The sequence below is a fragment of the Coccinella septempunctata genome, chromosome 1 (genome assembly GCF_907165205.1).
Source record: "Coccinella septempunctata chromosome 1, icCocSept1.1, whole genome shotgun sequence".
NCBI lineage: Eukaryota > Metazoa > Arthropoda > Insecta > Coleoptera > Coccinellidae > Coccinella > Coccinella septempunctata.
The window spans coordinates 52,353,023-52,814,646 of NC_058189.1; the positions used below are offsets into that span (position 1 = coordinate 52,353,023).

At 35.8% G+C, this 461,624-nt stretch overlaps 9 protein-coding genes and 1 long non-coding RNA gene across 13 annotated transcripts; 5 read left to right on the forward strand and 5 right to left on the reverse strand.

Annotated features, from left to right (window-relative positions):
* Positions 1 to 18,085: 18,085 nt before the first annotated feature.
* LOC123322851 (frizzled-2) lies at positions 18,086 to 368,582 on the forward strand. Of its 3 annotated transcripts, XM_044910903.1 has the most exons (5): positions 18,086 to 18,250; positions 124,514 to 124,568; positions 188,136 to 188,160; positions 243,895 to 243,935; positions 364,802 to 368,582. In XM_044910903.1, exon 5 carries the CDS (start codon positions 364,974 to 364,976, stop codon positions 366,789 to 366,791), a length of 1,818 nt encoding a protein of 605 aa, XP_044766838.1. In that variant the 5' UTR covers positions 18,086 to 18,250; positions 124,514 to 124,568; positions 188,136 to 188,160; positions 243,895 to 243,935; positions 364,802 to 364,973; the 3' UTR covers positions 366,792 to 368,582. The 3 variants fall into 3 exon arrangements, with proteins under 3 accessions (XP_044766838.1, XP_044766835.1, XP_044766837.1); XM_044910900.1 differs by lacking the exons at positions 18,086 to 18,250; positions 124,514 to 124,568; positions 188,136 to 188,160; positions 243,895 to 243,935 and adding an exon at positions 276,494 to 276,754; XM_044910902.1 differs by lacking the exons at positions 18,086 to 18,250; positions 124,514 to 124,568; positions 188,136 to 188,160; positions 243,895 to 243,935 and adding an exon at positions 348,965 to 349,115.
* Positions 19,715 to 28,794, reverse strand: LOC123322852. The gene is made up of 3 exons (XM_044910904.1): positions 28,585 to 28,794; positions 25,433 to 25,690; positions 19,715 to 20,945 (listed from the first exon to the last, which is right to left on the reverse strand). Exons 1-3 carry the CDS (start codon positions 28,741 to 28,743, stop codon positions 19,944 to 19,946), a joined length of 1,419 nt encoding a protein of 472 aa, XP_044766839.1. The 5' UTR covers positions 28,744 to 28,794; the 3' UTR covers positions 19,715 to 19,943.
* Positions 82,431 to 86,983, reverse strand: LOC123307221. The gene is made up of 4 exons (XM_044889444.1): positions 86,682 to 86,983; positions 85,487 to 86,156; positions 83,854 to 85,416; positions 82,431 to 82,670 (listed from the first exon to the last, which is right to left on the reverse strand). Exons 1-4 carry the CDS (start codon positions 86,981 to 86,983, stop codon positions 82,431 to 82,433), a joined length of 2,775 nt encoding a protein of 924 aa, XP_044745379.1.
* A 2,535-nt stretch (positions 368,583 to 371,117) lies between the features above and the next one.
* Positions 371,118 to 373,352, forward strand: LOC123307236. Its single transcript, XM_044889468.1, has one exon. The coding sequence runs from the start codon at positions 371,118 to 371,120 to the stop codon at positions 373,350 to 373,352; it is 2,235 nt and encodes a 744-aa protein (XP_044745403.1).
* A 40,340-nt stretch (positions 373,353 to 413,692) lies between these two features.
* On the reverse strand, positions 413,693 to 421,170 carry LOC123318748 (probable chromo domain-containing protein LHP1). Its single transcript, XM_044905483.1, has 6 exons — positions 420,821 to 421,170; positions 419,035 to 419,154; positions 418,586 to 418,717; positions 417,930 to 418,178; positions 417,552 to 417,823; positions 413,693 to 414,750 (listed from the first exon to the last, which is right to left on the reverse strand). The coding sequence occupies exons 1-6, from the start codon at positions 421,007 to 421,009 to the stop codon at positions 414,726 to 414,728; spliced, it is 987 nt and encodes a 328-aa protein (XP_044761418.1). The 5' UTR covers positions 421,010 to 421,170; the 3' UTR covers positions 413,693 to 414,725.
* Positions 421,171 to 422,596: 1,426 nt separating this feature from the next.
* Positions 422,597 to 431,134, forward strand: LOC123313747 (trimethylguanosine synthase). Of its 2 annotated transcripts, none has more exons than XM_044898750.1 (9): positions 422,597 to 422,816; positions 426,182 to 426,275; positions 426,705 to 427,458; positions 428,694 to 428,988; positions 429,356 to 429,587; positions 429,788 to 430,040; positions 430,362 to 430,493; positions 430,585 to 430,883; positions 431,004 to 431,134. In XM_044898750.1, the coding sequence occupies exons 1-9, from the start codon at positions 422,719 to 422,721 to the stop codon at positions 431,112 to 431,114; spliced, it is 2,268 nt and encodes a 755-aa protein (XP_044754685.1). In that variant the 5' UTR covers positions 422,597 to 422,718; the 3' UTR covers positions 431,115 to 431,134. The 2 variants fall into 2 exon arrangements, with proteins under 2 accessions (XP_044754685.1, XP_044754680.1); XM_044898745.1 differs by lacking the exon at positions 422,597 to 422,816 and adding an exon at positions 422,840 to 422,964.
* LOC123313759 (serine/threonine-protein kinase greatwall) lies at positions 422,955 to 425,111 on the forward strand. The gene has a single exon (XM_044898760.1). The coding sequence runs from the start codon at positions 422,989 to 422,991 to the stop codon at positions 424,705 to 424,707; it is 1,719 nt and encodes a 572-aa protein (XP_044754695.1). The 5' UTR covers positions 422,955 to 422,988; the 3' UTR covers positions 424,708 to 425,111.
* On the reverse strand, positions 431,071 to 432,426 carry LOC123313764. Its single transcript, XR_006537768.1, has 2 exons — positions 432,242 to 432,426; positions 431,071 to 432,026 (listed from the first exon to the last, which is right to left on the reverse strand). It is a non-coding gene; the product is annotated as an uncharacterized LOC123313764 (long non-coding RNA).
* Positions 432,427 to 432,600: 174 nt separating this feature from the next.
* On the forward strand, positions 432,601 to 436,930 carry LOC123320167 (zinc finger protein OZF-like). Its single transcript, XM_044907373.1, has 2 exons — positions 432,601 to 432,733; positions 435,169 to 436,930. The coding sequence occupies exon 2, from the start codon at positions 435,396 to 435,398 to the stop codon at positions 436,707 to 436,709; it is 1,314 nt and encodes a 437-aa protein (XP_044763308.1). The 5' UTR covers positions 432,601 to 432,733; positions 435,169 to 435,395; the 3' UTR covers positions 436,710 to 436,930.
* Positions 436,931 to 440,090: 3,160 nt separating this feature from the next.
* Positions 440,091 to 450,172, reverse strand: LOC123313525 (lysosomal alpha-glucosidase-like). Its single transcript, XM_044898450.1, has 15 exons — positions 450,016 to 450,172; positions 449,590 to 449,931; positions 448,603 to 448,751; positions 447,696 to 447,870; positions 447,500 to 447,590; positions 446,880 to 447,118; positions 446,186 to 446,428; positions 445,503 to 445,816; positions 444,491 to 444,624; positions 443,754 to 443,905; positions 442,862 to 443,010; positions 442,721 to 442,802; positions 442,025 to 442,298; positions 440,300 to 440,430; positions 440,091 to 440,243 (listed from the first exon to the last, which is right to left on the reverse strand). Exons 1-15 carry the CDS (start codon positions 450,073 to 450,075, stop codon positions 440,151 to 440,153), a joined length of 2,628 nt encoding a protein of 875 aa, XP_044754385.1. The 5' UTR covers positions 450,076 to 450,172; the 3' UTR covers positions 440,091 to 440,150.
* Positions 450,173 to 461,624: the final 11,452 nt, after the last annotated feature.

A 461,624-nucleotide genomic window follows, 5' to 3' on the forward strand; every position in this document is an offset into this window, starting at 1 on the left:
AAATACAGTAGACAGAAGCTCCACGAACACAGTTCGGGTTTTAACACAAGTGGCTGGAGTATTTGTTGGCATATTTTATACCACACGATTTTGAATGAAAGACATCAGTTTGTTTTCATAAAGATTGACATGTTATCAGAAAATTGAAAAGAATGATTACCTATCCTTTTAGCATCCAAAAAAAATTGGAGTTCGGTATGCATCAGTCAATGGCAAAATGTGGGACCGATTTTTTTTTATGGAACTTTAACACGAGAACGTTATGAATAAGGAGAAAGCATCATGCCTCCTTTACATCTAAATTGAATTTTTATAAATTGTCCAATATTTATTTTCATGTAGGTAATTCAGTTCTTTAGTTTAGTCATGGATTTTCAGTAACGACCGAATCAAATCAATATTTATAGAGAATCAATAAACATATTGAGATTATTACTGTTTATTCATATTAGGTACTAAAAAAGGTAGAACCTTTTTACAAAAAAAAAACATAATTACACTATCCGTCCAAGATTCAAGTCTCTTACGTATGAAAATAGTGGACATCGGTTAAAATTTTTACCAAGAATTTTTCTGACATTGTTTGGATTCTTGTGATCTGACTCAATGGAAGAAAATTGACTTTGTTAAGAGTGTTTTTCCATTTTCCATACAAAATTACGATGTATAGGTTAATGTACCTAATCATTTCTTAATAAACTTTTTAGAGTTTTTAGGTTTTTCACTCCCAATCTCTGAAACAAAATCAATAAAAAATTAAATAAACGATTTGCTCCTGCAAATTGGGAATGAAACCCTAAAAAGTTTATTAAGAAATGCAGAATCCTCCCAGAATAAATTTCAATCGATAATCTCATCATTGTTTACATTTCGGGAATATGAAGTAATTTAAGAAAAGACCTACGTTTCAGACACCGAATGTCAACGTTTAAAATTCCATAGCCTACTTGACGACGAATTTTTTTGAACGCAAGTTATTATTGTATACTCCGCTCACTTTTATTTTAGCACTCGGTTGGCCATGGAAATTTGACACATTTCACTCTGTATAGTACGAAAATGTGGGGTTATGACGCTTGTCAAAACATTTTTGGGTTTTAAATCAACGCTATGTTGCCCGTTCTACGTAAAAGTTTCTGTTATTACGTATTTTATCACAATGTCGGATCTCTTCGGAAAATATGTGACGAACATAATTGAAGTTTATACAAAATGATTGAAGGCATACCAAATCCAGTTATTTGCATGGAAAATACAGGAGATCAGTATAATATCATAATATGCACTAGCATGAGGAAAGTTAATGTTCGTTTATCTACTCCTATTGAACTATATATTCATTATTCAACTGCTTTTGAGCAATTAATAGTATTTGTAAACCAACAACGTGAGTTATAATAACTCACTACTATAACTCACTATAATAAATCGGAAAAGATTCTTGGAATTATTTACGAACCGAATATCAGGGTGGCTCTCTGCTTCTTCTACAAGCCGATTGGCCGAAAGGGAACAGTCCATTATTGTTATTGAGGGGAGGAATGTCACTTGAATAATTTTGACGTTTCGAATTTTAGTTGATACCTAATTATTGTGAGTATTTTGCTGGAAAGAATTAATTCAGATAATGAAGATGAAGAAGAATTATGTGCACCTCCAGAAATAAGACAAGCTGCTAATGTTGCCATACAATTTATTGCCCGAAAATTTGAACTAAAATTTTTATATGTTTTAGGTAAGTATTGAGATTTGTCAATAGAGTTCTTTCTCTGTACTTGTATCTCAGTATTTATTATTAAAGTCGTAGATAAAGTATAGTATTCAACTTGCGGTAATGGTCATAACTCACTTGATGAATTACAGCACTCGCCTACGGCTCGCGCTGCAAACTTCATCTGCGTGAGTTATGACCTACATTACCGCACGTTAAATAATATACTATTGTTCTCTGGCTAAAGTTTGATTAAGTTACATCAGTTGTAGATGCCAAAAATATTAACCCGAAGATGAAATGCATATGATGCAGGATGCAGTGGTTGCAATGGGTATCTCCCGAAGGAATTAACAGATAATTACAAGAATGTTAAATTCTTCAACAAAAATCATTTTGCATCAATATAAGTAAAAGGAATTAAAGGAAGTTTCAAGTCAAGATGAATTTCACCTTTGAACAAACAATTAACAGGACAACTGGCTCGTACTTGTGGCTGTTCATCTTAATACATTGATATAATATTACCTAAATAATTAGGTATTTATTGGTACCTTAAGACATTTACAATGTATGGAACAAGTCAGATGAAAAATAGAAAAATCAATTTTCAGAAACTTATTCTACGATGACATTTATCGAAAATCCTGTAGTAAACTTTTTGCATTAATTCACTCAAACATAAAATTCTCAAATGCCACCACTTTTTTGGGTCTCCCAACAGAAGAAAATTCTTTGTCATCCTCTTCATTCACAATCTTTCTGATTGTGGAAATAATTAGCTGAAATATGAGTCGTTTAGATTCAGATGAAATCTTATATAAATTCTCTTACATTGAATATGTTCGCTGACGTATTGTGGATTTTAGAATATCAGGGTATAACTATTTGAATGAGCGGACCTGAATTCTAAATAGCACTTCCTGAAACCCTGTTTCTTTTTTCAATAACTTTCGGCCTTTTCGTAATAAAAATTGATATTAGTTGTGGCCAAGGAGATATATCTCCTTCATGAGTGCCAACCTTACTCCGTTCTAGTTACAAAAACTTGAGAAAATTATTTCATGGCCAACCGATTGCTAAAATAAATATGAATGGAGTATATATTATTCTTAATATTAAACGTTTGTGGTTTACTATATCTGGTGAATGTGACCGTTCAATCAACCCAATAATATTCGGCTTTCCATGAAACATGACACTCTCAGATATCACATTATTGTCCTTGCCCGCAAATGTTGACAGTCCGATGGCGTCAATACAACACCATGAGGGAACTGTCAATATCATGTTTCCTCCGTCTCCTGCTAAAATGCACTTGAGCACAGAAAGCGTATCCCATTCGATATTGTACTTCGAGATTTTAGAACGTTTCAATTTAGGCCTGAATGAGAAACACTTTCCTGTATGAAAGGACCTGACATACACTCGAACTATAATGCGATATTTTTTTCTCCATCTGTAGAATTCCCTTCGGAAAATATATTTGTGAGGACTCTCGACTTTTACGATGTATTGGATTTGCTCTTCTATTTGCCGATAGTTCAACTCCAATAAGGTTTTCTGTACAGAGCTGATGCTGGATCACGCGTTTGGATTTTTGGGTGTGTTGAGTCGAGTAAACCATACCAAAATTTTCATAGGTGAAAACAAATAGGTACTAAGTTTTTTTCTGACTTTGAACCCCGTAAAAATATCTCCAAATTCAATATCACATTGCACATTGTTGCGACATCAATACCCACTTTTTTCTAAATTTTTTTATTCGGAAATATTCTGCTTGCGAGCTCTAGGAAGGTATGAATTGTTTATTTTCATTGTTGAAATTCTGATCATCTAAATATCCCAGATCGAAGGAAATGTGACCAAAGCATCCAAAATAACCTTCTGGATTAGAAAAAACTAAGTTTCTATCAGCAGCAAACAAGATCTCCTGGTGGAAAACTTTGTTATTTTTTTCACTGGAAAATACAGATAAGGTATGTTTATAAGCACATACAATTGATAAACTTTCTCGTCTTTTGCAATTTCATAAGAAATTGCAAAAATCTTTCGTGTCAATAATGACACGAAAGATTTTTGAGGAGAATCTGAAAATACGATTAACATGTACAATTCGACACGAATCTTATACCCGGTGGTCCACCACAGACGCGGCGCTCATTTCGAGGGAGTAAATGAAGTAATTTTGTTGTGGGTTATGTAGGGTATTCAAAAGCACAATTTAAAATTATTGTCATATATACAGGGTGTTCGAAACCTGTATTTGACCTCAAAAATGGAATGGCAAGCTCAAATTATGATGAGTTTCTTCAGATCACTTTATACCTTAGAAGCACCCTTCACGAGACAATATTTTTTCGAGTGGACAAGTTGGCTACTTCTACACATGGGAAAAAATTTCAACTCTGGAATATACAGAGTGATCATAATTAATTCTCAAACATCAACTTCAAATAATCGTCAGAAACAGCTGAAAAACTATCAGGTTTAGGTGTAGGAAAACCTTATGAAGATAGTTTCGAAATTAATTTTTACGTGCAACGAGATATAGAAATTTCGGGTGTGCTATTTGAAATAAGAGATGTTTTGACGATTTTTAGTAGTTGATGTTTGAGGATTAATTATGATCACTCTGTATATTCCAGAATTAAATTTTTTTTATGTGTTGGAGTAGCCAACTTGTCTACTCGAAAAAATACTCAATACTGTCTGTATCGCTGGCGTAATTAGTTTCTTTATCAATTGCTTTTTAAAAACTCCATATTTTCAATTTTTCGCCATTATCTCGTAAAGGGTGCTTCTAAGGTATAAAGTGATCTGAAGAAACTCATTATTTGAGCTTGATATTCCATTTTTGAGGTCAAATACAGGGTGTTACATTTAAAAAAGTGTAACTTTGGTCTATATCTTTGTTTCTGAACACCCTGTATATATGACAATAATTTATATTATGCTTTTGAACACCCTACATATACTACAAGAAAATATTTTCAAAATATCTTTATTTACTCTCTCAAAATGAGCGTCGCGTCTGGGGTGGGCCCCCCGTTATAAAATGCATTCAATCACAATTTAAATTTTCCTGAAAAATCTTGCTTTTTACCAAGAAATTGCAGGATATGATAACATTTTTCACTTCAATGGGCTTTCTAGAGGCTTCACAATTTTCAAGACATTCAAATACGGGGTTAATAATGATTGGTGGTTTCAAAGACATTGTGGCTCAGTAAGACGTGTCTGAAAGGATCCGTCACCGAAATAGGAATCACTGATATTTCGTATAGATATCATAAAACTCCTTTGCCCCAATTCAGTTATTTTTAACGTTCGTTTCGGTTGACCTGAAAAATAAAAGATCCTTTATATTGACGTGATCATGACAATTCACAAAGACAAGTATGGAGAGCCGAACGAATAATCCAAAATGATGAAAATGGTTCAATACCTGCAGTATTATCAATTTATAATATTTCAAATTCGAAATTGGTCTATTCTTATAAGCGGCTCATACATCACGATACTCGGAGCAACCTGTACATGTATGAGATATGTACACGAATACAATGAATTCAGTCGAGATTTCAAAGTGAGTAACGCAACTTCAGCACACCACCTACATTCAATCAAGAACAATAATTGTTTTGGTAGACATAACACCATAAATTGTAATTCCATGTTTCGCAGTAATATTTTCTATGGTTTCTAGGATTTCGGACACAATGGTTATGTCCATTACACGGAACAGTAACACTTTGATAATGCTCGCAGAAAATAATGAAACATGTTTGAATTTAGGCTCACAATGCATGCATTCCACTGTGACAAACATCGGAACATTAATGAACTTTCGCCATACAATGCAGACTGAGTGGTGAGTTTCTATGCCTCTCTATTACGATTCTGTGAATGGGGTACGGGGAGGTAACTCACGTGGAACCTGGAATTGAATTATGTTCGGGAAACTTTATACTGTACTGGTTGCATTCAGAGCGAGTTAGGACTAACTGCTTCAATTCCCACAGCTACAGTTTCTTGTGTTGATATTCTTCCCAGGAATTGTCTCAGTTCGAAAGTTTATAATAATAATAATAATAATAATGAAATCTTCCTTTATTAGAATGCTTATATTTGAACCTTTGAAATATCAGGGGGAAGTTTAACAAAAGCTACTCCACTTAGTCCTGGAAACAGTGGAAACAAAATGGAAGAAAACTAAGCGAATTTTTTTTTCGATCACAGAATCGACAAAGATAAAAATGGCGACTCATCAGAAACTCTTCTCAACCTAATTCTCATTGGGATTGAGATTAATGAAGTCACCAAATACATTATCCGATTTTCATTGTGTGAATTTACGGTGTGTGAAGTGAAAGGAGGCTGAAATATGGCCCATTCAAATATAGGCGCAACCTGAGGCTGTGTTCATGTCTAATTACAACATCATAATATATAGGGAGAAATGGATTCATGCAAAATTCGTTATATCATAATCATTCTTTTAATCTTAATCTGTCCACAATCACATAACTTGTCATTTTGGAGCAGCCACCTTTGATTGTTGGCGAGATCTCCGAGTAAGAAAACCTAATTCTAATTTGAATCGGACCATAACCACCAAAACTCGTCCGACAGAGAGCTTATGAGTTTTGATGAAAAATTCGTGAAATCAGTTTCGTAAGACTCCCAATACCAATTTTGAAACGAATCGGATCATAAACACAAGAATCTTGGAGCCGACATTATGATTTCTTTCCAACAAAAATCCCAAAATGCTATGCACCGGATTTCTGAATATGTACCAAAATTGCAAGTTAATCGGATGACTAAAAGTAGGTCAAAATTTGTCCTGAAATAACATAGATATACACAAAAACACTAGTTCAATAAAATTGATAAAAATAAGACACATTTCTAGATAAAACTAAATAGAATTGACCAAAATAAATTAATACAGTCCTAAATTGGAGGTACGAAATGAAAATGGGAGATTCTTTTTGTTATTTTAAAAACAAAATTTCATTAACATGGGATCGCAAACATTTCGTTTTCGAGATACAGGGTGTTAATGTTTGAATTTTTGGGAAAACACATTCATTATTAGAAGTACCGAGTATAATTTGATGTGTCAAAACTAACAGTGAATTTATTACCATAGCGCACTAACTGAATTTTTATAACGATTTGGTTTTTTCTGAGAATTTCGAGAGAATCGATCAAAATTTTTTTCTGGAAATCGGTAGCGGATACGACAAAACTACAAGAAACCGTAAAGTTTAGTATAACGATAAAGCATCTTTTTAAATTTTTTCAAATATAGTGGCTCATCAAAATTTATGGAGGAAAACAGGGGGCAGAGTTCCAGAAAAAATATCACCCTGTAGTTTTAATATCGAAATTGGCATGTCACATGGTATCAACTATCAATTATAATATTTATGCCAAATTTCAGTTGAATATCTTGTGAAGTGTAGATACTAAAAGGACAAAAACTTGAAAAAAATCTAACTTTAACACCATGTATCTCGAAAACGAATCGTTTGCGATCCCATGTTTATGGGACTTTTTTTCTTAAAATTACTTTAGTAATCTCCTCCCTTCGTTGTTACCCCCAGGCTCCATTTTACGAACACCATGTATAAGTGAGTAACTATTTCTCCAGCTTTGATTTTTACAAACTCTGTTATGGAATTATGATCAATTTCTCTGCATGCTGGTGATTCATTCAATAAAGTCACTGAAATTGCTCAAATACCTTTCAGGTATGAATAAATATTAACTTTTCAGTATCTACCAATGTGTGCAATTTTTTTAACTTTTTTTTCAAATTGAAGCACTCAAGGTACTTCTGAATCTGATATTGAGAAAATTGAAAAATTTTGATGACTTACCACAAAATGGTTGGTATCATTTGGGGAGATCAGAAATAAGGGAAATCATGATAAAAAATATATTGTGTTCTTGCATCAGTTTATACAGCAAAAAAATATTTATGTTGCGTTATTCGACTGTGGCTGATGCCTGATGCTGAATCAAATTCAGCTAGTATTAACGAAACCGCATGTTCACCTCCATAGCTATTCCGTAGCTTGTTGGTGACAGGTCCAAATTGACGAGCATACGATGATTGAAGCAAATGCTACAGCAAGAGGCGTACATACAGCTGAATATCATCATGAATCATGTTCGAATTAGAGCAGTAATATGATTACATATGTCAGTCATGCGGGTCCTCGACAAACGGCATATAAATTGCTCTGATGCTTCGACACGTCCATCTCGATAATTCACCAGGAAGCCACATCTGTTGTCGTGTTTGTCGTATGTGTACGGCTCAGCCATACAGGATAATTGCATTTTTATCGATGCATATGTCTCGTCAATCGAAAATTCATCGAGTGCTATGATACTCTGCACATACTCATCCATGTTCTCGAATTATGATGAAAATTTGGTAATTTTCAAATCCCACTGTTAAGATAACTATCGTCTTATCTATGTGAAAAAGCTTAGATTTGGATTTCGAATTGCGTCGAAAATTGGTGGTTGTGGAAAATGTCAGTCCTTTCAAGGTACTTCAAAAAAGGTTAAGGCTTCTTCGACACTTCATAACAGCCAACAGCCGAGAAAATATGGAAAGGAGGAGCAATTCAGTTTAGTGCTTGTTGGAAGGGTGATGCCGATTCATAAGCAGTGGCATAGCGTATACAATGGGTAATGTTATGAAGAAGATAATTCAAAAAACTTTTGTGTTCTGCGAAAACGTTCTTTATCTAGTGATCAACCGCCGTCTTCAATAAACTATATATCCATCGTTTCAGTTAGTGACGATAGAGAAAACCATTCTAAAACCAACTGCAGATAGATGATTGAAATGAAATGAAATGGTTTTTCTACTTTCTAGATCTAGAAAAGAATCTAGATAGATTAATTGAAAACGAAAATCAGTCACTAAAAGCACTGAAGTTAATTTCACGGGTTAATCGTCAGTGTATGAGAATTAAATGAATTTAATTTATTGCACGGTACCGCCTAAGCGCTCTATAGTATGACGTATACTCCATTCAATTTTATTTTAGCACTCGGTTGGCCATGGAAATTTGACACATTTCACTCTGTATAGTACGAAAATGTGGGGTTATGAAGATTGTCAAAACATTTTTGGGTTTTAAATCAACGCTATGTTGCCCGTTCTACGTAAAAGTTTCTGTTATTACGTATTTTATCACAATGCCGAATCTCTTAGGAAAATATGTGACGAACATAATTGAAGATTATACAAACTGATTGAAGGCAATCCAGTTATTCGCATGGAAAATACAAGAGATCAGTATAATATCATAGCTTCGTCTAGCTTGAGGAATGTTAATGTTCGCTATCTTCTTTGGCTAAAGTTTGAATACGTTACATAAGTTGAAGATTTCAAAAATATTAGCCCGAAGATGAAATGCATATGATGCAGTGGTTGGGATTGGGAATGGGTATCTCCACTATCTCCCGAAGGAATTAACAGAAAATTACAAGAATGTTAAATTCTTCAACAAAATTCATTTTGCATCAATATAAGTAAAAGGAATGAAAGGAGGTTTCAAGTCAAGATTGAACAAAAATTTCACATGAATAAACAATTAACAGGACAACTGGCGCATATTTGTGGCTGTTTATCTTAATACATTGATATAAAAATAATAATTAGGTATTTATTGGTACTTTAAGACATTTACAATGTATAGGACAAGTCAAATGAAAAATAGAAAAATCAATTTTCGGGAACTTATTCTACGATGACATTTTTGGGTCTCCCAATAGAAGGTAATTCTTTGTCATCCTCTTCATTCACAATCTTTCTGATTGTTGAAACATTCAGCTGAAATATAATTTCTTTAGATTCAGATGAAACATTATATAAATTCTCTTACATTGAATATGTTCGCTACCGTCTGACGTATTGTGGATTTTAGAATATCAGGGAATTACTATTTGAATGAGCGGACCTGAATTCTAAATAGCACTTCCTGAAACCCTGTCTTTTTTTTCACTCACTTTCGGCATTTTCGTAATAAAAATTGATATTAGTTGTGGCAACGGCGTTATGACATTAACGAAATTTCATGAGTGCCAACCTTACTCCGTTCTAGTTACAAAAACTTGAGAAAATTATTTCATGGCCAACCGACTGCTAAAATAAATTTGAATGGAGTATAGTGTGTGGCATTATTTGAATTGTAAAAAATTTCACTAGCTCTCTTTTGTTCTTCTAATAGTTATCTTGAAAAACAAGCTTCAACGAGATTGTTATTCAAAAATTATATTCGAAATGCCTTTCGCAAGCTCAATCTCAACTGTCAACTGCAGGTTTCGAAGATTTTGGTCCATTTTATCTTTCTTCTGTATTTACGACGATCCTTACTTCACACAATACCAGACAATCAATAAGACAAGAAATCAAGGATTTATAGCTAACTAAAAACGTGTAATTAAATAGCTAACTCATCCTAGTGAAAATTACGTATTCTAGTATTCTAGTTGAATTAAAGACTCTCATCAAGTAGGTACCAGCCAGGTCAATTCATCAAACCAGGCAATATTAACCTTGCAAGTGACACGAGATGCAACTCAGTTTGTTAATGACGTTTTCAAGAAAAGTTACTCGTTCATTCATGGCGTACCGTATATGCCAATTAGTGATTGTTTTCTGCATGACAAGCTGATTTTTTCTTGCATTCTTGCTCTGGAAAGTTATGACATCTGTCATAACTTGATAAACTGAATAAAACCGTTTACACTCCACTGCAGGAACGTCAATTATAATTTGAGGTTTCATTGAAATTTATAATCCCTCATTAAACAGGTTATGTAGTATCTACACCGTTTAATGGAGCATTAAAATTCAATTTGAATACACGATCAAATTTTAATTGACTGGCAAGCTCTTCGTAGTTTAAGGCTTGCTTGAAGATCGTCTGAAACTCTTTAGTCTCTGAAACAAAATTGAAATAATTGATTTGCTTCTGCGTAAATTCTTGAACTAATTTGTCAGGAGCAAATCAACAATTGTTGCATGACAATGAACGAAAAATGGAACTTCAGAATGATAACTTCGTAACGTTTCGGAGTCTATATCAGACTCCTTCATCAGACGCATTATTAAAAAAATGGAGTTTCTCAATTGCGTGAAGATAATGTCTATTTCAGTATCTGAAGTAGGTAGAGTGGCATCCAGAATTCTGGAGGTGGGTTGGGAGGATGCCTACTCAATTTGAGTCCTAACGTCCACAACTATAGTGAAATATTGTCAAAAAAATATTGATAGATTCAGCTATATTTTTACTGTGTTTAAAAATTCAGGGATGATACGATCAAGTTGAACAACCAAGTGATACCTAGTAACGTGAGTGAGGCTGCAGCCTCATCACCCTTCACATTTGATGTTCTGGTACATTTTCGATGTACACATTGGAAAGGCAATTTATATTTACAACTTGAATGAAATATGATAAATTTGTACGAGATCATACTTCAAAACAGTATGATTTTCTTTTTGCATCCTCTTCGGTTTTCAAATAAACCTTTTCATAGAGACTCAATGCCTAGCGTGAAAGACAGCCAAGATAAGGGGAGTTCATTCATTACCTTTTCATATTTTTTCGCGCCGTGAACATCAAAAACTTATTTATCGATGATGCTTTGAAGAGTGCGAACGTTTGATGCAATTTCGTATTCCAATATGGGCCTTCCTCTATCATGGCTGGGAGTCATCCAGTGGGGGGAACCCTAAAACGAATGTGAATTCGGACTGACTTACAGCCCTTACAGGGTAGGAGTTTTGGAAGGAAAATTCACATTTGCAATTTAAATGCACATTTAATGATATTCCCAACTCTCTCCACACAAAACTAAAATAGCAACGAGTACCAGAATAATGAAGGCTGGAATGTTGTTTCATCCGGGCTAAAATTGTTTGTGACCTTTTATTTCGAAATCTGAAATGAATTTGTGTTATGTCATGTTATAAATGAAATCGGTATGATATAAATTGTAGATCGACTAGAACAAATAACAATATCTGGTAGGTATTCAACGAAAATATAATGATTCTTTCTAGTCTAGATCATTCATACTTCTGAAGTAGGTACTATGAAATTTTTCTCTAAGCTGGAGGGTCATTGATATTATGTTCCATATTAATCGGAAGAACATTTTTCTAAGCCTCTTAAAGAATGGTAACTTGCTGTTGATCTTCAGTCCTATTCAGATCTATAGAAAAACGGTTTTTTTTTAGGTAATAATAATATTACAGCAATTAAAAAGTGAAAGAGAAGGGAAATGATGAAAGATATTCGAATATTTCCAAACTAAATGTCGTACATCTTTTCTTAAAAGCTTGTACAATCGCACAAGAAAAATAATATGTTTCATTTCTAAAAAAACATAGTATCCTGCTAACATTGGGAATTTCGAGCTAGTTACTGTTCTTATAATGGAAATAATAAATACCTACACATTCACCCCCCTATAGATCAGGATGCAATTCGACTGTATACCGAGATACCAATAATTCTTCTAGATTCGGCTCTGCGATTTGAAGAGCAGAGGGTCCCTGAAGATGTTGATTGGCAATTTATTTACCCTGCAGGCGTTTGATTTCGCTCCTTCATCTCGATCCAGCATGGATGCCTTGCCACTACTTGTTACAGAACCAAGAGATGATCGTTATCTCAAATTTCGTACAACACAAGCGGATATGATCGCGAGATTGCATTTGGCCCAGAATAAACGAGGGTTAGTATCTCAGATCAATTTATTGATCTCAGGTTAATATCTACTAGGATAGGGCCTGTCTGAGATCGAAATGTATGTTGTCATAAATTAAGTATCTACAGACAGTTCATGAACTTTACACACAAAAAATTTACACGAAACGAATAACTGGCTAAGTGTCTTTTTGGTAGTAGAAAACGTCAGGTTAATTTCAATATTGAAACTTTTTTAGTGCTTGTGAAAAAAATTGTTATACAAATTTTATGTACCCCCTTTAAAGGGCTGTATCTTCAAGGAATGCTCCAATTACATTTCTTTATATGAAAGATCCTATCTTTTTTTCGATGAGGAATCACCTCCGTAAATGTTTTACACTTATTTAGTTACACCCTGTATAATTAGGTATATACGTGTATTAATCAATTGAAGTGCTATTATGTATATTGAGAGAAAAACTTTTCGAACGGTGACTTTCGAAAAATTTCCAAAAAGATGGAATCACTCACAAAAACTCGATTTCGAAAATGTCGAATTTTTGGGTGAAAAATGAGCAAGGGGTTAGACCCCGCTAAAATGACCTATTTGCTACTCTGTCTGAAAATCAGAATGTTCCATTACTAGTCTAGTGCATAGAATTTGTTCCGAAGATTGTAGAAAACCAAACAGTTGATGCTTCAATAGAGAATTGCACTCCAGAGAGCTCTTCAAAGTCAACTCGAAAATGAAAAGTGGAAAAACAAAAAAAATTATTTTCTCCTAAGCAGGGCCAGATATTTGAAATTTTGGTATGAAAATATAGGTTTTCGAACACGCTGAATCTAGTGCGAGTAATTTCGAGAGCCTGTCTCCCTCCGTTGAGATTTTCATCTTGGAAATGGCATTTCTCAAAAATTGCAATTTTCAATCTGCGATATGTCCTGTTATATTCGTCTGATCCAATAGGGATTTCCGGATATATAATCAGCGTTGCCTAGGCTTTCACCCCAGCACAAAAACTCGATTTCGAAAACCTCGATTTTTTAGGTCAAAAATGAGCAAGGGGTTAGACCTTTTTGCTATTCCGTCTGAAAATCAGGATGTTCCATTACTATCCTAGGATATGGAGTGCATAGAATTTTTTCCGAAGATTGTAGAAAACCAAACAGTTGATGCTTGAATAGAAAATTGCACTCCAACTCGAAAATGAAAAGTGGAAAAACAAAAAAATTATTTTCTCCTAAGCCGGGCCAGATATTTGAAATTTTGGTATGAAAACAGGTTTTCTAACACGCTGAATACTTTGCGTGCAATTTCGAGAGCTTGTCTACCTTCGTTTAGATTTTCATCTTGGAAATAGAATTTTTCAAAAATTGCAAATTACACTCGAGAATCTGTCAAGAGCGAAAGGTTGCGCCCAGATTAATGAAATTCTGGAATTTATTACTAGAAGCGTTACTCTTTCAGAATATGTATCACATTTACATCCACGGTTATGTTTATTGAGAAAAAAACTTCTAGAACGGTGACTATCGAAAAATTTCCAAAAAGATGGAATCACTTGAATAATCTTCAAGACCGAACGGCTACATCGAGCTCGATAAAATTTTTAGATTTATAACTAGAAGAGTTGCTCTTTCAGAATATGCATCACATTTCCATCTACGGTTATGTTTGTTGAGAGAAAAACTTCTCGAACAGTGACTATCGACAAATTTCCAAAAAGATGGAATCACTTAAATAATCGTCAAGACCGAACAGCTACATCGAGCTCGATGAAACTTTCAGATTTATAACTAGAAGAGTTGCTCTTTCAGAATATTCATCACATTTCCATCTAAGGTTATATGGATTTCTATCAAATAAAGGCCACCACAATTGGAAATTCACTTACTCGCTCTGCATGCTTTAAATTTTTGACCCCCTATTTAGAAGCACCTAGTATAATCAAACAGTCAACCTCATACTATGTCGAATTATAATATGATTCGACAATGCAATATTACGAGGCGGTTCATACACAAATACGATACGAAGCGTACAGGAAATTCAATTCACCTATGCTCATGTCATCTTGCCTCAAGAATCTATTACGTTACGCGCAAACTTTAAATCCCATATGAGTCTCGACATCGAGTTATTCCTATTAATCCCCGACAATTACTCGTCCTAGAATTTTGTTTGCTAATTACGCCGTCGCTAATTTTATGTTGAATTTAATGATATCAGCCGGATTCAATTAGGCGAAGCGGGGGGAAAACCACTTTCCTAAATGCGCCCTAGTCGAAGGCAACTGATATTAAGGTTGTAAAGCGTAATTTTTATGACGTTGTAAATCAATATCTAGCAGTAAAAAGCCTTTTAGTGCCATTAAATTAGAACGCCACTTAGCTTCAACCACTTGATAATATGAGGCAAACTCAGTGGTGGTATATTATCGGATTTAAAATGTCTAATGTTTGACCCTGATAACGAATTTCAATTATTGCAGCTCTGAAGAGCTGTATTTATATCTCCGTCCTGAGGTAGCAAGGTAATGAAGCCATTTATTGGTCCGTCACCTCCAATTCACATTGGTTTTATATTAGTCTTATGGATGAATGGTAGCCAAGCGCTATGATGTTCTCCTCTTTCGATAGGTATTTCTTTTTATGTTTGTAGATCTGAATGACTTTATTATTCATCCCCAAATAGTAGTAACTAACTTCTTGTTGGAATTATGTGATTTCGGTTCTGGAGAATATATGATGTGCCCAGTTTTCAAGGCATGATCTGCGAGGGCTGACTTACGCGTCAGATCGAGTTGACATCTTCTTATCGTCTTTTCTCCTTGAGTTTTGTTCGAATCCTGTCGGATATGTAATGTGCCATCTATTCTATACTAGAAAACTATAATAATTCTGCAGCACGTGAGAGTTCCTTACTGATTTGCTACTCGTCATCCACGGACCACGACTATTTTGTGGTTGGAAAGTGGTGCGGTACATTTATGATTGTAAAAGCGCCTTCGATTCTAGAATTCGTCACAACTTTTGAGATAAAATTGACTTGCTATAATGTTTCATCGTAAATGAAGAATTTTCTTTGAGGTGTACCTACGTTCTTTGGTAAGGATTTCTCTGTATCAACCTGATCACCCTAGAGTCCAGTGCTTAGATCTAGAGTCTATACCTCAAGTTTTCGAAATGGGAAAGTGGTCCAAGTGACAAATCACCTGAATGATGTGTCAATTCTGAGAATGGTCGAGTATGTGTTTCTACATGAATTTTGAGAATCTTATATTTATAAGCTGCCCGCTCAAATTTTAATTTTTTCACTTTTTTTGTACGCTGAAGTTTTGTAGTAGCTTTGTACCGAAATGTACCGTTGAAAAAAGTTGTGTACCCCTAATTAAAATGACTATAATACGATATTCAGTTCGGGGACTGTAGACAATGTTCTCTCTCCACTTTTGAAATTCAAAATTTTCTCTAGATGTCCAAAGTTTTGTAGCTTCAAGGTCAAGAAGAAGTTTTGTAACTGTTTGGCGGGTCTTAGGAGGTTATGTCATGCTGCATAGCTAAATCTTTAGCTTTTCGACGTTTGGTGGGTACACCACCCTTTCGAAATTTGGTATTTGCCTTATGTCAAAGTTTTGTAGCTATATGTATTCTCAAGAAAAAGTTCATTTCGGCTAGTGCATCTAGCAATCTTATTATTTGGAAAACATATCTCCAGCCCTCCTAATTTGAAGCCCTCCCAAGGCTCCTAATTTCAGGATACAACATTGTTTCTTCAATGTAGCTACATTTCGGTAAAAAACCAGTAGAAAACTTCGACATAAAGAAAATGAAGGGGTCAATAGTCGATATCGACTAAGAAATTGTGGGAAAATTCATTGTGTCACTAGTAACGTGTTTTAGTAGGTATATTTTAATATTTTTGTATACAGGCCTGTTCAGAACACCCAAAAGCGTAGGTATTTCATAAATAGCTCTAGTAACGCGTTGGCCCCCATCAAAATTAAGCATTTAGAGAACAATCCTTGAAGATTTGGAAAGAAAATAGGTAATAAAACCCGTTTAAAAGTCAAACGTAGCTGGGAGTTTATTCTTTTCAACATTATGAATGTCAACGTGGGGACATCACTGACGTGAAAAGCGTAAAGGTTAGGGTCTGTGTTGGGAAAATCAGGAAAATTCCCTAGCGTTTGTATGCAAATACAACAGTGCGATGTTGCCATTAAATATCTGATGATTCCTATTTCAAAATTTAAATCTTTTGACTTCGAAATAGCCGATGAAACGTTGTGGGACGTACAGATTTCAACATCGGAATGAAAAAAACCTTCCAGGCTTCTTTCAGAATGTACAAATACCAGTGATCGACTCATTTTTAGGGTTGCAAATTTGAAGACGAACTATAAAAAATCGAGAACAGAGGTTAAGAGATTTTACTAGCTTTATCAAATTCATATAAGTAAAACGCTCACCCATCCAGGTACTGAACTAGACAAAAGCTCCTAGAATGGGCGTCAACCATTCTTGAATGGACTACCACTTTCTTCAAATAATGTAAATAATAGCGTTTTCTATTGGTAAAACTATACCTATTCAACTTCAACTAGAGACTTATCACATTCAAATTGGGATTAAACAAATTCAAATTGCGAATGAGCAGTGAAATGAAAAATAATAAAGGTATTGATCAGAAAATTTTGAGTGTTTCGTATTGATCCTCAAATTTTTCAATTGGAGTGTTCATAAAATAGCGTTAGATTAAGTTTATATACAACTCTGAGTTGTCAAATAAATTTTTTCCTCATTTGAATTCTCAGTTACTTCTAAATAATTCTTTGAAATATGAAATAATATGAAATAAAAATGACCCAGTTCGATTTTGTGTTTACCATTTTGGAGTTGCTTATTCTCATTTTGAATTTGTTTAATCCTAATTCGATTGTGATTAGTTTCAATTTGATGTTGGAAAGGTAAAATGCTGCACTGGATCACAGAAGATTAAATATGAATTAGGATATCATGAAATTATTGCTCAGTTTTTATAACATGCACTCAATACGCATCAGTGTTACGAATGGAATTTAAAATTACACTAAATTACATTGGTAGAACTTGCTTCAAATCCTTTGGGATCAACGTAGCAACATCAAGATATGCACTCGCACTTCTATAGTTTTGCCAATAGAAAACGCTATTAGTTTCGCATAAGTAGCAATTTATTGTTGTATTTCCATCAGAAGACTACATGCATGAAAATACAATAGCAAAATGAATGTTCTATGAACTTTTTTTTGTCATTCTTAATTCTATTACTGCTCTATGCATAATTTACAAAAGCTCTGTGTCGAGTATCATGAACACAGATCAGAAATATGGATATAAAGATGTCAAATTACAAACATTTTTCAGCGTAGTTTTTTAGTGAATGAAATGCAAGGTGTTAGGCGTTATTGAATTTCCTTCAACGTCGTGGCTCGCAATTTTCTCCGGTTTGGCAACTCGGTGCCGTTTCCCCTGAAGACGCCCAAGTGAACAATTGTCGTTTCCTTTCACTTTCGCTGGAGCGGCGTCCTCGACTTTTTTGGACGCCTGCTTTATACGTCGTTCTATCGATCAGATGGCGTCGCTGGTGGGTTTTCCACCATTTTGCTTTGTTTACCGTGCTAACTGTGTGTTCGCGTATTGAGTGGCCGATCAAAATAAAATTTTGGAGGATATGGACCTCTGTGGTAGGATTTTTCCAGTGTTTTTGACTGAAGTGGTTGAGTGTGAAGGTTTTTGGCCGAATTGAACGATAGTTTTGGTAAGTTGGTTGTGTTTGATAAGTTAGGTTAGGAAATTCGCCGGTATGGAGGTAAACACTTTGAAAATCCTTTTGTCTGGTGAAGCTAGACTTCTTCTCATCTAAATAACCTAAGATATTGAATCAAGTTAGAAGATTTCGCTATGTGAGCACTGAAATTATATTAAAATATTATCTACATTATATTTTCCCAGAATATTTTCTTGATATTTTTTCTATATTTTAAATTTTTTTTAAAATAGAAGATATGATTGATGGTTGATCCTGACATGTAGTCTCGTATTACTAATTTCATTATAACCTTTGAGTATTCATACTCAATGAATACTCAGGTTATAACTAATATACAAATGCTCAGAAGCTCTTGTTTCTTGTTTGTTTTATTGAATATCTTAAATATTCTTCTACGTGTTGATGTAGAGTGAACAAACCGTTTTCATAAGTGATTACAAATATTTTTGCTCTGTGAAAAAGTTTTTATCATAATTAAGAAAACTTTTTTTGTCCTTTTCCTGCTCCGTTAAATTTTCATTAGTTTACTCTTGTTGATATAAATTATTTCATTTGCAGGAACCGAAAATTTCTGATGTGGACATTGAATTCATTCATTCATATCAATGAATGAATGAAATGAATCATTTTTGTACATTAAATTTCGAGACAGTTTGTTTGAAAAAGTTTTGCTTTAATTAGTTTCTTTTCCGCCAACAATTTTAAATATGCTTAAGGGGTTTTTTTTTCAATTGAATACAGTTTTTCCTCAAAAAATCTAATTTCCAACAGTTTGCGATTGTTTCTAAAAATCTTGCATAAAAAGCAGATCACTTTGGGCGGTAGATTCTTGAGGTCAGAAACAAGAACACAAGATATAACCAATGTCTTCCAGTTTTCTCATTATGACCATTACGTACCATAAAAATACCAAAAATTCAAAGAACCCAACTCTTGAAACTAAGTTGGACGTTATCTGAGTAGGTATTTGAACGAATAAAAGTATTTCTTATATTTTCTCGTATAATGCGCCGTTTTCGAGTAATTTGATGTTTAAAAATTAAAAAGTATCTGTGAAATTTGAAAAATTGGGTACTTACTTTGGATGAATACAACTCTGCTTCCACGGATGTATGGTGTCACAGATTTAGCTAGTTATTCTGGAGGTGATTTCATTTTTCCAGGTGTGGCACTGCTCATTATGAAAACTTAAAATATCAATAGGTATCTTCTTATCAGGGCCAAATCGGAAAAAATTAAAATGGTAAAGGAAAAAAGTGTTTCTTTTGACCTCAAGAATCTACTGTTGAAATATTTGTACGAGTCAAAGACTCCCCCTTTATATCACGTTGTATATTCGCAGTGGTAACTAATTGACATGATTATTTTAGTTCATATATATTCATTATCAATACATAACTACATTTTTAACTATATCTATATCTAGGTATTTGAAATACGTTATACCAAAGTTGAATATTACATAGTTGACAAATTGTATTTGACTAGAGGCATGAATACTTTCTTATCGGTTTGTTTCATAGAAATGAATTGAATTATTAAATACAACGAATGCTCCTTAGTCTGTTCAAACATAGAAGAAGAACTGCTGAGTTGGTCAAGTGAAAGACATTATTTGATTTGGCCAAATAGGCTCTCAAATTAATGTCATTCAATGTATTCGATTACAGAAGAAGGACACTCAGAAAACATACTGACAATAAATGAAGTAAAAACTCGTGAATAGTAGTAGGAAAACGTTGGTTATAGAGTTATTGCTGCCTGAATGAACCATATCACTTCTATTCAACCACATTACCTCTTCTGATCTATATTTCGAGGGATCAGTGGTTGGTGCCACTGTCGTAGTTTGACAGAAATACTCCATGGTGAATTTTGGGTTACATGAACCATTTTCTAGAGATTGCTGTATGTCGGCTATTGTTTTTCTACAGCTTAAACCAGAGCAAATATTCAAGTTTTCCCTATTAGTTATCGTCTCGTAGAACTTTTGTAAACTGCTCGTTGAATAACCGTGACCTATGGAGGACATTAGCCAGCCCATATTCTCGCAAGTGCATAGAAAAGTATTGTAACTAAAGAAAAAATCAGTCGCGACTTTCGTGTAAGCAACCATGTCAGGGTTCAGGCTTCCAGCGTCTACGTATATCACATTATTATTGTTGAATTTATACTGGAAATTGAGGTTTCCGAAGCTGGTATGAGAGTCGATCAACAGACCTGGGCTTATCTTCTCCAAGCTTCCGGATTTCAGGTAGTTGAATGTATTGCCGATAATGTTGACAGTTTTGGACAAAATTGATATAGATCCGGACTGTAGAGTGTTCACAACGTTATCGACGAAATTGAAAGTTTCCACGGTACCATTTATACCGCCGGGCATTATTTCGACGAATTCGTTGTTCAGGAAGGAAGCCTTCTTGACGTACATCTGAAAGCTGAGATACTCCGAGATTTCCACCGCGCTTTTCTCCATCCTGAATTCGCCCGCGTACTTTTCGGTCATGTTGAACGTGATCTTGATTGCGTTTGCGTGCAAACGATCTACTTTGACGTTTCTCCAGGTGAAGTTTCTGAAGCCTCGTAAACTGTGGAAAGCGTGTCCTTCTATTGTCCCCACGTGCACATGGTCGAATTCGATTTCTTGGAGCTCGTGCTGGGAAGTCTCGCCATTGTATTTCACCTGTGTTGAAGGGATGTCATTTCATTTAAGCTTTTTACAATGATTTATGAAAAAAGTTGACACTTTTCATTTAACTACACTGCGCAAAAAAATTAACGCACATTCTGAAAATCTCAATTTTAATGAAAGTTAACTGTACATTGACTTTATAACTTATTTTTCATGTTCTCTCGGGAAGGTTTTGAACGAAACAAGAAACATTAAATGGAAGAAAAATTCAGGATTTCACCGAATCTTATGTGAAAGAAGAGAAATGAACAATTTTCAAAATACTGAAATGCTGATAAGTGATTTAATACTTGGTATTTCCACCCCTTGCGTTAATTACAGCTCGGCAACGACGGTTCATACTCAAAATGAGTGATCTTAAAATGTTCTGATCTAATCCTTCCCAGATTTCTCCGAGTTGGATTCCTAAGTCATTAAGAGTAGCTGAATGATTTTCTGAACTTCTCAGCCTTCTATTGAGGTTGTCCCAAACCTGCTCCATCGGATTGAGATCTGGACTTCTTGCTGGCCATTCCATTCGAGAGACTTCAACCTCTTCAAGATACTCCCGAACGATGCGCGCACGATGTGGTCTGGCATTATCGTCCATAAAAATGAAATTTTCACCAATGTATGGGGCAAATGGCTGCTCTTCAAGAATGTTCCTTATATACTTATCAGCATTCATAGCTCCATTATCAACGACCACTAGATCTGTGCAAGCAGTCAAAGATATTCCACCCCATACCATAATCGATCCTCCCCCGAAACCAGTAGTATTCAGGAAATTGCACTGAGCATATCTTTCATGTGGACGTCTGTATACAAGGGAACGTCGATCACAATGGTAGAGGCAGAATCTAGACTCATCTGTGAAGAGAACTCTTTCCCAATCGGCCTCTTCCCAATGGATATGCTCTCTCGCAAAATCCAAAGGCGCCTTTCGATGGGCTGGGGTAAGAGCTGGGCCTCTTGCCGCGACATGCGGCCTTAAATCATATTCTCTGAGGCGATTTCTTATTGTCTGAGTGCTAATTTGCACCTCATGAGTTTGCTCAAGCTGAATTTGAAGGAGGCGAGCGGTTGCAAACCGTTGTCTCAACGAAGAAACTCTCAAGTAACGTTCTTGAATGGCAGTTGTTACCCTTGGTCTACCCTGTCCTGGTGTTCGGACATTCATACCTGTCTCCCTGAATCGCTGCAACATTCTGGACACACTTGTATGGGAAACTCCAAACCTTTCTGCAATTCTTGTGTATGTCCACCCTTCTTCTCGCAAAACTATCGCTTGGGCACATTCCTCTTGGCTCAAATTGCGTGTTCCGCGTTGCATAGCGATCGAGTGTAGAAAATCAAACGAAAGAAAAACTATTGATCACTAGAATTGATCGGGAACAACTGATTTTAGAATGGAGCCAATACATTCAAAATCTGATAATATCATCTTTTTTTATTCCTGCTGGGAAAAAACATCTGTATTGAAGAAAACCGTTGAAAGTGGATAACATATGCATGCATAATTCTGATAAAAATAATTATCATTGAGAACACTTTTAGTTGTAGAATAAATTTGAGATTTCCATAATGTGCGTTAATTTTTTTGCGCAGTGTATGTTTGATCGGATTGACAATTCACTAGCGATAGTTGGGGTACCCCAGAGGGAAATTCGAGATTTACTCGAGCATGTCAGATAAACCATAAAGGGAGATAGATTGGCCCTGTAGAGTACCTCTACCAAAAATTAGACCTGTATATAGGGGGAATTGTCTAGAACAGCCTGTCAGAATAGTAAAAAAAAACGATCATTGTACATACTCGAGCGTGTCAGATTAAGATATACTTATGTGGTTAATTACATGTTGAAAAGTATGTATTCTCTTGATCTGATAATTTAAGTGTGACGAAAATGTGTGGGAGGGCGCCAAACTTGCAGAAAAAAACGCCACATGTAGGGGACGATGGGCTAATTGTGGACGCTGAAGGGAAATGAAGTACAACACTTGTAGATAATGACTTATCAGTCTGATTTTATTTATTAATTAATCTTTGGTTAATCAACTATAGAATTATCATTCATAATTTCAAGGGATTAATGAACAAAATTGTTTTTTTCAAGAAATACAAAACCCTTTCTGTCCGTATTTACCCGAATCATTTGGGGTGAAAGCGGACGTGTGTTGGGTTAGTGGCAAACAATCTAGGGTACTCAGGCATTTACTCAATTGAGGTAAATATGAATTGCACAAAACACAGATAAAACCTTTTTAGGACGATGTTCCACCAGAACAGTTCTCGTGTACCCAATTACCGCATTTTACAAACATTCTTAGTATATGAAATAGTCGTTAGCAGAAAAGGCAAAATTATTCCATTTATTTCTGTTGCAAAACGATTTTTGTACGTCTTTCATATATATTTTCGGAACATCTGTAAACAAATAAAAATTATTATTGTTTTTTATTCACCATATCTGGGGTGATTGCCTTATTCGCAATTACCCCAATGGCATTTCAAAAATCATAAAAAAAAAATTGAGACTAGTAGAATGTTTTGTTGAATGTTATTTCAGTATCACCTCTATTGAAACAAAACAATCGATAGAAATTATTTACTATTCGACATCACTTTTTCGATATACACCACAAGCAAAATTATAAATCCTCAAAATTAGATCACAAGTTACACAATTTTTCGAAATGACTTATTTTGAAAACTATGAACGATCACTGGTAGTAACTGTCTATCTATCTATCTAGTAGATATACCTGTGTCCGTTTTTACCCCGCGTCCGCAATTACCCCATCGTCCCCAACGAGTTCTCTAGCGCGGTGGCTTTTTTTATTTTGAATTGACAGGAAAAATTAACGAATTCAGGAGAGTGGAATCGCGTTTTTTTATGGCCCTTATTGTTTCTAGTGTCCTGTACATGTGTTTCACTTTGTGTATGTGTAATTCTGGATATTTTGGATATTGTGATATGTCATGAAACAAGGTTGTTAACAAATCAAACGTTTGTTTGTTGTTTCATAGGGTGGCTTGGGACAATGCCGAATAGATACAAGTGGCGCATTGGCAGCAGGAAATATGCCGATTTTTCGCAGGATATTTTTAATTACGTTATTTCCACGAAGAAATCACCAAAGAATGAAAGAAATCAAAGTTCCTATGATTTGTTTAGTTTTTTTACATTTGAGTTGCAAAATACATATTCACTTTCTCTGTAATAGGGATTTATCATTTAATCTCTTACCGAATTTCAACTATATAATCACAAATTCTAATTTTTCAAAACTATACACCGTCCCAGGTCACCTATTTCATTTGAGAGATGATAAATCAATAGATTTTAACTTGTGTCCCAAACCCCAAATCGGTGGGTAACTTGGGACAAGTATATTTTTATGTTTTTCAAGATTTATATCCGAATCCTGAAGCATGGTATAGATCCTAATCAATAGTCTGAGTCACTAAGCATATTCGAATCTCTTTTTCAGATAAAAATAGGTCACCGTTTTGAAAATATGAGAAGTTGAATTCAACAATCGTCCCGAGTCATCTCCTCTCCTGGGCTTCAAATTGTTTTCGCATTCGTTATATAAGTTGGAGAGCATAACATTTTTACAAATTTTCTTCGAAGCAATCTTTTCTAGGTTTGAAAGTTTTTGAAATATATGGCTATGAATGTACATTAGACTGGGTTTCTACAATGACCTTGGCCTTTCGCATGTGTGACTAAGCTCCTCGCCCTTATCGCCCTCTAACTCGAAAAGACAATGTAAAATTGCTTCAAACGAAAGTTGTATAGAATTTTATTCTTCTACAACTTTCATGATGAATACAGAAAAGCTCAGAGGTACAGGAAGGAAGATATTTGAAAAAACTACTTTGCTATCATCTTCAAACTTTCAAATTAAGAAAACCTTCCCTGATTAGTGTCAGATTAATGGGTCAACACGTCTGCAACACCGAGATTAACCATCTGTATGAAAATCTGACACGCTCGGGTATGTACAAGTAACGATTTTTTTTTTTTGCATTTTCAAAGGACCTCTGTGACTTTGCGTCACGTCCGAATTGTCAGTTCCTTGAAGAGTAGCTTCCGTTGGGTCTTATCAACATATCCTCTGAAAGTCTGACACTATCGAAAATAAAAATTTTTTCACCACTTTCAACTCTTCCGTACGGCCAACCTCACCACGCAAACTGTCAGATTAACATGAATTCATTACCATGCAGACATATAAGGCATATACAGTATCTTAATCTGACACGCTCGAGTATGTACACCTGACGATTTTTTTACATCTTTGAGAACCTGCAGACGGTTTCCCCTCTGCTGAATGTGCATACATCATAGAACCTTTTTTTCTTTCTACCACCCAAACTTCAAAATCCACTAGGTCTCCACGACGCTCGAGTAAATCCCGATTTATCATCATCGGCTCCCCTACCACGACAAATCGAACGAAGATTTTTCCTATATAAATTGAGGACTCACCATATGAGGCACAGAAAACGTATTTTCCGGTATCGAATTGATGTTTCTGACATTCTTGATCACAACTTTCGTTGGGTTCTTGACCGTGGTCGTCGTCCTGGTGAATTTAAGATTCGTCACATTTAGTATCGTCAGAGATTCGAAGGACCTTCTGTAGGAAGTGCAGCTCATGTCAATTTCTACAGTTTCGCAATTTTTTATGACTAGCCAGGCTGTGTTACTCGGCTCGCCAAAATTCCATAGGTGGACGATGACATCCTGAAAAACAAACCGTAGGTAGAAAAATGAGATAATCTTTTCATATAGTTATGGATGAGTCGTCAGAAACAGGTCTGAAATACTAGATCTCTGAATTGTAATAATTTTTATGGTCAACTACTCGGGATAATACTGCTTCCATTGAGAGACCCTCTGTGACAGTCCTGCTCGACATCAGAATTGTTTCATTGTAGACGTTTAAGTCTCCAAGAAATATATATCACCTAGAATTAGGGATATTCACTCTTTAGATAATCTCTTGTTCAGCTTAGATAGCCGATGAGGTCCGGGAAGTTGATATAGGAAGTGGTCCGAATATGAGCCCTGCAGTTATGGGTCCCCAATATATTTTCACTAGGGCATGCGCGAAAGTTCTATTAGCCTCTCAAACATTTTCGAGTAGATACATGCGCGCAGCCTCGATTGTACTTCTGTAGAAACAGGGGGCTATAAGTTTATTTGTGTTTTTACAGAATTGTTTTATGGCAAATGTTTTTGTGGTATTTATTAACGTCTATGTTTAAATTTGGATAGTTGATGTGTAAGTATGTTAGAAGAGTGACCAGTAGTTGATATTCCGAAATAAAAACTAACCTAAATACTGAATGGAAAATAAATTAGATGCTTTCGAAGAACTACATGGAATGTTGGTAATATAACTAATATGGGCCCCTTACGTGGTCCTATTATGGGACAGGATTTATATTCAGCAGAGCATCAGCACCCCTAAGAAAACAGGCACCAAACGACAAGTTTTTTCAGAATCAAAAGCTAAGAAGACAACAAATAAAAAACGCATCAAGCAGAAGACAATGAGATCAGCTAATCTGAGGATGGAAGTCACGAGTTTGTCCCAGACGATGAGGATTTGGATATTGACGAAATTGGAAAATGTACCGTTTGATTTTTAGCTCCAAACGACGTTCAAACATAGAATCTCAATGGAAAAAAATGTTTGAGGAATTAATCTCGTTTAATGAAACGGTGCATAGTAAGAATATGCTACATCTCCTTACTGGATTTCTTGCAGGGCATTGTTGACTCTTGAAGCACCTATTGAGAATGGCTCAGCTCAACTGACGAATGCGAATTCTGTGGTGACTATTAGGAAAAAACTCCAGATCGCCTTATGACGTAATTTCTTGTCATTGCAAGCCAACGCAGAAGATACTTTAGACGAGAAACTTGCAGGAACGAGATAGTAGCCTCCTTGAAACCATCCCAGATACTGGAGTATCTGGGATGTAACTCTGGAACTCAAGGGCGAACTGTAGACGACTTAGTATCGAACAGCACTGATGAGGGCAGAAAGGATTTCTAGGTCTCTGTACAACGCAATCCTTCCTTGAAACCTACAATCTACAGAATAATGCAGCCTTCATGAAAATATAGGGAACCAATTGAAAAATGTAACCTTTTCACGAAATCAATGAACCAACTGAAAAATGCAAACACCACAAAAGTAGGCAACTATTCGAAAAACGCAATCAAAGTAGGGACCATCTGAAAAATGCCAATTTCGTGAAAATAGGGAGGCATTCGAAAAATGCAACCTTCACGAATGTAGGGATTCAGTGGAAAGGTGCAACCTTCACGAATTTAGGGATACAGTGCAAAATATAGAAATTTGCCTTATTCTGCAGAAATGGTTGAATCAGGTATACTGCATTCACATTTATTTTAGCAGTCGGTTGGCCATGAAATAATTTTCTCAAGTTTTTGTAACTAGAACGGAGTAAGGTTGGCACTCATGAAATGTCGTTAATGTCATAACACTACTAACTAATATCAATTTTTATTACGAAAATGCCGAAAGTGGTTGAACAAAGATACAGGGTTTCAGGAAGTGCTATTTAGAATTCAGGTCCGCTCATTCAAATAGTTATACCCCGATATTCTAAAATCCACAATACGTCAGACGGTAGCGAACATATTCAATGTAAGAGAATATATATGAAGTTTTATCTGAATCTAAACGACTTATATTTCAGCTGAATATTTCCACAATCAGAAAGATTGTGAATGAAGAAGATGTCAAAGTATTTCCTTCTATTGGGAGACCCAAAAAAGTGGTGGCATTTGAGAATTTTATGTTTGAGTGAATTAATGCGGAAAGTTTACTACAGGATTTTCGATTAATGTCATCGTAGAATAAGTTCCCGAATATTGATTTTTCTATTTTTCATTTGACTTGTCCTATACATTGTAAATGTTTTAAGGTACCAATAAATACCTAATTATTATTATCATATCAATGCATTAAGATGAATAGCTACAAATACGCGCCAGTTGTCGTGCTAATTGTTTATTCATGTGAAATTTTTGTTCAAAGGAAAAGTTCATCTTGACTTGAAACTTCCTTTAATTCCTTTCACTTATATTGATGCAAGATGATTTTTGTTGAAGAATTTAACATTCTTGTAATTATCTGTTAATTCCTTCGGGAGATACCCATTCCCAACCACTGCATCATATGCATTTCATCTTCGGGTTAATATTTCTGAAATCTACGATTGATGTAACGCATTCAAACTTTAGCCAAAGAAGATAACGAACATTAACTCTCCTCAAGCTAGTGCATATTATGATATAATATTGATCTCTCGTATTTTCCATGCAAATAACTGGAATTGGTATGCCTTCAATCAGTTTGTATAAACTTCAATTATGTTCGTCACATATTTTCCGAAGAGATTCGACATTGTGATAAAATACGTAATAACAGAAACTTTCATGCAGAACGGGCATCATAGCGTTGATTTAAAACCCAAAAATATTTTGACAAGCTTCATAACCCCACATTATCGTACTATATAGAGTGAAATGTGTCAAATTTCCATGGCCAACCGACTGTTAAAATAAAAGTGAATGGAGTATATATTCAATATACTCACCTGCGTACTGGATGGACATTGATACGTCACCAAACGCTTCGAATTGAGCGTGTTACAGGTGAAACCGTTTCGGTCACAATTTACTAGTATTCTCACTTGTGAGGCGTCCGCCAAGAAGACATAACAAAGGAGCAAAAGTAATTCTTGTCTAAACGACATTTCACTTGGCACTGCGGAATACCGTGACAATTTATCTCTGCAGAAGGAAATGCTTGGTTTTTATTTTGTTGCAGCATCCTGTCTCTTGATGCTGATATCAATTGAATGTCATCCATTGATGATTCGGCGAGGACGAAATATATCGGAGATGCTGAAATATCTGCGATAATGAATGACTGACCTATCCTTGAACTTGATGCACAGGGATTTTTTTCGTTTTTCAGAAATGGGGAAATGGTTGGGAAATTGGAGGTCATTCAGGGGACTGATAGCCTTCGGGTAAATCCTGTGGATCAGGAGGGCTTTTACTTCTTTTGCAAATCTACAGAACGAAGGGAGATGGCCCTTTCGATCAGATTATGATTCAGTTATAATCCTCACAGTCCTTTCAATTTTAAAGCTTCCTTTAGTTTTACTGAAAATGAAATTGATAGAAGGAAAACTAAAGGGACTCTAAAATTGATTATCAATGTGGTCGTAAGGTATAGCACTACTGTTCATCCCAGTGTCCTGACTATTCTTAATTATGAGATAATTTTTCATACACTGATCTTCGAAGAGCTTCCACCAACTGATAAACTCTTTATTGACCTGTTTGTTTAGACTCTCTATTGTAGTGGTTTATGAATACGTAGAATATGTTGATATTATTTTGCTTTCTTTTACTTCTTCCTAGTATTTGTTCAGTGATGGGTTGTGTCTGGAGTGGGAATTTGGGAGTATGGTATGTTTATAATCCAATAAAGCACTGCATATCAGTTTGTAAATCATGCTTGTCGCTTTACTGCTGATTTCTAGGTTTTTAGCAGTTTGGAAACCTAAACTGCTCAACATTGATTGTTTTTGGAATTTCAAATGTCTTTTAGTTCATCTTGTTGTCAATCTGTAGGCCCAGGTATTTGCATGAATCAGGAATCTGATGGAGTAATTAGTAATTGTGTCACTTCCAAATATTATATTGGGATTGTTTTGGCGAGACTGAAGATGATGAATTTCGATTATGATTCTTGCCAACATACAAATATCCATTTCTTCAATTTTTGTGATGGTATGTTGAAGTTATTTCATCAGCAAACAAGAACAATTCGGATGCAAGTGCAATGCACAAATTCTTGACAGGAATCAAATTTTCTGGAATGGATAATGTTGCAAATTGATATTGGTTGCAAACTCCAAAAAGGGACTGCATGATGTTGTTGCTAGGTAAGCGGTTGAAAATTCCCAAACTTTCATGTGATCTGGAGTGTCCTGGAGGAAGGGAACGAAAATTTTGAACTAATTAGCAGCGTGCTTGATTAAAGACTTGATCATGGATGATTTCAAAAGTTTGGTGGTGATGGAAGATCAAAACTTCCGTTTTATAAGTAGGCGGACAAAAATTATGATCCATCTTAAACTAATCACTATTTTATGTTTACATACACACATACGAGAATATATTGAAAAATTCTTAGCCTACTATAGAAACAAGCAAAATTTCAATGTCAAAATATTTTCTTACTTCTCGTTGGAAGAAAATTTACGACCTTTTAAACTTTTTTTCAGTTGAGGAAAGAGATGATAGTGTGATGAGGCCAAATTTGGTGAATAAGGGGTTCTAGGAATTCAATCCTAAATAACGAATTTTTTGCATGGCAACATGAAATTTCTGTGCAGGGGCATTGTCCTGCAAAAACAAAACACCTTTGGATAGCTTTCTGCGTCTTTTCTCTTCAATTTTTTTCCGTAGAGTGGTCAGTAATGTCGAATAGTAATCTCCGGTTATTGTTATCCAACAAAATCGATCATGATTACTCCATGGCAATGCCAAAACTGTAGAAACAACTTTTCCAGCAGATTTTTGGACACGAAACTTCTTAGGTCTCGGAGAACCAGGTTGTCGCCATTTCATCGATTGTTGCTTTATTTCTGGATTGTAGAAATGTATCCAAGTCTCATCCATAATAACAATTCGTTTTAAGAAGTCTACATCGTTTTCAAATCGAGCACAGATCGAACGCGATGCTTCTACCCTTGCACGCTTTTGGTCAACATTCAAACGTTTGGGGATCCATTTTGCAGCAATTTTTCTCATGACCAAATTGACGTGAACTATTTGATGAACGCGTTCGTATGAAATATTCAGTGCTTCAGATATCCGTTTTAGCCCAATTCGACGATCTGATAAAATCATGTCATGAACTGCATCGATATTTTCGGGAACTGACACAGAAACTGTCCTTCCCGATCGGTCATCATCTTCAATAGAAAATTGTCCTCTTTTGAAGCTTACAGTCCAATTTTTTACGGTCGCACACGAATGACATTGATCACCAAGGGTATTAAGCATTTCTTCGTAAATCTGCTTACCTCTTAACCCTTTTAAATACAGGTACTTGATGATGGCTCGATATATACTCCAATTTTTCGATTTTTACAATTTCTTCCCCGTTTTTTCAATTTTCTACTGAATAACCACTGGTATATCTATGGGAGATGATTCCCCAATATAAGGGTCCTGTAGCGTTCCTCGAACAACTGAAGAATAGAAGAATCATCACTTGGAAGACTGGACCTGGTCGAAAGGCCCTCCCAGTCAAAAGCAAGATTTGGCTATTATTAATTTGAGTACTGAAGGCACTTCTAACGACGAGGGTAATCCTCCACCAAGATCAGCAGAAGATTTTTGACGCAGAGATGATATCCCTCCCAGTCCCAATGCAATTGAAAAACAAGTTATGTACCTATGATTATTTATTTTTTTCTTCTTCAGTCATCATCAAGTCTTGAAATGAGTTTGGATGAAGGCTTTATTATTCGCCTTTTTTCTCGTTTTCTGCTCTGTTTCTTTGTTTCAGATATTATTTCGAAATGGAAAGAGGATAAAGAAATTTTTATGTCAATGGAAAGGAAGCCCTTCAGTATTACAAGCTTATTCTGTAAACAGATTTGTCATCACTACACTTCTCACGGGGAGACAGGGTTTTTTTACTGAGGTTTTTCCCTAAGCTCTTGTATCATACTCTAAATTGTATGGTACCCCGTTACACTAACCTTTGCTAAAACTCATACATATGCTATATTGTTTGATAACTAAAAATGTATTGCTGACATTCAAAAGAATATATATATTTATGGCGTAACTCTGGCTTATGATGAACGAACGGTTTGAAAACAATTTCACGTGTACTGTTTTCTATCCACAGTCACTATCGCTAGTCTATCCATGAAATTTCTCCAACCATCAATTCGATTTCAGATCGTGCTATTCGGCTATTCACGATAATAGACCGATGTGCTCCTAATGACGAAAGTGCGTGTTCAAAAAACTCGAGGTTTTACGTCATTAAAAATGCAAAAGCACATCGTATGGACGTCCTGACCGACTTGAACTTCGTTCGATACGATTATGGTTTCGTAGAAACGAGCTTTCTGTAAAATGTTTCTGAGGTTTCTTTGAAAAGGGTCAGATATATGTCTTGGAATGGTCTGCTTACTGAATACGAAGCGTAACGGTTTTTTTTGCCTATGTCGATCCACGGTATTTCCCTAATTTGATGGTTTCTTTGGTTGGATAACGTGATGACTTCCCTTCAAACATATTTGTGGCAGCTGCTAGCTCCGACGTTTTATTTGGACTTTGATTATTGCAAACAGTAGATATTGGCATTTCTACCACTTTTCTACTGGAGGTAATGCTAAACAATAGGGAACTCTCCTCAATTTAGGTTATCACTGCATATGAAAGCTTAAACTCAATAATTATGAGTTTCATTCCTGAATTCTTCAAATTCACCACGGAAACTATTCGAAATCAACTTCAAATATGGGGTTTTAATATTCAAATCGCTTTGTTTCAAGTTTACGATTTGGCATCAGCGCCTACTAGAAAATAGAACATTCTCCTTCGAAATTACATAGCGTAATGGACGAACTTTTTGAATGCACATCAAAAATTTGATACAAATGAAAACCACAATCTATAGACAGCTATATTTTGTTTATGGGAATATAATACTACCTGACTCCTCAAAGTGGTTTGTTCTTGATGGATATCATCACCCCTTTTCATAATATCTAAGTATAATTTTATTGTCAGAAGCCTAACTATGCTAGAATAACACTTGTAGGCTGTAGGTACAGCCTAAGAGATAATCAGGTGTTCGATGTTGAAATCAAGCTACTTGAGTTGAGTTGTTTGTTATTTTGAAAATATTTTCAAAATTCTCTTTGTAAAACATGGTTTTGTTATAATTTTTCTTAACTATTTCAAAACAACAACCAGCCACTATATCTCCTTGAATTTACTCATACTTTCGAAACGTTTGCAGATATCGCTGTGCAATCGCAGCTCATATTTATTGTGTACTCAATAAAACACCTGGATTATGAACAAATATACAGTAGGTCACGATAAAATCTCCCTACATATGTATATTTTCAATAAACGTATTGTATCGTAACTTCTGTATGCTCGAGATAGTTTATGACTGTTGGATGTATAAATTATCAAGATAAAAGAATATTTAACTTCGGTTATTTTATCAAAACCGCTTAGTCCATAAATTCATAAAGTCTATAGCGGTTTCGTTTTGTTCGGAGACACCGTAAAGAATTCTATGTTTATCGTCTGCAAACAGATGGGAATGGTTGATCTAGTTAGCGGTCGTTTTATTGAAAACCATTCGAAAAAATTGCATTGAAATGAAGGTAAATGCCTGGATTCCCAATTATTTTTCTGTCATAGAAGAAATATAAGATCGTTGCACAATTATATTGAATATTGAATTACCCTAAAACTCATAAAGACGTATCGATCAGACAAACTGATGGTTGAAATCATGCCTTCATGTTTTCTCTCCACCTCGAAATTCTTTGACGGGAGGAAATTAAATCTGACAACAAGATCATGTTTTCTCCATTGAAACTCCGATAAATTCACTAAGGGGATATTTTTCTCAGCTGGTATAAAACGTAGGATGAAGATAATAGGAAAGGCTGTTCTCGAGTTGACGGGTGTTTTCCAAAGAAGCTTTTATCGCCCCACAACTGGCTGAAAGTGAAATTTTCCCACCGTTATTTTCGTTGTGACAGAGTCATCGTGAAATCGGAAAACATTTCCTATCCACGTTTCCTCTTTTTACTTCTAGAAATTCACAGTAGGTATATTCATTCTAGCAGCATTCGAAAACTGGCTTATATTCACGCACCGCCAAAAAACCGGCTATAAAAAACTGGCCCCAATTGATAGTTTTTTTTTTTTAAATCGTACATTTATTTATCAGTTCTTGAAAATCCAGCCTCTATCAATAAAATGGTTTCCTGCAGTAGATTTGAGAGCTAAATACAGGGTGTCCCGGATAAGGTGGAAATGATTCCAATGTGCGACACCTACAGGATCACGAAAACCCCCATATGTAGTATCTAGGGGTTCTACAGGATGTTTTTCATATTTGAATGGAAATTCAAACCACTCTGTCTCCTAAACGGAATCACCGATTTATCCGAAATTTGGAATGAAGATAGCTTCCGTGAGGTTTCAGAAAACTGCAATCAAATATCATTAGAGTTGCAGGACCGTAACACAAATTTGGACCGTTCTTAAAAGTTGGCGAAATCACTCTGTTACAATGAATTTCATGATTTCTTCGATAGCTGCGTAAACTGTAAGATTCATTTATTCAATTCGCAAAATAATATTGCATGACACCATCCAGGTTGCCAAGGACGGACTGATTTTTTTTTTTTGATAGTGATAATAATTTTATTTGTCATGTGGATATTTAACATCCTATTCACCTATAACGAAGTGAATTTGGAATCTTTATGAATTTAATCAATTGAATAAACATTATTAAATACGAGGATGTATTGATATATAGTCAGCCTTGCATTAAAAAAAAATTGCGTTACCATAGCAACGAACAATAAATCATTAGAAGTGTCAGTATGAAGTTTGAGGTAAAAAAAGTAAACCAGAGTTACGCAATAAATTAAAAAAAAGAAGATGTCCACCGAAATTGTGAAAATCGAAAAATTGGTGTATCGAGCCATCATCAAGTACCTACCTGTATTTAAAAGGGTTTAGAGGTAAGCAGATTTACGAAGATATGTTTAATACCCTTGATGATCAATATCCTTCGTATGCGACCGTGAAAAATTGGATTGCAAGCTTCAAAAGAGGTAAATTTTCCATTGAAGATGAAGACCGATCGGGAAGGCCAGTTTCTGTGTCAGTCCCCGAAAATATCGATGAAGTTCATTACATGATTTTATCAGACCGTCGAATTGAGCTAAAACGGATATCTGAAGCACTGAATATTTCATACGAACGCGTTCATCATATAGTTCAAGTCAATTTGAACATGAGAAAAATTGCTGCAAAATGGATCCCCAAATGTTTGAATGTTGTCCAAAAGCGTGCAAGGGCAGAAGCATCGCGTTCGATCTGTGCTCGATTTGAAAACGATGTAGACTTCTTAAATCGAATTGTTACTACGGATGAGACTTGGGTACGTTTCTACGATCCAGAAACAAAACAACAATCGATGGAATGGCGACACTCTGGTTCTCCAAGACCTAAGAAGTTTCGTGTCCAAAAATCTGCTGAAAAAGTTCTTGCTTCAGTTTTTTGGAATTCCATGGAATAATCACGATTGATTTTTTGAATTAGGGTAGAACAATAACCGGAGATTACTATTCGACATTACTGACCACTTTACGGGAAAAAATAAAAGAGAAAAGTCGTGGAAAGCTATCCAAATGTGTTTTGTTTTCGCAGGACAATGCCCCTGCACACAAATCGCATGTTGCCATGCAAAAAATTCTTGATTTAGGGTTTGAATTACTAGAACACCCCCCTTATTCACCAGATTGGGCTTCATTCAACTATCATCTCTTTCCTCAACTGAAAAAAAGTTGAAAAGGTTGTAAATTTTCTTCCAACGAGGAGGTAATAATAGCTGTGGAGGTCTGGTTTGCAGAGCAAGAAGAAGCATTTTGTTTTGGAAGGTCTAGAGACGTTGCAGGTTTGCTGTAATAAATGTATCCAATTAAGAGGAGAATATGTTGGGTAATAAAATATTTTGAGATCGAAATTTTGTTTTGTTCTGTAGTAGGCTAAGAATTTTTCAATATATCCTCGTACCTATAAGTTATTATTATTGGAGTCTCACGTCCAACATTTATGGAAAACGGAAATTTTTTTTATGTGCAAAACAGAGATAAGCGGCCGCCGGCCAGTAAGAACGATCCCTAACGTCAACGACAGATGGTTGAAATCCTGGCTTCTTTTTGATCAATTGGTCCCAAGTGATCTTAAAATTTTGAGAATTCAGAACTTATCTCCATATTTGCTACCCACAGGAGGGCAACAAATTACGCTACAGGCTAAGAAGAATATTTTTCTTGCCATTCAAAGGCGTCAAAAATTTCGCATTTCTTATATGTATCTATATGTGTGTGTAGGGTCGAGAGTGTTAGCTGGGAAATGTTTGGTTCTTCGACTCTAATTTGAATTCTTTTGCAGAGGTTTGGTGTAATGAAGCAACTTACGGAAGCTCTAAATAAGCTGATTTTTCCCTATTGCATTACTTACAAAGTGTCATGTAAGCTCATATCTCGTTTGTTTGGAAATCATACAGAAAAGTGAAAAAAAATTGCTGCTTTTCAGGTTAGTCAGTATCTTAATTATGACCGTTTGCAAGCCACGGATCATGATGGAAATATCGATTCATAGCGTGGGAGCATTTACGCTGCGATAATATACCGCGCGTGGTCTTCCTGATGGTGACTTGTGGGGTCAAAGTTCTGCGTGATCGATGTCCAGAACGGGCGATAAGACAGCGCGAGGAGAGAGAACTGATGACCGCACATCGCATTCCTGAGCGCCCCCCTGATCGGTGCAATTCGAGGGCAATACTTTTGATATTGCTTCTCCGGAAGGGCGTTCATCCCTGCCTTCCCCCGTTGTGAATACCTCGGAGTTTATTGGGCTTTTTGGCCCGAAGGCGCTTCCAAAATTGTTTTCTGTTCTCTTTCACAGCGATCGTATGGTCGATGTGTCAGTTATACGGAGCGAATCTTCGACCAGTATGTAAACAGGGTGGTCCAGATCGTAACCAAAGAATTTTAACCACGTATTGTACATCAAAAATGGGCTCTAGTTTGTCACATAACCATATGTCGAGAAATGTTTCCTCTCCGAGATACGGGGTGTTAAAATTATAGAAAAAAAAATGTTTTTTATTGATCACCCTCACACTGCTTGAAATATTTTCATAGAATTTGAGAAATAGGTTTTCAGCGTCAAGGAGCACTTGTTGCATAATATCATTTCTTTTTTATTCTTCCAGTGGCGTCCGTACTGCAGCGAGACTGAATATTTTCAGATAAAAAAATGATACGCCACTGGTTTTTCCGACAATGAAAATTACTATTTAAATCCTTATTTAATTTGGAGCAAATTCGGTCTCTCGACTTTTTGTTGTACGAGGCACCGTTTCCGGTTAAAAAAATGAAACACATTCTCATACCTGAAGAAATCGTCAAAATTTGATATAGCAAAAATAGTCTTATTTATTATTATGTACCTACCATATCAAATTTTGGCTATTTCTTTATGCATGGGAATGTGTTTTATTTTTTTAACCGGAAACGGTGCCTCGTACAGCAAAAAGTCAAGAGACCGAATTTGCTCCAAATTAAATAAGGATTTAAAAAGTGATTGACGCTCAAAACCTATTTCTCAAATTTCATAAAAATATTTCAAGCAGTGTGAGAGTTATAAATAAAAAACTTTATTTTTTTCTATAATTTTAACACCCCGTATCTCGGAGAGAAAACATTTCTCGACATATATTTATATGACAAACTAGGGCTTATTTTTGATGTAGAATACGTGGTTGAAATTTCTTGGTTACGATCTGGACCACCCTGTATTTGGTATAACGCTAAACGTTCTTCATATCGAATTGAATTTATTTTTCATTTGAATACATTCCACTTTCATCTTCGAAATTATTACGACTGATGGAATTTCATCTTTTCATTAGGTGCCTAATCAGAACTGAACTGAAGTTGAGGATAGTTATTTTTTCCTAAGAAGCATATTCTCCGTATTATCTCAATATTTTCTTATTAATTTATGGTTGAGCGTGAAGTGACTTTTCATCCTTTCTCCGTACACATTTGCCAGAAATGCACATTCAAGTAATTTTCCCTCCAGTCTGTATTTCTTTATTGAATAAGATCAAATCAAATTTTCATTATGCCAAGACAAGTTTTATCTGATGAAGATGCCAACAGAGCTCTACTTCAGGCTGGTCGAACACAAGTCCACGTTGCTAATTCACTAAATTCATTCAAACTAATTTCAGTGAATGAAGTGTCACATCACATTTACTCTCACGGCACTTTGCCACTGGAACTGTTCGTCAAAGACCCCGAAGTGGTAGACTACGTTCTAAAATGTCAGTTCAAGACCGTTTTTCAACCGTTTTGGTTTGAAGACTGCCCCTCAGCACTTGCAGGATGGCAAGTCAATGTAAATTCGAGACGCTTGTAAGGAAGTACGAGTGTGGACCACTCATCCCTCCGCTCTGTTCAGGAAGTCCATCCTTTTTAGGGGAGCACAATTACGGTTTGGGGTGGAGTTTGTTTCGATGACAGAAATGATTCATCAGTTGTTCCAAGAACCATGAAATTTCAGACATACGCGGATATATTGAAAAATTATTAGCCTACTATAGAACCAAACAAAATTTCAATGTCAAAATATTTAATTACTCAACATATTCTCCTCTTAATTGGACACATTTATAACAGCGAACCTGGAACGCCTTTAGACCTTTCAAAAAAAAATGTTTTCTCTTGCTCTGCAAACCAGACCTCCACAGTTTTTATTACCTCCTCGTTGGAAGAAAATCCAACCTTTTAAACTTTTTTTCAGTTGAGGAAAGAGATGATAGGCGGATGGAACCAAATCTGGTGAATAAGAGGGGTGCTCTAGTAATTCAAACCCTAAATCATGTATTTTCTGCATGGCAACATGAGATTTGTGTGCATGGGCGTTGTCCTGCAAAAATAAAACACCTTTGGATAGCTTTCCGCGTCTTTTCTCTTTAATTTTTTTCCGTAGAGTGGTCAGTAATGTCGAATAGTAATCTCCGGTTATTGTTCTACCCTTATCCAAAAAAACAATCATGATTACTCCATGGCAATCCCAAAAAACTGAAGCAAGAACTTTTCCAGTAGATTTTTGGACACGAAACTTCTTAGGTCTTGGAGAACCAGAGTGTCGCCATCCCATCGATATTTGCTTTGTTTCTGGATCGTAGAAATGTACCCAAGTCTCATCTATAGTAACAATTCGGTTTAAGAAGCCTACATCATTGCGATGCTTCCACCTTTGCACGCTTTTGGTCAACATTCAAACACAAACAAGATCCAATCGTGCAAGCTTGAGGCCAATGCCAATAGCTCTTGATGACCAAAGAGAGCCAGAAAGGCTTCAACGAGATCTCTTGCACCAATTTGGCAACAAGTTGAGCAGGATTTTCTCAATAGTGGAAAGTATGCGGAGAATATGTGGAAATCCTTCTGTATTGAATTACTGAAGATATCAGAATTTCGGTTTTCCATAAAAGTTGATGAGTTTCACTTCGATTATAAGCTCCAGCAATTTGAAATAAGAATAAACAGGCTGTCTTTTTCTATTCACGGAATCGGTTAGGTACTTATATCAGAAGAAAATGGGGAAAATTTTCACTCGCGCCAATAAGGACCAAGTTTGGGTCCAAATCCCACAAAGAGTTAAGCCGGCCCTGATCAGTTCAAATCTTATTCTACTCCCAGCTTGTCGATCCTAACATAGAGACCCCTTTTCTCAGTCAATTATTGTCACAGCGTAACCTCTCGTCAACATTTCTGGGCTTGGAATTGTATTATATTTCAGGGGACAGCATCCTCTTCGTTCGCAAGGTATTAAAAGGATATTACGTTCCCTTCATCGAAATCCAAATCGTGAGCAAATAGCATTTTCTTTTATTTACTCCCGACTTGAAACATGTAATTGCAGAGGGTGCCGATACAAAGCTGCCGTACGATATTCTTGAGGGTGATAGAAGCGGGCCACATAAATTAGTTAGGGGTGGGGAAGGGCTGTGTAATAACTCACCGTGATAACGAAATTCTGGTCACGTTTCTCGTGCAAATGCAGTTTTTAGCATTCAGAACTTTACGCGGAAGTAAGAAAGACTCGTGGAGGGGATGAATCACCGTATTTTAGGGGTGGTCCTGTTCGAAAGGAGATATTTCAATTGTTTCTATGTTGAGAGATCGCGAACGCCCCACGATTATGATGCATTGGATTTTTATGACGCTGCATCTTAATTATACGCACTAACGGTTTCATCCCTTTAAATTTTGATACCTAACTCATTTGACAGCTATTCGCTTTTCGGAATGAAAGCCCTCGCAAATTTTTGATTGAGAATAAATTGAAGAAATGACATTTTGCATCACCACTGTTACTTTTGAAGATCGCTGATAGCATTCTTGAAACTATTATCACATCATTATGCTTCATTTAATTTTACGGAAAAGCCCCCATAAGAAATCAAAATATCCAGTTAGGGCACATTGGCGTAACTATCATAAAATTAGACGGTGCCGTGCAACAAATTTCAATCTGTATCGTCCGGATCCTCTGAATACGACCCTGCCGCTGCTCGAAAATATCGTGAACATCGCGTATAATGCTTTCGGTGTTACAAGAATATTCTCGAACTGGGGCGTATCGATATAAAAGATGCGCGGTGGGCTCGAGGGGCAGTTAGAGTAAGTCCTTGTATTTAAATGAGTGTCTTAGTTGAGTAAATAAATAAGACGATACGGAAAGAAGACAATTAACCCAGAAAACGTTACAACTCATTCCATTCTCATCCACTAACTCGCGAAAGTACCTGCAGTATTTCCTGTAACTTACTCATTAGATAGACAACGTTTTCGCACAAGGGTTGAAGGCATTTGATATTATTTTATATACAACTTTATGCATTTTCTATGCTACGCCACTGCTAACGAACCCAGTTCTGTCAGTGAGCTTGACCTTCTTACTAACGTTATCGCCCTTTCAATCGGGTTTGAACTGAATTGCACTTTCTTTCTATTGGTATCTTCATGCTTGAAACCAACTGCTAAATCAATTTGTAATGACCGAACTACCTCTGATACAATTCAATTTGAACATGAAACTCCTTGCCGAGTTGTACTGAAGTGTCCCAAAAAAGAATTTGGTAATTTCTCTAAGAATCAGGTCATTCTTTCCTGGAAGATGAGAATGTTCGATGCGATTGATACTTTATTCAAAATTGGTTTCGCTGGATCCCTTAAAATAGCTTCTGTTGTTTTCCTTTATTTCAAGTTTCTCCTTGATAACTCCGTTAGTTTTTATTTTAGGTGTAGGGTTTATTTAGGTCCCTTTTTTCACACAGAATCGACTGAAATAATGAGAAATATAGGGTGTTATTTGGAAATCTTGCGTTTTAATGAATTCGATCTGTCCAAATTGATAAATCTTCTCATAACTACCCTGTACATTTTCCTCCGTTTTCACCAGAATTTTTTCATAAGAATCCCTCATAAAATGTTGGAGTGTTTACCCAGGGTACAGAACACAATGTTCAGCAATGGATGTTTCAAGGCTCAATGATGACAGAACACTGTTGAAATTGCAATTAAATCAGATGTCCAACGGTTTAAAGATATACAGAGTGTACAATTCGATATAAGAAAGTAGCAGGCATGTTATTTAGGGAGGAAGTTCAACGTCGAATTCCCAACATGCAAATTTTCAGTACTCAATTGTGACTAGTTTTCCATAAACGTCTAAAAATAGGCCATCGCGGTGAATCACTCTGTATAAAACAAACTAAGCCCAACGTTCAAACACAAAATATTAAAGCTCAGAATTCAATACCTTTCTTCACGAAGAAATTGATAAATACCGATGATAAAAATAAACATGATGATTTTTTCACTTGAACTTGAGCAGTGCATTGGTGAAGTAGGTATACTTAGTAGATGGGGAGCGGACGATGCTATATCGGGATTTTGAAGATTAGATGGTAGAAAGAAAAAAAGGTTCTATGATGTATGCACTTTTAGCGGTAGGGAAAGCGTCTGCAGGGTCTCAAAGATGTAGAAAAAATTCGTCAGGTGTACATACTCGAGCGTGTCAGATTAAGACACTGTATATGCTCTACGTGTCTCTGATAATTAATTCATGCTTATCTGACAGTTTGCGCGGTGGGACTGGCCGTACGGAAGAGTTGAAAATGTTAAAAAAAAATTTCCAGCGTGTCAGATTTTTGGAGGATATGTTAATTGGACCCAAAGGAAGTTACTTTTCGAGGGACTGACAATTTGGACGTGACGCAAGGTCACAGTGGTCCTTTGAAAATGTAAAAAAAATATCGTTACTTGTACCTACTCGAGCGTGTCAGATTTTCATACAGATGGTTAATCTGGATGTTGTAGACGTGTTGATCTATTAATCTGACACTTAGCAGGAGGAGTTTTCTTAATCTGACACTTTTGAAGATGATAAAAATCCCTTTTTTTCGAATATTTCTCTACCTGTATCTCTAATCGTTTTTTTATCCATTATAAAAGTTGTAGATAATAAAATTCTACACAACTTTTATCTGAAGCAATTTTACACACTCTTAACCGTTCTCGAGTTAGAGGGCGATAAGGGCGAGAAGCTTAGCCACACATGCGAAAGGGCAAGGTCAATGTAGAATCCCAGTCTAATCTACATTCATACAATTGTCAAAATGATAAGGTATTTCTATGATGACAATTTCGAAATTAGTCACGAAAATTTTAGTGTTGTCGGTGACTGAACCTTAGAATGTACTATTTTCCAACGAGTGAATTTTCGCTTCAGCATGTATCGCTAAACACCTCGCATTAATCGCCATATATCTCAAAAACGTTTGAACGTAGAAATAATTGCTTTGGACAAAATTTGTAGAAAATGTTATGCTCTACAACTTTTATGATGAATGCGAAAAAGATTTGAAGCCCAGGGAAGCAGATAATTCAAAAAAACTGATTTTTGTGACTCTTATTGCAAATTTTTATTGTTTCGGCTTGCTAAAACTGTCAGATTATATTTTTTCCGTTATTCTAGAATCATTAGCTTCAAAATAAGAAAAAACGCCACTGCGCTCGAGAATGTACACGTGACGTTTTTTTTTGAAACTTTGGCGCCCTCCCACACATTTTCGACACGCTTAAATTGTCAGATTAAGATAATATATACTTTTCAACATGTAATTAACCACATATATTTTAATCTGACACGCTCGAGTATGTATAATGATCGTTTAAGTTTTACTATTCTGACAGGCTGTCCTAGACAATTCCCCCTATATACAGGTCTAATTTTTGGTAGAGGTACTCTACAGGGTCCAAGGAATGTCCCCTTATATTAATCTGACACGCTCGAGTAAATCCCGAATTTCCCTCTTCGGCTCCCCAACTATAGGGTAAATTCAATGAATCAGAGTGAGATTTCAATGAATAGGTACACTAAAACATAATTTTTTATGTCGTTATCCTTTTCATTAGAATATTTCATTCTCACGTGATAAAACTAATTTGTTATTAATAAGAACAAGAAATAAAATTTATATTTTAGGTTTCCTTTGATGGGTATACTTGGAAATTTACCATCCTGGGATTATTATGTCTCCAAAGTTTGTATTTTCCGGATGATCATCACGTCCTGTTCTACCGCAAAAAAGTTTTCACTACCGTCAAAAATAATTGGGATCTCCGCAAAATTTTCAATTAATTTATTCTCCAAAGAAACATGTCATTGCTTTATTCCACGCCGAACTGTAAGTAATAATAAGCGGATTAGCTCGTCCCCATGGGTCTGTTCAGCATCACACTGACATCGCTTGTCATAAGGCCGCGTAAAATTTTGAGTATACTCCAAGAATCACTAATCGCTTTAATTCAACCCCGTGTCTGCTGCAGACAGAGGTTTGGCGCGCTGTTTTTGACGGGATCTGCTATGTCCCGGACCCCTTTCTTCCTTCCCTTTTCTCCGGGGTCCTTGAGAAGTCGTCCTTCGAGAGCCGGAAGCATCCGACCCTACTATGTTGGCTAGATTTGTTTTCTTGAGTCGCGCTCTTCGGATATTGAGTTTTTCTCGGGCAAATATTTGGGTTTCGTAGCGTGGGGCTAAGATTTCGCCTGGCAGTTTTTTCGCATCTGACAGAATATCGACGAATTCACAATTTGCCTCGGCCGACTATGAAATTTAGTCAAAACAGTTTCGATATGATACATGATTCGCAGGTCTAAATTTAATATTGCTTGAGAATCCTCAATTGATTGATTAGTATTCGATAGATTTTCGAATTTTCATGTAATTTGATATAGATACAAGATACCTAATGGGATTTCAAGAGTATAACATCACCAGGATTCACAAAAATCCAGTCGTCCAGTACTTGCAGATAGTGGGGATAGAAAACCAACAAATATGCATAATTTGTCCAATAAACTTGAATGTGCTGCAACCTCTAAATGTAAGAAAAACAGATCATCATTAGGGTTGCAGCACCCTTGATGAGCGGTTTCGGATTTAAGTTCATAAAAAGATCACTTATTTTTTGGTGTTCTCTCATCCCTAGACATATTGCTCCACATTTTCGAGTCACCTTGTATGAAAAACTGACTGATAAACAAGATATGATTGGAATTGGATTTTTATTGAGGTTGAAGCACAATTTGCAGATTATTATCGAAGACGCAGCGACGAGCACAAACGGACCATTGACAAGATTGAATTGAACACTGAAAGTATTAGCTGCTTTTCCACAGGGTGTTTCTGAATTGCTGCGGAAGATTTCAATGGGTGATTCTTTAGCAAAAATTAAGGGGGGGGGGGCTTCCATATAACTTTTTGTTCAACACCCTTTTCCCTCCAAGTTACAGCCCTTAATTGTTTTTATTCAATATATCCACTTTGAAAAATGAAAAATGATAAAATGGCAGTGTTCGAGTGTTTTTGTTACCCTAAAAAGTGATCACAAGGGCCTCAAAAAACCAACCCCTATAATATTTTAAATCAGAACTTTTTAATATGCCTGTAATTTTCTATTAAAAAAATTGATTTAAAATGACAGACTCAATCTGCAACTTTTTTGTGTCCTGACTTTTTATCATAAAGTTGTTAGTTTGATCACAAAAAATAAAATACTGCTCAGACTCTTTTCTCATTAATTCTCAGAGAGGTTATCATTGATTGAAAAAAAATCAAGTAAGCTGCTGTCAAATTGTCAAATTACAAATAGTTTTATTGACCTAGAATTTCATTCTTCTAAATTTTTCCAAAGTGGATATACTGAATTGAAACTTTTTTTTTTCAATAATTTTAATGGGGGCGTATTTTGGAGGGAAAAGAGTGTTGAACAAAAAAAAGTTATATGAAAGACCTGCCTTAATTTTTGCTAAGGAATCACCCTTTCGCATCGATTCAGGAACACCCTACACCCTGTATTCATAATTATAAATGCAAAATCTCTCTGGGGAGTCACTTTATGCCGAGGAGTCTCCTAGGCAATGGAAAGAAAAAACAAAAGCAAGTTTCGAAAATAGACCAAATAAACTGGAAATATGAATATTAGAAATATGTCCTCAATTTTCATTCGAATATTCTCGAAATAGTTGAACTTTTGAATAGTTAGGAGCTTAATTCCAAGTTTCGGTTATTTCAAGTTCAAATATTCATTTGGAAACTGAGTTCCCAACTGCTATGCAAGAAAATTGCAGGAGAGTTCTCGTGATATGTAAAAACAAAAACGAAAAAGTTCATCTTGTAAAGAAAAATGCTGCGACTTCTACTAAATAATCCAAATCACGAAATGTTAACTTGCTGATTGAGCTGTCTCTAAAATGAATCGAATTACAAAAACGTCCAAGTCATTTGGGGCATAAGGAAATTAAGGGAAAATTCGTTGTTTACTGAGGGGATCTCGAGAACTTTAGCAGCTAGAAGAAAACAGATGACACATTCTCGAGCTCTTTTTTCATGACTAATCCAAATCTAAAAACAGAATGGGCCTTTCATTTTCATATTTGGAGTTATAAACAAAAATTGAGAATTCCGAAAAGTTCTCATAACTTTTTTGTCTTTGACGTTACAGATCTGAAACTTGAACCCTCTTAGGTATTTTCATATGTAGAATCTACTGACAAAAGATTTTTTCCAATTCAAAACGAACAAATTCAATGCAAAGTTTGCATTTAAAAAAATGAAAGGTCACTAAATGATTCGAAATGAAAAAATATTTTGAGCTCATCAGTGGTTTCTACGTAAAAAAAGTACCTGTACTGTACTGTACCTGTAGAAGGTTCAAGTTTCAGATTTGTGTCTTCAAGGACAAAAAAGTTATGAGAACTTTACGAAATTGTTAAACTCCAAAACGTATCGTAGGAGGCTGCGGTTTTCACCATTCTTTGTTTATCCGAAAATGAGCTCGGAAATGTGTCATCCGTTTTCTTCTAGCTGCTTTAGTTCTCGAGATCCTCTCAGTAGACAACGAATTTTGGCCATCCTGTACATGAAGAAGTCTAGACTATGCGTTAACTCATATTGGGGTAACATGTATGTGTATGTGTCTTCTCAAAATTGATTTCGCTCCTTCTTGCTGTATATCTTTCCCCTTTCCATAGAACGAACGACTTGCATTTTTCAACATTTCGTACGGTTCAAGAAAACAATCAGATCCTCGGCTATGTGAATTATTGAGACGGAACTAACTTAAATTTTTCATCGACGTCTGTTTCATGGCAGCAAGGAACTGCTGTTATTTATCCCTTCCAAGATGTCTTCTGAAGCGCCAAGTGATGAACTAGAGTGTCGATATTTTAATGGCCTCCGAGAACTCAACATATTGGATGCAGTTGCTCCCTAAATATTTACATATAGCGATGGGCTTCCAGATGAAATAGAACATAAGTGATAGAAGTTCTTCTATGAACTAATGAAAATTATTTGGAACATCCTATACAGATAGATGAACTACCGAAGTGATGCAATACACACTTTTTATGGATAATTTAGCTTCCTTATTCTGCTGCTTCGAGAAGTTTCAAGAAAGGGTGTAAAAGTTAGAATTTTTTCAAGTTTTTCTCTCACAGTATATACACTTCACAAGATATTCAACTGAAATTCGGCATAAATATAGTAATTGATAGTTTACATCATGTGACATGCCAATTTCTATAGCAAATCTACAGGGTGATATTTTTTCTGGAACACTGTCCCCTTTTTTCCTCCAAAACTTTTTTTGGTGAGCCACTGTTGATTTGAAAACATGTAAGAAGAAGCTTTGTTGTTATACTTTGTGGTATTATAAGTTTTATCGTATCTGCTACATACTGATTTAGAGAAAAAAATTTTGAACCCTCGAAATCCTCAAAAAAATTGTTGGTAAGCCGTGGTGAATAAATTCATTGTAAGTTTCGACACATCGAATTAAACTCGGCATTTATAATAATGAATGTGTTTTCCCAACTTGTTTTGATGCCGATGTTTATGGGCTTCTTTATTTAATCACAAGGAATCTTGTGTATCTTTGTACTTTCAATTTAGGAACACCCAGAACATTCCTTTCACTTTTAGTTGAAAATGTTTTGTGGAATTCTACCTAAAACTAAAAATATTCAATAGAACGGAACATAATGTCAGGAAACAGAGAAAAAAATTCTCAAATATGGTGTAAAATCAAGACAAGTCATATAAAGGGTGTTTCTGAATTGATGCGAAAGATTTCAATGGGTGATTCTTTAGCAAAAATTAAGGGGGGTCTTTTTGTTCAACACCCTTTTCCCTCCAAGTTAGAGCTCATTAAAATTAGATGAAAAAAATTGTTTTTATTTTATATATCCACTTTGGAAAAATTTTGAAGAATGAAATTTGGCAGATGGCAGAGTTTGAATGTTTTTGTTACCCTAAAATGTAATCACAAGGTGCTGAAAAAACCTCTATATTTTGCACCAGAACTTTCTAATGCGCCTATATTTTCCTATTTAAACATTTATTTAATGAGTAAGCTGCTGTCAAATGAAGTAATACTTTATTGTCCTGATTTTCTCTTATTTCTAGGCAGTTTTATAATGACTTCAAACATTTTTCACAACTAAATAAAACTTTATTGAAAGAATAGCTGTAACTTAGAGAGGAAAATGGGTGTTGAACAAAAAGTTATATGAATGACCCCCTTAAATTTGGTTGAGAATAACCCATTGAAATCTTTCGCATCAATTCAAAAACACCCTGTATTTATATATCAAAAATAGTGAAATATTTCGAGTTCGGAAATAATACGTATTATGAGTTTTTCATACCTATTTCCTTGGAAAAAAAAGTTATAATAATCTTCGTCCAGGTTCAGAGAATTGCACATAAATGACAATTGAAAACTGTCGAATTGGTTATATAACCAACTCCCATTCGATATCTCCTTTGCTAACTAGGTAAGTACAGAGAAATTAATTCATAACATTCAACATTTTTGTGTCACTGTAGGATAGATAAAAGTTCATCCTACAGAATCGAAATAAATTCAGATACTTAATATTCATTGATATTGAAATCAACATATGTTACAATCTAAATGGAACTAGCCAATCACCACCACTAGGGGCATCGAGATAAAGTTCATTCCATCGAGGAAGAGTATATGCTGACCATGGTGGGGATGTTGTAGTTCCAAAAATCAATATCTACGTCAATTTCAGCATTGTTATTTATGTGTACGAAGAGGTAACAATAATATGGCATTTGATGCACGCTCAGAGAGATTCCCCACAGAACATAGTCTCGGAAAGGTTGTTTTTAGCCATGTCACTCGTGGAAGTTGAAGCATATTGGGGGGTTGCCTCATTTATGAAATTCTACACTCGGAAAGTTGTTTTCTCAAGTTACTTCTGTTTATAACTGGATACCTCGTTAATGCTTCACGTGAGCATTGTTGTTTGGTGTTTGTGTCTCTTAACCTCAGATAAAATATAATAGGAAATTAGAGGGCTATGCTCGAAGCATGCCCGAACTTGTTAGTGATACCAAGTTGAATATTTTTCTATTTTGTTGTGGAAAAAATGAAAACTCATTCCTCCATGGGACTGAACTGCATTGAGCAAAATGTCGATGTCTTCTGGCAGTTGAATCAACCCCTGATACAGCGTCTATAACCTTTAAAATCATTTGTGAATGGGATAACAGATTTGGAAGAAGAATATTCTAACTTTCCATAACTTACTGAAAGATGTACCTTACACTATTTTGTTGTACTTTTCGAGCAATTTATCTTTGGTAACGTTTCTAAAAAACATTCAGGATGTTGGCATTTTTCTAATTATCAAAGCCAACTGATTAGATTCTTAGAAAGAAAAGTTCGTAATTATATCCGTATTCAACCCTAAAACCTTTAGGGTTGAATACGGATATAACGAACCTCGATATCAGAAATAATAAACCAAAAATCGCAATATCAAACTCCAGCAACAAATAAATCACACCCTTTAGCACCTCTAAATCAATCTCGGCTCATTCCCTGTTTAGGCTTCCTGTTATTTCGTCGTATAATTTTTTGATTGCGGGTGTGAACTCAGAAATGAGCGTTTTACGACGTACTAAACTAGGGGAATTGGGGTTGCCTCCACGAACTATCATCCCGCCTTGAATGGGGAGTCATCCAGCGACGTGCCATGCCGTTGGCGCACATGTATACCGCATATAAACTTGTTCAATCGATTATAATCCCATATATTCTTTCGGTGACAAATTTCATCCCCTACGAGTGAGAGGATAATGAGGACAGTACTGGACTAGGGTGGGAGCGATCATTTGGATGGAAACTCGACCAATCGACGATAGGAAATCAAGAAAATTCTGGGATAAAACTGGTTACTTCTTCAAATTCGAGAAAGACGATAGCACTTCCTCATCATTTGCCTCCATTTTTTCTCATTCTTCTAATTAAATTCAGAAAACTTATGCCCGTTTTCACCAACGATCCCTAAATTTTAAGGAATACCTTAGCCCATTTAAGTGACTCTTAGCTTCAATTTCGTTTTCATCAACGTTTAGGGAACTCTCAAGTGCTAGGGGACACCCTAAATTATAAATGCCCGAAAGTCGATCCCCTATCGAATCCCTAATAAAGTGACAGCGGATTTTGACATGTCTACGATACGCAAAAGAATTTTTTTTGAGAAATGTATAAATGTTAGTCGTGAATTTGTGGAAATGATCGCTCTTCGAAATCCCAATCATCAAATTTTGAGGGGTTGGTTTAAGATTTGTGTCTTTATTTGGAGACACGGTTGTTTGGGATGTGATTGAACTAAAAACCCCTTCACAGTGATAACTTCTAAACACCAATTTCTAGCAAATGCACAATAATATTTGAGAACTTTCAAGAGTGGAAATCGCTCGAATACCATAAAGCAGAGCATGTTCTTAGGAATGAATAGAAGCAGTTGTGTTGAAATTGTGTGAAAAATTTTGAACATATATGTACAATGGATGTTTATGAAAAAATGCATTCATGTTGGAATTTGGCGATTCTTTATATCTCGAGGAGGATGTTCGGTGACACCATATAGAATGATTTGTATGACTATCAACCCAAAGGGAATATTGGATTTATGTTTCTGTCTTTATGAGTATTAATAAAAAAAAACTAGTACGGAACTATTTTATTTAGATGAATATTTCTTCCTATAGAAAGTAAGTTGAGGGAATTATTATTATCAATAGGAAATTGAATATTTGGGAAAAAATATTGAACAATATATAGAAATCAGGATTTTTTATTTATATGCTTGAGGAGAGTACTGAAAGTTTGGTATTCGACATTAACACTTCACATGAAAACACTTCAACTGTTGTTGAAATATGCTTCAAGAGTTTCTCAATATAGCATTCAATCTAAGAAAAAATATACCACTTTGTTCTATTATCATCTTTCAATCTTCACATTATTCAAAAACATGAGCACATTCTGGAATACATCTTCCCTCCTCAGGAATCTTTCCATTTGGAATATTTCATATAGGTAACTCCCGAGGTAACTCCTTTTTTGATCTAACTTCTTTGTCAAGATTCTGCCAAGAATTTGTTGTGTACTGAACTTTATTACAAGAATGTTAAATTCTTCAGGGGATATTCACGGGTTTAGGACTGAATAATAACAACTTTTTAAAACAAAGTCGACGTTTCGTCGATATATTTCGACTTTCTCAAGACTAAAAATTAAGACAGGAATAATAGAAACAAGAACACAAACAAATCATTAAAGCTGTATCTATTCTATTCTATTATTCCTGTCTCTATTTTTAGTCTTGAGAAAGTCGAAATATATCGACGAAACGTCGACTTTGTTTTAAAAAGTTGTTATTATTCAGTCCTAAACCCGTGAATATCCTCTGAACGTTATAATGGAAAAACGTGAAATACAAGTTGAAGTTAAATTCTTCAATAAAAAATCATTTTGCATCAAGGGAAGTCAAAAGAATTGAAAGAAGTTTCAAGGCAAAAGGAACCTAACCTTTAAACAAAAATCCTCTGTAGTCTGTGGTTGTTGCAACGCCGTTATGACATTGACGACATTTCATGAGTGCCAACCTTACTCCGTTCTAGTTACAAAAACTTAAGAAAATTATTTCATGACCAACCGACTGCTAAAATAAAAGTGAATAGAGTTTAATTTCAAATATTTTCCAGGAGGTGACAGCCGGTGTCAGAATTGAGTTTGATTTTGAATAAAACGTGTTCATTTTCTTCGTCCGAGCTTTGTTTGCGCGTTTAAACATTTTTTCGTGAATGAAGTGCTATCTGAAACACTTATACAATGAATTATTATTATTTCCTTTATTGTTTGTATGAGCTTTCAACCACATGCTTATAAAAATCTTCAGGGACTCAAAATATTCTTAATCTCTTACATCAATATGAGGAAACAACCTCTTTAAGGGCCAATTTCACCATGGATATAAACCGAGATTGAGCGGTACTGGCGTTGAGGAAAGAATAATAATAATAATATTTCTTTATTTCAAGTCAAATCAATAATTTAAGTCAACGACGCATTTTAATTTAAGTTAAAATGGAGCGTCTCTGTGTTGTGTGGCCTACAGTTAAAATATTTGTACGTGTCAAACACTCATCCTATATAAAGGGAAATGAAAAAACGATTTTGTATAGGTGCAGCTGTTTAATTGTAGATTTTCATCAAGTTGGTATCATCCACATAATTTCAATAACTCCATCATATAAACTACCAATTTCTGGTGAAAATGTTCAGTGAACCCTCGCCGAAACGGTCCTGACTTCACTATCCCAATGCCATTTATAAATCCTATGGAGTGGTTAGAGCACGGGCGTCGAAACAGTTTGGTCTGATCCACATCCAGCTGTAAATAAATACTGCAAACAGTCTGATTGACGGGTGGTAATTTACATCTGCTTTACCGGGTATGAAAAAAGGGGAGGCATGTAGTAGCGATTTATGTAAATAGGGAACAAGCGTTATCTATCCAGTGATTTGTTTGGTGAATGTGTGATTCAACAATTTGAGTAATATGTGGTGGATATAAAACGATCGATTCGGAAGTCAAGGTTGTATAGAATCTGCCAAACATCGTTTTAAACTGGACATATCAGATATGAGGTTCGTTCCTACACAATAGTTCGAAAACTAATCTGAACTAATGCGAAATGAAGAGAACCAACACCATAAATATCCTTGTTCAGAAATACACTGCTCGAAAATTGTAGTGGATAATTTGTTTACATTTATCAATATAAAAAGGGAAATAAAAATGATTTTGTATTGTATGTACTGATGTCTAGGTGTCTACATACGGTTAACCTGCCTGAAATGGCTGTAAACAAGTCACGACTGCTTTAGAGCGTTAACATAGTAAGCAGATAAATTAACAAAATTACGTATGAATTGGGCGCTATAGATATGCTAGTGTGGCCTTGAGGTAATTATATGATTATTATTAAGTCTATGGTCTCCATATATCTATTATACGATTATTGCTAATACGCTCTTTATATGGTATAAAAAAGTGAAGCCAAATCGTTTTCAAAAAAGGACTTAGAATTACCAAAATGACAAGACAGATAAGATAATATTTCTATCAGGCGCGTACCCAGAAAAGTGCGTTGGGGGGGGGGGGGGGGGCTCAGCTGACATCCACAAAAAGAGGAAAATGTAACAAAAACATTTATTTCTTATAACTAAAGAAATTAAGAAAAACAATTAGAAAATTATGTCAGAATTGACTAGTTTCTAGTTATTGAATAAAATAAAGCATTGATTTCTTGTAAATATAAATCTATAAAAAAGAAAAAACGAATATTAAAAAGTTTACTAGTTTTTAGTTATTAAATAAAAGCTCCAAGCGCCTTGGGCCAGCATTAGCAAATGTGGTCACAACCATTTTTGTATCAATGACTCTCTAGTAATTTATGTGCATTAGAGCTAATCCATTCGAGCAGTTTTCTTCCACAGTGCTTCTGAAGGTCTTAAATCTCCTTAAGTAAGAAAAACTGCGCTCTGTTTCTTCAGCTGTTGTTACGGGAAGTACACAAAATATTTGAAAAAATATGTACAAATTGGGGTGAAAATCTTCGCAAAGTGCTGATAAGGTGTTGAAGTGATCCACTTTTTTTCCATCTTTTTAATTCACTGGAAAGAAGACCCTTGTCACTGTCTGGTTCATCAATACCAGATATTTCTTGCTGTATTTCACTGTCGGAAAGATTATTTAACGTTGCTGGAATAATGCACTGCAGCGAAAAAACTTTTTTGATAAGTGAGGAATATTTGGATGCCAATTCATTCACCCCAATGGCTCTAGAGAATTTTGAACCACCCACCCCGAAAGAAGGACCAGATGACAGCAGGAACAAAATTCTTGCGAATTACGTTGACATTCAATAGATGGCTGTACTTGTAGCTTCATATAAGTTATTGGCCTTTTTCTTATTTTACTTGAACAATACTTGAAAGTTCTATGTGCTGAATGATCATGAGGGACCTTTTGCAAAAGCCTTGGGGGGGGCTAGAGCCCCAATAGCCCCCCCCCCTGGATACGCGCCTGATTTCTATATTCAATTTCTCCAGTATTAAGATCTCAAAGATCTGTGACATGATAAGTTTCTATCACCATAGACAAACTAATCTTGCATTAGTTCGTCCATGTTCAGAAGTTCACTCTACAGTGGCGCCAACCGGTGAGCACAAAAACTGTAGCCCTCATTGAAACTATACAATAGTATACTCCATTCACATTTATTTTAGCAGTCGGTTGGCCATGAAATAATTTTGTAACTAGAACGGAGTAAGGTTGGCACTCATGAAATGTCGTTAATGTCATAACGCCGTTGCCACAACCAATATCAATTTTTATTACGAAAATGCCGAAAGTGATTGAAAAAAGAGACAGGTTGTCAGGTGCTATTTAGAATTCAGGTCCGCTCATTCAAATAGTTATACCCTGATATTCTAAAATCCACAATACGTCAGACGGTAGCGAACATATTCAATGTAAGAGAATTTATATAGTGTTTCATCTGAATAAAAACGACTTATATTTCAGCTGAATATTTCCACAATCAGAAAGATTGTGAATGAAGAGGATGACAAAGAATTTCCTTCTATTGGGAGACCCAAGAAAGTGGTGGCATTTGAGAATTTTACGTTTGATTGAATTAATGCGAAAAGTTTACTATAGGATATTCGATGAATGTCATCGTAGAATAAGTTCCCGAAAATTGATTTTTCTATTCTTCATTTGACTTGTCCTATACATTGTAAATGTCTTAAGGTACCGATAAAAACCTAATTATTATTATTATATCAATGTATTAAGATGAACAGCCACAAATACGCGCCAGTTGTCCTGTTAATTTGTTTATTCATGTGAAATTTTTGTTCAAAGGTGAAGTTCATCTTGAATTGAAACTTCCTTTAATTCCTTTTACTTATATTGATGCAAGATGATTTCTGTTGAAGAATTTAACATTCTTGTAATTATCTGTTAATTCCTTCGGGAGCTATCCATTCCCAACCACTTCATCATATGCATTTCATCTTCGGGTTAATATTTTTGAAATCTACAACTGATGTAACGTACTCAAACTTTAGCCAAAGAAGATAACGAACATTAACTCTTCTCAAGCTAGTGCATATTATGATATTATACTGATCTCTTGTATTTTCCATGCAAATAACTGGATTTGGTATGCCTTCAATCAGTTTGTATAAACTTCAATTATGTTCGTCACATATTTTCCGAAGAGATTCGACATTGTGATACAATATATAATAACAGAAACTTTTACGTAGAACGGGCAACATAGCGTTGATTTAAAACCCAAAAATGTTTTGACAAGCTTCATAACCCCACATTTTCTTACTATACAGAGTGAAATGTGTTAAATTTCCATGGCCAACGGAGTGCTAAAATAAAAGTGAATGGAGTATATGTAATATTCAAACATTGGGTTACCCACATGGTATGTGGAATATCCACTTCCATTTTTGAGAAGTGTAACTGAAATTTATGTTGTCCCTGTCTTCTGTAAGTAGCTTATATTATAACATCCAAGTGATATTAGGTTGGGTATTGTGAATTTTATACTTTGCTTGTAGATATCGAAGTGGAAAACATAGCATATATCCTTTTTCCTTTTTATTTAAATAAGTATTTGCGTTTGTTTATAATTCACTTCATTCAGGCCCGGTACTTTCATCTTCGAATAAATTTTTACTATGATGAATAAGTAGCTGTCAAATAGTTTTTAATCTGAAGTACATATGCCTTATTTCGGTGCTTTCACATGAAATTATTTGACGAATAACAATTCTATAAAAACACGGTAATTTTACTAATTAATGTACAATCAGATACCGCATTGTAGAAATTGTCATAATTCCAACTAGAAGCAAATATTTCCTGAAAATCACACAAAGATTTACCATACATCCAGAATCTAAAAAATTCTACCAATAATGACGTTCCGACATTCGATCTATGTTCATATTTGACAAATAAACTCTTATTCTTAAAATTCAATGACAGATTTATTCGATGAATAACAATATCTGAAAGTGAAAAGACAGCATTTTTACTTATCCTAAAAATAAGACTTATCTATCGATTACATTTAGTTATTCGCAGATGAAAGTACCAGGCCTTAGTCTGTGTATGGAGTGCACTGAATAACTGTCTTGTTTTTCATTCTACGTAATTTTCTATATACACATCCTTTATAACTCGACGTCGTTCAGGATTTTGTCAGCAAGGAAGCAACTATCTGGAAAGCGAAGCTAAAAACGAAACAAATTTTAGCCTCTCTCGATTGCCGGTTATTGTTGGAGATATTGGAACAATCTGCAACATTATTGACCACCCGCTGGCCCATCATCCACTCCACTAGCACTCCAGATTTAGCCCCGTTTCAGCGATTGTTCTATACCGTCCAGATTGCACCTTTAGAATCGGTCTCACCCTCTTATTTCTGGCTGAATTGTAATCTTTATCTTTGTGCTCGCAGACCCTCCGGTTTCAGTTGTGACCGTTCAGATGACATCTCAATCGGGGTGGGGGTCCGAGGTTAGGGGTCCTGCCCCACAGTAGTCGCGGCCCGCAAATTAATAGAACACAAATGCAATTACAGATGGGTCTTCGGATGTCTGAGTGATTTCGGTTCCATTTTCCGTTCTTGGTGACTGTTTTAGATCGTCAAAGCGGATGAAAGCTTGCGAAATTTGTCGAAGAATTCAATTATGCCGGGACGAAGATGTTGGACTAGCCATGAAGAGGCAGGCGGTGGACTTCTAGTAATTGCCACTATGTAATTTCGCGCTTGTACTTAGATACGAAAGAGGGATTCTGCCCAGATGTCTGTAATTTTGAACCGAAAACGGTATCAAACGATAAGATTGGACTGGTTGATGGAGACACTGGTCAAATTCCGTCCTGCCGGCCGTAAACACTCCATATAACTTCCGTAAAACAGGAGATGGGAGACTTGAAATTTGCAGGATAAGTTTAGGGCCCAAATGCAGCTATGTGAAGTTGACACCCCCATAGGACGCCAATGTTAATTTTCATACCAAATACACTACGCAAAAAAATTAACGCACATTATGGAAATCTCAAGTTTATTCTACAACTGAAGGTGTTCTCAATGATAATTTTATTTTTATCAGAATTATGCATGCATATGTTATCCACTTTCAACGGTTTTCTTCAAAACAGATGTTTTTTCCCAGCAGGAATAAAAAAAGATGATATTATCAGATTTTGAATGTATTGGCTCCATTCTAAAATCAGTTGTTCTCGATCAATTCTAGTGATCAATAGTTTTTCTTTCGTTTGATTTTCTGCACTCGATCGCTAGGCAACGCGAAACACGCAATTTGACCCAAGAGGAATGTGCCCAAGCGGTAGTTTTGCGAGAAGAAGGGTGGACATACACAAGAATTGCAGAAAGGTTTGGAGTTTCCCATACAAGTGTGTCCAGAATGTTGCAGCGATTCAGGGAGACAGGTATGAATGTCCGGAGACCAGGACAGGGTAGACCGCGGGTAACAACTGCCATTCAAGAACGTTACTTGAGAGTTTCTTCGTTGGGACAACGGTTTGCAACCGCTCGCCTCCTTCAAATTCAGCTTGAGCAAACTCATGAGGTGCAAATTAGCACTCAGACAATAAGAAATCGCCTCAGAGAATATGATTTAAGGCCTAGTGTCGCGGCAAGAGGCCCAGCTCTTACCCCAGCTCATATAAGGGCGCGTTTGGATTTTGCGAGAGAGTATATCCATTGGGAAGAGGCCGATTGGGAAAGAGTTCTCTTCGCAGATGAGTCTGCCTTTACCATTGTGATCGACGTTCCCTTGTATACAGATGTCCACATGAAAGAAATGCTCAGTGCAATTTCCTGAATACTACTGGTTTCGGGGGAGGATCGATTATGGTTTGGGGTGTCTTGTTTCGTTCAAAACCTTCCCGAGAGAACATAAAAAATAAGTTATAAAGTCAATGTAGAGTTAACTTTCATTAAAATTGAGATTTTCAGAATGTGCGTTAATTTTTTTGCGTAGTGTATTTAGAATCGTTTGTCCATCGTAGGTGCTTGATACTCCCTCAATTTTTTTCATTTGTCCTGGCATCGTTCAAGAGATAAAATATTTTTGAAGCCAGAGAAAAACATCTTTCTACCTCGGGAAGAACGTTTCTCGAATTTCATTGAAAATTTCGACACCGAAATAAAATATTTTCAAAGCCCAAGAAAAATAATTTTCGATCCTAAAATAGTTATTTATGTACCTACCAAGGACGAAAAACTGTCTATTTCAGTAGAGCCTGCAAATTGATAGCCGAGACGCTGCCGAGGATAGCGAGCAGGCGAGACAATATATTTGTTATGTTTTTTGTCGAGGTGCCTGTTACATTTTTTCGTCGACCTCAAATAACTTTATGAAACTAAGAAGTTATCCGTTTTATGTCCTCATCCAGAAGTCCGTAATTGCCAATTCCCTGAGCTCTCGTGAGTGCTACTGTTATCCATATCGCTATCACACTACCACGTACCTAATTCACTGGTAAAATCTAGCCAATTTCGTAAAGAATTAATTTGACAACATCAAATGACAGTTATTGTCACAGGCATTTATGTTTTCATCAAATTCTGTATTCACAAAATTGATTCAAACCTTAGATATAGAATAACAGGAAGGAGCATATTGCTCATTTCAATTTGACCGGAATAGAGGAGAAATATGGCCGACATATATTTCCGTTTCAACAGTGGCGTAGGACAATGAAATTTCCAAAAAACTAACTTCAATAGTCAGTTGATTCTGATTAATCAAAAAAATTAGGAAAGCACTGACGTAAAGTCAGAAGCTTTTTCACGCTCGTTCAAATTGATAATCAAAGCGGAAATTCATCCCGCCTAACACTGCTTGGCTATATACTTAATGGTATTAAGGTCTATGACTTAACATCACCTACGCCCATGGAGGGTTATTGTCATGGGATAACCTTGTTATGTCATGAAATTCAGAAACTCATAATTAATACCTGATATTCAGCTCAAAAAATCACCTACCTATGAATTTTATTCAGGCTAAAATATCCAAAATCCTTATTTCCAGCAATTTTCAAGAATTCAAATTACCAAAATTGTTAAAACATCACTTTGTTCATTTTGCCACAGATAACAGAATCATTTGACTTCCAAGTCTGCCACTTTTCAAATCAGAATTTGGAAGACCAATATGGCCGTTTCCGTCGCACAATTCCCGTCACATTTATTCGAAAAAGCTCCTTCCTGATATTCTATGTTCTAAGATTCAAACCACAAATCACGTACCTAATTTACTCGTGAAATCTAGCCGATTTCGTAAAGAATCAATTTGACAAAAGCAAATAACAGTTATTGTCACTGAAACTTGTTTTCATCAAATTCTATATTACGAAATCGCCTTTCTATATGTACTTTTGGTATCTCAAGGACGAACAGCCAGACGAAAAGAGTTTGCGCGGACGAAAAGTGTATGCGGACGAAAAGTACTTGCCAAAATAGTCAACTTTTCATTCGGAAATTAGTACGTTAAATGTCATTTTTATTTAGGTCTTCGAAAAAATATTTTTCCACCGTGACAAATATTTGTCGAACACGGAAAAAATATTCATCAACCCTGACAAAAAATATGTATTTGTACTATACATATTTTTCGCCCCGTACAAGATTGGGGTTATCTTCAAGCATATGCAGTATAATGAACAAAGGTTTCACTTTTTTTATCGTATAGGATATATTGAAAAATTCTTAACCAACTATAGAACCAAACAAAATTTCAATGTCAAAATATTATATTACTCAACATATTCTCCTCAATTGGATACATTTATTACAGCAAACCTTCAACGTCTCTAGACCTTTAAAAAAATTTTTCTTCTTGCTCTGCAAACCAGACCTCCACAACTTTCATTACCTCCTTGTTGGATGAAAATTTACGACCATTTAAACTGATTTTCAGTAGAGGAAAGAGATGATAGTCGAATGGAGCCAAATCTGGTGAATAAGGGGAGTGTTCTAGTAATTCAAACCCTAAATCACGAATTTTTTGCATGACAACATGAGATTTGTGTCCAGGCATTGTCCTGCAAAAACAAAACACTTTTGGATGACTTTACGCGTCTTTTTCCTTTAATTTTTTCCCGTAGAGTGGTCAATAATGTCGAATAGTAATCTCCGGTTATTGTTCTACCCTTATCCAATAAATCAATCATGATTACTCCATGACAATCCCAAAAAACTGAAGCAAGAACTTTTTCAGCAGATTTTTGGTCACGGAACTTCTTTGGTCTTGTCGCCATTCTATCGATTGTTGCTTTGTTTCTGGATCGTAGAAATGTACCCAAGTCCCATCCATAGTAACAATTCATTTTAAGAATTCTAGATATCAACACAATACAATTAGAAACACATAAGTATTGTTCATTGAGATAGGCAAATTTTGTCTAATTCAACCAAATTTTTATATCATTCACCGTTTTGGAGATACCAGTATGCGACATACCAAAAGTACGACATGAAAAGAACTGTAGACGAATTTCTGTTGAATTCCTTGTTGAATTTCAGTCTTCTTATACACATTTTAGAACGCTAACGACAGCGTGATGTGAACTGTAATAATAGGTAAGAACTAATTGCTATACTGCAGATTTCGAAAGAAAATTCACTCGACGAACACGAACATTCCTCAATCTCATAAATTTGTTCTTCGTTATACGGGTAAAACTCCATTTCTATTGAATGATAAGGATTCGCATCATGGGGACGGTCTCAAATTACGTGTTTTGAAATGCAACTTCAGTCAGACGGGAATTTTGTCAAAGATATCTTTCAGTAACGTCGATTTCTCTGCAGGGAATGAACCGAAAATATTCGTATTTCTTTTCAATATACCTGACGGAATGAAAAGCAGTAATTGCTCGACTTCATTAGCTTCGTGCCGCCCCCATTCAGACGAATTCCGCTCGAAAAAAGTATGAAAGAATTTTAGTCTGGAAATCTTTCCGACACCTCGAAATAATAGAAGGTACTTTGTGGATGAAGTTAGAAGCGTAGACTTTTTGGCGTTTCTTGCCGTTCTTGTTCGGATGTATGCTGGAGAGTTTTGCCCTCCTGAAAATAAGACTTAATTAAAGCAATTGCCGACGTTTTACATGAAATTCATCTTGTGGCAAGCATAAGAGATTCAGTTCTTACCAACTTAATTAAATAATTGCAGGAATAACTCGGTTTTTTCGTTTACTGTGTGAATTTGCGCAGTTTGATTTTTTCATCTTAATTAACGTTAATTTTTAATTACGAGTTTGAAAGCGAGGTATACCTTTCATCTACTTATGAATCAGTTTTTCGAATTCATACATAAACCGCAACTCGGTGAAAGTCTCAATTTTCTTGAGAGTCTGTGAAGTCTGAAGTCTTCTTTATGTTTGAACTGCAGAAATTAGTTGAGATGAGGACAGACGAGTCATTTTGCTGAAAGTCAAACAAGATGTTCGAAGATCAAACTTTATAAAGGGTAATTCAAATTTGAATTACGAGCCACTTGCATTGTGTTTTGTGAATCTTAGGAGTTTACGTTCCTACATTTGGTATTAGTCTAAGATACGATATAAGAAATATATACCCTCATCTGTTATTTGATGATTACAAATGTTATAAGTTAGACAACATGTATATTGATACATCGCAAATAGGTTGCCTAGATAAATCAGGGGCCAATAGTGTTATTATTGATTGTTATTGATATATTACCCTCATTTGTTATTTATCAAAATCGAGCATAAGTCGACAGAATATTACACGAGGAATCGGGAAAACATGGGTTGCCTAGTTTTCCCTTGGTACTTTTATGAGGTTGCCAGGTACAAACAGGTAGACAACCGTCATTTATATACTTTCATCAGTTATTTAATTGACTTTTTTTTTTTAATGAAAAGTTACTTTATCCCCTATCTCCCAGTATTAGGATGCCTGATCAATAGTGGGGCACATCCATGGTTGCCTAGATTTTATATGTTGAGGTTTAAACGCTAGCTGGGAGAGTGACAGAGAGTTCAGCAATACGATTTTTCCGATCTTTGGAGGGTGCTTAATTGATTAAATGCTGGAATTGAAACAGATTGAATATTAACAATAACTTCAAATTTTTTTCATTCACACATTTATCTATCAATACTATAATACAACGATTCATAAGCATGGAATTTTATTTCGATTCTGACTCATCAGAAGTATCCACCTCAAAATCAATATCTTCTTCGTTTTCCACAGTTTTCAAGGTGCCGAGTATATCCTGGACTTGCAAGGGAGTCGCATCCCCTACGAAGCATGTTGGCTTCAAATAGCCATCCAAAAACCAACCGTATTCTTCCGGGTTGAGTTTGACGCATCATTGATCAGTTGCATGAAGCCACATTACGTTAACAAAAATTATACGCAAAATTTTTTGTTTTAGTGAAATCCAGCATGGTGGCATCAAATTTGAGTCGATGCCTCTAATCTTTGAATTTTTCTTTGTTTTCCTTTGTTCGATATGTTTTTTGGAACACCCATTATCTTGCATCATTGACGCTTATACACTGTTTGATGTCATAAATAAGAGATCCCTGCAAGCATTCGATTTTCTCTCCGAACCACACACGAAACACTTCTTCATTTTTTTTTTTTGGTCACAATCAATATTTTTGACAAACTATGTACTTGGAGAGCACGCTTGTTTACGGAACGGAAACATAGATTAACTGTTCAATTAGTCTATGAATGCAAATATTCGCATCATTGACAGATCCAGCAGATCTTTTCGTCGCAGAGAAAATGCTTTTATGTATGGCATCAAACAGTGTACAAGCGTCAATGATGCCAGATAATGGGTATTTCAAAAAACATATGGAATAAAGGAAAACAAAGATAAATTTATAAAAAAGGTTAAAGGCATCGACTCAAATTTGATCCCACCATGCTGGATTTCACTAAAACAAAAAGTTTTGCGTATTATTTTTTTTAACGCAATGTGACTTCATGCAACTGATCAATGTTGCGTCGAACTCAACCCGGATCAGGCCTGTAGATGAAATGACAATAGGGATGATCTTGATATCTTTCAGCTTCCACTGTCTTCTGGTTTGTTCCTCGAGATCTCTGTATTTTGAAATTTTTTCAGTGTGCCTATCTAGAAGATTGTTATTATTTGGAATTGCCACGTCGATGAATAGTGCTCTGTCCTCATCCTTATTAAGCAATATGAGGTCTGGTCTATTGTGGGTTATTTTCCGGTCTGTGAGAACCGTGCGATCCCAGTAGAGCTTGTGATGTTCATTTTCCAATACAGCATCCGGATGGTAATTGTAATAAGGAACCTTTTTCGAACTTAGAAGTTGGTGTTTTAATGCCAATTCTTGATGAAGACTCTTGGCAACAGCATCCTGTCTATTTTTATACTCCGCGAACTTCTGACATCCCTCGGTGATGTGCTGGATAGTTTCATGTGTCGCACAGCCATAACGACAGCTATCGTCCGCCACTGAGGCATCCTTGGCGATATAGTTCATGTAATTTCTTGTTGGAATCACCTGATCCTGGATGGAGAGCATGAATCCTTCTGTCTATTATGACTTTAGCCTTGCGGCTTTCACACTCCTCTCCAGAGGAAAATTCACTTATCCCAGATATCTCAGATATCAAAAGGATTAAGCTCTGTTGGAGCCCTTTCCAGGTTTTCGGGCTCGTGGTGGTGGTCGGGTCCGGGTCGCTCCTCGCCTCCCTGCTGTAGGTTGGATTCCTGCTCCACCCGCACTTCCTGACGGCGCAGACGGTGTTCCTCTGCATTCCCCATGTACAGGGTGGGCAAATTTCGATGTTTTAGCACTACAGCTTTTCAACCAGTGGAGATAGACAAAATCTGATACCCCATTCTCGTTCTCTTTTTCTGAGAAACTAACAAGAGTAGTAGTCATTTTTGGCCACCTTCTTTTGTTTTCGAGTTATAAGCGAAAATTGGAAAAATGGCGATTTCGAAATAAATTTATATCTCCGCTAATACTGATGATATAGCTCTGAAATTGAAACATTATACAGGCATTTTTTTAAGTAGAATCCAGTGGCGTGCTTGCCTTTTTAGCAAAATGTTTAATTACGAAGCTATGACCCAAAGTTATGTTTTTTTAAATGGGAACACCAGATTTCTGTGCAATTTTCTGAAAGCTTAATATTCACTGATTTCAAAAATATATAACATCATATGGTTTATATTAATATAAATAATAAAAAATGGTCAAAAACCTTTTTTCTCAATATTTCTATGGTTTCAACTTTTGATGAGAATAGAAAAATGCAGCATCTTATGATTACCACAGTTTTCTTCTATTAGTCCTTTCATTTCTATGCTTCTTACTCAATTTCTCCAAGATTCAAATTTTGTGAAAATTGGTAAAAAGCATAGAAAGAATGACATTGACGGAAGGAGACTGCTCTTGTTATAGGAAGCTCTATTTTTCTGTGCTCATCAAATGTTGAAACCATAGAAATATTGAGAAAAAAGGTTCTTGACCATTTTTTATTATTTATATTAATATAAACCATATGATGTTATATATTTTTGAAATCAGTAAAAATTAAGCTTTCAAAAAATTGCACAGAAATCTGGTGTTCCCATTTAAAAAATGGGTCATAGCTTCGTAATTAAAAATCCTGCTGAAAAGGCAAGCACGCCACTGGATTCTACTTAAAAAAGTGCCCGTACAATGTTTCAATTTCGGAGCTCTATCATCAGTATTAGCGAAGATATAAATTTATTTCGATATCGCCATTTTTCCAATTTTTGCTTATAACTCGAAAACAAAAGAAGGTGGCCAAGAATGACTACTTCTATTGTTAGTTTCTCAGAAAAAGAGAACGAGAATGGGTTATCAGATTTTGTGTATCTCCTCTGGTTTAAAAACTGTAGTGCTAAAACATCGAAATTTGCCCACCCTGTACTTGCGTACAGTTCTCGCCGTTCCGAGCAGTACCGCCTTCTGCATGACTCTATAGATATTTTCGTTTAACTGAAGTTATTATTATTATTATATATTAACTTTTTTTGTGGTCAATGAGGAACACTTTAGGAGTGATTGTTCTTGAAGTGTTATCGAAAACATGCTTTTATCTGTAAAAGTTATTTGAAATTAAAATTGTTCTGTTTGATAATTTTTCTACCAATTAGTTAGTGACGAAGATATGAATTTTGTGCGTTACTTTTCGCTCACACTGTATATCTGTAAAAAAGGACCTTGAGAAACTCCCGAAGTTATTGGAAAATAGAGTGGTGTTGCTCTGACGAGATCGAAATCATGGTCAGCATCTACTCTTTCTTGATGCGACGGTCTTTCTTTCGGTATCCTTAGTAATGGTGGATAGTAAGTTGGATTCAGATCGTAACTTTTGGGTATTTTTATATCAGCAGGTGTTAGCCGTCTGAATATATTTTTCTTATTATCTTTGATATCATACAAAACACCTAAGACCTCACACTTCATCACTTGAGGAGACTCTAACTTTTTGAACAGTCCCTCTTTTGATTATGATAGAAGATTATTACTCTGTGAATGGGATTCTCCCATATTCTTTTCTGAGTTATTCAAAATTTTGTGATTTTTTGAGAAGTTGTCAAGTTACTGAATTAGTTTAGAAAATAATAATGTTTTCGGAATACAGTCTCAAAATTTTAATTTAATAGACAAAAATATATTACACGAACGATGATCTGCAACACTGATGCCGATAAGCGAATCTTCATATCATTGCCTTGCCGAAGTAGATTACAAATAGAGGGTGTATTTGAAGGTGAGGGTTGTTTTCAACAGAAGGTAGAACTGGTCAGAATGAAGCGTTTCACCAAAAATCACCTATACAAAACTTTTCAAAATGACAAAGTTGAAAAAAAAAATTGAAAATGATTACTGCAATAGATCCTAATACGACCCTAGACCATTTGTTGGCTGAATTATCGCAAAGCAGTGAGAAAAAACTTATCTCCTGATTCGACCATGTGGTTTCGTTTAGTATATCGGCTCGTTCGATATTTACTTGGTAATGAAAATGGAAACTTAGGATTGCCGAATTCTTTCCATTATTTAGTAGTAACTTACACGATTTTATGAAATGGCTCATTTCGATACCAACTGACAGAGGAGAGTTAGGACACAAGTGTAAAAAATAAAATAATACTTCAAAATCTCACTAATAAAATTAGTCTAAATTATTAACGAATTTTTTCACAATGGGCATCATAATCTTCTTGTTCGAACATTCCAACAATCGTCGTAAAAATGGGATGAAATGGGGAAACATCGTAGCACTTTTTCAACATAACTAACATAAGCACTTTCAAGAAACTGCCTCGATTTTCTAAAGCTTTTTTTTCACTCTTAATTGCAGGATACAACAATTATGATTCTCTCAAAAGTGACCTGATGCAACTAATCCGATGAACTTGGTACTGAACCATTCATTGACCAGCCATATGTTTATGTTTGTTTCGTTTTTGCGATGCCGGAGTTACCTTCCACAGTCACGTACTTGAAATTCAATGAACTTTTGTCGAACTTCTAGTGGTTGTATCTTGGATATTTTATATAGACAATTTGTGGTTAAACGACTTATTTTGATGAGTTCAACCTTCCGTCAAAAAAAAGCCTAACCTTTGAAAACACCCTGTATATTCTGTAATATAATTATTGGGCTAAATTCAATAGGTATTTCAGATCCAATGAGTTGTTGTACCTATTGTAATACAGTCGTTATTCAGCAGAAAACGCATTATCAATTTCGACTACACTATAGTGTATACTTTTTAGAATCTTCCAATTTTCTTTAATCCTCATTGTTTCAGATTCAGCACTATCATTTGTCATATATGCTTCACGATTCGAAATGAAAAATGATCGCCATCGCCCCCACGCAGGGGTATCACCGTAACAGGGTAGTGTTGTACGTTCGCAAAACCGACGCCTGGCGTCGGTTTCGCATTGCACACGATAGCGACCGAAGGGGCCTTATCGTTTGATAAAACACGTTCAGCTTATGAGGGGACGACTCAGTTTAACGTTGCCAACAACCGGTGTCCGATATATTGCGCCTCCTGTATCGAACAATTCTTTGCGATAAGGAGAAATTGTCATTTATTGCAACTTTTCGATGTTGGTTTCGTTGTAGGACGTTGCCTTGAATTGGAGTTTCGGAGAGTTTATGGATTGTTATGTAGAGTGACCTTTTATGATTGGTTTTTAAACATTTGATTCGGTGATATTGAGGATAATACTGATTCCTGTTATTTTATCGAGAACCGCCTGATGCATCTGTGGATAAATGAATAAAAACTCATAAATCTCCAAATATAACAGTCTGAAAAGAGGTAGGTATTTGATGTTTGTTTCAGAATCAGTTATGAAAATTCGAACATGGTGATCGTTGAGATAAATGACTGATGTAAACATCTACCTAAGACGTCTAAAACACTGGTGTGCGTACTTGTCATTTTTTGCAAGCATCAGCATTCTTACAAATCGGGGAAATGGTATTAGTTTCGTGGCGGCGCCACCATTTCATTTGCTTCGTTCTATCTTTGTTTTACCAAAGAAAGTCCAATGATACTCTCTCGTTTTATTTTGTTCTGCGTTGATCACAGATAAGTGTAATGTGTAATCTCGATCGATCAACGCGATCTAAAAATCAACTGGACCATTTTCTCAGCTGTCAATAAATATTTGTGATTTACACTTTAATTTTTTGTTTCGAAAAACAAATCTGCAGATATTTCAACACTATCGAAGGAGTTCTATTCTTCTACTCTGTTATCTGTGAGGTATATTCAATGTGATTTCAATAAAACACAGTTGATTGGCGAAATATCCAATATATTCAGTTGAACGAAACTACACTCTTGAAAAATATTCGTAGAATATCTCGAATGGATTTATTTTGTTTTTTAATATATGCTCACAATTCACATTACGTATTTCCAACATAGTGCCTTGGATTGAATATTGCTGAAGTTGCTATAAAACTGTTACTTTTATCCGTTTCGAACGCTCATCTGGGATTCGGTTTTCCTCAAGTTCCAACTACAAATTGCGATAGTTTAACAACACCGAATTCTGAAGCTATAGTTCTTGATTATTCACACAGAAAAATGAGCGGCATACTGAAGAAATGAATAAAACATTCCTGGTTTATCAAGAAATTTGTACTTGTGGGAGAAGGAGAAAATTTTCATTGGCCATGGCTCTGTTGATTCGAAGATATACGAGGAATGCTTGAAGGAGCAACTGCCATTTTTAGGTGAGCACGATGTGTCAACAATCTTCTGGCCAGATTCAGCTTCATGCCACTACAGCAAGGCCACCAAGAAATGATACGAAGCTAATGTGGTGGTTTTTGTCCCCAAAGAGGCCAATCCCCCAAATTGCCCACAACTCAGGCCAATTGAAAGATAATGGGCTCTGGTAGAAAGAGAATTGAAAAGGACTTAGAAATCAACCAAAACATTACAGGAATTCAAACGAAAGTGGAAGACAGAATCCCAGCAAAGTGACTGAGAGCACTACAAAAATCATGAAGGAAAGAATTCCAAAGAAAATCAATGAATTTTATAAAAACTAAATTTCGTTTGATTTTGTAAATACAGTTTTCATAATAATTACAAGATGGTTCTAAAATAGTCTTGATTTTGGAAATCGATCCAGTGGTTCAAAAGATATAAGGGTTTATGTGATAGTTAATTTATTTTCCTTGAGTCCTTTGTAGGGTTAATCTAACCTACCTCAAGATGATGATTGTTTTCATTTCATGATAACAATTCAGACACTTCGTTTCGGCTCTCCATTTCGAAACTGACAACGACCATCTTTCATCTTTCAATCTGCTCTAGTGCCGAGTACCATTTTAGGTCCTCAATCATTTGGTAACATGCGTTCAAAAAAATTCGTCGTCAAGTAGGCTATGGAATTTTGAACGTCGATATTTCGTGTCTAAACGTAATTCTTAGCTTCTTCTGTACCATTTTCTAGGTGAACTGTCAAGTTATTATAGAAGTTAGCATTTTGGATTGTTGTCGATTAAAATGATCAGGAAATTATGATGATGATTTTTACGGACGTGTAAAAAGCATTTATTGTTGAATCCTACTTCAAAATTGGGGAGAAAATAGAAGGAGAGTGGAAATATTATTTAATGTTTCAGCGAGATTCCCAATGCATATCCCCATGTTGCTGAAAAAATCAATCAAAAGGTATGTTCAAGCAAAACAAAAGTAGTGGTCGACCAAAGTAAATTGAAAAGATTGATTATCTATCCTTGTAGCATCTAAAACAAATTGGAGTTCGGTATGCATCAGTCAATGGCAAAATGTGGGACCTATTTTCTTTTATGGAACTTTAACAGTACAACGTTTTGAATAAGGAGAAAGCATCATGCTTTTTTATAGATAAATTGAATTTTGATAAATGGTTCAATATTTATTTTTATGTAATTCAGTTCTTTAGCTTAGTCATGGATTTTCAGTAATGACCAAATCAATTCAATATTTATAGAGAATCAAAAAAACATATTGAGATTCTTACTGTGCCTTATTTATATTACTGAAAAAAGTAGAACGTAGAACCTTTTCACAAAAAAAAAACATAATAACTCGATCCGTGCAAGGTTCATGTCTCTCACGTATGAAAATAGTGGACATCGATTAAAATTTTTACCAAGAATTTTTCTAACCGCCTCAGATTGTTTGGATTCTGATGATCTGACGCAATGGATGAAATGCTTTTCGCACTTTGGGCGAAATTAAGTTTTTCTTGAAAGTGCCTCTCCACTTTCCATACAAAATTACGATGCTTAGGCTGATGTCATCAGTGTTCGCATTTTGGGAAGATGGAGTAATTCAAGAAAAGACCTACGTACAGACACCGAATATTAACGTTTAAAATTCCATAGCCAAATTGACGACGAATTTTTTTGAACCCACGTTATATGTGATTCATTTTAGGGCTTCTGTAGATCAGTTAGTTGAAGTCAGAATGTCTGAAATTTTGATATTTTGTGTTAAATAAGCAATGGGGAATTCTCAATTTGGGTTATCACTGCATATGCAAGTTTAAACTGAATAATTATGAGTTTCATTCATGATTTTTTCAAATTCACCGCGGAAACTATTCGAAATCATCTTTCAAATATGGGGTTTTAAAATTTAAATCGCTTTGTGTGGAGTTTACGATTTGGCAACAGCGCATACAAGACAATGAAAAGAACAATGTCCGATCAGCTTGTTTATAAAATAACAGCTGTTGATCTACAGGCGCGTACTTACTGGCGAGCTTCAACTGCAACCGGCCATAAAAATCCCATAAAATTTTACGACGTTCGTCCCAAACTTCATCAGCCATCTTTGTCTATCTCATCAAGATAATGTATTTGTTGTCCTTTATTATCAAGGCATATTTCAGTAGATGTTGCCAACTTTTGCAATCCACATGAAACGCTTTTAAATTTTAAATACCCATTTTTATTTTTCATTTTTAAGTGCCAAAAATAATTTTTTTTGGGAAACAGTTGAAATGATTATTTAAAAATGTGAAGTTTCAAAGATACTTCATAAAAATACATCATTTTCGTCAGAAGGAGTATTCCCTATTGAGGTTTTTTTATCTACAAAATGGCGAATGCGATGGGTTCATCAACTGGTTGATATTGATAATTTTCCTAAATCGATGAGAGTCGGAGACCCTGAATTTGATTGAAAAATTCGTTTCTATATGACTGTTATCCTCACTATGAGGTTTGATAAATATGCACATACTTTGTCTAAAAATCTTTTAGTACGTGACATCCAAATGTGTCTACCAGCAGAAAAGATTTTTTTTTATAAGTAGCATTTTCGTGGGTGGAGGTGAAATAACGGAATCCTCAAAAAAACTCGAAATTCCTTCGAGCAGCATCCGCGGTTGACGTCTCAGGTATACAATATACGACAAACGAACAGTCTCCTTTCACCGAACCCAATTTCGTCGTTTCCAAGCATTCAGAGATGGCAGTAAAAGCGGGGCATATCCGGGCTCAAAGCTCAATGACGGCACTGGATCTTTGTGTGTGTGTTATTGCATACCCCGTTAGCAAATCTCTGTGAAGTTTTTCGCATGCCGATTCTTTTGAACTGTCACGAGAGTGCCACTTACGTCATATCCAACTAGGATTCTTTTCATTTCGCTCCACATTGGCACTTTTGTAAACCTCATGTACGTTTCCGGGCTGCGGGGCCGCCACTATACGCAATGCGAGGACGTTATTTCATAAGGACCCGATTGAAAACCGAGGCGCCTGCACGGCTTTTGTGGGGGATGAACGCGGGGGGGCGCAGGAGGATCCCCACAGCTCGTCGGCGACGGCTTTGGCAAAAAACGCTGGAGTGGAAACATGTGAGGAGAATTAATTAGGTATCTGCCGGCTAAAATGGTTAATTTTTTGTTTTTTCCTTTCCGTGTGCCGACCGTCAAGGTTTTTAACTCGGAAGAGGGGATCTGACTACGGCTAAGTGATGTCAATTGGCGAGCTTATGAAAGGTCGTGCGTGTGAATTATAACAACATACGGAGAAAACCTATACAGGAACACGTAAAAAAGTCAGGCTATCCCAACTGGCTACTTTTTGAAATCCCAGAAGAGATGTAGACAGCCATTGTAAGGTTAGGTTAGGTTGGGTTATTGAGTAGTGAGGAATACGAGGATATATTGAAAAATTCTTAGCCTACTATAGAACCAAACAAAATTTCAAAGTCAAAATAATTTATTACTCACCATATTCTCCTCTGAATTTGATACATTTATTACAGCGAACCTACAACGTCTCTAGACCTTTCAAAAAAAAAATGTTTCTTCTTGCTCTGCAAACGAGATCTCCACAGCTTTTATAACCTCCTCGTTGGAAGCAAATTTACGACCTTTTAAACGTTTTTTCAGTTGAGGAAAGAGATGATAGTCGGATGGAGCCAAATCTGGTGAATAAGGGGGGTTTTCTAGTGATTCAAACCCTAAATCACCAATTTTTTGCATGGCAACAAGAGTTTTGTGTGCAGGGGTGTTGTCCTGCAAAAACAAGACACCTTTGGATAGCTTTCCGCGTCTTTTCTCTTTAATTTTTTCCTGTGGAGTGTCAGTAATGTCGAATAGTGATCTCCCGTTATTTTTCTACCCTTATCCAAAAAATCATTCATGACTACTCCATGGCAATCCCAAAAAAATGAAGCAAGAACTTTTCCAACAGATTTTTGGACAAAAAACTTCTCAGGTCTTGGAGAACCAGAGTGTCGCCATTCCATCGATTGTTGCTTCGTTTCCGGATCGTAGAAATGCACCCAAGTCTCATCCATAGTAACAATTCGGTTTAAGAAGTCTAAATCGTTTTCAAATCGAGCACAGATCGAACGCGATGCTTTTACCCTTGCAAGCTTTTGGTCAACATTCAAACATTTGGGGATCCATTTTGCAGCAATTTTTCTCATGTCCAAATTGGCTTGAACTATATGATGAACGCGTTCGTATGAAATATTCAGTGCTCCAGATATCCGTTTCAGCCCAATTCGACGTTCTGATAAAATCATGTGATGAACTCCATCGATATTTTCGGGGACTGACACAGAAACTGGCCTTCCCGATCGGTCATCATCTCCAATGGAAAATATACCTCTTTTGAAGCTTGCAGTCCAATTTTTCACGGTCGCATACGAAGGATATATATTGATGACCAAGGCTATTAAGCATATCTGCTTACCTCTTAACCCTTTTAAATACAGATACTCCAATTTTTCGATTTTCACAATTTCGGTGGACATCTTCTTTCTGTTAATTTATTGCGTAACTCTGGTTTACTTTTTTCACCTCAAACTTCACACTGACACTTCTAATGAGTTATTGTTCGTTGCTATGGTAACGCAATATTTTTTTTATGCATGGAACTGATCTAAGCTAACTAGATATCAATACATCCTCGTAATTGAGGTAGTGGTTAATACTCGAAGCTTATGCTAGTTAATCAAAGCCTGAAAAACAACTACGCTCTAGATGACTCATTCAGACTGGAACTAATTGACCCCTACTGCACCAAACAGCTGAATAAGAATTAAGTCTGGAAAAATTGAATTCTACACAGACGGTTTTGAAACAATTTACCCAAAAATTTGTTGGTGCTTTAGGGCCTGGCACCAAAGGCTCACCAATTACCATCTTTTAGATGTCCTAGCGCATTTTAGGCATCGATACTTGCACTATCGGAGATGGGACAAAGCGATCGATCTTTAAAATCAAGTTAGTGTGACATCTCAATGAAATAGGAAAATGATAAAGGAAACGAGGGAACCAATGCAGTCATAATAAAATGAGAAGGAACAGCCTTCATTTGTCCGGAATCTTTCTGTGACTTAGGAAAACGGATCTACCACAAAAAGTTTCAAGAAAAGTAAGAAACCGATAGATAAACGAGCTGGTATTTCATTCCAAAATGGTCCTACGGAAAAATATTGCGATTTTTACTAACTATATGAATATGGATAGCAAAAATTGCTTTAATCTCCGACTTAATTTACTTTCCGAACTCTCAGAGTGAAGATAGCAACACGCATCCATTCGCTTTTGACTTTCAGTATGGTGCAGGATCCGCATTTTGTTGTCATGAAGCAGTCTAGAGGGAGCTCGGAAACGTTCAAATTCATGGTAGAAACCGTTGCACCGGACATCGGAATTATAAAATAGATTACCTTCGAGGGTAAATACTGAAAGAATTTAATTCAGATACATGATATTCGTTAATATTAAAATTAACGAACGTTGAGATCTACATCTAAACTAGCCAACCACCGTCATTTAAAGTATCATCACAGAGCCTATTCCATCCAGAAAGAGTAGATGCAAGTCCAACCTCTGCTGAAATCTTGTTTTTTTGAATTTTATTTTTTATTTCGTTTGCCTAAGGAATTAGAATTGTATTCCAAGTTATTTTGTATATTGTGATAAGTTTTGACATTATTTGATTTTTTCTTTCATGCTTTGTGCATTAAATATACAGTCTCGTTGCAGAAAAATTACACTAAAGTGTCCGAGATTAGTTACTTTAGATAATGCGACTTTGCATACAGATTATATAAAATTTTGACACTATAACAGAACACCTAAGTGGACTAAGATCTGTGAGTTAGGTGTTCTGTGAGAAACCATTAATGTGATCAACAAAACTAGGAAAAACTGGAAATATCGAAAATTGCCTTGAACACAAAACATACAAGGTGTTTTCAAAGCTGTGCCTTTTTTTACAGAAGGTAGAAGTCATCAAAATGAATAATTCCATTGAAAATTGTCTATATAAAACATTCAACATGGCTGAGCTACAACCCCTAGAAGTTCGATAAAATACATTAAATGTCAAGTAATGGACTGTGAGAATTGACTCGGTTACTGTGGAAAAACGAAACAAAATATAAACATATGGCTGGACAATGAATGGTTCAGTACTTCCGAGTTTATCTGATTACTTGCATCAGGTCACTTGAAAAAATTGTTGTATTGTGAGATTAAGAATGAAAAAGGAAAAATTGAGGCAGTTTATTGAAAGTGCTTATGTGGACAAAGTGCTATTATTTTTATCCTATTTCATCCCCTTTTTACGACGATTGTTGGAGGGTTCGAACAAAAGTAAGATTGTGATCATCATTGTGGAAAGATTTGTGAACAATTAGACCAATTTTATTGGTGAAATTTTGAACTAATATTCTTTTTTTATATTTACATTTGGTTTTAAGTAGTTTTAGTTGGTATCGAAACGAGCCAAATCGTTTAAGTTACTAAATAATGAAAAAAATTCACCAATCCTGAGTTTCCATTTTTATTCCCACGTAAAAATCGAATGGAACAATATCCTGTACGAAATAATATGGTTGAGTCAGTCATCACGAGATAATTTTTTTTTCTCATTGCTTTGCAATAATTCAGATATCAATTGATGTAGGGTCGTATTAGGATATATTCCAGTAGGTAATTATTTTCAATATTTTTTTCAACTTTATCATTTTGAAAGTTTTGCATAGGTGATTTTTGTTCGAACGCTTTTTTTTGACCAGTTTTACCTACTGTTGAAAAAAAAGCCTCACCTTTAAATACACCCTGTATTCACAAGAGTTGCAGCTCTCCGAAATTGTGATGAGTCGAGATCTCGAACTTTTTACATTTATTGATGAATTAGACATCCAAGCACTTTCTTTCCTGAAAATCTGCTTAAAACGATATCTTTCAAACCATTCACAAAAGTTTCATTCGACGAGACCTTATGTTCAAATATAGGTATGCACAAGTCAGAAATTCACTTTGTATACATATGTCAAGCTGTTTGACACGATTATCAGTTAAATCAGTTGTATCCCCATCATTTTCTTTTTGTAAGCAATCCTTACACTGCTCAGGATCCAAGCAGAGGACATTTTCCTGGATTCCTTTGAAGCCAAAAATGCCCGAGAGATGAAAGCATCCAAAGATCGGTTTCGTTGAGCTTGTCGACTGTTCAGTCTCTCAACGCTCGCTTTGATCAGATATCCCTGCAATCAATAAATTTTCATCGAATTCCTCTTATTCAATAACCATAATGAGCGTAAGTTCATAAGAAATTCAATGAATGAATAACGAGAGTCTATTTCACGATGTGGTGCATTGAGATTCCTATTTGACTCGGACTTGCCGAGTAAACTTTTTAATAACTTGGAATTTTCAGCTTCCTAGCGGATTCCTAATTCAATCTCTCGAAGAAGCTTGATATTGCCGTTTTATACTCGAGTATCACGAATCGAATTCAGAAAGAAGTAATAAATTGGCCAACTTTCCATGCATTTCTCGTCCCTTATTTCCAGTTGTAAAGTTTTTTCACGCTTGAGTGAAGGAAACGTCTAGTATATTCATATTCCTGCTGTTAATAATCAAAATCTGAATGTGTACGTACTAATTGACTGTTGCTATCTCGTTCGAATGATATACACCGCGCAAAAAAAATTAACGCACATTATGGAAATCTCAAATTTATTCTACAACTAAAGGTGTTCTCAATGATAATTATTTTTATTAGAATTATGCATGCATATGTTATCCACTTTCAACGGTTTTCTTCAATACAGATGTTTTTTCCCAGCAGGAATAAAAAAAGATGATATTATCAGATTTTGAATGTATTGGCTCCATTCTAAAATCAGTTGTTCTCGATCAATTCTAGTGATCAATAGTTTTTCTTTCGTTTGATTTTCTACACTCGATCGCTATGCAACGCGAAACAAGCAATTTGACCCAAGAGGAATGTGCCCAAGCGGTAGTTTTTCAAGAAGAAGGGTGGATATACACAAGAATTGCAGAAAGGTTTGGAGTTTCCCATACAAGTGTGTCCAGAATGTTGCAGCAATTCAGGGAGACAGGTATGAATGTCCGAAGACCAGGACAGGGTAGACCCCGGGTAACAACTGCCATTCAAGAACGTTACTTGAGAGTTTCTTCGTTGAGACAACGGTTTGCAACCGCTCGCCTCCTTCAAATTCAGCTTGAGCAAACTCATGAGGTGCAAATTAGCACTCAGACAATAAGAAATCGCCTCAGAGAATATGATTTAAGGCCTCGTGTCGCGGCAAGAGGCCCAGCTCTTACCTCAGCCCATCGAAGGGCGCGTTTAGATTTTGCGAGAGAGCATATCCATTGGGAAGAGGCTGATTGGGAAAGAGTTCTCTTCACAGATGAGTCTAGATTCTGCCTCTACCATTGTGATCGACGTTCCCTTGTATACTTGTATATGGTATGGGGTGGAATATCTTTGACTGCTCGCACAGACCTAGTGGTCGTTGATAATGGAGCTATGAATGCTGATAAGTATATAAGGAACATTCTTGAAGTGCATGTGCCCCATACATTGGTGAAAATTTCATTTTTATGGACGATAATGCCAGACCCCATCGTGCGCGCATCGTTCAGGAGTACCTTGAAGAGGTTGAAGTCTCTCGAATGGAATCGCCAGCAAGAAGTCCAGATCTCAATCCGATTGAGCAGGTTTGGGACAACCTCAATAGAAGGCTGAGAAGTTCAGAAAATCACCCAGCTACTCTTAATGACTTGGGAATCCAACTCGGAGAAATCTGGGAAGGATTAGATCAGAACATTTTAAGATCACTCATTTTGAGTATGAACCGTCGTTGCCGAGCTGTAATTAACGCAAGGGGTGGAAATACCAAGTTTTAAATCACTCATCAGCATTTCAGTATTTTGAAAATTGTTCATTTCTCTTCTTTCACATAAGATTCGGTGAAATCCTGAATTTTTCTTCCATTTAATGTGTCTTGTTTCGTTCAAAACCTTCCCGAGAGAACATAAAAAATAAGTTATAAAGTCAATGTGGAGTTAACTTTCATTAAAATTGAGATTTTCAGAATATGCGTTAAATTTTTTGCGCAGTGTATTTTTAAAGTGATGTCTAAGATCTACCTACAATTCTATCCCTCTTTGATTTTAGAAATTCATCACTCGAAATATCTGCAATATATTCAATTTCTATTGATTTTTCATTTCGCTGTGTACTACACAATCTACATCTTCGCGATATATATCTCTCTCTCTCGGTTCTAACATTCCTTGATCCTCATTGAAGAGAAGGAGACTATTCAGGAAGAGAGTGGTTTAATGAGACACCATATAAGCGCACTTCCTGAAGATAGCTATGCACAAAGATATTTTTTAGCGCATTATACGGCCGCAGAATGAATCTTTACGTTTTCGTAATTATCATTCAACAATGAAATCCATCTTGCTATGAGGTCTACAAACGTACGGAATAAGGAAAGGAGTCCTTTTGTGGGAGAGAAAAAATAGGGCATGGAAAGAAACTCTCTAAATGGGACGACTTCTACCTGCTGCTATACTTCAATGATTTTTTTATGCGTCCAGGTTGGCGTTGCTGCCGTTCTCTTTGAACGACAATTGGAATTGTTTACCTGGAACTTTTCTGTACAACTGCTCATGTTCGGATATTAGTCCGTTTTGGACAGGGAAAAGGTTATTAATAATATATTTTCATCGAAAATATCTCAAAAATAATGTTTAAGATATCTTCTTTACAAAGAACTGTGGATGAGGCAAGAATATTGTATATTTCAACATCATCATTATAGTATTCTTGAGACATTTTCATAGCTCAAGTGCGTCAATCTACGACGCTTCTTATTTTCATTATACATGTACGAGGATGTATTGATATCTAGTTAGCCTAGACCAGTTCCATGCATGAAAAAAATATTACTTTACCATAGCAACGAACAATAACTCATCAGAAGTGTCAGTGTGAAGTTTGAGGTCAAAAAAGTAAACCAGAGTCACGCAATAAATTAAAAGAAAGAAGATGTCCAGCGAAATTGTGAAAATCGAAAAAGTGGACTATCGAGCCATCATCAAGTATCTGTATTTAAAAGGGTTAAGAGGTAAGCAGATTTACGCAGATATGCTTAATGCCCCTTGGTGATCAATGTCCTTCGTAAGCAACCGTGAAAAATTGGACTGCAAGCTTCAAAAGAGGTAATTTTCCATTGAAGATGATGACCGATCGGGAAGACCAGTTTCTGTGTCAGTACCCGAAAATATCGATGCAGTTCATGACATGATTTTATCAGATCGTCGAATTGGGCTAAAACGGATATCTGAAGCACTGAATATTTTTCATACGAACGCGTTCATCATATAGTTCACGTCAATTCGAACATGAGAAAAATTGCTGCAAAATGGATCCCCAAATGTTTGAATGTTGACCAAAAGCGTGCAAGGGTAGAAGCATCGCGATCGACCTGTGCTCGATTTGAAAACGATGTAGACTTCTTAAATCGAATTGTTACTATGGATGAGACTTGGGTACATTTCTACGATGCAGAAACAAAGCAATAATCGCTGGAATGGCAAAGCTCTGGTGCTCCAAGACCTAAGAAGTTTCGTGTCCAAAAATCTGCTGGAAAAGTTCTTGCTTCAGTTTATTGGGAATGACATGGAGTAATCATGATTGATTTTATCGGTAATGGTGGAACAATAACCGGAGATTACTATTTGACATTACTGACCACTCTAGGGAAAAAAATTAAAGAGAAAAGACGCGGAAATTTATCCAAAGGTGTTTTGTTTTTGCAGGACAACGCCCCTGCACACGAATCTCATTTTGCCATGCAAAAAATTCGTGATTTATGGTTTGAATTACTAGAACACCCCCCTTATTCACCAGATTTAGCTCCATCCGACTATTATCTCTTTCCTCAACTGAAAAAAAGTTCAAAAGGTCGTAAATTTTCTTCCAACGAGGAGGTAATAAAAGCTGTGGAGGTCTGGTTTACAGAGCAAGAAGAAACATTTTTTTTTTGAAAGTTCTAGAGACATTGCAGGTTGGCTGTAATAAATGTATCCAATTAAGAGGAGAATATGTTGAGTAAGAAAAAGTTCTGACATTGAAATTTTGCTTGGTTCTATAGTAGGCTAAGAATTTTTATATCCTCGTATATTAGTCTAGGTGGTTTACTGAAATGTGCGCGAGAGGGACCATGATGGAACTTGCCCCACAATATCTAGCCGGGGTTAAAGATGGATTGAGAAAAAAGTGGAAAAGGGGAGCTATGGGAAACAGAGTCCTTGATCTGGAAATATTTGCGGAAATATTTGCGAAACTTCGCCTTAGGCACTTTGATTTCGATTCCTGTCTTCGAATTCCAATATGGGGAATATATTGGTTCGGCGATCGTGTGGAGAATATTTGAATATGATTTTCATGTACTCCTAGATATAAGGTTTTTGCTCTCGTTTTGGGACGAATTGTATGCGATCTGAAAGATTAGTTTCTAGTCGAATTTCAGTATTATCATCGAACGTACTTTTTCCGAGACGACGCTGGTTATTGGTTATGTATTATATGTCATTCAATTTTGAATAGAATAGAATAGAGAAGCGGGATACGAAGAGATAAATAACATCGCTAACGTTCTCGAGATAGCACTTGGAAAATACAGATAAAATAGGGAAAACCAGATGCAACTACAACTATTATGACTGACTCAAATCGAACACCCACAAATGTTAAACAATATAGTTTTGTAGCGGTTCGGGAAATAGTTTTGGAAATATGAGATTCACAAGGCATAAGAAAGAAATTTTTCTTATTTCGGTGTTCGGAATTCTGTCCCTTAAGCTTATACCCAGCATAATCCTTTCCATGGCCCTTTGAGTTACTCTCAGTTGTTCTGCCACTTCTTCCGTTATTGCCATAGTTTCTAGACCATAAGTTGCCACTGGTAATAAACAGCAGTCGTAGGTTTTGCGTTTCAAGTGCAGAGGAATATTTTCGTCCCTAAAGATGAAACTCAGTTTGCCGAAGGCTGCCCATGCTAAGCGTATTCTTCTCCCTATTTCCAATGTTTTCTGATTTTCTTTTCCATTTTTAATTATATGCCCCACGATTACGTACTTCAAAAGTATATGGTGTAGCTTCACAGAGAACTAACAACAATTAATACATTCCACAAGAAAATTTCACGTGGGGTTCAATTTTTTTTCTACCTACTTGTTCAAAAATCTGGGTGTTGAGATTTTTGGCAATTACTTAAAAGTGGACTGTTACCAAATGATTGAGTTGGAGATGGTAAAATAAAATCTTTATTGTATATCAAACACGTCACATAATAAATAGACACTCGCATGAAGTAAAATTATATACAACATCTAAACAGAGTGAACCTATTTACAAGTATTGAGAAGTTATTGAGAGAATTTGAGAGTAATGTTTCAATGAGAAAATCAACGTTGTATTTGCTTGAGTGAAAGAGCAGGTTGAGTGAATTTCATGTATCGAGTAACAAGATCAATTATTATGTGGTTGATAAGAATTGAGAGAATGGAGATAGATTTACATCAAAACGTGTTTATGTATTTTGAGTAGCATAATAATTGAGCTTGATAGTTGTGAATTGATGTGAGTGTTATCATGCAAGCACAACGTTTACAGTGATAGAGTTTACGATTTCATAAACTGTCTCGCTATCAGAAAAACAGAAGGTTGCAGTGACAACTTGAGAAGTTAGAGATATGTAATGTAATGAGACAGGTGTAATGAGACAGAATGAGAGAGAGATGATTACCAACGCTTACAGGAATAGCAAATCTATTAGAAAAGCAGAAGGTGTTTTATGAGAGTACATAAATTGAGGTGAGTTGTGTTACAAATGTAATGTAGAGAGATGATTACCAACGCTTACAGGAATAGCAAATCTATTAGAAAAGCAGAAGGTGTTGTATGAGAGTACAGAAATTGAGGTGAGTTATGTTACAAATGCAATGTAGAGAAATGAAATATTGTAAACGTAGAAAGAATTAATGAATAGTATTCATAATTGAGATGAAACAAGAAGAGCAGTTCATAACGTTAGAGAATAGAAATAAGGTATCATAAGTTTCAGGTAATAGAGACATGCAAAAGTGTATAATAAATTATACTTATTGAGTTGAAATCAGATTGGACCTCCTCGAGCATTATCACAAACCAGTCTGTCCAATAGAGTTGATAGAGTGTATTCCATTATTCAGAGTTCTGAGTGTAGTGAGATGGATCTCGATCTGGTCTATGAGAAGCCTTCGAAGTGTCCAACTTGAGCGTAGAGGTACCTGAAACTTAAGAGGCCTGAGAAGTCTGATCGTAAGAGATGTAAAGTTAATCTGAGGTGACATGTATATAAATGAGAGTGAATACAAGTATATAAGCTTCTAATAGAGTGGTGTGAAATGTGAACTTGGTGCTAAAATTAGAGAAATTAAAATGTGAGTGATTGTCGAGGTGATGTGATTCACAGTGAATGAAATATCGATGCATTTTGAGGAGGTTGAAGCAGTTAGGTACATTGAGCACGTGGTTGATTGAGAGATTTGGAGAAAATTGAGAAAATATACATGCAAATATGATAGAGAGATGTAGAGCAGAATATTGCGAATGTAATTATGAGAAAATGCATAGCGATGGAGCGAATGTTGAGAGGAAAATTATGTAGAATGATATTCTAACGTGACACATGCAAAAAATGGTTACATTTTTTGTTGAGTGAAAAAGTACTGTACCTTTTTGAGATGTTGATCGATTGATAATTATAATATAAAATAATATTATTAGATTTGAGATGACTGAAAAAGTTGAGAGTGCACTAAAATTCACGTAAAGAATTTAGACCAAGTTCCAATTCACTTGAGCGAACGAAGAATCTAGGGAGAATGTATTGAACTGAGCAGATTCAACAGGTTCCACCGGTTTTTTCGAGCAGCTGATTGACAGCGATTTTAAGGTTACGTTCACAGAAGCATGTAACGATAAACGTAGTCACTGAGTTGCTAGAGATGTACATCGAGTGTAGAGATGGGTTAAAAATTACTCCAATTTTTAACATTCCGGCCGCCATAATTAACGTAGTTGATTATAATCGAGTAGGTCTTCGTAAATTATCCATTGTGAGGAAGTTGAGGCAATCCATCACTCCAGTGTCTGAGCTACTCAATCCACCCATAACTGGAGCGAACAGACTGCTTTCAATCCTCAGAGTGTAGAGGAATGGATGAGATGGCTGCACTTGAGATGTAGGTAGTTGTGCCATGAGTTGTTGAGAGCGGTGCCACAGTGCCTTGTACATGTAGAGTAGTTGTTTGGTGAGTTTCATCTATAACCAAAGAAGTAAATTGAGATTGTCGAGGAAGAATAATTGGATGCTTGCTATCTGGGTCGAGCTGAGAATGGGAAATTCGTCCGCCTACACGAATTACACCATTGTTGTCGAGTGAGTCTACTGAATACATGTGAAGAGAGAAGTGGAGTGTGTGATTGAAGAGCCTTGAGTTCATGTGGAAAGTAGACTTTTTGAGTTGCCTTCGAGATGCTTCCAAGTCAGTTGAAGTCAGGTGTGTGAGGTGTGCTGGATCCAGCTTCCGTTGGAGTCGTGCGAGAATCTTTGAACAAATAGAGGTAATTCGTAACAATTTATTCAAACTGGAATACCTATAGAGGAGATCCCATGAGTAGTCTGACGTAGTGGAGGTGAGTATAGAGATGACTGGTCTTGCTTCTGATTCATGGTCGGTTGTCGGTGCCGGCTGACGATTTGGCCATGAATCTTCTGACTTGGAAAGCCATGGTGGTCCCGTCCACCATAGCGAGTGGTTGCGAAGTTGAGATGAAGTTAACCCTCGTGATGCACAGTCAGCAGGATTGTCTTTGCCGGAAATATACCTCCAATGGGCCCTTGGAGTTAGATCTTGGATTGTTGCAACTCTGTTCCGTACAAAGTCCTTCCAACGTGAAGGGTGAGTGTTGATCCAAGCTAGAGTGATTGAGGAGTCCGTCCATAGAGTGGTTGAGTGAATGTTGAGAGCTAAAACATTATGCGCATAATTAACGAGTCGAGAGAGGAGAAGAGCAGCTGATAATTCGAGTCTCGGGATTGTGAGTGGTTTTAAAGGCGATACTTTGGTTTTGGAGCAAAGCATTGTAACTTTGCATTCCTTGGACGGAGTTCGAACGAGAAGGTAGAGAACGGCTGAAATGGCGAGTTGAGATGCATCAGAGAAGCCGTGGAGTTGAATGAAAGAACCCTCTTGAGTGTTAATCCATCTTGGAATTGTGATGCTGGCCAGCTTGGAGAGATCTTCACTGATGTCGTACCATTTCTGTTGGAGTAGTTGAGGTAGAGGTTCGTCCCATGATAACTTTTGGAGCCATAATTCCTGCAACAACATTTTAGCCCTAATCGTAACAGGGGAGACTAAACCGAGTGGATCAAATATTTTTGCAATATGAGATAGAACTGATCGCTTGGTGATCAAAGACCCAGATAGATTGGAGCTGACTTTAAAAGTGAAATAGTCCTCTTGAGGGTACCAGATTAGACCTAACACTTTAGTTGAGTGAGAACCTTCATCGAATGAGATTGTAGTGGATGTTGATTCTTCCTCTTGAGTGACGTGAGAGAGACTTGAGACGTTTGACTGCCATTTTGCTAGCGGAAGGCCGGCCGCCATGCAAGGGTTCTGGAGTTGTTTGGCAATTTCGAGAAGTTGATGTTCAGTATCTGCTCCACCACAAATATCATCGACATAACGACCTTTCGTTAATGGAGGAATGGCTAGTGGAAAGTTGTGACCCTCATCTTTGAGAAGTTGGAGAAGAACTCTGATTGCCAAAAATGGAGCTGATCTAGTTCCGTATGTGACTGTTGTGAGATGGTATGTCTTCACGTTGTTGTTTGAGTCGAGCCAAAGGATGCTTTGAAGATCCCAATCATCAGGATGAACAAGAATCTGTCTGTACATCTTTGTGATATCTGTAGAGAAGACAAATTTAAATTTACGCACCCACATAAGAACATCAATCACGTCGAGTTGTAGTTTCGCTCCGGTGTGCATAATATCGTTGAGAGAAATGCCAGTCGAGGTGGGGCTGGAGCCGTTGAAGACTACTCGCAGTTTCGTTGTAGAGCTGTCTGTTTTGAGAACACCATGATGAGGAAGAAAATATCTTGAGCTGACCTTTTCTGACGAGACTGGTTGCATGTGCTGGAGGAGTTCATATTCATCGAGAAATTGGTGGTAGAGCAGAGAGTAGTCAGGATCCTTGTCGAATTTCCGAATCAAGGCTTGCAGACATCGGAAGGCTCGTTGTCTGGAAGAACCTAAGACGTCAATAGATGATTTCAATAGTAATCTTACCATGTATTTCCCTGAGGCGAGACTAGAGTGAGTGGAGACAAAGTGGTTTTCACATTCTTGCTCGTCAGAGGTGAGATGTGAGGTAGGCGTTGGTTGAATTTCTTCCTGTTCCCAAAACTTAGTGAGGAGATGATGTAGATCTTCATCTTGAACAGTATGAAACATTGGAGATTGGATTGGAAGGCGTTCCTGTTCTTGACACACAGGTCCTAGGATTAGCCAGCCGAAGATTGAGAGTTGCGCGATTGGAGATGATGGAGGGCCTTTTTTCATCTGAGGAAGAACAACTGAGCCATATACATCAGCACCCAAAATGATGTCGATGGCTCTTGAGATGTGGTATTCTGGATCAGCTAACTTGAGATGCTGGAGATGTAGAGATTGCTGAAAACATGTATAGAAGGAAGGCAAATTAGAGAAAGATGATGAAAGAATGTGAGCATCAATATTTATGGTTTGATGGTCATACGTCGACTTGAGAGCGAGGGCGAGAGATCCCTGTGTCTTAGAAGTCTTTCCATGAATTCCCACAATTACAACATGCGACTTCCTTCTAGGGATGTTGAGTTTTCTTGCTAGATCTTGAGAGATGAAGGTCAGCTCGGATCCACTGTCGATGAGTAGTCGAACCGTGTGTGATCCTGTTGAGGTGATGAGATGGGCGATGGCAGTGGCGAGAAGAGTGTTGAGTCGTGGTTGAGGTAGCTGAAGAAAAATAATTCAACGCTTCTTCGAACTATTTTGAAGGCTTTAGAGCTGAGTTGCTAGAACTCACCTCCCTTTGAGCAGATTTTTGAGATGTGAGAGCGTATTGTGGAAGCACTCGAGGGGGTACCGGTGGAACTTTGCAGTGTGGTTTACTGCTGAGAGGAGCATCATGTAGAAGAGTGTGATGACGACTTCCACAGATTTTGCAGATCTTTGTCGTTCTGCAAGAGTGGCGATGATGTCTGCCGAGGCAGTTAGAGCCGAGGATGCGATGTAATACTACATCAGCTTTTTCTTGAGGTGAGCGTTTGGAGAAGCGAGGGCAATCTGCAATAAAGTGGTCGTGTCCACAATCATCACAGGTGTAGTTGGGCATAGAAGAGACTTTTGAGATTGGAGTGTTCGAGGAGGCCGGTTTGCTTGAGATGAGTGAAGGAGAAGGTTTATTTTGAGCTGTAACCTTTTGAGAGATGGTGTGCACTGTTGTGCAAGAGCGAGATGATTCTTGAGGTGACTGTCTCTGGTTGGACTCAGTCCATTCTAGAGCTCTGGAGCGAGATTGGAGGAACTCCATCAACTGAGCGAAGGAGGGAAATTCGTTATTAGAGGAGATGAGAGTTTCCCAATGTGTTCGAGAGGCGTGATCCATACGGTTGATGATATGAAACACCAAAAGATTATTGTTCTGCTCTAGATCTTCACCTAGAGCTTTCAAACTTTGGAGAGGATTGACGATGCTGTCAATAAATTGACGAAGAGATGAGGCGGTAGAATTTTTCTGATTCGCCAATGAGAAGGAGAGAAGTTTTGAGTATTGAGAAGAGAGGAGCAGCCTTTTATTTTCATATTTATCCATAAGCTTCTTCCAAGCTATGGGGAACGAGACTTCCGTTAAGGGAAGACTGGAGATGGTGTCGAGAGGTTCTTGAGAGAGACATGTTCGAAGGTAATGTAACCTTTCAATGTCAGAAATTGAGGTGCTATTGATCACGAGTGATTGAAAAAGGTCTCGGAATGCAGGCCATTTTGAGAAGTCGCCTGAGAAGGTGGGAATTGAGATGTCAGGCAATCGAGGACGAGTTTGAGAAGACTGAGGGGCTTGAGCAGAAGTGGATGGCTGTGAATCCACAGGATTGAGTGACATATTGAGTTGTATTAATTTCGAGATGGCTGATTGGTATAGAGAGTATTCCTCGAAGAAGACTGAGGATGCGAAGTATTCGTGGTCGAGACAAGACTCAGGCCACGTTGACTCAAAATACGAGTGAGTCTTTGAGAAGTTCTTATGAAGGTCTTGCAGCTGTTCTTGAGTGTGTGACAGGTCTTGCACAGTCCATGTTGAGATGTTGGACAGCTTGGAGAAGATGTCCTTCATGAGTTGCAATCTACTCATTTGAGTGGTGACTTTCAATTTGAGGTTGGTGGGAAGACCAGCCGAGCGAGTTTGAGGTCCCACATCAGGCTGCGAAGATGTGGAAGATCTGGATGATCGAGTAGGAGGGACCTGGAGTTGAGCGTCATCCTCTTTTGGAGATGGAGAAGATCTTCCCGACTTTTGAGACATGACCTTTTGAGATGAATGTGATATGAATGAATGATTATTCCAACTCAATCATCCGGCTCGAAGGACCAAATGTTCAAAAATCTGGGTGTTGAGATTTTTGGCAATTACTTAAAAGTGGACTGTTACCAAATGATTGAGTTGGAGATGGTAAAATAAAATCTTTATTGTATATCAAACACGTCACATAATAAATAGACACTCGCATGAAGTAAAATTATATACAACATCTAAACAGAGTGAACCTATTTACAAGTATTGAGAAGTTATTGAGAGAATTTGAGAGTAATGTTTCAATGAGAAAATCAACGTTGTATTTGCTTGAGTGAAAGAGCAGGTTGAGTGAATTTCATGTATCGAGTAACAAGATCAATTATTATGTGGTTGATAAGAATTGAGAGAATGGAGATAGATTTACATCAAAACGTGTTTATGTATTTTGAGTAGCATAATAATTGAGCTTGATAGTTGTGAATTGATGTGAGTGTTATCATGCAAGCACAACGTTTACAGTGATAGAGTTTACGATTTCATAAACTGTCTCGCTATCAGAAAAACAGAAGGTTGCAGTGACAACTTGAGAAGTTAGAGATATGTAATGTAATGAGACAGGTGTAATGAGACAGAATGAGAGAGAGATGATTACCAACGCTTACAGGAATAGCAAATCTATTAGAAAAGCAGAAGGTGTTTTATGAGAGTACATAAATTGAGGTGAGTTGTGTTACAAATGTAATGTAGAGAGATGATTACCAACGCTTACAGGAATAGCAAATCTATTAGAAAAGCAGAAGGTGTTGTATGAGAGTACAGAAATTGAGGTGAGTTATGTTACAAATGCAATGTAGAGAAATGAAATATTGTAAACGTAGAAAGAATTAATGAATAGTATTCATAATTGAGATGAAACAAGAAGAGCAGTTCATAACGTTAGAGAATAGAAATAAGGTATCATAAGTTTCAGGTAATAGAGACATGCAAAAGTGTATAATAAATTATACTTATTGAGTTGAAATCAGATTGGACCTCCTCGAGCATTATCACAAACCAGTCTGTCCAATAGAGTTGATAGAGTGTATTCCATTATTCAGAGTTCTGAGTGTAGTGAGATGGATCTCGATCTGGTCTATGAGAAGCCTTCGAAGTGTCCAACTTGAGCGTAGAGGTACCTGAAACTTAAGAGGCCTGAGAAGTCTGATCGTAAGAGATGTAAAGTTAATCTGAGGTGACATGTATATAAATGAGAGTGAATACAAGTATATAAGCTTCTAATAGAGTGGTGTGAAATGTGAACTTGGTGCTAAAATTAGAGAAATTAAAATGTGAGTGATTGTCGAGGTGATGTGATTCACAGTGAATGAAATATCGATGCATTTTGAGGAGGTTGAAGCAGTTAGGTACATTGAGCACGTGGTTGATTGAGAGATTTGGAGAAAATTGAGAAAATATACATGCAAATATGATAGAGAGATGTAGAGCAGAATATTGCGAATGTAATTATGAGAAAATGCATAGCGATGGAGCGAATGTTGAGAGGAAAATTATGTAGAATGATATTCTAACGTGACACATGCAAAAAATGGTTACATTTTTTGTTGAGTGAAAAAGTACTGTACCTTTTTGAGATGTTGATCGATTGATAATTATAATATAAAATAATATTATTAGATTTGAGATGACTGAAAAAGTTGAGAGTGCACTAAAATTCACGTAAAGAATTTAGACCAAGTTCCAATTCACTTGAGCGAACGAAGAATCTAGGGAGAATGTATTGAACTGAGCAGATTCAACAGGTTCCACCGGTTTTTTCGAGCAGCTGATTGACAGCGATTTTAAGGTTACGTTCACAGAAGCATGTAACGATAAACGTAGTCACTGAGTTGCTAGAGATGTACATCGAGTGTAGAGATGGGTTAAAAATTACTCCAATTTTTAACACTACTCGATTGCGAAGGCTCATTTGAAAATAGTGAACCAGGGCTGCTATTCTCGAGCATTCGAAATATATGCGATCGTACGCATCGAAGAACGTTGTGATGTTTTTAACAGCAAATAGCAGAGTTTTCCAGAGTTTTACCAAAGCATTGTGTTTAGCCCATATGAAAGCACACAATGCTTTGGTGAAACTCTGGAAAACTCTGCTATTTGCTGTTAAAAACATCACAACGTTCTTCGATGCGTACGATCGCATATCGTAACTCTGGATGTGATGTTTTTAACAGCAAATAGCAGAGTTTTCCAGAGTTTCACTAAAGCATTGTGTTTAGCCCATATGGAAGCACACAATGCTTTGGTGAAACTCTGGAAAACTCTGCTATTTGCTGTTAAAAACATCACATCCAGAGTTTCACCAAAGCATTGTGTTTAGCCCATATGAAAGCACACAATGCTTTGGTGAAACTCTGGAAAACTCTGCCATTTTGCTGTTAAAACCATCACATCCAGAGTTTCACCAAAACATTGTGTTTAGCCCATATGGAAGCACACTCATTCATTCATTCATTCACTGCTGTATCCCGTTACCGGGAATAAATCTACAAAAAGAAGAAAAAAAAAATTGCGAGCAGACTTGTAATTTCTTAGGGCTAGTTACGACTGTGTGCCCTCCTGTGACTGAAGAGACCCAACCGTGACCTGCAGATCCTTCCACAGTCAGGGCACGGATAGTCACCAACCAGATCTGGCCGCCGCTGTATCCTTCTCGATTCTCCATTATAACTGTGTACCAAAGACCTCCACTGTGACCTGTCTAACACTAGTTGTCCCCAGCTATGATTGGCATTAACTAATTTTAGGGATTGATGTAGTGTATCCTTAAACCGCTTATACTGGCCTCCTGGTTTCCGGGCTCCCTCAGTGTATTCGCCATATAGAGCTATTTTGGGGAGTCTTGTGTCTTGCATCCTCAGAATGTGGCCGCTCCATCTGAGTCGGGCCCTCGTTACTTGAGTCTCAATTGTTGTACAACTCGCCCGTTGCAAGACTTCTGCATTCGAAACTTTGTGGAACCATCTGATGTGCATTATCTGTCTTAGATGACGTTGCTGCGTTTGCTCAAGCTGTTTAATATATCGCCTGTAGGGCGTCCAGCTTTCGCTTCCGTAAAGAAGCGTTGGGAGGACCACTGCTTTGGAAACAGCTGTCTTGGTCTTCAGAGTGAGGTCGTGATTTTGAAACACTCTTTCCTTCAGCTTGCAGAATGCCCGTGATGCCGAATTGATACGGTTTTGTATTTCCGTGTCTAGATTAGCCCTAGTATTTATGAAGCTTCCCAAGTATTTGAACTGCTCGACCTGTTCTAGAGTTTCATTCTCCAGGCTGATATCTGTTTGAAGGCTTTCTGGCGGACTTACCAGGATTTTGGTCTTGTCGGTATTGAGTCTAAGGCCTAAAGCTTCGTATATATGTTTATAGGTGTCGATCATTATCTGTAGATCCTCTGAGCTACTAGCGATGAGTGAACAGTCGTCTGCATATTGAAGTTCCGTGATAAACTTGGTACGGGTTTTTGCTCTGAGGCGCTTCAGGTTGAACAGGCCTCCATCAAATCTGAATCTTATCCCAACACCTCTTACAGGCATACTCATGTCAGCAATTATCGATACAGCAATGGCGAAAATATTGAACAGTAAAGGCGCTAATACGCAGCCTTGTTTTATTCCGGAGTTGGTTGAGAAATGGTCGGTTGTAGAGCCATTATGCTGTATTCTAGCGGTGTTGTTGGTATGAAGGCTAAGAATTTTTCGGGTACTCCAAGACGTTCCATGATTTTCCATAGCGCTCTCCGATTCGCCGAGTCGAATGCCTTACTTGAATCGATGAAGGCTGTATAAATCCTTGATTGTTGTTCACGGGCCTTCTCTTGTAGCTGTCGCAGTGTAAAAATTAGGTCCACCGTACCTCGATTTGGTCGAAAGCCGCACTGGGATTCAGGTAATAGCTTTTCTAATAATGGAACCAGACGATTAGCCATAATCTTCGAGAGAATTTTACCGGCCACACTAAGCAACGATATGCCCCTGTAACTGTTGCAATTTGACGTATCGCCTTTGTTCTTATAGAGGTTGATAACTAAAGCGTCTCTGAAGTCTTGTGGCACATCTCCCTGTTCCCAGATCTTGCGGAATAGTGTCAGGAGACTATTGACAATGTCTTCATCCAGGGCTTTGAATATCTCCGCTGGAATGCCGTCTAGACCAGGTGACTTATCATTTTTCATTTGAAATAGTAAACCATCATCAGTTGGCTTCCAAAGTAGACGGCAACATGAATCATGAGTTATGCAACGGAGGTGACAATTTCCTCGCCGTCAGCGTGGAATCGCATTATTCCCGAACTGACAAATTCAATTATGCGGGCAATAAACCGCGGGCGGCAACATCCGATCGGAACGAATTTATGATTATAATTTTCGTGGGATCTGTTTTAAATTTGGACCCATCTGGATCGGCGTTTTTCCTTACATAAATAACGCGACCGCGACGCACTGCCCGGAGAGTGTCGTTCATCATGCGACATAAAAAGGACGTATCGCGTCTATCTGAAATGTATTCAACGTTATGATTAATCGTCTGTGTAATTTGTGCAGAGCCCGGCTGGCTGTGGTCCCCCTCATTAGGAGACCCGACGCTGGAAGGACCCAAAATTGGGTTAATAAGGAGAGTGCTGCACTTCTTCTTGTCGGATGTCTCGACTTCATTTCACTCCCTCTTTAATTTCTGGGAACATGCTGGTCTGCCTACTTGTATAATTGTTTCGCACTTAGATCTACGAGAATCGTTCAATAAGCCATTAAACACTGCGCAAAAAAATTCGCATATTCTGAAAATCTCAATTTCAATGAAAGTTAACTCTACATTGACTTTATAACTTATTTTTTTTTGTTCTCTCGGGAAGGTTTTGAAGGAAACAAGACACATTAAATGGAAGAAAAATTCAGGATTTCACCGAATCTTATGTGAAAGAAGAGAAATAAACAATTTTCAAAATACTGAAATGCTGATAAGTGATTTAATACTTGGTATTTCCACCCCTTGCGTTAATTACAGCTCGGCAACGATGGTTCATACTCAAAATGAGTGATCTTAGAATGTTCTGATCTAATCCTTCTCAAATTTCTCCGAGTTGGATTCCTAAGTCATTAAGAGTAGCTGGATGATTTTCTGAACTTCTCAGCCTTCTATTGAGGTTGTCCCAAACCTGCTCAATCGGTTTGAGATCTGGACTTCTTGCTGGCCATTCCATTCGAGAGACTTCAACCTCTTCAAGGTACTCCTGAACGATGCGCGCACGATGGGGTAGTCCATAAAAATGAAATTTTCACCAATATATGGGGCAAATGGCACTACATGCTCTTCAAGAATGTTCCATATATACTTATCAGCATTCATAACTCCATTATCAACGACCACTAGGTCTGTGCGAGCAGTCAAAGATATTCCAAGAAAACCGTTGAAAGTGGATAACATATACATGCATAATTCTGATAAAAATAATTATCATTGAGAACACCTTCAGTTGTAGAATAAAATTGAGATCTCCATAATGTGCGTTAATTTTTTTGCGCCGTGTATTATCAGCATCATTACTTGATAGATATTTGTCAAAGTTTCATTCATATCCATTTCATAGTTTCATTTTTATTGTCGACTGAAGCAACCAACTTTTCTCAATTTGAAAAAGTGAAAAAATGGGCGGTGATAACACACTTTTATTCAAAAGGCTTAACACCGAAAGAGATTGAAGAGTTGGACTAAGTTAATGGCACATGTACACTTGTGTTTGCAACTGTTTGAACGTTTTGTGAAATAAAAGTAAACTTCATATTTCCTCGTATAATGCGCCGTTTCCGAGTAAATTGATGTACAAAAATTAAAAATTATCTGTGAAATGTTAAAAATTGGCTGAATACAATTATGTTTGAAAGATGCACAGATGTGTAGTGTCACAGATTTAGCTAGTTATTCTGTAAATAATTTTGTTTTTCCAGTTGTGGCACAGCAAATTATGAAAACTCAAAATGGCTAAACGAGGATGTATTCATATCTAGTTAGCCTAGATCAGTTCCATGAATAAAAAAAAATATTGCGTTACCATAGCAACGAACAATAACTCATTAGAAGTGTCAGTATCAAGTTTGAGTTCAAAAAAGTAAACCAGAGTTACGCAATAAATTAAAAGAAAGAAAATATCCACCGACATTGTGAAAATCGAAAAATTGGAGTATCCAGCCATCATCAAGTACCTGTATTTAAAAGGGTCAAGAGGTAAGCAGATGTATGAAGATATGCTTAATACCCCATGGTGATCAATGTCCTTGGTATGCGACGCGACAGTGAAAAATTGGACTGCAAGCTTCAAAAGAGGTAAATTTTCCGTTGAAAATGATAACCGATCGGAAAGGCCAGTTTCTGTGTCAGTCCCCGAAAATATCGATGCAGTTCATGACATGATTTTATCAAACCGTCGAACTGGGCTAAAACGTTTATCTGAAGCACTGAATATTTCATACGAACGCGCGTTCATCATATAGTTCACGTCAATTTGGACATGAAAAAAATTGCAGAAGCGTGTAAGGGTAGAAGCTTCGCGTTCGATCTGTGCTCGATTTGAAAACGATGTAGACTTCTTATCGAATTGTTACTATGGATGAGACTTTGGTACATTTCTACGATCCAGAAACAAAGCAACAATCGATGGAATGACGACACTCTGGTTCTCCAAGACTTAAGAAGTTTCGTGTCCAAACATCTGCTAGAAAAGTTCTTGCTTCACTTTTTTGGGATTCCCATGGAGTGATCATGATTGATTTTTTGGATAAGGGTAGAACAATAACCGGAAATTACTATTCGACATTACTGATCACTCTACTGTTTTGTTTTTGCAGGACAACCTCTCTCCACACATATCTGCTCATGTTGCCATGCAAAAAATTTGTAATTTAGGGTTTGAATTACTAGAACACCCCCCTTATTTTGATTTGGCTCCATCCGACTGTCATCTCTTTCCTCAACTGAAAAAAAGTTCAAAAAGTCGTAAATTTTCTTCCAACGAGGAGGTTATAAAAGCTGTGGAGTTCTGGTTTTGCAGAGCAAGAAGAAACATTTTTTTTTGAAAGGTCTAGAGACGTTGCAGGTTGGCTGCAATAAATGTATCTAATTAAGAGGAGAATATGTTGAGTAATAAAATATTTTGACATTGAAATTTTGTTTGGCTCTATAGTAGGCTGAGAATTTTTCAATATATCCTCGTATGTTTTTATCAGGGCCGTATCGGAAAAATGGTATAGGAAAAAAGTGTTTCTTTTGATTTAAACAATCTACTGTTAAAATATTGGTACGAGTCGAAGACTCACGCTGTAAATTGTTCCAAAAAGTGTTGCAATGAAGGCATAATACCGAAGCCATTTCAGAATAAAATCTAATCATGATGAATTTATAGGAGGTCGATAGCATCTGCACTTCGCGAGCGAGAAATATCATAATTTTTAACACCTGGCTTTTAATTTATGCCCGAACGAACTCTCCGGCCAACGACAAAGGCTCGTCATCAATTCATTAGGTCCTGAAACTTCATTAGGCCAGAGCCCTAGACAAAAAGCTGTCCTCTCCGAAATGATTGGAATGAATTGGGAGACTTTTAGTCGAGGGTTATACGAACCCTCCCTAACGAAGCAATGAAGTGAGCTTTGGAATTCATGAATTATTCAGGAATGATGTTGATTTCAGGCGAGGGAATTTCGGAACAATAAATTGCTGATTCCCGATGTAGTAGGGAAATTTTAGATATTTTATCTGACGTTTCTATACGAAGATTTGATCTTAAAGCTTACCAAACGCAGAGTAGTTAGTACTTTAATCGTTTCATTTTGACAGAATTACTTTTCTTCGATAAGTTGGATATCGGAAGATGCTCCTATTAATTGTTCCTTATTACGTTGCAGGTTTTAATATTTTATATATTTGTTTTTCCCTATGAGGTGAAGACCAATGAATGCTCATTCAAAAAAACTCCTTTCAATTTCTTTTTGAAAGGAAATGTTTGAGGAATTCGACAGATTTTCATATTGCTCGATCTACCTTCGGAAAGTGAAATTTGGGAATAACTTCGAGAATAATAAACCTTTGTGACAAATTTTAGCAGACCTAGGTTTTTTTTTAAGCTTTCTTTCTTCAGAATCAGTAAATTACAGCCCCGGAAAAATCATTTCTTATGTTTTTCGATTTTTACACCAATCAAAAAAAAATCTTTGGTATTATCGATCCCCAAAAAACGTCATCAGTTTGACCTTTTGTGTTCTACCTATAACACAAGGCCTATAACAAGGTGCAATGGTTAGAGGATTCAAGTTTACCAAGGAGAAGATCAGATTACCACAGATCCACTATATTGTTTTCACCAACTAAGTTACCATTCTTTGAAGCGTGAAACAAACCACTAGTTGTACTTACATCTGAATAGTGTTTCGATTTATCATGGATCTCCCAGATGTTAGGACATTCAATTCTAAACCACTAGTTGTGTTTATAAATTCATATTCCCAAATTTTTGAATTTTATTGTATGCTGTAAGGGTGAATGAAAATTTCTATTATTATTTTATCTCCATGATTCAAGTGATTTTAATTGCAACAATTATCAGCTTGGTAGTTGTTTTAGCATATACAGTGTGTTTTTAAATGTGACAGAAGGTAGAACCCATCAAAATAAGTCGTTTAACCAAAAATTTTCTTCATAAAATATCCAAGACAAAATTTCATTGAATTTCAAGTATGGGACTGTGGAAGGTGACTCCAGCATCGCAAAAACGAAACAAAACATAAACAAATGGCTGGACAATGAATGAATGGTTTAGTACCAAGTACCAAGTTCATCGGTTTAGATGCATCAGGTCACTTTCGAGAGAATCATAATTGTTATATCGTGCAATTTAGGATGAAAAGAAAATTAGAAAATCGAGGAAGTTTCTTGCAGGTGTTTATGTTAGTTATGTTGAAAAAGTGCAATGAAGTTTCCCCATTTCATCCCATTTTTACGACGATGGTTGGAATGTTCAAACAAGAAGATTGTGATGCCCATTGTGAAAAAATTCGTGAATAATTTAGACGAATTTTATTGGTGAGATTTTGAAGTATTATTTTATTTTTTACACTTGTGTTCTAAGTCTCTTCTGTCAGTTGGTATCGATATGAGCCATTTCACAAAATCTAAAAAACAATGAGAACAATTCGGCAATCCTAAGTTTCCATTTTCATTACCACGTAAATATCGAACAAGCCAATATCCTAAACGAAACCACATGGTCGAATCAGGAGATAAGTTTTTTCCCACTGCTTTGCGATAATTCAGCTAACAAACGGTCTAGGGTCGTATAAGGATCTATCATTTTCAATTTTTTTTTCGACTTTGTCATTTTGAAAGTTTTGTATAGGTGATTTTTGGTGAAAAGCCTAATTTTGACCAGTTCTACCTTCTGTTGAAAAAAAAGCTTCACCTTCAAATAGACCCTGTAAAGTTTCGTTCAACATGCCAAAATTTACTGCTTTCTTAAAGAATGGCACCATAGTAGAGATTTCATATATATATGACGGGACATTATCTGAGTATTTTCCGCACTTTAGAGCAGGATATCCCTCGTTATCCACTAAATAACCAATAACTCCAATCCGGAGCTTCATTTTACTCATATGGGAACGTTCCTTCCACCAGTTCGAAAAATATGCGAAAACTGAGACAACAAAGTTTTGAATAAAGTTATAATTCAATCCCGAAGAGCGGAGAAAACCGCTAAACGCGAGGGTTGAGGCCGTTGAGGGTGAGATAACTTCCTGAATAACCTAGTTTGGGTATCTTTCGGTTATTTTCTACATTGTGGTGCCTTTCTGAAAGGAATAAAATGAATGATACTTGGAAGTTTTGATATGAATCTGCGTCAACAGAACGAATCTTACGGATGGCGTGAATATCAAACGATGTGGGTATTGTAAGCAAGTTAGTCGCTATACAGGGGTTCCGAAATTAATACAACAAAATTTGGTGGCAGATTCTCGAGACAAAATTTTAATGTTTTCACTGAATTTGGTACACAGGAGTTTCTTGATATGTGAAATCTCATCTCATAATACTATATTTCGTCTAAAAACACTTTTAACAGCCCCACAATATGTAGAATTCCCTGAAAATTGTTAACTTGTCAGAAAGCCGATTGAATTGAAAACATTTCTTGCCTCTTGCAATTTTTTCATTCAACGCAAGGTTTTTGAGAAAAATCTAAAGATGTGATGTAGGATTTCATAATGTTTTAATTCTATTACAGTATTACAGTATCTAATCGAGTAATAGAGTGGTCAATGGTTACAAATTGGCGAATGCGTTGAACGATTCTACTATCTTCACAACTCTATAGCGCAAATGTGTCTTATATTTTATGAAGGATCATCTATAGCTGCAATTTTTTTGTTGATAGAGTCAGATGTTCGCTCAAAATAATTATTCAATATCTAAAATTTGGATCATGACTCTCATAAAAATATGTCTGATGTTTACGTTTCATCCTCTCCGATTTTAGTATGAGTAAATCTTGAGAGAATTTTGTAGTTGACCATCATGTAAGGAAAAAAATATGCAATGCAGTATATTGGATGAAAAGATGGATTTCATGAATTTCCTTTTTTAGTTGATAGGTATACCGTTCTTTTTTTATTTGAGAAAAGATCAAACGTTCGACCTCTTCCTCAGTGGTTGACATATGTTTCCAATTTGAGAGACATCATTCGAGCAAATTTGTCAGTACTATATGTGTATAAAGGGCAATTTTGCAATTGGATACATTGACACTTTTCCTTTCAGGAAGTTACACGCTACAAGTATGAAGAAAGGTTTATATCAACGATTTGCTCCGGCTTTGAACTATGTAGTTGTGAATTCCTGGATGAAATGTGTCACATGGCTTCACATAAATTCATCCGATATAAGAACCTTGTGATGGAAAAATTGGAGTTATTAGTTGTGAGGCCATATCTATCGATATACTCGTGGAATGTTATTTATAAGATGTTACCTATTGATTTTTTCAAGTTGTTCAAAATTGAGGGTGTTATGATTTTGTCAAAAAAGAGTAGTGGACTGTATGACAAGATAATTGAGTTGGAGATGAAATAAAAACATTTATCACAATCATAAAATGAATATGTCACCTGCATGAAGCTAATACAGTAAAAGCAAACTAATATTAACAACATCTATAGACTCAGAGAGACGTTATTCAACTAAAAACAAGAGATCGTGTAGAGCAGTTCAAAGTCACTTGATGTCAGACTTAGACGTTGAGGAGTTCAATAAATTCAATAGTAACACAACGGTTACACAGTGACAGAGCAATCAATTGAAAATTGATTCGGTGAAACTACAATGTCTAAGTCTGATCATCAACGAGAAATCGATACATTAAATATGAGTTGATCAATAAGTATAATGTAAATATGAGCAGAACAAGAATCGCACAAGTTAAATGAGAAGCAAAAAATTAATGGAATTGAGAAACACTAGAATATTAAAAATAATATGAAAAGGGCATTGAATTCTAATTAAATGAAAGGCTCAATAATCATTAATTAAATGAAAAGAACAATCATAATTAATCTGAGAAGAACATAGTATAATTAATATATATTGCGTTGGTCTTGAAGAGTGTAAAAAGTTATCATTGAATTCAACATTTACAGAGACGAACTGCCTACAAGTATGCAAGATTAGAACGTTCATCAGAAAAACAGAAGAAACGATTGATAAATTATGTGAAGAACAAGAGAGTACTGACAAAAAAATCACTAATCGTTGATTTTGAGATGTGCTGAAGGCTGAGAAAACTAACATGTATGTTGAGTTCGATGAATGAATATGGAAAAGAATCAATGAGAGTACAAGTTATAAAGAGTAGATCATACCAAATGAGTACACACGAGTACTCGAGCAGACCTTCCAGGGTGGAGCCTAGGTCGAGAGTGTATCGAGCAATATCATTGATCGTTGAACCATAGTTGAGGTGTTCACATCGTGTTCTTAGGAAAACTACTAAATCCAGGGTCCACCCTGGAGAATATGAGGATTCATTCATCTGAAACTCGACAACAGTAATTAGTTACATGTACATAGAGGTTATCATAAGAGTTGTCTTAAAAAATGAGTAAACTGATTTTAATAAAAGAGAATATCATGAGCAGTCAATAAATCAGAAATCATTATTATTGAGAAAGACTTGGGAAGTTTCAATCCTAGTGCTAAATACCCATTTTCATGTGAGAAGATTTAGAGAGGTCTGAAAATCTATGTAAATTATAAAGTACAATAAAATACATAGTTCTGAGCAGACATATGATTGATTTTACTCGAATTGACATATTAATTGAGCAGTATTAGGAAGAATTATAAATCTGTTCGAAGATTCTGAAATAATTCACACGTGGGCACATTTCATTCATAATGAAAAGAACATGAAAATGGTTAAATTAATAACTTTGAGAAGACTGAGTGTACATTACCTTTCGAGTAGAACAATTTAGCACTAGAATTGAATGAGAAGACTAGAGAGAGAACTACTTAAAATGAGGTGAACAGTTGAGAGAAGTTTCACAACAATCTGAGTGAGAACATTTCAGAAGTGGATTCAACAAAGTGAACAAAGAGAATCATTAAGGAAATGTGTAATGTGTAGTTTTACGCTTCTGAAAATAACACGGAGAGTGGGGTTGCTGCGTCCCACACTAATTTTTTTCCCACACTCATCTTCTCCTGTAATGGTAATCCCATCAAGTATTAGAAGAAATAGAAGTAGTAGTAGTAACAGTCGTTTATTGCAAATATATACATATAAGCATATAAGCAATTGGCCATCGACCTGAGGTCCTTCAGCCTATAAATTTACACTTTTATATAGAAATTTTACAATTATATATTAACATAAAACATTACCTAATTTGTTTATTAGAGTCTCTGTTGGGTGTTTTCTAGTTGAAATGTTTACATCTTTATGATATTGGGGGATCACTTCTTCTAACTCTAACAATCTAGTATAAAATTTTTTATTTAGCCTATTGAGCCTCTCCTTGATCGGCTCAATTCCTGTTGCTGAGAAAAGCAGGTGGTTTGGGGGATTATGCAGAATATTGTTAGGGTGCCTCATTCTAGTGATGGTCCTCAGTGCTGTCGTTTCTGCCACCTCCAGATTTTTAATTGCTGGGGCTTTGCAATTGGCAAACAGTGGATGGGCGTATTCCAGTAAGGGTCGACATATAGTTTTATATATTTTTGTAGCACTCTTTATGTTGATACCCTGTTTCTTATAGGTTAGCTTTGCAAAATATTTCGCTCTAGATATGGTCTTTTTTTTAATTAATCTTGTGTGTCTGTTGAAATTGTACCTGTTATCGATTTGGTATTTAATTGATGGGAATGGTGTTACAGTCGTACCATTAATGATTATATGTGGTGATCCATGAGAAATTATGTGATCGAAGATTATTAGTTGTGATTTGGCTGGGTTAGGTGTTAGTCTCCATTTAAAGAACCATTTGATAATGTCATTTACCAGAAGCTGTAGTACCTGCATGCAAGTCTCTAGAGATTTCTCGTGAACAATCAACGTTGTGTCGTCCGCAAATTGTAATATGTATTTTTTCTTTGTGGTCTTAGGGTAGATGTCATAACCATAGAATTTGTATAGTGTTGTGGAAAGTGGAGATCCTTGTGGTGTTCCTTGCTCAGGAGAGAAAGATGTTGAAAATGAGTTATTTTGACCGTCAGCTTTCTGTTTTCCAGAAACTGCTTGCAGAGTTTTATTAAGATAGCAGGGCATTTTATTTTGTTCAGTTTGAAGAGTAGTCCGTTGTGCCACATGCTGTCGAATGCTTTTTCTATGTCCAAACACAATGCTGAAGTTTTTAGTTTACTGAGAGTAGCATTTTGCACATTTGAAACCAATATTGTTAGTGGGTGGTTTGTTTAATTCCTTTCCTTGAAGCCAAATTGGTAATTGGGAATGTACTTGTTTAAATGTTTTTCCAGTATGGATTAAATTATTTTCTCATAAAGCTTTCCCAGCAGAAGAAATACAACTTTCATTTTTTATCATTTCAAATAGCTCGGTCGGTTTATTTAGCATTTTCGTCAAGAAGTCACATTTACTCCCGGTAATTTTGAAACGTTTCCAGTGAAGGTCTATATCCGTTAGCGACGAACCCGATTCGCCTCCGAAGTAGACCCTAAGGTGAAAAAATAATTTGTAGATTCGTTTACATTTCGCTGCACCTCAATTTCCACTTCCCGAAAGCTTTCGTCTTAAAATGATTCGATTTCCAATTCTGTATTTTCTCTTGAGAGTGAAAAAATTTCGTTCCGTGGACGACTTGATGAAATGCTCGCTAAAAGTTATATTCGAGAGGCGCGTAATTTGATTTTATTGGTTCCGTTCCTTGAAAAACGTTTTAGCGAACTTTTGATTCCATTTCCGCAATTTCTAATGCGGTTCCGGTGGAGTCATACGGTTCGGTTGTTCGAGCGTTTGCGAATGAAAAAAACTCTGATACTGATCTAAGCCCGTTTTGAAAAGTTGGGAATGTTTCATGCACCTGAAGCGAATCGAATCGAATTTACGATCATAAATGGATATCGCCTTAAGGCGGGTGATTGATAATAACCAAATTAATTTAGACACCCAGTGATAATAGCTATTTATGTAACAAGTACATAAATTAGGTCTTTATGGACGAGTCCAAAAGTTTATGGCAGAGCGAGCGAAGCGAGCGAGGCCAATAACTTGGGCAAGCCCATAAAGCCTAATTATGTACGAGTTGCATACAAAGCTTTATGTTGGACTGCAATGCAGAAATTTTATTTTCTGAAATGGCTTATTACTGAAAAACATTAAGTGTGCTTTTGATTTTCTTACCGTTCTAACCAGCGACCTTAGCAACCTTAGTAAACACAGTTGTTTACCTCCCTAATTTTGTGACAAACGTCATAATACTCCAAAAAATAGATAGTGCTAGAGAAGAAAGCGTAGAAAATTCAGCCGTAAGCGCCAAAGAATCTCTCTTACCCACTAAATCTAAAAGTGCTTATGAAAATATGTATACGGCCTATAACAGTGGTGTGAAACAAAGAAAATTGTAAAATCGACAGAAGACAGTATTCTGGCTTACTTCAATAGTGAATTGAAAGCTCAGAAAAGTTCTTCGCTATGGACTATATAGATGAATCGAAAAGTACTAAAATATAAGTGTTGGCACCATAATATTGGGCCAGGAAGTAGTTGATTCTAGCTTCAAGAGTATTGCAGATCGAAAACTGTGCTTCCAATTCGAGCTCGACTTCCTCAGGCATGCATTTTTATAATGACAAAGAATGTGTTTTTAATATTCACTACCACCCTAATGTTTAGAATAGTAATTCATGATTTTGTTTTTAGGTCGAAGTAAAATTCTTCTTCCTTGAATGAAATGTTGTTTGCATCTAGTATATTTACTTGACAGAATGATAGTGACAGTTGAGTCCAATAAAGTGTTGTCCAATAAAGTAGTCAATTATGGACTCTAAACGAATTCATAAATAAAGTGTTTATGATGCAGTCGAACATAAAAAATATTACATTTTGAATTAAACTAGCAAACCACCATCACTCAAAGTATTAATAGAAATACTACCGCGTTGAGGAAGAAAAGATGCTGAACATGCTTTCGATCTCTTTCGACTTCGTCAGAACAACATATCTCACACCTCGACGGAAATGGAATTAATTGATGGCCCCTTTATTCGATGTCAGTAGACAGTATGGTACTGGAATACACCCCAGCGACATCTGACAGGGAACGAAGACCAACCCAATTCACTATCCTTACCTTGAAGATAGCGCAGCAAGGTATCCATTTACCCCGAACTGTCAGATTGCAGAAATCGTTTTTTCACGATAATCCAGCAGGGAGAGGGAACCTTGGCAAACGTTCGAATTCTCGGCAGTACGTTGCCACGGAAATCATAATTATAAATGGAAATCGTATTCTGGCAGCAACCTACTGCCGAGAATTCGAACTTTCCCAATAATTACCCTCTCCTTGCTGGATTATCGTGAAAATAAGTGCCATTTCAGTTGTAGTTCCTGTTTGAAATTTTATATAGGTTCACTCCATTCACTTTTATTTTAGCACTCGGTTGGCCATGGAAATTTGACACATTTCACTCTGTGTAGTAGGAAAATGTGGAGTTATGACGCTGGTCAAAACATTTTTGGGTTTTAAATCAAAGCTATGTTGCGCGTTCTACGAAAAAGTTTCTGTTATTACGTATTTTATCACAATGTCGAATCTCTTCGGAAAATATGTGACGAACATAATTGAAGTTTATACAAATTGATTGAAGGCATACCAAATCCAGTCATTCGCATGGAAAATACAAGAGAACACTATAATATCATAATGTGCAAAGATTAAAGAGTTTATTGATAATGTGCACTAGCTTGAGGAGAGTTAATGTTCGTTATCTTCTTTGGTTAAAGTTTGAATACGTTACATCAGTTGTAGATTTCAAAAATATTGACCCGAAGATGAAATGCATATAGCAGTGGTTAGGAATGGGTATCTCTCGAAGGAATCAACAGATAATTACAAGAATGTTAAATTCTTCAACAAAAATCATCTTGCATCGATATAAGTAAAAGGACTTGAAGGAAGTTTCAAGTCAAGATGAACTTCACCTTTGAACAAAAATTTCACATGAATAAACAATTAACAGGACAACTGGCGCGTATTTGTGGCTGTTCATCTTAATACATTGATATAATAATTAGGTATTTATTGGTACCTTAAGACATTTACAATGTATAGGACAAGTCAAATGAAAAATAAAAGCTATTTTCGGTAACTTATTCTACGATGACATTAATCGAAAGTCCTGTAGTAAACTTTTCGCATAAATTCACTCAAACATAAAATTCTCAATTGCCACCACTTTTTTGGGTCTCCCAATAGAAATAAATTCTTTGTCATCCTCTTCATTCACAATCTTTCTGATTGTGGAAATATTCTGCTGAAATATAAGTCGTTTAGATTCAGATGAAATATTATATAAATTCTTTTACATTGAATATGTTTGCTACCGTCTGACGTATTGTGGATTTTAGAATATCAGGGTATAACTATTTAAATGAGCGGACCTGAATTCTAAATAGCACTTCCTGAAACCCTGTCTCTTTTTCAATCACTTTAGGCATTTTCGTAATAAAAATTTATATTAGTTGTGGCAATGGCGTTATGACATTAACGACATTTCATGAGCGCCAACCTTACTCTGTTCTAGTTACAAAAACTTGAGAAAATTATTTCATGGCCAACCGGCTGCTAAAATAAATGTGAATGGAGTATAGTTGCGTTTATTCACATTTTATCTGTTTGCATGGATAAACAGGGTGAGTCTTTGACTCGTACGAACATTTAAACAAACAATAGATTCTTGAGGTCAAAAGAAACACTTTTTTCCCTTACCATTTTTTACGTATAAACTTGGTTTAGAAGATACAGGCTGTTGAAAAACCATAAAAAAATTATTTTCAGTTCTCTCACAAACGGTTTCATCGAATGGAATGAATTTCGGTATATAGTTTTTCATTTATTCGATGAATCTTTTTCGGACACAAAATATAACCCACGTCTTCCAGTTTTCTCGTAATGACCATTACGTACCATAAAAATACCAAAAATTTAAAGAATCCAACTGTTGAAACTAAGTTGGACGGTAACGTTAATCCCGTATTAGTGTAATGTATATATTGGTAAGGGGTATGACGGGGAGATGTTCCGTGAAAGGCTAGATTTTTCTCTCCTTTTTTTATTCTTCGTCTACGTTTCGGCCGCAGTCGCAGGCCTTCTTCAGGACTCTACAAAAACATATACATATAATATCTAGACAAATACAACAAAACACACAGCAGCAGTACCCACCGAATTTTGAGAGAGAAAAGCCCTCTAATAAGCATGACCTGTTGGTCTTGAAATAACTTGTAGTTGTTTGGGTAATTCGATGATTATAATGAGAACGAGTGGCATGTATTTCATCGAATTACCCAAACAACTACAAGTTATTTCAAGACCAACAGGTCATGCTTATTAGAGGGCTTTTCTCTCTCAAAATTTGGTGGGTACTGCTGCTGTGTGTTTTGTTGTATTTGTCTAGATATTATATGTATATGTTTTTGTAGAGTCCTGAAGAAGGCCTGCGACTGCGGCCGAAACGTAGACGAAGAATAAAAAAAGGAGAGAAAAATCTAGCCTTTCACTGAACATCTCCCCGTCATATCCCTTACCAATATATACATTACACTAAGTTGGACGCTATCTAATGAATATTTGAACGTTTCGTAAAATAAAAGTATGCTTCATATTTTCTCGTATAATGCACAGTTTTCGAGTAATTTAATGTTCAACAAATATTAAAAAGTATTTGTGAAATTTAAAAAAATTGGGTACTTTCGCTGTATTCAACTCTGTTTAGAAGATCCACAGATGTGTAGTGTCACAATTTTTTTTTTCCAGGGGTGGCACAGCTCATTTTGACAACTTAAAATGGCTTCCATTTCTATATATTTTTATCAGGGCCGAATCGGAATAAATGGTATAGGAAAAAATGTTTTTTTTTACCTGTTTTACTGTTAAAATATTTGAACGAGTTAAAAATTCACCAAGTATATAAGTCTGGTATCATGGAGGGGTAAATCGAGGCTCTAATTATACTTTACTTAACTAATGTGGTTAGGTGGCCATGTGTTGAATCACATTCTTGAAGGTTTGCGCTTATGAAGTCATAAAACTGTACTACACTTTTAACATCGTGTTTTAAAAATTGAATTATATGCTAAAAACTGGAAGGGTTGTTCCACTGGACGGCATATGAGCAAGCAAAGTCGTGATAGTAGGGTTGTCGAGGGGGTGACAAAGCCTTGAGAAACGAGGTCTGGGCACGCAACTGCGTCATCAAATAGCAAGCGTACCTTGCACGCCATCAGGCATGTATGAATGGAATCGTTATTGAATAAAACGTACTTGTGCCAGACACCTTTAACAATCAAATTATGAGCATTTAAGGTGAGGGAGGTATATTGAATATGATTTATGAATTAGTTGAAAGCAATGCGGATCTTCTTATCTTGAAATGTTTATTTATTTATTTATTTATTTCACACTGGAATATAAACAGGCATACGCCCAAGATAGTATCCACATATTAACAATTATTTCAAACGGAAAAAACTTTCACCTTATTCAAACAAACTAAAACAAAATCTTCCAAAATCTGAAATATGCACACAAGAAAATACAATATCACAATGAATTACAACCATCCCATCACAAAGAATATAATCTATTATTGCCTACCAACAACTATCAGAAGACTGAAGCAAAGTTTTCATTGTTCTTTTCAAACTAACCAGCGAATTATGAAATAAATCTACGCTGGAACAAAGAGCATTACATGAGGTCATCATTCTATGAATTGCCGAGTTTTGTGCCGAATTTGTGTTCCTAAAGTAGCCATAAAACATTCCAAAAGAGCGCATGTTGAACATGAAAAGACATTTTTTGAAAACTGAAAAGTTTCACCGTTTTGATATCGATCTGTGAGCATAATATATACGTGCCTGAATATGCTATGCTACTCGTTTGTGCATCCTAAAAAATAAAAGATCTGGAATGACCGTTATCAGATAGTCCTCATTTTTTGAAGGAAATTTCATAGAGTTGATATTATGTGCTTTGGACACAAATGAATGAAGGTTTTCTTGAGTGTGATACAATCCTTGAAATGAACAGTTCTATTTATACCGTGAAAAAGGAACCAATTACGAAGATGTATTGATATCTAGTTAGCCTAGACCAGTTCCATGCATAAAAAAATATTGCGTTACCATAGCAACGAACAATAACTCATGAGAAGTGTCAGTGTGAAGTTTGAGGTCAAAAAAGTAAACCAGAGTTACGCAATAAAATAAAAGAAAGAAGATGTCCATTGAAATTGTGAAAATCGAAAAATTGGAGTATCGAGTCATCATTAAGTACCTGCAATTGAAAGGGTTAAGAGGTAAGCGGATTTACGAAGATATGCTTAATACCCTTGCTGATCAATGTCCTTTGTATGCGACAGTGAAAAATTGGACTGCAAGCTTCAAAAGAGGTAAATTTTCCATTGAAGATGATGACCGATCGGGAAGGCCAGTTTCTGTGTAAGTCCCCGAAAATATCGATGCAGTTTATGATATGATTTTATCAGACCGTTGAATTGGGTTAAAACGGATATCTGAAGCACTGAATATTTCATACGAACGCGTTCATCATTTAGCTCACGTCAATTTGGACATGAGAAAAATTGCTGCAAAATGGATTCCCAGATGTTTGAATGTGGACCAAAAGCGTGCAAGTGTAAAAGCATCGCGTTCGATCTGTGCTCGATTTGAAAACGATGTAGACTTCTTAAAACGAATTGTTACTGTGGATGAGATCGTACATTTCTACGATCCAGAAACAAAGCAACAATCGATGGAATGGCGACACTCTGATTCTCCAAGAAGTTTCGTGTCCAAAAATCTGCTGGAAAAGTTCTCATGATTGATTTTTTGGATAAGAGTAGAACAATAACCGGAGATTACTATTCGACAGTACTGACCACTCTACGGGAAAAAATTTAAGAAAAAAGAAGCGGAAAGCTATCCAAAGGTGTTTTGTTTTTGCAGGACAACGCCCCTGCACACAAATCTACATGTTGCCATGCAAAAAATTCGTGATTTAGGGTTTGAATTACTAGAACACCTCCCTTATTCATCAGATTTGGCTCCATCCGACGATCATATCTTTCCTCAACTGAAAAAATGTTTGAAAGGTCGTAAATTTTCTTCCAACGAGAAGGTAATAAAAGCGACATATTAAACAGCTTGAACATACGCAGCAACGTCATCTAAGACAGATAATGCACATCAGATGGTTCCACAAAGTTTCGAATGCAGAAGTCTTGCAGCGCGCGAGTTGTACAACAATTGAGACTCAAGTAACGAGGGCCCGACTCAGATGGAGCGGCCACATTCTGAGGATGCAAGACACAAGACTCCCCAAAATAGCTCTATACGGCGAACTCACTGAGGGAGCCCGGAAACCAGGAGGCCAGTATAAGCTGTTTAAGGATACACTACATCAATCCCTAAAATCAGTTAATGCTAATCATAACTGGGAACAACTAGCGTTAGACAGGTCATAGTGGAGGTCTTTGGTCCACAGTTATAATGGAGAATCGAGAAGGATACAGCGGCGGCCAGATCTGGTTGGAGACTATCCAGTATCCATGCCCTGAGTGTGGAAGGATCTGCAGGTCACGGTTGGGTCTCTTTAGTCACAGGAGGTCACACAGTCGCAACTAGCACTAAGAAGTTACAAGTCTGTTCGAATTTTTTTTTTCTTCTTCTTTTTGTAGATTTATTCCCGGTAACGGGATACAGCAATGAATGAATGAATGAATGAATAAAAGCTATGAAAGTCTGGTTTGCAGAGTGAAAAGAAAATTTTTTTTGAAAGGCCTAGGGACGTTGCAGGTTCGCTGTAATAAATGTATCCAATTAAGAGGAGAATATGTTGAGTAATAAAATATTTTGTCATTGAAATTTTGTTTGGTTCTATAGTAGGCTAAGAATTTTTCAATATATCCTCGTGTAATGTATGTGCTGTTAGATATTTTTCTTTTATTACGAAATCACTCATATTTCATGGGAATGGAAGGTCAAATACCTAATAAAATCACTGCTCGGAACGTATCAGAAACACCATCAATATCTGACTGGGTCACAATTGAACGGCCAAAGGAAACTTATGATGATGTCTTTTCCCTTTGAGATTTTCATGTCCAATTAAGCCAGGACTCTTGTCTCGTACCAAGGCTCCGTGTACCTCGCGAGCCCACAATAGCCGATGTGTCTCGAAATTACTCAAGCTGTACCACTAAAGGATGATTGATTGATTGTTCTCTTGTTGGCATTCTTTGAACATTCGATGCCGCCCTGTCGTGACCAAGGAAGAATGAATATTTAAATCGGTATCGGGCAGTTGAGCCAATGGACTATATCGATAGTTTTTTAAGTTTCATCAATATTCATGTAATCGAAATTTTCAAATATGCTTAAGTAGTTGTGAATGAAAAAATATAAGTTTTATATATGCCTCAAAATACACCCTGCACAAAAATATGTTCAAGTGAACGTTCTATACTCCATTCACTTTTAATTTAGCACTTGGTTGGCCGGTTGGCCTTGCAAATTTTACACATTCCACTCTGTATAGTATGAAAATGTGGGATTTTGACGCTTGTCAAAACATTTTTGGGTTTTAAATCAGCGCTATGTTGTCCGTTCTACGTAAAAGTCTCAGTAATTTTGTATTTTATCACAATGTCGAATCACTTCGGAAAATATGAAGTCGAAAATAGGTGACGAATATAATTGACTTTTATAAAAACTGTTTGAAGGCATACCAAATCTAGTTATTTGCATGTAGAGTACAAGAGATCAGTTTTTGAATATATTTGTTTTTGCTATGGGAGAAAATTGAATTATTGACACATAACCTGCAGTATCTTGAAGAGAGTTCATGTTGGGTTGTCTTCTTTGGCTAAGGGTTGAAGACGTTACATCAGTTGTAGATTTAAAAAAAAAATCAACCCAAAGATGAAATACATCTGATGCAGTGGTAGGGAATGGTTATCACTCGAAGGAATTAACGGATAATTACAAGAATGTTAAATTCTTCAACAAAAAATCATCTTGCATCAATGGAAGTCAAAATTATCAAAGGAAGTTTCAAGACAAGAGGAACTTCACCTTTAAACCGAAATTTCACCTAAATTAACAATTAACAGGACAACTGACTCATATTTATGGCTATTTATTTATAATTCTCTGATATAATAATAATTATATATTTATTGATCCCTTAAGACATTCTCAATATATAGAACAAATCAAATGAAAAATAGAAAAATTAATTTTCTCGAACTTATTCTACGATGACATTCATCGAAAATCCTGGAGTACTTTTCTCATTCGTTCACGATAAAATAAAATTTTCAAATGCTCCCACTTTTTTGGGTCTCCCAATAGAAGGAAGTTCAATGTCATCCTCCTCATTCACAATCTTTCTGATTGTGGAAGCATTCAGCTAAAATATAAGTTGTTTAGATTCAGATGAAAGATTTTATGAATTCACTCACATTAAATATGTTCGCTACCGTCAGATATATTGTAGATATAGGAATATCAGGGTTACCTACTATTTGAATGAGCGGACCTGAAAACTAAATAGCACCTGTTTTCTTTCTTTTTCAATAACTTTTGGGCATTTTTGTAATATTAATTGATATTAGTTGGCGTTACTTCGTTCAAGTTACAAAAAGTGGAGAAAATTTTTTCATAGCCAACCTAGTGCCAAAATATAAGTGAATGGAGTATAGCTACACTAAACAACTCAAATATATGCTCGCCCTTACTCTGGTACTGGAAAGCTCTTGTTTGAGCTGATTAATCACAAAATCGTGACAAATAATCATTACATATCAATACAGGTTAGTACCTACAGAACAATTTGCCAAATTATTATTTCGATCCAATAACATACACGCAGACTCTTTAATCTTTCGTTTATAATGGTCCGGCTACGTCATTAAAATTCTAGTGTTATTCTAATCCATCATGTGGTCTCCTGTATTAGAACAAACATGATCTGCGATCTGTGATTAATTTCTCTATTTTTAATATTATTTTTATGTTCGCATTTTCTTATTTCTAGAGGTCTAGACGTTTCACCTGTTCTAATACAGGAGACCACATGATGGATTGGAATACCACTAAAATTTTAATGACGGAGCCGGACCATTATAAACGAAAGATTAAAGAGTCTACGTATATTTTATTAGGTCAAAATAACAATTTGGCAAATTTTTCGGTAGGAATAGATCATATTTTGATTAATTTACTGAAGAAAGAACTGTCATCTGGTAATTTCAAAATTAAATGAATAAACGTTTCTATGCAGTCTCTGTTTCTATGTATTGACAATTAATGTCAAACAAAAGATACAATTCAGAAGATTTTCGAAAATTGATTTTCGTCTGATGAAGGAGTCTGATATAGACTCCGAAACGTTATAATATAAAATTATAATTTCAAAGTTCTTTATTTTCAGTTCATTGTCAGGCAAAAATTTTTTCTAGTTGAGTTGCTCCTGACAAATAAGTGCAAGAATTTACGCAGGAGCAAATCGTTTATATCAATTTTTGAATTGATTTTGTTCCAGAGATTGGGAGTGAAAACCCTAAAAAGTTTCAAGAGTGGCAGAATCCTCACAGAATGAATTTTGATCGATAACTCTCCTCTACTGTTATGTCCATATTTCACTTCAATCCTGTGCTCTGAACAATTTAGCCGTCGTTACATAATCCTTCAAATTATTTCGGATATGGACCAAACGAGTGGCTGAGTTGGCCCATGGTCCATAGCTACGAAAAGTTCCCGATAAAAACACGGACATGTTACTCATTTGAATTTAAATAATGCCTATTGACAGGCACGCCCCTTCGTATCAAATGAGATACAGGTATCTCTGTTTTATTTATACATGGGAGAATTTGGACGAATGAACGTTATTCCGTACATCGTAGACTTTTGAGATGGGACCCCGATATGGCTTCATTATGAAAGTCCTGTTGTTCGGTTTCCAATTATTCGATAAAATACGTCGATAGCCTATCGACGAGAGGTTGTTTTCCTCCATATGTGGGAGTTGTAGGAATCTGGCCGCAGGTGATATTTTGGTTATAGAAATTGGGAACATTTTCGAGGAAAACTATCAGTTATGATCTTCCGAGAGCATGCATGGGTCGGATACATTTTTCAGGTCAAAGTTCACCAAGAACGAATATTTTCTAATTTTATTCCAAGTTTGAAAGCGATTCGATTGTTACCAATTTTGATGTAGAATGAATAAATGATATCGATTGAAATTTATTCTGGGAGGATTCTGCATTTTTTTCAACTTTTTAGAGTTTTCACTCCCAATCTCTGGAACAAAATCAATTAAAAAAATTGAAATAAACTATTTGCTCCTGCTTAAATTGTTGCACTAATGTGTAAGTAACAAATTGAGTAGAAAAAATTATTGCCTGACAATGAACTGAAAAAAGTACTTTTAAATTATAATTATGTATATAACGTTTCGGAGTCTATATCAGACTCCTTCATCAGACGGAAGTCAATTTCAGAAAATCTTCTGAATTGTTGCTTTTTATTTGACATTCATTGTCAAAATACATAGAAACAGAGACTGCATAGAAACGTTGATTCATTTAATTTTGAAATTACCGGATGACAGTTCCTTTTTCAGTGAATTAATCCAAATATGATCTATTCATACCGAACAATTGGCCAAATTATTAGTTTGATCCAACAAAATACACGTGGATTCTTTCGTTTATAATGATGCGGTTCTGTCTATTTCAGTGTTATTCAAAATTAAATGAATCAATGTTTCTATGCAGTCCCTGTTTCTATGTATTGACAATTAATGTCAAATAAAAAGCAACAATTCAGAAGATTTTCTGAAATTGATTTTCGTCTGATGAAGGAGTCTGCGAAACGTTATATAATTATTATTACAAAGTTCTTTTTTCAGTTCATTGTTAGGCAATAATTTTTTCTACTTGATTTGCTCCTGACAAATCAGTGCAAGAATTTACGCAAAAGCAAATAGTTTATTTCAATTTTTTTAATTGATTTTATTCCAGAGATTGGGAGTGAAAACCCTAATAAGTTTCAGGAAATAAATGAATGAGTTCAAAAAATTAAATGATGATGAGAAACTTGTCTCAATAGAAATTTCAGCAGGATTTAGATTTGAAATTGCAATATTAAATCCACCAAAAAAATTACTTCGGATAATAATCCCACAGTTCCCAAATTTTCTTAAGTATCACAATGTTTAGATATGAATTTTCAACAACCATTTGTGATTTCCTGTTAACATGTATTAAAAGATCAAAAAATTTTCTAATGTTGAAACCTTATTCATTTTGGGTGTACAGGGTGGGCAAAATTCGATGGGATTGAATGGTAGCTCTGTAACCGTAAGAGCTAGCGAAAAATGGATGGCATGTTTCCGACCTCGATTTTCAAAAGATTGTTAATGGCCAAAACCGCATCTCTTTATCTTCTCTTGTTTTCAAGTTATAATTGAAAACTAGTGCCTCTATTTCGAAAAGTTTCAGTCATATCGAGAAAAAAATGTAACATTCTTCAGACACTTTTGCATATAGGATACAGTGGCGAGGTCAAAGAATTTTTTCAGTCTGCCACTTCAGTGATATATAACATACGTCGTGTCTCTGATTGTTCTTCCAATAAAGAAACTCAAAATCTAGTTCGATCTAGTTGGCAAGTCATTTCATTGGTAATATGATAATGAACTTTATGCTCCTAAATTGTATCAGGATATTAACGTCTAGTTTCATAATCAAATTCAAAGTCACTTTAAGCTTAAAACTTCCTTTATTGTCATTTTTAATAGGGTTAAAGGAAGCTGCAATATTAAAAGTAAATGACACAAGCTTTGCCTTTAGTGGATTCTCTTGGATTTATTATTCAGATATTAAAATTGTAACAACCATGTAGATTTCAAAGAATAAACCTCATTATTATTACTAATATGAGAGACATTTCAATACGGATATTTGAAAGGATGAAAAATTCTCCAATATGGAATGAATCAATCACTTTCAGGAAATTTTATAAACCTGGATTCAACTGAATATGTTCCGAAACCTTTTCAACTAGTAGATAATCTAAATACCACTAACACAACCTTTTCAAACACCTTCACAAATAACTAGTGTACAACAAACTAGTAGAGGTTGATTGGTAAATAGGAAGTAGTCATGGAAACTCTCATAATTTCCTCTTTTCCCGAGCATCTTCTCCAATATCTGGAATGAAAGTGATCTCCAAAATCTCTCATAACCTGACACAACATATGAACATAAAGTTCATTATCATATTATCAATGAAAATGACCTGCCAACTTGACCGAACTAGTTTTTGAGTTTTTTATTGGAAGAACGATTAGAGATACGACTTATATTATGTATTCTGAATCAGAAGAAAATATGAGAGTGGAATATGTAAAAATATGATATACTTTATATTTGAAAAAATGAAATTAACCACTACCAATATAATTGGAGTGAAGGGCTGAAAAAAATTTGACTACGCCACTGCTTTGTACGTGAAAAAATGTCTGTGCATGTAACATTTGTTTTTCGAAATCACTGATACTTTACGAAATAGAGGCACCAGAACCAAGAGCCGAAAAATGAGTTTTCCCTTATAACTTGAAAACAAAAGAAGATAGAGGGATGCGGTTTTGGCCATTAACAATCTTTTGTAAATCGAGGTCGGAAACGTGCCATCCATTTCTCGCTAGCTCTCACGGTTACAGAGCTGTCATTCAATCCCATTGAATTTTGCCCACCCAGTACAATTTAAGATATTTCTCTTATGAAATCAGTTTCTGCTCTTCACTTGTGAATTGTTGGAAAAAAAACATGTCAGAACTCCAATGAGACTTATGAAGTGGTAACATCCCATAAAAGTGAGGAACAGTCAACCGAAATCCATTTAATGCAAAAGAAATGGGAGGCTCTAAATAATTCTTCTCATTTCCTTATTCTGTCGGATAGGGCTCCTATTAGGAACTCGTAGTAAGCTGCTATTCGTCTTGTTTTGGGGAAAGATAAAGTACAGAAATGCTTTTAGACGGTGCTGAAAGATTTATGTGTGTTTGTGCATGGGAGTGTGTTAGTATTCTCGTGATATAAACATGCATTCGTTGAGAGTTTAATTATTTTCTGACAACGTTTCGTGAAGATATCCAAAAACGGAATTGAGTGAGGTGTAGAATATAAATAGAGGGAAACTTGAACCATTCACATCAGTGAAAAATATTTCTAAGATATCCGATAGTTTGAATGAAAAATTCCAAAAAGTCTTGTAGTTTTCGGTACCTACTCCCAAAGATCATGTCTGTAAATGCCAGATTCAAATACGCAAAACTTCATGTGAACTCTTTGATTTCCACTTGTTATCAGATGAATAGGATGTTGAATAACCGAATATTCACTTTAAAGAAAAAATTACACAAAAAATTATCGTCTCTATCACGAAAAGAAAATCTAACCCCTGACAATCTTGATAGTGCCATGAGATGTTGATATTAGCTTATCTAAAAGATAAAGATGTTTTAATTTCCATTCAAATTAAAAAAAGTGCCTATACATCAGAACCTAGTACACTCCATTCACATTTATTTTAGCAGTCGGTTGGCCATGAAATAATTTTCTCAAGTTTTTGTAACTATAACGGTTGGCTCTCATGAAAATGTCGTTAATGTCATAACGCCGTTGCCACAACTAATATTAATTTTTATTACGAAAATCTCGAAAGTGATTGAAATAAAGAGAAGACAGGGTTTCAGATCCGCTCATTCAAATAGTTATACCCTGACATTCTAAAATCCACAATACGTCAGACGGTAGCGCAAATATTCAATGTGAGAGAATTTATTTAATGTTTCATCTGAATCTAAACGACTTATATTTCAGCTGAATATTTCCACAATCAGAAAGATTGTGAACCAAAAAAGTGGTGGCATTTGAGAATTTTATGTTTGAATGAATTAATGCGAAAAGTTTACTACAGGATTTTCGATTAATGTCATCGTAGAATAAGTTCCAGAAAATTGATTTTTCTATTTTTCATTTGACTTGTCCTATACATTGTAAATGTCTCAAGGTACCAATAAATACCTAATAATTATATTAATGTATTAAGATGAACAGCCACAAATACGCGACAGTTGTCCTGTTGATTGTTTATTCATGTGAAATTTTTGTTCAAAGGTGAAGTTCATCTTGACTTGAAACTTCCTTCGAGTCCTTTTACTTATATTGATGCAAGATGATTTCTGTTGAAGAATTTAACATTCTTGTAATTATCTGTTAATTCCTTCGGGAGATACCCATTCCCAACCACTGCATCATATGCATTTCATCTTCGGGTTAATATTTTAGAAATCTACAACTGATGTAACGTATTCAAACTTTAGCCAAAGAAGATAGCGAATATTAACTCTCCTCAAGCTAGTGCATATTATGATATTATACTTATCTCTTGTATTTTCCATGCAAATAACTGGATTTGGTATGCCTTCAATCAGTTTGATAAACTTCAATTATGTTCGTCACATATTTTCCGAAGAGATTCGACATTGTGATAAAATACGTAACAACAGAAACTTTTACGTAGAACGGGCAACATAGCGTTGATTTAAAACAAAAAAATGTTTTGACAAGCGTCATAAACCCACATTTTCGTACTATACAGAGTGGAACGTGTCAAATTTCTATGGCCAACCGAGTGCTAAAACAAAAGTGAATGGAGTATATGTACTAGATATGGAGGGAATGGTATTTATATCAATCAAAATATGAATTGAATGGTTTAAAGGAGGAGAATCATCCTCAAATTTTTAAATCCTATTTTGAATTACTGACTTGTCCTTTACTCTGTAAAGGAGCTCCAATAAATTATCTATTATTGCAATCCTCTAGGTCTAGAGTCTAGATGCTCTTTATTGCAGTACAATTAATAGTACAAGCTACTGATATCGACTAAGAGTCCCAACAATCAGTGTCTGAAATAGTAACTGTTATCGATATATTTTTTATTTATATATTTTGTATTTATTTTATTTTTTGGTTACACTTCTCTAGAACTCAATAGTTTTCTTCATTTTCACTTTTATTTCTTACTTTCACTTGATAAACGAGGGGAGCAAACAGTGAATACTTATAACTGACAACACTGGCGACAAGTAATCAAGTTATCATTCTTAGCGACTTGATATACAGCCTTGTTTTGCCTTCCGCTCTCGGCTATGGAAATTAGAACGAAAAATCTGAAATCGGTGTCGACACAAACACATTAATTGTCATAGTGCCACCATTATCGTCTGTCCTCCCATTGATTATATTCCCGGAATGCAATAAACGTCATCGGGATCATTAAATTATGAGACAGTGTGAATCGAAAAGAACAATAAACATTTCACTCTGGAGATACGATGCTGATTGTACACAGAGAGCTGTTATTATCTCTTATTCAAATGGACCCATAATGGTCCTTTATCGTGATAGGTATTGGCAATCATTCCTCTATAGAGGTCTTAGTGTTATGAGATATGTACAATAATAATAATGAACAATTGATTGGTATTTTAAAATATGAAAATACCAGGAAAATGTTTGGAATTGAATGTAGTTTCTTGACTAACCTTCGCTACTGTTATTCTTCTGTGTACGTATAGAATTTTCATATATTATATATTTATGAAATGTAGTACTTCGTGTTATACATGTACAGTGCATAAGTCGAGTAATATTTCTAAAATCCTCAGAAAAGGTCTTTTTATAATCGATTTTCGATTTCGAAAAGTCGAAAACAGTTAATTTATTGCTGCTAGATTGAGAATACTTTGGGCAAGTAAAAAATGCAAAGAATATTTATAATTTCAATACTAACGTATTTTCTAAAAAAATTATAACAGGAAATTTATTTATAGCAGGTCTCTCATCCTTTGGAAGCTACTCTTAGTGAATTCAGCGAATCGAAGAAGCATAGGCAGAAAACAGGTCCTATTACCCTTAGATGATATTGAAAATTTGAATTCATTAGGGTTGTAACACCCCCAAAAGATTATTTTGAGCATAAGTCCATCTGACTACATATTTCTATAACCTCTAACCTCTAGTACCACGAGTATTTAGAAGAACAATGTTGGTTAACTTTGCTGAAGTATTAATCCTGAATGTCATTGTACCTATCTTTAAACGCGAATTATTCTTAAACGGTTGATTGTTGGATGATATATCAAAAGTAGGTACCTTTTTTCAAGAAAAAGTTGCACCTAATATTATCAAGATAAGTAGCTACGTATCATTAAAACACTGGTATAACAAAAAAAGGGTTCACAAAAGGGAAGTTCGCCCCTTGAAAACTACCCTTAGTCAATCTGAAGAATCATTGAAGAATTAGCAAATAACAGATTTTGTTATCCTCAAATATACCCAACAGTTGAATTACATATTTTATAGTAGGTACCCATTTCAGAAGTAACGTTGGAAAAAGGAGGCCATTTTTCAGAGTTGTAGCAGCCTAAATAAGGGCTTCAGATATATAGACAATACTTTACTTTCTGTTGCATGGATCAAGAAGAATTAATTTTTGGGTAACCAAAATCATTTTTGTATTTTCGTATTATTTATATGTATAAGGAATCTCTCCTTTTCTTTCATTATAATATTGTTTTTTCTTAGATTTTTCATATGAAAAATTTAAAAAATTTAATTTGTCATGTGCTCTGAGGAAGGGGGGTTATTACCCCCTTTACCCTCCTGTAGGACCGCCCTTGATTCAATCCTTCCAAAATGTGTGAAAATATCGAAAGCTTTCGTCTTGATGGATTATCTCCCCATATTCCAATGTATTCTTCTTAGTCAATTTTTTTGTGTGCAATGTGAAAAGGGAAGCTTTTCTGTAGGAAAAGTCGAGTCTCGAGTCTTCTCTCCTGATTTATGTGTTTACCCATATTCTATGTTTTCATTCTTATGAGCCATTACTATGAAGGAGAAGAAAGTATATAGCCATCGTAAATCATCAAGTTGGTTGGACTTCTGAGTGAGAAATAATGAAATAGCATTATGATGAACAAAACAACCGAACATCATCTATATATTTTTAGGCATGCAGTATGTATAATAAAGGATCGTATTTACAAGAATACATTCCTGGAGTTGAGTACATCAAGATTCCTGTCAAATCACAGCTATGAATTTTTTATTCCGGGGACAGTTTATTGAATGTGATTGCAATACAAAATTCCAATTATTCTGTATTTATAACACTGCATGAAAATGTGGTATTTTCCCTATAATTTGAAAGAGTTCATTCGACATGCTACATAGGAATCTTTTGTTATAATATGAAGAAACTACAATTATAATTTAGAGTAGTATAGTAAAAGTGCTGCATATACTATGTGGATAGATCCTAACCTAACCCAACCTAACTTAAAACAGCTGTACCTATGAAAAACCTTTTTTTTTTCATTTCCCTCCATACAGGGTGAGTCCTTGACTCGTATAAATATTTGAAAGTAGATTATTAGGTCGAAAAAACGGTCTTGATAAAAAGATAAAGCCATTTTGAGTTTTTATAATGAGCAGAATTTCCTTCAGAATAACTAGTTAAATCTGTGACACTACACATTTGTGGATCTTTCAAACAGAGTTTTATTCAGCCAAAGTACCCAATTTTTGAAATTTCACAGAGACTTTATAATTTTTGAACATCAAATTACTCGAAAACGGCGCATTATACGAGAAAATACGATGATGAATACTTTTATTTTACAAAACGTTCAAATATTCATTAGATAGCGTCCAACTTAGTGTCAAGAGTTGGGTTCCTTGAATTTTTGGTATTTTTATGGTACGTAATGGTCATAGTGAGAAAACTAATGAGAAAAGTTGATGGTATCTTGTGTTCGAAAAAGATTCATAAAATAAATAAAAAACTATATTCATTTTATTCGATAATACCTTCAGTGAGCTAGAATTAAAAATAATATTTTTTTACGGTTTTTCAAAAGCCTTTCAAACCGAGCCGATTCGAAAAACAAGGTGAAGGAAAAAACTGTTTCTTTTGACATCAAGAATCTACTCTTGTATTTGTACCAGTCAAGGACTTCTTATTTTTTATATTATTACATGTAGGCAAATAATTCTCTTCAATTTATGATCTGAATGAATAAATTATTGACATATAACCGACATGGCTTTTTGCTCAGGGCACTGTTTTATATATGCTATTGAACTGAAAATAGAATAATACAAAACGTGCAATGAATGTTTTGGTGCGCCAATTAAATGTAACCTAAATTCTCCCCAATCCATTAACCTCTACACATCGAATCATAACCGCTTTTGATCCGGTCCAATCTGTTTGAAAGCCATTAACTTGACGCATTTAGTTCATCGAAAATCGCGAATTGATTAGGGATATCGCTCTGTTCGACCCATCAAATACCATATTCATCTGACACACATTTCATAAGCAAAAAAAGTAAAGGAAAGAATGGAACGTTCATTAGCATTATCTCGTCAAGTATGATTTCTACGAAAACTCTAGTCACGTTTTGACCAAAAAGGAGCGGTTATTCATTATCCTATACTTTATTTAGCTATAATTAATTATTATCAATTCTGCTATCTTGTACCATGGCAAAAAACACGAATGATGTATGGTTCATGGTAGGAAAGTGATTATTAATTCTTGAGTTTTGGGCTATTAAACATCATTAGAAAGTGTACGTGATCCGTATGTGCGGAAAATGATTATCATGGGAACTGTGTTGAAAGAGGCGATTAAGATATACATTGATTTTTTTTTTTCACTTGTATGTGGCCATCGTATAAGACGGTTATAACACTGGGTATAATCTATGAATGTGTACCTATCTATCGAATTCTAATGCCCGTTTTCACCAGCGATCCCTAGATTTTAAGGAATACCTAAGCCCATTTAAGTGACACTTAGCTTCAATTTCCTTTTCACCAACGTCTAGGAAACTCTTAAGTGCTAGGGGACACCCTAAATTATAAATGCCCGAAAGTCGATCCCCTATCGAATCCCTAGTAAAGTGAGCGGATTTTGACATGTGTACGATACGCAAAAAGAATTTTTTTTCGAGAAAGGGATAAATGTAAGTTGTGAATTTGTGGGGTTGGTTTGAGATTTGTGTATTTATTTGGAGACACGGTTATTTGGGAAGTGATTGAACTAAAAACCCCTTCACAATGATAACTTTTAAACACCAATTTCTAGCAAATGAACAATAATATTTGAGAGCTTTCAAGAGTAGAAATCGCTCGAATATCAATAAAGCAGAGCTTGTTCTTAGGAATGAATAGAAGCAGTTGTGTGAAAAATTTTGAACATATACAATGGAAGTTTATGAAAAAGTGCAGTCATGTTGGAATTTGGCGATTCTTTATATCTCGAGGAGGATGTTCGGTGACACCATATAGAATGATTTGTATGATTATCAACGCAAAGGGAATATTGGATTTATGTTTCTGTCTTTATGAGTATTCATAAAAAAAAACTAAATAGTACGGAACTATTTTATTTAGATGAATATTTCTTCCTATAGAAAGTGAGTTCAGTGAATTATTATCAATAGGAAAGGAAATTGAATATTTGGGAAAAAATATTGAACAATATATAGAAATCAGAATTTTTTATTGATATGCATGAAGAGTACTGAAAGTTGGGTAATCGACATTAACACTTCACATAAAAACACTTCAACTGTTATTAAAATTTGCTTCAAGAGTGTTTCTCAATATAGCATTCAATCCAAGAAAAAATATACAACTCTATTCTATTCTATTCTCATCTTTCAATCTTACATTATTTAAAAACATGAGCAAATTTCTGGAATACACCTCTTCTTCTCATGAATCTTTCCATAGGTAACTCCCGAGGTAACTCCTTTTTTGATCTAACTTCTTTGTCAAGATTCTGCCAAGAATTTGGTGTGTACTGAACTTTATTATGAAATGAATTTGAATCATTTTTCGAAGATATCCACGTCCACATTCTGTTTTTAGATAGATCACATAATCCAGTGTTATGTAGGAGTGTATGTGTAGAGCGGAGTACTATGTATTCTATAAAAGCTCACTTGTATTTTCTCTGTTCATGATTACTCGGATTTAAAAGCTAGATACCTGCGTAATTTCTCTTAAAAAAAATAATATTTTTAACGTCAAACTACAACGACAGGTCAATGTCACGAGCACAGATCCTTATATTTTCGAAATACTGTTGAAATCTGATACGAAATACATTTCTTTTCAATTTATTACAGGGAAACAATGAATATAGGGCACAGGACATTGGAAAATTTTAGGAGAAAATTAACGGAAATCTGTTTGCAAGACATAAAGAATCGTGCGATTCGGTGAACCATTACGTCTGTACCCTCGTAGCCAAATTTCGTAGCTACGAGCTCCTATCCATTTCCTAGATAAGTATTCCTTAACAAAGTGTACCTTTGTACGGTGAAAACGAATTTATGTTAAGGGTAGAGTTAGGTACTCCCTAAAGCTAAGGAATACTTAGATAGGGGCTTGTTTAGGGATCGTTGGTGAAAACGGGCATAAGAGACTTTTTCCCTCTGATATGAAAGTTTTTTTAAATTTTAACGTTTTTGTATCTCCGAAACGATGTTTGAGGCTGTTTAACGATTGGAATGAAACTAGAGAGTTGTCCCTGGTACAGTTATCAGTTTGTGTATCCACATTGTATAAAAGAATTATGATCACTTAATGAAAATTGCTTTTTTTTTGTTAACCCACAGCCTATTTTTTCTCGGGAATGTGTACGAGAACACATCGATTTAAATTTGTGTCGACATCAACACTCAATCACGAAAATTTACATCGGATTTGCTTTCCACTCACACCAAACACCAGTAGCCAGCTTTTATCTGACTGCTCTTGTGAATTATGCATGAGTCGAAAAATTCCTGATTATAGAATTGATGGAAATAAACGAATAAAACATGGACGAAACCAAGGCCTTCCGAGTGAAAGAAGAGAGCAACTAAATAATTCTAATTAGATCTATTTAAATTTAATGGGAGCAGGAACTTAACACGGTGTTTGGAAGATTTACGAGGTAATAAGTTCTGTTTCATTTCCTTTTGGAATTTTAACTGATAACCTCTAACTTGGAACGATTTTTCGGTTAGATCTATGAGGAGAAAACTGATTCCTAGAGAGTTTTTGATAATGCCAGTGAGATAATTCCTGATTTCGAAGCTGAATTGGTGTGCTATAGATTCGACGGAGAAGAATTATATAGGATGGTCCAGATCGTAACCAAGAAATTTCAACCACGTATTCTTCATCAAAAATAAGCCCTAGTATGTCATATAAACATATGTCGAGAATTGTTTCCTCTCCGAGATACGGGGTGTTAAAATTATAGAAAAAAAAATGTCTTTTATTAATAACTTTCACACTGCTTGAAATATTTTTATGAAATTTGAGACATAGGTTTTGAGCGTCAAGGAGCACTTTTTGCATAATATCATTTCTTTTTTATTCTACCAGAGGCGTCCGTTCTGCAGTGAGACTGAATATTTTCAGATAAAAAATTATACGCCACTGGTTTTTCCGACAATGAAAATTACTATTTGAATCCTTATTTGATTTGGAGCAAATTCGGTCTCTTGACTTTTTGCTGTACGAGGCACCGTTTCCGGTTAAAAAAATAGAACACATTCTCATGCATGAAGAAATCGTTCACAAAAATAGTCTTATTATTATTATGTAGGTACCTACCATATCAAATTTTGGCGATTTCTTCATGCATGAGAATGTGTTTTATTTTTTCAACTGGAAACGGCGCCTCGTACAGCAAAAAGTCAGGAGACCGAATTTGCTCCAAATTAAATACGGATTTAAATAGTAATTTTTATTGTCGGAAAAACCAGTGGCGTATCATTTTTTTATCTGAAAATATTCAGTCTCGCTGCAGTACGGATACCACTGGTAGAATAGAAAAGAAATGATATTATGCAAACAGTGCTCTTTGACGCTCAAAATCTATGTCTGAAATTTCATGAAAATATTTCAAGCAGTGTGAAAGTTATTAATAAAAAACATTTTTTTTTCTATAATTTCAACACCCCGTATCTAGGAGAGGAAACATTTCTCGACATATGTTTATATGACAAACTAGGCCTTATTTTTGATGTAGAATACGTGGTTAAAATATTTTGGTTACGATCTGGAACACCCTGTATATCATGAAACATAATGACTTGCTATGAAAGAAGTACGAGTACAATATTCACGAAGAGATTATTGAAAAATCGCTAGTGGCGCCTGTCGTACATTCTGCTAAATATGAAAACAATGGCTCGAATAAATTCGAAGTACATACTGGCAAAAATAATTTTCAAATGTTCAAATAATGGGGGCCACTTTCATAAAGGTTATTTTAGTTGAATCTTCATCTCTATATGGTTGAAATACTTCCAATTAGTAATTATAAACCCTTTTTATTTTATCCAAATTTACGATCTTGAGGTGCTTCCTCAGCGACCTGAGATCACGGAGGACTTAATGCATTCCATCGAATTAGAACAGTTTGATTCCAATTTGGATGCCCCAACAATAACACACCATCCATTCACTTGACACTGTTTATACTGGGTGTTAATTGCAGCAGTATATAATCGCATTTCATGGCACATAATTGACTGTAATGATATTTTTTCAGGAGAACCCAAGCCAACGCATGAGGTCAAAACATCGTTGCAGTATTCCGAAATAAGGTAGGGTTATAATTAGATGTCTTACTCTCCAGTTGGAATAGTCTCAAATAATCGTTCTCTGTCTGTATATACGGTTTCGGTCTCAACTAATTGATGTACCAAGTTCTTGTTAACCACTGATAAATGCGAGTTATCCTAGGATATAATCTATCATATAGGAAGCCGGAGAGAAACTATGTTTCGAGTAGTTTATTTGCGAACTGGCTGAATGACATGCTGCTTCTCGACTAGTTTCGCTGGATGATAATAAGTTTCGGTATTTTCGACAGGCTGACAAATTGTTTAAAGACTAGGAAGGCACTGCAATAACTATTTGGGAATATTTGGCATAATACTCAGTGTGAATTGAAAGCGTGGGGCGTGGGGTAAAATTGATATCTCCTATCAAGTCTATACTGGGTGAGTCTTTGACTCGTACAAATATTTAAACAGTAGATTGCCGAAGTCAAAAGTTTTCCCATTATGAACCATAAAAACACCAAAAAAGTAAGTACGATAATTGTGTTTTCTGACTATAGTTATCATCATCATCATTGCTATATCCCGTTGCCGGGAATGAATCTACAAAAAGACGAAAAAAGGGAAAAAACAAAAAGAAAAAGGAAAAAAAAAGGAGGTGTGAACAGACTTATAATTTTTCAGGGCTAATTGCGACTGTGTGACTGTAGAGACCCAACCGTGATCTGCAGATCCTTCCACATTCAGGGCATGGATAGTCACCAACCAGATCTGGCCGCCGCTGTATCCCTCTCAAGTCTCCATTATAACTGTGTACCAAAGTCCTCCACTGTGACCTGTCTAACGCTAGTTGTTCCCAGTTATGATTGGCATTAACTGATTTTAGGGATTGATGTAGTGTATCCTTAAACCGCTTATACTGGCCTCCTGGTTTCCGGGCTCCCTCAGTGAATTCGCCATATAGAGCTATTTTGGGGAGTCTTGTGTCTTGCATCCTCAGAATGTGGCCGCTCCACCTGAGTCGGGCCTTCGTTACTTGAGTCTCAATTGTTGTACAACTCGCGCGCTGCAAGACTTCTGCATTCGAAACTTTGTGGAACCATCTGATGTGCATTATCTGTCTTAGATGACGTTGTTGCGTTTGTTCAAGCTGTTTAATATGTTCGCTTCCGTAAAGAAGCGTTGGGGGGACCACTGCCTTGTAAACAGCTGTCTTGGTCTTCAGATTGAGGTCGTGATTTCGAGACACTCTGTCCTTTAGCTTCCAGAATGCCCGTGATGCCGAATTGATACGGTTTTGTATTTCCGTGTCAAGGTTAGCCCTAGTATTTATGAAGCTTCCCAAGTATTTGAACTGCTCGACCTGTTCTAGAGTTTCATTCTCCAGGCTGATATCTGTTTGAAGGCTTTCTGGCGGACTTACCAGGATTTTGGTTTTGTCGATATTGAGTCTAAGGCCTAAAGCTTCGTATATATGTTTATAGGTGTCTAACATTATCTGTAGATCCTCCGAGCTGCTAGCGATAAGTGAACAGTCGTCTGCATATTGAAGTTCCGTGATAAACTTGGTACTGGTTTTTGCTCTGAGGCGCTTCAGGTTGAAAAGGCCTCCATCAAATCTGAATCTTATCCCAACACCTCTTACGGGCATACTCATGTCAGCAATTATCGATACAGCTATGGCGAAAATATTGAACAGTTAGCCTAGTTGCACACACACCGATTTTGGACGGCCGATTTTATATCGGTCGTCCAAATTACTTGCACATACGCCGACCACTGATCGGTGACGGTAAAATGCCGGTGAGCAACCGTCCAATACCGGCAATACCTGGATGTAGTGGCGTACGTGACTAAGTACACGTTTGTACAAGCACCGATTGTTTACCATTGAACTCAAGAAGGAGTTCTTTCTTGAGTTCAATGTTTTTTACCGACCATTTCAGTCGATAGTGGTCGGCGTATGTGCAAGGTCCCGTTCCCACACGTGGTTCACTATTGGAATTTGGACGACCGATATAAAATCGGCCGTCCAAAATCGGTGTGTGTGTGCAACTAGGCTTAGCCTTTGATCCTCCTACAGTATAGGGTGGGCAAAATTCTACTGAAGGGATCTCGAGCACTATAGCAGCTAGAAGAAAACTGATGACATATTCTCGAGCTCTTTTTTCCTTACTATTCCAAATCTGAAAACAGATCCAGCCTAACGGTCATAGATTTTGAGTTATGAACGAAAATTGAGAAATTGTCATTTTCAATGAAGCTGAATAACTCGCTTATTTGAACTCTTATTCGAAATCCGTTGTTACATTCTACAGGCACTTTTCTATGAGGATTCCGAATATGAAATTAATAAATTTTTTGATCCAGTCATTTCCGAGATACGACAGGGATTTCTGATTTTTCAAATGTAAACTGTAGTTGAAAGTTCTTTCATCTTGCTGCAATTTTTTTGCTGATTTCAAAAATGTCAGATGTCGCTATTCATCTGAATTGTACACGAGAAAAAAATTCAATACTTTTTCCTGCTTTTCGATTCTCTACTGAATTATAAGTAGGCTGGGTTACCATATCAACCGTTGAATATGCATTATATTTTGTGAACCTGAGCCTCTATGGTTGAAATCACGGATTGCTGAATAAATATTTCGATGATTAATTTGCCATCGTTTCTTCTCGCGATGTTTGGCATGCTTATCTTATGATGGTTCACAATTCGAACACTACCGCTGACAGAAGTACCTATTTTTCATCATCTTTCTTCTGTAAAAATTATCATTATAGATAGCTATCGTATTTTATTTATATTACTGACTCTTAATGTTTCTTTCATGAATATAAAAACGATAATTGAATAAATTTTCTTCTTTAATAATCAGACGAAAGTCTTTTACTCTCTTTTAAAAGATATCGATGTCGATATCGATATATAAAATAAATAATTATTCGACAGTCGGCGATTCCTATCGCAGAAGGTTGAGTTCACATTGGATTATGTGGAGTTCACGAACCATAATGCATTTTCAACGGTCGCTATGGTAACGCCAGCCTACTGAAAATTCAACAGTGATTCGAAAAGCAGGAGAAAGTATTGAATTTTTTTCTCGTGTAACATTCAGGTGAATAGCGACATCTGATACATTTTTGACATCAGCAAAAAAATTGCAGCAAGATGAAAGAACTTTGAACTATAGTTCATATTTGAAAAATTAGAAATTCCTGTCGTATCTGGAAAATAACTGGATCAAAAAATTTATAAATATCATATACGGATTTCGAACACAAGTTCAAATAAGCGAGTTATTCAGCTTCATTGGAAATGACAATTTCTCAATTTTCGTTCATAACTCAAAATCTATGAACGTTAGGCTGGATCTGTTTTCAGTTTTGGATTAGTCAAGAAAAAAGAGCTCGAGAATGTGTTATCCGTTTTCTTCTAGCTGCTATAGTTCTCGAGATCCCCTCAGTAGACAACGAATTTTGCCCACCCTGTACGTTGTAAAGAGCTGTTTATCATGCCTATAGTGAAAAACGAGAAAACTTCCAACTGCTTAGCGTGTTCGATCATACCATATCCAGCAACGTTCATCCATATGCAAGGCGGATAACCACAGAACCACATTTCGGTAAAATCGGTCACGTTTAAGAAATTCCCGAGTATCTGTTCCTTTGACGGAATGTTTTGAATGTTTGAAAGCTATAAAATGAGCGTTGAAGTTGAGGGTGGGAAAACCTCCCTTTGACGACTCCTGATTCGCCTTTCATGCCGAATAGAATGGAGCAACATCCGCATTTTTCCGATTTCTTAGAGGAATGCTGCCGGGTAATTGCCGGTAATTCACGTACGTCGTCGGTCCTTTTGAATACGCCGAAAGCTCTCGCTGTATTATGAAATTCACATTTGTCAGGATTCTCTCGCCTCATTTCGTCGCACGGCTATTGAATTTCCGTAGAAATATGTTTTTAATGGGCCCCTAAGAATAGACGCGTGCTCGCTGACGAACGAACGGAAGCCCCGACAATCAAGACGTTTTTCGAGCGGTTCGAATACTGAATTCCTTTTCTTCGGGAATGCACTGTTCATGGCTAAATTCGAAGGTTATAAATTGGTATCAGTAATTTATCCATTGAAATAAGATTATGTGGAGTTTCGTGGTTCCATCCTCAATGAGATATGATTTATCAGTCCTCAATTTTCAACCCAGTATATACTGCTCCACAAGAGTTATTGATATCGTATTCAATCGTTTTTAAAAAGTATGTAATCTTCGGGAAAATCGCTGTAAAATCATTTAAAACTCAATAACAACTTGAATCGATCCAATAAAAATCAATAAAAATTTCGTCAATCTGGTCGTCTTTTTTCTGAAGTTTGGTTCTTTGCATATGCTTCATGAATGTTCTTATTTTGAAATGAAGTCAGTTTATCAACAGCTTCGATTTGAAACGAGTTTTCTGAAAAGCCAAGACGTAAATTAACAAACGCTGAGGCTAATAGGGCTATCGGAATGCTACAGGGTGGCCTAACTCAGGTTGTTGTAGCGGAAAGGCTCCAAGTCAGCCAAAGTGTGATACCTCGACTTTGGAATAGGTTCAGGGAGACAGGTTCCGTGTTGGAAAGACCAAGGCTTGGTGGGCGACGAAAAACAACACCTGCTCAGGATCGTTTCATCACCGTTTCGGCGAAAAGAAACCCTACATCTACGTGTAGAATGCTACGGAATACTCTTCAAAATGCAGATTGGGTCCAAGTTTCCATCGAAACCATCAGACGACGTTTGAGAGAGGTGAATCTAGGTTCTAGACGTCCATTAAGAGGAGTTCCATTAACACGTGACCATAAGACCATAAGACCATAAGTCAAAGATTGGAATGGGCAAGGCAATTGGAACGATCAATGGCGTAGTGTCCTTTTCACTTATGAATCCAGATATGGACGATCTTCAGATTCTCGAAGAATAAGGGTATGGACAATCCCACGCATACCCCGTAATCGTCGCTATGTCCAAGTCCATCCATTCCGAGAGGGTAGTGTTATGGTATGAGCCGGGATATGTTTCAGCGGGCGCACAGATCTACACATTTGTCCTGGGAGCATGTCATTGACAATGTTGTGCCAAATTTCCACGCTGTTATTGGTGAAACTTTTCAATTTCTAGACGATAACGCTAGACCGCACCATGCAGTCATAGTTGAGAATGCCCGCGAGGAGCTTGGTATTCCACATTTACCATTTTACCAATACCTCCGCACTCACCAGATTTGAATTGCATAGAACATCCATGGGATATGCTCCAAAGAAGATTAAATAATCAACAACCTACCCCAGTATCCTTAAATGATCTGAGAGAGCTTCTGCCCCGTTTATGGAACCAAATTCCTCAAGAAATGTTCAACAACCTCGTGTGTAGTATGCGAAGAAGATGTCAAGCTGATATTGATGGCCGTGGAGGCCATATATTGTATTGATAGTCTTAAAATGCTTGAATTGTCTGGGAATAAAATTTCGTTATTTTACTCGAAATCATCTTAATATGAATTTTCATCACAAAAATCTTATTTTAACTATATTTTTTTCCAATTTAAGTCAATATCCCTAACTCATGTGGAGCAGTTTATTTGTTGATCGAATCAAATAGCTAGGAAAATTCGTCATTTGAAAGCGTGGCTGAAGAACCAAAGACCATGCTAAGGTTCAAATATAGTTCTTCTAGCCCAGTAGAATAAGCATTCAATTAAAAAACTGAAACCAGAGAATTTATTGCTGGAATGGCTTTAGATATGTCCCAATAGGAATATCCTAGGTTTTCCCCTAGGCGGAGGCATCAAAAGCGTTTTTTCCTTACCCATTTATAAGCAATTACATTTCGAAGTTGTGTCACATTCGAACATACATGGAAAATTCACCCTCACTACCAACTGCTCCCCATATTCACATTTTTCTTCCTCGTACAAGATTTATAACAAGAAATATGAAGTTTAACAGTTTTGATCACTTCTCTTCTTACTGCACCCAAGCAATGTTGAGAGCCTCTTGATTTCAGAGTAACAACCACAAGGTCTTGTTCGTCATTGTTAATCACAATATTATAGTCAGAAATGATTTTAATTCTAGGAAATTTTCTAATTTTCGTTGTCTACTGAGGGGGTCTTGAAAATTATGAGAGCTAGAAAGAATGGTGAAAACCGTAGCCTCCTACGATTCTTTGTTTTTGAGTTATTAGCAAAAAATGGGATTTTTACTATCTAGAAAAGTTCTCATAACTTTTTGTCTTTGAAGTTACAGATCTGAAAATTTAACCTCCTTAGGCACTTTTATACGTAGAAAATTTCTTTTCAATAACAAATTCAATAAAAGTTTGCATTCAAAAAAACGAAAGTTCGTCTGATGATTCGAGATGCAGAAATATTTTGAGCTCGTCAGTGGATTCTACGTAAAAAAGTGCCTGTATAAGGTTCAAGTTTCAGATCTGCAACTTCAAAGACAAAAAAGTGAGGAGAACATTTCGAAATCCTCAAAATCTCATTTTTTGCTAATAACTCAAAAACGAAGAATCGTAGGAGGCTACGGTTTTCACCATTTTTTGTTTCTCTGAAAAAAAACTCGGAAATGTGTCACCGGTTTTCTTCTAGCTCTTATAGTTCTCGAGATCCCCTCAGTAGACAATGAATTTTGCCCATCCTGTAAAGTACATAGGCAACAAATATATTTCCTAGCTTTATAGTAAAAACCTTCCAATAAATACATACATCCCAGGATATCCCTTTGGATGTCGCCTACGAGAGCAATAAAAATAAATAATCATTACATGGGTCAGAAATGAATCGAACGAATCCTCAAGAAGTACTGGGGGCCACGACTACGAAAAGGGCAAAGGAGACATAATGAGAATCAGATGCTACAACACAATGATAATTTGATGTGGGAAATAATGCCTTTTTTTATTACAATAGTTATAGCAACTCCCTAACCAAGAAAATTTTTTTTAATTGATTTTATTTCTTCTATATTCCATGTCGTTAGTAGAAAATAGTAAACCATTGTGTGAAATTCTCGACGTCTTTTTGATAATTTGTTTCGGAGGACTAACCTATATGTCTCAATTTTCAATGTATGTTGGATGGGTGGAGAAAAAAACGCTCTTGATGCCACTCCATGCAGAATTTAATACTCAATCACTTTGATAGAGAACACTTATAATAAATAGGTTAGGTTAGGTTAGGTTAAGGTTGGCTCGAACTTCACTTGCATATGCCACACCTAATTTAACCTCAAACAAGGATTTTTATTTTATTTCCTGGTATAAGGCACCTGGTATATATTCAAGGGCCAACTCTGATCCACTACCCTCAGTTCCACGAAGGAAAAGATGGAGATAACTTGATAAACTCAAATTTGTTCATTCGATCCCCTTTACGTGAACATCTAGTTTCACCCCTTCCGGCTTTTTTCCGAAGGAAACGTACCTCATAAAAACAATAAATGTATCCGCGATGAATACAGAAAAGCCCGAAAAAAGCAACAGATCGTGGCTGTGAATTGAAAATCAGGCAGAGCGGTCTGAAATTCCCTTCCCGGGCAATTGTTATTCAGGCAGTCAGTCGCGCTTGTGTTGTGGCATCCCAGACAGGATGCCCTGCTTGAAATTTCCCAGTTTTGTTTGCCGTCTGAACGATTCGGATTTTATTGTTTTTTTCTCTTCGTTTCATGGACATTTTTATATCTGGTTAACTGCTCTGATAGCAAACTTTATGGCAGTGAATTGCGTTGACTTGAGGAAGAGAATAACAATGTCAGAAATTTAGAAATTAACGTTGCTGAATCATCTTATTTCCTTATTCGGAATGGGAAATCTCGGTTTTAAACCTTTTACCATACTCCCAGAATCATATCAATGTCACAAATAACCTTAGTGGAAAATGCAACTTTTCGATGGATTAATTTCTAACGCAAAAATATATTCCTCTAGGCAAACACTCAACATAGATTGGCTATGAATAAGTTAGAAACTTTGCGTAGCAAACCGAAACTAACGTGCCTGCCTGTGGAATTTTGATTATAACTTTCCCGAGTTCAAATCGTAAATGCATAAAAAATATTAGACTCCTCTTTTTTCAGTTATAGAAGAATCCGAATGAATATTACCTAAACCAAAAAGTACGAATACCTCATATCATGCGCAACTAAAAATACTCTCTGCTGCAGTTGATGATCCAGGGATCCAAGATTCAAGGTAAGATAGGTCCTGAACGGAGAAGGGACTCATGGTTGAGAATTTGAAAAACCTCAGAAAGTGGTACGGACAAAGAAAACCACAACTCTTCCGTGCGCAGTTTCATTCTCCTCAATTTGGGTTATCACTGCATATGCAAGTTTAAACTGAATAATTACAAGTTTCATTCATGATTTTTTCAAATTCACCGCGGAAACTATTCAAAATCATCCTTCAAATATGGGGTTTTAAAATTTAAATCGCTTTGTGCGGAGTTTACGATTTGGCAACAGCGCATACAAGACAATGAAAAGAACAATGTCCGATCAGCTTGTTTATAAAATAACAACTGTTGATCTACAGGCGCGTACTTACTGGCGAGCTTCAACTGCAACCGGCCATAAAAATCCCATAAAATTTTACGACCTTCCTCGTTCGTCGCAGACTTCATAGACATCCATCTTTGTCTATCTCATCAAGATAATGCATTTGTTGTCCTTTATTATCAAGGGATATTTCAGTCGATGTTGCGAGCTTGTGCAATTCTCACAAAACGTTTTAAACTTTAAATACCCATTTTTATTTTTCATTTTTAAGTGCTTAAAATATTTTTTTTTGGGAAACGGTTGAAATGGTCATTTCAAAATGTGGCGTTTCAAAGATATTTTATAAAAAATACATCATTTTCGTCAGAAGGAGTATTCCCTATTGCCCTATTGATCGTCAACCTTTGGCGATACAAGATGGTACCCACTTCGTGTTGGTATATGGGACTTTTTCATTCATTTTGAAGAGTACAATCATAATTCGTGACGAAAATATGAGTTACCAGTTGAATTCTCTGTGGAATTACTTCATCAAGATGAGAGTGAAAAAGTATAAACAACATGGGTTCAATGATAGTTCCTTAAAAAGTTCATCCTCATAACGTCAAGAGGCAAATATCTCTGGAAGGCTTTGTAATATGAGTTAGATCGAAATCACATAATCTAAAAATGTAATAATTTATTGGGTAGGTCTGCGGGTTATGCCATATTCTGGCCATATGAAAAAACTAAATTGACAGCTAGTATAGCTATTTTCGCTACAACTGAAAACGAACTGGGAAATATTTCAGATTTTCTCGTCATGACAGATGAAAATGAATTTCATAAAAAAATCTTATGTACTTCTGCTTATAATTTTCGATGAGTTAGAGAAAGAATAACCCTGTATATCCGTCGTTACTGTTTATTCCTCACTTTACAAGGATGACACTTATATTCGGACTATTCGAAATTGTTAGGACATTTTATTCTAATTGATCCTCTACTAAGAGACAAATTTAAAAATGAGCAATTAATATCATAGTATTTTTCAAGGGCTATACAAATGTGCTATAGAAAAAACTATCGAACTAAGGGAAATGATTGTGGTTAACCCTTTTTCAAAAGAAATAATTTTCCAGATTCGACTGGTTTTCAGAATTGAATGATTCAGGCTCAGTTGTAGGAACGTCCAAAGATTTGATGCCCCATTAATATATAAAACTGTAATTTCAATGGGGCCCTAAATAAATTTTTCTTGCCCAATATACTAAGAAAATTTTTCCCTAAAATATTTACTGAATGTTAAAAAGTCTCAATTCGAATATAAAAATATAATCGTTGTTTTATATAAATTTCAATTCATTTCATTAAAAATTATCCTGAGGTACCTAATAAAATCAACATTCCAAAATACCTTCAATACAATGAAAATAGTCAGAGAAGGAGGTATCATTTAATTTTTTGATTTTGTAATCTGAATAGCCCCTGAAATAGGATATTACTTGACTTAGTGGTACTTCTGTTGGGGAAGCGAAAAGTTTGTACTACAATTCGCCTAAAAAAAGTTTAGTTCTGTGGTTCTTTCATGACTGGAAAACCTAAGGATAAATTGATCAGGAAAATAATGATAGACAGTACTGTCGTGACTGTAGTTTCAAAATGACAACTCTACTGACTTATGGATGGTTGATATCGAAATGAATTGGGCCTTGAAAGCGCTGCTGTGGCTTTCATCTCCGTTTATTATCTGAAGCGCCTAAAATACTTATACTCCATTCACTTTCATAAAAGCACTCGGTGGGCCTTCTTAAAATTTTTTAACTAGAAATTTGTGAGGTTGGCACATGAGATGTCGTTAATGTCATAACGACGTTGCCATAACTAACATTAATTAATTAATTAAGAAGATAACCATAGTTATCTTGTCCTTTCCATGCAAATAACTAGATTTGGAATCCCTTCCATCAGTTTGAATAAACGACAATTATATTCATCACATATTTTCTAATAATAAATATTTTCTAAAGTAATTTGACATTGCCATAAAATACGTAATTACTGAAACTTCTATGTGAAACGGACAACTTAGGGCTGATTTAAAACCAAAAATGTTCTGACAAGCGTCATAAAGTCATAACCTCACATTTTCGCACTATACAGTGAGGAATTTGTCAAATTTCCATGGCCAACCGAGTACTTTTATGAAAGTGAATGGAAAATTGTATATAAGTGTTGGTTCATTTCTCAATTTTGCTCAATGAATAAGTCACATAATCTGACCCGCTCACGTGAAACACTTTTTGCTTGGTATTAAATCAAGGTCGGTCTGATTCATAAAGAAGTTGAGGAACCATTTAGGCGAAAATTAGGTACGTCCATCACTTTTGTTTCAATAAACCAAACCAGTTATAATGAAATACCGCATGAATATTCATGCGGTATCAGAATATTCTGATCTTGCGTCATTTGAGTTCACCCACATCTTTCGAATAATTTATTCCCCGAACGAAAAAAACATCGTTCATTCAAATCTTGAGACAAGATGGCGAATCAATAGAGTCCCGACCCTCCGAAAAAACATTCCGTGCGGCGTATTTCGAGCGTAGAAAAACAGAGAACTAGTTCCACCTCATTCCATTATTCATCCTAGAGCACACCGGATTCCGGAAACTTAAATTGAACACCAACTTACCCGCACAGACCGTGACCAAGGAAGTAATTTATGCGAAAAAACTGGGAAGTTCCGAACTGATGCTGAATTAATCGTAAAAATACCATGAGTTCTGGAGTTGGAATATTTAATTAGAATGCTTTTTGGGTAGTCGTAAATCTTAGTTTACCCAGAAAATTCCGGACATAATTTTTTAGTTTTGGTGACGATTTAAAGAAATAATATACAGGGTGTCCCAAAACTATTGAATCAAACATCACACCACGATAGAGTAGACCAAATACTATCGAAGGACACCAACATTAGTTAAACGAAAATGTACCGTTTCCAAAATAATTAGAAATTTATGAAAATACCTAAAATTGCAGATTTTCGAACTATTTTTTTCTATCACAGGGCCAATTTGTGATTATAAGCTCATCGTTTTTCGACCATATTATCCTAGATTACTGTATTATCACCCCTAATTGAAATTATTTCAAGTAATTATTCTCTCTAATGTAACTGCAGTTACAGTACAGGATAGGCTTTTATTCTATAATTTCTTTATTGCTGTTATGTTAGGTATTGTGAAATTATTTTTTATTGATTTATTATGTGAGTGAGGAATATCTTGTATGTGCTCCGTTTACTCTAAATTCATTATTATTGTGTATTCATTATATTTTGTGACAACTTGCATTTTGACTTGACATACATTTTATATGTTTCCAAGGAATAATAAAGATTAATATCATCATATTATTATAATTTTTATATTTTAGAATTAATTTCAAATTATGAAGTGAATATTTTCAATCATTTGGGATAGACATTTATTTTTAGCCTTTTTCTCATTTATTTTGTGCTAAAATTTCCTTTATTACTTGAAATACACTGAAAAAAATATTGATTTCATGAATATGAGGCTTGATAATTGAAGAAAACGAGAAAAAATGAGAATTTTTTCAAGAGCTTTTTTTCTTAATTGTAAATAGTAAAATTCACTTGAAAATAGATATCATTTTGATTATTATAAATTTCACAAAATGTGTTCGAAGTGACAACCATCTCTAATACATGCTCTCTACACCTTCTAATAAATGACTGCTTTATTCTGTTCTCATGTCCCATTTCAGTTACTTAAACTTTCAAAAAGAAGGTTTTCATTGAGCTAGGCCTATTAAATGCTAGAATCTCGCAATCTTAATTAAACAGGCATTTTTTTTAAGTTGGCCAAATATGGTTAAACTTAGCAAAACAGGAAATTTGAGTTAGATCTTTATTTGAAAAAACATGCATTCACCATAAAAATGGAGTGGAACGATTTGTGGTTCTGGATATCGAGACAGTTTTGAATCCTTATTTATGGGAGAGTCTTTATGCGTCTTCACTTATAATTTTGACCAGTGTTCTGCTTGTGAGGAATATAATATTCAGGTGATATAAAAAAACGTGTTGATTCTTTTTTCCATGCTTTATAAAATCATTATGTTCGTTGCAAAAAATTGTAGAAATCGTTATTTCTGAACGGAAAGGTAGCCAAATTATGAAAAATAATTGTCATGGCACCTTGTGTTTAGTATGTGAAGAATTTCAAACTGATGGTGATAGAGATAGACTTGAGTTGAATATCGATTTTCATAAGTCTGAATCATTAAAATTCACGATAAAGATCGTACCAAGCTCCTGCTCAGTTAAACCCATTATGCATCAAGTTACGGGCAAAGAAAAGATTGAAATTTCATCCGAGCTGGCCAACAATTAATCGATCGATCATGTATTCTGAAAACACACCTTTTTCATCAACATAAACGTATCGCATTTCGATTCCACTGCCGTGGTGTGACCTACGAAAAGGTGGGACAGGTTTACCTGAGTAATGAATCATATCTTGACAGCCCGCCCGAAGATTCTTCTTTATCTCATTTACGAATCTGTCACAATTCATCATTCCCGATTAGAGAGTACAATGATTTCGATTCGAACCCCATCATTATCAAACTGCTACCTAAACCTATCGATCATTGTGGCTAATTGACATTTCTGCGGGAAAAATAGGGTGCCGACCTAGGTCAATGTGGCCCAATATTTCACAGTTAAGTGATTTTTATTTATTTTTTGATGAATAGGAACTTTTTTTTCCGTAGCCGAAACAGTAGTGAGAATTGTGAGTAAATGAATCAATCTCTTAAGATTCCAAATCCACTTTTCCAGTTTCTCTCCCTAAACAATACGAAAATCTCAATTTTAATGAAAGTTAACTCTACATTGACTTTATAACTTATTTTTTATGTTCTCTCGGGAAGGTTTCGAACGAAACAAGACACATCAAATAAAATAAAAATTCAGGATTTCACCGAATCTTATGTGAAAGAAGAGAAATGAACAATTTTCAAAATACTGAAATGCTGATAATTGATTTAATATATAATATAATATATATAATATAATAATAATAATAATATATAATTTATTCACTATGAAAAAAAGTTTCTACAGTACAAACAATATATAAAGTAATATGTGAACAAATGAAAAGATGAAACGACATCACAGAAGCTCCAGCTGGAAGCCATCGCTTGTACGTGTTGTCATATCTTGAAAATTCACCCTTGATGATGAGTGAACAAAGTGAACGCACACATTCCACCCCAGAATTTTTTTTTTTTTTTTATTAATTTTTTATTTATTTATTCATTTTTTTTTTTTTTTAATATTATCATATTCATATTCAAAGTGTTCTAATATCACAATTTTCCCCTTCTTTTTCTACTCATCTATATCTAAACATTGTTGACGAAATTATGTAGTCTTTCTCTTCCGTAGCACAGTACCCAACTCCTGCATATTCCCTTGAACAAACTGACATTATTTATCCCTAAGATGTAGGCAGGAAGTTGATTGAACAGTTTCGGTGCAAGATAATTACATTGTCGCTGGCCTATAGTCTTCCCACATCTAGGTACACTCAAGGAGCCTAATCTCGTTCTGGTGTTGTGATAGTTTACAATGGGCTCAAAAGCAATTTTGGATTTCTTTATATTCACCAGCATATTCAAACAGAATAGCTGTCTCACATCGAGTATCTCGGCCTCTTCATACAACCTATCGTTAGAAAAGGTAATTGGTTTTTTATAGATAACCCTTAGAATCCATCTCTGAATAACGCTCAATTTTTCCAAGTGAACATCGCTCACACCCCCCCAACCGATGATTCCATATGTCAGATGCGACTGGACTAATGCAAAATATATCAATTTGAGGTGTTTTAGATCAAGGTAATCCTTCAAATATTTTATTTTATATAGAACCCCTCTTAACTTATTAACTATATTTTTTACTTGTAGGTCCCACCTCATGTGACGGTCAATGATCACACCCAAATACTTGACCGACTCTGCCTCCAGGATGTAAGAGTCAGTACCTGCCGTTAAAGGACCCATAGAAGGCAACCCACTGGAGTATGAGCAAAAGGGCATATATCTTGTTTTTTCTAGGTTTAGGGTGAGTGTGCTGAAACTCAGCCAATCCTTCAGAATTCTTATGTCGGCTTCAGTTTCTGTTTTCAAGCTTTCCCACGATTCAGACTCACAAAACATTGCAATATCGTCCGCATAGCCGAGAATTTTGCCCTTGATTCCGAGATTCAGCAAGCTGTTAACATACAGAGTGAACAACAAAGGTCCGAGCACAGTCCCCTGTGGAACCCCGTAGGTCACATACACGGGATCACTCATCTCACCATCAACATCAACCCTCTGTTCTCGATCAGTTAAATAGCTCTTTAATAAATCATAAATCTTCCCTCTAAAACCATAACTGTCCAATCTTTTTAGTAATTTTTCGTGAGATACTGTATCGAAGGCTTTAGAGAGATCAAAGAAAACACATAATGATGGATTACATCTGTCTAGTGAACTGTAGATGTGAGACGTAAGGTGATAGAGTGCATCTTCCGCTGACTTCCCCTCCATGAATCCAAACTGGCGCTGCGAAATGATCCCATATTTAACACAAAAATCTGTTATTCTCTTTTTCAATATTTTTTCCATTACTTTCGCGATATTAGATACTAAAGATATTGGTCTGTAGTTCTTCATTTCTTGTTTATTTCCACTCTTGAACAGAGGTTTCACAATTCCAATCTTCAGCCTTTTCGGAAAGTATCCCTCATTAAAGCAGCAATTTATCAAGTGGGTTAAAGGGATTTTCACCTCATCAGATATCTTCTTCAAAGTTTCTGATCTTATGTTATCATGTCCGGGAGTTTTTTTCAGTCCTAGCTGCATTATTGTCCTATGCACTTCTTCCGTGTCCGTAGGCAAGAGACACATGGAGCTCTGTACATTTTTATCATTCTCTCTATAGTTCTCTGGTATTATAATCTTTTCTGCGTAATTTTGACCTAAAGAGCTAAAATATTTATTAAAATTGTCAGAAATTTCCTTCTTATTCTCCAATACTGTACCTTCCATCGATCTGATTTTATCAATTTTTGTTTCAGGCCTGGATAATACTTGGTATTTCCACCCCTTGCGTTAATTACAGCTCGGAAACGACGGTTCATACTCAAAATGAGTGATCTTAAAATGTTCTGATCTAATCCTTCCCAGATTTCTCCGAGTTGGATTCCTAAGTCATTAAGAGTAGCTGGATGATTTTCTGAACTTCTCAGCCTCCTATTGAGGTTGTCCCAAACCTGCTCAATCGGATTGAGATCTGGACTTTTTGCTGGCCATTCCATTCGCGAAACTTCAACCTCTTCAAGGTACTCCTGAACGATGCGCGCACGATGGGGTCTGGCATTATCGTCCATAAAAATGAAATTTTCACCAATGTATGGGGCAAATGGCACTACATGCTCTTCAAGAATGTTCCTTATATACTTATCAGCATTCATAGCTCCATTATCAACGACCACTAGGTCTGTGCGAGCAGTCAAAGATATTCCACCCCATACCATAATCCATCCTCCCCCGAAACCAGTAGTATTAAGGAAATTGCACTGAGCATATCTTTCATGTGGACGTCTGTATACAAGGGACCGTCGATCACAATGGTAGAGGCAGAATCTAGACTCATCTGTGAAGAGAATTCTTTCCCAATCGGCCTCTTCCCAATGGATATGCTCTCTCGCAAAATCCAAACGCGCCCTTCCATATGCTGAGGTAAGAGCTAGGCCTCTTGCCGCGACACGAGGACTTAAATCATATTCTCTGAGGCGATTTCTTATTGTCTGAGTGCTAATTTGCACCTCATGAGTTTGCTCAAGCTGAATTTGAAGGAGGCGAGCGGTTGCAAACCGTTGTCTCAACGAAGAAACTCTCAAGTAACGTTCTTGAATGGCAGTTGTTACCCGTGGTCTACCCTGTCCTGGTCTTCGGACATTCATACCTGTCTCCCTGAATCGCTGCAACATTCTGGACACACTTGTATGGGAAACTCCAAACCTTTCTGCAATTCTTGTGTATGCCCACCCTTCTTCTCGCAAAACTACCGCTTGGGCACATTCCTCTTGGGTCAAACTGCGTGTTTCGCGTTGCATAGCGATCGAGTGTAAAAAATCAAACGAAAGAAAAACTATTGATCACTAGAATTGATCGAGAACAACTGATTTTAGAATGGAGCCAATACATTCAAAATCTGATAATATCATCTCTTTTTATTCTTGCTGGGAAAAAACATCTGTATTGAAGAAAACCGTTGAAAGTGGATAACACATGCATGTATAATTCTGATAAAAATAATTATCATTGAGAACACCTTCAGTTGTAGAATAAATTTGAGATTTCCATAATGTGCGTTAATTTTTTTGCGCAGTGTAGTTAGCCTAGACCAGTTTCATGATTAAAAAAATATTGCGTTACCAAAGCAACGAACAATAACTCATTAAAAGTATCAGTGTGAAGTTTGAGGTCAAAAAAGTAAACCAGAGTCTCGCAATAAATTAAAAGAAAAATTGATCGAGTCATCATCAAGTACCTGTATTTAAAAGGGTTAAGAGGTGAGCAGATTTACGAAGATATGCTTGATACCCTTGTTGATCAATGTTCTTCGTATGCGACAGTGAAAAATTGGACTGCAAGCTTTAAACGAGGTGAATTTTCCATTGAAGATGATAACCGATCGGGAAGGCCAGTTTCTGTGTCAGTCCCCGAAAATATCGCTGCAGTTCATGACATGATTTTATCAGACCGTCGAATTGGGCTAAAACGGATATCTGAAGCACTGAATATTTCATACGAACGCGTTCCTCATATACTTCACGTCAATTTGGACATGAAAAAAATCGCTGCAATATGGATCCCCAAATGTTTGAATGTTGACCAAAAGCGTGCAAGGGTAGAAGCATCGCGTTCGAACTGTGCTCGATTTGAAAACGATGTAAACTTCTTAAACCGAATTGTTACTATGGATGCATTCTCTCTTGAATTTCACCATCAAAATATTTCCAACATGTTCATTCGTTCATTGAATATAATTGGGGAATGCTATGTTCACTGAAAACATAAAATAATATTCCAAAGAGCCCTGGTAACGAAAAAAGTGTCGCAAATCCCCCCAGGCAATGACGGATCCGATGCAACTGGAAAAGTAACAAGGGCCTAACAAGAAAATGTCTTTCCTCATCATTACGGCAAATCGGATAGGAAAGAACCCTTCGGACATGCACTCATTTCCCAGATTCCCCGAGTGACGTGTAACGATGCCAGTTTGTCACCTATCCTGCTGCACATCGCATTGTACACTTCGTCCTGTTTAGTCTAAATGAAACATGACCATATTTAAATTGAGCACTGCTCTCTGCACATTATAATTATTCAGGATCTCTTTCAACCGGCTGTTGTAATTAGTGTCAAACGAAGTTATGACGATACTTCACTGCGGATCTTGTTACTCAGCCTCCTCTTTGCTCTTGCACTATTAATCACGACACCTGAACTCAGATATCGCCTGGAGAGATGAGAAAGGGTATGCGCTTGTATAACCCTTTCGAAATCGAGATATTTCTGTTATTATCCATGTCGATGATACATGAGATTAGGAACAGTTCTGCGGAGATTGTATTATACATTGTACTAAGGGACAGAGAAAACATAACACCCAGACACAGTATTGATAAATTTTTTAGAAATAATTTGTATACTCCAGTCACTTTCATAAAAGCAGTCGGTTGGCCATAAATCAATTATGGAGTATGGTGAAAATATCGATAATGTCAAAACGATGCTGCCACAACTAATATTAATTACCAGGATATATTGAAAAATTCTTAGCCTACTATAGAACCCAACAAAATTTCAATGTCAAAATATTTTATTACTCAACATATTCTCCTCTTAATTGGATACATTTATTACAGCCAACCTGCAACGTCTCTAGACCTTAAAAAAAAAATGTTTCTTCTTGCTCTGCAAACCAGACCTCCACAGCTTTTGTTACCTTCTCGTTGGTAGAAAATTTACGACCTTTTAAACTTTTTTTCAGTTGAGGAAAGAGATGATAGTTGGATGTAGCCAAATCTGGTGAATAAGAGGGGTGTTTTAGTTAATTCGAACCTTAAACCACGGATTTTTTGCATAGCAACATGAGATTTGTGTGCAGGGGCGTTGTCCTGCAAAAACAAAACACCTTTGGATAGTTTTCCGCGACTTTTCTATTTATTTTTTTCCCGTAGAGTGGTCAGTAATGTCGAATAGTAATCTCCGGTTATTGTTCAACCCTTATCCAAAAAATCAATCATGAGAACTCCATGGCAATACCAAAAAACTGGAGCAAGAACTTTTCCAGCAGATTTTTGGACACGAAACTTCTTAGGTCTTGGAGAACCAGAACGTCGCCATTCCATCGATTGTTTCTTTGTTTCTGGATCGTAGAAATGTACCCAACCGTCTGTTCCGATATTCCTGAACAGTACTGTCAGTATTTCAGAAACGATGCCTATTGGCCCAGTCGTTCGAGTTCTATTGTTATTCGATTGCGGGCCAGTACTAGCAGCAATATCGGAACAGGCCCCAAGTCTCATCCATAGTAACATCGAAGTCTACATCGTTTTCAAATCGAGCGCAGATCGAATGAGATGCTTCTACCCTTGACGCTTCTGGTGAACATTCAAACACTTGGGGATCCATTTCACAGCAATTTTTCTCATATCCAAATTGACGGGAACCATATGATGAACGCGTTCGTATGAAATATTCAGTGCTTCAGATATCCGTTTTAGCCAAATTCGACGGTCTGATAAAATCATGTCATGAATTGCATCGATATTTTCGGGGACTGACACAGAAACTGGCCTTTCCGATCGGTCATCATCTTCAATAAAAAATTTACCTCTTTTGAAACTTATAGACCAATTTTTCACGGTCTCATACGAAGGACATCGAACACCAAGGATATCAAACGAAGATATCTTCGTAAATCTGGTTACCTCTTAACCCTTTTTAATACATGTAGTTGATGGTGGCTCGATACTCCAATTTTTCGATTTTCACAATTTCGATGGATATCTTCCTTCTTTTAATTTATTGCGTAACTCTGGTTTACTTTTTTCACCTCAAACTTCACACTGGCACTTTTAATAAGTTATTGTTCGTTGCTATGGTAACGCAATATTTTTTTTATGCATGGAACTGGTCTAGGCTAACTAAATAGATATCAATTCATCCTCGTAATTTTTCCAAAAAAAAAACAAAAGCCGGAAGTGATTGTAAAAGAAATGAGATATAGTGTCAGGAAGTGGTATTTACAATTGAAGGCCGGTTATTCGAATAGTAACCCTGCTGTTACAAAATTTACAATACAGGGTGTTTTCAACGGTGAGGGTTTTTTAACAGAAGGTAGAGTTATCAGAAGGAGTTATTTTACCGAAAACTGTCTACATTCAAGATTGCTGAGCTACAACCCTAGTTCGACAAAATTTTATTAAAGTTCAAGTACGAAACTGTGGAAGGTGACTCTATCAGATTAGTAGGATGAGGTGAATTGAAAGAATTGTTGTGTCTATACCCAATTATTTAAATTATCGCAAACAGTATAATCTGAATACTTTCACAGATACTCCAGTTGCGTAGAAAACAAGACGGTAAATATTACAGCCCTATCCTATCTCCTTCAACACTTCCACGTTTCAGCAACTCATAAGAAGGCGAAACTTATAAATCTCGTTAACTATCAACAATAATTCAACTTCTCTGGTGTTTACACGGGTCATTTAAGCATCAGAAAGACCAAATGTTTGTTCGCCACTGGCTTGTGCAGGATCCGCTGATGACGATTCATCTTAATTACTGACGGACAACTCGCTTTGTCACTGTCGCTCAATCCCTGGCTCTTGATTTTATCATTCCTCTTCGAATATTTCAACTTTTGGTCCCTTACCATACTTTAAGAACTTGTCATCCTCTGTCGCCAACTCGGTCGGTTTTGTGGCAACCACACGTGTCACCCGTGTGGGTTTCAGAGGAGATCCCAGTTTTTTCCAATGGCTTATCAGTTTTTGGAAGCAGGGGAAGTAGTCATTAATCAATTATTCAAGGATGTCTGAGCTGGGACTTCCACAAACAGTTTTTCATTTTGATCATTTAACTAATTGTAAGTATCGTTTTTCATCCAAGAAATTTTTGTATTTATCATGAGTGTCAGAATAAAGTTAAAGTATCATTTATCTTCCCGATATCAAATCTGAAGGTTTCAGATTCTCGTGAACTATGTATATACAGATTGAGGAATTATTCGAAAATATTCAGTAGGTGATTCGAAAAACACAGTTAACATCTGTGTGCTCAAAGTAGAATCCAATGAGGGATAAAATGTATTCATATAAAAATATCGGAGTGTATACTCCATTCACATTTATTTTAGCAGTCGGTTGGCCATGAAATAATTTTCTCAAGTTTTTGTAACTAGAACGGAGTAAGGTTGGCACTCATGAAATGTCGTTAATGTCATAACGCAGTTGCCACAACTAATATCAATTTTTATTAAGCAAATGCCGAAAGTGATTGAAAAAACGGACAGGGTTTCAGGAAGTGCTATTTAGAATTCAGGTCCGCTCATTCAAATAGTTATACCCTGATATTCTAAAATCCACAATACGTCAGACGGTAGCGAACATATTCAATGTAAGTGAATTTATATAATGTTTCATCTGAATCTAAACGACTTATATTTCAGCTGAACATTTCCACAATCAGAAAGATTGTGAATGGAGAGGATGACAAAGAATTTCCTTCTATTGGGAGACCCAAAAAAGTGGTGGCATTTGAGAATTTTATGTTTGAGTGAATTATTGCGAAAAGTTTACTACAGGATTTCCGATGAATGTCATCGTAGAATAAGTTCCCGAAAATTGATTTTTCTATTTTTCATTTGACTTGTCCTATACATTGTAAGTGTCTCAAGGTACCAATAAATACCTAATTATTATTATTATATCAATGTATTATGATGAACAGCTACAAATACGCGCCAGTTGTCCAGTTAATTGTTTATTCATGTGAAATTTTTGTTCGAAGGTGAAGTTCATCTTGACTTGAAACTTCCTCTAATTCCTTTTACTTATATTGATGCAAGATGATTTTTGTTGAAGAATTTAACGTTCTTGTAATTATCTGTTAATTCCTTCGGGAGATACCCATTCCCAACCACTGCATCATATGCATTTCGTCTTCGGGTTAATATTTTTGAAATCTACAACTGAAGTAACGTATTCAAACTTTACTCAAAGAAGATAACGAACATCAACTCTCCTCATGCTCCTCAGTGCATATTATGATATTATACTGATCTCTTGTATTTTCCATGCAAATAACTGGATTTGGTATGCCTTCAATCAGTTTGTATAAACTTCAATTATGTTCGTCACATATTTTCCGAAGAGATTCGACATTGTGATAAAATACGTAATAACAGAAACTTTTACGTAGAACGGGCAACATAGCGTTGATTTAAAACCCAAACATTTTTTGACAAGTTTATAACCCCACATTTTCGTACTATACAGAGTGAAATGTGTCAAATTTCCTTGACCAATCGAGTGCTAAAATAAAAGTGAATGGAGTATACACTGTCTTATACAGAAAATAGGAATGATTTAATATGATAAGTTATAATGATTGTAACAACGCAGTTGGCTGTGAAATAATATGTGCTGTTTCCCCTCTATATAGACAAAGATTATGATTATAGAGTTAGGTTAGGTTAGGTAAGGTTAAGTTAGGTTAGGTAACTAACCTAGTAACCAACTCTTTAATCTTTGTATAGAGTGCTTAGAACTAAATATCACAGAATATTTAAATTGACTACCACTGTGATATTACAATCGTTTATAAAGATCCTGTAGAATTAATATGTATCAGAGTTTTATTTATTTTGGTTCGCTACAATTTTGGGACAATTGTTTAAAATTTAATGCAATTTTTAGTGTCCTTTCGTCATATCCAGCTGCTAGCAAACTTTAGAAACTTTTGAGAGATCCTATGAACGATGTTGAATGATCATGACAAACCCATAGGTAAAATTTATAACCTTTCTAGAAAAATTCCACTCAGTTGAAATCGTCAATTACCACCATTTTCAGGAACTCATAAGCACTGTTGGCTTTTTCAGACTCGTTCTTCCAGCAGTTACACCTCCTTCTAAGAATATCTTTGCATATTAATGGCTTGAAACTTTTTATGCGCCTACCAAAGAGGCAAAGACAAACAAAACTGTAGAAAATTACGGAGAGGATGAATAGAGGTGGTTGACATTCAGCAAACAGACTGATTGATGCGCTGAACTGGATCTAATTTAAGTATAAACAGTGAAATATCTGCAGAATTAATCTTTTTTTTAATGTCTGCGGTATATTTCTCCGGATGATGGGTTTAATACATCCTATGTCCAGTATTTATAGGGATTCGTAATGACCGAATGACATTTGTTTGGATGAGACTGAGCATCGTAAAGAGTGTCTGAGCGAATAAAAGAAGACTTTAATGGTTTTCTATGATTTAATGTAGGCTTTGTTAATCCCTCGGATTTATATCATACCATAATGCTATTTACAGGTCCGGCAGGATGTTATTTTCATCATTTTCGGCACATGTGATAGCAATTCTTCGGTGGGGTAGTAAAAGTGAGTTATTTGTTGTAGTCAAGGGGGAAAGACCCCCACTGAGACAATAATCTGAAAGCGAATTTCTTCGACGAGAGATATGAATTACTTAATATACAATACAGTTCGTTAGTATTATGAAAATTAAATTTCGATATCAAATATTCGACGTTGATTTGAAAGATAACACCAAGCGAATGTTGAAAATGAACTGCTCGTGAAAAGTGAAGGATATTGAATAAATTTTTTTTTCCTCAGCAAAACCCATTTTCTTTGTGAAATATATACAGGCTGATTGCAATCAGACGTTTATAGAGAATTCATCATAATTATGTGCAGAAAATTGGAATGTTAGGGTTTTCGATAATGAACTTTTTTCTTAAAATATTTTCAGACCACCGCATCTTCCCGTTATACTATTTTCTAATTTCACAAGAAAGAGCCAGTATATCTTTGCATCTCTAGATAGCTGATTTGGTGACAAATTCAACAGTATGGCAGATGGCATACCTTGGGTAAAAACTCGATGGTTAAGGATTCTTGTAAAGAAAAATCGGAAAATGGTCACTTTTTTGAATATTTCTTCGAGAGGCCTCTTTTCAAAAATATGTTTACCATTTTCAATATTGTAAAAACGCAATATTATACAGGCTGTCCTACCGAAAGTGTCCATTAGAAGTTTATGGAGAAATAATAATTCGATCTCTTCCAAATTTTGTATGAAGATTCAAGTCAGTTAGAACTTCATTTCTGAAATACTTTCTTATTCCAAATGGAAAAATCTGTATATTATGATATTTTCGGATGTATTTTTAAATTCCTCATTTATTTTATGTACTTTTCTCTAAAGCCATCTTGAGCCGTTTTCGAGTTATTTACTGTTTTTAAAAAAAAATTACAAATGGAGGCTTGTAGAAGACTGGGGATTTCATGAAAACGCAACGCATAATCTCAGATCAGTTTTTTGAGCTTTGTTACCGAAAAAATATTGTACGTCGTTATGTAAAGAACATTACTTTTTGTACAGGAAGATCAAATGAGAGTCTCAAAATTGGAATACTAAAAAAGGCCAAAAATCGATTTTTCCAAATGGAAACACTATTTTTCTCACCAACATATCAATTTGTAAGGAAAAAATGAGTGGAGTCTTTTAAGGGTTCCCTATTTTCAAAATGTTACATTTTCGTGATATTCGGGAATAACTGTAAGCTTTTTTTTTTTAGTTCCAACTTTGAGACTTTCATTTGATCTTCCTGTAGGTATATCAAAAATTAGTATACTCTACATAACGACGTAGAATATCTTTTCGCTTTTTTTTAACAAAGCTCGAAAAACAGATCTGAGATTGACCATTAAAGGGGTAATTACCCTCGCCCAGAGCACATACCGAATTCGATTTTTAAAATTTTTCATATGAAAAAGCTAAGAAAAAACAATATTATGATGAAATGAAAAAGGGAGATTCCTTGTACAATTTTAAGAAAAAAGATATGGGACCGCAAATGATACCTAGAGATACATACAGGGTGTTATTTGAAGTCTAAATTTGAAATTTCAATTGTTCTTTCAATTACCCCCCCCAGAAAATCAGTCTAGGACCGCCCTTGATAGCAGTGATCTTTTTCAGCACGATTTTGGAAAAGTACTACTTTCCAAACGTCAAGTGGAAAGTAAAAAACGCTAGAAGGAAAAAGGGCATTTCGAATTATCGCCTTCAACTTGAAAACTGATTACTTAGTTTGCCAGGTGCATGGTTTTTAGAATTTGAAACTCTGTGGTACTCAGAATTAAAGAGATAGACCCTAAGTATGTTATATATTCGAAATCAGGAGGAAACGAGCTAGCCAAATATAGAGAAATAAACAGGGTGTGCCATTCGAGAAAATTAAGTTGCAATCAATATTTTGCCCACTCTGTATATATTTCATTTCGTGAAAACATTTTAAAAAATATCAGTCAATTTCGTGAAACTTTTATGAAAACATTTTTTTGTACCTATTTGTTTAGTAACAAAGTTAAAGGGGGGATCAAATTATAGTGAAAAACCCGGTAGAGTCATTCGGGGCAACTGTGCGCACTTTTGCCTTTCAAGCCATACCCTGTTTCAAATGTTGAAGCTAGGAAAATTAAAACATATTCATAAGATAGAGAATTTTCTAATCTATAAGAAAACATCAAAAAGCAAACAAACAAAAACGTTTTCTTTCCGCAAAAAAGAATTTAATAGAGAAAGTCGGAGTGCGTTCACATGCCCCGTATTGCGGGTAAAGCTGCATTCACAATCAATTCGCGGGCCGAAGTGCACTTCGGCACGAAATTTACCATTCGCAATAATCTTGGAACCAAATACTCAAATTAATCAAAAATGTAACTGATCAAAACATAAGCATTAGCACCATCTAAAGCCGGCACGAAATTCCTTGCCGAAATGATAGTTTGCGACTTGCAAGAAATTTTGTCTTGAATTTCATTGTGAATGGTAACGGAGAATGCCATCTGCTAAGCTTCCGTGCCGAAGTGCACTTCGGCCCGTGAATTGATTGTGAATGTAGCTTTAGTGTGCGCACCCTCACGGGGTAAGTGAACGCAGTGCTTAGTGAACCACACAATCAAAACAAATTACAAAATAATTTCATCAAAATGTTACAATATTGGAGAAATGCTGTTTATTATCAATACAGAAGCGCCTTTTTACAAGCAGTGCATTATTGTTCGTGCCACAATTCTTGGTGAACACAACACTTGATACATTCCCCTGTTGGTGGCTCTTCATATTTTTCTGAACTAATAGGACAATATTGATCGAGTCTTAACGAAGAAAATCAACAATGTCATAATTTATTCCTGACTGAACTAATGCCCATATAATGAATCTATGCGCACACTTACCCGCGCACACTTTCCCCAGTAAGCCAAAATTTGAATTGACGTTCTTATAGAGTTGAGCAGCTAAGAGAACCTAAAATTTTTTATTATATATTTAGATTAATATGCCCATGATCGAATAAAATATTGTTTAACACTGAGGGATTCGGAACTTGGACCTGGCAGAATGTGCAGAGATGCTAAAAATTAACAAGAAAACTAGTGAATTTGATTGACTGCAAATAAAAAGTTGAAGAAACGTGGCACGGCGCACTCCTATGAAAAACTAATATGGCGATTCTGCGCCCTTGCTTCACCCAAATAAACTCCTCTTTCATACATTGCATATTCGAGATATACGCAATGCGCACACTTACCCTCTGCGCACAGTTACCCCGAATGACTCTATACAGGAAGTTGAAATAAAAATTAGCACCAAACATTAATTGCATGAGGGTAATGTGAGGTCTTGACATGTTGAATAGTTCCTTTATTGCATACAGTAGAATGGAGAAGAATTGAAGCCTTGAGTCAGTTATTAGTTAAGATATTATCATATCTTCATAAAAAATTTGGAAGAAATCGACTTATTATTTTGCCATAAACTTCTAATGGGTACTCCCGGTGGGACAGCCTGTATACTATTGTTACTTCAGTCGATTCTATTTGAAAATCTGCTGGTATAACTGAAAAGTGCATGTTGGTCTTCTGTTTATAGAAAAATCTAATTTGTCATCGATAAATCCAGACTAACGAGAAACATTTAAATTTCGATAGTTTCTTTGTGAAGGTTAGAGCGGGGTCTTAAAAAATACAGGAAGGGATTATTGTATCAAGCCTTCCAATTAAGTCTCAAAAAAGAATAACTCTCTTATCGATACCAGCATAGAATTATGCTATGCAGTATGAAGTTGGAAAGATACCACTCGAGGTGATGCTGAAAATCTCAGCAAGCATTGCTGGGGACAATTTAGAACCCATAACTGAGATTCGACTACTTCAGCTAACTTTGCGTTTTATGCCATAATTCAGAAGTTTCGTCCGAAGAACACTTGCTCGTATGCCGTCAATTAAATTCCGGTCTTGTCGAAATCTTTCCAACAATTCAACGTAGGTTACGTTCCTATCTGCTCTTCTTCGACATAATGGGAGAACGTCTGAAAGGAGAAATTAATGGAAGTTCGAATGCCTCTGGTCGTGCTGTAGTCCTGCTTTAATATTCGAACTTCGGTAATTTCCGAATAAGTCAACAATCTTATGGCTTATGGAAGAATTTCTCTTCCGCTTTGTTGCAAGTATTGTGAATGCAAAGTGCACTGTCGAGGTATTGGCGGTTTTAAGCTTTATTGGCAGCTTTTTTCTGATTGTAAACTGATTCGGAAACTTCCAATTCGCCAGAAACAAAAGGGTAGTATGCAAATTGGATAGCATGTATTTTGAGGCAACATGACTGCTAGGGTTAACCGAGAAGCAGTAGAATACGAAGAGTATCTTATTGTGTAGTATACAGGGTGAGTCTTTGAATCGTACAAATATTTCAACAGTAGATTCTTGGGGTCAAAAGAAACACTTTTTTCCTAAACCATTTTTTCCGATTCGGCTCTGATGAAAAGATATAGCCATTTTGATAATATAATAATAACTGGCTGAACCTGTGACACTTCACATCTGTGGATCTTTTAAAAATAGTTGCATTCAGCCAAAGTGTCCAATTTTTCAAATTTCACACATACTTTTAAATTTTAACATTGAATTATTGAAAACGGCTTATTATACAGGGTATCCCCAATTGATTGATTTTGGCTGTTTCTGGTACTTCCATACTAGATAGGTAAAAACTTTGAAAGGAGTGTTGGTCTCGATTTTCGTGAAAAGTCCATTACTGGAAACCGTTTCACGATATCTTCATTTGTCTCGAAGATATGACCAAATTTTGATATTTTGTCGATTTCAAAAATGTCCCGTGACTTCTTTATTTACGAAAATATCTGAAAACGGTAAAAACTTTTGTAATGATCTCCAGTTTTCTGAGAAAAATTGGAGTTCATTTTAGTGCATTCCTTTCATTTCACATTTCCGCCTTTGAAAATATTTAATTCTCAAATATTCAGTACATTCATTTCGAAAGGCAGAGTAAATGTAAAAAAACGTTAATCTGCGTTTAAAGTTGTTTTTCTTGCATGCCGTTGAAGATTTTGACGTTTTTCTGATGTTGATATGCGATAAACCGGAGCTGACGACGTTTTCACTCTTGTCGCATTCTGGAATTTTCAGATTTTTAACGTGTGGGGGGATTTGCCTATAAAAGCAGATTTTCCCCCGCGACGGTCACTTTGACTCTTTTACTCTTTAGTCTCTTTTGTCACTTTTACGCTCTGTACTCTCTTTTCTCTGCGATTCGATTTTAATTGTGTGCACGACAAGCCGTTCACCGACTTTAGAAATAATTTTGTTTTGCGAGGGTTAGTGCTCTTGGGAATTAATTTTTAGTTTTCGTTTGTTTTCCGCGAGTGCCTTGAATAAAGGAGGTAAGTCTCCGTCTGTACCGTTCAGTTTCTTTATTAGACCTACACCGTTTACTTCTTTGACACTGCTGTACAGTATCGCTTTCTGTTATCTTTTATCGTACTTTACCCTGTTTCGAGAGTCTGACTTTTCCTTTCGCTATCAGTCATGGTGCGTAAGCCCTTGGGGGTAGAGAATAAGAGATACCGCTCGTCGTCAGTGAAATCCCGTAGTTGCGCTAAAAATAGACCTTTTCTTCGCTATCAGTCATGGAGCGTAGCCCTTGGGGTAGCGAATAAAAGTCTCGAATAGATCCGCCCTGGTTGTGTTTCTTTTCATTTCTGGAGAAATACAATTAATTACATCCCGATACCGTATAGCAAGTCATTTCACTTCGCGAGGTCATCCTTAGTATCCATTTCGTCAGTTCTGGTTGGCGCATTTTATTGAACAACCTTTGATTTTCACTGTAACCGGTATAAACTTTATAAAGTGCTCGTGATCGAATCGAATTTCCCGAATGTATGTTTGCTGATCCATTCGCTCATATTTCATACCTACACATATTTCCGTTGTATATATAATCAGTTTCCGAAGGTGTGAATAAACTAGTATCTACATAATTTGATTTTGACTACTTCGTTATCGCTACCACCCTAGATAACAGCGAACTCTGTCTCCGACTAGCAGCTACTCTGGTAGGTTTGCTATTCTTCCTAGTGAAAAGAATAGCTGGCGCTCGAGATAAGTTTCTCCGAGGTAACCACGTTACACTTTTTACAGGCACTTTTTCATTGGAGATACGATACCATATTCAACTTTTTTGTGGGTGGAAAAAAACATCTTCGTTGTTTTGCATGCATTCTTTTTTTGGCCTCATATCATCCAAAGAAAAATTAGCTTTTCAAAAAAATATATATATGTCGATATATTACTTTTCTACTCATGGCAAAATCACCATTTTAGTAAAATTTGTATTTTTGATTGAATTCTATGAAAACATTGACCACAAAATTGTCCACTACCAATAAATCTCCATCTCTATGATACGATTTGAAACTTTCCGTTCATATAAGTTTAAATAGATGAAGTGTGGATCAAACACTATTGGTCAAACCAAAATGAAAATATCTGTAGACAAATAAACAGGCAAGGATGGTTTGGATTCAATGTATGGCTTGCAATTGTGATCGGAAGATTTCTGGGACCTAAAATATAGGCAGAAAATTCTGCTGAGGAGTATTTTGACAATATTCCTCTCAGTGAATCAAGGTTGCCTTCTTATCAGCAGGATGGCGCACCTGCCCATAATTAGCAACGAACTAAAATCAAATTGAATAGTTTATTCGAGAATCAGTGGATGGGAACGCATGGTCCTATTGCCTGGCCTCCAAGATCACCAGACCTCAATTCAGTCAAACCTTTAGATTTCTTCTTGTGGGATATGTTAAAAATAAAATTTTCACGACTCCAGTCACTGATCGGGCTGATTTAGAGCAGAGAGTCAGGAACGCCATCAGAGACATTTCTCCAGTTATGCTGTTAGAAAGAGAAGTAGAATTTGTTTACAGAATAATGGAACTCAATTTGAGAACTTCCCGTAAGTTATACTAAAATTTATCATAGAAATTTTTTTCGATATTTATTCCAATTGAGTGTAACATGAATTACATGATTTTATTGAAGTGATAGGTGTTTCAGCTAACAAATGAAAGTATATGAACAGAAAGTTTCAATTCGTATCATAAAGATGGAGATTTATTGGCAGTGGACAATTTTAAGGTCAATGGTTTCATAGAATTTTATCAAACATAAAAATTCTAATAAAATGGTGGTTTGCCTTGAGTAAGAAGGTATATATCGACATATATATACAGGGTCTTCCTAAATTGAACGTACAAACGAAAAGGGGAGATTCCTTAAGTGAGTTTAAGAAAAAAAAGTCCCATAAACATGGGGTCGCAAACGTTTCGTTTTCGAGATACAGAGTGTTGAAGTTTGAATTTTTTTCAAGTTTTTTTCTCGAAATCGTTGGTTGATACGACAAAACTACAAGAGACCGAAAAGTTTAGTATAAGAACAAAGCTTCTTTTTACATTTTTTCAAATTAACAGTTGCTCACCAAAAAAACTTCTGCAGAAGACCAGGTGGCAGTGTTCCAGAAAGAATATCACCCTGTAGATCTTCTATCGAAATTGCCATGTCACGTGGTGAGAACTCTAAAATGTAATATCTATGCCAAATTTCAGTTGAATATCTTGTGAAGTGTAGATACTATGAGAAAAAAACTTGAAAAAAATTCAAACTTCAACACTCTGTATCTCGAAAACGAAACGTTGTACGTTCAATTTAGGAACACCCTGTATATATATTTTTGAAAAGCTAATTTTTTTTTGGATGATATGAGGCCAGGAAAAATGCATTCGTATTTAAAATAACACAGTTTTTTTCCACCCTTAGTACAAGACATGAAAAGAGTTGAATATGGTATCGTGGCTGTAGAAAGTGTTTACCGCTTTCAGATATTTTCGTAAATAAGGAAGATACGACACATTTTCGAAAACGACAAAATATCAAAATTTGGTTATATCTTCAAGACAAATGAAGATATCGTGAAACGGTTTTCAGTAATGGATTTTTCACTAAAATCGAGACCAGGATTCCTCTCAATGTTTTAACCTATCTAGTCTAGAAGTACCAGAAAGAGCTGAAATCAAGCAATTGAAGAAATGAAGAAGAATACTTTTTTTTCACAAAACGTTCGTTTATTCATTAGATCCAACTTAGTTTCAAGAGTTCGGTTCTTTGAACTTTTAGTATTTTTGCAATACGTAATGGTCATAATGAGAAAACTGGAAGATGTGGGTGATATCTTGTGTTCGATAAAGATTCATCAGTTAAATAATAAATGTGAAACTATATTCCGAAATTCGTTTCATTCGATAAAACCTTTGAGTATTCAACTCAATGATAGAACTGAAAATAAAATTTTTTAAGGTTTTCAACAGCCTGTATTTTTTAAACCGAGCTGATTTAAAAAAATGGCGAAGGAAAAAATTGTTTCTTTTGACCTCCAAATTCTACTGTTACTAGTCAAAGACTCACCCTGTATACCAACAGTGTCCTTCAACACTAAGTCTAGAATCTAAACGAATAAATATAACAATGAGAAGTTCAAAATCACAAAGTGAAAAAATAGTTTGTACCATTTTTTACCTTGTTCAGAATCCGTATCCTGCAGAACCTGATTCGAAAAAAGTTCTCAATTCATTTAGTTGTTCTTTCTTGATTTATGCAAGAATTCGGAAAAGATTTGGGACATTATGTCGATAATTATATATCTGAGATAAAATCTAAATGAAGAGATTGAGTTCCAAACATCATTAAAGTAAATATAAAAGTGTCAAAACAACTCACCTAATGAATTCAAATGAGCTTTTTTTAAAGGCTCAGAAAGATTTTAACACTTTCACCGCCGAACATCCGATCGTTCCTCGGATTAAATGCGACATCGACATGACGGCCATTTGAAAAACACAGAATATGTTTTACTTCCATACCTTCACGTCTTAATCAGCTTAAGACGATTGAGGGAAGTGACAGTACAATGGGATCCTAGCTAAACCGTTTACCTGTAATTCTTTTGTGGTCGCACAGCTGTCAAAGAGGATTAAAAGCAATTTCAATGGCTCCATATAGGTGCTCCACTGCTCTCCAGAAACCTTCCTACACGAAGATAATAGTCCACGAAAGATCCAATATGCGAATAATGTGGAGTAATTCGATTGTACGGAGTAATGGACCGATAATGGAACAATTTCAGTCGGCAGATTAACGTAGAAATGTGATTATAGCTTAATTACTTAGTCAGGAGCTGTTACTAAAAGCTGTAACTCTGATGCAGCCACTTGTAAATTCGATAAGAGTTGCAAGGGAACGATTTAATGTACCATATAAAAAATTTACTTTCGAGTGCCATGTCATGTCGAGAAGCCTTTAAAGATGATGCAACGAGAGAATGGGGATGATTAAAAGGATGTTTTTTCGGATTTGCAAGGCGCATTTTTGATTGCGTACGTCTACGCTGAAATGGAAAATGTGTAATTTGTATGTCTGGATTACACAGGGTCTTCGTCTTCATCGGAACATTTCATTTTCAGTTTTGAATTGAATATCACTATGATAGGAATAAAAGGCCACTAGCCAAAAATACACATAATATAATTCTCCTTAACAAGAAACGTGTTCTTCAAAAACAGAAAGGCTTTGTTATTGATTACTGTTTAAAAACAAAATTAAATAGAATAGATTAGAATAGAAAAATGTTTATTTGTTCCTTAAACAAACAAAAACAAGTCACAGAGAAAACTATCCTTTGATAATTCACTGTACGTGACTGAAAAAAAAACTTGAGTAATTCACTCTAAAGATACTAAAATACAACATGAGTTTAATTCAATAAAACAATAGGTACTATATTTTCACTAAATTGAATATACTTAATCATTTTTGTGTTGAAGTTATTATCATCTTGGGGTTCTGTTTTTTGTTTTGTCTTGTCCGGTTTATGTGTCCTATATTGGTTTTATCATGCATTGCCAGGTCGTGAGTTTTTCCTTGTCGCTGTTCGAGAGTTGTTGATAATTTTTTATTGGTTTGTTTTTATTGATATTTTTAATGGTTAATTTGTCGTCTATTTCAGTTAAGGTGGTGTCAGTCTTTTCTCACTCATCCACTGTTTTATGTTCAATAGCTTTTTATGTTTTCGAGTTCTTTTGGAAGTATAGAAAACAATTTCTGTGCTAGATAATTGCATGATCTCTGACCTATTCTCTGCACTTCAATAATTCAAAGGTGTGCTCTCTGTTTCTCGTATGATATTTATGTTCAATTTTCTTTATTGTGATTTTACCTCGAAAAACATTTGTGTACATTCAACCTGTATATCTTAATTTTTTATTCATCCGACAAATTCAAAAATTTAATTTAAAATTACAGTATCATGGTTAATTTGATGAATTTTTTTTTCAACGATTCTAGTCTTGAACTGATCCAAATCAGAAAAAGGTATGATAGAGAATTCTTCAAATGAAGCCATAGGAAAATGGTGTAAGATCACACGATCTTGAAGGAAATTCATGTTCGGCATTGAGTCTAATGAGCCGATCCTCAAAAACATTGCTTGGAGTAGATAAGGTTTCTTCAGATCTGATTCCGTTGCTGTTTAGAGTAGCTATTGGACCATTAATCAAAATTCAGTTCAGCTCAATAAACATGATAACTTCTTAATTGTTAGGTAAATCATAATAATTTACTGCTCTTAAAGTTCCATCAAAGGAAATATGTCCCACAATTCTGATATGACACAAAATTTTTTTGAGAATGAGAGGTGTCTTAATGAACGAATTGGCTTCTCCACATTATCATATTTTCAGAGTTGACATATCTAGAGAGATAAAACCAGGTTTTATCAGAGAAAATTGATTACGATTATCAATGAATTGAATGAGGGTAATCAACATCCTTGAAAACTACCTGTTTCACGGAAAACGCTAACACATCGCGAAACAGAACTTTTGAAAGATTGATAATATACAGCAACATACTAGATCCTAAGGTCGATGTAACATTTATTAATAATAGAATATTACCACTCGCCTTCTATTTTCTCCCCAATTCTGAATTAGGATTCGTCGGTAAAAACTATCTTTAGGTCAGTGGCGGCCCCTTAGGGACGGCAGGGTCGGCAGTGCCGACCCAAAATTTCGCGTGCAACAAAAATGAGAATTATTATCACTTGTAATGAAGAATGATCACGCCTTAACCGGGAGGCAATGAATAAAATAATAAGGATAAATTCAGATGCATACCACCCGACGATATGAATATCGACAAGTGTTACGATCTGAATTGAGCTAGCCAATTTGTCATCGTCAAGGCCCCCAAATGGAGTACGCTCCACCGGAGAAAAGCAGATGCTGACCATGGTTTCGGCCTCATTTGGCCTCATCAGAGCAACATAGCATTTTTCCACGGTGGAGAACGTTCTCCACCGTGGAAAAATGCTATGTTGCTCTGATGAGGCCAAAATCATGGTCAGCATCTGCTTTTCTTCGGTGGAGCGTACTCCATTTGGGGGCCTTGACGATGACAAATTGGCTAGCTCAATTCAGATCGTAACACTTGTCGATATTCATATCGTCGGGTGGTATGCATCTGAATTTATCCTTATTATTATCACTTGTGTAAAATAATAATTTATTAAAAATTCCATATATTACATAGCTCTCAATAAATTTCATAAAAATTGAAAAAATTAGCTCCAATCGAGCTACGAAGAAAGAGCCACCGATGCCTTCTCTAGCTACCGAATGACCGACCGTTCGTTCAGTTCAGTCAGGTACGGCATGCCGAACCTGCCTTGTAAACATATCGAAGGAGCGCTGATATCGATGAGTCAAATTGCTTCAAACTTGAATAATTTCTGTTGGAATTTCATTCGGATAACATTTAAAATTAGATAAGCCTCTTATTTAATGTTTTTTCCGCCAATACTTGGACACGAATGAAAAAACTACAGCAACCCCTAAAACCACTCCGATCGTGAAGGGTTTCGGTTTTTTGTCCTAGTCGCTGGCGGCACCATGCGGGCAGAAAAAGAAACTCTTCTTCTGTCAAGCACGACAATAACAACATCATCAGTTGCGATGAAAGATTTTCTCTGAAACCCAGAGCAATCTGGCGATCTGTAATATCGCCGAATTAATTGCACCATTTGTCATCTCTGTTGAAATCATCTATATTAATTAAGCCAGAGTGTCTTATACATCAGCGAGGGGATAACCATGAATCCGGTACGGAAGGAAGGTCAGTTTCCTGTTTTCCTTTTCCCTTTCTGCTACCAGACCAGTGGAGGTTCATTCTTGAGCCCTTTGGGGTAAGTAATTGCATTTTCACCTGTTCAGTTGCTCAATATGCGCAATAATAATCATCTGAAATTGGTTGCAAACCCTGTTCGACCAATTACACTTAATGTATTTCATTATTTTCATCTGTACAAAGTGCTATTGTCTGTGTATTCAATTTATCGTTTTATTTATTCAGTATTTTATTGTCTATACATCTTATTCATTTATACGATGTGACATTGTCGTGAACAGTCTTTCTGATTGTTTTATTTTTATACTGAGGGATTATGTACTTTTTTTTATTCAGCCTTGCAAAGTTTCTAACTCCTGTCAGAAGGAATAGCTACATCAGATTCATGGAAAAACTACTTTTCAAAAAAAACCGAAGAAAAGAGAAGAATTGCTGAAGAATGAGAGCAACGGAAGCGCTAGAGAGAGGAAAATAAGACAAAAGTGGAAGAAAATAGTAGTAGAAGAAAAAAACAGCCAAACGCACACCGCGAGAATGATGGAAATCAGATTAATAAGAGAAAGGCGAGAAAAACATTCAAAATGAAAACACTCAAGAGTGTATGAACGATATCCAAAAATTCAGTTACAAATAATATTGAAAAATAAATGTTTCAGTTGAGGCATATGGAAATTTGGACCCAAACGTGAAATTTTCAGCGTTTTCCCTTGAAGCATTCTGTTCGCAACCTTCAGTGTTAAACCAGCTGTAGGTAATTCGTGACCATATTCTCCGTCGTCCGAGAAACGCATCGGAGCGAATCTGTCTCTTCGAAATCTCCGATATTGTAGAGATTTCTTTCCACTTAATCGTCTTTCCCCAATCTCACACCTCCTAAACGAATAATCCCCGAAGGTATAACGGCGAGAGAGGGCGGGAGAGAGAGCAATTTCGCCCGTCCGATGAATTTTATTGGAAAAGGTGGCGTCGAAGGTTTGGCGAAACGCGAAAGAAAACGCTCGCACGAAACGGGGGGTAGAAAGGAGACGGGGGTACATGGGGAACGCGCCGCTAACAGATTACGCGGAAATCTATTTTCCAGGTCAGCTGTAATGCATCTCCGAGGCGATATTACGCGGTTCGAGTGCGACTTAATTGCCAATCGTAACGACTGACTGTTTCGTTTTCTGGGTTTCTGTTCATTAAGCGAAACACGAGGCAATTCCGGGAGTAGTTTTCATGCGGCCGAGTGAGATTTCGAAAGCGTTTTTGACGTTCGGAATCTGCTCTTTATCGTACATAGTGAGTCTTCGACCTGTACGAGGTATCCCAAATTGCTTTTTTGTCTGTTTCTGGTACTTTCAGACTATGTATACTGCATTCACATTTATTTTAGCAGTCGGTTGGCCATGAAATAATTTTCCCAAGTTTTTGTAACTAGAACGGGGTAATGTTGGCACTCATAAAATATCGTTAATGTCATAACGCCGTTGCCACAACTAATATCAATTTTTATTACGAAAATCCCGAAAGTGATTGAAAAAAAGAGACAGGGTTTCAGAAAGTGCTATTTAGAATTCAGGTCCGCTCATTCAAATATTTATACCCTGATATTCCAAAATCCACAATATGTCAGACGGTAGCGAACATATTCAATGTAAGAGAATTTATGTTATAATGTTTCATCCGAATCTAAACGACTTATATTTCAGCTGAATATTTCCACAATCAGAAAGATTGTGAATGAAGAGGATGACATAGAATTTCCTTCTATTGGAAGACCCAAAAATGTGGTGGCATTTGAGAATTTTATGTTTGGGTGAATTAAAGCGAAAAGTTTACTACAGGTCATCGTAGAATAAGTTCCCGAATATTGATTTTTCTATTTTTCATTTGACTTGTCCTATACATTGTAAATGTCTTAAGGTACCAATAAATACCTAATTATTATTATTATTATATCAATGCATTAAGATGAACAGCCACAAATACGCGCCAGTTGTCCTGCTTATTGTTTATTCATGTGAAATTTTTGTTCAAAGGTGAAGTTCAGCTTGATTGAAACTTCCTTTAATTCCTTTTATTTATATTGATGCAAGATGATTTTTGTTGAAGAATTTAACATCCTTGTAATTATCTGTTAATTCCTTCGGGAGATACCCATTCCCAACCACTGCAACATATGCATTTCATCTTCGGGTTTATATTTTTGAAATCTACAACTGATGTAACGTATTCAAACTTTAGCCAAAGAAAATAACGAACATTAACTCTCCTCATGCTAGTGCATATTATGATATTATACTGATCTCTTGTATTTTCTATGCAAATTACTGGATTTGGTATGCCTTCAATCAGTTTGTATAAACTTCAATTATGTTCGTCACATATTTTCCGAAGAGATTCGACATTGTGATAAAATAAGTAATAACAGAAACTTTTACGTAGAACGGGCAAAATAGCGTTGATTTAAAACCTAAAAATGTTTTGACAAGCGTCATAACCCCAGATTTTCGTACTATACAGAGTGAAATGTGTCAAATTTCCATGGCCAACCGACTGCTAAAATAAAAGTGAATGGAGTATAGGTGAAAACGTTGAAAGGAGTCCTGTTCCCGATGAAAAGTGCATTTAGTCTAAACTGTTTCACGATGTCTTCATTTGTATTGAGGTTACAACTAAATTTTGATATCTTATCGTTTTCGGAAATGTGCCATATGTTCTTAATTTTCGAAAATATCTAAAAACTATAAAAACTTTCTACATGCACTTTTTCACTGGGAATACGACACTACATTAATTTTTTTTTACTAAGGGTGAAAAAAAACGAATGCATTGTTCTATGAATTAAGTGGACATAAAATACTTAATAGTGAAGGTCATAGAATGAGACGAATTTCCATAAATGTTGTACTGCAGATTATGTCCAAAAAGAAGCATTGCCATAGATATAGGTAACCAGTGGATGGGATAGTCCTATTGCCTGGCCAGCAAGATCACCAGACCTCAATCGCTTGGATTTTTTCGTATGGAGATATGTTGAAAATAAAATTTTTGAGACTCCAGTCATAAATAGGGCTGATTTAGGGCAGTTATAGATGTTTCAGCCAACAAATGAAATTCTATGAACTGGAAGTGTTAATTCGCGTCATAGAGATGGATATTTGTGTGGTCTATGGTTTCAAAAATTCTATCAGAAATGGGAATTTCACTTAAATGGTGATTTTGCTTTGAGTATAGAATATTAATAAATCGACAAATATAAATATTTGAAAAGCTATTTCTATGTATAACATGAGATCAAGAAAATATACCATCCGTATTTCAAATAAGTATTCGATTTTCGAAAATAAGGAAGTTATGTCACCTTTTCGGAATCGACTTTTCATGAAAATCGAGCCCAGGACTTTCAACGTTTCCACCTAATTATCTAGTCTTGAAGTACGAGAAACAGCCAAAATCAAGCAATTTGGTATTCCCTGTAGATACAGTGTGGAACGAATAAATACAGTAGCTCTGCATTTTCTTTTTATATCCTGAGACACCTTATAATTCTGAAATGACATTTTTTGACGAGACCCTAAATTCAACGCCCTACAGGTGACAGCTGCAATTCGCAAATTTTGAATGGGAAGTTGCGGCTTACAATACTTCTCTTCATTTCCTTTTCAAAATTGCTATGGGTTTGAGATTTTTACAGAAATCAGTCATAAAAGAAGTTTCGTCAGGGTAAAAAAGAATCTCATGTTTTTTTCACATGTTCCAGACCCATATTTCTTTCTGATTCAATATATATAATATAGGTCTTGTCCCGAATTGTCTTCTTTTGTTTTCGATTTATAGGCCAAAATTAACATTTCAACTTTGGTCATTATCTCTGTTTCTGTTTGAGCTAGGATGTTGAAATGAAAACATTATGGAGACACTTTTTTGATAGCAATCCAGTGGCGTACTATGATTTTTTCTAACAGGTACATTTGCTGAGCTATAACATAAAGATGTGTTTTTTCTTATGAAAACAGTAGTTTAAACTGACTTAGAAAGACTGAGTGCGATGTATGATATATTTCTGAAACGGTAAAAAAATGGCGATTCTCTCTAAGTAATTGTAAACTACTGTTTTCATAAGATAAAACACAACTTTATGTTATAGCTCAGCAAATAAACCTGTAGGAAAAAATCATAGTTAGCCACTGGATTGCTATCAAAAAAGTGTATGTATAATGTTTTCATTTCAACATCCTAGCACAAACAGGAACAGAGATAATGACCAAAGTTGAAATCGCCCAAATTTAAATTTTGGCTTATAACTCAAAAATAAAAGAAGATAGAGGAATGCAGTTGATGGCCTTATTAGTTTCTCAAAAAAAGACGACATGAATGGCACATTCATTTTCCTCTATCTCGTTGGGTTAAAAAGTTGTAGTTCAGGTATCACCAATTTTGCCCACCCTGTACATAAGACATCGTAAAGGTGGAGTAACTAAGCAGATAATTTTGGGTGAAGTAAGGAAACGATGACCCTGTAGACAGCTTACACTCAAGACATTATCAGTAGATATCATTTGGCTTATTGAATTTTCACGTTCAATTGAACTTCATAGTGGGTATATCAAGGTCAATAGAAGTTTCGATTGATAGGAGGCAAATTGGCAATTCAATATCACTTCACGAACTTAGCCAAGGAATAGATGCTTGAGGTTACGTCTTAGAAACTCATTATTTTTAATCCGGAACCCACAGTAACAGCGAACCGATTGGATTGGAGGAAAGGGGTCATTTCAAATTATCGAAAAAAAAAACACGCTTAGGAAATCATGAAGAAGAGGAGTGTATTCAATCTATCTCTCTATTCGATGTCGGTATCCTTTATAACAGAGAACAGAATACCGCATAACCATACGAATCCAATTCATCACGTTCAAAATAGCTCCGGGGCACCGGTATTAGGAAGTTCACACCTTCACGCTCTCTTTTTGTCGAATCGGCAGAGACAACAGCATCTCCGATTGATCTAAATAATTCCTGGACGCCGTCTACATAAACAAGTTTGACTCTTTAATGTGACGATGGCATGCCTAGCGCGCCTCGAAAGTCGTTCTGAATCTGAATGGATTGTTTGGGCAGAATTGACGGATGCATTATCTCGGTCTGGAATTCAACGATCACCGTGTCTTCCAGAGATCACTGTGGCGGAAGGTTTGAAGGTATTTTTTTTTGGATTGTGTCCAATACGTTTTGGTGTCATCGGATGAGGTTCTGCGTCTGATGGATTGGATTGACGAGAATTTGTGGAATGGATTCGAGAAAGTGGTACTACGAGGGTAAGATTTATGGTCCTGTGTTTGATTTGAGCCTTTGCTTGATAAATTGGGAATAGATTACGGAAACAATATCGTTCCTTCAGACTAAGACGTTCATAGACACAAGAGTTTCCTTGGCTTCTCATTAAAAAAGAAATGTTAAATTGTAAAACCTACGAGATATAGCCTTCGTTCCAAAAAAAGAAGGGGGAAAAAAGCATTATTTGGAAGGGCCATGGGAAAAATTTGGGATTTACTTGAGCGTGTCAGGTGGCAGATTAATATGAGAGAATACACCTTGGACCCTGTAGATCAAATCTCGACCAAAAACTAGACCTGTATATTGGGGGAATTCTCCAGAACAGCCTACCAGAAAAGTAAAAAAAAAACTACATCACTGTACAGGGTGGGCAAAATTTGTGATACCTGAACTACAACTTTTTAATCTAACCAGATATAGGCACATTACGTTCGTCATTTTTCGAGAAAAAAAGAATGTCATCCACTACATTCCTCTTTCTTCTTTTTTTCGAGTTATACGCCAAAATTGAAATTTCTGTGATTTCAACTTTGGTCATTAGCTCCGTTTCTGTTTGTGCTAGGATTTTCAAATGAAAACATTATGTAGACACTTTTTTGATAGCAATCCATTGGCATACTATCCTTTTTTGAACAGGATTATTTGCTGAGCTATAACATACAGTTGTGTTTTTTTTCATAATATCTGAACGAAACTGAGAGCGATGTATGACGAATGATATATTTCTGAAAATTCTACTCCTTGCAATTATAAGACAGCACCAAAATTTTTGTGATTGCCTTTTAGTTGGGGAGCCGACGATACTATATCGGGATTTACTCAAACGTTATGGAGACTTAGTGGATTTTGAAGATTAGATGGTAGAAAAAAAAGGAAGTTACTTTTCAAGGGACTGACAATTTGGACGTGATGCAAGGTCACAGCGGTCCTTTGGAAATGTAAAAAAAATCGTTACTTGTACATACTCGAGCGAGTCAGATTTCTATACAGAAGGTTAATCTGGGTGTTTTAGACGTGTTGACCTATTAATCTGACACAAATCAGGGGGATTTTCATAATCTGACACATTGAATATGATGAAAATCCCTTTTTTTCGAATATTTCCCTCCCTGTACCTCTAATCGTTTTTGTATTCATTATGAAAGTTGTAGATAATAAAATTCGACACAACTTTTGTCTGAAGCAATTTTGCATACTCTTAACAGTTCTCGAGTTAGAGGGCGATAAGGGCGAGAAGCTTAGCTACATATGCGAAAGGGCAAGGTCAATGTAGAAGCCCAGTCTAATCTACATTCATCCAAATGTCAAAATGACAAGGTATTTCTATGAAGACAATTTCGAAATTAGTCACGAAAATTTTAATGTTATCTGTGACTGAACCTTAGAATGTACTATTTTCCAACGAGTGAATTTTCGCTTTAGCTTGTATTGCTAAACATCTCGCATTAATTGCCATATACCTCAAAAACGTTTGAACGTAGAAAAAATTTGCTTGGGACAAAATTTGTAGGAAATGTTATGCTTTACAACTTTCATAATGAATGCGAAAAGGATTTGAAGCCCAGGGAAGGAGATAATTCAAAAAAACTGATTTTTGTGACTTTTATGACCAATTTTTATTGTTTCGGCTTGCTAAAACAGTCAGATTATATTTTTTTCGATATTCTTGAATCATTAGCTTCAAAATAAGAAAAAACACCAACGAGCTCGAGAATGTACACGTGACGTTTTTTTTTGCAACTTTGGCGCCCTCCCACACATTTTCGACACGCTTAAATTGTCAGATTAAGAGAATATATACTTTTCAACATGTAATTAACCACATATTCTTTAATCTGACACGCTCGAGTATGTACAATGATCGTTTTTTTTATTATTCTGACAGGCTGTCCTAGACAATTCCCCCTAAATTTTGGTAGAGGTACTCTACAGGGTCCAAGGTATGTCCCCTTATATTAATCTGACACGCTCAAGTAAATCCCGAATTGCACTCTTCGGCTCCCCAACTATTTTCCCTCCCATAGAATTTTTCCACAAGTTCATCTCAGTCAGTTTTCTGGTTTCTAAGAAAAAAAAATCGAAATTGCTTTTCAAATACCACCATCTTTAGGAAGCTGTATTTTAGCAGATGCTGCTCAAAGAAAAATATGGGACTATCCATTTACAACCTGTATAAGAGTTGGATTTCACAAAGGTGCACAATCTGAGATAAGAAATTCATCATCAAATACCTTTCAAAAAATATCTTTGAATATCTGAAAAGTAGACTAATCTTGAAACATGTTTTTTTTTAACTCTGTGAAGAAAATTAAAATTTAGTGTATTCGTTTGGTTTTTTCCTGGCAACGAAGATTCAAATCGGAGAAAGTGAAAAACGGATTTCCCATTATAATTCTAAAATAGAGCACTCTTCAGATAAGCGTCAACGAAAGGTTGGATTGCAATAAATAACTGAATTATCGTATTAAATTCTCAGCAGCAAATTGAGTGATTTTCAGTTATTTTCTGTAGGGTTTATGGGGTTGAGTTCAACAGGGTTTTTGTCATCTGATATAGCCTCCGCCTACGCCTGCTGAGAATTAACGACAGTGTAATTCCTAATAATTAATCAAGTATCAATCTCCCGTCGTGTCGTTGTTGGTGTCTCATTTTAGGACAAAAAGACCAGGGACGCTTGTTTCAAACTCATAATAAATCAAGCGCTGTCACATGCCACCATGAAGCTGGTAGTTGGGATGGGTCTGTAACCATTAACCACTTTATATAATCATTCCATCGCCTTCCTTCGATGCGAACTGCGTCATGGTGATGGCAGTTACCAGATCCGTACCTACTTTTTAGAAGAGGGCTCAAGTTTCAACGGGCTAGTTTTGGGAAGTCATTATAGAAAATCTTTTTTATCATACTCCTAATAAGTTCTAATCTTAGTGATTGAAATGAAATTTGTGTCCGTCCGAATTTTTTTGCGAATATTACAATTATGTATTTTATTTTGGAAATTTTTTTCGCTCAGATTTTCACTATACTCCTCATCAGCGTACCAGGTCCGATGTGACGCTCCAACCTCACCCGTGAGAAAAGTCGCCTATAGTTTTAGGCACAAATAATTCTACGAAGAGAGTTCCTTTACTAAACTGCAGATTGTTGAAATTTGGGACTTCATTTTTCAATAACTTCTAAAATAAAATTTTTTAACCGTATCTTCTCCAGTCAACCTCTAAATTTTCAATAGTATAAGTTACTATATACTATACTATAAGTATAGTCTGAGTACAGTATTTCAATTTTTTGTCAGTTAATCCATTTCTTTTCGAAATATTTACATTTGAATTTCTAGCAATATTGGTTTTCCCTTTGCATGCTGCGTAAATCAATCGAGTTCTTACTCATTCATCCTATAATTTTGATGATACATTCGCTGTATAGTTTTCGCACTCGTTTTTCTTGAAAAATTAAGATATATTTCGATTTTTTCCTCCACTTTCACCGTAATTGTTAATGAAATATTGACTATTATCACCTAAATCACAGAATAAATGAGATAAAATTTGATTGACTCACAAAGCATGTTTAACGAATTGACCAGTACTGAACAAATTTCCAATTTGAATATCTCTAAAACAAATGGATTGAATGAAAAGAATTTAAATATGCTGAACTCAAAATAAAAAGACGTTTAAAATGAGGTATCACTTACCCAATCTCGCTCATTCAAAATATAAGGGTTCGGGTTGTAACACTAACCCCGGGTTTCATAAAACTGGATCGGGGAATCAACGCTTGATTGACGAATAGATGTCAATTTATTTTCAATTCATAAATTAGTTATGATTATTCAGAATATCATTGTCGCATCAAATTATGATGTTCATATGTCCATTCAATTATTCCACATTGCTACTTTTTCAATATTAGAATAAATGAAAAGGTTTCAGTGATTTCGTTTTAGAAATCGAGTGACTGTCAAATCGTTGATCGGACAATCAAATTTTTATGAAACCCGCTGTAAGGGTTGAAGCGATATTGTCGTGAGTTCAATCAAGTCGTCCATCTAGAATCCAAACTCGACATGTCAGACAGAACATTTTCTGGAAAAAGTTGATTTCATTTGTTTTTTTTAAAGCCCACCATGTGTATATTATTGACCCTTTAGATTACAAAATATATATCGAGTCATACATATTTCTGTCAACTGTTTTTACACCCTCTCATGTCTCATCATCATGTCTCATCATTCAACATGATCCATTACCTACATTTAAAAAAGGCCAAATGAAACCAGCAGATTTAACTTCACAGTGCCAGGAGGACATAAAGCAATGTAGAGGGTATCTCAAATTGCTTGATTTTGGCTGTTTCTGGTACGAAATAGGTAAAAACTTTGAAAAGAGTCCTGGGCTCGATTTTCGTAAAAAGTTAACGATATCTTCATTTTTCATTAAACATTTAAACATGTATTTTCAGCATCAAGAATTTACATGCTTCGTGAAGTGAGATATTACAAAAATTCTTTTATATAAAGGGTTTTGTCAAGTTTTGTGCTAGTATCTTTTCAACACAACAGTGTTGTCTGGTAGCCTATTGTAGATTTTAGGTCCCCAGTAGTCTATTCCTTGTTGTGTACACTACCGATCGGTGTATGGAATTGTAAGTTGGTTCTTGTTCCTAGTATTGAATGTCTGGAAGTTTTTGAAATTGAAGATATAACCAAAGTTTGATATTTTGTAGATTTTCAAAATGTGCCATAACTTTTTTATTTTCGAAAACATTTCAAAAGGCACTTTTTCACTTATTTCAATTCTTTCTTCCAACGAATGAATTACATGTACCGTAATTGTTAATGAAATATTCAAACAGTAATATTTTGATGTCTGGTGTATGGCAGTTGACGATTATTATCGAAAACACAGAATAAATTAGTAAAATTTTTATTGATTTACAGAGCACGTTTAAAGGCATGACCAGTTCTGATAAAATTCAAATTTGAATGAATTTCTCATAAACGAACAGAACGAATGAAAATAATTCAAATATGCTGAACCCAGAATAAAAAGACCTTTGAAATGAGGTATCACTTACCCCATCTTGCCTATTCAAAATATAAGGGTTGGGGTTGTAACACTAAGGGAATATGGTCATGTATCATGTATTTAATCTTAAAAGTGGTTTCCCTTGAATCAAAAATTGATGTATCGGAACATTTTCTCGAAAAGAGTTCTTTCCGTCTATTATTCAATCTGTTTCATTTTCAAAAGGCCACCCTTTGTGTAGTTCTTCCATTACAAAATAGAAGTCATACATATTTCTCTCCCATCATCCAACTTAATACATGACAGTAGGTAATCGTAAAAAAGGCCAAATAAAACCGGCAAATTTATCTTCATAGTGCCAGGAGGGGGGCATATAATAAAGCAATGGTCGCATTCAGCGGACGGAGCGCAAAGCGCTTCTGCCAGTGGTCTCGAACCTACCGATTTTTCGGTAGATCTACCGATTTGAGGCTCTTTCTACCGATATACCGAAATAGAAAGATTTTTTCACGATTTTTGTGAATCGGCGAATCTCCTGAATTTTTACCAGTTTTACACATTTCCAGCCTTATTGCCGCTGTGGATTACATTTATCTTACGAATAATAGATATAACCAGCCACTTGTTGTGTTAGGATTTGGTAATTTTATTTATGAACCATCATTATTTTCATTGATCTCGTCGGCAAAATTCAAAGGAAAGTACAAGTGAGGGACAGTTCAGGATCGAAACAACACCGCAGCTGGTCGGCCTTTAAAAATATCATTACCACAGCCACAGGCCACAGTCGGTAGTAGAAATGACAGAAATTACTTTATTTGTTATAGTACTTTCAGAAACTTTTTGTCGATTTCCCAAAATTTTTGTGTTAGATACCTTGCCAAATTAATTTGTTGTGTTGGTTCTGTATTTAAATGTTTTTAAAACTAATGTACGCTATGAAATTAATTTTTAATTATGTATAATATCCTCTGTATTTTAAATATTTCGAAATAAAGAAATTATGTTGGACATCCTTGAAATATTGAGAATAATTTACCTTCCAATTGAAATTATGTTCTTTATTGTATGAAATATAGATATCCTTAATTTTTATTTCCATGCATCACAATTCGTCAACTCGGCTCTCATACCAAAGAATAACAGTTAAGTTAGTCTTTGCTCATACTCTCAGAAAAAATTTCGTTATTATCGACAACACTCTGGCGTATCTACCGAATTTCGAGCGAATATACCGATTTTTTTTGGTCACCCCTACCGATATCGCAGTTTGACGTTCGAGACCACTGGCTTCTGCTACCCATCTGTAGCGGTAGCGGTCGGGAACATGTTGAACGTCCGCTGGCAAGCCGAGATAGGATAAGGCAGTCCAACGAGCTGTCACGATCAGCTGATTGGTTGAGAAGTCTGTAGGAAAGACGTAAATAAACGGATTTTTTAAGTTTCGTTAACCTTGTGCTGGTTAAGTCAGTTTTTGTGTGTGAAAAATTACTTACTAGGTGTACTCTGTATCCATTGCGGTTCATCTACTTACCATCTTGTATATAAAAATGGAAAATTAATAATAATAATAATAATAATAATAAAGGTCTTTATTTCCAACAAATAGAAATCCCAAGGGGAAGTTCACCCAGAGGTGTTCTACCACTTATCCCTTGTTACAGTTGAACAATTTGGGCATAAACCATTTATAAAGATATAATAAAAAACAAAAATGAAAAATACATTTCTGAGCATACTCGATAGTTCTACACTTATCCTCGGAGACTAATTTTTTAAAAACAATTCATAGACGGCCAAGGAAGTAATTTTTTATGTCAATCCGGAATCGATTTTTGGTGAGCTGTTTCAGGTGTTCAGGTATATTGTTGTACAGTCTATAAATATAATATCTGAAAGTTCTTTGAAAGGTAGATGTTCTGTGCTGGGGACATGACAGTAAATTCCTATATTTTATATTGACATTATGAACATCAGCTCTATACCTTAACTTACTAAAGAGATAGGGTGGACATCTCTTGACTATTATTTTGTGATAAGTACAGACAGCATAACATTCGAAACGAAACTTCATTGGCAGCCAACCCAATTCCTTCAGCTTGTGAGATACGTGATCAAACTTTCTGATACCAAAGATGAACCTCACGCAACTGTTCTGAACACGTTGAATTCTGCTGAGAGTCTCCTGGTCCAGGCAAAAAGCATAGACAGTAGAGCAGTAGTTAAACTTTGACAGAACCAAAGACTCACAAAGCAGTTTTTTTGTGTCGACCGGTAAGTAGGATCTATGAGGGAACATCATTCTAAGAGCCCCATAAGCACCACAAATTACCTTCTCAATATGTTCCCGGAACCGCAGTGACTCGTCCAAAATCCCGCGCACTTTCAACGAAATCGATAACACAACCAGAAATAGAAGGCTTGAGCTTATTCTTGACAAGCTGTTTATCGTTTCTGGAGCCAAAAGCAAGTGCATATGATTTCCGCGCATTCAAAATCAAACCATGCTTCCTCGCCACGTCACACAAACTACCCAAATCCTCATTAAGCATAATTCAACATCCTTCTATATTTCTAACCATCAATTTCGATTTCATTTTCATCAACAAACTCAAACTCGTACATCTTCCACACTAAATAACAACTACTCAGTGCAAGTCCAACTTTCGCTCCTTTTCGCTACCGCTACCTAGCACAAATCAAATCCGCTCCCAAAAATGGCGTCCGCTCCAGAACGTGTTGAGAATGTAGCGCATATTTCACCGAACGTTTCCGCTAGCGTTTGGTAACAGTTGCGCAACTGTTTCGTCCGCTGAATGCGACCAATGTAGAAAACTAATAATCATGCACCCCCACGAAAACAAACACATTGAAGATCCAAATGGAGGCGTTGACTTCCCACCACACCCATCGACGCTCAATGAGCGAAAATTATTACGATCTATTTACGGTGGATGTTATTCGAAAAATTATCACTCTGCTCAGATTCCCCCTGCAATTAAATACGAAGATCCCATAAAAATGCCGGTGCAACCCTGTCCACCCACCTCTGGTTTCGTATGGCGACATCTGAAACGGGTCGTATTCTTCGACATTGAAACGGAGGAGTTTGTTTTATCTCAAACATTTATCTGCAGACAAATTTATTTCAATCCACTCTTATGTTACCAGCTTTACGACCGTTCTCAGTTGATATCTTGATTGTTCGAACGACGAGGGTGGTTATATCACTATCGGTTATAATTTATTACGTAATGAATGGCGGGGGTCATGACGATGCGGCTGTCACTGAAGAATTCGCAGAGACAAATGATGCCATGGGTGGCAGTAAATTTTTGAGTGGTTTTTAGGTGTATCTAGCGGAAGTTGTTGGGAATGAATGTGCTGCAAGAGGTCGGGTTCATGGATTTGGTTAGGAGAGGTATAGGGTGGTGATTCAGTGCGTTATTTATGCACTATGGTATCTTATCGTTTTACTGAAGGTTGCAGCTAAATATACTCTAAAAAGGGTGCGTCTTTGACTTGCCAGAAGATTCCGCACGTAGAAAAAACACAGCCTTCTAAAGGATCTCTATAGACGGCTGTGGAAAAAACTTCATTTGTCATTATTCCGATTTTGTTTCTATTAGAGCGCTGAATTTTTATATTTTTCGACAGGCGAGAAACCTTTCTGGGTTCTTATTATACTCTACAATTGTTTAGGGTAGGTGAAATTTCACATTTTGTGTTTGCTTTTACTGTTCTGATGAGGAAATACAACTGAACTGAACTGAAAGAACTGTAGTAAAGGATTTTCAATAATGTAGTCGGTACGATGTTTTTCGCAATGCTTATTGGAAAAAAACATGGTTAGTGAAGATCATATGGTGAAGTTCAATGTTCAATTACCTATCGTATCATACATACCAATTCAATAAATTCTTTGTTGCCAATTCAATTCAGTATCAATTTAAGATCACATATTCTGACTTAAGTTATTCGTAGGCGATAATGAACGAAACTTCCTTCCTACTAAACATCGTAGTTAATGCGTTTTTGATGCTGATTTTCTGATCATTTCGTGGGACAGTCAGAATTTTCCTATCGATCTTCTTGGTCTGTATGCTACTGGAAAAAATTTTTGGACGTGAGAAGGAATAAGGCAACTCGGGCACCAAAAAAAATTTGTTTTTTGGCAATGAATTCAAAAATGAAAACTAAAAACAGATTAAATGATTTTCCCAAAAATGAGTTTTTAAACCACGACGCGTATATATTCATCACAATAGCACTTTCACGTGGGTGGGGGTAAGGAGTAAAGGAATTTATCTTCAACCACCTGAAGATGCTTCTGTGATAGCGAGACAAGTGTGGTGATTTGAAATTTCACTTTTTGTCAAACTCATATACAACGTGTCCCAAAATTCAACGATAAGCCGGCGCCGTAGGGTGTACATGGTCGTGACTACTTCAGAAAAAATAAGAAAAAAAATCCAGCTCACTTTGTTATTTAATTACAAAATAACTTAGAAATTCTTCGAAAATTAACAACCTTCATGACATTTTAAGTTACTACGGCCACAATTTTTCAAATATTTTTGTAAATTTTTTTGTGTCGGCAACTTGAGTAGTACTGCTGTCCACCACGATTCCTAAATCTCCTAGAATACTTATAGTTTTTACACAAAAAATAATCAAAATATGTTTTTCCCATAAAATTTTGAAAGATTTTTCCGTTCAGCCCACTTTCCCTCATTGTTTTGTCAAAAAAAGTATGGAAACTATGGCGGCAAGTTTTTCTAAAAATTTACACAACTAACCAAGATTCCAAAATAGTATAATAATCTAAGAAAAATAGTCGCAAAAAAAATATGCGTACCATTTCTTAGAAGGACCAAATTACTTAATTGTTCTCGTTCATAGTGACAATTTTTATTATGTGCCGAAATGAGATTGTTTAAAGTCATTTCTTGGAATTTCAATGGGGTACGTGTGTTGTTGATGAAATTTAGAAATTAAAGAGAAAAATATAGCGAGAGATACACCTTAGAGAAGGATAGTAGATGTTCTTTGTTTAATAACAATAGCACTGATAAAGAAGTTCCTATTCTCGGCAAAGTCAGTACCAATCTCAGAACATAGAAACATGGAATGGACATTCTATGCTACGGATGAATTTTTTGTAGTTCACACATTCGATGTTCCTCTGTCTAGCACGACACTAAGGCAGTGGCGTTATATTGAAAAATTTTCATACTTCCTATCTATTCGTACTGAACATTGATGTTAATGATGTCCGAGTCAACTGTCTCAATTTTGATTGGCAACACTAAGCAACTATCTCACTCCAGTCTTTGGAATGGTTATTTTCCATTCCATGTTTCTATGTTCTGAGATTGGTACTGACTTTGCCGAGAATAGGAACTTCTTTATCAGTGCTATTGTTATTAAACAAAGAACATCTACTATCCTTCTCTAAGGTGTATCTCTCGCTATATTTTTCTCTTTAATTTCTAAATTTCATCAACAACACACGTACCCCATTGAAATTCCAAGAAATGACTTTACACAATCTCATTTCGGCACATAATGAAAATTGTCACTATGAACGAGAACAATTAAGTAATTTAGTCCTTCTAAGAAATGGTACGCATATTTTTTTTGCGACTATTTTTCTTGGATTATTATACTATTTTGGAATCTTGGTTAGTTGTGTAAATTTTTAGAAAAACTTGCCGCCATAGTTTCCATACTTTTTTTAACAAAACAATGAGGGAAAGTGGGCTGAACGGAAAAATCCTTCAAAATTTTATGGGAAAAACATATTTTGATTATTTTTTGTGTAAAAACTATAAGTATTCTAGGAGATTTAGGAATCGTGGTGGACAGCAGTACTACTCAAGTTGCCGACACAAAAAAATTTACAAAAATATTTGAAAAATTGTGGCCGTAGTAACTTAAAATGTCATGAAGGTTGTTAATTTTCGAAGAATTTCTAAGTTATTTTGTAATTAAATAACAAAGTGAGCTGGATTTTTTTTCTTATTTTTTCTGAAGTAGTCACGACCATGTACACCCTACAGCGCCGGCTTATCGTTGAATTTTGGGACACGTTGTATACGAGGATATATTGATAAATTCTTAGCCTACTGTAGAACCAAACAAAATTTTAATGTCAAAATATTTTATTACTCCACATATTCTCCTCTTAATTGGATACATTTATTACAGCGATCCTGCAACGTCTGTAGACCAAAAAAAAATTTCTTCTTTCTCTGCAAACCAGACCTCCACAGCTTTTATTACCTCCTCGTTGGAAGAAAATTTACGACCTTTTAAACTTTTTTTTCAGTTGAGGAAAGAGATGAAAGTCGGATGGAGCCAAATCTGGTGAATAAGAGGAGTGTTCTAGTAATTCAAATCCTAAATCACTAATTTTTTGCATGGCAACATGAGATTTTTGTGCAGGGGCATTGTCCTGCTAAAACAAAACACCTTCGGATAGCTTTCCGCGTCTTTTCTCTTCAATTCTGTCCCGTAGAAGGGTCATTAATGTCGAATAGTAATCTCCGGTTATTGTTCTACCCTTATCCAAAAAATAAATCATGATTACTCCATGGCAATCCCAAAAAACTGAAGCAAGAACTTTTCCAGCCTATTTTTGGGCACGAAATTTCTTAGTTCTTGGAGAACCAGAATGTCGCCATTCCATCGATTGTTGCTTTGTTTCTGGATCGTAGATATGTACCTAAGTCTCATCCATAGTAACAATTCGGTTTTAGGAAGAGTAAATCGTTTTCAAATCTAGCACAGATCGAACGCGATGCTCTACCCTTACACGCTTTTGGTCAACATTCGAACATTTGGGATCTATTTTGCAGCAAATTTTCTCATGTCCAAATTGACGTGAATTATATGATGAACGCGTTGGTATGAAATATTCAGTGCTTCAGATATCCGTTTTAGCCCAATTCGACGGTCGGGTACAATCATATCATGAACTGCATTGATATTTTCGGGGACTGACACAGAAACTGACCTTCCCGATCGGTCATCATCTTCAATAGAAAATTTACCTCTTTTGAAGCTTGTAGTCCAATTTTTCACGGTCGTATACGAAGGACATTGATCACCAAGGGTATTAAGCCCATCTTCATAAATCTGCTTACCTCTTAACCCTTTTAAATACAGGTACTTGATGATGGCTCGATACTCCAATTTTTCGATTTTCACAATTTCGGTGGTCATATTCTTTCTTTTAATTTATTGCGTGACTCTGGTTTACTTTTTTGACTTCAAACTTCACTCTGACACTTCTAATGAGTTATTGTTCGTTTCTATGGTAACGCAATGTTTTTTTATGCATGGACCATCTAGGCTAACTAGATATCAATACAACTCGTATGTTATGCAGCACCTTTTGATTTGTATAAGTGGTGCAGGGCATTCTTTCACATCCTCTTCCTTGTGAAGGGTGTCAATAAGAGGCAGCGAAAAATTTATTTGGCAAAGAATTAAAGAATTCTGAAAGGCTTCACCTTTGTATGTTGGTGGATTTTTAGGTCAAACTTGATGCGCATCGTTATCAAAAAAGGACATTTTTTGTTGCCTCTCTTCCAACCCTATACAACAAGAAGGAGATTGGGCTAAGGAAATTACAGCATCCTTGACATAAAGACCAAGAATGAATGTTTGCACCTCTGCTCTGGCTGGAACATCCGCAGAGTAATTCCAAAGTTTTGGCTAGTTACTTAGGCAATTTTAAGGTTGTCCATTTTATTTGCTGTTTATCTTATTTTATATTTTAATGCTGAATTAGAAAGTGAACTCTCCACGCATGCCTACACATGCACTATCGTCTAGAGCTAGACACTGGAGTCTAGACTAGAAAAGAAAGGATATATGTGTAATGAATTTTCGCAACTTTCGCAGCTAGACCCCTCACCATCGTAATCCCTCAACATTTCTTATTGAGAAAGGCGGCAGAAAGGCGGATATTGAAAGAGAGTTTCTCTTATAGGATTTCGTGCCGAGTCGGTTCTTAAGAAGAGATTTCGGATTACCGGGAGGAAAATGAAATGACGTATCCCAATCTAATAATCGGATCACGATTCGAATCGGGACGGAATTTTCGTTTTTTTCTGTATTCCTCTCCCTCGATCTTCTCTGCACGGTGTTCCTTCACATACGGTATTATGGGGGATAATGTGTCCCTTTTGAGCGAAAAATTGGAGCCGCAGATTTCCTTTGCTGAGCTAATTAGTTTTTCATAGGAGTGCGCCGTGCCACGTTTCGTTCACTTTTTATTTGAAATCAATCAAATTCACTAGTTTTCTTGTAAATTTTTAGCATCTCTGCAAATTCTGCCAGGTACAAGTTCCGAATCCGACAGTGTTAAACAATATTTTATTCGATCATGCGCATATTAATCTAAATATATAATAAAGAATTTTAGGTTCTCTTAGATGCTCAACTCTATAAGAACGTCAATTCAAATTTTGGCTTACTGGGGAAAGTGTGCGCGGGTAAGTGTGCGCGGGTAAGTGTGCGCATAGATTCATTATATGGGCATTAGTTCAGTGAGGAATAAATTATGACATTGTTGATTTTCTTGGTTAAGACTCGATCAATAATGTCCAATGTGTTCAGAAAAATATGAAGAGCTACCAACAGGGGAATGTATCAAGTGTTGTGTTCACCAGGAATTGTGGCACGAACAATAATGCACTGCTTGTAAAAAGGCGCTTCTGTATTGACAATAAACAGCATATTTATAATATTGTAACATTTTGATGACATTATTTTGTAATTTGTTTTGTTGTGTGGTTCACTAAGCACTGCGTTCACTTACCCCGTGAGGGTGCGCACACTTACCCCCAATACGGGGCATGTGAACGCACTTCGACTTTCACTATTAAATTTTTTTTTGCGGAAAGAAAACGTTTTTCGTTTGTTTGCTTTTTGATGTTTTTTTATAGATTATAAAATTCTCTATCTTATGAATATGTTTTAATTTTCCTAGCTTCAACAATTGAAACAGGGCATTGAAAGGCAAAAGTGCGCTTAGTTGCCCCGAATGACTCTAATAGTAGCAAATTATCAATCTCCAATCCTCAGAAATTATCACTCCTCACAACACAGCCATGAATAAGAAAAGAATTGTTTGGCAATAAGCCAGAGTGCATTAAAGTACCCACATTGGTTGAAGGATATCCTGGATATCTGGCATGAGTTCAGTTGTCATAATCAGGGTCAGACCCTCCCAAGGACAGAAAACGACATCATTTTGTCTGAGAGTGCTTTCTTCCTCATTATATAATGCTGGACTTCTTAGATGAAATATCACGGTCTGATTCATTTCATTCTGGATTCAGTTTAGGGTCTTTTGGTTGTATTCTGCTTTTCATTCGTAAGTTACGAATCTGTAGCGTACGATCGATCTGTAAGTTTCAGATTGACAGATTCATAAATAATGCAATTCTGGAAACGTTTCTGTCACTATCTCATTGACAGTGTCATTTTTGAACTACTTATCGTAAATAGTTACGGATTCCTTTAAGCTACAGACCCTTAAAAACCGTCCAGAATTGCAATTTTCCTGTAAGCTTATGAAAACTTACAGATTGGCTTACAGATGAAAGCAGAATACCACATACGTTTCTCCACAAACAAAAATGTCTCCACATAATTGCAAAAAATCTCCAAAACATTACCCACATTCGATCGAAATAGCATTAGAATCAATGGAAGGGACCTTTGCAGATCACTGATCGTTCAATTTGAAACATTCATAACACTGAACGTAATATTTGTTGAACATTTTTCATTGAATGACTATTTGCACTATCATTGTTGTTAAAGTCGAAATTCATATGTACGAGGATATATTCAAAAATTCTTAGCCTACTATAGAGCCAAACAAAATTTCAATGTCAAAATATTTTATTACTCTACATATTCTCCTCTTAATTGGATACATATATTACAGAGAACCTGCAACGTCTCTAGACCTTTCAAAAAAACGTTTCTTCTTGCTGTGCAAACCAGACCTCCACAGCTTTTATTACCTCCTCGTTGGAAGAAAATTTAGAACCTTTTAAACTTTTTTTCAGTTGAGGAAAGAGATGATATTCGGATGGAGCCAAACCTGCTGAATAAGGGGAGTGTTCTAGTAATTCAAACCTTAAATCACGAATTTTCTGCATGGCAACATAAGATTTGTGTGCTTTGTCCTGCAAAAACAAAACACCTTCGGATAACTTTCCGCGTCTTTTCTCTCTATTTTTTTCCATAGAGTGGTCAGTAATGTCGAATAGTAATCTCAGGTTATTGTTCTACCCTTATCCAAAAAATCAATCAAGATTACTCCATGGCAATCCTAAAAAACTGAAGCAAGAACTTTTCCAGCACATTTTTGGACACGAAACTTCTTAGGTCTTGGAGAACCAGAGTGTTGCCATTCCATCGATTTTTGCTTTGTTTCTGGATCATAGAAATGTACCCAAGTCCCATCCATCGAAGCAATTCGGTTTAAGATGTCTACATCGTTTTCAAATCGAGCACAGATCACAGATATGATGAACGCGTTCGTATGAAATATTCAGTTCTTGAGATATTCGTTTTAGACCAATTCGACGATCTGATAAAATCATGTCATCAACTGCATCGATATTTTCGAGGACTGACACAGAAACTGGTCTTCTCTATCGGTCATCATCTTCAATGGAAAATTTTCCTCTTTTGAAGCTTTCAGTCGAATTTCTGACGGTCGCATACGAAGGACATTGATCACAAAGGGTATTAAGCATATCTTCGTAAATCTGCTTACCTCTTAACCCTTTTAAATATAGGTACTTGATGATGGCTCGATACACAATTTCGGTGGACATCTTCATTCCTTTAATTTATTGTGTAACTCTGGTTTACTTTTTTGACCTCAAACTTCACACTGACACTTCTAAGGAGTGATTGTTCGTTGCTATGGTAACGCAATATTGTTTTCATGGATGGAACTGGTCTAGGCTAACTAGATATCAATACATCCTCGTAGCTCCACGAGGAGCTGGTTGTTGTTAACAAGGTTTAGGGTTTCATAATCCTTTTCTGTCCCTACTCCCTCCTCCTAATGTGCCTCTCGTCTGCTGTCCAAACTTAAGGTAATATTCCCGTTGCGACTAAGTAAAAAAATTCTTGCTGTTCTCATTTTAAGGTGACTCGGTTTATGAGCTACAAAAAAAAATTATTCAACGCGAAATGTAAGCGTCGCAGCACATTCCTCGTTAATATACGACGGCATCCAACTCGTTTATGAACTATTTCCCAACTCGAGGGAATCTCTGGTGGGAACGCGACAAATTCGTTTGACCAAAGTTTCGACATCGAACCGGGATTCGTAACTTGTTAAAACGATCTCTCTGCTGAAGGAGATTACCAGGATGCGGAACTTAAATGAGCCACTCATCCCTAGGCCATTCGATTAACGGGCACCATACCAAATCTGCCGTACGTACGAAAATTGCGGCATATCAGTATAAATGATTAATTATGACTTTCCACTGGTTTTCTAATTACCGTTAATACGGATCCGGCACTCGAGAAAGACAAATAAATTACATTTCGCACATTCCCAGAACTCTTGTTCGTTGCACGTTCAATTAACCATGACATTAGTCATGCATTTGCTCTCGACTTTTTGTTTATTCAATATGTTCCCCGGCTCATGGCGTTTTAATTGCGCTGGTATTAACTACTTCACCATATGGGTGTAACGAAACCGAATGAGCGTAAGGCGATTCCGTGATTTATTGAATTATACATACGGCGTAGTTATACTGTACATTTGACCCTAGGGTCGAACGCCAAGAGCGTGTAGATCCACCCACATGTTTTACTGGCCATCCGAGCCGCGTACCCAGCGAAGGAATACGACGGTGCGTGGAGTGTAGACTTGAAAAATTCAAGCAGTGTCCTCACTGAAGCGGTCAACGAGATGAGAATTTCCGCTTGGCATCATCATCATTGTTGTATCCCGTTACCGAGAATAATTCTACAAATGACTCAAAAACGAAACTATCGGTGCGATCAAACTATAATTTCTTAGGGTTACTTGCGACTGTGTGCCTTCCTATGGCTGAAGAGACCCAACCGTAACCTACAGATCCGTCCACACTCTGGGCAAGGATAGTCACCAATCAGATCTGGCCGCCGCTGTATTCTTCTCGAGTCTCCATTATAACTGTGGACCAAAGACCTCCACTGTGTACTGTCTAACGCTAGCTGTATTCGGGTTCGGCTTTCTGAAAGTCCGAGAATTGTTCTAGGACTGCGCAAAACTGTTGCGCCCTAGTATTAAATCCTCTGCGCAGTTCTAGAACCATTCTCGGACTTTATGAAAGCCGAACCCGAATACAGCTCATAGTTGTTCCCAGTTATGATTGGTATTAACTGATTTTAGGGATTGATGAAGTATATCCTTAAACTGCTTATACTGGCCTCCTGGTTTCCGGGCTCCCTCTGTGAATTCGCTATATAGAGCAATTTTGGGGAGTCTTGTGTCTTGCATCCTCAGAATGTGGCCGCTCCATCTGAGTCGGGCTCTCGTTACTTGAGTCTCAATTGTTGTACAACTCGCGCGTTGCAAGACTTCTGCATTCGATACTTTGTGGAACCATTTGATGTGCATTATCTGTCTTAGATGACGTTGTTGCGTTTGTTCAAGCTGTTTAATATGTTGGCTGTAGGGCGTCCAGCTTTCGCTTCCGTAAAGATGCGTCGGGAGGAGCACTGCTTTGTCTTGGTCTTCAGATTGAGGTCGTGATTTTGAAACACTGTCCTTACACCATTTGTGCCTAAAAGATAGTGGTAAAAAAACATCACATTCCACTGTGTGCTAACTACACGGATACCCACTCTTCGAATAATACACACCGTAGGAATGTCCATCGTTGGTAACTATTTGTAACACAAAAATTTTCCTTTTTAACCTAACCTATAATGGGAAAAGTAGACCCCCAAAATGCGAAGCTAGCACCCACAAATGCAAAACTTCTCCATTTCTTTTCTGTTTCTAATAATACTTTGTTAGTTAGTTAGTAACTATTTGTAAGGCCAAAATTTCCATTTGTTCCTCTCTAGGATAATGGAAGAAAAATACAATATTTCGCTCGGTGCTAAGTTAACAGGCATCCATTCATCGATATTTCGCAAATAATACAATTCAGTTGGAAAGTCCATCGTTAGTAATTATTTGTAACACAAAAATTTTTGTTCGTAACCTTAAATACCACTGCGCCTTCGGCCTTCAACCCAGGTGATAGACATGTTCAGAAACGCTTGCGACCAACCTTTTACCAAAGACGAAAAACTGTCTATTATAGTCGAGCCTTCAAATTGATAGCTGAGGCACAACCGAGGCTAGCCAGCAAGCGAGACAATATAGACAGTTATTTGCTGAGGTTCATATTACATTTTTTCGTCGACCGTACATACCTTTATGAAAGTAAGTAGTTACCAGATTGATGGCCTCAGCTAGGTCGCCGTATTCGCAAATTCCCTCAACTCTGGAGTGGTTATATAAACTGCTCCAAAAGAGTTAGGGATATCGTATTCAATCGTTTTTAAAAGTATGTAATCTTCGAGAAAATCGCTGTAAAATCATTTAAAACTCAATAACAATTTGAATCGATCCAATAAAAATCAGTATGAGACATTTCGTCAATCTGGTCGCCTTTTTTCTGAAGTTTGGTTCTTTGCATATGCTTCATGAATGTTCTTATTTTGAAATGAAGTCAGTTTATCAATGGCTTCGATTTGAAACGAGTTTTCTGAAAATGCCACGACGTAAATTAACAAACGTTGAGGCTAATAGGGCTATCGGAATGCTACAGGGTGGCCTAACTCAGGTTGTTGTAGCGGAAAGGCTCCAAGTCAGCCAAAGTGTGATATCTCGACTGTGGAATAGGTTCAGGGAGACAGGTTCCGTGTAGGAAAGACCAAGGCTTGCTGGGCGACGAAAAACAACACCTGCTCAGGATCGTTTCATCACCGTTTCGGTGAGAAGAAACCTTACATCTACGTGTAGAATGCTACGGAATACTTATGCAGATGGGGTCCAAGTTTCTATCGAAACCATCAGACAACGTTTGAGAGAGGTGAATCTAGGTTCTAGACGTCCATTAAGAGGAGTTCCATTAACACGTGACCATAAGCGTCAAAGACTCGAATGGGCAAGGCAACATATCAATTGGAACGATAAATGGCGTAGTGTCCTTTTCACTGATGAATCCAGATATGGACGATTTTCAGATTCTCGATACTCCGTAATCGTCGCTATGTCCAAGTCCATCCATTTCGAGGGGGTAGTGTTATGGTATGGGCAGGGATATGTTTCAACGGGCGCACAGATCTACACATTTGTCTTGGGAATATGAGCGCCTTACACTATAGGGAGCATGTCATTGACAATGTTGTGCCAAATTTTCCGCACTCACCAGATTTGAATTGCATAGAACATGCATGGGATATGCTCCAAAGAAGAATAAACATCAACCTACCCCAGAATCCTTAAATGATCTGAGAGAGCTTCTACCCCGTTTATGGAACCAAATTCCTCGAGAAATGTCCAACAACCTCGTGTGTAGTATGCAAAGAAGATGTCAAGCTGTTATTGATGCCTGTGGAGGCCATACATCGTATTGATAGTCTTAAAATGCTTGAATTCTCTGGGAATAAAATTTCTATATTTTACTCGATTTTTCTTAACCACCGCATACGCTGCAGACCTACAGGCTAAAATTAATTTGCAACTTGAAATCATATTAATATGAATTTTCATCACAAAAATCTTATTTTAACTATATTTTTTTGCAATTTAAGTCAATATCCCTAACTCGTGTGGAGCAGTTTATTATATTATTAATTGTCATATGATTTTGTTCAATATTAAATATGAGCATTGTTGTATGAATTATCTAATATCATATTCGATTTATGTTACTTCAAGAAAACCTTTTCTTCATGAAAATGCACAGATATACTGAAATTCAGACGATTCTATCCTCCAGTCCATATCTGGTGTTTTTGTCCTCAATAATCAGGATTAATTTGTTGTGAAATTCGCATATGAACAAGCGTACACCTGAAGAAATATATGCCACAACTCTATCTCAGTTGTTTGTATCAAAACATCACATCATTGGCCTAATTGAACGCAGCTCGTGTTTACAAACAACAAATTCAGTTATCAACCTCATGATGAGTTAACTGAATAGGAAAATAAATCAACCACAAAGGAATTAATTTTAATTATGCCTATTAAACTTTATTAAACAGACAGTACGTAATCATTGCGATTCAGTGAACATGATTAATAAGTGTGAATTACCAATGGTTGTTTGTCCGCAGTCGTTAATGATGTTGTGAAATGATCGCCATTTTTTCCACGAGTAGGTGTATTATCTGACTTGTTAGGAAAGAAATGAATCGTTAATTGATATAACAGTTGGAACAAGCAGACTATGTATTTTATAAGAGGGAATGAACGTAACAATTCATTTGCGAATTGTTTTCGGACTAACAAATTTTTCGAATTTAGTTTCTTTAGCATAATGAAGCCCATTTAGTACATAACCCTAAACCCTGTTTACAAAAAAGGTTAGTAGTACCTACACACATGTGTACTCTTTGTTGAGGACGAAATTTTCTGGCTAAAACTCCAGTTCTTTGTCCGATTAATGCAATTTTTAGATTCGGAATTGGATATACGAGGATGTATTGATATCTAGTTAGCCTAGACCAGTTCCATGCATAAAAAAATATTGTGTTACCATAGCAACGAACAATAACTCATAAGAAGTGCCAGTGTGAAGTTTGAGGTCAAAAAAGTAAAACAAAGTTACGCAATAAAATAGAAGAAAGAAGATGACCACCGAAATTGTGAAAATCGAAAAATTGGAGTATTGAGTCATCATCAGGTACCTGTATTTAAAAGGGTTAAGAGGTGAGCAGATTTACGAAGATATGCTTGATACCCTTGGTGATCAATGTTCTTCGTATGCGAGAGTGAAAAATTGGACTGCAAGCTTCAAAAGAGGTAAATTTTCCATTGAAGATGATGACCGATCAGGAAGGCAAGTTTCTGTGTCAGTGTCCGAAAATATCGATGCAGTTCATGACATGATTTTATCAGACAATCGAATTGGGCTAGAACGGATATTTGAAGCACTGAATATTTCATACGAACGCGTTCATCATATAGTTCACGTCAATTTGGACATGAGAAAAATTGCTACAAAAGGGATCCCCAAATGTTTGAATGTTGACCAAAAGCGTGCAAGGGTAGAAGCACCGCGTTCGATCTGTGCTCGATTTGAAAACGATGTAGACTTCTAAAACCGAATTGTTACTATGGATGAGACTTCTGTACATTTCTACGATCCAGAAACAAAGCAACAATCGATGGAATGGCGACATTCTGGTTCTCCAAGACCTAAGAAGTTTCGTGTCCAAAAATCTGCTGGAAAAGGTCTTGCTTCATTTTTTTGGATTGACATAGAGTAATCATGATTGATTTTTTCGGTAAGGGTAGAAAAATAACCGGAGATTACTATTCGACATCACTGACCACTCTTCGGGAAAAAATTGAAGAGAAAAGACGCGGAAAGCTATCCAAAGGTGTTTTGTTTTGCAGAACAACGCCCCTGCACTCGAATCTCATGTTGCCATGCAAAAAATTCGTGATTTAGGGTTTGAATTACTAGAACACCCCCTTTATTCACCAGGTAAGGCTTCATCCGACTATCATCTCTTTCCTCAACTGAAAAAAAGTTTGAAGGGTCGTAAATTTCCTTCCAACGAGGAGGTAATAAAAGCTGTGGAGGTCTGGTTTACAGAGCAAGAAGAAAAGTTAAAAAGAGGTCTAGAGAGGTTGCAGGCCCGCTGTAATAAATGTATCCAATTAAAAGGAGAATACGTTGAGTAATAAAATATTTTGACATTGAAATTTTGTCTGTTTCTATAGTAGGCTAAGAGTTTTTCAATATATACTCGTATTTATCCACTGTGGAAATTCCTTGACTTAAACAGACTAAATAAAGTACTGTGAACAAGCCAAATGATGTATGCGACTATGCGTGAGTATAGAGCACATAATAATAATAATAATGGTTCCCTGGAGTCAAAATTGATGGACGCATTTCTGTACCAAGCTTACGTCCAGTTTCATAATCGAATTTAACGTCACTTTAAGCTTAAAGCTTTCTTTACTGTCATTTTTAGTAGGGTTAAAGGAAGCTTTTAAATTGAAGGGACTTTAGGTTTGGTCATAAAACCGGCCGTTAGTTTAATCATCAACCATCACATTTTACACCATAGTAAAATGCAAAAATGACGTTTTCTTAATTAAATTTTTGGAATGGCGAAGCCCTAAGAAAGTGAGTAATAAAATCTTTGAGTGGACTAGGGCTGCAAAAGAAGAAAAAAGGAAAAAATATTTACAAAAGTTTCGAATTAATTTTTATCATACTCCATGAAGTTGGAATTAATTAGTCTAGTACTTGGAGATGAAAGGACTGAATAGGTATATAGATAATAGATTAATTTTCGTACAAAAAAGCCGTACAAGTTACGAATACCGGAATGAAAAGCCTTTGTCCAAACGCAGTTAATTCGTTGAATGATGTTTCATTGGACAATGTTTATTTTCCATTTTCCACCATATTAACACTAATTCGTAGTAATTCCTCCATTTTTGTTTCAGGCCCGCCACCATTAGCCGCAGCGAAGTGAGTACAATGTGAAGTTATTATCCAACTTTTTCAATTTCTCATATAGCTTCCATTTCTGCATGAAATGCTGCTCGGTTTTAATACGTTCCTTTTCAATCACGCACATACAGCATGGATTTGCAGTATGGCTACGATTTTCGCCGCAATGATCGGCATCAGCTTGATTATGTTTTCAATATATCCGTGATCTGCGAAAACGTTTTCGATTACACAGTTTTTCGTATTTCGCTTCCTTTTCAGAATTTTTCAGGCGTGACGTAGAGTTGGCCTTTTATGTGAAAGGCTGGAAGTTGCATGTAGTTCGTCCTACTGTGGAAAATTGTTCATTATCATCGTTCATTATGATTTTTCGTATTTTTTCATAGTTGAAGGAAAACCCCATTTCGTTTGAATGATGATGAATCAACATCGGTATAGTGTGAAAAACAGAAATCCCAAAGAATGAAAATTGTTGTTGTGTTTGGAATGTTCCCAAAGAATGAAATTGGTGGAGAAAATTATACAGTTGTTTTCAAAGGTGAGGTCATTTTGCGACAGGAGGTAGAAGTCATCAGAATAAGTCATTTCACCAAAGATTGTCTATATAAGATATTCAAGACGGCGGAGCTACAACTCCTAGAATTTCCACAAAATTTCATTAAATTCCAAGTACGTGTCTATGGAAGGTGACTCCAGCATCAGATAAACGAAACAGAACATAATAAACATATGGCTGGACAATTAATGATTCAGTACTTCCGAGTTTATCTTGTTAGTTGCATCAGGTCAGTCGAAAAAATTGTTGTATCGTGCGATACTATTATTGTTACCCGATTTCATCCCATTTTCACGACGATTGTTGGAGGGTTCTAACAAGAAAAGATTGTGAAGGGTAATGTGAAAAAATTTGTGAATAATTTAGACCTTTTTTACTGGTGAACTAATAGGTAGGTACTCTTTTTTTATACTTGGTCCTGAGTGTTTTTCTGGTTTGTATCGAAATGAGCAATTACATAAAATCTCTTAAGTTTCTAAATCACGAGAAAAATTCGTCAATCTCATTTTTCATTTTGATTCCCACGAAAAATCGAACGGGCCAATATCCTGAACGAAATCAAATATGGTTGAGTCAGTCATCAAGAGATAAGTTTTTTCCCATTGCGATAATTCAGATAACAAATGATCTAGGTTCGTTTTAGGATATATTTAAGTAATCATTTTCAACTTTGTCATTTTGAAAATTTTGTAAAGGTGATTTTGGTGAAATTATTTTGACCAGTTCTACCTTCTGTTAAAAAAAAGCCTCACCTCTATACAGTGCCAGTCCCTAACTAATAATCAATTCAAGTCAAAGGCAGCTTGTTTGTTGTAGATATGCTGGGATAGGTCAATTAGTATCCTGAATTGCGCTATTCTTAACGCAAGAAAATGTTTTACATCATGTCCCAAATTTTAGACATGATGTCATTGATAATTTTTCTACAAAGCAATCCTAACTTCTCATAATAACTATTCTCAAGGAGTTTTTCAAGTTAGACCCGTTTGCACCAAACGCACTTAGTGTTAAGTGTCCCTTAAAATGAACCCTTAACTTAAATTACGTTGCACCAACTGTTAAGTGACATTTAAATGGCTAAAGCTAGACTTAAATTTAAGCGCTCCTGTAATGACCACTTAGGTATTTGAGGGTGGGATTCTAACCTAAAATAATTTGTTGGACTGGCTGCAGAACTTCCCATTTTTTGAATGAATTCATTACTGAATACCAAGCCTTTTCTTTTGCCTTTATTGTAATGCCATCAGTCTTTTTTAATTTTCAATTCGGTGTCACGAATCATACTATAGTTAGCAACTCTTTTCTTCTGTTGAGAAGTTGAGTGCCCTTCGTAAATTACCACCACTTGCTCGGCCATCATTCATCATCATATTCGTTTTGTACTAACAAGGACAATAAGGACATTTTCTTCACGTTCCTCTTCAACAATAATAAAACAAATTCACACAAGACCTTACAAAGAGAGTGTACTTATATAAACTTAGGTACCCTTTATTTGACAATCATTATCATTTTCAATATTAATGCTAATTCAACAACAAAAAGTTGTTACTCTTTGATAATATTATAATAATATCCTTGACACTGACTCACAGGACAATAAAGTTAGGTTAATGAAATGACAACGATCATCGGCAACCGGCCAACCAATGAAATGGCTTTATTGGACTAATTATAATAATTGGATTATTTGTTCTTCTTAAATTAGCTACCTTATGATACTTTGCGACATGGGCGGTAGATCAGGATCCTTCTCTCTGAATAATTGAAGAACCACATATTGTGTCCTATCTCCGTACCAATCATCATTAACATTTCAACGGGTTTCAGTTAACTAGAGTATTTTGCTCGATTTTCAATAAACGTTGTTTCTCACAAAACGACAAACTAATGAATATCCTACATACCTCATATATATTTATGTTTGGCAGAAAAGATTAAAAAATACTTTTTGGCATTCCAATTAAAACGCTCCTTCAAATGAGAATATTTTAGTTGTACTGTTTTATGTGTGCCACTCCTAAAGTTTCCAATCAAAGTTATAGCGTTTCTCAGGAAACGTCCATTTACCCTTCGGTCCATTACGAAATGAGTAGAAGGTTTTAGGGTCCAGATTGAAATCAGTACTTACCCAATTAAAATTATGAAACGCTGCTGATTTCATCATAAAAATCCCCGGTTGAAACATCAAATTCGAGCCGGCGATGGCATAAAAAGAAAAAACTTCGCGAAATTCATCATTTTCGAGAGACCTCTCGACATCGCTTAAAATTCATACCATTCATGACTCATTTCAGCGGAATAAAATTCCGCAGGATGGAGGAGAACTAACAGTTAGAGAGGTCAATGCCTCATTTTTCATGACTTTTTTTAATATCACGAAATATGGCCCTTTTGATAATAGGACGGGGGCTTTGCTGCGGAAAACCACAGCTGTTATGAAGTGACGTGGCGGGATTACAAGGAAAATGGATGATAAATGAACACCCTTTCCACTCGCACACTGCATTTAACTTGTAATATATCGAGGTGGAATTCTATGTGCTGAAATCAACATAATGGTGTAGACGCTGGGGATTTCGACTCATATATCAGGACGTGTGCGGAATCATCTCCATTAGAAATTATTATTTTATTGCTCTGCTCTTGATGGACCTCGTTTGGCATATTTGGTATTCAAATTTCTTGAACCTTTATAGATCATTATGAAAGAGGAAGCTCCGACGTGTCGTTTATTTTAAACTCAGATTCCTCTCGTGAGATTCAAAATCTTTCTCATTAAAGTATAGTGTTTTTTTTTTCAAACATTACGAAATCAAAAAAGAACTAATTTTGAAAAATTCATATTTTCTTCCATCAAGTTTCGGGATGAATCACAAAGTTTCTCTGGATCTCTAGTGCCAAAAAATTACTTGTATTCATTATAAGGCATAATCCATTCACTTTTATTTTAGCAGTCGGTTGGCTATGGAAATTTGACACATTTCACTCTGTTTAGTACGAAAATGTATGTTTTATGACGCTTGTCAAAACATTTTTGGGTTTTGAATCAACGCTATGTTGCCTGTTCTACGTAAAAGTTTCTGTTATTACGTATTTTATCACAATGTCGAATCTCTTCGGAAAATATGTGAAGAACATAATTGAAGTTTATACAAATAACTGATTGAAGGCATACCAAATCCAGTTATTCACATGAAAAATAGAAGAGATCAGTATAATATCATAATATGCACTAGCTTGGGGAGAGTTAATGTTCGTTATCTTCTTTGGCTAAAGTTTGAATACGTTACATCAGTTGTAGATTTCAAAAATACTAACCCGAAGATGAAATGCATATGAAGCAGTGGTTGGGAATGGGAATTTCCCGAAGGAATTAACAGATAATTACAAGAATGTTAAATTCTTCAACAAAAATCATCTTGCATCAATATAAGTGAACAAAAATTTAACATGAATAAACAATTAGCAGGACAACTGGCGCGTATTTGTGGCTGTTCATCTTAATGCATTGATATAATAATAATAATTAGATATTTATTGGTACCTTAAGACATTTACAATGTAAAGGACAAGTCAAATGATAAATAGAAAAATTAATTTTCGGGAACTTATTCTACGATGACATTCATCGAAAATCCTCTAGTAAACTTTTCGCATTAATTCACTCAAACATAAAATTCTCAAATGCCACCACTTTTTTGGGTCTCCCAATAGAAGGAAATTCTTTGTCATCCTCTTCATTCACAATCTTTCTGATTGTGGAAATATTCAGCTGAAATATAAGTCGTTTAGATTCAGATGAAACATTATATAAATTCTCTTACATTGAATATGTTCGCTACCGTCTGACGTATTGTGGATTTCAGATTATCAGGGTATAACTATTTGAATGAGCGGATCTGAATTCTAAATAGCACTTCCTGAAACCCTGTCTCTTTTTTCAATCACTTTCGGCATTTTCGTAATATTAATTGATATGAGTTGTGGCAACGGCATTATGACATTAACGACATTTCATGAGTGCCAACCTTACTTCGTTCTAGTTACAAAAACTTGAGAAAATTATTTCATGGCCAACCGACTGCTGAAATGAATGTGAATGCAGTATACATGTAGGTATCTATTTTGCTAACAGAAACATTAAAATGAGTTCTACCACTTGCAATCTGATATCAATAGATGAGCATCGTCGAAGCTGAATGAAAATGCTGATTTTATTACAAATACCTGTAAATATTCATTAGGTTTGTTTTACTAGTACCTCATATTGTATTCCAATATCATCTCTGAAATAAGAATACAAGGACGAGACTTACCACACGTGAAAGAATGACTATTTGAATGATAATAGCTATACATATGTCTCTCAAATCAGATGAGACATAACGAAAATTCATCATGAGGATATCATTTGTCGAACACCCACGAATATAAAACAGGATGAAGAATGGTATTGTTATTCAGATTCGATACTATAGGTGAGATAACAATTAATGAGTTAAACAAACACTGCATTTGTATGTGAGTGAATCTAGATATTGGCGATTTTGCTTGGTTATTATGTAAATATCATCTGACAACAATGAGTTCTCATATTGCGAAGGCATTCAGTGCTAAAGATCATATTATTGACTTCTCATCTTAGCGATAAAGTGTTTTTTCTGTGTTGAAATATATGCAGAAATGTATTTATCATTATCGAGATTTATAGGCGTTTTGTTATGTATACGAGCGATAATCGAATATATTATATAATAAACTGCTCCACATGAGTTAGGGATATTGACTTAAATTTGAAAAAAATATAGTTAAAAATAAGATTTTTGAGATGAAAATTCATATTAATATGATTTTAAGTTGCAAATTAATGTTAGCCTGTAGGTCTGCAGCGTATACAGGGTGGTTAAGAAAAATCGAATGAAATAACGAAATTTTATTGCCAGAGAATTCAAGCATTTTAAGACTATCAATACAATGTATGGCCTCCACGGGCATCGATAAGAGCTTGACATCTTCTGTGTATACTACTCACGAGGTTGTTGAACATTTCTGGAGGAATTTGGTTCCATTAACGGGGCAGAAGCTCTCTCAGATCAATTAAGGATTCTGGGGTAGGTTGATGATTATCTAATCTTCTTTGGAGCATATCCCATGCATGTTCTATGCAATTCAAATCTGGTGAGTGCGGAGGTATTGGTAAATGTGGAATACCAAGCTCTTCGCGCGCATTCTCAACTATGGCTGCACGGTGCGGTCTAGCGTTATCGTCTAGAAATTGAAAAGTTTCACCAATAGCAGCGTGAAAATTTAGCACAACATTGTCAATGACATGCTCCCTATAGTGTAAGGCGGTCCTATTCCCAGGAAAAATGTGTAGATCTGTGCGCCCGTTAAAACATATCCCGGCCCATACCATAACACTACCCCCTCGGAATGGATGGACTTCTTGGACATAGCGACGATTACGGGGTATGCGTGGGATTGTCCATACCCTTATTCTTCGAGAATCTGAAAATCGTCCATATCTGGATTCATCAGTGAAAAGGACACTACGCCATTGATCGTTCCAATTGATATGTCGCCTTGCCCATTCCAGTCTTTGACGCTTATGGTCACATGCTAATAGAACTCCTCTTAATGGACGTCTAGAACCTAGATTCACCTCTCTCAAACGTAGTCTGATGGTTTCGATGGAAACTTGGACCTCATCTGCATTTTGAGGAGTATTCCGTAGCATTCTACACGTAGATGTGGGGTTTCTTCTCGTCGAAACGGTGATGAAACGATCCTGAGCAGGTGTTGTTTTTCGTCGCCCACCAAGCCTTGGTCTTTCCAACACGGAACCTGTCTCCCTGAACCTATCCCAAAGTCGAGATATCACACTTTGGCTGACTTGGAGCCTTTCCGCCACAACAACCTGAGTTAGGCCACCCTGTAGCATTCCGATAGCCCTATTAGTCTCAGCGTTTGTTAATTTACGTCTTGGCATTTTCAGAAAACTCGTTTCAAACCGAAGCCGTTGATAAACTGACTTCATTTCAAAATAAGAACATTCATAAAGCATATGCAAAGAACCAAACTTCAGAGAAAAGGCGACCAGATTGACGAAATGTCTCATACTGATTTTTATTGGATCGATTCAAGTTGTTATTGAGTTTTAAATGATTTTACAGCGATTTTCTAGAAGATTACATACTTTTGAAAACGATTGAATACGATATCCCTAACTCTTGTGGAGCAGTTTATTTATATGATATGATGGAAGTATATGACATTGGAAATAACGGCCCATTTAGCAGAAATTGATAATATTTCTGATGAGATTTGCTGTTGTACAGCTCATGCTTCATTCTTCCCAAAAAGTGTCTGTAGACTGTGAATGGTTTTGTTTCACATCTCTAGCTTCAAAAATGAAAAATTTACTGTCTTCAAAATTTCAATTTTTAATAATACATATCCCAAAAACAGAGAATCGCAGTGGTTTTTACCACTGTTTCTCGGAGGAAAAAAACATCTCTGAAAGGTGGTGTCTATTTCGCTCTAGCCCTTGGACCCCTTCACTGAAATTTGGGAGACCCTGTGCAAATGAAAACTTGTAGGAAAAATAACTTCTAAAAATTAGAGAAATTAAGTTTATTTGTGAATATGGTAAAAACTACATGAGCAACAAGGAATAATTTATCGTTTTTCTTTGAAGATTATTAGGTTTCTGAATGAAATCATCTTTGCTCGAGGTTTCTTTCAATTATTCATTTATAAATGTTTGTTTGTCTTTTTCTCTGATCAACTCCAAGTAGCTCGTTAGAACAAAGCTGTACATGCTGTCTGAAAAGACGCCAAAACGAGGATAATACGAACGAAAGAAACTGTCGGTGTTTTCCCCTTTTTACGGTCGACCATTCCTAGTACAGACAATCGTAAATCTCTCCTCAAATACTCAATCTCTCGTACGAAATGTGTAATCCGGTCTGCTGAGATGGTGTCTGGCCTGTCCCAAAAACCGATAAATAAGAAAATGCATATAGGAATCTGGGCGTTGTTTACTGGGGACATTCGCGTGTTTGTCATAGTCCAAGAATCAAACGGCAAACGTTAAAGTTATAGGTATATGAATATTGGCCACATTGTTCGCGAAGGTCTCGCATCGCAGTCGGGTGCACGCATAAAATGCATTCTGCGAATAGACCATAACGTTCGTCTGGTTAGGAATTATGGCCAAGGGGAGACTGAGCTGGATGGATGTTGTTGAAAAGGCAAGTTTTATAGCTTCGAAAAGACGGATACTGGTATACTGAAAAACGTTTCATTTTGGATTTACCTGTTCGAACTGGCATCACTGATGAGGACACTTGTACACATTTTTTTTCATTTTTCCAGGCACCGTTTTAGAGATATCGGAAAAGAATTTTTTTCGGTTCATTTTCTGAGCAGCACCCCCAAATCGCAAAAACTTATTTTGGATGGTACAGATCGTTTGTCCAACGTAAGTCCACTTTTGTCCACCAATTTTCTTCATTTGTCCACCCACATAGAAATCAATCTTTGAAAATTTTGGAAGGTGGGAACTGCAAATGAAAATTTTTAACCAAAATTTCAGGATCGTTTGTCCATCGTAGGTCCATGTTTGTCCACCTTTTTCATTTTCATTTGACCAGGCACCGTTTGAGAGATATGGAAAAATAAGTTTTTTCGGTGCATTTTCTGGGCAGAAATTCGTCAAGACCGAACGGCTGCACCTAGATGAAATTCTCAGTTTTATTACTAGAAGACTTGCTCTTTCAGAATATGTATCACATTTTCATCTACGGTTACTTTCATTGAGAAATAAAGGACTCGAAAGCTGACCTTCGAAAAATCCTGAAAAAGATGGGTTCAGTTAAAAACTCGTCAGAATCGAACGGTTGCACCTAGATGGATGAAATTATCAGATTTATTACAAGAAGAGTTGCTCTTGCAGAATATCTATCACATCGACATAGCAACAAAGGTGAGTTGACATTTATTGATTCAGTGAAATTTTTTTTTTACTAACAAGTGAAATATAATATAATATAATGAGATAATGAGATAATAAATATAATGAGTAATGAGATGAATATGAGCAGGTAAAAGTCATCTTGCTATTGTTGCTTTGGATTTAATAATGCCCTAGCAACAATCAATCGAAGCGACACCTTTCATGTCATTTTATAAATCAAATAATTCTCTGGAAAGTGCAATCATTCGAATCCTAATCGAAATGGCATAAAATTTTGTATACAACACGTAAGTTATAAATGTTTATTCATTCGAAGAAAAAAACCTTCTCGACCTTCGGGCTCGTAGGTTGAACTGGTAGAGACTATTATTACCAATTTCTACTTAAAAATATCTCCAGTTTTTCGTTCATTAGAAGCCCCCTCTTATCCATCTTTTAAAACTGGAAACAATTGCTTTTTCACATAATACCAACTCAATAATGCTAAATTGATAGCTAATAGCTTTGTAACAATATTTTGAACCCTGACCTGAGTTCGGCACATCTTAGGATAACATTAATTATTGTGATTGTATGCGAAGGGATTCTTTTGCCTGGATTCATTTACATGCTCTTGAAAACTCCTGCAACCTTTCGAAGAAATGGCAGAAACTAAGAGCGTAGTCACTTACTTTACTGCGTGAATGTACTCTGTAGGTTTAAGTGTATTCAAGTGCAGTTTAAAGAAAATTGACATGCAAAACGATGATGTTTCCGATCCGCTCGTATCGAAGCACACTCATGGCGTTAGTGTTTCGACATTATGGTGAGAATATTTCACTGAAATCGGTACGCGGCAAAGAGGAAAGTATACGTTCGATGATGACCTGCATATTTTATACATAACAACCACGGAAATCTTGTACATTCAAACAACCTGTAGGTGGTAGCATACGATTACATCTCCTTCACAACTGCCACTCTTGTTGGCTTGTATACATTATACTCAACGTGGGATTTGACTCGATCCCAACATTCATGGACCGTATAAGAGCCGTGTTCCGTTTATCAAAACGTAGGTTCGTGTGCATGTCACTGAAACCAGCAAAGTAGTGCGAAATCGTTCGCTTCGAATTTTATAGAATAGCATTTCCATGAACAGCGATTTATGTTGCGTTTTCAGGTGGACAGCCAATAGGTTGATTTGAATGTGATCCGGATAACAGCGTTCTGCACAAAGCAGTCGATCATACGGAATTGCATACTCATCTCAATTTATAATGAACCAGCATAAAATCCAACTACGCCCATAACCTGTGTTTACTCTGAACTTCACAGATTTTTCTGTTGAAATGTTTATACTGCATTCACTTTTATTTAAGCACTCAGTTGGCCATGGAAATTTGACACATTCCACTTTGTATAGTACAAAAATGTGAGGTTATGACGCTTGTCAAAACATTTTTGGGTTTTGAATCAACGCTATGTTGCCCGTTCTACGTTCTACGTGAAAGTTTCTGTTATTACGTATTTTATCGCAATGTCGAATCTCTTCGGAAAATATGTAACGAACATAATTGAATTCATACAAACTGATTGAAGGCATATCAAATCCAGTTATTTGCATGGAAAAAATAAGAGATCAGTATAATATCATAATATGCACTAGCTTGAGGAGAGTTAATGTTCGTTATCTTCTTTGGCTACAGTTTGAATACGTTACATGAGTTGTAGATTTCAAAAATATTAATCCCTTCGGGTTAGAATTTTTATTAGAAAGAAGAATGAAATGCATATGATGCAGTGGTTAGGAATGGGTATCTCCAGAAGTAATTAACAGATAATTACAAGAATGTTTGAATTCTTCAATAAATATCATCTTGCATCAATATAAGTAAAAGGAATTGAAGGAAGTTTCAAGTCAAGATGAACTTCACCTTTGAACAAAAATTTCACATGAATAAACAATTAACAGGACAACTGGCGCGTATTTATGGCTGTTCATCTTAATACATTGATATAATAATAATAATTAGGTATTTATTGGTACCTTAAGTCATTTACAATGTATAGGACAAGTCAAATGAAAAATAGATAAATCAGTTTTCGGGAACTTATTCTACGATGACATTCATCGAAAATCCTGTAGTAAACTTTTCGCATTAATTCACTCAAACATCAAATTCTCAAATGCCACTACTTTTTTGGGTCTCCCAAAAGAAGGAAATTGTTTGTCATCTTCTTCATTCACAATCTTTCTGATTGTGGAAATATTCAGCTGAAATATAAGTCGTTTAGATTCAGATGAAACATTATATAAATTCTCTTACATTGAATATGTTCGCTACCGTCTGACGTATTGTGGATTTTAGAATATCAGGGTATAACTATTTGAATGAGCGGACCTGAATTCTAAATAGCACTTCCTGAAACCCTGTTTCTTTTTTCAATCACTTTCAGCATTTTCGTAATAAAAATTGATATTAGTTGTGGCAACGGCGTTATGACATTAACGACATTTCATGAGTGCAAACCTTACTCCGTTCTAGTTACAAAAACTTGAGAAAATTATCTCATGGCCAACCGACTGCTAAAATAAATGTGAATGGAGGTTTATCATTTTAATTAGAAATAAAACCAGCAATAATTCGCTTTATCAGGATTCAATTGTCGATCTATAGTGGGTCAGACTTTGACTCGTTCAGATATTTCAACAGTAGATTCTTGTGGTCAAAAGAAGCACCTTTTTCCTAAACCATTTTTTCCGAATCGGCTCGGTTTGAAAGATAAAGACAGTTTTATTGGCCTCGATAAAAAAAAAGAGCCATTTCAAATTTTCATAATGAGCTCTCCCACCCCTGGAAAAACAAAAATACCTTTAGAATAACTAGCTAAATCTGTGACACTACACATCTGTGGATTTTTCAAACAGATGTATTCAGCCAATTCAGACAATTTTTCAAATTTCACAGGTACTTTTCAATTTTCTTTATTAAATAAATACTTTTATTTCACAAAACGATCAAATATTCATTAGATAGCTCCCAACTTAGTTTAAAGAGTTGGGTTCTTTGAATTTTTGGTGCAAGACGTGGGTGATATCTTGTGTTCGAAAAAGATTAATCAAACAAATGGAAAACTATCCCGAAATTCATTTCATTCAATAATACCGTTTGTGAAACTAACATTTTTTATGGTTGTTCAACGGCCTGTATCTTTTAAACCGTGTCAACTGGAAAAAACATTTCGGAATTTTTCAAGTATCTCGGACATAAACCAAGGTACAACGAAATATTTGAACCAAGTCAAAGAGGCAGACACGAACATTTCACATTTTTGAAAATCGTAATAATGCAGGGACAAGAAACTTTAATTGACTGAACCAAATAGATTCGTATTGATCTGAACTTTCATATAGTTAATATCAAATTGAAACACGAACAAATCATATACCAAAATGGCAGCCAGCTCCCTAATAACATGCTTGCTATCGAACTCGTTTCATCATTGATGAATGGCATGGACTTCTGAAGGACAGTCTGATAAGGTTACCTACCTAGCTTACCCACTTACGGTCGTTTTCAATAAACCTATCTATCCACCGTTTCACTTACTGACGATTGGTAACCATTGGTAACCATTCCAAAATATATCTACAGATAGATCATAGAAACGAAATCAGATGGTTTTTCTATCTTCAGTAAGTGAAACAATGGATAGTTAGGTTTATTGATATATTATTATTTCTAATAAGAGAGTTGAAAGCAACACTATACATCTGGAGCACCTGCTTCCATTTGATCCATCTCTATACACAGTATAAACTCTAATATAAAGCCACTATGACCTATATACTCCATTTAAGATCCACCTCCTCGTTAGAGTGAAACGCAACAAAACCCCTGAAGTGCGTTGATCTCGAAAGGATTCCTCTTCAATATGCCAGAGTAAACGGTTAAAGTGAATGCGATAGCATCAAATCCTGTCCAGCGCCGATTTCAAATGGGCTATGCAAATTTTGTTTACATACTAAATTACCGTGAGTTTCAAGGGAGAGAAATCCATTGCTGTGCATAAAAATAGCGGAGCTAACGATGTTGATTTTATGTAATTACACGCTTGATTCTGAAATTGCGAACATACGATGTGATTGTCTGAGTCGATAAAATGGAAGAACAGCTGGATTAATCTGGTACGATGGTCATGGTGACAAACCCACGACGTTTATGAAACTGTAATATAAGTGCCAATCAGAATGGTGTTCACTAGCTTACTGATTGAGTCTCATGAAAGGAAAGATAATGAGAGAACAATTTTGAACACAAAGAAGGAAGACGTAGCCCTATTGGCCATCATCGGTACGATGAAAAAGATGAATAACCCTAAATGTTCGACTGGCATCTGTTTGTAGACTCCGTTTGTTTGTGGTTTTGATTGACCACAAAGTGTTATTCCTCTTTGTTATTTTTCACCCCATTAATGAGGACTGAAAGCCTGAAACCTTTGTCTACCGTTAACAGTTTTCAGGTGGCTTCTAGATGTTGTAATGAGCAACTATTTTCAAATACTAAGAGATTGTTGAACTTGAAGGAATTTTAGTGATTGAGTGACTAGTCAAAATCTCAATCAACTGTTCAACATCTTTTACGACGGAAAACTAAACTTGATCGACTTGCAATCTCATTTGACTTTTATTCTGTTATAATTTGTACTGGGATCGATAAACCCTATCATTACTGAAACATAGAGCTATTATCAGCTTTTTACAAGCACATGGGAATGAGCAGATATACAGGGTGATTCATAACTATTGGGACATAGGCTAAGGGCAGATTGCTTGGACCAAAATATGGCGATAGGACCAAATATATCTCAATAAAATATTGCTGTGGAAAAAGATAGAGGGCGTTAAAGTTGAATTTTTTTTTCGTTTTTTGCTAAAAATTTCACTGTATATTTTTTCATCCGCTTTTTAAAAAACACAATTGAACAGTTCAGAGCATCGGAAGGAGATTTGAAGTAACGATTTATTTATTTCGACTACAAAGCATAATTAAAAACAATGTAATTAATAAAATTAAATGTTTTATGTGGCCTCCTCCGATTTCTATGCCTTCTTTAATTCTTTTAATAAAGGACTTTCGAACTTATGATTTTGTCCCCTTATAGAAAATTCAACTTTAACGCCCTCTATCTTTTTCCACAGCAATATTTTATTGAGCTATATTTGGTCCTATCTCCCTTTTTTGGTCCAAACAATCTGCCCTTAGCCTATGTCCCAATAGTTATGAATCACCTTTTATTATGCAGACAGAGAAAAAAAGATTAAAATGGAAATTACATTAAAACAACTCAAAGAAAAAAAAGACGTAGATACATAGTTTTTCCTTTGTGTTTTATAACTTTTGCATAACTCATTTCGAATCAGTAAATTCAAAAATGTCACTTTTATCTTCACTTCCTTCCATACTTCCATAACACTGTTGCCTATCAAATAGTACTTTTCGGTCCTACCAACGTTTGATTTCTTCTTCTGTATGCCTAATTGTATTGCATTCTCAATGCTTGCATTATCAAGGATAATTTTTGAGAAATTGAGTCTCAAACCATTCTAACTTTTTTTTTCATTAATCTCTTTATGTTAATCACATTTTTGAGTTTTGGACCAGAATGTAAGTTCTGCACAAAAATCTACAACCAGTCACCCAATCATGGAGTTGATTTTTTATAAAGACAAATTCATGAAATACCAGGTTAAGTTTAAATACTTACTAATTTTTTACATATCTATCAGATTGTTTATAGCAGTAAAAGTTATCGATATCAACAATTTGTTTTGTAAGTTTTCTTTCATATATGGTGTGAGTGAGTTCTTCGTCAACATTCACCTCAGGAGCAATATTGAGAACAATCCATTATTGCATTTCCTAGACAGCAGCAACTTACTGTAAGAGTAATGAAACCTTTGTACACATTTTAAACTTATAAGTATATATAAGTGTAAGTATAAGCTAGTTATGAGATAATTGATCCTTGATACTTACAGCTGCAAGAGACACAAATGACCCTCCACTTTCACGTTCATCCTCAAAATAATTCAATAACGAAGCTATCATAAATTCCGAGCCTGATTTGATAAAATTTGAGCATCTTTTCTCAGGCATCGCAGAGGAACTCTTCAGTGTGAAATTGATTGTAAAAAACTACTGAAATATCAGTATAACAGACGAGAATTAATCTAAAACAGCTAGAACCAAACGTTATGGAGTTACCTAACTCAACCGATTGAAACAAAATAAATCTCTAGTGCACCAGCAACGTAGCGCAGTTTTGACAACTCAAATTCTGAGAAATTGTCCGCTTTTGTGCTCATTCCAAGGTGGCATGACTGATCAGCCGTTTATGACATAATTGCTTTAGATAATAATTTTTGCCACGTTGCACGGTCTTCTTAGGACTTAATGAGTAAGGAAGTAAAACAAAAGATCCAAATACTCACAGTTATGAAAGGGTGCGCCAAGCTTTTATTCAATAATAATAATAATGTCCATTCATTGCAGTGAAAATAAAAAAATGTGCATATATCTGATGTCCAGTTGACGCATCACCGAATACCGCATAAGGAGTGCTTACGGATATATTTCAAGCCAAAACAAGGCATAAATCTCATCTATAAAAGACAACAAACCGGTTCAGGTAGATTCGCTGTTCATTATCAGGGGGCGTATTCGGAAAATCGGGCGCGTGTGCTTGTTTCCCTTGTTTTGCTGCCGTTGTATAAAGCAATTTAAATATTTGGATTTATTAAAAGGTGAGGTGAACTTGACTCCGCGCCTGGGTGATTTTAATTGGAGATTATATCTACCGCAATTTGCTGCGTGATGAATAGATGGACGGAGAATATGGTTTCCTGTGCTTATAATTGAGAAATTGTTAATTGAATAATGATTTAGGTGGCTTTTTTTATGGAAATTCGCATTCCTCTAATATTGCTTCTCTCTATGTATAGCACAATTTTTAAGAGTTGTACCATCAGGAAAATTCTTCTTCTAACTTGTAGCTTTAAAAAAATATCACCTTTGAAAACACTGTGTATTCTCTCATATCTAGCTAGAAGCTCAGCCACCTTGAATATTTTGTATGGGGAATTTTTGTGAAAGAAAAGCCTTACCTTTGAAAACACCCTGTATTCTTTCGTTACTCTACCATATCTAGTTAGATATGTTCCCCCATGCATTACAAAACGATCTGATATCGTGATATCTGATTATAAGAGGACGTCACTAGTTTCTTTCCATCAACCACGTTAAAATTCATCGAACCATGGTAAAGATGCATCACACCATGACTCCAAACACTTGATCGATTTCCTCAACACATTCTTCACAAAAATATAAAATAATTTTGTCTCGAGAACTGTGATTGAATTTTTTACATTGATTTAGACACCCTGGATAATATTTTGTTCCTGCATTTGGTGAAATATTCCAGCTCATGCTTGATGTTACAATTTCAATATAAATGCGTCTATAATACAGGGAATTTGAAGGTGAGTCTTTTTTTTTTCAGCAGAAGGTAGAACTGGTCAAAATGAAGCGTTTCATCAAAAATCATCTATACAAAACATTCAAAATGACAAAGTTGAAAAATAATTGAGAATGATTACTGAGATACACTGCGCAAAAAAATTAACACATTCTGAAAATCTCAATTTTAATGAAAGTTAACTCTACATTGACTTTATAACTTATTTTTTATGTTCTCTCGGGAAGGTTTTGAAAGGAACAAGACACATTAAATGGAAGAAAAATTCAGGATTTTACGAATCTTATGTGAAAGAAGAGAAATGAACAATTTTCAAAATACTGAAATGCTGATAAGTGATTTAATATTTGGTATTTCCACCCCTTGCGTTAATTACAGCTCGGCAACGACGTTTCATACTCAAAATCAGTTATCTTAAAATGTTCTGATCTAATCCTTCCCAGATTTCTCCGAGTTGGATTCCTAAGTCATAAAGAGTAGCTGGATGATTTTCTGAACTTCTCAGCCTTCTATTGAGGTTGTCCCAAACCTGCTCAATCGGATTGAGATCTGGACATCTTGCTGGCCATTCCATTCGAGAGACTTCAACCTCTTCAAGGTACTCCTAAACGAGCGCGCACAATGGGGTCTGGCATTATCGTCCATAAAAATAAAATTTTCACCAATGTATGGGGCAAATGGCACTACATGCTCTTCAAGAATGTTCCTCATATACTTATCAGCATTCATAGCTCCATTATCAACGACCACTAGGTCTGTGCGAGCAGTCAAAGATATTCCACCCCATACCATAATCGATCCTCCCCCGAAACCAGTAGTATTCAGGAAATTGCACTGAGCATATCTTTCATGTGGACGTCTGTATACAAGGAAACGTCGATCACAATGGTAGAGGCAGAATCTAGACTCATCTGTGAAGAGAACTCTTTTCCAATTGGCCTCTTTCCAATGGATATGCTCTCTCGCAAAATCCAAACGCGCCCTTCGATGGGCTGGGGTAAGTGCTGGGCCTCTTGCCGCGACACGAGGCCTTAAATCATATTCTCTGAGGCGATTTCTTATTGTCTGTGTGCTGATTTGCACCTCATGAGTTTGCTCAAGCTGAATTTGAAGGAGGCGGGCGGTTGCAAACCGTTGTCTCAACGAAGAAACTCTCAAGTAACGTTCTTGAATGGCAGTTGTTACCCGTGGTCTACCCTGTCCTGGTCTTCGGACATTCATACCTGTCTCCCTGAATCGCTTCAACATTCTGGACACACTTGTATGCGAAACTCCAAACTTTTATGCAATTCTTGTGTATGTCCACCCTTCTTCTCGCAAAACTACCGCTTGGGCACATTCCTCTTGGGTCAAATTGCGTGTTTCGCGTTGCATAGCGATAGAGCGTAGAAAATCAGACGAAAGAAAAACTATTTATCACTAGAATTGATCGAGAACAATCGATTTTAGAATGGAGCCAATACATTCAAAATCTGATAATATCATTTTTTTTTATTCCTGCTGGGAAAAAACATCTGTATTGAAGAAAACCGTTGAAAGTAGATAACATATGCATGCATAATTCTGATAAAAATAATTATCATTGGGAACACCTTCATTTACGAATAAATTTGAGATTTCCATAATGTGCGTTAATTTTTTTTGCGCAGTGTAGATCCTAATACGACCCTAGACCGTTTGTTAGCTGAATTATCGTAAAGTAGTGGGAAAAAACTTATCTCCTGATTCGACCATGTGGTTTCGTTTAGGATATTGGCTCGTTATATATTTACGTGGTAATGAAAATGGAAACTTAGGATTGCCGAATTGTTCTCATTATTTTTAAGTAATTGACACGATTTTATGAAATGGCTCATTTCGAAACCAACTGACAGAAAAAACTTGGGACACAAGTGTGAAAAATAGAATACAACTTCAAAATTTCACCAATAAAATACGTCTAAATTATTCACGAATTTTTTCACAATGGGCATCACAATCTTCTTGTTCGAACATTCCAAAAATTTTCGTAAAAATGTGATGAAATGGGGAAACATCATAGCACTTTTTCAACATAACTATCGTAAGCACTTTCAAGAAACTGTCTCGATTTTCTTAAATTTTTTTTACCCTAAATTGCACGATTGCCTGATGCATCTAATCCGATGAACTTGTTACTGGACAACGAATATTGTCCAATCATATGTTGTTTCGTTTTTCAGAAGCTGGAGTCACCTTCCACAGTCCCTTACTTGAAATTCAATGAAATTTTGTCGAACTTCTAGGGGTTGTATCTCAGCCATCTTGGATATTTTATATAGAAAATTTTTGGTTAAACAAATTATTTTGATGAGTTGTACCTTCTGTAAAAAAAAACCACCTTTGAAAACACCCTGTATAGGTACCATGAGGGATTACCTCGGGTCGTTGTCTCATGAATATACTGATCACACATGATACATTCACGTAAGGTTTCCAGTCTCGGTCACGTTATCTCATCTGCATCATATCGTACAAGAGCGATCGAATATTTCACCAGATAAGAAAACAAGAATCCACGTCTCCTTCCTCATATATCCAATAAGAAATAAATACAAATGGAATTATTTCATTCGGAAGAGATATATTATTCATGGTCTCCATATATGAAACTCGTTATGCTAAGAAGTCCGGGCTGCAAACACTTTCGTACTTGTATTTCGCCAGGGGGCGGTGAAATATGGGCCTCCAACTGGGTCCGACATTAGTCATTCGCGATAATATTAATACGAGAAGGTGACAGTTCTCCATTCCTTCGCGCACCAGCCACCATAACTCCCTAGCTTTACGATGCCTTCGTTGAGGCATTTGCTGGTGAGACATAACATCGCGACTGTACATTCCACGAAGATCGTGGCTTTGGGAAATATGAGGATGTGGGAATGTTACCGTGTATTTGGTCTTCTTGGATTCGACTTGAAATACAAACAAAACGGCACTGATCGCAAAGCACTGACTATTGAGAGAGAAGTTACTTGTAAGGGTTCTTATTTTCTTATACAAGAACTAGAAGAAAAATCAGTAATGTGTTGGATCTCTAAAATGTCTTATACACCCAGAAACATGACTCCTAATAAGATGGTCATTCGTCTTGAGTATCTCTTACCAGGTAACTAGCTCATGTCAAACTGCCGAGTCTGTAGAGGTTGGGGTGAACGAAGTAATCTTCTCGAAATGTCCCAGATGTTTTCTATGGCTGAAAGATCGTGAGATCTAGGAGGTCAATGCAATAAATCGACTTGATTGTATTCAGAATGAGCCAACGCAATTCTGGCTACATGTGGCCTTCCATTATCTTACTGGAAAAGTTTGTTGAACTGCGTCCGAATTTAAGACAGAACATGATGTACATACAATAATTCCGACAGTGTGGAGAACATGCATTTCCACAAAAAATTACAAATCCCGTCTTTCACCCTTGCACGGTTATTATTCATGCCCAAACATAATCAGAATTCATGACTTGAGATGAATTCCATTTAAAGTCAGCCATTCCTTACCTATATTCACACTTCAGTGCTCCTGTGGCTATTTCTCTAAAGGACAAACTGACCTCGGATAAGCTTAACTACACTACATTCATTTTTATAAAAGCACTCGGTTGACCATGACATAATTTTCTTAAGTGTTTGTAACTAGACGGGAGTAAGGTTGGCACAACTAATATTACAATCAATTAATATTACTAAAATTCTGAAAGTGGTTGAAAAAAAGATCAAAAACAGTATCAGGAAGTGCTATTACGAATTTAGTAAATTCAATTTACGTTTCATCTCAATCTGAACGATTTTCATTTTAGTTGAATGTTACCACAATCAGAAAGATTGTGAATGAAGAGGATGATAAAGAGTTTCATTATATTGGGAGACCCAAAAATGTAGTGACATTTGAGGGCTTCATTTTTATAGAAGATCTGCAATGGAAAATTAATAATAATAGTTTATTGATCCTTTTAAACAGGAAAGTGCATAGGACAGGTCAAAATAAACAACTCATTAAACAATGATAAGTGACGGACAATCATTACAAAATTCTACAGTAGAATATACAACAATAACAACAAATACAATTTGAAAAATGAACACACAGTATTGACACAGTTATTAATTATGCATAAAATAATTTGGAATGTATAGAGGAACAGATATCACTTTTGAAATCAATGTGTTACAAATAAAAAAAGTTTTGGATTTATGGACATAAATCTTTGAAAATGCACAACAGAGTGGAAAAATTTTTGTTTGCATTGTGACAGGCTCATAACAGATGCTTAATTTATAGGTAATCTATCAATATCAAATATTCCTCCAAGAAAATTTCAATTTATTGTTATTTAACATGGAACCATAAAGTATGGAAGAACCTTCTAGGGGTGAAACAATTTTTATTGATACTATTCCATTCATTATTTTGTTCAACGTGAATTGGTTTGAAATAGGGATCTTTATTTATTTATATAAGGGATGGTTTTCTGTCAGTGTTAGTAAGTGGCCTGGACAAGTTCATTGTGCCTAGACTATTTTGATATAACTATTATACTGAAAATACTGCAACATCTAAATATGAAACTTCTCCGTTGTATCAGGCATTAATATTGTAGGATAATCTGCCTAAGACTCTTAAATTGCTCAATAAAATACAATTGAAACAAAATATCAAAAAATTAAAAGTGAATACATTTTTGTTTAGAGGTTTTCTAAGTTTTTCTTGCCTTTAAATATTTCGACCATTAATGCAAGATGATTTTGGCTGAAGAATTCAACATTCTTGTAATTATCCATTAATTCTTTTGAGCGATACCCATTTCCTATCACTGCATCATATTTGGGTTGATTTTTTGAATTCAACAACGTCTTCAACCTCTATAGCCAAAAGAGATAACCAACTCTTCTTTAGCAACTGCATATTATTTGTCGGTAATTCAATTTTCCTCCATACCAAAAATGAATATATTCAAAAACTGATCTCTTGTTCTTCACATGCATATAATTAGATGAGGTATCCTTTCAATCAGTTTGTATAAACGTTAATTATATCGATCACAGATTTTCGAATCAATTTATTTTGTGAAGTAAATTCACATTATGAAAAATGGACGTACAACATACCGCTGATTTAAAACACAAGAAATTTTCATTCTATACAGTGTGGAATGTGTCAAATTTTAATTTTCCCAGAAATTTTTTTTTACAAATTCATTAATACTGAATATTCTATCTATGTTATCATGATTTTTATCCGACAAAATAGTCTATTGCAATATTTGTCTACTTCATTCACTAGTTGGTACTATTCCTTCCAGTTTTTTCTGTTTCTTTTGCTTAACTGGGTGCATTTCTTTCGCAATCACAAACGAACATTCTATCCATCAATAATAAATTGAATATGAATAACCATCAGATAGTTTATTCCCACAACGATAAACATGTTATAAAAACAACCTAACCATATATCTTTCTTATAAATTGAGAGATATAACGTTGGCGACTGGTTTTTATCATTAATTAAAACAAAAATATGTAGTAAACCGTCAAATTTAAGTTTTTTACTGGGCAATCGACAACACATCCAAACATTGAAAAAGGCCATAAATTGAGCGAAATATCTCCGATCTTGACGGAATTCAATTAACTCTCTTATCTTACTCAAGTGAGTACGAAAACTCATTTACAGTAATCCCACATAAATCTGAATAATTCAGAAAAATTCACTCCAGCAGGTTTGGTAATGTTTCAACAACCAGGCTGTCGCCAGTCGAAGCTGATTAAATATACGGTACGACTGGTCGCTTTCACTCCATTTATGATCAACCATCGGGCGTTATCGTAATATTATTCCGAAAAATTAATAGCTAATACATAACTTTATCGAAAAAAAAATGATTTAATGGTACTAAAACTAAAACTCCCTGTTGTTGATAACTAACGGCCATTTGTTATTCCTTTGATCTCGAGACGGATGACCATGTAGGAATTCCTCATGTTCAAAAAGAGCTTGGTAGTTATTGAATTGAAAATAGCAGAAAAAGGAGGAGAGGAAGATGCATGAATACGATAGAATTGTATAATTTCAAATATGGAATTGAAATTTAAAGAAATTTGAAATTAATCCCTTTTTATATTCATTTAAAATAAATCGGTGTGGTTTACAGAGTAAACACGAAAGATATTACATCAGAGAAAGCTGTCTCAGTTGGGTGAGATTGAATAGTAACATGGATTTCTGAAGTTTTCATAATTTCAGTTTTTTTTAACTTTGATACCTTTTTTCCAATTTTTGAATCAATATCCTTACCCTTTGATGAGCAGTGTATTTTTTTGTTAACTGAATAATCGTTTTTCCATATGGTTCCTCATTATTTACTGCTTAAAATGATTTCCGCAGTCGACAAGAATGAGAAGAGAGTCCGCAATAAACGAGTACACTGACCAACTATGTAAGGAACGTGAATTGATTCAGTGTTTCATTGCCAGAATCAGAGCCACCTTCGATGGGTTGATAAATCAGACCAATCAGTTTTTTATTATCACCGGGTCTGCTCGGCCCAGTCAAGCGTGAAAAAAATGCTGATTGCTGTTCCCAACGAACGCGCTTACATTGCCATGATTAATTATTATTACGGTGCTACAGTGTGGAATTATTCTGCAATTCAATTTTCGCCACGCATGTTATCCGAGTATCCGAATATCTAGAGTGTTAATCAGCTAAAAAGTTCGGATTGCGTTTCACTGAATTGTAATAGTGGTTCGAAGCTGTTAATTTCAATACCTATATTTAAAAACTAAAATTTCTGATTGGGCGCATTTGAACAAAACTGTTCCAGCCAATAAAGGAAAAAGTAATCGACTCGATAAAGGAAAAGCGGTTTTTCGGCAATTTTTCCACATTTAGGTAACCAGTTTTCATTTATTTTTCTCGGCGAATCTGTGATACAAACTTTTATTTCGTTGCCATATTTTTTGTGGATATGGATATAACGTGCGTTCAAAAAAATTCGTCGTCAAGTAGGCTATGGAATTTCAAACCTCGATATTGCGTATCTAAACGTAGTTCTTAGCTTGTGCTCTATTATTATTACAGGTTAGCTGTCAAGTTAGCGTTTTGGATTGTTGTTAAATTAAAATTACCAAATAATAAAGATGGTTTTTACCGACGTACAAAAAGCATTCATTATTGAATCCTACTTCAGAAATGGGGAGAAAATAGAAGGCGAGTGGAAATATTCTGTTGAGAAATGTCTCAGCGACTTCAGGATCGAGTATCCCAACGTTGCTGTAGATTACCAATCTTTCAAGAGTACTGTTTCGCGATGTGTGAGCGTTTTTCGTGAAACAGGTAGCGTTCAAAGAAAAAAAGGAAGTGGTCGACCAAAGAAGAGAACACCCGAGTTAATCGAAAATGTTGAGAATGTGATGACAGAAGCTCCACGAACCTCTGTTCGGGTTTTATCTCAACTAGCTGGAGTCTCTGTTGGTACATGTCACAAAATTTTGAAAGAAGACATCAATTTGTATCCTTATAGATTGACATGTTATCAGAAGATTGAAGAAGTTGATTACCCTCGTAGAATGGCCTTCTGTCAGTGGTTTCTAAACGAATTAATCGATAACCTGAATAAAGTTTTCTTCTCCGACGAAGCCTGGTTTCATCTTTCTGGATATGTCAACTCCCAAAATATGAGAATGTGGAGCAGTCAAAAACCGGAAAATTTTTACATTGAGACACCACTTCATTCTCAGAAAATTGGAGTTTGGTGTGCTATCAGTCAGAGAAGAATTGTTGGACCTATTTTCTTTGACGGAACTTTAACAGCAGAACGCTATAAAGAGGATATTATCATGCCTTTTATAGCTGAATTAAATTTCGAAGAATGGTCAAATAGTTATTTTCAACAAGATGGAGCCAGAGCACACACAGCTGTAGAAACATTGGCTACACTAAGGAATATTTTTTAGGATCGACTCATTAGCCTCAATACTGAAAATGAATTTCCTCCAAGATCGTGTGATCTTACACCATGTGATTTCTTCTTATGGCCTCATTTGAAGAATTCTATCTTCCAATCACCTATTTCTAATCTGGACGAACTCAAGACTAGGATCATTGAAAAAATTCATCTAATTAACGATGATCCTTTTATATTGAATAATGTCTTTGAATCTCTCAAAAGAAGATGTGAGAAGTGTTTGGAGCAAAGAGGAGGACATTTCCAACAGCTACTTTAATTATATAGAACTCTTAAACGTGAAACTCATTGTAATGAAAATCCTATAATTCAGTTTCTTCAGTTATGGCAGAGACTGCCTCTGGTTATGGATTTTCACTGTCAGCGTCAATTCAATATTTTATTCATTGAGAAATAAACATATTCTGAGGTTCTTAGTGTGATTTATTTCTATTACCTACTGTTATAGGTACAACCTTTTCACATAATTGTAAGTACAAAAACCATAATACTCGATTCGTTCAAGATTCATGTCTTTGACTTATGAACTCAGGTTAATTTTTCCAATCGCCTCAGATTATTTGGATTCTTGTAATCTAATTCAATGAAAAAATGCTAATAAATCATTATTGAATGTGCAAGTAATTTTTTCTGAGAAATTGCCTTTTCATACAAAATTACGATAAATAGGTTAATGTCATCAATGTTTACATTTGGCTGTGATGACTGATGAGTGTGATGTAAGAAAAGAATTACGTTCAGTCACAGAAAATCAACCTACTAAATTCCATAGCCTACTTGACGACGAATTTTTTTGAACGCACGTTATTTATGTGCCCAGAGGCCAGAGGGCATATAAAAAGTATTTTTTCGTCGGCCTGAACAAAAAATGACATTCTACGTACTATTTTCCTAACGAAAAGTCAACTATTTTGAAACGCAAGTACTTTTCGTCCGCAGACACTTTTCGTCCGCAAATACTTATCTTCCGGCTATTCGTCACTGATAGCCGATCTAATATTAGATCCCGGGGCAATTGAATCAATTTTGTGAATGCAGAATTTGATAAAAACGTAAGTGCCTGTGACAATAACTGTCATTTACAGCTGTCAAATTAATTCTTTACGAAATCGGTTAGATTTTACGAGTGAATTGCTAACGTGGTTTGAATGTTAATGTTCATCATTATCAAGAATTCTTCAGTTTTTCGTACTTGGTACATAAATAACTATTAATGATTGAAGATTGCAGAATAATTTTTTCATTTTAAATTTTAAATCGTTGGTTATTTATGGGGTAAAGGAGTACAGTTATACAGAAATTGATATGTTCAGAATTCTCAGGATAGGATAAGATAGGATTTCTTCGATAAAAGTACACCGCACTGTCCTAATAGTAAATAGCTTTTCGGTGTGTTGTAGATTTTGACTTCCTTGGTTGAAGTATCTACATCACTGAATTGGTTACAGAGAAGTTTCGTGATATGCGAAATTTCATAGTGTTACCTGTTTTGGCGATGGTTCACCTTTAAACCCTTTTCCTGGACCACAATTATATTTTACGATTGTTTTTAAAAATCTTGGGTTTCATGAAAAATTGCATGGTCTTTCTAACTGTTCAACAGTTTTCAAGGAATTCAAATGTGTGGTTTATGTTCAGTGTTTCCAAAGACATTGTGGCCCAGTAAAAAGTGTCTCAAGAGGGTCCATCATCAAAATAGGCAGTACTACTTCGATTACAGATTGAAAGGAAAAAATAATTTTAGGGGCGAAATTCGGAGGGCTGTAACTCCGAAAATTTTTGAAAATTTATGAACCGCTTACGTATACTTCATTCATATTTATTTTAGCAGTCGGTTGGCCATGAAATAATTTTCTCAAGTTTTTGTAACTAGAACGGAGTAAGGTTGGCACTCATGAAATGTCGTTAATGTCATAACGCCGTTGCCACAACTAATATCAATTTTTAATACGAAAATGCCGAAAGTGATTGAAAAAAGAGAAGGCAGGGTTTCAGAAAGTGCAATTTAAAATTCAGGTCCGCTCATTCAAATAGTTATACCCTGATATTCTGAAATCCACAATACGTCAGACGGTAGCGAACATATTTCAATGTAAGAGAATTTATATAATGTTTCATCTCAATCTAAACGACTTATATTTCAGTTGAATATATCCACAATCAGAAAGATTGTGAATGAAGAGGATGGCAAAGAATTTCCTTCTATAAGAAGACCCAAAAAAGTGGTGGCATTTGAGAATTTTATGTTTGAGTGAATTAATGCGAAAAGTTTACTACAGGATTTTCGATGAATGTCATCGTAAAATAAGTTCTCGAAAATTGATTTTTCTATTGTTCATTTGACTTGTCATATACATTGTAAATGTCTTAAGGCATCTACCAATAAATACTTAATTATTATTATTATATCAATGTATTAAGATGAATAGCCACAAATATGCGCCAGTTGTCCTGTTAATTGTTTATTCATGTGACATTTCTGTTCAAAGGTGAAGTTCATCTTGACTTGAAACTTCCTTCAATTCCTTGTACTTCCATTGATGCAAGATGATTTTTGTTGAAGAATTTAACATTCTTGTAATTATCTGTTAATTCCTTCGGGAGATACCCATTCCCAACCACTGCATCATATGCATTTTATCTTCGGGTTTATATTTTTGAAATCTACGACTGATGTAACGCATTCAAACTTTAGCCAAAGAAGATAACTAACATTAACTCTCCTCAATCTAGTGTATATTATGAAATTATACTGATCCCTAGTATTTTCAGTATGATACTGATCTCTTGTATTTTCCATGCAAATATGTAACTGGATTTGGTATGCCTTCAATCAGTTTGTATAAACTTCAATTATGTTCATCATATATTTCCCGAAGAGATTCGACATTGTGACAAAATACCTAATAACAGAAACTTTTACGTAGAACGGGCAACACAGCGTTGATTTAAAACCCAAAAATGTTTTGACAAGCGTCATAACCCCACATTTTCGTACTATACAGAGTGAAATGTGTCAAATTTCCATGGCCAACCGACTGCTAAAATAAAAGTGAATGGAGTATATAAACTGTGAACTCTTTAAGGCGTTGTCATTTTTTACGTTCCAAATTCTCAAGATTCCTTGGTGCACACCAAAGTAGCGTAGCACTGACATAGCTCATGACAAAAGCGATGCATAAAAAATTTCAGATTTAAACTGAGAATGACATATTTCACGCAACTGACACTCCACTCAGATGTGTGATATCTGAAAATTTTGCATCGCCTTTGTTATGTATGTGCCAGGTCAATGCTACGCTACTTTGGTGGGCGCTCTCCCTTGTTTGAAATGAAATCCGCATTTAAAATGAATATTTTCGACCCGTTTATCATTCCTCGGGGTTCACAAGAATAGCACTTGATGAGAAAAGGGTAAAAATTGATTGGACAATCATCTCCGCACTATTTACGAGTCCTGGTTGCCGTAGGAACAAATTCGCGAGCCGATCCGACAGATCGGCACGATGCAAATGGTCCACTTCACCCTCAACGACATCGTTGAACCGTTAAACCTAAATTTATATTGCGAAGATATTAAAAATTCTTTCATCCGCTCGAGATTCAAGTGTTTTTCCGAAGTCGCATCGGAGCACACGGCAGCCGGCACAGTACAGATATCCAATTCAATTTTGCCGAGTGCAGACGAATTGAGCAGAATGGAAGAGGGAGCCGATAAACGTCCTCGACTTGAGGGAAATTAAAATAGAAAATGCAACTTCCCGTGACGTTCGTCCAATAACGGGGATACGACAGGAATCTCTTGTTTCATAGAAATAAGGATTTCGATATTGTAGGAGAGGAGCAGATGGTTGGTGGTGGATATCGCGGCGCGTTGGGAGATCACAAGAAACGAGTTCTTGAAATTGCGATCTTGAGGATTTCACGAAATGACAGTCGGAATGCATTTATGTATTTTCTGTTGGTGTTCTTTTGAGTGAATTGTATCTTGTTCTTCTTCACAGGTAATGCTAGTTCTTTTATCTAATGAACGGGCAGTTAAATTACACTGAGCAAAAAAATTAACGCACATTCTGAAAACCTCAATTTTAATGAAAGTTAACTCTACATTGACTTTATAACTTATTTTTTATGTTCTCTCGGGAAGGTTTTGAACGAAACAAGACACATTAAATGGAAGAAAAATTCAGGATTTCACCGAATCTTATGTGAAAGAAGAGAAATGAACAATTTTCAAAATACTGAAATGCTGATAAGTGATTTAATACTTGGTATTTCCACCCCTTGCGTTAATTACAGCTCGGCAACGACGGTTCATACTCAAAATGAGTGATCTTAAAATGTTCTGATCTAATCCTTCCCAGATTTCTCCGAGTTGGATTCCTAAGTCATTAAGAGTAGCTGGATGATTTTCTGAACTTCTCAGCCTTCTATTGAGGTTGTCCCAAACCTGCTCAATCGGATTGAGATCTGGACTTCTTGCTGGCCATTCCATTCGAGAGACTTCAACCTCTTCAAGGTACTCCTGAACGATGCGCGCACGATGGGGTCTGGCATTATCGTCCATAAAAATGAAATTTTCACCACTGTATGGGGCAAATGGCACTACATGCTCTTCAAGAATGTTCCTTATATACTTATCAGCATTCATAGCTCCATTATCCAGTGTTGCCAATGGTAATTTATGGAAAAATCCGAAATATCTGACAAAAAATCCGAAAAAATCCGATGCTTCCGTAACTTAATCCGAAAAAAATCCGCTCGTTCATCGAACAATTAAATAATTAAGAAAACAGATAACACAATTTTTTATTCTCAATATTCCAATCATTTTTTCAATGTGAAAAATCTTCACTAGACTTCACAGACTTTTTGAGCTGAGAATACCGAATACGTTATTTATTTCATTACTTAAACATAAACAAATGCTTTTCCAAAAATCCCCATCGATCCCGCTTGTACGATTTTTTTATTTGAGGTCAAAGCTCGCACATTTTCGTAAACCTCAAGAAACTTTGCAGATCGTACAGTTCTTTACAAAAAAAAATTCTATTCGCGAGAAAGTCGTTTTTCAAATTACACGCACACATTTTCGCTCCATACTCCTCAAGTAGTGCACTTGGCGTTTTTTTTAACATGGTTTCTCCAGTTCCCATATATCGTGGAATTATCCACGATATATTTCGACCAATAAATTATAACGGAATATCTAGTGGACGAAGCCTCTACTATTGATTTGAATTATTCAATCATCTAGAGGTAAGAGCCTCAATAATTGATTTGAATAATTCAATTTCTTCAGAAATGCTTTGAAACTGTATAACATAAAAAAAATCCGAAAATATCCGAAATATTTTTTAATCCGAAAAAAATCCGCAAGAGCTAAAAAAATCCGCAATTCGGATAAAAATCCGCCGATTGGCAACACTGCCATTATCAACGACCACTAGGTCTGTGCGAGCAGCCAAAGATATACCACCCCATACCATAATCGATCCTCCCCCGAAACCAGTAGTATTAAGGAAATTGCACTGAGCATATCTTTCACGTGGTCGTCTGTATACAAGGCAACGTCGATCACAATGGTAGAGGCAGAATCTAGACTCATCTGTCAAGAGAACTCTTTCCCAATCGGCCTCTTCCCAATGGATATGCTCTCTCGCAAAATCCAAACGCGCCCTTCGATGGGCTGGGGTAAGAGCTGGGCCTCTTGCCGCGACACGAGGACTTAAATCATATTCTCTGAGGCGATTTCTTATTGTCTGAGTGCTAATTTGCACCTCATGAGTTTGCTCAAGCTGAATTTGAAGGAGGCGAGCGGTTACAAACCGTTGTCTCAACGAAGAAACTCTCAAGTAACGTTCTTGAATGGCAGTTGTTACCCGTGGTCTACCCTGTCCTGGTCAAACGAAAGAAAAACTATTGATCACTAGAATTGTTCGAGAACAACTGATTTTAGAATGGAGCCAATACATTCAAAATCTGATAATATCATCTTTTTTTATTCCTGCTGGAAAAAAACATCTGTATTGAAGAAAACCGTTGAAAGTGGATAACATATGCATGCATAATTCTGATAAAAATAATTATCATTGAGAACACCTTCAGTTGTAGAATAAATTTGAGATTTCCATAATGTGCGTTAATTTTTTTGCGCAGTGTATTAGTACATACCTACTTTGTTGTACATAGTCCAAAGACATCCACGCAGTGGCCTATAGCCATAGCAGCTTGAGGTGCTGTGCTCAAAGATAGTGAATACCCGATAGATATACCCGTTGTTTTCATAGATGAGTCTTTTTTTCGACAGAAGGTGAACCTGTGGCGGATTTTTCGGAGTTTTCTATTAAAGTACTTTGCTCCCATAGCTGAAGATTTCCATAGTTTTCTCAGAAATCACTACGAAATTCAATAATTCCGATGGCAATGATTTAAGAAGTTTCCAATCAAACAAGTGATAGTTATACCAATTTTTTTATAGAATCTTCATGAATACATATTCAGTATGGATAATTCTTCCATATAATTATTTCATAATTTTCCATAAAGGCACGGAATATAATCAAAAGAATAATTAATACTCGATTAATTTTCAAACCATATTTTGAAATCACAGAACCAGACACGACCTAACCTATTAGTGATCATAATCTTTGCCGATTCTCCCAGTATGGCATGAAGTATTTGCATAAAGGCAGTTTGCATACGAAAAACCTCGTGATTATTTACACTTCATGACATCCAGAACGAGTCCGAACATCGCCTGTTTTTTTTTCCAGAGATATTACATTTTTACGAGACAAGTTTGGCACGTTGGTGTTCAATAAATTTCTCCTTATTGTCGAATCATTTCACAGTAGTAGACAACTGGTCAAGATGTTTCGGCTGAGGCCAGAAACATTTCTTGCTAAAGCGGAGGGAACTGTTGGAATGCTTGGATTCATTCTACTGAAGTCAAGAAGATTTCATTTGGAAATAATAAAATTGATTGACGTATTTGAGCGTATTCATTTTGAGTTATTGGTTGAAGAAATATTAATTACTTATTAGGTACCTATATGCCTTGCATTTAAAATAGGTAATATTCAAAATATTCTTCACCTATTCAATTTTATTTATTCGCATGCACAAATGCATTATTCCTTCATAAGTAGTTTAAAAAAATAATTATTCATGAACTGAGAAAAGCTTATTTCATCGTTCATTATAAATTCATCCCCATCATCTTCTTATGGTGTCAGTTTTAATATAATTATTATGCAGATTGCAGTTATACAGAATTTCACCATTATCAAGGAATAATTATGACCTAGAAACTAATTACATCTGAATAAAAAAAACACAATAATCAAAAAATGCTCATCTACATATACTGGGTGTTCTTTTGCCGTGTCAACAAGGAATATACGTATCTCGACTTCTTTTGTTTCCTCTCCCACGTCATTTCGTATCAAGATTAATTCGATTCGAATGCAATGGATACATTGTTGTGTGTCGGCAAGTCCCAACCACGATAAGTCACGAATTTCATTTAAGCAATTGTGCTGCACCCGGATCAATTTTCATCTTACTCATGCCCTCTGTAAAAGATATTCATTCATCACAATAAAATGCGACTAGAATGGGTAGTTCGAGTGACAAGGAAATGCAGACCTGTCAATATTCATAAAGCCATAAAGGTGTACGAGTATATTTTGATGGGACCTGATGGACTTGTGCTCATACGGTTTTGTTTTTTTTTTCTTCCAGAGGAAATGAGTGAAAGGGGAAGTTCCCAGATATAACTTAATACAATGCTCAAAAATTGAAGTGGATAATCTTTATTATACTATACAGAGTGTTTTCATACGTGAGAGAAGACAGAAGGTTGATCTCATCAGAATAAGTCGTCTAACCAAAAATTGTCTATATAAAATATCCAAGATGGCTGAGATATAACCTCTAGTTCGACAAAATTTCATTGAATTTCAAGTACGGGACTGTGGAATGTGACTCCGGCATCACAAAAACGAAACAAAACATAAACATATGGCTGGACAATGAATGGTGCAGTACCAAGTTCATCGGATTAGATGCATCAGGTCACTTTTGAGAGAATCATAATTGCTGTATCGTGCAATTTGGGGTGACAAAAAAAATGTAGAAAATCGAGGCAGTTTCTTGAAAGTGCTTATGTCAGTTATGTTGAAAAAGTGCTATGATGTTTCCCCAATTCATCCCATTCTTACGACGATTGTTGGAATGTTCGAACAAGAAGATTGTGATGCCAATTGTGAAAAAATTCGTATTATTCTATTTTTTACACTTGTGTAATAAGTCTCTTCTGTCAGTTGGTATCTAAAATCGCGTAAGTTACTAGAAAATAATGAGAACAATTAGGCATTCTCAAGTTTCCATTTTCATTACCACGTAAATATCGCACGAGCCAATATCCTAAACGAAACCACATGATCGAATCAGGAGAGAAGTTTTTTTTCCACTGTTTTACGATAATTCAGCCAACAAACGGTCTAGGGTCATATTAGGATCTATTTCAGTAATCATTTTCAATCTTTTCAACTTTGTCATTTTGAAAGTTTTGTCTAGGTGATTTTTGATGAAACGCTTCATTTTGACCAGTTCTACCTTCTGTTGAAAAAAAGTCTCACCTTCAAATACACCCTGTATATGACAGGGAAATAAAAAATCGATTTTGTGTTTGTACTGATGCACGGGCGTAGCCAGGGGGGGTTTTTGGGGGTTCAAACCCCCCCGAAATAATATAGGTATACATAATATCATTTTCAAAGTCTCACTTTATATGTCAAAATCAGAAAAATTTCATTTAAAACCCCCCCCCGAAACTCAACCCTGGCTACGCCCATGTACTGATGTATTAAGCTATGTGCTTGCATACAGCATACGGTTAACCTGTCTGAAATGTCAACAATAACCAAGACTGCTTTAGATTCATTCAAGTACGGCATCTTTCCAGACCAGCTGAAAATAGGGTTCATTCATCCCATCTATAAAAAATGAGATAAGGAAATATTTGACAATTATCGTCCAGTCAGTCTGTTACCAAACTTTTCTAAGATCTTTGAACTGAGGTTGAGGCTGACAGAATTTATTGATGGCTATGGACTATTTTCAAGATCTCAACATGGTTACCTGCAGGGTAGATCTGTGCAAACAGCACTCTTTGTAGATTCAACAAAGGCATATGATTGTTTGTCCAAATCACTAATTTCAAGACTGCTTTAGAGCGACAACATAGAGAAATGAACAAAACATTTTGTTCTGGTGAAGACTGCAGGCTTGAAAAAAGTTCCTTATATTACTAATACCTCGAAACCAAGTTTTAATATTAGCTGGTTCCCCTTCTAGCTCTTCGTAGTGATCTTATTCTATTTGTCATTGTGTCAATGAGGTTATCAATGAAATATTTTGCCAGTCAAAGCTTTGGCGAGCTATTGTAATGTCTGCGGTGGGTCAGGTGAGCGGTATAATTGCTGTGATAGAGCAGATCAGACATGTTCAATACGGGCCAGTCCATTTGGTTAATGCCATGCATTTCTATGGGGTTGTTGAAAATTCTGGCCAGGTGTGGGATGTCTACGAGCATAATCGTTGGGTTATGGTCATGAACGCTGCTTCTTTCAGTTTTCTTCGTTTCGGTCTTTCTTTTTTCGATAATAAGGAATCTTCATACCATTCACTGCTATGATATTCACTCCAAGCATATAGGGCAAGCTTGGATTTGTCAATTTTCCCCCTGTTCTGCTATAGCTTTTGGTGCTCTATTCGTCTTTCTTGTAAAAGACGTTTGGTTTCTCTAATGTAGGTTCTTCTACTACCATCACATTGAATTTATCAGTAACCATTGAATTTATCATCAATTCTTTAAATCTTCTCAAACAAACCTTTCAGATAATCTATAATTCTATATTATGGGTGGTGCTATTCGGTCATGACATGGTCTTTGGATTCGTTTTTGGGTTCAAACCCCATATTCCTTGGTTTAATCTTGATTTGAGCAATTTTATAACCAATTGAAATTAATATCCTTCATTACAAATAAAAACCAAAATCTCTCGTGGCAGATATAAATCAGAAGGATCTTCTGGATCTATTTATGGACTCTGCTTCCATTAAAGGCATGTTCTCCAACTTCTTGTCACATTACCATCGAGAAATAATTGAGCTATCCAGTATGCAGTATCTAGACGTTATTATTGTTCAAGTTGCATATTAAAGGCGTTACAGAATCGTACTCGAAGCCATAAAGCCTGCCAGTTTTCCATAACAGCCACACGTATCAGTGAAAAGGGCAATGAGATAAGGATTTATACCACGTACTCACACCTACATTATGAATAAATTTGACGCCTCCTAACATTACGATGGGATGATTGGCTTGTTTGCAGTCAAATACCCATAAATACTGGAATTATATTCATCTCTGGTTCGAAACTGAAGTGAATAGCCCGTAAATCCAGCTGAATTGGAGCTCAGTTCTCCAACTTCTGGGTAAACTCTGGGAGAGCTTTTATTTATTATGGATATATCATTTCGTAATGTTTGGATTATTTGAAGCGTCATTTAAACAGCGTCAGTTCGGGTTATTAAGAGGACCCATCTTTTGTAACCAATGATAACAATAAGTTTTTATTGAATCCACTGCGTTCATCAACTTTGTTTGAAGGGGATGTATGTTTTGACGACAATTTTACTTCCTCCTTGACTTAGGAATGTGGGACAAGTGACACATCATTTCATAGCTTTTTTCGTTATAATTATGGTCATGCATGAGTTTTTGCAATTTATCACAAATAATGAAGTTATCTGAAAAAATCAATGATTGATTCATCCGCACTAACTTTAAGTCTAGGCATCATTTTAGAAAAATTTTCAGATTTTGTGTCAAAGTTGAATGTGAGAACGTAAAACAATAACTGATCCAAAATTGAACTAGAAACTGATTATAATGAATTCCACAAATATGACACCTGGTAAAGGTGTTGTGGTTTGAAAAATCTTGTTTGTGAAAGATCTATAATCCGTTTTTAGTTCAATTATGAATTTTAATCAAGTAGCGACCACATCAATTCAATAACTGATCTAAAATTCTTAGAAATTCAAATGACAAGAACTTGCCTGTAACTGGAAAAAGTTTAATGATAACGGATTTATGAACTCAAAGAACGATGTGTGCTTCACGTAGTTTTATTTATTAATTAATTAAAAACTATTAATTTTTGCTTCGTGTTCTTGAGGTCATTCTTTTGCATACCCTTATGAGTAGGTACCTGTAAGGTTTTTGCAATGAGAAATAAAGATTTATTTATTTATCAATCATTTGGTGGACAATATAACAGAATAAACATTTGATTTCTCAGAAATTAACATTTGGTGGACAACATAAGAGAATAAACATTAGATTTCTTATAAATGAACATTTGGTGGACAAGAATTGTCAACTTTTGAAAAGGTCAGTAATATTCGTTTGTTGTGATTATTATAACACTCGAAAATATGTTGTAATGAATCCGAATTTTCATTTTACATTTCCGCCTTTAAAGATATTCAATTCTCAACTCTTCAATGCATTTATTCCGATAAGCAGAGTAAATGTAAAAACCGTTTATCTGTGTTTAGCGTTGTTTTTCTTGCATGCCGTTGAAGATTTCGACGTTTTTCTGATGTTGATATGCGATAAACCGGAGCTGACGACGTTTTTTTACTCTTGTCGCATTTTGAAATTTTCAGATTTTTAACATGTGGGGGATTTGCCTATAAAAGCAGATTTTTCCCCCGCGACGGGCTCTTTTTTTTCTCTTTGATTCTTCATAGTGAATAACCTTCGATTACCTGTGTTTGCGACGAGCCGTTCAACAAATTTTTAGTTCGAGACGTTTTATTAGAGTAAATTTTGTTTTGCGAGGTTTAGTGCTCTTGAAATTAATTTTTAGTTTCGTTTTCCGCGAGTGCTTTGAAGTAAAGGAGGTAGGTCCCCGTCAATACCGTTCAGTTTCTTTATTAGACCTATGCCGGTTATTTCTTTGATACTGCTGTACTGTATCGCTTTCTGTTTAGCTATCTTTTACCGTATTTTACCCTGTTTCGCGAGTCTGACTTTTCCTTCGCTATCAGTCATGGAGCGTAAGCCCTTGGTGTAGTGAAGAGGAAGTCCCGTCAACCCCCTGTTCGCGTTCCCGCGTCATAAGTGTTGAAATAGAAATCTCTTCTTTTCTATCAGTCATGGAGCGTAAGCCCTTGGGGTAGAGAATAAGAGATACCGCTCGTCGTCAGTGAAATCCCGTAAATGCGCTCGAAATAGACCTTTTCTTCGCTATCAGTCATGAAGCGTAAGCCCTTGGGGTAGTGAATAAAAGTCTCGAGTAGATCCGCCCTGGTTGTTGTTTCTTTTATTTTTGGAGAAATATAATTAATTATATCCCGATACCGTATAGCAAGTCATCCTTAGTATCCATTTCGTCAGTTCTGGTTGGAGCATTTTATTGAACAACCTTTGATTTTTCACTGTACCCGGTATAAACTTTATAAAGTGCTCGTGATCGGATCGAATTTCCAGAATGTATGTTTGCTGATCGATTCGCTCATATTTCATACCTACACATATTTCCGTTGTTTATATAATCATTTTCCGAAGGTGTGAATAAACTGGTACATATTTTAATTTTGACTACTTCGTTGTCGGTACCAACCTAGATAACAGCGAACTCTGTCTCCGATTAGCAGCTACTCTGGTAGGTTTGCTATTCTTCCTAGTGAAAAGAATAGCTGGCGCTCGATATAAGTTTCTCCGAGGAAACCACGTTACAATGTTCTGAAGAGAACCTAGAAAATGGAGGATTTCCACATAGCTATATCATATCAACCACTCCATCGAAATTGCTATTACCTCCCTGATTGATAAATATAGCTCCAAACAGCCTCCTAATCCGGCGAGTCGTATGAAAGAGGCCCCATTTTCTTTGACTTCCGGACTTTCTCTAGTGCCCCTCTCAATTTAAATGAGGAAACAGCCACCAGTTTAATCGGCTCAACATCTCTTCACAGGAACAAACAAAAGGCTTGGCGTTTTTAATTAAAGCCGCATTTCCCGATAATTGATTTTTGAGTTCTCGTATTCATTGGTCGTGGCAAGATTCCTGTCGGTTTCAGGGGCTAATTAAAAACGCGATGGAAAATTAAGTCTGTCGAAGATTGTTTGTTGGATGTCTGGCGGACCGAAAAGCTGCGAAAACTAAATAAAGCAGTGTTCGTGTTATTGGATTTCGCGTTTGATGATTGGGGTGAACATTGGTGTCAGCTCAATGAAAAACAAGCGATCTATGTGGTTGGTCCACCCGATTAGAATTCCGGATGAGATTAACTTGGATTCTTTCAGTTAAACATCACTCACTAGATCGACTCGAACTTGGATTTCACCAGGGTAATTTCTTCATTATTACGTTCAATATTTTTTTCTTTATTTTCCAGATCGTTTTTTCCTCTCCATTTTATTTTGAGAATTCCGTGTTTGCTTTTGAAGATTTTCAATAGATACGACTGATATTATAGTTGGGGAGCCCAAGAGGGAAATTCAGGATTTACTCGAGCGTGTCAGATTAATATAAGGGGAGATACCTTGGACCCTGTAGAGCACCTCTACCAAAAATTAGACCCGTATATAGGGAGAATTGTCTAGGACAGCCTGTCAGAATTAAAAAAAAACGATCATTGCACATATGTACTAGAGCGTGTCGGATTAAGATATACAGGGTGTGGCGTAATGAATGGATAATATGGAGCCTGCGGTTAGAGGACTCTATGGCGGTTCAGAAAAATATATTTTACGTTTAGTAAAAGTGTCTTGGTTTTCGAGATATTGGAGATTTTCGATAATTCAAGAGAATTACACTCTTCGCCACTCGTTTTGCAGGCAAGACTTCAAATGAAGGAATTTTTTCAAATTGTATTTTGTATCGTATTCCTGGATAGATGATCTATCGAATGTAATTCATTATTTTTGAGGCGAATGAATAGTGCTTCATAAAAAAAAGATCTAACTCAACTTTTCCGTTTTGCTTATTTTTTTTTTCAGAAGTTCAACCTAGCGTGTTCAAAAAATAATATGGTTACCTGAGAGCCAATGCAAGAAAATACATGCCCGTTTCATTGAGATTCCGAAATGGTATAACTCTCTGTATTTTCAGCAATTAATACAAAATAAATTCCTATTGCAATCACTTGAGGCCTAGTTCAACGTAAACACTGTTTCTAAAATTTTTAGCACCTAAAATGAGAAATGCAAGTAAAATAAGGCAATCAACTATAAGAAGGTATAGAGCATGTACTGGAGCTCATGCCTCTTAGAGCAGCTTTTGTGAAATTTTAATCAATGAAACGATACTCATTTTAAAATTATTGATGTGCAATAAAGCTATGATTCATTAGAAAGTGTAGACTATAGAGCATGTATCAGAACTCATGGTGGCCAATTTAAATATTTTGAAATTGTTATTTTGTCTCGCTTTCATTTATTATTGGACCCCAACGTTGTGAAATCAATATTTTCAAATTAATTTCAAGTTATGAATTAAATTTCTGCATTTTTGTAACAAAGGTCTTGACTCAATGTAATAGGAATTAATTATTACCTTTTTTTCTTAAATACAAAAGTGCTAAAATTCACTTCGTTACTCGAAATTCGCTTAAAAACTATTAACTTTATAACTATAGGGCTTAATAATGAAAGAATAGAGAAAAAAATATTTCAAAATATCGTTTAATTGAATTGAGTTTTATAAGAAGTGTCAGGAGCTCCACTAGATGCTTTACAACTTCTTATGAATAATTGTTTTATTCTGCTTGCAAGTCTCATTTCAGTTGCCGAAAATTAAAGAAAAAGGCTTACATCAAACTCTGCTTTGACTCATTGTAATAGAAATTTATTTTGTATTTAATGCTGGAAATAGAGTGAGTTATATCATTTCAGAATCTCAGTGATACAGGCATGTTTTATCTTGCTTTGGCACTCAGGTAACCATATTATTTTTTACACCACGCTGGGTTGAACTTACGAAAAAAATAAGCAAAACCGAAAATTTGAGTGAGATCTTTTTTTATGAAAAACTATTCATGTGCCCCAAAAATAATAATTTGAATTCTATAGCGCATCAATCCAGGAATACTATCCAAAAAACAGTTTGAAAAAATTCCTTCATTTGGAGTCTTGCCTGCAAAACGAGTGGCGAAGGGTGTGATTTTCTTGAATTTTCGAAAATCTCCAATATCTCGAAAACCATGGGACTTTTACTAAACATAAAATATATTTTTCCGAACCGCCATAAGGTCCTCTACCCGCAGGCACCATATTATCCATTCATTACGCCACACCCTGTATGTGGTTTATTACGTGTTGAAAAGAATATATTCTCTCAATCTGACAATTCCACTGTGACCTTACGTCATATTTGAATTGTCAGTCTCTTGAAAAGAAGCTTCCTTTGGGTCCAATTAACATATCTTCTCAAAATCTGATGATCTGAGGTGCGAAAAATTTCTTTTTTCACCATTTGCCATCTTACGATTTTTTTTACATCTTTGAAAACCTGTAGACGCTTTGGCTGCATGCATCATGGAACCTTTTTTTCTTTCTACCATCTAATCTTCGAAATCCACTAGGTGTCCACGACGCTCGAGTAAATCCCGATTTAACATCGTCGGCTCCGCAACTATTAGGTTTGTTCGAATAAATAGGTGACTACATAAAAGAGAGAAGAAAATGAAACTGTATACAACTCGACACAGAGAACTGCTTCAGTAGAATAAAAACAAAACCCAGCTGCATTCTCCAAGAAGACCTTATCTCCCGTTCCGATCCGTCCCTGTAGCAAGTTAATTATTGGTTACCACTATCGAACCCGACAATTAATTGGGATGAATACTAATTTCATTAGGGCCTGTTTCGTGTTTTTCGATTCTGAACGCTGTCAACATCGTGAGTTTCGTGACTACGCCCTATCGATCGTTTATATCTCTGCTTTGTTTGGTACGTTTGGTTCTGGTTACGCTGGTCTTCACATAAATCTTCTGGCTTGCACTGTATCTGCTCGTAACAGATAAAATTTTTTTTCAAGAAACATGTTGAAAAAGTATCATCTTGTGGTGCGCCAGAAGGAATGTGGGTTCATGATACTGAATACTATAATAATTTGGAAACACATCAAAAGGTACAATGCTGGAACCAGGAGTGCTTGAGAATATTTGTGCAAATATCTTCTCTGATGCCATTCACTATATTTTGGACTCAAAAAACCCCATTTCACAGCATATACTACACTGCGCAAAAAAATTAACGCACATTCTGAAAATCTCAATTTTAATGAAAGTTAACTCTACATTGCCTTCACAACTTATTTTGTGTGTTCTCTCGGGAAGGTTTTGAACGAAACAAGACAAATTAAATGGAAGAAAAATTCAGGATTTCACCGAATCTTATGTGAAAGAAGAGAAATGAACAATTTTCAAAATACTGAAATGCTGATAAGTGATTTAATACTTGGTATTTCCGCCCCTTGCGTTAATTACAGCTCGGCAACGACGGTTCAGACTCAAAATGAGTGATCTTAAAATGTTCTGATCTAATCCTTCCCAGATTTCTCCGAGTTGGATTCCTAAGTCATTAAGAGTAGCTGGATGATTTTCTGAACTTCTCAGCCTTCTATTGAGGTTGTCCCAAATCTGCTCAATCGGATTGAGATCTGGACTACTTGCTGGCCATTCCATTCGAGAGACTTCAACCTCTTCAAGGTACTCCTGAACGATGCGCGCACTATGGGGTCTGGCATTATCGTCCATAAAAATGAAATTTTCACCAATGCATGGGGCAAATGGCACTACATGCTCTTCAAGAATGTTCCTCATATACTTATCAGCATTCATAGCTCCATTATCAACGACCACTAGGTCTGTGCGAGCAGTCAAAGATATTCCACCCCATACCATAATCGATCCTCCCCCGAAACCAGTAGTATTCAGGAAATTGCACTGAGCATATCTTTCATGTGGACGTCTGTATACGTCGATCACAATGGTAGATGCAGAATCTAAACTCATCTGTGAAGAGAACTCTTTCCCAATCGGCCTCTTCCCAATGGATATGGTCTCTCGCAAAATCCAAACGCGCCCTTCGATGAGCTGGGGTAAGAGCTGGGCCTCTTGCCGCTACACGAGGCCTTAAATCATATTCTCTGAGGCGATGTCTTATTGTCTGAGTGCTAATTTGCACCTCATGAGTTTGCTCATGCTGAATTTGAAGGAGGCGAGCGGTTGCAAACCGTTGTCTCAACGAAGAAACTCTCAAGTAACGTTCTTGAATGGCAGTTGTTACCCGTGGTCTACCCTGTCCTGGTCTTTGGACATTCATACCTGTCTCTCTGAATCGCTGCAACATTCTGGACACACTTGCATGGGAAACTCCAAACCTTTCTGCAATTCTTGTGTATATCCACCCTTCTTCTCGCAAAACTACCGCTTGGGCACATTCCTCTTGGGTCAAATTGCGTGTTTCGCGTTGCATAGCGATCGAGTGTAGAAAATCAAACGAAAGAAAAACTATTGATCACTAGAATTGATCGAGAACAACTGATTTTAGAATGGAGCCAATACTTTCAAAATCTGATAATATCATCTTTTTTTATTCCTGCTGGGAAAAAACATCTGTATTGAAGAAAACTGTTGAAAGTGGATAACATATGCATGCATAATTCTGATAAAAATAATTATCATTGAGAACACCTTCAGTTGTAGAATAAATTTGAGATTTCCTTAATGTGCGTTAATTTTTTTGCGCAGTGTATATGTATACTATGCGACAGAAAACGAAACACCCAGTATGCCCAAACTGAATCTGGATTCAGCACTTAAATTAATACTATTCCGCTCTGCACCAAGACAGTCGATCACTTCGAAGTGAGGGGTAGGACAAAATCTGGGTGTTCTATTTCCTGGCACTCAGTATAAATACAAAATAGCCTGTAATAATTGTTGAAATTCGCCTTCTTCAGCACCTCATGATAGTGTTGGATATTTCTGAAGTATAAGCAACACTGATATGAGGATTGATCTCTATAGAATAGTATATTGGTGCAAACATAGCAACCCTAAAAATTCGCAATGATGATATTTCAGAACCTCACCTCGTATACATAACGGTCGATTCAACTGGCGCAGGATAACTCACTATGTGAGAGTAATGAAACCATGTGAAGTAATAGCTCAATTCGAATCCATTTGCCATCTTTGAAAACGATCGCACCGACCAGAAAGGAGAATCTACTTTCATCATACTATACACTTGGAATTTCTGTACCAAATGGACATAAACTAAGGCATTACACGAGCAGTTACTTATTCATTGCAGCAGTTAACATCATTCTCTGCGTAAATGAAAACTGCAATAGATTACCAGCAGGCTGCAGCCATTTCGCACTCGGAATAAAGCATTATTAGAATTAATCATGATGGCATTCACTGACAACGCCGTGAAAACCAAGAAATAAGGAAATGGTTGTACACTCCACTATTTGAAGAAAGATTGATTTTTTATGGCTTTTCTTCCATAAAATTAGATTGGCTACTGACCGGCAAATGGAGAAAGATTGTAATATGTACAGGGTGGGCAAAATTCATAGTCTACTGAAGGGATCTCGAGAACTATATCAGCTAGAAGAAAACGGATGACACCATCTCTAGCTCTTTTTTCCTTACTATTCCGAATCTGAAAACAGATCCAGCCTAACGGTCATAGATTTTGAGTTATGGACGAAAATTGAAAAATTGTCATTTTCAATGAAGCTGAATTACTCGCTTATTTTAACTCGTATTCGAAATCCGTTGTTACATTTTACAGGCTATTTTTTATAAGGAATTTGAATTTGATATTAAGAAATTTTTCGATCCAGTCATTTTCGAGATACGACAGGGATTTCTGATTTTTCAAATGTAAACTATAGTTGAAAGTTCTTTCATTTTGCTGCAATTTTTTTTCTTATTTCAAAAATGTATCATATGTTGCTATTCACATGAATGTTACACGAGAAAAAAATTCAATACTTTTTCCTGCTTTTCGATTCACTGTTGAATTTTCAGTAGGCTGGCGTAACCATAGCGACCGTTGAAAATGCATGATATTTTGTGAACCTGAGCCTCTATGATTGGAATCACGGATTGCTAAATAAATATTTCGATGATTAATTTGCCAGCGTTTGTTCTCGCGATGTTTGGCTCATCTTACGATGTTTCACAATTCGAACACTACCGTTGACAGAAGTACCTATTTTTCATCATCTTACTTCTGTAAAAATTATAATTATAGATAGCTATCGTATTTTATTTATAATATTATTGACTCTTTAAGTTTCTTTCATAAATAGCAAAACGATAATTGAATAAATTTTCTTCTTCAATAATCGGACGAAAGTCTTTTACTCTCTTGCAAACGCTATCGATCTCGATAATGAAATATAAAAGAAATAATTATTCGTCAGTCGGTGATTCCTATCGCAGAAAGTTGAGTTCACATAGGATTTTGTGGAGTTCACGAACCATAATGCATTTTCAACTGTCGCTATGGTTACGCCAGCCTACTGAAAACAGTGAATCGAAAAGCAGGAAAAAGTATTGAATTTTTTTCTCGTGTAACATTCAGGTGAATAGCAACATATGATACATTTTTGAAATCAGCAAAAAAATTGCAGCAAGATGAAAGAACATTCAACTACAGTTTACATTTGAAAACTCAGAATTCCCTGTCGTACCTCGAAAAAGATTGGAACAAAAAATTTATTGATATCATATTCGAATTCCTCATTAAAAAGTGCCTGTAGAATGAAACAAGGGATTTCGAATACAAGTTCAATTAAGCGAGTTATTCAGCTTTATTGAAAATGACTATTTCTCAATTATCGTTCATAACTCGAAATCTATGAACGTTAGGCTGGATCTGTTTTCAGTTTTGGATTAGTCAAGAAAAAAAAGCTAGAGAATGTGTCGTCCGTTTGCTTCTAGCTGCTATAGTTCTCGAGATCCCCTCAGTAGATAACGAATTTTGCCCACCCTGTACTTGTCAACAACAACAATTAAGGGATATGATTCCTATTAAAATAATTTCCTTAAAATACAACTCATTACATTATTTTTGCCAGTGTATGAAAACGTAGACAAATTAGCTCGCCTGGTGCCATCTTTTTGTTTTGATTATATTTGGTTCATTATTTCCACAATTCGACCATTATTAAAAAGCGCAGAACTTAAATTCGATGCGAAAAATGAATTTTATGAATTGACACAATTAGTAAACTATTGCTGGTCATTATAGAGATGATCCAATACGTGATATATGAACAGAACTTAATTCAGCCAAAGTAATAATAATCGATGATCAATATAATCATAAATAGAAAATGTGGAGCACAGATGAGCTATCTATCAATATGAATAGAGTGAATTACAGCCAACAATCGAGCAAACATCAGAGTCTGATCTGAAAATCGAGACTTGTATACAGGAACAATAATTTCAGAAAAAATCTCAACCATGCATTAACCGTGCTATAATTCATCTATCGTAAATCTGTCAAGAACTTTATGCAAAGCTTATAATTCAACTGAACTCGGTAAACTCGATGACAGAGAAATTTGTGTGCAATAATTGTTTCCAACTGACTATGTACGAAGTGTACAACAACATTCTGGAGTAATTTGACTCAAGTCTATTGAATTTATGAGGTTTTCGTGCTTGATTGCAATAGTTCGACTCTGGGAATTCATGTTTTTTCGAGAGAACTAATGTATTCGGGCAAGCTCATGTGAAACAGACCGGTAAACTTCATGAACATGAAATACGACCTGGCGACCATGATTAACAAGACAAATTCAGTTCGCCTAAGAATTTCTTAGAGGTGTCTTACACGATGTCTTTTTAATCTCTGTTGATATATTCTTCTTGAACACTAGCACGCTAACCATAACTATGTAGGTGTAGCTAATACTATACATCCAAAGTCTCTTAATACTGAAGCACCCCTCAAAAGGAGTTTGATTATTCATTTTATCCAACGTAATGTCAATTTCAATTTCATTCAATTTTGAATTAGATCAGCAGAACAGCGATAAACCTTTATTTCACCCTACATCATGCAAAAGCAAAAGTTGATAGTTTACAATTGATATTCTGAGAATCAAAAGGCAATTCACCCTGATAATTAAACTTATACCTATACTCCATTCACTTTTATTTTAGCAGTCGGTTGGCCATGGAAATTTGACACATTTCACTCTGTATAGTGCAAAAATGTGGGGTTATGACACATTTTTGGGGTTTAAATCAACGCTATGTTGCCCATTCTACGTAAAAGTTTCTGTTATTACGTATGTTATCACAATGTCGAATCTCTTCGGAAAATATGTGACGAACATAATTGAAGTTTATACAAACTGATTGAAGGCATACCAAATCCTTTTATTTGCATGGAAAATACAAGAGATCAGTATAATATCATAATATGCACTAGCTTCAGGAGAGTTAATGTTCGTTATCTTCTTTGGCTAAAGTTTGAATACGTTACATCAGTTGTAGCTTTCAAAAATATTAACCCGAAGATGAAATGCATATGTTGCAGTGGTTGGGAATGGGTATCTCCCGAAGGAATTAACAGATAATTACAAGAATGTTAAATTCTTCAACAAAAATCATCTTGCATCAATATAAGTAAAAGGAATAAAAGTAAGTTTCAATCAAGATGAACTTCACCTTCGAACAAAAATTTCACATGAATAAACAATTTGCAGGACTGTAGTAAACTGTTCGCATTAATTCACATAAAATTCTCGAATGCCACCACTTTTTTGGGTCTCCCAATAGAAGCAAATTCTTTGTCATCCTCTTCATTCACAATCTTTCTGATTGCGGAAATATTCAGCTGAACTATAAGTCGTTTAGATTCAGATGAAACATTATATAAATTCTCTTACATTGAATATGTTCGCTACCGTCTGACGTATTGTGAATTTTAGAATATCCGGGTGTAACTATTTGAATGAGTGGACCTGAATTCTAAATAGCATTTTCTGAAACCCTATCTCTTTTTTCAATCACTTTCGGCATTTTCGTAATAAAAATTGATATTAGTTCTGGCAACGGCGTAATGACATTAACGACATTTTATGAGTGCCAACCTCACTCCGTTCTAGTTACAAAAACTTGAGTAAATTATTTCATGGCCAACCGACTGCTAAAATAAATGTGAATGCAGTATACCTATTTAAGTTCTACACAGGAACCTTCCATTTCTTAGTGACAAACAAGAAAAATGGGCAGACATCACACGTTTCATTTCCCATTTTCTTTTATCTCGTAACCAAACTCGCAATGATGTCGTATTCTAAAAAGCTAGGCATTTTAGGTAGCAACAATTTACGGACACACAGTTCTTCGGAGCTCACAGAATGAAAAAAACGGAACGTTAGCGTCTTCAGCTTTACACGAGAACCAACATCAATTTGTCTTGGGTTTCAGGCTGAAAGTTTTTCAGACTCTCTGCAATATTGTTCGTGTCTACCATCCATTCCTTCTAGAAAATGACTATCGATTTGTTTCTGATTGCCTGTACTTTATCTTTTTGCGTCGAAGGTTCGAGTCAATCAACGGAAATTGGAGGGAAAGTTGATGCAAAGATTCAGGCATATCAAACTAATATTTTGAAGTGAGAACCCTATAGAAATCATATCATTGTCAAGGCAGTCAAGGCAATGATAACATGAATACTTCGAGTATTACAAAAATACCAGTACTATTTCACTTTGGCTGCAATTTTTTTCCTGGAGAACTGAACAGAACGATGTTTAAGAAATGGTAAGCACATTTTAGAAATTACAAAACAAGAAACGGTAGCATAATTGAAATTCAACGAAAAGAAAAGCTCAGAATGAATGCTTCTGTTCCTATATTCTTATAAAACACAAGAGGAATAGTTTACCCTTTTTTTATTTTCTTTACGATTAAACGATACTAGTAGGTACACAAAACATTCTTTCAAGGAAAAATGCAATCTTTTATTGACGAATTTTTGCCGACGATGCTAAATCGGGATTTACTCGAGCGTCGTGGAGACCTGGTGGATTTTGAAGATTAGATAGTATAGAAAGAAAAAAAGTTTCTATGATGTATGAACTTTCAGCGGTGGAGAAAGCGTCTGCAGGTTTTCGAAGATGTAAAAAAAAATCATCAGGTCTACATACTCGAGCGTGTCAGATTAAGATACTGTATATTTCTACGTGTCTCTGATGATAAATTCATGTTAATCTGACAGTTTGCGTGGTGGGGCTGGCCGTACGGAAGAGTTGAAAATGGTAAAACAAATTTCTTTCGAGCGTGTCTGATTTTTAGAGGATGTGTTAATTAGACCCGAAGGAAGCTACTTTTCTAGAGACTGACCATTTGGACGTAACGTAGGGTCATCCTTTGAAAAAGCAAAAAAAATCGTTACTTGTACAGGGTGGGCAAATTTCGATGTTTTAGCACTACAGCTTTCAAACCATAGGAGATCGACAAAATCTGATACACCATTCTCGTTCTAGTTCTTTTCTGAGAAACTCTATAGTGAGTGTATAGTGAGAAGGGGTTCTGAGAAACTAACAAGAGTAGTGGTCATTTTTGGCCACCTTCTTTTGTTTTCGAGTTATAAGCGAAAATTGGAAAAATGGCGATTTCGAAATAAATTTATATCTCCGCTTATACTGATGATAGAGCTCTGAAATGAAAACATTATACAGGCACTTTTTTAAGTAGAATCCAGTGGCGTGCTTGCCTTTTCAGCAGGATTTTTAATTACGAAGCTATGACCCAAAATTATGTTTTTTTAAATAAGAACACTAGATTTCTGTGCAATTTTTTAAAAGCTTAATTGTTTTTTATTCCAAAAATATATAACATCATATGGTTTCTATCAATATAAATAATAGAAAATGGTCAAAAACTTATTTTTTCAATATTTCTATGGTTTCTACTTTTGATGAGAATAGAAAAATGTAGCATCTTATGATTACCACAGTCTCCTTCTATTAGTCCTTTCATTTCTATGCTTCTTACTCAATTTCTCCAAAATTAAAATTTTGTGGAAATTGGTAAAAAGCATAGAAAGAATGACATTGCCGGAAGGAGACTGCTCTTGTTATGGGATGTTCTATTTTTCGTTCGTCGAAAGTTGAAACCATAGAAATATTGAGAAAATAGGTATTTGACCATTTTCTATTATTTATATTGATACAAACCATATGATCTTATATATTTTTGAAATCAGTGAAAATTGAGCTTTAAAAATTTGCATAGAAATCTAGTGTTCCCATTTAAAAAAACATAACTTTGTGTCATAGCTTCGTAATTAAAAATCCTGCTAAAAAGGTAAGCACGTCACTGGATTCTACTTAAAAAAGTGCCTGTATAATGTTTTCATTTCAGAGCTCTATCATCAGTATTAGCGGAGATATACATTTATTTTGAAATCGCCATTTTTCCAATTTTCGCTTATAACTCGAAAACAAAAGAAGGTGGCCAAAAATGACTACTACTCTTGTTTGTTTCTCAAAAAAAGAGAACGAGAATGGGGTATCAGATTTTGTCTATCTCCTCTGGTTTGAAAGCTGTAGTGCTAAAACATCGAAATTTGGCCAGCCTGTACATACTCGAGCGTATCAGATTTTTTTTTTGCTTAATTTAGGTGTTGCAAACTTGTTGACCCATCAATCTGATACTAATCAGAGGGGCTTTTCTTAATTTGAGAGTTTGAAGATGATAAACAAGGCATTTTTTCTTATCTCCCTTCCTGTACCACCAATCGTTTCTGAATTCATTATGAAAGTTCTAGATAATAAAATTTTATACAACTTTTGTCTGAAGCGATTTTACATACTCCTAACAGTTTTCGAGTTAGGGGGCGATAAGTGTGCAGAGCTTAGCCACACACGCGAAAGGCCAAGGTCATTGTAGAAACCCAGTTTGATGTACATTCATCGCCATATATCTCAAAGACGTTCAAACTTAGAAAAAATTGCTTCGAACAAAATTTGTAGAAAATGTTATGCTTTACAACTTTTATAATGAATGCGAAAACAATTTGAAGCCCGAGTGAGGAGATAATTCGAAAAAACAGATTTTTGTGACCTTTATGGCCAATTTTTATTGTTTGGGCTTGCTGAATCTGTCATATTATATTTTCTCCGTTATTCTTGAATCATTAGCTTCAAAATAAGAAAAAAAAAATAAGACGCTCGAGAATGTACACGTGACTTTTCTTTTTTGCAAATTTGGCGCCCACCCACACAATCTCGAATTTCCCCCTTGGGCTTACCAACTATTAATACACTTCGATTAACTGTCCAACAATCCGAATGAAAACTTGTTTGTGATTTCTTAATTGTCTATTAATCGCGTACGCGCAGGAACGCGATCCTTTCAGCCTCATCAAAAAGAGAAAATGTCCCATTTCCTCTCTACAACTGACCCGCAGCATCTCGAAATCACACGGAGACGGTGAAGGGTCGACACTTCATTAGAATGTCACTCGGTGCGGTAGCCCAACTCGCTGGAGCAGACGTCGCTCGCGGCAACGCTACGCCTAGTCGCTAGTCGCAACTCCCAATTAAAACGATGATTTATAATGTATGATTTAGTGACTGGTTGCGTGCCTCTTCTTGCGGTTCGGGAGAAGGAACTCCGAATCGGGTCCGAATTCTCAAAAAAAAAAGTCCGAAAGCCACAAAATAACGCATGCCGTAAATGAGGATTTTCAATTTTGTTCATTTGGAAGAGTTGATTTTGATAATATTTCAGTTATCCCCTCTGAGAATATAACAATGTTCGTAGCAAGTTCGGAGATTGGTACTGCGTGCGTAATGAAAGAGACACTTCACACACTTGTCGGAATATACGAGTATCGAAATGATCTATTCAGTCTACGATGAAGTGCATACACCTCATTTTTCAAGTTCAAAATGACCGACCAAAAGAATTGATTGATAGAAGAATGTATCAAATGTACCCAGAAAAAATTTTGTTTCATTCTGACAGCCCTAGAACCCCACCTCCAACGATCTATAGATCCTTTCGTTGCACAAAAATTGTAGCACTTTTCTACACTCGACTTTAGTATTCGTTTCCTGATTATAAACCATAATCTATAATCCTTGGTAAGAAGTCAGTCCATCGCCCCTTGCATACCTATAGCTTATTAATAAAGGAGTAGTATCTAAACGCACTTCAGGGACTTCTCTTTCCACATCCACCTCCCTTACCTGCTATTCGCACACCTTCGCCTTGTAGGCTCTGTAGCTGCACAAGTTCAGCTATGTCGCTATGTGTGCACTTTCCATTATTGAGGATGGTTCACACGTTAAATTATTTCTTAAGCCATGAACACCGTGACCCCGTCGACGGGATTAAAATCTGACAACCCTAGAACCCCACCTCCAACGATCTATAGATCCTTTCGTTTGCATAAAAATTGTAGCACTTTTCTACACTCGATTTTAGTATTCGTTTCCTGATTATAAACCATAATCTATAATCCTTGGTAAGAAGTCAGTCCAGCCCTCCTTGCATATAGCTTGTTACTCGCTTCGGCATCCTGAATAAGGGAATTGTATCTAAACGCACTTCAGGGACTTCCCTTTCCACATCCACCTCCCTTACCTCCTATTCGCACACCTTCGCCTTGTAGGCTCTGTAGCTGCACAAGCTCAGCTATGTCGCTATGTGTGCGCTTTCCATTATTGAGGATCGTTCACACGTTGAATTATTTCTTAAGCCATGAACACCGTGACCCCGTCGACGGGATTAAAATCTGACAACCCTAGAACCCCACCTCCCACGATCTATAGATCTTTTCGTTTGCATAAAAATTGTAGCATTTTTCTACACCGGATTTTAGTATTCGTTTCCTGATTATAAACCATAATCTATAATCCTTGGTAAGAAGTCAGTCCATTCCTCCTTGCATATAGCTTGTTACTCGCTTCGGCATCCTGAATAAGGGAATTGTATCTAAACGCACTTCAGGGACTTCCCTTTCCACATCCACCTCCCTTACCTTCTATTCGCACACCTTCGCCTTGTAGGCTCTGTAGCTGCACAAGCTCAGCTATGTCGCTATGTGTGCGCTTTCCATTATTGAGGATGGTTCACACGTTAAATTATTTCTTAAGTCATGAACACCGTGACCCCGTCGACGGGATTAAAATCTGACAACCCTAGAACCCCACCTCCAACGATCTATAGATCCTTTCGTTTGCATAAAAATTGTAGCACTTTTCTACACTCGATTTCAGTATTCGTTTCCTGATTATAAACCATAATCTATAATCCTTGGTAAGAAGTCAGTCCATCCCCCCTTGCATATAGATTGTTAATAAGGGAGTAGTATCTAAACGCACTTCAGGGACTTCCCTTTCCACATCCACCTCCCTTACCTCCTATTCGCACACCTTCGCCTTGCAGGCTCTGTAGCTGCACAAGTTCAGCTATGTCGCTATGTGTGCGCTTTTCATTATTGAGGATCGTTCACACGTTAAATTATTTCTTAAGCCATGAACACCGTGACCCCGTCGACAGGATTAAAATCCAGCGTCGCGGTTCCCATGACTGGATGACACATCGGATGAGGATTATGCGGGAAGTTATTTAATGGAAACACGCGTTTCTGTAATTTTTCAACGGTTAACGAGACATCATATATGACGAGATACGAGATCCGTTGAATAGCACGTGTTCCATCACGAATGGGCCTGTTGGTGTGGGTTCCAAGGATGCCATCCATAAGCTGCCTTGGCTTGAGGCACTTCCTTTTTCAATTCTTTTAAATCCAATAAAAAGTTAAATCCTCGATTTTCCGGCTTTATAATGAAATTGTGGAAAATCCCTCGGACCCGTCAACTTCTAATTCGAGAGGGAACAACTCTTCCGCTCTTTGCATGCCCGTAACTGCAACCCCTTAACGGGGGTGGGCACAATTGCCCTTGATTTTGTATAAGGATGAGGGGTGTTGCGATACCTCATTTTGAAGATCTTATCGAGTACTATCTGATTATGAAATTCCGCTTCAAAATTTCCATCGATAACGAAATGACAGGTGAAATAGTGGTACTTTCTTCTGTGAATAGTTAATCAAATGCTGGAAATGAACACCATTCAATTCCATGCAGTAATATAAGTTTTGCTGAAAACGTTCACGTACATTACAGATTTTTGGTGTAATTTTACGGAATTCATCAATTATCCGAGTTCGAAAATCATCCAATGGCTCAATCTGGGTAGCATACATCTTGGATTTCAGGTGACCCCATAGAAAAAAGTCCAGTGGAGCCAGATCAGGTGATCTGGGTAGCCATTCAATATGTCCCTTCTTCCAATCCAGTCGTGGGGAAAATTTTCATCAAAGAACTGACAAAATGAGGTGTTGCAACATCTTGTTGGAAAACTATCGTTTGATGGTTTCTGAATTCTCCAATACTTGCGGATAAATAGCGTTCTCCATTAGATCTAAATACATTTGGCCAGTGAGATTACTGGGTATGAAAAAAGAACCGATTATGTAATTTTCATGAATAAGTACTCCCAAACATTCAATTTTTGGGGAAGCTTAGCATGCACCTCACGAAATACTCTTGGATTTTCGTCTGAAAAATACTGACAGTTATGCCGGTTTACAATGCCGTTAAAGTAAAATGAACACTCGTGGAAAAACAGATATCGAACATGTAGTTTTGATTACGGTTAATCATTTCACTGATCACTTCACATAACTGGAGTCAGCGATATGGATCATTCTCATTCAGTTCCTGAATCAATCGTATCTTATAAGTATGGAATTATGCGTGAAACACCAAATACATCGGACAATTTCCTAGTACTAAAGGTCGGATCCATTGCTACATCACCTAAGACAGCCAGGTCCCTCGCTTCGTCTCTTTCATGCACCCTCTTTTTGTTTCTGACTGAACCAGTAGCGTCAAATTCGACAACCAGTTGTAAAATGTAAGCAGCTGATACATTTTTTCCTTAATGTCGTTCGTTAAATAATGCCGTTGTTCGCACAGAGTCGTTATTTCTAAAAAATAGACGTTTCCACCTTTTCATTTACGGAATACACCATTTTAATTCTACTTCAAATTCACAATCGCTTCGACACACTTGTATCATTCTTAAAAATTCACGATAGACTACAGTAAATCAGAAACATGATCGTCTACTTTTTTGGACGAAAAATTAATACTTTTCTGGACAAAAAATTAACAACATGAATACCTCTGAAATGTTTCGGATACGAATAATATTCTCGAGATAAATTCCACATTGCCTTTTTCACTATTTTCGATGGATATTTTGAAGCGAAATTTTAGGGGCAGATAGTACTCGATACGATCTTCAAAATTAGTTATCTCAGCACCCCTCATTCCTATTTAGAATCAAGGGGTTGTGCTCACCCCCATTAGGGATTGAAGGTAAGGGGATGAGCGATTGTCCACATTTTCAATTCAACGTCGGAAAATTGAGATTTCATTGGACTACCCTGTATACCATGTAGCTATCTATTGGAATCTTCTTGGATTTCTTCTTACTAGGTACCTACTTGTAAATTGTAACCTTTCGCTGTGGTAATGAATTTAAATTAAAGGTAGTAATGCCTAAGGAATACTTATGTACTGGCTTGTTTAAGTGCTCTTGGTTAAAACAGGGTTCACTGTCTGGCCACATCGTTAGTTCTCTCAAGAATGAACTTGATAACTTCGAAATGGGGAAAGAAATTTCAATACACATCATTTCGATCCTGTTCAGTTCAACAACCAATTAGATTGGTGTTTTCTTCTAACTATAGGTACTACCTGAATTGTTCATTTCCCAGTGAAGATGAATTTAAGTTTACTTCGAAATGGGCAAAGAAATTTCAATACGAATTCTGTCGTATTCAAACTCAACCTATATACACTGCGCAAAAAAATTAACGCACATTCTGAAAATCTCAATTTTAATGAAAGTTAACTCTACATTGACTTTATAACTTATTTTTTATGTTCTCTCGGGAAGGTTTTGAACGAAACAAGACACATTAAATGGAAGAAAAATTCAGGATTTCACCGAATCTTATGTGAAAGAAGAGAAATGAACAATTTCCAAAATACTGAAATGCTGATAACTGATTTAATACTTGGTAATTCCACCCCTTGCGTTAATTGCAGCTCGGCAACGACGGTTCATACTCAAAATGAGTGATCTTAAAATGTTCTGATCTAATCCTTCCCAGATTTGTCCGAGTTGGATTCCTAAGTCATTAAGAGTAGCTGGATGATTTTCTGAACTTCTCAGCCTTCTATTGAGATTGTCCCAAACCTGCTCAATCGGACTGAGATCTGGACTTCTTGCTGGCCATTCCATTCGAGAGACTTCAACCTCTTCAAGTTACTCCTGAACGATGCGCGCACGATGGGGTCTGGCATTATAGTCCATAAAAATGAAATTTTCACCAATGTATGGGGCAAATGGCACAACATGCTCTTCAAGAATGTTCCTTATATACTTATTAGCATTCATAGCTCCATTATCAACGACCACTTGGTCTGTGCGAGCAGTCAAAGATATTCCACCCCATACCATAATCGATCCTCCCCCGAAACCAGTAGTATTCAGGAAATTGCACTGAGCATATCTTTCATGTGGACGTCTGTATACAAGGGAACGTCGATCACAATGGTAGAGGCAGAATCTAGACTCATCTGTGAAGAGAATTCTTTCCCAATCGGCCTCTTCCCAATGGATACGCTCTCTCGCAAACTACAAACGCGCTCTTCGATGGGCTGGGGTAAGAGCTGGGCCTCTTGCCGCGACACGAGGCTTTAAATCATATTCTCTGAGGCGATTTCTTATTGTCTGAGTGCTAATTTGCACCTCATGAGTTTGTTCAAGCTGAATTTAAAGGAGGCGAGCGGTTGCAAACCGTTGTCTCAACGAAGAAACTCTCAAGTAACGTTCTTGAATGGCAGTTGTTACCCGTGGTCTACCCTGTCCTGGTCTTCGGACATTCATACCTGTCTCCCTGAATCGCTGCAACATTCTGGACACACTTGTATGGGAAACTCCAAACCTTTCTGCAATTCTTGTGTATGTCCACCCTTCTTCTCGCAAAACAACCGCTTGGGCACATTCCTCTTGGGTCAAATTGCGTGTTTCGCGTTGCATAGCGATCGAGTGTAGAAAATCAAACGAAAGAAAAACTATTGATCACTAGAATTGATCGAGAACAACTGATTTTAGAATGGAGCCAATACATTCAAAATCTGATAATATCATCTTTTTTATTCCTGCTGGGAAAAAACATCTGTATTGAAGAAAACCGTTGAAAGTGGATAACATATGCATGCATAATTCTGATAAAAATAATTATCATTGAGAACACCTTCAGTTGTAGAATAAATTTGAGATTTCCATAATGTGCGTTAATTTTTTTTGCGCAGTGTATTTTGTAACCAATTTAACTTGATGAGATTATTTATTGTGAAATGGCTGAATAAACTTGTTATGGATAATTCTTCGAGTACCTACGTTAATATTTAATTTCAATTTTTGTTTCCTATTCCCCTCTCATATTTCACTAATAATGCCTTTTTTCAGGTCCATATTGCTCTTCAGTTTTCCACTCCTTCAACGTTAAGGTAGGAATTCTTAAAAATAAAAGTATGTTATATTAAATTCATAATACCGTACCTGTTGATGACAGGTAGCCATTTTATTATGATGAAACCACCTGAGTTGTGGTTAAACGTCAGCAGTGCAATGAACCTCGTTCATTTTTGGATTTTCAGAATCCTCTTACTTCCATGAATACATTATTATAGAGGGGCCATAAAACTTTCAACAATTTTTCGTAAAAGTTTTATTGAGACGTACTACCTCTTCTACCTACAATCTCGAAGTAAACGACAATTCCATTATCGAACCTTCACCTTCTCATTTCTACGTCTAATTTACAATGGAAGAAATGCCCATTAACTTCTGAGCGAGTGCCGTAAAATGATTTTCATAAATATTTCTCCCTTCTTCCCGGCATTGAGACGTCGAGTGGACAATCGATAGGGATAAATCATTCCGAAAGTCATAAATTCAACGCAGACAAGCGATCTCAAACGAGCACGTTTTAGCCAAGTGCTGGAGTGAAGAAGATTGAAATCCTCGTGTCCGTGCTGAAAAAGGACGGAGAGCTTTTTGTTCGATTCAATCTTCGCCATTTGTTTACCTTTCCGTCTGTCTCATGGTAGGTTGACAGAAAAAGGCCCAAGTCACAACATTTGTAGGTAGGTTCTATTGAATTGGAAATAAGCAAATTCTTTAATGCTCTTATGTCCGGTACAGTTATTCGAAATGGTGTGGTTTCCGCGCCACATGGCTTGTTCGGAACGTTTCCTAGAAGATATCCACTGACAAGGACTCGGTCTTTGTGTTTCCTTTCTTTGTCCACCTTTTGTCTGATTAACGAAGAAAAAAATGTGCGAAAAGCCTAGTTGGTACAATGTACAAGAACACCAGAGTACCAAAATATGGTTTACGAATCTTTCAAAGTACAGGGTGGGCAAAATTCGTTGTTTACTGAGGGGATCTCGAGAACTATAGCAGCTAGAAGAAGACGGATGACACATTCTCGAGCTCTTTTTTCATAACTAATCCAAATCTGAAAAGAGAATCGGCCTATCATTTTTAGATTTCGAGTTATAAACAAAAATCGAGATTTTGACGATTCCGAAAAGTACTCATAACTTTTTTGTCTTTGAAGTTACAGATCTGGAACTTGAACCTTCTTAGGCACTTTTATACGTAGAATCTACTGGCGAAAGATTTTTTCCAATTCAAAAATAACAATCTCAAAAACGAAGTATCGTATGAGGCTGCGGTATTTACCTTTCTTTGTTTCTCCGAAAAAGAGCTCGGAAATGTGTCATCCGTTTTCTTTTTAACCCAACGAGATAGAGGAAAATGAATGTACCATCCATATCGTCTTTTTTTGAGAAACTAATAATGCCATCAACTGCATTCCTCTATCTTCTTTTGTTTTTGAGTTATAAGCCAAAATTTGAATTTGGGCGATTTTAACTTTGGTCATTATCTCCGTTTCTGTTTGTGCTAGGATGTTGAAATGACGACATTATACAAACTTTTTTGATAGCAATCCAGTGGCGTACCTACTATAATTTTTTCCTACAGGTTTATTTGCTGAGCTATTACATAAAGTTGTGTTTTTCCTTACGAAAACAGTAGTTTAAAATGACTTAGACGGAATCGCCACTTTTTTAACGTTTCAGAAATATATCATCCATCGCCATCAGTCTTTCTGAGTCATTTCAAACTACTGTTTTCATAAGAAGAAATACATCTTTGTGTTATAGCTCAGCAAATATACCTGTCGGAAAAAATCATAGTAGGTATGCCACTGGATTGCCGTGTTTAAGAAGTATGAAAACTATCGTAATATGCATAAATATAGGTAATAAAGAAAAAGAAGCAAACTCTAATGAAAACCATGCATTGATATGTCCACTTTGTGAGGTAGTACCTATTGATCGTTGATTTCATTATTTTATTGAGTAATATTCGAAACAAATTTAGTCATACTCATCATAATATACCTATAAGAAATACAATGAGATCATAAATGGGCCTTCTCAACAATTACCGTCTACCTGAGGACAATTATACTCAAAATTTATACACACACAGTTTTGACACTCTGGAATCTGGATGAATAGAAAAGGTGTATTTCAATGTCATTGTATTAGTTGTTCAATGTGTTTCGCAATGAAATATTAATGAATATTCAAATCTATCTACCCCACTTACCTACATACCTACCAGTGAAAAAGTCGAAACATAATAATTGTTTGCCAGAATGATATTCCAAATAAAGTCCTTGGGGAGGTCAGAATGACTAGAAGTTTAAAACTGAATGTCGATGAGGTGAATTTTGAGCGTTAATACTTACTCCGTATTTCAGTTTTTCCTTCTTTACAATTGATAAAACAATTTGTTGCTCAGAGATAGGCTTATTTCTCATATGGGATAATTATGAGAATATTTTGATCAATACAAATTGCATTTCTGAAATGATTCCAATAGTGATCCATCTGTACAGGTTTGAATTTCCACGTTTCTGAAACGTAAAACGAAAAAAATAGCTAACTACAGTCTATATGTATTCATGTATATTTATTTAGAGGTCCATTACATGGAAAACAGTGACTGCATATCAAACGAAGTATAAACCTATCTTCTCAAAGCAAATCGAACGCTTTTCAGTATTACCATCACGAGATTGCCTTGATAATATGCAAAGCGATTAAATTATTTGTTTAAAGATTTTTCTGCATCCAAATACATGACTGCATGTAAATAAGTTCATAACCAGTTGTCGATAATTTGTCCCCACATCCTGCAACTGAATATATTATTCGAGAGATAACGTGACGCTATTTTGATACCCTTGAATCTGAAGTGGTCATAAAAACATATCCTGGTCAAATTATTCCTCGTAGAAACTTTTGGAATGAATCGAGTTCAACCTTAAGCAGCCTGCAAATAAGTATCATTTATTACACCATTTCAAAAAAGTCATTCATATCTAAATTAAGCTTACCTACTATACTCCATTCACTTTTATTTTAGCACTCGGTTGGCCATGGAAATTTGACACATTTCACTCTGTATAGTACGAAAATGTTGGGTTATGACGCTTGTCAAAACATTTTTGGGTTTTAAATCAACGCCATGTTGATTTACGTTAATCTACGTAAAAGTTTCTGTTATTACGTATTTTATCACAATGTCGAATCTCTTCGGAAAATATGTGATGAACATAATTGAAGTTAATACAAACTCATTGAAGGCATACCAAATCCAGTTATTTTCATGGAAAATACAAGAGATCAGTATAATATCATAATATGCACTAGCTTGAGGAGAGTTAATGTTCGTTATCTTCTTTGGATAAAGTTTGAAAACGTCACATCAGTTGTAGATTTCAAAAATATTAACCCGTAGATGAAATGCATATGTTGCAGTGGTTGGGAATGGGTATCTCCCGAAGGAATTAACAGATAATTACAAACAACAAAAATCATCTTGCATCAATATAAGTGAAAGGAATTAAAGGAAGTTTCAAGTCAAGATGAACTTCACCTTGGAACAAAAATTTCACATGAATAAACAATTAACAGGAGAACTGGCGCTAATTTGTGGCTGTTCATCTCAATACATTGATATAATAATAATAATTAGGTATTTATTGGTACCTTAAGACATTTACAATGTATAGGACAAGTCAAATGAAAAACTTCTTATTATACGATGACATTCATCGAAAATCCTGTAGCGAGTCCTGTTGTAAACTTTTCGCATTAATTCACTCAAACATAAAATTCTCAAATGCCACCACTTTTTTGGGTCTCCCAATAGAAGAAAATTCTTTGTCATTCTCTTCATTCACAATATTTCTGATTGTGGAAATATTCAGCTGAAATATAAGTCGTTTAGATTCAGGTGAAACATCATATAAATTCTCTTTAATTGAATATGTTCGCTACCGTCTGACGTATTGTGGATTTTAGAATATCAGGGCATAACTATTTGAATGAGCGGACCTGAATTCTAAATAGCACTTCCTGAAATCCTGTCCCTTTTTTCAATAACTGTCGGCATTTTCGTTATAAAAATTGATATTAGTTGTGGCAACGGCGTTATGACATTAACGACATATCATGAGTGCCAACCTTACTCCGTTCTAGTTACAAAAACTTGCGAAAATTATTTCATGGCCAACCGACTGCTAAAATAAATGTGAATTCTGAAACAAATTCTTCAATGATGACATTTCATACCATAATATCAATCGAATGAAGTAGGTTTTATAAAAAAGTGACACCTTTCAAAACCCTATGCTTTTTTGAATGAAAAATAAATTACCTACATTCTAACTATGAAATTAAAAAAATCATTCGCAGAAAAGACTATAAACCGGTTGTTGTCATGAGGTATGCCAATTCGAAATTTAATCAAGGCATACTTTAATTGACTTCTTTGCAGATTTTATTTTATTCCATTCATTTGGTATTAAAATACAACTGATTGCTAGAATTTACTACATACATAGGTTGCCCAGGACCTCAAGTTTTTAAGGTAACCATTTGGATTTCGTGAAAATATTTGAGCATTATGTAGTCATCAAAATCATCTGAATTATATCTCTAGATTGACTACAATGCAAGTATTTAATATTTGGAATTTTGCATCCAAGTGATGTATGTACATTATGCAGTCAAAGAGATTAGACCCTTTGTTCTAAATGATGAATTGATTCCTTAAACCATTGACATTTTCGAGCCATGAATCTTTACCATCTTGATTTCTAACTTTAACGTCATCAGGGTAAGTAATCGATAATAAAATGTGAATAGGTAATTTCTGTCAAGAAAATAAGCTGATACATTGCAATAATAAGCCAAAGGCAGTTATATGTCGGAGTTGTAAATCTCAAAAGGTCTTCTCTAAATTATCGTATCACTCTTGGCGATGGATTTATTACCGTATGCAAGTATTAATCTTCTGATGGAGAGGTCAATAGGTGATTCCATCAGCAATAATGACTTCACAACTTTTCCAGGCTGAACTCAGCGAAGTTTGGAGTTTTCGAAGACGAAGTTCTCCATAAAAAAGCAATAGAATGCCCTCACTTCGGAGGTCCGATCCTATTCACCTCAGGCCCCATAAATACTCATAAATCTGCCATTATTACATACTGCAACGCAGAGAGAGGGCTTTAACTTTTCCTAACTTACGTTCTCCTCAAAGTTTACAAACAATTGATATAGATGTTAAGGAACGTTGGTGGCCTCGATATATTCTAATATTCAGCCATTTGTCACGGTTGTTCCGGAAACGGAGCTGCCTTGATGGTATGTTTGTCGTAAAATAGAACGTTCGAAGTATCGACCCATTTGGGAAGTTTTATGGAGTCATCATTATTGTATGTTTTTCACATCAGTGCCTGCTTTTATTGATTGTTTCCAGTATCTAGCAAGGAAAAAATTTTATGTCCATATTTCAATGGACATGCAGTATAAAAATAATGCAGAGGCTGTCCGACTACCCGTGGACTGATCCAAAAACTTCAATAAGACTTGAAAAATCTTGGGAAATCCAAAAAATTGATCATATATTCATCTCAAATGGTTTTTGTTGATATAATCTCTAGTTAAAACCATGAAATTCATCATGGCCTACGACAAGAACTCAATTTTTTTTCTTCACAATAGAATTTCATATAGATTCTGAATTTCATAAGAATTTAGTATTCTCATTTGCAAGAGCAGGGTGGTATAGTTTTTTCCAACTTTCGAACCATACTATAAAGTCAAAAATAATTTTAGCTTAAGTTTGAATCATTCCCCTTAGTCCAAAATTTCTAAGAGTTGTGGACCCATCGAGAACTGTGACTCACCCTGTATTTCCGCTGTCGCTTGGTTGGCAAATTCTTCAAGATGCAGAGCTTCCCATCTTCAATAAAAATAACGTTCAACGTTCATTGTCCTTTTCATCAACGAAAGGAAGCCAGAAAACTGGCTTGTGTATCATAATTTAATACTACTAATTATTATTTATGAGAACATCAAAACTTTGTGTCTCCACTATTGCACCCCTGGTATCTCAGTTATCTTTAACTATATCGAAGAAGTTGAAACTCGTTCTGCTCCAGTGACGCAGTTGGTTTTTTCCTAACATCTCTTGCTTTTAGTTATGAAGCAAAAATATGATTTTTCAAAGACAACACCCTGTATATTATTCTCCATATTCATTAGGCATGAGGAGAGCTTTCCAAAAATATATAATTGTATTCAATTATTTCTAAAAACAAGCTCAAAATTCAAGTTTTTCTCAATGTTCCTATTTTACCTGCTTAAATATGATTCTGAAGCTTCTTGAAAATTTTTTTCAGATTGTATAAAACAAACCATCATACCATAATCATCATTATTTTCGTAAACCGCCATTGTTGTGAAATAATTTGAAAATTTTATATTGTGAACGAGAAATTCCAAAACAGTAAAATATTCAACTAATTGTCAGAAACTGACAATAACGCGTAAAGTTTTTGACATTTTGCTTTTTGTTTCTAACAAATTCACCATAGAATACTTATTTCAATTAGACACAAAAGAAAATTTCAGAAAATACCAAATTCTGAGCTTGTTTTTGAAAATAATTGAATACAAGTATGTATATATTTCTGGAAAGTTCATTTGATGCCTAATGAATATAGAAAATGATGTCAGGATGTTCCATTAAAAAAAAATGTATATTTGCTTCATAACTGAAAAACAAATCGTGTTAGGAAAGAATAACTACGTCACTGGATTCTACGAAAATAATTCCGTCAGAATAAATTTCAACTTCTTCGATAAGTTCAAAGATAGATGAGATACGAGGGGTGCCTCGTGGCATTTTTCAATTCCACCCTGTATCTAAAAAATCAAAAGCGCTATCAAAATTCTTCTTCTGCCTTTTTTAATTTAATAAAAAAGTGGTACCTACAATATCGCGAAAACTGCAATCCTTCATCTTTAAATATAAGGGAGATTGGGAGATACCCCCAAGAGTTTCCAAAATAGGATACCCTGTACCTACTCTTGAAATCGTGCACTGAAACTGCACTTGAAAAAAAATTTCCACATTAAAAGTTTACAGTACTTGCATACCCCAAATAATGTCAAAACGAATATGAAAAAATTGCAAAAGTATATAATGAAAAGGTTCAATTCAACATCTCAAGAACATAAGAAAACACTTGAATTAGCTAACAACTCGGTTGGCGTTAATGAAAAATTTTCGACTCTGTTTCATGGTACCTGCTTAATCACAAAAATTAATCTTTAATTGTTGTATAAAATCTTATTCTCATCAAGAAAACATTGACTAATGTAGCAACAATGCACTGATTATACCAAGGACAAACCAAGAAAAATGAATCTCTCTAGATTGGAAAATACTGATAATACTGGATGGATATTTGTCAATATTTTGATATCGAATGCATTAATTTAAACATTGTCCATTCATAGCCACCGAATATAACTAATGGCATAATTCCAGTGAATGAAATTTATTGCGAATCCGGATTCTTATCTATTCTGAAAATACTGTTATCAGTCTAATTGATTTGTTTTATGTTAAATAAACACCATAAAGATAGTTTGATTGAAATATTTTCCTCCAGAGCTGTTAATATCGTGGATTAAGAAGTGTCAAAGTTCATCTTGTTGTGGAAACAAGTTTAAATTATCATACATATTTGGGTTAGCTGAATAATGCAACAGAACCTTTGTTTCGTTTTGGATTGTCAAAAATGTTCGTGATTTATTCGCGGAAACGGACTGTCGAAATTGTAAACATTTAACGACATGCCTAGTCAAAATACCTGTCAGAATATATTAGAAATATGAGAAATATGCTCACAACTCATTTGTTATGTTAACTTAGGAACAATTTTGCCATTTCCTGTTCTTAAGTTTGAACGATAACCGAGAGAAGTGAAATAGAACAGGTCTGAAAGCACAGGAATATTTTCCATTTCTTGATGTCTTGAATCCCATATTCAAAATTCTCAGGTAGAATGTAGTATTACTTTAACACCAGTTTCCTTCTGTGGTTTCCGGAAGTCACAGAGGAATCGGAGAGTTTCTATTTTAGATAGAGATTTTATTTTGCTAAACCCTATTCTTTTTTACGCAGAATGGACTGAAATAATGAAAAATGTATACTCCATTCACTTTTATTTCAGCACTTGGCCATGGAAATTTGACACATGTATGTGGGGTCATAACGCTTGTCAAAACATTTTTGGGTTTTAAATCAGTGCTATGTTATCCGTTTCACGTAAAAGTCTCAGTAATTACGTATTTTATCACAATGTCGAATTTCAGAAAATATGAACGAACATTTATATAACCTGATTGAAAGCATAGGTACCAAATCTAGTTATTCGCATGTAAAATATAAGAGATCAGTTTTTAAATATATTTATTTTTGCTATGGAAGAAAATTTCAATTTCAATAATTCATTATTGACACATTATGTGCAGTAGCTTGAGAGTAAATGTTGTTTATCATCTTTGGCTAAAGGTTGAAGACTTTACATCAGTTTTTGAATCAAAGAAATCAATCCAAAGATAAAATGCATCTGATGCAGTAGTTGGGAATGGGTATCTCTCGAAGAAAATAACAGATAATTACAAGAATGATAAATTCTTCAACAAAAATCATCTTGCATCGATGGAAGTCAAAAGAATTAAAGGAAATTTCAAGGCAAGAGGAACTTCACCTTCAAACACTGTTTATTTTTAATACTTCGACATAATAATAATAATTATATATTTATTGATCCCTTGAGACATTCACAATGTATAGGACAAGTCAAATGAAAAATAGAAGAATAAATTTTCTGAAACTTCTACGATGATATTCATCCAAAATCCAGTAGTAACCCTAAAATGAAATTCTCAAATGCGACCACTTTTCGTGGTCTTCCAATAGAAGGAAATTCTTTGTCATCCTCTTCATTCACAATCTTTCTGATTGTGGAAATATTCAGCTAAAATATAAGTCGTTTAGATTCAGATAAAAGATTATATAAATTCACTTACATTGAATATGTTCGCTACCATCTGATACATTGTAGATATTAGAATATCAGGGTTACCTACTATTTAAATGAGCTGACCTGAATTGTAAATAGCATTTCCTCAAACCCTGTCTCTTTTTTCAATCACTTTCGGCATTTTCATAATAAAAATCGATATTGGTTGTGGCAACGGCGATATGACATTAACGACATTTCATGAGTGCCAACCTTAATCCATTGAACTTGAAAAAATTATTTTATGACCATCCGAGTGCTAAAATGAAAGTGAATGGAGTATAGTTAGCAATGTAGAAATCTTGTGTTTGGATTTGTTCAATTTGTTCAATTTGATGATGCTATTCTCATAAACAACAGCCAGGAGTGTTATAATGCCATGTTTCAATAGAATTGAAATTTTTTTCGAATAAAACATCGCCGGAGGTCTGAAAATGTTTTAGGTAGAAAGCTCATAGTAGGAAACCCCAAGATGCAAATTTTTAGCACCGACTGTTGATTTATTATCTATAAATGTTCAATACGACATCCACCGCGGGATATCCTATACAGGGTCTTTCACGAGGAACCTCACCCATATTTATACGGGAAACTACTGAACGTATTTTCATGAAATTCAGCATTTATAAGTATTTCACCATGCTGATGAAATCTAAAATATTTTCAAGACATGAGCACCTCCGGTTTTTCCGGAAATGACGTCAACTTCCGTTTTTCAAATTAGAACACCATTTTTTTATTGCAGAAATAGATTCCTTAGAAAATTTCAAGTTATTTTGATGTAACATTTTTCAGTTTTGGTTGGAAAATTCTCTCTGAGCGGGAAAATTCGAAAAAAAAATCGAAAATAGAGCTCCGCTGAAACAAGAATAACTTCGAGGTTTTTGGATGGAAAATTTTCATTTTTGGGATTTTTCAAGATGTAAGATTGATGTATCCACTTTAAAAATCGAAATCGCGATTCATGATACAGGGGGTGAAAAAATCGCTTTCAAAGTTAGGGATGACAAAATCGTGAAAAATCAATTTTTTCAAATTAGAACCCCATTTTTTTATGGCAGATATTGAATCTACGTTAAAAAATAATATGAGTGTATGCATCACACCCTTGCCCTAAAATGGATATTTTCTGAGTTATTCACAAAAAACTGTTTTTCGTCTTGAATTTTCAGCTATTTCTTTTCCCTTTACGCCAAAAAGATGAAATTTTCAGGAATTGTTATTTGAACCATGCTGTAGATTTTTCACCCCTTCTTGAAACCGACTTCAAGTTACTATTAGGAGAACCATGGCAAACTCTCGCAGTTATAACTAGAGAAGATGCTCAAAGTTGAAGTAGAATGAGATTTGAATAATCTTCATTGGTAAAATTAGGCATAGTGATCGATTTTATAACTTAATACGAATTAGCACCAAATTAATAGTAAACACAAAATGCTACTGAATAAAGAGGAGTTTGGCAGATGTAATTAATGATATCTATCATTAAAAAAAAAGAATGTAAAACATGGTAAGTTTTTGCATATGGTTCATAAGGAATTATTTATTAATCACTGGAGAGAAAACCGATGGCCGATTAGTTGAAATAAAGAGGTTTCCGATACAAACTCGAATCAAAATTCGCCATCTATTTAGGAACAACCTGTAACTTTTTTCTCTTGCATATTAGGGTAGTAAAATCTAAAACATGGTTTAAGTAACAGTTCCTGAAAATTTCATCTTTTTGGCGTGGAGGGAAAAGAAATAGCTGAAAATTCAAGACGAAAAACAGTTTTTTTTGAATAACTGAGAAAATATCCACTTTAGGGCAAGGGTGTGATGCATACACTCACATTATTTTTTAACTTAGATTCAATATCTGCCATAAAAAAATGGTGTTCTAATTTGAAAAACGGAAGTTGACGTCATTTCCGGAAAAACCGGAGGTGTTCATGCCTTGAAAATATTTTAGATTTCATCAGCATCCTGAAATACTAATAAGTGCTGAATTTCATGAAAATACGTTCAGTAGTTTCCTGTATAAATATGGGTGAGGTTCCTCGTAAAAGAACCTGTATATTATTTATCCAACCGTTAATTCTTGAGCTGTTACTGAAACACGAGTTACAGTCGTGCTCTTAATGAGTAGGACGACTAGATTAACCAATAATTATACCAGAAACGAGTCTCGCAAGAAAACGTACCTACTGTACGTGCTCCTCAACAACTATCACCTTGTTGTTTTCAAAATACGCCTCCCAGAAGTTATAGGTGCCCTCCGGACGTGAGAAGAAACAGTAGCCAACCGAGAAGTTCGCCGATTTTGACCACCTAGCTGAATAGCATCAGCTCCGTTTCCTTTCATGCACACTTGGGTCGCTCGCCCACCTCCGCAGGTACTTTTACGTTGGCACAAAGGCCTCTGCCCCGGTATTGATTGAATTATGTCCGCCTCGTTTGGTCCCCGGTCTCTGTATGTGCCCTATTGATAAAGTAATTAACCTCACGTTTTTTTTTCACAATCGTAACGTATCGGATTGCCAGACCCTCGCGACCAGACTGCAAACACTGCGATCGGAATAGAAGAAATATACGGGTGTCATATTATACTGAACGGCGTATAGTAGATCGGAATCGTCGTTCTGGTTCGTATGGCGTTAAATGGCGATAAATTGGAAGGAAGGCAGGTGGGTCTACGTTGAACGAACTGTGGCGAGCGTCTCGCTGTAGAGTCTGCCAGAGGAGGTATTATGATGAGAGTTAAAAAAAATTATCCACAGTAAGCTATGCTTGCTAATGGAAGTTTAAAAATTGATACTTTGTCTTCAACAAATTGCTGAGCTTTTACTATTCTATTCTTCTACTGTCAAGAAAATACCAGGAAATTGTTGTTTGAACAACTCAATTTCCGAAATTGCAGCCAACTCACATTGTGCTTTGTTAGTTTGTTCACTCTGAAGATATCTGAAGAGCTGGATATTTTATTTATAATGCTCCTTTTTGTCAGTTTTGCGATTCACACAAAGCATAAAAATATCGAACTAAGAATTTGTCTGAAGTTTCGCATTGCAGATGGAATTTCGTTTACTGAAGTAGTAGAAATGTTTCAATAACCTTAACATTGAATCGACTTCATTAAAAATACGAACGTATTGAGTGTTCAAAATCAGGGTTTTTCAGATTTTGTTGAATTAATGTAGTGAACTGTTACCAGATAAATGATTTGGAGATGGTAGTGTATAAACATTATTTTATTGTGTATGGTTCAGAAACATGAAATGAATAAATCATCCGCATGCAGCTAATACAAATGCTAACAACATCTATAAACTCGTAGTGACATAATTCAACCAAAAACAGAGATAATCTTGAGTAGTTCAAATGAGAAGTAATTTGAAGTCAGACTCTCTAAGAGAAAGTTCAACAAATTCATTATTATCACAACGTTTAATGTTGAATTATGAGAGATACAAAGTGAGAGTACTAATGAGGGTAATCACTAATCGTTGGTTTCGAGAAGAGCAGAAGGCTGGAGATCTAATCTGTATATCGAGAAAGATGAAAGAATATGAGAATATATCTATGAGAATACAAAGTATAACGGGGAGATCATACCAATTGAGATAGTGGGTACACGATTACCAGAGCAGACCTTCCAGTCAACCAGTATCATGGCTTACTACTGACCATATTTGTGATGTTCATATCGTTGGAGAAAGTCAAATATATCCAGGGTCCACCCTCTGGAGAACATGAGGATTCATTCATCTGAAATTTGAAAACAGTAATTAGTCGTATGTAAGTGAGAGGTTTACAACATAGTTGACTTGAGAAATGAAATAAACTGATTCACAATAATGAGACAAGAATGGGAAGACAATCAATCAGCATTCATTATCAATGAAAATGGCATGGGAAAATTCAATTCTGGTGTAACATACCCATCTCCATGTGAGAAAATCTAAAGAGGTCTGAATTCCTATGTAAATTGTATAATAATACATATACATATTCCTGAGGAAGCACTTAAATGAGTTGACTCGAGTGAACTTATCAATCGAGCAGTACTTTCAAAGATTATAAATCTGTTTGAAGATTCTCTGTAATTTACACGTGGACACATTTCATACAGAATGAAAGCATGAAAAGAACATGAAAATGGAGTGAGAGAAACTGAGAGTACATTACCTTTCGCGAACTAGTCAGCACCAGAATTGAATGAGAAGACTTCAGAGAATTATATAAATGGGATGAACTGATAGAGAAATATTATAATAATTGAGGTTAACACAGCGTGAAAAAAGAAAACCTGAGGAGAGAATGATTAGTTTTCCGCTTCGAGAAACTCTGAGAGTTGTAGAGTGGGGCTGCTGCGTCGGTCAATCAGCTCTTTTCGATGTACCATAAAATTTGCGTATATTCATAAGTTGACATATGGAACTAGTCAGTGGCTTATACAAGAGCAAGGTCGGAGGGGCATCGCTCAATTTTCAACAGTTGCACACATTCAAAAGAGGAATCATTGTTTCTTCAACGTTGACGTTGAGAATCTCCAAACATTATAGAGTGGAGTAAAATTCGACTTCTAGTTGTATGACCACAAGGATGCATCGGGTTTAGAAGTCAACCAATGAAGTATCTATTAAAACGCTGTTTTCAATTCAATGGAGGCAACACACTTTATATAATATTAAATATCGCCTAGCTTATTTCTCACTTGTGGACATACCTTCAATCAGCTCTAGAAATTAATTTACATAATTTCGGATCACCTCCTGTGTACTGGTTGAATAAACAGTGCTCATCGATCGATAACTCTTACAAATGTTGGGCTAAGAGAATGATTCACACTTTGCCAGAGTCGACTCTACTCAGCGCATAAGCTTAAATTATTTTTTACTTGATATGCTGGTCCGGAAGTGATGAAACACTATAACATTCTGGTTTTTCGAATGGAAATACCTAATTTTATGTGATATTCTAAATCTACATGAAATTCTCATTTCGAAATACCCTAACTGTAATCATTCATCCATACGTCTTTTTGACGTATATAGGACACTTTTTCTGGCAATTTATTTTAGTTGAATTGCCGAAAAAAATTTTTTTTCGAAAAACTGAGGAATCTTTGAAAACTTCGAGAATTCAATAAAACAAATCATAGGTACATTTATCGATTAGTTTGAATAAAACTCCTAGTTCAAAATTTTTGGGAGTTATCCACCGATCGAGCCCTGTGGACACCCTGTGTAATAACAGACCGCTATATAATCATGTCAATGTAGCCACCAGAGACCAATCATTCAATGACCTAAACCCTAAAAAAAAAAGTGAGATATGCCCCTTTCATCAAATCAAAATCGTCATCTACATATCCTCCCAAGAATTTTTGTTACTCCCTGAAACCACCAGCGATGTCTCTACATCTCAATCCAGCAGCCTTATGGAACGGAACAAGTGGTCGGGTCGGAACGATAATCATTAAATCATTTTCAACAATCATTCCATTCAGGTAAAACAATATTTATTTAATCCCGCATTTCTCTCACATAACGAGGTATACCAAGAGAGTAGGGTTGGGCAGGTAGGAGAAGAAGGCATGAAAACGCAATAAATAAACGAGATGCGAGGATAACAATGGTTAAATACGTCAATCTTGTACAATGACAGTCAAAATAGACCTACACGTATCCAGGGCCCGGAACGCGCCTCTCTCATAATTCATAACGAAACGTTTCCCTCTTATCTGATCCTGAGTGGGACTTTTCAAGTGTCCTCTCGTTATTTCTTATTTCGTCGTCCTTCTTTCAATTACAGTCGGAACACGTCGTTATAACCTGGAAATTTTTTCATTCGTAACGCCTTGCTCTTGGTCTGGTCTGAATTAGTGTGACACAACTATTATTGTTACACAAGCATCGGTATCATCTCCCCTTCTTTTCATTTAAAATTTATGTGATATCGCCGAAAAATTTATTTCTGCCGATAAAGCTGAAATAAAATTGAAGCCTTCAATTCATTTGAAAAGTTCACGTTTAAAACTAAAATAGTGGAAAAATATACTTCAATTACCTGGTTCGTCATGGGGTATTGATGTCATCACAATTCCTACGGCAGCTTTAGTCTTAGGTTTTCTGCTGCTGGGTACCTAGTGTTGTTCTGTTTGATTCAACAGTGCTCACGTCGATAAAATCGATACACCTCTCAATGAATCATCTATGAGAATTGGATTATTTGAACCACCAGATTTCCACCTTTGCATTGTTTGCCTTTCATGTGAACTAAACTCTAAAGCCCGTTTGCAACAGCCGAGAATTCTCTAGAGAATTTACTCGAAAATTCATGTGCCGTGAATTATTTACCGTTACATACGCACTTTCGGTAGAATTCTCTGTTCACTTGCATACAAAATAATCTCTGCCGTTTTGTTGCGCGAATTTTGTAGAGAATCCTCCAGAGAATTCTCGGCTGTTGCAAACGGGCTTTAGGCCTTTCCTTATAAAGTTACACGCTTTCAAAAATGAGTAAAAAAATTGCAGCTAAAGGAAAGACATTCTGTGGGTATGTTCTACCAATAAAAAGATTACCTATGATAGTTGGGGAGCCCAAGAGGAAAATTCGGGATTCGAGTATATCCCATCAGATTGATATAAGGGAGAATTCCTTCGACCTTGTAGAGTACCTCTACCAAAAATTAGAACTGTATATAGCAGAATAGCTAGCAATAGAAATTGTCTAGGACAGCCTGTCAGAATAGTAAAAAAAAAACAAGATCATTGTACATACTCAAGCGTGTCAGGTTGAGATATTTGTGTTTGATTGCATGTTGAACAGCATACATTCTCTTCATCTGACAATTGAAGCAAGATTAAAATGTGTGGAAGGGCGTCAAACTTGCAAATAAAAATGTCACTTGTACATTTTCGAGCGCAGTGGGTTTTTTCTTGTTTGGAAGTTAATTATTCAAGAATAACGGAAAAAATATAATCTGACAGTTTCAGCAAGCCGAAACAATTAAAATCGGCAATAAAGGTCACGAATATCAGTTTTTTTCGAATTATCTCTTCTCCTGGGCATTTTCGCATTCATTATAAATGTTGTAGAACATAACATTTTCTACAAATTTTGTCCGAAGCAAATTTTTCTACGTTAGAATGTTTTTGAGATATATGGCGATGAATGTACAGGATGGGCAAAATTCGTTGTGTACTGAAGGGATCTCGAGAACTACAGCAGCTAGAAGAAAACGGATGACACATTCTCGAGCTCTTTTTTCCTTACTATTCCAAATCTGAAAACAGATCCAGCCTAACGGTCATAGATTTTGAGTTATGAACGAAAATTGAGAAATTGTCATTTTCAATGAAACTGAATAACTCGCTTATTTGAATCGGTATTCGAAATCCGTTGTTACATTCTACAGGCACTTTTTATGAGGAATTCGAATATGATCAATTTTTTGATACAGTCATTTTCGAGATACGACAGGGATTTCCGATTTTTCAAATGTAAACTATAGTTGAAAGTTCTTTCAACTTGCAATTTCTTTGCTGATTTCAAAAATGTATCATATGTTGCTATTCACATGAATATAACAACAACCAAAAATTAATACTTTTTCCTGCTTTTCGATTCACTATTGCATTTTCAGAAGGCTGGCGTAACCTAGCGACCGTTGAAAATGCATTATGGTTCGTGAACTCCACATAATTCATGTGAACTCAAACCTTCTGTGATAGGCATCACTGACTGTAGAATAATTATTTCCTTTATATATCGAGATCTATATCCTTCGAAAGAGAGTAAAAGACTTTCGTCTGATTATTAGAAGGAAATTTATTCAATTATCGTTTTTCTATGCATGAAAGAAACTTAAAGAGTCAGTAATATCAATAAAATACGATAGCTATCTATAATTATGATTTTTACAAAAGTAAGATGAATTGTGAACAATCGTAAGATAAGCATGCCAAACATCGCGAGAACAAACGATGGCAAATTAATCATCGAAATATTTATTCAGCAATCCGTGATTCTAATCATAGAGGCTCAGGTTCACAAAATATAATGCATATTCAACGGTTGCTATGGTAAGCCAGCCTACTTATAATTCAACAGAGAATCGAAAAGCAGGAAAAATTTGAATTTTTTCTCGTGTAACCTTCATGTGAATAGGGACATATGATACATTTTTGAAATCAGCAAAAAAATTGCAGCAAGATGAAAGAACTCTCAACCATAGTTTTTATTTGAAAAATCAGAAATCCCTGTCGTATCTCGAAAATGACTGGATCAAAAAATTTATTCATATCATATTCGAATTCTTCATAAAAAAGTGCCTGTAGAATGTAACAACGGATTTCGAATACGAGTTCAAATAAGCGAGTTATTCAGCTTCATTGATAATGACAATTTTCCAATTTTCGTTCATAACTCAAAATCTATGAACGTAAGGATATTTGCCCACCCTGTACAGGGTGGGCAAATTTCGATGTTTCAGCACTACAGCTTCCAAACCAGAGGAGATAGACAAAATCTGATACCCCATTCTTTTTTTCTGAGAAACTAACAAGATTAGTAGTCATTTTTGGCCAATTTTTTTTGTTTTCGAGTTATAAGCGAAAATTGGAAAAATGGCGATATCGAAATGAATTTATATCTCCGCTAATACTGATGATAGAGCTCTGAAATGAAAACATTATACAGGCACTTTTTTAAGTAGAATCCAGTGGCGTGCTTGCCTTTTTAGCAGGACTTTTAATTACGAAGCTATGACCATAAGTTATGTTTTTTTGAATAGGAACACTAGATTTCTGTGCAATTTTTTGAAAGCTTAATTTTTACTGATTCCAAAAATATATAACATATCATATGGTTTCTATCAATATAAATAATAGAAAATGGTCAAAAACTTATTTTCTCAATATTTCTATGGTTTCTACTTTTGATGAGAATAGAAAAATGTAGCATATTATGATTACCACAGTCTCCTTCTATTAGTTCTTTCATTTCTATGCTTCTTGCTCAATTTCTCTAAGATTGAAATTTTGTGAAAATTGGTAAAAAGCATATAGAAAGAATGACATTGCCGGAAGAAGACTGCTCTTGTTATGGGAAGTTCTATTTTTCTGTGTTCGTCAAAAGTTGAAACCACTGAAATATTGAGAAAATAGGTATTTGACCATTTTCTATTATTTATATTGATACAAACCATATGATGTTATATATTTTTGAAATCAGTGAAAATTAAGCTTTAAAAAAATTGCATAGAAATCTAGTGTTCCCATTTAAAAAAACATAACTTTGGGTCATAGCTTCGTAATTAAAAATCCTGCTTGAAAGGCAAGCACGCCACTGGATTCTACTTAAAAAAGTGCCTGTATGATATTTTAATTTCAGAGCTCTATCATCAGTATCAGCGGAGATATAAATTTATTTCGAAATCGCCATTTTTCCAATGTTCGCTTATAACTCGAAAACAAAAGAAGGTGGCCAAAAATGACTACTACTCTTGTTAGTTTCTCAGAAAAAGAGAACGAGAATGGGGTATCAGATTTTGTCTATCTCCACTGGTTTGAAAGCTGTAGTGCTAAAACATCGAAATTTGCCCACCCTGTACTGTATACCAACGAAGAAATCCAATTCGTTCCATCAAATTCAGAACCGTTCCATTTCTCGTTTTTCCAGCATCCTCTCGTTAAATGGATTTCTTCTTATCGCGAGGACCTAATGAGCGCCCATTCCTTTTCCAGCCCGATCGATGACCACAAATAACATCGCCCGTACTCGGTGATCCGTGCATATCGCAGTTCTGGGACCCGGATTTCGTCGCAGAATGTCGAATGTCGTCGTGCGGCATCCGCCAACTTACTCGCGGATCGGAAAATCGCGCTCGAAAAAGTTTGCACGCGAGCCAGTCCCGGACAGTAACATCGGGCGAATAGAACGAGCAAATAAACGCTCTCTGCATGTTTCACGAGTGTCGAGGATGTAAAAAAAAAACGTTAATTAAATCGCGGAGTTTACTGCTTCGTAAACACATTAAAGGCTGTTCTGTCGACCGCGCGACTACCATGACGTTGATACATTTTAGATTAAATGGAGTTATCGCCCACTACTAGCGACAGTTTAGGTTTTAATTCCCATTTTTATGGGCCATCTGGTCGGAATGAGCATGATGTTTCGATTATTTCTGGTCCGATTGAATTATGGGCGGTTGTAGGAATTATCCGACGGAGTTTACAGGAATTTTCCCGAATTATTGCAGTTCGAAATACACTGCGCAAAAAAATTAACGCACATTCTGAAAATCCCAATTTTAATGAAAGTTAACTCATCATTAACTTTATAACTTATTTTTTATGTTCTCTCGGGAAGGTTTTGAACGAAACAAGACACATTAAATGGAAGAAAAATTCAGGATTTCACCGAATCTTATGTGAAAGAAGAGAAATGAACAATTTTCAAAATACTGAAATGCTGATAAGTGATTTAATACTTGGTATTTCCACCCTTGCGTTAATTACAGCTCGACAACGACGGTTCATACTCAAAATGACTGATCTTGAAATGTTCTGATCTAATCCTTCCCAGATTTCTACGAGTTGGATTCCTAAGTCATTAAGAGTGGCTGGATGATTTTCTGAACTTCTCAGCCTTCTATTGAGGTTGTCCCAAACCTGCTCAATCGGATTGAGATCTGGACTTCTTGGTGGTCATTCCATTCGAGAGACTTCAACCTCTTCAAGGTACTCCTGAATGATGCGCGCACGATGGGGTCTGGCATTATCGTCCATAAAAATGAAATTGTCACCAATGTATGGGGCAAATGGCACTACATGCTCTTCAAGAATGTTCCTTATATATTTATCAGCATTCATAGCTCCATTATCAACGACCACTAGGTCTGTGCGAGAAGTCAAAGATATTCCACCCCATACCATAATCGATTCTCCCCCGAAACCAGTAGTATTCAGGAAATTGCACTGAGCATATCTTTAATGTGGACATCTGTATACAAGGGTAGAGGCAGAATCTAGACTCATCTGTGAAGAGAACCCTTTCCCAATCGGCCTGTTCCCAATGGATATGGTCTCTCGCAAAATCCAAACGCGCCCTTCGATGGGCTGGGGTAAGAGCTGGGCCTCTTGCCGCTACACGAGGCCTTAAATCATATTCTCTGAGGCGATTTCTTATTGTCTGAGTGCTAATTTGCACCTCATGAGTTTGCTCATGCTGAATTTGAAGGAGGCGAGCGGTTGCAAACCGTTGTCTCAACGAAGAAACTCTCAAGTAACGTTCTTGAATGGAAGTTGTTACCCGTGGTCTACCCTGTCCTGGTCTTCGGACAAACTACCGCTTGGGCACATTCCTCTTGGGTCAAATTGCGTGTTTCGCGTTGCATAGCGATCGAGTGTAGAAAATCAAACGAAAGAAAAACTATTGATCACTAGAATTGATCGAGAACAACTGATTTTAGAATGGGGCCAATACATTCAAAATCTGATAATATCATCTTTTTTTATTCCTGCTGGGCTTCAATACATCTGTATTGAAGAAAACCGTTGAAAGTGGATAACATATGCATGCATAATTCTGATAAAAATAATTATCATTGAGAACACCCTCAGTTGTAGAATAAATTTGAGATTTCCATAATATGCCTTAGTTTTTTTGCGCAGTGTAGTAGATCCTTTCGTCAGTTTCTCAGTGTAGTTTAATCTACACTACACTTTGCATCAGCTGATTTTCAGTGTAATTACGCAACCGAATGAAAAAAACAATGACATTAGGTTGTCACGCTCATAGACTAATAATGTTGAAGATAACCCAAAAAATCCTGTACAGGGTGGGCAAAATTCGTTGTCTACTGAGGGGATCTCGAGAACTATAGCAGCTAGAAGAAAACGGATGACACATTCTTGAACTCTTCTTTCATGACTAATCCAAAAAATGTGTCATTCGTTTTCTTCTAGCTGCTATAGTTCTTGAGATCCTCTCAGAAGACAACGAATTTTGCCCACCCTGTACTACTTTCACAGTTTATGTTTTGAGACGAGTAGATTTCGAACTAAAAAATCCACCATACTTCTACCAGGTTTTTCATTGTTAACTACCTTCTGTAGGTTAGGGGATCTTTAATCGGATCCCCCAATTGTAAGAAATAACATCGCAGTTTATTCTCTTCAGAATGGTAAAAGTTTCTTCAAATGGAAGACTTTGAAAATAACCTTTTTCCAGAAAATTTTGCGTTTTTTCTGCGAAAACATTTTGAATAGAAAATAAATGCATCTCCACCCAAATATCTTGAAGAATTGTTACCAGCAATTGGGGAACAATCGGTTATCATCATCGGCAATTCTTCACCTTCACTCTTGAAATTATGCCGCATAAATTTATAAATCTATTTATGTCTTGCTCATGGCTCGATGTCATTTTCAGTGTTTTCGAAAATTAACGAAATTGATCTTTTTCAAGTGATAACTGTGGCGCACTCTCTCATTATCAGGAGTGGCTTTGTTTGCTAGGAGAATGGAGGTGGGTACATGAAGTCATAGCCGTCTTTAAGGACGTCTCTATAGACGGCTGTGATGAAGTCCTCCAAATAGTTTCATAAGAATTTGTCGTCGTCCAACAAGAATTTTCAGATCCTTAGGATTTTGCAGAAATTCGTGTTCTGTGGGACATGTTTCATCTGAGACACCCTCTTTATAAAATATTCAATAAGCATGTGCTGATAGTTAATGAATTATTATTATTGTTTCAATAATAACTCAACGAAACTTCTTCGATGCAGCTGTTTTTCCAAAATCCTTGAAACCTTAGTCGTAATTTTGATTTCCATTCCCAGAATTCCATGAATAATAAACCAAAACCTGTATAATCAAATGAAAATGTCCAGGATCTCATAAAATAATATGGCTATTACAAAATAAAATATCAAAGTTGACCGGGAACACGTCCAACTCAAATATCCGTACATATCTCGATATAATCAACTTCGAAACGATATCAGGTTCTCTGCCATAAATAAAAAGACGCGGCAAATGTTCAAAACTTATTTTGACAATCCCCATTTCACTTGGCATCTTTACGACCGCGGTCGGTGTCTTGAAAAAGATTCGGAGCACCTTCCTATACATGAAATAGAAACCTTCTATGTCGACTCAAGCTGTGAATTCGACGATGTGGTCTCCTCTTCATGCTCGGATAAAACCAGAATCCACGTCCGTGAGTTATAACTGCGACAAATTTCTTTATAATCCTTGGAACTCGTAGGCAGCGGTTTCCCTGGGTCCGCTTGGCATTCTGGACATGTCTACTGCCTTGTTTAGGTAATTTTATGTCGTAATTAATTTTCTTCTTTGTTCGCCTTGGCGACGACGGTGTGAATCGGATTATTTATGGAACGTGGTTCGTCGATATTTTGGCGATGCTGTCCAGAGTGAGATCTGAAAGAGGGCGTTTCATTATTTATACTGCCACACCAGGATTATTTTGAATAAGCAAACACTGACTTCAAAAAATAACAGTAGAGAAATAGGAAATGGGGAATTCTCCTCAATTTGGGTTATCACTGCATATGCAAGTTTAAACTGAATAATTATGAGTTTCATTCATGATTTTTTCAAATTCACCGCGGAAACTAGTCTAAATCATCCTTCAAATATGGGGTTTTAAAATTTAAATCGCTTTGTGCGGAGTTAACGCACTGTGGCAACAGCGCAAACAAGACAATGAAAAGAACAATGTCCGATCAGCTTGTTTATAAAATAACAGCTGTTGATCTACAGGCGCGTACTTACTGGCGAGCTTCAACTGCAACCTGCCATAAAAATCCCATAAAATTTTACGACCTTCCTCGTTCGTCGCCGACTTCATAGACAGCCATCTTTGTCTATCTCATCAAGATAATATATTTGTTGTCCTTTATTATCAAGGCATATTTCAGTCGATGTTGCCAACTTGTGCAATTCACATGAAACGCTTTAAATTTTAAATACCCAATTTTGGAATGGTTATTTCAAAATGTGACGTTTCAAAGATATTTCATAAAAAATACATCATTTTCGTCAAAAGAAGTATTCCCTATTGAAAGATAAATTAGCTCATATTTCAGGGTGTCCCAACCAAAACTCTCATAAAAAACCTTATACAGGGTGTTTTACGAGCGGTTGGTCATAGCCTTTCAGAAAAAATGCTTCTTTTGTATCCAAAGGCAATTTGTGGGCTCGTTAACTTCCAATAGTCCTTCGAGATGGCTCTGATCATCAGGACAGAACTCAAAATATTGACTTTTATTCTTCAAATATCAAAATCTACAGGGTTTCTGTAAACAAATGCGAAGGACTTAGGGAGATGTTTCCTCGATGAAAATAAGCAGGGGTTGTTCCTATAGATTTTTTTTCGAAATCTACCTCCCTCTCAATATACAGCCTTTGGAAGGCGATTACGAGTTGACAGTTTTTATTTTTTTTTAGTGGTTCTAAAAAACTCTGAGTTATAAAACTATACATAATATGAAGCACTAAGTAGATTTTACTCACTCCATTTTTTTAGATCTCATAACTTTATTAAAGGGTTGAAAATAACAACCCCTAATGATTTTCTTTCAAAAATTGTTTTCGTGGGATAGATTTTCGAAAAATGAAATTCTCTCAAGGTTTCCCATTCAATTCTTCAGAAAAAAAGTCTCTTGCGAAATTTCTATACAGTCGATACTTTTCTCGGAATGAATAAAAACTTACAAGCAGTTCTGATACTGTTCATTCCATATCATCGTATAAGTGTTCCATAGAATGACTACATCCCGCTCAAATACATGCATCAATTCTCTGCCTCATAGACCTTCGTATAACAATTTTTGGAGGAAAATCATAAGGGGTTTTTATTTTCAACCCCTAATAACGAAGTTATGAGATTTGAAAAAATTGTGTGAGTAACATCTACTTAGTGCTTCATATTATGTAGTTTTAGGACTCAGTGTTTTTTAGAACCCGTAAAAAAATTAAAAACTGTCAACTCGTCATCGCCTTTCAAAGGCTGTATCTTGGAAGGGAGTACGATTTCTAAAAAAATTTATAGAAACTACCCCTGCCTATTTTCATCGAGGAAACGTCCCCCTAAGTCCTTCGCATTTGTTTACAGACACCCTGTAGATTTTGATATTTGAAAAATAAATGTCAATATTTTGAGTTCTGCCCTGATGATCTGAGCCATCTCGAAGGACTATTGGAAGTTAACGAGCCCACAAATTGTCTTTTGGTACAAAAGAAGCAACTTTTCTGAAAAGTTATGACTAACCGGTCGTGTATTAGGTTTTTTATGAGTGTTTTGGTTGGGACACTCTGAGCTATGAGCTAATTTATCTCTTAATTTCGTATGTATCTATAGTTATATCATCATAGGAAATCATAGACATTTTCAAAGTCAGTGTTTGTTTGCTTAATTAACTAAATAATTGAACCGTATTCTCAAAAATGAACATGCAATATAATTTCGTTCGTTCGTTTCTCTTTTTTTACATGTGTGCCACGCGAAGTGAAAATTGAATTTGATTGACAAAAATCCCTTTTTTTCAATTCCGAAAAGAAAAGTTCTTCAACTTATCCAGAAAATATAGATTTTAAGATTTGTAAGATAAATCTCAATATTCTGAGCACTGTCCTGATTGTCTTAAAATTGCATCTTCCATCTTATTATTGGAATTATGGGAAGTCAACGAGTATACAAAATTTCATTAAAATCGGACCACTCATCACTATCACGTTATAGTTATCGAAAATACAGGCCAAAATTAATAAATTTCCTCGTATTTCCGAAACTAATGGCCTAAAAGTACAAAAGAAGCAACTTTCGAGAAAGGCCTAGATGAGATGCATTCACCACCAGCCTATGGCCAACTATACTCGTAAAACAGCCTGTATGTATAACTGTTCAGACAATTGATTTTCATACATCTCAACAGCTCTATCATAAAACTCTTCTTGTTCAATTGTTCAAGATTCGATAATGACATACAGCCTGTATATCAAGGTGATTCTTTTTTTTCGAATCATTGTTTCAAATTTAAAAATTATAATGGACGAATTGTTTTTTTTTTAATTGCTGTAGAAAATTCATTTGGCGATTTCCTTCAGTAAATTTAACATATTATTATGTAATATAATTTATAGTAAGACAAAAGTTAACATATATGGGGTGTCGTTGTTGATCTCTGGGTATAAGGCGTGCATCTCAAGAACTGAATATATTGCAGTGATGATGAAAGATTTTATGGTTTCTGAAGCAGGAAATCGTGAAACATGTAACCCTGATATATACACTCGAGGCTCACAGAAAATCTACGTTGACAGATAAGGGTTCATTTCGTGAGAAACTTGTCTGAAAACCTTAAAATAGTTCGTTTATGAATTAGTTGACAAGAACATAAATTGAACAAGAAGTATATTGGGGGTGGAAATGGGCGCCAACACAATTAGCTGTGAAAATCACTAAAGATTTCTGAGACATATTTTGAACAAGTATTCGGACCTATTCGAAACCAGTGGTAATATTTTCAAGACATTCTTCATTAACATTCACCCAATTCATAATAAGTGATAGGAATTTCCTTCGTTTAATAGTAATTCTATAATATGAAGGTTTGAATCACTGGAAATGGACTATTCTACCCAAATTTCCTTCGACACTTGTATTCGATTTCCGAATTTTTTTCTGTTTGGAAAAATGTCTTTAGAATTCACTAGGAATAGATAAATGGCTGCATATATCCTGAAAGTTTTGAAATGAGGATCAGTTGAATTCCTGATGGAATATCATATGTATTATAAGGGTAGAAATGCCCAGGCATTTCTAAATATTCTCCCACGAGCAGCGCACCAGTATCATCCCCGAAAGGGTATTTGGAGGAGGACGCTGCCTACCCTAATTCGTTTTTGAGCTCGACGTCCACGATTATAATCCGACAACCGTTGAACTGTTATTGAAAGCCCTCAATACTCAAGAGTGTAGTTAAGGCGAATTCATATCAAATTTGTTCAAATATTCATCCTAAATCAACCGACCTGAATAAATCGTTCCTTATAATATGTTCTTATCCAGTTATGTATGATTTTTCTATTTTGCTAACTTTCTCATCTTGATGTTCCTAGAAATGGTTCATGGTTAGCGTCTCTCAGTAGAGACTGAATAATCAATCCGAAATTAACATTCTGCACATTTCTTAACAACACAGGATTAAAAAAAGTAAATCTACCTGCGGAGTGGATCAAAGGATCAATATATTCAATAAATTGGTGTCAAAAATCTTATCCGTTTATCGATGTAAACAAATGACAATGATTTCTCTTGAGTTATCATAGAAAAACCGATCTTCACGTTATGCAAGACTTACGTATTATCCACATCAAGTGTTATCTCCTGGCACTAATAATCTGCAAATGCTGTGTGACAGGAAGAATATAAAATATACACATACGACCTTGTGGTCAAGGCGTATCGCAAATTATGTCCACCATATCCGCCAGTATCTCATATTTTTAACACTTGGAGGATGAAAATCGCAAGTCGTTGACACCCCGGTAGATATAGGGACCGGAAATTATCACGTATGTCTCTGATATTGACTAATATTTCCATAGAGACCCATTTCGTGAATGGAAATTTATTCATTCGGCCTCTCCGTTTTTCCTCCCTTAGTTGACAGCGTTGCAAGGATTTTTTTGCATGGATTGATACTCACCTACTAAAAAGATTGATACGCTCTTGAATTTTCGATTCAGTTGAGATATCTTGTAGGGGGAATGCGGGAGACTTGCTCAGGTAGGAGACTTGAACCACCTCAAATATTTCAATTCAAATTTTGCGCTACCGGTATCGTAAATAGCTTGCGACATACTCGTAACAAGGCACAAACAGTGTCGGCTCCTGAACAGTTCGGGAGTGAGAGGGTTGAACGTGGTTTTGTTGTTATGAAGTAAGAAAATGAAAAATTTTCGTTTGTTACACTGTCTGAAACGTTCAATAGGTGCGTGGTGTTATTTAGTTTTATTGCTTTCATTGATTGATATTGTTTTACAAACGATAAGCCTTTTTAATAATAGTTGTAAAAGTTTCAAGAAAACATCTGTTGAATAGACTTAAATGAAGTGCGGGAGACTTGGCCCATGCTATCATTGGGAGACATAATCAGTGGTCCAAGTTTCCAGCACTGAGCTTAGATAATACATTGCTTCAAAAAACGAAAATTGAATTATAGAAATAAATATAAAAAAAATATACAAAGCTTCAAAAAAGTAAAAAACATATCGGAAATAAGTGAGAGTGACTCTGAGATAGAAAATATGTATTTCATGCGCTGATATATCTGATGATGAAAACCTTGACGTAGACAAACGTTGGTCATGGGAAATTGTTTTCTTTCAATGTTTTTTCTGACAAAAAAACTTATGGTCAAGTCCCAAATATAATGAGGAATACTCCGTCTGACGAAAATGATATTTTTTATGAAATATCTTTGGAAAGTCACATTTTGAAATAACCATTTCAACCGCTTAAAAAAAATTATTTTAAGTACTTGAAAATTAAAAATGGGTATTTAAAATTCAAAGTATTTCGTTTCTATTGCACAAGTTAGCAACATCGACTGAAATATGCTTTGACAATAAAGGACAACAAATACACTATCTTGATGAGAAAGACAAAATGGCTCTCTATGAAGTCCGCGGCGAACGAGGAAGGTCGTAAAATTTTATGGGATTTTTATGGCCGGTTGCTGTTGAGGCTCGCCAGTGAGTAAGCGCCTTATGATGGTTGTAAATCAACAGCTGTTATTTTATGAACAAACCACAATTTTTATTTTCTAGTAGGCGCTGTTGCCAAATCGTAAACTAGAAACGAAGCGTTTTAAATTTTAAACCCTCATATTTGAAGAATGATTTTGAATAGTTTCCGCGGTTCATTTGAAAAATTCATGAATGAAACTCATAATTATTCAGTTCAAGATTGCATATGCTGTGATAACCTAAATTGTGGAGAATTCCCCATTATTCATTGATGTGAACATACCATACCACAAAAATACCAGAAACTCAAAGATCCCGACTCTTAAAGTAAGTTGAACGCTTAAAATGCTCGTTGAATAATATAGTATAGTAATATACTATTTGTTCCCTATGAAAGTTTATCAGTTTACGTATACTCCATTCACTTTTATTTTAGCAGTGGGTTGGCCATGGAAATTTGACACATTTCACTCTGTATAGTACGAAAATGTGGGGTTATGACGCTTGTCAAAACATTTTTGGGTTTTAGATCAACGCTATGTTGCCCGTTCTACGTGAAAGTTTCTGTTATTATGTATTTTATCACAATGTCGAATCTCTTCGGAGAATATGTGACGAACATAATTGAAGTTTATACAAACTGATTGAAGGCATACCAAATCCAGTTATTTGCATGGAAAATACAAGAGATCAGTATAATATCATAATATGCACTAGCTTGAGGAGAGTTAATGTTCGTTATCTTCTTTGGCTAAAGTTTGAATACGTTACATCTGTTATAGATTTCAAAAATATTAACCCGAAGATGAAATGCATATGATGCAGTGGTTGGAAATGGGTATCTCTCGAAGGAATTAACAGATAATTACAAGAATGTTAAATTCTTCAACAAAAATCATCTTGCATTAATATAAGTAAAAGGAATCAATGGAAGTTTCAAGTCAAGATGGATTTCACCTGGCGCGTATTTGTTGCTGTTCCTCTTAATACATTGATATAATAATAATATTTAGGTATTTATTGGTACCTTAAGACATTTACAATGTATGGGACAAGTCAAATGAAAAATAGAAAAATCAATTTTCGGGAACTTATTCTACGTTGACATTCATCGAAAATCCTGTAGTAAACTTTTCGCATTAATTCACTCAAACATAAAATTCTCAAATGCCACAACTTTTTTGAGTCTCCCAATAGAAGGAAATTCTTTGTCATCCTCTTCATTCACAATCTTTCTGATTGTGGAAATATTCAGCTGAAATATAAGTCATTCAGATGAAACATTATATAAATTGTCTTACATTGAATATGTTCGCTACCGTCTGACGAATTGTGGATTTTAGAATATCAGGGTATAAATATTTGAATGAGCGGACCTGAATTCTAAATAGCACTTCCTGAAACCCTGTCTCTTTTTTCAATCACTTTCGGCATTTTCGTAATAAAAATTGATATATTAGTTGTGGCAACGGCGTTATGACATTAACGACATTTCATGAGTGCCAACCTTACTCCGTTCTAGTTACAAAAACTGGAGAGTGCTAAAATAAATGTGAATGGAGTATAGGTATAGAGTAGAACGCAGATTTCCTAGATCCCATTGCGTAATGCATCTCAATTCATAAAAATATTTCTAGCGAAATGATCTTCATATACCTACTATGAGCATATAAGTAATTATAAATGGCATAAGAAGTTAGCGTAGTGTTTCTTTCGCCTTCATGAATCGCGGTCGACACCTAGAAAACCATACATCCCTTTTTCTCCGGCATTCTCGGGGATCGTTTCCTGAAGCCGAGGAAATGTATGAGGTAAGCACTGGAGCTTTTATTTTGAATGACGAAGTGTTTTCCCCGGTAATTTCCAGAACGACGCCCCGAAAACAGGATAGACGCTACGCGTCGGGAGTCGGGATATAAAACCCAAAGGGAACGAACAGTTCCGAGTCCTAATACGAAATATCACTTGCGAGGTTGCCGATTCGTTCGGTCAAAATTCCCCCCGTGGATATATTTTCCACAATCCAACACAATTTAGGATTTAGGATCTTCGATAGAGAATGATCATTGTTTGAGTTTATGATCTGCATCCTGAATATTATTTTCCTTGTGCATGTCCACGGTAGCCATTCCATAATAAAAAGAAATGCAAGAATAATTATAGTAGATATGTGTAAACAAATATTTAGGTAAATTCCAACTTTTATGTTGCTGTTATCATTCTCTGGAATTGTCGTCGTCTTTCACTTTTTCAGTGGAGCATCTTGAATTTGATTGGTTATTTTCTTTCACAAAAAACATTCTTTATTTTACATATTCTTATTATTCATTTCACCGGAAAATTAAACCCTGAAAACTTGTGAGTTATTCGTGAAAGAATTGCTCACTCAGCTCATTTGATTCGTGATCCTCGAAAAAATCCTACAGGAACTTCTCAATTATTTTGCAATAAATAATTATACAGGGTGAGTCTTCGACTCGTAAAAATATTTTAACAGTAGATTCTTGAGGTCATAAGAAACACTTTTTCCCTCTAAGATTTTTTCCGATTCGGCCCTGATAAAAATGAATAGCCATTTTGAGCTGTGCCATTCCTGGAAAAACTAGCTAAATCTGTGACACTACACATCTGTGGATGTTTTAAAAAGATTTGCATTCGGTCAAATTACCCAATTTTTCGATTTTCAGAGTAGTCTTTTTTTAATTTTTGAGCATCAAATTACTCGAATAAGTATGGCGCATTATACAAAAAAATGTGAAGAATACTTTTATTTCACAAAACGTTCAAATATTGATTAGACAACGTCTTAATTAGTTTCAAGAGTTGGGTTCTCTGAATTTTTGGTACTTTATAATACGTTATGTTCATAATGAGAAAACTGAAAGATGTGGGTGAAATCTTGTGTTCAAAAAAGATTCATCAAATTAATAAAAAATTATATGCCGAAATTCATTTCATTTGATCAAATCGTTTGTGAGATACAACTAAAAATTATAATTAAAAATAACATTTTTCAACAGCCTGTATCTTTTAAACCTACTGATTCGGAAAAATGGTATGGGAAAAAAGTATTTCTTTCGACCTCAAAAATCTGCTCACTGTTAAAATATTTGTACGAGTCAAAGACCCTGTATAGTTCAATAATTAATCAAGTCTTATCCTTAGTAACAATTCGGTTTAAGAAGTATACATCGTTTTCAAATCGAGCACTGATCGAACGCTTCTACACTTGCACGCTTTCGGTCAACATTCAAACATTTGGGGATCCATTTTGCAGCAATTTTTCTTTTGTCCAAATTGACGTAAACTATATGATAAACGCGTTCGTATGAATTATTCGGTGCTTCAGATATCCGTTTTAGCCCAATTCGACGGTCTGATAAAATCATGTCATGAATTGCATCGACATTTTCGGGGACTGACACAAAAACTGGTCTTCCCGATCGGTCATCGACTTCAATGGAAAATTTACCTCTTTTGAAGCTTGCAGTCCAATTTTCCACAGTCGCATAGGAAGGACATTGATCACCAACGGTATTAAGCATATCTTCGTAAATCTGCTAACCTCTTAACCCTTTTAAATATAGGTACTTGATAATGGCTCGATACTCCAATTTTTCGATTTTCACAATTTCGATGGAAATCTTCTTTCTTTTAATTTATTGCGTAACTCTGGTTTACTTTTTTGTCCTCAAACTTCACACTGACACTTCTAATGAGTTATTGTTCGTTGCTATGGTAACGCAATATTTCTTTTATGCATAGAACTCCATCTAGGCTAACTAGATATCAATACATTCTCGTATCCCTGAATATTGTGATTCAAAATTAGTGACATCATAAATATGTTAAATAGACTATATTCATCAATGATTCATCCATAAAGAAATTTTTACATGCATATCCTGAAGAAGGAAATAACAATAGGGAATACTCCTTCTGACGAAAATGATGTATTTTTTATGAAATATCTTTGAAACGTCACATTTTGAAAGAACCATTTCAACCGTTTCCCAAAAAAATTATTTTAAGCACTTAAAAATGAAAATTAAAAATGGGTATTTAAAGTTTAAAGCGTTTTGTGAGAATTGCTCAAGCTGGCAACATCGACTGAAATATGCCTTGATAATAAAGGACAACAAATGCATTATCTTGATGAGATAGACAAAGATGGCTGTCTATGAAGTCTGCGACGAACGAGGAAGGTCGTAAAATTTTATGGGATTTTTATGGCCGGTTGAGGTTGAAGCTCGCCAGTAAGTACGCGCCTGTAGATCAACAGCTGTTATTTTATAAACAAGCTGATCGGACATTGTTCTTTTCATTGTCTTGTATGCGCTGTTGCCAAATGGTAAACTCCGCACAAAGCAATTTAAATTTTAAAACCCCATATTTGAAGGATGATTTTGAATAGTTTCCGCGGTGAATTTGAAAAAATCATGAATGAAACTCATAATTATTCGGTTTAAACTTGCATATGCAGTGATAACCCAAATTGAGGAGAATTCCCCATTTCCGAAAGCTTGGCCAAAACAATAAAGAGGCAATAATCTTTTATTATATTCGAAAATTAATCGATTTAGGAATTCACTAAATTTGTTTTTCGATATTCTCTCTTCAGCTTAATGAATTTGCCAATAACCCTAACCTAACCTTATAATTTGAGCAATATTCCCCCATTTGGCAACCGTGTGCGATCGGCACGATCCGGACGGCTCCGGCGCTATTCGCGTCATCTCTCTCGGTCCCGCTATCTCACGTGCTTTCGGCGCATCGAGTGGAAACGCACGCTATTTCCCTCGCCTCGTTAGTTTACGTCGCTCAGTTTTGGTCCTGCATCTGAGTGATACGCGCGTCAGTATCCAGTCGTGTGACCGAAGACGATTTTTCGAACTTTTCTTCCAACTTTTGTGTCAGTGACGAGCCGTTCAGGTGAACAGCAGTGATTCGACTGTGTTATCGAGGAATCGTATCCGTTCAATGTGTACACACTATGTAACTGTGGATTAATTTCGAATTGCACCGAATTTATCAGGTTGGTTATTTTGGAATGAACGCAAGTAATGCAGCGATCTAGATTTCGCTGTTATTGTGTCATTACAAATCTGATCTCGCAATCGTTCATCGTCACTTTGATGTTGGGAAAAGGGATCGTTTTACTAGAGATACTAATAAAACTGAATATAAACAAATCTGTGTAACCTTGGCCTTATTTATCGAGATGAAAGTTTCCAAATATATCGATACAAATATGTATTTTTATTTGTTATCGATGTTGTGACCTTTGAGAACGATTGTTTCTTGCGGTAGTCAGGAATCACTGAATATTGAAGACAATGTTGTCAATCAAAATTTATGATTTTTTATTCTATTTCATTTCACCACCAACATGACTTCGAAGATGCTACTGTAATTATCACTTGGTTGTAAATTGAAAAGTATACGAACTCGTATACGAAAAGAGCAATAAGTTCATTCTGTTATAGAACTAATGCCGAGGTGACTAATCCATTTATAACCTCTGAGAAACTCCCAACGTTGAGAATGGTCATGGTACTTTCGATTTCCATCTACCATCTCTGAATCTAGTAACATAACGACGTTTTAATATGCACATCGAAGGATGTGGACAAAAAATTTGATTCGCACACATCGACTTCAACAAGATTCTGTCGAGTTGCGTAAGTGAAGCAGCAGCCAGTTTGCTCGTTAGGTTAGCGAGAAAATAATTACGTATCTTGCCCGTCCGTCTTAGGTACCTGTTATTTTCCAGTTATGCTAAAACTGCACGCTCTTTCACGAATTGATTCATTAATTTCGCATCGTTTCAAATCGGCCAAGACGAGAAATGGATTGCATTCCGATTCAGGGTCGATGAATGGATACATAGTACCATTGATGAATAAGTTCACATTAAGAAATAATAAACTGACCATTTAAATCATTGCAGTTGCTCCAAAATAGCTGTATCACTGGTATTTTAGTGCACTAAATGAGTTGTCTACTAGCATATTATTTACTTACTTTAATAACCTCAAACCTTTTGAAAAACGTCACATCATCCGATATATGCGCTGTTAAAAAATATTTTATGATGATGATAAATGAGTGAGACCGCAGCAGTTTATTATGTAGGGGACGATGGGGTAAATGCGGACGCGGGGTAAAAGCGGAAACAGGGATATCTACTAGATCCTTCGCCATTCGTTCAAATATCCTGACCAAGTTATCTAGTTTCAAACATCTTTAGTGCGAAGAAAACAGTTACTACCGGTGATCGTTCTTAGTTTTCAAGATATGTCACTTCGAAAAATTGTGTAACTTGTGTATCCAATTTTGAGGATTTTTTATTTTGCTTGTGGTGTATATCGAAAGAGTGATGTCGAATAGTAAATAATTTCTATCGATTGTGTGTCAATAGAGGTGATGCTCAAATAACATTCAACAAAATATTGTACTAGTCTCAAATTTTTGCTTTATTATTTTTGAAATGCCATTTGGGTAATTGCGAACAAGGCATCATCCCAGATATGGTGAATAAAAAACAATGATAATTATTGTTTGTTTATAGATGTTTCCAAAATGTACATATATGAAAGACGTGCAAAAATAATTTTCTCGATAATTTTACAACAGAAAAAAATGGACTAATTCTGCCTTTTCTGCTAACTACTATTTTTTAGACTAACCCCCGGTTTCATGAAGCTCGATCGGGGAATCAACGCTTGATTGACGGATAAACATCAATTCGTTTTCGATCAATAATTCAGTCATGAGAATCCGGAATACCATTCTCGCATCAAATTATGATCTATATACGTCCATTCAATGATTCTCAAATACTACTTCTTCAATATATGTAGGAATGAAAAAGTTTTAGTGATTTCGTTTTTGAAATCGAGTGGCTGTCAAATCGTTGATCGAGCAATAAAAGTTTTATGAAGCCCGCTGTAAGAATGTTTGTGAAATGCGGTAACTGTTCAGGTGGAACATCGTACGAAAAGGGTTTTATCTGTGCTTTCTGCAATTATATAATATTTACCTCAATTCGAGCCACAATTGAGTAAATGCGTGAGTACCCTAGGCTGTTTGCAACACACGTCCGCTTTTATCTCGGCTTTTACCCCAAGCGATTCGAGTGAATACGGTCAGAAAGGGTTTTATGTTTATTGAAAAAAACAATTTTGTTCATTAATCCCGTGAAATTATACAAGATGATTCTAAAGTTGATTAACCAAAGATTAATAAACTAATTAAATCAGACTGATAAGTTATTATCTACAAATGTTATACTTCATTTTCCTTCAGCGTCCGCAATTTCACCATCGACCACTATTTGAGGGTTGCTTATGAAATTGAAGCAAACATTTCCCATTGCTTTCGAGCGATCAAGGGTTCGTCAGCCTGTAGATTGCCTTGGTATCTTGCCGAATCTCATCTCATCGATTTCGATGACAGCGTCTAACTGGTGATTTGTTGGTTATTTAAAAGTCGATTTTCGATCATTATCACCAACATTCCACTAGCTAGAAAATAAACCATAAAGTCTGGTTGAGCTGATAAACATCTCGAAAAAATTTCTGTATATTACTTTCAGCTGTATTCAGCGCAATAAATTCAATTTCTTTTCGCCATCGATATCCTCTGCCTTCTTTTCGAATTAGAATCCTAAAAATAAAAAATGAAAACCCTGAATTGGTTGAATACGAGGCTAAATATACCTCTCAAATCTTTACCAAATGAAACCATACTTAGCTCTGAAATTCAAAATGAAGCTACCCCAGAAGCATGCGATGGCCGAATCAGTCTTCCAGCATTTCGCAGAAAGTACGAATTACCGCACTGCCCGGAATTCTTTACGCCCCCACGTGGCCCTGCTGTGGCTCTCACTAATTTAGAAAACCAATCAATACGCATCAAGTGGGCAAAACACCCCGTGAAGAATTCATTGAGGTAGTAAATTCGATATCGGAGGAGAACTCTTGAACTCAGGTAGCCTCGTTCGTGTTGGGGGAAGAAGCAGTGGCGTAACATGCGAATCGTCTTGTTGTCCATCGGTCTGGCCTAGGGGTAATACGGAACTTCTAGGACGTATAAGTATTCTTTTTTCGAGTCTTTTTTATAGTTCAAGTTGGAGATTCGTAACAGAAAGGTTTCCTCACATTTTCTTCGCAGATTTTCAAGAAAAATTCCTTTATTTCTTCCCGATGATCTTCATGTTGATGGCTGGGTTAATGGTTTTTTTTCACGTATAATTGGGAAGGGGAAATGACTGTAGAACGAGCTATAGAATGTCATAATGATTTCCGAGTACGAGTTGAAACAAGCGAGTAATTAAGCATTATTGAAAATGATTCTCAATTTTTTGTTCATAACTGAAAATCTGGAAATTATAGGCCGATTCTGTTTTCAGATCAGGATAAGGTAGGAAAAATAGTTCGATAATGTCTCATCTTTTTTCCTCTAGCTCTTATATTTCTCGAAATCCCCTCAGTAGACAACAAATTTTGCCCACCCTTTACAACCAGCGGTCAAGTGTAACCGAGAGTGTAACCTTGTAAACCAGGGAATATTCTGAATGAAATCATGTAGTTTCGAATGAAACCGAATAAGCGTTCAACAAGCAGCAAAACGATGATGATCACAATCGAATTGTGCAATTATACGAGTGGAAAATTAACATTCCTGGAGCATACTTTCTCTACTCCATTCACATGAAATACCAAACCGGGTACCAAACATTGTCATGTTCACTGTTTGGAATTCGATAATGTATTTTGTCTCATTCTAGAAGATCTGATATGAATTTTGTGTTGTTCTCTGTGAATTGCGATATTTTCGAGTACAATTTATATAATTATAAATAACAGTTCTTTGTTAATCTTCCTGATAGGTGATAAAAATATCACAATTATACTACAGGGTCCTCATAAATCGAGTCATAACGATTTTGAAATTTTAGAATATTTAGTTCGAACTATGAATAATATATAAAGAGCAGCAGAGAGTAAGTAGGTTATTAAGAGCCAATTACGATGTTACAATCATTTATAAAATCGTTCTATACCAATGAAAATAGAGGGTGTATTTGAAGGTGAGGCTTTTTTCAATAGAAGGTAGAACTGGTCAAAATGAAGCGTTTCACCAAAAATCACCTATACAAAACTTTCAAAATGACAAAGTTGAAAAAAAATGGAAAATGATTACTGAAATAGATCCTAACCTAATACGACCCTAGATCGTTTGTTAGCTGAATCATCGCAAAGCAGTGGGAAAAAACTTATCTCCTGAATCGACCATGTGATTTCGTTTAGGATATTGGCTCGTTCGATATTTACGTGGTAATGAAAATAGAAACTTAGGATTGCCGAATTATTCTCATTATTTTTTAGTAACGATTTTATGAAATGGCTCATTTCGGTACCAACTGACAGAAGAGACTTAGGACATTGGGACACAAGTGTAAAGAATAGAATAATACTTCAAAATCCCACCAATAAAATTCGTCTAAATTATTCACGAATTTTTTCACAATGGGCACCACAATCTTCTTGTTCGAACATCCCAACAATCTTCTTAAAAATAAGATGAAATGGGGAAACATCATAGCACTTTGTCTACATAACTAACATAAGCACTTTCAAGAACTGCTTCGATTTTCTACATTTTTTTTACTCTAAATTGCACGATTCAACAATTATGATTCTCTCAAAAGTGACCTGATGCATCTAATCCGATGAACTTGGTACTGAACCATTCATTTTCCAGCCATATGTTTATGTTTTGTTTCGTTTTTGCGATGCTGGAGTCACCTTCCACAGACCCGTACTTGAAATTCAATGAAATTTTGTCGAACTAGAGGTTATATCTCAGCCATCTTGGATATTTTATGTAGACAATTTTTGGTTAAGCGACATATTTTGATGAGTTCTACCTTCTGTCAAAAAAAAGCCTCACCTTGTAAAACACCCTGTAAATTCAGCATTTATAAAGACCCCGTTAAACTCGCACATGATGTTCATTTCGCACTCGTATTACTGTCATGCTTATTTAACAATATAACTTTCAAGATCGAAAAAAACGAAAACAAGAGTTACCTAATGATTGACTCAAAGTAACGTCTCTCATCCCTGTAAAGGCTACAACTCGTGCTAAAATGATTTCTTTCAATATCTTCATCGTTTCGGATCAAAGCGTGAAAACACTGCAATACTAAGATTTAAAATGATGTGTCATTCGTCCTAGATCCATAACCAAAAATTTTTTAAATTGACGTTTAGGCAACGTGGTAAATCAAATCACGTCAATAGTTAAGACCTACGTGCCAGACGCACCTGTAACTATTTTCAGCGAGTGAAAAATGCCAGAAACCTTTTCCTCAACATTTCAAACGAAACACTATAGTGAAATATTCGCATTCGCCTCTACATATGTTTCAACCCTCAGCGCCCTAAGAAGAACGTCCCGCCTACTCCACTGGAGCCGGCAGAAAATTGATCGGGGGGTAGGGGGTGGACGTCTCGCAACCCTAGCGGCGGCATTTCGAATAGTCATCGCACGCTACGATCCGTCTTCTCCGTCTGATGCGAGGTATAAATGGAGCGGCTGCAGGTTACTCAATAACTGACAGTTATTCTCGGGAAACCATTTGCTACTTCATGGTCGTTTAACTTTTAATTTGGCCGGAATTATCGTGATTTATCTCGAGTGGATGAAAGAGGGTATCCAGGCTGATCGAGACGAGTCTGCATGTGTAATGCGGTCGACGGATTTGTATCGTGTGCGGACAGTGTAGAATCGAGGGGGAAATATGGATTTTCAGCCCGGTCCGAAGATTGGCTCGATGGCTCGCGTTTCAGGCCCGGATCTACGATTTTTTCTGACCGGGGCAAAAATTCATGATGGCGCCCCCCCCCCCCCTTCTAAGGTTCGTAGGAAAAATCTAATTGCATATTCGTCATCGCTTTCAACCCGAGTTATTTTTTTCACTAGTTGACTCGGGTTGCCATCGTTCGAAAAAAAAGTTTGTATTTACAAGAATGTCGTTTGCAACCCGCCCTCGTCTATCGTTTTTACCCGCGCTTCATGAACGAAATTATTCCGAACAAAAATTTATTTTTTTAGCTACATATGTCGACCCGGATCATTTTACATATTAATTGAAGGTCGAAGATCACGAATATGCAATTAGATTTTTGGAGGATCAGTATTTTGAGAAATAAATCATTTTTAGTGCAAAATTTCGGGAATATTGTTCAACTTTGAGGAGCTGTAGCAGCTAGAAAAAAGGCACTAGTCATATGCTGCTTTTTTTGTGATGAATTGGTTCTTTGCAAATATAAAAAACCACACTTCATTCATCTATCACGAACAGTTCAGATTTTATGAATTTTTCCGCGAAGGTCCAAAATTTCCGATTTTCCATCGACCATAACTTGAAAAATGATTTTTTTTTAAATATCTGTTTGCATATTCGTGTTCTACGCCCTCGAATTAGTGTACATAATGAATTCGGTTTTGATCGGAGACCAAAAATATTCTTCAAAAAATCGCCCACTCTGTATATATTTCACTTTGTGAAAACATTTTAAAACACTCAATTTCGTGAAACTTTTGTATAAGACATTTTTTTGTACCCCTCTTAGTAACAAAGTTAAAGGGGGGCTCAAATTATGGTGAAAAACTCGGTACATCTATGGAAAATTTGAAAAAATTTCAATCTTACCTATTTCCACCAAAATTGGTGTTTTTACTAAGGCATAGATTACGAATATGCAAACAGAATTATGCTGAAAGGATTAGTTTTTAAGTTATGGTCTATAGAAAATCGGAAATTTTGGCCCTTAGTTCCAGATGAGAGGGCGATGAGTTGGCAGGCAAAGAAATTACTGCTTGCGACGCAGTGTGAACATATCAGATCTTTCAACCTATTTCACCCAAGTGTGGCGGTCATTCGTAGATGACTGAATAATATGCAGTTAATTGATCCCTCATTGATTTTAAAGATTTTAGGCATAGTGATGGTTTATCATGTTTCCATTCTACACTTTCCATTTTAGAACTAGGAAATTAATTTTTTCCGAGAAAATCAAAAGTAAAAAAATTTTCACCTCTGGTTGATTTTGGCGCCCCCTTGAGCTGGCGCCCGGGGCAAGCGCCCCGCTTGCCCCCCCCTAGATCCGGGCCTGTCGCGTTTGTTATATACATGGTGCTCACTGAGAGCATCGTGAGAACTATAAGACTAAGAGAAAACATCTTCAAGGAACCCTGATCTCTTTTTCCGAATTAATTGGATTTCAGAAATATCAGGATACGAGTCAGAATATGATAAAGTGGATCTTAGATATCTTGATTTGTTCTCAAGTTATATGTACGGGGTGGGCAAATTTCGATTATTTAGCACTACAGCTTTCAAACCAGTGGAGATAGACAAAATCTGATACCCCATTCTCGTTCTCTTTTTATGAGAAACTAACAAGAGTAGTAGTTATTTTTGGCCACCTTCTTTTGTTTTCAATTTATAAGCGAAAATTGGAAAAATGGCGATTTCGAAATAAATTTATATCTCTGCTAATACTGATGATAGAGCTCTGAAATGAAAACATTATAAAGGCACTTTTTCAAGTAGAATCCAGTGGCGTGCTTGCCTTTTTAGCAGGATTTTTAATTACGAAGCTATGACCCAAAGTTAAGTTTTTTCAAATGGGAACACTAGATTTCTATGCAATTTTTTTAAAGCCTAATTTCCACTGATTTCAAAAATATATAACATCATATGGTTTGTATCAATATAAATAATAGAAAATGGTCAAATACCTATTTTCTCAATATTTCTATGGTTTCAACATTTGACGAACACAGAAAAATAAAACTTCCCATAACAAGAGCAGTCTCCTTCCGGCAATGTTTTTCTTTCTATGCTTTTTACCAATTTTCACAAAATTTTAATCTTGGAGAAATTGAGTGAGAAGCATAGAAATGAAAGAACTAATAGAAAGAGACTGTGGTAATCATAAAATGCTACATTTTTCTATTCTCATCAAAAGTAGAAACCATAGAAATTGTAAGAAAATAAGTTTTTGACCATTTTCTATTACTTATATTGATAGAAACCATATGATGTTATATATTTTTGGAATCAGTAAAAATTAATCTTTCAAAAAATTGCACAGAAATTTAGTGTTCCTATTTAAAAAAACATAACTTTTGGTCATAGCTTCGTAATTAAAAATCCTGCTAAAAAGGCAAGCACGCCACTGGATTCTACTTAAAAAAGTGCCTGAAAAATGTTTTCATTTCAGAGCTCAATCATCAGTGTAAGCAGAGATATAAATTCATTTCGAAATCGCCATTTTTTAAATTTTCGCTTATAAATCGAAAACAAAAGAAGGTGGCCAAAAATGACTACTGCTCTTGTTAGTTTCTCAGAAAAAGAGAACGAAAATGGGGTATCAGATTTTGTCAATCTCCTCTGGTTTGAAAGCTGGTTGATTTTTTCAAATTCCACAACTGATATAACGTATTCAACCTTTAGCCAAAGAAAATAACCAATATTTACTGCATATTCAATTTTTCTCCATAACAAAACTAAATATATTTTAAAAACTAATCTCTTGTAGTATTTTCCATGCAAATTAAATTTGTTATGCCTTCAATGAGTTTGTATAAACGTCAATTATGTTTGTCACATAGTGATTCGACATTTTGATGGAATACGTATTTACTGAGACTTTTACATAGAACGGAAAACATAGTGTTGATTTAAAACCCAAAAATGTTTTGACAAGCGTCATAACCCCACATTTACGTACCAGACAGAGTGGAATGTGTCAAATTTCCATGGCCAACCGAGTGCTTAAATAAAAGTGAATGGAGTACTTATAGACATAAATTGAATCGAAACTTCGATAGAAACGCAACATAGGAAAAATTCTAAAGAGCACTAAAGTCGAATATACGATAAAATTTAAATATAAGATGTCCATGTCAAGAGTTAAGTAGAAAAACCCAATATCTTTTGAAAAACCGTTAAGTGGATGCATCTCGACAAATCAGCGACTAAAAAACTGCTTTGAAAAATATATGGGGTGTTCCATTTAAAACACACCAATTTTCCTCTATATCTCTGAAATGGTAATTAATTTCTATGATTGGTTATGAATATCACATAGAACAGGAAAAATTATTGAAATACATGTTTTGGAATATTTCGAATATCTCAAGCAAAAACCTCGGCAAAAACCAAGATTCGGCGACATATTTGGAACAGAAATCAAAGTAAAGTTGTGAAGCAAAATATGAGTAGAAAGTCTGGGAGGTACACAGATAGGGTTAGTTATTTTGGCAGGTGGGTATTTGGAAATAAGCCTGAATGTAAATTTTTTGATCGTTCCGAAGAGAAGTGTCTACTTAAAACAGCCCCCCCCTCAGAATGTGATAATTTCGCGAGAAGTTAGAACTTTTCACCCCACTCGATTCATAGAATTATCTCAAAATTACTACGAGAGCTCGTTCTAACAGCGAACAGAAGTGGAAATCCCAGGGCTCGAATTAAATGCAGCAAACGTAATAAGAGGCAAATTCACGAGTGCATCGCCAACAGCGACGTCTGAAAGGAATATTTCCGCGAATATGTAGTTTGCCATAACGTGATTGCATAAAGAGACGATTACACTACGCCCGCACCCACAAACTGACTGAACACGATTAATACATAGACATATTAAATATAATAAGTCTATGGATTAATACCATGCATCTAACGACGTATTACCACGCGTATTACTTAGATGCAAACAGGAATTTGCCGTGTTTCTTGGCGATTGAAGTGATATTAAATAGATAAAGGATGGCGCGCTTTGAACAATCCAATCAGTGGATGGAGTTAATAGAAAAACGCCGTAGTTTCGATCAAAAGTCACAAATTTAGGTGATACGGGGTTATTACATAAGAGGATATATTGAAAAATTCTTAGCCTTCTAAAGAACTGAACAAAATTTCAATGTCAAAATATTTTATTACTTAACATATTCTCCTCTCAATGGGATACATTCATTACAGCAAACCTGCAACGTCTCTAGACCTGTCAAAAAAAATGTTTCTTCTTGCTCTGCAAACCAGACCTCCACAGCTTTTATTACTTCCTCGTTGGACGAAAATTTACGACCTTTTAAACATTTTTTCAGTTGAGGAAAGAGATGATAGTCGGATGGAGCCAAATCTGGTGAATAAGGGGAGTGTTCTAGTAATTCAAACCCTAAATCACGAATTTTTTGCATGGCAACATGGGATTTGTGTGCAAGGGCGTTGTCCTGCAAAAACAAAACACCTTTGGAAAGCTTTCCGCGTCTTTTCTCTTTAATATTTTTCCGTAGAGTGGTCAGTAATATAGAATAGTAATCTCCGGTTATTGTTCTACCCTTATCCAAGAAATCAATCATGATTACTCCATAACAATCCAAAAAAACTGAAACAAGAACTTTTCTATCATATTTTTAGACACGAAAAACTTCTTAGGTCTTGGAGAACCAGAGTGTCGCCATTCCATCGATTGTTGCTTTGCTTCTCGATCGTAGAAATGTACCCAAGTCTCATCCATAGTAACAATTCGGTTCAAGAAGTCTACATCGTTTTCAAATCGAGCACAGATCGAACGCGATGCTTCTACCATTGCACGCTTTTGGTCGACATTCAAATATTTGGGGATCCATTTGACCTTTTAATTTAGAACGTGACAGAGGATGACTGGAGAGGTCAGAATTGCAAAGAAACACCTTCAATTCGGCCGACGTTTCGACATATTTAATGTCTCCATCAGGGCAAATTTGTATTGGTCTCCTTTAAATCAACAGTAAAAACAACATCCGACAACAATACACTAAAATGGAAATTTTCGCAAGGAAAGAAACACAACATGTGATGGATTGACCATTTTCAATGATTTCCATTTTTGTGTATTGTTGTCGGATTTTGTTTTTACTGTTGATTTAAAGGAAACCAATACAAATTTGCCCTGATGAAGACATTAAATATGTCGAAAAGTCGGCCGAATTGAAGGTGTTGCACTATATACCTATATATTCTTTTGATATAGAGCATTACAATCTTCAACAGAAAACAATAATTTTAGCATGTGTATGAAATACAGTTTTAGCAGAGGTAAGCGTAACGAGGTACCATACAAATTGGTGTACGATACAAGAGTTTAGGGAAAAACCTCAGTAAAAAAACCCTTTCTCCCCGTGAGTGTAGTGGATTGTAATTGTTCACGAAATAAGCTGAAATATTCCATATTGAAGGGCATCTCGCACTGCAAATATTTCTCCAATAAAAAGGAAAATCCAGAAAGTCTTCTCCAAGATACCAGAAACTTTTGTCTGAAATAGAGATAAAACAAAAGCAGAAAAAGGTGGAATAATCAAATTAGATTCAATATGTCAGATTGACCTAAAATTGACAACCCAATTCAAAAAATATTCGGAAACTGCATGTACAGCTCTAAAACCATCCTGAAATTTATAAGTCGGACAATGATAAACCAGATGATTTATGGTTTCTTCTGGTTCTCCGCATTCACAACTAGGGCTTTCAACTGAATTCCACCTGAAAAGCATGCTATTACAACTTCCGTGACCTGTTCTTATACGATTCAGAATACACCATATTTTCCTGGGAAGATCAAAACCAGGAACTCTATTCGAAGGATCAGTTACTAATTCTTTGTTGAAAATAGTGCACCTATTCCATTCAGACTGCCAAAGGTCTTTGTCCCTTATATTCGAATTAAGAAAAGAGTTGGACCATAAAGGTTCACGCGACTTCAGTCTTGGAATGGTATTTTCGGGAATGTAGGATAGAATTGGAAACGAGTCGGGATAGAATTGGAATTTATTCCAGGCATTCATAACCTCAGTCTGTCTACGAATATGAAGCGGTAAAATGTTTGAAAGAACTGGTAACCATTGAATAGGTGATGATCTAATAGTTCCAGTTATGGTTCTCATGTAAAGATTCAACTGTGCATCAATTTTTTGCACATGAGCACTATTAATCCAAACGGGGCAATAATATTCAGCAGCCGAAAAAACCAAAGCTAGGCAGCCGTTCGAATAGTGGCTGCATCAGCACCCCATGAAGTACCAGCTAGTTTATGGAGGATATTATTCCTAGTTTTTAACTTTAGACGCAAATTTTCCAAATGGGCTTTGAAATTTAGCGAGGAATCCAGGAATCCGCAGTATGTCTACGAATATAAGGCGGTAAAATGTTTGAAAGAACTGGTAACCATTGAATAGGTGAAGATCTAATAGTTCCAGTTATGGTTCTCCTGGAAAGATTCAGCTGTGCATCAATTTTTTGCACATGAGCACTATTGATCCAAACGGGGCAACAATATTCAGCAGCCGAAAAAACCAAAACTAGGGCTGCCGTTCGAAGAGTGGCTGCATCAGCACCCCATGAAGTACCAGCTAGTTTATGCACTGATGATACGTATCGTACTGCCCGGATTAATCGCTTGATTTTTTCAATGCGATCCGTGCGTTGCGTACGATGCGGAACTGTGGACGCTTACCTTATATTAAATCAGGTTGTGTTTTAGTTGTCCTGCCTGTTTGTAGTTTATAACATGAAGCGACGATTACACTTCTCTGGCTGTGCACCGAGAAGTTTAATACCACACATCAAACGACGTACCTATTACTTGAACGCAAACATATAAACAAGGCGCGATCCTCGCCGATTGAAGTGATATATTAATATAATTAATGAATTGAATCCGGCGAAGCCTGGGCGCTTCATTAAGTTCGAGATTAAATTTGTTCAGCATTAGCATACTTTACACATAATTTACCGGCGGTAACGAGCCGAACTGCCTCCCATATACCGAATTATAAATTATGCCGTTGCCGTTTTTGGATGGTTACTTCATAATCGCCGTACGGTCTTGTAAATGAGCAATTTCGGGAATCCGACTCGGAGCACATTGTAAACTATGTAACATTTCAATCAGAATCAGCTCGGCGTATCGAAACTCGTTTCGAGTGGGGGGTCCCGCAATAACCGAGGATGTAATCTCGTTAATTCCAATTAATTATGATCTCTGGCGTATAATTAACAGTCGGTCGAGAAGATTCGAAAAGTTCACACGTTCTCGCTCGCACTGATGTATCGGTTCGTGAAAAGCGGATGAGCTACTTCGCGGTCTGCTCTCTCGGAACGGGGGGGTAGATCAAGGTCGTGCGCGTTTCTTCCGAAATCATTACGATTCGTTGCTTTCGACGCCTTTATCCGATTTTGGTTGAGACACCTATACTCCATTCACTTTTATTTTAGCAGTCGGTTGGCCATGAAAATTTGACACATTTCACTCTGTATAGTACGAAAATGTGGGGTTATGAAGCATGACAAAACATTTTTTGGTTTTAAATCAACGCTATGTTGCCCGTTCTACGTAAAAGATTCTGTTAATGCGTATTTTATCACAATGTCGAATCTCTTCGCGAAATATGTGACGAACATAATTGAAGTCTATACAAACTGATTGAGGGCGTACCAAATCCAGTTATTTGCATGGAAAATACAAGAGATCAGTATAATATCATAATATGCACTAGCTTGAGGAGAGTTAATGTTCGTTTTATCTTCTGTGGGTAGAATTTTGATACGTTACTTCAGTTGTAGATTTCAAAAATATTAACCCGAAGATGAAATGCATATGATGCAGTGGTTGGGAATGGGTATCTCCCGAAGGAATTACCAGATAATTACAAGAATGTTAAATTCTTCAACAAAAATCATCTTGCATCAATATAAGTAAAAGGAATTAAAGGAAGTTTCAATCAAGATGAACTCCACCTTTGAACAAAAATTTCACATGAATAAATTAACAGGACAACTGGCGCGTATTAGTGGCTGTTCATCTTAATGCATTGATATAATAATAATAATTAGGTATTTATTATTACCTTAAGACATTTACAATGTATAGGACAAGCTCGAGGACAAGTCAAATGAAAAATAGAAAAATCATTTTCCGGGAATTATTCAACGATGACATTCATCGAAAATCCTATAGTAAACTTTTCGCATTAATTCACTCGAACATAAAATTCTCAAATGCCACCACTTTTTTGGGTCTCCCAATAGAAGGAAATTCTTTGTTATCCTCTTCATTCACAGTCTTTCTGATTGTGGAAATATTCAGCTGAAATATAAGTCGTTCAGATTCAGATGAAACATTATATAAATTCTCTATTCTCTTACATTGAAATATGTTCGCTACCGTCTGACGTATTGTGTATTTTAGAATATCAGGGTATAACTATTTGAATGGGCGGACCTGAATTCTAAATAGCACTTCCTGAAACCCTGTCTTTTCTTCAATCACTTTCGGAATTTTCGTAATATTAATTGATATTAGTTGTGGCAACGGCGTTATGACATTAACAACATTTCAGGAGTGCCAACCTTACTCCGTCCTAGTTACAAAAACTTGAGAAAATTATTTCATGGCCAACCGACTGCTAAAATAAATGTGAATGCAGTATAGGTTCAGGGTGTTACCAAATGAGGAAAAAATGGGTTTTCTATCGATGAAATTTGGAGAAATTACTCACCGTCCCTAATAACCCTTTTTTGTTCTGTGTTATCCATAGACTCCTCAATTTGGGTTATCACTGCGTATGCAAGTTCAAACTGAAATTTCATTCATGATTTCAAAATCATTCTTCAAATATGGGGTTTTAAAATTTAATTCGCTTGGTTTCAAGTTTACGATTAGGCAACAGCGCCTACTAGAAAATTAAAAGAACACTGCCCGATCAGATGGTTTATGAAATACCAGCTGTTGATCTACAGGCGCATACTTACTGGCGAGCTTCAACTGCAACCGGCCATAAAAATCCCATAAAATTTCACGACCTTCCTCGTTCGTCGCAGACTTCATAGACAGCCATCTTTGTCCATCTCATCAAGATAATGTATTTGTTGTCCTTTATTATCAAGGCATATTTCAGTCGATGTTGCCAACTTGTGCAATGGAAATGAAACGTTGCAAATTTTGAACAACCATTTTTATTTTTCATTTTTAAGTGCTTAAAATAATTTTTTTTTGGGAAACGGTTGAAATGGTTATTCCAAAATGTGACGTTTCAAGGATATTTCATAAATAATACATAATTCTCGTCAGAAGAAGTATTCCCTATCATAAATCTATGGTGTTATCACCCATAGCTACGGCTTCGTCAATAAAAACATTGTAACTGCCATTAAAAACGAATAAAGATTGCAACTTCCACCACATAGAGTGCTTTCATCAGTTTCATCACACAATCAAGCGCAAGAGAAATTACAGTCCACTACATCGAAACAGTATCATTGGTCCTTCGGGCCGGATATGAACCAAAATTCATTGCTGGGGCTGAAGCTGGCTCACTCTTATTTCGTCGTTTCGCGCAAATGTCTTTATCTTGACCCATTGATGGAAAATTCACATTCAAAATGAATTCTGTCAGATTGAAAAAACTCTCGATTGATTTCCATATATACCCGCCCAAACATTTGATTTTTGGGGAAGCTGGGTATGCGCCTCATGAAATAGTCTTGGATTTTCATCTACCAATACCGATAGCTATGCCGTATGGAATTTATGTTGTTTAAAGATTCTCATGTTGTTCGTGGAACACCAGATACATTGGACAATTTCCTAGTACTAAAGGTCGTATTCATTGCTACATGACCTAAAACAGCTACGTCCCTCTCTTCGTCTCTGTCATGCACTCTCATTTTGTTTCCGACTGAATAAGCAGCCTAAAATTTGGAAACCAGCTGTACAACGTAAGCATTTTTTATAGGATGTCGTTCGTTAAATAAAGCCGCTGTTATTGGCGGAGAGTCGTTATTTAAAAAAAATAATTTCATCATTTCCATATTTTTTTCTACTGAATGGACCATTTCAATTTTACTACAAATTCACTATTGCTTTGACACTCTTGTAACGTTCTTAAAAATTCACGATAGACTAAGGTAAATCAAAAACATGGTCCGACTACTCTTTTGGAAACAAAATAGAAAATTAACAGCATATCTACCAAAAACCTCTGAAATGTGTCGAATACGAATAATAATCTCGAGATAAATTCCACATTGTCTCTCACTATTTTCGCTGTTATTTTATTATCAATGGAAATTTACAAGAATGTAACTTCTTTTTATAAAAAATATACTCTATCTTTATCGAGCAGTTGGCAAAACTTTATCCTTATAATGAATAATATGTTGACTATAATTTCAATCATTAGGCTCCTATTCAGGCTGTGTCATCAGTATTTTGGGTGAACATACATGGTCTTTTTTTTCGACATCTAATTATGTTTCTTTTCGTTACAAAACCATTGTACTACAAGAATATATGTAGGTATACATGATAATATTATTCCATTATGACCTCACCTTATCTCTGGGTTTAAAAAGTTAGCCTTTCAGAAGTAAGTAAACTCTCTATTTGTGGAAGTTACGTCGAGATACGAAGTTCGAGGTTATTCTCTGAAAAAAATTCACTTGTAATCAACTTTTTATCATCACTAATAATTCTGTTATGTTAATTTGACTCTCGACCTTTTCTATGCAAATACTGATCCTGAACTATTTATCGTTGAAATATGACCCTTTGTGTTCAGCAGACGAAAATACATTTGCATCCGACATCCTGTGTGCCTTTCAGCTGTGTGGGACTCGTGGAACCGATCTGAATTTTTTTCGAACGCGCGTTGAACCGTATATTTTACGTCTCCCATTATAGTTATGATCCGATTTAGGTGCGAGGATTATGTACTTACTCGCGTACTTATTGATTTTCCCAGCGTGGTGTACCAGTTGAATGCCTATAAGTACCTATTTTATTGTTCTTCGTATTCAACAGTTTGTATAAGAGACAATAGAAAGGTCAGTGATATTAAAAAAAAATGGTTCTCCATTTTCTATGGACTGTGTAATGAGATGACTGAAGCTCCATGAAACTCCATCTCAACTGACTGGAGTCTCCGTTGGCACATGTTTTGGAAAAAGACATCACTTTTTTTCCATACCTAGATTGACGTGTTATCAGAAAATGGCAAATTCTCCTCAATTTGGGTTATCACTGCATATGCATAAGTTTAAACTGAATAATTATGAGTTTCATTCATGATTTTTTCAAATTCACCGCGGGAACTATTCAAAATCATCCTTCAAATATGGGGTTTTAAAATTTAAATCGCTTTGTGCGGAGTTTACGATTTGGCAACAGCGCATACAAGACAATGAAAAGAACAATGTCCGATCAGCTTGTTTATAAAATAACAGCTGTTGATCTTCAGGCGCGTACTTACTGGCGAGCTTCAACTGCAACCGGCCATAAGAATCCCATAAAATTTTACGACCTTCCTCGCTCGTCGCAGACTTCATAGACAGCCATCTTTGTCTATCTCATCAAGATAATGCATTTGTTGTCCTTTATTATCAAGGCATATTTCAGTCGATGTTGCCAACTTGTGCAATTCTCACAAAACGCTTTAAACTTTAAATACCCATTTTTATTTTTCATTTTTAAGTGCTTAAAAAAATGTTTTTTGGGAAACGGTTGAAATGGTTATTTCAAAATGTGAAGTTTCAAAGATATTTCTTAAAAAAAACATCATTTTCGTCAGAAGGAGTATTCCCTATTGAATAGGTTGATTACCTTCATAGGGATGGCTTGCCTGTGCTTTCCCAACAGGTTCATTGATAACACGAATCACATTTTTTTCGTGATAAGTATTTTATCTTCCTGTATATGTCAGCCCTAATATAAGAATGTGGAGTAGCCAAAAACGAGAACAGGTTTTCTCGATGTTTTCACTGTGACATTACCTCATTTCCAAAAAATTTTAGTTTGGGGTACAGTCTGTATAATTGTGGGACCTATTTTCTTTGAAACCACAACGTTATCAAGAAGAAATTATCGTATAGCTGAATTGAATTTCGATGAATGATCCATGAGTTATTTTCAACAAGATGGAGCAAGAGCACACACAGCTGCAGAAGCCTCAGCTACTGTAAAAAATGTTTTTCAGGATCATTAGCCTCAATATCGAGCATGAAATTATTTCAAGATCGTGTCATCTTACACCATGTAATTTTTTGCTATGGCCTCATTGGGAGAATACTATTTTCGATTTGGACCAACTAAAGGCCATAATCATTGAAAAAATCCGTCAAATTATTATAGATGATCCTTTCATTTTTTGAATTTTCGGCTGGACATTCGCTTGAAATTTTTACCAAGAATTTTCCAATAGGGAATACTTCTTCTGACGAAAATGATGTATTTATGAAATATCTTTGAAACGTCACATTTTGAAATAACCATTTCAACCGTTTCCCAAAAAACATTATTTCAAGCACTTAAAAATGAAAAATAAAAATGGGTATTTAAAATTTAAAGCGTTCCATGTGGATTGCACAAGTTGGCAACATCGACTGAAATATGCCTGGATAATAAAGGACAACAAATACATTATCTTGATGAGATAGACGAAGATGGCTGTCTATGAAGTCTGCGACGAACGAGGAAGGTCGTAAAATTTTATGGGATTTTATGGCCGGTTGCAGTTGAAGCTCGCCAGTAAGTACGCGCCTGTAGATCAACAGCTGTTATTTCATAAACGAGCTGATCGGACATTGTTCTTTTCATTGTATTGTAGACGCTGTTGCCAAATCGTAAACTCCGCACAAAGCGATTTAAATTTTAAAACCCCATATTTGAAGGATGATTTTGAATAGTTTCCGCGGTGAGTTTGAAAACATCATGAATGAGACTCATAATTATTCAGTTTAAACTTGCATATGCAGTGATAACCCAAATTCAGGAGAATTCCCCTTTGTGGGACCTATTTTCTTTGAGCTTTGAAACCACAACGTTATCAAGAAGAAATTATCGTATAGCTGAATTGAATTTTGATGAATGCTCCATAAGTTATTTTCAACAAGATGGAGCAAGAGCACACACAGATGCAGAAACCTTAGCTACTGTAAAGAATGTTTTTCAGGATCATTAGCCCCAATATCGAGCATGAATTTACGCCAAGATCGTGTCCATGTAATTTTTGACTAAGGCCTCATTTGAAGAATTCTCTTTCTGACTTGGACCAACTAAAGACTAGAATCAGTGAAAAAAATCGTCAAATTATCGATGATCCTTACATTTCTTGAATTTTCGTCTGGATCTTTGGTTAAAATTTTTACCAAGAATTTTCCAATTCCTTCAGTATGTTTGGATTCTTGTAATCTAACTAAAGTGAAAGGAATGCGTTTTGCACTTTGGGAGAAATCTGCTGGTAACTTTTTCTTAAAAAGTGCTTGCCAAATAAAATTATGATATATAGATTAATGCCATCATTGTTTATTAGAAGAATTTTAGAAGATGAAGTGATTCAAGAAAAGACATACGATCAGTCACAGAACATCAACCTTCAAAATTCCATAACCTTTTTAACGAAGAATTTTTTGGAGGCACATTATTTTGGTGAGGAGTTATACTTGTCTTAAAGTGATATTTCGCAATCAATGTCAATAAACACCTGGATCCTGGATATTTAAGTAGGTAATATTCGTACTCGTTCCATGAATCTACAAAAAAATATCAGGAGAGTTGATATTTTTATTATATTTTTGGAATCCTCAAATATTACAACGCCAATTGTCAAGATTTTTGTGAACTGCATGGTTTCCCTCCATGAATCCTCGAACTATAATGGTCAGATTTTTTTTAGAAAATTATCCCTTGCCAATTTTCTTATCATTATTCACTGCACAGCGCACATACCCATGTCTCTTTTTCTCTTTGGATGAATTATGGATTATTTGATCAAAATTTTTCATCAATAAAATCCCAGGCTCGATCAGACTTGAGGTCCGTGTTCATTCACTCGTTGCATCGACTCTTTTCTTGCTGTACCTCGTATCTTACAGCTGGTCGCAGGAAGGTCAAGTTCAAACAGTACTCTCCTCATCAGTTAGCCTATGATAGCGATGAACGATTGCTTTGTCGGCATCACAGCCAGGTTAATTACTCCGTAGTAACACTTATCACTTCTTTTTGCCGCCAGCCTCGTTGTTGGTTGTTTATTCGGCCTCCACAGTCAATTTGTCGGTTGTTAGTGCAGTCCAGCTATTAATTTTTTTTCTGATCGCCGTCGTTCTCGATAACTATTTTTTTCCTTCCGGAACGAAACGGTTTTCCAGTCGCGTTTCATGCTTTTGAAGTGTCGAAGCTTTCGGCAATAATTAGATGAAATTTTGTTTTCGCTAAGAGGTTTTTGTTGTCTCTCGCCTAGAAAGAGCAGATATTTATTGCTGTTATCATATTCAAGAAAATTATCCCTGTCGTACTAGTTTTTCCTATGCAGTAAAAAGCGATGTATTTTTTCTTCAAACCTGATCATATTTCATACGGGGATTTTCTGACTTAGGAAAAGAGGATAGGTATAATTTATACATGGTGATTCATTGGCAAGGGTTCGGAAGCTAAGGGTGAGTCTTTGAATCGTACAAATACTTTAAAAGGAGATTCTTGAGTTCAAAAGAAATACATTTTTTCCATACCATTTTTTCCGATTCGGCCCAGATAAAAAGATATAGCCATTTTTTCATAATGAGCTATGCCACCCCTGGAAAAAGAAAATTACCTTCAGAACAGCTAAATCTGTGACACTACACATCTAAGGATCTTTCAAACAGAGTTGGATTCAACCTAAGTACGCAAACGGCGTATTATGCGAGAAAATATAAAGAATACCTTTATTTTACATAACGTTCAAATATTCATTAGATAGCACTGAGGTGAGTCAAAATAACTTATATTCAAAGGGTCTATATCTCTTTATAATAAAGATATATATACTCCATTCACCTTTATTTTAGCACTCGGATGGCCATGGAAATTTGACACATTTCACTCTGTATGGTACGAAAATGTGGGGTTATGAGTGTTATGACGCATGTCAAAACATTTTTGGGTTTCAAATCAACGCTATGTTGTCCGTTCTACGTAAAAGTTTCTGTTATTACGTATTTTATCACAATGTCGAATCTTTCCGTAAAATATGTGACGAACATAATTGAAGTTTATACAAACTGATTGAAGGCATAGCAAATCCAGTTATTTGCATGGAAAATACAAGAGATCAGTATAATATCATGATATGCACAAGCATGAGGAGAGTTAATGTTCGTTATCTTCTTTAGCTAAAGTTTGAATACGTTACATTCAAAAATATCAACCCGAAGATGAAATGCATATGATGCAGTGGTTGGGAATGGGTATCTCCCGAAGGAATTAACAGATAATTACAAGAATGTTAAATTCTTCACCAAAAATCATGTTGCATCAATATAAGTTAAAGGAATTGAAGGAAGTTTCAAGTCAAGATGAACTTTGAACAAAAATTTCACAAGAATAAACAATTAACAGGACAACTGGCCCGTATTTGTGGCTGTTCATTTCAATACATTGATATAATAATAAAATAATTAGGTATTTATTGGTACCTTGAGACATTTACAATGTATAGGACACGAGATTGGACAAGTCAAATGAAAAATAGAAAAATCAATTCAAACATTCATCGAAAATCCTGTAGTAAACTTTTCGCATTAATTCACTCAAACATAAAATTCTCAAATGCCACCACTTTTTTGGGTCTCCCAATAGAAGGAAATTCTTTGTCATCCTCTTCATTCACAATCTTTCTGATTGTGGAAATATTCAGCTGAAATATAAGTCGTTTAGATTCAGATGAAACATTCTATAAATTCTCTTACATTGAATATGTTCGCTACCGTCTGACCTTTGTGGATTTTAGAATATCAGGGTATAACTATTTGAATGAGGGGACCTGAATTCTAAATAGCACTTCCTGAAACCCTGTCTCTTTTTTCAATAACTTTCGGCATTTTCGTAATAAAAATTGATATTAGTTGTGGCAACGGCGTTATGACATTAACGACATTTCATGAGTGCCAACCTTACTCCGTTCTAGTTACAAAAACTTGAGAAAATAATTTCATGGCCAATCGACTGCTAAAATAAATATGAATGGAGTATAGTGTTTTATTGATTTAGCGAACATAAACATTCGAACATAAAAATACAAAAAATTCTAAGAATCCAACTCTTGAAACTTAGACTCTATCTGATAAATATCTGACCATTTTGTAAAATAAATATTTTCTCGAATAATGCACCGTTCCCAAATATGTAATTTGATGTTCAAAAATAAAAAATATCTGTGAAATTCGAAAAATGGGTATTTTGGCCGAATGCAACATCGTCCAACAACTTTTTAACAGATGTGTGGTGTCACAGATTTATCTAGTTATTCATAAGGTAATTTTGTTTTTCCAGGAGTGGCATAGCTCATTAGGAAAATTTAAAATGGCTTTATCTCTTTATCAGGGAAAAAATGGTATAGGATGAAATTTTTTTTCTTTTTGACCTCAAGAACTCGACTCACCCTGTATAGGGTAGATCGAAAGTTATGGGTAATGGAGGAAATTGGCACAATTAATTGAACACTGTATCTTGATTAAAGAGAGAGATAGACCCTTTGAATATAGGTTATTCTGTATTATGTATCTATTCATAGCTTCCGTCCATTTACCAATGAATCATCTTGTATATTTCCTCCTGCTTCTTCCTAGAAACAGCAACAACCGCAATTTCGACATAGCATCCTCCTTTTTCCCCGTTTTTTACGGATTAGGTCGTGCACCATCTCAATTTGGTGGCATACCGGTAAGGTGAACGAGTAGCAAGCAGGCATCTTCGTGCCTTCGTTTAATTCGAGTAAGAAAAGGCCAATTCCCCAGGCACTAACTCCTGTTTGAATCACGCACATTGGGTCAACTGCTCCTTATTTAAACCGGATTACGTTTTTATTTATGATGTCTTGCACGGAATTGTCGAGTTCTTCGTTTATAGCCGCGGATCGTTGTTTACGATAGGATGTGTGTGATATGGTAGCTGAATTACAAAGGCGCTTTTTGTGCACTATCTGTCTTCTGCAACCTTGCATTCCGCACCAGGAATGTATCGGAGATGCGATTGGAACGTTTTGGTTTACGCCGGAGTACTGGAGATTCGTGTCCAATAAATCTGGCTTATCTTACCCTGAACACATTCGCTTGTTTGCGAAGGGGAAACATATATTTACCCCATTTTGAATCGCTTGTTTCCAGGTGTTGCGTACAGAATCACATATTGTAGAATAAATTGTTCTAAATATTTGATATTATTTTATTCTAGACAAAAATGGGAAAATCATTAAAATAATTTGTCATAGAAGTGAAATATTTTTCCTATAAATTTTCATTCCAAAGGAATCTTTGTTCAGTTTTTGGAGACCATAAAGTTTAGTATAACAACAAAGCTTCTTTTTACATTTTTTCAAATTAACAATGGCTCATCATAGAGGAGAACAGGGGACAATGTTCCAGAAAAAATATCATCTTGTAGATTTGCTATCGAAGTTGGCATGTTGCATAGTGTGAACTATAAATTATAATATTTATGCCATATTTCAGTTGAATATCTTGTGAAGTGTAGATTTTATAAGAGAAAAACTTAAAAAAAGTCTATTTCAACACTCTGTACCTCGAAAAGACATCGATTGGGGTCCCCTGTTTATGAGACTTTTTTTTCTCAAAATTTTTCAAGGCATCTCCTCTTTTCGTTTGTACCTCCAATTGAGGAACACGCTGTATAGTGAGTTTTGTCCAGTTTTCATTTTTCGCTTTTATTTTAGCACTCGGTTCGCCATGGAAATTTGGCACATTTCACTCTGTACAATATGAAAATGTGGGGTTATGACGCTTGTCAAAACATTTTTGGGTTTTAAATCAACGCTATGTTGCCCGTTCTACGTAAAAGTTTCTGTTATTACGTATTTTATCACAATATCGAATCTCTTCGAGAAATAGGTGACGAACATAATTGAAGTTTATACAAACTGATTGAAAGCATACCAAATCCAGTATAATATTATAATATGCCCTAGCTTGAGGAGAGTTAATGTTCGTTATCTTCTTTGGCTAAAGTTTGAATACGTTACAACAGTTGTAGATTTCAAAAATATTAACCCGAAGATGAAATGCATATGATGCAGTGGTTGATAATGGGTATCTCACGAAAGAATTAACAGATAATTACAAGAATGTTAAATTCTTCAACAAAAATCATCTTGCATCAATATAAGTAAAAGGAATCAAACAAGTTTCGAGTCAAGATGAACTTCACCTTTAAACAAAAATTTCACATGAATAAACAATTAACAGGAAAACTGGCGCGTATTTGTGGCTGTTCATCTTAATACATTGATATAATAATAATAATTAGGTATTTATTGGCACCTTAAAACATTTACAATGTATAGGATATGGTCAAATGAAAAATAGAAAAATCAACTTTCGGGAACTTATTCTACGATGACATTCATCGAAAATCCTGTAGTAAACTTTTCGCATTTATTCACTCAAACATAAAATTCTCAAATGCCACCACTTCTCTGGGTCTCCCAATAGAAGGAAATTCTTTGTCATTTTCTTCATCTTCTTCATTTTTCTGATTATGGAAATATTCAGCTGCAATATAAGTCGTTTAGATTCATCAGGTGAAACATTATATAAATTCCCTCACATTGAATATGTTCGCTACCGTCTGACGTATTGTGGATTTTAGAATATCAGGGTGTAACTATTTGAATGAGCGGACCTGAATTCTATATAGCACTTCCTGAAACCCTGTCTCTTTTTTCAATCATTTCGGCATTTTCGTAATAAAAATTGATATTGGGTGTGGCAACGGCGTTATGACATTAACGACTTTTCATGAGTGCCAACCTTACTCCGTTCTAGTTACAAAAACTTGAGAAAATTATTTCTTGGCCAACCGACAGCTAAAATTAATGTGAATGGAGTATACATTTTTCTGCGATGGAGATGAGATAAATATAAGGAAATGGATGTTAAAGTCAATTTTATACACGAGCAGTGCAGTTGTCACAGTTTTGTACTTCTGACCTTTTCCACTTCAATAAATCGTCGCAAAACATAACTTACGGACGTCGCCCATGTTTATTGCATGAATAGTGGAACGGATGTTCATTTATAGAGTATGGGGAATAAAAACATGAAGTCAGCATCAGTTGTTTCCGTGAAGTAACTCAACAGGGTCTTATCCTTGATGAATTATTGATGACGTCCGCGATTCGTCAAACGCTATCTGAAGAAATAGAGACGTTTGACCATTTAGGGTGTTGCTATGGTTGCTTAGCGTCGTATTGAATATTTCAGAAGAATATCCAGGAAAGATTCATTAAGTACCAAGGTGGAAAATATCGTACAGATCAACCTAATGGATTTTGAAGATTAGATGGTTGAATGAAAAAAGCGAGAAAAAAAGGGTTCTATGATGTATACACTTTTAGAGATGGGAAAGCGTCTGCAGGTTTTCAAAGATGTAAAAAAAAAAATCGTCTGGTGTACATAGTAGAGCGTGTCAGATTGAGATACTGTATAGGCTACGTGTCTTTGATGATAAATTCATGTTAATCTGACAGTTTGCGTGGTGGTGCTGGCCGTACCTACGGAAGAGTTGAAAATGGTAAAAAAAAAATTTTTCGGGCGTGTCAGATTTTTAGAGGATATGTTAATTGCATCCAATGGAAGCTACTTTTCAAGAGACTGACAATTCGGACGTGACGCAAAGTCTCAGCCGTCCTTTGAAAAAGCAAAAAAAAATCGTGACTTGTACATACTCGAGCTTCTCAGAATATCTCCCTTTCTGTACCTCAAATCTTTTTTGTATTCATTATGAAAGTTGTGAATAATAAAATTCTTTACAACTTTTGTCTGAAGCAATTTTAGATACTTCTAACCGTTATCGAGTTAGAGGGTGATGAGCGCGAGGAGCTTAGCCATACATGCGAAAGGGCAAGGTCATTGTAAAATCCCAGTCTACATTCATCCGCTATATACATATTTCAAAAACGTTCAAACGTAGAAAAAATTGCTTGGGACGAAATTTATAGAAAATGTTATGCTCTACAACTTTCATAATTAATGCGAAAACAATTTGAAGCCCAGGAGAGGAGATAATTCGCAAACACTCATTTTTGTGACCTTTATGGCCAATTTTTATTGTTTCGGCTTGCTGAAACTGTCAGATTATATTTTTTCGGTTATTGTTGAATCATTTAGCTTCAAATTAAAAAAAAAGCCACTGCGCTCGAGAATGTACACGTGATGTTTTTTATGCAGGTTTGGCGCCCGCTCATACATTTTCGTCAAGCTCATTGTCAAATAATTGATCAAGAGAATATATGTATACTTTTTAACATGTAATTAACCACATATATCTTAATCTAACACGCTAGTGTATGTACAATGATCGTTTTCTCTACTATTCTGATAGGCTGTCCCCCTATAAGCAGGTGTAATTTTTGGTAGAGGTATTGTACAGGGTTCGAGGTACCTCACCTTATCTGACACGCTCGAGTATATCCCGAATTTTCCTCTTGGGCTCCCCAACTATGGTTGAAACCATATCATAAACCATGAATTTTTCGAAAAAAGTGACCTGCGTCAAAAAGGCATACATATAAATTATAACAATTGTGATATGTATTTCGACATGAGTATTTCATGTAGGTTCAGAATATGATATAAAATTTGGGTACACTCGTTTGGAAAAGCAGTCTTTCTCCTAGCACAAAATTTTCAAGAGTTATCGATCGATCGAGCCCTGTTGACTCACTCTGTATAGCGGGACAGCAGTAATTGATCAGATATATTTCGTAACCAAAAATTAAGCTGCGTTTATACTTTCGAGACTTGCTTCGATTCTATAACTTCTTGCTTCGAGTATAAAGTTATGATCATCTCAGTTATACACAGGTATTTCTTCTTCTTCTTCTTCCTTTAAGGAGCAACTGACAAGTAATGTCGAAAATATCATAGAAGTTATGAATATCTGTGTTCCTGTTAGGGGTGGGCAAATCGATAGACGATAGCAAGGTAAATTTCTCCTTTATTATTGGCAAATCTCCTAGTATAGTAGAATCTGGAAAATTTATGGGATATTTTCTTGATCCACAATATTTTCCTCCAGTCACGTATTCATGAACGTGAATTATTGAAATATCTATGGGCGTATTCATTAGGTACACGACGGATATCGTTTGTGCCATCGACCTGTCGGCTACATGAAAGCAAGTGGATCTTTGAATCGAGAAGTGTAGCAATTTGGCGCGCTTCTGCAAAACCCGCATGCATAAAGGATGTTTTATGGCGGAAGCACCCTAAAGGCCATTTCCCGTCTCGTCAGTTCCTGCCCTTTGCATAATGCACAACCCCAATCGATACAGTCGTCGGGACGCGTGGAAATCCTTCATTTTCGGACGGCGATCTGATTTACGGGCGCCGATAAGAAACCGCGGAAATAATAAATCGATCATAATCTCCGGGCACAACAAGCCGTACATTTTAAATATTCATGGAAAAGGCGATTTTTGCAGTACGTCGATGTCTCCGCTCGCCCAAGGCCTCGGAGTGCACACTTAATATTCTCGGAGGCGAGACGGAGTATGGCGCTGGTTTTGATTGATGAGGAATCGACATGACTAGTAAGCGAGGAGAGTCGTGCTCGATAAATTGTTTTATTTACTCGGCAATTTGCGTCCTCGACACCGTGTGCGCTCAGAACAAACATTCCTCATTTCCATTCGCCATTTTATGGTGTATTGGTTTTCGTAATTACTACGGAGCACCTACCGTTTCATTGAAACCACACACGTTGATTTTCGATCCTGGAAACATATCGTGTTGGATTTCGCATTCGAATGCTCATTTAGCCACCTGGATATGCGGATGGTGAAGGAGCAGCCGCAAATGCAATATTTTCGCTTTTCCTCGTAAGCACCATAGGTTCATCTACGAGGCTGCTGACTCGAATGTCAAGGAGCTTGTTATTTCGTCGATTTTGAATATTTTTATTTGAAAATGTGGGAAACGAAGTTTAAAAAACCGATGTCATTGTTCGATATGTCTACTCTTTGCTCGGATTACATCATTGATTCTGAGGACACTTTGGCCTCCAAATTACCCTAAATGGAGGAATGTATCGGGTTCAGATCGGGTGAATATGGAGGCCACTGTTGTGAGGAAATGAAGGAACGGCATTTCGTAAACATTTTTTACTTTTTCAAGCTTTATGGCGTTTTGCGATGCTACCAGTATCATTGTAACGTAAGATCGTCCGGTATACGAACATTTTTTTCATACGTAAATACTGCAGCTCACTAACTATGGTTTCGGCCAAATATAAGGCGATCACAGTCTTTCGTTTGAATTCCATTTTCATATATATCTTCCATTGCGACACAGACAAATGTCCTTCTGTGGTTTTGAACACAACATAATAGACTAATGTCTTCTAAATTTTTTATGCGCTCTCATTATCCGTTTGTCAAATACAGAAGCGTGAAGTTGGTAACGCTTCGAGTCAGCCCGGTATAGGAAGACTTTTTTCAAGGTCTCAGGCTTTGGGCAAGTGTTACTCACACGATTTTCCATGGATTTTCATCGCTTTTGCTGAACAAAAATAGAATTATCAAATACTTCCACTATACACAAAAACGAAAAGAAGCAGGAATATCCCGTGGTCTATGTCTCGTCACAAATATGTCGCAATAAGAGCGTAAACACAGAGCGGCTATGTAACGGGTGCGCTCGCGCTCCTATGTACTCCTCAAATAAGGAACACGTCTACTTGTTCAAAAACAAACGGATCAAGCTGTATGTTTCATATTAGCATATTCGTTGAGGCAAATAAGTGATTCCAAAATAAGGTGTACAGGGTGGGCAAAATTCGTTGTCTACTGAGGGGATCTCGGGAACTATAGCAGCTCGAAGAAAACCGATGACACATTTCCGACCTCATTTTCGGAGAAACAAAAAATGGTGAAAACCGCAGCCTCCTACGATACTTCGTTTTTGAGTTTGACAATTTCGTAAAGTTCTCATAACTTTTTTGTCTTTGAAGTTACAAATCTGAAACTTGAACCTTCTACAGGCACTTTTTTACGTAGAATCCACTGACGAGCTCAAAATATTTTTTCATTTCGAATCATTAGGTGAACTTTCATTTTTTTTAATGCAAATTTTTATTGAATTTGTTATTTTTGAATTGGAAAAAAAACTTTTGCCAGTAGATTCTACGTATGAGAGTGCTTAAGAAGGGTCAAGTTACAGATCTGTAACTTCACAGACAAAAAGTTATGAGAACTTTTCGAAATCGTGAAAACCTCAATTTTTGTTTATAACTCGAAATCTAAAAATTATAGGCCGATTCTGTTTTCAGTCATGAAAAAAGATCTAAGAATGTGTCTTTCGTTTTCTTGTAGCTGCTATAGTTCTCGAGATCCCCTCAGTAGACAACGAATTTTGCCCACCTTGTACTCCATACAAGAATTATTAACATCGCAACTTGATCTTTTCTGAGGTCGGTCTGTCAATCAAAGAAATGAAATATGTTAATGTAACCCAGAAAAGTTTCCGAACTAAATAAATACTTACTAAAATTCTTAAATCTCATGACAAAAAATTGATAGAATTATTGTCCGAATTGTTTCAATTGAACCAAGAACGAACAGTGATAAAAATCCAAAATATCTTCGGTCAGTGCAAAGATTTATATGAAATTGGGTCAGAGCTTAATCCCAATACCAACCTGATTTCTGCTACTAAAAATTTTACTGAATGGGCATTTACCAACATATTTTCTATTCTCCACAGCCGGCCAATGATTCTTAGAGTATGACTCTGTGTATGTGTATATGTGTATCGAGGGGCCAATTATTATACTAGGTGTATAATAGAATCAATATTAACTTCGTAGTTTCTTAAGGTTTAAACTTAACTTTTCACTCATCGTTATCTACCTGAATAGTGGCGCTTCTGCTGGAGAAGCATGGAAATGAAACCAAATATCCTTATGTTCAGGTCACTTATATGGAAATTTGTTAATTGTAGAAAGCGAACGTTCAGAAATTCTCGTGTGGGATTGTGTGAAACTTTCCTCTTACTCCTCTTCCTATTGCTCATGGGTATGAGGCTGAAATCCATCCAGCAATGACCAGCAATAGAAACTAGTTCTCATTTTCACGAATTGGCATGTGATGCGCAATCAAGTACGTGTTCAATTGGATAATAACATAATAGCCGCCGGTTATCTACCATGATCCATTGGGTCGAACCATGCCCAACTTACACAGCAATTATCCGTCTAGCTAGAGGAGTAGCAGAACATCTCAACAGCTCCGCAAATCACGTGTTTATCTGGTGCGGATGAAAATTATAGAAAGAAACATCTCCGCGTATTAGCAGATGGTAATTTTCGAGAAATGACTTTCTTTTTTTTTTTCCCGCTCCTCGTTCGTTTCCGGGTGTATACTATACCTTCAGGGGAATGTTTCTCATTGACTAGAAACACCGACTAATGTGTTGCGAGATTAATGGATCCATTTGTAGGATAGCGAAACTATTTAGTCCAATACATCCGTAGTAAAAATTGTGATGCTTTAATGAACGATATTCCCAAGTGAACCAAAAAGTTCTATAACTAATTATAAATAATGCCAATACAGGGGGTCTCAAATGTCGAGGTCAAAATAAAAAAGTCGAGAAAATCACTATATAGAATCATTTGTATGTTTGCAGGAAAATTTTATTGGAAACAAGGTGTCTTTGCAAAAAATAGCCACCATTTAAAAAATAATTAAGCAAGTTTTATACCATTGTGGAATCCTCATAAAATGAAAGAACTTATAAAATTACTTCAAAAACTTCTCGAGCTCTTTTTTCATGACTAATCCAAATCTGGAAACAGAATCATTTTTAGATTCCGAGTTATAAACAAAAATTAAGATTTTGACGATTCCGAAAAGTTCTCATAACTTTTTTGTCTTTGAAATTACAGATCTGAAACTTAAACCTTTCATACGTAGAATCTACTGACAAAAGAATTTTTGTTCCAATTCAAAACTAACAAATTCGATAAAAGTTTGCTTTAAAAAAAATTAAAGTTCACCTAATAATTCGAAATGAAAAAATATTTTCAGCTCATCAGTGGATTCTACGTAAAAAAGTGCCTATAGAAGGTTCAAGTTTCAGATTTGTAACTTCAAAGGCAAAAAAGTTCTAAGAATTTTACGAAATTGTCAAACTCAAAAACGAAGTATCGTAGGAGTCTGCGGATTTCACCATTCTTTCTTTCTCCGAAAATGAGCTCGGAAATGTGTCATCCGATTTTTTCTAGCCTCTATAGTTCTCGAGATCCTCTCAGTAGACAACGAATTTTGCCCAGCCTGTACAGTCAGTTGAATATGGGCGAAGTATTAATTTCAAATACTTATTTGGTTGGGCAAAAAGTGACATTTTCTAGAAAGCTGTAGTATATAATTGGGTTTAAATTTCAGGCCACAGTAAACAGAAGCATTAGTCAGGAATACATTGAAAAAAATCAAGAAAAGTGAAGACTTTTCGCAACAGGAGTGAAAAGACCGTCACGAAATGTAGTTTTACTCCATTTTTTTTAAAGTGCATAATTTTTCAAATACATGACTTCAATTTGTAATTTTTTTTTCTGATTACAATGATGACTTGACATATCACCTGATTTCGGCTGAGACATCCGAGACACCTTGTATGTGGGGAAAATAGGGACAATTTTTTTTGCGTAATCGACTTTTGTCTTATTGCCTGCAAGCTGAGTAATACAATTTCGCTTACACTTTATTGAAAAAAATTTCACAATATTAAAGCAAGGCAGAATCAGCCAGTCCTGAAAAAATCGTTCTGTCCTGATAGTGGTGGACTATTTTGAAAAACGGATATTTAGATACATCCCATTCATCTGCCAAATTTCAATTCCGGAAAAATTTTAAGACTACAATCAAAGGATCCACTGAGACATGAAAAATGGTATTATTTTATCTTCAAAAGCACGTGGGAAGTTCTAACGCCGTCCAGTTTTCAACATTGTCTATGTCCGAAATAAATCTGTCTGCATCAGATTGAATTATCAAAAGCAGATAATCCCCCTGACAAGGGGATTAAGTGGTCAGTTGAAACGAACGAAAAAACATCTGAAAATAATTATTTTTTCATGCGGCACCCACCGTCCAACGAAATTAGTCATCGCTCGGATATAAAGCAACCAACAATCGAACATAAATCCATCTCTTTTGATCGAGATCCTGCCTATATATCACGGGACCCTATCTGTTCCTGGTATAATCGTTAACGTATCGTGGAAATGTGTGGTTCTCCATTAAAATTCGTTCATACCGATCCGATCTATAATTAGTCGGTTGTAATTAGCCATAAAACAGGCGTACGTATTTGTTTATATTTATTATCAACACCACGTGCTCCCAACAGCCCTAATTCGAACCGTAATTCACATTGTATGTTTATAAAACGAGTTGACTATGTAAGAATTTGTTTTTATCTGTTCACTAGATTTTGCTGGTAGAGGTGTTCGTGGTAAATATCTATAATATGTTCAGAGGCACTTCTCAGAGGTGTTTTTTATTTTCTAGTTTGTTGGCATCTACTTTAAAGTATACCCAAGATCGATTTTTCGATGTCACAGTTTGAAACTAAATCACTATCCATACATTAATTTTCATCCGCATCATCTTCACGCCACGGTGTTTTACTCGGTGTTTTATGTGTCGCACAGTTCAATCTTTATGATCGAACCTTAATCTTTCCGATTGAATAATGCTTTTTTCTTTTATTATTGGATATTGATACTTTTAAACTAATTTCTGTTTTTTTTTCAGGTAAATTATCCGATGTCAGCTGCTTTTTTGTAACGTGAGTAAACGTTCTGATTTGCTTGAATTTGATTAATATTTTAAGTTATGAGTTCAAGAGTTTGAATGTTTCGAGAAAGACGTTCAAATCTGTGATCACTCAAAGCACTTGTTGCAACTTTTGCTAATAAAATCGTGTAATAAAATAGTGTTAAGAGTCCACAATTGGGTTAGTACCTGTGGGACCAAATATTTTGTTCTTTCCCTGTTGTGGGTTCACAGAGGGATAGCTTTTACTGTCAGATCATTAAAGTTCTTGAAGATCATCGATAATAATATTTTTCAGTGAAGACTTTTATTATATGCAATATCTTTGTAGGTTTCTATATTCAACTTTGTTTTTAATCATTTTTATTCCATTATTCAAAATTATTATGACCAAAGTCATTTGAACTTGCTCCATAAGTTCAAATGATTCAAGGGTCTTCATTAATTTCCTTACCATTCGTTCATTTTCATTGATCGGCAATGCAAAACTGTCCCAAATAGGAGCTGAATCTTAATGTAAAATCATAAGCATATCTCCCTTATAGCCGTATGAAAAAACCCATTATTTCCCATTATTGTGTTATTTTTCCTATTTTTTTCTACCGAAACAACGTTGAAACTTGATTTTAAAACAAAAATCGCAACAAAGAAATGCCTATATCGCCATGTGACAAGTGACTGTTGATGTGACACCCTCGAATTCCCAGAAAATTCAACAACGACAGGCATCAAGCTGTGATTCGAAATGGCAGGAGTCAAGTTTAGAGTCAACCCCAATAACTCACGAGTTACAGGTATATGACTTAACGACCCGAAGATTTATTGTTGGAATTCAGGATGGTAGTAAATCTGACATTTTGTGAATTATAAATCCTCGGGAGTTGACGATTCGTCCTCATTTTATAGTTTGGGTGGGATGTTTTTTTTATGAAAAAAAATGAGAATGTGGCCTAGAAATGTTTGAAACTGCGAACCTTTATTCTTCGGAAATTAGGTCTTATATTATGGATTTGTTGAAGGACCGTCAAGGTCTGGGTTTTTCATAAAATGAAACAAATTTTAGGGGTGGCTTTTTCTACCCCCTTGTAATTTTAGGACAACAGCACAAAAATTTTTTTGATTGCCTTCTCGATACCATATAAGTTCCGATCGATTTTATTTGTGTTAATTTACTTGTTTCTAAGAAAAAAAAATAAATTGTTTTTCACGTGACATCTTTGGACCTGTATATAAGCAAGGCTTGCTCAGAAGAAAATATTACATGGTAGCTGCACTCTATTTTTCGGCAACGAATCACCCCTCAAAAATTTTCGTACTGTTCATTTACCCCTGTATAATGGTAAGAAATCGCCTAAAAAATGGTTCTTTGATATATGCACTTCCAGCGGTGGGAAAAGCATCTGCAGGTTTTCAAAGATGTTAAAAAAAATAGTCAGGTGTACATTTTCGAGCGTGGCAGATTAAGATACTGCATATGCCCTACGTGTCTCTCATAATGAATTCATGCTTATCTGACAGTTTGCGCGGTGGGACTGGCCGTACGGAAGAGTTGCAAATGTGAAAAAAAAATTCTCGAGCGTGTCAGATTTTTTGAGGATATGCTAATTGGACCCAAAGGAAGATAGAGACTGACAATTCGGACGTGACGCAAGGTCACAGCGGTCCTTTGAAAATGCAAAAAAAGCCTTACTTGTACATACTCGAGAGTATCAGATTTTCATACATATACACATAATTTCATTGTTGCAGAAGTGTTGAACCATTAATCTGACACTAATCAAGGGGGGTTTTCTTTTCTTCTGACACTTTGAAGATGACAACAAGTATTTTTTCAGAATATCTTCCTTCCTGTACCTCTAATCGTTTTTGTATTCATCTTGAAAGTTGTAGATAATAAAATTCTTAACAACTTTTGTCTGAAGCAATTTTAGATACTCTTAGCCGTTTTCGAGCTATAGGGTGATGAGGGCGAGGAGCTTAGCCACACATGCGAAAGGCCAAGGTCAATGTAGAAACCCAGACTAATGAACATTTATCGTCATATATCTCAAAACTGTTTAAACGTAGAAAGAATTGTTTCGGACAAAATTTGTAGAAAATGTTAGGCTCTACAACTTTTATAATGAATGCGAAAACAATTTGAAGCCCAGGAGACGAGAAAATTTAAAGAAGACTGATTTTTTTTTACCTTATGGCCAATTTATTTTTTTGTTTCGGCTTGCTGAAACTGTCAGATTATATTTTTTCCGTTATTCTTGAATCATTAGCTTCAAATTGAGAAAAAAAAGCCACCGCGCTCGAGAATGTACACGTGACTTTTTTTGCAACTTTGGTGCCCTCCCACACATTTTCATCAAGCTCAAATAGTCAGATTGATAGAATGTATACTTCTTAACATGTAATTAACCACATATATCTTAATCTGACACGCTCGTGTATGTACAATGATCGTTTTTTTTACTATTCTGACAGACTGTTCTAGACAATTCCCTCTATATACAGGTCTAATTTTTGGTAGACGTACTGTACAGGGTCTGAGGTATCTCCCCTTATATTAATCTGACAAGCTCGTGTAAATCCCGAATTTCCCTCTTGGGCACCCCAACTAGTACGAAGACCTTTGCAAAATTTCCTATGCACGATAATCAGGAAAAAAATTCAGAAACTAATTTAAACATGATCATATTAATATTTCCCGAAATATTGGGATTTTTTTGGAAAACCAAGCAGCGTTAGGAGAGATCAGTATCTGGATGGGTAACCGTTCTACAGTTATGAATTCGAACCAACGCAACGTCCAAAATCTTCCTACTTCATCTTAGTGGTTTACTCATTTTTTCGATTATGAATAGAAAAGTTCCTCTTGTCACGATTTCTGTCTATCTGTTGAACAGTATACGAAAAGAAAAAGAAATAATTCTTATGCACACTTCGAAGACTAGCGGTCGATCCCACAAATAAAAAGAATCATCCACCTCCTTTAGCGACTCAATCAATCTGCATGCAGATTAAAACGCGCGTTTCAAAGTTTGACAGGCGCATCGTTAACGTAGCGATGTGTAAAAATAAAAGAACCGAATTTAATTCAGACGAGAGCTCTGCTGCTGCTGCTGCAGGCCTCCTCGAGCCCGCAAGCGTTCTCGGGTAAGAAATTTACTGGTCGAATGAATCGGCAAGAGAGTTTCAACTTCGAACCGGCAAGGACGAAATTACGGACGGTGGTAGTTTGGGCGTTAACACCGCTCTCCGAGAAATTTGAAGAGGCGCACTTGACTTTTCTCCCTTTTCCTTTTTGCGAGGTGTAATGTGTGCCCGATTTGTTACACCACCCGATGGGGTGAATATTTACGTGGGGTTTCGCGTCGGCTAGGACCAATTTTCAATGGTAATTTCGTGGAATTACGTTCGATGCCATCGAGTACTCGGTATGTGGAAGCACTCGCCTTAAGAGCAGGTGGCTGAAGGGTTCTCCGTACTTATATGCCACATCTTTCGTTTTACGCCGTCTGGCGGAAAATATCCAACAAATACCCGATTCAGTTACATACGAGGATATATTGAGAAATATTTAGCCTACTATAGAACCAAACAAAATTTCAATGTCAAAATATTTTATTACACAACATATTCTCCTCTGAATTGGATACATTTATTACAGCGAACCTGCAACATCTCTAGACCTTTAAAAAAAAATGTTTCTTCTTGCTCTGCAAACCAGACCTCCACAGCTTTTATTATCATCTCGTCGGAAGAAAATTTACGACCTTTCAAACCTTTTTCTGTTGAGGAAAGAGATGATAGTCGGATGGAGCCAAATCTGGTGAATAAGGGGAGTGTTCTAGTAATTCAAACCCTAAATCACGAATTTTTTGCATGGCAACTTGAGATTTGTATGCATGGGCGTCGTCCTGCGAAAACAAAACACCTTTGGATAGCTTTCCGCGTCTTTTCTCTTTAATTTTTTCTACAGTGGTCAGTAATGTCGAATAGTAATCTCCGGTTATTGTTATACCCTTATCCAAAAAATCAATCATGATTACTCCTTGGCAATCCCAAAAAACTGAAGCAAGAACTTTTCCAGCAGATTTTTGGACACTTCTTAGGTCTTGGAGAACCAGAGTGTCGCCATTCCATCGATTGTTGCTTTGTTTCTGGATCGTAGAAATGTACCCAAGTCTCATCCATAGTAACAATTCCGTTTAAGAAAACTACATCGTTTTCAAATCGAGCACAGATCGAACGCGATGCTTCTACCCTTGCACGCTTTTGGTCAACATTTGGGGATCCATTTTGGAGCAATTTTTCTCATATCCAAATTGACGTGAACTATATGATGAACGCGTTCGTATGAAATATTCAGTGCTTCAGATATCCGTTTTAGCCCAATTCGACGGTCTGATAAAATCATGTCATAAACTGCATCGATATTTTCGGGGACTGACACAGAAACTGGCCTTTCCGATCGGTCATTATCTTCAATGGAAGTTTACCTATTTTGAAGCTTGCAGTCCAATTTTTCCCGGTTGCATACGAAGGACATTGATCACCAAGTATTGAGCATATCTTCGTAAATCTGCTTACCTCTTAACCCTTTTAAATACAGGTACTTGATGATGGCTCGATACTCCAATTTTTCGATTTTCACAATTTCTGTGGACATCTTCTTCCTTTTAATTTATAGCGTAACTCTGGTTTACTTTTTGGACCTCAAACTTCATACTGACACTTCTAATGGGTTATTGTTCGTTGCTACGGTAACGCAATATTTTTTTATATATGAAACTGGGCTAGGCTAACTAGATATCAATACATCCTCGTACCTGGTAGGCTAAGATATCCACCTTTCCTGTAGATTAATCTTTAAAAAACATAATAAATGAAAAAACATCTTTTTAATAAATATATAGATCAAAAACAGTATTCTATGAGCCCGATCGATGTTAATACCCTCTGTGATCACTGACAACCCAAAACCGACGTTAACCTATCTATACAGGGTCTTTCACGAGTGGTTGGCCACAGACTATGGTAAATACGGGTCATATAACCCTTTCACAAAAGTTGTTGATTTATAGACTTCGGCCTGAATTTTCCATATCCATAACCTGGTAATGAGTGGTCCGATTTTGATGAAGTTTTGTGGCATATTTCATGTTAATTTTTTTGAAAAGATCTGCTCTTCTATTTTTCATACTAAATTATCAACATACACGCTACCTAAAAAATATATTCGAAAAGTGTATTACTGAAAACTCTAAATTCTCTCGAAATTATCAAACCATAGACAGCATAAAAAGTGAGTGTATACATCTTGGAAAATGTTTAATTTTATGAATGTATTCCATTTCCAATATATTTCTCAGAAAATAGCTCTAAAAATATATTTTTTTTGCACTTTGAATATTCATTTGAATTCTAAGATCTATATTAAATGTTTCTACTTTCTACCTGATATTGGATAATATGATAATTGAATAACTGATGAACAGTTGGAGTGTGATGATGATTCAGGATGAAGTAAATAATTGAAAACAGGATCGTAGTCTCGAAATTGTACCTTGATTATGATTTCGTTCGTTTGCTTTTCCTTTGGAACAAGTGTCCCAAGTGAAAATTGAGTTTTATTTAGAAAAATAAGTTTCTCAATTCTGAAATAATTTTTTTTCAACTGATCCATAAAATAGATATTTTGATATTTGAAAAATAAATCTCAATATTCTAAGTGATGTCCTGATAATCTCTGAATTGCAAGTGCAAACAAAAAGAGTTATTAAAAGTTAACGAACCCACACAATTTCATGAAAATCAGACTCATGGATACCGAAAATTTAGAGCGAAATCGATAAATCACCCTTTACCTGTGACACTAATGGTCTAAGGGGACAAAAGAAGCAACTTTTCTGAGAGCTCTAGATGACCTGACGTTACCATTTGGCCATGGTAAACACCCGATATATCACAAACTAACATCGATCGTGATATTGTTTATCGAAACCCGTAATTTTCTCTGATCACCGATCAATTTAGAAGGAAATGAAAATTTTCCCTTTTTTCAGGTATTTGTGGGTCGTTTTAGGGGGTGGAAAAAGTAACTATGCATAATTCGATTGTTCGTGATTCTTACGCGATTTTCGGGCATTTTTTGACAGCATTGAAACTCGATCTCGACGTATACGTATACCTCCAGTGTTAAATTATTATACAAAGGCATACACTTCTCGGCCATGTTTCATAAACTAGGCAAGACCCTCTCGAACGCCGATTCATAAATATAAGTACAAGACCGTATAAACCGACCTAATCCAATGCGAGCTACTACGTATTCCTAGAATCATGAATTATTCCTTTCCTACCTACCATCTTGCCAGAAACACCCATGTCGTTTGACCTCTACTCGACCATATGCGCCTGGGCCATACCCATGAACTCGACGCGGGTCCAGTCCCCGGGACGTTTTATGTCCCTGATGGTAGACAGATACTGGGGACAAGCCTGCACGGCTAGAAATCCTGACCGTCTCAGCACGACTTCCTCGCCAGCGTCGGATTTGATTATTTTTTCTCTTCGGTCATGTTAACTGACTTATGATGGACGGTCGACAAGTTCTCGGATATATTGTTGGACGTTCTCCTCTGTTAAAATGGATGGGAGGCTTATATCAGTATTTGAGTTGGCTTTGTGGACGTTTGGTTAGCTACTCTCTTGTGCCGTATGGTATTTATGGGAAGTTTGCAAAGCGAGACAGGAACTTGCTGATTTGTTTTTGGCCCTAAACGGTGAGGGTGAGGGAGGTCGGAGGAATATTCACGATTCCTTTTCTCTATAGTTGATGAGCCGAAGAGGGAAATTCGGGATTTACTCGAGCGTGTCAGATTAATATAAGGGGACATACCTTGGACCCTGTAGAGTACCTCTTACAAAAATTAGACCTGTATATAGGGGGAATTGTCTAGGACAGCCTGTCAGAATAGTAAAAAAAAACGATCATTATACATACTCGAGCGTGTCAGATTAAGATATATGTGGTTCATTACATGTTGAAAAGTATATATTCTCTTAATCTGACAATTTAAGCGTGTCGTAAATGTGTGGGAGGGCGCCAAAGTTGCCAAAAAAAAACGTCACGTGTACATTCTCGAGCGCGTTAGCGTTTTTTCTTAGTTTGAAGCTAATGATTCAAGAATAAGGGGAAAAAAATAATCTGACAGTTTTAGTGAGCCGAAACAATAAAAATTGGCCATAAAGGTCACAAAAATCAGTTTTTTTGAATTATCTTCTTCCCTGGGCTTCAAATCTTTTTCGCATTCATTATAAAAGTTGTAGAGCATAACATTTTCTACAAACTTTGTCCCAAGCAATTTTTTTCTACGTTCAAACGTTTTTGAGATATATGGCGATTAATGCGAGGCGTTCAGCGATATATGCTGAAGCGAAAATTCACTCGTTGGAAAATAGTACATTCTAAGGTTCAGTCACAGACAACACTAAAATTTTCGTGACTAATTTCGAAATTGTCATCATAGAAATACCTTGTCATTTTGACAATTGTAGATTAGACTGGGATTCTACATTGACCTTGCCCTTTCGCATGTGTGGCTGAGCTTCTCGAGCTTATCGCCCTCTAACTCTAGAACGGTTAAGAATATGTAAAATTGCTTCAGACAAAAGTTGTCTAGAATTTTATTATCTACAACTTTCGTAATGAATACAAAAACGATTAGAGGTACAGGAAAGGAAATATTCGCAAAAAAAGAATTTTTATCATCTATAAAGTGTCAGATTAAGAAAACCCCCCGTGATTAGTGTCAGATTAATGGGTCAACACGTTTACAACACCAAGATCAACCATCTGTATGAAAATCTGACACGCTCGAGTATGTACAAGTAACGATTTTTTTTACATTTTCAAAGGACCGCTGTGACCTTGCGTCACGTCCAAATTGTCAGTCCCTTGAGAAGTAGCTTCCTTTGTGTCCAATTAAGAGATCCTCCAAAAATCTGACACGCTGGAACTTTTTTTTTACCATTTTCAACTCGTCCGTACGGCCAATCCCACCGCGCAAACTGTCAGATAAGCATGAATTCGTTATCGGAGACACGTAGGGCATATACAGTATCTTAATCTGACACGCTCCAGTATGTACACCTGACGATTTTTTTTTACATCTTTGAGACTCTGCAGACGCTTTCCCCACCGCTGAAAGTGCATACATCATAGAACCTTTTTTTCTTTCTACCATCTGATTTTCGAGATCCACTAGGTCTCCACGACGCTCGAGTAAATCCCGATTTAGCATCGTCAGCTCCCCAACTACTACTCTCCATATTGGGAGGGAAAACACATAAAAATTTCGAGAAAAAAGATTACGAATCTGAACAAGCCCACATAAATTCCTTCTAATTTCATTCAGTGTTTTCCTTTAAATTCTGATTTGGACTGGTGAGAGTAGGCGTATTTCTGAGAAATAATAAACCTCTGCATCTGCATCGTTTTTATTCAAAGAATTATTTCAGCATTTGTTCAGACTTCATTCTACCGACGACGGTAGACTCGTATAGCAAAACGATTCTGATTTTTATGCTTTTATCTCTCCATTGAAAGGATCCCGGCAATGACAAAAATTTCGCATCTGAAATCCGTACGCAATTAACGTTATCGGTCGTAATCTCGTAACACGATTTCCGTTTTGCGCTCTAATGTTCTACTTTCAGACCAGTTTGCCCATCCGCAGAGAGCATTCAGTAGGTACAGTGATAAATGCACTTATCTCGAAATCCTTATCTGCGGGATCCACGTCTGGCTTTTCCGTGTGACTTATTGGGGAGACTCTAGACCCCATTTAGGCAGATAAAGATTGACGTTTTACATTTCTGTTCGACTCTTTGCCCGATTCCCCCCTTCCCCGAGCACCAGATTGGACCACCCCTTCGGCACGTGACAGAACAAAACGCTTCCACTGACGCCATTAAAAAATTAGCGGAGTTTCAAAACTCAATTTTCGAGGGCGCAGTGTATAAAAATGAAAAAATGGCCGCTGAACAAAATTATCATTTTTACACTACTCCACGAGAAGCATTGTAGGGTGTAAATTATGTGTATATTTCATATAAGTATTTTATTTTTTATTTTTATAGCCGATTCGACAAAAATGGTAAAAAAAAGTGTTTCACTTGACCTCAAGAATCTATTGTTGAAATATTTGTTCCGAGTCAAAGACTCACCCTGTATAGTAAGGGTAGTCATCAGCTTCATTCATAATCACCAAGATAACATGATAACATTTCCAAGATATCGCTGAATTTAACTAATGGATAATAAAGAATTTTTTATAACAAGTATGTACATAAAATAATAATAATGGCTGAATCTTCTGAATTATATAACACACATGCTTTAAGAAGAACACTTTGGGTACCTACATGAAAAGAGCAGAAGATATTAAGTTCATATTTTCCACTGTATCAATAACACTGATTTCGATAACAGACGAATTCATTTAGAGTCAATTCTTATAGGTTTGTTTCCATTTTCTTCTGCAAATTGTATCAAAAGATAACTTGATTGAATTAAAATAATCCATGAGTCATCAAGAATATAATATGTTTTCCATATTTTATGTAGATATTCACTAATAATGTATAAATAAAAGATTTTACCATCCGTAGGTTGAAGACCGCTATCTGGCGTGAATTGTTTAGAAGTTAGTGAACCACATCCAGTGACGCTACAATAATTCACCATTTGCATAAAATAATGCAAAATTTGTTCAATAATCATATAATCTGTCACCACGACTTTAAAATTCAGCCAACTTCAATTCGTCTATGATTTGAATCATAATTAATTTCCTTCTAGCGACACTAGCACATCTTTTGGATAAAAAATGAATTGTCTACTGGTACATGATTAAGGAGACAAAAAATCTGTGGTCTACTAGCAGCGATCGTTCTCTTTCTCTCTACACTCCATAATATGAAACAAGAAGAATGAGTCCTCTCATCAGTGCGAATTTTGAAATACTGTGACATTTAGTTCACAACCTTTCAGCAAGGAACAGCGTAGAATAATGATTCAAATGATCAAAAACCCGCTTAGTCGTTGAAAATCCATCGAACTTCTCCTTGTGTGGGCCGTGTATGAATTCTTCATTAAACATCAATAATAACTAATACCGAATCACTCCAAGAGACATTTATCGTACCTTATCAAAAAAAAACTCATCAATCGCGTGCTATTCGTTGAAAAAAATTGGTTATGGAGTCAAGAGCCCAAGTAGTAAATTATTCCTATTTAGAAGGATAGGTCCTATGTAAATATAGGATCGTTTTATTAAATAGCCCCGGTTTATATCTTTTGAGATTGAAGATAATAGCAGTCTACCGTGTATTCCTGGCCTATAATTATTTACCAACTAGGTCGTATCATTATTTTGACAGGTGTTTCGTGGTTTAATTATCTATTAATTATATATAGTGGCAGCTCGAATGTGTGCTACAGTAGGAATCGAATAAAATTTCTTCATTTCGTTATGCAACCTGACAAAAGACAAAATTGAGAACTGGTTGAATCTTCCTTTGATGAAAAACGCTTTCATATATTACAGTTCGAATCACAAAAATATTTTAGGCTTTGGTTGTTGTTGGATGAACTTTTGACAGTTTTAGATACTTAATTATTTCATATATTATCATGGTAATGATCGACAGGTAACAAATCAGCAAATTTGCGATTTTATTCTTTTCTCTAGGAAACGAAATTTAATACTTCAATTCAATTCGTCTACAGGGAAGAATGAAAAATGTGGTAATGTTCATTTCATTTGTTCTCAACTATTAAAACATATTTTCTTCAATTATCCATTAATTATTTCAATTATAGAAATAAGAAAAGTTCCTAACGCTGAGCTATGGTCGATACGAGAGATTTTCATTGGTACGCTGAGTACACATAATTTTTCAATAAGGAAACTCAAAGATGAAGAAGAAGAGGAGGAGGAACAGGTGTTTCCGAGTGCGCAATTATAACTTTGTAATTTATTAGCGTGGCTGTGGAGCCTAATATACTGGAACGGTAATTTTGTGGAGCGTATACCTGACTCCGTTTGAAGGGGGCTTATTAATATATTATGGATACCTCCGGAACCTTTTTTGAGGATGCCATTAACGGTGTCTTCGAAAGAAGAATATACTTTGATATTTCTTCATGCAATGATATGGGATGATGCAGATGTCTGTCTGCATTTATTATTTGGTCCATCGATTTAAAATTATCTCTCAACTTTCGTGGGTGAACTATTTTAATGGAAACATACATTTCTAAAGCTGTTCCCAAATAAACTGCTCCACTTGAGTTAGGGATATTGACTTAAATTGCAAAAAAATATAGTTAAAATAGGATTTTTGTGGTGAAAATTCATATTAATATGATTTCAACTTGCAAATTAATTTTAGCCTGTAGGTTTGCAGCGTATACAGGGTGGTTCAGAAAAATCGAGTAAAATCACGAAAATTTATTCCCAGAGAATTCAAGCATTTTAAGACAATTTCAATATGTATGGCCTCCACGGGCGGCAATAACAGCTTGACATCTTCTTTGCATACTACACACGAGGTTATTGAACATTTCTTGAGGAATTTGGTTCAATAAACGGGGCAGAAGCTCTCTCAGATCATTTAAGGATTCTGGGTTAGGTTTATGATTATCTAATCTTCTTTGTAGCATATCCCATACATGTTCTATCCAATTCAAATCTGGTGAGTGCGGAGGTATTGGTAAATGTGGAATACCAAGCTCCTCGCGCGCATTCTCAACTATGGCTGCACGGTGCGGTCTAGCGTTATCGTCTAGAAATTGAAGTTTCACCAATAGCAGCGTGAAAATTTGGCACAACATTGTCAATGACATGCTTCCTATAGTGTAAGGCGGTCATATTCCCAGGACAAATGTGTAGATCTGTGCGCCCGTTGAAACATATCCCGGCTCATACCATAACACTACCCCCTCGGAATGGATGGACTTCTTGGACATAGCGACGATTACGGGGTATGCGTGGGATTGTCCATACCCTTATTCCTCGAGAATCTGAAAATCCTCCATATCTGGATTCATCAGTGAAAAGGACACTACGCCATTGATCGTTCCAATTGATATATTACCTTGCCCATTCCAATCTTTGACGCTTATGGTCACGTGTTAATGGAACTCCTCTTAATGGACGTCTAGAACGTAGATTCACCTCTCTCAAACGTCGTCTGATGGTTTCGATGGAAACTTGGACCCCATCTGCATTTTGAAGATTATTCCTTAGCATTATACACGTAGATTAAGGGTTTCTTCTCGCCGAAACGGTGATGAAACGATCCTGAGAAGGTGTTGTTTTTCGTCGCCCACCAAGCCTTGGTCTTTCCAACACGGAACCTGTCTCCCTGAACCCATTTCAAAGTCGAGATATCACATTTTGGCTGACTTGGAGCCTTTTCGTTACAACAACCTGAGTTAGGCCACCCTGTAGCATTCCGATAGCCCTATTAGCCTCAGCGTTTGTTAATTTACGTCTTGGCATTTTCAGAAAACTCGTTTCAAATCGAAGCCGTTGATAAACTGACTTCATTTCCAAATAAGAACATTCATGAAGCATATATGCAAAGAACCAAACTTCAGAAAAAAGGCGACCAGATTGACGAAATATCTGATACTGATTTTTATTGGATCGATTCAAGTTGTTATTGAGTTTTAAATGATTTTACAGCGATTTTCTCAAAGATTATATTCTTTTAAAAACGATTGAATACGATATCCCTAACTTCTGTGGAGCAGTTTAATTAATGATGTCCGGAAATAATCCACAAATTCACAGTTTAAACTCCCAAGTATCGTTGAATTGATGTGGCCGATACTTGATGAAAATCCATAATTGAAACAGATCATACGATGTTCACAAAATGAGTTTTTGAACCACGACCTGAAGATTCTGCTGTGATGCAAAACACGTGTCGTTTTTCAAAAAAATCATTTTGTGAAAATCGTATAAACTGTTTCAAGCCCAATGATCTAAATGTATTTGACGTAATTTTTCGTCGGTATTTGTTTGGATATAAACATCAAATTCATAATTTGACAACCCAAGAATATAATTCGTTCAAAATTTGAAACCTCATTATGATTCCTATGAAGATAAACGTCTGAAAGTCCTGTTCAAATGGAAGAATTAGCAATCCTCTCCATTATTTGACGATCGCATTACCACCTTCTCCCAATGTGTTAGGTTGTTGGATGTAATTCGATATTTCGACACAAGAAGCGTTGGATTGTCGAAATCAGACCTATATCGAATGACGCCAGACTCTAAAGTCTGTACAGTATTCGCTTTCGAATTCGCAGAAAAACGTTCGGTCCTCATGATTAACGGATGTTGGCACCGAAAGGAAGAAAATCCTCCCAGTTAAGGCACATATGGCTTGTCAGTAGATGTCTTAAGAATTGAAATATTACAAACATTCCGGCATATTTTCCGATTGGTTATCACTTCGGTGTCTAGAACAGGAAATCTCCCGAATTATTGAGTAAGATTTATGTCGGAATGTCACACTATTACCGTTGGAAATAAAAATTTATGTTTCGGCTATAAACGCAGATGCTCGGTGGCGAACATTGTCGGAATGTGTCATGCAAAATATGAAGTGGTCATCTCGAAGAAAATGCATATTTCTGTTGAAAACTAGTTTGGTTATACGTGTCACCCATGTTAGATTTATCTATAAACAAGGTTAACAAGAGGGCACATTGGATGGACCAGAATTAACGAGGATGGTACATCTCCGTCATCACCGGATTCTTGGCCCGTGTATGGGACGGTTCAGAGCCGGACTAAGGTAGATTACCAGTACAGTGCGAGTGTCTAACTTGGAATAAATTCGAAGACTGCATGTACAGGGTGAGTCTTTGACTCGTACAGTAGATTCTTGAGTTCAAAAGAAACACTTTTTTCCTATACCATTTTGCCGATTCGGCCCTGAAGTTTTCATACTGAACTATACCACCCCAGGAGAAACAAAATTCCCTTCAGAATAACAAGCTGAATCTATGGCACTACACATCTGTGGATTTTATTAACAGAGATGCATTCCATAGTACCCAATTTTTCGAATTTCACCGATATTCTTTATTTTTGAACAATTATACGAGGAAATATGAGGAATAGTTTTATTTTACAAAAAATGTTCAAATATGAGATGCCGTCCAACTTAGTTTCAAGATTTGTGTTCTTTGAATTTTTGGTATTTTTATGGTACGTAATGGTCATAATGAGAAAACTGGAAGACGTGGGTGATATATTGTTCTCGAAAAGGTTTAAGTAATCAAATAAATAGAGAAATATATGTCGAAATTCATTTCATTCGATAAAACCGTTTGTGAGAATGAACTAAAAATAACATTTTTTATGGTTTTTCAAAAGCCTGTACCTTTTAAACCGAGCCGATTCGGAAAAATGGCAAATGAAAAAGAGTTTCTTTTGACTTCAAGAATCTACTGTCCAAATATTTGTACGAGTCGAAGGCTCACTATGTATAGGGTGGGCAAAATTGGTGATACCTGAACTACAAATTTTTGATCCAACGAGATTTATCTCTAGAAAAATGAATGTACCATTCATGTCGTCTTTTTTCAAGAAACTAATAATGCCGCATCAACTGCATTCCTCTATCTTCTTTTGTTTTTGAGTTATAGGCCAAAATTTGAATTTGGGCTATAATGTTTTCCTACAGGTTTATTTGTTGAGCTATAACATAAAGTTGTGTTTTTCTTATGAAAACAGTAGTTTAAAATGACTTCGAAAGAATCGCCACTTTTTTACCATTTCAGAAATATATTATACATCACCCTCAGTCTTTGTAAGTCATTTTGAACTATTGTTTTCATAAAAAAAATAGATCTTTCTTATAGCTCAGCAAATATACCTATTGGAAAAAATCATAGTACGCCACTGGATTGCTATCAAAAAAGTGTCTGTATAATGTTTTCATTTCAACATCCTAGCTTAAACAGAAACGGAGATAATGACCAAAGTGAATTTTGACTTATAACTCGAAAACAAAAGAAGATAGAGTAATGCAGTTAATGGCATTATTAATTTCTCGAAAAAAGACGACCGTAATGTGCAATACATTTTCCTCTATCTCGTTGGGTTGAAAAAGTTGTAATTCAGTTATCTCCAATTTTGCCCACCCTGTACAGGGTAGGGTGTATTTGAAGGTGAGGCTTTTTTATCAACAGAAGGGAGAACTGGTCGAAATGAAGCGTTTCACCAAAATGAACCAATATAAAACTTTCAAAATGACAAAGTTGAAAAAAAATTGAAAATGATGATGGGATTGCCGAATTGTTGTCATTATTTTTTAGTAACTTACACCATTATATGAAATGGCTTATTTCGATACCAACTGACAGAAGAGACTTAGGACACAAGTGTAAAAAATAGATTAATTCTTCAAAATTTCACCAAGAACATTCGTCTAAATTATTCACGAATTTTTAATTTTTTTACAAAGAGCATCACAATCTTCTCGTTCGAACATTCCAACAATCGTCCTAAAAATGGGATGAAATGGGGAAACAGCATAGCGCTTTTTCAACCTAACTAACATAAGCACTTTCAAGAAACTGCCTCGATTTTCTTAATTTTTTTCACCCTAATTGCACAATACAACAATTACGATTCTCTCAAAAGTGTCCTGAAGCATCCGATGAACTTGGTACTGAACCTTTCATTGTCCAGCCATATGTTTATGTTTCGTTTCGTTTTTGCGATGCCGGAGTCAACGTCCACGTACTTGAAATTCAATGAAATTTTGTCGAACTTCTAGAGGTTTTATCTCGGCTATCTTGGATGTTTTACCTTCTATAAAAAAAAGACCTCACCTTTGAAAACACCCTGTATATGCCGATAGTAGGGTTAACAATTTTTGTTGAATTGGAGGATTTAAGCGAAAAATGAAGGGAGATTTTTTTTGAAGAAGAGGTTTCGAAATGAGATAACGTAGAATTTGGTACGATTCACACAGTTCGACTCTGGTAAACGCTGGCCCATGAAAAAAGTCGAAAGATCCACAAAGTATCGTGCCATGTCGTAGGCGGAAATTCTCTTTTTGTCAAGTAGACTGCGGAGCCTGGCCGAGTCCCCACGTTCTCTGTTCAGATGATAGATAGCTGGAGACTTACAGTGTATAGGGGGGTGTGGGTGTGCACAACTTGTGACAGATCGGGTTAGGCCACGTAGAAATCCCGCTTCTTAAGAAAGTAACGTATGTAAGATGTGTCCGTTTGATTAGCATATTGTCCTGCTGCATGAACGATTTACTCCCAAGTGCCATTCTTGGGTTCGTCTGCTGCGGAGAAATCTTCGTTTCTATGCGGTTCGACGCGATCTCAAATAAGATTGAAGAACTTATTCTATGCACCTACTACTGGATGTTTCGCCTAACAGCCTCGTATTTTGTCGAATGTCCACTTGGAAATGTGGTAATCCGACCTATTATGCATGGTTTTACTTTACTATTTATAACGTCTGGTCTTTTTTCAGTTAACAATTGGTCGAAACCTAGAAAAACCTGTATCTTGGGGTTAAAAGTAGTCATATTTTGGGTCAATTCAAAACTGCCCTAAACGAGAGATTCAAAAGAAAAAAAATTCACCTGTATTCTCCAATTAGGTATAATTCTAAACTTCTACAAAACTCTTCCCAACTAAGGACAAGAACGAAAATTCCATATTCAATCTGAATAAACTACGCGAGACCCTATAAGGTGGGATGAGAAAAAAGTGGACAAGAAAATATGTCGCAGCTATCAGTCAGTTAGTTTGAGAAAAAGTATGATTCATTGCGCCACTACGTTCGTCGATTTCCATTTATGTCGACTCGTTTGAGGTCGACGTAAAAACTATTTGCAGCACATATCTCGTTCATATCAATATGTTTCAGTCCGAGTCGTAAATATAGCAATGATTCGGTATGATCAGAGCGTTTCCATGCAGTTAAAAATCGTTTCAAATGCGGTTAGAGTGAGTCAGCGTTGCAATTATTAATTAGTAATCGATTCATGACGAACCCAGCGGAGTATTTAGAATTTACATTGAAATTCCATTTTCAACATGGGGAGTCCAGGAGAGTTGAACCCCTTTTCACTCTGAAGCCACTTAAGTTGTATCTATAAATGGTAGCAACTAATTTTTTTTTTTTGTGAAGATATCATGCCCAAATAGGTAACGATAGATAATAGTAGAGTGATGGTGAGATGAACATTTTGAGTACAGCATTTTTAGGAACCAAAAATTGGCTCATGTCTCCCTAACCCATGGGTGAATTGAACAGGGGGCGAGAGAGACTTGACCATATGTTTGTTCACCCGGAAAGAAAACAATTTCCAAGTCTTTGTCAAGTTTGATGTATCAGATGTATGAAATACATATTTTCTATTTCAGAGTCACTCTCCCTTATTTCCCATATGTTTTTTGCTTTTCAGAACCTTTGTATATTTTTTATATGTATTTCTATTATTAAATTTTTTTTTAATCAAACTCCCAACCATATTTTTGGTCTATTCAACAGATGTTTTCTTGAAACTTTTTCAACTCATTAAAAAGGCTCATCGTTTGTAAAACAATATTAATCAATGAAAGTAATAAAACTAAATAACACCACGCACCTATTAAACTTTTCAGACAGACAGACAAAAATTATTCAGTTTCTTACTTCCTAACAACAAAATTACGTTCAACCCCTCTCTCACTCCCGAACTGTTCTGATGATGATATGTCGCAAGCTATTTACGATACCGGTAGCGCGAAATTTGAATTGAAATATTTGAGGTGGTTCAAGTCTCCTACCTGAGAAAGTCTCCCGGATTCCCCCTATAGTTGGGGAGCCGATGTAAATCGGGATTTACTCGAGCGTCGTGGAGACCTAGTGAATTTTGAATATTAGATGGTAGAAAGAAAAGAAGGTTCTATGATGTATGCACTTTCAGCGGTGGGGAAAGCGTCTGCAGGGGATTTAAAAAAAAAATCGTCAGGTGTACATACTCGAGCGTGTCAGATTAAGATACTGTATATGCCCTACGTGTCTCTGATAATGAATTCATGCTTATCTGACAGTTTGCGCGGTGGGACTGGCCGTGCGGAAGAGTTGAAAATGGTAAAAAAAAATTCCAGCGTGTCAGATTTTTGAAGGATATGTTAATTGGACCCAAAGGAAGCTACTTTTCAAGGGACTGACAATTTGGACGAGCGTGTCAGATTTTCATACAGATGGTTAATCTCGGTGTTGTAGACGTGTTGACCCATTAATATGACAATAATAAGGGGGGTTTTCTTAATCTGATACTTCGAAGATGTTAAAAATGTTTTTTTTTCGAATATTTCCCTGCCTGTACCTATAATCGTTTTTGTATTCATTATGAAAGTTGTAGATAATGAAATTCTACACAACTTTTGTCCGAAACAGTTTTACATATTCTTAACCGTTCTAGAGTTAGAGGGCGATAAGGGCGAGAAGCTTAGCCACACATGCGAAAGGGTAAGGTCAATGTAGAATCCCAGTCTAATCTACATTCATCAAATAATTGTTAAAATGACAAAGCATTTCTATGAGGACTATTTTAAAATTAGTCTCTGACTGAACCTCAGAATGTACTATTTTCCAACGAGTGAATTTTCGCTTCAGCATGTATCGCATTAATCGCCATATATCTCAGAAACGTTTGAACGTAGAAAAAATTGTTTAGGACAAAATTTGTAGAAAATGTTATGCTCTACAACTTTTATAATGAATGCGAAAAAGATTTGAAGTCCAGGGGAGGAGATACTTCAAAAAAACTGAATTTTGTTACTTTTATAGCCAATTTTTATTGTTTCGGCTAGCTTAAACTGTCAGATTATATTTTTTCCGTTATTCTTGAATCATTAGCTTCAAAATAAAAATAAAAACGCCACAGCGCTCGAGAAAATGGTATTTACTACCTCTCTAGAAGATTTCTGCCAGTCAGTTCGGTAGTTACTTGTGTGATAAGTTAAACATAGAATTTTTTTTCTCTCTGAAGAAGGGAAAACCTATACCACCCAATAGTTGATGCCCTGAGGCCTAAAAGGCCTAAAAAGAAGGGACAGCCGGTTTATTTTCATTTTGAATTGCTGGAAACCATACTCTGACGGAAACACTGACGTTTTTCACAATTTTTATTTCGGTAAAATAAGTACTTTGATGAACCGAAGTTATATTCATTTTGAAAACTTGTGGTGGTGTCCTGAGTTTTTCCTGATTAACATACATCCCGGGTATTTGATTTATTTATTCATCTTGCGAAAATGTCCCTACCTCCATCAGTTTTTCCGATTTGCCCTGGGTCAATACCCCCAATGAGGAAGAATCCTCGCTGACATTTATATTCCGAGAACTGACTAGGACTGGGTATTGCGAGACGTCGCTAGGCCACATTTCAGCAGCGCTCTTTCCACAACAGAAAAGGATGTATCCCCGACGTGACTCAAATACGAAAATATCCCCGACAATCTTGAACGATTTCCTCAATTCGGACGCATGCCGGTCCATGTCAGATCTCGCGCCTAATTGCCAAGTATGGCCATAATTCAGGTGTGCAGTGTCCGATTTCGTTGTTGTTTTTTGAGCGACGTGTCGCAATTAATTAAGGACACCTTCGTCTCGGCCACCTCCGATTTCCAAACGTTGTTCTGGGAATGGTTGAAAAAATCGTGAAATCTGATAAATCTATGATGGGTGGTAATTTATATATTTGAATGTTTGCTCATTTGAAATTACTACCGAGAATTTCGATAGGATGTTGAGGCTATTGAAACAGGTTTCATGGATTTCAAGGAACTAGTTTTACGTGGAATTATATATTCGTGATTTTGAGGAAATCGTTTGTACAATTCCTCAGAATTATTGATTAGGATGGTCAAAGTAGGTCAAGGTGCATAAAAAGTTTCAAGAGTAGTTTATTGGCTTATTGAACTCGAAGTTTCCGAAGTACCAAAGTTTCTTGTTGAATTTAATTCATTATCGTTTGTTTGTATTAAGTTATCCAATGCTATCAGGATGCCTAGAGTGTTTTCCTTCACCTATATTTGCTCTTCCGTACAGGGTACCTATATCTAATTGAAAATATTTCAACCATATATTCTGAGCTGAAACTATAAAGATTTTACATGATCACTCAGGTGAAATATGTCCCCTTTGTGGCCTTCGTACATATTTTGTTAGATGACTTTTAAATTATTCTTGGCCCATTTGTTCGAAAATATTGAGCCTTTCATTGTCATATTTGACAGAAAGTTTTGGTACTACTATAGAACCTAATAAATTATTTCAAATGAGCGTTTGTGGCTACTACCAGTAGCGTGCACAAGAGCAAGTTCCAATTACATATTTGTATGTAAGGGTTGTAATTTCCTTTTTTCATAGCGATAAAAATTCTTTGAGATATTCCAAGTTCAAAATGAAGCTGCACAATTATTTTGATCATAATGTTTATTTATTGGTGCTTTCAGGATCATTGGATTGCATTTCTCACAAAAATGAAATTGTAATCCGTATCAACAATAAAAAAAACTTATTAATCGAAATCCGATATTGAGTTTCATTTGCTTGAAAAATACAATCTATTGATCAATTGATCTATTGCGTTCAAAACGAATACACATTTTGATCAAAATAATCGTACGGTTTTCTGTTCAACTTGGATTATCTTAAAAGAACAATAACTATAATAAACTAGTACAATACTTGCATAAAGTGTTGGATAGTCGAAAAATTGTGATAAAGTAAAAATTCCTCCAGTGGCGTAGTATCTCAGAATCATATCCTGTACGATTCAAGAATAATTGACATCCCAGCGGGCCTTGAAATTCCAGATGCAGCTCAATATCTGGTCACGAAAGATCAAATTCAGAGCATATTAATCAGCATTCAAAATTGATGTTTCCAATTTGTACAATTAAAAAGAACATAAACAGCATATTCATACAGGGTGAGTCTTTGACTCGTACGAATATTTTTACAGTGGATTCTTGAGGCAAAAGACACTTTTTTCCCTTACCAGTTTTTCCGAATCGACTGGGTCTCAAAGATAGGTACAGGCTGTTGAAAAACCATAAAAAATGTTATTTTTAGTTCTATCCCACAAACAGTTCTATCGAATGAAATGAATTTCGGAATATAGTTTTTCATTTATTCGATTAATCTTTTTCGAACACAAGATATCACTCACGTCTTCCATATTTCTCTTTCTCTATGAAATTTGAAAAACTGGGTATCCACAGATGTGTATACTCCATTCACATCTATTTTAGCAGTCGGTTGGCCATGAAATGATTTTTTCAAGTTTTTGTAACTAGAACGGAGTAAGGTTGGCACTCATGAAATGTCGTTTATGTCATAACGACGTTGCCACAACTAATATCAATTAATATTACGAAAATGCCGAAGTGATTGAAAAAAGAAACATGGTTTCAGGAAGTGCTATTTAGTTGTAATTATCTGTTAATTCCTTCGGGAGATACCGATTCCCATCCACTGCATCATATGAATTTCATCTTCGGGTTAATATTTTTGAAATCTACAAGTGATGTTGTATTCGAACTTTAGCTAAAGAAGATAACGAACATTAACTCTCCTCAAGCTAGTGCATATCATGATATTATACTGATCTCTTGCATTTTCCATGCAAATAACTGGATTAGGTTTGCCTTCAATCAGTTTGTATAATATAAACCTCAATTATGTTCATCACATATTTTCCGAAGAGATTCGACATTGTGATGAAATACGTAATTACAGAAACTTTTACGTAGAACGGGCAACAAAGCGTTGATTTAAAACCGAAAAATGTTTTGACAAGCTTCATAACCCCACATTTTCGTACTTTACAGAGTGAAATGTGTCGAATTTCCATGGCCAACCGAATGCTAAATGTTCTGATGAGGTAATTTTGTTTTTCCAGGAGTGGCACAGTTCTTTCTCTTTTTATCAGGGCCGATTCGAAAAAAATGGTATAGGAAAAAATTGTTTCTTTTGACCTCAAGAATCTATTGTTAAAATATTTGCACGAGTCAAAGACTCGCCCAGTTTAAGGTCTATTTGTCACCGTGAACGGAAACGCAATATTCTTCCCGTTTGCGCCGATAAAACTCTTTTCACGAAATATACAACGTTGAAAAGTAATCAAACTTCACTACGCCGGATGGGCAAATTGGGAATAGTTCGAAAGTGGTGTGTACGTGAAATGCACGCCGGATACAAGCTACATATCTGTCATTGTCAGTTTAATAGACAAAAGGCAGCGTTCGTTCAGCGTCCCACTGCGCGAAGATTTTACACGCGACGGGACGTCGTCTACTCATATACATACCAAAATCAACCCGTCTTCCATTATGGAAGGCTGCGAGCCAGGCAAATGTTCGATCCTCCACATATTCCCGTAATATGTCTAGCGCCACCGCCGTTTCTATTTGTCCGCAGACAGTCTCCCTGAAAAGAAGGATTTACGTCTGAGCTCTCTCGTATGCTGCTGTATGCTGCTTTTTCCGATGGGAGCGGCTTTATGTGCTGAAATTTCTGGATGATGCGGAACATTTAAACTTGATGTCTCAATAAAATATAAAAACGGAAGAAGGAATTCCATCTGGATTGATCTTTCAAGTAATAAATCTTTGGAAGCAAGCACGAAAAGCACGTTGCAAATTTCACAAAAAAGTTCATTCAAAAACATCAGATAAGACTTTCATTTACAAATCAAAATACAAAAAATTAAATGTCTTATTTGCTTTATACCTACCTCTGAAACAATCAATTTTGCACATATTTTAACAGACTTGAGGTCAAAAGAAACATAGTTTTCATAATAAGCTATACCACCCCTGGAGAAACAACATTCCCTTCAGAATAACAAGCTATATTTACAGGGTCTTGCAATAGTGCGTTAGGCTTCCATAGCAGCCAAACCAGTCGTTTTAGGAATTTAGTTGAGAAGCATTCCCTTTGTACTTTCAATTCTGCATCCCAGGAAATTATTTTCTGATATACAGGGTGGGCAAAATTCGTTGTCTACTGAAGGGATCTCGAGAACTATAGCAGCGAGAAGAAAACGGATGACACATTCTCGAGCTCTTTTTTCCTTACTATTCCAAATCTGAAAACAGATCCAGCCTAATGGTCATAGATTTTGAGTTATGAACGAAAATTGAGAAATTGTCATTTTCAATGAAGCTGAATAACTCGCTTATTTGAACTCGTATTCGTAATCCGTTGTTACATTCTACAGGTACTTTTTTATGAGGAATTCGAATATGATATTAAGAAATTTTTGATCCAGTCATTTTCGAGATACGAAAGGGATTTCTGATTTTTCAAATGTAAACTATAGTTGAAAATTCTTTCATCTTGCTGCAATTTTTTTGCTGATTTCAAAAATGTATCATAAGTTACGATTCACATGAATGTTACACGAGAAAAAAATTCAATACTTTTTCCTGCTTTTCGATTCTCTGTTGAATTATAAGTAATCTGGGTTACCATAACAACCGTTGAATATGCATTATATTTTGTGAACCTGAGCCTCTATCATTGGAATCACGGATTGCTGAATAAATATTTCCATGATTAATTTGCCATCTCGCGATGTTTGGCATGCTTATCTTATGATGGTTCACAATTCGAACACTACCGTTGACAGAAGTACCTATTTTTCATCATCTTACTTCTGTAAAAATTATAATTGTAGATAGCTATCGTATTTTATTTATAATATCACTGACTCTTGAAGTTTCTTTCATAACTAGAAAAACGATAATTGAATAAATTTTCGACGACGAAAGTCTTTTACTCTCTTTAAAAGGATATCGATCTCGATATATAAAAGAAATAATTATTCGTCATTCCTATCGCAGAAGGTTGAGTTCACATAGGATTATGTGGAGTTCACGAACCATAATGCATTTTCAACGGTCACTATGGTTACGCCAGCCTACTGAAAATTCAACAGTGAATCGAAAAGCAGGAAAAAGTATTGAATTTTTTTACGAGTTCAAATAAGCGAGTTATTCAGCTTCATTAAAAATGACAATTTCTCAATTTTCGTTCATAACTCAAAATCTATGAACGTTAGGCTGGATCTGTTTTCAGTTTTGGATTAGTCAAGAAAAAAGAACTCGAGAATATGCCGTCCCTTTTCTTCTAGCTGCTATAGTTCTCGAGATCTCCTCAGTAGACAACGAATTTTGCCCACCCTGTACATTGATTATTCAACAAATGAGTGATTTTTTAAATGGAACACCCCTTATATTTTTGCATATTTGCTCTTCATTACCTCTACCATGATGCAAAATATTAGGGATATTTTTCGAATGGTACGGATCTGATTCAGAAAAAACTGCAAAATTTCGACCAAACTGTAAGTAGCCCTTTACCGATTTCCAGAAGCGATAAAAACATGAATTTGATCAGGATTTCTTTCAACTTAAGAATTTTCCTAGTCATCGTTCCTAAATGTCTCTTATACAGGGTGTCCGTTATCAATGTCCAAATATGAAGAATTTCAAATTGTTTTTTCTCGATTTTTTCAAATGTAACACCCTGTATTTTTTTCCATGATGATGTACACAGTTTAAAACCTTACGTTTTTTTCAGAACTAAATAACGGGCTATTTTCACTCCTGCGTCTAGCAGGCACGAAAAAAATCTCTTTGGTTACTTCTGGAAAAATGTAAGGTTTTAAACTGTATACATCATCATGGAAAAAATACAGGGTGTTACATTTGAAAAAATCGAGAAAAAAAAATGTGATATTCTTCATATTTGGACATTGATAACGGTCACCCTGTATAAGAGACGTTGATAATTTAGGAACGATGACTAGGTAAATTCTTAAGTTAAAAGAAATCCTGATCAAATTCATGTTTCTATCGCTCCTGAAAATCGGTAAAGTGCTTCTCTTATGGTATCCCATTCAATTCTGGAGAAAAAAAGTCTTTTGCAGAATTCCGGCACAATCGATACTTCTCTGGTAATAAATAAAAACAAACAAGCTTCATATTATTATGTATAGTTTTATGACTCAGTGTTTTTTAGAACCCGTAAAAAAATAAAAACTATCAACTCGTCATCGCCTTCCAAAGGCTGATTCTTGGAAGGGAGGTCGATTTCGAAAAAAATTTATAGGAACTGCCCCTGCTTATTTTCATCGTGGAGTCATCTCCCCAAGTCTTTCGCATTTGTTTACAGACACCCTGTATATTGAATTAATCAATCCTCTAGCTGAAAAAAAAACTTCCCTATTCTTATTATCATTATTATTCCATTATGATAATATTGTGTTGCTTCGATGGAAGAATTTCTCAACAGAGTAAATTGACCATTGTGATGTCGTTCAACTTTTGCTCACTGAGGTTGAATCGATAGTGAAAAACCCAATGCCTGCCGGTATCGCAAGCTTAAGTTACATTATGATTAGGATGAAATATGGATGTATAACGACGACCATAGTGTCACATAGGAAATGTTGTTGAGCTATTCTTAGCCTGGGAATCCGACATAACACTTTGATCGTTCAAAAAATGACATAAGTTCAACTCGAAGTGCGATGTAAAACCAAGAGCAGATGTTATAAAATATGGTATTTTTATAGCCGGCGTAAAAAATGGAGAAACGCCAGCGAGAACAAGTTTAAAGTTGCGACACCTCGGTCGAATGCGGTCCTCTATCCAACACAAACATTTCGTTAATTAGGAAATGTCAGGACATTATGTACTCTCGAAGAAGAGGCTGTCAGTGAGGACATAACTCTTATGATCAAAGGAATTCGAGAATATTTCCATTCTGAATAGAACTACTCCTCAAGAACATACATAACATAAATCCCTGGAAAGTCATGATAATACATCTCTATTTATTTTTTGAATAATATAAACTAACAGTATCGACATTCTCTTGAAAGCAATAATTTTTCTTATTCAATTAATATTTTATATCTTTTGAATGTCAGTCAAAAATTCTCTGGATTCATGAAATTTACTTCTATGAATCGAATCTTAACAATGAGGGCTATCGCATTGTTATCTTACGTACAATTTTGAAAAATTTCATTATCATAATTTTTATATTTAAATTTCTTTCTTTCTACTATAAAACTTTTACCAATTTAAAACAACTTACTGTAGGAATCTCTTATGAATCATTCCTGGATATTTTTTTGTTTAACTATTTGAGTTTGAATTATATTGGAATTTATTATGCTATTTGTACTACTTCATTACTCCCCTAAAATCTAAAATACAAACTGGATAACACAATCATATGCCTAGCATTGTTGAGGAAATCTGATGAGATTTCCTCAACTTATAGTGAGTCTAAAAATCTACAATCTACACATAGAATTAACGAAGATATATAACGAATAACGAATGCTTAAACATTTACTATGGAAGGAAACGAACATAAAATTTACGGTTGTTTATTTGGTGGCACATATGTAAATGGAATTGTTTTGGGTCGACCTTTTAATTATTTGTTAATTGAAGAATGTAGCTCGATTGTAAACATGAACAGTCGTTACCAGGGAAAGTTTATTACGCCTGCTTTTAGTTTTGCCCTTATATACAGAGTGAGCCTTCGACTCGTACAAAAATATTATGTATAATAGATTCTTGAGGTCGAATATACCTCACTACTTTTTAATTTTTGGACATCAAATTACTCGAAAACGGCGCATTATACGAGAAAATATCCAGAATACTTTTATTTTACAAAACGTTCAAATATTCATTAGATCGCGTCCAACTTAGTTTCAAGAGTTGATTTCTTTGAATTTTCGGTATTTTTATGGTACGTAATGATAATAATGAGTAATCTGGAAGACGTGGGCTATATCTTGTGTTCGAAAAAGATTAATCAAATGAATGAAAAACTATATTCTGAAATTCATTTCATTCAGATAGAACTGAAAATAACATTTTTTATGGTTTTTCAACAGCCTTTTTGTTTTAAACCGAGTGGATTTGGAAAAATGGTAAAGGAAAAAAGTGCTTCTTTTGACGTCAAGAATCTACTGTTAAATTATTTGTACAAGTCAAAGACTCACCCTCTATATACAGGATGGACTTTAAACTTCAACGGAATCTCTTCGCATCAAATGAAACCCTTTCTGTATTTCTCCGAATTGAACTTCGTTACTACTGTAAAAATAAAATGACAAATTTTTATATTCCCGGACTTCTTCATTGGACGACATTGAATTTCGAAGGAATGTTACAATGAGAGTTGATACTTCAATACCTTTCAAAGCTTCAAACGATTCAAATAAGAATACGACATTCCATTCTGTCAGATAACTCTCGACATTTCTGAACGAACTTGTTCATCAGTGAATAGAACTCAAAACGGAATTATCATTTTCACTGACATATTTTGTTTAACCTCGACACGTGTTTCGCTATCACAGTAGCATCTTCAGGTGAGCAAAGATCATGTAATTCTGTTTTGAGTGCTATTATGGATTTTCATCGAGTATCATCCTCATCGGTTATTATTGAATGTTTTACATTAATTTGAACTTCCTGCACATATGATAAACTGCACAGCGGATATAATCCGACACGAATTGGATTAAGATTTTTTTCTCACCGCACTCCGTTCCTGAGTTTAGCTGAATGGGTCGGTTAAACTCCGCGATTTAATGAAGCCTCTTCTGTAGCCGATTTCAATGCCAGAAAAGCAAAGCTCTCCGCGGCTAACAGACTCAATGGATGAGTCGAGTCATTCCTTAATTCGAAAATTAGAGAACGCACCGGCATAGCGGTCTTTTGATTCTTTCATTTTCTTTTTGGAGCATCAAAATACTGCAATAAATGGATTCATATTTTTATTCCATTTTGACGTTTAAAGGCGACATTATTCAATAATAGCAACAAGGGTAAGTTGATGTTTATCCATTCAATGAAATAACTTTTTTTTTAACTCACAAGTGAAATAAAATAACATGAATATGAACGTTTAAACGTCATCTTGCTCTTGGATTGAATAATGCCCTAGCAACAATCAATCGAAACTTACCTTGTATGTCATTTCATAAATTAGACAATTCTATGAATACAACTCTGTTTAAAAGACCCACAGATATGTATTGTCACAGATTAAGCTAATTATTCTGCAGGTAATTTTGTTTTTCCAGGTGTGGAACAGCTCATTATGAAAACTTAAAATGGCTATATCTTTTTATCAGGGCCGAATCGGAAAAAATTTATTACAGCGAACCTGCAACGTCTCAAGACCTTTCAAAAAAAATGTTTCTTCTTGCTCTGCAAACCATCTACCTCTACAGCTTTTATTATCTCCTCGTTGGAAGAAAATTTACAAACTTTTAAACTTTTTTTCAGTTGAGAAATGAGATAATAGTCGGATGGAGCCAAATTTGGTGAATATGGGGGGTGTTCTAGTAATTCAAATCATAAATCACGAATTCTTTGCATGGCAACATGAGATTTGTATGCAGGGGCGTTGTCTTGCAAAAACAAAACACATTTGGATAGCTTTCCGCGTCTTTTCTCTTTAATTTTTTTTCTGTAGAGTGGTCAGTTATGTCGAATAGTAATCTCAGGTTATTGTTCTGCCCTTATCCAAAAAGTCAATCATGATTACTTCATGGCAATCCCAAAAAACTGAAGCAAGAACTTTTCTAGCATATTTATGGACACGAAACTTCTTAGGTCATGGAGAACCAGAGTGTCGCCATTCCATCGATTGTTGCTTTGTTTCTGGATCGTAGAAATGTATCCAGATTTCATCCATAGTAACAATTCGGTTTAAGAAGTCTACATCGTTTTCAAATCGAGCAGAGATCGAACGCGATGCTTGTACCCTTGCACGCTTTTGATCAACATTCAAAAATTTGGGGATCCATTTTGTAGCAATTTTTCTCATGTCCAAATTGACGTGAACTATATGATGAACGCTTTCGTCCAATTCGACGGTCTGATGAAATCATGTCATGAACTGCATCGATATTTTCGGGGACTGACACAGAAACTGGCCTTCCCGATCGGTCATCATCTTCAATGGAAAATTTACCTCTGTTGAAGCTTGCAGTCCAAATTTTCACGGTCGCATACGAAGGACATTGATCACCAAGGGTATTAAGCATATCTTCATAAATCTGCTTACCTCTTAACCCTTTTAAATACAGGTACTTGATGATGGCTCTATACTCCAATTTTTCGAATTTCACAATTTCGGTGGACATCTTCTTTCTTTTAATTTATTGCGTAACTCTGGTTTACTTTTTACCTCAAACTTCACACTGACACTTTTAATGACTTATTGTTCGTTGCTATGGTAACGCAATATTTTTTTATGCATGGAACTGCTCTAGGCTAACTAGATATCAATACATCCTCGTATGTACCAAAGAACGTTTTTCCTTGCTAGCGAATTGAAAGACTAAAAAACAATTCTAAAGCCACAAATCAACATACTTCCCTTCAGAACTTATCGGAAAATTTCAGTTCCATGAAATTGTTTAAATGCAAATATAATGAACAAGTCTCTGATTTATCTGTACACATCATCGCTCGTCCACTGTTGATTGAATTCGTGTCCAGAATAAATTAACCATCCATTGAATAATCAAAATCAATTAATATCTAATCTTTCTGTCTTACAGGTTTGTACTACTTCTACTTTCGAGACGGAACTCCGGACAACACCTTGGTTATAATTTGCGTGAGTATATTGCGAAACACAATTGATGGTCGTTAGCCGGGAATTAAATAAATGTTCCACGCCCAGACGTCAGACATGCGGCTAATAATATGATTTAACTTCCATCAATTCAGTTTAACGAGTCCGTTTATTGGGGATTTTAGAGGTAGCTGTTAGGTTGGAACCAACCGTTATACAAGGTGTACCAAGTTCCTACAGATGAAATCTATTCATTTATGAATTCTTGAACATTGTTAAACGATGGGCGCCTTCTCAAAAAATTTAATTTGGTGCATTTGCACTAAACTGAAAGTTATGAAGAAAGTAATGAGTTGATTTTTCACTGATTGACAGAGATAGGGTGAAAAGTGTTAAAGTTTTTGTTCCTCGTACTTTTATTGAGCTTTGATAAACGAACATATTATGTACTAGTAGATTGCTAACAGACACAAATTTTGAAATTCATAGTTTTGGTATTTTGATCAAAAAGTCATGTTCAAGTGAGAGTTATTTGTGCTACAAGTTGGAAGAAGCAATTTTTTTCGTAATAAACGTAAAGCACGCGAATAACTTCATTATCAGCTGGGGTCAATATCACTAATTGCTCAAATTGTGTTATTAATTGTTAGTGTTTGCATCCACTGTTCTAATAATTATGTTATTAATATTTATAAATAATTTTCGCATTCACGTGTTAAAGTTACCTAATTAAATAATAAGTTTATTGATCCTCATAATATTTAATGACATTTATACAGGGTGTATTTCTCGGTGTATTTGAAAGTGAGGCTTTTCTTCAATAGAAGATAGAACTAGTCAAAATGAAGCGTTTCAACAAAAATCACCTATACATAACTTTCAAAATGACAAAGTTGAAAAAAACTTGAAAGTTGAAAATGGAAACTTTAGGATTGCCGAATTGTTGTCATTATTTTTAGTAACCTATACGATTTCATGAAATTGCTCATTTCGATACCAACTGACAGAAGAGATTTAGAACACAAGTGTAAAAAATGAAATAATACTTCAAAATCTCACCAATTTATATTTAATTTGAATTTTTTCACAATGGGGATCACAATCTTTTTGTTCGAACATTCCAACAATCGTCGTAAAAATGGGATGAACTGGGGAAACATCATAGCACTTTTTTAACATAAGCACTTCCAAGAAACTGCCTCGATTTTCTACTTTTTTTTTCACCCTAAGTTGCACGATACAACAATTGTGATTCTCTCAAAAGTGACCTGATGCATCTAATCCGATGAACTTGGTTCTGAATCATTCATTGTCCAGCCATATGTTTATGTTTTGTTTCGTTTTTGCGATGCCGGAGTCACCTTTCACAGTCCCGTACTTGAAATTCAATAAAATTTTGTCGAACTTCTAGGTGTTGTATCTCAGCCATCTTGGATAACTTATATGGACAATTTTTGGTTAAACGGCTTATTTTGATTTTCTGTGAAAAATAACCCCCACCTTTCAAAATACCCTGTATTAATGTGATACATATTCTCTGGAAATTTCTTCGAGAAGTAGGAACATATAGTTAGAGTAGTTTAGTTCATTTTTCACAATGAATGGCAAACTTTACTTTTCAACAGTTGCGAAATATTTTACTTTTCGTAACTGGTTGCAAACTTTGCTCCAAGGGTGAAGTTTTTGGTTGTGAACTTCCAAATTTTTTAAATCAGCCTTTTGTCGAGTGATACAACCGTTAAAAAAATCCCAAATTCTTTTTATTTTGGTATAGATAACTTGCTCATTCAGCTTCAATTTTTTTCAACTCCTTGATAGGACCATTTCTTGAATAACCCAAAAATTCCAAATTTATCTGACCCTTAATTTTTTCCAGTAATGTATGATTCATTCCTTGGTTTTGTTGAAAAATATATTACTTTCTTGCTATTGGCAGTTATTTACCATTCATACCGTTCAACATGAACTTTTGCGGACTAATCATAGTACGTTTTGTGAAACTTTCAACTCTCCTACTACAAGATTGACAGCTGGCATTCCTCTGGGTCAGACTAAGTACCTGTACCTACTCTGGCAATTTATGGCGTAAAATATTAACGACGTGGTTTCGGCTCATTATCTAATTCGGCATCTGTGGAGCCAAGGTTGAGTAAACAGGAATAGAGGTAAAAAGTCAAACTATACGGTGCCTTCTTGGAAATTCTGTAGAACGGAACTTTCTATGCCTTTTGACGATTTCACCTGAACGTCCCACCACTGTCCCTTATTCATTCTCAGTGTGCCTTGCATCCCGCGCAGAAGATAACAATGCCTTTCCGTAGTCCGAAAACCGTGCTCTCCCCGGTATGGCCATTTGAATAAATATTTGTGCGGAGTTTGAACGTGGAATTTTGTTCCATCACCTGTGTTGTTTGTGTTGTGGTGCTGTATTTTTCCCGTGTGGTTTTCACAGGATTGGTGCATTTACACGTTTTTGGATTATTTTATAAGGTATCCATCCTTTTTAGTTTTTTATGAATCGTTGTGGAATGTTTAATTTTCTACCATTCGAATTTTTATTCCTTCATGTTAGGTGAATGTCCCTATTTTTGTCATGTCGAGGTCCTTAAACGTTCAATTCAAATTTTGCTGAGCTCTAGGGAATAAAACATTGATGATGTCTATTTCATTGCTAATTATTGGGCTAACCATTGAAAAATAAAAGCAGTTTTAATCATGACAAATTCCTGAGAAAAAAATTCATTTTTTTTACTTCATACATGCTTCTAATTCCGTCACTTGTTTGTCCTATTTTCGTCATAGGAATGTTCCTATTTCCATCATATAACCTGATTCAAACAATATTTTGCTAACATTAAATAATGGAGAACTGGGATAAATCTTATTATTATTGAAAAAAGAGATCATCGAATGAATAAAACAGAAAAAAAATTCTAAAACATTAAAATATACGAAGCAAGTTATTAATTCTAACAGCAACTAGCTCCTATGAGAGGTAATGATATAGAATCAACTTTATGTCTTTCCTCGGCAGTAACATCCTAATCACTGTCGTATGCTGACCCTATTCTCGTCATGTATTTTTGATTACATATAACACTTGAAATACTGATCAAAATTAGGTCATAAAAAAGTACCATACTTTTCTTCATGAATTATATTTTGTCCTCACAAATCTCGACTTGAAGATCGTCTAACGTCTTTCAAAGAAAATGTCAGTTTTTTCTCTAATCTCGTAGGTAGTGACGGAAATATGGTCAACCTGCCTTTTTGACCCCAATGTGGTCACCCCCAGTATTTCAATTAAATATGGAGAAAATAATCATTATCTTTCGATAGTGAAATTTGATGCAAAACTCTACGTGTAAACCATATTTTTAGATTTTGGCTTCAAACTATTTTCATTTTTAATGGTAAAAATTAAAAATAAAATAAATCTTAAATTATTGGACCTACCCATAAAACTGAATATGCATCAATTAACACCCACTACAAGATTTATGATAACTTGTTTCACTGTGATTGATAAATTGTATTCTTGGAAATATAAACATTTTAGGTGAAATATTTTGGCATTACCTTGATGTGCATATTTCAGTTGTAGTACACCATTATGGTATTTCCTCAGATCAGATTACCATCCCAAGCAGTACATTGTTTATCAAGGTTACGTCAGAAAACATTCGAAAACTATAATTGATACAGTCCATTCATTTTATCATCTCCGTCTTCGCACACCAAATTCTTCCATAATTTTGTTTGTCTGTCTCCCCATATTCACTTATTCATCCCGTTTGTTGAGTCTCTCCGCTTATCTTCAAGTTTTCTTTATAACTACATATTCCACAAATATTATCGCTCCTCATTAGCAGGTTCCAACGATACTTTTATTTGTTTCGTATACATTATCGTATTTGTTTTTGGATTAGACAGAAGCTAGCATTGCTAGTCATATTTGTTTTACTAGTTAGGGATGACGGATGAAAACGTCACATTTGGAAAGCTGAGACTTCTTCATTTTGTTCCTCATACTAATAACGACCACCAAGAACTTCCATCGACACACAAATCACAAATCTTTTATTATTCACATCCTCAGTACTTCAGAGTAATACTTTCGCTTATCCCTAGAAAAGATTACACCACAATAATAGATGCTGAGATAACTACAGAAATATGTCGTTTTATAGCATTATATTTAATTACGAACCGAGTCAGTTAAGGACTGTGAATTATAACTGGAGAGTGGTCAAAGTAAATGTAAATTGAATTTTTTCCAGTAATTAATAATTTTCAGCATTATTTTCGTACATGTTTATCAGTATGAAAATTTCTATATACTGCGTCAAGAATTTCACCGAATGCTATTAAAACCCATCAAAAACCAGTTGGAATGTCGAATATTATAGACAACCAATTTGAACATATTCTTCTTAATTCAAAAACAATTAGATATATTGAAAAAAACAAGGCGCAACGATACCAAGATGTCCTTTAATTTCAATTTCAAAAAATCTAGTCTTTAAATGAAAAATTACTGGAATAAATTATTTATCAATAAATGCAGCTTTTGAATGGGGAATCACCAGGTTTACTTCTGCAATTTTCAGAAAATATTGATACTGGTAATGTCGATTTATTTCTCTTTTATCTTACCAATTTCTCTAAATTTGGTCTGATCGATCTGAGAGTTGGTTTAGTGTCAAAAGAATTCCATCTTCAAAGTTTGACAAAAAATATTTATGAGCACAACCTTCAGATGACAGGAACGCACAATGTAGAACGACATTTTAGGGCCACGTCAGGTACAAACCCCTCAAAGGATTGCATTTGCAGTTGCTACTTGGGATCAACTTTCTTACTTCAGAAAATAAGTTTTCAAGGATTATCGTTGACTTTCTTTGTTCGTTGAAAAAATGCACGAAAAATGACTTTATGGGCCAAAAGTCATCGTGTAAATTTATTGCTGCAATAACAGTGCTGAAGGATAATGGCAAAGATATATTTATGGTACTGTCAACTTTGGATTTACTGACTTTTTTTCTGAGATGCATAAGGACTTTGAAATGATGAGCTCTCATTTCGATGCTACTACATGATGTTTCCAGAATTGTTTTAGTCGGACTCTAATGAAATATGTATTTGCCATTGATTTGATACTTTTACTGAATGAGCCTCGAATGGTTACGTACTACCAAAATTGGAATTTTGTAGGACAATGTAAATTTTTATACGAATTCACTAAAAAGAAATAGTTTATTATTCAATTTTATGCCTATTGTTCACGCAGATGGTAAATCGTCAAAGTGAATCCACGATTTTGACAGATTATTTCTGAAATATCTTTCAAATGATAAATGAATGTCATAATGCTGAAGGAAACACATTTATATTATGTCTTTATTCATCGATCGTGGATAAAATGTATTTCTTATTTGGTCAGTCTGTAACAGATTCGAAAGCTTGCCAAGTTGAACTTTTGAATATGTTGAACACAGAATAACCTTTACAGGGTGAGTCGTTGACTGGGATGATTTTGATCAAATTTTGTGTGTGCTAGGGTAAGGCACTGGATGTTCGGATCCACAATCGTTATATTATACAGGGTGAGTCTTTGACTCATACAAATATTTTAACAGTAGATTCTTGATGTCACCAGAAACACTTTGCTCCTATACCATTTTTTTTTCAATTCGGCCCTGATAAAAAGATATAGCCATTTTTTAAGTTTCCATAATGAGCTGTGCCACTCTTGGTAAAACAAAATTACTTTCAGAATAACTAGCAAAATCTGTGACACTACACATCTATGTTCTTTCAAACAGAGTTGCATTCAGGCAAACTACCCAATTTTTCAAATTTCACAGATACTTTTTAATTTTTGAACATCAAATTACTCGAAAACGGCTCATTATACGAGAAAATATGAAGAATACTTTTATTCAACAAAACATTCAAGTATTCATCAGATAGCGTCCAACTTAGTTTCAAGACTTGGGTTCTTTGAATATTTTGTATTTTTATGGCACGTAATGATCATAATGAGAAAACTGGAAGACGTGCGTGATATCTAGTGTTCGAAAAAGATTCATCAAATAACTGTAAAACTATATTCCGAAATTCATTTCATTCGATAAAACCGTTTGTGAGATTTGTGAAATTTTTTTATGATTTTCAACAGCCTGTATCTTTTAAACCAAGCCAATTCGGACAAAATGGTACAGGAAAAAAGTGTTTCTTTCGACCTCAAGAATCTACTGTTAAAATATTTGTACGAGCTAAACTTATATAAATATTTGTACTTTTGAATCCATCTAGTGCTTAGCTTCGATGTTTTCCCAAAATTCGCTCGGCAAACCTATTTTGAATCGGGGCAGGCGGTGCGTCCGCATCTTACCGGACAAAGGATTAAAGGAACAATAACAGGGTGTTATCGTTGTCCTGCATCGTTCGCCATCGAAATTAATTAAGGGTCCGAGCAGGTCGGCCTTCGTCTCGTAGCGTTGGTTGTTGATTCTCGCCCGTTTTAAATTAAAGCCAAGACGCTGCCTGCGCCTCGGATAAGCTGCTGCAGATGTAATCGGTAGCTGCTTAAATTGACATTTCCAATTTAGTGGTTTTCGAGCTCCATTTCAGTCCGGCTGCACGGGCCGCTTCGTGTTCGATGAGACGATTGGGAAATGCTCCGTGCTCGGCTGACGATGCTTCTCGGTTTTCCTTTTTTATTTTTTTTTTTCGATGGGGAGGATAGATAGCTGCGATGTATCGTACTGGTTCTGCGGCAGTGATAAGTGGCCTGGATTCAGGTCCAAGGCTGTTTTTATGCCACTAAATCCTAGAAAAATTCCCAAAGAGGATGTTCGCGCAAGCAATACATATTTGAGTTGGCGTCAACAGAATTCCACAAATCGAAATCGAAGTTCATGGCTGGTTTTTGGAGAGAAAATGTGTATCTGAAAATGTAAATCTGTTTGAAATAGGTTGCTAGAACGATGAAAAACAATTTCTTTGTCGGATTCGACTACATATTTCCACGATCATAAAATTCAACTCCCAATTGAGTATTGTCAATCTTCCCGAATGAAAAATTAAAAAAAAAATCAAGTACCTATGTTCTTGAAACGGTGAAAAACAATTTTTTGTTGTTGGAAATATCGGTCATAGATACATGGTGACTCTTTGACTCGTACAAATATTTTTTTATTAACAGTAGGTTCTTGGGGTCAAAAAAAAAATTTTTTTTCTTTACCATTTTTTCCGAATCGGTTCAGTTTGAAAGATACAGGCTGTTGAAAAACCATAAAAAAATGATATTTTCAGTTCTTTCTCACAAACGGTTTTATCGAATGAGATGAATTTCGGAACATAGTTTTTCATTTATTTGATTTATCTTTTTCGAACACAAAATATTACCCACATCTTCCAGTTTTCTCATTATGACCATTACGTAGGTACCATAAAAATACCAAAAATTCGAAGAACCCAACTCTTGACACTAAGTTGGACGCTATGTAATGAATATTTTTGTAGAAGTATCCTCTATATTTTCTCATATAAAGCGCTGTTTTCGAGTAATTTGATGTTCAAAAATTAAACAGCATCTGTGAAATTTAAAAAAATGGTTACTTTGGCTGAATACAAGTCTGTTTTAAAGATCCACAGATGTGTAGTGTCACAGATTTAGCTAGTAATTCTCAAGGTAATTTTGTTACTCATCCTGAAAACTTAAAATGGCTAAATCTTTTTATCAGGGCCGAATCGGAAATAATAGTAAAGGAAAAAAGTGTATTTTCATCTCAAGAATCTACTGTTGAAATATTTGTACGAGCCGATTATAAATCGGCATTCAATAAGAAATTAAATCGCTACGTAACAACGTAGCAACGATAAGGTTTCAGAAATAATTTGAAAAATTTGTCAGTGACAACATCTGGCATGATTTTGTAATGAAAATTTTAAGTAAATCCATTTTTTCATCAAGTGACTCCAATAATTGGGTATTCAGATGATTGAAAAGATCCTATAAATTTTTTTAATCTGGAATTAACAATTTAATACCTTGGAGATATTTATAGTTAGAGATGAAACTTATCAAAAGCACTCCATTAAAAGCAATCCCATGATAATATTCCTATGCAACCAATATGTCTCTCTCGCGATATTGCACTTGAGGATATCGAATATTTCATTAGAATTCTATGGAAACTAGTTCGGTCATTTCTATCACGAGACTTGTCTCGACGTTCAATGATTTTTGTCAGCCTGAACAGCATTCAAAAACTATTGATTGATTTTTTTTTTTCATTTTCAGTGTATAAAAGTTTCAATGGTTTACGTATCAAAATATTCACGTGAATCTGAATACTTCAGGGATTTAGGGAATTTTCCAGTTTTACATAAACGTCTAATAGGCCATTCAACGTGAGACTTCCTGTATAGTACTGCAACTTTTTTCTGGATCCTCAACCTTGATTTCACTCTAAATGATCTGTCAAAGTCAAAGTTTCTACTGACCGCCCAATGGGAGATTCTCCTCAATTTGGGTTATCATAGCATATGCAAGTTTAAACTGAATAATTATGAGTTTCATTCATGAATATTTGAAATGCACCGCTGAAACTATTCAAAATCAATCTTCAAATATGAGGTTTTAAAATTTAAATAACTCCGTTTCTAGTTAACGATTTGGCAACAGCGCCTACTAAAAAATAAAAAAAAACAATGGCTTGTTCATAAAATAACAGCTGTTGATTTACTTCCATCATAAGGCGCGTACTCACTGGCGGGCCTCAACAGCAACCAGCCATAAAAATCCCATGAAATATTACGACCTTCCCCGTTCGTCGCAGACTTCATAGACAGCCATTTTTGTCTATTTCATTAAGATAGTGTATTTGTTGTCCTTTATTATCAATGTTATTATAGAAACGAAATGCTTTAAATTTTAAATACCCATTTTAATTTTTCATTTTTATGTACTTAAAATAATTTTTTTCGGGAAACGGTTGAAATGGTTATTTCAAAATGTGACTTTTCAAAGATATTTAATAAAAAATACATCATTTTCGTCAGAAGGGGTATTCCCTGTTGTCAGAGACAGAAAAGAAAACTGCATATCTTTTCACCATAGTTTTATGAAATCAGATTTGTATTGTAAATCATCTGATTCAGTCTTCATTAGCTCAGTTATAGATTTTCATCCCCCCTGTATCTGTTTAATATTTATTTTAATCGATTTCTCCGGTCATAAATTTTCATCCACTCGAAATCATTACGTCAACATGGAGACAACCTCTCAACGATAAAAAATCCTTTTTTCGCTCTCTACCCGTACTCGTCAGGATCCCCGGGTAATATCAATTCGAAATCACCATAAAAATCGGTACGCTATCGCAATCACGTGACGTTTATCCAGATAGCGAGCACTGATCCAATACAATGCACTAATCTCCGCCGCTAAATCCAGTTGTTGACACCGAAATCAGAGCCGAAATTGATTGCGAATGATATCATTATCGGATTTATCTACCTCATTCCGCACAGCACAGGTATCGCCAATAATCAATTATTTTGTTGTGTATTGTTCTGGTAATTGCACGTTATCCGAGTATCCTCGCTTATGCAGATTCTGACCCCATTCCTGTGGCATAAACTGCATCAGGTTATTTACGATATCCCTCTATTTTGGCCTGCGAATCTTCGTGATGTTTCAAGGTTAGTGGTGAGCTTGATTTGTTATCGGAATTGAATGCAACGCAGATGAATTATCATCGATTTGATATTTCACGTTGCTATTCGAACAGTGCGTTGCAATTTTTTCCAATTCGATTGAAAAACATCCTTGAGTGTGCTTTAACCGACTTAAAATGTCCCAAAAGAAAAAATCTAAAGGTGTCAAGTCTGGGGAGTGTGGTGGCCATTCAGTGTGTGTATTCAGAGTATTCATTCATTATTGAATTACATCATACAATTGTCGATTCGATCTGAATCCTCAATCTGAGTTATAATCTGTGATACGTTCAGCATGCCCTGAGAAATAAACACCCTCTAATGAGTCTGCCGAATATTATTCGTCATCCCTCCACTGCATATACGATTGGCCGAACCTACCCTAGCTGGGTACATCACAAGGTAATCGAATTACCTTTAAAACAAGGTGTCCTCAACCCCCTTATCATTTAAGATTTTAGGGTTTGCTGTCATTACTCTCTTAAGGTTGATACAAATTTATTGGAACCAATCGTATAAAATATCCCCCTACGAACCAAAGTTGATATCTTTCTCCTTTTTTTCCGATTTTGCATGAGGGCCGAGATATTAAGGGTGGGACATTTACTACGTTTTCAAAGGTGAGGCTTTTTTTTGACAGAAGCTAGAACTCATCAAAATAAGTCGTTTAACCAAAAATTGTCTATATAAAATATCCAAGATAGCTGAGATAAAACCCCTAGAAGTTCGACAAAATTTCATTGAATTTCAAGTACCGGACTGTCGAAGGTGACTCCGGCATCGCAAAAACGAAACAAAACGTGAACATATGGATGGACAGTGGATGGTTCAGTACCAAGTTCTTTGGATTAGATGGATCAGGTCACTTTTTGAGAGAATCCTTATTGTTGCATCTGGCACTTAAGGGTGAAAAAAAATGTAAAAAATCGAGGCAGTTTCTTGAAAGTGCTCATGTTAGTTATGTTGAAAAAGCGCTATGATGTTTCCCCATTTCATCCCATTTTCACGACGATTGTTGGAATGTTCGAACAAGAAGAGTTATGTCCATTGAAAAAATTCCTAAATAATTTAGACGAATTTTATTGGTGAGATTTTGAAGTATTATTCTATATTTTACACTCGCGTCCTAAGTCTCTTCTGTTAGTTGGTATCGAAATGAGCCATTTCATAAAATCGTGTAAGTTACTCAAAAATAATCAGAACAATTTTTGTACAGGTGATTTTTGGTGAAACGCTTCATTTTGACCGGTTCTACCTTCTGTTGAAAAAAAAAGTCTCACCTTCAAATATATATTCACTTTTCACGATCAATGCCAGGTATTTCTTGACAGAATATAATTCGCTTTAAAATCACATCGCTCTTATTCAAAAATCAATTTCGTTTCCGAATACACACACGGCAGGTGATATCATCCTCGGCGTGTATGACAGGCGCTCAAGATGTAAATTAAGCTAGCCTAGCACGCCGATTTAATTAAACGTTGGTATGAGGTTGACATCTACATGAAGAATGGGAATGTACAGAATGCGCGAGTTATTATTCATATGCAACAGAATGGAATTATGCCAACAAGATCATGTTGATCCGTAACATGTCAAACCAATTTGGTCCCTTGGATGAGGTTCCTAAGAATTCCAGGTATATTTTGTGTTCACTTCGTTTCAGTTTGAAATATTTCATTACCGAATACGAGGATGTATTATATCTAGTTAGCCTTAGAACAGTTCCATGCATAAAAAAAATATTGCGTTACCATAGCAACGAACAATAACTCATTAGAAGTGTCAGTGTGGAGTTTGACGTCAAAAAAGTAAACCAGAGTTACGCAATAAATTGAAAGAAAGAAGATGTCCACGGAAATTGTGAAAATCGAAAAATTGGAGTATCGAGCCATCATCAAGTACTTGTATTTGAAAGGGTTAAGAGGTAAGCAGATTTACGAAGATATGCTTAATGCCCTTGGTGAACAATGTTCTTCGTATGCAACCGTGAAAAATTGGACTGCCAGCATCAAAAGAGGTAAATTTTCCTTTGATCGGGAAGGCCAGTTTCTGTGTCAGTCTCCGAAAATATCGATGCAGTTCATGACATGATTTTATCAGACCGTCGAATTGGGCTAAAATGGATATCTGAAGCGCTGAATATTTCATACGAACCCGTTCATCATATAGTTCACGTCAAATTGGACAGAAAAATTGCTGCAGAATGGATCCCCAAATGTTTGAATGTTGACCAAAAACTTGCAAGGGTAGAAGCATTGCGTTCGATCTGTGCTCGATTTGAAAACGATGTAGACTTGTTACTATAGTTGAAACTTATGGATACATTTCTACGATCCAGAAACAGAGCAACAATCGATGGAATGGTGACACTCTGGTTCTCCAAGACCTAAGAAGTTTCGTGTCCAAAAATCTGCTGGAAAAGTTCTTGCTTCAGTTTTGTGGGATTGCCATGGAGTAATCACGATTGATTTTTTGGATAAGGGTAGAACAATAACCAGAGATTACTATTCAACATTACTGACCACTCTACGGGAAAAAATTAAAGAGAAAAGACGCGGAAAGCTATCCAGAGGTGTTTTGTTTTTGCAGGACAATGCCCCTGCACACAAATCTCATGTTTCCATGCAAAAATTCGTGATTTAGGGTTCGAATTACTAGAACACCCCCCTTATTCACCAGATTTGGCTCCATACTACTATCATCCCTTCCTAAACTGAACAAAAGTTTAAAAGGTCGTAAATTTCCTCCAACGAGGGGTAACAAACGCTTTGTGATAAAACTAAAAATAACATTTCTCATGATTTTTCAACAGACTGTATCTTTTGAAACCGAACCGATTCGGAAAAATGGTAAAGGAAAAAAGTGTCCCTTTTGCCCTCAAGAATCTACTGTTAAAATATTTGTGCGAGTCAGACTCACCCTGTATGTCCGATTATACCTTTTCAAGTTCAAATTGCCGCTAATCAAAATGACATTAGTCAAAATCAAATTGACAACATCAATTTCAAAGTCGCATTAATCAGAAGCAAATTGGCATTAATCAAGTTCAAACTAACATTTATCAATTTCAAATTGACAATAAACAAAATAAAATTGAAGCTGTAAAATTCGAACACACAGAAAGGTGGGTTGATCACACAGATCAACCCACCTTTCCAGCTACTTTTCTCTGTCTTTTTCCTTGAAAAGTTGTGAGTTTGTCCGTTGGCAACATTTCGAAAGTATTACTAAGTGTAAGTCTCTCAAATCTTTGCATAGTTTGCTAAATGAAGTAAGAAATATCCAAGCAACAGTGAACAGTAATAAACTTTGATTCTCTGTTTTGTATAAGATAAAACGAAATGGTAGAATCCAGAGATTAGATAATATCGTCCATGTTAATATCGACAAGGTAATGGTTGTTATTGTTGCAAAATTTATCGCTCATATCCAATATAGATATGCAAGATATAGTTTTTTGAGAAAATTCGTTATTCTCGAATGGTTTTAAATTATCTAATTATCACGTTTTTTACTAGGTATATCATTCATTGATTTTATTTATTGTCAATTTCTAATTGACTAATGCCAATTGGAAAGTGATGTTGCCAATTTGATTTTGATTTTGATTAGCGCTAATTTGAACTTGAAAAGGTATAGTAGTCCACTAGTCCCTGGTTCCTAGTTCAAATTTAAAATTGATATGGTCTAGCCTAGCATTTTTTTTTACAATTTGTGTGTTACTTTTTCCTCACTCCGCATTGTAGAACAGCCAACAGTCCAACCTGAATATTTCCAGCCGAAACGCGACTTCCGCGTCGCATATTTCCGATGAATCCATCGGGCGCGTTGCTCTACACATGTAGTAATGAAAACGTCGAATTTCCGGCTGTGAATTTTAATGCGAAATCCGCGGTAGGGTAAACGTTGTTCCGATTCCGGGGCACGGTTCATTAGGCCCCCGGATCGGCGATGATTTATGCAGCGCGGTAGCGTCGCGTCGCCGGCAAATCCCCTAAAAGCTATCGGCACGAAAGCCTTCTCTCATTAGTGTCTTTTTGGAAATCTGCAAATATTTACGGAAATAAAAGAGCCGCTAGAGAAAGAGTTTTATCGCGACCGCTGTTGCGGAATCGCTACGGTCAGGACTGTATTAGTTCAATTCGAGGTCAATACCTTGTAAACGCTCAATAAATAATAATAATTATAATTCGGTATTTACGCGGATACTTGTTGTGCTTTCGTAATTTGGTACTCTGAGCGCAGATGTAAATCCTATCAGATGTAAAAAAATTTGTACAGACTGTCCTAAATTGCTTGATTTTGGCTGTTTCTTGTACTTCCTGACTAGAAAGCTCAAAACGTAGAAAGGAGTCCTTGGCTTGATATTCCTGAAAAGTCCAATAGTGGAAACTGTTTCACGATATCTTCATTTGTGTTGAAGATAAAACCAAATTTTGATATTTTGTCTATTTGAAGAATGTGCCATAACTTCTTTATTTTCGAAAATATCTGAAAACGATAAAAAATTTCTAACTGCAATTTTTCACTGGGAATACAACACTCATCAACTTTTTTCATCTCTTGTACTTAGGGTAAAAAAAAATAGCCTTCAAAAAAAATATATACATATACAGAGTGAGTCTTTGGCTCTTACAAATATTTTAACATTAGATTCTTGAGGTCGAAAAAAAACACTTTTATCCATACCATTTTTCCGAATCGGCTCGGTTTACAGGCTGTTGAAAAACCATAAAAAAAAATTTTTAACTTTATATTTATCTCACAAACGGTTTTATCGAATGAAATGAATTTCGGAATATAGTTCTTCATTTATTTGATTAATTTTTTTCGAATTCAAGATATCACCCATATCTTCCAGTTTTCTCATTATGACCATAATGTACCATAAAAATACAAAAAATCCCAACTTCTGAAACTAAGTTGCACGCTATCTAATGAATATTTGGAGGTTTTGTAAAAAAAAAGTATTCCTCATATTTTCTCGTATAATGCGCAGTTTTCGGGTAACTTGATGTTCAAAAATTGAAAAGTATCTGTGAAATTTGAAAAATTGGGTACTTTGGCTGAATACAACTCCACTTAAAAGATCCACAGCCGTGTAGTGTCACAGATTTATCTGGTTATTCTGAAGGGAATTTTATATCTCCGGTGGTGGCATAGCTCATTATTAAAACTTGAAATGGCTTTTTTTTATCAGGGCCGAACCGGAATGAATGGTGTAGGAAAAAGTGTTTCTTTTGACCTCAAGAATCTACTGTTGAAATATTCGTATGATTCAAAGACTCACCCTGTCTGTATATGTCGATATGGTACCCCTATACTCGAGACATAATCATAATTTTCGTGAAATTCCCATTTTTGATAGAATTCTATGAAACCATTGACCACAAAATCCGCCCAACAAATATCCTTCTCTATGATGAATTAAAACTACATTTTTTAGCTGAAATATCTATAACTTCAAGAAAATCATGTCATTCATATTAAACTCGGTTCGAAGAAATATCGAGAACAATATAATATAATCAAATCAATCGAACTGGCGGAAATCTACATCTATTTTCCTCTGAGAGAGAAGAAATGTGCGCAAATATCTACTTTTATTAGCCATGTATGAGTGAGCTTAGGTCGTTGAACGTCAGATGTCGCATCGATTCATATAGCACTTCGATGCCAGCACTGACTCAACAATCTCTGCATCGTTGGTTGAGTTATGCGGTACTGACGAACTCTAACGAGATCGAAACCGGTCTATCGCTAGTATCTTTCGATGTCGGCACGTTTTCTATGGTATACTCGAAATGTAGATTTCTACTAGTTCGATTCATTTGATAATTTTGGATTATCCCAACCTATTTACTTTTTCGTAAACGGTCAAAACAATTCATTATAAGGAATTAAAACCATAAGTCACCTTTTTGATTCAACGCTCATTTAAGGGAGAGTTTCTCGCCTCGAATATGATATAAAAAACTTCAGCTATGTATTCATATTTGTCAAAAATGACAACTGCGAACTTCAGATCCTCTATGGCATACGATTTCCCGACCAACAACAGGAGAGAAAATATCCCAGTGTGAATGGGCCTTTATCCTCTATCAAAGCTCAAAAACGTATTCATTTCACAGACTTTTCTTATTTAGCAATATTTATTCTCTCAAATCGGCATCATTCGAAGAGCACCAGCATTACAACCCTGCAACTTTACGAATTATCCCCCTTAAAACACCCTTCTTCCCCGGACTAACTCAATTCGTGAAATTTCTTGGCAGAAATTCTTGAAACGCCGCTCCCCCTTCCCGTTTCTGATTATACCCCAAGGCGTCGGTCCCGTCGAGACCCCCTTACGCCGCACGATCCGACCCTGTCCGCGTAAGCGAGCAGCATTTCGCGGATTGCTATTCTTTCGGTCCCTCAGCCACCTACGACCATTTCTAACGCTCTAACACAATTGAAGAGCTTCGTTATTATACGCTGCCATCACTCCCCCCTCCTCCACCCCTTCGCCTTGTCGACATGAAAAAAACAAAAAGGTGAGCGTGCTATTACGTTTTGCGTTGTGAATATTTCAGATGAAATTTGCCTTTCTCGTGATTTTTCCCTTGTGTAGTTTTTTTTTTTTTCGTGAACGACGGAATGGCGATTATGAATTATGGAGCGATTTTTGTTGATGGTGTAATCGAGAGAAAGGGGAAGCGCCACGTTTTTTCGTTGTAGGTGTTTTTAATGATTGTACACAGATGGAGTGCCCGTATTTTTTGTTCGGCGTTAATTAATGCCGGATACAGTTTTAAAGGGGTTGTGGCGGTATTGTTATTTCTCGGAATCTGTTCATCTATTAAACGAGTTGTGTTGTCAGAAATTGGATTTTCTAGGAAGGAAAGATTTTGTTGTGCTTTTTTTTTCTATTGATTTCAACTCAATGTTTGGGATTCAAATGGCTTATCACAAAATATCGAGTACAAGCACGAAAACATTGAATTTTATGAGTCTATACAGAGTATCTCACGGTGGATGGTCCATTAGTCGTTTATAAAAAACTAATCACAATATCTGCTGAAAATTTGCAACTTTTACCCTAAAATATTTTCAGATATCTACAGCTTCCATTTCTACCGGAAGTTTTCATTTAACCCTACATTACTCGCGTGGTCTACGATTGTAGACCATACCTATTCGAACGATAAAAAATAAATGTTGAAATCTAAGACATTGAAGTTTTCTCGATTTCCTCTCAAAGAGAAGCATTATTTTATCACAAAGTTTCAATTATATGAATAACAAGTGGTCAAATAAACGATATCATCATAGATAATCTTTGAAATATATCAACGTAATATTTAAAGTTAAAATAAATATGGTCTACACTTGTAGACCACGCGAGTAAATACGATCTAAAAGAGGGCGCGACTAACGCAGGGTTAAGATAATAAAGGGTTTATTTATGTTGACGTAGAATCGACTGAAATAATGAAAAATGTAGGTTGCATTACAATTTGAAAATCTTGAGTTTTGACGAATTCAATTTGTCCAACTTGGTTTTCTCATAAACATTCTGTCCATTTTGTCCAAACAGCAAAGAGTGTTATAATACTACATAATGGCAGAATTTAAAATGGTAAAGCTATTTTCGAGAAAAAAACGTCCCTATCAGAAATATTCCTAAAAGTGTTACCTCCTATTTTCACATTATTTTTTTCATTAAATTCCCTATAACTCATAAACCGTTGACTTTTCCCCCAAGGTTGGTCTAACTAACGATGCGAAGATAGGGGATGTGCTATTCGAAATAAGAAAATATGCCCATTTTCAACACGTTGTAATTTGTTCTCCATAAACATTTAATAGGCCATCCTGTATATCCTTGCCGATTTCCCTGTGTTCACGTTTACTCAAATCAAGGTTCTCACATAAAACACACTAGTGACCAGACATTTTCGGACCAATTCCATTCTATTTGTAATGTAAGTTTGAGTATAATAATTGGGTGTTCAACAGCAATACTCAATGGCATTATTCAACTTCCCTTACTTCAAAAGCTGTACCCTCAAAGTGAGGCAACTTGAGGTACAATCTTAGGGACGTTGAGAATGGAAATATTTCGAGAATATCGTGATTCAACTGCTACATCCTGCGTTCATTATTCAACATATGTGGGTGAAATGGCCAATTTGTGTCTTTGCAATTTACGTATAAATTTCGCTCATAATTCTCTTCTCTATGCCTAAGCCGGTTGAAGCTTTCGTAGCGTTGAATTTTCGATAGAGTTTGTTTAGATTTCATACGCATAAACTATCAAAAATCTTTCAAATACGAGACTAAGAATAAATATTAACTCAGGTAAGGTCGATCGGAAAGTCAAAATATCCAAGAAACCCTAAATGTATAATAAGTTCTGCTTTGTACGAAATTGTATTTTTCTAATATTACCAAAAATTATCAAATCGTGTTTAGTTCAAGATTATCTAGCTAGTTCGGCTAGTTGCTGACTGAAGAATATTCAATTTACTAGTTATGTGCTACACGCCCAAAATTTATTTAACCTTCTGAGAAACGTATGCAGCAACCAAAGGTGACTACCTACAGGCTTCAAATATGTGAAATCGATAAATTTAAACGAAGTACACCATCACTTTCGATTGCATGTTGTTAAAGCTAACAAGAACGTTGAGACGCCCCTAGCAGGTCCGGAATACACAAAAATTTCTTACCGAGTATAACATCGATTAATCTTTCTCATTATTATGCAGGAAGCAATTTTAAGAAATATACGTGACGAATGCATTCGAATGAATATTCGATTTTTACATACAAGATTTCAAGTCATGCCCGTTTAGCAAAATGATGATGAGACGGTCCGTTCCAGGCAAATATATTCATGGCCACGGTCGAAACAGAATGCAAGCAAATAAGCTTTGAGTGTGTAAATAATAGTGGTCGATTTTTTATTTTTATTTTTCGGCGATTATCGGAGTCATCGGCAAACTGGTTCAGAGCCTTACGTTATGTTTGTTTCTTTTCGGACCTTTGTCTGGTACGTTGTTTTTTATAGCGGGCGAGGGAGTGTATTTTTTTTTTTTTAATGTGACCTACTTGAAATTGCTCCGTGGACGTTGGGAATCCTAAACAGTTGGGAGATAAAAGCTCAAAGACGTCGATATAGAATAGGTACAACAAATAGAGAAAATCATAGTTTACACTTGGAGTGTGAATTGAAAATGTTCTAAAATAGAACACTATACGAGGATATATTGAAAAATTCTTAGCCTACTATAGAACCAAACAAAATTTCAATGTCAAAATATTTTAATACTCCATATATTCTCCTCTTGATTGGATACATTTATTAGAGCGAACCTGCAACGCCTCTAGATCTTTAAAAAAAAATGTTTCTTTTTGTTTTGCAAACCAGACGTCCACAGCTTTTATTACCTCCTAGTTGGAAGAAAATTTACGACCTTTCAAATTTTTTTTCAGCTGAGGAAAGAGATGATAGTCGGATGGAGCCAAATCTAGTGAATAAGGGGGGTGTTCTAGTAATTCAAACCCTAAATGACGAATTTTTTGCATGGCAACATGAGATTTGAGTGCAGGGACGTTGTTCCGCAAAAACAAAATGCCTTTGGATAGCTTTCCGCGTCTTTTCTTTTTAATTTTTTCCCGTAGAGTGGTCAGTAATGTCGCAATCCCAAAAAACTGAAGTAAGAACTTTTTCAGCAGATTTTTGGACACGAAACTTCTCAGGTCTTGAAGAACCAAAGTGTCGCCGTTCCATCGATTGTTGCTTTGTTTCTGCATCGTAGACATGTACCCAAGACTCATCCTTGGTAACAATTCGGTTCAAGAAGTCTACATCGTTTTCAAATCGAGCACAGATCGAATACGATGCTTCTACCCTTGCACGCTTTTGGTCAACATTCAAACATTTGGGGATCCATTTTGCAGCAATTTTTCTCATGTCCAAATTAACGTGAACTATACGATGAACGCGTTCGTGTGAAATATTCAGTGCTTCAGATATGCTTTTTAGCCCAATTTGACAGTCTGATAAAATCATGTCATGAACTGCATCGATGTTTTCGGGGACTGACACAGAAACTGGCCTTCCCGATCGGTCATCATCTTCAATGGAAAATTTACCTCTTTTGAAGCTTGCAGTCCAATTTTTCACGGTAGCATATGAAGGACATTGATCACTAAGGGTATTGCATACCTTCGTAAATCTGCTTACCTATTTTACCCTTTTAAATACAGGTACTTGATGATCGTAAAGATACGATCATTTATTTTGTGGTATTGTCTCATCAAAACATATTTAGGAAACTGTGGGAGGTTATCTGCATTTTGCTATGGCATTGGTATCCTCAAGAATATTAAATTTTTTCAACTTTTCCACATCGAATTTATGAGTTCGAACACTTTTAATGTTTTGAACCCTTGAGGAAATATGGATCAAATTTTTTGAACTGCGGAGAGCTTGTAAAAATTAAAGCCGCCAATAATCATTTTCAATATGGGTTTGGCTTTTTAGTAAACTTTTCCAAATCCTGATAATGGAAATCTGCTCAGTCTCTGAATAAACCGTTCATGGAACACCCGGGTTATCTCAGGGACCGAGAGCATTGTATGGCAGACGACGTCTACGGTATGTACACAATAAGGCTGACGGTGCAACACCCCTTGAAAGTTGCTGAAACTAAATCCCCCAGGAGGAGAAAAAACTTGAACAAAAAAAAGACGGGGCTCGCGCCGTCACTCAAAGTCTATTTATTTTGCACGCACATTTCCGGTATATAAATAAACCGGCAACAAAATTGTTTAATGACTCATTAAAAGGCTTTTATGGAGTGTGCGAAATATGTTGTAAAATACACCCTTGGCCATGGGCATCGGTGTTGTCAAATCACGTGCGCGGGGCGACACCCCAGCTATTTTCGTATTGAAAGAAGTCTGCGTGCAGTAGCGTAGATGGGGGCCCTTTCAAGGCTGCAACTCATTTCGCATCAAGCAATTCGGTGCACTTCATCGATGAAACCGTGTCAAAACTGTTCAAACTATTGTAGCTCCTTATTTATCACGATCTCTTGCTGTGATCAAATAATGAGGTGAATTTTTTATTGAAACATGGTTGGTGGTACCTACTGTCTCTCACATCTCTCCATTTCATTTCAATATATTCAATGTACAGGGTGGGCTACTGAGGGGATCTCATGAACTATAGCAGCTAGAAGAAAACGGATGACACATTCTCTAGCTTTTTTTTCTTGACTAATCCAAATATGGAAACAGAATCGGCTTATCATTTTTAGATTTCGAGTTATAAACAAAAATTGAGATTTTGATCATTCCGAGAAGTTCTCATAACTTTTTTGTCTTTGAAGTTACAGATCTGAAACTTGAACTTTCTTAGGCACTTTCATACGTAGAATCTACTGACGATAGAATTTTTCCAATTCAAAAATAGCAAATTCAATAGAAGTTTGCATTTAAAAAAATGAAGGTTCACCTAATGATTCGAAATGAAGAAATATTTTGAGCTCGTCAGTATATTCTACGTGGAAAAGTGCCTGTAGAAGGTTCAAGTTTCAGATCTGTAACTTCAAAGACAAAAAAGTTATGAGAACTTCACGAAACTGTCAAACTCAAAAACTAAGCATCGTAGGAGGCTGCGGTTTTCACCATTCTTTGTTTCTCCGAAAACGAGCTCGGAAATGTGTCATCCGTTTTCTTTCAGCTGCTATAGTTCTCGAGATCCTCTCAGTAGACAACGAATTTTGCCTACCCTGTACATGTCACCCCTTGCAATCATAGGGAAGCACCGCAAAAAAAATTTTTTTAATTCTATTTATGGCTCTCAGTTCCTTTACAATACTTGTATGAAATATGCAAATATATAGGTACATTTATATTGTGTTTTCAAGATAAGGACTTATCTTATTGGTTTTTTTTTTTTAATTTTCGGCATTACATATAAGGCTAAGGTCAGTGATGACAAACATTTTTGAATTGTACGAGACAGTGATAGTCAGTTTTCTATGATACCTCACTTGAGGGATATATAATATTCACTGAACTCAGGAAACTGATGAGAATTCATAAAAACTATTCACCGAAACATAAAATTAACCAGCACTTATTGTGTGCCCCTTACACCCATATTTCTATGGTGCCCATCAAGCCAAATAGCGGTCCTGTCAAACTCATAGAAGTGATTTTTAAACTGTGACATTACAGAACATCTCGATGTAGATGTAGATAAAAATGGACGAAACCATAAATGTTACGAACAAAACAAGAAAAAACTCCTAAATAATTTTATCACTTGTATTTGATAGCCAGCACCATTTCAAGCATTGTAAAAGGACCAAAGCAACCAAACACACAAATAGGATTTAAAAAAAAATAGTTGATTGTGCAACCAGTTGGGAAAAGCAGTATTGGCGAGTTGCAGAAAATAGTGTTTCCCAACGTGTTTCACACAATATTTTTTTAAATTTTGATTAGAATGCGGCTATGAATACAGATTAAAAGTACCAAGAACGTCTAGACAAGCGAAATATTTTGCCTTTCGTAACTGACGTTTCAAAACGTCAATGAGTAAGTGGCACTTTATATATGAATGTTAGAAAAAATACGCTTTTCCTGTCAAAGTCAGCTGATCAGAAATGCCCCTGTCACGGAATCGAATTGACAGTTTTCTTCGATGATGGCGAATACGAATTTCTTTCGCCATCGTGCCAAGCTTTTAGAAAAAATATATTGAAGTCTGATGCGTAATTTGCACCTCAAAAGGGCAGAAATATGCCGATTATTCCGCCAAAAATTGAAATTTTGTCTTTTCGCAACAACCCTATTCCACCGATTTATCAGAGGGTGATTTATAGCCTGAAAAACAATGGTCGAAATGATGATATTGCCGAAATTTCTTGCCCCAGGACCCGAACGTCTCTACGTTCATGGCCGGAGGAGTCGACCATCCCCAAATCAGTCTTCGACATCCCATAACTGCATTTCTATGCACTTTGATGCTTACCGATATGTGTGCAGGGGCATGAGTAATGTCCCGGACGAGGGGAAACTTCTCCCTAAATAAATTTCCAACTAATTGACATCCGTTCGTTCTCTTGGGGTCGAACTGATAGATCAAAGTGTGACGTCATGCGCCGCCCCGTATCTCAATTAGAGCGTAGGACCATCTTCTCTCGAATACGTCGCAAAATCGTCAAAAAAAAATACTCCGGAAATTGCGAATTCCAAACTCCTCGACCTCTGGAGGGGATTTATCGGAGCGACGGTATAATCAGATTTTTGCCACCTTCGAGATTATCGATTCGTTTTCGAATTCAGTACAAAGCGATTCTCATTCCAGGGTCTTCAATTTACGTAGTATAATTGTTTTCGCTCAATCCTCTTCATTTTCTTCAAATGTGTCAGAGTGTCTCAAACTTCCTTTTTCAGAAAATCCAAAAATTATTCTGGTTGAAACATGTTTTCAACCTTAAACTTGAAATTTTTCAGAGCCACTCTTGTCACTACATTATTAATCGGTTTAAAGCCTCTAGGTAAAACAAAACGTAATCCAATGTAATATTCATTTAATATTCCATTTCATGAACCCAATTCTTATGAATTTGGCAGCAATTCATCTTCTCATCATTTATGTCCAGTTGCAGGAGTCTTCATTGAGATTTAATGCCCATTAAAATTTTAACAAATTTCCAGTTTTTCAATTATGACTTACGTACCATAAAAATACAAAAAAATCAAACACCCAACTCTTGAAACTAAGTTGGACGCTATGTAATCAATATTTGAAGGTTTTGTAAAATAAAAGTATTCTTCATATTTTCTCGTATAATGCGCCGTTTTCGAGTAATTGGGTGTGGAAAAACAAAATATATCTGTGAAATTGGGTACTTTGACTGAATGTAACTCTTTTCAGAAGATCCACAGATGTGTAGTGTTAGCTAGTTTTTCGCAAGGTGATTTTGTTTTTCTAGGGGTGGCACACCTCATTATGAATTGGCTATATCTTTTTTATCAGGCCAAATGGAAAAAAATGGTATAGGAAAAAAGTGTTTCTCTTGACCTCAAGAATCTACTGTTAAAATATATGTACGAGTCAAAGACATATATTATCCAGGTTCATTATCTATGCGGTATTGAGAAATAATGTAATGATCAACCAAGAATCAAAGTACTGCAATAACAAAAAGTATAAATGCAAAATTTGGTGTGAGGGAGCAGTGGAGGATATTTATGTAGTCGATACTGGATGAAAATCCATAATGTAACTTCAAATGGAACTGCTTCAAAAACTTAGGACCGATATAATCCATTATTATTCCGTCATAAATTATTCATGTGACAAATTATTGTTATTGCCATAAACAATGGATTTTTCCATTTTCTATCGAGCAACAAAGTTTCTTAATCGTTCTTGTATACTCATCAAAAAGCTATAAACAACCCGAGTCAAGTTATCTGTGCCCTAAGTATAGTGAATGGATAAATGAAGGGAATAACGAATGAAATAGCAGTATTTCTTTGATCATAAGTTACATTCAACCGTTTCACTGTACCTTATTATAAAAATGTGTAGAAAATTATCCCGCTGTTTTATGAAGCTAGAGCTGTGTAAATAAGTATGTATATTCGATTGAAAAGTCTGACCTCCCTTTTGTTTTCTTTTTATTAACTGTCTCTCCAGAGGGACAAATGTGTATACAATATACAGTCTTTGACTTGTACAAATATTTTAATAGTCGATTCTTGATGTCGAAAGAAATACTTTTTTCCTATACCATTTCCTCCGATTCGGCCCTGATAAAAAGATTTAGTCATTTTGAGTTTTCATAATGAGCTGTGCCATCCCTGGAAAAACAAAATTACCTTCAGAATAAGTAGCTAAATCTGCGACATTACAAATCTGTGGATCTTTTAAACAGAGTTCCATCCAGCAAAAGTACCCATTTTTTCAAAATTCACAGATACTTTTTAATAATAAAATTACTCAAACATTCATTAGATAGATTAGAAATTACTCGAAAACAGCGCATTATACGAAAAAATATGGACAATACTTTTATTTTACAAAACGTTCAAATATTCATTAGATAACTTAGTTTCGAGAGTTGGGTTCTTTGAATTTTTTGAATTTTTATGGTACCTAATGCTCATTATAAGAAAACTGGAAGACGTGGGTAATATCTTTTATTCGAAAAATATTCATCAAATGAACGAATAACTATATTCCGACATTCATTATATTCGATAAAACCTTTTGTGGCAGAGAACTAGAAGTTACATTTTCTTACGGTTTTTTCAACCAGCCTGTATCTTTTAAACCGAGCCGATTCGGGAAAAATGGTAAAAGAAAAAAGTGTTCCTTTTGACCTCAAGAATCTACTGTTAAAATATTTGTACGAGTCAAAGACTCAACCTGTATATAGTCCTTATGGAAGGATAAATACAGTAAAAGTTAAGCTAACCTCTGTTCGATAACACTGCACGAGTATAATAAGAGTGATAATCAACCAATTTAGTTTTGACAGACTATTATGAATGAGCTGCTCGTCGAATATACTCACGAAATTCAATTACTTGCACCATCTTCCCAATCCCTTTCTCGCCAGTCGTCTAATTGTGGTTATTTATTGTTTCAGGGTGCCATGGCTTGGTTAGACAGCCCGACACGTCGAAGGAGCTAACAGTTGCAACGATGACAAGCTCGAATAAACAGTGATCTTCCTATTACGAACACCAACCAGATTAAGACAAGCGATAAATGAATCGACTAGTGTAAAACTGAACAGTGCCGCCATTCGAATAGACACCATGAAGTACGTCTTCCTCATCATTGCCATCGTGCTAGTTACGAACGCCCTCGCGTCATCGATAATAACGCATCTGGACCCGTTGGACCAAGAGGGAAAATGCGAACCGATCACGATCCCGATGTGCCTCGGTATCGGCTACAATTCCACCAGGATGCCCAACGAACTCAACCACGAATCTCAAGACGAAGCCGGGTTGGAGGTGCACCAGTTTTGGCCCCTGGTGCAGATCAAGTGTTCGCCCGAGTTGAAGTTCTTTTTGTGCTCTATGTACGCTCCGATCTGCCTGCCGGCCTACCAAAAACCCCTTCCGCCTTGCCGGGGCCTGTGCCAGAGAGCGCGCGAAGGCTGCGAGCCGATAATGCTCCGCTACAACTTCAAATGGCCTGAGAGGATGGATTGCGATCTGTTCCCCGTGTACGGTGCTTCGCCTGACGTCTTATGCATGGACCAGAACAACGCCAGTAGCTCCACCACTTCAAAACCGCCGTCGAAAGGGAAAAATTCCAAATCTTGTAAGGGTTCAAAAAACTGCACAAGTCCCCACGGAGACGCAAAAAGAAGCGGAAGGGAGTGCAAGTGCCATTGCCAAAATCCGCTCGTTCTCCTGGGGAGAGAATCAACCTCTCTAAACAGAAGCGTCGCAGGCATCGCAAATTGTGCCCACCCGTGCAAGGAGACCTACTTCAAAGCGGACGAGAAGGAGTTCGCGACACTATGGATAACACTATGGTCAGCATTATGCGCAGCTTCAACCTTAATGACACTAACCACATTCTGCATCGAAACGGAACGTTTCAAATACCCTGAGAGGCCTATAGTGTTTTTATCGGCCTGTTACTTCCTAGTCTCTATCGGTTACCTCATAAGAGTTTGGTTGGGACACGAAGCTGTGGCCTGTGACGGACCCATCATCAAGTACAATCTCAACGGTCCCAGTGCATGTTTCTCCGTTTTCTTTCTGGTGTACTTCTGTGGAATGGCCTCGTCTATCTGGTGGGTAGTCCTGTCATTCACGTGGTTCCTAGCAGCTGGATTGAAATGGGGAAATGAAGCCATAGCGAGCTACTCCGTTTATTTCCATTTCTTCGCATGGTTCATACCATCCCTGCAGACCATCGCGGTTTTACTATCCAGTGCCGTGGACGGCGATCCGGTTTCTGGGATCTGTTACGTCGGAAACATGAACATGGAAAACCTCAGGACTTTCGTACTCGCGCCTCTCCTGGTCTATCTCCTCCTCGGTACCAGCTTCCTATTGGCGGGTTTCGTGTCGCTGTTCAGGATCCGAAACGTGATCAAGAAGCAAGGCGGTGTTGGAGCCAACTGCAAGACCGACAAACTGGAGAAACTGATGATCCGTATCGGGATATTCAGCGTGCTGTACACTGTTCCGGCAACAATAGTGATCGGTTGTTACCTATACGAAAACGCTTTTCACGAGGAATGGCTGAAATCGCTCGCTTGCACCTGCCCAAACACTAGTATTATGACTTACAGGGAGAAACCCCTGTATTCGGTTCTGATGCTCAAATACTTCATGACGCTAGCTGTAGGGATAACGTCGGGAGTGTGGATATGGTCGGGTAAGACCCTGGACTCGTGGCGACGATTCTGGAGACGAATGTTCGGCAAACCCGATTTCACCGGTGCTAACGCTGTGCTGATCAAGAACCGACCGGGTAAACCGCCCCCGCAGTATTTGGTGGCGGGACCGGGTAGTGCGTCGTTACTTGGTCCTGCCGGCAGCGTGGCGTCCGCCAGCCAGCACCATCTTCACCATCACGTTCTCAAGCAACCCCCATTAAGTCACGTATGACAAGCAGGCGAGGGGACCAACGCAGTTTTAGTTTCTCACGCTCCACAAGGATCGGGACCGTCGCTGAGTAACTATGGACCCATTTGAGTGACCGCTTTGGTCCCTCGCCACTCGGTCACAGCGCTCTAGTCTTTTCCACGTGCCATCTAACTTTCCTCTGCCGATGGACACTTTATTTTGTACAGGTGCAACTATTTTTTTGTATTATATACATATTATATTTATTTTTGTGAACTTGCTAAAGGCGAAGTTTCCTTATTCAATGTGATTCTTTAATTTTATACATGATTCCACCACATACAGACCAGTGAAGTTGGTTGTTACGAACCAACCTCAACCTTGTTAAAAGTTTTCTGGTCTTATATGCATTGAACTTAATCTACTCATTTTCTGCTTGAAATTTTTTCATGCGAAAAAATTTATATAGCGGCGGGGATACTCTCGAAAAATTTGTCGTATATTCAACTAGGATTTCATGTTAATCGTAAGAATATTGTCGAATTAAGACTTGATGACGTACCAGGCATAATTGTAAATTTCACATGGCTAATAATAAAATCCACTGTAAACGGACACCTCTTGTAATAATAAAATGGGAGGAAGAACTTTTCACGGAAATACGTACATATTCAGTTTCAGTCATTAAACTTTTAACAGTCAGTGTTGCAGTTTGGAACGTAAAACATAAATCTCGACACAAGGTTCAAAATAAACAATGACTTGGTAAACTCCACATGTGATTTATGAGGTAAAACTCGACTATTTGTTTGTTGATGTATTCGGTTGAAATTAATCAACTTGTAACTTATTACTGCCTTCGAGTGGAAGTATAATTTTATTCTTCCACAAATACCGTTTTATAAACGTAGCGTTTAATCTTGCGAAATCAGCACGAAATTGAACACACTCAAAGTGAGATTTATATACGTAATTAGATTAATTTGAAAAATGTAACGTTGGTGAAATTGAATGCTTGATAATATTTCAATAAAATTCCAGAGCTTTCAAACGCTATGTTTCAGAATGAGGCCAAAAAAAACGCGATAGAACAAAATTATCTATTATCGAAACACTTAAGAAAATCAAGCCATAAGCAGTGCCATAAATTCATACAATCTGAAATATCGGGACCATGTAAAATATTTTATTGAAATATTAAAGGTACGATTTTGTATAATTCATTGTGAATATTTGTACAATATTTGATATAAGTATTCCCGTAGTATCGTAAACGAAATTTTTTGTAATAAGAATACATAATCTTTTGTACTTACAACTTTATCGACCTGTAAATATTAAATATACGTGTATGTAATAGTAACTGAAGCTGCTGTAGTCGATGTGTATCGAGCGATAAATTTTATTATTCTCGACCTGTATCAATGAATACCAAGGCTTTATTAATTCACAATATGATAGAACATATCAAATATGGAATCATCCAGAAATTGTATCCTATTTGATTCATTTGATTGTTGATTTGTAAGTACTATTTATTTGTTTTGGAGGCCACGAAATTCGATAGGCCAATCTCGAAAAAATACTCTTTTTTGGTAATACTGAAATATAAAGTTGTATGTTTAACGTTTTGTGATGATAGTTTTGTCCCTTATTTGAAATTTTAATGGTTTAGGTGACGAAGCACAAAATTATATTTCTGTATATTTACTTTTTTACATTTGTACAGTGAATCATTTTTATTTATATGAATGAGTGTAAAAACCTTAAGCTAAGTAATTGTCTGTATGCTTCGAAATGTATACGATTCTGAATATATTTTATTGTTCAAAATGGAATTTTATTCATATACCTATATATACTCAAAATCCATTGAAGATTTTCACTGATAGTTATCATTCATGTTATTAACTTCAAAATCTTGACAATAAATAGATACCTACTCCATTTTCACTATGTCATTATCAAAAAATGGATCGAAATTGGTTAAGACTAGAAATTTTCGATTTCTCCCATATACAAGAAAAAGTATCATTCTTGAATGATAAGAAAGATTTTTTTTTAACTGGGACATTTCGAGTCATCCTCTGTTGAATCCTATTGTTCATGGAAATAATTAATGGTTCCTAATCATAATAAAAAGTAGCCTTGACCTTCTATTTGTTCGAAATTATCGCTTAAAAATGCTTCAAATAACCTACACATAGAAATGTGAAGAGATTCTTAAATCATTTTGATTCATTACGTAATTCCTGTTTTATATGAACGGAACTCGAATTGAATAATTCCATTGGAACTGTTAATTGCCGGAAAACCTAATTGCTCTTATGTTTTCTTGTACGTTATTTCAAACGTTTCCGTACGTAATTGAAAGGGAGACTTTTATCTGTACTTGGTACTGCAAAATGTTAATCATTTTGTAATTACTTACCATTACATGTGTGGGACTTTATTTAACTAGGTTGGTACTCAAAGAAAATAGTTTTCTTGAAAACACGTAGGTAAATGATGTTTGTGTATGCTTTCAAGGTATGATTTTTCATATGAATCTGAGTCTTCCTATACAATGTTTGTCGTTAAGAAAGCAAGATCTTGAAAGTTTTTGGAATTCGTACGGATAGAATTATCAAATGCACATATTGAATGACAATTTTTGACTTTTTTTTAAATGGGTGAACAAATCTACCCACTACCGATAGATTCGGTTGACTTGGGACAGTCCTGTAACTTGGGACAATTATAATTGCAAGGGGGTATACCCCCTTGCAGATTTCTTTATTTCTTACCATTTATGAGCGAAAGGACAAACTTATAAGATTTTATAGCGTCTTTTCGGTTAGTTTAACAATTAATTCCTGTTGAGTTTACCGTGACCAGAGCGTTCGAATCTACAAGAAAAATTTACGAATTCAGGAGAGTAAAAGCGCGTTTTTTAAGGGCCCTTATACTTTCTAGTATAAGTACAGTGTCCTGTACATGTGTTTCACTTTGTGCATGTGTAATTTTTTTTTGATACTTGGGATATTAGATATTTCATGAATCAAGGTTATTTACAAATCAAACGGCAACACGGATCTCATTCATTTATTTTGTTGTTTCATAGGGTGACTTGGGACAATGCTGAATAGATACAAGCGGCGCATTGGCAACAGGAAATATGCCGATTTTTCGCAGGATATTATTATTCACGTTATTTCCAGAAAGAAATCGCCAAAGAATGAAAGAAATCAAAGTTCCCTTGTTTTGTTTAGTTTTTTTTACATTTGAGTTGCAATATATTTACTTTCGCTGTAATAGGGGTTTATCATTTAATTTCCTTACCGAATTTCAACTATATAATCGCAAATTCTAATTTTTCAAAACTACACCGTCCCAAGTCACCTATTTCATTTGAGAGTTGAGAAATCAATAGATTTTAACTTGTGTCCCAAGCCTCCCAAATCGGTGGGTAACTTGGGACAGGTACATTTATTTTATTTTTTTCAAAATTAATATCCGTATTCTGAAGCATGGTATATATCCTAATCAATGGTCTGAGTCATTAAGCATATTCGAACCATGTCGGATCCTACCAGCTTACTTTTATAATAATTTAATTTAATTCGTCATGACACTGTAGATAGAAAAAAATTATGTTAATGTCAGTTGGACAGAAAATAAAATCGACGAGAATATTTGGAATTTTGATATTTTGAGACAGTTCAGCACCGAACTGAACATTTGGTGACCCCGACGTGATCTTTTGAATGGAGCAGAATAGACCAAGAAGAAATTTAGCTGGGATGAATAGATCATTATCGGCAGATTTTGTGTGGCCCAACAACTTTGGTAATGGAACCGGAACTCCTAGGGCAGACAGAAACACATCACATGCTGGATCTACACATGATACTGAATTTCAGCCTGCATCCACAAGTCGTTTCACTGCAAGAAACGATAAACCAACTTCTTCCAAAGGAGCAGAATCAAACCGTAGCACTATTGATTTGCAGAAAAAAAGGCGCATCCTAGAAAATGAGAAGAAAAGGCAAGAGTTAGAAATGTTGAAACGAAAACAAGTGCAGTTTGAGCTCGAGTCGAAACAAAAGGAAATAGAAAACAGTCTCCGCCTGCAAGATATGGAAGAGGAATTAGAAGAAGCAGAATTTGAGGCACAAAACAGTGAAAGTGCTAGTTGTGTATCTAGAAAAACCAAATTTTCTGGAAAGTATAGAAAGAATGATGAAAGAAATGACAATCATGTGACAAATTGGATTAATAATATGGAATATTCCAGAAGAAGGCGAAATAGATGATTTTGAAAGTTTTCCAAGAAAGGATTCCAAGAATGATATCCACATGTTATGCAACACACTACAGGAAGTACTAATGACGTTCAAAACTTCAGGACAACCCCAAAATGCTTCGTATAAAATTGGAGCCAGGCAATCGGTTGACAAAGATTTTCCTTGTTTCGATGGAAATCCCCAAGATTGGCCACTATTTTATAAACATTTTACGAATATTTGTTCATTATGTGAATATTCGAATGAGGAGATAATGCTCAAGTTACAGAAATGCTTGAAGGGATTAGCCAAGTCTACCGTTTCTGGAATGATGCTGACATCGAACGTGGATCTGGTTATGAAAACACTTGAAAAACGCTTTGGCAGGCCTGAATTCATCATCGAAACACTCGTTATGAAAATCAAAAATATCCCGTACATAAAAGACTGTAATTTGGAGAAACTCATTCATCTATCGAATGAAGTTAATAATATGGTATCTACTATGAAAATTTTGGAATCCACAGGTCATCTACAAAACCCACAGTTGATGAAAGAACTCCTAAATAAGTTACCAGATATATTGAAATTGAACTGGGGTGAAGTTGTTTCAAGGAGGAATGGAATAGTAAATCTCGCTGATTTTGCAGAATGGTTGGAGAATTACGCTAGCGCCGCATGTTTTGTGAGTACACCTCAGCCATTTGAAATCGAAAAACAAAATCAATCGAAAAGATCCGAAAGAGTCCTCAGTACAGCAGAAACACACAAATTCAAGATTGCACAGAAGTATTGCTCATATTGTGGCAACGACAGTCATCAAAGTGAGTGTCCTAATATGAAGGCTGACGACATCGATACCAGATGGAAAACCGTTACGGCGAAAAAACTTTGTTTCTCGTGTCTTAAAAGAAACCACCAAAAATTAAAGTGTCGGAACAGAAGAGTATGTGGAATATCTGGTTGCAAATTGTTTCACCACCGTCTTCTCCATAAAGAAAAAACCTATCCTTCAAGTGAGAATACTGCTAATGACAGTACGTCGAAAGTTGAGATGATATGTGCAGTAGCCAGCGACAGGAAAACGTTATTGCGGATGATTCCAATAAAGCTTTATGGTCCAAAGAGCATCCAAACAGTATATGCACTTTGTGATGAGGCATCAACCATTACTTTGCTAGATGCAGAAATCGCGAAACATCTAGGTATTACAGGTTCTCCAGAACAGATATGTTTGCAGTGGACAAACGAAGAAATCAACTCACAAGTGAATTCGATTAAATTCGATTTGAAGATTTCTAAGGTGGATAAAGGAAGCAAAATTCATCTTCTAAAGGGTGTTCGAACCATGGAAAATCTGTCGTTGCCGTCACAAACAATAAAAATAACAGATATTGAAAGAGAATCTCATCTAAAAGGAATACCGATTCGGAGTTATGAGAATCAGAAAGCTGTCATGATAATCGGACAGGATAACATTCATTTGATAACCCCTCGGCAAATACGATGTGGAACAGAATATTCTCTGATGGCGACAAGATGTTTATTGGGATGGTCAGTACATGGGCCCAGTTCAAGAAGAAATGAAAAGGAAAATACTCGTGTGTTACATGTATGCGAAAAACATAATGAAGACGATGAGCTTCAGGATCTAATGAAGAGGCAGTATTCGACTGAATCTTTTGGAGTTTTAATAACACCCAATAGATTGAGCCAAGAAAATTCTAGGGCAATGGAGACAATCAGAAGAGTAGATGGTCGATATGAAGTTGGACTTCTTTGGAAAGAGGAAGACACGCAGCTTCCAGAGAGTAAATTCCGAGCATTGCAGAGACTGAAATGTATCGAGAAAAAGTGCCGAAAAAACGTTGACTTCGGAAAAGAGTATTGCCTGAAAATTCAGTCCTACATAGAAAAAGGGTATGTGACGAAACTCAATGAAGAAGCTGACGTATATGGTCCACGAACTTGGTACCTTCCGCATTTTGCAGTCGAGAATCCAAATAAAATCAGGTTAGTTTTTGACGCAGCTGCCAAATCGAATGGTCTCAGCCTAAATGATGCGTTATTGTCTGGTCCTGATCTTTTACAATCGCTGGTAGTTATTCTATGGAAATTTAGACAAAGAAGATTTGGATTATGCGGGGACGTGCATGAAATGTTTCACCAGGTTCGTATCCGAAAACAAGATAGGCCTTCGCAACGTTTTCTTTGGAGAGACTTGGAATATAATCGTAATCCTGATACATATGAGATGAACGTAATGACCTTTGGAGCTACCTGTTCGCCAGTTTGCGCACAATTCGTAAAGAATTATAACGCTGACAAATTTGCATAAGATTCTGAGATACGAAAAGCAATCACAGAGAAATTTTACGTAGACGACTATTTTGACTCAAGGGACTCAGAAGAAGATGCGATAGTAACAATTTCAGAGGTTCGTAGGATACATAAGCTTGCTGGATTCGATGTTGTGAATTGGATGAGTAATTCAAGTAGAGTCCAAGAATTTTTGAAGGAAGAAATTTTGCAGACCCTGTTCGCAGAAGCAGAATTTCTAGATAATTTCAGATCTTTAAGTAGACTATCAAATGATCCAAATGATCTCGAAGTACTTACACCAAATCATTTCTTGATTGGTTCTTCAAATGGAGAAGGTCCCCCATTTCCTAATTATTTGAATGAAAACTCTTTAAGACGGGGGTGGAAATTATCTAGACATCTTTTAGATTCCTTTTGGAGTCGTTGGGTAAAAGAATATCTACCTACTCTAACCAGAAGAAATAAATGGACTAGAGATCAGAAACCAGTTCGAGTGGACGATGTTGTTGTTCTAGTTGATGATACTGCCCCAAGATATAAATGGAAATTGGGAAGAATAACTAATGTTTATCCTGGACCAGATCAAAAAGTGAGAGTTGTGTATGTAAAGACGTCTTCAGGGGAATATCGACGACCTGTCACAAAGGTGTGTTTATTGGAGCTAGAAGAGAACTAGTTCTTCTAGCAGGGGGGAAAAATGTCGGATCCTACCAGCTTACTTTTATAATAATTTAATTTAATTCGTCATGACACTGTAGATAGAAAAAAATTATGTTAATGTCAGTTGGACAGAAAATAAAATCGACGAGAATATTTGGAATTTTGATATTTTGAGACAGTTCAGCACCGAACTGAACAAACCATTTTTTCAGATAAAAATAGATCACCGTTTTGAAAATATGACAAGTTGAAATTCACAATCGTCCCAAGTCACCCGAATCTACGGAACCCAATGTTTCCAGTAAAAAATCAACTGAAAAAGGTGAATTTGATGTGCAGTTATCGCTTAACATACTTTGGCCTATATTAGTGTTGACCTGAGCACAAAAATTTCTCAGACTCTTCAGCAAATTTGCATTCAATGTCATTATTTTTGTCTTAAGGTCGGAGTGGAATGTAGTCATCAAAAATCTGCTAGGATTTTCATTTCCTTATTGATGTTTTTTCGATTCACAATACTTTTCAACCTATGTAATGAAAAAAAGATTTTTTTTATCAAAGTGGGAAACAAGGAAACCAACATGATAAGGGACGAGAGATAGGTACTCCATTTTTCATGTGAAGATAATAATTGAAGAGTTGTTATACAGGATGGAAGATAGTTGAGTTCAGCAAATTGGCAACCCTAATTTTTTCTGCCAGAAATGTATAGAACTTCGTTGTTAAGGATGATTTGGCTATTGATGGGTTTCTTATCAAATTTTTCATAGAAATTCATTGAATTACAATTCTAGCATTTTCAAAAATGTCAGTTGTATGTCTTTGGGAATCTTTTCATGAAGCATTTCTTCATCGGTCTACATTTTTACTAAACTACGCCTACACTCATTTAATATGAACTTGTAACTGAAAACCAAGAGGTATGTATATTAAATTAACTAGGCTGTCTTCAAATTTTGATCAAAACGATGGAACAGAAAATCTTAATAACCTGCACTAGAGGACTGGTGTAATGCAGGATTAGATGCAACCACAGACCTATAATAAGATAGATAATAACATAGACATTAAAGAAATGGACTGCGCATTCCCTTTCCATCTGTGCATGAAATACGGTCAAAAAAAGTGACAGGGATCAGCTAGTTGTCTTTTTCTAGAATTTTGATTGGTCCACACACAAGTCTTAGTCAACAGAAATGAGACAGGTGTTGGCCTGACAATCATTTTCTCTCTTTCCATAAAATAGCCAATTTCATGATGGTATTGCTCAGTCCATTTCTCTATGTCTATGTGAAACAATTAATACCTATATCTACTACCAACGCACAATAAATACTATGAGCATAAGCAGTGCAGAAAAGACTTCTACGTAAAGGAACTACGACTATTGGAAAATTCGTGATAGAGCAAATACTTCATCTGCATAAATTAAAGTGTTAATCGAGAATAGGGCTCCTGCCGGGTCAATACCGATACAATAGGAAAGGCTCGATCTGTATGCTAAAATTCATCTCGCAGCTCGTCACCAAATTTGCAAGCAGGGCACTGCCCCCGCATTGATCGTTCTAGTATCATCAGAATCAAACGTTCCAATGCTGGTCACGTGTACGGGGGGAGTTTTCCAACGACATTCTAATTGAAACGCGGAATTTTCACAACTATGCGTTGCCTGTCAGTTGTCTGTCGATTGGAGTTTATCGGATATCTGATAGGAACTATGCGGAGAAGTCTGCAAAGTTGGTACAAGTTATGAGATTTGGTTGACGAGTCGATTAACTGCTCTCGAACCGTTCCGTCTGGTGTGATAAGCAAGTGCTTCTTGGAACTTGGAAGATCATAAATTGTTAGAGTTGACGTTAGTTATGAGTTATGAGCGACCCTCCCCTTTACATTAGGTTGCCAACGCTCCATATGATAACAAATATCATGGAAAATTCTAAATGGACAGTCATTCATCAATTTATTGTAGAGTGCGTTGAAAAAAATTCGTAGTCAAGTAGGCTATGGAATTTTGAACGTCGATATTTCGTGTCTAAACACAATTCTTAGCTTGTGGTGTACTATTTTCCGGGTAAAGTGTCAAGCTGTCAAATTATCAGCAAATTATAAAGATGGTTTTTAGTGATGTGTGAAAAGCATTCACTATATCCATAGGGATTGAATACTACTTCAAAATTGGAAAAAAAATTGAAAGAGTGTGGATTTCATAGAAGTATCCCGATGTTGCTGTAGCTCAATATTTCCAAAGTACTGTTTTGCAATGTGTCGACGAAACAGGTAGGTATGTTCAAGCAAAAAAGGAAGAAGAAAACCACATTGTTATTCGGCTATAATGAAAATATTATGACAGAAGCTCTACGAACCTCTGTTCGAGTTTTATCTCGCCAGTGGCTGGTGTACCCGTTGGCACATGCCACACGATTAAAAAAAAAATAAAACATCAATTTATTTCCATGAAAATTGACATGTTGTCAGAAAATTGAAAAGGCTGATTACCTACCCTTGTAGCATCCAAAAAAAAATTGTAGTTCGGTATGCATCAGTCAAACTCAAATTGTTGGACCTATTTTCTTTGATGGAACTTTAACACTAGGTAGAAGGTTGTGAAGAAGCTAAATTGAATTTTCATAAATTATCCAATAGTTAGGTCCATTCACTTTTATTTTAGCACTCGGTTGGCCATGGAAATTTGACACATTTCAGTCTGTATAGTACGAAAATGTTGGGTTATGAAGCTTGTCAAAACATTTGGGTTTTAAATCAACGCTATGTTGCCCGTTCTACGTAAAAGTTTCTGTTATTACGTATTTTATCACAATGTCGAATCTCTTCGGAAAATATGTGACGAACATAATTGAAGTTTATACAAACTGATTGAAGCCATACCAAATCCAGATATTTGCATGGAAAATACAAGAGATCCGTAAAATATCATAATATGTACTAGCTTGAGGAGAGTTAATGTTCGTTATCTTCTTTGGCTAAAGTTTGAATAGTTACATCAGTTGTAGATTTCAAAAATATTAACCCGAAGATGAAATGCATATGATGCAGTGGTTGGGAATGGGTATCTCTCATAGGAATTACCAGATAATTACAAGAATTTTAAATTCTTCAACAAAAATCATCTTGCATCAATATAAGTAAAAGGAATTAAGGGAAGTTTCAAGTCAAGATGAACTTCACCTTTGAACAAAAATTTCACATGAATAAAGAATTAACAGGACAACTGGCGCGTATTTGTGGCTGTTCATCTCAATACATTGATATAATAATAATTAGGTATTTATTGGTACCTTAAGACATTTACAATGTAAAGGACAAGTCAAATGAAAAATAGAAAAATCAATTTTCGGGAACTTATTCTACGATGACATTCATCGAAAATCCTGTAGTAAATTTTTCGCATTAATTCACTCAAACATAAAATTCTCAATTGCCACCACTTTTTTAAGTCTCCCAATAGAAGGAAATTATTTGTCATCATCTTCATTCACAATCTTTCTGATTGTGGAAATATTCAGCTGAAATATAAGTCGTTTAGATTCAGATGAAACATAATATAAATTCTCTACATTAAATATGTTCGCTACCGTCTGACGTATTGTGGATTTTAGCACTTCCTGAAACTCTGTCTCTTTTTTCAATCACTTTCGGCATTTTCGTAATAAAAATTGATATTAGTTGTGGCAACGGCGTTATGACATGAACGACATTTCATGAGTTAATGAAGACTAGAGAAAATTATTTCATGGCCAACCCACTGCTGAAATAAATGTGAATGGAGTATACTTTCATGTAATGACCAAATCAATTCAATATTTATGGAGAAGAAATGAAGATATTGAGATTCTTACTGTGATTTATTTATATTCCTGAAACAGATAGAAATTGCCTCAGATTGTTTATATTTTGGATTCTTGTGATCTGACGTACTTTAGATGAAATTTACAGGTAACATTTCCTAAAAAGTGCCTTTCCACTCTCCGTACAATATAACGATATATAGTTTTTTCATCATTGTTTACATTTTTGGAAGATGAAGTAAACCAATCCAGTAGGCTATGGTCGTCAAGTACGACGAATTTTTTTAAATGCACGTTCTGAAGAGATGCTAAGTGAACAAAATTTGTTTAAAAAACGGTATCCGTGAGCAATTTTTTTATTATTTCTTCATGAAACTTTTTTGAGTGATTCAATAACATTCGTCATTATGCGTCAGCGTCATTGCACTTGCCTGCCGAGTTTTATTCCTATCGACCTTTGCGTTATTTCGAATTTTTATTTTGGTTCCATACTTCCTGTAGCCTATAGGTATATTTCGAGTATTTGTGCCTTGCCGGCAACGTTTCCGAGGTTCACATTTTTGTATAAATAACTGCATCTTTACTTCTCGGAACAAATAAAACCAAAAGCACGTGAACTAAAGAATATTTCAACGGGTTTAAATCTGTATAGGTATACCAGGAAATCTATTGGAATATTGGACGCAATCATTCAGATTTTGTACGGTCATATTCCTATCAAACAAGCTATTCAGAGGCAGCAATTGAATGTCTGGACGCGAAAAATAGTGGCATGTTAGTTATGTCGTTTTAGAACAAAGGGCTGTCGTCAGTCATGTGAATAGCACCATACGGATTCTATTTCTTGCCCCCAAGTTGAATGTGTAATAAGCTTGAAAGCGAAACGATAAACTCGAGCTTTTGAATTATTCTTGACGTTCCAAGAAGTCGCTCACATCATCTCTTGGTACATTCCCACATTTCAGGTGTACCTAACATCGACGCCTACGGTGAAAAGTTTTAGAACGAAGTGTGTAATTGCGAAAAAAAAAAGATTTGGCTGAATGGAAAAACTCGCCGCCAATACACAGAACTGTTTGAATACGGCTCAAAATACACTGCTCAAAAATTGAAGTGGGTAATTTGAGTACACGTCATAAGGGGAAATAAAATAGGACGATTTTGTGTATGATTTAAATTGATTTCTCGCTCATCACTCGGTGAAACAATACTAATAAAAGATATATTAAACACTTGAGGTTCAGAGTTTTTGAAATCCTATAATCAAAAGTTTTTAATTTCTTGTATAGTAGTATACTTAGTAGAATTAATTGTGTATATGCACTGACTTATTGATTTAGATGGCTACTTATACAGGGTGTCTGTAAAAAAATGCGAAGGACTAAGGGATATGATTCCTCGATGAAAATAAGCAGGGGTAGTTCCTATAAATTTTTTTCGAATTCGAACTCCCTTCCAAGATACAGCCTTTGGAAGACGAGTTGACAGTTTTTAATTTCTTTACGGGTTCTAAGAAGTACTGAGTCTTAAAACTAAACATAATATGAAGCACTAAGTACAATTTTTTTATAACTTCATTATTAGAGGTTGAAAATAACAACCCCTTACGATTTTCCTTCAAAAATTGTTTTCGTCTAATAGATCTTCTAAAAATAAAATGCTCTTATGGTTTTCCATTCAATTCTGGAGAAAAAAAGTCTCTTGGAAAAATTCGATACAGTCGATACTTTTCTCGGAATAAATAAAAACTTACAAGCAGTGTACGAAGGTATATGAGGCAGAGAGTTGATGCAAATGATAAAATGGAGTGAACAGTGATCAGAACTGGTTGTAAGTTTTTATTTATTCCGAGAAAAATATCGACTGTATCGAAATTCTGCAGCAGACTTTTTTCTCGAGAATTGAATGGAAAACCATAAGAAAATTATATTTTTCGAAAATCTATCCCACGAAAATAATTTTTGAAGGAAAATCATAAGGGGTTGTTATTTTCAACCCTTAATAATAAAGTTATGAAATCTAAAAGAATTGTATGAGTTACATCTATTAAGTAGATGTATAGATAGTATATTATGTATAGTTTTATGACCTAGTGTTTTTCAGAATCCGTGAAAAAAATTAAAAACTGTCAACTCGTCAACGCCTTCCACAGGCTGTATCTTGGAAGGCAGGTCGATTTCGAAAAAAAATTATAGAAACTACCCCTGCTTATTTTCATCGAGGAATCATCTCCTTCGATTGCTTTAGAGCGACAACATCAAGGGCGGTTCCAGTAGGGGGGCCCTGACCCCCGTCACCAACTTGAGAACTTGAGAGAAATATTTATTATTTACTTCCAGAACAGGTTGCTTGTTTAGCAGTTGATTTTTCTGGGAGATACGCGAAAGTTGACTTTCAAAAATTCCCGAAAAGATGGAGTGAGTTGAAAAATCGTCAAGACCGAACAGTTGCACCGAACTCGATATTTATTACAAGCAGAGTGGCTCTTTTAGAATATGTGTCACATTTAGATCTAGGAGGATTTTCTGGAAGATTTGCATGAGGAAAGTTGACCTCCGAAAGGTGGGGTTACAAAAATCGTCAAGACCGAACGGTTGCACCGATCTCAATGTAATTTTGATATTTTTTAATAGAAGATTTGCTTTTCTGGAATATGATAACATTCAGATATAAGATGATTTATCGGGGAATTTGCGTGTTGAAATTTGACCTTGGAAAAATTCCCAAAAAGATGGGAAAGGTTAAAAAATTCGTCAAAACCGAACGGTTGCACCGAGCACAATGAAATTTCGAAATTCATTACTAGAACAGTTTCTCTTCGAGAAATTGAGTGAAATATTTCTTCGAATATCGAAAAATGTATTCATTTCCCCCTTCAGGTAAGAATAAGTTTCAAAGTAGTTTTCTTTCCAACATACATTTCTCCACATACTGAAATACTTAAAATTTCATTCATTTGCAAAAGTAATTTTACTCTCGATATCCACTCCAATTTTCGAGCAGTGTATTTGCGAAAATCAAATTATTTTCTACGCATTGATCTGTTTGTTCGATGAGAGCCGAAACGTTCAAAAATATCACCATACAATGACCAACGAGGTTTTACGTGAACATGTAATCAAAGCATTATAACGATATAGGCGCACATGTTTCACGAATAAAATTTGTTCCCGACAATATTCAATATTGTCATTGTACGAAGCGAATGTCAAATAACGAAAGGGTTATGAATCGAAAATGAAACTTCTAAATTACATATTCACCTAGTTGATTGGATTATTTTCGACCGAAATTCGCTTCAATATTCAGTAACGCGATCCCTTTTTCGAATTCAAATTCACAACGAAGTCTGAACTGGGAACTGATCAATTTTGTCGCAACTCATCAAAATGTGTTCCTTTAAATACAAATTTGAAAAGTTCAAAGCTATGGAATTCCTTCCATTTCTCTCTTTTTGAATTCTCCAAGCCAATTTGGGTAGTGTTTATTCAGAGAGTTTGTGAACAAGATATAATATCAGTTTGGATTTCGTCCATGATAACAATATAATGAAAAACTTGTCAGGAATATAGACAATGCTTTAGTTTTTCTCACAAGTTTACTTTTGGCAACGTAATTCTGCATAACAAAATAATGAGAGTTTGCTATACAGGGTGTGAATGAATAGTTGCGAAAAAAAAAAGTAAAAACTATCTTTAGGGGCGAAATTCAGGGGGTTGTTACTGCCAAAAAAGGGCCTCCTGCCAAAAATCAAAAAGAAGGATCTCTCAATATTGTCTCTAGAATCTGTGACCAAATTTTGTTGCGTTAATTTTGGGACCTCCTGTATACATGTGGTCATTCAATTAATACATGAAGATATCAGTCCAATTATTACGACAAATATGGAAATCTATCGCAACGAAATAAATTATTGAGCCATGTGAAAACCCTGAGTTTTTTTTATTGTAAGTGTACAGCGTGTCCGACAGAAAAAGATCCTATACCTTATATATGGGAATCTATAGGAGATAACGAAAAAATTTTCAAGTAAAATTTGTTCTGCATAATATACTTATACAATTCAGAGCGCAATACAAAGTTAACTTTTTTTTTTAAATGGAAAATTCGACATTTGAATAGAGCTCGACGAAATCAAATATGAAAGTTGTATTTGAAGGTAAGTTTTTTTTTCAACAAAATGTAGAACTGGTCTAATGAAGCATTTCACCAAAAATCACCCATACCAAACTTTTAAAATGACAAAGTTGAAAAACAAATTGAAAATGATTACTGAAATAGATCCTAATACGACCCTAGACCGTTTGTTAGCTGAATTATGGCAAAACAGTGGGAAAAAAGCTCATCTTCTGATTCGATGGCTCGTTCGATATTTATATGGTAATGAAAATGGAAAATTAGGATTTCCGAATTGTTCTAATTTTTTGTTGTAACTTACACGATTTTATGAAATGGTTCACTCGGATACCAACACTGACAGAAGAGACTTAGGACACTAAGGTGTCTTAGACTTAGGTGTAAAAAATAGAATAACAAGTTTTTTATGAAAAGACGCCATCCAAACACCGCTACGTGAAAGATGCGACCAGTTCAGCAGTTTCCGGAGCAAAGAGAGAAGCCACCAGGACCGACAAAAACAAGTGCTTTGATGTGATTTTACAAAATGTCCAATCGCTCGGATCATCAATGAACAGATTGCAGTTTATGGTTCAAGAAGAGGATCCTGACATTCTGGCGATTACCGAGCATTGGAAAAGTGAGGAGGAACTACAGGTTTGTAATCTAAGTGGATACAGACTAGTAACCAGTATCTGCCGTGCAAAGGGGAAACATGGTGGTTCTGCGATTTTTAGTAAGGATGGAATTAGGGTCAATGAGAGGTCAGATTACAATTTGCTCAGTGTATTGAATGTGATTGAATGTTGTGCTGCTCAACTGTATCTTGATAGTTACAAATTATTGATCATATGTATATATAGGCCTAACACCTGGCCACTAGCTGATGCAGAAAAATTTCTGGAGGTTTTCTCGAATATCCTCCAACAGTGCACAATGGAGAGATCATCTTTCATTATTATGGGTGACTTTAACTTGAATTTTCTCTCAGATTCATCTGATATTAGAAAATTTATGTCACTACTTAATAGTTTCAACTTAACACCATCTAATTATAAAGTGACACGTCCATGTTCAGGAACTTGCCTTGACAATGCTTTCACGTCTCTTGTTGGTCGAACCGAAGTGGTGGAGTATCATATATCTGACCACTCTGCCTTGAAGTTTTCGACTGACCTGTATATTGATAATAAACAAAAATCCTCGACATTCACAGGAGAACCATTAATGATCGAACTGTCAGAGCTTTCCGGAATGAGCTATCTGTGGTATCATGGGATGACATTTACCAAATCCCAGTCAATCCAAATATTCTTTGGAATACTTTTCACAGTCGATACTCTGGGGTGTTTGATCATTGTTTCCCTAAAGTGAGTAATCGTTCATGTTCCTCAAGCAAAAAATTCAAACTGTCAACTGAAAGCAGATTTCTCAAGAACCTATTGGATATACTTCATATAGTTAAATTCTCTAGACCTGAATTCTGTTCCTTGTACACAACTGTAAAAAAAAAATACGATAACTCACTTACCAAGGCTAAAAAAAAATACTATAGCGATCTCATCTCAAATTCTGACAATGTTTCCAAAACATCCTGGAATGTTATAAAGTCCCTTACAAACTGTAAAAGACCTGAAAAAGTGTTTCCCAGTCATACTGATCCATCTCTTCTCTCAAATGTATTTAATAGCTACTTTGCAGATATTCCATCTAATTTAACGGCTCAGATGACTCATTCCTCCTCATACAATGTCAGAAATCGACTTGATCAGTCTTTCTACATGTTTGATGTCTCACATGATGAGATTCTGTCAGTTGTCAGATCTCTTAAGGACAAGACTTCATTTGGTTATGATGAAATACCAATAAAAGTCATCAAGCTTTCTATTGACTTAATTGTTGAACCACTCTGTTTCATCATCAACAGATCCTTCAAGGAGGGTGTTTTTCCTGACCAACTGAAAGTCGCAATCGTTAAGCCAATTTTCAAGAAAGGCAATAAGGAAGATCTTGGTAACTATCGACCTATCAGCATCTTGACATCCTTCTCTAAGATATTTGAAAAGATTTTGTGTAATAGGCTGGCAAAATTTTTCACTAAATTCAATGTGATATCACCCAGTCAACATGGTTTTCTAAAGAATAGAAATACTGAGACGGCTCTGTTTGAATTGATTAATGATATCACTATTTCCCTTGAGCAGGACGAAATTCCATTAGGCCCCTTTCTTGACCTCTCCAAGGCATTTGACTGTGTGAGTCATCGGAGGTTACTGGAAGTTCTTGAAGATTGTGGAATTCGAGACAAACACCCATACAGCACATGACGTCCAATGGACGTCCATTTTATATCCAAATGAAGTACAAACGTCCACGGACCTTATATGGAAGTCCAATGGATGTACATTTCTGGACATTTACTGTACGTTCATAAATGGACGTTTTATGGATGTCCATTGTACATTAAATAAGGGATGTTGGACCAACATCCATATACGTCCCTTATTGGACATCCTCTGGATATACAAATCTGGATCTTAATTGTACAATCAGAATTTGTACGTTAGTGTACGTCCATTCAACGTACAATTTTGGATCAACGTGAATTATCCATGAATGTACATCTTTTGGATGTTCGGATCTGGATACAAATATGTACTTCCATAAATTGTACTTTTCTGTACGACAACTGGATGTATCATTTTCTACTATCTATAATTATTCATTTCTCAACATTCGTAGGATGTACATTTCTGGACATTTACTGTACGTTCAAAAATGGACGTTTTATGGATGTCCATTGTACTTTAAATAAGGGATGTTGGACAAACATCCATATACGTCCCTTATTGGAAATCCTATGGATATACAAATTTGGATCTTAATTGTACTATCAGAAATTGTACGTTAGTGTACGTCCATTCAACGTACAATTTTGGATCAACGTGAATTATCCATGAATGTACATCTTTTGGATGTTGGGATCTGGATACAAATATGTACTTCCATAAATTGTACTTTTCTGTACGACAACTGGATGTATCATTTTCTACTATCTATAATTATTCATTTCTCAACATTCGTAGGATGTACATTTCTGTACATTTACTGTACGTTCAAAAATGGTCCATTGTACTTTAAATAAGGGATGTTGGACATACATCCATATACGTCCCTTATTGGACATCCCTGGATATACAAATCTGGATCTTAATTGTACTATCAGAAATTGGTACGTTAGTGTACGTCCATTCAACGTACAATTTTCGATCAACGTGAATTATCCATGAATGTACATCTTTTGAATGTTCGGATCTGGATATAAATATGTACTTCCAGAAATTGTACTTTTCTGTTCTACAACAACTGGATGTATCATATTCTAGTATCTATAATTATTCATTTCACAACATTCGTAGGATGTACATTTCTGCCATGTCGGTGTCGGCTCTTATTGAGAGTAGGTACATACTGACTGTGTTGAAACCCAGATGTTCCGCCCTTTCATAATTATTCCTTTTTTTACTCTGGAACTTTCGTCCCGAAGACCGAAACATTTATTTTTTGAGTTTCATTTCAGTAACACACAGCGAAATATTGAATCAGAACAGAATATCTAAGAGAAACTCATTAATAGGTAATCAGTGGATTTTGAAGTGGACTCGACATATTTTGTAAATTTGTGAATATTTTGGCTTTAGCTTGTTGAACTACATTTGAGGTATAGTGTCTAGTTCTAGTTCCAGTATGTGGTGCATATATTTGATAGAAACAAGGTGAGTCAAAGTTTTTATTCTTGAGGGAAGTGGCAAATTTACGTGTAGAGAGAAAAATATAATCTAATGGGTAGAAATGTTGAATGCTTATACGAACCACGAATGTTCATCTCTGTTTCATGTCAATTTGATGATTTCATTAGTTATAATTATATTCATACTATCGTAAAAAATATATTTTTGTCTTTTCACAACCATGAATATCTATTATTTGGTAGGGGGACAACAATATAAGATTATGAAACGGAATTACGAGAAAACATCCAGAAATTCAATTTTCAATAGATATTATCACCATTCTATTATAATTATATAGTATGGTGATGTACTATGATATGACAACAGCAAAATTTCAATGAAATAAATTTACAGAAACGGCCATACACTCCAGTAAAGGTGACAGGAAGGAGATAGAAGAGGCTATTTCTAAATGGGTTCGAGGAGCCAACGATAGAAAATATATCATAAGTGCATGTTTCCTGTTCAGTGTATATATACCTATATATCTGCTTCTTTGATATTCAGTTTTTCATAGTTTAGTTTTTTTTTTGCTTAGGGACAGTAGTCCAATGTTCAAATTATACTTGTTATTTATTTTATTTTAATTTTTCACATAAAGATGTGGAACATTTCCAGGCATTTCATTTTTCAATAAATCCCAATTTCCTTATAATTATCAATGAATATATGTATTGATAGGTGGGATTTTAAAATACCCTTTTCGAATCAAACTCAAAAAATGCTAACCCCAATAAAATGGGCATTTGAGACTCCCAAATAACGTCCACTTATGTACAATGAATGGTCCAGAAAATGTCCGAACCTCACTGGATTCAACATCCTATGGACGTACATACAGGATGTACAATGGACGAACATACAGGTATGTCCATAGGATGTTAAATCCAGTGAGGTTCGGATGTACAATGGACGTACCTGTATGTTCGTCCATTGTACATCCTGTATGTACGTCCAATGTACATCCTATATGTACGTCCACTGGACATCCTGTATGTACGTCCATTGTATATCTTGTATGTACGTCCAATGTATATCCTGTATGTACGTCCAATGTACATCCTGTATGTACGTCCAATGTACATCCTGTATGTACGTCCAATGTACATCCTGTATGTACGTCCAATGTACATCCTGTATGTACGTCCAATGTACATCCTATATGTACGTCCACTGGACATCCTGTATGTACGTCCATTGTATATCTTGTATGTACGTCTAATGTATATCCTGTATGTACGTCCAATGTACATCCTGTATGTACGTCCAATGTACATCCTGTATGTACGTCCAATGTACATCCTGTATGTACGTCCAATGTACATCCTGTATGTACGTCCAATGTACATCCTGTCTGTACATCCTATATGTACGTCCATAGGATGTTAAATCCAGTGAGGGTCGGACGTTTTCTGGACCAAACATTGTACATAACTGGACGTACAATGGATGTCCGTCATGTCCATTTTGTACGTCCAATGGACATTCAATGGATATACATGTGCTGTATGGGCAACTGAAACTCATGGCAAGCTTCCTGTCCTCTAGAACCCAGAGAGTAGTTGTGCAGATCGATGGTCGAAGTTTTTATTCGGATCTGATACCTATCCTGCTTGGAGTGCTACAGGGGAGTATTGCGGGCCCACTACTCTTTTTGGTCTATATCAATTTCTTGCCGGGGGCGTTTCGGGGTGTGGCTGGTGTTACGGGATCCGTCAACAGTTTTCCAAGATTAGAGAACTGTCAAATATCATTAAGAAAATTTGCTGATGATATAAATTATCTGATAAAATCTCATATTATCACATCAACTATAAATGAGGCAGCTAATCTGCTCACCATTGTAAGGGAATGGTTGTGTGCTCATAATCTGGTTCTAAACATCAATAAGACACAATGTTTATTTTTCCATAGCGACAAATCCAGGCAGACTTATCCCAAGTCAATTGATATTTTGGATGGTCGAATCGAGGTACACGATCAGGTTCGATTCCTGGGAATCATTCTCGACAGGCACCTGAAATGGGGACCTCACACGGATAAGCTTGGTCAGAGACTCAACTTTGCATGTTATACTCTCTTCATGCTCAGAGGTATACTCGATTTAAGATATCTGAAATCGGTATACTATGCTAATTTCCATTCTCTTCTCTCCTATGGTATAATTTTCTGGGGTAGTTCATCATTTATGAATGAAATTTTTATTATACAGAAGAAGGCCTTGAGAACAATGTTATTCCTAGGATATAGAGACTCTTGCAGAGGCTTGTTTAGGTTAAATAATATTTTAACAGCCTATGGGTTGTATATTTTTAAATTACTAGTTTTTTTCTTTAAGCATTCTCATTATTTTGATAAGTTTAGGAATGTTAATAACACAAGGAAAATAGAAGCATTTCATGTACCTTTTCGTGTAACAACTTTGAGAGAAAGATCTGTAGAATGTATGGCAGTAAATCTATTTAATGTCCTTCCTCCCTCTTTCAGGTACATTTCTTGTATTAGAAAATTTAAGAAAACACTAAATGCTTTCATAATGAATTGTGAACCTTATAATCTTGCTGAGTTCAGGGACTACTGTAAACACAGACCTGTACTCACCTAATGTATTGTGTTGTTGTTTTGACCTGTTCCTCTTTCATTGTAATTGTTTGGAATCAATAAAGTATCTATCTATCTATCTATCTATCTATCTACTTAGAAATCTCACCGATAAAATTCGTCTAAATTATTCACGAATTTTTTCACAATGGGCATCAAAATCTTCTTGTTCGAACATTCCAACAATCGTCGTAAAAATGTGATGAAATGGGGAAACATCGTAGCACTTTATCAACATAACTAACATAAGCACTTTCAAGAAACTGACTCGATTTTCTTCCTTTTTTTTCACTCTAAATTGCACGATACAACATTATTATGATTTTCTCAAAAGTGAGCTGATGCATCTAATCCGATGAACTTGGTACTGAACCATTCATTGTCCAGCCATATGTTTATGTTTTTTTCGTTTTTGCGACGCCGGAGTCACCTTCCACAGTCCCGTACTTGAAATTCAACGAAGTTTTGACGAACTTCTAGGGGTTGTAGCTCAGCCATCTTGGATGTTCTAGCTTCTGTCAAAAAAGAGCCCTTTATACAGTTTTATGGATCTCAGATAGCACGTTTCGGATTTATTGATAATTTTCAGCAGAAACGGTTCCATATTAGATAGGTATACCTACTGAAAGCAGGTTCCATCTTTCTAGCCATCGAAATGCAGTTTTTGCCAAAAAAAATTAGTAATATCTAACTTTTAACTCTTTTTATGAACAAATTAATTTCTGAAAGCTCAAACGCAGTGCTTTCCCTCTTTAAAAATGCATCATTTTCTCTTTTTCTTCAAATGGGACACCCCATATTAAATGGCATCATTAAAAAGCTCTTTCAGAGCACTTTCAATCCCAAATTTAACCATATACAGGGTGAGTCTTTGACTTGTACAAATATTTTAACAGTAGACTATTTAGGTCAAAAGAAACACTTTTTTCCTATATAATTTCTCCAGTTCGGCCCTGATAAAAAGATATAACGATTTTAAGTTTTCATTAGGAGTTTTGCCACCCCTGGAAAAACAAAATTACCTTCAGAATTACTAGCTAAATTTGTGACACTACACATCTGTGGATCTTTTAAATAGAGTTGTATTCTGCCAAAATACCCAATTTTTAAAATTTCACAAATACATTGAAATACATACATGAAATTACCTGTAAACGGCGCATTATACGAGAAAATATGAATAATACTCTCATTTTACAAAAAATTCAAATATTTATAATATAGAGTCCAACTAACTTAGTTTCAAGAGTTGGGTACTTTGGCTGAATACAACTCTGTTTGTTTTTTCTGGGATGGCACAGCTCATTATGAAAAGTTAAAATGGCTATATCTTTTCATCAGGGCCGAATCGGAAAAATGGTACAGGAAAAAAGTGTTTCTTTCATCTCAAAAATCTACTGTTGAAATATTTGTAAGAGTCAAAGACTCACCCTGTATAGCAATCAAATGAATAAATAATAGGAAGATGAAAATACTTTATGACGATATTATTGCATTTTTAGCATTTAGATTCATGAAATAAATGAAAAACTATATTCCGAAATTTAATTCATTCGATAAAACCGTTTGTGAGATAAATATGGAGATAAAAATATTTTTTTATGGTACCTATATCTTTTAAACCGAGCCGATTCGGAAAAAAAGTGTTTCTTTTGACCTCAAGAATCCACTGTTAAAATATTTGTACGAGTCAAAGACTCGCCTTGCATAGCTAGGAAGATAACCTACCTTTATAGTATTTCGAATATTGCTGGAAATTATCAATGAATCCGAAACGGGGAATAAAACCATATATATTTGATTTCGTCTTCTTAAGCCCGTTTGCAACAGCCGAGAATTCTCTGGAGAATTCTCTACAAAATTCTCGCAAGAAAAGGGCGGAGCCTATTTAGTACGCAACTGAACAGAGAATTCTACCGAAAGTGTGTATGCAACGGTACATAATTCACGGCGCATGAAATCTCGAGTAAATTTTCTAGAGAATTCTCGGCTGTTGCAAACGGGCTTAAAGCTCTATTAAAAAATGTTGCATAAAATTCAGGGTGCTTAATTTAAAAAAGGTTAACTATGTATTGCCACTCTGTACACAAATTAGTAAGTCGTATTGTATTAATGAATTTTTGAAGACTGAATTATTCAGAACAAATTCTACTATACTTCTATAGTTTCGCATATAAGGTGTAGGTTTCTGGCGAACACTTTGTACCTACTTGTTCTGTGGAAGGAAACCGAGCGAACTTTATAAAAATTAGTTTGTGCGACGCGTTTTGATGCGCGTCCGCCATCGGGACAGGACGTAATTAGCGGTAAGAATGATCGATGGCACGTCATATCTGCAAACTTATCATTGCGGCACTTGGGGCATTAACATATGACCGCCGATTCGTTGTGCCACCCCGAAACCACGATTTAAAAATCAATACTGCCGGCGAGGCATTCCGTGTTACAAGTGTCTGTAGTTGGAGGTTGGAGGAGATAGCGACACAAGAATTACACCCTCCAATACCTGCTTCAGCAGACCTATCGAGAGAGCTCGTTAAGTGCCGATGTATGCCATACCTTACCCCAATCGGAAACTTTGCCTATACGGGGTGAACGAAATTCGATGGGATTAAATGGCAGCACATTTCGATCTCTATTTTCGAAAGATGAATAATAAACAAAACCGCATCCGTCTATCTTCTTCTCTTTTCTAGTTATAAATGAGACCTCATTTTTTGACTCTTCAAATTGGCGCCTCTATTAGTTGGGGAGCCGAAGAGGGAAATTCGGGATTTACTCGAGCGTGTCAGATTAATATAAGGGGACATACCTCTACCGAAAATTAGACCTGTATATAGGGGGAATGGTCTAGGACAGCCTGTCAGAATAGTAAAAAAAAAACGATCCATGTACATACTCGAGCGTATCAAATTAAGATAATTAATTAATAATTACATGTTGAAAAATATATATTCTCTTAATCTGACAATTTAAGCGTGTCGAAAATGTGTGGGAGGGCGCCAAAGTTGCAAAAAAAAAAGTCACGTGTACATTCTCGAGCAAGGTGGCGTTTTTTCTTATTTTGAAGCTAATGATTCAAGAAAAACGGAAAAAATATAATCTGACAGTTTTAGCAAGCCGAAACAATAAAAATTGGCCATAAAGGTCACAAAAATCAGTTTTTTTGAATTATCTCCTTCTCTGGGCTTCAAATCTTTTTCGCATTCAATATAAAAGTTTTATAGCATAACATTTTCTACAAATTTTGTTCTAATCAATTTTTTCTACGTTCAAACGTTTTTGAGATATATGGCGATTAATGCGAGGTGTTAAGCGATACATGCTGAAGCGAAAATTCACTCGTTGGAAAATAGTACATTCTAAGGTTCAGTCACAGACAACTATAAAATTTTCGTGACTAATTTCGAAATTGTCGTCATAGAAATACCTTGTCATTTGGACAATTGGATTAATGTAGATTAGACTGGGATTCTACATTGACCTTGCCTTTTCGCCCTCTAACTCGGGAACGGTTAAGAGTATGTAAAATTGATTCAGACAAAAGTTGTGTAGAATTTTATTATCTACATCTTTCATGAGGAATTAAGAACGATTAGAGGTACAGGCAGGGAAATATTCGAAAAAAAAGAATTCTTATCATCATCAATGTGTCAGATTGAGAAAATCCCCTGATTAGTGTCAGATTAATGGGTCAACACGTTTACAACACTGAGATTAACCATCTGTATGAAAATCTGACACGCTCGAGTATTTACAAGAAACGATTTTTTTTTACATCTTCAAAGGACCGCTGTGACCTTGCGTCACGTCAAAATTTTCAGTCCCTTGAAAAAAAAGCTTTTTGTGGGTCCAATTAACATATCCTTCAAAAATCTGACATGCTGGAAATTTTTTTTATCATTTTCAACTCTTCCGTACGGCCAGTCCCACCGCGCAGTGGATAAGCATGAATTCATTAATCTGACACGCTCGAGTATATACATCTGACGATTTTTTTTTACATCTTTGGGACCCTGCAGATCACTAGGTCTCCACGACGCTCGAGTAAATCCCGATTTAGCATCGTCGGCTCCCCAACTATATCTCATAAAGTCAACGTCCTGTTTCATAATCGAATTAAACGTCACTTTAAGCAGCTTCTTTTACTGTCATTTTTAGTAGGGTTAAAGGAAGCTTTCCGCCAGAAAGCCTTCAAACAGATATCAGCCTGGACAATGAAACTCTAGAACAGGTCGAGCAGTTCGAATACTTGGGAAGCTTCATAAATACTAGGGATAATCTAGACACGGAAATACAAAACCGTATCAATTCGGAATCACGGGCATTCTGCAAGCTAAAGGGCAGAGTGCTTCAAAATCACGACCTCAATCTGAAGACCAAGACGGCTGTTTACAAAGCAGTGGTCCTCCCAACGCTTCTTTACAGAAGCGAAAGCTGGACGCCCTACTGGCGACATATTAAACCTGTACAAACGCAACAACGTCATCTAAGACAGATAATGCACATCAGATGGTTCCACCAAGTTTCGAAAGGAGAAGTCTTGCAACGCGTGAGTTGTACAACAATTGAGACTCAAGTAACGAGGGCTCGACTCAGATGGAGCGGCCACATTCTGAGTATGGCTAATTCACAGAGGGAGCCCGGGAACCAGGAGGTCAGTATAAGCGGTTTCAGTATATACTACATCAATCCCTGAAATCAGTTAATGCCAATCATAACTGGGAACAACTAGCGTTAGCCAGGTCACAGTGGAGGTCTTTGATACACAGTTATAATGGAGACTCGAGGAGGATACAGCGGCGGCCAGATCTAGTTGGTGTGGAAGGATCTGTAGGTCACGGTTGGGTCTCTTCAGTCAAAGGAGGGTACACAGTAGCAATTAGCCCTAAAAAATTATCTGTTCATTTCGCCCCTTTGTTTTTTCTCTCTTTCCTTGTCCTTTTGTAGATTTATTCCCGGTAACGGGATACAGCAATGAATGAATGAATCATCAGTGGAGTCGCGAATACTCACATAGTCGTCTAATTTTCAAATGTCCAACATCAAACAATTTCAACATAACGTACTGCTGGGGCGCCTTTTTTTCATTCCATGCCGAGTTAGTGTGAAGTTATCCACACTTTCGCAGCCACGGTTTATGACGTGTAGACTGTCGAAGTTGGGATACGGACAAATCTAGGTGTGCTGTTGCCAGATCTCCAAATATTTCGTATCCACGCTTATTGCTCGTTACTCATAGTTCTTCGTTATGATTGCAATATCGTGGACAATATTTCAACGAAAAAATCATGAACGAACACGGAACCCCCTCCTCGATACAGCCTGAAATGTGAAAAATTTCGATAATTTGGTGTCCCCCGACCCCCCTACGGTGGTACAAATTATGAAATATTGTTTTTCAGGATGCACTCGTGTTTCCCAATATTTCAACGAAAAAATCATGAACGAACACGGCACCCCCTCCTCTATACAGCCTGAAATGTAAAAAATTTCGATAATTTGGTGTCCCCCGACCCCCCTACGGTGGTACAAATTATGAAATATTGTTTTTTCGATTGCACTCGTGTTTCCCAATATTTCAACGAAAAAATCATGAACGAACACGGAACCCCCTCCTCGATACAGCCTGAAATGTAAAAAAATTCCATAATTTGGTGTCCCCCGTCTCCCCTACGGTGGTACAAATTACGAAATATGGTTTTTTAGAAAGCACTCGTGTTTCCCAATATTTCAACGAAAAAATCATGAACGAACACGGCACCCCCTCCTCGATACAGCCTGAAATGTAAAAAATTTCCATAACTTGGTGTCCCCCGACCCACCTACGGTGGTACAAATTATGAAATATTGTTTTTTAGGATGCACTCGTGTTTCCCAATATTTCAACGAAAAAATCATGAACGAACACGGAACCCCCTCCTCGATACAGCCTGAAATGTAGAAAAATTCCATAATTTGGTGTCCCCCGTCTCCCCTACGGTGGTACAAATTATGAAATATTGTTTTTTCGGATGCACTCGTGTTTCCCAATATTTCAACGAAAAAATCATGAACGAACACGGCACCCCCTCCTCGATACAGCCTGAAATGTAAAAAATTTCGATAATTTGGTGCAACATCAATACTACTCATTACTAAATTTTTGTTTGACTCTTAGTAATGGCTACACCATTATCAATCGTCCACGATATTGCAATCATAACGAAGAACTATGAGTAACGAGCAATAAGCGTGGATACGAAATATTTGGAGATCTGGCAACAGCGCACCTAGATTTGTCCGTATCCCAACTTCGACAGTCTACACGTCATAAACCGTGGCTGCGAAAGTGTGGATAACTTCACACTAACCCATGCCGAAGGGCTTATACGAAGTGCTCGATTTCATATTTGAAAATAATGAGCTGAAAAATATTACTTCAATGTTTTTTTCAACAAACAACTCATCCTTCAATGTTTCAAACTACCAAAAGTAGTTTCACAATTCCTCAGATCTAATTCATAAATAGGGAATACTCCTTCTGACGAAAATGGTGTTTTTTTATGAAATATCTTTGAAACGTCACATTTTGAAATATCCATTTCAACCGTTTCCCAAAAAAAAATCATTTTAAGCACTTAAAAATGAAAACTAAAAATGGGTATTTAAAGTTTAAAGCGTTTCATCTCGATTGCACAAGTTGGCAACATCGACTGAAATATGCCTTGATAATAAAGGACAACAAATGCATTATCTTGATGAGATAGACAAAGATGGCAGTCTATGAAGTCTGTGACGAACGAGGAAGGTCGTAAAATTTTATGGGATTTTTATGGCCGGTTACAGTTGAAGCTCGCCAGTAAGTACTCGCCTGTAGATCAACAGCTGTTATTTTATAAACAAGCTGATCGGACATTGTTCTTTTCCTTGTCTGGTAGGCGCTGTTGCCAAATCGTAAACTCGGAACCAAGCGATTTAAATTTTAAAACCCCATATTTGAAGGATGACTTTGAATAGTTTCCGCGATGAATTTGAAAAAATCATATGCATATGCAGTGATAACCCATATTGAGGAGAATTCCCCATTCCAGCCCTCATTGTGCAGATTGTATTTCGGAAACCCCGCATTTTCGACGCCCCGACGTGTCGCTTAAAACTTAAAACGAGTTGTCCTCCCAAGCAGTCAGCTGTTCTAGATTAAACGTGTCACATGAACCGGTGAATTGAGGGGGTGTCGAAAAGAAGGGGTGAAACGAAAGTTGATGAACGGGTAATGAGGTGTGTTGATTGAAAGCGTCCAGTCGCCTGGAAACATTATCGCGGCCGAGGAGGATTCCACAGAATTCAGCGAGACGCGAGAAGACGTCTTTCATTCTTCTCACTAGATTAGGTAATCATAAAAAGATCCGAGATCTCCGCGGGGTTTTGCTGGCGATGAACGGTCATTATTACTCTTACGGGTGCTTCCGTTTTTCTTTGGGAAGACGGTTATACCCTGTGGTTCCTAACCAGTGTTCCGCGGACCATTGTTACCACAAAATATTATATGCTGACAAACACAGATATACTCCATTCACTTTTTTTTTAGCACTCGGATGCCCGGATGGCCATGGAAATTTGACTCATTTCATTCTGTATAGTACGAAAATGTGGGGTTATGGCGCTTGTCAAAACTTTTTTGGGTTTTAAATCAACGCTATGTTGCCCGTTTTACGTACAAGTTTCTGTTATTACGTATTTTATCAATGTCGAATCTCTTCGGAAAAAATGTGACGAACATAATTGAAGTTTATACAAACTGATTGAAGGCATACCAAATCCAGTTATTTGCATGGAAAATACAAGAGATCAGTATAATATCATAAATATGCACTAGCTTGAGGAGGGTTAATGTTCGTTATCTTCTTTGATTAAAGCTTGAATACGCATCAGTTGTAGATTTCAAAAATATTAACCCGAAGATGAAATGCATATGATGCAGTGGTTGGGAATGGGTATCGCCCGAAGGAATTAACAGATAATTACAAGAATGTTAAATTTTTCGACAAAAATCATCTTGCATCAATTTGAGTAAAAGGAAGTTTCATGTCAAGATGAACTTCACCTTTGAACAAAAATTTCACATGAATAAACAATCAACAGGACAACTGGCGCGTATCTTAATACATTGATATAATAATAATAATAATTAGGTATTTATTGGTACCTTAAGACATTTACTATGTATAGGACAAGTCAAATGAAAAATAGAATAATCAATTTTCGGGAACTTATTCTACGATGACATTAATCGAAAATCCTCTTAGTAAACTTTTCGCATTAATTCACTCAGACATAAAATTCTCAAATGCCACCCACTGGGTCTGCCAATAGAAGGAAATTCTTTGTCATCCCCTTCATTCACAATCTTTCTGATTGTGGAAATATTCAACTGAAATATAAGTTGTTTAGATTCAGATGAAACATTATATAAATTCACTCACATTGAATATGTTCGCTACCGTCCGACGTATTGTGGATTTTAGAATATCAGGGTAACTATTTGAATGAGCGGACCTGAATTCTAAATAGCACATCCTGAAACCCTGTCTCTTTTTTCAATCACTTTCGGCATTTTCGTAATAAAAATTGATATTATTTGTGACAACGGCGTTATGACATTAACGACATTTCATGAGTGCCAACCTTACCCCGTTCTAGTTACAAAAACTTGAGAAAATTATTTCATGGCCAACCGACTGCTAAAATAAATGTGAATGGAGTATCGTAGGTAACTCATACAGTCATCAGCTTTGACTCGTACCAATATTTTAACAGTAGATTCTTGAGGTCAGAAGAAACACTTTTTTCACTTAACGCTATGTGAAACATTTATGAAATTAATTTATAATTGTCTTATTTTTTATATTATTGGTGGCTAAAGCAACTCGGACGTAACCTTCAAATAATGATTATATAATTATCATGAACGCGGTCATAATAAAAACAATATATATTAATTATAAACAGGGTGTGGCGTAATTAATGGATAATATGGAGCCTGCGGGTAGAGGACTATTTGGCGGTCCAGAAAAATATATTTTACGTTTAGTAAAAGTGCCTTGGTTTTCGAGATATTGGAGATTTTCGAAAATTCAAGAGAATTACACCCTTTGCCGCTCGTTTTGCAGGCAAGACTTCAAATGAAGGAATTTTTTCAAACTGTTTTTTGGATAGTATTCCTGGATAGATGCGCTATAGAATTTAAATTATTATTTTTTGGGCGCATGAATAGTTCTTCATAAAAAAAACTAACTCAAATTTACTGTTTTGCTTATTTTTTTTCCTAAGTTCAACCCAGCGTGGTGTAAAAAATAATATGGTTACCTGGGTGCCAAAGCAGGAGAAAACATGCCTGTTTAACTGAGTTTCTGAAATGGTATAACTCACTCTATTTCCAGCATTAAATACCAAATAAATTTCTATTAGAATGAGTCAAGTCAGAGTTTGATGTAAGCCTTTTTCTTTAATTTTCGGCAACTGAAATGAGACTTGGAAGCTGAATGAAGCAAAACAGTAAATTTGAGTTAGTTTTTTTTTATGAAAAACTATTTATGCGCCCAAAAATAATAATTTAAATTCTATAGCGCATCTATCCAGGAATACTATCCAAAAAACAGTTTGAAAAAATTCCTTCATTTGGAGTATTGCCTGCAAAACGAGTGGCGAAGGGGGTGATATTCTTGAATTTTCGGAAATCTCCAATATCTCGAAAACCAAGGGAGCATTCATAATAATCTTAATATAACGTAAAAGAATCAGCCTATACAAGGTGAATATAAGGCGCCCATACAAATTCAGAAAATGTTTGTATTGCAATGAAATGTCTTCGTATTAACTAATTTATTTACACTACCAAAATGCACCTTTACTGAAATATCTCTACAATCACACTACTCAATTTATTTCCACATACGAATTAAGTTTTACTCCTTGTTCGCTCACCTCTATCGTGTATTGTGCTCGTCCCTGTCTCAGCGAGTGGCGTGTTTATATCCCAAGTGACAGGTCCAGCCTAGGTTCGTGCTTCTTTTTTTTTTATAGCAGGGGGAATCTGCGACCGTGAAAACACGGGGCTCTATCTCTCGCCCAGAGGAACCCATTTCTAGGGAACACTGTGGGGTTACTCACTCTACCGAGTTCGCGACCCACTAAACCTAACCTGCTTTTTATTAGTTCCGGGCATTTGCCTATAAACCATTTATCCCTTAATCGGTTAATTTATTCTTGCACATTGTCGTGCTAGGGTTTTCATGTTCGTCCATTTCGGATATCTCTTCTTAGTATAGTTTTAATAAGTTTCCGTACTCATTTCAATCTCTCCTCAATTGATCTCGCGGTCTCCTTTTGTAAATTCTCATTCTTCCTCTGTCTTCCTCCGGATCGTAGTCCACTAGTCTCCTGAGTTCTTCGTTTGGATGTTCCTTCGCTGTTTCGAATAACTTTTCAGCTTTCCTCTTCATAAATTCGGTGATGGTTTCCCACTTCAAATCTCGATATATCTATTTGTTCCTGACAAACCAAGGCGCATCTATGGCAGTAGCTATGGTAGTAGCTTGTTTTCTGTTGCCTGAATTCTTTGTATATGGCTCTTTGCCGCGAATCCCCAAGCACCTGATCCATAAGTCAGTTGCGGTCTAGCAACGGCTTTGATTATTTTCAATTTTGTCTCATTTGACATGTGGCTCTTTCTACCTATCAGCGGGTAGAGCATATTCATCGCTGCCTTGGTTTTGTCAACGGCTTGTTTGATATGGCTTCTCCAAGTTAGACCTTTGTCTAGGGTGATACCTAAATATTTTGCTTCGTTTTTCCATTCGATTTCTTCTCCATCTACCTCTAGATTTGTTGTAGTTCTTAGTCTCCTCTTCTGCAGTAATATCGCTTGGCTCTTTTGTCCGTTGAGCTTTATTTTCCATTTAATACACCAGTCATTTATTTCATCTATAGCTTCTTGTAATATTCCTTCTATGATTTCTGGCTTGCGATGTCGCATTGCGATTCCCGTGTCGTCGGCATATAGTGTCAGCATAGTCCTTGGAGATTTTGGTATATCGTGAATATATATGTTATACAGTAACGGCCCAAGTACTGACCCTTGAGGCACCCCTGCTTCCATATATCTGGTTGTGGAGTTTTCTCCTTCCACTTTCACGTAGAATCTTCTATTCCTCAAATAATTCCTAATCAACTTGCACAGTTTCATTGAATATCCAGCATATCTCATTTTGTAAATCAATCCTTCATGCCATACTCTGTCGAATGCTCTGGCTTGTTTATTTTGGAATCCTTCTGTAATGTATTCTGTGAGTCTCAGTAATTGCTGTTCTGTTAAGTGATCTCTTCTGAATCCGAATTGCTCTGCTGGAATGAGATTCAGATTTTCAGTTTCTTCTGTAAGCCTCCTAGCGATTACTCTTTCAACTACTTTTCCTAGGGCGGACAATAAACTTATCGGCCTGTAGTTTTGGGGGAATTTTTTATCTTTGCCTGGTTTGTTGAACACTATGATTTCTGCAATTTTCCACTTTTTCGGATAGTGTTCAGTCCTCATTATACCGTTTGCAATATTTGTGAGAGCAGCTATACCTTTTCTAGGTAATTTCTTCAACATAACATTCGTTATTTTATCACTTCCGGGAACTTTTTTATTTTTCAAGCTTCTGATTATCTCTTTTATTTCAAATGGAGAAGTTGGTTTTTCTACTGGTGGTTCGTCCATTTCTTCTTCGTTGTTCTCTACTAGTTCTTCCAGATCGTCATTATCGTCATCAGGTCTGTAATTTATTCTCGATTCCCTTTCGATCGAGTCCGCCAGTGCTTCTGCTTTATCGATATTCGTATATGCCATTCCTCTTTCTCCGTGGAGAGGTGGTATTTTAGTCTTTTCTCTTCTCAGACATTTTTGCATTTTGCATGCAGAATGATCGATAGTATTTAGTTCTTGAACTCTTTTGTTCCATCTATTTGTTCTCATGTCCTTCAGGGCATTTTTTAGAACTTGGCTGTGTCGGTTTAGATTTCTCTTATTTATATCTGTTTTGTTGAGCCTGTATGTTTTTCTTAGTCTCCTATTTTCCCTGATGAGATCTTTGATTTCTCTGGGTGTATCACCGTGTGGATGTATCGGTGCTGGTCTCGTTATTTTCTTTGTGCTCTTTTTGTAGGCATCTAGTATATTCTTTTCTAGTTCATCAACTGCTCTTTCTAGGTCTTCCGGTGTGTTGATTGTTGGTATTTCTGTTACCTCCGATTGTATCAGATGGCTATATTTAGTCCAATCGGTGTATTCTCTTGTTTGCATTTGTTCTCTTCTTGGCCCTTCTCCTATTGTTAATTCGATGGGGTTGTGGTTAGAGGTTCCGTCCCACAAGGTCCCTATCGAGAATTCTCTAGTGATATTTTTAATAATTGCGATATCAATTATAGCTGGTAATCAATTTCCGAATGCTAGGTACGTTGGTTCTTCAGGTCCAATAACGATAGCTTCATGTTTTTCAGCGAGATCTTTCAGTTTTCTGCCATCTCTGTTTTCCATCCTTCTGTTCCATTCTGGAGATTTGCAATTAAAATCTCCGATGCAGATTTTCGGGTTTGTTCCATCTAGTAAGTTGTTGATTTCTTCTTCCAATAAGTTATTTGGGGGTCTTTTATATGCCGATGTGACTTCGACTCTTTGTCGATTTATTTCAGCAATAATCGTCACTGTTTCTATTTGTGACTCGTCAGATCTTCCTTTAAAATAGTGTTTCAGATATCGTCTAACCAGTAAGGCAACACCTCCCCCAGTGTTTGCGATTCTGTCACATCTATATATCTCATAATTCATGATGCTCAATCGCGTATTTGGTTGTATTCTTGTTTCCTGTAAGGCTATAATATCAGGTTTTCTCTCTGATATTATTTCTTCTATCTCGGGTTTTCGAGTTCTGACCCCGTTTATGTTCCAGGAGACTATTTTAAGGGAATTTTTCCTAGTTGTATGTTCCATTATTTCAGTTTACTGAACATTCCTTGGAGTTTTTTCTCCATCTCTCTTTTCAATTTTTAACATGATTTTGTTAAAAATTTTTTCAGTAAAAGTGTCTAAATCGTCGGCGGATTCAGAGACTTTTCTGTTTTCTTTTGTTTTGTTGATCGTAGGTTTAGCTTGGGGCATTTTCGGTTGCTCCTTCTTCTGTACTGGTTTGGGTACTTCTTTTTTCTTGTCGTCTACTTTGGAGAGGGTGGACTTCTTTTTCTCCTGGACTTTTTGAGGAATCGTGCTCTGCTGAGCCGATTTCTGGCCTGTTTTCCTCTTCCTTGTAACTAATTTGAATTCGCTACATCCTTTGTAGCTTGCTGGATGGCCTTCTTCACCGCACAGAACGCATGTGGCATTTCTCTCCTCACCTTTTCTGGTAAGTTCGCAATTTTGTGCAATGATTGCCCACATTTGACGCATCTGTATGGAAAAGAGCACTTGTTTTGGGCATGTCCGTACCTCTGACATCTGAAGCATTGGCTTGGATTTTCTGCCCTTCTTTTTGATTCCACCACAATGCAGAGATTGTAGAGGCGTCTTATTTCGAAAATCTCCTTTCTCTGAGTTTTGACCAGGTATAAGGGTATAAACTTTTTATTTTTATTGGATGTCATTCTGGACACCTCGGCGTCATGGATTCCTTGGACCTTTAGATCATTTTTGATTATATCTAGGTCAGCATCTATTGGGAGATGTCTCATAACTGCGTAGATCATTTTCTCTTCCTCCATCTGGTACGTGAATTACTCCTTACCAATCTGGTCAAAATATTTTGTTATGTTCCTGTAGTCGTCCACAGTCGAGGCTACGATCCTGATTCCGTCCTTTACGACGGTTGCTCTGTTGTAGTTGAATTTCTTCATGTAGAGAGCTTTTGAGATCTCTACCCAATCGGCTGTACCCATCGTCGTGATGGGTGGAATTTTATCTTTTTTAGGTAACTCCGTTGCTTTTTTTGCGGTCTCTTCGTCTGAAGATGAACTTTCTTTACGCGCGCGTTTTGTGGGCGGCGCGTTCTGGGTTTTTGCTACTTGAGTTGCAAAATTTTTCTTCTTTTCCGGTTCTGGAGCTACTTCCTGTTTGGAGGAATTTTTGGGGACCGCTACCGGCTTTGCAATTTCTGCAAAACTAGGGGATTGAGGCGCCGTAATCTGTTTTGCAATTTCAGCAAAACTAGGGGATTGAGGCGCTTTATTCTTGTTAACTTCCTCTCTCAAGAGGCGTATCTCCCCGACCAACTGAGACACGGTTTCAGTCAGTTTATTTATTTGAGCCTTCAACTGCCCATTCTCTTCTTTGAGCCTCACAAGCTCCTCTGCTTCTCCATCGCTGAATTCTTCGGTGTCCGTAGCTTCCATGTAGGAGCTCTCATTGTCTGAGACCTCCGACATGGCTTTCTGTCCGTATTGAACTATATGAGGTATTTCGGAATAATAATGAATATTGGAAATCCTTACTACTATGCTACTATTAAGCTATGTGGCTAAGTTATATATTTTCTATACTATCAGAAAAAATAAATCGACTCACCAGTGATATCCGTGGAACCAGCGATCTTATGATCTGGACTCGACACTGAATACACTGAATTTGAACTTGAACGTGCTTCGTTCGTTTCTGAAATTTTAAATTTCACAGCTGCGCCCTCCTCCTTTATCCGGGCTTGGGACCGGCACTGGAAATTAATGCTACTCGCATCAGAATAACCAGAGGCGGAGTTACGCGGCGCGAAATTTAACGATTGCAATTTTTCTATTGCTACTTCTACGAATACGTTTATCGATCGATGATGCAACAATGCATCAAGCCCACCTTTTAACATGTTTCTATTGTTTAACTCGTTTCCCGAATTCGCGTATTTAACGATTAATTTTCCCGAACGAATCGTTTCCCGAGTTGGAGTTCAAAACTCACAACTTCCCCAAATTTCGGAATGATTATTATCGATCGATGGTGGAATACTACACCAGTTATTCGATCGATGATGCAACAATGCATCAAGCCCACCCTTTAACATTTTTCTATTGTTTGTCTCGTTTCCCGCGTTGGAGTTCAAAACTCACAACTTCCCCAAATTTCGGAATGATTATCGATCGATGGTGGAATACTACACCAGTTATTCGATCGATGATGCAACAATGCATCAAACCCACCCTTTAACATGTTTCTATTTTTTGTCTCGTTTCCCGAATTCGCGTATTTACCGTTTAATTTTCCCGAACCGAATCGTTTCCCGAGATGGAGTTCAAAACTCACAACATCCCAAAATTCCGGAATGATTATCGATCGATGGTGGAATACTACACCAGTTATTCGATCGATGATGCAACAATGCATCAAGCACACCCTTTAACATGTTTGTTTCGTTTCCCGAATTCGCGTATTTACCGATTAATTTTACCGAACCGAATCGTTTCCCGAATTTCTGTTCAAAACTCACAACTTTACCAAATTTCGGAATGATTATCGATCGATGGTGGAATACTACACCAGTTATTCGATCGATGATGCAACAATGCATCAAGCCCACCCTTTAACATGTTTCTATTGTTTGTTTCGTTTCCCGAATTCGCGTATTAACCGATTTATTTTTCCCGAACCGAATCGTTTATCGAGTTGGAGTTCAAAACTCACAACTTCCCCACATTTCGGAATGTTTATTTGTCGATGGTGGAAGACTACACCAGACTTTTACTCAATCGATGATACAACAATTCATCAAGCACACCCTTTAACATGTTTCTATTGTTTGTTTCGTTTCCCGAATTCGCGTATTTACCGATTAATTTTCCCGAACCGAATCGTTTCCCGAGTTGGAGTTCAAAACTCACAACTTCCCCAAATTTCGGAATGATTATCGATCGATGGTGGAATACTACACCAGTTATTCGATCGATGATGCAACAATGCATCAAGACCACCCTTTAACATGTTTCTATTGTTTGTTTCGTTTCCCGAATTCGCGTATTAACCGATTTATTTTTCCCGAACCGAATCGTTTATCGAGTTGGAGTTCAAAACTCACAACTTCCCCACATTTCGGAATGTTTATTTGTCGATGGTGGAAGACTACACCAGACTTTTACTCAATCGATGATACAACAATTCATCAAGCACACCCTTTAACATGTTTCTATTGTTTGTTTCGTTTCCCGAATTCGCGTATTTACCGATTAATTTTCCCGAACCGAATCGTTTCCCGAGTTGGAGTTCAAAACTCACAACTTCCCCACATTTCGGAATGTTAATTTGTCGGTGGTGGAAGACTACACCAGACTTTTACTCGGTCGATGATGCAACAATGCATCGAGCCCACCCATTGACATGATTCTAATGCCTGTCTCGTTTCCCAAATTCGCGTATTAACCGATTTATTTTTCCCAAACCGAATCGTTTATCGAGTTGATAGAATGACTAATAGGTTATATAATCGGATGACGAAACGACGAATGACGTATCTCGGGATGATTTGTTTAAATTTCGGTATATTCTAGAAAAAATACGATATTGTTTAACAATTTTCTTGAATTCATACCTAATACTATTTTCTACAGAGTGTTCAAATTCAAAAATCCAAAATTTCAACGAAATCTTATCCCGAATATAAAAGCGTCCGATCGGTTCGAACAACGGACCGCAACTAAAATCACGCGATAGAATGACTAATACGTTTTATAATCAGATGACGAAACGACGAATGACGTATCTCGGGATCATTTGTGAAAATTTCGGTATATTCTAGAAAAAACACGATATTGTTTAACAATTTTCTTAAATTCATACCTAATACTTTTTTCTACAGAGTGTTCAAATTCAAAAATCCAAAATTTCAACGAAATCTTTACCCGAATATAAAAGCGTCCGATCGGTTCGAACAACGGACCGCAACTTAAATCACGCGATAGAATGACTAATACGTTATATAATCGGATGACGAAACGACGAATGACGTATCTCGGGATGATTTGTGGAAATTTCGGTATATTCTAGAAAAAATACGATATTGTTTAACAATTTTCTTAAATTCATACCTAATACTATTTTCTACAGAGTGTTCAAATTCAAAAATCCAAAATTTCAACGAAATCTTAACCCGAATATAAAAGCGTCCGATCGGTTCGAACAACGGACCGCAACTAAAATCACGCGATAGAATGACTAATACGTTATATAATCGGATGACGAAACGACGAATGACGTATCTCGGGATGATTTGTGGAAATTTCGGTATATTCTAGAAAAAATACGATATTGTTTAACAATTTTCTTAAATTCATACCTAATACTATTTTCTACAGATTGTTCAAATTCAAAAATCCAAAATTTCAACGAAATCTTATCCCGAATATAAAAGCGTCCGATCGGTTCGAACAACGGACCGCAACTAAAATCACCCGACTAATACGTTATATAATCGGATGACGAAACGACGAATGACGTATCTCGGGATGATTTGTGGAAATTTCGGTATATTCTAGAAAAAATACGATATTGTTTAACAATTTTCTTAAATTCATACCTAATACTATTTTCTACAGAGTGTTCAAATTCAAAAATCCAAAATTTCAACGAAATCTTAACCCGAATATAAAAGCGTTCGATCGGTTCGAACAACGGACCGCAACTAAAATCACGCGATAGAATGACTAATACGTTATATAATCGGATGACGAAACGACGAATGACGTATCTCGGGATGATTTGTGGAAATTTCGGTATATTCTAGAAAAAATACGATATTGTTTAACAATTTTCTTAAATTCATACCTAATACTATTTTCTACAGATTGTTCAAATTCAAAAATCCAAAATTTCAACGAAATCTTATCCCGAATATAAAAGCGTCCGATCGGTTCGAACAACGGACCGCAACTAAAATCACGCGATAGAATGACTAATACGTTTTATAATCAGATGACGAAACGACGAATGACGTATCTCGGGATCATTTGTGAAAATTTCGGTATATTCTAGAAAAAACACGATATTGTTTAACAATTTTCTTAAATTCATACCTAATACTATTTTCTACAGAGTGTTCAAATTCAAAAATCCAAAATTTCAACGAAATCTTATCCCGAATATAAAAGCGTCCGATCGGTTCGAACAACGGACCGCAACTAAAATCACGCGATAGAATGACTAATACGTTATATAATCGGATGACGAAACGACGAATGACGTATCTCGGGATGATTTGTGGAAATTTCGGTATATTCTAGAAAAAATACGATATTGTTTAACAATTTTCTTAAATTCATACCTAATACTATTCTCTACAGAGTGTTCAAATTCAAAAATCCAAAATTTCAACGAAATCTTAACCCGAATATAAAAGCGTCCGATCGGTTCGAACAACGGACCGCAACTAAAATCACCCGACTAATACGTTATATAATCGGATGACGAAACGACGAATGACGTATCTCGGGATGATTTGTGGAAATTTCGGTATATTCTAGAAAAAATACGATATTGTTTAACAATTTTCTTAAATTCATACCTAATATTATTTTCTACAGAGTGATCAAATTCAAAAATCCAAAATTTCAACGAAATCTTATCCCGAATATAAAAGCGTCCGATCGGGTGCGAACAACGGACCGCAACTAAAATCACGCGATAGAATGACTAATACGTTATATAATCGGATGACGAAACGACGAATGACGTATCTCGGGATGATTTGTGGAAATTTCGGTATATTCTAGAAAAAATACGATATTGTTTAACAATTTTCTTAAATTGATCCCTAATACAATTTTCTACAGAGTGTTCAAATTCAAAAATCCAAAATTTCCACGAAATCTTAACCCGAATATAAACGCATCCGATCGGTACGAACAATGGACCGCAACTAAAATCACGCAATAGAATGACTAATACGTTATATAATCGGATGACGAAACGACGAATGACGTATCTCGGGGTGATTTGTGGAAATTTCGGTATATTCTAGAAAAATTACGATATTGTTGAAAATTTTTTGAAATCGATCCCTAATACTATTAAACTAGATAAATCTACAACTGATGTAACATATTCAAATTTTAGCCAAAGAAGATAACGAACATTAACCCTCCCTCAAGCTAGTGCATATTATGATATTATACTGATCTCTTGTATTTTCCATGCAAATAACTGGATTTGGTATGCCTTCAATCCGTTTGTATAAACTTCAATTAGGTTCGTCACATATTTTCCGGAGAGATTCGACATTGTGTTAAAATACGTAATAAGAGAAACTTTTACGTAGAACGGGCAACGGTTGTTTTGCTCGGTGAACTCGAACTTTCAATATCTTTAAGTGGATACTTTGTTGGTAATCTTTTTACTGTTTGTATCCTAAATGTGCAAAAAATAAATAAATAAATAAATAAATAAATAAACATAGCGTTGATTTAAAACCCAAAAATGTTTTGACATGCGTCATAACCCCACATATTTGTACTATACAGAGTGAAATGTGTTAAATTTCCATGGCCAACCGAGTGCTAAAATAAAAGTGAATGAAGTATACAGTGTTCCTTTTAAAATGAAAAGTTTTTTGCTAAATTTTAATAAATACAGTTGAAGTAATTATTGTACCTAAATGGTACAATGGTTTAAAATAATATCTTATCACTCCAAAACACCTGTACAAAAAGATTCATTTCCTGTTTAAATGCAAAGGGAACAATCAATTCGGGGTAGAAATTATGTAAGGCGACTCTGAGTTATGGGCCAGTTAAATTGAATCAAGCGAAACTACGACGAGCTTTCAATGCAATATTTAAAATTTCATTAGGTACCGCTAAAAGCTTCACTAATTACTTTACCCCCTGCGTGAATTATAATTCATCATGCAGGAATATTTCGTAATTGTGATTTTTTCCTCATAGAGAGTGAACTATTGAAACAAACCAGATTACAGTCGAAATAATTTTATTCTAAAAAAATAGTAGGATAGGTATGGTGATTTTTCCTAGAGTGGAAAAGTTTTTAAGATCAAATTCCACATTTTCGAAAGGAAAGACAGGATAGATAATTGATATCTCCTTTGAAATCCTTTACTTCCGTAAGTCAGTAATTTTTTTGTTTTTTCTTTCAGCCAATCTAGAAGACTTTGAAACGCAATGGTAGAATGCTGTGTAATTTATTCTATTTTTTTTTTCATTTATTACGTGATTCTCGATGATTCGCGATATCTGCCATATACCAGACATTGAAATAATATTTGTTTTCGTACTATATAGAGTGAAATGTGTCAAATTTCCAAGGCCAACCGAGTGCTAAAATAAAAGTGAATGAATTTATCTTGTCGAAAAATCATCATCCATGATTGATGGTTTCGGTTATTCTGGAATCAACTACATGTACCTAATTTTTGCGAAATAATTATTCCCTCATGTGTATTTATCTCGCATTCTTCAATCGACAAAATTTAGTTATTGTTTGTTTTTGAAGAGGAATAAATAGGTATTTTCCTTACAAGAACGTATGGAGAGGGTCCATACAAGTCACAGATTACAGAGTAGAACAATACAAGTGCGGAAAGTGGTACTTGCCCGCATGAAACTGCCCATGAGTTCAGTGCATAGAGAGGATGACAGAATTTAATTTACACTCTGACATTTGGTTGCGGGAAAAATGACTCTTTGCGACTTGAAATACGTGCGGGAAACTTAGAACAAGGCGGAAAATGGATAGAACGCGCACGCTTGTAGAAAAAAAAATGTTCATGGAGATTTTTAAGACTGACAACATATGACAATAATTATTATCTATCATTGATAATTACTGATGAATGATGAAAAGTAACCATTCTTATTTACCTACCATTGGCTTCGGAATTAAGGGCCGTATTCATAGTATTATTGTCATCGAGTAGAAATAAGAATTTGTACGCTTCCGCGAAGGAGATAATTTCATCCTCCATTTTTACTCAAGTGGGTGTTGAAAGCGCCCCATTCAAGTTCTCGTAATATAACAGATCTTGAATACAGCGATTGTAATATGGAAGACTGTTAAAGTGATATTGACCCATTGCCGTATGTACTCGATTTATCAATACTTAATAATCATGGGAGCATATCAGGAGAGAACAGTGAAACGATTTGTTGAACGTGATCTTAGATTCTGTTTATTTAGGATGTACTGCTATTTGCTCAATCAAATGTATTGTTGACATTCGACAGCAATCACAGATATTTACTTACATGTGTTACTTGACTTCGAACCTATTGTAGATTCGGATACGAACTGAATAGGTAACGATTTATACCTACTTCAAGTATTTTCTAAATGTATGAAAGTAGTTACGACACTTTTCGTGTCGAAAACAGCTGAGCCAATCGTATAGATATTCCTAATGTGGCATTCGAAGGTATTGTTCAGAAGCAAAGTGAATAATATTATGTTATAACAGGCTTGTCTTGCTCGATTTTGCAATAGTTTGATAGATCATTTGCCCGACTCTAAAAGATTTTCAATGCAACGTCCAAATTTATAATCAGTTTAGCCGGGGATTTCAAGGGATTCATAGAATGAATATCAAACAGAGAAAGGAGAGATAATTTTACCGAGTGGCTTTAAAATAAGAATATAATAATAATTGTATACATGAAGATGTGGCAAATATGCAGGATATGAGTCCTTTTCTGAGAACATTAATATTTTGTAAATAAACATATGCTGTTAAAAATGCACCCCTTTGATGAAAGTCAAAGCGAGAGGATATTTCGTAGGAATTTTCGATATTTCAATAGTCTTTTATCAGGTATTCTATACGAGAAAATTGTATTATATGCCGACGATTTCCAAGTGAAACGGCCTGGGCCTGAAAGAGTTGAAAACATACTGGCGTTTTTGGAACATTTTACGCAGAATTCCTAAGAAATAAAAACAAAAAAAAATATATAAATCAAGCTATTGCTACGTAACTAGCGATGAAATACAATTTTTAGTTGGGAACAGGAAGATATAGCATTTATAGCAATAACAAATGAAGTAAAATTCAATTCAAAACCGATTGGAAGGGTGATGACCACAGAACACAAATAATAATGACGTAGAAGGTGGCAATGTCAAGCTCTCTGACAGAACTGGGTTCGTTAGCAGTGGCGTAGGGCGTAGCATAAACAATAGGTGAAGTTAGAATAAATAAAAAATACTCTCAACTTTTGTGCGAAAACTTTGTTCATCTAATGAATAAGTCACAGAAAGTACGGAGATTCTGAATAATAATTAAATTATTTAAATTCATTGTACGGGGTGGGCAAAATTCGTTGTCCACTGAGGGAATCTCGAGAATTATAAGCGCTAGAATAAAACGCATGACACATTTTTTAGCTCTTTTTGAGAGAAACGAAGAATGGTGAAAACCGTAGCCTCCTCTACTTTTCTTCGTTTTTGAGTTATTAGCAAAAAATGAGATTTTGACGATTTCAAAAAGTTCTCATAATTTTGTTGTCTTTGAATTTACAGATCTGAAACTTGAACCTTCTAGATCTAGAGGCACTTTCTTACGTAGAATCCACTGACGAGCTTAAAATGAGATTTTGACGATTTCGAAAAGTTCTCATAATTTCTTTGTCTTTGAAGTTACAGATCTGAAACATGAACCTTATTTTTCTAGAACTTTTCATTTGTTTAACTGATGCGACTTGCTTCACTTTATTCTCTCTTCCTCTCATGGGACATTCTATACCTAGATTACATTTCACAAAACCTGTATATTCTTATTGCTAAGAGCTAAACAGGGAACACCCTCATTGGCAGATGAGTTCACGTGATCGACGTCTGCCGATTAGGTTCCTTAAGTCTTAGCTCTTGGGTCTGGAGAAGAAACTTTCGAAACAATAAGTCAATGTAGAAAATTTGCAACGTTCAAAGTTTTATAGCTCTTATAGTGCAACACACAGCAAAATAAACTGCTCCACAAGAGTTAGAGAGATCGGCCACCGAATGCGAAGTTGAGCGAAGCTGTGCTTTTTCAATGCTAAATCACGAGTTACGTCACTCGATTCGTAGCTTGTCAATTATATTAGTACTGAAAATGCTCAGCTTCGCGCAACTTCGCATTCGGTGGCCGATCTCCCCTAGGGATATCGTATTCAATCGTTTTTAAAAGTATCTTCGAGAAAATCGCTGTAAAATCATTTAAAACTCAATAACAACTTGAATCGATCCAATAAAAATCAGTATGAGACATTTCGTCAATCTGGTCGCCTTTTTTCTGAAGTTTGGTTTTTTGCATATGCTTCATGAATGTTCTTATTTTGAAATGAAGTCAGTTTATCAACGGCTTCGATTATAAACGAGTTTTCTGAAAGTAAATTAACAAACGCTGAGGCTAACAGGGCTATCGGAATGCTACAGGGTGGCCTAACCCAGGTTGTTGTAGCGAAAAGGCTCCAAGTCAGCCAAAGTGTGATATCTCGACTTTGGAATAGATTCAGGGAGACAGGTTCCGTGTTGGAAAAACCAAGGCTTGGTGGGCGACGAAAAACAACACCTGCTCAGGATCGTTTTATCACCGTTTCGGAGAGAAGAAACCCTACATCTACGTGTAGAATGCTACGGAATACTCTTCAAAATGCAGATGGGGTCCAAGTTTCCATCGAAACCATCAGATGACGTTTGAGAGAGGTGAACCTAGGTTCTAGACGTCCATTAAGAGGAGTTCCATTAACACGTGACCATAAGCTTCAAAGACTGGAATGGGCAAGGCAACATATCAATTGGAACCAAAGATTATAATCTTTGATTGGAACGATCAATGGCGTAGTGTCCTTTTCACTGGCATACCCGTAATCGTCGCTATGTCCAAGAAGTCCATCCATTCCGAGGGGGTAGTGTTATGGTATATGGGCCGGGATATGTTTCAACGGGCGCACAGATCTACACATTTGTCATGGGAATATGACCGCCTTACACTATAGGAAGCATAACATTGACCATGTTGTGCCAAATTTTCACGCTGCTATTGGTGAAACTTTTCAATTTCTAGACTATAACGCTAGACCGCACCGTGCAGCCATTGTTGAGAATGAGCGCGAGGAGCTTGGTATTCCACATTTACCAATACCTCTGCACTCACCAGAAATGAATTGTATAAAACATACATGGGATATGCTCCAAAGAAGATTAGATCATATTAATATGAATTTTCATCACAAAAATCTTATTTTAACTATATTTTTTTGCAATTTAAGTCAATATCCCTAACTCATGTGGAGCAGTTTAATAATATAGAGCTATATATACTTACCGCGAAGATCCTCTTATAGGTGGAACTAAACGAAGTCGTGTATGTATATATTCATACAATAACATTTTTTAGACACATTAATTAATACACCATCATCCACTCCGCTAACTGAACGACTATCAATCGTTCAGGAAATTCATAGACAACCAATATTTAATTGATATTATTCGTCTATGTAACACACAAAGTTTTTGTGTCCATGTAAAGATTGACTGAGATTATGCTCCTCTGCGGTCGATGCTTTTAGCAGTCCACTGTTCGCGGTGCAGTTTTGAACCGATTTTGATATCAGTGAGAATCATAGACAACCTGGTGAGAATTTCGGATTTCCGGCAGTGCGAAAACAACAAAATCCGTTACCACCTGCAAATGTAGGATTATTTTTTGTGCATTGCTGGAAATTTGAAATCCCACATTGTGAACAGGGGAATCATGATCGGAATCGATTTTTTTTGAACCTGAGGCAGGTATCGAGTAAGCAACACCGAAGTTTGTTGAGAATTATAAGAGCTAGAAACAAACGGATGATACATTTCCGAGCTCTTTTTCGGAGAAACGGAGAATGGTGAAAACCGTAGCCTCCTACTTTTCTTCGTTTTTGAGTTATTAGCAAAAAATGAGATTTTAACGATTTCAAAAAGTTCTCATAACTTTGTTGTCTTTGAATTTACGGATCCGAAACTTGAACCTTCTACAGGCACTTTCTTACGTAGAATCATCAGACGAACTTTCGTTTTTTTAAATGCAAAATTTCATTGAATTTGTTGTTTGAATTAGTTTAAGATCTGTAACTTCAAAGTCAAAAAAGTTATGAGAAATTTTCTAAATCGTCGAAATCTCATTTTTTGCTAAAAACTCAAAAACGAAGAATCGTAGCAGGCTACGGTTTTCACCATTCTTTGTTTCTCTGAAAAAAAGGCTCGGAAATATGTCATCCTTTTTCTTCTAGCCCTTGTAGTTTTCGAGATCCCCTCAGTAGACAACGATTTTTGCCCACCCTGTACTGGAACTACAGATTTCTCGTCAACAATATCAGACCGCACGTTTTAAAACCTAATTTTAAGGTTGAAAAAAAAATGCAGATAAAATCAAGATATAATGTATTTTTGCACAAGAAATATTGGTCTACAAATAAACTTCATGTGATATATAACTTTAATGATGAAATAATACACATCAAAGAACTAGCTCACACAAGATTATATTCCAGGTTTTGATAACTGTGGTAATAATAGCACATGAATAATAAAATATCTACATATTGAATTATGGAAACTTCTTTATATTTACAGATTCTCTGAAGAAAACACCGTTTCCCACATATCACCAAAGACTGCATATATTTTTGAAAAAGATACGTGAATAACAAAAGCTGCAATTGTACCTAATCTTCTTTACAGTCCAACTATTATCAAGAAAAAATTTTCACATGCTCAGGAAAACGTCCCTCACTTTACTGTCAGAAAACAGACCCTATAAAAAACAGCCTGATTACATCAGGCCCACAAATGCTTGGGATGAAGAAAGTGGAATGAATATGAAAAACCTCAACCCTGCGCCACAATATGTAGAAATTTCAAACAACCTAGTATGCAACCAAAAAGCGAATCAAGAACAAATCAGAATATATTCAGAAAATTCAGTCTCACCAATATCAACATTTGAACTTGAACATGGACAATAAAATATTCAAAAAATTCAACTTAAAAAGATAATCCAATACTTTTTTTTCAACATAAATGTATACTCACTCAGGGTTAGTTTATGCTGGCCCGTAACTTATTCCCTAAGTTCAACATCCAAAATCCTGCAAATTTCAAGTTTACTTCCAGAGTTAGGGATAAGGGAATAAGTTACTGGTCAGCAAAAACCAACCCTTATCTTATGCTACATCGTGAAATAACTCCGGGCGACATGAAAATATAACCCTCTATAATAAATATAAATATTTTCTTTACAATTAACACAATGATAAAGATTTACATTCAATTTTTGTACTTGAGAATTCTTTATTCCCCATGATATATAATCTTGTGTATTTATACCTTATATAACATTTACTTATTACTATGAAATGGATTGAAGTACTTTTATGTACTACAAGTGATTCTGTATCTCACTCAGCATCATGGTAATGGACCCTAAAACAATAAAAAATTTGTTTATATAGGAAAAATCTGTCCTGGAAAAAGAACGCATTTGAAATTATCACATTTCATTCTATTCCTATGAAAAATTGGCCACAGAAAATTTTCACAATAAATCATTTCTCGCGAATCCAATTACCGTTGAGGGCGCTGCTAACTTTGACGTTTGTCGGTACTGAACGGCTCGACAGAGTTTTTCTTGTAAATCAAGATATTCATAATATTGGAATATTATTTGGACTTATCAGAAGTGAATCGATTGATTTAGTTTCGTAAAGAAAGATCAACATTCTTTGGAAATACTACATTACACAGATTCTTTCTTGAAGTAAACCTAAGTAATAATGTTGAGGTAGAATATACTGAGTTTGTGAAGGAGGTAGAAACTAAACATCTTGATAAGTAAAGCGTTTATGTGGAAGTTTTAAAGTTTACCCTAACTACTGCCAGTTGAAAGCACTGGTATAAATACCTTTTCCAATATTTTTTCAGAATCAATATTTCTATTCAGAAACCCAGACAATAATCCCAATATAACTTCTCCAAATAATAATTAGAATACTTCGTTGGACAACGTGAGATAAGAGAAAACATAAGAAACAAAACTTGTTTTGAATTTGCAGTACTGACAAAGTAGTTTCGTAATTCACTCGGCAGAGGGCGTCTAGATTTTTGGATTCGCTAATTTCTAGTTGGGGTTTCTATCTACAGTTGGGGAGTCCAAGTCCGAAGATGATCCTAGAGGAACTCAAGAATCACTCCCCCTCGGACATCATCTCTTTTTTGGGCAGGATGGGACTGGAGGGAGAGATCTAGCTCTATGAGCTTGCCTGTGTGCTACAATAGACCGCTTGGACGCAGTGGCAGGTTTGGGTTTATCCGTCCAACACACCCAGCAATCAGTAATCAGTTGGGGAGCCCAAGAGGAAAATTCGAGATTTACTGTCAAGGTCCTTCAGTTTGCATAAAAAGTGTAGCACTTTTCTACACTCGATTTGATTTACACCAGTGTAGAGGAAGTGTAGTTTATCTACACATATTCAAAAGGAGATGTAGATAAACTACACCTCCTCTACACTGGTGTAAATTCAATCAGCAAACGAATACTAAAATCGAGTGTAGAAAAATGCTACACTTTTTATGCAAACGAAAGGACCTTCAGATTAATATAAGGGGAGACACCTTGGACCCTGTAGAATATCTCTGCCAAAAATTAGACCTGTAGATAGGGGGAATTGTCAGAATAGTAAAAAAAAACTATCATTGTACATACTCAAGCGTGTCAGATGAGATATATGTGGTTAATTACATATTGAAAAGTACATATTCTCTTAATCTGACAATTTAAGAGGGACGAAAATGTGTGGGAGGGCGCCAAACTTGCAAAAAAACGTCAAGTGTACATTCTCGAGCGCGGTGACTTTTTTTCTTATTTTGCTGAGCTGATGATTCAAGAATATCGGAAAAAATATAATCTGAGAGTTTCAGCAAGCCGAAACAATAAGAATTGGCCAGAAAGGCCACATAAATCAGTTTTTTTGAGTTATCTCCTCTCCTGGGCTTCAAATTGTTTTGGCGTTCATTACATAAGAGGTGGAGCATAACATTTTCTACAAATTTTGTCCAAAGCAATTTTTCCTACGTGTGATCGTTTTTCACTGGGTTTTTACAGTGTCCTTGGCCTTTTGCAAGTGTGGCTAAGCTCCTCGCCCTTATCGCCTCTAACTCGAAAACGGTTAAGAGTATGTAAAATAGCTACAACTTTCTTAATAAATACAGAAATGATTAGAGATACACAAGGGGAGAATTGAAAAAATGCATTGTTATCATCTTAAACTGTCAGATTAAGTAGGCCCCCCTGATTAATGGGTCAACACGTCTGCAACACCGAGATTAACAATCTGTATAGAAATCTGACACGCTCTAGTATGTACAAGCGACGATTTTTTTTTGCATTTTCAAAGGACCGCTGTGACTTTGCTTCACGTCCGAATTGTCTCTTGAAAAAAAATTTCAAATAAATGCACATCTTGGACACCGTCATTTTTCAAACAAATTCTACCTGTTGGATCATTTTAGAACGGCAAAGCCCCGATGCATTTCCATCCGAATCATGGTGCCAATTAAAAACTACCCAAGGAACCCTGAGGAACACAAAGAGCCCACAGCTGAGCAATGACCCTTCGAATTTCGTGAATCGGCTCTGCCGCACCTTTTATTATAGAAAACATTTAGTGGCCAATTTGTTCATAGAATACTGTATCAAATATAATAATAATAATTTCAAGTTAAATTTGAAAGAAGCGTCACATTCCCAGTAAGAAAGTGCCCGTAGTAGGTTTTAGTGTTTCTCGATATATTGAAGAATAGAAGTTCTTTTTCGATAAATTGACAATTTGATCATATCAACAAATATCAGAAAATGGTTTTTACTTATAGAGATCTCAGGGATATTGGAATCAAGAGTTCTTTCAACATTTTTGTCTATCTGACTTAGAAATACAAGAAAGAGCCAAAATCAATAAATTTGGGATAGCCTGTATTTGAAGTACAACTGGTTCTTGTATAAGCTCCTTAGGGATTTTAAACTTAGATAAAATAATCAGACCTTACATCTCCCCATGTTAAATCAAAGGATTTTAAATGAAATGATAATCACTCTTCCTTGAATTTCTGCCACAAAATATCGTAGATTTCCTTGAATATTATTCCCAATAACAATTCACAATTAAGGTAAAAGTTTACAACAAAACGATCAGAATATAAAATGTTGTATCAAGTGTGAATACACCTACCTCTGCTTTCCTTGATTCCTTTTACTCAGTCTTCTGCCAGTATCATTTGTGGACAATGTGAACCGATCGGTTGTTTTCCTCATAACCCTCAATTCCTTTGGGTTTGCTTCTTTAGCCTGATTACATTTTTTCAAAAATTTTTCAATCAGGTCCTTGCAATTCATATTCTCTTCAGGTTCCCAACTGTCATATTTCTGAGAAAATCCTTTCCAGGCAACCAGGAATTCCCGTTTTCCATCTCTTTTGAAGTGAACGTCAAGAATTCGAACAACCTACAATAAATTCAATTTGCTTTGGAAAATTGATTTCAACTCAAACTATCTGAACATATTCAGAAAGACTGGGATATAAAAGAAATTAAAGAAAACACAAACTCACTTCAAAATCTTCATTTTCATCCCATTCCTGGGGTTCAAGTGTTTTTTTGACCTTGTTTGCAGCAACTTTTTTAGATTTATCGCCAGGACTTTTAGTGTTGGATTTTTTCTTTCTATATTCTTGAAGCGCTTCCGGGCAATTGAGTGTTGAAGCAGGTTCCCAAGTGTCACTTTCTTCGCCATAGCCCTTCCATCTAATGAGATAATAGCGAATACCCTTGATTGTTTTTTCGTCAACTACCGATTCCACCTGCAAAATATTTCACTTCCTTATATGTTCAATATAAAACTAAATTTGTCCTGAAGAATATTGAATACTGAGGGAATTCATTGCACTTTGCTCCATTTGGAATTGAATTTTCACATTTCAAATTGATGAGTCAATGAGTTATTTTTTTTATCTTTAGGGAATTTCTTGGCATGATTAGCCCCCAATATCTGGCCGCCCTAGACCCGGGCCTACTTGGCCATAAGGCAAATCAGCCACTGGATATAATATATGTAAACTATGAGATCTTGTAGTTGACACTTCAATTTTCCTTCATTTATTCTCGGTGACACAAAATAATTTCAACAAATTTAGTTAAAATGCCTTGTATTTCCTGTGGTATCTAATTACCTACCGATCCTGAGAATTTGAGTTTCTATATCACTAACCTCATACTCTTCCTCTTCATCATTCAGTCCACTATCCTCTTCCTCTTCATTTTTATCTTCTGAATCTTGTTTAGGAGCTTGCTTCTCCTTCGATTTACGACCCCTTCCTGACTTCTTCTCAACATTTTTTTTCTGTAAAAGAATTAATCTCAAAGAATAATTAATTTTGAATCAAAATTAGGGGAGCCCATGATGTCAACTGAGGATTTACTTACAGAACCTAATACGACATTCTGTGTATGTTTGATAATATTTTTGTTTTCGCCAAATTCGATATACTGTCATACAAAGTTCCCCCTGAATACAGGCTCCCCAACTACGATATACAAAGCCAAACAGATGAGTGATATTTATGTATCCAAAAAGATAATATGAAAAATAACACAGTAACACAAAAAAAGGGAATTCAAAGTAACATAACGAGGGAATATTAAGGAGAAAAAACTCACAGTAACTTCTTCTTCATTGTCTTCTTCGCTGACATCTTTGTTGTCATTTTTACCATTTTCAGGTTCAGATTCCTTGGTTTTCCTTCCTTTCGTTGGCCTTTTCTTGGGAGCAATTGATTTCTGGATGCAATCAAAATTAAATGTTTAAAATGGAGGAAAAGACATATTCTTCATGCATCCCCAAAATTTCTCACAATCTTAGCTCTGAATGTTCGAGAATATTGGGGCTTTTTACCATCTGGGTATATGTGGTTACTTCCCCTTCAGGCATGTTATGGAAAAAAAATTTTTTGAAGCTATCATCAGTGTAGTATCAAAAAATGGCAGTTACACTGAACTGAATTAATAATAAACAAATTGAAATTCATTCAAAAGGACAAACAACATATTCATGATCGTTTTAAGATTTTTTTTTGCCAAGTTTGCAGATCCACTACAAGCAGCACCTCAAGGAAACACACATTTGTAAGGAATAAGGGTACCTATTCACATTCTGTCATGGTGTTCATATGATGGCCATCTGCCATGGTACTTTCTGGAGTCTTACTTATAAGGAACCCATCATCAGTACCACAAATAACAGATGTAAATATTTAATTTCATTTTAATTACGCATTTCAAAAGCTGAAGCTCTCCTGATTGTCGCTAAAAGCACATAGAGAAAGAAGCACTAAAAAGAAGGATTTCTTCTTATTCACAATTCTATTTACACAGTAAAGATACAAAAGAGTCAATCTGGAATGTTGCATATTTTTATTGGGTTAATATTTGATATTTTTATTCCTAAATAAGAAGAAATAGTTCTTCTTAGTGCTTGTTTCTCGAAATTCCTTCACTGAATATGACTACAGCCTACAGATCATTGGTGAAATGGTGGCTATAAACTGTTGTACGCTTTCCACATTTAATCTCAATATATCAAAACTTAAAGCCAACTATTTCATGTTTGATGATGTAACGATTCTGTTATATGAGTATTGGTAGAACTAGAGAGCTTGATAAATGATGATATGATGATCTAGAGATATATGTATACTGAATGAATCCTGGCAATCAAGTTGCTAATAAACTTTAAAAAAAGTTATATATGCTCTCAGTTGTATTCTCGTCCATGCTATAGGATGAAAGTGGTATCGTAGGGAGTTGGACAAATGAAAAGGCATTTTTTATGCTGTTCAAAAATAAAAACAAATGAATTGAATTGGTAATTGACAACAAACTAAATTAGCTCAGTCCTGACAATGACTGGCGCTAGAGTATAGAGGGTTGCCAACAAATGATTACTAGTGTAAGGCCCCAGTCTAAGCATCTTGTGATTGAATGAAGAGGCCAAAAAAGAAGCTTTAACTGCTTTCATTGACTCAGAACTTTTCTGTGGTATAGGAAAATGTACCTACAGAAAAAGAGTTCCAGGAGAAGGAAAAACTGAAAGAGAAACACTCAGGCAGAATCTTCCTGAGTATCTGGATCTTATGAAGGATATGCTACACCTCCTCACTGGATTTCTTACAGGGCTTTGCAGCCTCAGGAAGCACCTAATGAGAATGGGTCATGAGACTCCTGACCACCTGGTGTCATTGCTAGCCAAAGCATATATGGACAAGAAACTTGTAGAAGTTAGGAAGTAATATTCTTGAAACTGGAGGGCGAGCTGTAGACTATGTGATGGTAAGAACAGCTTTGATGGAGCGTACAATGGACCTTAAGGTTACAGTGCAATGAAAATATATTATTAACTATAAAATGTATATATTTATATCAAATCTGGTCACACTGAATATCATACCTTCTCTGGAGAACTGTCCTTTTTGCCTTTAGTTCTCCTTCGTTTCTCTTTCGGCTCTAGGTCTACCGAAGAGTCATCACCGTTCTCTTGGTTATCGTCTTCACTGGTAAAACTATTTGATTCTTCAGCGTCGGTACCCGATCCCTGCGAAGTATTTGACTTGTTCCAATTACCAGATCTTCTTTTCATAATGAACGTGCTGTGAAAATCGCTGAATCGAATACGAATAAGAAATAGCCACAATATTGTATAGATTTAGTTTTCAAGATTGTTTTAATTTTAATTTTAAGAAAATACTTTTTGGCAACATCAACAACGCTAGTTGTTACAGGTATACCAACATAAAATTGATAAAATGACATAGAGATGTTACAAAAAGAACGGAACTGGTTAGTAACAAAGATATTACACATGTGTGTAATATCTTTGGTTAGTAAAAACTGCTCCAATGAGGGCGTTCTTTTTTTCTATCCGAAAGGCGACAGATTTTCTCGTCCCGTGACCAAAGCTCTATACGATATAGAGCTTTGGAACCCATTGAACCCAATATTCACTATTTGAGTTCAGTGATGGAACCTTGGTTTCCTACCTCCATGCATGGAACACTAGCGCCAAAAAATTTTTTGTTCACGAACCCCCAAGAAAATATAACTTCTAACTTGCTATATCTTCTTGATTTACCCGTCTACCCTACATCCAGACAGTGAACTCAAAATACTTCTTTTAGAGTTCATCTGGATACCATGAACAACCAATTCTGAGAAATCTGACCTGGTCCGAGTCCGAGGTCAGAAACTCTTTGAGAGGGAAGTGCTGCAAGTTATTTCTGGTAGCAATCTTATACAGATTCATAATATTATGTGATATGAAGAATTGCAGAAGCCAGTCACCGGGTCAATTTTCCAAGAGAATTTCAGCGTTATCCCACAGATCTTTGAGACTAGAAAATATACCCCGACTAGTTCGTTTTCTTTTTCAATATTGATTTAAATATTGAATGATAACGAGAAGGAATGATTCTGTTGTTTGAATTTTATAAATTCTTCATTTGACTGAACCAGGAACCTGTACTTCAAATGCAAAGTAGAGGATCTCTCTAGTCTACAGTCTACCGTCCACCTTCCATATGCCTTCCAAAGATTATAGAGACTATAATCTTTGATGCCTTCCATATACCACTGCATATTCCACCCTCCATATAGTGAACTCTAATAGATTATTTATAGTTTACTGGAAGCAAAAAAAATGTAGAAATAGGTATTGCAAAATGTTCTTGAGGGAAGTACATAGGAAGTGAGTTAATGAGTTGTTGAGGGTTGAGTACTCAAAGATATAATAGGAGTATAGTAGCCTTTCTTGCATTTCCGTTTCATGAAGCACAAAAAAATCTCTATCAACTCTTGGTTGTAAGGCGTTTAACTCAATGAAGCTTCATTGAGTTCAATGTTGTACCAAAGAGGGTTGTACGGAGAGATATCTCTGAGATATAAGATATAAGCGTTCTTTAAATTAAAAACCAGATGAACAGGTGACCGGAAGTTCAGGTTGAAAGAACAGGTTCGCGTTAAAGAACAGAACAGGTCGAAACAGTTCACAGAACGGGTGACTACCAGTTCCGTAACAACGTATAAAAGGCCATATTCGGAACAAGAAAGAAATATCAATGAGTAACTCTTTGAAAATATCGAGGACAGAACAACAGAACACTAAAAAAAATTTAACTTGAAAACCATAGATTACTTGAGAAAAGATGGCCTTTCTAGAGAAAAGAAGAACACAAATAGTTCAAATGTCTTGACAAAGGAAATGAGCAATTGATATTGACAGGTTGTTTTGTGTTTGTTACTCTGTAAATAAATGAATAAAAATTATATTTAATGAATTAAACGTTCTTAGATATGTGCGAATCTCAATGGAATACTTTAGCTGTCATCACATTACAAAAGCAGTCAAGTTTCAACGAAATTCATTGTGTTTGTTCCAGACTTTTTGTGCGGTAAGTTAGCAATAATTGAGACTGTTGAGAGTATGTCAATTATCTGTCAGTGTTTGATTCGTGTATTGTCAAAAATTTATTTCATAGCGTGTTTATTAAAAAACCGTTGCGAGTTTGAATTATTTTACAAGATTTCCTCTTTGAAAAGGTAATCCGTTTAAAAATAAAAACAATGTCCTTTGATAACTCAGGCACTGCCAAACCTCCTGATATTAATGACTTCGTTATAATTAAACCCATCAGTAAAGGCGCATTTGGAAAAGTGTTTTTAGGCCATAAGAAAACGAATAACAAAGTGATGTATGCTATTAAGGTGATGAAAAAGCATGAAATGGTTAACAAAAATATGGTAACTCAAGTTGTGAATGAAAGAAATGCTTTGGCCCTAACTAATTGCCCTTTTTGTGTGAAATTATATTATTCTCTGCAAACATCTACATCTATTTATCTGGTCATGGAATTTATGGTTGGTGGCGACTTGAAATCATTGCTTAGCGTATATGGTTTTTTTGATGAAGCAATGGCCACTTTCTATGTTGCAGAAGTTTGTTTGGCTCTTCAGTATCTACATAGTCATGGAATAATCCATAGAGATATAAAGCCAGATAATATGTTGCTTTCTAAGGAAGGACATGTGAAGTTAACAGATTTTGGATTATCAAAGGTGCAAGTCCATAGGGATTTAGAAATTACTGATTTTGAAAGCAATACACCTAATTTATGTGCTCGAACTCCTGGACAACTTTTGAGTTTAACTTCTCATCTCAGTTTTGGTTCAGGAAACTCTAAATATGTTACTGCTCATACCAACCCTAATAATGACTCCACATCAGACTCTTTTAGTATTTTAGAATCACAAAATAATTCATCTGTTCTTAAAGAAAGCAATAAGATTAATTTCTCTTCAAAGGATGATTCATCAAAGCAACAAATTGCTTTATCTGGAGTTAATTACTTATCACCTGAGTTCACGAAAAACTCAACTGGAACAGAATGTAGTTCATATCACACATGTAACTCAACCAAGGATAATAGTGAAAATATAACTAATGTATCTGAATTTTCACCTATTAGTCGAGGAATACCTACAAGATATGGATTAAGTAATATGAGAGCAAAACGCAAATTACGTTCCCCCTCTCCATCTAACTCATGCAAGACCTATGTAAGAACAGGCTTGTCAGGTCAGATGGAAATTTTGAAATTGGAGAAAACTAGTCCAATGAAAGGAGGAGTAACATTTTCAACTCCTGTATCAACAGATAAATCAAAAATGAAAACAACAAGGTTTGAATTACCAAAAAGCACTCAAGAGAATCAAAGGCTTTCTAGTAGTAGAGGAGGTAACAATGTAGTCAGTCCCATATCACAACCCGGAGAAATTACACCAAAGACTCCAAGAACTCCTTACCGAACCCCAAAATCTGTAAGAAGAGCCAGGTGGAGTTCAGACCAAAGAGTTTTAGGTACTCCTGACTATCTTGCTCCTGAATTGTTGATGAGACAGGGCCATGATTGTGCAGTCGATTGGTGGGCATTGGGAGTATGCCTTTACGAATTTGTTACTGGCTTTCCCCCATTTAATGACTCTACTGCTAAGAAAGTGTTTAAAAATATATTAGGACATAACATTGAATGGCCAACAGGTGAAGAAGCCCTATCAGTAGAAGTTATTGATGCTATTGAATCTCTATTGAATCATGATCCTGAGGAAAGACCTAAAGCCAAGGAAGTGATGGAGATGGAAGCATTCAAAAATATTGATTGGGATAACTTGCTATCAATGATTCCACCTTTTGTTCCTGATCCATTTGACCCTCAGGATACAGGGTACTTCCAAGCAAGAAATGAATTGTTAAATTTCAATCTTTCAAATTATGAAATCAGTTGAATTCTTTTTCGTTAGTTTCACATCTGTAAATAACTTTTATGAACATAGGTAATAGTTATTTTAAGAAATTGAGTATTTTTATTTATTACTATTTATTATTTGTAGTGGCAGTCTTTTCTTTTGAATTGTTGTAGTTTTGGTTGATTCTCAACAGTCTACATTCTGGTATTGATAAGGATATGTTGGTTGAAATGTTTTCGCTTTGCCCTCATTTTCCTTAGGTTCCAGTGCATATTATACCAACTAACAGGGTCTTTTGTAGCATATAATTATTTCAGACAACACACATTAGTTTTGAATTTGAAAAGTAATATATTTTATTCTAACACTTGATTATTGAGTTTATTTTAAGAAATTGATTGTAAAACATGAATGTAGCTAAAAATTAAACATGTATAATGAAATTTTTTTTTAATATATAAATAATATAAATTTGCTGTATTTTTTTGGTGAATCATCTGAAAAATCAGTTAAATCATTATATAAAATTTTTTTTTCGCATTTCAGTTTTTCGCATATAAAAATTTTCAGCTGTTTAAATTGGTGTCTCTATTTTGTAGTCTTAGTTATATGGAAAAGTAAATATAACATATTACAGTCATTTTTTTATGTAGAATTCAGTGGCATAATCGAAGATTTTTTCAGTCTACACCTTATCGTAACATATATTGTTTTAAATGGTAGTAGACTGAATAAAATTTTCCAATACGTCACTGAAATCTGCATAAAAAGTGATTGTAGAATGTAACATCTATTTTTCGATATAACTAAGACTTTACTACAAGATCGAGACACCAATTTAGAGAGCCAAAAAATGAGTTTTTAATTATAACTTGGGGGCAAAATGAGGTTAAAGTATGCAGTTTTAGTTATATATTGAAAATCGAGGTTGAAAATGTGCCGTCCGTTTTTCCCTAGTAGTTACCTTCAAATTCTACCCACCTTGTACATACTTTCAATGAGTTATCACAAAATTAATCTTTTTCATTCAGCTTCATTAACAGATGTTTAAGAGATCAGGGCTGCTATTCTCGAGCATTCGCAATATAGGAGATCGACGCATCGAAAAACGTTGTGATGTTTTTAACAGCAGATAGCAGAGTTTCAACAAAGCATTGTGTGCTTTCATATGGGCTAAACACAATGCTTTGGTGAAACTGGAAAACTCTGCTATTTGCTGTTAAAAACATCACAACGTTTTTCGATGCGTACGATCGCATATATTGCGAATGTTCGAGAATAACAGCCCAGTAGTAATAGTTACAGGCTCCAATTTTTAGTCATAAAAGGTGGAGAAGGTTCATTACTATAAAAAAAGGGATGAAATTTATAAGTTCATGCTGAATTTTTACTAGAAACTATATCAGCATAGTTTTATTTTTCTTAGAAGAAACCATGTTTTAGATTGTTATCCTTTAATGTCATCTGTATTTTTTTTATATATTAAAATATATTTCTTATCTATGTTTTTCAGATATAAAGCTGAAGAGGACCAGTCTCCAGAAGATAGTGCAGTTGAAGATACTTCAGAAAATATTACATTTCAGGCAGTGAAAGTAAAATCAGATGTAAGTTTTTATGTCGACAATTTAGATTGTTAGAATTTCGGTAATATCAGTGAGTAAAAAAAATAATATTCATCTTAGACTTTGTTCTCACAATAATCAATAAAAGAGAAATTCTCAAAATGTAAACATATAGTGTAATAATTTCCATTGTGGTGTGATAACAAAACAAGTATATTATTGCTTCTGAAATGTCCCTTTCCACTAAAATTTCTTAGAAACTAGTAATAAAGTCATAAATGTTCTGAAAATTTCAAGATATTACATACTTCAAAATTCAGATTTGAATCTATTTTTATGCAACCTGCAGTGTAGTCATATAGAAATGAATGATGAATTATTAAACAATAGACTTGTATGTGATGGAGCGATATTTAGAATTGATGCTGATGATTTGGTGGATGACATATAAAGCTACCAATTCTTTTTTAGGTAGAAAACGAACCATTGAGTTGTTACTGTAGTGCTTCTCATACAGATACTTTTTCAACTGACGAACATGACAGTCTCAGAGAAACTTCAGAGGGAAGGCCACTTTTATCAAATGACTGTGGTACGGATGCGATAATTTCAGGCAAACAAGATATATTTCTTGAATGGCAAAAATTCTGGTCCGTAAATGGAGAAAAATTAATTTGGGAATCTTGGATAACAAAATATAGCGATTATATAAATCCAGAATTTTTAGGTTATTATGCAGAAAGTAATGCACAAACAATAACAGATAGCAATATAAAATCTGAAATATCGAAAGCTCAACTAACAAAATTCAGTTTTGACGATGGCCAGAAAAACAACACGAAAGTTTTTCAACGCGAGCTATCAGAGAACGATGATACTGTAAATAACGACATTTCGGAAGGGTGGAATCCCCTATCCCCTCAGAGCAATGACGGCGACACTGAAAATGAACAGCTCCTAAGACCTCGCTGCAGTTCCCATGCAGGTAGTTCTGTGAGGACAGTTGACTCAATGACCAATGTCACTCGAATGACTGTCTCCTCAATTGACTTCAATAAAAGTCCCTCCGATAGTCTCTCATCAGTTAGTTCGGTTGAGAGTTCAGTTAGTACAACTTCTTCATCAGAAGGTGACGAAGATAATGGAAATGAGTGGAACCACTTATGGAAAATACATTATGAGCAAGAATACCTTATACAATACAATCAATTTCTTGCAGACAGAGGTGATTATTTTGTTTTTGATTGAGAAACTATACAGGGTGAGTCTTTGACTCATACAAATATTTTAACAGCAGATTCTTTAGATCAAAAGAAAAACTTTCTTCCTTCACCATTTTCTCTGTATCAGCTCGGTTTTAAAGATAAAGACAGTTGAAAAACCAAGAAAAAAAATTTATTTCTAGTTCCCACAAACGTGATTGAATGATATTAATTTCGGAATATATTAATTCATTTATTTGATTAATCCTTCGCGAACACAAGATATTATCCACGTCTTCCAGTATTCTCATAATGACCATTACATACCATAAAAATACCGAAAATTCAAAGACCCCAACTCTTGAAACTAATGATCTATCTAATGAATATTTTGAAGTTTTGTAAAATAATAATATTCCTCATATTTTCTCGTATAATGCGCAGTTTTCGAGTAATTTCATGTTCAAAAATGAAAAATATCTGTAATATTTGTAAAATTGAGTACTTTGGCTGAATGCAACTCTGTTTAAAAGATCCACAGATGTATAGTGTTATAGATTTGGCTTGTTATTCTGCAGCGAATTTTGTTTGTGCAGGGGTGGCATAGCTCATTATGAAAACTTGAAATGGCTATATCTTTTTATCAGGGCAGAATAAAAAAATGGTATAGGAAAAATGTTTTTTTTTAGAACCTACTGTTAAAATATTTGTACCCTGTATATGTAGTTATTTGTAGCGACAATCTTGAATATTTGGTACGCTTGCTGGTGCGGATAGAGCTGAGAAATCCTCAACAATTTCAAGCCGTTGGCTAACTAACTGATGAATTAATTTTTGTGTTATCCAAAATCTACCAACATCAACATTCAACCGCCCAAAATTAAGATAGTCTATATGTGACTTATATATTATTATAATAATATATTTGTTTCTTGCCTTTTCCAAGTTATTTATACATATTATGAAAATAATGATTTTTGCATATTCCTTCAATTTATAAAATTATGTTGAGTCATCTATTGCACAATATCTCAAAACTGAATATTGCATCATTCTTGTTCATAAATAGTGCATGGGCATAGGATAATATGCATGAGAATACATTTGTATCATTTCCCAAATTAGAATGAACGATTTTGATTAATTTTCAATAAAAACGCTTCTTATAATATTGAATCGTGACGCGTTTCAATGAATGTCATGATTAATATTCACCATTTATAGTTTCATTTGAATCAGTTATTGAATATCATTTCAGATTATAGCAATACATTGGAGTCAATTCCCAAATCATTGAAACATTGTGGCCAGCACAATTTATTGACCAAGCAGAAGACAGCTCAAACGAAAATTGAATTTAGTACCGAAAAAAACGGTCTTGAAAATAAATTTTCCAACCTGGAAATGAATAACGATTCGACTGAGAAATCTGATTTGTCAGATAAGGAGGAACTAGTTTCCGAAGAAACAAAGCAAATGATTGCCCTAGGATTACCTGCCGCTTTCGGAAAACTTGATGAATGCTTTATAGATTCTACAAGGAAGTCTGAAGGGTGAGTTTTTTCGCCACACAATCTTTTTAATTGCCTTTCTCTTCTGGATTGCCTGGAGTATTATTATTACTGCCGAGCATCTAGTAGCATTTCATTGAGGATCATGTTATGTTATCCTGATGAGGTCAAATGAGGGCTATGGTATGGTCTTTTCTCTTAACGATAGTGTGGCTAGTTTGATTCGGATCGTAATATTAGTGGTCTGAAAATCTGTTCATTATTATATCAGGTTAAGTTTACCTGAGACATGATTCAAATGAACTAAAAATTATCGGCTTTTTCACGAATTCTATCGAGGACACAATGCTTTCTTAATTTTAGATTAAGCACCTTGTTAGTTTCGGATATAAATGAAGTTTTTCCGTAGGTTGACAACAAATAAAGATAATTTGAACTCCTCAAGGAATAAAATCAAAGCAGCTTTCAATCTTCTTGGTATAGAGTTTACGGAAAAAAAGGACGAGTTGATGAGTGGCAAGGTGGATTATAAAATGAAGCACATTCGTTCACAGAATCGTTTATTGAAATTGCGCGGTGTTAAACGGAAGCATACCTACTTTGATGATGACGGAAATCCTATTTCAGAAAATACAGATGAGGTGAGTATCTTCCACATTTTCATTCCCACCTGCTGTAACAATCTTGGCTCAATTATTAGTTTTTGGAATATTTTCAAGGGGTTTTCAACAAGTAACTCAGGTGTTTAGATTATTTCAAAAAACACTTATTAATTGGGGGAAGAATAACTTTTAGTATGACTCATTCGGTAGCCCTTTTTCCAAGTAGAATTATTTTTCAGGAAAACAATCAAAGTATCTTATCAGACCATTCAGAAGTCAAAGTGAGTTCAGGAGATGAGGAAGATATTACAACATCGGAACAAACAATAATACAAAAAGATGAACCTGATGTTTGTCTTTCCAAGAGGCGAAAGCGTAGAAAGAGAATAAACATTCCCCCAGAAATAAGGAAGAATTCCAAGTTAAAAAAATATTGGATTAGAAGATTTTCTCTCTTCAGTCGTTTTGATGAGGGAATTAAACTTGATGAAGGTGAGTCTTGGGTTCTTTTAGTAATCAATATTGATTGTTATTACCAATATATCCGAAGAAGCTTTTACTCTTCATGTAAGCTTTTCTAAAGGTAAGGAGATATAGGAATAAATATACCTTATAATAATTAAGGCAGAAAGAGAAAATTTGTAGATATATATATCGACAGGTGACTGAATATCAATATTATCAAATTAATGTATACTTTGTTACCTTATTGAAAATTGCGCTGAAATCGGTACCCAGAAATTGCATTCAATTTATAAAATAACGCTTATGTGCTTTCAAAGTGTAGTAATCTTTTTTTTTTTTTTTTTTCAGAAAGTTGGTACTCTGTGACACCCGAACTAGTTGCCAAAAACACTGCGGAAAGATGTAGAACTGATGTGATAGTTGACGGTTTTTGTGGCGCGGGGGGCAACGCCATACAGTTTGCCTTCACTTGTAAAAAAGGTGAGGAAATTCATAGAAGACATAATTGAACGAAATTAATATTAGTACTTGATAAATTTTTTACTAACTAATCAGCAATAATTTTTTGCAGTGATAGCAATCGATATTGATCCAAAGAAAATTGAACTTGCGAAGAATAATGCTCAAGTTTATGGCGTATTGGACAGGATAGAGTTCATTGTTGGGGACTATATTTCTCTGGCGTCCAGCCTCAAAGCAGACATCGTTTTTTTGAGTCCACCATGGGGCGGGCCTTCCTATGTTCGTCAAAAAACCTATGATCTCGAAAGTATGTTGGAACCAGTGCCATTTTCGAAATTGATGGAGGAAAGCAGAAAAATTTCACGAAATGTCGCAGTTTTTCTTCCCAAAAACAGCAATACTTATGATGTAAGTAAAATATCCAGTGACATGAAACAGGAATTAAAATTAGCTTGTTTATTTGATTAACTTCAGCTATTTTCTAACATTGTGTTGAAAACAACTGTACCAACCAATTATTTTTTTCAGGTGATGAAATATGCAGGAGAAGATGGATTTGTGGAAATTGAACAGAATTTTATCAACAATAACTTGATAGGTATAACAGTTTATTATAATGACCTTGTTAAAAAAACATAAGAATAAAAATGTACATAAAAGCATGGTTTTAATGAAATTTCACTTCACCATTATTGTAATTAATGTTACCACATGAACCAATGAGTACATTCACCCACCTGAAGATGCTATTGCAATGGCAAAACATGATTAAAACATTTAGTGAAAATCATGTAATTTGGTCTTTCTTCTACTTGCGGTGCCTCCACTGGGCTGAACCGAGGCCTTGTGGTTCATTGGCATGTAGTTGGAGACTCACCTCCTGAGACACGCCGACCAGAATGCCGCATGTCAACAGGCAGGTGTCCCTACCACCACAAGAATAGTCGATGTTGTGATGACCTTAACTCTGTAAGGCTACTACAGGTTTACAGTTCTTTCCTGCAAGCATAGTTAAGGTTAGGCCTTAACCACCACAGTATACATCCAGTGCATAATGTTTGGTCTGAAGCCTTATTCCTTACTAAGTGGGACAAAAGTTCATACTAGCCTTATTTGATTGGATCTCAGTATGTTTTTTCTACAATAGTTTGCAGTCCAGTATCACACCATGATGTTGGACTTGCTTGGATAGAGTGAGCCCAATCCCACAACAAACTAGAAATCTTGGTGTTGCAGGGCACCCTCCTCCTAGTATAAAGAGCCGTCTCAGTTTTACCAGGATTGACCAAGAGTTCATTTTCTAAGCACCATTGCTCAATCATGTGAGTGTTCTACATCAGATCAAAAATGACACCGATTATCTTACCTCTAATCAGAAGCACTGGGTCATCTGCATAGGCCACAACAACAAACCCCTTGCCAATTCAGGTTGAGGTGGCAGATAGCATAGATATAAAATAAACATCAAGTACCTACCATATTTCATTTCAATTCCCGACTGCGCTTTGTAGATCATCTTCAGTCTCTTTCAATCCTCATGTTTATGAATCGCTGAAAGAAAAAAAAAGATGAAGATTATGAGGATAACAATCATCATGCAGAAATTCGTAGATCAACTGTCAGAGATCAAAGTGTTGGATTTCACCATCGCAGATGAAAAGGAATCCTGTTGGGACTCTACTTTTCATCATCAATTAGCGACTCTATTAGAATTGTTTCATCATACATCAAGTAAAAATTTCTTGATCAAACGAAAAACAACTCACCATGATGAGTTGGTTTGAAACTTTCCAACCATTAATTAAGAAAAACATCTTTGAGAACAGAAAACTCACAACAAGTTTCATTATTCGAATTCAGCGAGATTGTATAAGTCCAATTTAAAGAACATGGATTGGAAATTAGAATAAATATAAAATAAAATCAAAGGAAGAACCAACAACTTTTTCGGTTACAGATATCATCGAATACATCGAAATCGATTAAGATTCATCGATGGATTTAAGTTCTGGGTTAAAACTTAAAAGGTTTTGTTGTTCCAAAAATTAAAGAAAAAAGGAAAAATTTTCCAGAATGAATTGAAATAACACACGCATTCATGACAATGTAGAATTTTTCCTAAAAAGTATTTCAAATCAATCGGAATATGACATAATACATAACCTTCTCAGACATTTTTTGACAAATGACATTGCAGTTTTGAAGTTTGGCTCCTGTTTCCGAAATTGAATCATCTTTTCAAAACCAGAAATTCTAAGGTATTTAAATAGAATTAATTCAGTTAATTAATATAATTGGTTTGGTTAGTTATGCTAGTAGCTACGAAGTAATTTAACATTGATCTCTGTCCGGATTTCAAAATACAATAGTTAGTTTTTATATTCGTCAATAGAGTAAATATCCCGAGAAATGTCTCCTTGAAATCTGCATTTATTATTTCTACTAGTTATAGTAGTTATGCTTCTTATCTTCAAATGAATCAAATGATATCATTATTTAAGGTGCAAGTATTTTACGATCAGTTCAATTTTATTGAATATATTTACTGTGAACGAGATAACTTAACACTCAAAATAAAACGGAACTTATCACGTTATTCAACTGCATGAATATGAATATCTTTAGGATTTTTCCTTTTTTGTTCAAATATTCAGTTACACCAGCCATACTAAATTTCTACTTGCTATCTTGATGAATTAATTTTCCATTTTCCTGCTAATTATCATTGGAAGTCACTTTCTTGCTATTGTTACTTGTTCATTATTTTTATCACTTGGAACAATTAACTACTCGCTATGAATTTCATCTGATAGTATAGAAACCTCAAAACTGAATTTAATCGAAAGAATAGTTTGAATACAGTTTCCTATTTCTATCCAGAACTTGCATGCAACATGAAGTATAATAATTTCAATAAACATAATGTATGAAATATGAACAGGTATACCTATATTGAAGTTCTTATTCAGAAGATATTAAAATAATGATAATCTCAGCTGATTGTTACAAATATTTCCTCGATAAATCGTCGTGTTTGGAAAATTGTTGGATCATTCTGACAAGAACATCGATTGGAAATAGTTGGAGATAATTTTTCACGAATTTTTAGTTGAGTAAATGAATCAATAACTAGGGGCATATTCGAGCACAATTTATTCTTTTTGTTTATTGAAACTTTTATTCTTTCAGTAAAGAATTTCGCAAAACCGGTATTTTTTCGTAAAACATCAATATTCCATCAGAAAAGATTTAACACAGTTTCCATTCAAACATGATTTCCAGATTTTTTCATTTGTCTTCATCTATATCAATTAAAGAGGATCTATGGTTTACTTCAAAATGCTTTATTGTTCAAACGATCGCACCAAATTGGACAATTCTTTTTTTGTTGTGTTTATTATTGTTAGGGCAAGGTTTATATAACAAAATATTCCCAAAAAAAATTGTACAGAACAGAAAAAAAGGCATTCCTTTTTCTTACGACCAATCGAGCAATCATAGAGTACTTATAGGTTTTCGACATTTGGACAGAAAGTTAAGTTATATCGAGTAAATCGAAAATTTAAAATGATGAGTTCGTTATTATTATCTACCCTAGAAATAATTTAAATGGCAAAACTAGGTTTGCCGGGTCAGCTAGTATTTGATAAGAAGAATGTCTATTTCCCAGTCCATCTCTGCATGGGGGAATGCATGCGAGATAGCCGGAGTAGATAAGAATATAAATTATTCAGATTTAGCTTAATTAGCATTTCCACAAAAATATCAATTTCCACTGAGACGAATAAGTAAAAGTATGGGTATACTGTTCGAATTGATTTTTAAAGTGTTATGAATGATGAGTTATTATATCTCAGAAATATTCCTACTTCTGGAAAGAAATACCCTTCTTGAAGGGAGAGTGCAGTCAGGCTTTTGTATGGTGAACCACGGTAATTTCATGCTATCTTTTCTAAGCAACCACTTAATATATTATTATGCATAAAGGAAAAAATGTGATAAGTCAAGAAAGCGCTTTAAAGAATGTTAGGACGTAATATGAAAATCTTTCTTATTTTTTTCATCATACGATTTGATCAAGTTTAACATTTTCGAAAACCACGAGTGAGGCCTCAAAAGATTCGAGAAGAATTGTTTTTCATTTTTCAATCATTTCCAACTGTTCTTTTCCCCTCAGAGTTGGGCAGAGTACCTCGATGAAGTAGGTACTCATGAGTACTTTGAAAGTATTCATAAATGTTTCAATATGATAACTTTTATCAGAATTGCTCGTGAAAAACCAAAACGAATATTCAAAATAATGAGCATGGAAGATATATATGTAACCACATTAACCCTGAGTGGCCTACTACCTACTCAGAAAATACTCGGTTTCAGATTTCAAAATGGCAAAACGCATCTTCACAACTTGTGTAAATGCGAAATTATTGCTTTTATTGTTGAGGAAGAGTAGATTAGACTGAATAAATAAAATGTGATTTAGCTGGTGTAGCTCAAGTTTTTAGAAAGGATACAGACTATCTACAAAAAATGGGAAGTAGTAGAAATTTTGTATGTAAATGAGAGTTATGTATTCTTTCCATCACTCAATCAGAATTTTGAGTACAATTTACTCGGGTACTGCCCAGCTCTTAGGTTAGTCTGTAGTTAACTGAAGTAGTCTCAAGGTTGAGGTGTTAATAAATTATTGCAGGTGGTAATGGTGAGTTTGAGAAAACCTACGATGGACAACAACATTCACTTAACTAGATAATAGTTTCGAACTAACTCTATTCTGGTGGTTGGTATTCTTTTCTGTTCACTCTGCACCTTGAGGTTTAAGGGTTGCATGTTCACTTAACCAAAGTATACGGCAATCCCTAGCGGTTGCAACCACGTATTCTAGTCATCGTCGCTATAACCAAAATCGAACTATACCAAATGACGTTTTCCAAAGAAAAAGCTCGCAACCACGAGTGCGAAATATGCAAGAAGAAATTTTCAACCAAGACCGACCTCATCAAACATGTCAGGATACACACTAACGAACGACCGTTCACTTGTAAATTCTGCGGTCAGGCTTTCAGACAGGCTGGTTCCCTGAAGAATCACATCGCCTGTCGACACTCTACGACACTGCAGAGTTCGGAAATTTTCATTTGCAGCTATTGCGGAAAATCCTTTCCTATAAAGGAAAGGCTGAAATTGCACCTTAGGATTCATACCGGTCTGAAGCCGTACGCTTGTAAGCTGTGCCCGAAGACCTTCGCTCGTGGTGGTCAGTTGGTGCAACATCAGAGAACACACGACGGCTCCAGACCGTTCGTATGTAGGATTTGCGACACAACATTCACCACATCGGCAAATCTGCGGTCGCACATGAAACGGCATTTGGAAATCCGTGATTACATTTGCGACCTATGCGGCAAGTTGTTCTTCAGGAGAGACGCCCTAAGGAAACATTTAAACTGTTACCACGCCAATTTGAAGGCCTATTATTGCGAGATTTGCAAGAAGGAATTGAAAGGCCACTTACCACAACACATGAGAACCCACGCCAAAGATAAACCACATGGTTGTGCCCATTGCGGGGCCAGGTTTGCACAAAGATCTCAACTAACCGTACACCAAAGAGTCCATTCCGGCGAAAAGCCGTACAGGTGTCAAGTGTGCTGGAAAGCTTTCGCTCATTCTACAGCGCTCAAGCTGCACTGCCGTTGCCACACCGGGGAAAAACCTTTCGCTTGCAAATTGTGCAATAATTCCTTCTCGCAACTACCTCACCTGAAAAAACACATGCTGTGCGTGCACAAATCCAGCAAACCGTACGTTTGCGGAAACTGCAAGAGCTTTCATAAAACGAAAAAGGAACTCGAGTTACACGCTAAAACGTGTCAGTCGAACGAGGATAAACCGGAGGTTGTCGCTAAAAAAGAGGTTGAAGTACTGAAAATCGGGGCAGCTATGCCAATTGGGAAAATGAGATTTCTGCTTGCCATTTTAATCAAGAAGATTTCATCGGCTGAAAGACTGAAGGAAATAGGATTCAATAAGAGGCTGATCGATGATGTTTTGATTGATTCCATCAAGATGTCCGGAAGGGTTCCTTGTCAAGATTGCACTCTGACTCCTGCCGAACAGTTAAAGCTCAACGTGCAGATTCTGTTAGAATGGACTGTTCCAAAGAAATACATGGAAAAGTTCAAACTGGAACAGCGTTCTACGGAAGAACTGTTGGAAGAGTTGACTTCCTAAAGGGGTTTCAGATTTCAATAGGATATAACCTGAAAAAGGTTGAGGGCTTAGAAATGAGGATGGCGTTAATACTGCAGTAAATACTTGTGCGCTCCTAGATATTATGCATTGGGTTTAGATCATAAACTTTAGCTAGTTCAACTAACCTATATTATTCGCTTCTTGCATACTTCAGATTGGATGACAAGAGTTGAAAAACAAACTTGGCTCTCAATTTTTACAACGAAACCAAGTTGATCAAACGAGTTGAAAAGCATGTCAAAGGTCGTTTATAATTGAGACCCGTTTGCACCATACGCACTTAGTGTTAAGTGTCCGTTAAAATGAACTCTTAGCTTAAATTACGTTGCACCAACTGTTAAGTGACATCTAAATGGCTAAAGCTAGCCTTAAATTTAAGCGCTCCTGTAATGACCACTTAGTTATTTAAGGGCGGGATTCTAACCTAAAATTTGTTGAACTGGCTGCAGAACTTCCCATTTTTGATGGATTTTGAAAATTGAATGGATTCATTACTGAATACCAAGCCTTTTCTTTTGCCTTTATTGTTATGCCATCAGTCTTTCAATTTTCAATTTTTTGTCACAAATCATACTATAGTTAGCAGCAAACTCTTTTCTTCTATTGAGAGTTGAGTGCTATTGTAGATTATCACCACTTGCTTGGCAATCATTCATCGTATTCGTATCAATAAGGACAATAAGGACATTTTCTTCACGTTCCTCTTCAACATTAATAAAACAAATTCACACAAGACCTCATAAAGAAAGTGTTGTACTTATATAAACTGAGGTACCTTTTATTTTACAATTCATCATCATCAATAATAATGCTAATTCAACAACAGAATATAATAAGAATATAATAATTTACTTGAAACCGACTGACACGACAATAAAGTTAGGTCAATGAAATGACAACGATCATCAGCAACCGGCCAACCAAAATGGCTTTATTGAACTAGGATGAAGTTGCACCAAAATATAAAACAGAAATATTACTAGATATAAAAACTTAAGTTCCCCTTACTTAAGATTCCGTTAAGCCACAGTCGTACAACTGGGAATAAAATTAAGCGTCCATTAACTTTAAACGACACTTAGTTAAGTACTTGTTTTAAGGGGTATTGGTGCAAACGGGCCTGAATCGAATAAACGGTATGGTGGATAGAAATAAATGATAGCAAAAATTTTTTTTCAATTTCCACGTTCACTATAGGGTTATTATGTAATTCTGTCGCCTCTGGGACAGTTTGGAGTAGTTATCTCCTTCTCATGGATGTGGATCAACATTTCCTCAGACTTTTGGCTGCTTTTCTCTTCCCATTTTTCAAATTTCTCAACTTTCATTTTTATTTTAGCCTTTCTTTATGTCTTTGGCTGGTACCAAAGTTTAATTTTTTTTCGAGAAATTGTACTTCTTGAAATCGGAGATATTTCATGCATATAGTATTCATCTATTGATTATCAACTATTTGATCCTAATCAAAAATAGTTTTGTTTGTTGCTCATTAAAAATTTAGCTAACATTAACCTGAAAGACAACTTATCCTGTTCTGCAATCTTTCTACCCTCAATCTTTTATTTATTTAGTGTAACTTAGAGCCGAGACCTAACAAAGGAGCCATTCTATTGGTCGATGGCAATCACGTTAATCCTTAACCTTTTCTCTTCTCCCTTTTCATGGGTATCTGTGGAGTCTTCATCAAACAGATCTAACCTACTAGCATTGAGTATTTAATTTGATTATGATTTTTATTTAAATGCTATAGCTATAACTGGGCTCACAAGTACGTACTGTAACTTGACGTGCCTCCTCTTGATTCCAAACGTTTAGGCTAATTTTAGAGTGATTTTCTTAGGAATAGATTTATTTTTATTTCCGAAAAAGTCCAATAGAATACTTAAGTTCATAACTATTCGAAGAAAAAAATGGTTGTTTGTGAAACTATTTAAAGTTGTAATACTTAGTTGTAATATCCACGTTTCAACCAAAAATTCGAGATTCTGGATCTCTTCAACTGTGCACTATGTTTATGCGAGTTACTTCTCGAAAAATTTGATTTATTCAATGAATGGATATTCCTGCAATTTATATTTTGGTCTTTGAATAGTTGTGAATCTAATCTTCCTATTTTCTTGTTGTTGATTAGTTGCAATATTTTCGATATCAAATTGTGTTCATATAATTCTAATTATATCTTGCCTAAATCTCGAGTTGCAATTTCAGAATACTACGCAATATTTTAGGGTTATTTAATTTTGCAATACATTAAGTTTAAATACTTCGAGATAATTGTCGGTATATTCTAGCAGTTAGTAGATGTTCCTCTATTTTTAAAATCGAGTGGAGTTATATTCTTTTTAGTCAATGAAATTTTTTGAGTTACTTCTCAAGAACATTTCATAGTTCTTTTCTGATTTAATTTTATGAATGTGGATTATTCTCTTAGAGTTTATTAAAGAAGTGCAGGATATATTTGAATTTCCTGTGTTTATTCATAATATTAATCTTTTGTGCTATAGTTTGTACCTCCTCGAAAAACATGATCACATATCTATTCATAGGTATTTATTGAATTCGCTGGAATAATGATACATAAGAACAGGGTAACAACCTCTTAATTACTTCAATTCAATATAAGAGTCATTGATTTTTTATGTCTTATTAAGTGTTAATTATATGTTTTTTCGAAATATTGAACTGAATCGAGTTATTATCCAAAGATTTAATTTCGTGTAATAGATATTCTAGTAATTTTATTCTTTACAATTTTGTGAAGGGGTTGACGAATAGATCTTTTATGTATCAATCGTATCAACCTTACTGAATTTCATCAGGTTTCAATTCAACGGTGAAACAATTTACGACTTCATGTAAATAGTAAATAAGAATCATCTCATGTGTTGTGAGTTTTGAGAAATCTTGATGAATGAGGTTGCAATAATTGTTTGTGCCATATATTATATTTTTTCTAGTCTTTTCTTTTTATATGCCAATGTTTTCTGTACAAAGAACTGCAAAATTAAGTGTAGAGAAATATATCAACTATTACGATTTGATGTTTTATTGATCGGTTTGATTCTCGCCTCTTATATATAAAAAGTGGTTCAACACAAATATTAATCCAGAAACTGTAATATTATATGATTAAGCCAAACTTGCCTCATATAAATAATGTCAGTTCTCAGGATACAGGATCTGACTGAAGTTCAATATAGAGATATTGAACTGTGCCAAAAATCGTCACAACTCTGCTAAATTCTGACTAGTGTAAGTCGCTACCTTTCAAGAAACTTTTTGATGAAGGAAATTTTGAAATCATTTTGGTGGTATTATAGTGGTGATTTTAGAGTTACCTCCGAAGTATAAACAAACGAACAAATTTCACTTTATAATATAAAATATAAATAAAACTTAATTCTACAATATTTGATTAGGTCAGTGTGTTATATAATACAATATTTGTGTTGGGTTGCCACAAATCACTTTCACTGGATATCTGTCGATGCCCAGGATATCGGCCATCATATTCTGTAAAATGAAATTTCATCTACCATGTCTTTATTCACTTTAAAAATGAAACTTACCTGATTGCCATTGCCTATTACCTCAATGGATGAAATTTTCGGAGGTGGAGTTCTGCCTAGATTTGAGCTTGTCACATCTACTTTGTTTCCTTCGGCGCTAAATTCAAGTACTGTGTAATCGGATCCCACATCTTGAAGAAAAATTTTGTTGTTAAACATCAGGTAAATTGTACCTTATGATAAAATGTAGTTTGAGAAGTTTGGTCCTTCGACCAACAATACAGGGCTGGGATAAAGTATGGAATCAAGCGAATATCTTCAAAACGAAAAGGGTGTAAAAAAAATATATGTACTAATGAAACTTTTCGGCTAAAACAATAATACATACCTCATCTGATGCAATATTTTTTGCTACTCCTATTTTTCAATATAGCGTTGAAAATGTTGAAAAATATACAGACTGTCCCGTTCAAATTAAGAAAGTTGAAAGTATTTTTCGTGGATCCGAAACTTAAGTAATGAAAACAAAAATGTGTCATTGTATCTGCCCATAAAATTTCATATGTATCGGTCTTTTTTTATAGATATACGGTGAGTCTTTGACTTGGTACATATATTTTAACAGTAGATTCTTAAGGTCCAAAGAAACACAATTTTTCTTTACCATTTTTTCCGATTCGTCCTAGATACAAAGAAGAAATCATTTTATGTTTTGGTAATGGACTATGCAACTCTTGGAAACCTGACAATGAAGTTATTCCAAGCATTAAAATTCATTTCATTCGATAAAATCTTTTGTGAGATAGAACAAAAAATAAGTTTTTTATGGTTTTTCAACAGCCTGTATCTTTCAAATCAAGCCGATTCGGAAAAAATGGTATAGAAACATTTGCTTCTTTTGACCTCAATAGTTTACTGTTCAAATATGCACGAGCCAAAGACTCACCCTGTATAGATATTAGAAAAACAAGCATAAACTAACTTTTTCCATTACATTTGGTCAGCGAAGTAGTATTTATAATACAATAGGGAATACTCATTCAGACGAAAATGATGTATCATTTATGAAATATCTTTGAAACGTCACATTTTGAAATAACCATTTCAACCGTTTCCCAAAAAAAAATTATTTTAAGCACTTAAAAATGAAAATTGGTATTTAAAATTTAAAGCGTTTCATTTCGATTGCACAAGTTGGCAACATCGAAATATGCCTTGATAATAAAGGACAACAAATACATTATCTTGATGAGATAGAAAAAAATAGCTGTCTATGAAGTCTGCGACGAATGAGGAAGGTCGTAAAATTTTATGGGATTTTTATGGCTGGTTGCAGTTGAAGCTCGCCAGTAAGTACGCGGCTGTAAATCAACAGCTGTTATTTTATAAACAAGCTGATCGGACATTGTTTTTTTCATTGTCTAGTAGGCGCTGTTGCCAAATCGTAAACTCGAAACCAAGCGATTTAAATTTTAAAACCCCATATTTGAAGAATGATTTTGAATAGTTTCCGCGGTGAATTTGAAAAAAACATGAATGAAACTCATAATTATTCAGTTTAAACTTGCATATGCAGTGATAACCCAAATTGAGGAGAATTCCCCATTAATGAGGTACTGCAACATCGTTCGCGATAAATTTTGAATATCCTTCCTTTGATTTTCTACTAAAATATATGTACATGTAAAAGAATCACTCTGTCTACTTGGTTCCATTCTTTCCCAACCCTTCAAAGGTTTTGTAGGGATATGAAAATCACAACACAACTACGTTTTATGGACTTACCCACACTCACACCGTCATCCCAGTATAGATTACCAGAAGCTTTACCATCTTCGTCTAGTGCAACCAACAACTTAATGTCTGATTTTCTAACTTCCTCTGTCGTGTTAGCTGGAGTTTGCATTGGAATAATCGATCCTCCTCTTATGAAAAGCGGAATTGTTTCTCTATCTACTGCTATTTCGAAGTATTCTCCTTTACTGTTCAAAGGTTTCCTGTCGTAAAAATTGTACCATCTGCCTTTGGGTAGGTAAACAGAAATGGAAGAAGGATTGTCCTGAAAAAGTACATTGTCAGCAGGATACAATTTGAAATCATACTTCAGCTAAAGAAACTGAATTATGTATTTTATCTACACTTATATCCAATTATAACAGAATCAACTAACTTAATGAGTGTACTATAAGCGTATGAGTGTGTGTAATATTATTGTTTATAACTTATCATGATGAATAAATTTGATTTGATGTATTTTAATTTTGGTTGAGGTGTTTACCACTTCGCTATCCGATTGGCAAAAGAGATGTGTAGTGTGAAAAACCTCATACTTGTGAAAATCAGTTTCTTTAGTTGAACCAGGAGGCTTTTGTTATTTTCACCGAGTTAATCTTAGTAAACGATGATATTTTTCAAGGCAAATGCACCCGAAAAGCTGTATCTCCTGGCCTACTAGTAATTTCTAAGTACGATTCCACTCACCTCTAGAACTGGAGCTATAAGTAAGGCCGAACCCCACAAAAAGGCGGTATCGATATCGTACGTGTTAGGATCATCGGGAAACCTATAAAAAATTCGTTGGATTGTGTGGAAGAAATTCGAAAAGTTGATGATATTACTTACTCTACCATTAGTGGACGAGCAACAGTAGATCCGTTTTTGCTCGCATGCCAGAAGAGGGTGTACAAAAATGGCAGCAAACTATACCGTATATTGAGAGCTTTTATAGATGACCTTATAACTTGCTCTCCCATTGCGGCTGGGTCTTGATCCTGTCAGAAGAATGTACATAAAAAGTCAGTAAAAATATAGGGTACATAACGCAAACAGATTTTTGAGCAGTGAATAAACTTCATATTCAGGGTGGGCAAAATTCGTTGTCTACTGAGAGGATCTCGAGAACTATAGCAGCTAGAAGAAAACGGATTACACTTTCCGAGCTCATTTTCGGAGAAACAAAGAATGGTGAAAACCGCAGCCTCCTACGATACTTCGTTTTTCAGTTTTACAATTTCGTCAAGTTCTCATAACTTTTTTGTCTTCGAAGTTACAAATATGAAACTTGAACCTTCTACAGGCACTAAGGCAGGCACTTTTTTACGTAGAATCCACTGATGAGCTCAAAATATTTTTTCATTTCGAGTCATTAGGTGAACTTTCATTTTTTTAAATGCAAACTTTTGTTGAATTTGATATTTTTGAATTGGAAAAACTTTGTCAGTAGATTCTACTTATAAAAGTGCCTAAGAAAGCTCAAGTTTCAGATCTGAACTTCATAGACAAAAAATTTATGAGAACTTTTCGGAATCGTCAAAACTCAATTTTTGTTTATAACTCGAAATCTAAAAATGATAGGCTGATTCTGTTTTCAGATTTGGATTAGTCACGAAAAAAGAGCTCGAGAATGTGTCTTTCGTTTTCTTCTAGCTGCTATAATTCTCGAGATCCCCTCAGTAGACAACGAATTTTGCCCACCCTGTACATTTATTACTTGATGGAATATTTGGAATCTCACCATCAGTTTCTCTGAATTGTGATTTCTCGAGAAGGGGTAGAAAGCTCCAAGTTGCATCCACCTATTGCACAACGGTTCTGTGGTGTTATCGTTGAAGCCGCAAATATCAGAACCCATTAAAGGCATACCAAACAGACTGAAATCCAGTAGATCTATAACAGAAATTCTATGTAGCTGCTTTGTACTCAGGAAAGGAGTTATTTCTTTTATTTGTCCAATTCATTAATTCTTTTATACAGGGTGTCTCAGGATTAATGGGAATAATTTTGGATATAAGTTCAGAAGCTCAAAATAAGACGGAAAGTTTTTTATGGTGTCATGTCCGGAAACGCTCTATTGAAGAGTTTACGTCGATTCAAATATCACGACTTGATTTATTCAATTTTTTTCAAGTGATAGACAGAGATAAACAAATGAAATTTTGCAGTAGAATTTTTGAAATATAGATGCACCTAAAACTCAATTTTCTACTCATCCCCCATAGCTATAGAGAGGTGAAATCGGCAACCCTTTGTTATTTTTTACGATAAATTTTTATTCAGGCTTTGAATATTATCATTGAAAAATGTGCATTGAAACGACGATTTTATTTGGAAACTCGGTTACTGAGGGTTTTAAAATTAAATGGGGAACACTCTGTATAATAATTTCTGGTTACAACCAGTTAATCATTATGGAATCTATCTAACGTTAGGTATATCTATAGACATTTCAATCTTGCATTGATTAATACTTACGTGGAATACTATATCGTAGTTCATCCCAAGTTGAATATACATCTCCTCCCCAATGTCCCCCATACCTTCCCTGGCCACTGAATGTTGAACGAGATATGATGAATGACCTTTCACCCAAGATCTCACTGAGAGCTCTGTCATGGCAAGAAATATTGAGTTAGGGAAAAATGGATCACATATACAGGGAGATTCATTTACTCGTAAAAATATTTTATCAGTAGATTCTCTCAAAAGATACACTTTATTCCTATACCATTTTTTCGGATTCGGCTCTGATAAAAAGATATAGCCATTTTAAGTTTTCATAATGAGCTGTGCCACCCCTGGAAAAACAAAATTACCTTCAGAATAACTAGCTAAATCTGTGACACTACACATCTGTAAATATTTTAAAAGGAGAGATATTTTTATTTTTGAACATCAAATTACTCGAAAATGGCGCATTATTCGAAAAAATATTAGGAATACTTTTTTTTTACTTTAGTTTCAAGAGTTGGGTTTTGGTATTTTTATATGGTACGTAATGATCATAATGAAAAATCTGGAAGACGTGGGTGTTATCTTGTGTTAAAAAAATAAAACCGTTTGTGAGATGTTTTTTCAACAGTCTGCATCTTTTAAACCGATCCGATTCGGAAAAAAGGGAAAGGAAAAATGTGTTTCTTTTGACCTTGAGAATCTATTTGTTAGAATATCAATATTCATTCATTTTTTACCACATTTAAAAGGCTTGTATCTATCATTATTGTTATCGTTTGTTTTCCAGGTAAGTATATAAGGGATTTGGACATTTCAAATGAAATATCACGAGACATCCCTTCTAATTTTTTTAATTTTGGAGGTTGCAACTGCAACTCGAAAAAGTTTCAATTCTGCGATGATCTTCAGTTGATGAAATTAATTTAAGAATCTAGAGTCGACCTGTCACATGTTTGACGAATATGCACTTTGAAAAAAAAGAACTGGGACTCTAGACAAAATGTTCAGCAGAATAAATTTGCTTCATAATCACCTGCTGGTTATGTTTGCTTCACTAATTCCGTACAAATTGTGTATGTCGTAGTGCACGCCCAGATGTTGCTTCGCCGTCATACAAAAGGTTTTTTCATGGAGGGCTCCTCCATCTGTGTTCAAACGGTAGGGTGGATTTTCCAGTTCGCTATCTGGACAACCGTATGGCCACTCCGAGTTTGAGGGCTCGTTCATGTCGATCCAAGCCCCGTCGAAGGGAACCAAATCGTGGAATTCCTTCAGCATTTCTTTCCAATAGGTGTACGCGTTGGGATGGGTGAAATCCGGAAAAACGGTAGTAAGGGAATTCCAAACCTAAAGAAAAAGAAGAGTTGCTCTTCTAGAATATGCATTGAATTTAGATCTACGATGATTTTTCTGGAAGATATACTTGTCTAAAGTTGTTCTTCGAAAAATCCCTAAAAATGCAGTCGTTTAAAAATTCGTCAAGACCGAACGGAGATTTATTACTAGAAAATCTGCGCTTTAATCTACACCGTTTTAGTTGCCAGTTCAAGAAGAAAAAAATGAATATCTTACTTCAGAAACCACTAATTTATATGGAGTTTTCATTATAATTCAATTCCATCAGTTCATCATCTCGGAAAGTCAGAATTTTTTTGATTCGTCAAACGGAAAAAAATTTAATTGCTATTTAATTTCTTCGAAATTTCAACGACTTACCTTTCCGATAAAAATTTGTCCGGTGCTATTCTTAACGAAAACGTCTAATTCAACACCTCTGTCGTAAGGGGGATAGGATCCAGGAAGCTCTGATCCACTTACACCTGGATCGATCAGTATCGCGTATCTCCTTCCTTGCTTGTGTAGTTCTTGCACAAACTCCGGCAAACCACCAAAAGCACTCTTATTGTAGGTGAAATCGTTGTGGTCTTCCATATAATCAAGGTCGTTCCATTGGGTTTCCTGTGGAAAAAAATTGATCCACTTACAAATCGATAATTTCTGGAAAATCAAGAATATTCCCCTATTTTTAGACAATACCAAAACGGGTAGGTTAAGCAGGTACATAGGTACCTAGATCACTAATCGAAAATGGAGCTTTCCGAAGTTTACATCTGATTTAATTAAAATTTTTTTTGACGTCTTTCCTCAATTAATCAGGCAGAAACTATAAACTAGACATCGCTGTGCGCTTGCGTACTGCTATTCTATTCTATTTGCGCCTGGCCTAAGACAGGTTGGTGAGGTGACGCAGCTTTTTCCTGCGCTGCACGTACTATCTGACAAGTCACTGTCACGCTTTATTTGCGCGGTCTTGTTCTTTTCTATGTTTTACAAAAACTCACGCTGCGTCACCTCACTAACCTGCCTTTCTATTTGCGCCTGGCCTAACAAACAAAGCTGACTGACTCACGATAGGAATTCCAGCATCCAGATTCCTCTGGAGAACCTTCTTCGTCGATTCTAAATCGATGATACCCCAACGGCATAGATGAAATCCCAAACTCCAATAAGGTGGCATTTTCGGTTTTCCTACAACTTCCTGGTATTGTTTCAAGACATCGGATGGCGTTGGTCCGAGAAAAACGTAGAAATCCAATATGCCACCAATAGCCCTGTAGGTGAGTGCCGGGGTAGGCTGAAGGACCAGTTCTAAAAATCAAAGAGAAACTTTCTCTGTTTTAAAACTGAAAAGTAGAACATAAAGAAACCTCGCCCAAGAACGAGAGATAGTCTAGGTTTTCACGAAAGCTGCCTGAAGGTACACTTTCAGCTTAAAATAATAGAACAATCGAATATAGATTCTTCGAGTAGAATATTCATTTATTTCAATATACAATATTATAATGTTAGTTGTAAGAGAAAAAATGTGCCTTGATCAGATACGTCAATTATAATTTAATGGTCCTTTAAAATTTTAATCCTCAATTAAACGGCGTATATACATCCTATATACATTAATTTCAATCGTATTTCAAAAACAAAGGACCGACATTTTATAAGGAATCGCAAATATATGAATCAGTGCTTTACCTAGTCCATTGCTGTTTTTCAGAAATACTCCATGTGCGTTCGTTGAATTTTCCACCAGTAAATAAAATGGATGTGTACCATAAATGTTAACCTGAAAATATTTAATGTTCATGATGATTTCACTGTCGAGGGTGGTAAGAGTAAAGTTAAGGAATTATATTATATGATTCATTTTGACGAAAGCACGAATATTTACATTGTCTTGAGGAGCAGCATCGTGGTTGAAAAAGGTGATTTGTTTCCAGTCTGTGGAGACCCTGAATCGTTTCCTCTCTTCTCCTAAGCCATAAATATTTGTGGATGGAAGTTTCGTTGTGATTTGTAGAAATTGGTCGGAGTAAATGAAATTGGAGAGATCTGATGCGTCGAATCTGAAAGACGAATATTTTTTTAACAATAACATAGAGAATTATAACCACTCTCCTTTGGATATATACAAGGTGTGAACGAATAGTTCCTGGTCAAAAAAGAATGTGGGTCTTTCGTCTTCCATTTAATTTTTTGGGCAGCCCTTGCTTAGATATACAGCTCCCTAAAGAAATTCTAAGCACATGAGATATCAAATAAACTTAGTCTTATTTTCATCATGCTTTTTAAACCTACAGAAAAGTACAGGGTGTTTGATAAGAAAAAACATATATTTGGTTACTACTACTCTCCTGAGACACCCTGTATATTCAAAAACAATTTATAAATATAGCACCAATTGACCTCAATGATTCTGCGTTAAACAAAATACTGATCCATATTTAGAACAAACCATACAGAACTTCAGCCATCTGAGGGGAATAGCGATAGACCTGTTTCGCTCTTTTTTTAGCTCATCAGTACCACACGACTCAGCTAGCGATGATGACCGATCGAATATTTGATTTGCCTTTGGGCATCTAGATTTTGATCTAGATCAGCCCGATTCCCTTTCACATATGCCTTAGATATGTTTGAATTATATCTACTATTATTCAGACTCAGAATATCACCAAATTCTAGAAATCAGCATATTGAATCGTCTTCTCTGGTCTTTCCGTGATCCTTTTTTTTAAATTGTAGAAGTAAATCTACATTTTTTTTCCTATGGCCTTAAAAAATATGGTTTTACTTACATGACACTATCATCAGATCTCCTGATTATTTTGAATCCTTGTTTATCGTTTTCAATATTGAATTTGTATAATGGATTTTCAGTTTTGGGTTGTGGTAGATCGATTTCTGGGAACGGTGACTCGAACCTTGGATTGGACGGGTCTATAATCTGGAAATTTATAAGAAATGCATTTTATCAGAAAACTCGAACGGAAATTCTCGATTGCCGAAATAAAAACAATTATAATCCATAGCTTTAAGGTTCTCTATGCCAAACTTTCTTAATTTATTCCGAATATTGTGCTCTATTCAGTTACACTGCGAGCTAAAACTAAAACTATGGAAAAAAGTTATAATAATATTTTATAGTCGATTTTTATTTGAAATTGAAGTTATGTGAAGAATAGAATAGTTGTCTTTTTTTTAGGGAGGAAACTTCAGTAAAACGATTTCTTCAACTGATAGAATCGAGGATAGAACTGTCGGATGTACCTACATATACAGGGAGTCTCAAGAAATATTGAATTTTCGATGATTACGCTCATTATTTGGGGAATTTGTGAGAAATCACATCGATATCTTTTCAAAAATAACACACACATTCGTTACTTTTAACCAAAGGTGAAATTTCAACATCCTTAGTCTTAATCACCACATAAAAGACATCCATAAAAACCTATAAGTAGAAGAATAACATTGATAGATCATTATAGTGGTACATTTTATGACTCTATCAATTGAAGAAACTTTTGAAGTTTACGATATTCTCAATCGAAGTTGACAAAAATTTCTTAAGTTATGAATGAAGGGAAATGAAAGGGTTATGGTATGATGGCACTACATGGTGTATCCTATAAATATTGACCTATATGAGGTTCTCTCTTTTTTCTCTCTTTTTCATAGTAGCTACAGTTTCACTTCTTACGACTTTCATAAATGAATATCCACATAGGAAAAAATAGTTCGAATGTTATGTATTTATTATGTTTCATTGCTTCGATACTCACTTTGAATCGTAAAATGGAGTCACTCTGATACGTTACAATGAGTTGGATGGTAGAAACATCTCTTGGGTAGGGTGATTTCGAAGATCTCTCCAAAAACGCACTTATTCCATCAGGAAGCTCACTGACGTTGGTGAATTTGTAAGATTCGGCCTTTGGCTGATAAAAGCAGTAGGGGATGTTGGGAAGACCGCGTACAGAGTTAGGTGGCGACCAACAGCATCCCCTAGACTCACATTTTTCCTGATTGCCATCGCTCCCCGGCCAACAATCCAACCTTTCATTTTGTGGTACTGCTAAGCACTGCGAAGGATCAGCCTTCAGGAAATTCCCATTGGTGGTTTTCTAAAAAAATCGAAAAAAATGAAAGGGGAAATTTTAGTTCCAATATTTTCTGTTATTGCCTCTACAAAAGCAAAAATAACTCACATCATTCGCTGAAATATTACCGAAGTAAACAACTATAAGTGATAAAATTATTCTCTTCATGATGACATTTATTGTTGTTGTGTATCGACACTGACTAACCGAATGTGATTTATAATAACAGAAATTATACCGGATTATCTACAATTTTATCGTAATCTGAAGAAAATAATCTTTTTCGAATTAAAATAATGAGTGTATTCACTACATGAAACATCAAGATTTTCCATGAATATTTTTTCTTAATCGCACTTACAATAATTAGATTTGGCAATCATTTGAATTGCCAGAATTAAATCCTAGGAAAACATCAAAGGCCCAGATTTCGACAAATAGGTAGCATTCACGATAAGCAAATGCAATATTGAAAAGATACGCGTGCCACTCCAAAATTAAGATATGTATCCATGTGTACCTGGGATCATAATCTGATATTGATTTGTGATTCAAGGTTGAGATAATACAGGGTGTTCTATGGAAAAAAAAGTATAAAAGTTACTTCTCCATATTTTTTTGAAACTGAACTGGAGGAGGGAAATAATCTGATAAAATCCCATCTTGAATACCTATAGGAACAATGGAAAGTCTTGAAAACACTTCGAAGTTTCATGGAACCTTATACATATTTTCAGGTCATGCAGGTGACATGAAATGAATATTTATTCATAATTATTTATACAAGGTGAGTCTTTACAAACAAATATTCCAACAGTAGATTCTTGAGGTCAAAATAAAAACTTTTTTCTGTACCATTCTTTCCGAGTCGGCCCTGATAAAAAGATATAGCCATTTTAAGTTTTCATAATGAGCTCTGTTCATCCCTGGAAAAACAAAATTACTTTTAGAATAACAAGCTAAATCTATAACACTACACATCTCTGAATCTCTTAAACAGAGTTGTATTCAGCCGAAGTACCCAATTTTTCAAATTTCATAGATACTTTTTAAATTTTTGAACATCGAATTACTCGAAAACGGCGCATTATAGGACAAAATATAGAGGATACTTTTATTTTACAAAAAGTTTGAATATTCATCAGATACCGTCTAACTTAGTTTCAAGAGTTGGGTTCTATGAATTTTTGGTATTTTATGGCACGTAATGGTCATAATGAGAAAACTGGAAGAGGTGGGTGATATCTTGTGTTCTAAAAAGATTAACCAAATAAATGAAAAACTATATTCCGAAATTCATTACATTCGATAAAATCGTTTGTGAGATAAAACTAAAAATAATATTTTTTTAATAGTATTTCAACAGCCTGTATCTTTCAAACCATGCCTATTCGGAAAAAATGGTAAAGAAAAAAAGTATTTTTTTTTACCTCAAAAATATACTGTTGAAATATTTGTACAGGGTGGGCAATATTGATGATACCTGAACTACAACTTTTTCAACCCATAGAGATAGAGGAAAATGCATGGCACATTACGGTCGTCATTTTTCGAGAAACTAATGGTGCCATTAGCATTTCTCTATCTTCTTCAGTTTTCGAGTTATAGGCTAAAACTGAAATTTCAACTTTGGTCATTATCTTCGTTTCTTTTTGTATTAGGATGTTGAAATGAACATTATACAGACATTTTTTTTTATAGCAATACAGCGGCTTACTACAGGTATATTTGCTGAGCTATATCATAAAGTTGTGTTTTTTCTTATGAAAACAGTAGTTCAAAATGTCTTAGAAAGACTGAGAGTGATGTATGATATATTTCTGAAACGGGAAAAAATGGCAATTTTTTCTAAATCATTTTAAACTACTGTTTTCATACAAAAATACACAATTTTATGTTTTAGCTCAGCAAATACACCTGTTGAAAAAAATCATAGTACGCCACTGGATTGCTATCAAAAAAGTGTCTCCATAATGTTTTTATTATAGCACAAACAGAAACGGAGATAATGACCAAAGTGAAATCGCCCAAAATTTAATTTTGGCCTATAACACGAAAACAAAATAAGATGGCATTATAAGTTTCTCGAAAAAAGACGAAGGTAATATGCCATTCATTTTCCTCTATCTCGTTGGGTTGAAAAGTTGTAGTTCAGGTATCACCAACTTTGCCCACCCCGTACAAGTCAAAGACTCACCCTCGGCGCTTTAATCTATCAAAATGAAATTGGACATTTTTTCCAAACAAGTTCACACCTGTCTGTTTCGTTTGCAAAAGCCCATCCTGTATTTATAGAGCAGTCAATTGAAATCTAAAGTTGCTTTGTCATATAGTCGTTAGCAAATTCGCGATGATCTGACAACAGTAAAGTATTTCGTGATTTGAGAAATGTTTTATCTCGGACGAAAATAAAAAAATCGATGAATATCATAATTACGGTTATTCTCAGGTGAGAAATTTCGAAATATATTTTCTACGGATATTATCCAAAAATTTCTTTAGTAACTATTCGTTTTTAATGGGTAGGTACCTATTTCTCACCAAAGTGAAATATTTCATGACTTGATGAGTCAATGACTCGTATTATTTCAACTGTAGGTTTTTGAGGTCTAAGGAAACACTTTCTTCCCTTGCCTTTTTTTTCGAATCGGCTCGGTTTGAAAGACACAGGCTGTTGAAAAACCATAAAAAAATTTATTTTTAGTTCTAACTCAAAAACGGCGGTTTTATCGAATGAAATGAATTTCGGAATATAGTTTTTATTCATTTAATGAATCTTTTTCAGACTTTTACGAACCATAAAAATACAAAGAATCCAACGCTTGAAACTAATTTGGAATATTTCGGCTGAATGCAACTCTGTTAATAAGATTCTCAGATGTGTGATGTCATAGATTTAGCTTGTTATTCTGAAGGAAATTTTGTTTCTCTAGGGGTGGCATACCTCATTATGAAAACTTAAAATGATTATATCTTTTTATCAGGGCCTACTATCACCCTACTATCTCTACAGGGTGTATACTATAGATGCGGGAGGTTATTCCTTGCTCGAAACATTAATATTTCGTGAAGTGAATGAGTGTGTTGAATATGCAGCCCTTCTGAGATATGAAGTGTCGAAAATGAGAATTTTTGTCAGGTTTCCGAGGAAAAATTGAAAACTGTTCCCGAATTTTCGATATTTGACCCCATATTTCTTCAGGGAAAAGTGTAGACAAATAATTTTTTATTTTTTTGTAATTCTGTTTCGTTCGTCGAATACAGTAAGCTAATTGTTTTTTTGTTATTCATTCTTATTTTAAGACTATTTCATAAGCCTTAAGGTAATTCCATGTGGCCGAATTATCCTTCTAAAATAATATCCCAGTGACCAGTGAGCTAATAAGTCACCTCTTCTTTCTGGAGTTCAGCATTCACATCTCTATAATCAACAACTTTCAGCTTCACAATCAGCCTTTTCTTGTTTATTCAAAGTGGTGAGATTTAGATTTGGATCGCTTACTTGTTAAAAAGTTTCTAACGAGAATGTTATAAAATTATCGTATACTTCTTTACTAATTAGCCCGAATACTGATAATAAGTAGTGCAGCTGTAGTTGAAATTACTAGAAATTATAAAGAAATGCAAAATCTCTTATTACTAACACACAAAACATATATGCAAAAACGCCGACTATAGCCATAAAAATACACCACTAAGGCCGGAAACGCACCGGATGCAACATTTTGTTGCGAGACGTTGCGCATCATTTTGTCTCGCAACAAAATGTTGCAAGCTAAAATCTAACTATCTTTCGCTTGCAACATTTCGGTTGCAACAAATTTTTCCTAGTGTATTTCTGCAGTTTGACATGATCACACGTATTTCGACTTTCGTGTTTTCGAGGTGAATTAATTTGTATACGTATATAAAATGGACCCGAATATCCTTATATGGCAATTTCTTCAATAACTGGAACCTGAAAAGAAGATTTGGATACATCCTTTAAACAAAAAAAGAAACATACTGGGATTCATTGGAGAGCTCAGGAATGATCCAGAGAAATTTTATAACTATTGCCGAATGAACACCGAAACTTTCGACCATCTTTTGAGTTTAATCAAAGAAAAAATTCGCAAGCAAGACACGAATTATTATTATTATTCATATTATGATTATTATTCATCATTATTATTATTTCGGAGAGTTTGGAAGTCATGAAAACTATAGAGAAATGTCCTATAGTATATAACATTACTAGCAAGGTAAGAGGGTTTTACCTCCTTGAGCCAGTAAAACCCGTTACCTTGCATGTATTGTTTTATATTTTATTTGTTTCTCATTTGTAAAAAGGTTGGATAAATTCCAAAAAAATCTCAATAATTTGTCGCAAATGTCGTAAGCTATGGAAGCGTTGCTATGAACATGTCTGTTTATTTTTCTTCACATTTGTTTTGGCGAAAGCGAAAATGAATGTACCAAAAGAAATTATTCAGGCAGCCAGCAGTGTAGCTTCAAGTTTATTACCTGCAAAATCAGCTTCAAGGTACGAGCGAGAATACGACGACTTCAAAAAGTGGCAAAACAAAAATAGTGTGATTGGGGTAACTGAAGATGTTTTGTTGGTCTACTTGAATCAACTATCAGCTAGATTCAGCCCTAATACTTTATGGGCAAAATGGTCTATGCTGAAAAGCTGCTCGGAAATGAAAGAAAATGTCCCTGTTCGCAGGTTTGTTTTCCTTAAAAAATTTATTGAAAAATATGACGTTTCGTTGTCATTTGCAGATTTCAAAAGGTAATAGCTTTTCTGAAACGAAAAAATGAGCGTTATACGCCAAAAAAGGCCAAGGTATTAAGTAAAGAAGAGGCTGAACAATTTCTCTTACATGAATTGTACAAATTCGTTGAACAATAGTGATAAAGATTGGTATTTATCACTCGGGAAAAACTTAGCACGTTTTAACGTTTCTTTATTATTGACAACTACATCAATTGTTCTTGACATACATCAATATATATTCCGAACATCGAATACTAACACGAAATACATAATAATTCCAATACTCCCACTTATTGAGTGTTGTAAATATCAGCAAGAACACTAAAAACACACTCATTGTGAGTCTCAATCACTATAAGTTTTCATGCCCAACAAATATCTGAGTCTTTGAAAAGCTTCTTTTGGTAGAGCTTTTGTGAAAAAATCAGCCTCTTGTTCTTTTGTTGGGACGTATTTAGGAGATATTTCACCACAATAGTATTTTTCCCGAACAAAATGGAATTGAACATCCACATGTTTCGTACGGCTGTGAAATTCAGGGTTGTGAATGAGCTTGATAGCACCTTGGTTGTCTATATGTAGAGGAGTTGCACCCTTCAATGATACACCAATATCATTCAGCAACTGACGTAACCATACAGCTTCTTTGGTTGCTTGGCATGCAGCTACATATTCTGCTTCTGTTGTTGATAAGGTAACACCTGATTGCCTTTTGCTGAACCACGTAATTGGACCTCCTGAAGCCTTGAACACGTATCCGGTAGTGGACCTTCTTGTTTCTTTGTCTGATGCGTAGTCAGCGTCACAGAAACCATTCAGATTGTACTCTGGTTGTCTCAAATATTCTATTCCATAAGTGGCAGTATTTTTCAGATATCTGATAATCCTCTTGACAGCATTCCACTGAGCTACTGTAGGATTATTCAGGAATCGGCTTGCGACTCCCACTGAATATGCAATATCTGGCCTTGAAACGATTGCAGCAAACATTAATGATCCCACACATTCTCTATAGGGACCTTCAAAGTTAATGTCTGTTTCAATTCTCATAAGATCAGTATTTGGGTCAGCTGGTGTTTCTGAGGGGTTACACTGATTCATTCCAAACTTATTCACAATTTTCTTTATATATCTCGTTTGATGCAGAAATATAGAGTTTCTCTCCTTGTTCTCTATAATTTCAAGTCCAACATAATAATTGATATCGCCTACCTTAATTTCAAAGCATTCACCTAATTCTCTAAGGAAAATATCCAGTGCTTTGTCAGATGGCGATATCAACAGACCATCGTCGATATAAATAATGAGCAGAACTTTGTGTTCCTGTACATATCCTCGATAGATACATTTATTTGCTTGGCATTGCTCAAAACCGAATTTTTTTAGTACACTGTCAAATTTATGGTTCCAGCATCTGGGTGCTTGTTTTAATCCATATAATGATTTTACCAGTTTACAAACTTCATTGCCATACTTGGGAAAACCTTCAGGAATTTCCATATAAACTTCTTCTGAGAGTTCTCCATACAAAAAAGCTGTTTTAACATCAAACTGCTTGATTTTGTATCCTTCGTGGGCAGCAACCGACAGAATTACTCTAATTGAATCAAACCGTGTTGTAGGAGAAAATATTTCATGATAATCACGTCCTTCCTTTTGAGCAAAGCCTTTTGCACACAGTCTTGCTTTATATCTTTCTATTTCACCTTGATTGTCATATTTTAGTTTGAATACCCATTTTGATCCAATCGCTTTTCGTCCTTCAGGAAGTTTTTGTATGATCCATACTTTATTTTGTTCCAGAGCACGTATTTCTTCTTGTATTGCTTCTATCCACTTATCAGCGTTTTCGCAATGTATTGCTTTTCATAGGTATTTGGAACTTCTAGTTCCACCAGGTTCAGCTCAACTTCAAAATCTCTTAATTTTTCCGGAAACTTGACGTTTCTTCTTGGTCTTCCATTATCTTCATTAGGTCCGATTTCTTCGTATGGTTGAAAATTATCCTCTGGCTGAATGTCTGATATTGGATTTTCAAAGTTATCATCTGTGAACTCAATTAATACCGGAATCTCTTCTTGTTTATTCATAAATCCATTTTTCTCTTCCTGAAACATCACATTACAAGATATTGTAATCTTGCGATTCTGGGGATTGTATAAACGGTAATTTGTGGAATTCTTATCATATCCTACAAAAACCATTCTTTGACTTTTAGGTTGAAGCTTTGTTCTCTTCTGATTAGGAGTATGTACATATGCAACACATCCGAAGGTTTTGACATGACCTAAATATGGTTTTTCGCCTGTCCATTGTTCATAAGGTGTGGTTTCGCACTGCTTGGATGGTGTTCGATTCAAAATGTATATAGCAGTATTCGCTGCTTCTGCCCACAGATAGTGTGGTGCGTTTGCACTGATAAGCATGGTTCGCACACTTTCCATAATGGTTCTATTCTCTCTTTCACATCTTCCATTTTGTTCTGGTGTATATGGTGCGATAGTTTCTAATTCAATACCCTCTTTCATCATGTACATTTCCAGTTCTTTGTTTGTGTATTCAGAACCATTGTCAACATGGAGAGCATTCACTGAGTGTCCGAACTTTGTTTTGACAATGTTATTGTATCTAACAAAACATTCAAAAGTATCACTTTTGTGCTTTATGAAGTAAGCTACTCGGTATCCTGTACAGCTATCTTTGAACAATAACATATAACGAGCACCTGATACCGATGATGTTGCAATAGGTCCACATATATCACTATAAACAAGTTTTCCGGGAGCACTTTTGTTGACTCTTGTTGACTTGGAAAAACTTTTTCTATGCTGCTTGCCTAGTATACAGGCTTCACATTGGAAATTGTCAATATCACTCATTGTTACTCCTTTTACAAGATTTCTCTGGACCATATCTTTCAAGTATTGCTTGTTTATGTGACCAAGCCTTTTGTGCCAAATTTCCATAGATTCTCTGACTTGTTCTGTTACAGTTGCTTCAGTGTTGTTGCAAACTGTACGAATAAGCATCTTGTATAGATTATTTGTTTTCTGCTGCAAAGCACTAGCTACAAGGTCTCCTTCTAGATATATTTTGGCATAAGTACCCTCCTTGATTATCTTCATGTTCCTACTCGTCAGAACTCCTTCAGATATAAGATTTTTTCTCAGGTCTGGGATGAAGAGTACATCTTGTATGTAAGAATCAAACCAATGTCCATCTATTAATTTCTGAATTTTTACTGTGCCTTTTCCTTTCACTTCTAGGCTTTTACTATTTCCTAGGTATACATGAGAAGGGCTTTCAAGTTCTTCGAACTCAGAGAAATAATCTCTTCTATAGGACATATGTGCTGAAGCACCACTATCTAGGATCCAGATATCATTACACTGTGTGATATTGAGCTCCTCTATTTCAATATTTAGTGCTGTTTCATTTCTTCTATTCGATTCACTATATTTTGTTTGATTTGATTGCTTTGAAGCGTAACAGTCCTTTGACATATGACCACGTTTATGGCAAGAAAAGCATTTGAATGGGAATCTTTTCTTCTTAGCTGCATTTGGCGTACCTTTCTTCTTTGTGTTCAAAGTCATTGTGGCGAGAGCTTCCTGTTCTTCTTCTAACATTGTCAAACTTTGTTCTTCATCTTGGAGTCTGGCAGTCAGGTTCTTCACTGTTTGCTTTCTCTCATCCATTGACAGCCAGGCTTGCCTTACATTTCTATATTTCGGTGGCAATGTGTTTAAGATTTTTGTTACTATGGCAGTTTCACTGACAGAATCACCACAATCTTTGATTTGCTGTGCAAAATTTTCGATTTTGGCTACATGCTTTGCCACAGAGTCATTGGGATCCATCCGATATTGGTGAAACTTTTCATGTGCCATGAGTTTATTAACTTCTGACTTTTGACAATATATTGAGTCAAGTTTCTCTTTCATTGCCTTCGAGGTTTCGCAATTTTCTATAAGAGTAATCTGCTCGAAGTCCATGGCTGATGTAATAAGAAACATAGCTTGTGCATCCTTTCTGTACCAACTATCTAATCCTGCAGCCTGGGTCGCAGCTGGTTTTTCCATTGTTCCATCTACAAGACCATAAAGGCCTTTTGCCTTCAGGGCACATTTCAGCTGGAACATCCATTGGTGATAGTTTTGTCCGGTGAATTTCGTAATGCTACCAACGTCTATTTTGTCACTCATTTTTCAACGATGTCTTCAGTGTCTACTTATACGAACACTGGGCCCATAACCTATTGTACAAATTCGTTGAACAATAGTGATAAAGATTGGTATTTATCACTCGGGAAAAACTTAGCACGTTTTAACGTTTCTTTATTATTGACAACTACATCAATTGTTCTTGACATACATCAATATATATTCCGAACATCGAATACTAACACGAAATACATAATAATTCCAATAACATGCTCCTGATGACCAGTGGTTGCTGGGGAAAATTGTAACAATATTTGGGATTTTTGGATGTTGTCGATGTGACGAAATTCTCTCCTTAAACATGAATGATGTAGAAGATATGGGAAAATACGTTATTGTGACATTGCGGCAAACAAAAAATTTAACAACAAGAAGATTCACCATAACCGATGATGGCTGCAGCTTCAAGCCCTGCATGTTATACAGAAAATATGTAAATCTTCGGCCTCCTGGGACAGAAAGCCTAAGATTTTTTTTGACATACCGACATGGAATGTGCATTTCCCTTAATGCTGGCCAGCACACTATTGGTGGTGTCCCAAAGCAAATAGCGAAATATTTAGGTTTAAAAGACCCAGAGTTATACACCGGCCACTCTTTTCGCAGAACTGGAGCCACTATGGTTGCGGATTCGGGTAGAGATATTTTAGCACTAAAGTGTGCAGGAGGGTGGAAGAGCACCGAAATTGCGATGATTCGGTCAACAAAAAATCGAAATGTCTAGCAAATTATTTGGTAGTAAGGAGAGTACAAATGTTCTGCAGTCCTCGAGTTCAGCAGTTTCTGAGTCAACAGATGGTTCATCATCCTCAGTATCAACTCTTTCATCATCAAAAATCTGTGTTACTGGAAATAACAATTGTACCATGATCTTCAACATATATGACGATAAAACAAAATTTTCTAATGTAAATAATACTACTAACTCGTGAAAATTTTGCAAGTTAACTGTCAGTTTTACAAGTTAGTGACTTGATAAAATAAACTTTCTTGATCTTGATTAATATTGTGTTTTTGGATACTGACGTTTACAAATAAGAAACAAATAAAAACATTAACTGCACTGTACAGGTATAAATTTTCTTGCATTGATGACGCAATGAGATACAGTATGCCTCATAATGTAAAAGCAAAAAGTGACCTAAATCCACTATTGACTAAAGTATAGTTTGTATTATTTCTACTCATCATCTGGACAACAGAACTTCGATGAATAGATCAATCCTCTAGTATGTTGCAAGGTGAATGTTGCAACCTCTTCGGCAGGGCTGCTTCGCCTTTTTGTTGCGAAACGTCTCGCAACGTTGCAAGCAGTGACTTTCTTCCCATTTCATTCTGAAGGGAACGAGAAGCTTGCAACAGCTTGAAACAAAATGTTGCATTCGATCATTTCTACTCTGTAATCTGTGATCATTTCGAACCTTCGGTAGAGCACCTACTAAATTTGATGCGAAACACCTCGCAACATCTCGCAACGTCTCGCAACGTTTCGAACCCGTGTTGCAAGCGGTGCGTGCCGTCCCATTTGATTCTGAAGAAAATGCGGAGCTTGCAACATCTTGCAACATTCCGCAACGTCTCGCAACAAAATGTTGCATCCGGTGCGTTTCCAGCCTAATAGTATTAGGGAAAATTTTTATGTATATTTTTATATGGCCGAAGGGCCAGAAAGGTGCTTGCCTAAGGCGCTTGAAACATTTAGTCAGCCTCTGACCGCGTAATAGTTTATTTTTTCAGATTTCATTGTTCAATTTCAACATTTTTGAGATAAGGGATACAAACAATACCTACATCGATGTTCCAAGATTATGCCAGAGAATCACGATAAATTATACACCTAGTGAGCTGTTTCAATAAAGCTCATCTAAACAGAACTTTTCCAACAACAGATTTTCTTGTAGCTAAAAATGAATTGGAGAAACAAATGGCCAAGTTAATCGAAAAAACTTGGCCAAAATTGATTAATAACGATTTGGAACAGAAAACAACATAAAATTTGGACAGTCATCGCCTTCATCCACTATTATATTGGTTGAAAACCCAAAATGTTTCTGGGTTTAGCTATACAGGGTACAGGGTGAGTCTTTGACTCAACTGTAGATCCTCGAGGTCAAAAGAAACACTTTTTTTTATACCATTTTTTCCGATTCGGCCCTGATAAAGAGACATAACCATTTTAGGTTTTCATAATGAGGTATGCCCCGCATAAAGAAACAAAATTCCCTTCAAAATAACAACTAAATCTATGACACTACACATCTGTGAATCTTAATTTGAGTTGCATTCAGCCAAAGTACCCAAATTTACGAAAATCACAGATATTTTTTATTTTTGAACATCAAATTCTCGAAAACAGTGCATTATAAGAGAAAATATGAAGAATACCTACTATTATTTTACAAAACGTTCGAATATTCATTAGATGGCGCCCAACTTAGTTCCAAGAGTTGAGTTCTTTGAATTTTTGGCATTTTTATAGTACGTAATGGTCATAATGTGAAAACTGACTGTAAGACGTGGATAATATCTTGTGTTCGAAAAAGATTAATCGAATAAATGAAAAACTATATTCCGATATACATTTCATTCGATAAATCCTATTGTGAGCCTGTATCTTTTAAACCGACCCGATTCGGAAAAAATGATAATAAAAAAATTGACTCTTTTGACTTCAAGAATCTACTGTTGAAATATTTATACTAGTTAAAAACTCACCCTGTATAGCTCCGATA

Coding starts and splice junctions, on each gene's coding strand:
- LOC123322852 (XM_044910904.1), bottom strand. CDS start 28,743: ATGTCGTTTAGACAAGAATTACTTTTGCTCCTTTGTTATGTCTTCTTG. Junction 25,691..28,584: donor AATGTCCATCCAGTACGCAG/GTGAGTATATTG, acceptor TTTGTTTTTCAG/GATGTCATCGTCCACCTATG. Junction 20,946..25,432: donor CGTTTTCTGTGCCTCATATG/GTGAGTCCTCAA, acceptor CCTTCAACACAG/GTGAAATACAATGGCGAGAC.
- LOC123307221 (XM_044889444.1), bottom strand. CDS start 86,983: ATGTCTCAAAAGTCGGGAAGATCTTCTCCATCTCCAAAAGAGGATGAC. Junction 86,157..86,681: donor AACTTCTCAAAGACTCACTC/GTATTTTGAGTC, acceptor ATTTATTGACAG/CATCGTCAATCCTCTCCAAA. Junction 82,671..83,853: donor AGGACTATTTCACTTTTAAA/GTCAGCTCCAAT, acceptor CTTTGGTTATAG/ATGAAACTCACCAAACAACT.
- LOC123322851 (XM_044910903.1), top strand. CDS start 364,974: ATGAAGTACGTCTTCCTCATCATTGCCATCGTGCTAGTTACGAACGCC.
- LOC123307236 (XM_044889468.1), top strand. CDS start 371,118: ATGACGTTCAAAACTTCAGGACAACCCCAAAATGCTTCGTATAAAATT.
- LOC123318748 (XM_044905483.1), bottom strand. CDS start 421,009: ATGAAAAGAAGATCTGGTAATTGGAACAAGTCAAATACTTCGCAGGGA. Junction 418,179..418,585: donor ATGAAGAGGAAGAGTATGAG/GTTAGTGATATA, acceptor AATATTTTGCAG/GTGGAATCGGTAGTTGACGA. Junction 414,751..417,551: donor AGGAATCAAGGAAAGCAGAG/GTAGGTGTATTC, acceptor TTATTGTTTTAG/GGTCCATTACCATGATGCTG.
- LOC123313747 (XM_044898745.1), top strand. CDS start 422,849: ATGTCAATTATCTGTCAGTGTTTGATTCGTGTATTGTCAAAAATTTAT. Junction 426,276..426,704: donor CAGTGAAAGTAAAATCAGAT/GTAAGTTTTTAT, acceptor ATTCTTTTTTAG/GTAGAAAACGAACCATTGAG. Junction 430,041..430,361: donor GGGAATTAAACTTGATGAAG/GTGAGTCTTGGG, acceptor TTTTTTTTTCAG/AAAGTTGGTACTCTGTGACA.
- LOC123313759 (XM_044898760.1), top strand. CDS start 422,989: ATGTCCTTTGATAACTCAGGCACTGCCAAACCTCCTGATATTAATGAC.
- LOC123320167 (XM_044907373.1), top strand. CDS start 435,396: ATGACGTTTTCCAAAGAAAAAGCTCGCAACCACGAGTGCGAAATATGC.
- LOC123313525 (XM_044898450.1), bottom strand. CDS start 450,075: ATGAAGAGAATAATTTTATCACTTATAGTTGTTTACTTCGGTAATATT. Junction 445,817..446,185: donor GACAAATTTTTATCGGAAAG/GTAAGTCGTTGA, acceptor CTTTTTCTTTAG/GTTTGGAATTCCCTTACTAC. Junction 442,299..442,720: donor TTATAGCTCCAGTTCTAGAG/GTGAGTGGAATC, acceptor GTACTTTTTCAG/GACAATCCTTCTTCCATTTC.